At 38.4% G+C, this 576,716-nt stretch overlaps 3 protein-coding genes, 2 long non-coding RNA genes and 1 other non-coding gene across 19 annotated transcripts in view; 4 read left to right on the top strand and 2 right to left on the bottom strand.

Moving 5' to 3' along the window:
- Positions 1-31,221, bottom strand: part of ACADM (acyl-CoA dehydrogenase medium chain) — a 32,378-nt gene extending 1,157 nt beyond the window's left edge. Inside the window, exons 1-11 of one of the 2 annotated variants that reach the window (XM_001497424.6) lie at positions 30,652-31,221; positions 28,067-28,154; positions 25,418-25,515; positions 25,233-25,302; positions 24,486-24,586; positions 23,773-23,853; positions 18,243-18,373; positions 15,382-15,490; positions 11,159-11,299; positions 10,305-10,400; positions 1,407-1,655 (exon numbers count right to left, since the gene is read on the bottom strand). In XM_001497424.6, the coding sequence (XP_001497474.2) occupies positions 1,407-1,655; positions 10,305-10,400; positions 11,159-11,299; positions 15,382-15,490; positions 18,243-18,373; positions 23,773-23,853; positions 24,486-24,586; positions 25,233-25,302; positions 25,418-25,515; positions 28,067-28,154; positions 30,652-30,681 (1,194 nt within the window). In that variant the 5' untranslated portion in view covers positions 30,682-31,221. Of the gene's footprint in view, positions 1-1,406; positions 1,656-10,304; positions 10,401-11,158; positions 11,300-15,381; positions 15,491-18,242; positions 18,374-23,772; positions 23,854-24,485; positions 24,587-25,232; positions 25,303-25,417; positions 25,516-28,066; positions 28,155-30,038 lie in introns of both variants that reach the window. The other variant, XM_005610490.4, reaches the window with a different exon arrangement.
- A 68,141-nt stretch (positions 31,222-99,362) lies between these two features.
- Positions 99,363-415,951, top strand: SLC44A5 (solute carrier family 44 member 5). 10 transcript variants are annotated; one of them, XM_070267481.1, is made up of 26 exons: positions 104,499-104,598; positions 155,239-155,319; positions 157,666-157,719; positions 258,815-258,853; positions 283,249-283,297; positions 324,464-324,537; positions 341,020-341,104; positions 363,442-363,526; positions 376,580-376,708; positions 377,832-377,892; positions 381,255-381,378; positions 383,044-383,127; positions 386,285-386,397; positions 388,374-388,505; positions 392,779-392,878; positions 395,238-395,330; positions 395,787-395,874; positions 396,368-396,630; positions 397,155-397,249; positions 404,227-404,330; positions 405,396-405,469; positions 406,100-406,170; positions 406,291-406,379; positions 407,703-407,787; positions 414,272-414,406; positions 415,064-415,951. In XM_070267481.1, the coding sequence occupies exons 2-25, from the start codon at positions 155,307-155,309 to the stop codon at positions 414,376-414,378; spliced, it is 2,211 nt and encodes a 736-aa protein (XP_070123582.1). In that variant the 5' UTR covers positions 104,499-104,598; positions 155,239-155,306; the 3' UTR covers positions 414,379-414,406; positions 415,064-415,951. The 10 variants fall into 10 exon arrangements, with proteins under 10 accessions (XP_023497614.2, XP_070123587.1, XP_070123583.1 ...); XM_070267485.1 differs by lacking the exon at positions 415,064-415,951 and adding an exon at positions 411,319-411,414 and having other exon boundaries at positions 414,272-414,597; XM_070267482.1 differs by lacking the exon at positions 415,064-415,951 and having other exon boundaries at positions 104,497-104,598; positions 258,818-258,853; positions 414,272-414,597.
- On the top strand, positions 158,600-158,705 carry LOC111773686 (U6 spliceosomal RNA). Its single transcript, XR_002808381.1, has one exon. It is a non-coding gene; the product is annotated as a U6 spliceosomal RNA (small nuclear RNA).
- A 28,651-nt stretch (positions 415,952-444,602) lies between the features above and the next one.
- LHX8 (LIM homeobox 8) lies at positions 444,603-470,531 on the bottom strand. Of its 2 annotated transcripts, none has more exons than XM_070267487.1 (9): positions 470,402-470,531; positions 468,333-468,419; positions 467,787-467,948; positions 463,887-464,008; positions 461,627-461,847; positions 461,009-461,112; positions 456,196-456,291; positions 449,769-449,952; positions 444,603-445,325 (listed from the first exon to the last, which is right to left on the bottom strand). In XM_070267487.1, the coding sequence occupies exons 1-9, from the start codon at positions 470,480-470,482 to the stop codon at positions 445,249-445,251; spliced, it is 1,134 nt and encodes a 377-aa protein (XP_070123588.1). In that variant the 5' UTR covers positions 470,483-470,531; the 3' UTR covers positions 444,603-445,248. The 2 variants fall into 2 exon arrangements, with proteins under 2 accessions (XP_070123588.1, XP_023497841.1); XM_023642073.2 differs by having other exon boundaries at positions 470,151-470,522.
- A 3,520-nt stretch (positions 470,532-474,051) lies between these two features.
- LOC138924152 (uncharacterized) lies at positions 474,052-478,691 on the top strand. Its single transcript, XR_011438888.1, has 2 exons — positions 474,052-474,239; positions 476,988-478,691. It is a non-coding gene; the product is annotated as an uncharacterized lncRNA (long non-coding RNA).
- Positions 478,692-479,547: 856 nt separating this feature from the next.
- On the top strand, positions 479,548-521,315 carry LOC111773621 (uncharacterized). Of its 3 annotated transcripts, XR_002808275.2 has the most exons (5): positions 479,548-479,943; positions 494,839-494,932; positions 497,035-497,109; positions 513,788-513,829; positions 521,059-521,315. It is a non-coding gene; the product is annotated as an uncharacterized lncRNA (long non-coding RNA). The 3 variants fall into 3 exon arrangements; XR_011438889.1 differs by lacking the exons at positions 513,788-513,829; positions 521,059-521,315 and adding an exon at positions 498,878-500,456; XR_011438890.1 differs by lacking the exons at positions 513,788-513,829; positions 521,059-521,315 and having other exon boundaries at positions 497,035-497,138.
- The last annotated feature ends 55,401 nt before the right edge of the window (positions 521,316-576,716 follow it).

Below are 576,716 nucleotides of genomic sequence, written 5' to 3' on the forward strand. Positions count from 1 at the left end.
TACAGTGATACCAAAACCTTATTTTGTGAAACCCATGAAAATATATAATTCTCTAAAGATTAGTTAAAATTATTATAAAAAGTTATTTACCAAAATTTTGGAGGAGAGTCTTAAAAAATCAGAGGCTATTAACATTTCAGAAAGTTTGTGAAATCTAAAGTTTAATGTTGCTAAAATATTACCCAACTTTTCTGAACTATTTTTAGCTAGTTGTCACCTTCAGTCATTTTCTATTCTTACTCTTAAACCTGACTTTTCTCTTGCTGCCTGAGGAACAGAGGTGCCAAAGAAAAAAGATGTTGGAAAGATGTGATTTTATTCACTTAGATATTTCCAGTAGCCAGCCCTCACTTTTAGTGTAAACTTCTAACCCTAGAGATTTGTTAATTCATCTTCTCACATGGCAGAGAAAAATTAAATGGTTTATGATAATCATAGGCTCTAGGAGAGGGAGAGTATCACCAGATAAACCTGTAACTTTGGAAAAAGCACAAATTCTGGTCCTCAGTTTTTTCATGTCTAAACTGAGGGGGCTGCGTCCGCTATGTCTAAATTTCCTTCTTGATAGAGAATTCTATGATTCCACCTTTCAATTTTAAATGACTGGATTTGTCAAATAATTTACTATGGGTAGAGAGAAACAAGGGAAAAGATACTGAGGAGCATGGGTTATAATTACTTAAGCTACATGTGGAGAACATATGTATTTTAATCTTACTTACTAGTATCTCTAAGTATTTTTAACCACAAATTTAATTTAGAAGACAGAGTTATGTATCTATATCATTCTCCTCATGTTGGTTTTTACTCCCAAATACGGTTTCAATCCCAGAGTTGTCAGGCAAGATTCAAAATGAAATAATTTCATTAATTTTAAATGATACGTATACTTTTAGGAGAGCAAAGGGTGGGTTGCAGTTAGTTAGGATGTGATGACTCGAAGGCTCATGCAGACATACTGTACATGGGTACCATTTACTTTTTTTTTTTCTGCTTTATCTCCCCAAATCCCCCCTGGTACATAGTTGCATATCTTAGTTGTAGGTCCTTCTAGTTGTGGCATGTGGGACGCCACCTCAACGTGGCCTGATGAGCAGTGCCATGTCCGCACCCAGGATCCGAACCAGCGAAACCCTGGGCCGCCGCAGCAGAATGCAAGAACTTAACCACTCGGCCACGGGGCCGGCCCCATGGGTACCATTTACTTTGTTAGCCTATGCTCTCTTACGGCATATACTTAAAGATAACCTTCTTTGTGTTAATCACTTCTAAAACTTTGGCTCACAGCCATCGATGAGAGTCATTTATTATTTCTAATGACATAAAATCCCTAAATAACGGGAAATCTACTGTGTCATTTACGAATATTATGTTCCCTAAAGAACAAAAATCATTTTTAACCTTACCTGAAAGATCTTGGCATCTCTCATTAGTTTTTCTACAGGATATTCCGTATTAAATCCATTGCCTCCGAAAATCTGCACAGCATCAGTAGCTAACTGATTTGCAATATCTCCAGCAAATGCCTTTGCAATAGAGGCATAATAGGTATTTCGGCGACCACAATCAATCTCCCAAGCTGCTCTCTGGTAACTCAATCTAGCTAGTTCAACTTTCATTGCCATTTCAGCCAGCAGAAATGATACTCCTTGGTGCTGGAATTAAAAAGAAAAAAGTTTAAGGACATCTATTGACTAATTTAAAAGTTTTCCCCTGGAATATTTTAAAAACTTTTAAAACTAATTTTAGACTCAAAAAGTTACACTCTGCTTCTTCCGATGTTAACATATTACAAAACCATAGTATAATGATTAAGGACAGGACATTAACATTGTACAACAGTATCAACTACACTGTACTTCATTCACATTTGGCCAAGTTTTCCACTAATGTCCTTTTTCTGTTAAAGGATCGCATCCAGGATTCCAACTGAATTTAGTTCTTATATCCCAGGCTATTAGCATTCCTCATTCTTTGGTACTTTTGAAGAATACTGACTAGTTATTTTTTGAAGAATATCCCTCAATTTGGTTTTGTCTGATGTTTTCTCAGGACTGGAAGGTTATGCATTTTTGGCAAAAATACCACAAAAATTTTATGTATCCTTCTGAGTGTCTGCTGAGACTCTGTAAAGAAAATTGCTATATACAGTGAAAAATAATGTGGCACTGTATGAGATGCTGACAGGGGAAAATGAGTACCATGATAGGACAAATAAAAGATGCTTCTTATCCTCTAGAGATCCTCATAATCAAATAGGAGACATAAGAGAAATAGTTTCAATAAGAGATAGTAAGTGTTCGATGAATTATATGGCCAAGATATGTTAGAGGATGGAAACATGTTCTGTCAATTAATATGTGAAAATTTCAAATGTATAGTATGGTTACAGCTTTGGAAAATATATTCATGGAAAAAGACACTACGGTTGTCCCCCCTCATCCATGGTTTTGCTTTCTGTGGTTTCAGTTACCCACAGTCAACTGTGGTCTGAAAATATTACATGGAAAATTCCAGAAATAAACAATTCATGAATTTTAAATTGTGCACCCACTTGAGTAGAGTGATGAAATTGTGCGCCTTCCCGCTCCATCCCGCCAGGATGTGAATCATCCTTTGTCCAGCATACCCATACTGTATACGCTACCCTCCCATTAGTTGCTTAGTAGCCATCTGGGCTATCAGATCAACTGTCAAGGTATTGCAGTGCTTGTGTTCAAATAACCCTTATTTTACTTAAAAACGGCCCCAAAGCACAAGAGTAGTGATGCTGGCAATTCAGATATGCCAAAGAGAAGCCATAAAGTGCTTCCTTTAAGTGAAAAGGTGAAAGTTCTCAAGGAAAGAAAAAAAACTGTATGCTAAAGTTACTAAGATATACTGTAAGAATTAATCTTCTGTCCATGAAATTGTGAAGAGGGAAAAAGAAATTGGTGCTAGTTTTGCTGTTGCACCTCAAACTACAAATGTTACAGCCACAGTGCATGATAAGCACTTAGTTAAGATGGAAAAGGCATTAAATTTGTGGGTAGAAGACATGAACAGAAAACGTGTTGCAGCTGACGGCATGTTGCACCAGAAACCAATGCGCCTATACAAAGACTTCAGCAAGGGATCTCCCAAAACACATGTGACACCAAGCCATTTATTGCAAGTAAGGGATTGGTTACACGGATTCAGGAATAGGTTTGGACTGAAAGAGAGACCACATTCACATAACTTTTATTATAGTATATTGTTATAATTGTTCTATTTTCTTATTAGTTATTGTTAATCTCTTACTATGCCTAATTTATAAATTAAACTTTATCAGAGGTATGTATGTACAGGGAAAAACATAGTATATATAGAGTTCTGTACTATCCATGGTTTCAGGCATCCACTGGGGGTCTTGGGACATATCCCCCATGGATAACAGGGGACTACTATATAGAGCAAAATGTTCACTGTAGTTTTCTCTGGACAATGGTATTATGGATGAGTTTTATTACTTAATTATACTTGTATCATATAAATTATTCTACAATAAACATGAAATGGAACATAAGCTGTAAAATATACATTAAAAGAAGTCCTATAGGCATTCAGAAACAAGAATACTAACATGATTAGAAAGGTGCTTTGTGGGGGGCCGGCCCAGTGGCGCAGTGGTTAAGTTCGCATGTTCCGCTTCTCAGTGGCCCGGGGTTTACCGGTTCGGATCCCGGATGTGGACATGGCACCGCTTGGCATGCCATGCTGTGGTAGGCATCCCACATATAAAGTAGAGGAAGATGGGCATGGATGTTAGCTCAGGGTACCAGGCTTCCTCAGCAAAAAGAGGAGGACTGGCAGTAGTTAGCTCAGGGCTAATCTTCCTCAAAAAAAATAAATAAATAAAGGTGCTTTGTGTAGTAGGCAACATCAAAATGGGTTTTGAAGACTAAAGGGTATAAAAACCAGACTTTCAAAGAGTGTGCATGGACTAATATGAAGCAAAGTTCACAAAAAATAAAAAAAAAAACTGGGCTGTTCCATTTCATGTATTTGCTATATTTAGTAACATAAACCTGGTCACACTACTTTAGAATGTGACAAGTTGCTTGAGATTGGCATGGTAATTAAATCTTAGAGGAGGCATTATTAACCAATGTGAATAATTTCTACGTGGAACAAGGAAAGTAAAATCCTTATTTCTGCCTGCCTGAACTATGCCCATTCTTCTAAGCCAGTGATTCTTTCAAGATTTTGTTTCAGTTTTCACTATATTTTTGGAATAGGTTAATACATCCACTAGTTCAAAGTTCATGTTTTCCTCATACTTGTCTCTATCATCCCTGCCATTCCCCACCCCATTTAGTTCCCCTTCCTGGAGGTAACCAGGTTAACAGTTGGTTTCTCATCCTTCCAGAGGTATTATATACATATATAAGTAATAAGCAAATACATCTATAGTTTCTCCCTTTTTTACGTATATGCTAGCTGACCATGTTGATGGCTCTTCATTTTGCTTTTCTTACTTATCAATAAATCTGAGCACTTTCTATATCAATACAGTCATCCCTCAGTATCAGTGGGGGATTGGTTCCAGGACCCCCACCCCGATTCCCCGCCTCAAGGATACCAAAATCCATGGATGCTCAAGTCCCTTATAGAAAATGGCATAGTATTTGTATATAACCTATGCACATCCTCTCATATACTTTAAATCATCTCTAGATTACCTATAATACCTAATACAATGTAAATGCTATGTAAATAGTTGTTATACTGTACTGTTTAGGGAATAATGACAAGAAAAGAAAGTCTGTACATGTTCAGTACAGATGTAACCATTGTAGACCTTAGATCCACAGTTAGTTGAACCTGCAGATGCGGAACCTACGGATACAGAGGGCTGATTGTACATAAAGAACTTCTTTATACTTTGTTATAGCTGCAAAGTATCCCACTATATGGATGATCAACATTTTGGTTGTTTCTACACAATGCTGAAATTACATGTCATACCACACATATGGCAGTATATCTGAAAGATAAATATCATGAAATATAGCTGTAGGATAACCACTGCAATGTAGCCCAAAGGTGGGTACTTTTGATATATATTTCCAAAATGTGGTTCATAAAAGTTACATTATTTTATATTCCCAAAGGTCATATACAGAAGCATTTATTTCACCAGATAAACCTGGTATAAGATGCCCATGCTTCTCTTCAGGGATTTTTATTTAAAAATCTGGGGTGGTGCCCAGTTTATGGTTTTTCAGTTTTTTTATGTTTTTTGGTGAGGAAGATTCACTCTGAGCTAACATCTGTTGCCAATTTGCTCGTTGTTGTTTATTTTGCTTGAGGAAGATTAGCCCTGAGCTGACATCTGTGCCAGTCCTACTCTATTTTGTATGTGGGTCACTGCCACAGCATGGCTGGACAAGTGGTGTAGGTCTGTGCCCAAAATCCAAACCCATGAACCCAGACCGCCGACATGGAGCGTGCCAGACTTAATCACTACACCACAGGGCCAGCCCCAGTTTATGTGTTTTTAACCAACATTCCCAATGAGTCTCATCCAGTTGCTTTTCAGCCCATGCTTTGAGAAACTCTATTCTAAACCCAGCTCAGATTCCCTGTAACACATCTAGCCCATGATAGTCTCTCTCCTTTTGGTTTCTATAAGCCTATCTGTAGCTTTCATTTGGGGACTTAATCTTATAGTGTTCTATATTGTTTCTTAATATTTGTTTTATGATATGTATCATATCTCCAAAGTAAAATTAAACGTTCCTGGGGGCAGAGACTAATCAAACTTCTATCCCTGGAAATAGTACATGTTGTGTACAAAAAGGACGGACTCTTAAATAAGGGACTACTTGGGTTCAAATCTTGGTTCCATTGTTTATTAAGTGGGCCTAATGTTTTTAAATACAATTCATGAGACTAATAAAACCTACTCTACAGTATTGTGAGGATTAAATGAGTTAACACATGTAAAGCACTTAGAAGGGTGCCTCGAACAGAGAAAGCATTCAATTATTAGTATTTTAATATAAAAGGTGTTTAATAACTATTTGTTGAATGAGTGAAATAGAAGTTCAGAGTGAAAACATCCTAAGTGCTAGGAGTATAAAGGCTCCCAAAACAGAAATTTACTGCTTATATGGAGCATACATTCCAGAGAGGGAGTAAGGAGAGACAATAAACAACCACATACATGATATACTCTTGGCTAGTGCTAAGAGCTATGTGGAAAAAGAAACAGGATTACTACATAGTGTTGGAGGCGTTTTTTCATAGAGCAATCAGGGGTAGATTTTTTAGTGAGATGAACAAAGAAGTGGATCTTTGCAGGGAAGAGTAAAGGTAAAGACAAGAGCAAAAAGCCACTGTGGCTGACAGAAGACCACTGTAAGGACTCTGGATTTTATTTGTTTTTGATTTTGTTTTTTGAGGAAGATTAGCCCTGAGCTAACTGCTGCCAATCCTCCTCTTTTTGCTGAGGAAGACTGGCCCTGAGCTAAGATCTGTGCCCATCTTCCTCTTCTTTATATGTGGGATGCCTGTCACAGCATGGCTTGCCAAGAGGTGCCATGTCCGCACCGGGGATCCGAACCGGTGAACCCCAGGCTGCCAAAGTGGAGAAGTGGAACGTGCGCACTTAACTGCTGCTCCACGGGGCTGGCCCCAGGACTCTGGATTTTAATCTGAGTGTGATGAGAAGATACTAGAATTCTGAACATAAAATAGTTAAGGAAGAGGGAGATTTCTTCATAAGTATATCTCATTTCAGTCTCAAGTCTCAAATAGCATTTTTCCCCTCATCTATTTTCCCATCAAGAAATGGAAATCATACGGAAAAGTTACTGCTAATTAGCAATAATAATCAATACAAATAGAAGTTATTCTTAACAGATTCTTTCACACCATCCCACACCACTGCAGTTTCACCCAAAGGGAGGGTTTTGACAAGACAAAGGAGTAGGCAATTACTGCCATTAAGAGGTTTTATCATCCAGTAATCTGTTATCAGTGTTCCTACTTTTACTCATTGGTAAGGAAAAGTACCATCCTCTGTTTTCGGCAGCTTTCTATACCACATCAAGTTAAGCAATATGGGGATAAATAGCAGACGTAGCATTCACTTAAAGAGAAGTGAGGATAACAATAATCATCATCATGGTATTGAATTGGAAATAATTAGACTACCACTCTATACTGCCTCTTAAAGCAAAACAAAACCAAAAAAAAACCCTCTCTATTGTTCCTTTTGGGAGATAACAGACCAAAGCTGAATATAAATCAGCATCTTAGTATTTCCTTTGTTTAGCCTAGAAAGAAGAGGACTAATGGTGAGGGATCCTGGAATTATAAACATGCTCACCACATGACTAAGAAAAAATAATTATAGTAAAGGATAATTTTATCATTTTGGACTGTATGGAAAAAATACTCTAGCTTGATGCTTTATGAAGTCAGGTCAAAAAATGATCACTGAGTCGGAGAGCAGTGGTGTCATGCCTCCAGCATAAAATACAGCCGATGCACTCAGAAAATAAGAATAAGAAACAGAGAAATGGTAGATATAGAATGAGAAATAACTAAGAACTGTGCAAAGGCTGATTATTCTGGGAGTGAGAAAAAAAGGCAGGTATATTGCAATATAGTTTTCTTTTAGAAAGTAATTAAGTCCTAATGTGTTAATTTATTATTTCAATTTTAAATGGAAGAAAATAAAGTAGACTACATAGAATGTCATAGATGAGTCTGGAATATTGACTGATACGGACAGAAATCAACGTATATGGTACTAAACTAAGCTTTACATAAATAAATGAAAAAAAAACACACTGTATACTTACCATTTTACATTCCCTCCCACATTCATACCATATCCACACCTAATACAAAATTCAAATATTTCAGATTTTTTCGCTTCAAATTTCTATATGAAAACATAAGCGTGTGATGATATTTCCCTGTATAATTCCTAGTATCAGTCATGAAATGGCTAAACAGTTATTAAAGTGTCAATGCCCAGTATGAAGTGACTCTTCTGATTCATAATGTTATATACAGGGAACACAGACTCTAGCAGATTGGAGTTGCAAAGAGTACAGAAGGGGGTAGGGGCACCTGGCAAAGGGGTGACAGAGAATTATGACCTCCCACCACTATACCTAATAATTAAAAATATAGGCAGCCAGCATTTTGTAGAGTAATTAAGAGGGAAGCAAATCTTCAGGAGAAATCAAATGATAAAATCCTGTATTTTGAGTAAGTAGTAAGCAAAGACTAAGACCCTTCTATACTTAATAATAAGGTCCAGGAGACAAAAATATCCTGGTCCAGATGCTAAGAATACAGAAAAGAATCTTCAGAGCCTGTAAGGAAGGGAACAAAAGAAGATTCCATATTAAGTTGAAGAGAGCCAAAAGAGCTAAGAGTTACCACCATATACTTGCTGACAAGGGCCAGTAAATAATTACAGATCTGCACTGAATAATATTTATAGTTGTTCTTTATGATTAAGCTAAACTAGTATTTAATAATATACTTTTTACTAATCTGTATATATGTAGTTCTGGCAACATGAATGAGCTAACGTAGACCCTTCTTTTTGGCTCAAACTCAAAGAAATGCTTAAAAAGAAAAGAGCTCAAAGGAAAGAAACAAATCTCCACGTGCTTCCAAGAAGGAATTTAAATCCCAAGTGAGAAGAAATGAGGGAATAGGAGCTGGAGTTTTAAAGAACACACAAGAACAGGAGTCTTGGACGTGAGCATGAACAAGATGAGGGGCTGAAACTGACACTCCCCACATACGGGGACTTCTCATTCCAAAGAGGGAACTAAAAGTCTCTGCTCATCAGGGCAGGAAGGCCGCAATGAAGCTTATCACTGGCCCAGGACTCTGTCAAGGATGTTAAAAAAAAAAAGAAATGAGTCTCTTATTAAAGTGTGGAATCAATGTGTATAGCCTCTGTGGGTCAGGATTCCCCAAGTGGAGAAATTAATGTAAAAAAAGTTCTTAGAATGGTGAAACCTCTGGAGTACCTGATATAAGTACAAAAGCCAATCTCTAGGATGCTTCCACAACACACTGAAAAAAAATACTGGCTGCAGATATGCTTACAAACAAAAATTGAGAGGAAATAATTGGCCACAACAGAGAGAGAAGATGCAACAGACTGAAAGGTTAGCACTTGAGATAACAGAAAAAATTTGAAAGTGACTATAAATGAAGTATTTTTATGTAATTAGGAAATAAAGGGAGAAAGACAAGCTATGTTGAAAAACCAGGACACCATAAAAGAAGGAGGGGTGGAATTGAAAAAGAACTGGATACAAATTCTAGAAATGAAAAGTCATTTAAAAAAATTCAACAGATGGATTAAGTAGAAGATTAGGCACAGGATCAAAGAACTGGAAAGCAGCCTGAGAAAATTATCCAGAATACAGCACAGAGAGATAAATGATGAAACTGAGATTAAAGGGCGCAGAGCAATATTAATCCAGGTTGATCTGTGGATCAGTGCCAGTCCACAAACTGTTACTGGTTCATGGTATAGAAAGTGACAGCAAGCATTCAGAAACTTCTATAACAGTTTGATATTGTTGTGAGTCTTACATTTTACAAAAATAACAGTCCACAATGGATTGGAAATTAAAAACAAACTGATGTTTTACCACAGATGGTTTGAGAACCACTGACACATGGGGATAGAAATAGGGGGTGTTCACTGTACAATGTATAGCAAGTTACAGAAGGAGAATATGGATAATTTGAAGCATCAATATTTGAAGAGATAAGAGTTAAAAATTTCCCTGGAAATTGATGGAAGACATGACTCTTTAGTACTAAAATTATTTGATGCTCAAGAAGATATGGGAAGAAACATGAATTAAGAGCATGAAATAGAGTCTTGGATCTGTGACTTATAAACTGTGTGACTTTGGACAAATTATTTAATTTCTCTGAGCCCCGGTTTCCTGATCTTTAATGGAGATTATAGTACTACTGAAACAAGGGCACTCCTGGGAGAATTAGATAATATACTTAAAATGTGTAGCACAGTGTCAGGCACTCAACAGGCACTCAATTAATACTGGCTGGTTTTTCTTCTTCTTAATAACATAATCCCGAGTGGACAATACTTAGAGGCAGAGTCTACAGAAAACCTATTCTTGAAACCCACCCTGAGAGATCACATTATCTTCTTCCCTCAAAGCAGAAGTAAATTAATTTATACTTAAAAGACAATTTTCAAATATTTAGATGAAAATGAATGTTTTTACATTTGAAGAAAGCAAATGCAGTATTAAAATTACCTCTACAAGCAGTTTTCCAAAAGTTTTCCTCTCCAGGGCATACTTGGTAGCTTCATCCAAAGCTCTTTGTGCTAGTCCCACAGCACCAGCTGCTACCTAGTTTTTCAACATTTCACAAAGCAAAAGTTCATGTTGTCTTTAAAACACACAATAATGGATATTTGCCTAAAATTATAAATTAAGGATTATACAAAGAGGAGAAGAGCTATAGGTTAAGGCAAGACTAGAATGAAGGGAGGAGGGGGTACAGGCACTTAAATTTATATTATTCATGAATTAAAGATTAATGGAAGGCATTTGTGAGGCACAGGATCACAGCCTAGAGACAAGTCATTCCTTCTCCTTAACAAAGGAAAGCTTCTTAGGGGAAACTTTTTTTTTTTTAAGGACGATTAGCCCTGAGCTAATATCTGTGCCAGTCTTCCTGTGTTTTGTATGTGAGTTACCATCACAGCATGGCTGACAAGTCCATGCTCAGGATCTGAACCTGTGAACCTGGGCCCCCAAACTTAACCTCTAAACCATGGGGCAGGTGTGAGGTGGGAAACATTCTTAATGAGTGAGGGAAGAGGAAGTGAGAACATATCAGCAGGAATGGTTAAATTAAGTGTGAATTGCCTCTCCGTAAATCTAGCAGCGACTACAGTAGTTTTTTATTTGCTAAAATACTTTCTCTAACAGGCAGCAGGAGAGTTGAAGAATTCTAAAAAAATTAAAAATACAATCTCTCTATCCTTAATAAAAGCAGCAGATATTTAAAAAGAATATACACACCAATCATATAATGTTAAAATAAAATCATTCAATGTAATAAATGAAAGATCCTATAAAGATTACCAAGTCATATTACTTACTGGAGGTCTGGTTTTATCAAAACTTCCCATTGCAATTTTGAAACCAGCTCCCTCACCAATTAAAACATTTTCCTTAGGTACTTTCACATCTTCAAAGACAATTCCTCTTGTATCTGAACATCGCTGGCCCATATTTAATTCCTGATAAGGAAAACGATATATATTAAGCAACATTTTGAACTAGCATGAGTTTTTGCTGTAACCACTGTTTTACAACTCTGCAATTGTCTAACACAGGAGTCAACAAACTATGGCCTGCAATGCCTGTTTCGTAAAGAAAGCTCTGTTGGAATACACTCACACCTACTCTACCTGTCATCTATGGCTGCTTTCTTGCTACAATGGCAGAAAAGAGTAGTTGTGACAGAGACCATATGGTCCTCAAAGTCTAAAATATTTAGAGTCTGGATCTAAAAAGAATCTGTCAACCCCTAGTCTAAAACAATGTTTCACAAACTTTGAAACCAGCACTAGTCTGAAGATCTACATGTACATACTACCTACAAAGACAAATTTTATTAGATGTTTGAAGGCTTTTTTACCATGCCAGGAAAAACATTAAGCAAATGTAATCTGATCTGGGACATTTTAATTTTAGCTTACCTAATAGAGCTAGCAAAATAATATAATGAGCAAAAGCTGAATTTGTGTTTTTCTCTTCTCCAACTCTTTCTTAAAATTAGGTTTACTGAGGTAGAAGTTACATATAGAGAAATTCACCCTTTTTACATATACTTTTGTAATAGTTTTGACAGATGTATACGTGTATAGCCACTGCCACAATCAAGATACAGATTTCGGTACCTCAAAAAGTTCCCTTGTTACCCCTTTGTAGTCAATTCTCTTACTCTATTTCCAGGCCCAAGCAATTACTGATCTGATTTCTGTCCATAGTTTTTCCTTTTGTAGAATGTCATATACCTGGAATAATAAAGCCAGGCTTTTGTGTCTGACTTTTCACTTAGTACTTCTGAGATTCATCCATGTTGCTGCTGACCAGTAATTCATTTCTTTTACTGCTGAGTAGTATTCCACTATATGGGGGTACCATATATCCATTATCCACTCACCAGTGGATGGACATTCCCCAACCCCCACCCCATTTAGCAATCATAAATAAAGGTGCTATAAACATTCGTTTATAGGTCTTTGTTTTCATTTCTCTTGGATAAATATCTAGGAGTGCTGGGTATGTGGTAACTGTATGTTTAACTTTATAAGAAACTGCTAAAGTAGCTATATTCCCTCAATTTTTTGTTATAAAAATTTTCAAACCAACAGAAGAGTTTCAACAGTAGTATAGTGAATACCTATATACCCTTTACCCAGATTCACCAACTGTCAACATTTTGCCACATTTGTTTTATTTCTCTGTGTGTGTAACTATAGCATTATTTGCTGTATTATTTGAGAGGAAGTTGCAGACATTGTAACTCTTCTCCTTAAGGAAAAGAAATTTTTTGCTCCCGTTTTTAATAAGCAGGCTGAGAAGCAAAGGCAATGGGAAGAGAGAGCAGTAAACGAATTCTTCAATTTGCTTGCTTTAATATTAACAGTCTGCTTCCAGGTTTGAAGAACTGGTGACAATAATACATAGTTTGACTCAGAAGGAAACCAACATCTCTTTATTTTGTCTTTATAAGTTGATAAACTCTAGTACGTTAGACCCTCACTCAGATATAATAAGAAAACACTGTTTACAAAAACACTACTCTGGTTCCCAGTGGTGGTGTTCAGGGCAGGCTGTCCCAAGATCCGCCACTCTGGGAACAGATTATTTCCAAGCTGAAGACAATAAAGGCTCAGAAGACTCAGGAAGAACATCTGGCCTTCCCCCAAACTGGCTAAGAGTTTAAGATAGAAGGCATGATCCAGGAAGGAGCTAATACCACGAGGTAACTATAGTATAAGGTAAAATAGGTGTGATAAAAAAATGCACCAACAAGCCATCTTATGAAAATTCTGTCTCTTGGGCCACATTCTCTATAGGTGGTGCAGTAAACCATTATCTAAGAACCATTTGATTTTCCATCTCCATGTGAATTGCCTTCCTCCCCTCTGAAGTCCCAAACCACTACCCCCAACATCCTCCTTTATGTTTGGCTGAGATGATACTTAAGGGGACAACTTTGGCCAGTGTGGCGAGTTGCTCAGTTTTCCTGGGTTTCTCCCATGTAGACATGTTGTTAAACTTTGTTTTATTTTCTCCTGCTCACCTGCCTTTCTAATTATTTGAGCAGACATAAGAACCTTAAGGGAAAGGTGAGGGGGGAATTCTCCCTCTTCCTCTATACAAGACACACCTCAAACACCACAACAGTCAAAACCAAAATGCTTCCTGGACTCATTTCAAGCCATATAATTTCTAAACACAAAATATCTTGAAAAGCATGAATTTCACAAATTTGTAAAAATGTCCGTATATTTCCAAAAAAGATTGAAGGAGTTAAGTTTAAATATAGACAATATAACTATGCTCCCCAAGGGCAGGGATTTTTGTCTGTTTTGAACCATTAACGTATCCCTGATACCTAGAATAGTACCTAGCAGATAGTATGAACTAAATAATAAGTATTTATTGAATTAGAGATTTTTTTAAAGTGAGAAAATTGGGGAAAAAAATGAAATTAGAAACATCAAGATAAAATCAGAAGTGGGTTTACTACTGAAAAAAGTATAAGCTTTTAGGTCCTTTACACTTTCTAGAGATGGCCATAAATTTGGCCCTGAGTTTTCTAGCAACTACCCCTAAAAAGGAAACATGAATAAAACATAAATAAACCAATTGCTTGGAAGAAGCACAACCATTCTTAGTACTTATATTTTGTTATATACAACAATGTTGTCATAGTCTTATTTGTAAAGTGCAATCTATCCTTCATATCTACTCCTAAAAAGAAAATAAAGAATGACAGTGTCAGAAACTGCATTGGGCAAGTTCCCAGGACACCTCAGTACTGATCTCAACTCTGCCTCTCAGTATGTCACCTTGAGTGAATCACACTACTTGGCTCTGTTTCAATATTCAGCAGACAGACTGAAATAAACAATGTGTAGGGTGTCTTCCACCTTCAATATTCTATGACCTAAAAGAGAGGTTACCCCTCGTATATACTGTAGCAACATGCTTCCATTTTAAAGAAGCTTGGGTACAACAGAAAGATTCTCATGACTTAAGAAAACAAGGTTCTACGAACACACAGGACTAGTTTAGAAGTTTTCATAACTTACTCAATTCAAATTAGCCTTTCGGGTTCAGGTTATGCCACCTTTAGTCTACTATCTGACAGATAATGTACCTTTACTCATCTGGGAGGAAAGATATATATTTATGTAACGTTTAGTAATTCTTAGTTAAGTAACTTCTATAATTTCTCCTTTGCCTTAGATATAGACATCATCTGATCATTAATAGGTTTTCTTTTTTACAAATCCATTTTGCAAAGAAGAGTTTTACAGTTGTAAAATTCAGTCTCTTCTTCATATTCTCAGAGTTATAATCTTAAACCATGCTTCACTAGCTCTCACTAGGACTACTTTAATGACTTCATTTCATTTCTTTCTTTCTTTGATTTGTTAAATTTTAAACTCTTTTTCTCTTTAGTCTACTTCAAATGGTACTGCTAAATTATCTCCACACGTTCAGATAACAACCCTTTTCCAGTATGTTAAATTACCTTTTCCTATTTAAATAAAATTTTTCTTGCCTTCCTACATTCAATAGGCTCTTTGCCATTTCCACACATTTCTCAGGCACAGATTTTTCTCTTAGTGTTGTTGATTACCTTGAGTAATCAATTTATGTCACATTGTTTTAATCCATAGAATGGGCATAATGCCACTTACCCTACCTGAAAGGTTGCTGTGAGGAAAGAAAAAGAGCGGGAAAGCCTTTGAAGTAACTAAAACTCTATTACTGGGCAGGCCATAGGAATGACAGTTTGATTTCTGCTTCATCATCCCGCACCATTGTTATCAGCATTCTCCATAGACTGGCACCACGAATGGCCACTCTCAAATAATGATCTGAAATGACTATTCTCAACTTAAAATCTTCAGCAATATACAGACTATTTCACATAATAACATCAAAACACAACTTTATTTTTATTTCAATTTAATACAAACAAAATGTTTTCAGTAAAGGAAACATAATAGTAATTTTGAAATTCACAGTTAAAATAATATTTGAGGGTTTCATCACTGATAAATATACACTTTACCTTTCTTCCAATCTGTACTCCTGGGGTATCTGCTTCCACAATAAACCCAGTAAAGGCTTTATTAGCAGGAGCCTTAGGATCCAGATCAGTACGAGCCAACAAAAAATACCTAATATATATATGATGATAAAGATAATGACATCAGCAGATAATTCATGGTGACTGCTATCTCAGTTAATCCTCCCAACAATCTGAGTTATTATTACCCTCATTTTACAGATGAGGAAATGAAGAATCAGAGAGGTTTAAAAGCTTGCCGAGGGGCCAGCCCAGTGGTGCAGCAGTTAAGTTCACACATTCCGCTTTGGCAGCCCAGCGTTCACTGGTTCGGATCCCAGGTACCGACATGGCACTGCTTGGCAAGCCATGCTGTGGTAGGCGTCCCACATATAAAGTAGAGGAACATGGGCACAGATGTTAGCTCAGGGCCAGTCTTCCTCAGCAAAAAGAGGAGGATTGGCAGCAGTTAGTTCAGAGCTAATCTTCCTCAAAAAAAAAAGGTAATGGGGCTGGCCCCGTGGCCGAGTGGTTAAGTTCGCGCGCTCCGCTGCAGGCGGCCCAGTGTTTCGTCGGTTCAAATCCTGGGCGCGGACATGGCACTGCTCGTCAGACCACGCTGAGGCAGCGTCCCACATGCCACAACTAGAGGAACCCACAACGAAGAATACACAACTATGTACCGGGGGGTTTTGGGGAGAAAAAGGAAAAAATAAAAAATCTTTAAAAAAAAAAAAGGTAATGTAAAATAAAAGGAAAGTATGTGCATGTTGGAACTGGCACTTTTTCTTTCTCAAAACTAGTTTAATTCTTTAAGGAACAAGCTATCTGGAAAAGGAGGGCAAATAGGGCTGGCTGTGAAAAAGAGTAATATGAGATAGAGATCCCTATGTTCTGACTACTGTCCTCTTTATACAGCAAAATCAGTGTTTTTGTTACAGCTGAATTACTATGAATATTTGCTGGGTATTCCTTCCAGATGAATTTTTCCTAGAAAGATTTTAAAATGAAACATCAGGAAAAAAGGCCAAATATCCATGTAATCCATGTTCTACCTAGCCTGGTATAGGAAAATTTTTTAAAAATTCCTTAAACAACAAATTTATTTTCTATGCTTAAAACTAATAAATTATCATTCATTCTACAGTTTTACTTAATAGTAAAAAATAGTAAAAATTGTTTTCTAGTTTCATATATTACCTAATTTGTCTTACTACACGAAGAGCTATATTTAATGAGTTTTTAAAATTATGAAAACTTCTAACTGCATTCTTAAATTTCTCTCCACTTGTCAAATTTTAATCATTTCTTCACTTTTTTATCACTTGCTGATATTATGATGACTTACTTAAAGAAAATGATATAGCACTCCATAATACTGGACACTTATAAAGGGACTGATAGTCAATTAATGACTTCCTGGTAGGCTTATTCCCAGGAATAATGCTTCATTTGCCAGAAAACTGCACTGCAGAGCACATATACATACTGAATCAAAATCTGTGCAGACAAGGAAAGAAACCCCATTTAGTTCACTATTTCAGTCATCAGAAAGTCCTTCTTCTAGGAAGTCTCTATTTATATACTTGTAGTGCTGGGTAAATACGTTATTTTCCATGACAACTTTACACACACTGGACAGCGCTGTTGTTGGAAAGCTTGTCCCTACGTTCACCTATATTCTACATTTTTCTAACTTTCACCCATTAATTCTAAACTGTCTTCCTGAAGCAAACGTACAAGCCTGATCTTCTTTCTGTGTGACATGATTTAAAAAATTTCAAAATTCTTCCAAAATAACCAAACCTAATTCCTTTACTTTTCACAGGACATGTTTTCTAGGCTCCTCCTAATGCAAGACACTTACTTCTTTCTGAATTGATTCCATTTTGTCAACGCATGTCTTAAAACGTGTTGCCTAGAACAGCTACCATTATTTCCCTCTTGTTTGATAGTATACTTCTATTACAGTCACGCATCACTTAAAGACGGGGAAACATCCTGAGAAACGTGGTGTTAGGCGATTCCGTCTGATGCGGGAACATCAAAGTGTACCTATACAAACCAAATGGTATAGTACAGCTTACTACACACTTAGGCTATATGATACTAATCTTATGGGACCACTGTCGTGGCTTGTTGTTGACTGAAACGTCACGCAGCACACGAGTGTCCTACACTTCAGCCTGAAATTACGTAAGCTTCTTAAAGGCAGATATATCACACTGCTGATTCTATTGAACCTATAGTTTCTTATTAATCTTTCTTCATCTTTTTCCACAAATAATGCTATCAAATATGTTTTTCTCCAACATTTTATATTTATATAAATGATTTCATGATCCTTTGTTGAACTTCACGTTATTTGGACCTATATATTTGGACCTTTTAGATTTTATTAAAGTTATATTCTGTCTTCTCTAAGAGATAATGTGAATTTTAAGACTGCCTTTGCTTATTGCTCAGAATCAGAGAAATGTGCTTTACTAGTGGCTTCCCTTTTTCCTCAGAGTCTTAGGGGGACGGTTCCAGGAGGTGCTGGTGTCGGGTATGGAGAGAGGAAAGAGTAAGCCCAGTAGATAGAGCTCTAGCTTTCCTAACCAGAGTCAACCAGAGCAGGTGTTTCTGTTTTATTTAATTTTACAAATTAAACTTCTGAGAGTTAATTTGAAGAAACAGTTCAGGGCTTAAAAATAATTTTTGAAAATCACTCAACTATTTTTATGATCTTTTATGGACCTTCCAGTTCCATGAATAAACTTATCTTAATTGTGATGGTTTAATAATGAAGGAAAGAAGAGAGGGGAGATTCTGAATATCAAGTAATTAAGAGGCAATATACAGAGATGTTTTAAACAACATACCAATTAGCTTTTCCTCCATTGGTTATCCACATCTTCTGACCATTAATAATATATTCATCTCCTTTCTTTTCTGCTTTGGTCTTTATACCAGCTACATCAGAGCCTGCTCCAGGTTCTGTTACACAGTAGGCCTTGAATATACAGAAAGAAGAGAAAAAATTTAAATGTTAATTATTAAATTATGAACGTTTAGAACCAGGAGTGTATTTTATTTTTTAATCTAGTATTTTAAATATTTTAAAAACACCTGAAAATAAAATATTCTTAGAGAATCAAATAAGCTACTCAAATGTAAAAACATTTAATATATAATTTAAAACTAGGTGTAGTATACCAATAAACCATATTGAAAATTAAAATGTTAGATATCTTCAACCAAGTTAAATTCTATTTCACACGTACTCATTCATTCAAACATTTACTGAGTATCTACTATGTACCAGGTTATGAACGAGGAGATGGGAAAGCCAGAGATGAAAAAAACCCTGTCCTCAAGATTTTCACAATGTAACAGTGGAGATCAATCCTATATTGTAATTATATATCTAAGTAAGTCATACACAATGAGCTTGAGAAACTAGCTTACCATTAGGGTGTTAAAGAAAGCTTCCCAGAGGTGATGTTTAAATTAAGTCTCAAAAAAGAAAAAGGAATTCTTTGGGGGTAGGGAAAAGGAAGAATAACATATGCAATGATACTGAGATAAGAAGCAGGGTTACTGTGTTTGTAACACAAAAGTACCAGAGTTCCATAACATGTAAACTCTGTGCATCGAAGGGAATGGTACGGAATGAGTCTGGAAAGAGAAGGAAACAGATGACCAAGAACCCTTAAAAATCACACTAAGTTGTTAAAATTTTATCTGGTAACAAGAGGGGAATCTCTTTAGGCTCTTAAACAGAGGAGTGACAAGATGCAAGCAGTAATGGATAAAGGGGATGGTGGAAGGTAAGCACTAGATAGTTGAAGTTCATTCAAGCTTACTTACTGACAGGTACTGTAGATACAAGGCCTGAAGACACAAGTTCCTTCCCCTTAAGGCACTCATAGTCCAAAACAGTTCATTTTAATTAAAAGTAAGGGTACACAGGACATTAGAAATGATTACTTAGACCTGGAGGGGGTGGGGGGTGATGAGTGGTAAGGAGAGTGAAAAGAAGAGTAATAAGTAAAATTCACTGGAAGAGGTTAAGTTTTGAAGGATACATGAGTGAGGCAAGCAGATCAAAGGCACAGCAGGATGAAACGGCAGCTGCACAGGGGAAGGTAGCAGCAGTTCAGCACTGGAGCGTAAAGTGTGAAACTGAGAGCCCCCCAGAGGCTAAAGAGGCAGGCAGGGGCCTGGTCACGGAGGCTGAGGAACACGCCATGCTCAGGAGGCCATACTTTTATGCTTTCAACTAAATTTCACTCAACAGTTACTCTGGGGCCACGGAACCGTAAGGAGTCAAGTACATGGGCTTCAGGGGAATCCAGAACCCCCTAGAATGCAAAAGTGAGGAGCAGGTGCATTTTTCTGAGGAAGTCAGATTCTAAAATGGGCTCACAAACTAAAAAATATGTTAGATACCATTGCCATAGATGAAATGGAACCACTCAATGTTTTTGTAAATGCAGGCGAGTGGCACAGTTAGATTTGCATTTTTTAATTATTACAAAGTATAAAGGATAGTTATTAAGGGGAGATAATAACAACAACAACCTCTCACTATCTTCCAGGTGCTTTTCTAAGTGCTTGACTCATTTAAACCTCACAATAACCTCTATGAAATAGGTACTGGCATCGACATTTTAAAAATAAGGAAACTGAGGCACAGTGAGGTTAAATAATTTGCCCAAGTTCACAGAGCTAGTAAGTGGCAGAAGTAACGACATAAGACTCGACTTAGGGACAAAACTCAGGAGGCTTTGCAATAATACAGGGGAAGAAATAAAGATTCAACTAAGACAGAAGCGAGAGAAGGGAAGAAGAGAAGATGGAGTTGAGAACTGTGGTGTGTAATCCACAGGACATGATGTTGGGGAGATAAAGAGGATGTTATGATGACTCAATATCGTGGTTTAGGCAACTTCCAATAAGGGATAATATAGAAGAGAAGTAGTTCTAAAGAGAGGGGAGAAAATCCTTTGGTTTAGGACACATTTACTTAAAGGTATTTAAGTCTTCCCAAGAAGAAACGTCTAACAGACACTGTAAAAATAAAACCAGAAAGAAAAATAATACCCTACAAGACATGCTTTGAGGTTCAAATAATTACTAATGGTGGACTATAAAATTGGCTCTATGTATCCTACATTCCAAAACCAAAAAATACTAGTTATAAGCATAACTTGTAAGTTATAAGCATGAACTGCCCATAAGCTGAAGTCTGGCATAGAGCAGGCAACTTATATATTGAGTAAATTAATGAATGAACAGCAGTTAAAGAGAAACAGTTTCACCTGGTCATTAGGTATCAAAGAAATTTCTTGAATATATTTTTGCAAAAGGGACACTATGTGAAGATATTCCTATAAAAATGTAAACATTTTGTTTTATCTTTACTATATCCCTTTTAGATATTATGCTATTTTCAGAAGAGATTTTGAGGTTAAGTGACTATGTAAGATCACACTGCTATTATATGGCTGAGCTAAGACTTGAAGCCAGGTCTTGGGAACCACATCCAGTGTTGTTCCAGTAACATTCCAGCTACTTCCTAGCTCCACTGGAAATGCACAGTTTTATGACAAGAGGTTTTTTTCACCATCATTAGGCTTTTTACAGAGACTTCTGGGTTCTAAGATCATGTCTGGACAAATGAGTTTACTGAATGTCTTGCCCATAACAAGCTTGTCCTAATAATCTAATACTTATTTCTAATTGTTTAATACTACATATATTTCAGATACATACTTTTAAAAGATTTAACCCAATCTTTAAAGAATGAAATATGGTTTCTAATTTACTATTTTAATATTTTATATATATAATATATCTGCAATAATATAATTAGTTTTGATTTTAGTAAACTTTTTGGCACTAAATGGTATTAAAAAATAACTATAGGGGTCAGCCCGGTAGTATAGTAGTTAAGTTCACACACACTGCTTCGGTGGCCTGTGGTTCATGGGTTCAGATCCTGGGGCAGACCTACACACCTCTCATCAAGCCATGCTGTGGTGGCGTCCACATACAAAATAAAGGAAGACTGGCACAGATGTTACCTCAGGGACAATCTTCCTCAAGCAAAAAGAGGAAGATTGGCAACAGATGTTCTAGTGCAGGGCCAATCTTCCTCACCAAGAAAAAAAAAAAAAAAAACCACACGACATAGTGTGACCCTATGTGTGTATGGTGATGGATAAAAACTAGACTATTGGTGATGAAAACAATGCAATCTATACAAAAACTGAAATATAAAATAATGTACACCTGAAATTTACATGATGTTAAAAGTCAATATGACCTCAATAAAAATTATAATAACAATGATAGTGTGGACCATATGTCTCTCTGTACTCGCTTCCTGAGTCAGGGTATACTTGACCACATGATCTAGTAAAAGATTAAGTCTTATGAATATACAATAACAATATATCTATACGGTAAAGTTAAATCCAAAAACTTCTATCAACTTTTTCTGTATTGATTTTTACCATGATATTATTTTTAAAAGCAAAAGTCTTAAGGAATTTAAATATTCAATAATAGGGAGTAGTGATATAATTTACATTACATCCATGAGATAGCATATTATAAAGTAATAATAGCAGTGTTTAAAAAGAAGTAGAGCATAAGAAAATGCTCACGATGTTAAAAAGGATATAAAACTGCATACATAATATGACCTTAATTGTTAAAAATATATTTATATGTATTTAAAAATCAGATAGAAAATACAATAAGATAGTAATACCAGTTAACTTCATATCTGAGGGATTACAGACATTTTTGTTCTTCATACCTTTCTAAATCTTCTATACTATTTTTACAATCAGAAAAGTTAAAAAATATTGTTTTTTAAGAAGTTTAAGTAAAATATTGCATGAGGTATAATTTTACACATATTTATCAGGAGTCAAATAAGTAACTGAATCTCAGTGTAAATTAATCAAGACTTACAATTAATATACCTACTGACTATTTTCACTTTCACCCTTGGCTTCATATTTTGAGTACATCTATTGCTTTTGTGCACTAGAAGGGGAAAATGTATAGTAAACCTTTATTAATTCAGAAGTTAGAATAACTTAGGGACTACAGTGAATGTATTTTTACATATACTGAAGGTATTAATAATAAACAAAACTGCCAAAGAGATCTTTAAAATACTCAAACTACTTTTAAAGACTCTAATATTTTAGAAATACCTATTTATAACTAATAAGATAATTACAAATATCCTTATCAGTGCATTAGGTAGGTTCTCCTAAGTATCTCTATGCTACAATTTTTAAGCCTATTTCTAATATTATATATATTACAGGAAAAGAATCTAGATGTTATACACAATTCTTAGACAACGTTGAGAATTAACCTACTACACTCTTATTTGTTGGAAAAAATTACCAATTAACTAGGAAATATGTAAAAACGTCTTTATTAACCAGTTTGCCTGAAATTTAGGTACCTAAAGTAAATAAAAAACGTTTTCAAATATTACATTCTATTCTTTCAGACCAATTTTCACAATTAGCTCAAAACTAATAATAATTTACTATAGTTCAGTATCACAGTAACACCCTAAACTGAAATCTGTTCTACTAATAAACAAAAGTAAAACTCCTTATGTAAAAACACTTTCAGAATAGAACCTTACTATGTGTGGAAGTGTATTTGTGTATCTTTTTTTTTTTAGGAAGATTAGCTAACATCTGCTCCCTATCCTCCTCTTTTTGCTGAGGAAGACTGGCCCTGAGCTAATATCTGTGCCCATCTTCCTCTACTTTATTATGTGTGACTCCTACCACAGCATGGCTTGCCAAGTGGTGCCATGTCCACACCCAGGATCTGAACCGGCGAACCCCAGGCTGCCGAAGCGGAACATGTGAACTTAACCACTGCACCAAAGTCCAATTTGAGTATCTCTCAGGGAATTAAATAAAATCTACAAATATTCTCCCAAGTCACTCGGTAATTCGACAAATAAACTGATATCTTTTCAGTCAGTTTATTAGTTCAAAAGACTACTAGTTCAAACATCTACTATCATACATTCAATCTGAACTTCCCGACACTGAACTTCTAACAATGGCGCACAGTGCTCCATTAAGCAGATATTTCTCTCCTGAAAATAAGCTAGGAGATTATTATAACATTTTTCTGGCATCACAGAAACATCACAAGTAGATATCTATCTTTCTCCTGGAAATAAGCAAGAGGATTTTTATGATTCTTTCTTTTCATCCCAGAAACATCATTATACCTAAATACGTTAACTTTTGTCTTAATGTGAGATAGCCATGTATACATTAGATTGAAAAGGAGAACTAACACCCTCGTTAGCTTCTTTAAGTGCGAAATAAAGCAGCAGCTGCACATACTCACACACATCAGTGGCTCTTCAGTCAACCTCCCCAAATACTTCTTTTGTTGTTGATCGTTTCCAGCAATAATAACAGGCATTTGCTACCAAAGAAAAGGGATATCAAAAAAAAACAAGATATTTTCATTAGGTATGTAAATTTAGAGATACAATAATTCAAAACAAAAGAATTATTTTCCCCCAAAGGATAAGTCCAAAGAAGTAGCCTTTATTCTACTTCTAGAGCCAAAACCATGAAAAAATAAATCTTTTAATCCACGTACATAAAATAAACTTATTTATCTGTACTATGTAAAAATCTACTGTAGCAAAATACAAAACTGAAGAACTAAACTTAGGATAAATTAGGATAATTATCTATGACCAGGCCTCCTCAGAATTGCTCACTAAATTTCAGCTCTGCCAGCAGTGGCAGCAAGCCACCCTAATCCTTCTCCTGAATGCTGGTTTTTGGCCTTGCCATTTGTTACCTAAGAACTGCCACTGAAGTAGCACCAAAGTATACAGTTTTCCCACAAGGACAGCTAGGACTCCAAGTACTGCAGACAACAGGGCCAGAAAGATCAACTCTTGAAATAAGTGACTCCAGGCTTCGCTACAGAATCTTGTGTCCCTTTTTAAAGAACGCTGTGTTCCACCAACTAACCTAACCTAGCAAGAACTGTCTCATTAACAACAGCTCAGTTAGGCGATTAATTTTCTATAGGTAACTTACCCCCAGAGAATTTGCTTCAATAGCAGTCTGAACCCCTGTACATCCATAAGCCAATTCTTCAGTAATTAAACAGGCATCAAATGTTCCAAGTCCAAGACCTCCTACAGTGTCAAAATGTTTTCAGAGCCCATTATAATATGCAATGCTTCTCAAGAGAAATAAAGGTGAACTATTGTAATTACTTCCAATATGACCTAATTGGTTTCAAAAGCAAATTTTCAAATACAGTATCTGTACCACAAGAAACTAACAAAGTGTTCTGGCTAGCATGGTAACAAATTATACCCCTCTAAAATAAGTTTTAAAAATTTCAAAAAATTATCTTACTATTTTTAACCTGGACCTATCTTCCTGTTTCAACTTGATTTTGTAAAAACTCGATTCAACTCTGCAAAAACTTAGACCCTTTAACCTGAGGAAAGGAATGACAATCTTGTAGGGAAAAAAAAGGCCTCAATAAAATGTAAAATCCAAGGTAGAATTAAAATGCAACAAATTGATCAACTCTAGATAGAGAAGTTACCAAGGTGTAGGATCAAGTTAAGGTTGGAATCAGATATAAACAAGGAAAAATGAATTTAAGCATTGAGTACAAGGCTTCTAAATGCAGGAAAATGCTGAAGTCTGAATAAGGAGACAAAGGTAGCAAGCCATATCATGGCAACAAATATTTGAAAGAATGAGTAGAGTTCCACATTTTTTCTTGTTCATACACATCCTAGGATTAAAAATGGGAAGAAAGTTTACCACAACTCTCTGGAATGTGTGTATTCATTAAACCAAGTTCCCAGGCTCTTTTAATTAAGGGTACAGGGTACTAAAAGAAAAAAAAGATGAAGAAAGCCAGTCACATTTAAAATCTAGACAGTTTCATTATACAATCTTACAAAAAATGTAAAAGATTTTTCTCTCTTTAAAGAGTATATACCTACCTCGCCAGTTTTATCATATTCTGCAGCAACTGGCACTATTTCCTCCCTGGCAAATTTACGAGCAGTAGCTTGAAATTCTTTCTGCTGTTCAGTGAACTCTAAGGGAAAGTTATTAGGAAACATCAATAGGACAATGAGTTGAGGGAAAAAGTCCTAGGAAATCAGAATCTGGAAATTTATAATGAAGACTTCAACCTTTGATTAACTAGAAAGTCAAAGACTACTATGCTTTTGTACTCATCAAGATTTAACTGTACAATGTAAATAAATCTATGTAATTACAAACACCAAAGGAGATAGGTAAGATTTCTAGCTTTCATAAATGAGTAATAGATATAAACCTGAGTTTTTCTCTTCTGATTGGTGAGGAAAAAAATTTTTTTACTTATTACTAGTTCCTAAGCAGAGTTATCAAATGTTTACTAACACTGAAATGAAACTAATGTATAAGACATGCCCCGATCTTAGGAATCAATCCAACTAGGGAGATGAAACACACTCAGTGACCATAAACCATAAAAACCAATAATTTGTTCCAAAATATCATATAAGAATATCAATACCATAACTTCAATTTTACTCCTTTAAACTCAAGATAATTTAAATTGATAAATTAGCACAAAGCAATTGGTAAAAGTGGTGGGAAGGTTTCCCAAAAGGGAGTAACAACATAAAACTCTGCTGTAATGCTATACTAAGTGATGTCCAAACAATTCAATTACATAAGATATAGGGTTGTATTATAAAATTAACAAAATCAATATGGTGGCTGGACTGAGGGCAGGAGTCAATCACTATTGACTTTTTTCAAATCCACACTATCATAGGGTTGTTTTCTTTTTCTTCTTCTTTTTTTTTTTGCTGAGGAAGATTAGCTCTGAGCTAACATCTGTGCCAATCTTCCTGTATTTTATGTGTGGGTTGCTGCCATAGCATGGCCACCAACAAGTGGTGTAGGTCTGAGCCAGGGAACCAAACCCAGGCCCCTGAAGCAGAGTGCACTGAATTTAAACATCAGGCCACAGGGCTGGCCCCTATCATAGGGTTTTAATGTGGTTGCATTCAACATCAAAGGATAGGTAAAATTTAAAAGACGTATAGGGTATTCTGGGCAACAATGAGAGCCAAAGCACAGAGGTTAAGAAAGAGCAAGAATGTTTAAGACTATAGTAATCATTTGTATAGGGATGTGAGAATAAATATAAAAGACATTAGGATTTTGATGTTTAATCGAATAGCCTAAAGACCAAATTTTTCATTTTATAGATAAGGAAACTAAAGCCCAGCTTGAGGAAATGATAGCCCTATAGTTTCACAATGAATTAGTTGTAAAGGTATACTTAGAGTTCCAGTCCAGTGTTCTGAACATCACAACTTTACTTCTAAAATTGAGAGAGTCCATATCAAGGTTGTGGGTAGGTAAATGGTAGAGAAGGTAGGGATCTATTATGTATTATTTACTGAGAACTTACTTTGATCCAGTAACTGTGTACTATAGACTTTACATACACCGTATAATTTAACCTTCAAATAAATCTTATATTATAAATATTACCCCCATTTTATAATAAAAAAGCAGATGCAACTGTCACAGATGTTACCCCTATTCCTTTACTTGAGCTTCACAATCTCCTCCTAAGTGCTTACATTATCTCATCCTCCGTCACTCAGGAACCACCAGATTTCTCCTGCTGGTCTCTGAGCACTGAGTGTGGATCTGTATGTGACAAACTGAAAGTGGACAGTAATCGTACCAAACCAATGCTAACATCTCAGTAAGGAAGGAAAAAGATCCAGTGCTCCAAACTGCTATCCTCACATGGGTTGAAAATTTTCATTTAATTCTATTAAAAAAACTTCATAAAGAAGCTAACCATCTTAAAAGGTAAAATAAAAAACAAAGACGATAACCCTAGAGGGCTCTGAGATTGTCATTTGTACCTGGGTGTGAGTTAATTATCTCCGCCGCCTTTTAAGTATTTTTCTGAGAAGAAGCGAACTGAGAAACTGAGAACTGAGTTTTTAAGTAGACAAAAGGTAATAATTTTGAGGCAAGAAGCACGTTAGGAGGCAAAGGATGCCAAAGATAGGGATTATTATTTCAAATTTTTTCCCCAGGGTCTTCATTTTAGAATGGAAAAGGGAAGGAAAATCTTACTCCTTTTCCCTCCAACACCCTCCAGCTCCCTGGTCCTAGGACTGAGAACTACACCTAGTAACACCCAAACGGCAGTGCAGATATATTAGGGCCAAAACAGGCTTTGGCTTATTAGCAGGCACCTAGAATTGTGTATCTAAGATGTACTTAAGAGTTTGTTGCATTCAAATTTCTAAGGTGAAGACTATTCATATGTATCAGTAAATCTGTTAATTATTTTGGCCAACATATTTAGGAAAAAGGGCAGGAATATATATGTGTGCCACTAACACAGATCTGTGCATAGGGTACTAGAAAATGAGAAGAAGAAAATGAGATCAGGAAGAATGGGTGTGACTAACTGAGAGAAATCTATGGAGAGTGACTTGTTCTACTCATTGGCAGACATTACTAAGTTTGCTTATAAACATATTCCAGACAAATACATATACAGAAGCGCATATATATAACAAATATAGGTTTAAAGTGAAAAGACAGAACAAAACATATACCAAAATTAAATCCCAATCCTGGTTCACGTTGTGGGGCAGCTTTTGTATGTTGTAATCTCCAGTCAAAACGAGAAATACTTCTCAGGACCTGGAAAGAACAATTTTATTAAAGTAAATTTGATAAATTAAACATCAATCAAATAAGAGAATGCTGACAATTACAAGTGAGTATAGCAGCTTGTTTGACCATGCTCAAGAGCATAGTTTTTAAAGTCATTTCTTAAGTGCCTTCAAATATAATTTAATTTCTATGTTAAATAAGCAACAGATATTTGAACACCGATCATAATGTTTTTTTTTTTTAAAAAGCAATGAGGGGCTGGCCCTGTGGCTGAGTGGTTAAGTTCACACACTCCTAGGGGCCGGCCCAGTGGTGCAGCAGTTAAGTTTGCATGTTCCGCTTCCGGGTTTGCTGGTTCGGATCCCGGGTGCGGGCCTATGCACCACTTGTCAAGCCACGCTGTGGCAGGTGTCCCACATATAAAGTAGAGGAAGATGGGCATGGATGTTAGCTCAGGGCCAGTCTTCCTCAGCAAAAAGAAGATGATTGGCGGCAGATGTTAGCTCAGGGCTAATCTTCCTCAAAAAAAGAAAAGTACATGCGCTCCGCTTAGGAGGCCCAGGGTATCTATGGTTCAGATCCTGGGTGCGGTCATGGACCGCTCATCAGGCCATGCTGAGGCAGCTTCCCACACAGCAGAATAGAAGAACCCACAACTAGAATATACAACTAGGTACTGAAAAGAAAGTAAGTAAGTTCAAGGAAAACTGGCCAAGGTCACTCTATTAGGAAGTAGAAGCAGGATTCTAACTTCTCTCAAGAGCCCACGCCATCAACCACCTTGCTATACTGCTCTTTCAATTTAAGTCTCCGAGTTGGTTATCAGGTTCTATAGGGAAGAAAAACATCACACAAAAATCAAGCCAAAAACTTGACTCCTTCTAAATGTGTGTTTAGACACCACTGCACAAAAACCAGACCTCACAAAACAGGTAAAATGGTCTGCTGAGAGACTTTAAATAGGGAATTAGTGGACTTAAAATGATTTTTAAATGTCAGTTTACATGTGACTTTACAGGAAAACGTGTTACGTAAATCAAAGTACAAAGGTAGCTACAGCCAGGGAATAATGCCCATCAACCCATTAATTAGGTAGAAATGTTAGCCATTTAGAGAGGAGGCTCAGTAGACATAGAAGATAGAAATAGTACATTATTTGGAGTTAGAATTGCTGAATTTGAGTCTTGACCCCGCAACTACTTTTAAGAACTTGGACTAGTTACAAACTTATTGTAGCTTCTTTTCAAATCTGGAAAATGGGGCTAATCTTACTACACAGTTTGTTGAGATGATTAACATAAGATAATGTCTTGAAAACATAATGCCCTATAAAAATTGGCTTTATTACTTTGAGTTCTCTGCCCAGAACAATGAAATTCCAAATCTCCAAAAGACAGCAACTTTAATTAAGCATCAACTCTGCAATAACAGCACAACTATAATTAAACACTTTTGCATATTTCCTAGGAACATAAGAGTCTTAGTTTTATGGGAGTGTCAAAGAAGAAACACAGAGGCATAAATTTTCTGAATGGGGTTTACCTATATCCTTCCTTAAGAGAAATTAAGAAACCTCATTTTTTCTGGTGTCAAAGTTAAAAATCATTTTTAAAATCCCCCAATTTCTGCCTTCAGAGCCCATTAACTTGTATAGCAATGACAAATACTGGGCAACAATATATTAGAATTATACTGAATTCTAAAACTACTACTTTTCTGATCAAGGACATAACTTTATTAATTATAAGTGACATTTAAATGGCAGTTTTGAATATATCAATAATATTTAAGATAGCAAAATACATCTAGTGACAGATAACTTAGAATCTGTAAGTCACAACACTAGAACACAGAGACAAGCGTCAAGGAAAACTCTGCGGTAGATTTTTCTTTTACTTTTTTTTAACTTACGCAACGTTGAGCGTCCTCCTCCGAATTACAAAACCAAAAGCGCATTCAACATATCAAGTATCCCGAAGTGCAGCTGCTCCGTTTTCCTATCCCGTGACTTCGGAAGCACCCAAGATCGGACTATCTGAATCCCGCACAATTAATTACAGAACCACATCTACTTTATGACTTCCTTCTTGGGCTGAGGACCGAGAGCCGGTATAGAGAGTTTTCTCGAAGAGATACTATGCCAGTTTAGCAAAAACAGGACGGTGGTTCTGAGATCCTGCCCAATTCAGAGACGGCTGCACTTCGGACAGGGCGGGATTCCTGGGGGAAATTTTTAGAGGGTTCCCGGGCCAGAGACAGAAAAAGGTTATTCTGAAAAGTGGGCACCGCCGCTACAGGGAGCGGCAGCAGGAAGGAAGATGGACAGAGAAAGCCGGGGATGCCCCGGAGCCAGCAGGGAGGGGAGGAGGCGCGAGCTCGGCGAGGGGCGCAGAGCCGGACGGCGCCGGGCGAGGCGGCTCTTCCCCAGCACGGCGTCCCCCGCTCGGCCCCCCCACCCCCACACTCGGCCAACACCACAACTTCCGTGCTCCCCGCAGCCCACCGACCCTGCCTTTGCCCTCACCCCGCAGCTTCGCCTCAACACGGCTGCCATGTTGACTGCCGCCGCGGCTGCTCACTTTCCAGCCCGCGGGACAGCCCTGAAACTGCGCAGCTCTGCCGGCGCCGGGTGAGGGGGACGCATCTGGCCCCGCCCACATCCTGGGCTCGACCCCCCGCGCGTGGGCGGGGCCCGGGGAGGGCGTGGTCACGGCCGGAGGAAGGGGCACGCAGGGAGGGGGAGGGGCCGAGGCGTGGTGTTTGCGGTTTAGCGACCCCAGCACTCGGTGACCTCGCCAGCGCTGTCCGGGCGACCTTGGGAGCGGTTCTGAAGCGCCCCTGGAGCCCCACTGGTCCCGAGGGTGGTCCCCAAACAGGCTTCGCTTCCCTCTGGTCTTCTGAGTTCAGACGCCGCGCCCTCCGGGGAAGCCGAGGCCCACAGCGGTGCGGAGAGGGACCCCCGGGGCCTCCGGGCGGCGGCGCGGCGGGAGGGGGAGGGCTGGGAATCTGGGGCAGAGTGTGGGCTCCGGCCCAGGCCGGGCGGGAAGACGCCTTTCCGGCCGTCTGCGTTGACCTTCACCCGGCGAGCACGGTCAATCCCTAATCGTTTCTGCTGTAAGGATTCAAAGTACACTTTACTCTCAAACGCTGGACCTAAAGCGAAAGGATGTTCTGTGCTTCAGAGAACTTAAACGGGAATTTAATCACTTAGGTAAATTCGATCTTTTGGAATATTCTCGAAGATTATTACTGTGCACGTGTGTGGATGAGGAGAGGGTCCTTGGAAACAAGGGTGCCAGAGGAGCCTATCTAAAGTTCCTGGCTGAGCGAGTGAATGTTGGAAGTGAATGTCTGCCTGAAGAAGTCTCCTTAAAGACACCCTCCCTTCCAGTTAGTGCCTGAGTTCAGAGATGATAGCTGTGAGGTTACAAAACTGGAGAATTTTTAAAGCTGTCCTGGTTTGGATATGTATTTGTGAAAGCTAATAAAAGCCTAAATGCAAGCCAGGAGTGTGCATGTTTTTCATAATTCCCAGCACTTTTCATTTTTATTGTTGCCGTCTTAGTTTTTGCCCTCGTCACTCACCCCTAAATCTTGCTACTAACTTGTGTAATCACTTTTGCCCAGTAAAGGTGGCCCATAAGCTCATTCTGATTTAGCTGTTTAATTTCTATATCCTGTTATTGGACCCCCCCACAAGAACCTTCCACTTTGTCCTCTAGGAATTTATAGTGTATTTTTTCAGACTGGGTAAAAGGCAGAATGTTAAGTGCTAAATTCAAAGTACAAGTACCAGGGAAATTTGGAAAACGAGGACTCAAGTTTGTTCTGGAGTGAGCCAGAAAGCCTTCAAAGAGGTAGGGAAAGCACAAAATGGACTCTTAAAGATGGAGAGGATTTGGCTATGCGTGTCTTTTTTTCAGTTTCTTGTTCTGAACATTTTAAACGCAGAAAAGATGAACAAAAAGTACAAATCACACACATGCCCATCACCTAAAAAAAGTGATAATATTGGTCATATTTGTTTTATTTATATATGTGTGCACATACAGGTGTGTGTATTTGGTTGTTTTGTGACAACCATAAGTTGCCAGACTTTAGGACTCTTCACCTCTAAATACTTTAGCTGTACATCTCCTTCGAGGACAGTCTTAACATAGCCACAAAACCTGTATCACACCTAAGAAATTAACAATTATTCTCTAATATCGTTTAATATTCAGCCGATATTTAGATTTCCTCAGTCTCCAAAATGCCGCTTGCGTGTAATTTGTTTTTGAACCAGGATCCTATCAATGATTGCCTATCGTAGTTGAGTTTTAACTTTAGTCTCTTTTAATCTAAAACTTTTAATCTAATCGCTTTACCTTCCTCCCCTGTCATAACTTTGCTTTTTTTTCTTTAACAAACGAAGCCAGTTGTCCTGAATAATGTCCTAGTTCTGAGTTGTCTGATTGTATTTATTTTTGCTTCTCGACCTTGTGTTTTCTATAAACTGCAAGTTACTAAAGGCTGGAGTAGTTCAGATTAAACCTGTTTGGCAAGGATACTTTATATGTCCTACTGTGTAATTCATGTTGTGTCACATTGTGTATAATTTCAGGGTTGGCCCACTGTTAGTAATGATGAATTTGATGTTATGATTAAGGTGGAGACAGGCAGTTCTTTCTATGGTAAAAGTGTATCTTTCCTTTTAAGATCAAGTAATCTGTAGGACGATATTTGGCATCATGTCAAACAATCTTTCTCCTAAGTTTTGCCCCATGGTAGACATGGAATCAACTCTTAAAAGATACCTTTTTATTAATTGCGCACTGTTCCACCAAACTTTTACTACATTTTTAGGTGAAGAAATTCAAATATCTCCCCAGTGTTCCTTCATCCCTTGCCACCTCCCCCTAACTCATAGGAGTATGAAACAAATGACAGGCCATTCTTTAGGCTAGTGATTCTTAACCTGAGGCTCCTGAATCACCTTAAGGTAGATCTGAGATTCCTTTGGAATTAAATGAAAACTTTTGTATGTATGCATACATTCCTGGGGAGAAGATCCTCACACAGGTAGGAAAGTAGGAGTATATGACCTCAGATGCCAATTATTTGGTAGATGTGATGGAGGGAGTACATAGTTGGAGGTTTTCTTCTGATCTGTTTCTCAAATAGGAAGTCAGATTATCAGCAGAGAGTGAGGAAATGTTGGAAATTCGAGGAAAGAGTGAAAAATTATTTTGTAAGTGTAGACTTATTTCCTCTTTCCTTAAACTTCCTGTGAATGACGATGTGAGGGAGTGAGGGGCAGTGCAGAGATGGTTGGTGCAATTCATTGGCATGCCTAGTGAGTCTGAGAAATTAGTGAAACTAGAATATTTAGAGAAGGAACTGAAAAGATAGAAGGTAGTAGTCAAGTGAAGGAGGTGCAGTTATAGTAAGGATGAGCTCTAGGGTATCGTCATGGGAGTAAGTAGTTGAAGCAAAGCAGAGGACAAGGTTATTGTAAGAAAGAAAGTCAAAGAATTGAGAGCCCGGCTTAATGGAAGGATCATCTCTGTGGATATTGAAATTATTAAGAATTATGACCATAGTTAAGACTTGGTAGTGTGGGAGATCAGAACTTGCCGTCCCAAATGTGTCTCTTCGGCCTGATTATTTTTAAGAATGAAAGACTCAGAAAGAAACTTTGTCCTTCCCACTAACTGCCTAAAAGAATTTAAGATAGAAGGCCTGTTTCAGGAAGGAACTAATACTGTAAGATAGCTATAATAAAATAAAGCAGGTGTGGTAGACAGGAAGGAACCTAGCCCTCCCCATGTCCCAGTGCCTCTGCAAGGCTTGGTGAACGTTTATTTACCAAATGTTTGCTTTCCTATCTCCATGTGAATTACCTTACTTCCCTTTCAAGTCCCAAACCACTACCCCCAAACATCCTCTTGTCTTTAGCTGAAGGTAGTATTTAACGTAGTGTCTTTGGCCATTTTGAAGGGTTACTCAGTTTTCCTGGGTTTCTCCCATGTGTACATGTTATTAAACTTTGTTTGATTTTCTCCTGTTATTCTGAATCATGTCACTTTAATTCTTAGACCAGCCAGAAGGACCTGGAGGGTAGAGGAATGGTTCTTCCTCCCCTACAGTAGCATCTGTATTTTTTGCTCTGTCAGTTAAATCAGAAAAAATGTTGATAGAGTTGTAATAAGAAGCCATCATGTTTGGTGCAAAACAACATTAACCTTTTTGGTACCTGATTTTTTTTTCCATTCCTTTGCCCCTGGGTGTGCTTAAGTCTTTGTCAACCTTGGCAATGAAAAACCAGTTTCTCATCCAGTGACACTTCTGTTTTTAGAGCAAAGGTCATACTTAAAAATTGTTGATCCCACTTTAAGCACTAGGTGTAGCTATTTGGCTTACATCCCAGGAACTAATCCTTATGGTGAGGTTTTCTCTCTTACAGACCTCTGTCTCCTACGTTCCATTATCTTCCACTGTCTTCCTTGTTCTTAGTCACTTTGCCTATGCTAAACTCACCTTTGTTAACCCTGGATCTCAGCAAGCTTCCAAGGTGACCATGAAACTGAAGATGAAGGAGTTAAAATTTCCCTGGATTAGGGAAGGTTTTCCCTGTGCCCTGTACCCACAAGGTTAACGTGGGAAACACCCAAAGTTTCTGTTTGCCTTGCAGAACAGCAGGAAGATGCTGATAGGAGGAACTTGCTGACAGCCACCTGCCTGACTAAGCATCTTGCAGGAACATTGGAAAGTCGAAATGACTGATTGTAAACTTTAGACATCAAAGACTGAAAATCCACCATGTGCAACATGTAGAACAGACAGTCACGCCTGTGCAGAGGATTCTTAGAACTTTAGCCCCCAAGGTCACATTCTCCCCTTCCCCTACCTGCCAGATAAATGAGCTTCATTACTTACAGGATAAGATTGCTGGAATCTCTGTAAACAAGGTACCAGGCAACTATTTCCAAGTGACTTTATTCCAGAAAGTCCAATCTTTGTTCCTGAAAAGCTGTCTTGTCATATCTGAGCTTGGATGTTTCTCTCAAATATGATATTCCAGTCAAAGCCTTGGTTATATAACCAATGTATCCTGTGACAAGGAAAAGAAATTCTTATTGAATTTGTACAAATAACTAAATTGCAAAATAACCATACTCACTCACTTACTGAGTTTCCAAATTCTGGAGGGATGAGGTAGGGAGAAAAAGATAAATGTTTCAGTTCTGCTCACATAAGTATAATTTCACCAAATTGCTAGAAATCAGAGTTAGCATAAGAGAAACGAGGACGAGATTTCCTTAAATCTGAGAAAACAAAACAAAATAAAGATTCAATAATATTTCAAACAAATGCCACAAAAAATCATCCTCATCAGTTCTTACTGTCCTGTATAATCGATTCTTGATCTTAATCTTCTGTTAGCAGTTTTATGAGGTCATCAGTTTCTTTGTTAGAATTCTGTAATTTCTTACCCAGTTCAGTTTTACAATCTGAAAGTTTATTAGGAGCCCATGCTCTAGAGTAAGCACCAGAGTCCTTTTCCTGAATTTCTCTGAAGATGAACTATATTTTGCAAAAGCACAAAGCATCAGAGTAAAACAGCAACTATCTGCAAATGACAAAAAACTCAAAAGGGCAATTGACAAAGAAACCTGGCTACTTCTGTGACATACAACACCTCCAGATAACTAAAATTATGGCTGACAACCAGGACAGATCAGAATTTTAGGAATGTTATATAATTTAAAACATTTATGTCAATAGCATTCACTCACATAATACCACCTAAGGAAGTTTATCATTACTTATTTGACAATGCTTCTCAAGTAATTTAATAGACCAAATAAGCCTTATTAGTTTAGTATTTTCCTCCTTATAGGAAGAGAGAGCAAATTGCTTTGAGAAGTCTCAGGGGCCCTCTGAAAATCCTCAGAGAAATCCTCTTACTTCTTCCAGGCCAAAAGAAAGCCTTTATTCAGGACTTGAATATTTTTTTGAGGGAGAAACTTGTCAAAAATATCAAAAGATTTTAAAACACTTCTTCAAATAGGAAACAACGCTCACTATGAAACAATGCTCAGATATCTATCCAAAGTGGCAACAGAAACAGTCAAGAGCAGTTAAAACAGTCAAAAAATATTAAGAGAGACCTCAGTCCTCCTGAACATAGGAAATTATTTTAGGAAAATGGATTTTCTGTCTTTTAGGTAGACTTAGAGCAGGCCAAAAGTTCAAGAACATTATCCTTTGAGAGAAAACCAAATTTTAAGTTCTGCGCCAGCTTATTTTTAACATTAAAACTTGTTTACTTAATTGGATTTGCTTTAATCTTAGCCAACTTGACCAGGCATAAAACTCCTTTCTAAATTTCTTTTTCACAAACCTTCTACAACTTACTTTTTACATTCAGAATTTGTCCCATACTTGCTTTCTTCCCTTCCAGTACTTTAGGACAAATTTATCTTTCTTAACCCAACAAACAAAAATACTTCCATTATTTATACCCTCTTTACTGAAAACACACATTTTTACTTTCCTTGAATACAGAGCTGTTTTCCTTATTAATTTCAGTTGCTTTAATTATATATATTAATTAGAATTTTTAACCCTTAACAGACCCTGTAAAAACTAAAAAACTAAGCAATTATGAACCACCTTTTATATCAGCGCTCTAAACACTTTTTATAATTTCTAGGAACATGTTACTTCACAGTAATAAAACATGGGCATGTTTACTAATAGACCCAAACATCTTTTAACCTTTCTACAATAAGAAGCCAAAAGCGGATAACTTAGATACATTTAACAATAATGTTTCAGTGTTCCATCCTTTCCAAAATTGACCCAGATACTCAACAGATGTTTATCATTTAACCTGTCTTGGCAAAACTCAAGATTGTTGCCAAAAAGAATTTGGAAGCTGTTTTTTCCCCAAGTATACAGACCATAAAACAATTGTTGGTCCCACAAACTCTTACCCATTTTTGTCTATTTAAATCATTTGTTTCCAACAATTATGTTCAGATTACCCACAAAAACCTCATGAGATATTAGACAAAATTAGCTATCACTTAAAGTTATTATTTTGCTGATGAATTTCTAACAGACAACATGAGCTTATTTGACTAGTAAACCCAGGCTGCATGCCTGCATCATATCCAAATACCAACAACTCTAAGGACAAGACTATTTCAATCAAACAAACTTAAGCTTTCATTTACCAAAGGTTAATTCACATCATGTTAACTTGAAAGACATTGGGTTAATTTCTATTACATTTAGAATTTATGTAAGTGCTTACTTTAAGCCAATTAAACAGAGCTCTTGATTTTGGCCATACCATCTACAGGTAAAGTACCACACACATATAACATACATATAGACACACATACACAGAATCTCCACAACTATTGTTTTAAAATTACTACGAGGGGCCAGCCCAGTGGCACAGCAGTTAAATGAGCATGTTCCTCTTCAGCAGCCCAGGGTTCGCCGATTCGGATCCCGGGTGCAGACATGGCACTGCTTGGCAAGCCATGCTGTGGTAGGCATCCCACATATAAAGTAGAGGAAGATGGGCACGGATGTTAGCTCAGGGCCAGTCTTCCTCAGCAAAAAGAGGAGGATTGGCAGCAGATGTTATCTTAGGGCTAATCTTCCTCAAAAAAAAAATTACTGCCAAAACTCACCAGTTATGAATCCAAATTTTGTTTTGAGCCTTTTTACTAATATTTGTAGAGAAGACGCTCAAGATGCTAGATTTTTGGCAAGCATGCTCTTATGTCATTGTTTCCGTTTTCCCCTTTTTTCCCCTCAGTCTTAGGAATTAGTGATAGGCTAGATAGTGCCCAGAGGATTTGAAAGCTCACTGAGGTAAGGGAAATGGGTAGAACCTGAACCACCTCTAGAGCTACTTTTCCAGTCTTACAAGGGTTGTCCAAGGACAGTTGCTCTTGATTTCGCAGAAATTGGGTTGTAATTCAAATGACATTATAGGTTGATCTACCTGTCCAACTACATCATAAAGGCACAGAGAAACCCCTCAAGTTTTCTCCAAGATGGAGTTTCTGGGGCATAATCCATCCAGTTAAAAGTGTTTCTAATTAGTTAAAAGGCACCCGAGGGGTGAGTCTCCGGGGATGCTTGGGGTGTTCCCCATGGTGATAAAGCCCGTGTCTAACTGACTGCAGCTGAAGAAAGGGTGCAGAGCCTGACTGTGAGTGTCGATATGATTATAAGATTTACTGAAGTCCCACTCATCTGGGGCTCTTAGTGCCTGAGCCAGGACAAGGTGAGCCAGGGAAGCAGGAGGCAAAGGCCTTGAATGGGCGAGGGCCTGGGGCTCCCAGCACCAGGGTTGGGAGTTAAGTCCCTGGCAAAAGGTTTTCAAGTTTTTGATTTTACAGAAGGTCCAGGTTCTGCTCAAGTCCAGCTTGAACTTAATCTTGACTTGGCGACAACAGGGGAGGTGAGAAATGAGACAAAGAAAGGAGAAGAAGAGATCAGGCCTCACCTTCATGGCCTCTTCCTGAGGGTTATCAAGATAAGGGTCACACAACAGTTCCCAGGCTGGGACACACAATCCCAGCAGGACAATTTGCAGAATGAGTCACAGGTCTCCTGTCTGCACAAACAACTCAGCAGGGGACTAAAATACTCAACGAGTCAACTGCCAAGTGACCTACTTAGGGTTGCCTGGATGTTCAAGCCTGGAAACCATAGGTGGGGCTCCCAGGGGTGTAGCTTCGACACTTTAAAGATTTCTTTGTTTCTCAGTTGCAAAACTCAAAAGAAGCCCCAAATGGCTACTATAACTTTAAGAGAGATGAAAGAAAAGGGTCCATTACCTTGAAAATCCCCCCTGAGCCTAGGGCAACATCCTACCCATTGCTCCTCCTGTGGGGTTCCTATAGCAAGGAGTGATGGGGATGTCCCCCTGCATTGCATCCCTTGTATACCTTCCCTATTATGCCTGGCCCTAATAGATGCCTGGTGAATGGTCCCAGAGGTAAAAGAAGAACAGAGAAAAACAGTGAAGAACTTTCCACCGGTCTGGGGGACATTCTACCCAATTGCATTCTGGAGGCATGCCCCCAAAAAGGGGTTCCCATAGTCAACCAAAGGTTAGAGTTTGGTACTTTCCTTGAACTGGAGTCCCAGTTGGAATGAAGTCAGGAGCAATAGGGTGGGATCCCAATCCAGCCTTAGGAAAAGAAACCTGCCATGGGAGTCTTTGAATAGGAATCAGATCAGATCAAGTCAGGACGTCCTAAGCTTCCCAGAGGATGGTACAGATCTGTATGCAGGGCAGGACACCTCGGACTTCCCTCCCTGGGGCAGCCTTGATCCTCAACACATATGAATTTGTAATTGTCACCATTTTTAGTGTTTCTATTATCTATATATTAAATATCATAGTTTAATTTTTCAATTTCATATTGTTGGACATGTAGGTTAATGTTGTCACTTTTATACGCAGTGGTGTAATAACCATCTTTAAGCTTCCATCACTATGCACCTGTTGAATTATTTTCTTGGTACATTCCTGAAGTTCATGTACTTTCTGGGTCAAAGGGAATAAACATTTTTAAGAATTTTCATATAACACCTGGTAATGTTTTACCAGTTTACATTCCCACTAGTCTTGTCAAACAACAAAAATAATATTATTAACAGTACTAATAGCAAGCATCTATTAAATAATTACTATGCACCAATCACATGTCAAATACAAGTTACCAAATTTAATCAATAGCAATTTCTTCCCGACCTTACTTATTTTTAGTCTTTGACAAATTAATAGATGCAAATTTATAGCTTGTTTTAATTTGCATGTTTTGATAATGGTTATGTTGGTCTTCTGTGTCTATTAATCTCTGCAACCTTTTGATATTTTTCCACTGGAGTGCTATCTTTCTTTTGATATTTCCTTTCTGTTCTCCAGGTCATATATTTGGAAACCCTTTATGCCGAGGACATTTCAGGTTTCAAATCAATGGCAAGAGGATAGGGTTTTCATAATGAAATCATAGAAGAAAATATTATCAAGTTAAAGCTGTGGATGCAAAATAACCAATAACCATTCTATAGATAAGAGAGAGAAGGTGAGTTTTTACTTGAGCCAAGCTGAAGATTATAACTCAGGAGGGCAGTTTCTGCAAAGGAAGAAAGTGTACCAGAGAAGCATGGTTTTCAGTACCATTTTATACCTTTTTAGAACAAAGTACATTAAACACGCTCATGATAAATATTAATCAAAGTTTCAAAGAGGTAGTCAGTTTCAAATTAGCATGTCAATGTGACCCTGATGTCTAGGAAAGGGAGCTTGTTTTCAGAAGTACTAGTATGGGTGCTACCTATGCTGGTGGGCATAGGAGAGGAAGTATACATTTTATCTTAGAAGAACGCATTCTTTTACTTTGAGAAGTTTAGTGCATTCTTTAATGGTTAAAGCAGATTTATGATGTATATTTGATAGGTCATAAGTCAGGCCAAAATAGAAGTTTTGAACCAGAATAGCTGCCCCATACCTCAATATGTGAAAATCTCTTGTCAAGGCAGAAAGGACCTTTTATTATTTTGTTGTTAGCTATGTTTAAAATAGTTTCATTATTATATACATAATTTTCTATAGTATACATATTTAAAATGTGATCAGTTTTCTGTTACAATCTGGTGTGAAAAAGACTGGACAGATTCTCACCAAAATTTGAAGGTATGTCTGGAAGAGTCTACCTGAACATATAGAATTGGTAGCAAACATGAAATTTACTTTAGGGGATCCCAGGAGGCACTATAAAGATATAGCCAGTCATTGCCCAGAAAAGCTGGAAGTGAGATATAGTGAGAGGCTTATATGGTTGCCAATCACAAGAAACATTCTACATGTGTTACGTGCTGTGGACGCCAAACTAGCAGTTGGAAAGAAAAGGAAACAGGAAATTTTATCCATCTAATTGAAGGGAGGAGGAAGGAAAAAAGGAGAAAAAAAAAGAATGGTAAACAGGACACAAAGGTAATAGGACAGAAATTAAATAAATCTATCACTAATCATAAAATTACCTGCTGAAAGATTATCATATGTGTTACAAGAGACATGCAGAAGACAAAATCGTACAGAAAGAATGAAAATAAAGACATGGAAAATACTTGTATGTACTTAGCAACAGAGTGTGGGCCCAAAAAGAGCAAAAATAATAGATATATTGAAAAGCTGACAAATCTGCAATCTCATTGGGAAATTTTAACATACCACCATCAGAAATTAGTAACTCAATCAGAAAATAATTAATAATATAGATTGACAACAAAATTAGCATGTGCAATCATATACACGTTTGTGCATAACAGAGAAAACAAATTTTTGTATTAAAGTGCACAGGAATATTTTCAATAATTGTATTCAATTTCAAAAGAGAAACCTCAACAAATTTCTTTGAACTAATGCTATATTCTCTGATAAGTTTCCATGTATTTGGAAACTTAAAAATGGACTCAAATGACTCATAAGGGGAAATCAAGAAAAATATTTGAACTCTTTAATAATGAATCACATATTAAAATCCATGGGCTAAGTTAGGGGAAAATTTACTACTTAAAAACATTTTTGGGGCCGGCCCAGTGGCGCAGCAGTTAAGTGCGAATGTTCTGCTTCGGCAGCCCAGGGTTCTTTGGTTCGGATCCCGGGTACGGACATGGCACCACTTGGCAAGCCATGCTTTGGCTGGTGTCCCACATATAAAGCAGAGGAAGATGGGCATGGATGTTAGCTCAGGGCCAGTCTTCCTCGGCAAAAAGAAGAGGATTGGCAGCAGATGTTAGCTCAGGGCTAATCTTCCTCAAAAACATAAAACATTTTTTAGATGACCAAGAATAAGTGAAGCATTCAATTCGAAAAGCTAGACAAAGAACAAAGTAAATTCAAATAAAATAAAAGGTCTTGTAGAAATAAGAGCAGAAATTAATGTAGAAGAAAACAAGTAATAAAATCAACAAAATCAAAAACTGATTCTTTAATAAAATGAATATACCTCTAGCAAGACTGAGGAAAAGATGAGAAAATGTATGGTGTTAGAAATAATAAAAGGGATAACTATAGATTTAGTTAGATTTTAAAGAATCAGAGAATGGATGAAAAGTTTTATAGAAACAGACAAAATAGATATCTTTCTAGAAATATGTAAATTACCAAAATTGTATTCAGAAGAAAGAAACAGTAACCTGAATAAACTATTAACCACCCTCCAATCACATTGCTTTCAGATGCCAGCTCCAGATATAGGTATATTCTTTCAAGAGACAGGTAATGTCTATTGTAGACAAACTATTTCAGAGAATGGAAAAAGTGAGCTATTTTTATTAAGGTAATATTACCTTGGTACTAAAACTAGACAAGGATAACTCAAGAAAAGAGTATCAGTGCCGGGACCGTGGTCAAGTGGTTAAGTTCCTGCGCTCCACTTCGGTGGCCTGGGGTTTCACCGAAAGGTTTGAATCCTGGGTTCCGACACGGCATTGCTCATCAGAGGCGGCATCACATGCCACAACTAGAGGGACCCACAGCTGAAAATACACAACTATGTACCGGGGGGCTTTGGGGAGAAAAAGGAAAAATAAAATCTTTAAAAAAAAGAAAGAAAGAAAAGAAAAGAGTATCATTATTATGGACAAGCAAAATAAATTCAGCAGCATATAAAAAATACATTGGGGCAGGCCCCGGGGCTGAGTGGTTAAGTTCATGCACAGTAGATAGGTCTGATACTGAACAAGTGTGGCACTTGACCTCCAGAGACATCTGAACAATGAATGTACCGTATGCCTTCTGTCATCCTCTCTGAGGAATGCATTTCCAGATTCTTCAGTATGTCTTCATGTTGGATATATGGATTACATAACCACACTGGTGATTTACATTTTGTATAGCATTCTGCTTGGGTTTTTTTTTTTTTTTCTGAATGGTCTTTATTATCCCCTACTTCCTTGAGCTCTGCCACAGCTACCCTTAAGATATCTGCCATGCATCTGATTCAGTCTTGCCCAGGCCATGAATTAGAGAGAACAAAGCCTAGATATATATTTGGAGTTATCTCTCCTCCTGATAGTGGAGTCTAAAAATAATCTGCTGCCCTAATCTGTACCTTTGCTCTGAGTGTCTAGAGGTTAGCACTGAAGTATAACCTCCTAATTGCCTTCATCGTGAATGGATAGAATTCTTATCTAACATGTCTTCCTCTGTCCCCGGAGTTTAATTTCTCAGTTTTGCTTGGATCCGAGTGTCCGACCATTCCCTCAGTGTTTTAGTTCCCTGAAAAGACTAGAGACCGGCCCTAATGCCCAATTAGATGGCTGTGGACTATGAAAGCCCTGTTGTTTTAACTTGGGCTGCTGTAATAAAATACCACAAACTGAGTGACTTGAACAACAGACATTTATTTTCTCACAGTTCTGGGGCTGGGAAGTCTGAGATCAGGGTGCCAGCATGGTTGGATTCTGGTGAAGTTCCTCACTTGCAGATGACCACCTTCTTGTTACATCCTCAAATGACCTTTTCTCAATGGGCAGGGAGAGAGTCTTTCCTTATAAGGATACTAATCCCATTATGAGGGTCTCCATGACTTCATCTAAATCTAATTATATCCCAAAGGCCCCACCTCCAAACAGCAACACATTTAGGGTTAGGACTTCAACATACAAATTTTGAGAATTTTGAGAATATGCAAACATCCAGTCCATAACACCTACCAAGCTTCTAGTAGTCCCTTCCCCCAAAGGTTAATTTCTCTTCTTTCCTCTTTACCCTTTACTTGAGCAGACATCTGAGAAGATGTCTGTACATCTTCATAAATACCAAGAATATCTATCAAATTGACGACTGACTAAGGGTCTTAAATTTTCCCACTGATTCCAAATTTTTGGCCACTGACTTCAGCCTAAATAACCCTGAGTTTGTCACACTAACTTGAAGTTGGTTTTGGATTGCTGACCCTGTCTTGGGGATGGAAGGAGATATATCTAAATTGCTGCTCCCATATGGCCTGTTGCCAACTGAAAGGAACAAAAGTATTTGATGTTTTAGAAAAAAATTACCAGACTTATAACTTAGTTTAAGCAGGAATTTTTTAAAGGAATTTTATCTATCTATTTATTTATTTATTCATTTTATTTTTGGTGAGGAAGATTGGCCCTGAGCTAGCATCTGTTCCAGTCTTCCTCTATTTTGTATGTGGAATGCCACCACAGCATGACTTGATCAGCAGTGTGTAAGTCCGTGCCGGGAATCCAAACCCATGAACACTGGGCCACCAGAACAGACCACACAACCTTAACCACTGTGCCACCGGGCCAGCCCCAGGAGTTCTTTTTTTCATGGTTTGAAATAACTCACCATACCTAGAGCTTCTGTCACTATTTCATTCAGATTAGAGTGTATACTCTCGTCCACGGATTCCTCTATGATTGGCCTTTAGGGGTTCGTGAATTCCTGAAATCATGGGCAGGTTTATGTGTACACATGTTCATTTTTCTGGTAGTTGCTCCCTGACTTTCAGGAGATTATCAAAGGGGTCTCAGAATCACTGTTCTATTTTATTTGCCTCCTGCACACAAAAGTAGATCCACACCCAAAAAGAGGCACCAGAAGCTAAATATCCTTTTGTATTTAGCTTAAACTTATTTTACCAAACCAACTTCCTAAGTCATAGCCTCAAGCCAATTGACTTTTTCTTTTTTTTAAGATTTTATTTTTTCCTTTTTCTCCCCAAAGCCCCCCGGTACATAGTTGTGTATTCTTCGTTGTGGGTTCCTCTAGTTGTGGCATGTGGGGCGCTGCCTCAGCGTGGTCTGACGAGCAGTGCCATGTCCGCGCCCAGGATTCGAAACAACGAAACACTGGGCCGCCTGCAGCAGAGCGCGCGAACTTAACCACTCCGCCACGGGGCCAGCCCCAAGCCAATTGACTTTTTGTATCCTGGATCTGTGTGGCTTTTCTATTTTCCTTGATTAACTTTATGCACCAGCTTGGGAATCAATCATACCTGAGTTGATGCCCTGGCTCTTATACCTTCTAATCATGTCTTCTTGGACAAATTATTTAAATTTCTGAACCTTAGAGTCTATAAACTTGTTGGATTCTTGAGAGGTTTAATTAAGATATATGTATTTAAGTGTGTAGAGTGGCCTTTGTCACAAAAACAAGACTTTCAACAAATTCTCTTCCTGCTTTAAAAAAAATCAACTCTTTTGAGATATAACTTATATTCAATAAAACTCACCATTTCCATGAGTTTTGACAAAGCATACAGCATCCCAATAAAGAGATGGAATATTTCCATCACTCCCAAAGCCCTAACTACTTTTTTATCTCTGATATTCAGAAACCTGGACACTCCTGACCACAATAAAAGACTATAACTCTTTGATTCTAACATTTACGTTCTGAGTCTAAGAGAGTCAACATCATCTTCTACCTCTTGGCCCACTGGATTGTTGGCACCTATTTGATGACTCTAACCTTAGATATTTGTCTAGCTTTTTTCATGTTCTGGTCCCTGCATCATCAGCAATTTCTCATTCCAGCTTATATCTTGATGTAACACTTCCTATCCTTTATGAATCACCTTTCTTCTATTGTGGCAGCCATAAGATCCTTTCACAAATATTCTTGTTCTCTTCATTTGGGCATATGGTACAATTGTACGTTTTTACCTCTTTGATGAGTGGCCATATGACTTTGTCTCTTGCTTTGGCCAATGAAATGAGAGAAATGACATGTCTCATTTGGGCTGAAGTCTTTAAGAGCCAGTGTACCACACTGCCACAGAAACAGCATTACAGATTTCGGAGGCTCCATTAACCTAGGTCCTGGAGTAAGGAGATGTGAAGCAGAGTTCCTCACCCAACTGTATCCTAAGTGAGAAATAAACCTTTATTATCTAAAGCCACTAAAATTTTGGAAATGTTGTTTACTGCAGTATAATCTAGCACATCCTGAGTGATTCAAATACCATCCCCCTCCCTGCAAGCAGCCTCACAGAAAGGTAGGCTGGTGGGGAGGCACGGAGCACCAAGACCACGTGCTCCCCCTCCCCTACCTAAAACCCCAGATAAAAACACCTACCTTTTTCCCTTCGAGGAGGTGGATCTGAGTTTTAGCTCCCACCCTCTCATCTGGGTGCCTTTTGAAAATAAAAGGCCCTTTCCTTGCCATAAGCCTGGTGTTCCAATTTTTAATTTTTGACCCCTCTTGTGTGATGGGTAAACAAACTTGTGTTTGTGTTTAGTAACACTATCAGTGAAGATTTCTACAGTGTTTTTATGTGAACTCTAATTTGTTTTAATGTCACATTGACATTTTCTTACCTTATTCCTACACACTGTAACTGTTGAATGCTACTCCAGCAAAATTCAGCAGATAAAGCTGGTCTCTTCTGTGGTTCTTCTTTACAGGCCCAGATCTCTGTACCAATTACTCTAGTTCACTGACAGAGGATGATCTCACTCCCTTGAGGCTAAGCTCAGTTAAGAGTGGCTTATGGTTGGGGCTTAAGGTTGCCGATAATAATGTTTAGCAATTTTTGTACCCATATATGGGTTTGGCTTGCTCAGGATTGATTGGGTCTACCATTTTGTGATTCTAAAACCTGAAGAATCACTTTATTCTTTTAAATTCTCAAAGCACAAAGGATCTATTCTGTCTCTCTTTTCCAAGACAATGGTGCATTGCCTGTCTTCCTACGAGAGAACACTGTCAATAACTTTAGGCATTACTAAAGGAAGCTACCTTTTGAGGGAGGCTATCTGCGGTAACTCACTCTTCTATAGGAGATGCTGGTAATTCCAAAGGGCCTGTGCCTATCCTTCTAGAGTGGAGGGATGATGGGTGAGTGGAGAGTTTCAGTGAGTCTCCATTGCATTACTACACCTCTCACTGGAGAAAAGCACAAAAAGTGTGATCTTTAGTAGGCTGTCCCACTACGTGAATTAAGGTTAAAAAGAATCAACAATAGAAAAGAATGTTTTCTAATTCTAACCCAGGATGAAAATACAAAAAAAACCCTTGATAATATAACAATTTGGCAATAGTGTAAGTTTAAGAGCATATTTCTTACACAGAATCATTGCTCTTCAACAACAACAGGGTGACAATTTTTTAAAACAAATACATTTTAAAAAACAGAATAGGTGGACTCAATTCTTCTATCCAAGAGTATTTCTTCCACTTGTGCTCTAAAGCCCATCTCCTTGGACTGTTAGTATTTCAATTTACTCAAGTCTATCCCATCATTTCAAAGAAATCCTCTTTTAATGTCATATCTTCCTTGACCTATGTTCCCATTTCTCTGTTCTCATTCATAGCCATATTTCTTGAAAGAATTGTTTATATCTTCTCTCTCGTCATCCTCCTCTTATTCACTGATTTGTGTATATTTTTTGATCAATCTAACAATATTTACTGAATTCTTACTATGTGGTCAGGTGTTGTTCCAAGTAATGGGGACACAGCAGTAAAAAAAAAAAAAAAAAAAAAAACCAACAGTATTCTTGCTCAAGAGCCATCATTTCAATAGGTTTTACAGGTGAAAAACAAAGAAAAAATAGACAGGATAATTTCAGATGGTGATAATGCTAAGAAGAAAACAATCTTGATAAAAATGGAAATTAACATGGACTGATGTCTCCCTCTCTCCTGCTTACCAAGGAGATGCTACAGAAAAGAGAGAAAATTGAAGCAATAAGAATAGAATTTTCACAAATTCTCACTGCCATCTCTTTCCACCCACTACCATCTGTACTTTTATACCCTGCCTTCTCTGCTGTTATTTGTAGATAACTCTCCATTTTTCTGGTAGAAGGCCAAATCCTCTGCTTGTATAATAGAAAGCATCCCTTATTGCCTTCTCAAAGATATCATTTTAACAATTCTGATTTTCCTCTTCTGCATCTTTTTATTTATTTATTTATTTTTTTGAGGAAGATTAGCCCTGAGCTAACATCTGCTGCCAATCCTTCTCTTTTGCTTAGGAAAACTGGCCCTCAGCTAACATCCCTGCCCATCTTCCTGTACTATTTTTTTTTTATGTGGGACACCTGCCACAGCATGGCTTGACAAACAGTGCATAGGTCCACACCCGGGATCCGAAACGGCGAACCCCAGGCTGCCAAAGCAGAACGTGTGAACTTAACCACTGTGCCACCGGGCTGGCCTTGCTCATCTGCATCTTAACTTTTGCCTTCTTTACTTGATCATTTCCATTAGCATACAAATATGATATTCTCTCTCTCATCTTAAAAAAAAATCTTGGCTACATTTCCCCCTCCAGCTATTTTCCTATTTCATTTCTCTTCTTTACAGCAAAACTCGTCTCCAGTTCTTGTCCTCATGTTTTCTCTTAAACCTTCCCAACCTAGGCTTTTGCTCCACCACTCCACCAAAACTTTTTAAAGATATGTTTCCCATTTTGCTAAATCTAACAGTCAATTCTTCTTTTTTTTTTTTTTTTTGAGGAAGATTAGCCCTGAGCTAACATCTGCCGACAATCCTCCTCTTTTTGCTGGGGAAGATTGGCCCTGAGCTAACATCCGTGCCCATCTTCCTCTATTTTATATGTGGGATGCCTGCCACAGCATGGCTTGATAAGCAGTGCATAGGTCTGCACCCAGGATCTAAACTGGCGAACCCCGGGCCACCAAAGCAGAACATGCAAACTTAACCACCATGCTACTGGGCCAGCCCCTAATGGTCAATCCTTTGTCCTCATCCTGCTTGACATAGCAGCAGCATTTGACAGAGTTGATAACTTCCTCCTTCTGGAATCATTTTCTTCACTTGACCTCCAGGATATTCCACTTTCTTGTTTTTCTCTTACCTCACTGATCTCTACATCTCAGTCTCCTTTACTAGTTTCTCCTCATCTCCTGAACTTGTAAACATTAGTGGGAGCCAGGGCTCTGCTCTCAGAACTCTTCCTTTTTTAATTAGTATTCACACCCTTCCCCATCTTTATCAGTCTCATGACTTAAAATACAATAATGCCTTGGGATAGGAAACATTTCACTAACTGGAATCTAGATATAACTTTATTGTCCAGTGTGAAAAATAAATGACAAGCAATAGGATATACTGGAGTATATGAGGAAGCCATTCAGTGTACAACTAATTTGGCCTGAACTTGTTTTTCCAAAAGGGCCTGACATGGCTATTGAGCATGCATTATATATCTGCTTTAAGTATTTACTATGTCCCAAAGACAAGAACAATGCCCTTAAAAATAAGAATGTAACTTCCCCCACATCAGCATTTCCTTAAGGATAAGCATCTCTTGCTAGGCTATGGATCGATGGTTGACCTGCTGTGACTACCCACATCAAGACCACTGACCTGCTACATTCATGGAAATGCTGTGCTGGCAAAGCAACCTCATGACTATTGTAAAATGGACATTCCAGTCATATGTGATACATACTCTTTGACGGTATATAACTATTCTCTACACCCCCACTCCTTTGGAGTGCTCCATTCCTTTGTGAAAGGACTCTCCTGGCCTATATGGTTCTCAGATCTGGCTCACAATAAACTCACCCCAATTTTGGTTTATAGATTGGTTATGGATTATTTGTGTTGACAATTGGATCAAGTCTTCCACTCAATGCCCATTCTCAAATGTATGTGGGCAATCTAAAGTTCTTATCTTCTAGGGAGTGGAGGATGGAGAGAGTAAATCCAGATGGGCAAACAGCAAGTAACCCTTTTGGAGAAATCAGGAGGCAGATGGTGTGTCCTCCAAATCCTGGCCTAAATCCCAGATGGGGCTGCTGAAATGGGTGTTCACTAACTGGGAGATTCCTGAGATTACTGCCCCTTTCTGAAAGTCCAAGCCAGCCAGAAGCCAAAATATAACCTGATGGTTAAGCCAAAATGGAAAACTGCCCCCATGGCACCAAACTAACCCAGGCCTAAATGAATTCAGATGGCACAGCCAGACCCCCAGAATTCCTGGCTAACTGTTCAGGCTCAACTTGGTTACTTCACTGTAAATATCTTTCCAACTAAATTTCTGGTACCTGAATTTCAACAATTCTTTGAGCCCAGTAGGCCCTGTAATCCATTGCACTGACATCCTCGCCCTGTCCATACCCCTTTACGTCTTCACTTCCTCTGCTAGTTCCATCACTCTATTCATTCCTTTGCATATACTCTGACATATTCCTGTGCATGTCTTTTAGGAGATGTATAGTGGTATTGTCTTGCAGTTTTCATTTGTATTTCCCTGGGGACTAATGTAGTTAAACTTCTTTTATGTGTTAATAGGCCATTTGGATTTCTTCTTTTGGGAAGGACCTTTCTTTTGTCACTGTAGGGTGGCAGAATATGCCACCAAGATATGACTCTTTGGTATAAGGATTATTTTGAGCTGATTATTTTGAGAAACTGTGGACACTGGAGAAGCTCTGAAAACACGGTAGAAGTTACTGTTTTGTAAAGGAAATTTTACATGTATAAAGGAAATTTACATTAGAAAGTGACCTATATCAGGAAGGGAACTATTAGTTGAACTTCTCACCTGAGGGTTTTGTCTGTAGGGCAGGACATTTGTTTACCAAACATTTCCTCCTTTCACCTTCCTGTGAATTGCCTTACCTGCCCGCCCCCAACATCTTTCCTTTGTCTTTAGCTGAAGATGATATTTAAAGTACTGTCTTGAGTCATCCTCTGCAGTTTTGCTCCATTTTTCTGAGAATCTCCCATGTATTGGGGAAGAAAGGTTTTCCTTGACACTCTTAGGATCCCTAGCTAGGTCTGAAAATTAAACTGACAAAAGACAGATTAACAGGAGAAAAGCATATAGATTTATTAAATTTTTACATGTACATGGAAGCCTTCACAAGAGAATGAAGACCTGAAGAAGTGACCAGAGCAGGAAGCTTTTATATCTTTTCAAAATCATAAATTTGTGAAGAATTGACAAGACAGAGGTTTTTGGGCTAGAGGTAGTAAATGGCAGTAGCGGGAAGATGAGGGTTAGTTTAACAAGGTTTGTTTGTACCGATTTCTCCACCCCAAATTCCCTGTCTCTGGTGACAAGAATGTCTTGTCAACGAAAATAATCCATAATCAATCTATAAATGAAAACTTGGGTGAGTTTATTCTGAGCCAAAATGTGAGGACCATGGCCTGGGGCCTTCCTTCCCAAAGGAAGGAAGGGTACCAAAGGAGTGGGTGTACAGAGTGGTTATATACTCTCAAAGAGGATGTTTCATATATATGATTGAAATGTCCTTTTTACAATAGTCACAAGACTGCTTTGTCAGCACAGTGATTGATGGACACAGCAGGTAGTAGGTCTGCTGTCTCAGTGGACACAGCAGGGTGGCAGATTTGTTGTCTTGAGCTGGGTGGTCACCGGTGAGCACAGCAATCAGTTCCTAGCCTAAGGAAAGATGCTTGTCCTTAAGGAAATGCCAATGTGGGGGAAAGTTGCACCTTTATCTTAAGGCCATTTGTTCTTATCTTTGGGACTTAGCAAATGCTTAAGTAGATATACAATGCATGTTCAACGGCCATGTCAGGCTCTTTTGGAAAAAAAGTCAGGCTGAATTAGATTTACACCAAATGGCTTCGTCATATACTCCAATATATCCTATTGATTGCTATTTCTATTTGTCAGCCTTCCCTCCTCCTGGTGTCTTCTCAAACTCTTTCAGCTTAAGATATTCATTATGCCAAGGTACCATAGTTTGGGGTAGTATGTCCTGAACCCCATCATATGTGTCTGTGATGTGCACAAGTTAATAAAGTTCTGTTTGTTTTTCTTGTGTTCATCTGTCTTTTATTACAGAGGGGTCTCATCCAAGAACCCAGAAAGGTAAAGAGAAATTATTTTTCCTCCTCTATATCACCTTTTCTAATTCCTATTGAATTACCTGTCATGTTCTTATCGATTTGGAGGAATTCTTTACGTATTCTTTTACGTTTTTATGTTAGATATATACAATGAAAACAACTTCTCCCACTCTGTGGCTTGTGTTTTTGTCATCTTAATGTATCTTTTGGTGAATAGAAGTTCTTAATTACAACATAGTCCAACATATCAACTTTTTCCTTTATATTAAGGACTTTTTGAATCCTATTAAGATGTTTGTCTACCCCAAAATCATGAAAATATCCTTCTTCTTTTTGTTTAAAAGATTTATAGTTTTGCCCTTCATGGTTAGAGGCACAATCCATCTAGAAATGATTTCCAGGTATGTAGTGTGAAGTAGGAGTCACGATTACTTTTTTACCACTTGCATATCCACCTGACTTGCATCGTTTTCTGAAAAGACTATACCTTTATGCAAAGTTGCCTTTATCAGAATCAGCTGATTCTATGGGTAGGTCTGTTTCTGAATTTTATATTCTGTTCCTTTGGTCAGTTTGTTATCCTTGAGCTATTACCACACTCTCTTAGTTACTATATGTTTAAAATTTATGATATTTGGTTCTGTAAATCCTTCTTCAAAATGTCCTTGACTATTTTTGGTCCTTTGTGTTTCCATACAAATTTTGGAATGAGCTTGTTAATTTACACACACATGCACATGCACACACATAAACATACACACAAGATTTTGGTGGAGATTACATTGAATTCATAGATCAATTGAGGAGAATTGAAATCTTTACAAAATTAAGTTTCTAACTATGAGCATAGTAGGACCCTGCATGTATTTAGATCTTTAGGTTTATTCAATGATATTTTATAGTTTTCAATATAGGAATCTTACATATCTTTAATTAAATTTATTCCTAGAGGGGCTGGCCAGGTGGTGCAGCAGTTAAGTTTGCATGTTCTGCTTCTCGGCAGCCCAGGGTTCGTCAGTTCGGATCTTGGGTGTGGACATGGCACCACTTAGCAAAAAGCCATGCTGTGGTAGGGATCCCACGTATAAAATAGAGGAAGATGGGCACAGATGTTAGCTCAGGGCTAATCTTCCTCAAAAAAAAATATTATTCCTAGATTGGTGTTTTAGTGGCAATTCTTTCCTCAAAATACACTTTTCACATGGTTTCTGGATCCCCACTCTCTCTCATTGTTCTTCCTCTTACTATAATTTCTTTGGTGGTTCTACTGCATCATCCAGATTTCTAAGATTTCTAAATTCTTGTTGTGGGACTTAGTCCTTGGTCCTAGACAATGTTGGTGCTCCAATCAGGTCTCTTTTACTAGATGATGCACCCATTCCCCAGCTGTCATAAGTACCCCAATTAAAGGCTTATACCTGTGACATTTGGAGAATTGCCCTTGTCTAATGAAAGCTTCCTCCCAAGAGATGTCTGGAAGTGTAAGCCCCCATCCCCACCCCCTACAACTAATAACTGATTCCAAGTACAAAAGTCAGGCCTCCTTGCCTCCAGGCAGATTAACTCATCTCCAAGTGGGTTTATGCCATCTATCTCCCAACCACGTGTTAGAAGAAGGATAGAATTTACCTGAGACCATATTCTTACTCAGCTCTTTCCCCTTCTTTATTTTGCTTCCATATGACCTTACAGGTTTTCTTAAAGAGAATCTTCTCAATAAACCAATTGCTCCCAATCCTTAAGTTCTGCTTTTAGGGAAACTGACCTAGCTCTGTAGCTCTACTTTTCTCTATCTCACTCCTAGGTGATTTCATGTAGTCCAGTGGGGTTCAATACCGTCTTTATGCTAATAACTTCAGAATTTATATTTCCGTCTTTGATCCTTCCTCTGAACTCTAGACTCAAAAATATATCTCATTCCTGTCATTTCCATTTGAATATCTAAAAGGTCTTTCAAATTTAACAAGTACAAAACTAAACTTCTGAATTTCCCTAAACCTGCTCCTTTCCTAGTTTTCCCCATCTCAGTGAAAGGCAGTTGTATTTATCAGGTTGCTTAGGCTAAATAAGAGTCATCCTTGACTTTTCCCTTCTTCTTATATCCAAACCCACACACCAGCAAATCCTCTTTATTCTATTTTCCAAATACATCCACTTCCAGCAAATCCTGTTGACTCTATCATGAAAATATATTCCAAATCTGTCCACATGTAGTTGTCCAGGTAACCCCTTCTGCAAACAGTCATCACCTCCCACTTTGTAGAGATGTGTTTAACAGACTCCTAACCCATCTTCTTGCTTTCCTACAACATCAGATTTATCCTTTCTGAAAGCAAATCATACATGTCACTCCTCTTCTGAAAACCTTCTAATAACTTCCCAAATCACCGAAAGCAAAAGCCAAAGTCCTTTCAATAACTTCTGAGATCCTACAAGACCTGTGTCAATGCAAATAATACATAACCAACCTATAAATCAAAATTGGGGCGAGTTTATTATGAGCCAGAGTGAGGATTATAACCTGAGAAGGCCTTAAAAGGCATTCCAGAGAAACATGGGTTTCAGTACAGTCATATATCTTTTTAGAGCGAAGAAGATACATTAAACAAACCCAGGATACATTTTCAAAGAGGTATTCAGTTGCAAATTAGCAGGTCAACATGACCTTGATGCCAGGAAAGGGACTAATCTGGATGTTACCAATGGAGCATTACCAATAGGGCTAGGAGGGGGAGTATACATTCTTTATCTTAGGAGAGTGCATTCCTTACTTTAATGGATAAGCTGATGTACAATGTATGTTTGATAGGCCATTAAGTCAGGCTTTCTAGTTCAAGCCGAATCAGTTTTGAACTCAAATAGTTACCTCATATAACTCAATATGTGAAAATCTCTTAACATTTTCCCATTTGGATCAATAATCTTTCAATAGAAAGCATTGTTGATCAAAATATTGTCCCTTGGTGTCGGGGTGGTTGCTGCCTGCCCTGGGTCCATCATGTCCCTTGGTTCTAGGCTTTTATTTCATTGATTTGTCCAGTTATCCACATTTGGGAGAAATAGTCAGATATAGTGGACAAGCATAGAGGTATATATTAATAGGAGAAGTGTTTCATAGTCTATGTAACTTGCCAATAATTTTTAGATTATTGCACAAACATTGCACATGTACTTTTACATGACTTCCTATAGCTACATTGTTTGTAACAATCATAGAACAGGTAATCCAATACTGGAAATGATTAGCTTAAAAATGAATTCCTGGGCATAGCCTTAATAAAAGGGGATTCATTCAGGGTTGTAGGATCCACCAACCATCTCAAGTTGCTGAGCAATCATTACTCTATCTTGCATGCTAGTCATGCAACACTGAGAAAATAGTAATTAGTTTGAATATTATGACCAATACAAGAATTCCAAGGGGTAATAGAAATAGTAATTGCAATCCTGGTCACAAGTGGAAGTCAATATTGGAAGGGAGCCAATTAAATAAATCAAGACCAGGTATAAGAATGCTTAAGGCATTCATCTGCTTTTTTTTAATGTGCTTTAGCAGAGATGACACACTGGAAGATTCCTCAGGTATAAAAACCCAGCATTCAGTTTGAATGATTTATATATACCACCTTGGGAGGCCTTAAGAATATCTAAGACTATTCTATTTTGAAGGACAGCCTTTCTCATTAAAGACATTTCAGTATCTAATAAGGCTACTCCTGCTTGACTGCTGTCAAGGGCTTCTGTATGTGATATGACATCCTCTAGCCCCAAGGAGGAATAGCTATAGCTAGCTTCTCAGTGGTCTTACCAGTGGAACACTGAATGAGCCCATCTGGACTTAAATAGAGGGAGACTGGCAACAGATGTTAGCTCAGTCTGAATCCCTCCCTGCATCCAAGGGAAACTCAGGGTGCACTGTTTTAGCCATCCAGGCAGTAGCCAAGGCCAGAGATTTGTTCCACATAACCGTTGAGTTCCATTATGAGCCACCCGATAAATGCATGGCCTTCAAGACCAGTCTGTTCCAAATCAGTCACTTTCTTCAAGTATGACAGTGTTTTGAAGTCTTAAATGGAACAATTATAAAATAGGTATGCAGTTTAAGCATAAAAAACGTTTAAACGTGGATACACAAGGTTGGAAATACAGGGCTGGTCTGGAGTCTTGGGACAGCTGTCTACAATAGATGCCTTCTTCCTCTCATCCTAGTATGGTCCTTGTCAACAGGCTGCAAAGAGTCTTTTATTTGATGCCTCTTTTGAGAAATTCTCCAGGTTATACTCATGATCCTTAAGGTTTGGGAGCTCTGTGAAAAGAATCAGCTACTAACCTTTCATTTAAGCATCTCAATGGGACCCTGAACAATTAATATCTCCCTCAAGCAAAGTTAGTTCATGTATTTCCTCATCTAATTGCATAGGCCATCCAGTTATTGTCTTGAAAGGAGACAGCCAATGCTTACCAAAGGGTGTATATGTGAGATTGAAGAGCTTTCAGCCGTGAGAGATTAAATGCTTCTGAAAGCTTTGCCAATTAACTTTTGTTTATGCTGTTAGTTCTTTCCACCAATCCTGAGGATAAGGGATAATAAGCACAGTGGAAATGCTGCATTATGGCCAAATCTTACAGATAGATTTAATTATTTGTCTGGTGAAATGAGTTCCCTGGTCACTGTGTAACTCAGTAGGAATTCCTCAAACAAGAATTATTCTCTTAAATAATAATTTACCCAAAGCCATTGCTCTTCTGAAGGAAAGGCCTCAACCCAGCATGAGAACATACAGATCATTGCAAGATATTTATCCTTGAGATGGTGGCATTTGGATAAAGTCCAATTGTCATACCTCAAAGGGTCCCTTAGGAAGGGGAAAGTGGCCTTGTGACTCATAAAATAGTTTCCCTAGATTATGTGTTGGGCATATTGCACCAGTACAGGCTTTATGAGCTGCTGTGGGAGAATGTTTCCAAAAGTATTGTTTTCCTACTTTTGTTGCCACCTTTATTTCTTCTCTTCTGTGGTGATTTCTTGAGCCTATAGAAAGAAAACTTTTACTGGGTTACCAGAGTTAATAGAAAGTAGAAGGCATTCTTGAGGCTGGAGAGTATATCCAGTTTGATAATATCCTTGCTTATAGTTTAAGTAAGACCCATCTATAAACCAATTAAATAATAGAATGCAGTCATGGTTTATTCCCCTTGTGATGTTGGAAGCAAGGTAGCAAGGTTAAAATAGTGAATAATCTTTACCTACACAATATAAGCTAAGGTTTATCATCATTTACTCGACAATACTTCCATGCAATTTAGCATACAAAACAAGCCTAATTAGTATTCCCCACCCCCTTTATAGGAAGAGAGAACAAATTTCTTTGAGAAGTCTCAGGTGCTCACTGAAAATCCTCAGAGAAATTCTCTTCATTCATCCAGGTCAAAAGAAAGCCTTTATTCAGGATTCGAATACTTTTTTGAGGGAGAAACTTATCAAAAGTATCCAAAGCTTTTAAAACTCTTGTTCACATAGGAAACAATGCTCACTGTGAAACAACGCTCAGGTATATATATTCAAAAAGACAACAGAAAGAGTTAAGAGCAAACAACTAACACGGTCAAAAAATCTTAATAGAGAGACCTCTGTCCTTCTGAACATAGGAAATTATTTTAACAAAACACAGATTTTCTGTCTTTTAGGTAGACTTTACTCAAAGAAAAACCTTTTATAACCTCTTTATCTGGAGCAGACCAAAAGTTCAAGAAAATTACCCTTTTGAGAGAGAAAACCAAATTTTAATTTTTGCACCAGCTTATTTTTGACATTAAAACTCATTTACGTAACTGGATTTCCTTTAATCTTAGCCAACTTGATCAGGCATAAACTCTCTCAGACCTTCTTCACAAACCTTCTGTAACTTTCTTTCTACGTTTGGAATTTTCCTCATGCTTTTGTTCTTCACTTCCAGTACTTTAGGACGAATTTATCTTTCTTAATCCAACAAACAAAAATACTTCCATTCTTTATACCTTCTTTACCGAAAACATATTTTACTTTCCTTGTATACAGAGTTGTTTTCCTTATTAATTTTTAGTAGCCCTAATTACATCTATTAATTAGAATTTTTAACAAGTCCAGACCTTAATTTCTAAATAAAAACTAAGTAAGCAATTATAAACTTTCCTTTACATTAGCATTTTGGGGCAAATTTAAAAATACTTTTTATAATTTCCAGAAACATGTTACCTTTTAGTACAATCTTTCAGTGAAATATGACATGTTTACTAATAGACCCAAACAATTTTTAGTTTCTCTGTAATAAGAAGCCAAAAGTAGATGTACTTAGATATGTTTAGTAATAATGTTTCAGTATTTTATCTTATTTGAAAATGACCTAGATACTCAATAAGTTTTTGTCATTTACCTTAATTTAGCAAAATTCTAAAGTTTTAAGTTACTGAAAAGAATTTGAAAGCTGTTTTTTTCAAGTATTCAAACCATAAAACATAATTATTATACCCACAAACTCTTACCCATTTTCATATATCTAAATCATTTGTTTCCAACAGTTATGTTCAGATTACCCACAAAAACTTCATAAGACATTAGACAAAATTAGCTATCTTTTTTTTTAAGATTTTTTTTCTCCTTTTTCTCCCCAAAACCCCCTGGTACATAGTTGTATATTCTTATTCTTCGTTGTGGGTCCTTCTAATTGTGGCATGTGGGACGCTGCCTCAGCATGGTCTGATGAGCAGTGCCATGTCTGCGCCCAGGATTTGAACCAACGAAACACTGGGCCGCCTGCAGCGGAGCGTGTGAACTTAACCACTCGGCCACGGGGCCAGCCCCATTAGCTATCTTTTAAAGCCGTTATTTTGCTGATGAATTTCTAACAGGCAACATTAGCTTATTTGACTAGTAAACCCAGGCTGAATGTCTGCATCATATTCAAATACTGACATCGCAGAGGACCTGCCTATTTCAATCAAACCAACAAACTTAAACAAACTTTTGTTTACCACAGATCAATTTGTCTCATGTTACCTTGAATGACATTGGGTTAATTTCTATTACATTTAGATTTATGTAAGCACTTTAAGCCAATTAAACAGAGCCCTTAATTTTGTGCATACCATCCAGAGGTAAAATATCACACACATATAACATACATATAGACACACATATATGTAGTCTCCACAGCTATTCTTTTAAAATTACTGCCATGAATAAGGTACAATAATATAAAGCTCCCTCGTTATGAATCCAAATTTTGTTTTAAGCCCTTTTACTAATATTTGTGGAGAAGACAGTACAGATGCTAGATTTTGGGTGAGGCTGCTCTTATGGTTATTTTTCTGGCCTTTTCCATTTTTTTTTTGGAAGATTAGCCCTGAGCTAACATCCGCTACCAATCCTCCTCTTTTTGCTGAGGAAGACTGGCCCTGAGCTAACATCCATGCCCACCTTCCCCTACTTTTTGTATTTGGAATGCCTGCCACAGCATGGCTTGCCAAGCGGTGCCATGTCTGCACCCAGGATCCAAACCAGTGAACCCCAGGCCACCAAAGTGGAATGCGCACACTTAACCACTGTGCCACTGGGCCAGCCCCAACATTTTTTTTCCTCCAGTTTTAAGAATTTGTGATGAGCTAAATAACAGTTCCCAGAGAGGTGAGGCCATATCCTTTTTAAGATAAAGGAAGTGGGTGGAATCTGAATTGCCTCTAGAACTGCTTTTCCAGTCTTACAGGGGTTTGTAAGTTGAGGACACTTGTCCAACCCCATCAATCTAATTTGCTTTTTTCCCTCTGGGTGCTTGGTCTTCATTTAACTTAGGGAAGAAGGCCTGGAGAGAAAATTCTTATCAGACTCTGAATATCAGCTTCCAGTTTGGCTAAATTTCTGATCCTAAGTTACTTAAATCCTTTAGAATATCTTGTCAATTTCAGCCAGGAAAAAGAGTAACTACCTGGTGGTATTGAAGAACTCCAGTAATCTTTAGAGTAGCAGTTTCCCAGAAAATCTCTCAGAGTCTCATTAACTTGTAGATTATGGGGGTGTCTGTAAAGTCATGGCCTAACATATTCCTTTAACCACTATTTACAACTTAATTTTCTATTAGCTTTTTGCAACAAAACTTTCAATAAGATTATTTTGGAATGTTGAAGTTTTTGCTTTTTAAGTGCACTTTTAAATGATCTTATCTAATCAGAACTTTCCTTCTAATGGCCAATGAGATTCCCCTGAGGCTGGCAGCAGCTTGGGAGGACCCTTAGCCATGAATGGAGTACAATCCACATTTCTCTCTACCTCTGACTGCACAGTGGGGTGCAACTGCATTTTTTCTCACCATTTTCTGGGATCTCTAAACTGATGATTATTAAGCCAAGTCCTCAGCACCTGAAACAAGCTTGGTGAGAAAACCTTCTTGCTGTTCTTTGTAAATATTTACAGCTTCAAGAACTTTTAGTTTGAGCAATTGTGCTGAAAGTTGGCGAGCTCGACTCTTTAAAAATTTCTTTGTTACCTGGCTCTTAAAAAGGAGCCCCACAGTGGCCAACGTAATTTCAAATTATCTCAGGGTATCTCGCCAACCATTAACAGCTATCCTTATTTCATTAAGCTCTTGCAAGTCACAGCATGAAGCCAGGCAGAGTTCAGAGGTGAGGCTGCCCATTCGAGAACTGGTTGGCTTTTAAAAGCTCAATTTCCAGCTTTTCTTTTAGTTTGTTTTGCTATAAAGTGTGAACAATTCCTAGGGACAGTATAGTGGGTCAGAACTGTGCTGCTTGTGAGTGTTACTCCCTAAAGAAAGGTTGTAAACACCTTTATGTGCCTCGGTTTCTCCCACCTGCAGTCTAAAACTGCCATGGGGGCTCAGAGTTCCGGAGCCCAGCCCTCATGTGAGCTTCCCTGGACCAGCCTTTAATTAGTTAAAGTGAATGATAGTGGAGTTCCCGATGGGACCACTACACATCATGAGGATTTGACCCTCCAACACCCCTGCTAAGGTTCTCAGTCACCTGAGAACACCATTCAGCCACGAGGAGCAATGTCCCTTTTCTTTGGAGCTGAACACATCAGTCTCTCATTTCTCTATCAAGCAATTTGTTCAGACTTTATATAAACACAATTCTTCACAATGCAAAGCCAAATTAAAAAGGTCAGCCTTTCCCATTCGCTCCAAAGTTCCCCTGGCCTAGGAATTCTCCTTAGGTTCCTCTTTCCTAGGAATTCCCCCTAGCTTCTTCTTACCTAGTGTATGTGCTGGTACCCCCTTAAGACACCTAGTCTTAAGGTTTGAGATAACTCATATAAACTCTGGACCATCAACTTAAAATAAGGAGTTCTGGGTTTCAGGAGAACTCACCAGGGTCACCTGAAGAGTGATCAGTCAGGGGAGGGGGCTCAATGGGCCCCTATTGGTACTGAATGTCAGTTCAGTGTAGATTCTAGGTGGTCTCCTGTGGGTTTCTCTGAAATCCTGCTGCGACTATGCCAAGAAATGTGAATGCAAATAATCCATAACCAACCTATAAATCAAAATTGGGACAAGTTTATTATGAGCCAGAGTGAGGATTATAACCTGAGAAGGCTTTAGAAGGCATTCCAGAGAAACATGGGCTTCAATACAGTCATATATTTTTACAGCAAAGAAGATACATTAAACACATCCAGGATACATTTTCAAAGAGGTATTCAGTTGCAAATTAGCAGGCCAACATGACCATGGTGCCAGGAAAGGGACTAATCCGGGCGTCACCAATAGGGAGCTACCCATAGGGCTAGGAGGTGGAGTATGCATTCTTTATCTTAAGAGAGTGTGCTTCTTAGTTTAATGGATAGGCAGATGCATAATGTCTGTTTGATAGGCCATTAAGTCAGGCTTTCTAGTACAAGCCGCATCAGTTTTGAACCCGAATAGTTGCCCCATGTATCTCAATATGTGGAAATCTCTTACAATTCACCCCTCTATTTCTGACCTACTTACTTCTTCAATTGCCAAACACACTCCTGCTTTAGAGTTTCTGTAGTTAACTGCACTTTGCCAGAAGGCTCTAGCCCTAGATGTTGAAATCATTCATTTTCTCATTTCATCTAGGTCCCTGTTAAAGTCTTGCCCTATCAAAAGGGACCTCCATGACTATCTTTTCTAGCATTTCACTCCTCCACATTCTCTGTCTTCTCAACCTGTCTTATTTTTCTTTGTAGTATTTATCATTCTCTGACATACACACACACACACACACACACACACACACACACACACACACACATACTGGCAGAGGCATTATTTTGTTCTCTGTAAAAAGGCATTTGTTTTTATAGTACCTTACCTTCTATTAGAAGAAAATAAAATTGCAGGTCCATTTCCTGATGAAGATAGTTGCAGAAGTCCTAAGTGAAATGTTTAAAAGTAGCATGTTCTGATCAAATAGGGTTTATATCAGGCCTGCAAGGAGAGTTTAACAACATCAAATGTATCAATATAATTTATCACATTAGTGGGCTAAAAAAATCACTTTATTTTGAGTAGCTGCAGCAAAACCATTTAGTAAAGACCAACTCCCATTTATAATTATACACTGTCAGAAAAGTTTGACTAAAAACTTTCTCAACCTAGTAAAAAGCTATATACCAAACCTATCAACAATATTATCCTTAATGCAGGAACTGTAGATGCCTTCCGAAACAAAACACTATTGCTTTTACTGTGCAATACTGTGTTAGCCTCCATTCTCAACCCCTTTCTGTTTGCCAACCTTTACTGTAGGATCTGGAAAACTTGAATACTCATTTTTCAGCCTCCTCTATACCATGTGATGCAGTTCTTGTCAATGAGATGTAAGCCAGATTCTGCACGGGAGGTTTTGGAAAGCTTTTGCTTTCCTGGGAAAAGGGACATACAGTGGTGCCACCCTTCCCCCACCCCCCCACCCCCCGCCCTGTCTCAGAATGCCTCTCCTATTCAGTCTATTTTCTACCGCCTTGACTCACCACCCAATATTCTGCCTTTTAGCCATAATTAACTTCTTTCAGTCGCCCAAATATACTGTAATTCTCCTTGCCTCAGGGTCCACACACTGTTCCTTAGGCCTGGAATGCTGTCAATCCCCAGCCCATTTCAGCTCAGCTAATTCCTATCCTTCTTTTATTCTCAACTTAGGTAACACTTGACTCAAGAAGATTTCCTTGATCGTTCCTCCATATTGGAGAAGGTTTTCTGACCTATATGACCACACAGCACCTTGAATGTCCCCTGTCAAAGCACTTCTTCATTGTACTATATGGTGATTGTTGAATTTTCTATCTTCCTCTCCATACTTTATGTTCTGTTAGCATAGGGATTTTATTGTAGGGGAGTGAGAAATATTCCTCTACCATTCTAGGTTCTTCTTGCTAGTCTAAGAATTGAATTGATATGAGACAGAATAACAGGAGAAAATCAGACAAGTTTAATAACATATATACATGAGCAAAAGCCAGGAAAATAGTAACTCACCAAAATGTCTGCAGCCTCAACCTTAAATACCATCTTCAGCTAAAGACAAAGGAGGATGTTGGGAGTAACAGTTTGGGACTTCAAAGGGGAGGAAGGAAAAGCAAATGTTTGGTAAGCAAATGTTCACCATGCCTTGCAGAGACAACGGGATGTGGAGAGGACTTTGATTAAATGGGCTTTGTTAGGTTCCTCCCTGTCTACCACACTTACTTTATATTATACTATAGTCATCTATACTATAACTAACTATGCTATAGTTATATAACTATAGTTAGTTATTGTTGTCCATTAGCTCCTTCCTGGAACAGGCCTTCTATCTTAAATTACAGTCAAGGTGGAGGTCAAAGTTTCTTTCTGAGTCTTTTGTTCTTAAAAATAGTCAAGCCAGGGGCCAGCCCCATGGCTGAGTGGTTAAAATTCCATGCTCCACTCTGGCGACTTGGGTTCATGGGTTCAGATCCTGGGCAGGGACCTACAACACCCATCAGCCATGCAGAAAAATATACAAAATAGTGGAAGATAGGCACAGATATTAGCTCAGGGCAAATCTACCTCAAGCAAAAAAAAAAAAAAAAAATCAAGCCAAATAGACAAATTTTCAGGTAGTAAATTCTACCGCCCTGAAGTATCTCTCTTATTCATCACTGTGTCCTTACACCTTCAGAACCTGGCACGTTAGAGGTGCTCAAAAAATATTAGTTTAGTGAACGAATGACTGTTTTGCATAAAATTATTTCATTTGCTTTTTCTTGCTCTTTTTTTCTGTTGTATGGAATAAAATTTAGTTGAATTATTTTCATCCTTCAAAAGGAAAGAATTTTAGACTTTGAAATGTTTTATAAAAAAAATTTGTTTTAAAAGATTGGCATCTGAGCTAACATCTGTTACCAATCTTCTTCTTCTTCTTTTTCTTCTTCTTCCCAAAGCCCCCAACACGTAGTTATATATTCTAGTCGTAGATCCTTCTTGCTCTGCTCTGTAGGATGCCACCTCAGTGTGGTTTGATGAGCGACTCTAGGTCTGCACCCAGGATCTGAACTGGCGAAACCCGGGGCCACCAAATTGGAGTGCATGAACCCAACCACTTAGCCACGGGTCCTGCCCCAAGACTGAATATTTTAATGATATAAGCTTATGCTTAGTCTTATATCAGTTTATGTTATGTTCTCTCTCTCTCTTTTTTATTGTGGTAACGTTGGTTTATAACATTATATAAATTTCAGGTGTACATCATTATATTTTGATTTCTATGTAGATTACATCATATTCACCACCCAGAGACTAATTACAATCCATCAGTGTACACGCGTGCCTAATCACCCCATTTGCCCTTCTCCCTCCCTCATTCCCCTCTGCTAACCACTAATCCAATCTCTGTCTCTGTGTGATCGTTTGTTGTTGTTTTTACCTTCTATTTATCAGTGAGATCATATGGTATTTGACTTTCTTTCTCTGACTTATTTTGCTTAACATAATACCATCAAGGTCCATCCATGTTGTCACAAATGGCCAGATTCCATCATTTTTTATGGCTAGGTAGTATTCCATTGTATGTATATATCACAATGGTATATAAATGGCATTCTTTATCCATTCATCCCTTGATGGGCACCTAGGTTGCTTCCAAGTCTTGGCTATTGTGAATAATGGTGTAATGAACATAGGGGTGCATATATCTTTACACATTTGTGTTTTCATGTTCTTTGGATAAATACCCAGCAGTGGAATAGCTGGATCATATGGTAGATTTATCCTTAACTTTTTGAGGAATCTCCATGCTGTTTTCCATAGTGGCTGCACCAGTTTGCACTCCTACCAGCAGTGTATGAGAATTATCTTCTCTCCACATCCTCCCCAACACTTATTATTTCCTGTCTTATTAATTATAGCCATTCTGACAGGAGTGAGGTGATATCTCATTGTAGTTTTGATTTGCATTTCCCTGATAATTAGTGATATTGAACATCTTTTCATGTACCTGTAGGCCATCTGTATATCTTATTTGGAGAAATGTCTGTTCAGATCTTTGCCCATTTTTTAATTGGGTTGTTAGTTTTTTTGTTGGTGAGATGTATGAATTCTTTATATATTTTGGATATTAACCCCTTATCAGATATAAGGTTTGCAAATAACAGCAAAAAGAGTTGATAGAAGTGAATCTACTACACTCATTTCTATCAACTCTTTTTGCCCTTGCTTTCTCTACTGTTGATTGGTTGATTGATAGAGCGAGTGATCCATTCATTCATTCAATACATGTATGTCAATACACTGTCCAAGTTGCTAGAGATACTCAACCATGAACAAGATGAACCTGATCCCTGCCTCACAAAACTTAAAATTTCATGACTTTCTGTTTTTATATGGTTCTATTTCCCTGTGGCACCTATTGCTTTACGAATTCTACTTACTGACTTCTCTCAGTGAATTTCTCTGCTTCAGTAACTCTCCTGTTAGCATTTGTGTTTCAATCATGACTTTTATTTTCTGTTCTATGATATTTTGACATCTCGAGGTCTGCTAATCCTGAAGAGATTGCCCCTCCCAGGGTTAGCTAATTCCTAGAGATAGCAAATGACTCCCCTGTAAGCACACATTTCGTGTGCAAACCAACTAATGCAGAGCCCATACTCCCTAACTTCTTCCTTTTTGAAGCTCTCAAAGGGTAAACCACTATGATCCTGCCCTAATATCACCACAGGATCAGGTACTAGACAACTAGGGGCAGTCCATACACCCCAGAGCCCACCGAAATTGTTCAAACTGGCCAATCCTATGTCTGCCTACATCGCTTCACCCATGCTTTCCCACAAAAACCACAATAAAGTCTTTTGTCCATGCTTTTCCCTTGTCTCCTCTGCCTGTTGACCAACACTGGTGCTTTTACATGTGGCCCTGCACGGCTTGCCATGCATCCTGGTTCTGGGGATCCGTGAGTATAGCCCTCTTCTTTTGTGGCAATCATTTCCATGTCTGCATGTCTGACCATACCTGATTAAAAGTTATCCCAGGTGCGTTTTAACATAATTCCTTACCATATGTCTAACATTCAAAAATCCAATAAGATAAGTGTCTCTACTGTTGGGATAATTAGGTCGAGAATTACAAAGTATAGTCATGGAAACCTCTCTGAAGAGTGCTGTGGGCGTGGCTTGTATCCTATAGCTTGTCGGAAAGAGGCAGTGTAACTGGCAGATGCTTTGTCTTTGTTGTTCAGCACACATTCTCTCCCCTCTCCACCCTGGGTGCTTTTCCCCTCTCTAAAGAATGGTTTCCCTGCCTTCATCTTCTACAGCGACTTGGAAGTCACACCATTCTATTTTTTTAAATTTTTATTATTTTTATTTATTTATTTATTTATTTTTTTTATTAATGTTATGATAGATTACAACCTTGTGAGATTTCAGTTGTACATTTTTGTTAGTCATGTTGTGGGTACACCACTTCCCCCTCTGTGCCCTCCCCCCACCCCCCCTTTTCCCTGGTAACCACCGATCAGATCTCCTTTTCAATATACTAATTTCCACCTATGAGTGGAGTCATATAGAGTTCGTCTTTCTCTGACTGGCTTATTTCGCTTAACATAATACCCTCGAGGTCCATCCACGTTGTTGTGAATGGGCCAATTTTGTCTTTTTTTATGGCTGAGTAGTATTCCATTGTGTATATATACCACATCTTCTTTATCCAATCATCAGTTTCTGGGCATGTAGGCTGGTTCCACGTCTTGGCTATTGTAAATAATGCTGCGATGAACATAGGGGTGCAACGGACTCTTGAGATTTCTGATATCAGCTTCTTAGGATAGATAGCCAGTAATGGGATGGCTGGGTCATAGGGTATTTCTATTTTTAACTTTTTGAGAAATCTCCATACTGTTTTCCATAGTGGCTGTACCAGTTTGCATTCCCACCAACAGTGTATGAGGGTTCCTTTTTCTCTACAACCTCTCCAACATTTGTCACTCTTGGTTTTGGATGTTTTTGCCAATCTAATGGGTGTAAGGTGATATCTTAGTGTAGTTTTGATTTGCATTTCCCTGATGATTAGCGATGATGAACATCTTTTCATGTGTCTATTGGCCGTATTCATATCTTCTTTTGAGAAATGTCTGTTCATGTCCTCTGCCCATTTTTTGATCGGGTTGTTTGTTTTTTTGTTGTTAAGCCGTGTGAGTTCTTTGTATATTATGGAGATTAAGCCTTTGTCGGATAAGTGGCTTGTAAATATTTTTTCCCAATTAGTGAGCTGTTTTTTTGTTTCAATCCTGTTTTCCCTTGCTTTGAAGAAGCTCTTTAGTCTGATGAAGTCCCATTTGTTTATTCTTTCTATTGTTTCCCTCAACTGAGGAGTTGCAGTGTCCGAAAAGATTCTTTTGAAACTGATGTCAAAGAGTGTACTGCCTATATTCTCTTCCAAAAGACTTATTGTCTCAGGCCTAATCTTTAGGTCTTTGATCCATTTTGAGTTTATTTTGGTGTGTGGTGAAAAAGAATGGTCAATTTTCAATCTTTTGCATGTGGCTGTCCAGTTTTCCCAGCACCATTTGTTGAAGAGACTTTCTTTTCTCCATTGTAGGCCCTCTGCTCCTTTGTCGAAGATTAGCTGTCCATAGATGTGTGGTTTTATCTCTGGGCTTTCAATTCTGTTCCATTGATCTGTGGACCTGTTTTTGTACCAGTACCATGCTGTTTTGATCACTGTAGCTTTGTAGTATGTTTTGAAATCGGGGATTGTGATTCCGCCGGCTTTGTTTTTCTTGCTCAGGATTGCTTTAGCAATTCGCGGTCTTTTGTTGCCCCATATGAATTTTAGGATTGTTTGTTCAATTTCTGTGAAGAATGTTCTTGGGATTCTGATTGGGATAGCATTGAATCTGTATATTGCTTTAGGTAGTATGGACATTTTAACTATGTTTATTCTTCCAATCCATGTGCAAGGGATGTCTTTCCATCTCTTTATGTCATCGCCTATTTCTTTCAAGAAAGTCTTGTAGTTTTCATTGTATAGATCCTTCACTTCCTTGGTTAAGTTTATCCCAAGGTATTTTATTCTTTTCGTTGCGATTGTGAATGGGATTGAGTTCTTGAGTTCTTTTTCTGTTAGTTCATTGTTAGTGTATAGAAATGCTACTGATTTATGCATGTTAATTTTATACCCTGCTACTTTGCTGTAGTTGTTGATTATTTCTAATAGTTTTTCTGTGGATTCTTTTTTATATATAAGATCATGTCGTCTGCAAACAACGAGAGTTTTACTTCTTCGTTACCTATTTGGATTCCTTTTATTTCTTTTTCCTGCCGAATTGCTCTGGCCAGCACCTCCAGTACTATGTTGAATAGGAGTGGTGAAAGTGGGCACCCTTGTCTTGTTCCTGTCCTCAGAGGGATGGCTTTCAGTTTTTGTCCATTGAGTATGATGTTGGCTGTGGGTCTATCATATATGGCCTTTATTATGTTGAGGTACTTTCCTTTTATACCCATTTTACTGAGGGTTTTTATCATAAATGGGTGTTGGATCTTGTTGAATGCTTTCTCTGCATCTATTGAGATGATCATGTGGTTTTTGTTTTTCATTTTGTTGATGTAGTGTATCACGTTGATTGACTTGCGGATGTTGAACCATCCCTGTGTCCCTGGTATAAATCCCACTTGATCATGGTGTATAATCTTTTTGATGTATTGCTGTAATCGGTTTGCCAAAATTTTGTTGAGGATTTTTGCATCTCTGTTCATCAGTGATATCGGCCTGTAGTTCTCCTTCTTTGTGTTATCCTTGTCAGGTTTGGGGATCAGAGTGATGTTGGCTTCATAGAATGTGTTAGGGAGTTCTCCATCTTTCTCAATTTTCTGGAACAGTTTGAGGAGAATAGGTATTAAGTCTTCTTTGAATGTTTGGTAGAATTCTCCAGAGAAGCCGTCTGGTCCTGGACTCTTATTTTTGGGGAGGTTTTTGATTACCGTTTCTATTTCCTTACTTGTGATTGGCCTATTCAGATTCTCCATTTCTTCCTGATTCAGTTTGGGGAGATTGTAGGAGTCTAGGAATTTGTCCATTTCTTCCAGGTTGTTCAATTTGTTGGCATATAGTTTTTCATAGTATTCTCTTATGATCTCTTGTATTTCATTGGTATCTGTTGTGATTTCTCCTCTGTCATTCCTAATTTTATTAATTTGCGATTTCTCTCTTCTTTTCTTGGTGAGTCTGGCTAGGGGTTTGTCAATTTTGTTAATTCTTTCAAAGAACCAACTCTTTGTTTCATTGATCCTTTCTATTGTCTTTTTTGTTTCAATATCATTTATTTCTGCTCTTATTTTTATTATTTCCCTCCTTCTACTGACTCTGGGCTTTGTTTGTTCTTCTTTTTCTAGTTCTGTTAGGTGTCGTTTGAGGTTGCTTATGTGAGCTTTTTCTTGTTTAGTGAGGTGAGCCTGTATTGCAATGAATTTCCCTCTTAGGACTGCTTTTGCTGCATCCCAAATGATTTGGTATGTCGTGTTCTCATTTTCATTAGTCTCCAGATAAAATTTGATTTCTTCTTTAATTTCTTCAATGATCCATTGTTTGTTGAGAAGCGTGTTGTTTAATCTCCACATTTTTGCACCTTTCTCTGCTTTTTTCTTGTAGTTGATTTCTAGTTTAATAGCGTTATGATCAGAAAAGATGCTTGATATTATTTCAACTCTCTTGTATTTATTGATGTTTGCTTTGGTTCCCAAAATATGGTCAATCCTTGAGAATGTTCCATGTGCACTTGAGAAGAATGTGTATCCTGCTGTTTTTGGATGAAGTGTTCTATATATATCTATTAAGTCCATCTGGTCTAATTTTTCATTTAATTCTATTATTTCCTTGTTGATTTTCTGTCTGGATGTTCTGTCCATTGGTGTTAATGGTGTGTTGAGGTCCCCTACTATTATTGTATTGTTGTTGATGTCTTCTTTTAGTTCTATTAAGAGTTACTTTACAAATTTGGGTGCTCCTGTGTTGGGTGCGTATATATTTATAAGTGTTATGTCTTCTTGGTGGAGAGTCTCTTTTATCATTATATACTGTCCCTCTTTATCTTTCTTTATCTGTTTTGCTTTGAAATCTACCTTGTCTGATATTAGTATAGCGACACCTGCTTTCTTTTGTTCATTATTAGCTTGGAGTATTGTTCTCCATCCCTTCACTCTGAGTCTGTGTTTGTCTTTGGGGCTGAGGTGTGTTTCCTGGAGGCAGCATATTGTTGGATCTTGTTCTTTGATCCATCCTGCCACTCTGTGTCTTTTGATTGGGGAGTTCAGTCCATTTGCATTCAGAGTGATTATTGAGATGTGGGGGCCTACCATTACCATTTTGTGTCTTGTTTTCTGGTTTTCTTCAGTTTCCTTTGTTTCTCGTCCCATGGTTTAATCTGTTCTGATGTAGAGCTGCTACTCTCTGTTGTTGTCCTTCTACTTATCTCCTCTGCTCTTGGTTTTGTAGCCCCTTTCCTTTTTTGGATTTTTCAGGAATGAGGGTTTTCCTGAAGAGGAGGTTTTGTGGCAATGAACTCCCTTAATTTTTGTTTATCTGGGAAAGTTTTTATTTCTCCATCGTATTTGAAGGATATTTTCGCTGGGTAGAGAATTCTCGGCTGTAGATTTTTGTCCTTCAGATTTTTGAATATATCATTCCACTCTCTTCTAGCCTGTAAAGTTTCTGCTGAGAAATCTGCTGATAGCCTGATGGGGGTTCCTTTGTAGGTTAGTTTCTTTTGCCTGGCTGTCCTTAGTATTTTCTCCTTGTCGTTGACTTTTGCTAGCTTCACTACTATATGCCGTGGAGTTGGTCTTCTTGCATTGATAAAGTTTGGAGATCTATTGGCTTCTGTCACCTGAAGATCCATCTCCCTCACCAGATTTGGGAAGTTCTCAGCCATTATTTCTTTGAATAGGCTTTCTGCCCCTTTCTCCTTCTCTTCTCCCTCTGGTATACCTATAATCCTTACGTTGCATCTCCTAATTGTGTCTGATAATTCTCGGAGAGTTTCTTCATTTCTTTTTAGTCTTGCTTCTCTCTCCTCCTCTGCCTGCAGCAATTCTATATTGCCATCTTCCAAATTGCTAATTCTTTCCTCCATATTATCGGCCCTACTGTTCAGAGCTTCTAGATTTTTCTTAATCTCCTCTATTGTGTTCTTCATTTCCAATATTTCTGTTTGGTTCTTCTTTATCGTATCAAACTCTTTTGTGACATAGCTCCTGAACTCGTTGAGTTGTCGGTCAGAATTCTCTCTTAACTCATTGAGAATTTTAATGATGGCTGTTTTGAAGTCATCATTGTTTAGGTTATATATCTCATTTTCTTTGGGATTGTTTTCTGTGTATTTGTTACTTTCTTTCTGTTCTGGAGACTTAATGTATTTTTTCATATTGCTTGATGTTGTTGATTTGTGCCTCCGCATGGAGATAGAGTTTAGTTGCTCCTTTCACTTGTTTCAGCTGCTGCGGTGGGGGAGCAGCTGTTTATACTGCACCAACCAGGAACCCTGTCCGCAGTTGCTAACTGGGCCTGGGCCCCTCCTCATAGCCACAGTGGCCCTTTGGATTCCCTCCTCTGCCGTGGGGGCCGTCACAGGGGGGCTTCAGGCTGCTGGTGCCTACTGTTGCAGCCCACCTAGATGTGCTCTCTCCTTGGGGTCTGCAACGGTGTTATGGGCTTTTCCAGCGGCCAGGGGTGGGATCACTTATATTTGTCGCTCCGTTGCTGTCGGCACCCACAAAATCTCACTTGTCCTCTATGGGTCGCAGGAGAGCTATTGGCATCTTCTACAGTCTGTGGTTAGTTCACCTAGCTATGCTGCTTTTGCCCTGGGGTCTTCCAGCCTTGTGGCTGGCGGCTGGGTGCCTTCTACTGGTGCTGTGCAGAGGCTTTAAATTTTTATTATATTTTAAAGATTTTATTTTTCCTTTTTCTCCCCAAAGCCCCCCAGTACATAGTTGTGTATTTTCAGTTGTGGGTCCTTCCAGTTGTGGCATGTGGGACGCTGCCTCAGCATGGCCTAATGAGCCGTGCCATGTCCACACCCAGGATCTGAACCGTTGAAACCCTGGGCCACCGAAGCAGAGCATGTGAACTTAACCACTCGACCACGGGGCCAGCCCCCACCATTCTATTTTAAATTCTACTTCAAGTCATTAAATATTTTAAAACATTATTAAACATATTTTTATATAATTGTCAAATATAAAAAAATAACTTTAGATTCTTCTTTATAGAAGATTTAAACTTGTTTTCATTTTATTTTCTTCTGCATTTAGAATTGCAAGGAGAAGACAAATACACTTTCGTACTGTTTTAGGTAATTTAATTTTTTTTTGTTTGGAGCTTTTAAAGAATCTCTCTTTACTTTTAAGCATTAAAAAGTTACTATAATATATTTATTAATTTTTCCTGTATCTTAAGGAACTCTCACCTCTGAGATAAAATACTTTTTTAAATTAGTATGGTTTTCTTTTAGGGTTTTATTGATTATTGCCCTTGCTTACTTAATTTTTTTCATCCTTTAGAATTTTCTATTATTCACAGATTAGAAAGCTATGACTTTCTTCTGTATTTATTATCACATCTCCTATCATTTTAATCCATTTATGCTTTTCTTTGTGTTTAGTCTTATATTTTGTGTCATTAGTTTGATTTGCTAAACTGTGAGCACCTTCAAGCCAAGGACTAAGTCTAATTTATATTTTTACAGTGAGGGCTTCATACAGTGTTTGGCACAGAATAATAATTGTCTTTAGTATGACTACAGTTTGTCTGTTGTATTTTGGTTTTCCTTGAGTTTCTTCTGATGTTGGCCTGATGGTTAGCGTCCAAGTGCACAAATTTTTTCTTGCAAAAGTGCTCTGGCTGAGAGGGGGCTGGAGGCTACAAATCAGTCTGAGCTCTGTAGTCGAGTTCTGCAATGTGGTGCAGGGGAGGACGGGACACTTTCTCTCTAATTTGTATAGACATGCTCTGTGGGTTAAGAGGAATCTTGATTGGCCTGATATCTTCTTATCAGACTATTGTTGTTTAGTTAATCCAGTGTTCTCTTAAACGTTCTAGAGAACACAAAGTAAATATTTTCTAAAATTTTCTTTCATTTTTGGCAGAAAAATTATGTGAAATTTTGTCCTCTTCCTTCTTAGTCATCAGAGCATTGCTCTCCTTCTCTTGCTGTTCATTTGTATGTAGGTTTCCTGTTGGCTTTTCCCCTGATCATTCAACCTTCAGCAAAGAGACATTTAGCTGTTACTATTTACTGAAGCGCTGGCATAGACCCTTTTGCTCATCTATGAAGGTGGAGCATGAGGGCTATACAGAGAGTTTAGGAAAGTTCCTAGTATGTTTGAGATTCCATTTCTGTCCTCAAGAGAGTGAAGGAATTGCTCAAGCAGTTGAGGCTGAGTGTCAGGAAAAGAGGTTGTGTGTGTGTTTGTGTGTGTGTGTGTGTGTGGTATGTTAAGTGTCTGCGTGTATTGGGAGTGTGAGGAATGTGTGTGTGGGTGCTTACAATAGCATCAGAATTCTGAGATAAGAGAGTTAAAAGAATGTTCATTATTCAAATTGACAGGGTTTCCCAACCATTGGTTCCCAGGGATTAAAGGGCTCCTTATCTCTGTCAGCATCCCATAAATTGAGCCAGCAGCTATGATTTGACATGGGATCTCATTTTTGTCCCACATTGGATGAGACACATTGGATAAGTTATATATCTTATATATCTTCCTTTTCCAAGGAAGGGAAGGGGTTTTTTTTCTTTCAATGCAAAGAACTACAAAGAACTGACAAAAGCAAATATAGAGCACAAGACAAACAACATGAAGTTTCTGTTGATGGTTAGAAAAGTTAACAAATGAGGGAAGTAGGATGTGACAGGGATAATTTCTCAACCCCAAGGTTGAGACCACCCAAGTTTGACTATATTATCTCATGATCTGATGGCAAACAGATAGCAGGAGATATTAGAATTTCTAAGACAGACAAGCAAACAGTTAAGACACATAAACGGACAACCAAATACCCCAGTATCCTGGCACATGTCAGGGACCACAGAAAAAAGCTTCCCAACATTGTTTCAACAGCAGCTGTGAACAAAAGCCAGAGGTGGCCAAGACCCAAGTTCTGCATGCAAGAGCCAACAAGTTGATCCCTGCACTGTGACACTCAAAGGAGAAGTGAGATAAGGCCAGTTGGGACTTAAAGGGTCTGGATGAGGTGCTTTCTCCTGACGGCTCTGTAATCTTCTGATGGCTCAGAGTCATTTAGTTTGGTTAAAAACAGAACTGATTTTACTTAGATATGAGGGAGGTAATCAAACATAGACTGATCATCATTGAACAAAACGTTAAAACAAGAACCGTGGACTGGCAGTACAGCGACGAATTTCGTTTGTCCTTAGACAAGTTGATTGGCCTGGAGTTGGATGGCAAGATTTATTAGGGAAAGCAAGTTTAGTTACTTAGTGAAACCTTATGATTTCAGCTGTGGCGTATATTTTATTGCTATCTCTGTGTAATAAAGGCTAGAATCTTTCTTTGGCTTTTCCACTTTAGTTAAGCCTAGTCACCACCATAAGTCCTCAGGGGAGAATTCTAAAGTTTTCCTGATTATCTGCAGGTATTTTGTTTTAATATTAAGAACCTATAACTTTGTATATGTTAATGACTTTGTTTGTAATCACAAGGACAAAGAATCCATAAGGGTTCTAAAGTCAGGCTGATTTGATGTGACTCCACTGTATTTATCTTTATCATTCTGTCTATTGAATATCTTGCACACAACATTCTATACATTGATTGAATAGTGGATGATACAGCGAATTTTGAATAAAAGTTTTATGTTTCTCAGGAATCCACCTCAGTCCTTTTTTCCTCATCAAACACTCTTCAAGTTTATAAAATAAGGATTAGAACTAGAGTCCACTTGCTATGTTTTAATCACAGAAGTGCTTCTATGCTTCAGTTGTGTGGTTTTGGAACAAAGATGGATATCAGGGTCATTACACCTAGTATCAAAATTGCTTTAATCATAACTATTAGCCTCTAATATTATGACGAAATAAGATAGTAAATATGATGTCATAGTCTTTAAGAAGCCTTTCAATTTTATCATATTTAGCTCATAGGGATGTTGTAAGGATTAAGTGAGTTAATGGAATAATTGGTATATGTGTTAGCTATTGTTATATAATTATAATAAATATTATGAGAAAGAAGGGCAAGAGTGTATACAATAATTTGGCAAAACTATATCAACTACTTAGGCTGAATTATAAGTTTATCACTAAAGCACTAGAGAGTAGCAGAAGAGAAATTCGCTATGCCTTGAATAAAAGTGCCAAGCACTATTCTAATGTCTTTTTGGGAAAAACTAATTCAAGTGGATCTCATGGCTAGTCCCTTTAAAGACAGCCCTATATGCATTGTCGTGTTTTAATTCTTACAAATTTCCTCAAAATATTTTTTTGATCAGTCTCATGCACTTCCTCAGTTTTAGCCAGTATTGATAAATCTTAAAAACATAATGCTCTTCTGAGCTCTGGACTTGTACTTCAAATACCAGCCTAGATATAACAGAAGCACTCAATCTCAACACCTCTAAGTGTCAAGGTACCTTCTCCCCTAAGCATGTTTTCCTTTCCATAGTCCTGTTGATTAATTTTACAACTATCTAGGAAGTCACCCAAGCCTAGAAACCTTGTGATCCTCATTGATCCACACCTCTCCCTTACAGCCTCATCTAAGTAGTCATTAGGTACTGCCGGCTTTGCTCTCTGGTATCTTTCTTCTCCATTCCTATTTCCTCTGTGTTAGTTTAGGTCTATAACTTCTCCTGCCTGGTATAGCACAATAACCACAAAATTAATGTCTCTTCCTCTAATGTATTCTTCACATTGCTTCTGGAATTACCTTTCTCAAATATAGGTCTATTAGGAGTAATGCTGCTGTGAACATTTATGTACATCTTTTTATGTGAACGTATGTGTTTGTTTCTCTCGGATATATTACCTAGGAGTGGAATTGCTGGGTCATTTGGTAACTATGTTTAACATCTGAGGAGTGGTCAAACTGTTTTCCAAAGAAGCTGCATCATTTTACTTTCCTACCAGCAATGTATGAAGGATCCAATTTCTCCACATCCTCCCCAACACTTATTATCTATCCTTTTGATTATTGCCATTCTAGGGCATGTAAAGTGTTATTTCATTTGCATTTCCCTCATGACTAAAGATGTCAAGCAGCTTTCCATGTGCTTATTGATCATTTGTATATCTTCTTGGGAGAAATGGTCACTAAGATCCTTTACCAATCAAAAATTTTGGTTATTTATCTTTTTATTATTGAGTTGTAAGTGTTCTTTATATATTGTAAGTCCCTCATTAGATATTATTTGCAAATATTTTCTTCCATTCTGTGGGTTATTTTTTTCTCTTTTTTGATGGTGACTTTTGAAGCAAAAAAGTTTTTAATATTAGTGATGCCCAATTTGTCTATTTTTCCTTTGCTGCTTGCGCTTTTGTTATCATATCTAAGAAGGCTTTGCCTAACCCAAGATCATGAAAATTTAGTCCTATGTTGTCTTCTGAGTTTTACAGTTTTACTTCTTACATTTAGTTCTGGGATCCATTTTGAGTTAATTTTTGTGTACAATGTGAGATCGGGGTCCAATGTCATTTTTTTACATGTGGATATTCAGTTGTGACAGTGTTTCATATTGCATGACTAATCTAAAACCCAAAAAAGTGTTTGCAATTTTTCAAAATTTAAATCTGCTGGCATTTGACATTGTTGGATAGGTCTTGTATTCTAGAACCAATTATCTGGTGACTTAATTGAAGATCCTTTACTTTTTGTAAAATACCATTTTCATTTTTAGTCTTTTTCTTAGAACTTTCTGATGTAATTTCCATGACTGAAATAATTGTTCTTTTACTGTCTCTCTATATAAATCTAATTTGCATGGGTGTGCAAAAATTCAATCCAATTTATGACTGACCAAAGTTACAAGCTCAGATCCTGTTATAAATCATTAAAACAATATTTGTTGGACATTTGATTTTGATTCTAGGTGGTTGATTTCATTGATTTTTTTCACAGTTGAAAGGAAACTGCTTTTTCCAAATTCTTTATGTAATTGCTGAAAATGTGCCCTAAAATTATGTACTTTATTATCTTTAATTTTTCTCATACATAAAATAGCTTTTAAATTTTGCTATGCTCAGCAAATTTCAATTGCCATTAATTGTGTAATTTGCAACATGTCTTCTTCCAATCTCTTTTTTCTTTCCTATTCCGGTCATATTGCTAGCTTCTTTTATCTCTCTTTGATTCTATGCTATATTTTGCCTTTATACGGAATTTAAAATGTGTCCATACTTATGTTTTTAAACTAGAAAATAATTTAATTACAAAATAATTTTAAAATTATAAGTATTTCAATTTACTTACCAATTATCATTTACATAGGTTTTACTATAACTTGTGCTGCTTGCAGAAAATATTCAAATAAACACATTAAAATTGTTACATTGATACCTAGAAAAAATTGATTGGAACCAAATCAATCCATTGAGACTGACAAGATTGGTATTGGTTAAAGTTCTTCAGAGAAACAGGACAGAATGTATATATATCATTATAAGGAAGTGGCTCATGTAGTTATGGACGGTGAGAAGTCCCAAGATCTATAGTTGGCAAGCTGGGGACCCAGGAGAACTGGTGGCGTAGTTCCAATCCAGGTCTGAAGGCCAATGTCCCAGCTTAAACAGTCAAACAGAATAAATTCCCTCCTACTCACCCTTTTTGTTCTAGTCAGATCTTCAACGGGTTGGACGAGGCCCACCCACATTACAGGGGGCAATCTATAATAGTCAGTTTACTAATTCAAATGTTGAGCTCATCCAGACACATCCTGACAGACATAACCAGAATAATGCTGGGGTTTTTTTCCAAGTAATTTTATTGGGATTATAATGGTTTATAACATTGTATAATTTTGGGTGTACATTATTGTTTATCAGTTTCTCAATACACTTCATTGTGCTCACCTCCAGCAGTCCAACTTTTATCCATCACTACACATATATGCCCCTTCATCCCTTTTGCCCACCCACCCCCCAATCCATCTGGTAACCATTAATCTGTTCTCTTTATCCATGTATTTGCTATCTTCAACATATGAGTGAAATGATGCAGTATTTGTCTTTCTCTGTCTGTCTTATCTTGCTTAACATCATACCCTCAAGGTCCATCCCTGTTGTTGCAAATGGGACGATTTTGTCTTTTTTATGGCTTAGTAGTATTCCATTGTGTGTGTGCATACGTACATATACACATATTCTTTATCCATTCATCTATAGATGGGCACTTGGGTTGCTTCCACACCTTGGCTGTTGTGAATAATGCTGCAATGAACATAGGGGTGCATAAATCTCTTTGGATCATTGATTTCAAGTTCTTTAGATAAATACTCAGTAGTGGGATAGCTGAATCGTACAGTATTTCTATTTTTAACTTTTTGACAAATCTCCATACTGTTTTCCATAGTGGCCGCACCAGTTTGCATTCCCACCAACTGCGTATAAACATTCCCTTTTCTCCACATCCTCTCCAACACTTATTGTTTTTTATCTTGGTAAACATAGCCATTCTGACTGGTGTAAGGTGATGTCTCATTGTAGTTTTGATTTGCATTTCCCTAATAATTAGCTATGTTGAGCATTGTTTCATGTGTCTGTTGGCCATCTGTATATCTTCCTTGGAAAAATGTCTGTTCAGAATAATGTTTGACCAAATGTCTGGGCACTCTATGGCCCAGTCAAGTTGACACATAAAATTAACCATCACAGTTGGTGATATGTTTATGTGTAATACTAGAATTTATACATGTGCTTGATACACACACTATTATACAACATCCTACATAATGTGAGAGTCAAAGTGGAAAGTAGAACTACTAAAACAACAAAGGTATGTTTAACAGAAGAATATTTTGCACTGTTTAGTTTTTTAATGTAATAAAATATATATGACAAAATTTGCTATTCTAACCATTTAAAGTGTGCAATTCAGTAGCATTAACTACATTTGCAATGTTGAACAACCAATTATACCACTCTCTATTTCCAAAACTTTTCATCACTGAAGCAGAAAATCTGTATCTATTAAGCAATAACCCCTCATCCTGATACTGGCCTAAGGCAAGGTTGATATGAGAGGAGCCGTGTTGTAACTTAGAATAATCTCTGACTAACCCAATCAGTTGTGTATTATCTAACTTGCATGTAGCCTACTGCATCCATCATCGATGGCAGCTGTAAGACCTAATGTGGCACCTCCAGTCACTCATGCCAGATGGTCATCATTCCTGAGCCCCTCCTTCATAGCCCACTAGTCCCTATACAACTGCCTCAAGATTATGTGCCTCTTTGAGATAGTCTTTGGGACATGAGTTGACCATCTTCCAATTTTCCTGGCTAATCAAATAAATCCCTTTCTCAACCACCCACTCATCTTGCAATGGATTGGTTTTAAGCTTTTGGTGAGCAGAATGAGCCCTTGCTCAATTCCTGTTTCCGGTTCCCTCTAGTCCGTGGCAACCTTTACCTACTTTCTGTCTCTATGAATTTGCCTATTTTTGATATTTCATATAAGAGGAATCTCAAAATATTTGTTCTTTTGTGCCTGGTTTGTTTTACTTAGCATGTTTTCCAGGTTCATCCATGTTGTATCAGAAGCATTTCTTTTTATAGCTGAATTATATTCCATTGTATATATATATATACACCACATTTTGTTTATCTATTTATTTGTTGGTGGACATTTGGGTTACTTTCACCTTTTGGCTATTGAGAATAATGCTGTAATGAACATTTGCATGCAAGTATCTGTTCGAGTCCTTGTTTTTTGGGTTTTTAAAAAAATTTTTTTTTGAGGAAGATTAGCCCTGCACCAACATCTGCCGCCAATCTTCCTCTGTCTGCTGAGAAAGATTGGCCCTGAGCTAACATCCGTGCCCATCTTCCTCTACTTTATATGTGGGATGCCTGCCACAGCAAGGCTTGCCAAATGGTGCATAGGTCTGCCCCTGGGATCCAAACTGGTGAACCCCAGGCTGCTGAAGTGGAATGTGCAAACTTAACTGCTGCGCCACAGGGCCAGCCCCTCAAGTCCTTGTTTTTAACCCTTTTAGGTATATATCTGGGAATGGAATTGCTGGCTCAGATGGAATGCTTCAGTTTTTTAATTTAAATTAAAATGAAAGTCGATTAAAAATTGTGTTCTTTAGTCGTACTAAGCATATTTCAAGAACTCAATAGCCACATATGGCTAGTGACTACACTATTGGACTGTGCAGGTCTAGATTAGAACATTACAGACACCCAATAATTTGATGAGCAACTTCATAATAAATGTACCAACTGCGCCTCTCTTTCTCTGCTACTCAAATAAGTTTCATGCTTCCTGCTTGTGTGCTTTTGTTCACCTTTTCTTGCGTCATAATTCTTTTTGCCTGAAATATCCCCTTCTTTCCTATTTTCCCCTATGGAAATTTTCTCTCTTTTAGGAAATATTATCACGGCAGCCCACACTGACCTCTGCTACTCATAAATCATCAGAGCATTTGTTAACTTTTAATTTCTATGACATTTACTTTGCATTATATTTATATCTATTTCTTAGTTTCTTATCTAGATTTTAAATTCCTTTAAATTCCTAAGATACTAATAGCAAAAACAAGAGCTACATCACTATTTGTTAAATAATTACAATATCTCAGGCACAGTGTTAGTCATTTTATACACTCCATTTCATTTAATCCTTACAAAAGACCTAGGAGAGGAGATAGTATTATCTGAATTCTACATCAGGATTTAGGTCTTAGAGGCTAAGTAACACGGTGAAGATCAGATTTCTAATGAGTGGTGGTGTCAAGATTCACTCTCAGATCTGTCAGATGCACTACGTGTCCAGTTATATTCCTTTATAAAGATTACTTCAGGAAATCTTTATGAATAGTATAACCTAACATTTATTGATTGACTACTATGTGCCAGATCTTATTGTGTTTTCATGTATACAATAATTTAATTCTTACAGCAATCTTATGAAGTAGGAGCTGTAATCACCACCATGTTATGTATGTGATAGTGGTACGGAAAATTAAGTCTCAGAGCTAGTGTATGGCAGAGTCAGAATTTGAACTCAGGTAGTCTGAGTCCAGAGCCTATATTCTTAATAATCATATTATTTGTAAATTGCATTTAACAAACATTTGTTGAGTGATTGCTATGTACCAGACACTGTGCACAGCATTAGGGATTTAAAGATAAATAGAGCGGAGTGTGTGTGTCTTTTCTAGGAGCTTAGTCTACCAGACTGAACAAATAAGAAACTTTTGTCATTGTTAGGAAAGTTATTAAGCACAACTGTCACCACCACCAAACAAGGATAATGAGGACTTGCTGTTTCCTAGGTACCGTACTAGGTGTTTTGCAGGCTTTAATTCATTTAGCCTCACAACAACCTTGCAAGGTCATTATTCTTATTATTCTCATTTTCAGATCAGGAAACTGGGTGGGAGAGATGTTGTCCAAGCCATGAAGTGGGAGAACTGGCTGATAAACACAAGCAATGTGGCTCCAGGAGCCAAGTGCCTAAATGAACATTACCCGTGGGTAATAGAATTGCAATTTTCCTGGAGTGTGAACATGTAGTATTATATATAGCGCATTAAAAAACTGGCTTTAGCCAATTTTGGGAACTGGGAGCAATGTTTAGTCGTTCCGAAATGAGATTCAAGTAGGTGCAGTTCCTAGAATGGTCAGCAGAGGGAGGCAGCGTTTGTAATGCACAGCTACATTAAAACGGGATAACCTGTGGGAATTGGTCATCTCTAGAGTCACTTCTTGCTCTAACATTCTACGATTATCCTTGTCTGAATTTCACAAAGGAGTGGTTCCTTCTCAAATATATATAGAGAAGATTATTTTTATCTGATTGAACATGGTATTTATTTCAATATTTATTGAATGTTTAAGAACTTCTCTAAAGAAATAAGTGTAAGATGATCTGTATCCTTAAAGAGCTCAGAGTCTCACTGAAGAGGCAAGATAGATAAAAATGTAAATGGTGATATAAAACATCATATTAACAAAGTTTTGGAGGATTTCGGATACAAGGAGAAATTAATGGGGCTGCAATGGAATGGGAATGGAAAAGTACTGAAAGGTGAGTAGCATGTGCATAGGTAGAAATGAAGCGGAAAGTTGGTCTTTCTTGAAAATTAAATTCAATTTCCCAAGCATTTATAAGCTGTCTTCAGTGAGCAAGGCGCCATCCCTGGCACTGCAGAGAAAGTACGAATGAGTGATACAGTCCCTGCTTGAAGGAAGTCACAAATCCCTCAGCAGTAATAATATGTCAGGATATGGTAGGCAAATAACAGAACACTCTATTAGAGGCCTCAAAAGCTGACAACAAAATATATGTGTCTCATTCTCAAGAGGTGCCAGACCATTCATGTAGAACGTTCCACGTTGATGGCCCTAAACTACTTCTGTCAGTTTTAGCTGTTCACCCATCTCCAGCCTATGTACAAAGCTGAGGTTGAAGAGAAAGAGGTTTCTTTGGTGAGGCGGTGACAGAATACTGCATTTCACCCACCTTATTATCCTTCTCCAAGGGGAAGTAGAAAGATATATTCTCCTATGGTAGAAATCCCCTAATAGAAACAAATGGAAGCTCCTAGGTGCTGCAGAGCTTGCTCAGAGAGGAGGAGACTGCTCCAGTGCAGGCACAGCAAGAATTTCAGAGCCTGGAGAATATGGCTTCCTGCGTAGCAGAGTTTTGCGTAATGTTGGTGCTCTAAGTTGTTTCTGGGTAGTGCTGTAGCTGGGGGCATGGAAGACGGTGAGTCTACATCTTTCTCTCACCTGCAGAATGGGCAGGCTGCCAATGCCTCTGAACTTCATGGGTTTCTGTGGAATGTACATAAAGCATGGGCGGCTGCATCCATTGACCCCCCTTCTTATTTTATTTTTATCAACAGCAGCTTATTCATTGCTTTGGGAGTAAATAGAAATAAAAACAACCTTGTATAGAGGCCAAGCTATGTTTTCACCTGTCTTTGAACTTGGACCAGACAAATAGCCCAGTAATAAATAATAATAACAATAATAATAGTAATAATATAATAATAATAAAAGGGAGAATATGGTAGGTGTCCCCTCTTCTCAAGTCAAGGAGAGACCTTTCCAGGGGGCACTTGGAGACCTCTATGTGTGTCTCTAGGGACTCGAGGGTCTTGCCAGTGACTTCTCTAAAGGTGAGGTGCTGTGGCTAGAATGGCCCTGTCTGGTGGCAGAATACATCGGTGGCTGCTTTAGGTCTGGGCTGTACTTCCTCCCATGGCGGGGTAAAGTGCATGTTTTTGAGACTTGAGAAGGATCCAGCTGAAATGATCCTAACCAGATATGCTGCCTGAGGCACATGAAGAGAGGGCGATCCCAGTCGTCATGTAGCCAGACAGAAAAGAGGCAGACCAGGCGACCACAGGTAACTCATGAGGAACCCACAAAGGTACTCCATAGAGCAGCAGTTGTGAATTTCACCTAGAGGGCGCTGCGGGTGGATTATGCAGGGGAGGAAGACGTTGCCTCTACCCAGTCTAGGTCCTTCTGGCTGGCCTAAGAATTAAATTGACATGAGACAGAATAACAGGTGAAAGTCAAACAAATCTTTATAACATGTATACATGGGAGAGATTCAGGAAAACTGAGCAACTCGCCAAAATGGCAGAGGCTCTCATCTTAAGTATCATCTTTAGCTAAAAACAAAGGAGGATGTTGGGGGGTCAGTTATGGGAGATTACTAGCAAAGCACAGTTAACAAGACTAAGGTTGTTATGCAGATTTAAGTCCTTGCCTTCTGCATTGCTAAGAGTTTCTAGAGAAATGTCATCCGCACACCCTTCTTCCTGGTACAGAGAGGGAGATAGATACCTTTACTGATGGAGATTTCCCTTACAAATGTAAACGTCTCTTGCAAAGGGTTGAAGTCTACTTTTCAGTGCTTCTCCCCTGTGTGCAGTTTTTAAAAGTAACCAGCCCAAATCAGTCCTCATGCCAAAGAGACACATTTTGGGGTGGCCAATTCTGATCCCGCAAAAGTACAACCATACCTGTCACAAAAACTGTGCCCCATTTCCCCAACACCTACCCTCCCACCCTCCAGACACGAGAAACAGTGACTAACAAGTTGGGAAGATGGAACCAGGAAGAGAAAAAAAATCTGATTTTGTCCTCTTACCCCACATAGGTGAGGGGATAGGAGGAATTTAAATTTGAATGGGTTTGGAGTTTGAAATTATATTTGACAGAGCTATATTTCTGTACTTTCTAATTTTTCAGGTCTATAATAGTGCTCTATGGTTCTCAGTTTGTTTTCTTAGCTTTGCATTTCCCCTTTTTCCCTTTAATATTGCTTTACATCTTACTTTTAGAATTGATTTTTTTTTGTTCTCGTTAACATCTATATTATGAAGTACTTGCTGGAATTTTTTTCTTTGTGGGGCTCTTATTACTTCCAGAATGGTTCCTTCATCTGTACTATCCTCTCTCATATTTATTTATTTTTGCTGATACGTGTTTGGAAGGTTGTTGTGCGCTTTCTTTTTATCTTTTTTTTATGTTGCATACGGGCAGCTTTGTCTAGACCTTACGTTTCCTCTGCTATTCTGTGAGTGAATTGTCCCTGCTTTTCTGTTACTTTAGGTTCAGGGAGAAGGGAAGAGCTCAGGCGTTGCCGTGCGCAGCCCTGGTTGGAGGACTTGTGCTCTGCTCCTGCGATTGTATTAAATGTTTCCTGTGCTAAACTCTTTCTATCTGTTGAAGTTTATCTTCATCTCACTAAGAATATTATAAGGCTTTTGATTATTGCTTCTAATCATCATGGAGTCCTGGGTTCTTTGTTTCCTTTAGAGAAAGCAATCGAAAATTTTATTTTGTTTGGTTTATTGGATTCTCTGCTTCAATGTTACCGATTCTCCCTTTTCACATTCACCCATTTCTCGCCAACAGTAATTTCTCTTCCTCTCAACTCCAACTCTTTCCTCCTCTGGGGAAAAGGTGAATAATAAATGGAAGGATTTGCCTCTGTATCAATAATCCATGCGTTGGTTGCTTCCCTTCAGGCATTAAGCATACCTCTTCTCCACTTTCCCTCCTCTAGAGACTCTTGTCCTAATTATTTTCTCTTCTTTCTTCCTGTCTGCTGAATCACTATTGTTGGAGATAATTAATGCTGAGTGTTTATGACTATTCTGCTATCCTCTCCATTTTTCTCTCAGGTGGAAGACACCAAAATAGAGAGTCCCAATATTTCCCTTTTCTGGTAGGACAGGAAGGTGGTTCTGGTGGCACTTTTCCTCTCTTGCAAAATTCTTTGTCTCTTTCAAGGGCTACCCAATGTCTCTCTGAATCTCTTTCCCATATCGCAAGGTGGTCAGGGAGGTGGTTAAGATTTGACCTACTACCTGCTGTGTCCATCAATCGTTGTGCCAGCAGAGCAGTCTCATGACTATTGTAAAAGGGACATTTCAATCATATGTGAAACATCCTCTTTGAGAGTATATATCCATTCTGTGCACCCCACTTCTTTGGTGCCCTTCCTTCCTTGTAGAAGGAAGGTCCTGGGCTATGGTCCTCACATTTTGGCTCAGAATAAATTCACCCAAATTTTCATTTATAGTTTGGTTATGGATTATTTTCATTGACAAATCAATGGAGAGTAGTCAAGATTTTTAAATAGGTGACTGATGAAATGAAACATTCATTTCAGGTTTGGAAGCTAGCATGTTGTCTCGTGGAAATATATGGGATGAATTTGCACAGAGGGAATTACGAAAGCAGTGAAACAAGTTAGGAAGGTTTTATAAAATCAGATATAATGCAATGAGGGCCTGAGGTAAAGAGGAACCTCTTTCATATGTTAGAGTTTTGAATTGAGTAATTAGAGTCTTTTTCCTCATAGGTTTCTAGGGTACCATCAATTTGTCTATCACACACTCAATTGTGTAAGAATTTTGTATTAAAGTAGGAAAGCTCTGAGTCAGAAAGTAATGCAAGGGAGAAAAGCTTCTCATCTTTTTTATTTTTTAACAATGAATTTGGCATCCATCCACAAGCAAAAGTACCTCTGAAGGAGTTGCAGGATCCACCACTATAAGCCAAGGGACCCAGAAGTCTTGCCCATTGTGCATCCAGTAATGGCAGGCAGACTTTGGTACCACTGAGGGACCAGCAGGAGCTTGTGAACTGGCCACAGCCCTTCTCACCCTGGTTGGAGAAAACCAGGAGAGTATTGACTGGGCAGACACTCAAGGATGAGGGAGACTATAGAAGTTCGTGACATCCAAAGACAGATTCTAGCACTCCACTGGAATGCAAAAGAATAGAAGTTTGCATGTCCTGGAGAGGGTAAGAGAGACTCTGCCAGCGCCGCCCCTCCCCTAAAGGGGCACAGCTTGGAGCTGCACTGGGGGTGGGGACACTTATCCCTTGGCAGGGAAGGGAGAGCAGTGAAAGCCCAGCTAACCCAGCTGTGCAAGAAACTGCTGGAGAAGCTCATTTCTCTCCTGCAGCACCCAGTGTTAGGGCAGGGTCTCCATGACTAGGGAAGTGAGGAGATGGGGAAAGACGCAGATAAAAATATCAAAGGGCATTAAAGGGATGTGGTTCCTGTGGACTGCTTTCAGAACTCTAGCAGGAAGCCCACCCATGAGCCGCTGGGAGATACTCAAGGATCCTCCCCACGTGGCCCACGGGCACCTCCGATGCTCTGAATGCTAAATCCACACCTTCCCTTACTCGAAAGCTGGCTCATGGAGGGATAGAAAAAGATATTCTAGGCAAGTGGAAACCAAAAGTAAGTGAGAGTAGCTATACTTATATCAGAGAAAATAGACTTTAAGCCAAACATTGATAACAGGAGACAAAGAAGATCATTATATAATGATAAAAGTATCAATTCATCAAAAAAGACATACCAACCATAAATGTATACACACCAGACATCAGAGCACCTAGATATATTAAGCAAATATTAACAGATCTAAAGAGAGAAATAGTCAACAATACAATAATAATAGGGGCCTTCAATACCCCACTTTCAGCAATGGATAGATCATCCAGACAGAAAATTGACAAAGAAACATTGATTTGAACCATACATTAGACCAAATGGACCTAATGGACATATATAGAACATTCCATCCAACAGCAGCAGAGTATGTATCCTTCTTAACTGCACACAGAATATTCTCCAGGATAGAGCATATGATAGGCCGCAAGACAAGTCTTAGCAAATTTAAGAAGATTCAAATCATACCAAGCATCTTTTTTGACCATAGTGGTATGAAACTAGAAATCAACAAGAAGAGGAAAGCTGGAAAATCTGTAAGTGTGTGGAAACTAAACAACACACTCCTGAACAACCAATGTGTAAAAGAAATCAAAAGGAAAATTAAAAAAAACCTCAAAACAAATGAAAATGGAAACACAGCACACCAAAACCTATAGATGCTGCAAAAGCAGTTCTGAGAGGAAAGTTCATAGTGATAAATGCATATGTTAATAAAATAGAAAGATTTCAAATAAACAACACAACTTTACACCTCAGGGAAGTAGAAAAAGAAGAACAAATTAAGCCTAAAGTTAGCAGAAGGAAGAAGATAACAGAGATAAGAGTGGAAATAAATGAAACAGAGACCAGAAAAACAGTACAAAGAATCACTGAATCTCAGAGATGGTTTTTTGAGAATAAACAAAATCGACAAAGCTTTAGCTAGATTAACTAAGAAAAAACTCAAATGAATAAAATCAGAAATGAAAGAGGAGACAATACAACTGATACCACAGAAATACATAGAATCATAAGAGACTACTATGAATAATTATATGCCAAAAAATTGGACAACCTAGAAGAAATGGATAAATTCCTAGAAGCATACAACATATGTGACTGAATCATGATAAAATAGAAAATCTGAACAGACCAATAACAACTAAGGAGATTGAATCAGTAATTAAAAAGCTTCCAACACAGAAAAGCCTAGGAGCTGATGGCTTCACTGGTGAATTCTACCAAACATTTAAAGAAGAATGAATGCCAATGCTTCTCAAACTTTTCCAAAAAATTGAAGAGAAAGCAACATTCCCAAACTCATTTTATGAAGCCAACATTACCCTGATACCAAAGCCAGATAAGGATACAACAAGAAGAGAAAATTATATCTCTGATGAAATGCTCAAGAAAATCTTAGCACACCAAATTCAACAACACATTAAAAGGATCATACACAAGGATCAAGTGGGCTTTATCCCTGGGATGCAAGGATGGTTTGATGTATGCAAATCAATAAATGTGATACACCAGATTAATAGAATGAAAGCTAAAAATCATCAGATCTTCTCAATAGATGCTGAAAAAGCTTTTGACAAAATATAACCTTGTTTCATGATAAAAACACTCAACAAATTAGGTATAAGAGGAACATACCTCAACATCATAAAGGCCATATATGACAAACCCATAGCTAACATCATATTCAGTGGTAAAAAGCTGAAAGCTTTTCTTCTAATATCAGGAACAACACAAGGATGCCCACTCTCACTACTCTTATTCAACATAATGTACCCTCAAGAAAAATTGAATGAATAAATGATGTTCTAAAAAATAAAGGAAAAGTTTCCTCCCCTATGCAAAGGGAAAAACCTGTTAGAACCTGTCAAATGCAAAGGAAGATATTTGGGTTATTAACAGCTCTTCAATGAAAAAATATTTATTAAATATCTATTATATACTAATGTCCTTTCTTTTTCATAACTTGACATTCAGGCACTCCCTAACCTGATCTCAAAGTATCTTGTCTTTCAGTCCTGTTCCTCACTGCTGTAGCCACGAAGTTACTTATCAGTAAACTAGGAACTAAGCTCCCATTATAATGGCTAAGACAAAAATCTCAACCCTAATGGACCATCTAGTTTAATGGAGAGACAGACATCCACATGGTTTACCAGGATATAGGGTAAATAAAATAAATATTAATGATAAAGGCACAAACAACATGCTACGCCATGCACAAAAGGAGCGGTTAATTCAGAGCAGGAGATTGAAGTGAATATCATCTGTGCCAGGCCTTAAGGGATGAATAGGACTTTAAAAGGTGGAGATGGGAAGTGAAGAAGAGCATTTGATGTAGAAGAAACAATGTGAATAAAAGCAAAAATATGAACATACGTGACATATGTGAGGAATTGTGAAGAGTCCAGTTTGACTAGAATAGAACATAGAGTGTTTAGGGCAAAGAGTAGAAGAGAAGAGGCTGGAAAGGTAAGTTGAGGCCAAATAGTGGAGAACTTTGCATGACAGAGGGGGCTCGTGCCTTATTATATAGGCTTTCAGAGTTGAAGAATAATGTGCTTTGCTGAGTGTAATAAGGAGATAACCAAGGCATCTGTGAATATGAAGATGGATTAGAGAGGTGAGAGAACAGAGGCAGAGAGAACAGATAAGCTTCAAGAATAAAAGAAATGAGGAAAAATCAACAATGGGGTTGTAGTGACAGAGAAAAGGGGCGAGGCTAACACGAAATAAGCCCCTGGAAGCCAAAAAGATTTGGCTAAAAAGCCAGGCTGAGGGGGTGCCCATGGGAAAGAAAGGAAATAGAATTCATTGAAAACTCTATACTTGGATTACTTTCTTCCTGTGCACCTGTGCATGGCTTGAGTGTAGAGAGCAAAGGGAAGAGTGACACATGAGGAGGCCAGAAGTAGTCATGGGTCAGATCATTCCCGGGCAGCCATCTTGAGGATTTGGGAAGTTTGTCTATAAGCAGTGGAACTTCACTGCAGGGATTTTAGCAGAAGAGTGACTTGAACTGCCTCCTCCCTCCGTCACAACCATCCCTATTCTGGCTAGATTCCATAATACATTGCTTCCTCTTCAACTTGTTATCCTTCTCTCAAAGCCTACCTATAAATCATACACTAAAGATCAATCCAATCACCTGCCTTCTCTAGTCCTATACATTGAGTAAAATAAAATAATTCCCAGCTTGATTCTACCATAAAGCCAAACTCTTCAACATCATCTTGCCCTCGACAATGCCCAGGATTCTTTGAGTGTTTCCTTAGTTACCTCTTTTGCCAATTCTCCACAGTAGGTAAATCAAATCATTCTGTTCTTCTCAGATGTTCTCTACAATCTACTTGCTCAAACTCAGCAGATCTCTCACTTCAAAGAGAAAGTAGAAGCCATTAGACAGGAACTTTTTCAACTTTCTGCCACTGTATCTACAAACTTACCTGCACCTATACTCCCTCAACCTCGTATCAGTTAGGAATGTGACTGCAAATGTTGGAAAGCACAACAGCGGTTTAAACCAGAAGAATTCTTGTAAAAATGTTGGGGCCAGAGACTAGAGGGGAATAGTGAAGACTTAGGATAGCAATTTAGGGACTGGGACAGGTGTACCAAAAAATGAATAAATAGAAGACCCAGCATCACTGATGGCCCAGCTTCACTGGCCATCATAACAGGAGCTCTGTTGTTGCTGTTGCTAGTAATTTTTTTTATCATGGGAGTTATCCAAAGTCACAAATCGTATCAGTAGACAAGTTGCGACTAGAACTCAGATTTCCTAATTCAATATACTTCAGTAATCCTAATGAAGGTAATGTTTTTGGCCTAGGAAACCAATGAATATTTAATTCCTCATGAACTTCTTGTGACTTCTTGCACATTGAAGCAGCAGCATTCATCGCTTCCGGGAAGACAAAATCCACCTAGAGAAAAGGGATCTTTGCTTAGTTTTGAATCTCAGAGCCAACCCTCTTGAACCCCTTATAAGACAATTGTCTTGAAATCCAGGCTTTTTGAAAGGAAAAAGAGGCACCTAAATTCCAAAATTGTCTCTTTACAAACCAAAAGGAAAGTTAGTTATTTGAAAATAGAGTTTTACAATGAGCCACAATAGAGAAAGGATGGAGGATATAATTCAAGAGAAGTCCCACCATGTGAAACATAGAAAGTGTTGGGGAAAAACTTAAGAGGTGTGTGTGAGAGACGAGTGAGCAAAGGTAAGACAGTGTCTTTTATTCACTGTGCAACTCAGTGGGTTGGTAGTTTTGGAGGGAATTTGGGAACATCACTGACCAAGAGGTTGGAAGCCTCTGAGAGAAGTCCTGTGCTAACATGAGGTGGCCACAGGAGCATAAGAATGGTGGCATGGTGTATTAGGCACCACAGTAGCTCACTCCCTATGGCGAGTGCATGTCACAGAAGATATGTAGAGGTTCCTGAGCAACTCTGAGAAATATAAACAGTAATTTAGAAATAAGCGTTAGTGTACTTGTCAGAGAGTCATAGCAGAGAATTCTCAGGAGAGGTCTCTGTTCAAAGGAACATCATAGTGATAGCTGTGAGTGGGCAACTCCAAGTTTAGGCCTAGATGGAAGATATTGCTAAGTCTCAGAGGATTAGCAGCATCAGTGAAAATCAGTGTAGACAGCCTGATCAGCAGGAGATGGCTGAGACTTTTGAGAGCAATCACCACACATTACCCACGCCAAGGGATCAGACTCAGCAACACCAGTTTCAGCAGTGGTCACAGTAAGTATATAGGCCAGTGCCCAGAGCCCAGGTGAGGCAAGCTATGTATCAACCAGACATCATATGGGTGCCAGGAGAGAAGGACAACACTCCCACTGTGCTATTGCTAAGATATTACACGAACTTATATTGCTAAGATATTACATGAACTTCTTCTGTGCCCAGACCTCAAAAGATGAGAGGGGAAGACTAAGAATGAGAGGGGAAAAACCTTGAAAAATTGAGCATTAGTCTCCCCAAAAGACTGAGTTTGTCCTAAATAAACTGTTTTACCTTTAGTTGGGAAAGCCTGAGTTTTCCGCTTTTTCCCCCATTTTTCAACTTTGAATTTTGAAAATTTTCAGACCAACAAAAAAGTTGAAAGATTTTTACAGTGAACATTCATGTCCCTTCACAATATCCATCAGTTTTTAACATTTTATCTTATTTGATCAACCTACCTACCTATTTATGTATCATCTGTTAATTTTTTGCCTATTTGAATGCAAGTTGCAGACATCATGGAGTTCATATCTAAATATTAGATTTAACCTTATGAAATTGCTGATATGTAGTGATTTTTGGATGTTTAACTTAACACTTCTGTATGCATTTTCTAAGAATAAGGACATTCTCCTCCACAACAGCAACTACGAACACATTAGAAAATTCACATTAATTCAGTAATATACAGGCCATATTTAACTTTTTCCAGTTGCCCAAAATGTCTTTTATAGGTGATTCATGTTCCCCACCCCAGCCCAAGATCCAGTTGAGGTTCATGCACTGCATTTGGTATTTATGACTCTTTAGTGTCTAGAACAGTCCCTTTGTTTTCGGGACATTGACTTTTTTTTTTGATAAAAGTCCAGGCCAATGTCTTGTAGAATTGCACATTTTGGATTTATCTGACTTGTTTTCTCATGGTTAGATTTAGGTTAAACAGTTTTGATAAGAATACTACATAGGTGACATTGCATACTTCTGATTGAGTCCTATGAGGAGACACGTGGCACATTGTTCAACTATTGGTAATGCAAGTTTGATCATTTAGTTGATTGAGGTGGTGTCCACACAAACTCTCCACTATAAAGATACATTTTTCCCTTTTTAATTAATAACTAAAATATGGGATAATATTTTGAGACCATATGAATATTATATTCCCAACAACCTTTTATGCAAAGGCTTTAGCATCCATTGATGATCCTTAGCTATTATATTGGAGGTTGCCAAATGATGATTTTTTGATTCTCTCATTTATTCTACACTTACTAGCTCAATTCTTCTGGAAAAAAAAAGCTCGAATTCTCTCGTGCGCGGCTATCACTGTGGATTTATAAATTTTATTTTATCCAATGTATTATAATTCATCATTGCCATTATTCTTTTTGAGGCTCAAGTCTTCATATATTTGATCAGTAGGCAACCACTTCAGGCTGACTCCTTTTTCCTTTTGGCATGACCTAATTAGTCTTTGAGTGCTTCACTGCTTTCTGGCACATCAAGATGTTCCAAGTTCCCCTAGTACTTTGGCTGCTACAGACCTGGAGTCATTTCTCCAAGGATCTCTGTCTTTTTTAAGTGGAAAGTGGCATTTAGAAGCCAAGATCTGGGTGCCAGTTGTGCTCATTGCTATGGAGCGCATTGCTTCTAGGCCCAATGAGGGACTCCAGAGCACATCTGAGCCTTAGTGTGAAAATTTAACTCTCATCCAACCCCATAACTATATAATTAATTTATTAGACTTATTCCAGCTACTCATACAGGAATCAGAGTGGTATTTTAGAATGTAAATTAGATCATATTTTCCCTGCTTAAAATCATTATGTGCTAAACTTCAGCCACACAGGTTGTCCTTCAGTTCCTCTCATACAACAGTCTCTGGAGGTTGCCAAAATGGTCCATTTGTAAAAACCTAATCCTTTAAAACTTTCAAATTTTTGTGTATATTTTATAATGTATACAATATATTAATACAATAGTACACACAATGTAAATATAACCAAATAAATATAGTTGGAGTTGTGTGAGCAAATTTCTTTTTAATTGGTGAAATGCCGGATCAGTTTAAAATTTGGAAACCACTGCTCTAATCCTGAATTTCCTAATGGAGGCCTTAGGATGTGCTGTTTCCATGAGGAATTTACAGATTAGTTCTGTCTCCTCTGTAAAACTGTAAATATCGTGTTATTTTATTTCTCCATTGTATAACCATCACCTAGAACAGGAGACTGGTACATACTATTACTCAATACATAGTTGTTGAATAAATGTTGGGTAGAATAAATAGGAATAGAAAACAGCAGAAAAGGATGGAGGGTACAAGTTGGTCCACTGTCAAAAACATCTCAGAAACATTTAAATGTTCGGTATGCCATTTATTTTGCATGTAAATTGCTCTCTCACATATGAGGGAATCAGTTGGTAGATTGGTAGACTGAGTAAAGGAACAAAGTGATAAATAAGAATTGTAATGAAGGAGGATACTGCAGACAGTTTGAGAACATTTTTGGGGTAAACTGATTAAATGGAAGCTAGCAGAGGTCAGATTGGACATTCTATCCTTGAGCAGACCAACTGGAGTATCAAAAACCAATTTTATTTGTTTATACATGTTCCACAAAATCTTGAGAGTTTAGCTGTGGCTCATACATAGCAGATTAGCTCTATGTAATGTATCCTTCTATCCACACTCCACCTTACCCAGCCAGGTCTGTGTCACTTCCCTCAGGGGAATTTCTGGGTAATTTGAGCAAAGGCCTAGCTTTAGGGTTTCTGGGCCTCCCAACTGCCTTCTTCTATTCCTCTTGGATTTCTGTGGGGTTGAGCTGTAATAAGTATACACTTCATTGTGGGTGCAAAAAAAGTTCCCTGTTAATTAACTCCCTTTTAGAGGAACATGGTTCTAGAAGTTAGGTGACAGTTGGTAAATTGAACTTAGCAAAATTAAATAAAATTTCCTTTGGCACAGATTCAGCATGGTATTTTCAATTGTTAGCAGTGATTGGAGAGGCACAGGTAAGGCAGCCATCTCTGTAGGAGAAGTTTGCTCTGAAAGTAGTGAAGTGTGAAGGAGTCCTTTTGTGAAGTTTTATCTGAGAAACCTAGAATTTACATTTTAGCCCCTAAATGATGTCTCCAAATTTCACGTCTTTCTGTGCAATTCCAACATACATAAGTGAAATTACGTTTCTTGAGGTCAGGGTCATCAATGGGAGAATCAGAAGGAGGTAAAGAGACAAAGATTTCTATAAGCTTTCAGTCCAGGATCCTCCATATAAATTCAGGTGAAATTTTTTAATAATGAATATCTGTGTCAGCCTGGTTATCAGAGAGAAAGGGAAGATTCTATTGAAGGCCTATTGTTCTATTGAAGGCCTCATGCCTCCACAGTGCTGTGTGCGATGGGGGAAGAAGCCAGCCTCAGTTTCCCCACTCCTTCACATGTTGATTTGGAGTATAAATGCTGCAGGAATTTTTGTTGCCATTGTTGAGGAAGATGTGCCCTGAGCTAACGTCTGTGTCAATCTTCCTCTATTTTGTATGTGGGTTGCTACCACAGCATGGCTGATGAGTGGTGTAGGTCCGTACCTGGACCCAAACTGTGAACCTGGACAAAGAAATGGAGTGTACTGAATTTAATCACTACGCCATGGGTCTGGCCTTGGAATTTTTTTTTAATGTACTAGTTGACTATCCCACTCTCTTCCCATCATCATTTCTCTTCATCTTTTTTTGGCTCTAGTCACAAAATTGTAGGTTCCCTAAAAGACTCAACTGAGCTGTGTATTATGATTTTTTTTGCATGTAAAATTTTAAAATACTAGGTGTTTTTTAAATGGGGAGCAAGTTCAGATTCTTTTGTCATCCTTTGATATCAACATGATTAAAATCAGTGGGGCTTTTGTTTTTTCTTTTCATTTTCTCTAAACTACAATAGTTGATTTATGAATAGGCATTCAATATAAAATATTTCAACCAAAAGTACTGTTCTGAGGGTTATATTTTTCAACCTTTTTACTGCATTTGCAGTAACATACAATTAATGGCAATCACGCTTTGTGTAGTTTGAATTATATTTTCCTCTTAGTCTTTAGTATAATTTGTATGACAAGTTCATTTTCCCTCTTGAGCTTGCTCGATACTTCCACATGAGGAACATGTGTTCCTTTTCTCCATTCTGATTATCTTCTACTCCATAGGTGGTCCTGACAGGTCTAGCATAATCTAAGAAGAATGATTAGAGTAAACATAGCTAAAGTTACCATTTTAACACCATGGCTATTTTTTGAAAGAATTCATTCGGAACCTTTCTGTAAGAAATAGATTTGGCCAATTTTGTCCTTGTCATCACCATCACCATCAATACTCTGTCATCATCATCAAATAAAGTGTGTAAGTTTCCTCAAGCCCAGCAGAGTCACATGTGACTTAAAAATTATTCGATTTACTGTGGTCTTTCTCATGGGTAGCTCCAAGAAAAGCCAGAAATTTAGAGACACCAATCTCTGGAAATCTATCTTTAGAAATCGTGAATAATTGGACCCAAAGCCTTGACAATCCCCAATTCTAAGGGCATACAGATAGCATCAGAATCAGAACTATACTCAAGGATTCAGTTCAATCCCTGCTCTGTGGTGATAAAACTCAATTGATGGGATGTAAAAACAGACATGCAGACACACAGCGCATATGCTGCATTATTACTGGCAGATGTGTTCTGTTAGGCCTGCCATGTTTGGCTTTGTTTTGTTTTGCTTTATGTGGTAACCAAAATCAAAAAGGATATTTTGCCTGAAGATTTGGATTATTGACTCCCTTTGAAGAATCAGAATTCTTACATCCCTAGGTTTCCATTCCCACAAGGCAACCTGGGGCTGTGTAGCGGTGGGTGTATTCCCAGCTCCCGGTAGGGTCTACCCTTCACTCAAGCACAACATGCATATTTATATTGCTTGTGTCATGTATTTTGCCTTACTGATCCTTACAGGCATTCTATTTTCAACCCTTAAACAGAAACATGCAGTGTGAGCTACTCAGGAAATACTAGACCTGGAAACCCAGGACCTGGGTGGTTGTAACTGTCATGTCGTTGAGTCTGTTTTCTCATTTGTTCAGTGGGGCTGAATAAACCTCTTCTAATGATCTCCTGTGATAGCTGTGACCTTCAATTGAGAAAATGCATGTGAAAACACTTTGAAGTACTGCAAGTGTAAAAACTGGTTAATCATATCCATGTACAAAAAAATACAAATAATTTGTCAACTAAAATTTTGAGTTTCCTCTGCTGAAAACAGTATTGACATTGCAGAAGGAATAGATAGAAAAAAGGAAACTGTCCTGTCCCATTTGAAGCAGAAATATTCTGTGTCATAGGCAGCTGGCTTGATGGGAAAAGCCTGGTATTGAGTTAGAAGAGCTGCTTGGGACAGAAGTCCTGGGAGCTGTGCACAGGTCATTGCACCGCCGTGAACTTTATGTCCTCGTCATACAACATGGAAGACAGGACTTGCCCCCTGAACTCACAGGCTTGTGGTCAGGATCAAATGATGTAAAGTAAGTGAAAGCAATGAATAAACTGTAAGACATTATCCTAATATAGGCAATAATAAGTACTTAGTGATAAAATATGAACATATAAAATAGACTATTTACAAACCAAATATTTACACACCTTAAGAGTTGGAAGAGATGACAGAGTAGTTTTGAGTTAAATCAGAGACAGCTTTTTGGAAGAGGAACATTTTGATCGAGTCTGATTTCTGGCCATCCATCTGAGAATGGGCCTATTTTCTTAGTTGAAATAAGCTTGCTTTTTGTGTTTTATTTCTGATGCATACCTCTATTGTGAGAAGAATTGGGGGTTTCTCATGTTCTTCAGATTACTTACTTCAGTATAATACATCATATAAAAAATTTAGAGAGTGAAAAAAATAACTTGTGAAGATTTTGTCACTAGAATAACTCAGGATGTTTATTAGTGTTGGAAGGAATCTTTGTGATGATATTTTACAAACCAGAAAACAGAAGAACAGAGGAATTAAAGGACTTCTGCAAGTTCTCAAAGCTATGAAGTTGCAGGGCCGGAACTCATACCAGGGGTTTGGACTCCGGGGTTCTTTCTGCTGTGCCACGTTGATACTGGGGCGACTTCTGGCTGGTGGTGCTGTTTCGAGTCATTGGATGTTTATTAATCAGACTGGGCTGGGAACATAGGAGGAGGAAAGGAGAGGTGTTAATGAGATCGCTGTGAATTAGAAAGTGGGTTTTTGGGGAAACCTCAGCTCCTATAAAGAAAATAAATGATTTTGCATCCTTCCTTCACACTGGAAGCCCCCTCCCCACCCTACCCCTTCTGCCATTCTTTTGAAGCCCGGTGACTACCTTTACGTTCTCAGATGTGTCTTAAACTTTTTGCATGTCCTCGCAGTCCTGGGACACTGGTGAGATTCCTTCTCCGATCAGCACGCTAGGGGAGGACAGCTCCTTCAGCAAAATGAAAACTTTCAAACCCTCAATCAAAGCAAGAAACAACGCGGCCACTGGAACAAAGTTTCTACTGGGGGCAAGAAATCACTCCTCCCCGTCCCAGTTCCTCCAGCGTCTGAGAACGCGAACTTGCTTTCCTTTTTTCCCACAGCCCCAAGGGAGCTGTGCCGTCTTCGCTATTAAGAGGTTTAGGGCCTGAACTAGGTCATTCTTCCAGGTGTCTGGAGGCGGGCTGCCTCTGGAATTTAATTTCTCTGCTCTCCACCAGCCTCCAGTGTCCCTCTTCCCTTCTCGGTTCCGGAGGGGCAGAGGAAGCCGCGTGCCCCAAGGCTCATCGCCCGCTTGGAATTCGCGTTTGGTGCCCGGGAGGAGGCTTTTTGGGGAGGACGGCAGCGGGGCCCGGTCGCGAGTGCCGGTGCCTGTCCTGCAGTTGGCGGAGTTCTTGTTGGCATATGGAGACGGGTGCCTTTCGCGGGCCCACCCTGCCTCCCACATCGCGACTTGCCTCCTTGGAGGGGGCTTCGGAGGTCCAGAGGCAGGCAGGCAGGCAGAATTCGGGCTCCTCCAGAGTCGGGCTGCCTGGCTTTCTCCTCCCCGGTCCCAGATGGCCGTGGGCTCCACGCTGCCCCTAGCAGCCCCCCACCGCCACCGCCGCCGCCTTCCCCAGCAGCGGCTGCTGGGTGACGGCGCCGTCACTGGTTGGATTGGAGCTGGCAGCTCAGACGGGACACCGGGGGGGGGGGGGGGGGGGAGGGGGGGAGGGAGGGTGTGGGAAAGGGGGAGGTCAGCGCTGGGCGGGCGCTCGGGGGACCCAGCGCTGCCCCCTCCAGCAGCAGGAGCAGCACAGCAGCATCAACAGCCGCCGCCGCAGCCACAGCGGCCGCAGCAGCGCGAGCGCGAGGCTGGCAGCGCGGCGCGGCCGAGAGCAGAGGGGCGGCGGCGCCCGCCCCAGCCGAGCCGAGCGGAGCCGAGCGCGCAGCCGGGCCGCCGCCGCCGCCGCCTCGCAGATGCCATCACAGCAACAAAGAGCTGGCTGAGCTGAGAGCAGCGGCGGGAGCTGGCCTGGAAGCCACGGCGCGGGCTCGCGGAGCTAGGCGGCAGCGGGAGAAGGCGCGTGGGGGGTCTGGGGGAGGGGAGGGGACAGAAGATGGCCAAGAAGAGAAAGCCCCCCAGCATCAAGGGTGAGTGCTGCTCCATTCCCGCCTCGCTGCATCCCACCTCCCACCCATCCGCCCCTCGGGCCAGCCTGTTTACATCCAGGCTAGACCAAGCGGAAGGCTGCCTGCGGGGAAGAGTTTGCCTTCTCCGGGAGGTGGGGCCACCTCGGCGCTGCTGCACCTCCCTTTGCCTCCGGGGAGACTCTGACAGGAGTTTGTCCCTTTTTTGTTACCTGGAGACTCTTTCTCTCACCCCACCCCTTTCCTACTCCACGAGCTTGGATATCTGTTGCACCTCCCCCCAGCCCCCTTCTCCCGTCCCCCCCCGCAGGGCAGTGCGGAGGGAAGCGACTCTTGCCTCCTAGTGTCTCATCCTTTTTGGAATCAGGCTGTGTGCGCGCCTGTGTGTGAGAGAGAGGAGAGTTTTTCCTGGTCTCTTCTATTCCCTCCTCCCAATCTTCCCCCTCCCTCCGCCTCTTTATCCCTAGGCTGACAAGTTCTGCATCCATTTTCCCAACCTCCATTCTCAGGAGGAGATAGGAGCTGTCGGGCTCTCCTTTTCTCCGATCGCCAAGAGGACTTGCTGCCGGCCGGGTCCATGCAGGCTGTTTCCCCATTCCCGACCTGCGAAGGCGGGCAGTGACTCCAGATGAGCAGTCCCCGCTGCTCCTTTGGAACCAAGGGCTTCCAAAGTTGGAAAGTTCAGGAGGGGGAGACGCAGTGGCAGGGAGGACAAGGAAGAGCTTGTGGCTGGGGTGACTTGAGGCATCGCTGCGTGGTCCGGAGCTAGTCTAGGAGGGAGCCTCCTGGGCGGCCTGGAGCTTAGGGGCGTCCCTAGGACGCGCAGAGCTGGGCGCGCGGGGAGCAGGTGCACCGGCCGCTGGCGCCTGCAGCGCGGACTCGCAGAGGTCGCGGCTCGCAGGCTCCCGCGCTCCCGCTGGGAAACAGCGGTGGCCAAGAGGCAGTCCGCAGCGCTGCGCAGGGATGGGAGCCGACCCCACGCCGCGCGCCGGCAGGAACGCTGAGCGCCCGGAATGGGACCCGAGCCTTGTGGAGAGGAGGAGGGGGCAGCGTTTGAAGCTGGATTTGGACCCAATGGGCCTAACGGTCCCGGAGGCGAAGACTCCTTGCACCTTGTGGTTATGTAAAATAGGACCAGGACTCTGAGATGGGAGGGGGTGCATAATTGAATATATCAGCTTGGTTTACAGAAGCGCGCTTGGCTTTGGCGTGCTTGCTTTTTTCCCCAAGTCCTGCTTGTGGGAGCTGAGCTCCACTCTAGAGGTCACTAGGGGGACACAACTTTATCTCGGTGCTTCCGCTTGCTTTTTAATTTCTCTGGGGTACTCAAATCACTTATTGGAAAGGGTTGAACACCATGATTCTTAATCTTTTGGAGACGTTACTACAAAACACCTGAGATCTTCTGTTTGAAACTGTCATATATGTATAATAATTTTATTGTAATGTACTTCCTTAAAAATATTACAGTTCCTATAAATTAGAAGAGGCTTTAAACCTAATTTTTTCCCTCTCAATGAATTAGTACCTGTTTATAGTGGTAGACTGCTAGAGAAAGAAGGAGAAAATAGATTCATCTACCAACAGCTTCCTCGCTATAATATCAAAGAATTAGTCTAAACCGAGATTGGCAAGGTGCATTAGCTGCACTTTTGGTTCGCTCCTTTTTTGTGGAACCATATGGCACGATGAGCGAAACAGAAGGATTGGTTTTCAGCACTGCTGATGTGGCTATCCATTGGCAGGAATACACTTCATACCCACCCCAAACCTTGCAGATTGTAAATGGTCCGTGCAGAGTGGAAAAAATTTTACAGTTTTACAGTACACGCTAGCTGGAGACAGTCTTACCCTTGAAATTAATCTTGGCAGAAGCACAGAAAGAGACAAATGAGACCAAATTAATGAGAAGTGAACTAGCATAGGAGGTTTGATGAAAAAGACACCTCCTCTTTACTCCCTTAAAAAACACCAAGAAGTTTTTGTTTTGTATGCCACAACGGGATTGTGGATATGTATTTTCTTAAATTTGATAGTGAAATAATTGAAGAATGGTAGTTAATAGAGTTTTGTCATTTAAATGTTAACAGTTCCTCTGGAAGAGTTAATAATCAAGCTTTCCTAGGACACGTGGTCTCAAGAAATTTCATTTTAGTTCTTTCAAAATAAGGTTTTCTCATGCTACATGTTTTTCTTAAAGGGAAAGTTATATTATTTAGCTCTTACTGACTTATGTATTTTCTCTCTCTATTTACAAATGTTCAGTTTGTTTAAGCAGTTATGTAATATTTCTTGGAAGGAATGGTATCTTTTTTTTAATCCTTGTAGTTTCACTTTAGCAAAGCAGGATTACTTGTGATATTTTACAGATAACAAAAGCAAACTCAAGAAGTAGTATTCCATTGACTTGCCTCAATTCTGCCTTTTAAAGGGAGAGCTCTACAAAATCATCTGACTGCAGGCTGACTGAACTGCTCTCAGACATCTGCTCCTAAGCTGCTACCAACTAGACTGGGACCGCTTGGTAGAAAACCAAATTGCTAAATTGCTAAGCTATTTTTTCTTTTTGGCAGGCTGCTAGGCTGAACTTTGCTGGATAATAAACTATAGGTTTAGCAATATTCCGCGCTGTGGTGGTTATCCTCTTACGAGAACCTCTGCTCTGCTTAGCTACACAGCGTGTGGGGAGAGATCATTCGTTGGAGCATGTGACAGGCAAGTTGCTCATTGGCTTCTGAAGTCCTAGCAGCAGAGACTACAGACCTACAACAGCTAGAAATTGGCCAAAGGGAGATGCAGTTTCTTAACATGGACAGAAGAGTAAGATGAGTTGGCAGTGTTTCTCAAGGGTTACTAGCATTCATTTGTGACACCACATCGAAAGGACAGCTCTTCAAAGTTAAATGGAATATTTATCAATCCAATGTTTATAATATTTTCACGAAAAAATGCTGTAGTCCATGATCAATAAGTTAGTTACGTTAACTATAGTGATGTAATCCCCCCGCCCCGCCCCCCCCCCCCCCCACTTTTCCAATACTATTACAACAAGGATTTCTTACTCACTTAAGTTTAAAGGTTAAGTTGTGCTTGGATTCATTTATTTATGCATTCATTCAGCACACCAGGTTATGTGCAGTGCAGTAGGGATGCAGTGATGAATAAGATAGATGATAAGGGTGCATTAGGAGGGAACCTGGGAAGAGCAGGTAATCAAATACAGGAATGAGAAAATTTCACAGTGGTTAAGACCATGAAGAAAACAAAATAGGATGATGTGCTAGAAAGTGACTGTGGGGTTACTTAGATTGTCTGAAGAGGTGACATTTGAGCTGGGAACCAAATGATGAGGAGGTAATTTGCATAGCAAGAACTGGAATATAGCCTGTAGGCTTTAAGGCAAGAGTGGGGTTGGAGCTTTGCACATTCAAGTACAGAAGGAAGGCCAGTCTGGCTGGAGCGTAGTGTGTGTGGTAGAGACAGATACGGAGAGGCCAGATCTTTTTGACCCTAAGGAGTTTAGATTTTATTTTAAGTGCAATAGGAAGCCAACTGGATACTCGTTGGATGTTTGGGGTTACATTCCTATCCTGGGGGATGATTTCCGGGACAGCAGCTTTCCTACCTCAGCTCCCTAGCCCTAGTAAAGCCACTCAATGGATTTGACTTTTCTAAAAGGTCTAGTTATACTCAGAATCCCCTCTTACTATTCATCAAAACACCTACAATATTTTGGGCTGAGATGTTGATAGCATTTCTAGGAATCTCTCCTTAAAAAACAATTCTAAAGAGAATGAGGATTAACTCAACATTTTAGTAAAAGTGATCGGGTTAGGCACCCACCTGGCCAGCCTCTCAAAGCCTCTCCTGTAATGTTAGAAGGGAGGACTATAAAGAGTCTGGAACATGACTGTGCAGTGGGCGGAATGTGGAAGGCAGCAGAGGGGCTCCTAGGTAACGGAAAGGGGTCCATGAAAGAAGAAGGATGCTGGGAAAGGGGACATGGGAAAGCCTCTAAGACAACATCAGCCAATTCAAGATTTTGCCAAGAGGAGCAGAAGCCTGATGTGAGAGTGTTCCAAGGAAACACTATAGTTCAAGCACAAAGGCAGTTCAAATCAGGCACATTTATGCTCTTGACTGATCTACTTGTGAAGTATTTATGGCAATAAAAGCATACCGGTTTTTAAAAGATCTGTTTGATTTTACTTAATCTTTATTAGGTTGTTCGTATGGATTACAGAGCTCACAGATGAAAATAGCAAGAAAAAATTAAGAGAAAAACTGCCATATTTTGGAGGTAGCTGCTTGACAGCTAGTTAGCAAGGAAATTGTGCTCTTGGGGGTCTCAGACCTTACTGTAGAGATTTTGGCAGCAAGGAAGTGGGGTCTGTTGGATGCCTTTCTGCCCCCTAAGCATTTGTGACTAGAAAGTGCCATGATATTTAGGGACGATACATATAATAATCATTTTAAAGCTCTCCACTGCCTTCTCTCACCTCCAAACCTGCTTCTTTGCCAAGGATTAATAACGAAAAAGAGACTGAGAACTTTTGTAGCCTCATGGCTTTCTTGAGTACCCTCCCCTCTTTCTTTGTACTCCAAGTGTCTCTGTTGAGGCTGGCAAGGTTGGTAATACCTCAGAGAATATGTGACTAGGAATGGATCTGGCCTTTAGTGATACTGTGACACAATGTGTTTATGACATCAGCTTTTTTTCATGGTATTGAGAGTCATAGTATGTTACAATTAGAAGGAATGCTCAGTGTTTATAGTGTTATTGGAGGAATGATATAGTAAGAGGTGAGTGATGCTGCCAGATACGAATAGTCTATGTCGATAAGGAATTTGGTCAAGTTTATTATTTGTAAATACATAGTCTATATAAGTGAAGATATACATCTTGATTTTATACGTATGTATATATATATATATATATACCTTGAATTTGGTCAAGTGTACTATTTGTAAAGACATATTCTATATAACTCAAGATATATAGATATATCTTGATATATGTAAAATATAGCTCAGCTCCCAACTTATATTCAGACTTCACACTTTATACATGTGAGCATTGTAATATCTGCATTTTACATGAGGAAATTGAGATACAGAGATATTAGGTACTTTCTCGAGGTCTAAGAATAAATTATGTACTGTGAATGGAGGCCTAACCAAGTCCCATGACTCTTTTCCCCTTGTCTACATCCAATATTCTAATATCCGCTCACTCCTCAGGGTCTATCAAGTCTAACATAGAAAGGTAGATCATCAGCTTTTTTCCTGTTGACTCAGAGGATGATATATCTAATACTTTCATCAGGAGTATCAGAATTTTATTGTTTGTGATCCACTTTTAAAATTAGAAATACATTGCTAACAAAATGTAGGCTAACTGCTCGCACCTGCTAAGATGATATTGTGTAGAGGTTTCAGGGCTCTCTAGAGATAGGGAGGCAAGACAAGGGGAACAAATGTTCTCACTTCTTGAGCTGGTATAAGCAGGAAAAGCCGCATCTGGGTCAATGCCGAGGTGGATTGGGCTTATTTTGCCATTCATGTGGTAGGCCGTTTGACTGCTGTGGTAGCCTGCCTTCAGGATGGGCTCAGTGTTCTTCACCCACTGGTATTCACACCCTTACATACTCCCTTGATATTCAAGTGGAGATTACAAGTAGGAAGTTGGCGATACGCGTCTGGAGTCTGGGAGAGAGGCTGGGACTGATGATATGAATTTGGGAGTCATTGGCAGATAGGTAGTATTCACACCCTTACATACTCCCCTCTCACACTGAATCCGGGCTGCCCTGTGTGACCAGTAGAGTACAATAGTAGGCCACGTCGCACATAAAAGACGTTGTGGCTTCCACCTTGGTCTTGTGTATCCTTTGCTTTCTTATACTGCGTACTTTGGGCAAAACCAGCTGCCACATTGTGAAAACATTCAAGCATCCCTGTGGAGAGGCTCATTTGAGCAGGGACTGAGGCCTCCTGCTAAGAGCCAGCACTACCTTGCCAGCCATGGGAGTGACCTAGCTTGGAAACAGATCCTCCAGCCCAGTTAAGCCTTCAGTCATCATAGCCTCAGCCAACATCTGATTGAACTTCATGAGAAACCCTGACCCAGAACTGCCCAACCAAGCTGCTTCTACATTCCTCTATTGCAGAAACTGTGAGAGATGATAAATGGTTACTGTTGTCTTAAGCCACTAAATTTTGGGAGTAATTTGTTACATAGCATTAGATAATGAATACATCCGTGGTTCATTATTTTTGCACCTCTATCTTGGGAGGTAGGGACCCTCTCATTGGTGTGTAAATATTAGGGGAGACTAATTTGTGTGTGAAAGAATATTTTTAATGCCCCCCATAATGGAATTAATTTACTTATTTGTACAATTACTTTAGGGTTTCCCCTGCACCCTGCCTGCCCCTTCCAGGCTCCTGAGAATGGAAGGAACACTGTAATTCCCAATCTGCATCACTAGTCCTTGAGCTCAGACCTCTTTCCTACTTTAGTGAGTTGGAGTGAAAGGGGCTGAAGTTCTCTTTTCCTGTTTCCCTTGAGTTCCTTTTAGCAGCTTATTTCCTCCTCCACTCTTTTGGTCCTCATTCCTAGCCCCTTTTATTCACTTAGTTTAGAAGGTAACTTCCAAAGAGATACCCACCAAACTAAAAATCAGAGAGACAAAAAACCCCACAAAAGTCCTAAAATCCCCCAATAGCCCAGGACTTCACAGTCTTCCCAAACTGAAAAGAGAAAAAGTCCCTTAAAACCTAAAATCTTCCAATAAAAGCCTCTCCAACTATATTTATCTACTCCTCTATACTGAAGTAACCCTTTCCCTCCCAGCCCAACTAGTCTTTTGATGTATAACCAGGAGAGTGAGAAAGAGGATAAAGGGAAAGATATCCCAGGGTGTGATGTTAGTCCATTGTATCTCACTCATTCATTTATTCCTTCATCCATTCGACAAAGATTAACTGAACTCTTACTCTGTGGTAGGCACTATTTTAAGTGTACTCGGGATGCATCGGAGAACAAAACGGAGCCTTTGTGAGGTTTACAGTCTAGATAGGGAGGACAGACAATGAATAATAACATAATAAACATTTACATTACTGATATTAAAAGTTCAAAGGTGCTATGAGAAAAAAATGGAGCGCGGTTAGGGGTATTTGGAGCACGGGCAATGGGATGACAGGAGAGGGCCAGCTGTAAGTATTAACAGAATGGTTAGGTAGACCTAATTAAAAAGGTAATATTGAAGGAAGTGAAATAGTTATTTATGGAAGGGGAAGAATTTTCCAGAAAGAGAAAAGCCAGTGCAAAGACCCTAAGGCGAGAGTATACTTGGCATGGCTGATGAACAGAAATGATGCTGAGTGGGACTGGTGAGGGGAAGAGAAATAGGAAAGGGGGTCAGAAAGATGAGGGCAGACCAGATCATATTTAGCCGTTTAGACAGTTTTAAGGACTTTGGCTTTAATCCTGAGTGAACTGGGGTACCATTGCATATTTCAAACAGAAGAGTGATATGATATGACTTATATTTTAAGAGAATTGCTGTGGCTACTGTGTTGAGAGTAGGGGCAAGGAGAGAAGCTGGAAGACCTGTAAGGAATCTCTGCAATATTTCAGTTGAGAGGTGATGGTGGCATCTACTAGGGTGGTGGCAATAGAGGACATGAGAAATGGAAGGTACTGAATATATTTTGAAGGTGGAGCTAATACGGTTTCCTGAACTAACAAGATGTGGAGAGCGAGAGAAAGATAGGAGTCATGGACGACTCCACAATTTTTGGCCTGATCAACTAATAGGGTGGAGTTGTCATCAACTGGTATTGGAAGATTATGGATGGGGCAAGTTCAGGGAGAAGGATTAGGAGTTCAGTTTTGGGCTCATTTGGGTTTGAAACATTTATTTGATATTCAAGTGGAGATTACAAGTAGGAAGTTGGCGATACGCGTCTGGAGTCTGGGAGAGAGGCTGGGACTGATGATATGAATTTGGGAGTCATTGGCAGATAGGTAGTATTCGAGGCTGCAGACCAGATTACTCACTAGAAAGTGAGGGCGGACCGAGATAAATGATCTGAGCCCAGGGTTACTGCATTATTAAGAGGAAGGGGAAGAAGAGGAGGAAATCAGTAAAGGAGATTGAGAATGAACAACTGGTGAGTAAGGGGGGAAATCAAGAGAGTGCGGGGTCCTGGAGCCAAGGGAGAAAGTGCATTAGGAGGAAAAGAATAATCAGCTGTGTCAAATGCTGCTAATAGGTGAAGTGAGATGAGGGCTGAGAAATGACCACTGGATTTATTAATGTGAAGATCACTGAAGACTTTGACAAGGGCAGTGCACGTGTAGCCTGTGGCAGCCATGGTCTGAATGGAGTAGGTTAAGAGCAAGCGGGAGGAGAAGAATTAGAGACAGCATAGTCGGCTCTTTTGAAGGGTTTTGTTGCAAAGAGAGCAAAGAAATGGTGTTGAGGCTGGCAGTGGGAGGTGGAGTCGAGAAAAAAATTGCTTTTTTAAGATGGGAAAAATGATAGCAGATTTCATTTCTTGATGCTTGTTACTAATTGCTTTTTGAGGTGGTCTTTATCCTCTCTTTCACTATTTTAAATTTTGGCAGCTTTTTATGATAGTTTCCTAGGGAGGTAAGGAATTAGTGTAGAATACTTTTATATCACTTGGTTATAAGGCTGTTTTTTTAATCTGTATTTTATTTCATTAAATACATTGGCTTTTAAAGAATATTAAATAGAATATTAAAAGAGGTGTAGAAATGGACTTCCTGACAGAATATTTAATAAAATATGTCACAATAGGAGAAAGTTGCCAGGAAAGAAAAGTCTGTCAGTCAACATGTTGCTGGCTGTAGCAGTCCATTCTCTCAGCTGGAAAGCTCAGAAGGAAGGAAAGAAAACTTAAGAAATATTTCATGTAGGGCCTAGCCTCATGGTTCTCCATCGGAGGCAAGTTTACAGTGTCTGGAGACATTTTTGATTGCCATGACTGGGGTGGTCCTATTGGCCTCTTGTGGGCAGAGACCAGGGATGCTACTAAACATTCTATAATGTCCAGGACAGCCCCCCAGAACAAAGAATGTTCTGGCTTGAATTGTTAGTAATGCCAAGGTTGAGAACTTCTGGCGAGCTGCATCACTTTTCCATTCTTCCAGAGAGAAGCTAGGAAGCTACCTCTGAAAAAGGAATCCAAAAGAACCTGCTCTACCCAACCCATTGTTCTATCTTTAGATGAGGCACAGCTTTTCAATGAATAATTAGTGTTCAAAATAAAGACATTTCTTTTTTTGCCTTTCCTGTCTCTTTGCCCCCTCTCTTCTCTTTCTTTCTGTTGGTTCCCATCATATATTACAGTTTTGATAAACTTGGGTAGTTTCCCACTAGGGCCCAAGATGTTAGAGGAATATTAAAGTCAAAGTAAGAAATCCTTGGTTCAATTGAGCAACCACACTTTCCTGTGGCTGATTCCTATTCTGCATCCACCTGATGACTTTGTGAAAGAAAGGATCAAGGACAGGGTGATTGTTAAGCTTTCCCTTGACAGCTTTTTAATGTGAAAGGACAGGTGGCCTGCTAGCCATCTTTTCTGTGGCTTCTTTTGGCCATTAGGACTTCAGAGGAGAGCTTCACTCTCAATAACCCTACCTTCAAGGTGTGCTGTATCTGATAAGGAAGACTGAGAAAAGTCAGGACTGCTCCTAAGTGCCTGTTGAGTGAAAATTTTCCTGTAGGATCAAAAATTAAAAATCCAGCTTTATAAGAAGAAATTTAAAATTTATGCATTTTAAAAACTTGAAGGATAAGTTCTTTATGTAAATTCTATAGTTCACTGGATTGTGTTTCAATGTTCAAATCCAGAGACAAAAATATGATTTTTAAATTGACATTAAAATTTTATTAAAAATTTATTATCCCTCCAGATTTGCCTTACAGAAATTTCAAATGTCATTTTAGAGTTAGCGTATGGTTATATATATTTTGTAAGTATAGTTTAAAACTATTCAAAGTCATAAAATGGAAAAACAAACTGTAAAAGCTGCTTAATGGACATTCATACTTCATGAATTCTAGTATTAACAGTATCTTTCACTTTGAATTAAGCTCTTTTTTCTTCTTATTCACTGTTCTCATCCTCTTATTCACACTTCTTCTGCTTGGCTGCACGAGAATGCTATCACATTCTTTTCCCATGGCAATGACATTGATTCTGCTGATTTAACACCTTTACTGTAGTGAAAGAATATCTGTGACTAAAGAAGGACCATTATGTTGTTTAAAAAAATCTTTGGTCATAAATAAATATGTCCAGGGATATCTCGGCTGTGTGAGGTAGGATAGACTTGAAGTTACAAAGAATAGCTTTGGGATCCTCCCCTCCCCTCATCCTTCTTAACCATTAAGAGAGACTTACATTAAAATGTATACTTTGTGGGGCTGGCCCCGTGGCCGCGTGGTTAAGTTCGCGCGCTCCGCTGCAGGCAGCCCAGTGTTTCGTTGGTTCGAATCCTGGGCGCGGACATGGCACTGCTCATCAGACCACGCTGAGGCAGCGTCCCACATGCCACAACTAGAAGAACCCACAACGAAGAATATACAACTATGTACCGGGGGGCTTTGGGGAGAAAAAGGAAATAATAAAATCTTTAAAAAAAAAAAATGTATACTTTGTAAAACCTTATGGGAACTCTGCACTGTATAATTATCACACTTCCCATAAATAAACTCCATTCAGTAATCTATGGAAACAACACAAAGACAAAAGGACATATGCTTCATGTGCCTAATTCTAAGATCAAGACTCCTATGTTTTAACCTCTACAAATTCTCGCTACCTCATTCTAAATTAATGGCTTTGGTAGGACAAAGAGCAAGCAAATTAATTATACATAAGTTTGTATGAGTCAAAAGAGGCATGTGACCTATTTAACCTATTTGGGAACCAAACCATTTTCAAGTTTTTGGCAGGATTAAATGGTAGAAAAGCATATTAATAAGACATAGCTCATGAAAGCAAGTCTTTGAGGAATGCTAATGGGCAATATTTTTAGCTGATTGTTGATATTATGTTAAAGGACTGGAATATCTTTTGAATATTTAGAATTTTCATGTGTCTAGACTTCTTTTCCTTCAGTTGGCCCTATTTAGTGAGGTTTGATGCTGCATCTTGTATTTCTGAAAACTGGGTTTTTGTGTGTATTGAGGCTGAATAATCTTGAAAACTGCCGTTGTCAGACCAGTGTCTCAGTAACCATCAAGAAGACCACTGGGGGCAGGAAGGTTCTTAGGGGGTATCCTTGGGTAGCTTTATGGGAGGGCTCTTTATGAGGGATTTTCTGAACAAAACGTGCAGTCTTTTCATTCCTTTAGATATGCTAAAGCTTTTTTTTTGGAATCAGCCAGATCCTGAGGCGCTCTCTATCCAGCTTGTTTTATTTGGCTCTGGGAGAAGTGCTTTTGCTGATTTGTGCTCAGCTATTGTAACGCTGACCGGCATTGAGAAAATTAACACAGTATTAAGTTCAAGGAGGTTATTTCTTGTGCTGATCACCATTTTACAAAATATCTGTGTTATAAGTACCTGATGGAGAAGCTTCTCTGAAATGTTACTACAGAACAATGGACAAAGTCAATCACGGCACTTACTGTGTTTCCCACTGTGGGTAGACAGCTAGAAAGCTCGGAATGGCGTCTGAGCCCATTTCTTGCACAAGACTGTGGGTTCATAAGTCGTGCACTTGTGCATTAATTTAATTTTTCCTATCCTTCTTCTTCTTTTCCCCTCATTGTTTCTTTATAGACTTTGTTATGTTGAATTTTATGTATTTTTATAAACTACTTTAAATCTTCTTGAAACAAGATGAATTATAAACAAATTAATACTGGCTTAGCCTAAATTCATAGAGATCAAATGATCTACTCAAAATTATAAACTAGTAATTTGCAGAGCCCGCATTTAAACTGAGATGTAGCCCTAAACAATTTTTTTTTTGCATAAAATAGAACATTGAAACAAATGATCCTACCATCCTAACCCAAATTCTTATTTGCAGGTTACCATCTAGTCTTTGTTCATGTACAATTTTCCATAGCTGCGATTTTATTTAATGGCATCTTTATCCACCTGGTTGCACAAGCTGAATCTGGAGTTATCCTTGACTGTCTTTTCCAGGCCTCTGCTCAACCCTGATTAAGTCAGTCACCACTATTGATCCCAAATATCTACTTTTCTTTACCTCCACGGCCACAGGTATAATTCAGTGCTCATCATTTCTAGTATGGATTAGAACCACTTACACACTGACAGGTCTCCTTGCATTAGGCCTAAATCGCTTTCAATTTATTTTTCACGTTATTGCAAATATGATACTCCTAAAAGGCAAATTTGATCACTTTACACCCCTAAAACCCAATAGTAGCTCTCCAATACCTACCCAGGACAAAAATCAGAATTCCACATCAAGGTATATAAGACTCTCTAAGTTCTGACAAATGATTACCTTTCATGCTTATTTCCCACCACTTCCCACATCCATCCTAAGCTTAATGATCCCACCATTCTAATACCGGGGGCCACACACATTCTTTTATGCTTCTTTGCCTTGGTGATGCCGGTTTTTTCTTTTTGTAATGCTGAAAATTCCTTTTTACCCTTTAAGCCTTATCACAACTGTCGCTATTTTGCATGTAAAACATTCTCCATCTTCCCCTCTGACACTCTCCACACTGCTCCCATCCCTGCTGGCACAGTTAAGCACTTCCTCTTTGCTGCTCCCATTACATCTTGTACAGATGTCTTTTAGTGCTCCTTTATTGATTTAAAATGTGGAGTTTACTCTCTATCTCCTTTCTCAGTCCTCCTGTGGTCCTTCAGTCCTGTCTCTGCCCTGAAGCAAAAGGAACCAAAAGCCTGGCAGGAAATCAGTCAGTGGTTTAACATCCTAGGGTCACAGCATCACTGTAGCTTATTCCCGCCTCCTATTGTTCTGGTGACGCTATTGGGCAGTTTCAGGCCAGCCAGTCTGTGCTTGGTGCCTGAGAGAACAGTGCACTATTCCCAAGCTAGTCAGCTAGAAACTTTCCACCTTCCTAGGGCTACTTCCAATCTTTCTGCATCTCAGATCAGTTTTCCTGGACCAAACCCAGCTGTGTAGCTTGGAATTGGACCTGAGTTTATGGGATTGCAACAGGAGACTGCTCCCTCAGTGCATGAGATTTGCCAGGTGCCTGTTTGCATTCCACTTGTCTAGGTCCCTCCGTAGATACCCACTTCTAGGCTATGAGTTCCTTGAGGGTCCTGATTGTGTGATATTTATCCTTTCACCTAAAATATCCAGTATAATTCTGGGCATATCACAGATACTAAATGAATATATTATTGAATGAATCAAGCATATACATTTCTTTGTATTTTTATATACTCTGTAATCTTAATTTTAATGGTTTGATAATGTCCAATTGCATTGTTTTAAGATAACTAGCACAATTAACTGAATTTTCTAGATTTTCTCTGCAAATATAATGGACTAACAAATGTGTGTGTGTGTGTGTGTGTTTGCATACTGTGTTGAACTAACTCTTTAGGTTAAAGAGATCCAGTAGCATCTGAGTCTAAAAGTTTTTTATTGTAAAAAAATGTTTGTTTCATGATCCACAGAAAATAAGTAACTCCTGGGTCAGGGGTTTTGAGATGTTTTTGAAACATTGAAATCTGGTATGCTTGCACAGAAAAATTTTGATTTAAAAATGTAGACAATGGGATGGGGGGTGGTGAATAAAGTATGGAAGGCTGCCTGTAGGCAGTGTCTTTTCCAGAGGCTGCATCACTGTCACCTAGAGATAGTCTTCAGTTAGGTCCTAATAAATGACTTTTCCTCATTCAGAAACTCTAAATTTCATTACTCTAGAATTATTTCTTAAATACCTGTAGAGATATTTTCTCTTCCCTCCCTTCTTACTTTCCTTCCTTTGTTATAATTATTTTCTTCTTTTGGGTTAGTCCTGGTTAACAAAAAGTAATTCATTGAAAATGGTTTCATTAAAAACTGCAGATATATAATACCAAGTATAATTTTAAGGATTGTCAAATGAATTTATATATTTGTGTTCCATCTTATATGTTTCACTAAAATCTGAGGCAAAATATTATGCCTTGAAAAATCAACTTGATTTTTAAGTCATTAGTATTTAATATTAAACATGAGTTTAATAATCTTTCTTTTTTACTGAAATGATTTTTTTAAAAAAAGATATCATATTCCTTCTGCCTGTTTCTGTTGCACTGTTAGCTTTCTTTCAAAGTATTAAAACTTTATAAGTGTTAACTCTTTAATCTTCAAGGGGCAGAGAGTATTTGCATGTGTTGTTTCTCCCTTTGTTAAAGATGAAGAAGCATGGAATCTTTGTTGTGTACTATCGATTTACATATCACTCGATGATTTCATTATAATTTTGAATATCATTCTACACTTGACGTAGGGACACTTTTTAAAAGGGTTGACCTATGAATGAAATATTATTGACTGAAATTCAGTTTTCCTAACTTTTAGTCTTATTATTTTTCTATTCTGTAGGCAGTCAGATATTATGATAGAAGATGAGAAAAATTCTATCTTTTAACATTTCATTTGAAGACACTAATGACATTTGGACCTGGCTCAGAAGACGCTTATGCTATATTTAAACATGTTCTTTTTTTCCCTTTTAGAACTTCATTTTTTCATTTCAATTTTTCAAAAGCTGATATATTTCCATTCATGATGACAGTTTTCTTACCTTCTTTAATATTGATTGTGAAATTCATGTGACTGGGGTTCAGCATATTTTTAAAATAATGTAACTTAAAATAGTCATCACTATAGAAGTCTGAAGTTCTAAGGTAGTTTTCAACCAATTTCTGATTAGCAAGCTGTGATAGGTAGTTAGAAGTCATTAGAGTTAAAACTCCAGAGTGTGTTAAAAGTGAGAGAAACTTTACAAATGATTTAGCTTGACTCCCTTTGCAGATGAGTAAACTTAGACTCAGGGAGGTTGTCAGTGTCACAGTCCAATGTACACATCAGGATAGATGTGGAGAGGGCTGATGGCCACTCTGAGTTTATTATAACCAGCGTTTCAGTAAATACATAGCTTACAGCTGTTAAACATACACAGGTGTTCTGGACAATGTAATTAGCAAATGCCAAGAAATCTTAGTGATTTCTCGAGGAGCCCTCCCTTGGCCTCTGTTTGGATATTACCATGTTATTGCTGTGCTCATATATTTTTATCTTGGAGCAGGCAAGGTCTCCTAGGCAACGGCCCCTCCTGCTCCTGATATGGATATCGTGTCTCCATCTGTGCCCCCAGGCGACTGTGCCTGTCTTAGGTTGCTTCCCCCTGGAGGTCTTACCCGTCATTGGCTGACCGGCCTTCTCACCTCTGGGTCACAGTTTCTTGGCAAGCCTTTTCCATTGATTATTAACCCTTCCTGCGTCAGGGGTAGCTACAGAGGTTAAATTACTTTTCCAAAGTTACACAGCCAGAACTTGGACAAGACTAAATTAAAATTCAGACCTTACTTTTAGTCCAATCTTGCTTTTCCCTATGTGCTCTGGAATTGACTCTATTGTCTACGGATGATATGGCTGATGGAGCAACAGAGGTCTTCCATTTATGGCCTGGAATTAGAGTATTGTTGTGTGTGTGTGTGTGTTCACTGTGGTTCCTCCAACCTGAGTGTTAACAGTTAAAGAAAGGTGCTACCTTTGCTGCCCCATACCTTAAGTCTCAACTTGAAGCTTCGTCTGACCTCCCCCCTTGCCGATACTTAATGTGTCCCATACTTTCTTCGGTTTTGCTTGCTATAGCGCTTTTCAAACTGCATTTTGACTGCATGTATAATTGTCTCTCCTACCTACTAGACCGTAAGTTTCATGCCTTTTTACAGGTGTACCCTTGATGGCTACAAGCACAGTGCCTTATTCACACTTAGTGCTCCACAATTATTTGTTGAGGAAATAAATGAATAGTATCTTTTTTGAAAAAGGAAAACATCATGGAGTAGGTATAGGGATCAGATATCCTGTTTTAGGAAGAACAATTCCATATCTCAATTTAGTTTCCTATTATGTCTGGTCACATGTTTTCAAAATGATTTTTCTTAACATTTTTAACAACATCTTCCTGGAGCCAACCCCCTTTTTTTTCTTGACTTTGAGGTCAGACACATGTATTTGAATCCCAGCTGTGTGATCTTGGGCAAGTTACTTAACCTCTTTGAACTTCACTTTCCTTATCTGAGAAATGGAGACTACTACCTGTCTTACAGAACTAGTGTGAGGATTAAATAACAGAACACATGGCAAAGTACATACCATCGTGTGTGTAGTAGGTATTGAATAAATGCTCATTTCATTTCCCTTTCTCCCTACCTCCTTCCCTCTCTTTCTCTCTGCTCCCTCTGTCTTTACCTCCCTTCCTTTCTTCCTTTCTTCCTTCCTTCTTTCCATCCTCCCTCCCTTCCTTCCTTTCTTTCTTCCTTTCTTCTCCTACTTTCCCATTTCTGGAAATGAGAGAACTACAGAAAATTAGAATCATGGTTAGAGCTGGCTTTTTCTTATAGCAAAGATGCTCTACCCAGTAAATTACCCCCAGCCCAGCTTTCCTCCAGGTCAGCCTCTGTTTTTTCACACTTCTTTTTCTCTGCCCTTTTTGTACCCACAACTGACCAAGTTTACCTTCTGTTTCCCACGTTGGCTTGCCTGAAATCCAATTATTCTGCCATATGCCAGATGGTCAACAAGTATTCCATAGCAAGGTACAGAAAAGGGAGTGAGTGAGCACAGGGCAACCTGGAAGTGCCAGAGGCACTAAAACTCCAAGAGGTTGTGTTGATTGCAGAAAGTTGTTCCAGGAGCACAGTCTTTGGAATGACATTCAGGGCTGGCTAATAAGCAAAAGGGGAAGGTCACAGCTGTTTGTTTTTCTTGCTCTTGACTGTTAAGGATGCTGTTTCATTATCTTTCAATCAGGCTATGTTGCAAAATATTTCTATCCAAGATTAGAATTAATATTTAAAACAGGCTTAGTCTGAAGCCCCATAACTGAATGAAAGAAAATCATCAAAGCAAGTTAAATTATTATCAACACAACATCTGAAGGAAAGGTCTCTCTTGACATAGGCGATCTTTCCTAGACACGGAAAGTGAGCCATCATGAGCAGTCAGTGGTCAAGCAGCTGCTGGTGAGGTGGGATTAGATGATGGATCAGTTGGCCAAGAGTTAATAAAGTCTTCAGGAGTGTTTGTCTCAGAGACTGTATTTTATTTCTAATCGACCAGTAACTACCTGTGTGACCTTGAGACCTCAGGTTGTAAAATGGTATCTGTAAATCAGACTGTTGTATATTACTTGTAAATTGTTGCTGCTGTTACTCTTTCTTTGGTTTAAGACCAAACTTGTTTAGGAGGGTAGTGGGAGAGTTCAGGAGCCCTGCTTAATTAGCTTGGTTGGATGCCTCTAATGCCAAATGTCTCAACCTAGGCACTTTTGACATTTTGAGCTGGAAAATTCTTTGCTATGGTGGCTGTCCTGGGCTTTGTAGGATGTTTAGCAGCATCCTTGAACTCTGCCCACTAAATGCTAGTAGGACCCTTTCCAGTTGTGACAGACAGAAATGTCTCCCAACAGAGCCAGATGTCTTCTAGGGGTACCCCCCTCTTCCTTTTTGAAAACCACGGCACTAATGAAGGAGAGAGGAAAGGATGATCATTGTCTATAGACATCTAGACTTTCCTGTGGAGTGACCATGAGACAAAAAAAATCACAAAATTTACTCTATTCCAAATTGAGTTTTCATTCATTCTTTAAGCATTTTGTTGGATGTCTGCTGGCACTGTGCTAGGCTCTGGGGTACATGGATAAGTATGACTTGATCCCTACCTTCAAGGAACTTGCTTTCTACTAAAAGGAGGAAGTAATGCCTGACCAGTTCATCTCCATACAAAGCTGTTAAGTGCAATGATATATCTCAGTCAATATAAGATGGATGAGGCTGCAAAGCTGTGACCTTCCCATTAACCCTAGGGCAAAGGTGGCAGTTAAGGCTTCACTGAGGAAGTAGTAACCATATGAGACTATATCTCAAGTCATCAAACAAAATCAATCTCACTGACATCTAAACTATAAAATTTTGATACTGTATTTTCTGCCTATTGTTTTTATTTTATACGTACATAAAATTTTAGATACGATTAATGTTCCTCTAATGCAGTGGTTCTCAAAGTCTCTTCTTTGAACCAGCAGCATCAGCATCACGTGGGAACATGTTAGAAATGCAAATTCTTGGGCATCACCTCAGACATACTGAACTGGAAACTCTGGGGGAGGGCCCAGCAATCTGTGCTTTTTCACAAGCTCCCCCTCCCACCTTGGGATCATGCTGAAGTTGGAGAACCACTGCTTTAATAATGCACTGATTATTTCTTAAATGTGTTATATAAAATAATTTTTATGAATAAATATATATAAAATAATGTTCTTAAAAGGCAGGATATAATCTCTATACTTACATAAATTCAGCATGTGCTCAGTACCTTTATACGTAATCTCATCTAATCCCACAGCAGCCCTCAGAGGGAGCTTCGTGGTTCTCAGCCCTATGCTAGCTTCCAAGTACTGTGGAGCTTAAACACAGTTATCCAGGCCTTGCCTCGGATCTGCTGAATCCGAAACTACAGGGGTTCTAATAGGCACTGTGACTGAGAATCCCAGAAGTGGGTATTCTTATTTGTATATTTTATATACATGAAAATTGAGTTTTGGAGAGAATACATAATTTGACTAGGGGTTCTGACAGAGGATGAGGCTGAACAAGTGTTTTTCATTATTTGCTCAGCAAATTCTTATTGACATTGAATGATTACTGAGGCTGTCTGACTTCAAGGACTGTGCCCCTAATCATTCAGGTAAATTCTGCTTATGTGATGTATCAGAAAAAAATGTTTTTTTAAAGAGAGAGAAAGCTAATATTTGCAAAGTGATTTACAGTTCCTTTACAAAGCATAACAACCTTGCAGTGTTATTATCATTGCTATTTTACCAATTAGGAAACCAAAGCTGAATAAGATTAAGCAATTTGCCTAGAATTATACAGCCAGCAAGTCCTGAGGCCAGGAGTGAATCCAGGTTTTCTGACTCTAAATTTCAGCTTTTTTCCCACTACTACTTAACTGCAAATTTATGTATAAAGTTAGATTAGGGGAGCTAGTTATGTGACAACTGCAGGATTAATTACCTTCCTGATGAATAAATTTACTTAGAAATTATAAAAACAAAACAAAACTAGCATAGTATCTTTGGTTGGATTTTATTTTTCTAAAATTTAAAGAAAGTGTCAGTGGCTTATCCATCTTTCAAATATGAAGACTCTAGCTTTTCTTTTCTTTCTTTCTTTTTTTTTGAGGAAGATTAGCCCTGAGCTAACTACTGCCAATCCTCCTCTTTTTGCTGAGGAAGACTGGCCCTGAGCTAACATCCATGCCCGTCTTCCTCTACTTTATACATGGGACGCCTACCACAGCATGGCTTTTGCCAAGCGGTGCCACGTCCACACCCGGGATCAGAACCAGTGAACCCTGGGCCACTGAGAAGTGGAATGTGCAAACTTAACTGATGAGCCACTGGACTGGCCCCCTAGATTTTCTAGTTAGCTAATAGATATACTAAAGTGTCCTATTTCATTGCTATTTCAGAATGCATTTACCAATTTTACTATGATAGGGCTTTATATTCTGGTCTGATATGGTTCCTGGACTAGTTTGCGAGTGCGGTGACTGAAGCAGGTGGACTTATTTATAGCAGTAAGAATGCAGTGAGGATAGAGTTGTGCTGCTCTTGATGCCACGACCCTTTTGATTACCTTTGCCTTATGCCCTTTCCACCTGGGCTGGATCACAGAAGCAGCTCAATAAAGGGACAGTTTCTTTCTAAAGGGACGGAACCAATTAGGGTGAGGGCCTTCAGCTCTTTATTTTAATTTCTCCTTTCAGGGTAGTTGGGTGGCAATTCAGAAAGACAAGCTCTCATTAAAGGAGCCTCACTCAAAAGTCGCTCTACCTTTATAACAACACACGGATTGGGAGATCTTCTGTTGTCTTAAAATTTGAGACCTCAAAGTCGAGGACATTGGGTGAAAGTTACCTCCACACTTCAGAGAGGGGCCAGACACAGCCCTGCAGGAGTTACTGAAAGTTGTTCAGACCACCAATCCTGTTCTCTGCCTCTGAGGTTCATTTAAGGCTTTTTGAAGGGAATTCATAGGAGTAGAGAGCATTGTGGCATTTTTCTCCTTCTTTACAGGGAGGGAAGAGAGGTGCTTTCCTCACCCGCCAGTCAAGTGTTGGGGAACCTGAAAGCACTACTTATAAAAGTTAGCATTACCTATGGAATGGTGGATCGGCTTCTCAGCCCACTGGCTAGATGCTTGGAAAACTGCAGAAACTAGTGGCTTTTCCCATGCCTCTACCTTAGCAGAGTGTGAGCATTTTCTTGAGAGAAACTGGCACTGTGGACCCCATAATTTGGAGCAAAGTGTGATAATAACAGATCTCTGCTTCTCTTCTGGGAAAGACCGAGGACAGAAAGCTCAGTAGAGCTGCCCTTGACTGCAGGGCGAGGGGTAAGGGGTTAGTTTGTCAACCTGCACTTCACTACAGTTCTTGTGAACCAAGTGGCCTCTATCTCAGAGGGCTGCCTGCTGGAGCAAAGCAGAAAGAGAGAGCATGGTGTTGGCTGTAACAGGGCAGCTGAAGAGCTCACTGTCCCCTATAGGAAACATGTCGGCCACAGGACCCTGCCGAGGGTCTCCCAAGACTCCACAGATGCGTCTTGTGAGATCCCATATTTGGAAGCCTGCCACGCAGAGTGCATTTAACAGTCAAATGAGAATTATAAATAGGACTTCTGTTTTTGATTCCTGCCATCTCCCAGGATCCAGAAATGCACAGGGCAAAGATGGGTTGGGGTGGGGAGGGAAGGAAGGAGCATGTGAGAACAGAATAGAGCCCCCCTGTATATCTTCCTGCTGCTTCTCCTCTTCCCACAAACCAGCAGTCATTCTTGAGCTGGCAGGAGGGGAGAAGCTCCAAACTGAATATGAGATTAATGCTTCGGTTTAGACAAGACTGAACTTTTCAATACCTGAGAGCAAAACTATTATGAAAAGAAATCGGAAAGAGATGTTGTCAAGGGCAGAGGGGAGGAGGCCTCACAGAGAATGTTCGGTTGCAGTGATGGGAGAAAAATGAAGCTCTTTCCTGATTGCCACTGCATCCAATTCGTGCAATAACGGATAATGAAGTTCCCAGCTTCTTTAACAAATACGTTGTAAGGAAAAGAAAAACATGGGAGAGGAGTCTGCTTTTCGAATTATAAACAGTTTAGAAAAGTACTATATAGGAAAGCTTTATTTAAATGAGAGGATAAATTAGATCATTTCCCTGATGACTTTAGGCTTCAGAAACCCATACCTTTTTGGGATATGTGTGACTTTTTAGTAGTTTGTGGCCAAGAATAATATGTCAGCTCTCAATATGCTTTTGTATATAACCAGGGCTCAAATATTATTTTTGGAATACTGTCTATCTTTCTCATATCGTTATATTCCTTATACATCATTTTTATGAGTTATTATATGAGAGTTTTCATTATAATTTTGAAATTACACTCTTGGTTGCTGACAATGCAGCTTTTAAATTGTTGGTTCTAATAGTGGTATTAACTAGCTGGCATTTTTATTATTTTATGCCAGTGGACCAAGCCTTTTGAATATAGGCCAGTTCATTTAGCTAGCTCCATCATTCCTTTAAAGCCAAGATCCCATGGAAGAATTTTTACATTTTAACAGATAGACTCCATGATCAATTTTTAAACAATGAGCTTTGGTTTTTGAAAAAGCTTGATCACATATTGTCCTATAAGTGCCAAGCCCCCTCCAGTTTCTTTTTCTTCAAGCCTTATCTACTAATACTAATGGTCCTTGACTCTCTTTCAGTACTGAAAGAATTAAATCATTGGAGTTGTTATATGTTGAATTTGGCCGTTTTCAGGAGCCTTCAGGATTTGGCCTGAGTTTTAAATGGGCAAAATTGAATAACACCATTTGTTTCTAAAAATTTCATTGCCTTAGGAGATTTCTAACTTTTCAACATGTACTTATAGTTAGGGGTCATAGATAGGAGTTATCTGAGAAAGATTCTTTTCTCTCCATAGGCACTAATCCTATCTTGTAGGTTTTGCTTTAAAAAAAGAATTTTCTCTGCGCAATGTTCTAAATGTACTGGTCCTAACTCATTATTCTCTCTAGGTCCTACAAATCTTTCAGCAGAACCAACTTTAGAGTGTCATGGCCCTTTCTGCTAACAAGCCTGGTTATCTAGACTGTAGCCTATTTCCTCTCCTGGACAAGAGATTATGTACCACATGGTTAAGACAACACGAGAAAATACGAATATTTGCATGTGACTCTCAAATCACAAGTTTTAGAACTGGTCATGAGAGAAGCTCACCCTCTCTGTTTTAGAGAATGGTAATTCCTCATTCAGGATGCTGCAAATTTTGCTTCTTGTTGCCCAGGTTCATAGATCCTACAACTGTCCATAAATATTCTTTAAGGCTTCATTTAGGATTTTGCCTTTTTCATTTTTTGCTTCTTATAATACTAGTATTATGGCTGGGACCTAGATTTGCGTCTTTTGACCCTAGAAATAGAATTTTTTTACTCTCTTCTTTAGATAGTTATTTTTTGTTTTCTGGAAGTGCCTGAATACGACTCTCTACTTTCAATATTTTTAGCAATAGATGCTTAAATAATGTGAGTACAACCATAGAAACGTGCTCACTAGGTCGATTCCAATTTTCAACCAGTAAAAATACACATGGAAAATGCTATACTCTCTCCTTACAAGCTGAAATATTAAAACTTACAAAAGCTTGACTTGAGATCTTAAAAGCTAGCCTTTTGTGTTACCTCCTTGAATTCTTCCGCTTTTTTCCCTCCTGGCTAGCAGATTGAGATAGGTTGACCATCTTTGTTTTTTTTTTTTTTTTTTTTTTACTGTGGATAACTAATTGAATTTTGGCTTCTCAACGTTTTCTCTTTGTTAAAGGAAGGTCTATAGAGTCATTTCAGATTTGTTCTCGTATATTCATTCTTCTCCAAACCCTATCTATTGAGAAAACTATTTTCACCTTCTGTCATTTCAAAAGCATTCCTGAGTCTTAGCCCACTATATATGACTCTTGACGAGGTGTAATTAGTAGGAAAGACATCTCTTAAATACACTGGGTCCGTGAAAAAGGGTATCCACATTTAGAATTCATGATGCAGAGGAATATGTTAGTGTAGGGAAGTGGGTGAAGGAGACCCTTAAAGAGATTTTGCTTAGGGACCTACAATTTATTCTTACTCTACAGCCTTAGACTTAAATTTATGTATGCTGGCCAAATCTAGCTGATTGGTCCAGGCATTGCCCTTCATTTTGATTTACTTTCCACCATCATCTAAATGTAACACTTTCTCGATTACACCCAACTCTTTTTCCAGGTAGATTAATGGTCATAGTTCAGAGTTCATTTCATTTCCTGACTGAAACCCCTACTTTCAGAAATTTAAAGTGTAGATTTTTTTTTTAAAGATTTTATTTTTCCTTTTTCTCCCAAAGCCCCCCAGTTCAAAGTTGTGTGTTTTTTTTAGTTGTGGGTCCTTCTAGTTGTGGCATGTGGGACGCCACCTCAGTATGGTCTGACGATTCGTGCCATGTCCACACCTAGGATCCGAACGGTGAAACCCTGGGCCACCGAAGCAGAGTGCGCGAACTTAATCACTCAGCCACGGGGCTGGCCCCCATAAACTGTAGATTTTAATTCTTTGGTTTATAATGAGTGTTTAACACCGAAGATCCCAGTTTTTAATCAATATTACTATTATTGATTGTAACGTTTATAATAATCTCTACCATTTTAGTCCATATGGTAAATTTTGTATGTTAATACTTTTATATATTTTAAACGCTGAAATTTGGCAACATAGATGATTTTTTTCTTGGGAACTTAAAGTACTCTATAAAAATGCAGGTGGTGCAATATACCTATATAATTGGTTAGGTAGGAGAATGAGGCATTTGGTAAACAAAATATTTGGAAGATTATTGTATAAGCATTATAAATTAATAACTAATTTGGCAAAAATTATAATGAAATAAAATATCTACACCACTAAAACTATGCAAAACAATCAAGGCTTTCTAATAGTGAGTCAGAATAATTACTATGAGCATTTGCTATCGCTGTGCTGTAGATACAGAGAGGTGCTGACTAAGAGAGCTCTGGTTATGTTGCATTCCTGACAGCCACCTGAGTACTGTTCATATTTTTGACTTATGATCCTGTTATATATGGAATTTAAAAAGAGATAAAGAGAATAATAGAGGAAGATCATGGTATGCTAGATTCTTTTCCTTGCTATTTCAGGAATTTATTACAGAGCTTGAGTAAAATTCTTTTAACCAATTGTTTAAACTCATTTAGCTCATAACCTTTAAGAAATCATAGAAAATCAATAGAGAAATATATATAAATTATATATCACTAGGAATTTTTATAATTCTCCTTACTTAAAATATACTTAGGGAAAAATGTATTTAGGGACTGTTTAAAGAGGATAAAAATATGTATTTAAAGGCTATTAAAGACTAGTTTTTAACTTATCATCTTTGGAGCTTTATAATAATGAGTTTTTAATGCTAGATTAATTGCACGATGAAGACAAAAAAGCAAAACATTAAGAAATAATAAACCATTCAAAACATATAATCTATGATCAAAGTATATATTGAGCAGACTTAAGAAACTAGAAGTGGTTACATAAAAGAATACCCTGAGTAAACAATAGCCAACACTTGTGGTACGCTTAGTATGTGTCAGGCACACTTTTAAATGTTTTGTACTTATTAACTTATTGAATTCAGTTATTTAATAAATGTTTATTGTGTACCTACTCTGCGATAGGTAATAGTTTAGGCTCTGGGGGATGTATACTGTATAATATACCAAAGAAACCTCTGCCTTCAGGGAATTAATACTCTAGAGGAAGAAGACACACAATAATCAAAATTAGTAAGTAAAACATAGTGTGTTGTATGGTGGTGCGTTTTATGGTGAAAAATAAATGAGTTAAGGAAGAAAGCATTTGTGAGTGAATGTGGGAGTTCTTAAGTTTTAAAAAGGTTGGTCAGGGACCCCCTCATTAAGACTGTGACATTTGAGCAAAGATCTGAAATAGGTGCTAAAGACATCTGGACATCTGGAAGAAGAAAGGCCCAAAAAGAGGGCACAAGGGCAAAAGCCCTGAGGCAGGACCAGCTTCACACATTCATTCCAGGTACAGCAGAGAAGCCCATGATGCAGGAACGAGCAGCGAGGAGGGAGTAACAGGAGGTGAGGTCAAGGAGGTAATGAGGGACTTGATCACGTAGACTTGGACTTTTATTCTGAGGGAGATGCAAAGCCAACGAAGAGTTTGAGCAGAGAAGTGACACAATCTGATTTACATTCTAAGGGGATTCCTCTACCTGCCATGTTGAGAATAGACTCTGTGTGTGGGGGCAAGGAGTGGAAGAGGAGATCAACTAGGAAGCTGGTGGAATAGTCTAAGCAGAGATTATGGTTCTTGGAACAGGGTTGTGTAGCTCAGGGAGAAGTGGTTGGATTCTGGACATGTTTGGAAGGTAGAGCCGATAAGATGTGGTGTCTGAGAGCAAGAGAAGAATCAATTATGACTCAAGGTTTTGCCCTGAACAATGAAAAGAGAAAATTGCGATGGAGATGTGAAGACTGTGGAAGGAGCAGATTTAGAAGGGGAAGATGAGGAATCCAGTTTTGGACATTTTGAATTTGAGATGCCTGTTAGTCATCCAAGTAGATGAATCCTCACTACAACTTGTGAGATGGTTACTATTATTGTCCCTCTTGTGCAGACAAGTATCAGTACAGAAAGGCAAAGTTCTCTTTATTCCCTCACAAAGTAATGGAGGCAGGATTCAAACCCGGGCAGCCTGGTACCACAGCTCCACAGCTCCTGGTTTTAAACACAGAGGGGTCTACATCTAAGGAATTCAGAAATGAATATGGTCATGTTGAGTTATATATAATTATTGCATGAAAAAGTCCTACTACCCATCAGATCTAGGGCATCTGGCAGCTTAGATTAAAATGGTTCTTTTTAAAGGACCATTTATGAAAACTTAAGTGATTTGCGCTATGTCCATGTCTAGCTACATGTCCAACTCCATCTTTACCTCTATGTCTATTTCTCCTCCTCTTTACCTTTATCCTAGAGAGCTACTTCTCCATACCTGTCTAGCTGGAGTGGGAAAGTTTTCCATACTACATGGCTCTAAATAGCTGGGGCAACAGGTCCTATTCTGATCACTATAACATTTCTGGTACTGTTTGTATTTATGCCTTCATCTCAAGCTCTCCAGTATCTTAGCTTCAAAGAAGCTCCTGCATTTCCTGATTACTTCCTAAATGTTGGTTGACCCAACATTCTGGTTTCCTAGGAGTCTGGAGCTAATGGCATTGTTCAGGGTTAGTGTATCCTTATGCTTCCATTTGGCCCAATGTACTTATAATTGTTTAACTTACCACATGGCAGCTGTTTAGGTATCCTTTTGTCATTTAATCTCGCCATACAAGCCCAGCCCAGTTTTGTTGCACTGGGCACTATATAGCTCGGCAACACACATTATTAAAATTTAAATATACTCCTTTTGTATTAAGTAGGATAGCATTAATGTCCAAACAATTGTGGAGTTAAAAAAATTGCTTATGATCTGGACTAAGTTCCCTACTAGCTTGTAAGTTTTATATCTTGGCATGACATCCCTGAAAATATGTATTTGTAAATGAATGGCAGACATACCATTAACTATTCAGCAATACAGTCACCAAATCAATACAAACGTAGTGCATAGTCAATAACATGATTCATTTGTCACTTGGCGGTTGGTCTCATCAGAATAAGTACAATACTTGAAAAAGTGAAATTTTTTCCTTCCTACGTTGCATGCTGTATCACTGCATGATTAAACCAAAGTGTTAAAGTCTGAACTCATTATATTCCATACTTACAAATAATAATACATGTAACTGGAAGCATTTAGTGAAACAACGTAATTTGTTGAGGGAATTTGATCTTCTGCTGCGTCGAAGCAATGTATGACTTGCAGTTAAGAAGCTTGATTAACTATTAAGAATATGGAGGGGTCTGGGCTGGCCTGGTGGCATAGTGGTTAAGTTCACACGCTCTGCTTCTGGAGCCTGGGGTTCACAGGCTTGGATCCCTGGTGTGGATCTACACCCTGCTCATCAAGCCATGCTGTGGTGGCATCCCACATACAAAATAGAGGAAGATTGGCATAGGTGTTAGCTCAGCGACAATCTTCCTCAAGCAAAAAGAGGAAGATTGGCAACAGATGTTACCTCAGGGCCAATCTTTCTCACCAAAAAAAAAAAAAAAAAAGGTGGAAGGTATAGAAGTTAAGTAGTTTTAGGAAAAGAAATGATTTTTGGAGTTTCTACTTTTGTAAACTTTAGTAAGCATTTTAATATGTTATAAGTTTTCTCTATAAAATAGGAGTGATAGCACCCTTTTTCCCTGGACTATGCTTTTCAGAGTCCCCTCACTAAGACTTCCCTCATTCTTCATTGTCCTTGTTTTCACCCTGAAGGAGCGTGCAGTGCTGCCATTCACTTACGGTCTTTTGTGTTTGACTCCTATTAGTTCTCAAGCATGTTACATATAAATATTCATAAAATCAGTCTGTCACCTTCTATATCTTTTATTGCTTAAATAATTTGCTTGTGTTACTTAGAGTCTCACAATATGGGCTTAATGCTTCTGTTAATGACTGGACCTAAGAGAGGACGGAGCCACGTCTAGGAGAGATGTGATCTGTAGGGTAGCAACGGCACTGGGCTGATTTCGAGGGGGCCAGGTGTTGGATTATGGGGAGCTTGTGGGAGTGAGGCTCCAATAGAGGTGGGTCACTGAGGGCTACTTACGCCACAGTTTTGCCTAAAAGCCAGATCTCTTTCTTCTCTTATATTATTAAGCAGTTTGTTTTATCGGCACTGCTGGGTTATAGTTTAGTATCAGGAATATTTATTCATTTCAGTATTTCATCAAGATTTATCTATTTAAAACTGCATAAATTTCAGGTGACACAGAAGAAGAAAAGATCTCAAGTTTAGTGACAGATAATAATTTACTATTAGGATATTCCTTCTCGAGTCACGTAGGCCAAAGCCAGGTGGCACTATTTCATCCTTTACTAAACAATATCAATGTATGTTTTCTGTCCAGGCTTCCTTGAGATTCCATCGCTGCAGTGCGGTCTGCCTGGAGCAACTTTGAAAATGCAACTCAGAAAACGAGCGAGGCCTGATTTCTTAATAGGCTAAGCCACGGGGAGAACTTGTTTTTGTCTTCTAGTTCCACAGTTTACCCCTAGGTGCAATTCAAGGTGTCAGCTTTGATGTCTTCTGCTCTCTTCCCTTGTTGTCTTTTTCCAAATGCTGCCTCATGAAGTTTATTCTGCTGAGACTGAAATGAGTTGAGACTTTTGCTGACAGTCTCTAGATTTGTCATATTTGTTGATGCAATGGGTGCACCAGTGCATGGAGTACATAATTGTCTTTGCCATAAACATTATACCCAGGTAGAAGATACAAGCACTATTTTTGAACCTCAATATGGTGAAAACATTGTGCATATTTCTCAAAGCAATGAACACTCTCATAGGAAGAGGAAGGAAACTCTTTTCTGGCTTCATTACTTGGATGATACTCCATTTTATTCTAATTTACATGATATTTATTGGAGCAGCTTCTGTTAGTTTTGTAAAATAAATCTGCATCTTTTTTGTGTGTGTGTGTGAGGGAGATTGTCGCTGAGCTAACATCTGTGCCGATCTTCCTCTGTTTTGTATGTGGATGCGGCCACAGCATGGCTTGATGAGCGGTGCGTAGGTCTGCGCCTGGGATCTGAACCCACGAACCCCTGGCTGCCATAGCGAAGTGCACGAGCTTAACCACACTGCCACTGGGCTGGCCCCTACGCCTGCATCATTTTGTGGCAGTAGGGCTCATTCGGGGTAGGGTCACTCCTCTTATGTAGAGTCACTTTCACCTTTAGTAGTGAGGATCACGGTCAGCGACATGTGAGCATGTTCCTTTTACATTACTTGCAAGGGGGACACTCCTAGGAATATTTTCATTTATCCATATGTTGATAAATTAAACAAACATTACATTTTATTGAAATAATGAATGCATGTGGTTAAGTCCAACAATACAGAAGAATTTATAATAAAAATCCACAATATCTTAGAGACACAGTGGTTCATACTAGAAGAATCAAAACAGAAACCATTAAAAGTTGGTCACCTCTGCGGTAGGGAAGGATGTGGCTGGATATTGTGGCTTTTTATTTTTATATGTAAACACGCCACCATTTCTTGATTTACCTTTAATTTCCTTCTTGATATGCTACATTACAACTGAATTTATTTATTTATTTATTTATTTCTGGTGAGGAAGATTGGCCTTGAGCTAACATCTGTGCCAATCTTCCTTTATTTTGCATGTAGGACACCACCGCAGCATGGCTTGATGAGTGGTGTGTATGTCCACAACCAGGATCCAAACCCACAAACCCTGGGCTGCTAAAGCAGAGCATGTGAACTTGACCACTATACCACTGGGCCAGCCCCTGAATTTATTTATACTGCTCTTCACCTCCCCATTCCACTATATCTGCATATAATTATCTCAATAGTCTGTTTTCATACAGGTTACCTTTGGTACTTAAAAAAGGTAGTTAACTCTTTATTTCTTATTCCATTGACCATGGATGGTACCTCTTAACTCCCTACTTTGTGAGACAAACTCTAATTCCTTCCTCCACTTCTTTTCACCCTCTACTTGCCAATCTTCCAAGTCAATAAACAATATTCCCATTCATATGACCAGATGAATATTCTTTACTGTAGAACCGTATATCATGTGTTGGTATTATACTTCCTTCTCTACAGGTCTAAGGCTGGGATTTCTCTGCCACTCAGAGGAGAATGTTTTTAGCTTCAAATCTCAATAAATTATGTATTTAAACATCCCACCATTCAACATTATCATATTCTTACCTTTATCAGAATTCTCAATCCATACGATTCCCTTTTTTCCCTGGGGACCTCCCTCTTGGGACACCGCATCCCCTGGGTCTGGTCTGTAGTGGCTCCTCTCTGGGGCCTTTGCAAAGCTGTCATCCTGAGACTTACTTTCACTGTCCCCTGAACAGCGCTGTTACTTAGATCTTATATTTTCTTTCTGGCTTACATCCTCAAGTTAACTTCCTAAGGAAGGTATACAGGAGGTAAAATGAATGAGATCTTGTAAACCAGTAAGTCTTTATTCTACTTTCATGCTTAATTAACCCAATCATTGGCTGGAAATAGAATTCTTGGTTGAAAATCATTTGCTTACAGGACTTTGAAGGCATTGCTTCACAGTTTTCTAATACTTAGTTTTGCAGTTGAAAAAATATGATGTCGGGCTAATTTTAATTCATTTGTTGATTACCTGTTTTTTTCCTCTCAAATCTTTTAGGATCTTTTCTGTATCCTTTGTGTTTCAATGGAACAATTTAAGTATGTGTGTATTTACTTTTAGCTCTAAGATAGTCTCTGATATTATTTCTTTGATAATCTTCTCCCTTCTATGTACTCTTCTTTCTCTCTCCAAAATTTATTAGTGGATATTGAGCCTTCTGGATTTATCTTCCTTGTTTCCTTATTCCATATTTTCCGTTTCTTTGTGCTGCTGTTCAATGTCCTGGGAGATTTCCTGGTTTTATCTTCTAATACTTCTCTTGAATTATATTTTTTATCTAGAGCACTTTCCTGTTTGCTGTCATTTTTTCCCCCGGTATCTTCTTCCTGTTTACAGATTCGGCATTTTCTGAGAATAGTATTTTGAGGTTTTTAAAAGTTCTCCTAAATCCCCTGGATTATCGCTGTTCTTGTGGGATCACTTGTTTTCTGCTAGTTCCTCTGTATATCTTTCTTCTTTAATATTGAAGGTTTTATTCAAATGTCTGGTGATTTTGGTGGGCTGTTCATCCGGAAGAAGGAAACTGACTGGGGGCTTTGGATGACGAGATGGCTCCCTAACTGGCATCCTCTGCTTTTTGGTTCATGCCTGGGGCACCAGACAATAAGCTGGGGAATCTTAATTCCCAGGCCGGGGAATGCTTGAATCAGCACACTAACACATTCACTGTCTTACTTTTTCCTAGTATGGTTAGAGAAGGTAGTTCAGAGTTTTTTTGCAGGGTTGCTGCCTGACTTTCTGGGATGGGGGAGGAGCTCATACATCTATTAACTGTTTTATAAATCAGGAGTCAGTAAACGTTTTCTGTAAAGGCCCAATAGTAATATTTAGGCTTTGTGGGCCACATACAGTTTCTGTCACATAGTTTTTTTTTTTTTTTTATCTTTAAACAATGCTTTAAAAATGTAGAAACCATTCTTAGCTCACTGGCTGTGCAAAAACAGGTGATAGGCTGTAGTTTGCCAACCCCTGCAAAACAGACCTGTGGTTAATCCCTCTGTTTTCAGCCCTATGTTTCACTCTCAACTTCTGAGTTTCAATCCTATCTGGGATCCCCCACCTGCCACTTTTCCTGAGCTTTAGCCTTTCTCCCTGTGTATTCTGGGCTGTTTCTTTCTTCTCTGACTTCTCAGTACTAGCCTTCCATCTGTTTTCTGTTTTCTAAGAGGCTGTTGAAAATTCATGTCCACTTGTGGCTCCCTCCCTGTTCTTTTTGTCACTGTGTGTAGTAGATGCCATTGGCACCTGTATTATCCTCTCATCGCTTCCAATTTTCCAGTACCCATTCCATCTTTCAACTGCCAGCACCTGCATCTCTGAGCATGAGGCTTCTGTCTGGCTGTAGGAGCTTGCTCTGCCCTCCCATGAGATCCTCTCCTATCAGCTTCCTCCCAATGGCTAACAAGAGTTGGTGAGTAAATACCCCAGCTCCCTTGCCCCTCTGTTAGGATAACTCTGAGGTGCATGTTCTACACGGGCTCCAGAGCTGCCAGCAGGATTGAGCCCAAGTGCTGATCATATCTCAGTTGATAATGCACCCTCTATTGGCTCTCCTCTATACTACAACTCACTTTCCCTCTCCCCTATTAAAGTTTCCTGGGACTCCCTCTCACATAAATTGTTTGTATTCAAATCCATATCTAGAGTCTGCTTCTGAGGAACCTAAATGGAGATATCATGCGTTAGTTTTTTCCCTTTATTATAATTTTAATGAAATCTTGGGTGGAAGAACAGATAACTTTGAGCACTTCTTTTATTATTTTGCATTTGAACTTGATTAATCAGTATTATATTGTGTATTTACCATGGGCCAGGCATTACTGGTGGGGGATAGAATAATGAATTACACATAAATTCTACCTGCAAGGAGCTTCTGTTCTGCGGAACAGATAATCCAGACAGTAGAATGTTTTAAGTGTTGTTAAGAGAGGTTGAGATGCATGTGTCACGGGACTTAGCAAGTGTGAGAAGTTATTGGCAGAAGGGCGATTAGGGATGACTTCAGGAGGAGGTGAGATTTGAGGTGGGTAAAGAAGAAACCCATTTGAAAGCAGAATGATAGGGCTGGGCATTCCTAGGGGAGAAAACAGAATGAACACAAACCCTCATCAAGAGGCATGTGAAGTGGAATGGATGACTCAGGAGAAGCTGTCCCTTCCTGAGAGAGGACAAAGTCCTGTAAACAACATGAGTACATATGAAAACACAGACCTCTCTCTCTAGATATATATAGCTAGTGAACTAATTAAAGTTGTTGGGAGACATGAATATTGATGGAGATTGGTGATAAATTATTTATATAATTAGGAACTTGGATTTGATGTGGGGAACAAATGGGAGCCCTCAGATTCCTCTGTGAAGGGAAACTAAAAACATCTTTAAGGGAGAATGTCGTGACTTAGTGCGTCTTATTCTTGCAGGGAGTAGATTGAACGGAGGTGAGGAAGAGGCTATTGCAGGTGGGTGGTGGTTTTTCAATATATATCATTGTGGAGGACTGTGGAATGAGGAATCTAAGAGCTAATTTGAGAAATATGAGGAAAAAAAGCTGAATTGCCAAAGGGAGAAAAAGCAGACAGAAGTATGAAAAATAGGAAAGCAAGAAAAAACTCAAAAGAAGACATCCAACTCTTAGGAGTCTCTCAAAGTGGTTAGGATACTCGAGAGTTAAAAAGAGAATGACCTGTATGTGGACCAGTGAGAATGGAGAAGGTGGACTGGATAGCTTCTGGTGGGAAATCTGCTGCTTCTTCTATTTATCCTGTCACCATTTCAAACCATTTGTGTCTTCCAGAAGAGATGGTGAGGAATTGTATAAACTTATTGAAGCTTAAGCTTTGGGTTTATTTTGAAAAGAAAAAAAATTTTTTTTGGTACCAGTTCCCTAAAGGTTTAAATGGGGACAATTTTTTTTTTTAAGCTTATGTTTTTTTCCTTTTTCTCCCCAAAGCCTCCCGGTACATAGTTGTATATTCTTAGTTGTGGGTCCTTCCAGTTGTGGCATATGGGACGCTGCCTCAACATGGCCTGATGAGCAGTGCCATGTCGGCGCCCAGGATCCGAACCAATGAAACACCGGGCCGCCTGCAGCAGAGCACGCGAACTCAACCACTCGGCCACGGGGCCAGCCCCTCAATGGGGACAATTTTAAAAAATAGAAAGTAATGCATTCTTCATTGATAATAAAGTCTTGAGCTTAAGTGGAAGACTCTTAGAGCCTTCAAATTGTACGTTAGAGTTCCTATTTAAAACTGATTTACTGCTGTAGTCACAACAGTTATTTTGCTGATTTCCATGTGAAGGCTTCTTGATGGAGAAAAAGTACAAAACAGAATCTACTGCTTTCCCACAACGTCAATTTCTCAGGCACCAATCCATAAGTTAGCATTATTAGTGGGGAAGGACACCCCGTGTCTAGCTACATGGGTTTAACTACATGGTGGAAAGACTGTACTCATTACTGCAGCTATAGGATAGCTATAGCTGCACATTAATAAGTTATGAGCTACTATTTCAGAGAAATTGCTCCACCAATAATAAGTAGCCTCTGTTTTATTTTTCATCTCCCTTGGATACCTGCATGGAATAAAATTAATTCAGAAAACAACAACCTCAGAGAAGTGGGAAAGCTTAAATCATCCCTTAATGGGCTATTGCTCCCCTTCTCCAACCTTATTAAGCAACATTTAGCATTATTCTAGCACGTTAGTTGCTCTTTCAGACCCTAAATCTTAAGCATTTGTTTTATTTCACACGTCCCTTCAAGGTCACCTCCCACTGTCTCTTCTGTTAGCAACTGGTATAAGTGGGGTCGCACTCTTCTTGTTTTCCATGTTTTTACGTATTAGTAATTTACTGTGAAAGTTCTTTCCCTTTCTTTTGTTATCCAATAATGCAGGCTACCCTATAGGAATTCTGCTCTCTTCTTAGGATTTTGGTATGAGCAATTCCTCAAAAGTCCCCAGGTACTCGAAGAACATTTTTCTTCCAATCTCACCTATTCTTTTAACAAATAAATCATTGTTTATAATCTACAATAATATAATTAGAATATTGTTGCTAGGTTACTGTCAGATATTTCTGCTTAGCAAATTATGCAAAAGGTTCTAATACAAGGGCAGGACGTACATCTCCTGGGGAACTTCTGAGGTTGTCATATAGGGAATGGAGCTGTACTTAAGAAGGTAGCGCCTTTTCTGTTCCATATTTAGCTTTGGAAAAAAGTGCAACATCTTGAAGAAACCAGGGATAGTGAATACCTGCAGAAGTTGTGTGACTCTGTCTGAACTCATCCACTTCCAAGATCACATAACCATTAGGCTAAGGAGCCTGAAAGAGATCCTGCAGATTGAGTCTCTACCTTTGCATCTGCTCAGCATTCCCATCCAGGACTTGACCAGTGAGAATATGAGGTAGAGATGGAGCAACATAATGTAGAAGCTAAAAGTGTGGGCTCCAGAGTCAGACATTGAAATCTAGCTCTTCCACTTACCATTAAGTGATTTTGGAAAGGTTAATTAACTTCTTTTTGCCTTAATCATCCCAACAGTAAACTTGGGATGTTAATAATACCCTACCCTTGGGATAATACCCTTGGGATGTTAATAATATACCATAGAATTGTTGAGATTACATGAGGTACCTGGAATATCTTAAAAATTAAATAAATGTACACTGATGTTATTTGTTACTTTCAGAACACGCAAGGACTGGTTCTTTAAGTTTGTGCTAAAATTTTTTATTGGCTCTAGTCAAAGAGATGCATGGTCCATCCAACTTTCTGAATGCAATCTTTCTGCTGTGCTCTGTATTGTATCAAACTAACTTAGTAACATAATTTACACATTTCACATGTAACATCACACATATATACATGTGTATACATGTATACATGCTTGGGGCCAGTGATATATTTCACATGACTGCTTATGGTAAGAAAAACAACACACATTCTGCTTTAACTGCAGCTAGAATTGACCTTTTTTGCATAGACTTAGTCTGAGACCTTGAAAAATAAAGACATTTTTATGGAAAATTTGATTCTATCAAAATGATTTCTGAATCTCATAGAAGAAGTTTGGTTGTTACAAGTAGACTCGAGGTGACTATCATATATATTTTATCATACTATAACCAGTACCAGGATAACTTCTACCCCTGTGAATTTTGTGTGGGTTGGTTCTCTAGTCATCAGGCACTGAGTCTCAATCACTTCTGGTGCTGTGGCATTCTGTTTCTCTCCTCAAACACTCTTTTCAGAAGTGCTTCGTTACTGCGTAATATTCCTAGTTCATTGTCATGAACAGATAGCCTGAAATGCAATGTATACTATTTAAAGACAGCAATATTTTCTTTCTTTTTTTTCGTATTTGAATAATGCATCAGTGTGGAAAATAGCACCTTCAATATTAAATTTGGAAGCCAATTTGAATTGTATGAAATTTTAAGAGTTTGTTTTTTAAAACTCAAATGCTACTTTACTACTTATGAAACACTAACCATGCCAGGTGGGGAAAGCATCTCGTATTTATTTAGTGACTTTCCAGTGCCAGACACTTTGGGTAAGTTGTATTATTTAATTCTCATAATAGCTCCTGGAGGTAGGAATTATTACCCTCATTTTATAGGGGAGGAAACTGACAATCAGAGAGGTAAAATGACTCGCAAACTAGTAAGTGCAAAGCAAGGACTTGAACCTGGATCTGACACCAAAGACTGTCTATCTTTCCACTTTCCTGCCTGGAGTGAAACAGAAAGAAATGTGTGTAGCGAAAATGGAAATGGCTATGACCATCTGGAAGGATAGTCCTGCCAAGTTCTAATATGAAAAGTGCTGGACCTCGTTATGGCAAATATTAACATAAAGTTGACCCTTTTACAGAATGACCCCACTCATGTAAAACACTCTGACGTAGATACATCTTAGTTCTGACTTTTGTTCCCATACGTGAGAGTACAGCACTGGCCATAATCACTGCTGTTGTAACTTTGTACATTAATGGCAATTTTTTGAGGCTAGGTGAATTTTCCTATTTAGCAATAGCTTGATTGTTCTCTCTAGACTTCCCTTAATCTCCTGCTGAGATCTTGTTAAACATTTTGAGGATGAGCTAATCAGTGTTTTGCATCCTTTCAATAATGTGAATGCTTTTTTTCAGCATAATTTAATGTGAGACTATTCAGATGGAAATAGGTGGAAAGACTCCCTCACCAGTTATGGTCTGGGAAAAGGGGCTGGCTTAGTCATGCTGATGGGTAGTCAACCTTGTTAAGGTTTAACCTGACGTAGAGACTGCAGATAAATGTAATGGGCAATAATTTATAAATAATCTCTAATCGTCTAATCTCTCATTCTCAAAATTAATGGTTTCAGGTCACTTGCAGATGCTGAAATTCCTTCTGGGGATATTATGAGAAGAAGGTGATCCGTTTACAAAATCCTCATAGCCAAATTGATAAGCTTTTGCTAGTGCCTACGGATGCTTGAAAACCGAGCATGCTCTTCCCCCACCCAAGTGGATCACTTCTGCATAAAATTAGATGTTAATTTGAAACTAATCCTCTCAACAGGAGAAAAAGCTCCAGTTTTCCTGTAGAGGCCGTCAGTACTACTTCTTTGGGTTTAGTGTTAGTAGATTACAATACTTGTCATGCTGTTCCTGGGTCAAGATAGTCGACTGGCATGTTACATCTGGTAACAAGGAGCCAGTGTGTACTCGGACAGTATTTTGATGTCTTTGATGGCCAGTGTCTTTTAATATAATTTCTTCACCATTTAAACGTGTAGAGGTAAGGGTAAGAAACCAGTCTTTTTTTTCTTTCTATATGCTACAGGGTACAGAATTTAAATTTCAGTAGTAGAATTCAAGTTTTTTTCTTATTGTTCTCATTACTAATTTGAATATTTTCCAGTCAAGCTTTCTGAAGACAGTTCTTACGATTTGATTTGAAACAGAGTTGGAAATCATAACCCGTTTGTGTGATTTTTCAGACACCTGTATGAAAACTGAAACAGTCAAATGCCTTCATATGTAATGTAATGGAACAACTACATTATTTTCATTTCTTAAGATGATGAGTTCACATAAATATAACCATTTCTCCTACATTTGATGCCAAGACCATGACCCTGGCTTATCTTGCAGAAGAGATTTTAAAATTCCTTCAGACTCGTATAAAACCGTACTCTAAATTATTTGTTTAGCTACATATACATATAGTTTATATAATTTATCTTACACTATTGGTTCAAATATTCTTAACCAATCTTTTTGGCTATTGTTTTAAACATTATATAAAAACAATTCTTCCAAATAATATTAAAGATAGTGTCTGACCTGGGATGACACAGTAGAAAACGTCATTCAAGATTTTGGAGTTCAGAGTAGGTAGAAGGTATAAACTACTTCCTTTACAGAAAATGGTTTCTGAATAAGGCCCCTTCTTGTTCAGTGTGCTATGTTCATTCATCTAAAAAATACTCATCTACGCTTATCATCATCGTCTTATACTTTTCCTCAGCATTACTGAGTCAGTGAGGAAATTGATCCTAAATTGTTAACCTCAGCAACTGCTTGACTTAGTTTTACATCTCCTACAAAAACTATGCTGAGATTTTACTATGAAACTCTATTTACACCCAAAATCCTTTTCGTTTTCTACCAAAGCAAGGATTCATTTATTTGCATCCTTTTACAAAATGTTCTTGTATAAAACGATACTCTGCTAAACTAAACTATACTATCTTAATGATATTAAGATATATATAATCTATATTTCAAATTCCACAGAATCTAGTTACTGTCCTTTGCAGAGGAAAAATAACAAACAGAAGTTTCAGTAGTTGAAAGGAACCCAAACTAAATAATCTCAAAACAGACAAAAATTTGAAATACAATATACAAATGTAGGGGAGGAAGACATTTCCTCTTCCCAAATGTGGGTTCGTCTGGCTGGAGAACGAATTAAATTCACATGAGACAGAATAGCAAGAGAAAATTAAACAAAGCTTTATGAGGAACCATGGCCCGGGGCCTTTCTTCCCAAAAGGGCACCGAAGAAGTGGGGTGCACATAGTGGTTATATACCCCCAAATAGGGTGTTTCACACGTGATTGAAATGTCCCTTTTACAATAGTCACAAGGCCGCTCTGTCTGCACAGAACTTGATGGAAACGACAGATAGGTCTGCTGTCCCAGTGAATGCTGCGGGGTGGCAGGTGTGTTGCCTCGGGCTGGGGGGGGGGGGTCACAGAGGAGCGCCGCAATCCGTTCCCAGCCTAAAGAAAGATGCTTAATCTTTAAGGAGATGCCAATGTTGGGAGGGGGAGGGAAGTCAGTTACAGGAGGTTACCAGAGAAGCACAATAAAATGCAGATTTAAGTCCTTGCCTTGGTATTGACTAAGATTTTCTAGAGAGAAGGTCATCGCCTTTCTTCTTTCTGGTACAGAGAGGGAGGCAACTTTTACAGATAGAGATTTACCTTACATATGTAAACGTGTCCTAACAAAGGGCAAGTTCCATTCCTCAGAGCCTCCTTGCCTGTCCCAGTTTATCAAAAGCAATGAGCCTCAAATAATCCTGATGCCAAAGAGACATATCTTGGGGTGGCCAATTCCAGGTCCCCACACAAGCATATTTGGAAAAACTTTGCACTGTTTTCCCGTGAACTGTTCCTTGAGTTATTTCACATGTTGGGGATTACCATGATGTCAGGATAGCTAGAACACAGTGTAGGAGCAAAAAAATTATAGACAACTAAGAAAAGTGGGTGGCGTCACTCAGAAGGTAAAGATTAAGGGAAACTTTCATGAAGATTAGAAAGACAAAAATTACAATATTATCTTAGCAATTACTTTAAAATTTTTCTTACAAAAATAATTTTTAAAATTACTCAAAAAATTGTGACATAAATTTTGGATTTATTTCTAAAGATGTTTAAGAATTGAAAACATTCTCTATAAAGGATGATGGAGTTGGGGCAAAGGAGAAAAAATATGAATACTAAAAATGGGATATATTAATGTCTAATATGACTATCTACGAGGAGGGTATTAACAAAATTTTGTTGAAAGATCCTAAAGTTGTGTTAGTTGTAATAAAGAATATTACATTAATGTGGCTCTTGATAAGAAGTAATATATATCTCCAAGTAAAATTTTCTCATTTCCATTATTCCAGTGCAAATCAGATAATAGCCATCACTTCACAGTAAATTACAACAATAACAAGCAATAAATTTAAAATAACCATAGTATGACAGAGAGTGATAACCTCAAACATTTTTGTTTCTTGCATTTATTGAAAATGCCAAATCTTATTCTGCACACTGTAGAGATGAGGTCCTCAGGAAATTGGAGGGATTTCATGATACAAAATAGTTAAAATTTAAAAACATTTGATTTTCTGCTTTCAATTTAATTTATCCAAGGATCACAGGACTCTCCCAATGCTTCCTAAATGACAAATTCATTAAATACTTATTGATCACCTAACATATTGCGATATTGAGCCATACAATATTGGATGTTGTAGGTGCTGGAGATATGGTAGTGAAAAACACCAAAGTCATTCTTCTTGTAGTATTTAACTCCCCTGAGAGAAGAAAGACAATTAAAAAAAGTGACAAGTGCTTGTAAAGTGTGCCAATTAGGATTAAATACTATCGAGAACAAAATCAAGCACGGGTAGAATAGTTTTTGAGGGCGGGTAAGAGCAGTTAGAACAACTCAGCTTCACAGTAATAAAATATTTCTATTCTTGCCTTTTCTATTGTCAGGAAATTTACTACTAATAATATGTTAGTATACTGTGAGACTCCGTGTCTAATTACACGTAATTGATTTCTCCACTTTTTCACATGTTGCAAAGAGCAGATTATGATTCTAGCAAATTTGGATCTTGCAGAGAAAAGGTTTCAGATACAAGTGATCCATGGAAATAGAGACTGGCATCTTGTTGCTGCCAGAAGCCACAACTAAATAGCTAGCAGAATGTTGAATTAGCCCACGGACAGATGTATGGGAGTCTTGGAGAGAAGTAGTTTTAATCAGAGGTGATTTTTAACCCTATTAGAATTTTAAAATCAGACGTAGCTAAATAGGATTGAGTACATAATTTATTATCAACCTGGTTGAGGTTTCGGTCACTGAAAGCATGCATCTAAAATGTAACTGTTAGAAATCTGAGTTGAGTAGATGATTCATAGTCGGTGATAAATACACATTTGTTTTGAGGGACTAGCCTGTTTAAATGAGCAGAAACTGGGGTTACTTCCACCCCTGGAGGCATTTGCTCAGTCTTGGGGCAAAGAGAGGTGGAGGACCAAATGTACCATAGACAAAACTTTGTTGGGACAAATAGAAATCAGCCAAAATTTTTACAACCTTAGTTTTGTAAGACCTTCTTTTTCAAGATTTCATTCACATATTTATCATTCACACAATTAAAGTGTCCAATTCAATTTTTTTAGTATATTCACAGAACTGTGCAACCACCATCACAATATAATTTTAGAACATTATGCCCCCAATTAAAGAAACCCCAATCCCATTAGGAGTCACTCGCCATTGTTCCAAACCCCCCAAATCCTAGGCTTTGCCTATTTAAAATAGATTTAAATAGATTTGCCTATTCTGGACATTTTGTTTGGACTTTTTATGAATTATAGGAATTTATAATATTCCACTGTATGGAAATACCCCACATTTTGTTTATCCATTCGTCCATTGATGGATATTTGGATTGTTTCCACTTTTTGGCTATTATGAATAGTGTTTCCATAAATACACGTGTACAAGTTTCTCTGTACACATGTAGAGCGGAATTGCTGAGTTGTATGGTAACTCTATATGTAACTTTTTGAGGAACTGTCAAACTCTTTTCCAAAATGGCTGCACCATTTTACATTCTTATTAGCAATGTATGAGGGTTCCACTTTCTCTGTGTCTTCACCAACACCTGTCATTGTCTTTTTTATGATAGCCATCCCAATGGGTGTGAAGTGGTATCTCACTGTGGTTTTTCTCTCCCTATCCCTTCTGTTTATGATAGTTTACTGACATCTTGGTTACTCTCTCATGCCCATCAAAGCTTTAGCATCTTGCTCACACCTTTCCCTTCAAACTTGAGACTTACTACTCTTCTAGAGGTCTTCATCTGTATGTTGACCAGTCATTTCTTCTTTATTACATCCAATGGCTCCCTATTGTCACTATCAGATTCAAACTTCTCAGTCTGGTACTGAGTGCTCCTAACTTAATTGTCCAACATTATCATACCCAGTGCTTGGTGCTGACTGAAAGCTAGAGCTGTCCTTTTTGTGAACCAGACAACTCCCACAGCCTGTGTGCTTTCTAGCTTTGTGCTTTTCCTTGTGTGGTTCCTAGCATTTAGACTGTTGTGCTCTTCTCTTATTCATAGTTTGTCCATCATTTAACACCGTATTCCAGTTCTGTTCTCTTTTCCTTAACTGCTCATTCCTATTTCCTATTACACTTGTTGGAGCCAGACAATACTTATAGGAACTATTTATTTACTATAGTTTCTAATACTATGTACAGTTCAATTTAACACAAAGAATATACTGTCTTATTTTCTCATGGTTTTGTGTTTGTAAGACTTTTCTTCTTAGGAGATAACAGGCTTCTTGTGAGCAAGTCAATGTCTGCACATCCACCACAGTGCCTGAGATGTGGCAGATGGTCAATAAGTACTTAGTGTTTATACACTGACTCCCTGAGACCTTTGGGAATCTTGAGTCTCTACCAGTGAGATCAGAGTTTTATTTAATAGTAATAATAATAATAATAATAATAATAAGCTGTTTTATCTTTCATTGATTTGGGGCAAATGTGTGTGACTTAGATCACTCTGCACTTTCCCTTCGGATGGGATTGATTCCATGAAGGCGTTCTTCTCACACCAGACTGTTGGTTTTATGACAGTGACTCAATATTGAGGCCTCGGGACCTACATCAAAGTATCACAAAATCATTGATGATAAGAGAAGAAAATTATATACAGTTCATGTCCTGTAGTTCTATATGAAAACTTGGGGATTCTCTGAATATGAACTTTAAATTTTTTCTTTTTAAAAAGTAGCTAGCCAACCAACAGTATTAAGGCAGTATTTATAGATGAGTGTTTCCTTTTCTCTGAGTGGAATGGCAAATCAACAGTGTGCAACTGTTGTGTTCGTTGATGACAAAAGGCGTGAACTGTGCTTGTCTTAAATACCCACTTCTGTTGGTTTTAGTACAATGCAGTATCTGTGCTAGTTTCTAAGCAGCAGTCTGAAATCCCCAACAGAAAATGCCAGATATGTCTCCGTAACCAACACACTTGATCTTTGGCAAAGTAATCTGAAAATTTGTGTTACATTTTATCCAGTGATAAAAATTTTAGATAGTACATTTCTAAACTCTTTCAGGTATAAACTCTACAGAGCTCTTGCTATTACTTGAACCTCTTGCTCAACTATCTTGCTGTCATTTCTAAAGAAATAAAAATGAAAAAGCATGAAGGCAACAGAAATCAGAATTAGAAGGATATTTGCTGTGCCACTTACAGAAAGCTACTATAGTATGTATCAAATTGTCATTATTAGATTGTGAATTTTTTTGAGGGCAAGGACTATGTTTGTTTCATTTCTAAACTTAGCACAATGCATGGCTCATAGTAGATGCTCAATAAATTGTTGCTGAATATATCCATATGTTTTTGGAGTGAGCTAATATATAATAAAGCTTTAATAATTTAAAGATTTTATTTTTCCTTTTTCTCCCCAAAGCCCCCCGGTACATAGTTGTATATTCTTCGTTGTGGGTCCTAGTTGTGGCTTGTGGGACACTGCCTCAGCGTGGTTTGATGAGCAGTGCCATGTCCGCGCCCAGGATTCGAACCAACGAAACACTGGGCCGCCTGCAGTGGAGCGCGCGAACTTAACCACTCGGCCACGGGGCCAGCCCCTAAAGCTTTAATAATTTAGACTGAAAAAGAGAATTCTTAATGTTTGACTCACTGACCAAAAATCGTACATTAATAGACTCATAAGTAACAATTAACACTCTCATTTTATACTTGAAAAAATGCTTTTCACATCTACTGAATTCTTGAGCAAATGAATGGCATCCATTCCAATTGACCAGAATACTTGATACACACTATGTATATAATAAATGTTTATGAGCTTGAGCTCATAGCTGGAAATGAATAGATTTCAGTCATTGTGGAAAAATTTAAGCCTTGGCTTTCAGTCATTGTGGAAACATTTAAGCCTTTGAAATATGAACTATATTCTTTTTCTTTCCTCATTTTGAAAATTCATTTTCTTAGAGATGATATTCTGCCTATCTTGCCTCTTCTTTATACTCAGATAACACTTGTAGAATGAGAAAATTACACTGACAGAACACCAGAGAACTTTCTAGATGTGAAACATTCAGGAAGTGGTACTGTGTCACAAGAAGTAAAGCTATTGGATAGAAAATATGTGAAGTTAAGCTACGGATCACCATCCTCCCTCCCCTCCCCCCACAAACACTCCTTCCTTTCTCTTCTGCTTTTTCCTTAATTATGCTTGCTCTCCCAAAAGATAAGAAACTAGTGTGTCTCTTAACAAATACCTACATACTCCTTGTGGCACTCATACTATATCAGGTTCATGTTTCTCAGGATGAAATTTCTTCCCCTTGCTTGGTATATTAAGATGCCTTTTGGAAAAATTTATGGAAAATCTCATTCATATAGCATAATCGTTAATAGCTCAGACTTAAGAAATAAATCTAGATCAAATCTCGACTCCGCCTATCAGTAGCTGTGGCAGAAATTACTGGTTTGTTCCTCTTGCCTCCATTTACAATCTGTTTCTCCCTAGCTGTCTTCCAGTTAGGGTTGGCCATGTGACACGTTTCTGGCCAATGATAAATAAGCAAAAGCTTGCTGGGTGGGGCCCCTGGGGAAGCTAGGAGATTCAGCTATATGATTCTTTTGTCTTCTTCGCTCTTTCTCTATTCTTCCTGCCTGAATCCCGTGATGCCTGGAAGGGCAGCAGCTACCACGTAACTGAGGCAATAAGCATGCCATGCATGGGGGAGCAGAAAGAGGAAGAGCCTTCTTGGCCTTGTCCACATCGCTTGGCAGCTAAAATGCACCTAAATTGCCTACCTCCAGCCCTCTTGTTTCTTTTGTATTTGTTTTTCATAACAACAATCATTTCTTGTTTAAGCCATTGAAGTTGGTTATTCTCTTTCAGTTGAACACATTTCTAATTCTGTGTCTTCAGTTTCCTCATTTATAACTTGGGGATATTAATACTACCTACTTCATAGGGTTGATGTGCGGATGAAATGAACGATGTGAGAGGCAGAGCGAAGTGCCTGGCTCAGAGTACACACTCAATAAGGATTAGCCAATATCATCATTCCAACTTGAATATTCTTTTCATTATATTTAGTGTTAGAAATTTATGTTTTAAAACAGATTCTATGCTACCTGGTGCAGCATAATGTGGTATTTTGCTCATCTTCAAGGATTGTTTTTAGCATTTTTTGGAATGGTTCTGTTGAGGTGTAATGGACTCATTGGTATAATTGACTATATTAGTATATAGACCTGTATCACTGCCAAACCAATGAAGATATAGAGCATTTTCATCTCCCTGAAGTTCACTCTTGTACCTTTGATTGTTTGACTCAAACTGTCAGTCTCTTGCACTAACCCTTTGTCCCAGACTTCCGTGATGTGATTTTTATCAATACAAAGTGGTTTTGTCTGATTTAAACTTTCTTATGAATCACATTATTCAGTATGTCTTTTGGTTCCAGTTTCTTTCACCCAGCATGATATTAATGAGGTTCAATCATATTGCATTGCTTTGTCCTTTTAAGAGGGGATGTTTAGTTTATTTACATTTAGTATAATTATTGAAATATTTGGGTTTAAGTGTAAAATTTTGCTATTTTTTTTCATTCTGTCCCTTCTGTTTTTTTCCTCTGTTGCTCTTTTCTTGACTTCTTTTTTTTTGTGTTCTATTTTATTTCCTCTATTGGCTTCTTAGCTATACCTTTTATTATTGTTATTTTTTAATGGTTGCTCCAGGGCATATAAAATGTATCCTTAACATAGCATAGTCTATTTAAAGATAATATTCTACCTTTTCATATTTCCTACTTCCTTTTCACACATTCCACTTCTCATTTCACAAATATAGAATGTTAATCATTATTATTCTATTTACACCCTCTCCCGAATTTGCTTTTTCATTTAAAACCACTCAAATGACTGTCTGTTTTTTTTTTCCTCGTACTAATTTAAACTCCTAACATGTCTTGTTAAGTCCATTATGTTTTGGGCCCTATCCACATCTCTAATCTCTTCTACTGCCACTTCTTCTCCAGGAATACTGATTTTTCTTATAATTCTTCATATACATTTTGCTGTTTCAAACCTCTGTGTCTTATATATATTATTCCTTCCATCTGGAATACACATACCTTTTTGCCATTTGAAGAATTTTTCTGAGGAATTGTATGTCTGTGAAACTTTTCCTGACCCTTCTCCCTCCAGGCAGAATTAATCATTCTCTACTCTGTTCTACTTTGTTGCCTTATATATACTCATATCAGATGCTTCTTTGCACCACTTCAAATTTTCTTGACCTTCCTTCTTACTCCAGCCATGACTGCAGTGCCCATTTCTGTGAAGATGCTGTCCATCTTCATTCAGATACAACCTGACAGTCCCCTGCCTCAGGACTGTGCAGTTTACCTCTCACTCCCCTGCTTCACCCTCCCCGCCCACCCCTCCGTGGATTCTTTACTTGATGATGAAGTAGCATGGGACACCCCTGGGGTTTTGCTCAGCACTCAAGCATGTGCAACCCAGAAGTGATGGGGAGTTAATGCCCTGGGGGACACCCTTGACCAATGAAGAACAGAGTAATGGTTAAATGCTTCCTACTTTCTTTGGCTGAAAGGTTATCAGGGTGTCTTTAGAAGACTGAGGATCCAGCCATCTGGATGGCCAGTCAAATGGGCAGCCAGTTAAGGCCATAACGAATCTGTTTTTGACTCTTCTTCCTTCCCTGCCTTTGCTTCCTCTTCCCTGACTCTTATCCCCTGAATCACACTCCTTTGTCTTGGGCTCTGTGTTTTAGGGAATCCAGGCTGAGAAAATACAGTTATTTCTTATATAACACTGCATGGTAATTATTTAAATATTAAATATCTGTTAAATAAATTAAATTATTTAAATAGCAGATATTTAATAAAAATAGCTAGTGATTTTTCAAACAGTTTAAAGTAGTAATGTCTTATATCAAACCCCAAAATATACTGGTAGAAGTAAAGCAATTCTGATTGAAATAAGAATGAGGCCAGAGGCTTCGAAAAACAAAAAACAATGTACTGATTAAGCTGTGAACTTCGTGAGAGTTGTTAGAAAAAATGTCTTATTAATCTTTAACTCCTAAGAACCTGGTATAGTGGCTGGCTCCCAGCAGGTAGTCAATAATGTTTGTTAAACTGAACTAAATTGAATTGAGGGAAACCAGTCTAGAAAGTATAAATAATTTCATAAGTATTAATAATTTCATGATACCATGATTATGGATAAAATAAGAAATAAAGCAGAAATATAGTTCAAATACCTTTTCTGGAAACACTTGAGCTTTGTTAGAAAAGACAATAAGACCTTTCCTGCAAGCTCAAGTTTTTCCATTCTGGACTTGGTATGTTAATTTTCAAACTGTTGTCCTGGTTTCCGACATATGCCATCAGTAATAGATTGAACTTGAATTTTTAAAAGTCTCCCGTATTCTTTAAATAGTTTATTAACAAAGGTGAAAGGAATGAGAAAGTTTTGTGTAATTATTTCATAGTCACAAACGTGGAATAGGTGAGATAGAAAGCTAAAGATAATTTCTAGAGTGTAAATATGCCAGTATAACATCAAAGAACCACAAATGGAAGGTCCTCTTGTATACTGTGATTACAATCAATATTGAAGGGTGTCATCATTTCTTAAAAGTAACAGAAACTCCAGAGGGATAGATTTGTTGAATTAGTAATTGTGAGCAAGGTTTTCTGAGAATTCAGAGGTATATTTTTGTATGAATACGGCATTTTGCTTATCGATCGATCCATCAATCCACCCATGCATTCAGCCATCCATCATAATGGTGTTGAGGTGGGCGTGTTGAAAGCCTACAGAAGAGTCTATTCTTTACCATGAGTCAGTGAATTTTTTTCAATCATGTTTCTTTAAACAAGAACTTTAAACTTTTGTGGATAGCAAGTTAGCAACTGATTTCCATTTTCTTTATTATAAAAATTCAGCTTATTTATGAGAGTTGTGAGCAAAATATAGTCTTAAAATACATCCATCAAATCATTCAACATAAATGTCAATAGCACATACTTTGTGATAAGCGCTGGAGAATTCAGTAGTGAATATAGTTTATAGATGTTAGAGATAAAAGGGACGACAAGAGACATTATAGGATGGGCTGGTAAGGCACGTAGTTACTGACTAACGAGACACAGACATGTAGAAAGGTTATGTGACTTGCTCAAGATCACACAGCTTGTAAATTATGCCTCAGAATATATAGGATTATTTTCAGGTGTCACTTTTATTTGCATTGATCCTCTCTGTAAGCATTGTAGAATGATAAACTATGAAGACAGCCAACGGCAAATGGTGGTTGCATAACTGAGAAACCACCAGAAAGGAAACTCTTTGGAAGAGGGAGGGTTAAGGATAGACTGGGATGGAGTGGAAAAAAAATTTAGGATCACTTCAGTACATCTGGAAACTTTTCAGACTTGGATTTTTTCCCCTGTTGAGTTGCATATGGTTTTAAAAAAAATGAAAAATAGACTACTGTTTATTGAGAGTCTAACATGTTCCAGGCATTTTAGTATATATTAACGCATTTAGTATTTACAACTTCTCTGTGAAATATTGTATTTTAAATCTGAATGGCTGCTTCAGCTTGGTGTCACAGCGTATGTGTCATTCCTTCGTGCTCATCACTGCCCAGAGTCTGACACACAGCTTTCACGTTCAGAAATAGGGTCGTTATGTGGTAACCCAGAGGTTAACAGGCCCAGGCAAATTGATTCCTTCTAACCAAACTTACAAGAGTCTGATTATAAACCAGAACATCAATTTACAAGTCTCTATGAGGAAATTAACTGCCAAGCAGCCTGGAATACTCATGTCAGCTTGTCAGCACATTTTATTCCCTGTGGGAAAGAAAGCTTGAGAAAGAAAATTAAGGACAGGAGGATGCCAAGGAAGTATAAAATTAGAAGAAAGTGAGTTGGATGCTTTTAATAAGGAAATTGTCATGCAATTATTTGAGCCTAATGTACCTTCTCCAACATCGGGATAGACCTGCCTGGCTAAGGGACGTGAATATTATTTTCAGCAAGTCAGGTCCCTCTGTCAATACGTTTCAGATCATGGCCAGTTGTGGACTCAGCTGCAGCAAGAGAGCAGATTGAAGAGTCTGAGACTTTGTTCAAAATCAACCCTCTAGGTTGGGCCAAGCACCTGCAGGTGCTAGAAGGAGGAACAGAGAGGCAGCATACGGAATAAGTATAGCAATGAGGACAAAGATTATAACAACAATAATAATCTCTGACAGTGAGTGACGATTTATTACGTGTTGGAAATTGGGATAAGAACTTTATATCAATTACCTGATTTAATTCTCACAACAACCATTTCAGATAAATACTGTTCATATTCCTGTTTTATAGACAAGGAAACTGAAGTTGAGAAAAGTTGAATTAATATACTGGAAAGCGGGAGTTTCCTAATACAGGGTAGTCCAGACTGTGTAGGGGGCATCTCAAGGTTAATGTGTCCAAAGCTGAGCTCTTCATTTCCTCTTAGCACATATTTCTCCTCCAGGTCCACAGCCTCTAAGTACTTCTAGATCCCTCCCTCCTCTCTCTTTCTTCTTCTCTTCTCCCCTCTCTTTCCTTCACTTCCTGACATCAGCAAATCCTGTAAATTTTGCTTCCAAAATATACAATTGATCTTTCCCCTTTTCTCCATCTCTGCCGTCTCCACTCTAGTCCAGTTATGGACTGCCTCCTGTGGTAGCTAGCTCCCCTCCTATACACACCAATCTATTGTCCAAGAGCGCTCTTTTTCCTGATTGAGGTAAAATTCATGTAACGTCAAATTCGTTATCTTAACCATTTTAAAAGTGTACAATTAAGTGGTTTTTCGTACATTCACCATGTTTTGCAACCATCAATACTACGTGATTCCAGGACACTTTAAAAAAGAAACCCTCATCCATTAAGCAACCACTTCCCATTCTCCTTCCCTCAGCCCTTGGAAACCACTGATCTACTTTCTTTCTCTATGAATTTGCCTATTTTGGACATTTCACATAAATGAAATCATACATTTGTGACCTTTTGTGTCTGGCTTCTTTCACTTGGTGTAATGTTTTCAAAGTTCATCCATGATGTAGCATGTATCAGTAATTCACTCTTTTTTATGGCTGAATAATATTCCAATGTATGGATATATCACATTTTGTTTATCCGTTCATTAGTTGATGAACACTTGGGTTGTTTCCACTTTTTGACTATTATGAATGATGCTGCTGTGAAGGTTTATGTACATGTTTTTGTTGGAACACCTTTTTTCAACTTGCAAGAGTTATCTTTTAAAAATGAATATCACGTGGTTTCCCTACTTAAAGCCTTCAATGGCTTCTCATTACAATTATATTATAATCCAAATTCCTTCCCCTGGTCCACAAGGGTTGGCGTGATCTGCCTCTCCTTTCTCGTTTAAGCATTGTCTCTCTTTCCTCAATATATTCCAACTACACATGCCTCCATTTAGTTCCTCCAACTCCCCAAGCATTTTTAGAGTATTCACAATTGCTGTTTTCCGGACTTAAATGCTCTTTCCAGCACTTCACATGGCTAGTTCATTTTCATCCTTCAAATCTCCATCCTTCATGTTACCTTCCCAGAGAGGTTTTCCCTAAATAAACTCCATTATTCCCTATTTCCTTCCTGATCCTTTTCTCACTTGGTAATTACATGGCTGTTTCTTTGTGAATTCACTTACATTCTGTCACCCTCACAAGAATGGAAGTTCCTTAAGGTCAGGAATTAAAGTACACCTTTTCATCACTACTATCTGCACCTGTGCTTAGCACAATGCTTGACATAGAGGAGGTACTGAATAAATGTGGAACAAATGAACAGATGAGAAAGATCACAGGGTTCGACATGAGGTGGAGTAATTCAACATATAGAGACAGAGGTGTATTAACAGGAAGGAAGAGCAAGATGGTGGAAAATTTTCAATTATGCTAATATGTGAAGATCTAGGCAGGATGGTGGCCAACAGATAGAACAGGTCAATCATTGGTTCAAGATGGGAATTTGATCAAGGAGTCAGGGCAGATCTTCTACATATGAAGTCAGAGTTAGGAAAAAAGAGCATAATTAGTTTGCTGTCGGTTCTAGAGAAGTTGGCTAAATTTCCTTGAATCTCACTAAAATCAGGATTGCTTGTAGAAACCAGGCTGGGACTGAGATTACAGCCATAGCTTTTGAGAGAAGAGGGGTGCCAAAGATGGGGAGCTAGGCGGGGCTTGACAAGCCTGATACTGTGTCACAGAGACACTAATGGACTTACTCTTCAGATCGTCAACCTCTGTTTTGCATTTTTAATTAATACTTCTTCCTTATCTGCAAAGTGGGAGAGCTTTTAACTGGATATGACCACCGAGATCCTTTCCAGCCCTGAAAATCTGTCCTCTATGCCATAGTTTCCAGGTTTCAAATTATTTTTCACTGTACACAGTCAGTGTTGGCTGTTTCTTGGTGATTTCATTATAAACAATCTTTATGGACATAAGTGTTGTACGTCATCTGTGGGTCCTTGTTAGTCCCTTTCAGATAGAGTGGCACTTCTTGACTTGGCTGCTTGACTTGGGAAAAGAGCATATTTTGGGGCCTGTAACCCTAAATGTACTGACTGGAGATAGAACTTCAGAAATAAAGAATTTTAATAATATTTAGTAGCAAAATAGCCTAAATTATTGTTTAATATAGCGGTTGCTTAACAGTAAAAACGTACATTTAAAAAATTATTAAATTTCAGAAAGTTAACATCTGAAGTATTTTTTTCACTGAAGTTATCCATTCTCTGAGGATTTCATTTTGATTCTTGTCTGAACACAAAATTGAACTAGTAAAATACAAGGTTACTGGTCCCTCAATTGCAGGATTAGACTGTCTTCCTTATTCGCCACTGTGTGCTGAAACATGAAAAAATGAGAATTAGTCTGTACAAACCAGAGAAGTATTAACAAGATTCTGAGAGAGGAGGGAGAGATTTTCCAGGACTGATTAGGTAGCATTGTAAGGAGACAGGGCTAGTCGTGCATTATAACTAGAGGTTTGAAGCAAGACTTAGAGATTTCAAACAAAGTAGAAAAATGCTTAAGTGGATCAGTAAGAAATGTCAACTACAGGCTTCTTAACATGTAACACTGAAAATGTAAAATTAAAGAAAAATGTGAGAACATTTAAAAGATAGATTTAAAAAGATCTTTTGAAAAAGTCTAGAATTTGGACATACTTATTAGGAATAAAAACACAAATGAAGGAGAAAACCTTTAAGAAAAAAGAGTGGTTATATTAACTGATAAACATAGAAGGAATAATGCAAGTAGGAAAATCACCATTTTGCAACCACTATGGAAACAGTTGATTCAGAGGAATAATCAGTACATGCTAAAAGTTTGAAGAGGAATGGCATATTTATATATTATCAAGGTGTCTCCCCAGTGATTACTTATTAATTACAAAGTGAGAAATGGTAACTTTATAGCAAAGAAACCTGACCGGCATCACCTTATTGGTCGATCAAAGTTAATATCACCAATGATGGGATAAACTGAGATTTGGTCCCTGATGTGATGCACTGAGAACATCACATTTATGTAGTATTCCTGCCCAAGATGCATAACCTGAATCTAATCATGCAGAAACATCAGACAGACCCACAGGGAAATTCTTCAAAATAACTACCCTGGTACTCTTGGAAAATTTCAATGCCTTGAAAAACAAAGAATGAAGAACTATTCCAGACGAAGAGGACTGACGAGACATGCCAACTACGTGTAATGTGTGATCTTTGATCTGGATCAGAGGGAAAATAATCTATAAAGGCCATTGGAGAAAAAGGAATATAGACTATATGTCAGATAAAAGCGTCACCCAAGTTTTATATTCCTGGGTTTGGTAAATGTGCTGTGACTACACAAAGGAATGTTCTTGTTCTCAGGAAATGAACACTGAAGTATTTAGGGATGAAAAGGCATGATTCTGCAAATAACTCTCAAATGGTTTAGGAAAACTATTTTGTGGTGGGGGTGTGTGTGTGTAGTAAGAGAGAGAAATCAAATATGGCAGAATGATAACAACTGGTGAATCTGGTTGAAGGGTATACAACAGTTCTTTGTTCTATCCTTCCCACTTTCCCGTAAGTTTGAAATTATTTTAACATGAACAGTTAAAGAAAAAATGAATGATTTTTAATCTTCTACCTGAGGAAAGGTGTTCCTTTCTGCTTGAGTTTCTGTGACTGAGTAGAAAGCATTTGACAGTGCCAAAGTGACACTGTGGACCCATGAGACAGAACTGATGGCCCAGCTGGCCGAAGAGCTTGCAGTATTGTTTATCAGCATAATTCAGAAAACAAGGTCGAGTTTCTTATAACTCTCCCAGAGGATTGTCACCTTTTATGGATAGTTCGGTTCATTTTATAAACATTAGTGGGGCTCTTACTATATGTCTGGAACTTTGCTATGCGCTGGAGTCTCCTGTTCTCAGGTTACTGACAGTAGGGGAGGGGGCGCCTGTAGAAACAAATTTAACATATGACAGAAAAGTAAACACAGAGAAGAAGTTATCAGAGAAGGCGATAACTAAGACAATATGGGGAGGAAGAGGTGGTGTGGTGGAACAGAAATGAGGCCCAGGAGCTTTCAGCCTGGTGGGGGTGCGGCATGGGGCAGGAGAGACGCCGGGCAAAGGAAGCAGTGGGACAGTGGTGGGAGATGTAAGGAAGCTTGGGCCGTTTGGGGGACTTTTAAGCAATTTGGTATTGCTGAAGTGTAATATAGCTTTCTGATTTTCAATTTGTAATAATAAAAAAGAAATTAGTTTTTAGTTTAGTTATGAATATTTATAAGATATTAAAATAGTATAAAATAATTAACACTAGAGAACATACAATACAAATTGATCCTTTGATACACTGTTTTTATTTTGTGTGACACAGCACCTTATTATAACTTGGGATTACCCCTTTCACCTTTGTACCTATTTCAGTTTTTGTTAAATTTGAATAATATATAAACCCTTTTTTAAGGGAAGAAATTCCCATAATTCCCAACAGTCACATCTTCCGATGTTAGTGATTGGTGGGTCTCAGTTTGAGAAACACTGAGTTAGGGGACGAGAGTCTTATTTTATGAAGACGTCTTTCAATTACAAATTTCTACTATAAAAGAGATAATTTGTTTTCAAATGGCAGAACTGTTTTTGATTATCAAAATGAAAACAAATGATCAAAATGCAATCATTAATAAAAAATATTTTCAATCTTTGAGTCAAAAGCTTAATGTTCTTAATATGCAAGCTTTACATAAATTTGTAAGCCATACGTTCAGACACCCACGAGTACATGGGCAAAGAGCCTGAATAAATAATTTACAAAAGATGAAATAAAAATGACTAATACACATTTTAAATGAGAGACCAACAATGTGGAAACAGTTCAATGAAATATGCATTTGCATAGGATGACATTATTTAGACATTAAAATGATGTTTTTGAAAACTTCTAAATAATAGAAATGTTTATGCTGTCATATTAAATTTAAGAAGCAGTGAACAAAAAGTGTGATTTCAACCTTGTCAAAATGTACAAAGATTTCGATAATTATACCATAGGAATGGAAGATGTAGGAGCAGCTGAGTGAAGAGAGTGCGGGGACTCTCTGTACCATTTTTGCAACTTTTCTGTAAGTCTAAAATTATTTCAAATTAAAAAGTTAAAAAACATACATAGAAAAAATAAAATTTTAGTAGTGATCTCTACATGGTATAATTGTGGCTTTTCCCTTTCATTTAAAAAATACTTGTCTATAACAAATTTTTACAATGAGTTATATGTTATTTAATCATTAAAAAAACCCTCTTTCTAAAATTAGGACCAAAAAGAAGCTAAACTCAAAAGAAAAATGTCGTAGATCACAATTAATTCGTTGGTTGGTGTGGCAGCTAAACATAAACGTGATGCTGAAAAAAGGGTGCCTCTGGGAGGAGACCAGGATAGAGACATCCACTGGTTAGGGATGCATTTTACAGCTGGATGTGAGGTGTGAGAGGAGATAATAAAAATAAGGACTGAGATAGATTTAGGAGGCTGTGGCACTGAGGATTTTATTTTAGTAGTAAAGAGGAGAATGACGTCTCGAGAGAGAGTAGGTAGCTGTAGTATTTTATGTTGGAAGAGAGGCTAATTCTCTGGGTTTCTCAGGAGCGTAAATCACAGTAGGTTATGGGAGTATTCCCAAAAGGTTGGTTTTTAACAAGTTAAAGTCATTTGCTTTAGATAACCATCTTCATACTTGTTTTTATCACAGACGCCTTTCTAAGCAACTCAGTTTTGCTGCGTTCAGGCCTCCTTCTGAAGAGACAGCTTCTTATCTTAATGAGTCGCCAAGGTAATCACCTACTTGAATTAAGTCTCTCTTGATCTGGACTTTTGTGTGAAGTCTTATTTGTTCAATGTTAAATAAGGACAAATAGAGAAATGAATATACACTATGGTGCCTTAGGAGCTGCACCTGAAAAACTGTAGCATGTTAGACATTGTGGTTCCGCATCCCTTCCAATCTCCTGACCTCTGAGATGGCCGGCATCCTCCCTCGACACGCGGGAGCTCCCCACAGCGCTGATTCTGAGGGAGGGCCGGTAAGCAGGGGATGCCGCTGGTAAAACACATCCCCGTGCGTACACAACTCCATTCCGAAACTGCTCCCTTTCTCCTGCATCACCCCCTCCAACTCTAGTTATTGCTAGAACCAGAACTGGAACGTTTATCTTAGAGCATTATTGTTTTCAGCCTCCTTTTTCATATTGGGAAGTCAGAGCTCGAAGCAACGTGGTGTCAGAAGTTGTTCCTGGGAGAGGGACTATGAGGCTCCACTTTAAATTTTGACCCTGATTCCTACTATTTCTGTCCCCCAAATTAGGTTTTAAGCCCCTGGCAGTGACAGACCAGGTCTTATCCATCGATTTACCACCTTTAGGGTTAGCCTTTAACTTTCGAGAAGGTAGTTACTTAGTAAATTTTTAATGAAAATGAAAACTATTTTCTTTAAGGGCAAATTTTATTCCTTCATGAAGGAAAAACCTTTACCCTGCTATAAAAAAAGTAAAATGTTGCATAAGTACAAATTAAAATGGAAGGTACAGAATGTGGAGCTTAAAGCTAAGTAGTAGCTTTGATCTTTGGCTGAGTATTTTAAAAAGATTAAAAAGGTTATTAAAAATAAGATCTAAAGGTCCAATAAGACTCTTAAAAAAGGACCCAAGAGAGGATAAATCTACGTGGGCTCCTTGAAGGCTGCAAATACATTGTGCCATGTGGGCGTCACAGCCAGGGACCGCTGCTCCCGAGGTGTTACAGGGGATTCTGCATCCAGAGTCTCCGCCCCCGGAGAGTGCATTGCAATTGTTTCTCAAATATGAAAACTGAGGAATGACTGACTTAAAGGACAGAAAATTTGCATAATTTTCTTTTATGCAAATATACAGTGTTACTAATGTACTCATGCCTGGGGGAGATTACTTTATGAAGGAGAATAACAATTTGCTCCTCTATAAAAGAGAATAACAGTAATGATCTCACAGGCTGAAGTAAGGATTAAATTGGCACAATGCCTGAGAAGTAGTATGTATGTGCTAAAGAAACAGTGGTTTTTATTTTGTTCACAAATTGAAATTCAGAGGTGTGTTACAAATGGTGAAGTGTATCTGAGATAGAGTTACCAGGGCCTTACTGTGCTTCAACTACATTGTAGTTTATATTGGCTTATGTGAGCAGAGAGCAAGGCGTTGCTACCACGTCTAGCAGTGCTTTAAGGGAAAATAATTTCTCAAAACAACATCACTGGCATGCTCCTGGAGTCTTGGAACCACGGTACTCTCGTAAGTTGAGTGTCACTGAGCTCTTTTCCATGTTGCTCATTTAATGTTTCTCTCTCTTTTCTGAATATCGGCTATTAGATAACGTAGAAGAGACATCACAACTTTCACCATCAGAAAGAAACCATTTCTTCAACAGTAGTATCCACTTTTTTTTACTTCCACTAATTGATACTTCTCTTGGCTTCCATTTAATGTCAAGTAGCTTTTAGGCCTTTGACCTTAAATTAACGAGTGACTTTTCCTACAGCGTTTATAACTCAGACTCCTTGGTCTTGAGTGATTACTTGACTCATTCTGTAAGGACATTTACTTTTCATTTTTTAGTCAAATTTTTTGTGTTTTTTTATGTGCAATAAATGAAAATCTGTGATGATTATAAATCTGTAACAAAAGTCATAGAAAATAGCATAGATCTTGATAGAAACTTGTCCATTCATAGGACAACACTTGTATACTTGTACGAGTGGGACAGTCAAGCTGCAGCGCCACCAGTGCCAGCAATATCAATACAAAAAATTCAGCAAACATTAAATTACCTGTGAAGCTGTGCTAGGTGTCGTAATATGAGAATTACCTTGAGAACAGTGACCAGGAATTACTTACCTAGAGATGATAGGTTATATATAAGTAAGGTACAAATGAAACTTTGGCATGTGGAAAAGGTTAATTATGTGACTGAAGTAGGGACTAGAGATAAAAGTTAGGACTTTCATGTCTTGTCAGATTGATGCGTAATAGTAACAGTGTGACTATGATCTCTTGAGTTTGTCAGGGGATAAAGCATTTCAGTTTTGGTGGCCACCAGGACAGGACATCAAGCTGGAGGCAGGGAGAGTGATGGCTGTTTTTCTTTGCAGCGGGTTCTTCATGGTCGTCCTGGACGCTGGGCAAGTCTGGTGCTAGTACCATAGGTAAGCAAATACCTTGTGCTCCATCTCAGAATGTGTCATTGGCTCCTATGACCAGGGGAGGGCTTCTGGAGGGGAACACCAGTAGCTTTGTGCATGTAGCTCCAGGGCAATGTGTGGCTTCAGGGACAACAAAGAGGAACTCCAATACTAGAGATAACCCGGATGAGACCTGGGTAAATGATTTAGCACCAAACATTGCCTTGGAAAGGAATAATGCATTTCATCTGAAACCGAGGTAAATTTTGTGTTTCCAAGTGCGTGTGTTAGTAACAAAGCCAGTAAACATTTAAATAGGATTTTCAAGCTGACAGTTTACTCAGACTTTCTACTACTTTCATTTAAATGGGAGTGCATCAATTCACTCCTTATTCATTTCTGCAACTGAAAGGAAGTCTTTATGTTATGCCTTAAAGCTGCTGAGGATTTATTTGTATTAACATCTTAATTTTGTTAAATGCCAATAAATGCTGTGCCCTGTGTTCACTTACTATTAGGAAATTGCCTGAAAGAAAATGTTTCATTGTGAAATTTAAGAAATATGTCATAACTAATAAATCCTGAAGCCAAGAAGCTGTCTATTTCTACATTTATCTCAACATCTATATCTACATGTACACCTACATCTATATCCATATCTACATCTGTCTATTTTGTCCCATGGTCACATTCTCAAACTTACTATAGAAAATAGAAATTGACGTGTTTAGATGGAGTTAATAAGATTAAAAACCATATAAAAATTAAACATGTACACGTACTTAAAAAAAGACTGCAATAAATGAAGGTAAAGACAACAACACTTTTTCCCATACCCTAAGATAAATGTATTTGATAAGACCCATCTATTTGTTCTTGAATTTTCTATTCTACTTCTGTGGTTGGCCTCACTCCTGTAGCACATATAACAACACTGGAATATTACAGAGAAAATTAGCATAGTGCCTGTGCAAAAATGACTCATGAATTTGTAAAGTTGCCATATTTTTACATAGTAAATTATTTCTTTGTTTGGGTTCCCATGGCATACTGTATACACGTTAGCTGTCATCTTACTGTGTTATAATTATTTGTTTACTTCTCTATCTCTTTCATTAGAAACAGAATTCCTAAAAGAAAGAAATTATCTTTTGTATCCGTAGTGGGTAACACATGGCCTGGCTTCTAAAAAGCACCCAGAAAACGTTTAACGAGTGGATAAAAGCTTTATGGTCTATGAGGAAGAAACCTATAGCAATTCTTTGTATATATGATGCTAACCCAGAAATTGATGCTGAAACAGTTAATCCTTTTCTTCCCCCCTCATCTTGTCTTCCTGACGACAGAAATTCTATTTTAGTGTGATGCCCACATGGCCACCTCCTGTTGATAACTAGTGGGCACAACTCACTTCAATGATGGACAGATGGACAAGCCTGCTGTTATTCTTGGCCATAAGACTGTTGCTGCCTACTCTCTGAGATGCATCAAACGTTTCTTTCTCCTCTTTTTTGTAGGACTATGCGTATTTGCTCCTAACTCTGTCTTGCTATATTTACAATATTAGAGGCCATAAGCAGGTTCTGGAAGGACAGATAGCCAGAAATATTTTGAGAGACGCATGTTATCTAAGACAAAAAAGAGGACTCCATGGAAAAGAAGCCATAAAATATTGCTATTATTTAACTGAAGAGGGATAGATCTTCTCTCTTTCTTTTCTATCATAGTGGGCTTGCTTAGAAGAGAAATAAAGTTACAATATATTTCTGGAAAAAGAGATCCAGATAATGGGACCCATTTGAATTTTTTAACTAGATGACTGCATAGAGTTATAATTCATTTAAATTTTTATGTATAATCACAAAGATAAATAGAAGTTTCTTCAAATTAGCAATATAAACTACACTTATATAGATAAAGACATTGACATGTTACTTAATTTTTTAAACCATATACAACATTCAAAAGCATTTCAACATGCATATTTTCTTTACTAGAAAAATGGAAATGGGGGAAGGAAATTAGTATTGATTTAGTTTCTATCATGGGTTAGACATTTTTATGCCTTTTCCTATGTTTCTCATATAATCCTCAGAATTACGTTGTGAAATACATTTTATTATGATTATTTTACAAGTGAAAAACCTTGGGCTCAAAGATAATAATTTGCTCATGGTCACGGAGCTAAGAAGTGACACGACTGATTGCGAATCAAATCTTTCCAACTCTCAAATGTATCCTCTCCTTACTGTGTTGGAGTAGCCAGCACACAGTGAGTTTTCAGGAATTTTGGTTTTTATTATGTGAATAGTAGTGTTTTACGGAATTTTTCATAATTGTGAATGGTTTCTTTGATGCCAACTAAAAATATTTCTGCTAAGTGAGTTCGGGTACTTGTCCCCCTTTCCAGATGAGTAAATGGGTTGATTGAAAAAATGATTCAACAATGTGATGCTGGGGAAGTGATCTCTGAATTTTCAGAATGACTAAGCCCAAGAGCACAGTGCTCCCGTGGTTCACAGACATTCTTCAGGAGCTACTGGTCCACTTTCTAAAAGTCAAGATTTGTCTTGGCCACCTTGTCTGCCTAAATGATCGGTGCCTGCGCTAGCATGATGGGGTCTGACCAGGGCTCTTGGTTTCATTCTTGTTTTGACCCAATTTGTGGAATACCATGGCTCTTGACCAACAAAAGGGGTTGAGTTAAGAGTCACTCCAGCCTTCTGGGGCTCTCTTAGCAAGCATCAGTTTGTGGCTAGAGTTTTCTGAGGCCCATTGGGATTGTTCCTGTGTGTATCCAGATCCTAGGAAAAGCCCTGAACTGGCTAACCTTTTCTGTGGAGCAGGGACAGTGCAGGCCCTGAGCTGCTTCTGGCTGTTTCAATTCACGAGCATCCACCCTCCCCAGCCCCACTTGGTGGCAGCAAGCATACTGAAAAGAAGAGACAGTATGTTTGCTACTTCCCTCATGCTACCCCCAAATACGAGTCAGGCTCACCTTCTTAGAGTGAAAGGACAGGATAGGGACCAGATGCTGGTATCTTGTAACTAAGTAACATAGTTACTAAAATGGATTAACTCTGTGAAGTGACAGAACTGCCGTTGTCATCCTGGTTTCCTTGGGTAATGCAGACAGTGCTGGAGGCAATTTCTAACTGTGTTAGATGCTGATTTCTTCCAAAAAAGCAGCTCCAATTGTAGTATGCCTAAAAATGGGAGTTAATCAAGACAGAATTATCAATTGGCTAGGTGAAATTTGACAAGTGAGTTTCATTCCAACTGAATTGCAAAGGTGATTGTAATATGTGGGAAACTGCTTTAGAGAGAGGCTTTGGAAAATTATAATTGTAAAACGTCGGCGTAATTTCCATGGTCAGGAAATGGTCATTATTTATTTTAAAACAGAGGTTTATTTCTCTCCCTCGTCTCTTTTTTCATATTCCTTCAAATATGTACATTTTCCTGTAATTTAAATTTAGTGATTAAGCTATATTTAAAATAATGCTTTGCCATTAATGAATGAAAGGTCACCTTTAAAAAGTTGATTCAGTAGTATAAGTTATTTCAGGGCTGGATTTAAGCCCAGATCCTATTAATGAAGACTGTTTCCTTTTTCTTTTTCTGAGACAGTAGAATTAAAATCATCTGTTTTGTCTATTTCCAGTCATGACACATTCTAGGCTTAGGTAAATAAACCCAGCTGATAAATAACAGACTAACCGACTCTGTCTATCACTCGACTCTAAGCTGTCATTTTCATTTCAATGTTATATTCATGAGCATTAATGTGAAAACTCTCTGTTAAAGGTTTTCTTTTTGTGTTTTGATTGCTTTAGGATAGAAATTTAAATACCAAATTTCAGAAATGAATTAGGAGGGGCAGTGGAGAGAGTCCTGGACGAGGAGTGAGGAGGCCCATTCTGGTCTTGGTCTGCTGCCCTGTATGTGCCTAGGCAAGTCACTTTAAATTTCTTGGTATCCATTTCCTTTGCTTTTAGAGCGAAGTTGGTTGGACTAGGTTAGGGTAGCAAATGGATGTCCCTTTGTCTGCCAGCTCTGATCAATTGATAATGTCTGCTGAGAGGGCTGCCTTGGGGATGATGGTGAGCCTCTTCCAGGCCCAGTTAGCAAGAGGACTAGGGGCAAGAAAGCCTCTAATTTGCCATCCCTGAATCTGACAACTTCTTGGGTTCTATAATGACTTCTATTATGACTTTCATGATTTATTCTTAATTCTTCACTTCAAGAAATGGCCTCTCCATACTTTACTTGAAGATGTTTTGAAAATTTGAGACCAAGGAGACATAGTCTTTGAGATCATCTAGTCAAAACTAGGCTGATGTCTATAAAAGTGCCTTGTAAAACGTAGAGCATTGTTTGTGTTATTTGAGGAATACGTGGCTAATTAATTAATGGTAAGTTTTCCCATGATTCCATTGGGGTCACCTTCCTCTCTAATTTTTCATGAATTCTTGTTGCATGAAGGATGAAGCCCTTTCAGTAAATTTCTTAGAAGTTGCTCATTCCACTGACAATTAATTAAGACAATTAAATGTTGAATTGTATAGGATAGACAGTAAACACTGTAGACGTTCAGAGAGCTAGAGAGCTAGAGTCATCAGGGAGCATTAAAGGAAGGGGTAGGCCTTAAGCAGGGCCTAAAATGAGCTGAAATTAGATAGAAAGGCACTGTTAGGTTGGGACAGAATTTGAATAAAGCATGGAATAAGACATAAGCACAATTTGGAACAATAAACAGGAAGTATAAGCTGTTGGTTCTCAATAAGGAAAAATTTGGATTGCTAATAATATGAATATTAATAATAGTTAACATTTATTCACTCATTTATCCCACTAATATTTTTTGAGTACCTCCAATGTGCCAGACCCTGTACTAGACACTGAGGATACAGCTCTTAGAGAAACAGACAAAAATCTTTAATTTTTTAGAGCTTACACCCTAGAAGGGTAAGACAGATAATAAACAAAGCAATAAGTGAAATATGCAGTATGTTAGAGAGCGATAACTGCAAAGGAGAAAAATAAACCAGAGGAGGGGACAAAGGAATGGTAGGGGTAGGGTGCAATTTTGGATAGAGTGGCCAGGCAGTCCTTGCCAGGAGGGTAATGACTGAGTAACGACCTGAAATACCACAGCTCAGGCACTCTGCCAAGTGAATTGTATATACGAAATCATTTAATTTTCATAACAACTCTATGAGAATAGGTACTATTATTATCTTCATTTTATAGTTAAGTAACTGAAACACAGACAACTAAAATAACTCATCAAGAGTGCACAGCAATTAAGTGTGAGAGCTGGGATTCAAACCCAGGAAGTCTAATTCCAGAGCTTATACTTTTAGTCTATAAAGTCTGGATGACTAAAGCCCTTCAAAAGGCTGTCAGAGGTCCAAGAAGGGTGGCATTTTAGAGCTGGAGGGAAATTTACTGATTGTCTAATCCAGTGGTTTTCAAAGTGTATCAGAATCACCTGGAGAGCTGATTAAAACCCAGATTTCTAGACCCTGCCCCCAGAGTTTTGGATTCAGTAGGTCTGGGGTGAGGCCTGACAATGTGCATTCTAACAAGCTTCCAGGTGATGCTGATATTGATGGTTTGGGCAGCACTTTGGGAATCATTGGTTAGCCCAATGGTTCTGAAACTTGGCTGCACGTTAGAGTCACCTGGAGAGCTTTGAAGAACTTCCCATGCGCTCCTGCAGGCGGTACTGAGAGTCTGCATTTCATTGGTCTGGGCTGAGACTCTGCTTCAGCTTGGTATCAGTGGCTGCAGTGCACTTAGAGGATTAAATAGCAGTGATCTAGTTTAATCCTCATTTTGTAAAAGAGGAAACTGAAGTCTCAGGAAATTGGCTGTTCGCCTCTTCTTTTGGCTCCTAGCATTCTGTGCATTGTTTCTTACTCATCCACTTGGTTCTCTACTGTATAAGGTCAGTGGCTGTCTTAATCTCTTCACCACACAATAACGGTTCAGTAAACATCTATTGTTGAGTGACTAATGTCGAAGGGAATAGGGAACCACTGAAAGTTTTTGACCAGCAAAGTGACATAATGAAAGTAATATTTTAGCAGGGGATTCATAATTAGGCAGGGAAGATAAAGAGATTGGAGATGTGATGATCTTCCTACTGCAATATTCCTCTAGAGCCTTGCTCCTCAAAATATGGTGGATGCCAGCAATGTCAGCCTTACCTGGAGCCTTGTTAGAAATGCAGACTCCCAGGTCCCACCTCAGACCTGCTGAATCAGAAGCTACATTTTTACAAAATCCCCAGCTGTTTGTATGCACATAGAAGTTTAAGAAGCACTGTGAGCAATGCCTGGGGTCATGGGATAGCCCAGTGGATCCAGAAGAAGCAGCAAATATGAATGGCTGAGCAGGCCAATGTTTCCTTAAGCCTATTCCTTGGGATATCAGTTCTCTGGGATCTTAACAAGTGTTCAAAAAGTCAAAAAGTTTTGGCAAATACCAGTTTAAACAAAGCTATAGAGTTTTCTTTACAGCTAGAGTTCTTTTATCTTTTAATATGCTAATGCACTTTCTGAGTCTCTGAGGGAAAGACTGTATTGTGTAGCTGCTCCTACACTTATTGATCATATGGTCATATCTTTATCATATTTTGAGTAGCAAGGCTCTACAGGAGGCCGGTTTGGGGAGCATCTTCCTCTGTTACTGTTTTGTGGAGCACATCTTGGTACAGCTATAATGGGCTTTTGTGATTATTAGGTTCCAGACTCATAAGATATTCTAGCCTCTGGGCAGGAAACCATCTTCTACTTCCTAAATTTAGTATCCATTACTTATCTGCTCAAATGGCCAACCTTTCCATCACTGCTCCGGGTATGCGATTTCACTTCTGACTCACTTTCATTGGCTGAGGCCTATTTGGATAGGGTCATAGGATAGGTCTGTGGGTTCTGTCCGTGCTGGTCTGAGAAAAACATTCAAGAATTAGTTGCTGGTTATGGTGTCTGATGGAAATGAGGAGGAGATACTGGAAAATGTTAGGGTCAATGGTAACATATCAAAGTAGTTTGTGGTGGGAGTGAAATCAGGAGGTATGACTGAGAGCAATTACTGGGTGAGCAAAGAAGAAACATGGAAGTTTGATTGACAATTATGACATACAACATCTGTTGGCAAATTTATACTCAAAAATAAAAAGCAAATGAACAGATACATTTGGGAACGAGGGTTGTTTTAGATTTAGGACAGTCCAAAATGGCTTTTTTACATTTTATTTCCATCGATGCCCTTTTTGAAAATTCATGGCCCATTTTAACCCTGACAGGTTGATTAGATTACATTCTACAACTCAGAAAGTGTTTGATTTTAAATTATACTCACCAATAAATTACCAAGATTTGGGGCACTTCGTTTTACTTTCATGTGTCCTTGACATGAACTTTCACTTTACTTTTTTGCTAGCAGAATACTTAGTACTCCTAGTAGTCAAGGGAATGACAATAATTCCTCAAGGATACCCTTACTTTTGCCAGTAAGCCACATCAGTTTCAATTTTGTGTTTTCTGTTAATAAGCCAATGGAAAGTATTTCTGCATTGGATCAGTCCCTTCAAGTGCTCAAAGGCTTTATTTTTATTCCTTTTTCTTGACATTTAAAAAATGTCATTTCCTGCAAAATCAAGGAAGTGCTGTTATTTCTACTTATGACATCAGCATGATTTTTCTTAGGAATTTTTCTCTTGAAAAATTTGATGTTACTTTAATGGGTAAACTTGAATATGTAAACATTTAAAATCTGATTCAATTCAGTTTCTTTTTATTATACCCTTCGTTGATAGAATATCCTATACTTTCAGGAGAAATTTTGAAAAGAAGCGAACAAAATTTGAAAAATCATGTAGAATATATCGAATTAAGCAGTCTTTGATTTAAAAAACTTCCAGAGGGGATTAATACAATTTCAACCTACTTTTTTCCATCTCCAAATTCTTCAGTTCCCAGAATGCAATGACTAAAATGATGATCCTGAGATCTTATAAACTGCTAAGTCATCCCAAAGATATTCAATTTTTCTTATTTTACTAGATTTACTAAGACAGGAAAGTAGACTGATTCATTACAGAATGTATGGAGGTTGACAGTCCTTAGAAGGAGTGCTAAAATGCTTGGTCTGTCCTATTGTCAGGCTAACAGTGGTGGGAGATGCAGTTTACTAGGCAACCCTGAGTGTTTAGCGGAGTGGGAGATGAGAGATTGTGGTAACTGAGTGACTATCTCTGAACAGGCTCAGAGGGCTTGGTGGGTGCTCTGAGAGCACCAGCTGCTGAGTTTTGGACAGCATGGCCAGCTTGTACCAACTACAAGCCCTCGTGGTCAGCAGGGAAGAGATAATAGAGGCAGCAATTATCCCACAGACCAAAGGTAACATACCAAAGAGCCTCATTTTAAATACATGCTAAGGGTTGCCAATACTCATTCTAGAAAGATTCTCAACAAGCTAGAGATTCAAATTAAGTCTTGGGTTACTAGACGATCCCATCACCTAAATATTTGTGCAACACCCATTCAGTAAAGTATTTATCAAATATCATCAGGTGCTGGCTTCTGTGCTGGGTGCTAGAACACCAGGGCAAAAACAATAAACATTGTCATTCCCGTCATATTGCTTGTTGAGTAGAATGGGATGCAGATAAGTAAACGTGGCATTATAACTTATTATGTACTGTGATAGGAGAAATACGGTGAACCATGGTGGTATACAGGAGTGAGGTACTTAACTTTCAGCTAGGGAGTCAGGTAAGAAGAAGCGTCTACATGCAGCATGGATAGGCGTTGGACAGACCAAGAGGAGCTGGGGAAGGGGCATATATAAAAGCCCAGAGGAGGATCATAAAGAATGTTTTGTTTGGAGCATACGGATCTTGGAAAGAAGGAGAAATGGCTAGAAATGAGGCTAGAAAAGTAAACAGAGGCCAGATGTGTAGGGTTTTGTAAGCATTTGGGCTTTATTCTAGATGGAAAAGAGAGCCATTGAAAGGTTTTCCAGCAGAGCAATGACTAGATATGCATCGTAAGATGATGACTCTGGAGGCATCCTGGAGAATGGGTTGGAGGGAGATAATACTGGAGAGAATGAGACCAATGGGGAGACTGTTGCAGAAGTTTACACATGAGAAGTTGGTGGCCTGTATTTGACAAAGGATGGCATTCTTAATAGTTGGTGCTTTGGTATCTGGCACATTAGGCATTAAAGTTTTTTACTCTTATTTTTATAAGATTGAAGTGTTTCTATCATTCTTTAACTTAATATTTCCCATTTTATAATTCTTCAAGAAGCCATTCTTATTTCCTCTTTCTCATATCTTTGTAAATTATTGGGTCTTTCTTGCTTACTAAATATTCTCCTACAAATGTCTTTTATGCTCTCGACATATATGTCTTTTCCACCTTTTGTCATTGTGGTTTCTTTTACAAATTTGGGTATAGAGAGTTAAGGTTGAGAGGGAAGCAATTACGACTCTAGTGAACAGGTCTTGGTTGTCACAACTATGGATAGCCTGAGATTTCCTGGAAAGGCCTGGTAGAGAAAAATTAAGGTTCTCAACACTGGAAAGAAAGAAAATAGTTTAAAGACAAACAATGGTCTCAGAGGGGAGGAGGCTTGCCGTACAGCAATCAATATAATAGGATAAGAAAAGACCAACATGGAACAACCCCAAAGTGCAAAAAATAATTAAGGGCACAAAAACGCACATTCTACATGTCAAGTTCAAAAGAGAAACTGAGAAATTACAGAGTGAAGTTCAGAGTTTAAAAATGACAGAAAGAGCAAAGGTGGAAAATGACAAAAACATTTCAAGTAAGACTAACTGAAAGTGCTGCAATATTACATGGGGCACAAAAGGTCAGTGAACAGCCTGGAAAGGTGTCTAATGGATAGCAAGGGTAATCCACTGACTGAGAAGGTCTTCTAGGCATTGATTAAAAAAGTAAAATTAAATGAATTCTTTGCCTCAGTGCTTTGAAAAAGCTCAGTCTTGCTAAAAAGAGGAATGAATTTAAAATGAGAGAAGTAAAATTGTTTCTGGGAATTGTTGCCAATCAATAAATGGTAAAGAAATTGAGAAATCTGAATTCTTATGGAGGACCAGATATTCTTTCTCCCGGGATTAGTGCTGTCCAAGGCCAATAATTCATTCTTAGGTATAGAAATCCTTTTTAAAAAGCATCATGTTGCTTTTGTATATTTTGTTCCCAAGTTACCCAATGTAGGCCATTTGTAATGCTTTCTTGGCTTTCCATCTATGTATCAGAGTATGACACATCTGGCAAGTTAAAGCAAAGGAAAGCATCAGCAGGACGTATAGAAGTCCCAGCAAAAGCACTTTCCAACCTAGTAAACTTTTCTTTAGGAAATGTGCTTCTTCTTGTGTGAAGTAGAGATTTGGAGGAATGAGGATTGCTCACTCTGGAAATCCTTTGTCTTAATCAGTTTGAGCTACTAGAACAAAAATACCATAGACTGGGTGGCTTAAAGAACAAAAATTTATTTCTTCCAGTTCTGGAGGCTGGGAAGTCTGAGATTTGTTGGTAGACTGTTTCTTGGCTTCTTGTAGACAGCTGACTTCTAGCTGTATCTTCACACGAAAGAGAGAGACTGACAGACAGACAGACAGACTAATTCCATCCCAAGGGCTCCATTCTCATGACCTAATTACCTCTTAAAGGCTCCATCTCCAAATATCATCACAGCGAGGAATAGGGTTTCAACATATGAACTTTGAAGGACACAAACCTACAGTCCATAGCATCCTTGGAGTTACAAATTTTCCAAAGAGATAGCAAGTGTTCTTTCTTAATTGCATGTTAAAGGTAGGATTCGAAGAATGGGAGTGCCTGATGCAAAAGCCGAGAGGTTTCCTATTACCAACTCAAAAGATTCAGAAACAATTTCATATGAAAGTGTTTTTGTAGGCCAAAAACAATTGAATATTGCAAGGTCATATAGTTCAACCTACTACACTAGATGAGGGCCCATTACATTAAGATTGGTTTAATTTTTCTACATTTGTTCCATTTTCCTGTTTCCCCAGGTCTGTTTCTCCATTGTGATTAGAAATTGACCCATTAATGCAAAACGAACAACAATAAAAGATTTTCCTCATGCATATTTTCAAGGACAGGAAAACAAAAAAGAGAGCCTTGGGGATGTAGCGTGCATAGTGGTAATTATCACTAGGAGAAGAGAGTTGGCTGTGGGTCTGGGCGCAGCTGCAAAGAAACAAGGGCAAGACTGGGCCTGAGAAAAGGTACCCTGAGACTTAGCTTGAAGGGGCCAGGTGAGGTTCCCCAATTCTCTATATTTTCCTAAAGAGTAATTAACCCTGGGAGCTGGCATAGGTTACTTGTTAACAGCTTAGGCTCTACAATCAGCTGAGCGCCGATGCTGAGTCCTGCCACAGTAAGGAAGTTAGTTGCTGATTGATCTATGCTCTATTCCCTTGATTCTTGGGGATTCAAGGACCACAAAAGATGGAGTAGGTAGAGATGGTGGTAGCACCTGAGAGTGAACAGGAGGGCCATTGAAATATGTGACAGGAACTGAGGGAATCCATGGAAGTAGAAGGTGAGGAGCTGGTCTGAAGCCATGTGGAGGATGAGGAAGTCTGACCCCGCAGAGGGCTGCTGTGGGTTCTTCAATCCCACGTAACTGTTACACATCTGGTTCTGGAAAGACAATGGTCAGCTCTGGGATTACTAATTATATTACTTCAAATGTAATTATGTTACTTCAAATATAATTATATCACTTTAAATATAATATTTTTGGTTTTTTCCTTAACTTTATATTTGAAAATTTTTCAAATATGCAGAAAAGTTGAAAGAATAACACAATATGAACACATGCATACTCGTTATGTTGATTAAAAAATTGTTCATATTTTACCATATTTGCTTTGTGATACTATTTGTAAGTATGTATATTTTTTTCTGAATGCCTTGGAAATAATTGCAGATATCATGATATTCACTGTAAATATTTCATATAACTACAATACGGTCATCACATCTAAGAGAATTAAATATCTTAATAACTTTTGCTGATCAACTGGGACTTAATATTATTTTTTCCTAAAGAAGAAGGATACGGTCATAATTTTAAAAATTATTAAAGCAATTTTGAATATAGAGAAAAACATGAATATCAGCTGTATTCTTTACAGCCAGGGAACCAATGTTAACTTGATGTATTGCTTTCCATTCTTCTTTCAAAGCCTATAAAGATATATATTATAAAATTTGATACATAAATTTCATATCCAGCCTTTTACAGTTAATATTATATCATTATTGGTTTACTATGTTGTTAAATATTCTTTAAAATTATTTTGTTGGCTGCCTAGCATTCCATGATAAGGATGTAGCATGCTTTATTTCCCTATTCCCTTACAACCAGGGGACCATATATCCTGGTTTGTCCAAGGCAGTCCTTATTTATGACTATTGTCCTGGCAAAATTATTAAAACACCAGAAACATCCCAGTTGGGAAGGCAAATTATATAGTCACCTTTCCTATAATTGCTCTACCTATAATTGACCATTTGCTGTTTTTAATTTTCTAATCTATTTACTCTTACATAAATCTTTGGGTGCCTTTCCTGTTATTTCATGAGGGTAAATTCCAAAAAGTGAAGTACTGTGACCGGATCAAAGTATATGAATGTTTTGTTTATTGAGGTAACTTTAGTTTATAGCATTATATAAATTTCAGATGTACATCTGACTTTTTTTGTATTTTGACTGCTGTATAGACTGCATTGTATTCTCCACAAAAGTCTGGTAGCCATCTGTCACTGTATACGTGTGCTCCTTTACCCCCACCCCCTTGCTCTTTGTTAACTACTGATCTGTTCTCTGTAACTATGTGTGTGTTTGTTTATCTTCCACCTATGAGTGAAATCATATAGTAATTGTCTTTCTCTGTCAGACTTATTTTGCTGAGCATAATACCCTCATGGTCCATCCATGTTGTTGCAAATGGCAAAATTTCATCTTTTTTATCGCTGAATAGTATTCCATTGTGTGTATGTATGTATACATATGTGCACCACATCTTCTTTATCCATTCATCTGTTGACTGGGCACTTAGATTGCTTCCTAGTCTTGGCTATTGTGAATAATGCTGCAGTGAACATACGGGTGCATGTATCTTTTCGAATTAGTGTTTTTGTGTTCCTCAAATAAATGCACACAAGTAGAATAGCTGGATCATACGGTATTTCTATTTTTAATTTTTTGAGGAATCTCCATACTGTTTTCCATAGTGGCTGCACCAATTTATATCCCACAGGCAGTGTATGAGGGTTCCCTTTTCTCCACATCCTCTCCAACACTTGTTATTTCCTGTCTTTTTAATAATAGCTATCCTGACATGCATGAGGTGATATTCTGTTATAGTTTTGATTTGCATTTCCTAATGATTAGTGTTGTTGAACAACTTTTAATGTACCTGTTGGTCATCTGTATATCTTCTTTGTAAAAATGTCTGTTTATATCCTCTGCTCATTTAAAAAATTTTTTAAAATTTATTTTATTTTTATTGTTTTATTATTTTTTTAAATTGAGATTCATAATAGTTCACATCATTGTGAAATTTCAGTTGTACATTATTTCTTGTCTGTCACCACATAAGTGCTCCCCTTCACCGCCTGTGCCCACCCTGCACTCCCCATCCCCTGGTAACCACTGAACTATTTTCTTTGTCCATGTGTTTGTTTATATTCCACATATGAGTGAAATCATATGGTGTTTGTCTTTCTCAGTCTGGCTTATTTCGCTTAGCATAATACCTTCCAGGTCCATCCACGTTGTTGCAAATGGGATGATTTTCTCTGTTTCTTATGACTGAGTAGTGTTCCATTGTATATATACACCACATCATCTTTATCCAATCATTGGTCGATGGGCACTTGGATTGTTTCCATGTCTTGGCTATTGTGAATAGTGCTGCAATGACCACAGAGGTACATATGTTACTTTGGATTGTTGATTTCAAGTTGTTTGGGTAGATACCCAGCAGTGGGATAGCTGGGTCATATGGTAGTTCTATTTTTAGTTTTGTTGCGGCATCTCTATACTGTTTTTCATAGTGGCTGCACCAGTTAGCATTCCCACCAGCAGTGTATGAGTCTTCACTTTTCTCCACATCCTCTCCAACATTTGTTGTTTTTGGTCTTGGTAATTCTGACATTCTGACAGGCATGAGGTGTTTTCCTGTTGTAGTTTTTTTTTTTTTTTTTAAAGATTTTATTTTTTCCTTTTTCTCCCCAAAGCCCCCCAGTACATAGTTGTATATTCTTCGTTGTGGATCCTTCTAGTTGTGGCATGTGGGACACTGCCTCAGCGTGGTCTGATGAGCAGTGCCATGTCCGCGCCCAGGATTTGAACTAACGAAACACTGGGCCGCCTGCAGCGGAGCGCGCGAACTTAACCACTCGGCCACGGGGCCAGCCCCTCCTGTTGTAGTTTTGATTTGCATTTCTTTAATGGTTAGTGATGTTGAGCATCTTTTCATGTGCCTGTTTGCCAACTGTATATCTTCCTTTGAAAAATGTCTGTTCATATCCTCTGCTCATTTTTGATTGGGTTGTTTGGGTTTTTTTCTTGTTGAGTTGTGTGAGTTCTTTATATACTTTGGATATGAACCCTTTGTCTGATAAATGATTTGCAAATATTTTGCCCCAGTTAGTGGGTTGTCTTTCCATTTTGTTGATGGTTTCCTTTGCTCTGCAGAAGCTTTTTAGTCTGAAGTTGTCCCATTTGTTAAATTTTTCTTTTGTTTCCCTTACCTGAGAAGACATGATATTCAAAAAGATGTGGCTAAGACCAATGTCAAAGAATCTACTGCCTATGTTTTCTTTTAGGATTTTTATGGTTTCAGTTCTTACATTCAAATCTTTAATCCATTTGGAGTTAATTTTTGTGTATGGTGCAAGATAATGGTCTACTTTCATTCTTTTGCATGTAGCTGTCCAGTTTTCCTAAGACCATTTATTGAAGAGACTTTCCTTTCTCCATTGTATGTTCTTGGCTCCTTTGTCAAAGATTAACTGTCCATAGATGTATGGTTTTAGTTCTGGGCTTTGAATTCTGATCCATTGATCTGTTTCTCTGTTTTTGTGCCAGTAGTACCATGCTGTTTTGATTACTATAGCTTTGCAGAATGTTTTGAAGTCAGGGATTGTGATGCCTCCAGCTTTGTTCTTTTTTCTCAGGATTCCTTTGGCTATTTGGGGTCTTTTATTGTTCTGTATAAATTTTTTGATTCTTCTATTTCTGCGAAGAATGTCATTGGTATTCTGATGGGGATTGCATTGACTCTGTATATTGCTTTAGGCAGTATGGACTATGTTTGTTCTTCTGACCCATGAACATGGAATATCTTTCCATTTCTTTATGTTTTCCTCAATTTCTTCCAGTAATGACTTATAGTTTTCAGTGTACAGGTCTTTCACCTCTTTGATTAAGTTTATTGCTAGGTATTTTATTCTTTTTGTTGCAATTGTAAATGGGATTGTATTCTTGATTTCTTTTTCTGCTAGTTCATTGTTAGTGAATAGGAATGCAACTGATTTTTTAAAATTGATTTTGTACCCTGCAACTTTGCTGTAGTTGTTGATTATTTCTAGTAGTTTTCTGTGGATTCTTTAGGGTTTTCTATATATAGAATCATATCATCTGCTAATAGTGAAAGTTTCACTTCCTCCTTTCTGATTTGGATTCATTTCTTTTTCTTGCCTAATTGCTGTGGCCAATACCTCCAGTACTATGTTGAATAGGAGTGGCAAGAGTGGGCACCCTTGTCTTGTTCTTGTTCTCAGAGGGATGGCTTTCAGTTTTTCACCATTAAGTATGATGTTGGCTGTGAGTTTGCCACATATGGACTTTTATTATGTTGAGGTAATTTCCTCCAATACCCATTTTGTTGAGAGTTTTTTTTTTTATCATAAATTTCTCTGCCCATCTTTTGACCAGGGTGTTTTTTTTGTTGTGGAGTTGTATGAGTTCTTTACATATTTTGGAAATTGACCTCTTATTGGATATATGATTTGCAAATATCTTCTTCCAATTGTTAGGTTGTCTTTTTGTTTTGTTGGTGGTCTCCTTTGCCATGCAGAAGCTTTATGGTTTGATGTAGTCCCATTTGTTTATTCTTTCTTTTGTTTCCCTTGCCTGATAAAATATGATATTCAAAAACATACTGCTAAGACCAATGTCAAAGAGTGTACTGCCTATGTTTTCTCCTAGGAGTTTTATCGTTTCAGATTTTACATTCAAGTCTTCAATCCATTTTGAGCTAATTTTCGTGTAGGTGTGAGATAATGCTCTGCTTCATTCTTTTGCATGTGGCTGTCTAGTTTTCTCAACACCATTTATTAAAGAGATTTTCCTTTCTCCATTGTATATTCTTGGCTCCTTTGTTGAAGATTAGTAGTCCATACATGTGCAGTTTTATTTCTGGACTCTCAACTCTGTTCCAGTGATCTGTGTTTCTGTTTTCCTGCCTGTACCATGCTGCTTTGATTACTATAGATGTGTAGTATATTTTGAAATCAGAGAATGTGATACCTCCAGCTTCGTTCTTTTTTCTCAGGATTGCTTTGGCTATTCAGGGTTTTTTGTTGTTCCATATAAATTTTAAGATTCTTTGTCCTATTTCCATGAAAAATGTCATTGGTGTTCTGGTTGGGATTGCATTGAATATTACTTTAGGTAATATGAATATTTTAACTATGTTAATAGTTAAAATCCAATCCATAAGCATGGAAAATATTTCTTTTTCTTTGTGTCTTCTTCAGTTTCTTTCAACAAGGTCTTATAGTTTTCAGTGTACAGGTCTTTCATCTCTTTAGTTAAATTTATTCCTAGGTATTTTATTCTTTTTGTTGAGATTGTGTCCTTGATTTCTCTTTCTGCTAGTTCATTGTTAGTGTATAGAAACACAACTAATTTTTGTAGGTTGATTTTGTACCCTGCAACTTTACTGTATTGGTTGGTTATTTCTAGTAGTTTTTTTTGTAGATTCTTTAGGGTTTTCTATATATAGAATCATATCGTCTGCTAATAGTGACAGTTTTACTTCTTCCTTTCCAAGGTAGATATCTTTTATTTCTTTTTCTTGCCTAATTCCTTGGCTAGGACTCCCAGGACTGTGTTGAATAAGAGTGGTGAGAGTAGGTGTCCTTGTTTGGTTCCTGTTCTTAGAGGGATAGCTTTCAGTTTTTCGCCATTGAGTTTGATGTTAGCTATGGGTTTGTCACATATGGCCTTTAGTATGTTGAAATACTTTGCTTCTATACTCATTTTATTGAGAGTTTTTGTCATAAATGGAAGCTGAATCTTATCAAATGCTTTCTCTGCATCTATTGAGACAGTCCTGTGATTTTTATTCATCATTTTGTTAATGTGGTGTATCACCTCGATTGATTTGCAGATGTTGAATATCCTTGCATCCCTGGAATAAATCCCACTTGATCATGGTGTAGGATCCTTTCAATGTTTTGTTGTGTTCGATTTGCTAATATTTTGTTGAGGATTTTTGAGTCTATTTTCATCAGTGATATTGGCCTTTAATTTTCCTTTTTTGTGTTGTCCTTGTCTGGTTTTGGTATCAGGGTAAAGTGACTTAGGAAGCATCCCATCCTCTTCCATTTTTTGAAGAGTTTGAGAAGGATAGGTGTTAAATCTTTGAATGTTTGGTAGAATTCACCAGGGATGCCATCTGGTCCTAAACTTTTGTTTTTTGGGAGATTTTTGATGACTTTTTCAATCTTTTTATTAGTGATTGGTCTATTTAGATTCTCTATTTTTTTCTTGATTCAGTTTTGGGAGATTGTGTGATTCTAAGAATTTATCTATTTCTTCTAAGTTATCCAATTTGTTAGCATATAGTGTTCGTAGTATTCTTTTATAATCCTTTATATTTCTGTGGTATCCACTGTAACTTTCCTCTTTCATTTCTGATTTTATTTATTTGAACCTTCTTTCTTTTGTTTTGGTGAGTCTAGCTAAGAGTGTGTCATTTTATTTATCTTTTCAAAGAATCAGCTCTTAGTTTTAATTGATCTTTTTATTGTCTTTTTCTTCTCTATTTTGTTTACTTCTGCTCGATTTTTATTATTTCCTTCCTTCTGCTGACTTTGGACTCATTTGTTCTTCTTTTTCTATTTCTTTTAGGTGTAGTGTTAAATTATTTATTTGACATTTTTCCTGTTTCTTGAGGTAGGCCTGTTTGCTACGTACTTCCCTCTTAGTTCCACTTTTACCGCATCTCATAGCTTTTGGTATGTTGTGTTTTCCTTTTCATTTGTCTCCAGGTATTTTTAATTTCTCCTTTGATTTCTCCATTGATCCAATAGTTGTTCAGTAGCACGTTGTTTAGTCTCCACATATTTCTGACTTTTCCACCTTTCTTTTTGTAGTTGATCTCTAGTTTCATATCATTGTGGCTGAAAATGATGCTTGATATGATTTCAGTCTTCTTAAATTTATTGAGACTTGTTTTGTTTTCCAACATATGGTCTATCTTTGAGAATGTTTCATGTGCCCTTGAGAAGATTGTATATTTCACTGCCTTTAAACAGTATGTTCCCTGTGTATCTATTAAGTCCATCTAGTCTAATGTTTCATTTAAGGCCAATGTTTCCTTGTTGACTCTCTGTTTGGATGATCTATCCAATTATATAAATGGGATATTGAAGCCCTCTACTGTTATTGTGTTGCTATCAGTTTCTTCCTTAGGTCTGTTAATAGTTGCTTTATATACTTTGGTGCTCCTATGTTACATGAATATATATTAATAAATGTTATATCATCTTGGTAGATTGTCCCTTTATCATTATATTATGTCCATCTTTGTTTCTTGTTATCATTTTTGGCTTGTAGTCTATTTTGTCTGATATAAGTATGGCTATTCTCACTTTCTTTTGGGTGCCATTTGCTTGGAGTATCATCTTCCATTCCTTCATTTTGAGTCTATATCTTTAGAGCTGAGATGGGTCTCCTGGAGGCAGCATATTGTTGGATCTTATTTTTTAACCCATTTAGCCACTCTGTGTCTTTTTTTTTTTTTGGTGAGGAAAATTGTTCCTGAGCTAACATCCATTGCCAATCTTCCTCTTTTTGCTTGAGGAAGATTGTTGCTGAGCTAACATCTGTGCCAATGTTCCTTTATTTTGTTTGTGGGATCCCTCCACAGCATGGCTTGATGAGCAGTGTGTAGGCCCAAGATCCAAACCTGTGAACCCTGGGCCGATGAAGCAGAGCACATGAACTTAACCACTACACCACTGGACCAGCCCTGCACTCTGTATCTTTTGATTGGTGAATTCAATCCATTTACATTTAGGGTTATTATTGATATATGAAAGCTTAATACAACCATTTTGTCTTTTGTTTGCTGATTGATCTATATTCATTGTTTACTTTTTCTTGTGTTTCTGTCTGCCATTTTAGTTTGGTGGTTTTGTGTGATGTGTTTCTCAGTTTCCTCTTTTTTTATGTTTCATGACCCTTCTCTGAATTTTCATTTTGTGGTTACCATGAGGTTTGCATGAAGATCTCATAGCTGAAATAGTCCTTTTTCTGCTAATAGCATCTTGTCTCTGCATTTGCCTATGCAGGTTCTGTCTTTTTCCTCTTCCCCTTCTATGTTTTTGTTGTCACAAATTATCCCTTTTTGTATTGTGAGTTTGTTACCAAGTTGAAGTGGTTATAGGTATTTTTAAATGCTTTCTTTCCTTTTAGCCTTTATGTTACATTTAGGTGTTTACTAACCTATTTTGGTATAAAGTTGCAATTTTCTGATTCAATCTATTTATCACATTGTTTAAAGCTTTGCATATCTTTGCCTTTTTGTTTCAGGTAGGAGAGTTCTTTTCAACATTTCTTGTAAGAGAGGTCTCATAGCAATGCACTCCCTCAGCTTTTGTTTGTCTGGGAAAGCCTTTATTTCTCCTTCATATTTGAAAAATAACTTTTCTGGATACAGTATTCTTGGCTGACAGTTTTTATCTTTCAATATTTTCAAAATATTATTCCATTCTCTCCTTGCTTGTAGAGTTTCTGCTGAGAAATTCACTAATAGCTTTATGGGGGTTCCTTTGTAGCTTATTATTTTCTTCTCTCTGTCCACCCTTAATATTCTTTCTTTGTTATTGACTTTTGACAGTTTTAATAAAATGTGCCTTGGAGAAGGTCATTTCGTGTTGAGATAATTAGGTGGGCTATTAGCTTCATGTACTTGTCTATCCAGTTTCTTCCCCAGGTTTGGGAAGTTCTCAGCTATTATTTCTTTAAATAAGCTCTCTGCTCTCTTCTCCCTGTCTTCTCTGTCTGAGATACCCATTATCCTTATGTTGCTTTTCCTAATTGAGTCTGATATTTCTCATAGAATTTCTCCATTTTAAACAAATCTTAGTTCTCTCTCCTCTTCCACCTGAATCATTTCTAGATTTCTATCTTTGAGCTTACTAATTTCCTCTTCCTTATGGTCTACTCTATTTCCAGTGCTTTCTGCTTTATTCTTCATCTCATTTATTGTGTTTTTCATCTCCAGAATTTCTGTTTGGTTTATTAGAGTTTCAATCTCTTTGGTGAAGTACTCTTTCTGTTTGTTAATTTTATTCCTGAGCTCATTGAACTGTCTTTCTGAGTTTTTTGGTAGCTCATTGAATTTCTTCATGATGGCTATCTTGAATTCTCTGTCAGTTAGATTGCAATCTTCCATGACCTCACGTTTGGTTTCTAGAGACATCTCATTTTCTTTTTGTGATATAGTGTTACTGTGGCTCTTTATGGTGCTTGATGAGTTGATCCTCTGCCAGTGCATTTGTGGTAGCAAACACCTTTCTTATTTGGGTAAGGTTTTGTTTATTTTGATTTTGAGCTGCTTCTGGTTGTATTCAAGAGCCTGTGCTTTCCACCATTCACTGCCTCTGCCAGAGGGATCATCAGTGCTGTCCTTGTGCTGCTTATGATTCTGAGGTTGCTGGTGCTTTGCTGCTTACAGTGTCACTGCAGTTGTGGGTGTCACCACTGGGTTACCAAGCTGATGAGCACCTCTGCTACTTCTCAGGCTGCCTGGGTCACAGATTCTCCCATTGTGGCAAGGGAAGGGGGAGAGTGGGGTGGGAGCTGGGGTCATGGGCACCTCTACCATGTGTGGGTTTGTTGGGTCTGCAAGCACCATTGCTACAAGCGGGGTGGCTGAAGTTGCTGGTGCTGCTGCAGCTTGTGGGGACCAGGGTTGTGGGCTCTGCTGTTGCTGTTAACTGGGTCTCTGCAGGCTCTCCATGGGCTCAGGCACTGCTGCTGTGTGTGCTGCCTGTCCTACTGCACCCAGGTTTTTGTTCATGTTGGTGCTCCCACTGCTGGGGGTGCTGGGTTCGCTGGTGTCACCATCACTGCTGGGTGGGCTAGGGTCATGGGTGACACTACCATGGGGGAGGGGTACCTGGGTTGTGAGTGCTGCCAGGTTTCCTGAAACCACTGTTTTTGGTGCTGACATGGTTCCTGGCATTTCAGGTCATGAGCACCACCGCTGCTACCAGGGTCCTGGGGTCTTGTATGCAGCCCCCTCTGCTGGAGGTTTTGGTGTGGGAAGCACTGCCACTGGGGGAGAGGGCTGGTTCACAGGCACCACTGTGGTTCCTGCAGTCTCTGGTCTTGGGTACTGGCACAATTCCTGGAACTTCAGGTCTTTGGCACCACTGCCACTGCCAGGAGTATTGGGGTCTTGGATGCAGCCCCCATTCCTGGGATCAAAGGGGACAAAGGCACCACCACTGGGAGAGGATGAGGGGGCTGGGTCACAGGTATGTCCCAGTTCCTGGAGCCCTTGGTCATGGGTCCAGCAGCAGTTCCTGGCACCTCTGGGAGTGTGGGCTGCCTAGGTTCCTGGGGCCACTGTTCACAGGTGTTACCACAGTTCCTGTGGCCTCTGATTGCAGATGCAGATGCAGTTCCTGGAACTTCTAGTCTTGAGAGCTGCCACCTCTGCTCCCCTGGTTCCATTGCCTTTAGGAGGTCCAACCCACCCATCTTCAGATACAGATGTACGGATCTCTCAGGCATTCTGGTGTGCTGTGAAAAGAGTCTGTTTTTGCCTGTGGATGCCCTATTGGTAACTTAGACAAAGGGAACAACTCACTCTGCCATGATGCTAATGTCACTCCTGTATGAACATTTTTGAGGTTCTGTCTACATAATGCCCTGTTTGTATTTCTGTTAAATAAGTAAAATATTGTACTGATAAATTGGACTAAACAAATTTATCTGCTTTCAACCTTGAATATTTTATTCCCTTTGAGAACGGTTTCTCAACACTGGCATTATTACCACTTTGGCCCAGATAATCTTTTTTGTAGAGGGCTGTCTGTGCATTGCAGTATGATTTAGCAGCACTGTTGGCCTTTACCCCCAGATGCCAGTAGCACCCACACCTAGTCACGACAATCAATAATGTCTCCATATATTGTCAAATGTTCCCTGGGAGGCAAAATAGCCTTCAGTTGAGAACCACCGGCTTAGAAATATGTGTATGAATGATAACAGCAACATCCTCCTTATCTAGTGTATTTGACTTAAGCTGTAGTTTTTGATAACAGATTGCTTATTTAGCATTCTGGAAATGGTAAAAGTTACTTGTTTAAGATTACATGAACAAAAGTGACCGAATAGAATTTGAACGTAGGTCTGTCTGTCTTCAATGTCTTATCCATGTGTCCTGCTGCCTGAAGGGCACAGATAAGTACTGCCGTCATGCACTGCCATTGCTAAACAAGCAAATAACGGGAAAAGAAGTATTTTCTCTCCAGTGAGTTCTTGGCAATCATTTGGGATCCTTTAGTTGCTATTAAGGTGTTCTTATTTATTTTTATCACCTGTAAATGGGATTGGCTGTGTGAAGTCAGTGTATAGAAACATGTAGTTTAGGTCCTGGCATCTAATGGGTGCTCCATAAGTACTAGTTTCCACCTTCACTTGCACATAAGCATCTGTGAATGAGTCTGTGCAGGGCTTAAAGGGGAAACAAATGAAAGAGGACTGATTACCTTTCCCTCTTTCCACCTTCAAAACTGTTCTCCCTGCATTCCCTCAGTGTTGATGACTGGCACTTTGCAGATTTGAACAGCAGGCAAACAGACTCCAGGTCATTGACAAGGGAAGGAAATACAATTTAGATTACTGAGAGAAACATCGAGCCCTCTTTTGATCTTCTGTTTCAAAAGCTGTTTGTTCAGAATAAGAAAGCCATCTTCAAGCTCTGGAGGTAGAATGCTGCGCATGTGGACTAAGCCATGAACATGGGTCTAGTGAGGGGGAAAAGACAGATGGGAGAGTATCATCCACAGATTCTTGCTAGAGTCGGTCCACCACATTGCCAGTTAAAGCTTGAGTGGTGATGGGTGGTAGAAGGAATCTGGCAGACTATCCTTCCCTCTGAACACTGAAGGAGGAGATTTGGCTTGAGTTTAGCAGCTAAATTCAACTTTGAACCTTAAATGGGGATCTAGAGAGGCACAGCTGGGCTAAAACTAGTTTTATTTGGGTTTTTCTCATTCTCAGAGGTGGACGTTGCTGATAGTGGAGGCTCTTGAAAGGATAAGCAGAGAGGCACTATGACAAAAATCACTTTTCCCCTAGAAGATACTAGAGCAGGAAAGAAAAAAGAGACCTGGATCTGAAATACAAGGAGTTCTCATCTATGCTTAACTTCAAAGTATGATGCTTTCTGTTTTGTAGTACTTTATGGCTTTTAAAAGGTTTTCACAAATATTAGCTCTTTGACCATTATAACACAGCCTCAAGGGGCAAGTCAGGCAGACGTCTACGTTTCAGGAGACGAAATGAAACTTGGAGAAGTCATGATTTTTCCCAGCTTTACAGAATTAGGAATGACAGAGGATCCTTGACACCTACATCAGTGTTCTCTGCACTCCCCCTACTGCTTATGCAGTTCCAGAGATAACACTGTTTCTCTGCTCTTAGTCTTTTTCTGTTTTGTTGGCATTTTAAACTAGTCTATCTGTGAATAGTACTTAAAAGAATGGTTGCGTGGTTGCCTTCCTCTAGATTGAGTGCAACATTTTAGAGCATGCCCACCATACTCTCTGAAATTTAAGTGCTACCCCTTATTGTCTATTTTTATGTTTTCCTCTTTTATGTCCTTGTGTAAGGCTGAGCAGAGTTTATTGCTGTACATATATCACATTTTGAGTTTATGATAGCTTTTCTGTTAATAGGTTGGATATTATTGTGTTTCAACCCCTGTGACCCTGTGTCAGGACAACTCTGCTCAAGATATATTGCCGAGTCGCAATTTAAAAACCCTTGGCCCTTCTCCCTGTCAAACACTCTTGGATTTACAACAATGTTGTCTTAAATAGGACAGAGTTAGGATTTCTTTTTCAGAAACAATGGATATTTGAAAAATAGTGTGTGCCTAAAATAGCATACAATCTTCCCCTGTCTCTCCTTGGCTGTTTTTAGATTGCACACAGTGTGTTAAAGTATAATATAAAGCAGAGAAATGGTCTTCCCCACTTTATCATGATACTGGTTTAACTTATACCTCTTAACTACTTCATTTTATGCGTCTTTTAGACACAAATTATTTTCTGTCTTAAGTAGCCTTGTAGCTTATCATTGTAAGTTGAAATTCTTAGTATTTTCTCTCTCCCTCACTGATTCCTTCCCTCTTTATACTCACCTCCTCCTTCTATTCTCCTATCCATCCATCCCTCCTTCCCTCCATCCGTGCATCACTCCACCTCTGTCTCTTAGTGATAGAGAAGCTCATATTTAGCGTGTATGGTAACCAAAGGAGCACAATTTCAGAACCTGAAGTTTAAAAGTATTTTAAAATTGAGCAAGTTTGAGTGAGTGTGGAATTGATCTACTTGCTCCAATTTTTAAAGTATTTCATCATAACAATATTATTATCTTTTAAGTATAATCATATGACCAAGTGCTCATAATTTATAGGACTTTATGTGTTGCCAAAAACTAAGAAATATTTGCTTAAGGGATTGAAATTTAATGTCAATTCAGAGTAAAGATAAGGATGGCTTTCTGTCTCCATCCTGATGTGTTTCAGTAATTGATCTTTATGATTTCACTGGCTATGCAATTTCAGTGTGTTTTTTCCCCCTAGGATGGAGCCAGTCCTGCTAGCATCATGACCCTCAGTCTTTGGCATTCTCATCAACTGTCTCCAGATTCTTTCACATTCCAGTCTTTGAAGGAAAATGACAGGTGGCTAGTGAGTTTTCTTCGGCAATCCAAAGAGATGTTTTACTTCCTAAGAGAAAACTCTACCTACCCATTTCCATTTTACAAAAGGCATCATGAGGAATTTAGATAACACAGAACTGAGTGGTTAGAGAGTTGTAATTACATGATAAGAGAGATGTAATTACATGATATTATTTAGGAGATGATAGTCAGAGATGTAAACTAAAGGAAGAAAGAAGAAATAATACTTTCAGTCTCCACATCTTTATTGTTTGTGGAAATACTGCATTTTTTGCAATATATAATAGGTTTTCCTATGTTTTATTATTGAGAACTTTGCGTGTGTGTTGGGGGAGGGTACAAATAATAATGAAGTAATCCAGAAGGTAATCTCGCTTCTGACCCAAGAAATAGATCTCTCGTGGGTGGCCTCACACTTTGTGCTAAACTTGTCTCTATTGTCCTTTGTTGAGATGATATGAGAAAGGAAAAACATTTTTAGGGATGTATCCAGAGCTCAATCCTGAGGGCCTGTTTGTGGGTTCAAATAAAACAAAAAAAGCTTGTAATGAAATAATTTTTACCAATATTTAAAGTGCCTTAAACAGCTTACCTGAGCCACACTTTACATTTCATCTAATTCTGTTTGAAGAATTTAGAGTTGCGTAACCATCACTATAATCTGACTTTAGAACCTTTTCATCATGCTGACAGGGAACCTCTGTAGCATTTGTTTTTCTTCCCCATCCCCATGCCCTTGAGCCCCCAGCCCAAGGCAACTACTAATCTGTCTCTTCTGTTGATTTGCTTATTCTGGACATCTCATATAAATAGAATCAGACAATATGTGCTCTTTGGAGATTGACTTCTTTTACTAGTAACTTCTTATGATTATACAAGATAATCATTTTTGAATTTTTTAACACAAAATTTTTTAAAGAAGAAAATTAAAACTACTTCTGTCAAATCATTCCTAAGAAAACAACTTTAAACTTTGTCATTTTTTTGTCTGTTTCTTTTTGTCTTGTTCTACTTGTTTGATTGTTATTACATTCATTAATTCATTTGGCAAATATTTATTGAGTATATAGCATGGGTCGATCACAGTGCTGGGCACTGGACATTCTGAGGGGCACAAGACAAGCGGCTGAAGTGGTGTTGATGGAATAAGTCACAACCATTGCAGCAAGTGCTACAAATGAGTAGAGACTGCTTGTACCATCCACTGCAGACCTAATTTAAGTTTTTTAAAGAAGTTATTTAATATGTACCTATGAATATATATTTTAAGTAATTGGGATCATATGACTTGGAGAGTTTAGTATCTTTTTTGCTGAAAACTGTATCATGAATTTCCCATTTCCCTAAATATTCTTTGAGAATGCTATTTTTAATGACACCATAATTTTTTATTGGATGGACATACCAAATATACTGGAAATTTGGACACTTCCTGGAATTTAAACTGTTCACAAGCAGCATTCATCCGGAGGTTTAAAGTGACAAAAGGCTTCCATGTGAAAGTGTGTGAATTTACAGCTAAGACCTGATTTTATTATTAATTCCTTTTAATATATGTCTGCCCTGTACTTTTTGCTTCAAGATCTCTCTAGAATCTCCTGGAGATTAAAAGGTGGTTATAGCACTCCTTGCTTTGATGACCACTCTCACTGTCACTGCCTTAAGATATTTGGGAAATCTCAGAGAAATCCAATAGAAGAGATGTCGAAAAACACTCCTGAGCTTTCATGGGCCCCTCTGGACTCCAAATTGAGAGCACTGTCTGGACTTAGTATAGGTACGTGGGTGATTGTGGGGAACTTAGGGGCAAGAAAAAACATTGTGGAAAATCAACTTTTAAAAAAGATGGTGGCACTCCAATCATGGAAGTTTGGGAAAATTTCTTTCTTTGATTTTTATTTACGAGTTTATTTGCTTTTTATTTTTCCCTTTCCAATTTTTTGCTTCTCCTCCTTTTAGCCTCTTTCTGTGTGCTCCCATCATGTTTTGTATGACATGTCCTCTATTTGAGATCATTTCTTTCATGTGCAGGTCAGACCTTATTGTCACCCGTCTCATTGGGGTCAAAGGCATCTGAACATAAATCCTCTTTGTTGGTCTTTTGCTTTTCCCCTACCCTTTGAGTGTTGTCATTTTCTTCCCTGCTTTTGTGTTGTCTCTTTTGTTTTCTTGGCCTGTTTGCTCCACCTCCACTCCTCTTTCACTTTCTTGGGTCAGAGGTCTCTTTCTCATTCACTGGTGTAGCTCCTCCTTTTCGTTCCACTGTGCTTTGGTATTCTGTGCTATTTCTGTCTCTCTCTTTCTGTCTGTATGTTTAATATATGTTTCACCTTGCCTCTGCTTGTTTGTGATCCCATATTTCTGCAGTAGCTCCTCAAACATCCTATGAAGACTCATGGAGGGCAGAGAAATTGAAAGGAAAGGAAAAGGACAGCTGTTGGAGTCACTGATGGAACAGCAGCTCCATAAGTAGATTCACTTAGAAGGGGAACTTAGTGAAGAAGGAAATTTCCCTAATGTGCTGCTCCCGTTAAGAAGTTCCTTGGCTGAAGTCCAGAGATTCATCATTGTTTTCAAAGAAGACTTCTAAAAATAGGCTGGTCCCCCAAGTATGATTATTTATAAGGCCACACCCTACTCTTCTCATGAACAGAATGGATTACCTTAGAGACTTGGGGGAGATATTCTAGGAGGCACCTGCTTATAGCCACTTTTAAATAGGTTTTAAGAATTTCACACACATGGTATGCTGTAGTACTCCATATGACAAGAGTGGTTATTCAAGGGCTCTTACCCCAGCTTGCAAGAAGAGAAGGTTAAAGAGTCAATTTGACAAAACTTATTGTGGGGCTACTATGTGCCATATTCTGTGCCAGGTGCTGGGAACCTACAGGTGAATGGGCATACATAGTCTAATACAGAACTTGCATTCTTCCATCAGGTCATTCATTTATTTATGCAACATGAATGAACAAAGTCTTAGACCTTGATCTCAAGTGGTTTACAGCCTAACTATTGCTTACTGTCCATAGGGGTTTGGCAATTCACATTTTACATATAGAAAGGATGGGAGTTTTGCAAGGATAAATGATTTCAGATTGATAGAAAATTTTTGAAATGACCAAGAGCTTTCCATAGTGGCTCTAGCTACTATAAATTAGGAAATCGGAATGGATGATTTCTTAAGCCCCTTTCAATTATTAAAAAATACTGTCTTCTGATTTTATGTCTATTTTATCAATTGCTCTCCATCCATAAGAGTCCTATAGCTGAAAGACATTTACATAACTCAGACGAGATAAAGTTACAATTTCTGTATCAAAACATCACATTTTATTTTCGGTTGTAGCAGGTGCCCCCAAATAGTACTGGACATATGGTCTGGGTTTATCTTATAGATCAGTGTAGTTTTTTGGCTGTAGTAACTATATCAAAATAATTCACCTTTATTCATAATTGGATATTGAAGTCAAAAGGCTGCCGTCACCTTTGCATAGTCTGAAACAGCCTGCTTAGCTCTGCAGTCAGTGTGTTTTCCGATGATGTGTGAGTGTTTGAAAATACTAATTACCTAATTAAGTGTCAAAAAATAATCCTGTTCCAAATCAAATTTATGTTGGTAAAGGAGAGAGATTAAAATGATTATCTCAGATTAGAAGGGAAGGAGTCCAAAAAGAAAAGAAGCTCATGCATTCAGTGTCTGTTACATCTCCTTTTTCACTTGGACACCAAGTTGGCATTTCCTTCAGCACACGCAGAGTGTCTGAGTACTTCAGAGGATGGTTGCGTTAACTTGCCTGGAAATGTGACACATTTTTACAGTTGTTGCCACCCTCAGAATCTTGGTGTGACAGACAAATGTTGGCTGAAAGGGAAGTGTAGAAGAATGTGGGTCAGCTTTGAAGGGCTCAGAGGTTAGCCTCAAAAAAGTGTAGAGCCATCACGTCTTAGCTAGGGATATTTGGTTCTAGTAAATATCACAGAAGAGACAATAAACAAGAGCCAAGTGGGATAAATAGATTTTTTCATGTTAATAGCAACAAGGTAAAATTTGAATAGAAAATGATGATTTAGTGGTCCCTTATATAGTATTGATTTAAAAATTAGGGTGAGATTCAATATACTCACCATGCAATGAAGAGAAAAGGCAATAGGAAAAGTGTAATTTCCCCTCAGAGACTCCCTTTGCATGCCAGATTGGAACTCCTGTGGCTCTAGTTAGGTACTGATCAGCATTGTTGAATAGCATTCGTTTTCAAGAGAGTGGTAGGCGATCTTAACTAGAAATTTAAATCCGACTACAATTGTTTTAGATGTGTATAAGAAAATACATATCTTTTTGTATGTGCTATTTAAGATAAACTTTGTATGTGCTATTTAAAATAAACTTTAAATTTACTTTTAGCACTCTTCTATTTCTTCTATAAACTCAGCATTTTTTATTTTTAAGCTTTTATGTTATAGAGTTGTTTATGTCATCCATTATCTAGTAAAAATGGATGCAGCTATGGACAGAGATGCACTTTGCAACATCCTTAGACTATGAGCTCTATGAACAAAGTGTATAACAATAATCTGAATTTGAAAAGCCAAATGATAAACGTGATTCCTCCATTAAAATCATATTTACTGGCACCAGCATCTGGGAAATGCCAGTTCATCTAATTCAGCCTCCAAGAGGAGTTTTGCATCAAAGTCATAAATGTTGGCTGCCTTCGTCCTTCTGTTTAATGTTACCTGTGTAGTTCAGGTCTGAGTCTCTCTCTAATGGTCCTGGACCTGGAGTCGGAAGGTGTAGGTTCCAATTCTGGCTTCACTGTTTACTAACCATGTGACATTGAGTAAGTCTTTTCATCTTAGGTTTGAGGTTCTTGTATGTGAAATGAGCCCAACAGTGTCATCCTCCCTAACTGACAGAGTTGTTGTGAGGATCAACCAGAATTAAGAGAACAGATAAAAGAGTTCTGATACTGTAATCACCCCAAGGAAGTTAATAATAAAAATATTGTAGGCAACATTACCAAACACATTTTAATAGAAAATTTTCTTCTTTTTCCAATAACACAAAGTGAAATTACTGCCATAAAATTTGTGTGGGAAACATAAATATGGAGTATGATTTTACAGATGTCCATTTGCTTCCTCATCCTCTGCCTAGTTAGCTTTGCCTCAGTCTTCCTGCCTGCCTTCTCCTCCACTCCTGCCCCGTACAGTGGGTAATTGTGCAGTAGCTCCCTTGTGCACACTAACACTCCCTAGAATTCTTCTACATAGCACATATCATGCTCTGTAATGTCTACTTGTGTGCACATTCAATCGTGTCTCCCGGTAAGGCAGGAACTTCGTCAGAGTAGGAGCTTGTTTGTTTTGCTCACAGACCTGAACACCAGCACAGTGTGCTGGCACCAAATCATTGTTGAATGATTGGTGGACAAAAGTTTGAGCTGTTAATATGTTTATCTAAATCAACCTGATGCACTAATCAAAAACTGAGTTCAGGATTGCCCCAAATCTCAACAAAGAAGTCTGCAGAGATGAAGGAATAGTCAGTCCTTTTGCTTGAATTTGGATTAATTATATTTGCTCTAAGCCCGGATGCAGATTGCCATCTTTGGGGCCCTAGGTTCAAAGTAAATTCGATTCTTTTAATATTACATGAAAAGGATTTCTGGTTTTAGTGCTATTTATTGAACTGCTGTCAGTCGTCTTAGATGGTGAAATTTTCTGGATGTAAATAAATTTTGCGTCAATTTTTCATTATTCATTTATAAAATAATTCCTTAAAGTGGGATTACATCTTCAGAGAGAAATCCATATCTTAAGGCTTTTATTTTTTTACTTGAGCTGTGCTTATTTACGTGAGTACCTTTTCGGATTTATTGAGGCCAAGCCACAGCTCATCGACAAGATTGCTCAGTAGACGTAATACAGGACCCAGAGGCTGATGAGCTCCTGTCACAGCTCTGCACATAACTTCTCTGTGGCCTTGGGCCAGTCAGTAAGCAGTTCTGGACTTTAATGTCCCCGTCATGTAATTGGGATTATAATGTGTGTCTCTTCCCTTCCTCACTTGAATGGTGAGAGGATTAATGAGTAGACCGGCTTGACCCTACCAGGGAGAAAGGAGTAAATCACTTGCTTTTTAAGGGGTTCATTAACTCTTTGAAGCTAGTAGATATTTAGTGCTTGGAAAAGATAATTTGCTAAATGACCCCAGCTTAGCCTCAAAGATGTAATGCACTTCCCCAAAGTGAGAAATTGTTCACTTCTTTCTGGCAAGAGCAGACATTCAACCTTGTATATAACTCTACAGGAGCAGATTTCATAAATGTGCATATTAGTCACGTCGCTTTATTAATACCTTACAAAAATTATGCTGGTGAGATTGTACTGAGACTATATTAAAATGGATTTTACAGGTAATATTTTTTCAAATGAGAAATACTCTGCTATACTTGATATTTACATCATTTTTCATTCCCAATTACTTTTTTGGGAGAAAATGTTCAAGCAAGTTCTAAAAATCATATTTGCCTTTATCAAAGCAATGTTCAATCGCCCCCCCATATACGCATACACACACACAGTCTTTATGTATTTTTTTAATTAACTGATATAACTACTGTGTAAAGTTCTGTAAAACGTGTTTTATATTAAAAAAGAAGTCCCTGTACTTGAAAAGTTTAGAAAGTACCGTCCAATAACAAGTCTGATTATATTTAGAATACAAGTGTGGCTACATTTAGCCTTCCTGTCCCTGATTATAACAAGATTTAAGATAACATTTTAGGTTTTTCCCAATGTTTCTACCACTTCTTTTTCCTTAACTAACTTTCTGATCTTTGTTGATCAGAATTGGGTTGAGAGAGCCAGTATCCTTATTTTTCCTTCTAACTTCTCGGACAGGGACTCTTATCAAGTCACACCAAGAATTTATCAGATGGAGTGATTTTAGCAAATAGATTTCTTTGAGATGCCAAGCTATTTGAAGTCCCCGATAATTAACATACCTTGAGACAGCATTTGTGAATGTGTTTATCACAATGTCTAGAAGCTACATGGTAGATGTTCGGTAAATCTCAGTTTTCATTCCCTTTCTCCCTTTAAAACTTCTGTATCAGGAGCGTGACATTCCCATCTTCCAAATGATCAAATGGCCTGTGGTGTGAGCCCTGAGTGGTTGCAGGTCTCTTCCTTTCTCTTTTTATCCTCTTCCAAATTTTTGACCCATCACACTCCTCTTTCTCCAATCCGAGTTTCTTTTCATTGAAAAATACATTTTCATCTCTGAAATCTAGTTGCAAATTTATCCTATCAGGTTTGGGAAACACGTTATTTCATTTGCTTAGAACATCCTTCCTCTCTCTGCTCTTTTGGACCCTGTGGAAGGACCACCTACTCTAGCAAGCTTTCCGTAACCCTCTGGTTTCATTTAGGTGTCCCCCATCTCTTATTTCATAGAAATCCCTTCGTATCTCTCTCACTATTTAAAATACTATGGGTGTGAGGCCCTAATCTGCCTCTTCCACTAGACTTAGGTCTCAGCCACTGAGGTTCTCAAGTGCTATATTTCTTCTCTATAACCCAGGGCTTAGTGTAATCAGCATTTACTAAATATTTACTGATTCAATAAATAAAATTGTATTTATTTGCTGGTGTTAGTATCTGAAATTTATTACGCATTGTGCTTTGCAGTATAGACATCTCAGATCATAACTCTTATTTCTGCCTCTCCTTTACAAACGGATTTCTCATGTAAACTATTGAGCATCCCCTCTATTGTGAGTCTTCTTTCAATATCATTCATACCCTCCAAAGTAGCCCGTTTTATTTTTGTAGTTTTACCTGAGGATTTTTACCTCACCGCTTTCATTTCCCATTTAAAGCCTTCCAGATCAAAGCTGTAAATTTCTGGGCAAACATGTTGATTCTTCCAGTTCTCATGAGATGAGTGTTTTGTCCCTACTAAAAAGTTCATCATTTCAATATCTTAAATAATCTCAGAAATACAAATCACATTCTGTGATCTCCTAACCATTCATTACTCTCGTTCTTTTCACTTCTCAAACTCAAACTTTGAGTTTGAGTTAAAAATACAACCCAGATTCCCAGTCTCTAGTTTCCTGTCAGAATAGACACATTCTACATCTCCCTTGACAGTGTTTTTCATCTTGCTATGAAACACCAGGAGGGAGACACGGTTTGTTGTGTGTCCCAGAAAGGTCAATAGCTTCTGAGGGTCTCTGTCAGCCTATCCAAGCCACTTCCATACCCCAGACCAAATGGTATCCTGCCACTCCCTCCAGCCCCTGCTTTCTCATTGCCATGATGGCATATGTTTCCTTCTAATTCTTTAAGGGTAATTTAGTTAGGCTTCTTCAGAGGGTCCAGAAAAACCCATGGTGGGTCAAAATCTCAAGGGTGTGGCATAGCTCAAATACTTTAGCATGTTTTTGATCTTCTTGCCTAATTTTTTTTATTAACTCCTCTCTCAACAATGGTTGTGATTCTCACAATACTTTATTTCCTTCCTATTTGTAGTCTTTTCTCTATGTGAAGAAGGGAGTAATCGTTCTCTCTGGTAAACTGGGAGGATACAGAGGTATTTCTCTAGTTGTGGAAAATTTTTGTTTACTGTATAAGGCAAGGAAGATAATGCTTCAGCACTAATTTAGAACTTTTGTGACAAAAGCTGTACATTGATTGTACATGTACTGGTTTCAAATTCGTTTCCAGTATTGACATATTTTACCTTATGCTTTATACGGAAGATTTAGATTTTTTAGTCGACACAAAAGGAAGGGAAAACATGTATTTCTGTGGTTTCTACATTTTATTGGTAAAACATTGGAAATCTTGTAGATATGGAGTTAGGATAGTGATTGTAAAACCAATTTTCAGTATTCCTATGTTCTGTGCTATCATTTTTATGATAATTTTTATTGACATATAATACACATAAAGGTATACACATTATAAAGTGCAGATTGATGAATTATCACAAAATGAACACAGTCATTTAACCACCACCACCATCAAGAAATACGCATTTTCGGTCCCCTCAGAAATCCCTCCAATGCCCCCTCCTCCAATCACTACCACGTGCCCTAAAGGGAACTATTATTTTTAACTTCTAATGCCAGTGATTGCTTTTGTCTATTTATAACCAATACTAAAATTATAAGAGTGAGAATTACTCATTTACAGAATAAGAGAAACCTTGGGGAAACGGAAATTCTGTATATTAATTATATTTATCTTAAGAGAACTTTATTACATACGTGTATACACATATATCAAGTCACTTTGCCAACTTAGGGCCATAAAAATGCTCTGTATGGCTTGGTTGGCTCAGGAAAGTATTCAAAATTAATCATGGGGAGGTAAGGAATGGAAAAGATGGCAACGAAAATTTTCCCCATGGTGTGTAGGGAAAAAGTATATAGCGTTCTGAGAAACAAAATGTAAGTGTTTTTTTTAAACGTCTCTCTCTCTCTTTAAAACATTGTTTGTTCTCTCAGATCTTCACATCTGCAGCCCACCATGTGGACACATTGGAGATTTTCTCCAGTTCTTACTTTGGTGGCTCAGTGCTGCTGTGCTGTAGGCCATGGTAGATTAGCCTGGCTGGACATCATTGTTGGAATAGTTCTGTGGCCATTCTTGTAGACACAGTCTCTGTCTTTCATTGCAACCTAAATATAATGGCAGGCCAATAATCCTGTCAGCTTGTGAGGACTTGTTTTTACAAATGGACAATTTGAACGTATATTGCTTCACAGCTCTATAAGGTTAATGCATTTTTTGAGAGAATGTGATTCAAGTACTGAGATTTTGAATCTACAAATATCAATTATTATACATGTTAACATTATTAAGGAGAAGAATTAATTGACATTACTTGAGAGGGGATGTTGCAAAAGGGTTGAGATCATGGGAAACTACTCAGAGATGCCCATTTTTTTTTTTTTTAAAGATTTTATTTTTTCCTTTTTCTCCCCAAAGCCCCCCCGGTACATAGTTGTATATTCTTCGCTGTGGGTCCTTCTAGCTGTGGCATGTGGGACGCTGCCCCAGCGTGGCTTGATGAGCAGTGTCATGTCCGCGCCCAGGATTCGAACCAACGAAACACTGGGCCGCCCGCAGCGGAGCGCGCGAACTCAACCACTCGGCCACGGGGCCAGCCCCTCAGAGATGCCCATTTTTGTAACTATTCCTGTGGCCGTGTCACTGTGAATAAAACACAGTGGCAGTGACAACTTTTGTTCACATAACACTTCTACCTTTGACATAGTACTTTAATCTCCTTTAATTCTCAGAATAACACTGTGAGATAGGCAAGAAGAGTATGAGCCAGAAAAGGAAGCAGGCTCAGGAGAGGTGGAGTGATTTGAGGAGCAGCAGCACAAGTTGCTGGCCAAGCCACGACTAGAGCCCCCTCCTGAGCCCCCAGTGCCAGGCTTGTTCCATCACAGTGCTTGGACTTGTTCCAAAAATATGCTAAAGGCCCATTTGAGCCACTTTTTAAACATAATTCTTTCCAAGTCGGTTTGCAGGACCAAAAAAAACTAAATTTCTATTTTAAAAAGTAGTGATCTTGAAATTTATCCTTATTCTCTTCATGCATGAATATTAAATGAGGGTCCACGGGGAGGTTGGCACTGTAATTGACTAATTTCATGTGAGTTCAGATTTCCTGGGAGGCAATGATAAAGTAAAATGCTGCTGGCTGAAAACATGCTGTCAGATATAAGGCAAAAATATTTTTCTGTCCTTTGATCAGTGTTGTTGAGCCAAATTTTTACCTCCCTCCACAGGCAAGCAAGATGTAGCAGGCACGGGGCTGCCACGATTTTGAAAGAAGCTCTGTAGGCAGAGAAGCTCCATGGTGGGGTGTGCATGTGTGTGTAGTACAGAATTTGGCTATTTATTTGGTGCATCAAAATTGCTGCCTTTCCTCTGTTGCTTTTGTTAATAAAAGCTATCGTTGGCCCTTCACTGGGTCCCTTGTGCTGATTTTCAGGATTTGAGTCCTTTTAGGACTTGGGTCTATCTTATGCATTGTTTCGTCACAAAGAACTTTAGTAATTTTATCTTCATTCTATCTGAATAATCAACTTTGTATGTGTGACTTGGGCTTGTTATATCCATTTTTAGCACATGTATGCCCAGAGAGAAAGCAGGTCTTTTAAAAAGAACAGTGGAAGTTAATTATTTTGCTGAATAATACTGTTTTATTAAGCATTTGGCTTGGGCATTATTCATTGGCATCTGTCATTTCTCTATGCCTGAGGCTTCTGATTCAGATAACAATTCATCAGAGAAGCACCATTATTCAACAAGAATCCTCTGTGTAAGAACCTGGAGTGTAAGCTATTTCAGCTGTGTTTTTGGGGTGATGTGGCAGCTTACTGATGACTGAGAAAACCGCCATAATCTCTCCTTGGCTCATGAAATTCATGACTGCATGGTTTTACCTCTTGTAGGTATTATTTGACCATGTTTCTTTCATTATAATGAGAAAATGGATGTGAAAGTGCTTTGAGCTTTATAGAATGCTTAGCAAACATTAAAGTATTGCTGCTATTATCAGTTATGCCTACCAGAATGCTCATCCTAATAATGTGAGATTAACTTGAAAAGGGAGCGAGATCTGGTATCTTTGGTTTTGTGCAAGTTGGGGAAATGTAGTAACAGAATCTCAGCTGACAAAGAAATCTCCGATCCATTATCTATTTTGTTACTGCCCTTTAGGCTTTCAGTGCTTGGCAAAGGGGGTGAGAATGAGGAGGAGCAGAGGATCAAGAGATAAGAAGGGAATAATGACCCAGAGACTTTTGCTGAGATGTGGTGGGAAGACTGGCTCTTTGTAACCCTCCCTCACTCTATTAATCTGTACTTGGATTGTGTCTTTCAATGTTCATTGGAGACAGTGATTGGAACCTTTTACTACATTAAATTTTCTCAAGAGTTACCTTGCATACCAACACAAACTACTAATTTTCTAAGGTTCATTCAATACTCTAAAATTAGTTTAGGATAAGGAAAGAGAATCGATTTGGTACTTTACTTAATGCCCAACTTTGCCCTAAGCATGTTGTCTATGTTATAGTATTCTCATAACAACCCTACAAAGTAGGATAGGTTCTCCCATTTTATATATGAGAACAAAGAGGCTCCAAGATGGTAAATCTATTTGTTCAAGGCTATGCCACTAGTACATGGTAGAGCAGGTGTTCAGGGCTAGGTTTCTCAGAATTTCTTAACAAGGCTTTTAACCTTGTACCTGTAGCCGCCCCTGACGCAGGAAGGGTTAATAATCAATGGAAAAGGCTTGCCAACAAACTGTGACCCGGAGGTGAGAAGGCCGGTTAGCCAATGACGGGTAAGACCTCCTGGGGGAGGCAACCTAAGACAGGCGGCGGCCCACCGGGGGCAGAGATGGAGAAACGATATCGATATCAGGAGCAGGAGGGACTGTTGCCCAAGAGACCTTGCCTGCTCCGAGATAAAAATATACAAGCACAGCAATAACATGATAATGTCAAAACAGAGGCCAAGGGAGGGCTCCTGGAGAAATCACTAAGAATTCTTGGCATTCGCTAATTACTTCATCCAGAACACCTGTGTATGTTTAACAGCTGTAAGCTATGTATATATTGAAACGCTGGTTATAATAAACTCAGAGTGGCCATCAGCCCTCTCCGCATCTATCCTGATGTGCACATTGGATTGCGACACCGACAGTACCCACCATACTGACTTCGAAATGAAGTGCTTATTGATTTAGTGTTTTCAAGATTCTTTCACCAGTTTTCTCTGATTTCACCAATAATTGTGTTGATGAGCAGAAATGATTTGCTTCATTTTTACAAGTGAGCCTCAGAGTGTTTTATCAAAGTATCTGCAGTAACAAAAAGTGTAAAAATGCGTAATGGTTCTAATATGGTAGAAGTTTATTTCTCTTTCATGTAAAGTTTATTTTTCTTTCATATAAAATTTTAAAAAACCCCTCATATTTATAATTGGTGGGGTTGACTGTCCTCCACGCAATGACCCATGCCCCTGGGTGCCTTCCGTTTCGTGGAGCCTCCATCTTAAACTTGTGGTTTCCAAGATTGTGCTGGTAGAAAGGAGATGAAGAGGGAGAAGCTGGTGGCAAAGATCACTTCTGTTCCTGCTCTGGTGAGAGCTAGCCACACGACCCTACTTAGTCGCAAGGGGGCTTGGGAAGTGTAATCTCCAGCTGGGTAGAGCTGCAGGTTCAGTGGGCATGTGATCTATCTCGCAGGTTTTTGCAAGTGATAGTTTTACCACTGCATACAATGAGCCTCCATATTTCCAGCCTCTAACATTAATTCTTTATTACCCACTGCCAGGCCACAAAGCCAATGACATATTTTGGGCTTTTCTTATGCTATATCTCATTTTAAGGAATGATTTTCTGTATTGATTACAACAAACTAATTGCTGTACCAAATAAACCTTAGAACTGTCATGGTTTAACACAGTAGAAGGTTATTTCTTGCTTACATAATATTGATGTGGGTACACATGGTATATTTGTGTGTTGGGAGTGGAGGAAATCAGTGTTAGGGGGCCTATGCCTTACACAGTCATGCAAACATCTTGGCATCCATTGGTTTGCCACCTTTAACAGATGGCTTCCAAGATCTCTGGAGCATTGACAACCAGATAGTGGATGGGTGGGTTTTATGGGCAGGGCCCAGTAATGATGCCCATCATTTCTGCTCACATTCCATTAGCCAGAACTAAGTTGTATGGCCACACTTCACTGCAGGGGAAGCTAGAAAGTGTAATATAGCTGTGTTTCCAGGAGGAAGGAGCAATGGTTTGGTGAATAACCGGCTATTCTCTACTATAGTGGATAATGATTTTTTCTTTTTAAAGATTTTATTATTTCCTTTTTCTCCCCAACACCCCCCGGTACATAGTTGTATATTCCCCGCTGTGGATTCTTCTAGTTGTGGCATGTGGGACGCTGCCTCAGCGTGGCTTGATGAGCAGTGCCGTGTCCGCGCCCAGGATTCAAACCAACGAAACACTGGGCCGCCTGCAGCAGAGTGCGCGAACTCAACCACTCGGCCACGGGGCCAGCCCCAGTGGATAATGATTTTTTAAGTATATTTACATTGGCCACACCTATACATTTGACAAAGGATTGAGGGTATTCACATCAACTGAAAAAGTAGTTAAAAATATTCCTGCCATCATATAAACAGAAGGAGAGGTAGAACAGCAAAAAGCTACCTGGCTGCAGCTGAAAGCTCTGATGTCTTGGGTGTATAAAATATATTGACAAATATGCAAAACACTAGGCAAACCTGTTTTGATTATATTTGCTGATAGTAAAAATTTGACTTTCAATGTAGTGCACATAATTTTGTCATTTAAGAGAGGAAGTGTATTTGCAGAACTATGAATGAGTTCTCTCATCTTGAAAGCAATCCATATTTGTAACTAGATTAAATTCATTTCATGGAAAATTTACATACCTGTTGATTTAAAGAATAAGATTTTGATGATAATATGTACTTTCTTCTGCTGAGCATGTCTGACTTTAATCCCTTTGCATATAAAAACATAGACTGATTGCATAGCTTTCATTGTATTACTAGAATAGAAAATATTTTTGAAAATAAGGTAAAAATAACTGTACTAGCATGCAAATATTAGCATCAAACTCGAAAATTCCAATTATTTTAAGGAAAATAAAGCTTTAAGTCAATAGAATGAATGCTATATTTTCCTATGCTTATCTTAAAAATGCAACACAAGGTTCAAATTTGTAAAGAGGAAATTGTGATTAAATTTACTGAAATACATCAAATTTTAGGAAGATGCTGCTGATGCTTCTATAGTTTTATTATGAGAGTTTACTGTTAGTTCTTTGGCTTGGATATATTTAAGACTAAACATGCGGAAAAGGGAAAGTTCACACTGAGCATGTGCAGTGTACATGTTCCATTATATCTGATCTCTTAGGAGCCATGAGCCAAATAGTAGGTTTTAAAAAATATTTGTTGAATGCATGAATGGCATATTTTCAGATTATTCAGTCCAACATATTGGTAGAAATAGAATTCTTAAGTTATACATAATCATGATTTTTCCTAAAATTTTAAAGTTAGATTGTATTCTTAGTATGTTTTGAATACCTACTGATTAGCATCCTTCTTCTCATCTTGTTTTTGTTGTCTAGAATTTTAGTTTTTCGGTTAAAACAAAACAAATAAACACAAAATAAGCTACGTTTTTGGTAGTCATTAATAATTAAATATAGCAATACTAAAAATAAAATCAATTTCGATGGTTATCACTGTTTCTCGTGAACCACACCTTTCCTCTGGGCTTACTTTTCTTCTAGATAAAGTATATCCTCAAGTAATTATTTCACTTATGGGAAGGTTTCATTTATATTCTTTTAGTCATTATATATCTGAAAATGTCAGTATTTTATCTTTATTCATAGATGGCACCTGAGCTCAGTATAAATTTTTGCATTGAAAGCTATTTTCCCTCAGGGTTTTGAAGATGCTACTACATTGTTTTTGGTCTCTCTTTGTGGCTGATGATTCTGCTCTAAATTTAATTACTCTTTTGTGGTTAATATGTGTTTCTTCTCTGATAGCTTTTACCTTCGTTGCTGATTTATCATGTATTCTTACAATTCTGTCAGTTGTTGCATAATGTAGTTTGAGGCTGTATTGTTAGGTGCATGTATGTTGATAGTGCATGTATATTCACTGGTACGTAATTATACCTTTGTCCTTTTTGACGCCTGGCTTGGACTTATAAAGTTTAAATGCCATCTGGGGTTAATTATGGGAAAAAAAATTTGTCAGACAGAGCCAAAGACTTGAGATCCTCTGGTGTGCTCTGTGTATGATTGTTCTTTCAGTTTCAAGAATTAGAAATCTAGTGCAAAGTAGCTTAAATAAAAAAGGGACTTTATTAGCTCAAGTAATTGTGAAGGGCAAGGATGAAGTTGGATGTGTCTGGAATCAAGAACCTAAGTGTTTCTACACCCTTCTTCCATTTCTCTGCATTTTGTCTTTATTTTCTTCTACTGCAGACAAGCCTCTTCACACAATAGGGTCATGGTCTTTGGCCCTTCAGGGCTTATATAGGAAGAGTTTTGCAACCAGATAATAAGGGTTGTACTTTGCCAGCTCCAGGTAGAAAATTCCTAGGGAGGGGTTTTGATCCTCCCAACTTTGAATGTTTACTCATCCCTTGTCCAATCCACTGTGCCCAAATGGACAGGTGACAGCATGATTGGCCCAGTCTGTTTAACATGCTGACACTGAGATCAGGCAGCGGGGAGGTGGGGCTTGTTACCAAAAGAAAGAGGAAAAGGTACTGAGGAGATAGGAACAATACTTGCTGTACCTATTTTTTTTTCTACTTTCCCAGATTAGAAACATGATCCTTCCTTAATTCTAATCCTGTTCTAGCAATACATCTCTATTATTGCCATTATGCCAGAACCTTCCTTAGTCTTAGTTATGTGTATTTAATAACTTCTTTATATGCTTTCTTAGGACTCTATATTTCCCTTATAGAATTTATTACCTTGCCTTATAGTTTTATCCACATATGTCTCCCTTATTAAATAGTAATCTCTTAGTGGTAAGGGACTGTTTCCTTTGATTTTTATAATCTTTATTCATTCATTCATTCAATCATGCTGTCATCCAATTAATATTTATTGAGTGCCTCCTTTGTGCTAGATGCTATGATAGCCACTGGGCAAATAGTGGACACTTAATAAATGCCTTCTTGAATAAACCTTCCTGTACATTCTCAGAAGATGTTTCTTTTATGCTACTAAGGTTTGACAGGCTAGAGGCTTTCATTTAATTTTCCTGTTGTTGTAATTTAAAAGCACAAAGTCTGGAGAATGACCTTTGAAATGTTACACATGATGTGCATTTCAAGGGAAAAAATTTGGCTTGGCAGGCCAACCTGCTTACTGTGTTTTGAAATGTGATTCTTCAGGGATGAGGCAAAGAGCAAAGCAGGCCAAAAATCTCCCCATGGAGAGATGAACCACAGGGCCTGGTACATCCCTGTTTTCATTAAAACATGTAACATGCCCATTGTGTTCAGTGAGCTTCAGGCTACTTCAAGATACTGAACACTGTGAAGTCGCTAAAATAAATTCCAGTGCTGCTTAGCACCAAATAAAACAAAGGGTAGAATAAAAAATGGAAGAAATGAAAACCTCGGATTCTACCTTCTGACTGCCACTGTTGTAGTCATAAAATAACGCATCAGAGCTGTTTCTCTTTCTAAGATAAAATAACTTTTCTTTAGAAATAAGCACTGATGTTCCCATACAGCCTGACATTTTTCTGCAGACCCTGTGATGTTACCAAAAACTAATTTACACAGAGTGTGTGTCTGTGCATGCATGCATGCATGTGTGTATGCGTGCACATCCATATAAGTTTGTTCAACTCTGTGAGACTTATCCTAAAGTCTACACTTTTCTAAGGACAGCTGTGGAGGATTTTGAGGGAAAACAAAGCATCATAGAGTCAAAAAGCTCATTAAGAAGTTAAAAATGTATCTTATTCGTTCATTTTTATCCACCAGAGGTGTTCTTTCTCACTTTTTTGCCTTTGTGCATTTTGTTTCTTATACCTGTATTGCTCCTGCCCTTCCAGATATCAGATTCATCCTCATTCTTCAACTGCAAGTTACAGGAAATCTCCAGCACAAATGACTTAATAAGGAAGTGTATTATGGGATCTAGAGTTTCCAGGGTTGGTTAATTCAAATCTCATTGATGTCATTGAGAACTCAGGTTCTTATCATTTTAAAACTCTTTGACCCTCAGCATATGGGGTTTGACCTCAGGCTAATTTAGCTCGTGGTTGTAGGATAGAATCACAACCAGTTAGGACAATATCCTGCTGAAAAAGATACACTTTTTTCCCCTGTGTCTAATTTTCAGAGTGGGGAAATCTTCCCCATAAGCCCCAGCAGACTTCCCCTCACAGCTCATTTGCCAGGATTGAGCCACATGCCCCTGACTAAACCAGCCCCCGGACAGGAGAATGGGACTACTGTTCCTTGGATTAACAGGATTCACTTTTGAGGAATAAGAGAGAAGGTGGATACCGGACAAACTCAGGGCTCTCTAGCAGGGAAGAAAGGGGAATTGAATAATAGACAGATCACCTGTGGTTTTGGCTACGCCCACATAGAATGTGTCTCTCCCTGACCACTCCAGGTAGAATTAATCTTTTTTCTCTGTGTTTTCAGCACAAACTTGAACGAGCATTTTGTTTCTGTTATTTGCACTTAAAAGAAATTACTGTTAATGTTTCATTTGCAGTTCACCCTGTTTATTCTCCGTTCTACCTCTGTTAGCCAAAATGCAAGTTCACAGTCTCGCCAAAGTAGACTCTAGTGTTTTAAAACTATTGCATTATGATTTCTTATAGATACAGTCCTGTGTTGATGGCAATACTTTCTTGTTTTTGAAAATATACCTCTAAGATCTCAATATTAGATGCTATTCCATCCTGTCTCTTTGGCCCCTATCTTCTGCCTGTTGTGAACACATACCACAATAATGGAGTGGACGTAGTCAGGAGTCCACTGCTAAAAGAAGACATTTATAGGTTAAGAACACAAGGAATCATGTAATTCACAAAGATACCCCAAGTGCCTTCATTAAAGACGTAACCAATTTTAAATGAACAAACGTTAATATCAGTGGTTAAATGTAACATTGTTTACTTGTCAGTAATTATTATAAATGACAATGATTCTTTATATTCTTTATATTCTTAAATATCCAATGCATTATTCATTCCCCCTTTGGGTGAGATATGGTAAAATCAGAGCATTTATAGGTTTTATGTAGTGATTTCTAGGAAAAATAGAATATTCATTGAGATAATAGATGAATATTAAGTGGAGGCATTATTGCCTCATTGTTTATTTTTCCTGATGCTTTATTAACTTTCATTATTATTCTTTTTTTTTTAACATTTTACAATTTAATGTTTTCATGTGGAGGTGAGGTTCTAATGAGTGTGAATTTTCGTATCCTTATTGGAGATCGAATAACCTAAGGGGGATTCAGCACGTAATAATTTATGTGGTCTCTTGTTCTTTCTTTAACTTTTAAAATGGGTTAGTGCATAATGAAGCTGAGTAAAGAATTAATATTCCTTCTTGAGTAGTTACAAACGATTAGTTTTGCTTATTAAAAGTGAGTAAATCTGTTAAAAAAGTTGGAGACTTAAGCTATTGGTTCTTAAATATCCTTCCTTGAATATTAAATTCTATGTATGTCAGCTTCTTTGACAATTTTTTTTTCTATCTTTTGTTTTCCTGACTTGCCAATGTACTCCATTGATTTATTCATCCACTCACTCCATAACAAAAGGAGTTGTGATCAAGACTCTATTGACACAGAGAGGCCATTCAGTTTGGAGTTTCTACCTGCCAAGTCATAGACGACCCTCTTAAATGCTGCTTCTGATCTTTCAAGGGCTTAAGCCTGAAGAGGCCCTCTCTTAAAAGCAAGCAAACAAACAACCTAGCAATAGACCTTGTATTCTATATCACATGGTTATAGAGTGTGTACAAATGATGGCAGAGCAGCTGGGAGCTAGCTGGATATTTCTCTTTTCCATCCAACTGTTTTGGTTGTAAACATGCTTTAGTCGGTGAAGCAAGAGTTATAGAACATAAATTTTGAGAATCTTTATTTTCAGGCCACTAAAGCTCTCTGACTCCTCTTTTCCTCAAACACATGAATTTTTACTGTTTATCTCTACTCTATAATGTCACAGAATAAATCCTAGGCTATTTTCTCTAATGAAAGCTACTTTTATTTTGGACTGGAGAACAGCTATCATAGCTTTAGAATTGGTCTCAGTCAGCTATCATAGACATTCGACTTAATTATACACATTTTTAGCAAGTTGTATATATGTCATCAGATCATTTCACTACAGAACATATAAATTAGTGCCATAATTACAGGGAAATGTCACATGCATCTTATTATCACATGGCAGACTTTGTCTTAGAGAAATAAGCAATTTCGTTCTAAAGAAAAGGATAAAAGTTCAAGTATTTCTGGGTACTGCCAACACCTTAATGCATTATTGAATAAGAATGAATCTGCAGGATTAAATATGAGAGTTATTTTTTAAAAACTAAAATTGGGATTATTTGAATAGTCCTTTCCAAATTCAGATAGAACTTGCTCAGGACTTTGTTAGTTCTGTTTAGACTCGGCCGAAAATCAATATAGAGTACCTTGCCCCAGGGACCTCGTAGAAGTGATGACAGTGCAGTGAGATCTGAATTAAATCTGCAGAGAGCTCATGTGGATCGTTTTGAGGCCCAGGGTAATTTGTTAGTGTTAGATGAGACGTCCTTTTCTGTGCAGTATGGGTGATTCACACTTTCCTTCTTCAAATTCTTGGAAAGTGCCAAACTCCATCTTGCTTCACGGCCACCGCACGTATGTTTTCCTCTGCCTCGAGCTATTTTCCTTGCCCTATTTGCATGGCTGGTTCCATTCTCCTACTTCAAGTTTCAGCCAAATATCATCACTTCTGAAAGACCATTTTTTGACTATTCCTTCAAAGTCCCTTTTCCTGTTTTTCACCCTCATTATACATTATCTCCTTCTTCATTTTACTTGTCACAATTTATAATTGTGACTTTATTTAGTCTCTATCTTTCCCCTATTCCACCTCTCAGCAGTGGAAGACTCCATAGGTATGAGGCCCATAAAAGGGGTTTAATAAATATTTGATGGCTAGATGAATGACCCTGGTATCAGGGCTGGAATGGAACCCTTGGTTTCCAGAATACTATGGCTGCTGTACATTAGCCACTGCACACTTTTACCATAAAATACACTGAATTGTTTTCTGCCTTCTATCCACATAGAAAACAAGCCTGCACATGGCCTAAGTTCCACCAATGTCTAATTTCCATGTTATATTTGGGAAGCATTAAAGAAACAAGCAATGAAGACTTCCCTGGGTATGTTACTGAAGTGGAATATGACATCAAAAGTAGTAGGATTCTTAACAGAAAATGACAGTTCTTTTTGACACTTAAAAAGTTCTTTTCTAAAAGACAGATTGACTCTAAAGTCAAAGCCGACTGCTTCAAAGATAAATCATTTATTTGTGTTTCTTTCCTCTGAATTTTGGCAAATTAATAGGGAAGGCATAAAAATAGCCTTTATTTCTATGAATTCAGCCTCATTAAACTGTTTATTTTTAATTACAAAAACCCCAAACTGATTATCCAATATCATACCTGTACACACACACACACACACACACACACACACACACATACACACAGTCCCATTGTGCATTTTTTCCAGCACAGATTATCTTGAAGACTTACTTGATTGACTTAGATGTGAAATAATTTTCTTATCTACAGCAAGGACAGGTATGTCAAATTTTCTCAGATTCTCTTAGCAGCAGGCATTTCATTTGCTGTTTTGTGTAGAGCCTTTTAAAGTTTCCTTTGTGGAGGAAATACCGTATTTGAAAATGTAAAGCATTTTCATGTTACTATTTTATTACTAGATCAAGCAATTTATATAATTTTAGAATTTAAAGATTCCTTGGAGATAATCTAGTCCAATACCCTAGTTTCTGATTTATTTTTTATAGTACCAAAATTAGCTTGTATTTACATAATGCTTTTTGTGAAATGTAATTGAAATAAAAAATTTGTAAACAACAGTCTTTAAATAAAGAAGAATTGCTAATTTTCTTTCCTTTGAAAAAGAGAGGGGGAATTTAATCCCTAACATTTTACAAACTTTTTGATTCCAGGATCTTATTTATGTCCCCATTTGGATGTTTCTAATCGTCACTTCTAAATCCTGACTAGAGCGTGTCTATTTCACTTTGTTTCAATTTATGAGGACTTTCGTGTGTGTGTGTGGAAGATTGGCTGTGAGCTCACATCTGCTGCCAATCTTCCTCTTTTTTCTTGAGGAAGACTGTCGCTGAGCTACCATCTGTGCCAATGTCCCTCTACTTTATATGGGATGCCGCCACAGCACAGCTTGACGAGCCGTGCTAGGTCCATGCCCAGGAGAAGGAACGATGGTGTGGAATTGTGGATGGACAGTAATTGTAAAATAGTATTGGAAGAAAATAGATCTTTCTGAGTAGCCGGTGAAGTGATGTTTGTTCAGAGGAGTTTAAGCTATTCTCCTCACCGTTGGAGGGGTGGTTCTTCCTAAGAGGAGTAGCAAAGCAAGAGAGAATTCCAAAGCTCACCTACGCAAATCTCTGTTAGGTACCTTCCTCATCATGCCTTTCCCTCTTCTGAAATAAATTCTCAATCGTGGTTGTTATTTGTCTTTTGAACGGATCCCTCAAATGATACTGGAAGGACACGTAGAAAGAGGACATAAAGGCCACTCTCTTCATTTGGCTTCTTGCTGAGGTGTGAATATTTAAGAGATGAGGCGTAAAATCATCATTATTGATATTATTTTGCTTATGAGGGGTTCTTTCATAGACGACACAGAGGGCAAGGAGGAAAGGACACAGAACTCAGTCTCCTCATTTGGTTTCCTGCTGATGTGTGAATAATACAGGGGTGATGCACAGCGTTTTTATTTTATGCCATTTGGCATTTTATGCAGGCAGTTGAACTGCTGGAGATCTCTTACCAGAGGTCTTAGTGGGACCATATTAGCACAGTGACACTTTGGAAGAATTCAGAATTATTTGAAAACACCAGCTAGTGAAGGATGCCTTATAAACCAAATTATATGAAAGGAGCAGTTATATTGTTTACCACGAGGTTAGTGCAAAGCAGTTGTTTTTGGATTTTTTTAAAAAAATGAAACCTACTAAAATCATGGGTCAAATGCATATTTAAATAAGAGAAATTCAAGGTATAAAATTCCACTGATTATGATTCTCTTATATTGCCATTTTGAAAATGTGCTTAAGCCATGTAATCATAGGCCCCAGAAAGCAAACTTACAATTAACTTGGTCTACTAATTGGCAGTAATGAAACAAAATATTCTAGTCAAAAGTTACACATGAACATCTTACTGTCAAGATTAGCCAATAGCCTATATCTTAATTTTATGAATGACAATAATTCCAGTTTGCTGATTATTGATCCAGGTAATGTTAAAGTCAGAGGAGAATATTAGTATTTAGGTGTCTATTTGAAAGGATTAGTATTATAAGATTGAAAATAATGTGTTATAATAGATGAAGGAAAGTATGCATAAAGATAATTATCCTGGGGCGTGTTTAATTTAGCTTCATTATGCAGTATTAAATGACTATTTAATAATAAAACATGAAAAGAATCTACTAAGTCTGAATTGGACAAATTTACTATTGACAATAAGTGCCTAGGAAACGGTGGAAGGTTCGGAATGTATGCTAATGAAATCAAAATATATATTCTTAGAGGTTTTTGCCTTTTCTATTTATCAAATTGTTGCCATTTTCCTCCCCCTGGAGCCTAGAATAAAATCTGCTGTTGCCAGTGAACTGATTTAATGAAGGAGTGTTAAATATTCAGTGAGGCAGCCAATCTGCTCACATTTGTATTAGCATATAGTTTTCAAGAAACAAAGCCAGTCTTAAGGGAAGACTTGGAGTCTGGGATATAGGCGTAAAATAAGGTCATGTCTATGTGTCACGTACACTGAATCGGGACTAAAATATTTCGCATCTCTGATTTTCTATGACATAGCCACATTGCAGAGCCATAGTGCTTGTGTTTAGAAGACTGGTTACATTAGTTAGTGCTATGTAGTTCACTGCCAGTTGGGGTGGACATATTCCCATTGGACAAAGCCTAAAACGGCCCCTGCAGGGAAAAAGATAATCTTCTTATTGAAAAGGAAGATAATTTATAAAACTATGGGAAGTACATAAGAAAGAGTAATGCCAGGACCAAGAGAAAGAGCTTGTATAATAAGATGTTGATTATGTGCTAGACTCAGAGAAGCTGAATACAATGGGGAAAGTCATCTGTGAAACTATCATCTCTTGAAAGTAAACATAGAGATGTTTCCAAACCAAGGCGGAGAGGATAATGAAACATCTATATGTGAATGGATTTTGACTGGGGCATATAGGTGTTTTTAGCAAAGAACAGCACAAAACAAGTCCACTTTCCCAATAAACAAACAAGCAAAACCCCATTCTCTCTTCTACCTCACCAGAGACTGACACAGCTGGTCTAAATCCGCGTCATCAATTTAGAAATTTTGCTTTGGAACCAGCCAGTGAAATTGAATTATATCTTCTGACATCATCTTTCCTCTTTGGAAAACTACCAATACGTTTTCATTTTGTGAGCTGTTTGTTGAAATTTCTAACCAGCATTAATTTTAACAAGTTTATTTAACTCTTGGCTCCTGAATGTCCCTGAAGAAGTTTTTGAAGCATTATGCAAAGTGTTGCTCCCTTTGGAACTTCCATGTAGGCCCTGGAGATGTTGGGAAATGCTTGTGAGTAAATTTTCGTGCAGAAAAAAAGACACCCAGCTGAATGCTGGACAGTAATTCAATCCGGAAGTTCAGATGACATTCTAAAACTGGAAAGTACAGTTTGAATGCTTTATGAATCATACCACATTGCCAACATTGAATTACAGCTAGTATTTTTACTTGAGGACTAAAACTACTAGGGACATAAAACAATTTTATAGCCAGTTACCTTTGAGGTTGAGGGAGATGACAATTCATCACATCAGAGGTCTTTAGTGCATGCCACAAAGAGAGATTATAATACGTGTGGGAATGAAGGCTTGCCACTTGTTAGTCAGCGAGGAGAAGGATTTGAATATAGAGGACACAGTGGTCTGCAAAACATTACAGGACTGGTGATAGGAGGACAGGATTTCAATGCTTTTGAGGACACCGAGATTGCCAGGGACACAAATCCTAGTCCTTATACACACCACATTTATACTTGAATCAGAAAAATTCTATTGAGACTAACCTTTCAGCGAGGGAATATTATCTGAACAGAGCACAGTCATTTCAGCTGTTAGATGAAAAACTTGTATTTTATGAGCCTAGAAAGAAGTGAGTTGAATGTTATCTTAAGATAACACACGGTCTTGAGGTACCCTGGGGTGCTGATATCGCACATCCCAGCACAAGCTCAAAAACCTTTAGCCTGCTTGATAATTGTCAAAGTTATTTTAATTTGAGCCATAACCAATTATTTATGTAAAAATATACTGTAAAGATGATAGTTGGAGAGCAAGAACATGAAAATGTATTTTTTTCAGACTTGTTGAAATTAATGAACCCTCAAAAATGTTATTAACTTTGCAGAGTGAGTACCAAGCATAAACAGCTCTGCATTTAAAAATGCCTTCGCTTTCTGCTCAGAAGAATGAATTAAGTTGATACTCATGACTGAGTTAGAAATGTACTACAGGCAGATTCCCAGCACATTTCCTCCCGCATGGCTTACCGGAAAGATACCTTGATTTTTGTCACGAAGGCTTTTTATTCTAGTTTTGCTTCTTGGTCTCATTTGAGAGCTCTATTCCCAGTGGCATGGGAGTAGGAAGAATAAATGCCCAGTAAGGCTCATTATTCAGTTCCTTTGGCATCATGCTGGGTCTCACTACTTTTTTTAAACCCAGAGATAGATATTCTACCTATTGTCCTGAATAGCCAGAGCCCTATTAGAATGTGGTGTCTAATCTCTCCCAATTCTGCTTCTTGCGGGGCAGGTGGGAAGGGGCGGTGAAGAACCTGAGAGGACTTTCCAAGACATGCCTGGAAAGATTGGGGGCTGGAAAACAGGAATGATTTAGAAGTGGTTAGTATTTCTAATACAGATCAGAGAAGAAAAGGCTTAGTGGCTCCTTGGTTATGGTTCTTTAAGAATGTGCAGAATTTTTGGATAGAGGATATTGACTTGCTTTTTTGGAACTTCCCTGTGGATAAAATAAGAGTAAATGGCTTTACACAATGACTTGAAGGGTTTAGAGATTGAGCTAAGAAAAAGCTGCCAGTCTAAGGTGGTCAGTAAAGAAAATTAAAAGAAATAGAGAGTAGTGGAATGCCAGAGATAGGAAAGGCCAGGAGCAAATTAGAAAAGGAAAATAAAAAAAAAGTGTCTGAAAAAGAAGCGTTAGCTGCGTCTGTGTTCTCTCAAGGGGATGATTGCTTGATTGAGGGATTGTGCTTTCCTGGCCTCATTCAGAGAAAAAGGACTTGGTCCAGTAGAGGCAATGATCCTGAAAACTGCCTATGACATTCCTCCCTCCCTTTCTTCTGCCCTTATTCTCATTTAGTTCAGTGTGTGTGTGTGTTCGTGCATGTATTAGATGGAGGGAGGGATTTGAAACAACTTTTCCTGGGGAAAGGAAGGCCTCAAATAGAGCAGTGGTCTGTCTCTCAGGAAAATTTCTATCCCGGGGATACCCTTTAAGGTAGGGATTCAAGCAATGATGAGAAAGGTGTCCTTAGATTTGCCCTGTAATGAGATGTTACAAGCCATTAATTCTATGATACTCCAAAGAAATCCCAGCCAGGCCACAAAAAAAGGAAAAAAAAAATCTAGGAATCACTGAGAAAAATACTAACTTTCGAAGTTCAGTGAATGAATTTGACCAAGCCTTTTTTGTCTTTCTCTGTTGTATTTGAAGCTATTGTGCTTACTTAGTTTCTGCCTTTCCCCCTGAAACCCTTGTAAAATGCTTTAGCTCTAGGATTTTCAAGGAATTAGGGAGCTAGAAACCCACAAAAGATAGGAGATCAAACAGAACAGTCACTCAAAAGCCATTAGTAGCTCTCCATGGTTCTGAAGATTAAGTTTGCACTCCTTAGCTTAGGGCCTTACTCCACTCGCTAGCCTGCGTTCTCCACCAGGGGCCCCTTACCTCTCTCAGCTCTTTGACACGCCATGCTTCTCCCACTCCTGGCCTTGGAACACCCTTCTTTCTCTGCTTCAAACTTCTTTCAGTAGACTAACACCTATCTGTGGAATAGGTTTAGCTTAGACTTCACTTTCTCAAGGGAGCTGACCCCGATTGCATACCCTCCCTCTCACATCTAGGTTACGGCCTCTCCTGTGTGCTTCCACCACACATTCTGTGTTTTGGCAGTCATCCCACTATACAATAATTTAGATGCCTGTTTAGTTCGCTGTAGTAGTCCTCACTAGACTACAAATTCTGTTGTTATGTTCCAGAAGAGTTCTTGTAGTATAAACTAGCTTTTGTGGAAGGATTATTTCAAACTTAGAGGCCTAATTTTAGCTGTGGTAGCAGGTGAGGAACATTTATAAGGGGTGCAACTATTCATTCACTTGCTTTCTCTTGCGTGCCCATTCTCTTTCATTTTTGGGCTTTTTTTTTTTTTTTTAACTGTTGTTATAAAGTATAGCCCTGGGGTTTTTGAAAAATGACGCTTTTAGTTTCACTTGTGGACTTCATTCAATTTTTTTTTAAAGTCTTGTCCCAAGGATTGATTTGAAAGCTTGGTTGTTATCAAAAGCCCTTATCTTTCCAGGGTCATTCCTTAGTTGCTCTTGCAGAAACACCTAAACTGTGGGAATACCTTCAATGTGATGTGAAATGAAATGGTGGTGATAAATACTTGCCTCTAAACATAGTTTTTGGTGCTTAGGAAACGTGTAAGTCACCCTTGAAGGCCTCCTCCCTTTGAACTGCAATTTTTCATTGTGGGAGGCAGGATACATTGACTAATTTTCATTTGTCTCATAACCAGGCCATCTCACCCGATGGCATAATATTTTATTCCATTATACTCCATAACATTTGCTAATGTTTTTTCACTATGTTACACACATATTCGTTTCTAAATGATATGCCAAAAGGAAAAAAAAATTGTATGCTTTCTGTTGGGAATGGTAATAAAATCTACTTCTGAATTACATAAATGATATTATTGTCTTAAATGACATCATGTTACAGAGCAATGCTTATTATGTCATAATTTACCTTATATAAGTATTTTCAATATACTTTCATCAATCACTCAGTCTTTAACTGCACCATCCCAGACAGTAGCCCCTAGCCACATGTGGCAATTGAGCACCTGAAATGTGTCCAATCTGAATTGAGATAAGCTGTAAATGTAAAACACAGGCTAGACTTCAAAGACTTAGTGAAACAAAATTAAAAATATTTCATTAATAATTTTTGTGTTGAGGCCATCCCCCTGGCCGAATGGTTAAGCTTGAACCCGCCACTTTGGAGGCCCGGGGTTTCACAGGTTCAGATCCCCAGCATGGACATAGCACTGCTCATCAGACCATGCTGAGGTGGTGTCCCACATAGCACAACCAGAGGCACTCACAACTAGAATATACAACTATGTACTGGGGGGCTTTGGGGAGAGGAAGGAAAAAAAAAGAAGATTGGCAACAGATGTTAGCTCAGGTGCCAATCTTAAAAATAAAAATAATTATTGTGTTGATTTCAAGCTGAAACTGATATTTTGGATGTATTACGTAAAATAAAATATACTATTAAAATTAATTTTATCTGTTTCTTTTTACTCTTTTAATGAAGTTACTAGAAAACTTAAAATTACATACATGGCTTGCATTATATTTCTTTTGGACAATGTTGCTCTAGACAGTATCTAAATAATAAGGACTTCTGTCTTCTTTTGCTAGAAAAGGAGGTATTTACTCACTGTAGTAAGCAAGACTTGGTGACTGGTAGACTTATAGGAATGAGATTCCCAAAAGGCAATTAAGTATACCTAATGTCTTTGGATAAACCACTCATAATAATATTAAAATAATAACTAATCTGGTGAACTAATTATATTATTTATCTCTTTGGAGCTTTTGAGGATTCAATAAGATAATATGTGTGAATGAGTTGACCGAAATAATATTGTCTTATGGAGAGGAGGGTGCAGGTGAAAATTGTTAGAGATGAAAACTATCAGGGAACAATTTGAAAACTATTTTCAAACATGACATATAATAGTAGTATGCTTTATTATCTGTGGATTCAATTAAAGCATCAAAAAATGGGCTTTTGGTTTATGTGAGGACTTTTTATGGCAGCAGCATTTTTCATGTAGCTATATAATCCGTGTAACCATCCTTCCAAATGATGGGTGATATTTTACTTAATCGATACATCAGCCTTTATGTAGTCATTCCCTTATTCTTGGACATTGGGTTGCTTCTAGCGTTTTTTCCCCCTCTAATATTGTAAATGTTGTCGTGTTAAATATCTGTAAAAATCTTCCCATATTTTGGGTAATTTTCCAAGGATGTCAGACTGATTTTAAAGGAGTTAATGGGTTATGCAGGGATGGAAAAACCATTCAAATTCGTGGCTGAAACTGAACAAATTATTCAACAAGGAAGGAGTTGAATATAAGCTGTTTCCTCATCTGTATTGCATTTCTAGGGTAAAGATAAATGGGGCAAAGATTTACCAAATGTTGACATGCGTGTTTTTCTATTGTGAGAACAGTGGCAATAAAAAATAGTAATAAAACCAACAGAGATTTTGGATATTTCAATATTTAGATCTTGTTATATCCGAAATCTTGAATGCAGAGTTTTAGCCCCGTTGAACAATTTTATCTAAGCTGTCCGAAGGACTCTGAGAGCACCCTGTAGCTGTGTAAAGGCTTATATAATTGTCCAACATCACATGTGAACTAGCTTAAATCTTCACCTTGGGTTTGAGAAGAGACTATTATTTTTATTTCAGACCTTTCAGTTACATAAAAAACAGTCTTGGAAGAAAGGTTTCATTTTGCCCATGACTGTGTGTTGGTAAAAGTTTTATTTTCAGAGCAGATGTTTAAAGCCCCAAAAGCTGCGTTTACATTTTGTGAATATATTTATTGTCTTAATCACACGGAGCCTCTGTTACTGGTAGTACGTTAGAAATTGCAACTCATTCCAAATAAAGCTGGGCGGAAATAGGAAGGCAACCCCAAATTAAGGCAGAGCACTTTAATAAGAATCTCTTTTAAAATACAGCTTCTCATTATCATAATGTTACAAACCCCATTTGTAGCCCGAGTTACAGAGTTCAAGAGCAAATGTTAGAGCTGCTGCAGCCGTGCTCATTCATGGAAGAGTTCAGCACAGAGAATGTATATTCAGTGAGGCTGATTTGTGTAGTTTACGTTCTATGCATATAGAGCTGTTAATTTTAATATAGTTGCCCTTACTCTCAAGAACACCTGCTACCCGAACAACCCAGTTATAAAATCAACTCTCCCAAGAATTATTTCCTACCTAGACTTCTTGGTTTTAAGAGCAGTGCTTGAGCACTGCTTGAGTATAAGAAGGTTTTTAAGTTACAATTGCTGTGATACTGGTTGAACATTTAATTTTTTAGGCAACTTTTAGACCATGACTGTTGCCCCTGCATCATGCATCATGAATTCTAATGATGGTACTGATAATCTGGCACTGCAGATGTGGAAGGAAAGGTATTCCATTTAGAATCAAAGCGCCTGGGCTTTCGTGCTGCCTGTGTTACTTGGGCAAGTCACATAACTTCTCAAAGCTACTGAATTTCCTAGTTGGGAAAGTGAGTGCAGAGTGGATGGTTCTGACTGTTCTTGGAGCTTGACCTGCATAATTTGTTCATCTTTCCTAATCCTGCTAAGAACCTCAAGCTTCATCCTACAGGTGCTGCAGAGCTACTCAAGAGTTTTGATCTGGAAGAAACATACAATATAGGCTGCTCACTCTGACAACAGTATTGATAATGGATTTGAGGGAAACAGGCATGGAGGCTTGGAGGACAATTAGAAAGCTATCACAATAGTCCAACAAGGAAATTCTGAGGGCTTGAACTAAGGTAGTTATACTATAGATGGATAGAGAGGTGGAGATAAACTTGAGAGATAGTTAAGGAGGCAAAATAGAAGAGTTTATTGATTGGGAACGTGCAAAAATGAGGGAAAAGGAATCAAGGATGATACCCAGTTTTCCAAAAATCAAGGAAGGAAAGATCTATTACAGGTCAAACTTATTTGTTTAAATTATATTTGCTTATGTTAGTCTGTGATCTTAGTGAAGGAAGGGACTATGCTGTTTACCACTGTACTTCCACTGCCTAGCCCAATGCCTTCATAAAGTGTGCACTCAATAAATACATGTGGAATTAATGAGAAAAAGCAAGGGACTGGTGGAAATCGTGAGTTTGGTATTGAACATGAATTTGAAGATTCCTACTGAATTTCTAACTAGAAATTTCCAGTTGAAAATAATATAGGTTTAGAGCTTGGGAAAGAGATCTAAGTAAAAAAGAATTAGATGCCATCATAATAGTTGAAGCTGTGGGAATGGATGAGCTTGGAGAATGGGAGGAGATACTGGCAAAGGATAGTGTCCTGGGGGTGTCGCTTAAACAAAAGTTTTATTTATCACCTCCAAGCCTGCACTTATATATTTTTTTCTTCTGGAAGGGCTTTTTCTAACTCCTATGACACCATCCTTTGTTTATTTCTTTCTCATTCTTTAAGACTCAGCCAAAATGAATCTTTTCTTAACTCTTGTAGGGTGAGTTGAGTGCCCTTCTCTATGATTTCACTTATCACATAATGTCTAAAATCTCTGTTTATGTGCTGGGTTTCATTTACCAGATTACAGGCTTATAGAGAGTAGGGAATGCATCTTAGTCCTTGTATTCTCAGTGTTTGGTACATGGTAGGTGCTCAATAAGTGTTTGTCCAACTGAATCAAAGGAGGTGGTCCCTGACTCTTCTCCAACTTCATTTCCTGACATTTTCTTCCCAGTCTGTTGTTCCCTGCTACTGAAATTGGAGTTCTTGGTCCAGCTTCTAGGCTGTTTATAAGAATGATGTTCTTCCATTGCCTGAATACCTTTCCTCCCGCTTCTCTGTGTGGTTTGTTACTACTATTTGTTCTTTAAGTCTGACGGCCTGACTGAGGCATCTCCTGCTCTAGGAAGCCTCCATTCCTCTTCCCCAGCATTCCCATTTTATGACAGATTAGAAGGTCCACTTTTATTTTCTTAAAGCATCCTCTGCTATCACAGTATTGTTTGCACTGATTGTCCTTTTGGGTTTACCTGTTTTTCTCTCCCAACTAGACTGGGACCTCTGGTGTCTATCACTGTGCCTAGCATGTAGAAGGCACTTAAATCTTTCTTTAAAAACATAAGGGCATTTTTCACTCTTGCATTAAAAGGTGAAGAGATAATTAGCATTTTGAGAACCTAATTTGTGCCTGTCACTATACCAGGTGTTTATCTATGTAGAGTTTTTGGAGAAAAACAATTGGAGGCAGGAGTCTTGGCAGACAGAAAGCATTTGCAGTCCCATAATCTTAGATCTGTGCTCGCTAGTAGCTTGGGGATCTGCATTGTTTTCCCCATGTGTGTTATAAAAAGCTGTTTCTCTCATTATAAAGAGTGTGGACCTATTGGGGAAGTCCACAGATAGTTTATTCTGTAATATTCTCTTCTTTCTTGAGGGGAAATTCTATTTAAATAGACTATAAGGTGCTTCTTAAACTGGGGCAAGCATTCTCTTGGGGGTGTGAGGCTACAGAATAAATAGACACATCTTCCTGCCATGTCAACATTTACTCATAGCTACAGATACTTCTACTTAAAGATGGTGGACTAAAGCCATACGGATGCCGCTTTCCTCCCTGAAACTCATAAAAGTAATAAAACAAAGAACTCACCCACCCCCAAATCCCCAAAGAATAAAAATTAGGGAAGAAAGCTCTGTGTTCAAGTGAAAACAAGAAAGGCAGACAAATTATGACCATCACCCAAATATAGTGAAATTTGGATCAAATATGAGAGACCACTGAGAGCCAAAATAAACTTTTTCAGACCCTGGGTGAAATATATTTCTGTAAACAAAAATGCCACAGATCAGAAAGGCCCACTCAGTTATCTTCCATTAAAATGAATAGACATAGAGGCCTGGAAGGGCTGTAGAAGTGGGAAATCTCCCTGCAGAGTCCGAGTTCCACACTCAAGCTCAGTTCTAGTTCCACACCTGGGACCCCAAAGAGGTGGTACAAAAAGGGGATCCACTCAGGCCAGCCATCCTGGTTACCTGTAACCTAGATTCTTAGCTGAGGGAGATTGCTAGAGGTGAGGTTGGGAAAAGGAATGAAAAAGGGAAGCCAGTGTTGTCAGAGACTGTAATTTAAGGTCCTTCACTGAAGCCAGACCATCCTTGTGAATGTCTTTAGCTGGGAGGAGACACGCACCCAGGAAAGAGAACACAACAGACGTGGAAAGATATTGGAAGCAACAACCAGAATTGAAGCTGCAGACTTCCCTAGCTCAAATAACCACAAAAATAAATGTATCATTACAAACAGCAACAAAATTACAGGGTGCTATCACAGTATATAATAGGGGATGCGACATTGTCTGCAGCTCTGGGAAGTTTTCCCTGAGAAGCAGTGTGAGTTGAGAACTGATGTATGAGTCAGTGAGGCAAATGAAGGAGAACATTCTTGTCAGAGGGACGAGCAAGTTTAAAATCTTTGTGGGAGGTGAAAGCATTCTGTGGGTGAGAAATGGAGAAGGCAAAGGTGATTGGAGTGCAGAGAATGGGAATGGGATGGAGAGGGGAGAATAATGAGAAGTGAGACTAGAGGGAAAGAGGGTCAAATACGTAGGACTTTATTGTTCTTGTTAATGATTCCTAAGAGCAATGGGAAACAACTGAAATATTTTAATCAGAGTTCTGACATGAGTAGATTTGCATTTTAAAATGACCCCTTTGTCTGTAATGAAGACAATTGATTTGGGAGCAAAGGATAGTGGAAATGAAGGGAAACCAGCTAGGGGACTGTTGTGGTAAAACAGGTGAGAGGTGATGATGCCTCAGTCAAGGGCTGTGACAGCAAAGATGGAGGTAAATGAGCAAGCAGGAGGTTTTGTGAAATACAGAGGAGGCAAATAGATCTAACTTGGTGATGAATTGGATTTTGGACGTATATGGCAGAAACCACTAATTGTCCCCAGTATCCATTTTTCCTTTCTTCCTTCTGGAGCTAGTACCACCTACCCCACCCTGAGTTTGAACCACACATGTGACCACTTAGCTAGAGTCTACATTTATCAAGCTTTCTTTCAGTTAGATGTGACCATGGACTAAATTTGGGCCAAAATCCAGGTCTCCTCCAAAAAAACAAGGCTGTTTGTCCTAGACTCTAAGCCCCTTCTCTGGGCTGGAACACGGACATGGTGCTAATGATCCAATTTCCATCCATGCAGACTTGCATGTCAACTTAAGGGCTGGCAGAAGAAGAAGACAGAAGAAACCTAGGTTCTTGAATGACCTTGTGGACCAGAGCCTCGCCACTGGCTCGATTTTACTCACTTTCACATTTTTATGCATGATGGAGATCATTTACTATCTTGACTGAGCCACTGTATTTTTAGATTGCTTTGTTTCAGCAATTTAGCCTAATTATTCCAGGTGGTGGGAGAGGGCTGAACTGGATGAATTGTGATGTCATTCACGGAGATGAGAAACATTCATTATCTCTTTCAGCTTTGAGTCATTAACATATTTGATTAAATATTATTTTATATCTAAATTTGAGTAATGGATAAAAATATTTCAAAACTAGATACCTTTCCCAGGGTTGTCACAGCTTCATTCTTTTTCCTAAGACTAAGCTTTGCCAATTATAATTTTATCTAATTGTGCTATCACCCACCTCATATTTCTCAAACTATTAAGGTATAATGAAAAGCAAAACTGACTTACTGAACCCTAGATATATTTATTTCTATAGCCTTCAGCTGATTTACCAATCTAGTTAAACAACAACCAGGGCAAGAAAAATTTCAATAAAGAGAAGAGAAAAGAAAGAGAACATGGGGTCAACTTAGCTTGAGTTTATTTTTTAGTTCACCTATGAGAGTCTCTAGAAATCACCACCTTTATTTTTAAGAAGGGTTAATATGCTCTATACTTAATTATCCACCTAATAATTTTGTTTCGAGTATAAGCCACCTTCAATATTCAAAATCCATCCTCTTTCCTTTTGGAAATCAGGACAGCCATCCAAATACAGATTTTTAGCATAACTCTTGTTTTCTATGGTGCTTCAAAGATTACTAAAAATTATTTCTATCAAAACACTTCCCATGTTATTTATCAAAGTATTAGAAGCTGGAAGTGGGTAAAATAAGTGGTTTATTATTATGAAAATTGTTCTTACCTTCCAAAATCTATATTAAACTCACTTGGAATTTTATGAACTTTTCCTGTAGGTTCAAAGAAATAGAAATCAATGAAGGATCTCAATAATTCTTGCAGTAATCTTAATAAAAAGAATATTTTATAGCTCCTATTTCAACAAGTCTACTCCTTTGTACTAGTCCATAGGGAATTCATTGGAAGTATGTTAGAGCAGCTGCTCCTATTTAACAGATGAGGCAGTGAAATTATTAAATAACAGGAGTTTTCCTAGGTTTACATACTAATCAGAGACTAAATAAGGAATCTACTCCGAATGTTCTAATGTCAGGTCCAGGGTACCTTCCACAGGACAGTGCTTTTTTATGGTAAATGGAAGTTCATTATCAAACTAGATGATGCTATAATCTATTTGAAATGATGGTGATGAATGAGCTAATTGCACCTAAGTAGTGATTTCTTTAGGTAGTCTACTTCCAAATCTTTCAATGTTATTTTAAACATTGGAAAGACAATTTAAGAAATGATTTTTCTTCTACTAGGAAGCAAGCTGACTTTAGAGTGTACAGGGATCCATAAATCCATGAACTGGATGCAAACAAAATTACTTAAAAGATAGATTTGTGAATTCGAAAGAGAGAATTTAGTTTTGATTTCCAAAGCTATTTGAAATGGGCTTGAACTTATTTGTCCAACAAATATTTTTTGCCAGCCACTATTCACAGTTTACAATGGTGAACAAAATAAAGTCTCTATCTTCACAGAACTTTCCTTCTAGTGGGAGAGATACACAAAATGTATATAAAGCAGAATGTGTGCAATCAAGAGAAAAAATCAAGCAGAATAAAGAGATGTAGAAGGCAGAGTTCTTTTGGATAGAAATATCAGCTTTACGGAGTGATATCTATCCAAGACTCAAATGAAAGGAGTAAATAACCTGAAAATTGCTGGGGCACCATTGAAAGCCAGTGCAACAATCCTGAGGTAGAGATGAACTTGATACCTTCTAGAAACAGTGAGAATGCTGATGTGGCTGAAGCAGAGTAAGTGAGCAGGGCGTGATGGGCACATGTGGTTGAAGAGCTAGCCAAGGCCAGATCGTGTAGGGCCAGATAGACCAGAGTCAGGACTCTGTATTTTGTACTAAATGCAATAGAAAGTATGGAAAGATCTGAGCATGAGAGTATGTGATCTGATTTATGCTGTAAAAGATCGTTCTGGCTACATGTGAAGAGTGGACTGGTGTGGGAGTGGAGCTAGTATGGAGGCAAAGGAGCTATTGTAGTGTTGTAGCAAAGAGATAATGATGGCTTAGAGCAGGGTAGTAGTGGTAGGGAGGATGAGAAGGATTAGATTTGGGGTATATTTTGAAGGTAGAGCTCAGGTAAGTTGCTGATGGATTGGATGTGAGGCACGAAAGAAAGATAAACCAAGGAAAAACTGGCTTTCTGCTCTGGGCCACTGGATGAATGGTGTTGCCATCTACTGATCTGTAGAAGGCTGGATGGAAAGAAGAATTGGCAGAAACATAGAGTTTATTTTGGACATGATAAACTTGAGATGCCTTTTGAACATCCAGGTGTAGACATCACATGGGCAGCTGCATATACACGTCAGAAGCTCCTGGCAGAAGTAGGAGCTACAGATACCAGTTTGTGAGTCCTTAGCATGTGGATGGCATTTAAAGCCATGGGACTAGGTGAGCTCACATAAGAACATCATCAAGATAATGTGTCTGAGGACTGAGCTTAGGCACTCCAATATTCAGAGGTCAGGAAGAGGAAAAACATCCAGCAAGGGAGAATGATAAGGAATGGTCAGTGAGGTGGGGGTGAATCAAGAGAATCAAGAGGGAAAATCCAGAAATCAAGAAGGAGGATATCCCATTACATTTTCTTGTTCAATTTGCCCTCCTACTCTCAACGTTGATTATTTCCCACCTTCTGCTCTCTCCTCAAATCGACAGTGCTCCCTCACTCACCCGCCCCAACTCACTATCAGCTTATAACCCTGCTTTGTATTTCACAGAGAAAACAGAGCTACTCAGAAGAGAACTTCATGATCTCCCCATCAACAAATACATTAGCTACATCTACTCTGCCTTCCCATCTGTTAAAACAGGTGAACCTTCCCTGCTGTATTGTAAGATGGACCCCTCTACTTGTCACTGGATCAGATTTCCTCTTTCCAGTCCAAGGACTTGGTTCTTGAATGATCTTCTCTCTCTCTCACAGGATCAATCATTCCCCCTTTCCTTGTACACCCCTATTAGCATAAAAGCATGCTGTGTCATCTATCACATTAAAAAAATCAACGGACTAAAAGTTGAAAAAAAAAAATCCTTCCTTACTCCCATGTCCTTTTCTACTGTTAGCCCTATTTTCTCATCTTTATAGTAAAACTCTAGATCAGATGTCCGAATATGCTATTTCTATGTCCTCACCTCCCAATCTTTCTCCTTTAAAAATATTTTATAATGTAATATTTGATATATACAAAAGATAATTTTTAACATATATAAGATATGAAGCATGATAATGAGCACCCAATTTAAGAACTAAAGTGATTGATACTGTTTTATCTACCTGTTTGACCCTTTCCCCCTCCCTAAGGTAACCTCTATTCTGCAGTTTGTGTTTATAATTTTGTCTCCCCATTTTTCCATTTTATCTCTGTATATATAGAAGATTATATATATATATATATTTAGTTTTGCTTATTTTTGAGCTTTATGAAAATGGCACAAACTACATGGAGTCTTATGCACCCTACTTCTTTCAATTTATTATGTTTCTAAGATTCATCCAGGTAGCAGTGGGTTTTTTCCCCCTTTTCACTGTTGTATAATAGTCTGTTCCACAGTCTATTTACCTGTTAATGTATATTTGGGTTGTTTCTAATTCTTTTGCTATTACAATAATGCTGCTGTGAATATATTTGTACATGTCTCCTGGTGAACAAATGGAAGAGTTTCTCTAGGCTAGGATTTATAAACCCAGGAGTAGAATTGCCACCTCATAGGCTAAGGGAATGTTCAATATTATGAGATAATGACAAATTTATTTCCAAAGTGGTTGTATAAATTTATCCTCCTACCAGCAAAATAGATGAGAATTTTGGCCTTCAATTGGTATTGTCAGGTATCTTATTTTTTGCCAATGTAAACAGGTATCTCATTGTAGTCTAAGTTTTCATTTTCCTGATTATTGAGATTGAACAACTTTTTATGTACTTATTGATGAATTTTTATTCCTTTTTCGGGGAAGAAAATGTTTGTTCATGTCTCCTGTTCTTTCTATTGGGTCGTTTGACTTTTTCTTAGTAATTTGTAGAAATGTGCTTTTTGTTTTAATATTCTGGATATTATTTGTTTTATGTGTTGTGATGATCTTTTCTTAGTTTGTGGCTTGTCTTTGTAGTGTCTTTGGATGAACAGAATTTCTTAATTGTAATATGACTTTTTCAATTCTTTCTTTTATGGTTAGCACTTATGTTTTGTCTAAGAAGTTATTTTCTGTCCAAATGCCATAAAACTTGCTTTTGTATTGCCTTCCAAAAGTTTTAGGATTTTGCCTTTTATGTTTAAGTTTGTAATTCATCTGTAGTTGGTTTTAATGTATAGTGGAGAAAATCAATTTATTTTTCTTCCAAATGGACAACTAATTGTCTCATTATTTTTTGCTGAAAAGCTTGTCTTTCCCCTGGTGTCCTGTGTAACTAACTCTTTTATGTAACAGATTTTCATGAATCAGCCTGTTTGGGGAGTCTCTATTCTGTTCCATCAGTCAATTTATCTACCTTTGTGCAATAACATACTTAATTTCTATAGCTTTATAATGTCTTGATATATGATAGCACAAACTTCCACTAATTCTTTCTCAAGTGTGCGTGTGATAGTCTCAGGCTTTATACTCTTTCACATAAATTTTAGAATCTTTCTAAAACCTTGTTGAGATTCTTATTGGAATTGCATTGAATCTCTTGTTAAAATTTGGAGAGAATTGCCATCTTTATGATATTGAATCTCCTTATCCACGAATATCATATATGTTTCTGTTAACTTAGGGCTTTCTGAATGTCTTTGCTTCTATAAATGTTATCTTTTTAAATTAGCATTTTCTGTTTGTTACTCGTCTGTAGAAATGTAGTTGATACTTATATAATGATCATAGGTTCAACTACCATGCTAAACTCTCTTATTGATTGTAATCATTTGTCTATAGATTCTTTTGGTTTTCTAAATAGACAAAATTAGCTGCAAAAATATAGATTTTTTTCTCTTTTCCAATAATTATAACTTGTAGATCCTTTTTGTGTTTGCTGTGTGTGTGTCCAGTATAACCAATGATAATGGATATCATTGTTCCTGATTTTAAAGGGAATGCTTTATCTTTAAGGATAATTTTGCTGTAGATTCTTTGTTAGATAGTTATCATTGAATTGAGAAAATTCCTTTTTATTCCTTATTTGCTAAAATTTTAAAAAATTATGAATTATGTTTTTGTTCTTTTACAGAATCCATTTGGATAATCATATCATTTTCTCCTTTAATTGCACATTGTGGAAATATCACTTATAAATTTTTCGATTTTTAAACCATCCTTTCATTCTTGATCAGCCTTTTTTCTATATTGCTAGATATGCTTTACAAATATTTAGTTTGGTATTTTTGTATTTATGTTTGTGATAGAGAAAGGATGAAGTTTTCCTTTTATAAACTGTCCTTGTGTCAGTGTCGCGATCCAATGTACACATCAGGATAGATGCGGAGAGGGCTGATGGCCACTCTGAGTTTATTGTAACCAGCGTTTCAATATATACATAGCTTACATCTGTTAAACATACACAGGTGTTCTGGACAATGTAATTAGTGGATGCCAAGAATTCTTAGTGATTTCTCAAGGAGCCCTCCCTCGGCCTCTGTTTTGATATTGTCATGTTTTTGCTGTGGTCGTATATTTTTTTTTTTAGATTTTATTTTATTTTTTTCCTTTTTCTCCCCAAAGCCCCCAGTACATAGTTGTATATTCTTCGTTGTGGGTCCTTCTAGTTGTGGCATGTGGGACACTGCCTCAGCGTGGTTTGATGAGCAGTGCCATGTCTGCACCCAGGATTCGAACTGACGAAACACTGGGCCGCCTGCAGCAGAGTGCGCGAACTTAACCACTCGGCCACGGGGCCAGCCCCTGTGGTCATATATTTTTATCTCGGAGCAGACAAGGCCTCCTAGGCAATGGCCCCTCCTGCTCCCAATATCGATATCGTGTCTCCATCTGTGCCCCCGGGTGACCGCGCCTGTCTTAGGTTGCCTCCCCCAGGAGGTCTTACCCGTCATTGGCTAACCACCCTTCTCACCTCCGGGTCACAGTTTGTTGGCAAGCATTTTCCAGTGATTATTAACCCTTCCTGCGTCAGGGGCAGCTACACCTTGTATGCTTTTGGAATCAAGATTATACTAGATCATAAAATGGGAGTTTGGGAGTATTTTCTCTATTCTGCTCTTTGGAACATTTTGAATTGAGATGTGTTTCTCAAAACTTTGGTAGGATTTGTCTATAAAATAATGAGTCTTTTTAGAAATACAAATTTTTGGCTAGTCATTTAAATGCTTTAATATTTACTATTCTGGCTTCCTATTAAATCAGTTGTGGTGAGTCACAGTTTTCTAAGAATTTTTACATTTTGTATAAATTTTCAAATATTGGCCTAAAATTGCTCATAGTATTTATTTATCTTTTAAATTTATCTTATATACGTAGTTATACACCCCTTTCCTACTTAATATCATTTATTTGTGTTTCCTTTTTCTAGATCACATCAACCAGAGTTCTCTTAATTCTTTTAGTCTTTTCAGGGGCAAGGATTTTTTCTATTTATTTATTTTTAATTTTATCTTTATTTACTTTCTTTTATTTTCTTGGAGTTTATTCTGTTGTTTTCTGATTTTTTAAATTGGAAGCTTTATCCATTAATTTTTGGCCTTCTCTACTGTAAGCATTTGAGGCTACAGATTTAGGTTAAACCATAGGAAATTGCTAATATTTGACTGTTATTGATTTATAAAGAATGATAATTTCCTATGATTTACTTAATGTTTCCCTCAAAGTATTGTTTTCACAACTCCCCACAACTTTCAAGGTGCAATATTTTATTAATAAGTTTCAAGTTTTAAAAATTTTGTATTATGATTTCTTCTTTGGTCCATGAGTTACTTGAAGTATGTGGGAATGTATGTGTATGCTTTAAATATCTAAGTTTAAAGAGATTTAAAACTGTCTTTTTCTATTGTTCTTGTTGTTGACTTTTAACTGAATAACATTGTGTTGAGAGAATGTGGATTGTGTTAAAGAAAAAAATTATTCAGACACTTGTTAAAGACAATAAGGAAGACTTTGTTCAAGAAGGGGACTACTGCAACAGGGGCTTTGCAATAGCGGGGAGATTGGACTCAGCTCTAAATACAGCAGGGACGGGGGGATTGATAGCCAAGGAGCAGGGTGGGGATCAGTGGATGGGAAATTACAAAGAAGTAAGGGGATCCTGGCTAAACCAACTGGACGGGATTCTTGCTGAAGGCAGGCCAGAGGGATAAGAAATCAGTGGTGGGGATGGGGAATGTGATCAGATATAAAGGGTGGGGGGTTCTCGCTAAACTGACCCAGCAGTATTCTTGCTAAAACTAGACCAGGTGGGCCAAGAGCAGATCTCAAGTTTGTGACCTAGTGAAGAAGAGGCTCAGAGGAGCCTGCCTCAGGTTTAGGCAAGGAGAGAGTGTCAGGGAGTGAAGCCCCATCTCTCCTCCCTGCTGTGCAACTCCATTGCGGCAGTCCATGGATCAAGTCTTTCTTACCTTCTTGAACAATTTTTGTTCTTTAACCACTGTGTGATCAATTTGTTAAATTTGTGGAAACTTGCTTTATGGCCCTCTAATTGATTGTGTTTTGAAAATGTTCCACTAGAGAATGTTTTCTATTGGTTAAAAACATGGACACTACAGTCGAATTACACGGAGTCAGATTTTAGCTTTGCACTTACAGAACTATATCTCATAGTAGTGTTATGAGGATTAAATGAGTTAGTTAATACCTGTCAAGTGTCTATAATACTGCTTGGCACATAATAATCACTCAATAAAGAAATTAGCTGGATGATGATGATGATTATGAAAAGAATGTTTTTTTCAGTTGTTAGGTGTAAGAATATATATATATATACACACACACGTACACATATATATACACATTGTATATATAATAAAATTAAATGTAATAAAATAATAATATTACATACGTATATTATATATATACGTATATATATGTATACACACAGTCAAACTTGCTAACTGAGTTGTTCAAATCATGTAGCTTACTTGTGGTTTTTGTATGCTTGACCTCCTAATAATTGAAGCGTGTTGAAATTTCCTAATGTATATTATCTAATAATTTATGTATCTTATATCTAATCACATAACTAATTCAACTTTATTTTGGTTACTAGTGATATTTTTAATTTTCAATTTTTATGTGTCCTTATGTTTTAGGTGTGTCTTGTAGACAGTGTCATTGTGCAATTGGATAATACTTTCTAAAAAATTCTGGGCTGGCCCGGTGGCACAGTGGTTAAGTTTGCACGTGCTGCTTCGGCCTGGGGTTTGCTGGTTCGGATCCCGGGTGCTGACATGGCACCGCTTGGCAAGCCATGCTGTGGTAGGTGTTCCACATATAAAAAAGTAGAGGACGATGGGCATGGATGTTAGCTCAGGGCCAGTCTTCCTCAGCAAAAAGAGGAGGATTGGCAGCAATTAGCTCAGGGCTAATCTTCCTCAAAAAAAAAAAAAAAATTCAGCTAACATTCTAGCTGGCAAACTTAGTTCAATTACATTTATCATGATTAGTTATATATTTGGATTGCGTTTGCTTCTTTGCGCCCTTTATTTGTTCCCTTTTTCTCAACTTTTTTTCTCTTGCTTTTCATTTTGGCTAAACTTTTAAATTCACTTGTTTTCTCCATGAACTTCAGTGGTTCTCGTGTGAGACTGATACAGCACCCTCACTGCAAGCATTTGGAAGTATGTGAAGGTGTTTTTTTTTTGGTTGTCATAGTGACTGGGATACGTGCTACTGGCATTTGGAGGGCAGAATCCGAGGATGCTGACTATCTTGCAATGGGCAGGATGGCACTGCACAGGGGACAATTGTCCTGTACAAAATGCCATTTGCACTCCCCTTGAGAAACACTGCTGTACTAGCTTGAAGCTTCTAGAGCATTTATGTTCTTCTAAGTGCCCTTGAAATCTTATGACAGACACTTAATCTAAAATAATTTAATGTCTTACTCCCCTGTTTGACAATTAAAGGATCCTAGAACATTCGTACTCTATTAACCTTCTTGTGTCATATATGCTATTGTTCAGAATTTTAGTTTTGCTGTTTTTAATTCTGAACTCCAGAAATTAAGCATTGTTATCATTATCATTATTTTATATCGATGATGTCTGTTTATAGTAAGACTTTCCAGTATCATTGCCTACCATTCCTTCTTAAATCTCAGAGTTTTCTTCAGGGATTATTTCCCTGCTCCCTGAAATTCCTTTAATGAAGGACTATTGCTGGTAAACTCAGTTGTCATTTATCTGAAAATGTTTTTGTTTGGCCCTCATCCGTGAAAGAGAGTTCTTTAAAACAATTTCTTACTTGCTTTCAGGAAATCATATTTTCCTGATTATGTTTCTGCCTCACTTGCTGCTCTTCCACAGTCTCCAATGTTCGTTCTTCGGATCCTTCTACCCTCATAATGTTGGAGTGCCCCAGGGCTCCATCTTTGAATCTCTTCCAGTTTGATGACTTTCTATGCCATCTGTGTACTGCTGACTCCCACATTTACGTCTCCAGTCCAAACCTTACGAATGAACTCCAAACTCCTGTATCCACTCTGACGTCTCCATGTGAGTAACACACGTTTCAAACTTAGGTTCCAAACTGAGCTCCTGCTCTTCCCTCCAAGCCTGCTCTGCTCACAGTTTTCCTCTTTGGAGTGAATGTCAACTGCATCCTTCCAGTTACCTATCTACAGTTCCCCTATGTTACGAACCACTTCAAAACCACACCAAATCCTTCTGACACTTCTTCAGATCTGCCCACTTCTCCCCATCTGCATTGCCATCACCTTTGTACGTGCCACCATGCCCTTTCACCTAGGTGATTGCAATGGCTTCCCAGCTGATTTTCCTGATTCTTCCCACGCTCTCCAATAATCTGTTCTTGTTCAAGTCATCCTTTAAAGATGTAAGTCAAATCATGAGATGGCTCTGCTCGAGGTTCTCTGAAAGCTTTCCATGTACTTGGAGTAAAAACCCAAGTTCTAACAGTCTTCTGGAAGGTTCCATGTGATATGCCCTCCCCTCGCTCTGCTCTCTCTCCAACCTTGTTTTCTGCCACTCTATGATTCCCACTGCTGTAGCCGCATTGGCATTCTTGCTGTTCCTTAAACATGCCTGTGAGCTGCCACATGGCTTTCACCTTGTCATCTCTCCCTGTAATACTTTCTTCACAGCAATCCATTTACCTTCCCCTAACCCTCTGCACTTTCCCTCAGGTCTTTGTCTAAATGTCACTTTTTCAGTAAGACCTTCCCAGACAACCATATTAAAAATTGCAAACTCTCCCTTTCCCTGGTATTGTCATCTCCTTTCCTGCTTTCTCCATATCATCTGATCTATTTAATTAAATTATTTTTTATCTGTCCACACTACTACAACGTAAGTTCCAGGAAGGCAGTGATTTTTATCTGTTCCTGACACACAGTACCTACTAAGTAAATGTGAATGACTAGATGAATAATTCTACGTTGAATATTATTTTCCATGCATTTTTAAATACATTTCCCTCCTTCTCTTTTTGATTTCCATTTTTCTGTTCAGAAGCTTGCTGTCAGCTTTGGGTAATATCTACATTCTTTCTGACTGGCCTAAGATTGTCTCCTTGTTCTCACTTTTTCGGTTTTCACTATAGTGTATCCTGGTATGGATATTTTTCATTTGTCCTGTGTAGTAGACATTGTGCCTCCTGTATCTGTGGATTCACGTCTTGTCAATTTTGGAAGATTCTCTGTTATTACCTCTTCCAGTGTACCTTTCCTTTAGGACTTGTTAGATCTTTTCATTCTATCTTTTATTTCTCTTTTATATCTTTTTAATATTATACATTTTGCTTTTCTATGCTGCATTCTGGATAATTTATTCATATCTGTCTTCACTTCAGTTTTGCTAAAATGTTATCTCATCCATTGAGTTTCTAATATCAACAATAATGTTTTTAATGTCTAAAAGTTTTATTAGTTATCTTTCCAATCTTGGTCATTTTTGTGACTTCTTACTGCCTGCTTATTTTATGCTTTTATCTATTATTTCTTGTTTTTTTCACATCTAGTTTCCCCCTCTGTTTTTAACTGTTAATTTCAACATTTAAAGTCTTTGAAGAGTGTATGTTGTTTTGGTTGATTCTTGCTCATGGTGTTTGGTGATATTTTATTTAATTTTTTATTTAACTTTATTTAATTGTAAGCTCATATTTGTTTGATCTTAATTTGTGGGAGCTTTCCTCCAGAAGGGATTGGCATTTGCTTCTGCTCAGAGCCTGGGGTTCTCTCAATCTGGAACTACATTAGTCCCTTTGAGGCGCTTGGACTGATGTGAGGGTCTGAGGCTAGGCTGCTGTGTCTTGCAGCTGGCCCAAGGCTTACTCTTAGCTAGTAGTGATGGCATCTGCATTTGTTTGCCTTCAACATGCCCCATTTCCTCTTCTTATTTGGAATTGCACAGTGCTGCCTATTGAGGTTTCAGCTCTCTGGGTTTTTTGTTTTGTTTTATTTTTTGGTCATGGTGGTAGAGATGCTTGGATATTTTTCTTAGTTCCTGCAAATCCTGCAGTTCTTTAAAACAGTATGTGTTATTCATGATAGACTTGGTTTGTAGCAAAAGATCTCTTTTAGAAAATCCGGCTTACCATTCTGTGGAGGCCATCATTCTGTCTTGAAGCCACTCCAATCAGGCTTTCTTCCCCATCATTTCAGTAAAACAACACTTGTCAACATCATCAGTGACTTCTAGATTGCTGAGTCCAATGATCAGTCCTCATTTCTCCCCATTGCTTAGCATCACTTGAATGACAACTTTAACATTCCCTAACGTAACTTGTTGAACAGCTGGGCTTTGGATCACTTGATTTTCTGAGATGCATATTTTGTATTAGAGGGGATAAGAAGATGGCTAAGTAGGCCATCAACAGTGGCCCACGCTGGGGGCTAATCCTACTCAAGATTACTGCAGCACACGGTTCAGGAATTCAAAGGAACAATATATACTAACAATAAGTCAAAAGAAATGTGCGTTAATAAAAAGCCACTACACTCATACACAATTTATCTTTCCCCTTAGCTAGCACAATCTTTTAACAAGGAAGGTGACACTCTTTTGACAATCTCCCATCAGAAGTAGAGGAGCCAGAGAAGAAAAAAATTATTGCTCCCTTGCAATGGTTCTAGTAAAATTTCAGAAACTTACAAAATTATTGCCTACTTATCAATACCAGCTGGTGTTAGAGACGATGCTAATCATTCTAGTGTTTTTGTGCCACCCTATTTTATCGTTACTATGATTCCCCAGAGGCCCTTTTGTACTTTGGACGCTATTACTATTGTGAGGCACTGGCCTAAGCGTAGTAGGGGATCATGATGTCCTTGAGGAGCTTGCTTCAGTCTAGTTGAGGAAACTCTTGTGTCCACACCTTTAATGCAGGGTATAGTGCACTGTGTGTTATAAGGAAGTGCAAAGTGCTAGAGTACACAGAGGGGGGAATAATTATTTCTTACAGGAAGAAGTGGAGAAAACTTTATTGAAGAGGTGAAATTTTAGTTTGACCTTAAAAGTTGAGTAAGAGTCAATAGACAGAGATAGAAAACAGGCATCTCAAGCTATAGATGTAGGTAATAAAGAATAGATTCTAGAAATAAATAGAAAGAGTAAACAATGTGTGTGGCTGGACTGGCAAGTAGATGGGAGACATGTGGGAGATCAGACAAAGTGGTAGATTCAGAGAAGGCCGCAGAGGACTCTGAATGTCAAGCTAAGGAGTTTTTCCTTTTATTCTATAGCAAAAGTCATTGAAGATTTGGGGGCAGTGGATTTACAGGATCAGGTTTGTGTTTTAGGAAGATAATTTTGGCAGTGAGAGTTCAGTTTCACAAATGTGTATTGAGTGCTTGCACAGGAGAATACAAAGATGACAAAGTAATTCCTATCTCAGAGAATTTAGTCTATTATTATGAAAAAAATGGATTAGAGGAGGATGAGATTGGCAGCAGAGTGATCAATTAATAGCCTTCTGTAATGGTCTCAGTGAGAGATTATAAAAATTTTAAGTAGGACAGTAGCAAGGGGAATGGAAAGTATGGGACAGAATCAAGAGACATTTCAGAGACAGTATCAGTAGGACTTGAAGTTGAGTGGAAGTTGCAAAAGACTCTCTAGTTTCTAACTACATAACCAGGTGGATGGTGCGTCTATTTGTTAAGGTGGGAACACAGAAGAAAGGCAGGCTTATGGATGGGAGAGCGGGAAGATTGAGTTCTGTTTTATATCTATTGAGTTTGAGGTGCCAACATGACATCTATGAGGAGAGGGACAAAAGGAATTTAGAAAGGCAAGTCTGAGAGGTAGAAGAAAAATGAGAACTAGAATTATAAGTTTGAAAGATGCTGACAGAGAAGGTAGTTGAAATTGTGTCAGTGGTTGAGATCTGTTGGAAGAGTACAGAGTAAAAAGAGGAGAGGGTTAGAAAAACCTATGTCATTGATGAGTTTTGGGAGGATTAGGAATATAAGTAAGTGGAGACAGGATATTGCAAGAAAACTTGAGAAAGAGAGTATTAATAATGAAGGTTGGTTAGCAAAGTGGGATGCTGTTTAGAGGTCAAGCAGACTGAAGGGTAAGGAGAGCTCATGGATTTTTTAAATTAGAAAGTGTACCTCTGGAGACCAGTTTCAGCAGAGGAGTGGGCTCAGTCATTTCGTTACATTGCCTTGGAATGAGGAGTAAATGTGAGATGAAGCCATAGGGAAATCGATTTCTTTTCACCAATTTAATCCATAAATATTTATTGAGTATTTGCCTCTCATTTGTGAAGTGAGGGCCAGGGGAGAGATGGGATAGTCATTTAAAGGGGAAATCGGCATCAAAGAAAGATTATTTTTGATGGCAAAGTCTCTCGCAAGGGAAGAGGAAGTGCAGCGGGAGGGACTGAGGCTAAAAGATGGAGAAGAAATAACAGAGCCAAGATCCCAACAGGCAGGAGGGATAAGCATAGGTGGAGAGGTTTACTGTGTCCAAGGGGTGTTCTGGTGGGTGGGGAAAGGGTGAGGTTGAGCTGAAGCTCCACATTCAGAGCTCTCAGTTTTAATTCACGCTAGCAGTTCATTTCTTTGCTGCGTGCTATTGTTTGTGAATGGCATAATATATTTTTCTTTGGGGCAGATCTTCACATTTTTCAGGTGAACAGAGCTCTCTGAACACCATTTGAAATATTATCGGGGGTGCAGTGTAGTTAGGAGTTCACCTGGTCATTTAAGACACTCTTACAAAATGGAGCTGGGTACAATTTCCAGTAGTGCAGTCACATAGAAACAGTGTCTAGCAAGCAGCCATTTGCTTGCCACGTAGATCATAATGGCTGTTCTCTAGAAATGACTCCTGTTGGAGTCAATTGGTGATCACATGAAATAATAGCAGTGCTAGCTTCGGAATGTGTAATAATATACATAATGTTAAAACATTTTTAAGAACTTAAGGAACTATCTATGTTTTTATTCATAAACACGGGAGAGTGTCTGGAGCATATAATAGTCATATAGAAGAGGAGCCTGAGCAAGAGAGCCGCCCTTTGTTTACACTTTGAGGCGGGGTGACTATTTCCCCCTGTGTGAGCTGCAGAAAATGTCCGCAGGGGCTTGGTTGAGACATTCTTCTTGTGGGATAAAAGAAGCTGGGGTTATTGTAAAGAACATTCTCACTTCGATTCAGTTTGTATCGAAACTGCTTTTGCTGCCAAGGCGTTCTTTAGTAAAGAGTCATTTCAGGAAGGTTCACCAAGCAAAATGGGAAATGGATTCCTGAGAGATTTTAGAACAATTGAAGAGAGAGCAGAATTGACGGGAAAACTTAACCTTGATTTAATTCATTGTAAAAATTGCTCACTAAAATGATTGCGGAGGAGTTGAGAGGGATCTCTATTTTCATTATTGACAAGAACTGGCTTGAATTCACATATCCTCAATGGCAACTGTCTACGTGTAGACAAGAGCAAAATGAAGGATGAAATGCTCTAAAAATTCTACACTGTGAATTAATTTCCCCCCAAAAGAATGAAATTTGAAACAGAGACATTCCTTTTTGACTATTAGGAAATAAACAGGCTATACTTTTGATCATTTACTTGAATTATATGTTTTCATCTAAAGGACTGACCTGTTACTCTCCTTCCCTTCAGATGGCTATTTTTATTGTTTAGGTTTTTGCTACCTCGTCAAAACTCTTGTATATTTCTCATTGGACATGAATTAATAACGCTTTACCTGCAACACAAAGACCTATTAAAGCAATAAAAAGACAATGAGAGTATTTCAGCTCTCCAATAAAATACAAAAATCCACTCTTCCTTTCCCCACTAGGCTATTAAATGCTGAAAAATCCACAGGCTTTCTGCAAAAAGGGTCACATTAAGGATTATTAAATAAATAAGTTAATTAAAACTTGACATTCTAAAACAACTCTGAAAAGTTCTAATTAATTTTTAAACAATATTGAAATAACGACTTGATACCTCACATTCTTTTAAGATATTGTAACCCAATCGATTCTACAACACAGAATGCCACAGAAGGCTACTCATTTTCAAATGGTTAGAAACACAGTTCATCGGTCTGGATAGTAATCATGATAGCTTGGGGGGGGGGCCCCCAACCATTGAGGTTTTATAGAAGTGGCCAGAATTTTTAATGGCTTTATTGACTCTCGAAGTATTTGCTTTGTGTCTTCCTTGATAGCATGCTAAGACACAGAAGCTAGTGTATTCGACTGCAATATTTTTTGTTTAAGCCAGTGTTTAGCTAAGGTTGTTGGACTGAGTCTTTTCACTGGAGAGATTTTCCAACTCAATAAAACAGGTTTGGATTTTTTCCCATGGAATTCTTCAATTATGCCTCCGTCCTCCCCTGACTTGACTGCATAGCACAGACAAAACCACTTCTTAGTCTCTGGTAAGGATTCGTCTAATTTCTTTGTTGTTGGTGGTGCTGCTGCTGCTGTTGGCATGAGTTCTGGGTGTTTGAATGGAATTCTGTGCTTGGACAAGAGTTACAAGAGAAATGGTGGGAAATAGTAGAGAGGGAGCTGAATCTGGCTGGAGCCTAGAGGCCTGAACTCAAGACCAATGATCTTTCTAGAATGTGTAGCTGCCTTTGGGAGACTATCTTGCTTCATCTGCAGCAGAGTTTCTCACCACCTGTTTGAGATTTCCTGATGTGCTTGTTAAAAAGGCAGAGTCAAGGGCTGCATTCCAACCTATTGAATCAGATTGGCTGGAGACTGTGTCTGCAAATTTGCATTTTTAACAAGATTCAGGACTTCCTACTTAGAATCTGACCTACAAGATAATTTTAAATTTCTTGGCACACACAGCAAGGACAGCCCTCCCTGAAGTGTTGTCTCTCATCTTTGACCATTCCCAGACACTAATGTTATCAGTGGGGAAATGCATGCATTTCTCTCTACAGCATGCTATTTCAAGATCCTCTGCCTTTGCACATGACTTTGCCCAGAATTGCTCTCCTGACAATTCTTATAGGTACTTTTTATATCAGAGAGTTCTGCAAAACAGTAAGCTTCATGAGGACCATGACCTTGTCTATGTTCACAATTGTATCCTTTGTGCCTAGCTCAGTGCCAGCACATAGTAGGTACTCAGTAAATACTCAGGATGCATCAGTGCTTAGACATCGTATCCCTTCTTTGCCCAAGAAAGATGTAATCATCATCTAACTTTTTCTTTTGGACATAGTTTTAACATGAATCTAGTTCATGACAGTCAGGATCCAGGTCTACTGACCCTGGAGTCTATTCCTTGGTTTGATCGAATATACTCCTATAACGAGAATCAATTCCTAACAACAACAGCAAAAATTTCTGAATGTTCTTATAGAAGTGGTTACTTTTGAAATATTAGAAATGGTTATTGCTAAAATTGTCAGTGAATCCAACAGCCACAAAGCCCTCGCTCCGCTATCAGAATCTCTAAGGATAGGGCCCAGCATGTGTCCTATTTAAAAGCTACAGAGAGAATTCTGATATTCAACTGGGGTTGAGCCACTGCTTGTACTGCATGCAAAGTAATGTCTTTGGTGACCAGCTATTAAGTATATTTTCTGTAAATTGTTTAGTGTTGTGGGAAGACCAGAAAACTGAGTCTTATCTTTGGTACTAACTGGCTTTGTGCCTGAGGCCAATTATTTATTGCTCAGGGGTCTTAGCTTTGTTATCTTTAAAATGGGGTGTTGGGTAGATAATCTCGCAGATTCTTGACGACTCTATGTTTCCATACTCTTACAATTGTAAGCCAAAGTAAAATCAGACGCTGGAATGGCAGAGTTGCACAGGTGGTAGATGTACCTCGTGGCAGCTGTCATTTATTTTTTCCTAAATAAATCATTCTAAATTGGTGCTTGCACTGGGAATGCCTGTCAGGTTTAGTTTATTATGCTAAATAGTCCTCTCTTGGTTAAACTAATTTAGCTTCCAAAGTCACATGAATTAGCAACTTCCACAATGAGAACATCTGACGGGATCACATTTTACACTCTAAAGCTTAATTTGGGTTAGCAAACATTTCCTGAGTTCCAACTGGTATATCATGCACTGTGCTAACTTCTGAGCGACAGAGATTAACATGATATAGTCCCTGTCTTTGAGTTGCTAACAAGGATAATGCACAAATAGGGAGGGTATAAGAAGGGTGATTGCCCATAGTGGACAACTGATGACTTTTAATTTTCTTGTTTTTACCCGAGGTCACTATATTTCTAGGTCTTTCCTCCAGCTATAACCAGATCTTATCATAATCCAGGCCTAAAAGTCTGAAGGACAGAGACTACATAGGTCAGCTTGTTTCTCAAGGAAGATTACACATTGAGAAAGTGGCTGTGACGGGAGTGGGTTCTAGAATAAAGGAAGCAAAGAAAGATTTGGATAAACATGCATTTCATTGCATCTTACAATTGGAAATCATAGAGATGTAGGTACTAGGACATCTGAGCAGGAGCACAGGACACGAGAATAGTATGGAATAGTAGCTTTCTAAGTATGTGTTGATATGGTTTATGCAGAGGGGAAAATAATCTGAGTTTTCTAGACTCATTGAAAACATGCTAAGATACTCTTCTATATTGGGTCCAGCTCAAATCTAGTCTTCAATTTTCAAAGAAGAGTATAAGGTTAACCAGATGGAAGACCAAACATCTAGCAACTGCTTAGAGGAGCAACTGATATATTACCTTGGCATTCCGGCAGAATTATAAAAAGATTGGAGACTTGTCTTCCTTGACTTGGAAAATCTTCCACAACTAATTTTCACACGCTTTCAGAGACAATGCAACCACTGCTTTTGGGGTGCTCTGGCAAAAACACCCCACTAGAGTTGAAAATGAGATGATGAAAATAATGATAGCAGCTCACAGTTATTGTGTGCATGCTGTATGCTAGGCACTGGGCTAGTTGTCTTAATTCCAATAGGAAGTCATTGTAATTTTACGGAGAAGAAACCTAAGACACAAAGCTATTAAGTAAATTGCACAAATTCAAGTAGCTAGTAAGAAGTGGATCTAGGAATCAAGCACTTAAGTTAGTTAGGACCCTCCTGATGGTGAATGACAGAAATAAACCTAAGCCCACTTCAACAAAAGAAAAGGATACAGGCTTCCCTATCGTGACCATTGACATGAATGAGACCTCTGCAAGGGATTCACTCTCCAACTCCCTGGTCCTCATTTCTTCCCATTTCTGTGTATCTGCTTTGTTGCCTCTTTCTCTTCAACCGTTCTTGGCCCCTTGCCTTGGAACTGGCAGAGTAACAGCAGGGCATGGTGGTTAAAGTCCTGATATGGGAGTCAGACATGAGCTTTGCAATAACTTGCCAAGTGGCCTGTAGCAGGTCACTGAGGCTGTACCTACAGTAGTTCCTGTAGTTGGCTGGGTCTGTCTTAGTATAACATGAGCATGGATCTCAGATAGTTCTTTCCATAATTAATCAGCCTCTATGATTTTACCCCCCACACACAATTCTTTTCTGAGTTATATATCAGGAAGAACTTCCAAGTTTCTCTCCCAACATAACTCTTGTGCTGCCTTGAATCTTCCCAGAAATGGATCTGATAAACACATTCACTTGAATGTGCAAAGATTTGATGATTTATATATTACAAATCCCAGGGTTTTATGCCTTACTTAAAGGGAGAACTTGAGAGTGAGTCCCAAAATCTCTTCAGGACGAAATTTCAGATGTGAAAAGAAAGGCTGAGACAATGCAGATATTTGGGGATACCACTGAGCAAGGCAGCATTCTTTAAATTACTCTTTACTGGTGTTACCCAACTCTAGGTGTTCCTGAGGATGCCCTTCACTTGAACAGAGAGTAAATATTTAGTTTAAATATGCAGATAATTGCCTTGCTTTCTGCATTACTCAGGATAGTCAAGGTTATGCTGTGTAACAAACACCCCCCAAAGTGCCAGTGGCTTGAAACAACAAAAGTTTATCTTTTGCTCGTGTATCAGATCCATCTCAGGGCAGCAGAGAGGCTCTGCTCATTTTAATTATTCTAGTCCTCCAGTTTCCACCACATCAAACATTCCTAGTTGCCACACCAGAGGGGAAGAGTACTCTGGAGAATTGCACACTGCCATTTCAGTACTCTTATTCAACTCATTCATTGGCCGAAGATAAAAACATAGCCCCAGCCAACCGCAAGGGAGGTAGGTAGTGCTGTGTGCCAGAAGGAATGAGAATTTTATTTAATTAATAGCACAAATGACTGTCCTGCCTTCTAATAGTTTTCCTGTATAGGCACAACTCCAGAATATAAGAAAAGCAGACATTTCAATGATACTTACTAAGAGTCAGGTACTGCTTTAATCATTTTATGTGTATTGTACCTCATTTAATCCTCACAGCAACCCTATTGTTATTCCCATTTTAAAGATGAGAAAACTGAGGCATAGGGATTTAATAGTAATTGCCCCAAGTTCCCACCACAGCCTGAGATTTGACCCAGGCAGGAGAGTCCATGCTCTTAACCATAAAGCCATGTGCTATATCTGGATTAATTATCAATAATGTGGTTTCCTTGACACATAATAAATGATGCACTTGCTATGGAAATTCTGAGTTTATAGACAGATCGGAGGCATAAAATCTAACTGTTGCTAGTATTTTGTAAGTCTATAAAAATAGCAGTGGCCCAATCCTGAGAGCATTTATTATAGGAGGCATTTTCCTATTTTGGTATGCTTTGGGATTTCAATGCATGACTGGTATCCCAATGGCAAGCTCTAATGTAGACTGATTTGTTTAGGAGAAATAAGTGATAGCTTATTTATAGAGATCAACGTGCAATCTGACTTTAAAACATGTTTGCCTAAAAATTAATGAAGGTAGCACATAGGACTGTTAACTTTTAATGATGAGAAATAGTGAGGATGCAAACCTAGCTGAGAGAGTCTTGCTGTGATATAGAAGGGTCCCCCCCAAACTTTGAAAGCCTGGTGTATCAGTCAAGGGTGAGGAGTGACAAGCAGAAGGATCTGATGCTGGTTGACTGAAGCAGGAAGCAGATCTATTGAATGGAATCTGCACAGCTGATGGAGCTACTGAGAACCAGCCCCAGAAAAGAGGCAGAATGAAGTGGAGCTGGGCTCCCAGAAACAGCCATTGTCACGAGCCCCAGTCCTGTGAAGGCATCATCGTCGCCAATGCTGAGCACTGGATGCTGCAGCTTGTCCTGCTGGCATAGATGCCACTGCTACACCTGGAAACTATGCATTGCTGCTGCCATCAGTGCCACCAGAATGGATTCTCCTCTATTCCTGCCTCTTTGTGCCACCAGCTCCACATTCAAAGTCCCTGGTGGCTTCAGCTGTTTGGCCAGGCCTACCAGCTCTAGGTGCCAGGCTCTAGTTGCCAGATAGACTGGGAAAGGGTCTCTGGCAGTTTAACTGTGGCAGTAGACTCAGATGAGTTTTATCGTGGGCGGTAGACTCTTCGTTCTTCATATGTGCGTCACTCTCCAAACATAGGAAGGGAGTGCAGATGCTGAGCAGCCAGTAGAAAAAAAAAAAAGACAAATGTCCACTATGACTTGCTGGGCGTGACTGTCTGCAGTATGTTTTGTATGATTAATCAGAAGAATACATCGTTGTTCCTTTGTCTATTTTGTTGTTTTCTTTTGTAGAGATTTGCATCCAAAAGACTTTTAATTTATTCATTTAGTTAGAAATAATTATTGATTTCTTATCACACTTGAAGCCTTATTCTAGGCACTGAGAGAATTACAAAAACAAAAAAGATGTAGAGCTGCCTCTCCATTGCTCAGGCTGAGCGGGGGCAGGTAAGGAAGCAGCGTGTAAATTCAGAGGCTGGAGAGAGAGCTCGTAGAGGCAGACAAGGCAAGGATTCAAGGGAAAAGGGTGTTCGAGCTGAAAATTAGACACGCAGACATGGGAAGACAGACATTTCACTGGGGGAAAAGACAAGAAAAGAGATTGTGTGGTTGTGTTTAGAGAACAAGTTGTTTGACTGATGGCCAGAGAGATAGGGCGGGAAAGACAACTCAGGCCTAGGTCATGGATGTTTTTGCATTCTTGGCTGGGAAGTTTGAGTTTTAGTTCATAGGTACCAGGGAGCTATTAGGGGTTTTTGAGCAGAGTGAGTGACAGGAATCCACCTGTAATTTAGGAAATCAATCTAGCAATAATATATAGAATAGATGGACAGAAAAGGAAACCAGAGTCAGAGAAATTATCTGAGGATCGTGGAATCCAGGACAAAGATAGTAAGACCCTAAAAGAAGTTGGTAGCATTGAAAATCAGGGGAAGGGAATGGATGGAGAAATATTACATATATTGTAGTTAAGCAAGTGTTTTTTCTGTAGGCAGTCACCATAATGCAAAAGAGTTTCCTAATAAGAGCCAACCGTGGCTAGTCCTAAAGAGAGAGAGAGAGAGATTAGCAAGCTGGACCAGCCCTTTCCTGAATACTGCTTTAGGATGCTTTTACCACCTTTCTGCTCCTTGCTATTCTGACCAAACTGTAAAAATGACATTTCTGTTAATTCTTCTGAACTAAGATTGGGATTTTTTTTTTTCAAAATAGATAGTAACAAATGCTACCATTTCTGACTGCCTGTCATTTACTAGGCATTTTTCATGCCTCATTTCCAATGTTCCCCACGAGCTTGAGAGGCAAGTGTTGGTGTCACTGCAGACACGCAGACACTGGGGGTTGGAGAAGTAACAGCAGAACATGGAAACTCCAGTCTTCTCACCAATAGCCTAGGAATTCTTCTGCTCTTTATGCTGCCTTTCAAGGTAGTTTAAGAAAAAAAAAATAAGTAAAAGAAAACATTAAATAAATATATGAGAAAATTGTAAGAGAAAAATTTAAGAGAAAAGAAAGCGAAATAAATCCACACGTGTGACTTTCAGAGTCAGATTTTTTTATCCTAAATGAACTAAATCCTGCTATAGTTTAGCCTCACTGCTAAAGCTTATCAGAAAGAACCCACTTGGTTCCTCTCCCCCTCGAGTGAACCATGTCTAGATCACCCGAATCTCACAATGCTTTGTTGTTCTCTGTGAGCGTTTCTTCTTTCTGCTGAGGTGTGGTCGGTAGGAGGTTGAGTGTATTGGCCATCCCGGCCAATAGAACCGGTAAAACCTCTCAGACACCTGCCCTTGTTGTGAACAGTCAAGGGTCATTTCTTAGAGACTAATCAAATGGAGGTGAAAGCATGAGAAAACACACCTGAAGGGAGCAGAAAAGGGACACTGAAAGGGGGGCCTGGTCAGGTCTGAGAGCTGGCAGGGAGACTGACCTAGAGTAGCCTTGCTCTGGTACTTTCTGATGCACGTGCTACTAATGGTCCGCAGCGTTGATAGAACCGCGAGGTCCGAGGCTGAGAAAGGCCCACAGCCTGGCGCCTTCAAATCAACCAGAACACAGCACTGTTACTGCTAGTGGAGTCCATGCAGGGGCTGCTGCTACCCATGGTCTGTCCTCTCCAGGAGAACGATTAGGACAAACTTTGTAGATCTAAGACAAGTTTCTTAATTAAGTTGGCCTGTCTTTTTGACAGCGTTTGGGTTCCTGAGAAGATAATCATCTGTGCAGCCTCTGGCGCCTCCACTAGGCCTCAGCCCCTTGATGGCTGACAGTGCCTTTAAAATGTAATGCTTCTGCAAGTTTACTGACTTCAGGACTCCACAGCTTTATCGACCATCTGCCACTTTCAAACAATTAGTTTTGCCCTTTCTCTCTGATTGTAATTGTTTCAGTTTACAAAGTTCTTTACTATTCACAAGACTTTTATTATTCAATCAATGGACCACCAATGCTCAATGACGTTCCCAACATGTGCCTAACATGGTGAGGGGCACCTGCAGGGGATACGTGCAGACCACGGGGGCTCTTCCCCAGGGTGGGCTGCACCTGCACAATACTTTGCTTCCTTTCTCAGGTGGCTTTCCTTTCACCCTCCACCTGGTTAGTACATTTAGATTTACTATCTTGTCTCAACCTTTGGACAAATGTTTAAAGAGCTACAAGATAAGAAAGATAAAAGTTTGAACAACCTGGAAAGGAAGCCGAAATGGTATGAAAAAAATGCCCTTAAAGGAACAGTGCTATTATTCTCAATGCTTCCTGCCACCACATGGTTCCTGTTGAGAAATGTATTTAGTATTTCTTGGATTGCTTGTACTTTTTAAATGAGTTGTTTGTATATGTGTTTGTTGTCTGCTGAGTTGAGGGATATAATTGGCTCACCATATTCTTCACTTTGCATCTTCTTTACAAAAAAGGAACTATATCGAGATACTGTAACTTAAAATCACATTACCTGGGGGCTGGCCCCGTGGCCGAGTGGTTAAGTTTGCGCGCTCCGCTGCAGGCGGCCCAGTGTTTCGTTGGTTCGAATCCTGGACGTGGACATGGCACTGCTCATCAAACCACGCTGAGGCAGCGTCCCACATGCCACAACTAGAAGGACCCACAAAGAAGAATATACAACTATGTACCGGGGGGGCTTTGGGAAGAAAAAGGAAAAAAATAAAATCTTTAAAAAAAAATCATATAACCTGCAATTTGATGCAGAGAGTGCATTATTTGAAAGGAAACAAAAACTCCCAATTTTCTTGACATCTTAATATCTCATCTTTCATATTCTTAAATGTTCAAACTCAAAGCAAACCTCACAAAACCAGAAGCCTTTTCTCTGCTGATTTGTCATCTTCACCATCAGTAGAACTCAGATTCTTGTTATTACAAAGGACTTTGCTGTTAAAAAAATATGATAACATATCAAATATTTAAGCCTATCCTAAGGAAATACTTCAAAAACACAGAAGGGGGCCGCTTTGTTAATCTGCTAATGGAGAGCTAGAAACTGAGAGCTGTCAGTTCTATATAGTTCTATAATATTATAGAATAATCTTTAGAAACAAAACAAGCCTCTGCACAGCAGACAGGAAAACAAATTATCCAGAACCTTTAAGCAATGAGATGTGTTCAAAATCCTCTGTATTCTGGGAGGTGGTCTTAAATATTAGCAATGACAGATTACTTCCAGAGGTGGAAAGAAAGTGACACGTACCAAAGCCAAGTTCAAATTCTCCGGGGACATGTGGGCTTCCAGCAAAGCAACACCTTTTCTAACCACTTGATGGTGTCTCAGCTGCTTATGCCCTGAGCAACAAACCATAGGAAACTAATGGCGTTTTAAATGGAAAACAGCAGTTCATTAGAATTGGTTAATAGGTTCTTGGCAAAATTTCAACTTAATGGGTATGCAAGTGTATCTGTGTGTGCTCAGCAAGGCCTGTCCCAGGCTTTCTAATGGTGTCGCTCAGGACTATAAATTTACTTTGACAGCTAGTAAACAGATAAGTGTGTCCTGGGAGCAGGGAGTGTGGAGATGGTAGCAATTTCCAAAAGAGACAGGGCGAATTGAGCTAGGCACATATTAACACAGCAAACATCAAACTTTTCTGCTCCTCCGTTCTCGAATGGAAGGTTAGTAACAGCAAAATATGATGCAAAAGCTTCACTTCTTAAAATCCTTAACTCATAGACTCTAGTTAGGAATTTAGGATTAGAAATGAATTAATAAAAATACACATTTTTAAGGGAAGTAGTCAAGGGCCAAGCAACAGTTCAAAGGTATTAGCTTCCTTGCTCTGTTAGATCAATATTTCTGTTGGCTACGGCTGAGCTGGTAGAAGATGCATATTAACAAGCAGGCAAGCATCTAATTTACTCCTATCAGCCATAGGAAACTGCAGTAGGAGATGTTTGTATTTCATTGTTTGCTGAGGCAGCTGGACCTTACTAAGCAGATTGCTAAGCATTGTTTTACGGTGTGTATATGAAATTGCTACGTCCGTGAGAAATTGCATAGAGACTACCTTCCACAGAGTGCCGTAGCTTTCTGCTTTCTTTCAGGCAGCCTGAATAATGCAGCCCACCCCAGAGAATGCTTTTTTCCAATCCTTGCGAAAGATGCACTTGAGAAAAAAAACCAGGTTTTAATGTCAATGAATTAAAGTAGCTTGAGAATTTTTGGAACAAGAAAGGAAGATTTTACTTTTTTTTTTTAATTAGCACAGAAAGGTGGCAGGAATGCAAGAAGGCTGGTTTCTGTTTAGTCTGAGTCTAGAGCAGAAGGCAGCTGTGGGTAGTGGAAAGCGCACTAGACATAGAGTCAAATGTAGGACCAAGTTCCGGCTTGGCCATTTAATCATCGTGCTTTGTGGACAGATTCACATAGTGCTTGCCAGCAAATGGGACGAATAAGGTGTCTCTCACATGCTTAAGGTGTTATACAACTGCCAAGTATTCTAATAGCTTCTTAACGCGTAAAACTTGCTCCTCACTCGAAATCTCCATTTCTGGATTTCCTATCTCTCTTTTCACCAGCCCAAGCATCTCTAATCGCTGCTGTTGTGTGTGGTGTCAGTTGGTTCAGGACACTGATTATTTGCCTAAACTAAAGAAACTAACTTTACTCTGTAAGTTTTTATCTATACAGATATTTTGAGGTGAAATAAAGGGAGCTTGTCATAAGGCAACTGTGTTTTCATTTGTTGCACAGCTGTTCACTAGAGGCCTCCAAGTGCAAGATGCTGTGCTTCTCACTCTGGGCAGCAGGATGAGGAGTGAGAACAGGACTCTGTCCTGGCCCTCAGTGAGCCAGGACCCTAGTGAAGGGTTCAGATGTGTCCACAACTGACAGTGATACCAAGCAGAGCTCTCAGAAGAACCACTGCGTCACTTTAACTTGGAAGCACCAACTCAGAGCAGTATTCACTGCAGACAGGGCACTCACTCTTCCACACATGCTGTCCACATTTTACAGCACGTCTCCCTGGGTAAAAAGCCCAGCGTCTTATTTAAAACACTCACAGACACACACCGCAAATTCTCTTTCACCAAGTTTTCTTGAGTTTAGTAATTTGATCAAATAGTTGAGGGTGTCACAGAGTATGACCAGGTTGTAGGATCACATCTTTCTCAAATTTCTCTCCTTGTCATGTGGATAGCAGTTCCATGACAATCCTTGACAGGTGCTCCACACCGCAAACGGCTCACCAAAGCACTTTTTCCAAACAAGGAACGGTGTTCTTCTAAAGAGGATTTCTGGTGAATAGAATGTTCATCTTCTTATCCCACAAGATTTTGTGAGTTGTAGACAAAGTTTGCATAACAAAAGCTTTTTTTCCACCTACATAGTTCCCTTTCTCCTGTTATGTTGGGATTCCCCTTAGCAATGCAGCAGTGAGATAGTGACATATACGAAGTGAATAACAGTAATCGGCCCTTCAAGGGCGATATGCAAAATGGCGATTGTAGTGAAAGAAGAAGAAAGCCTTAGCAATCTCTTAGACCACTAGGGCTCCATCGAGTACAATTCTGAAACAGTGTATCTACGCAGTCAGCAAAATGAACCACAGCACACTGCAGTGCGGTGGGTCACCGGCAATCCCTTCCTGTTGAAAGAAAAATTGAATTGAGAAGAATAACTGGGTCGTCATCCACTAATTTTTGTGCATATGGCTAACTGCCTACATTAGAATCTCTAACTGGTCTGTGTCCTTCTCTATGTAGAATAAGAAGTGGCTCCTTTTTATCCTCCTCAAGTTTGCAGTCCTCAGGCCAAATAGAGGGTCTTAAAGATGATAGTGGCTGCACGTGTAAAGGAAAGAAGGGGCCAGATCATGCAGGGCCTGTAAGCCAGGGAAAGGATTCAGGATTTTATCCTAAACTCAATAAATTTGTGCATGAGATGTGTATTTGTATTTTGAAAAGGTCAATTATTTTCAAAAATTTTATGAATTGATTAAAAATAAAGCAAAGGGAACTTCTGCTTCTGCCCATGAAGGATTAAAAGTCCTAGATGGGCTGTGCGTGTCACATTCTATCTAAACTAATTGAAACAATAAAATGATTTTGTAACACATACGTATATTTTTATACTAACACCATATGTTTCCCGTTTTTTCAGTTATTTTATGGTAAATAATTGGTGTGTTTTAAAAGGGCGATATGTGAAGTGGACCATCCTATCTTTGAATATAGTCCTGTGAGTAAAATAAAGCAGTTCTCCCTCTGAAATGGTAAAATTCCAAAGAGATCTTTTCTTATGTTTCAATGCTTGCTATTTTCATCTTTGTGAAGTGCATGAATTTATCTATAGCCATTACCAAGGATGGTTCATAACAGGCAAGTGTCGGGGGAGAGACCTCTCAGGCCTGGTCTTTTGAGAGCGATACTGTAGCTGTGGGCTACAGCGTCTTCCATGTGGCAGAGGGGATAGATGAAAGCAAAGCGTGAGAGTCGAAGTTTTAGCCTTGGGTATCCTTGTGAGCTGTAAATTCCTTTATAAACTAGTCGGCACAATTTTCAAGATATAGTTGTTATTGAGAAAACAACGTGTTTAATTTATCAACAAGAAAGTATTTCCTTAGATTGAGTGATGAAAACTATACATACCACAATAATCTGAAAACCGGTAGACTCTACTTGGAGCCTCAGAAATTGAAGAAACTACATTAAAAAATTAGTCAAATCCATGGGGCCAGCCTCGTGATATAGTGGTTAAGTTTGATGGGCTCTGCTTTGGTGGCCTGGTCCACAGATTTGGATGCTGGGCACGAACCTACACAGCTTGTCAGCCATGTTATGGTGGCAACCCACATGTAAAGTAGAGGAAGATTGGCAACAGATATTATCTCAGGGCTAATCTTCCTCAGCAAAAGAAAAAAAAAATTAGTCAACCTCAGGATTTGTGTTTCCATGGACAGCAGGTAGTTGAGTCTTATGCTTTTTTGTTTGTCTAGATTGACAATCTCTCTCTTGTAATTGAAGTGTTTAGACAATTTACTTTTACTCTAATCATTGATAGAGTTGGATTTTAACACAGCAGCTTGCTGTCCATTTTCATTTACCCTATCTGTTTTGTGTTCCTTTTTTCCTCTTTTCTTTCCTTCTTTCAATTGAGTATTTTTTAGTATTCTATTTTATCTCCATCAATGATTTAATAACTATACTTCTTTGTTTCAGTTTTTAGTGATTGCTCTAGAGTTTACAGTACACAGTACATTTTAACTTATGACAGTCTACCTTCAAATAATATTACGCCACTCCACGTAGAGTGTAAGACTCTTACAACAGTATGTGTTCATTACTTTCTTCCTGTCCTTGGTCTGATTACTGTTACTCATTTAAATTCCTCATGTATTATAAACCCCATAATACACTGCTATTATTTTTGCTGTAAACAGTCTATTAGCAATTAAAAAGATTAAAAATGAGAAAATTTTTTTGGTGTTTACCTATATATTTATTTCTGTTGCCCTTCATTCCTTTGTATAGATTCAATTTTTTTTGTTTGTTTTTTGGAGGAAGATTAGCCCTGAGCTAACATCTGCTGCCAATCCTCCTCTTTTTGCTGAGGAAGACTGGCCCTAAGCTAACATCCTACTTTATATGTGGGATGCCTACCACAGCATGGCTTTCCAAGCGGTGCCATGTCCACACCCCGGATCCAAACTGGCGAACCCCGGGCAGCAGAAGCAGAATGTGTGAACTTAACTGCTGCACCACCGGGCTGGCTCCAAGTATAGATGAAATTTTTCATCTGGTATCATTTTCCTTATCCTTAGAGAACTTCCTTCATAATACACAGATCTTTTGGCAGTGAATTCTCTCACCTTTTGCTGGTCTGAAAAAAAGTCTTTATTTCATCTTCATTCATGAAAGATTTTTTTTCTGGGTATAGAATTTCATGCTAACAGTACTTTTTTTCCTTCAGCACTTTAAGGATGTCATTCATTGTCTTAAATCTCTGATAAAAAGTCTGCTGTCATTCATTCTTATCTTTCTTCCTTGGTACACATATTGTCTTTCCCTGGCTGCTTTTAAGATTTTTTCTTTTTTTTTTTTTGAGGAAGACTGGCCCTGAGCTAACGTCCATGCCCATCTTCCTCTACTTTATATGTGGGACATCTACCACAGCATGGCTTTTGCCAAGAAGTGCCATGTCTGCACCCGGGATCCAAACTGGTGAACCCTGGGCTGCCGAGAAGCAGAATGTGCGAACTTAACCACTGCACCACCGGGCTAGCCCCTGCTTTTAAGATTTTATTTTCTATTTTGTTCTTTTTCATCTATTTGATTGTGATGTTCTCTGTTGTCATTTTCTTCTTGTTTGTTCTGCTTGTGGTTTGTTGAGATTTTTGGCTCTGCAGGTTTATAGGTTTCATTAAATTTGGAGAAATTTCATCCATTATTTCTTCAAACATTTTTCCACCCCTCCTCCTTTGTCTCGAACTCTAATTAAACAAATATCAGACTGCTTGATATTGTGATATTCTCGATATTCTGCACACAAATTTTGAAAAGCATCTCTGCCCTTTCAAACTCTGTTCTCTTTTCTCCTCTCCCTAGTGCAGTCACTGGGCTCTGCCTGTATGTTCTACTCTGAGCCATGGCCTGGACATGCTTCCAGGTGGTAATCTGGGTCAATGGCAAGGCTCACCTGGATTGTGTCCCTTCCCTCACAGATCACAGTCCCATACTCTGAAAACTGTCATTTTATATATATATATATGCGAATTATATATATATAATTCGCATATATATATAATTTTGTCTATTTTTCCAGTTATTTCTGACAGGAAGGCAATTCCCATAGCTTTTAATCCTTCATGGGCAGAAGCAGAAGTTCCCTTTGCTTTATTTTTAATCAATTCATAAAATTTTTGAAAATAATTGACCTTTTCAAAATACAAATACACATCTCATGCACAAATTTATTGCATTTAGGATAAAATCCTGAATCCTTTCCCTGGCTTACAGGCCCTGCATGATCTGGCCCCTTCTTTCCTTTACACGTGCATCCTCTCCTCTTTCCTCCACTCAAATCCTCCAGTGATGCTGGCTAAGTCCTTTTATTCCTCAGCTCTACTGTGAGAGCTCTTGCCACTGCCTGGTGTGCTTCCCCCAGTTATTTCTTGGGTACCTGTTACTCATCTTTTATACCTAGGCTTGAATGCCACTCACTCAGAATGATTCTTTCCCTGATCCCTCACCACCACGTGCACGGAAAAATTAGGTTTCCGTGTTATATTGTGTCATAACATCCTGTAGTTTTCTGTTATAGCACTGAACATAATTTCAATTATGTTTTCATTTGTGCGCTTATATTTAATTGTCCATCTGCCTGATACATTTTAAGCTCCAAGAAGGCAGGGACACAATTGTAACTCAAGAATTAATTGTAGATTAGTTGGTTATGTCCTTCTCTTGCTAGAATGTAAGCTGCATGAGAGCAAGCCTGTGTCTATCTTGTCTCTTGCTGGCTCTGGTGCCTAGCACAGTGTTTTAAATAAAGCAAGTACTCAGCAAATATTTTTGAATTGAAAGATTCTTTGAAACGATTGCTGGTGCAGTCCTGCCTTCACAGAGAGGAAAGGGCATCCTTTTGCTTTGTACAAAGCAAAAAGCCCAAGGTGGTGTAAAAAATTCAAACCTGATCTTGACCAAGTCAGTGGTCAATGAAAGTCTGATTTAGAAAAAAGAGTAGTGTGGATCAAGGACAATTATGCAAAGTGTGGACATTTTTGCAAAGGATATTTTTGACAACTCTCTAAATTTCTGTTAAAAGCCAGGATGGTAAGGGAGTAATGAGTCAAGATCTAGCCCTAGAAGGAAAGAAGCTATAGAAAAAAGGTGAAAGAATAAGGATTCCTTTTTGATTGCTGGACTCCATTATCCATATTCAAAATGGGTGGCATCAAAGATTGGGCATAAAAGAGACACTGAGACAACAGACAAGGGAAGAAAAGTGAGACCGGCCCCATACAGTAGAAGCTACAGAAAGCATAGCTGTCAGTTCACGTAGGGTGCCTGGCACTCTGTTTATCCCCAGCTCTATGGCTTTTTGGCATGGGGCAACAGAGTATTCTCAGAATCAGTCTGCCACCTTGCTAGTGGAAAAGGGATTCCTAAAAACAGTACCACTGTACTTGGGTGACATAGACCCAGAGACCTGGCTGGAGTGAAATTTGTAATTTGAGGGTAGCAACTTTTATTGTGGCCTATTATCAGGGGCTCAGGGCAGGCAGAAATTGTCCCTGACAGACACCCATGCTTAGCAGGGTAAGTGTCTACAGTAGGGAGAAGGGAAGTTGTAGGAACTGAAAATGTTATAATCCAGTTGATCAATAAATATTTGTTGAGCACCTCATATGTGCCAGACACTAGTGATTCCATGGAGTTCTAGACAGACATTAAATAAACATACAAGATCTCGGATAACAGAAAAATTGATGTCAAGTTTTAGCAATATTATAATAGTCTAAGTGCACAAGTTAATTTTCCCCAGCTGTTTTATGCTGGTTCTGTGGTCTGATCAAGAATTATAATGCACATAGTAACTTGTAAGAGAGGAATAAGACAGAATAACAGACTTTAAAATATATGTGTTCATGAATATGACAGTTATCAGAATTGTTAACATTTGTGTTGATATCAGAGGAAAAATTTTGGGAAATCATTTTCTGCTTGTGGCTTGCCTGATGGAGACCCCTAGTGCAGGGATGGAAATCGATTTCACTCTAAATGCCAACTTTGATTTTTGCTGCCTGGAGTGCTGTGTTAAGAGGGATTCTGAGGCTGTGTCTAGGCTTCAGGTACAGAGCACTGTGATTAACATATTTGACATGGGCCCAGGATGTAGTTACAGAAGTGCTCATGTCATAAATATGTTCTCCTTGTGCTTTGTGGTAACAGAACTTACTGTTTCCCCCTCTACTAATTGAAATCAATTCTTTTACTAGGTATTCAACAAATATTTATTGAAATCTTAGATGTGCCTGGCAAAGTGCTATACACTGGAGATACAAAGATAAAAGGACATAATCCTTGCACTTAAAGAATTTACAGTCAAATAAAACAAAATTACAATGTTATTGCATTAAAAAATGCCACGTTTCCATGTTTGGACAGTATTGTGAAATGCTACATTTTCTTTCTATTTTTTCCTCATCAAATCCTAGTGAATAAAGTCTGCTCAATTTAATGAAATTTAGTTAAATACTAAAAGTAGGCCGAAAAATGTCATTCTCAACTCATTTGGAGTTCAAGATGAAAAATCTTGCAAAATTCATGAATTGTAGTGAATTGTCATCCAACAGAGAATATTTTCATCTAAAGACATGGGCTACACTGAACTAACAGTTGTATTTTAGCATATATTCTCAACCGCCCACAGCAGCAGCAACAATGGTAAAATATATCATTGTGGTGTGGCAGCTGTTCAGAATAAAGATGGAAAAATATTCCAGAGAAAATGTCCTATTAACAGTGTCTCTACATATATAGTGATCTCTCTGCTCTTCTTTGTCTTTATTTCCTCTTTCCCTCCTTACCTTCATTATCATCCCCACAGATTATACCAGAGTTTTCTTGGTTTTCATTGAGGATCATGGTTCTGTTCCCTTTGTATGTGGTGATTAGATTCTGTTGTGGGTCAATGACTGGGAAAGAAAGGAGCCCTCACTTTCTCCCTCTGTGACTGTTTAACCCTTTCCTTATCTTCAATACACCACGTATTTAGTAACTCATTCTCATTCAGCTTGCTCCCTTTTTCTTCTCTTTGTCCACTACTCATACTGACGTATGGCTGTTGTTTTGCTTCTGACTTTTAGATGAGAACATAGTTGGACATTCTCCAAAGGAAGGTGAATCCATGTGAAGTGATCTTTAGACTAACCTTCAGATGTCTCTTGAAGATTGGGGGATTGACCAGTATCTTGGCACGAGACAAATTTGCCTAATCTACTTCATGGGCCATATTTAGGTCTCACTGCTTCATTGCACTTGAGACCCCTTTGCTCTTCAATTCTCTCTGAAGATGAGGAAGGCAATGGAATGGAATGAGTTGGATTGTTGAGTACCATTTCCTTATCTAACATGCTCTCTAGTCTCATGACCTGGGTAAAACTCTGACACTGACTATGCTTCTGACATTCAAAACTGGGCTGTACCATCGTGCGAGTAGTCCAATATAAATCCGTACTCTGTACTTCAAACATATCACTTCCCCATGTCTTATAATGGTGACACTCCCATGTACTGTCACTGCCTCAAGAGATATGGTAAAATTCTTGTTTTTACTGGACTACAAACTATTCAAGGGCAGACAGGGTCTTGCTATTTCTGACTATTTCTGGCTCTAGTACCACACTATTAGCATAGAGCAGATGCTCAAGAAATTTTACTTGAATGAATAAAAACTATACAAAATGATTTTAATTTAAAATAGTAAATAAATGTAACAAGAACCATTTTTACAACCTCCCTCCCCCAAAACAGAGTGCAGAAATTTGCAAAATCAATGATGTCAATTTTCCACAAACTGCTGAGAATCATTTTCAAGTTTATGATTCTATATGCTGCTGTTAGATTCTGTCTTCATCCCGGTTTCTACCTTTCCTTCTCTCACCTGCCCCACCATGCTTCATTACGACACATTACAGAGGCTGATATGGAAAGAGAGCACACATTTCCTCATTCACAGGGTGGTGCTGATCTGGACAAAGGAAATGAATCCTAGAGGCATGGATTAATTTAGGATGACATTGCTTGAGATGATATCACATGGATCTTCTTTATTCAATGAACCCTAGGTCTTTGGGAGGCACAGAGGGGTTGGCTCTTTTTAAAAAGTCACAAATGGAAAAAGACAATAACATATGTTGGGAAATGTGACTTGCCTTATAAATAGGCATAACAGGTAATTAATTGCATGAGGAATTCAGATACGGCACAATTACTACTAAATCTATCCTTTTCCTTACCTCCTCTTCTCTGCCATCCATCACCTGGATGCCATAGATTCTGAAAGGAATTCGTGCTTTATGTTTGTCTCCTTTGAGGCATCTTTTAAAGGGCAGTTAATACAAAAATGGCTAACTTATCCAATTTTGTTTTAAAACGTGTAGCATATTACACTCGTTCACACTACAGCATTAAAGACATCTGCTGAGAGAGATTTTAAAAGTGCGACACATTATATCTGAACATCTGGAACAAAGATGAGTTAATTGGGGAGAGTATTGAAAGGAGGAACAGGTGAAAAAAAGTGAGTTCAAGAATCCTGGAAAATGTATGTGTGTGTGTGTGGAAGAGGATGTTTTTCATAGCGGCAAAAAAAAGTTCCTAGACACACAAGTGGGTAAACGAGGTGGTCTTGAGCCAAAGCTGCCTGAGGCATGATTCCTAAAGGCATGTTGGGAGACTCCTGCTATACATAAATATCAATGACCATCCATCGTAGTATTGTGGTTTCGGAAGGGATACCACTGGGTGTATTTTGAGATGCACATGTTTTTTTCATAGTTCAGGCTATTTTAAGAAATATCAGTGATTTAAAAAAATAATCTCTTCTTTATCAATCACCCTTTATTCCGTTCCACCTATTTTATTTTCATGTGGCAGCATCCTTTGGAGCTCCCATGTTCTATAAGGAAGGGCATAAATGTTCACCAAATATCTATCATGTGACAGACACTGTGGTGAGCATTTCAGTATGGTGTCATTTCCTCCTCGCAACAGCCCGGTGACAGAGCTTCCCCCCGTTTTACAGATGAGGAGACAGAAACGGCGTACTTGCCCCAGGTCTCGGAGTGAGAGGCAGTGCCAGCCAGGTCTCTCTGATCCCGCTGTGGCCATGCAGAAAGAAGAACTTGATCTCATCTGTCTGGAGTGCATTTCTGTCAGGCTATGAGTTTTCAGACCTTCCATATTCCATAAAAACACACACTCTTTCTAATCGCTAAAATGTAGAGTTCGGCTTCCTCTTCCCTGTAACTATTCTGTAGCTTTTGATTTCATAGACTTTGGTCATCTTTATCATCATCATTTTTCTCCTGGGTGAAGTGCTTTGTGTGTGAGCCACATTTTCTGGTCCGTTCTCTCTAGACTTTCCATGGGCCTTCTCTAGCTCCCCTGCATTTTTCTTTAAATTGTGTCTACTAGAACTGCAAAAAAGGTTACTGATGCATAGGATAATGATTTTTGTTTTGTTTCCAGTACTTGGCCATGATGCCCAGAACATTGTTACTCTTTGGAGTCGGCAGCAATTCTTTTTCTGGAGAACATAAAAGGTTACAGATGATGCTTAGCAGCTGGAGGTCCATCTCAGACCTCGGGTGCTCAAGCGTATACTTCTAGAAGGGTGTCCAGGTGTGGAGCACTGGGGCCTTTTATATGGCTGTCAAGTGTGTCCATTTGCCCTCCCTTCTGGCTTCTCCAGCCCCAGCTCACATCACACAGCCCCTCACCCAGTGTCCTCCAGCCATGCTGGCCTTGTTTCAGTTCCTCATAGCTGCCAAGTTCCTTCCTATCATAGACTCTTAGCTCATGCTGTGCCCTTTGCCAAGACTGCCAGCCACCATGCCAGCTCCTAGTCATCTTCTAAATTCCAGTTTAAATACTGTCCTCTCATTTTGTACTTCTCCTTCATAGCACCTATCATAGCACATTTGCAAGTCAGTAATTATCAATGTGCATGTTTGAATAAGGTCTATTATCCTGATGCATTACAAACAACTCCACGAGGGCAGGGATTCTCTTGGTTACCTGTGTAGCCTCAGCGCCTATCATAGTATTTGATACTTGGTAAGAGGTCAATAAATGCCTGCTAAATGAATGAATAAATTAAGAAAGGAAGGAAGTAATGAGCCTGTGGACATAGTTGTGCCCACATCTGCTTTCAGTTCCCACCTTCAGCAAGGAGTTTATAACCAGCCTCTTTCTCAGGTGATGGAGGCTTAGTGTCATGTCTGTCTTGGGCTTGCAGATGGCCAGGTCTCTATAGCAGAGGTCAGTGAAGCCAGGAGAGAGTGAGAAATGAAGCTGGCTATAGAGGCTGACTACATGGGCAGCCGCCTGGTCTCTTGCAGTGTACTGGACACGCCAAGCTCAGGTGCAGTTTGGGTAGGCAACAGCAACCAGAGGGGCGCCCATTTGGCAGCAGGATATAGCAGTGGCAATTCTAGCCACCAGAACATGTTGGAAATTCAGATAAATGGCAACATCGTGGCTCTGTGCATTCTCTCTGTTCAGACATATCCAAGCCAGGGAGCTGGAGTCCTGAGAGCAGGACTCAGTCTTCGGGGCTGGCAAGAGTGAGGCAGGTGGGCTCAGGAAAGGAAACGGAGTCCTAGGCAAAGCAACTAGGGCAGAAGCCGAGGCTTTCCTGTTAATGGGCCCATCCCAGCAGGCGAGCACGGCCAGCTAACAGGAATGCTAATACAGTTCAAAGGTTCTACGAGTGCTGGGCCTCATCCCTGGCACCCAAAACCCAGAGGATGGACAGAAGTTAGGGTCCTCCTGAAAAATGCTCAGCCTTTGGGTTTAATTCCTGAATATTTTACTGACTAGTTGTGCATTCTGGGTACTGAAAAATGGGCTCTGTGGGAAGGACCATGCACTTCCATTTTAATACCTAATTCTTTTTTTAATTAAAATAATTTTTATTACTATAAAAGCAGTTTTATGCACATTGTAGAAAGTTGTAAAATACATCAAAGTAAAATTAAACTAACTAAATAAAGTGCCATATTCCAATCACCCACAGATAACAACCTTTATCCTATTTCCTCCCAGATCTGTCACTTTTTTTACAAGAATGAGATTTTGCATTATATGCTTTTTGCTACCCGCTTTTTTCAGTTAACAGATTCCTCTTTTCCGGTTCAAGAAATGTTAGTTTTATTTGATATTCATTCTATATTCATATTTCCCCAATTGTCCCTCCCAAATTTTGTATAGCATTCTGTCCAAACCAGGATCTAATCCAGGGCCACACTTTGCATCTAGTAGTTATGTCCCTTAAGTGTCTTCGAATTGGCATTGTCCCTTTTCCTCCTAACACCGACCTGCCGTCCTGCAGAATATGTCACTTTTTGGATTTGTTTGGTTCCTTCCCAGGGTATCATTTATGTTGTCTCTTTATGTCCTGCATTTCCTGTGAAGTGTCGGTTAGGTTAATTCTAAATTATTGGTGGATTCCCGTTAAATATTTTTGGACCAGAATGCATCCTAGATAAGCTATGTAATCTCTTTGCATCGCATCAGGAGAATCATAATATCTGCTTGGCCCGCCGTTAGTGATGCTGAGCTTGAATGCAGGACTAGGGTCCTGGTTCTTTCTAGCAAGATTCCAGATTAACACAGCAAGGACGTGACTCTCTTACCAATTTCTAACCTGGCTCCACTCATTGCTACTGCCTCCACCCCTGTCTCCAACCAGTCCTTATCCTCATAAGCACCTTTCAAGCAAGAAAGACAAAAGGAAATAAAGACGGTAAAATGATGGTACGAGGCTCAGCATTCAGACTGGGGAGGGGAGCCCCTGGCTCTGGTTTCCAAATGCATACTGATTCCACTGCACAAGATGTCAGTAGGCAGGATGCATATCCAGGAGCATATCTCACTCTAGATTCCAGTCTTCCCAGCTATTGCCAGGGTCAAAATAACTTGGCATTGGTGTCTGTACACATGACAAGGCAGTCTGCTTAAGACATGAATGTTCTCACAAACAGCTTTTGAAAAAGTCGTAAGCTTATACAGAAAGCTGGCTCAACCATCTTGTAAACTGATTGCACCAAAAAAAGAACTTCAATTTTTTTACTCACTGTGCAAAATCTGGGAAGAAGGAGTTAAAATTATCTTGTATGATATTCAGCCTGGGAAATTGGAGACCAGCACTGAGGTCCTGCTTTGTTTGTTTGCCTCTTTTTAGTTTTTTAAACACTAACACTATGCAATCTTGGTCAAGTACTTTCAACACTGAGTTTCCATATTCCCCATCTATAAAATGGGGATAATGACACTGAGAGTTTACGGCTGTTGTGAGGTTTAACTATATCTGTGAAGCACCTATATTACGGGGAGTACCCAGTTCCCTTCTCACTCATCTCCTAGGATTACCATCCTGAGATTACCAGTTTGCTTCCTGCCATGCCCAGCGCTGATTCTGGAGGAGGCAGGGCCTACAGGTGGAGTCCATTCGTATATATAACTGGAGGTAGCTGGGAAAGGTCAGAGTATGGGGCTCAAGGCAGGGGCTGACTACTCTTTTTTTTAATTATATAAGTTTCAGGTGCACAACGTTACAGTTCGACATCTGTATAAGCCACAAAGTGATTACCCCCCAAAAGTCTAGTTGCCATCGGTCACCCTACAATTGACCCCTTTCACCCGCCCCTTAGTCTCCTTCCTCCCTGGTAACCAGCAGCTGCTCTCTGCACCTAGCAGTTTGTTTTCATTTAGTTTTGTTTGTTTGTTTTGTTTTTCGTTTTTAGATTCTACATATGAGTGAAATCATACGGTATTTGTCTTTCTCCTTCTGACTTATTTCACTTAGCATAATACCTCAAGTTCCATCCGTGTTGTCACAAATGGCAAGATTTCATTCTTTTTCATGGCTGAGTACTATTCCATTGTGTATATGTGTGTGTGTGTGTGTGTGTGTATATATATATATATATCTCATTCTTTTTAATTGCTGAGTACTATTCCATTTCTTCTTTATCCTTTTATCCATTGATGGATACTTAGGTTGTTTCTATATCTTGGCTCTTGTGAATAATGTTGCAATGAACACAGGGATGCATATATTTTTCTGAATTAGTGTTTTCATATTCTCCATCTAAATACCCAGCAGTGGAATAGCTGGATCATATGGTAGTTCTATTCTTAATTTTTTGAGGACTCTCCATACTATTTTCCATAGGGCTGCACAGATTCCCAGTCCTACCAACAGTGCATGATGGTTCCTGTTTCTCCACATCCTCTCCAACACATGTTATTTCTTGATTTTTTGAAAATAGCCATTCTAACAGGTGTCAGGTGATGTCTCATTGTGACTTTGATTTGCATTTCCCTATAATTAGTGATGCTGAACATCTTTTCATGTGCCTGTTGGCCATCTTTACGTCTTCTTTGGAGAACTGTATATTCAGATCCTCTGAGGGGCTGACCACTCTTATTGTACGAGCTAGCATTTGATTAGAATGGTACACTGTTGGGCCTTTTACAAAAACCATGTGACGTGATTTTTTAATATAATTATAAACCTCAAATTTTATTGTTTTTTATTATGTTTGGGATATTAAAGACAAGCCTAGTCACTTAGGGCCCAGCAAGAGGAATGAAGCAGTTAATATTGCATCTTGACATTTTACTCTCTCTCTCAAGCACTAAGCCTTGCACATACATGTTAGTCTAACAAAACCAGAGAAAGATGGCCGTTCTATGACATTTGGGGCTTGATTTGGCTTTTCAAAGGGTAAGTCTGAAACCTATATGTTGCTAATGAGAAAGCTGGGAAGTCGGACAGTGCTTATCGTCCTGATGAACGTGATCTAGCATTGCTATTTTTAGGAGGGGTGGGGAATGTAGTGAAAAGCTTTATGAATAATCTTTATTTTTGTAAAAAATTTGGTATGGCCAATAGTTACAGTACTCAACTCTAAAATAAGAGGCTAGTGGTTGGACTAGTTGTAAGTGGACTCGAGTCACACAGACTAAGTTTGAATTCCAAGTGCTTCACTTCTAAGCAGTGTGACTCCAAGCAAAGACTGGACCCTAAGATTCACATGGCCTCTGGGAACCTCAGCTGTTCATTTTTAGAGGAGGATTATTGTAACTACAGCAAGGGTTGAAGTGAGTATTAAATTGGATAATGTAAATGAAACATGGTTCCTAGTACATAGTAAGGATTCAAAGATTGGTTGCTATTTTAATTATCTTTCCCAAGTGAACACTTTATAAATACTCACTTTGCCTAGAATCTTTATCCCCACTCTGACTCTCAGCTCTTTACTATTGTTAGTCAGATGGGTGAGAGGCATCACTCCTTAGAGCCAGTGTTGTAATTTCTGCCCATCAGGTGTATAGTGGGAATTCTTTTTCACAGCTTTCATTAATGGGTTGGCAAGTCTGATAAAGAATGAGGTGTTCTAGAAAGTGTTAATAATTTTGTTTACCATATGTATGGGATTATTTGAACCTTAAAGCTTTAGGGTGCTATCACTGTTCATCATGGAGCTGGCCACCTTTCCCCCTTCAAAAAAATAACCAAAAATTGTACCTTCCAAATTGAATGGGCTGTGTTAATAGCTATCATGTGGGGGCTTCTGTTAAAGCAAAAGGCCACACATAATGTAGTAAAAGTGTGGCTACTGAATTTGAATCACATCTCTTTTCTCTAGTCTACACTGGCTTTTCCATGTGTAATTTAAGGTATTTAGTGAATATTAAGTTTTTCATGACTAATGTGTCTTCTGAGGTCTAAGCAATAACATAAAGTGGAAGTTAACAACGGGCCTCATTTCTTAGTTCTGAATTTTTCAAGATTGTGATGTTATCAACATTGTACAAGACATGGACAGAAATGGAAGAGTTAACAGCTTTATTCCTCCACCCCCAAACCCTTTACCTCCAGCACCTTCATGCAATATTTTTAACTTCTTAAGATTAAAAGCTCATTATCAATGACTGGGTATTACATGTCAGTTCAGCCAGTCCAACTGAGCTGAAGTTATTCTGGGTGTTAAAGTCTAAGGACTACGATTTTGTAGGACAGGGAGAGATGGGTACAGAGCCCTGGAGTCACCAACCCTACAAATAAAGACTTGTTTGCCCTTTGTGCTTTTTCCTAGAAGAGCCACCAGGCAGTGACTTAGAGGACGAGAACTTTGGTAAGTCGTAGTCTGAGTGTTAAGTGCTAAGATAGTCTAAGAATCCTTCAGGACAATCTATCTATTAAGAAATACATGATCTTTTCAAAATCTAGCAACACCTAAATATTTAGCTGCACAGACAAGTTGCTGATGAAGATTTTTTGGGTCCTTCTTACAAGTGGCTGAGTTCTCTCTCCTGAAGGGATTCCCTCTCTTTAGAAGTTATAAAAGAATCCCCCAGGAAGAACATCACACAGCTGCTGATGCTTCATTACCACAGTTCACTTCATACGTGTTTTCTTCCCATCCTTCCAGCTCGGCTTATGACCTTGACACATGTGTCTTATTCAAATCTCTCTTTCTAATAAAGATCTCCACTGTCAGGCTTCTGTTTCATGACAGTCTGTTTCACTCAGTCCTCTTCTTTTTGTGACACCTGGCTTGCTCCTCAGTCAGCCCCTTATAATTGAGTTTTAATACTCCAATTGTGGTCTGTGGACCAGCTGCGCGAGCATCACCTGGGAGCTTGTTAGAAATGCAGACTCTCAGGCCCCAGCTCAGACTTACTGAATCATAATCTGCATTTTCACAAGATCCTCAAGTGGGTCATGTGCAAATGAAGGGTTGAGCAACACTGCCTTCAAGAATTGTTCTTCGGGCTGGCCCAGGGGCATAGTGGTTAAGTTTGTATGCTCTGCTTCGGCAGCCTGGTGTTTGTGGGTTTGGATCCCAGGTGTGGACCTACATTCTACTCATCAAGCCGTGCTGCAGCAGCATCCCACATACAAAATCGAGGAAGATTGGCACAGATGTTAGCTCAGGGACAATCTTCCTCAAGCAAAAACAGGAAGATTAGCAACAGATGTTAGCTCAGGGCCAATCTTCCTTACCAAAAAAAAAGAATTGTTCTTCCCTTACACACTCTCGTCGCCCCTGAGATAATACAAATAAGTACTTTTCTGCTGTGACTTCCAGCATTACTTGGATCCCAAATCCTTAACTAAAAAGATTATCAAGTATGTACTTTCCTGCCTCTGTTCTCAAAGCCCCTTTACTGACTTTTGTGTACTTTAGATTTACCTATGTAGATTCTGTCATTTGTTCTCACACTTATATGGCATTTTATAGTTTTCAAAGTTCCTTCACACAGATTTTATTATTTGATCACATACGGTCCTCTGAGGTAGAAAGGTAGGTAATATAATCTTTTGTAGAAGCTATTTTGTAAATTTCCATTTGTGATTTTTCCAGGGGTGAAAAATGTATCTGTAGTTTTTTTCCTACTTTGGAAAAAAATAGAAGCCAAGCCTTGTTGGGCTACCAAAAGCCAGTGAGTTATTCTGACTCAAAATGTATCATGAATCAAAATCATGTTTTACTGCTCAGTATGATCAGTTATATTTTTCTTCATAAACCATGGCTTCTTAATTAGGATAATGTAATTAGGCCTAGAATAAGATCCTCGTCTTTCTGACAAGATTTTTAAGATAAATGAGCCAATGAAGAATAAGCACTCCATTTCTGATTCAGTAGCCTAAGGAGAGAGGGACCACCGAGTACTGCTTCTGCTAGGATGGACAACAGTCAAAGGAAGGGACAAAGTCCAACATAGGATATTGCCTCGAGACCCTCTGCAAGTTCTGTGCTCCCAGAGAAGGTATACGCGGGGGAACTCACTGGTGAATCATGGCCTGGGAGGAACTGCTGGTTTTGCATCCCCTGAAAGCGCATCTCTACTGGGGGACTCACTCCCAAATCCTAAGAGAGTTACGCCCAGGGGTCAGGGGTGAATGGGTGACTAGGTGCTGCAGGTGGATTTGGTAAGCGATGCTATTTTTGCCTTTTCTCTTTGGTCTATTCACTTCTTTTTAAGAGCCTTATGTTAACAAAAGCTTAACTGTGTTTAACATTGTGGGTGAGCTTGGGAGAAGTGGAGCCTTGTTGAGGTCAGCCCATAGAAAACAATGCTTCAACGGTCTCCTGTTGCAAAGATGCTGAGACCCAGAGAAGCCTGGGACTTGCTGCCATGTGCTCTACCTCCTCTGCTCTTCCAAGGAAGGGGAATCCTCCTCCCCTCTGAAGCTAGTACCTCCTCAAGGACCTTGCTATGAAATTATCCCCTTTCCTTCCTGCACCATTCCCATCTACACATAAACATGCCTTAAAATCAGACACTTGAAAAGTTTTTTAAAGCCTCCATTGACCTCCTCATCATCTTCCAACTACTACCCCATTACTTTGTTTTCTTTCACAGAAAAATCCTTAAAACAGTTGTCTATAGGCCCTGACTCCACTTTCTTCCCTCCCATCCTCTCATTACCCCACACCAGCTGGAATTGTATCTGCACGACTTCAGGAAACAGCTTGTTATCTAAGTTTCCAAAAACTTCTATTTTGCTCCTCCCATGGAGAATTATTCTCTCTCCCACTGTATTCTCCATCAGCAGCGTTTAGCACATGTAGCCACTCTCTTTTTTGAAATGCTTTCTTCTGCTGCTTCCACGATACCACACTCTCCTGGTTTCCCTCCTATCTCTCTGATGTCTCCGCCTCCTCTGCCCAAACTCTAATGCTTGGGGTCTGAATGTTGGAGAGTCCCCGTAGCGCATTTTCTCTTTCTAGTGATTTCATCTGGTCCCATAGTTTTGAAGACCAGAAATATGCCATTAACTTCTAAGTTTATCTCTCTGACCCAGATTGCTCTGCCTTGCTCCAGACTTGTTTATCCGACTTGACATCCTACCAAAACTGCTCTTGTCTCCTCATTTTCCCACCTCTAACGAGTTCTCTAGTCTCACCTTCTCTAGGGCATCACTCCATTCACACCACTGTCTTTTCTCATTTAGATACTTATAGTAGCCTGCTACCTGATTTTAATGCTTCTAGTATTGCCGTACTCTGGTGCACTGTCCACAGAGGAGTCTGTTTACAGCTGTAACTTTTATTTCTGAAATCATGAAGCGAACTAAGCAAATAACCGGCTGCTATTTAAATTTTCAAAGCACGAATACTGATGATTTAATATTATTCTTTTCCTCTAATCACACTTTATTTAATGTAATAATTCAGTTGGATTTAGTTTATTTAGTACAAAAATGTAGGAATCACAAGGCAAATATTGTATTAGCCTAGTGGACAGTGTGCTGTTTTGGATATTGGCTCTTTTGACCCCTACAATTTGATTCTGACATTTTGAGCCAATTTAAACCTGAGGATATTCTGACTGCTTCCAAATACCAACATTTAGATCAAATTTATACCAACATCAGTGAATTTGCTAAAACAGGTTTGACTCCAAATAGCAACTCTTGAAAGCCTAGAGGCATCTTGGGGGAGCAAATATAAATTTAAGGGAAAAGGACACATTTGTTCTTCAGGCAAAACACGTGATGTAAAGTTGACTTCTGTTTCCCTGGGAAAGAGCTCTCTCCTTACCTTGGAGCTTTTATTTCCCCTGGCAGGCCAAGATGGATTTCTCTCTCTCGATGGCACTGACTGCCCCTTGGGACAAATATTGAAATCAACTATTCCACAGCTATGTGAACCAGAGTCTTTAGAAGGAGGAACTGATTAAAATATATGGTGTCCTTACAGTGTTAATAGGACACCTTTCATTTTAGTTTTCGATAGCTTGGTTTAAGTAACTGAAATGTGGTGTTGGTTCACAAACTGGCCCCCATACGTGGAGGGCATGGAGAGACCGAAGAGAGAGGCAGATGACTCCAGATGGGGAGGACGCAGGTTTAATAAGCAAGGGGACTTACTTACAAGGCTTGCCTTGGACAGCTGCAAGACAAGCAGATCCCTGAACCCACCCACCAAATCTTAAAAGTTTATAGAGAGGCCTTAACTGCATTCAGTCACGTATACTGTCCAGATGATCTCAACAACACCGTACTCTCTCCAGGCTGTGTCCTTGGAACAGCTCCCACTATGGGAACAGTAGGCAGAGTGTATGTTCTGAGGACAGCGGAGGGGGTGAGGAACCAGGTCCAGCTCTTGGGTCAACTGTGGTCACGTCCTCTTGACGACCTTTTCCAACACATGTATATCTCTCATTATTAATTCTTGAAATGGTTTCGACTTTGCCTGCCTACTCTTCAAAATTATTAAAAACAGATGAAGTTGGCTGTTTTGGATTGGAGTTTATTTTATTTCCTGGATGCTTTTATTTTTGAATTTTCTTAAAAATCAGGAAGACCAAATGTTATGCACTGTACAAAACTATCCAGGTCTTTGAGTGTGTTGATGTGACAATAGCAACAACAATAATAAAGTAGTTATTTATATAGCACGTGCGTACTATGTGTTGGACACCATCCTAGTTGTTTTACGTATGCTAATTTACTTAATCTACCCAACAACTCTGAGGTTGGTTCTTTTTTCCAGTTTTATAGATGAGGAAACTGAGGCATAGAGAAGTTAAGTAACTTGCGCAAACAAGCACAGTAAAGATCTGACACAAACTGCATAAAATTTTCTAATTTTAGAAAGACTTTCTATCTTGTTTTTAACTAAAAATAAATTTTGATTCCCCACCTTAGGAAATGAGGTGAACTTGTAATTTCTGACTGACATATCCTTGCCGCCCAAACATACATAGAGCATGGCTTTAAGTATTTGATAAAAATGGGTTCAGCCTCTCCATTTGTTTCGTGGTTACCAACCGCAACAGGAAAACTGAAGTGATTTCTCCATATCGGACCACAGCCCCAATGCTTCTGCTCACTCCTCTTACCTAACGTGCTTCCCAGTTTAGTTCTTTCCTGTAGCACATGCATGTTATTTCACATAACCAACGAAACAGTGTATTATTAAAGAGTTTGTGGGGACAATCTACATTCAGTTGAGATTTATTAAATGCTCAATTTCCTATTACTTAAACAGGAAGATTACATTCCTCCTGCCCCCATTCCTGCCTTTCTCTGTCTCTGACAGCACTGGCTCCTCTCACTAGCCTATCTCATTCCCACTCTGATCCCATTTCACAGCTTCTCTCTTGAGTGGTACTCAGCTTCCTATTTGATCTCTGCAGGAAACCAAGACATACCTCTCAATCTTGGCTGAATGTTCTGAGTACAACCTGTATATAATAACCTCTACTACGGTTGCACTGGCATCTGCTTCAGGAACTTTCTTACTTCTGTCCCCTCTCTACAGTTTATGAGACGGACTGTGAAGCTTCCCTGTGGCTTTCCACTTTCTTCACGTGGGATCAGAGCAGTCTGGGTAGGCTGTGTCCTGTAATCATCTCTTGATCTTTGGCAGTTGTAGGTATTTTTATTCAACAGCATTTATGCAGGACCTATGATATGCCAGAATTTTTGAGCCTGAGGGAACCTTGGGGATCATCTTTAATCCTTTTGTTTTGTAGATGAGGAGGTCGAGGCTCAGAGGGGTTAAAGGATTTGCCCCAGGTCACTCAGATTGTTAGTGCTGGGCCAGGATTAGACCCAGATTTTAGAATCTGTGTTCTTTCAACACCATGCTTTTTTGCCCTTGCACTTTTAATATGAGGTTTTTGGTTGTACCTAGACTTTCATAATATTCTTAAATTTCCCCTAAAAGCTTAAAAATGTTAACAAGTGTCCCCTAGCTTTTGTAATCAGATAGCAAGTATGCCTTATTGTGTTTCCAATCAGAGATTCATGGTACTGTTTGCATATTAGCAAGACTCCCCATCCATTTGTTTCTGTCTACTTCCCTAGCTGCATATTTGCATTTTATCACAGTTTGGTTTGCTCTTACAATCTAGGGTGGGAGCAGAGCACTTTAGTACAAGGGCAAGAAGTCAGGAATACCTATTCTGTATGAATCACATAAAAGAAGTCACCTGTAGGTGATTACACACACACACCCTTAGCCATCTCTGCAGTAGGGAACCATGCTTCAGAATATTCTGATCAATATGCTACCTGAGCCTGGCCCAGTTCAAGTAGTTGGAGAGATGAAAAGAATTATAAAAGAGTGGAATTGTTTCAAGTGAAAGAAATTCCAATAAACAACTCATTAAAGTGATATTCTTCTTTCTAAAATCGTTACTTCAGATGTGGATAGGTATATATTATAGCCTATGAATACAGAAAGCCCAGAAATTCTTTCTTTCCCCCTAGAACTAAAGGAAAGCCTATAATGTTAGCTTTAGGAGCTTGAGATTCTTTGCCAGGTTATTGGGACTGGCTTAAAGCCAAAGGGTGGAGTAGTGAGGAATATAATTTTTCTATTCATTGACGAAAACTCTTCATCCAGTCAGAACCATCTTTAGTGGTAAAAAGCTAAGCTACTCAATTTTATTTTTAAAGATAGATAAATACTGTCTTAGTGCAGAGCTTGCAGAGGAAACTGGATTGCTTATATGGGAAGGTGCGATTGGGCCCTGAGAATATGAGCTAGAAACAGCAGCATGGCCAACACTGGGAAAACTTCAGTCGGAAACCTGGCATTTGGTTAACCCAGTTCACCTTTATTTTTCATTCTTCTAATAACTTTTACTTTTCCTTTCTTTACAAACTTAGCTAACTTCTTCAGTTATTGAAAAAGAAAGTTATTTGCTTTTTATATTGATGGAAAAGCAGAATTATATTTAATTAGAAATGTGAAAAAAAGAGTAAATAAATTCGGACTTTTATGTTAAATAAAAATTAAACTGTGTGCCAGAATTATTATTATGAAATTAAAAATCAACCTCTATTTGGAGGCTGATTTAAATTGCTTTCAAAAAATGAAATAATAATGAACCCTTAAAATAGAAAGTTCTATCATGGTACACTTTTTCTATGAATCACTGTTATCATCTCAATCGTAATCATTGCATTGAAAAGAACAAGTAATCATTCCATACCAGCTCTTTCTTCTCTTTATCTCAGGAACCCCTAAAAAGTTTAGTTATCCTTAAAAACAAAAATACAAAAAATAACATAATTTAAAATATTTCTGATATAATACTTAGCAGATTATTTGTTTCATACCAAAGTACGTAAGAAGAAAAGAATGAATCACTTTAGCTTTCTTTGAACGTCCTCCATAAAACCACAAGAATAAGAGACATGTGTGCTTGCAAGGAAAATTTCCATTTGGGTGTAGCTTAGTATTGTTGACAAATTTTAACATGTGTTTAACTGGTGAGTACACTTAATGTTCCATACAGAAACCTCCGTGTTCTAGAACAGATTGTGGCAGAGTACGGAAACACAGTTGTAGGGGAGGAGGACATTTCCTCTCCCCAAATGTGGGTTCGTCTGGCCGGAGAACGAATTAAATTCACATGAGACAGAATAGCAAGAGAAAATTAAACAAAGCTTTATGAAGAACCATGGCCAGGGGCCTTTCTTCCCGAAGGAAGAAAGGGCACCGAAGAAGTGGGGTGCACATAGTGGTTATATACCCCCAAACAGGGTGTTTCACATGTGATTGAAATGTCCCTCCCACAATAGTCACAAGATTGCCCTGTCAGCACAGTGCCTGATGGACACAGCAGGTAATGGTCTGCTATCTCGATGGGCATAGCAGGAGGCAAGGCGATTGTCTGGAGCTGGGTGGTCACAGGTGAGCACAGCAATCAGTTCCTAGCCTAAGGAAAGATGCTTAATCCTTAAAGAAATGCCAGAGTTGGGAGGGGGAGGGAAGTCAGTTACAGGAGGTTACCAGACTAGCACAATAAAATGCAGATTTTAAGTCCTTGCCTTTGGTATTGATTAAGAGTTTCTAGAGAGAATATCTCCTTTCTTCTTCCTGGTACAGAGAGGGAGGCACCTTTTACAGATAGAGATTTACCTTACAGATGTAAAGGTGTCCTAACAAAGGGCAAGTTCCATTCCTCAGAGCCTCCTTGCCTGTCCCAGTTTATCAAAAGCAATCAGCCTCAAATAATCCTGATGCCAAAGAGACACATCTTGGGGTGGCCAATTCCCCACACAGTCAACATGTGGAATATTCTCATAGTTGCACATGCCTCAGGAAGCAGAGTTTCCTTTGACAGTAATAGACATTTCTTGGAATACGTTTTTGGAACACCAATATTTAATTTTGAGCATTCAAAATATCAATTTATTCTGAATTTGTGTGTGTTCATGTGTGTGTACTTGCATGTGAAAGAGAGAGGGAGAGCCAAAATCGATTTTATTGCTATGATATCAAGGTACCTACTTAAAGTAGACTTTACGAACACAACTTCCAGAAAAACTAAGTTGATGTCACCTAAGTCAGAGCCCATTGGGATCTAGAAAACAAACAATTACTCATCATAGATTCTGATAGGGACCTTGTCCTAATTGGTCAGATGGACTTGTTAAATGTCATACTTAGCAGGGGGCTTTGTTTCTCTTGATTGGTTACTCTGTCAACTATGTCTGGTTAAAGCAAAATTTCTTGATAATATTGACGTTGTACTCCAATACCTGGCTTAGTATTGTGATGCCAGCCTGAATATGTATTGACCAAAAAATCATTAGTTATTTGTTAAACTTTTATAAACCTGGCTAAATACTCTTTTGCAAAAATGCAAAACAATGTATTCCTTAACCAGAGGGAACATGATGTAAAAAGACAATGCAAAAACTTGGCTTTTCACATAACGAACGTACTAAACGGAGTCTTAAGTATATCAAGTATAACATTAGTACAAGAATCGGTAATGATAATTTAAATATTCCAAATATGGCATGCATGCTTATCAAGCTTCTCTAATTCGTACCAGTTTCCCCTAAGCTTCTCAGATTCACTGCATCTTGAGTTACATCCAGTATTTTTTTCTAAAGTATCTACTGGAGAGACTTGATTGCTCAAACTCTGATCTGTTTTCTGTTCTATTCTTCTCTTTGTATGTTTGCTAAGTACTTCAACTATGAATCCAGTACAGTTTCTAGTATGAAATAAAGTAGCTCCTGAAGTAAAAGCTTTCCTAAGCAGTAGTACAGAACTGTGTGTGTCTGTGCGTTTTTTTTTTAAGTGACATTGATGAAGCACAGAACTGGAAACAGATTAGTGCAAAAACCATAGTAAATTTTAAAGGCAAGTTATTTTCCAAAATTTCTGAAGTTCTGGAACAAGTTTTCTGGAAGTGATGTGTAACATACTACTTATTGAATCATGCTTGCTGGGTCTTCTAATGCGAATTGAGAACAGGGTTAAATTCAAGTTGGTAAGAAAGATAAAACCAGCTGATCTGAACAAGTCTTTACCTTAAGCTGGCTATGACTGCATTTACCATTTGCCTCCTGTGTGGTTCACTGCTTGATTTCACTATTTCTCCGTACCAGTTCTTTTCTTCACCCACTGGCCCCCGTCTCTCACCCATCTTTCAAAATCTAGCTCAAATGCCACCTATTTAATTTGAAGCTTCTCCTGGTTTCTTCAGCTGAATGTGAACCATCTTCCCTCGCATTTCCCGATGTTATCTGCTCCTCTTCCAGCCTCTTTGGATTCCTTCTGCATTACAGTATTTGTACATTCCAACTTCTTGTATCTTATTCATCTTCGTGTCCCTGGAGTGTCTCACAGTGTAAGTGCTCAGCGAAATCAAATCAGTTCTATTCAATACTCAGAGAAACCTGTTTAGAGGTTGAAATCAACTTACAGGGAAGTTTTTGGTCAGGACACATTTGTATCTTAAGGGCTCTCTGTCCATGAATCATATTACAGGTGGCCTGAGCCTCTAAGTTCAAGAGCTCTTGGAGATGAGATATGTGAAAGCACTTTTGGTCATTTTGGAGGCTGGAAAGGCTCCAGAAGCGAAGGACAATGCAGGAAGATGTAAAGATGATCCTTTCCTTTCTCTAAATCTCACTAGTAAGAGAAAAGAAGACAGCATGGGTGACATTGGTGTGGGAATTAAAATTGAGCTGGGTTCTCAGGAAAAGAGTATGGAAGGAGAAGGGGAAATTTTTGTTGAGGACCTCTGACATGTCAGACAGTTCACATATGTTGTTTAATGGAAATCAGTAATAATGATAATCATAATATTTCCTCTCATTCATGGAAATATCTCATACTTTTTACACATGATTTCACATCATGATCTCATCTGATTTTTTCCAGCTGTGGCATAAGTAGTGTATGGATTATATCCTTCCTTTAACAGAAACAAAGACATAAAAAGACAAAAGAATTTGTTCAAGGTTACATATCGAGTCAAAGACATGAGACTCAAATACAAACTTTCTGTTTCTTGTTTAACTTGTGTTCTACTGCATCTTTATATGTTGTGAACCCAACAATGCTGTTTTATAGTTATTTTATACTGTTGCCTTTAAAATCAGTTAAGAGCTTTTTATTTCTTCATGTACATCAACACTGGTTTTATTTTATTATAAAAGTTTCATTAATTAGAATGTATGTGGAAAACTTTTGTTTATTAATCACAGAGAATGCCATAATTTAAAAGTTTTGACCAAATATATATTACTAAAATAAGCACATCTTACTAACCTCTCATTTGTGACTCCGATAACAGAGTGGGGAAAAGTGAACATTAAGAAATAGATATAAATTTCAGAAGTAATGGAGAAATGTTTCTTGGTCTTCCACTGATTTTAGCGTTGGCCTAAGTGGAGATGGTAATAACTCTCTTTGCAGTGGTGCGGACTTGGCATAGAAGAGATGCCCAGAGTTCCTTTTCACTTGAGAACATAGGGCTGCCTAACAGACCTGAGTCAAAAATAAATCTCAGAAATTCTGGAGAGTTCTTGGAAGAATGAGAGGATGCTGGAGGTTTTAGTTGAGAGATAAAGAGTTGGTTGGACCATTGACCGATCATTTGATTTTGTAAACTCTTCTAGCTACCTTAATCCAGGTAATGCACCAATCAGGAAGCCTTGGAAAGGTTTGGATTGGGCTATAACCTGAGTTATCTTCAGGATGCCTAAAGATCCACCTGTGCACAGCTATGCTGATCTTTCCATAAAGCTGCTGCAAAGGATGCTGTCTCAGTTCTGTAAGAGCATTTTCCTACGGCACTGGAATGAATCAGGGGAATTTATGGCTAAAGAAACAGATGGCTACAGTGATTCTACAGGTAGAACTTATACGCGTTCTTTAGAGGCAGAAACTTTGCTCTAAAGTATTTCACTCATTTAAAAAAAAATAGTCATGGGAGGAAAGGTCATATGTTAATTTGCAGTCCTTTGGGATGAATAAAATGTGAAAGAAGAATCATCTTTAGAAAAGTGGTAAGACTCTTACCCCGTATTATTTCTTCCTTATGAACCTAAGGCTAGAGGTGCCACCATCCTTGGCGGCCTCAGCAGTAGGGAACAACTACTGGCAGAAACGTCACCGAAACAACCCAAGTAACTAGAAAGTACTTGAGAAGTGTACACATTACTCATGCCTGTGACTTCATCTTCATTATTTCTCTGCAGAAAGCAAGTTGGAAATCTGGTAGGCTGTTAGGTTTTTAAGATGTGAAAGCAGAGCGTTTCTTAAATCAATTTTGTGATGCCTTCTGTCCAATAGTAGCATGTGCAGCACTACGAAAAGTCTAACTGGCATCAGCCTGTTTTGGAGAGTGAATAAAAAGTAATACAAGTAACATTAAAAAGACAGCTCTAGGAGACATTCCATCATTTGTTCACAACAAATATTTAATCAGCAATTACTGCGGACCAGAACCACCATTCTGAGTGGGGTTGGAGGGTGGGGAACACAATAGTGAATAAGACAAAGCCGCTGCCCTCTTAGACCTGATGTTCTAGTGGGCAACACACTGATGTGTGGAAGGGGTCCAAGTATATTTTTTTCTTCTTTATGGCTATCCACTGTCTTATCACCATTTATTGAGAAGAATGTACACTTACTGACTTTTCTGTTTTACAATAGTATTTCATAAAATAGTGAGAAAATATATTAAAATCTACTATGATTGTGAATTTGTCTATATCTCCCTGTAGTTCTATACATTTACATTTTTATTATTAATTTTTTCATTATTTGTTTTACTATTAATTTTGCTACTAAGTGCATGTAATTAAAATTATTATATCTTCCTAGTTAATTGGACCTTTTCTCATTATGAAAGGCACCCTCTCTATTGCTAGTAATGCTTTTTACTATAATTTCTGTTTTTGGAGATTACCTATAACTCCTTTGTTTTGATTAATATTTACATACTATGTCTTTTCCCATTCTTTTTCTTCATCCTTTTTCTGTCCTTATTTTTTGGATATGCATATAGCATATAGTTAGCTTTTGTTTTTTATCCAGTAAGACAATTTTTATTTTTCACAGGCACGTTTAGTTCATTTGTATTTAATGTAATTATCAATATATTTGAGTTTAGATATGTCTTAGTCTTCTGTAACAAAGCACCATAGACTATGTGGCTTAAATAAGTGATATTTACTTCTCGCAGTTCTGGAGGTTGGGAAGTCTAAGATCAAGGTGCCAGCCGATTTGGCTCCTAGTGAATGCCCTCCTTCTGGTTTGAAGATGGCTGCCTTCTCTGTGTCCTCGCATGGCAGAGAGAGCTAGCTCTGGTCTCTCTTCCTCTTCTTGTAAGGACACTAGTCCATCCTGGGGGGCCCACCCTCACGGCCTCATCTAAACCTAATTACCTCCCAAAGACCCTATCTCCAAAGGCCATCATATTAAGAGCTAGAAGTTCAGCATACAGGTTTTGGGAGGACACAAACATTCAGTCCCTAACCGTATACATCACCTTCTATTGTGCTTTCTCATTGCCCTGACTGTTCACTGTTTATATTTCTTTTCTTTCTTACCTGATTTTGGATTGGCTAGTTTTTCCCATACCATTTTTCTTACTTTTCTGAAATAATAAATGCTGATGGTACTCTTAAAATTGCAGCAAGCATACGTATTAAAGTAAAATTTGTTAATATTTTGCCCCTTTTCTACACAGTATAAGAAACCTACAATGCTTCAACTCTTGGATTACATTCTATTACTGTCATAATTTTGTAGTCTGGTTTTATTTAACCCCCAAGACTTTATTATTATTGCTTTATATAGCCAGTAATCGTTGTCATTCTCCCTCCATAGTTCTTCACTCTGCATTTCTTCTTTCATCAAAGACTTTCCATCTGGCTCATTTTTCCTTCTCTCAGAAATATAGACTTAATATATTTACGTGAGATCCTGCCATTGGGTTTTTTTTCTTGAAAGTGTCTTTACTTCACCCTTTTTCTTGAACACATTATCACTAGATATAAAATGCTATGTTGGCATTTATTTTCTTTCATTGCCTCTCTTTGTCATCTCTCTTCTCTCTTTCTGGAAATCTGATTTGACATACATTAAAACTTCTCACTCTATACTCATTGTATCAACTCTTCTTTAATATTTTCCATTCTTAGTTTCTCTATGCTGCATTCTGAATAATTTATTTTGACTTACTTTCTAGTTTGTTAATTGCTTCTTCAGCTGTGTCTTATCTGATGTCAAACTTATCCACTAAGTTTTACATTTCATTTATTGTGTTGTTCACTTTCAGATTCAATTTGAATCCTTTTAAAATCCCCTAGGTATTTTTTAGTAGTTCTTCACATTTATTTTCAAGTTTGTCTTTCATTTTTGAAAAACAATAAGTATAGTTGTTTTATAATCTGGGACTAAAATTTAAGTATCTGAAGTCTTTGTGGGTCTATTTCTGTTGTCTGTTGATTATCTAGTTCTTTCATGATGTTTAGTTTCCTTATGTAATTTGTTACTTTTTTTATTGCGAGGTGCATATTTTATTAGAAAATTATTTGTGAGAACTTTTAGAATAAAGATGCATTTCAACAGAGGTCTGTTGTTGTCCATCTGTCTGTCAGCTTGCTAGGAACACTTACAGATTGAGTACACTTTAGATTACTTCACATACATTTCAAGTTCAAATGAGAGTGTTCCTCTCATCTTTCTGCTCAGTGTCAAAGTAACTTTTGTAAGGGTGAGGTGGGTCTCATTCTGAGGGTATTACCCTTTGGGATTCCAACTTAGTGGATGTATGGTTTCTCATTTGACTCCTCACCTTCAACAGCCTGTACTCTGAGTCTTCTGTCCCCCTTGGTCCTTGAATTTGCTAAGGTGGTAAATATCTTTGAGGTTACCATGGCTTTAGCAGTATCCTTCTCTCTTTGGGTTCCCATTGTCACTTAGATTTTGGTCTGATATTTCCTTACTGTTTTGTCAGCTTTCCAGTATTTTTAAGAAGATGTTCTTTAAGCTTTATATCTAGAATTTTTAGTTGTTTTTATAGAGAGAGAGAAAAGAGTTAAACCTCTCATACTTTTGGAATTGGAGCTAATGGGTAGACTTTTAATTACTTCACAGTTTTGTATGACTACCATCATGTCAGGTTATTAGGCAAATCCTTGTCTTGAGTGCTAGATTTTCCTTTCCTAGTCTTTCACTCCCTCCTCCAAAGCTATGCAGAATATAAGACAAACGAGTCCAAAGTTTTCTTTTGACAATGAGTTTACAATATGTCCAGTCTGTTTGTGAAAAATCCATTTTGTGAGGAAAAAAAAAGATTCATGAACATTTCTGCCTCACATATGCTCCATAGATTTACAAGTTTAAAACCCAGATGATTTTATTTTTGCCTTGATCCAAGGAGACAGGACTCCAGGAGGCAGTGAAATAAGCCTGCAGGCATCCATTCCAAGTGATTATCTTGCTCTGTAACATACACCAACTCCTCTGCCAACCCCAACCCTGAGAAAGAAGAAAGAATCTCAGTTTCTCTTTCTTTTGCTCTCTCTGAATGGAGATGACAGTGTAGGGGCTCCATGCTGCAGGTTGTGTGTATCCCTCTGTGTGCTGTCCCCCTGTTTGTCATTCTAAGTGACTAGTTTGACCCATTGGTGAAAGACCATAGTTTACCACAATTTTCCCTTGATTATCCTATAAGTAGAGGTGTCCATGTGATACAGATGCTAATAGCGTACTCCACCTGTAGTTTTTATTTGTTGGATCATGCTGCCTTGTGGGTAGAAATTATGCACTAAAATATATTTTCTTTCCTACACTTCAGGCCCAGGAATAAGGATGTTTTTCCAGTGATTATCATCTTCCATCTTCTTGAGTTGTGGCAAAAGTCAGAGTTGATAAGCAGTTTAATTTTGTTCTCATCAATGACCTATGGATGATATGAGGAAGCAGGAGAGACGTTATCACCAGCTACCTAACTGCTTTATGCACTTGTGATAAATTGACAAATTCTTGCTATTTTTCTTTAGTAGTGTTTATTCTTAAGTTCAACAGAAAGTCTTTTACTCAACCATAACTTGAAAGACAATTTCTCCTTCTTTACAAAAGTTAATTTTTGTTTTTATATAACGATGGAAACTATCATTTTCCCCAACCTTTAGTCATTTACTGTGCTATTACCTGAACTCTGCAGATGGAAAGGCAAGATGAAGTCACTTATTTTTATTTTTAGGGTGAGTAAATATGCTTTTCATTTCCTATCTCTGGTTGTGAAATTGTTCTTTTAGTTTTTAGGAGGTAGAAGAAAAGGGCTGGGCATGATAATGAAATGCATAACCTGTGAAACTGGGAGAAAATAAGGATTTGCTTCAATGTTATTAGAGTATGTCATCGGTCTTTTTTTTGAGTGCCTCATGTTGAGCAGTAAAATACAAGTATGGCTAGAAAACTCAAGCTGATAACCTTCAAACTCAATTCATGTTCTCGTTTGCTTCTAGACTCTCTTTTTAAATCAATATTGATTCAGAATTTTATTTATTCTGAGAAAATGTGTGATTATCCAATAATTCATGGTTGTTCTATAGCACAAATTCACTGCTTTGTCACAGTAGTGAAGAAAAATCAGTTTTTCAGAAATATATTTCCAGTGCCCCCTAAAGTGCATCCTTCAGCACTGCCTGTAAAATCAGTCTATCAAGAACCAGCCTGAGTGCTTTATGTGTGTTTTCTTTCGCCTGCTTAGTGGAAGTGGTGGTTGCTTGTTTTAGGTATTACCTCTAAAGTTGACATTCTAACTAATGTTAATGATTTGTGCTCATATAGGATGAGTTATTTCAAATGATGATGCAAACTATTTAGAAACCAATGCTGTGGTTAGAAAAACCTTTCTGAAAGAAGAGGATTTGACATTCTTGTTGTAACATAGGGTGATTTATCATTCTATACGTTTAGAAAGTTACTCAGACTGGGAGAAAAACAGCCATCATAAGGTATAATACCACAGTATTGTTTGGTGTGAATCAGTGTTGAGGGAGTCTCATTTGCATTTCCATTAATCTTACCATGTCCAACGTAGGGTCATGTTTCTGCCCAAGATGAGTTTCTGGAATGCACATCATTTTCTGCATGAGGCATTACCATCATTAGGTAATGAAGCATGGTACCATGCCCTTTCTTTCACCCCCACCAAATATGTTCCTCTGTGATGCTTCTGGAATTTCCTCATCCTCTCTCACTGCTACAACCTCAGTCAGGCACCTACCATTTTATGTCTGAAATACGACAGCAATCTTCTTGTTGGTTCCTCTGCTTTAACTTTCCTATTTCCTCTGCGTCATGCAGAAACATAAACAGTTGACAATTGTGGTACTTTGTCAGAAGACTTGAGGGGCTTTGTAAATCCTGATCCTCCCCCTGAGGACGTGCTTCCTTCCCCTACCTGCTCTCATGTCTCCTCCTCCAGGCATAACTCTTTGCCGTGGCTGAGCACATATTTTCGTTCAGCTTTCTTACATGACAAATTCTTCCTTCAAGCATCCTCAAAAGTCCTCTCCTCCAAAAAGTTATTCCATAAATGTCACACCCAACTTATTGAAGGCTTTCTAGAATCATGGTGTCACTTATAAACAATGTGACAAATTCAACTAAAGTTGGGTTGCATTGATTCTACTCTGATCTGCTTTGCTTATGAGGGTAATTTACGTATACTTTACTGTTTCCCACGGTCACACAGAAGGCAGGAATTTTTTTCCTCCTTTTGTTATTTTCCTCTCTTTCTGTATTTTTTTTTTTGCTACTATCTATCATTTCATAGATGACAAAATGGAAGTTCAAAGAGGAAAAACCAATTCTCTCAAGATCACACAGTTTGTAGGTGGCAGAGACGACATTTGATACCAGGGACTTTGATATCCAATTTTTATTCACCTGTATGGGCTACTGTCTCCCTTACTTCCTTTGTTCACATCTATTGATCTTGACATTACAAATAGGTACTGAATTAGTGGTGGTGATAGGGTGAGTAATTTTTCACATTGGTGTGATTTTGTAGTCTATTAACTTGCCTTTAATCCAAGTTGAAATCTATCTAAAATGCTTGGCTGGTAATTGTCAAAATTGATCTCTTATTTGTATTTTCATAACTTAAATTAAAGATACAAGAGTTCAAAATGACATTGATGTTCTTTTAAAATTTACTCTACAAACATTATTGAGTGCCTGTTATATACATTCTAGGCACCAAAGTAAGTAATAACAATAGAGCAATAACCAAGAACTAGATTCTGTCCTAAAGGAGCTATTAATCTGGTAGGAGAAATAATTATGTGTATTAGCTTCCTTTGGCTGCTGTAATGAATTACCAGAAATATAGTGGCTTAAAATCCCAGGATCTTATTATCTTACAATTCTGGACATCAGAAGTCCAAAATAGGTCTCAATGGGCTAAAATCAAGGCATCAGCAGGGCTGCATTCTTTTCTAGAGACTCTAGAGGAGAATAATTTCCTTACTTTTTCCAGCATCTAGAGGCTGCAGTATTTCTTGGCTCATGACCCTCTTCCATATCCAAAGTCAGCAACAGCCAGTCAAGTTTTTCTCACATCACATCACTCTGACCTTTTTTCCATCATCACATCTCCTTCTTTGACTCTTCCGTTTCCCTCCTCCCCATTTAAGGACTCTTGTGATTACATTGACCTCATCCACATAATCCAGGATAATCTCCACATTTCAAGGTTCTCAACTGAATTACATCTGCAAAGTCCCTTTTGCCATCTAAGGTAACATATTCACACGTTTGGGGGATTGGGGCATCTGTAGGCATCTGTATACCACAGCCTGTAAACAAATGCCTCGTGGTACAGAGTACCAAGTGCAACAATGCAAATAATGAAAGTATGTATGTCTCAGGGATGAATGGAATTAGCTACTTTGGGATGGTGTTATGTGAAAGTTCTCAACGTTGGTCTCCAGTCAAAGGGGGCTCTACCCACTGGCACAGTGGCCAGTAGAATGTTTTAGTCCTTGTTGTTTCCTTAAGGATGAGTGGGGATGGGAACATCATCTTGTAAGAAATGGGAAAGCACATGGGTCCTTATCCTTTCCTCAGACTTGGAGGAAAGGGAACCTTTTCATTGGATGAAATGGCAGATCCTCATTTATAGACACAACACCATAAACAATTTGAAAAATAAAGTAAAACAAGTACTTAATTATTCACAATTCTCCACTGGCTGTTGTTGAATATTAAAGCAAAGCTTAATTTTGCACGTTACTATTTTTCCATGCTTGTGGGAAAGTTACCTGACTTGCTTGCTCATAATAGTAAGTCCTAGAGTACTTGTTCGCCCCACCTTAGTTCTCCTTTTGCTCTCTGAATCACATTAGATTCTCTGATGGAGAATAGACCTGAAGGAATAAAATGAAATGTCTCAGATTTTTCCTGTTTGTAACTGATCCATGGTAGTTATATTATTATTATTTTTTTTTGAGAAATAGATTGCTTTTAAAGAGAAGAGTCTTTCTGAGCATGACTGGCTGCTTTATTTTGCCATTTGCATTCAAAAGAGTCATGTGAAATCTGCACCCATGAATTAAATTAATTACCTGGACTGTTTTCTTAATCTTCATGAGTTATTTCTAGTAAGAACAATTGCATTGTATGAATGCAATGCAAACTGTTAACTATAATAACAAAATGTGTGACTGTCTATCCTGAAAATGTTTTAGTGATGATACTGTCATAGTAATTTTGGTGATCAGAGAGCCACATGAACTTAAGAAGCTTTTAAAATGATTACCCAATTATATTATTTTTTCCTTTTCTTTAAGCAAGAATATGAATTATATTCAAGTAGCTGAGCCATCTGATAGTGAAGCATTGCGGCTCTTTTCACTTAGCTGGCCCCTCAGTCTATTTATTCCAGAGATGCAATTAGAGCGCGTGAGGGCCTCGGAAAAAGCAATGCCCAGTATTGATTTCAGGAAATAAAAAATTTGCATGACAATACAAATTCTGCCAGCACAGGGGCAGGCTGAAGTCATCACATTCCAGCTGTCATTACTATATGGAATCAGCTAAATCTTATCATTTGACTGTGGCTTTAGTGTATTTTCAGCTGAAATGTAAGGCAGCCAGGATTTACAATCAGAAAATGTCAGCTTTTCAGACAGATTTGACAATAGCATTTCATTTACACTGCGATCCACATTTTCACTTGGTAAGATGCAAATCACACCAGAATTGGAAGCCAGCCTAGATAATTTTAAACCAGTTTCGCCTATCTTTAACATAAAAAGCGAATAAACAGGATCAATATAAATTGTTAACCCCCTTCCAAACTGCCTCTTCCCCCCACTCATCTGTAGAATTTCTCTATATCACCAATGAGCAATTTTCTGCCAAGTGGCTCAGCTCAGCCTTTGGGGTCAGACTGTCTGCCTTCTAATCCCACCTCTATTTCTTGTTAGCTGAGTGGGCTAGGACAAATTAGCTCACCCTTCTGTGTCTCAGCTTCCTCATATGTAAAATGGAATGATAGCAAGGATATAAATCACAGAGTTATTGGGAGCATTAAATGACATAATAAATGTACCAAGGCTATTGTGTTGCACAGCTCAAGGGGGTACAATTCACATTTTGTTCTATATGGAATTGAACAAAATGGCAGATCTGTGTGCAAAGCATTTGCAGTAGTCCCTGGTATGAATAAACATTCACTTAATAATCATTTTTCTGTGGAATTTATAATCTTCCCTCTTTCTTGAAATTCTTTGGCTTTCTTGAATGTCACTTTTCTATTTCTCTTCCTGTAACTATTTCATTTTACCTCTTACCTTTAATTGTGCTGTTTCCCAAAGTTCATACACATCATGTTGATCTGCTTTTCTCTTACTTTATCAGGTTTGGTCTGTTATGTACAGCTAGAATTAAGGACTGTATATGAACTGAGATAGAGGTTAAGAATGAAATTCAGAAGGAAATCAGGTAGCCTGGTGGTCTACATATCTGTGCATCAGAATTATCTGATGGGACAATTAAAAATACAGATTTTTCAGGCCTACTCCAGACCTACAGAATTGTAGTATTTGGTGTGGAGGGGCAGGAAACTTGAACCGTCAAAAGTTTTTGAGATATTTCAGCTGTTCAGCCAGATTTGGGAACTGAAATCTGGAGCAAGGGAGAATACCAACACTAATGTTCCACATGAGAATGGAAGATCCAAGTCAAAGAACACAGGAGCCAGAGGATGGGTAGGAAGTGGAGCCCAAGTTCAGCATCAGTCAGGAGCTAGAGAAACCTATCCATTCTGGACCCCCTCTGGGCCCCATGGTACCCGCTGCTTGTCTCTATCACGGATAGAGACACACAATGTTAAAATTACAGTCTTGAACTTCTACTTCTTATTCAACTGTGAGATTATTCAGCTGTGAGATTCTTGAAGGGAGACTTAGTCTCAAGAATTCATCCTTGAATTCCATCACCTGTTTATGGCAAGAACATAATAATGTTATTTAAATGAATTGTTGAAACCTAAGTCAGGACAAGAGAATGAGTATGTTAATGCTACTCTTTGGTTGCCCATAACTGACGTGAACTAGCAAAATGCAAGAAAGGGAAATTTAGTATAAAGATACAAGGTATCTCATGAAACTCAGGTAGGGACCGGAACAGGAAGTTAAAGTCCATCAGGACTTCTATCTCTGCTTCTCTTTGTACATTTGCTTCAGTAATTGCCTTCTGAAAGTCAGCTTTCTCTGCTACTCTGGTCTTTAAGCTTTATATTTTGCAGTTTTAATCTCCCACTGACTAACTCCCTGTCCATTCTAAGTCTAAATTCCTGAGACAGAGTGGCCAGGAATGACTAGCCCAGCTTGAATCTTGAATCTAGTGTCCAAACCAGATTCAGTCACTGATGGCCAGGGAAGAGGCAACTGGGAGAAACTGGCTGCTAGTATCTCACTCCTGTGGATTAGAGAGAAGGCCAGTTCCTAGAGAAAGGGGGATTAGACAGCCCAAAAAGTGTTTGTTGCCACGAGGCAGGGTCAGACAAGCAGTCAGACAAACAGAAGCTGACAGTGTATCTGAGAACTTGACACTGAGGTGTGTAAGGACTGTCTCAAACAGGAAACACTTTACACACTTCCCTCTGGAGTCGGAAGCAACGTTGGCATTGCAGGTATGACCAACGGGATCTGTTCTGCTGCCATAAGACCAGGCAAAGTGCGGATCCCAGGTGGATCAGTAATCACCTGTACAACTATGGGTGTTCCTTCGTCTCTCCATGCTTTGTTTCTCACGTATGTCAGGTGAGGCTAATAATAATTTCCAACTTACTAAGGTTATTGCATCAAAGTAAACAAAATAATGCACGTAAAGCACTTAGTTCAGTGCTTAACATTTAATGCTGAAAGCATGTTAAATATTATTTTTGTTATTGCAGATCCTGATGTTCTTCTTTATGGAGTTCAGCACTTTTAATGATATAAACTTTATGTTTTCCAAATATTTATCTCAAGACTTGACCCAAGGTTCCAGTTTCTTAACTCCAGTTGAATGCTGGATTTTCAATTAGACATCATTTCAACCTCAAAAAGGGCAAAATCGATCTCATGCTCTTTTTCCTATAACGTTGCTACAATTTCTTCCACCTACTAATGTTCCCAACTGTTTTAATGACGTCAACCCTCCTTTAACCCTAGGTAAAAGACCAAAAGTGATTGAGGATCACAATTTCTAGGTCTATAGTCACATGATTAGTCTATATCTATATGATTTGGAGCCATCTTTGACTTTTCTCTTTTAGGCTCCGTCTTATCATTCATCATTTTCTATTTATCTTTTTCATGTGATTATATGACTAATAACTAATAACGAACATTCCCCGGGGGCTTCCTAAGTTCCAGACACTGTTCTGAGTACTTTTACAGGTATTAATTCATTTAATCCTCATAACAACTTTATGGCATAGATACTATTAATGTGTCCATTTACAGATGTGGAAACCTAGACTCAGAGAAGCGAAATGAACTATCTAGGCTCACTCTGCTGTGAAACAAGAGAGAGCAGGCAGTCTGACTCCAGAGTCATTGCTCCTAACCCTTAAGCCACATGTCCACTCTGTGATGAGCCTTGAACCTCTCTTTCCATTGCTTTCACAACCACTTGGGCAGTGGCTCAATTGCTTCACCTCTATTATTGCAATAGATTCCTACTTTGTCTCTTTGACTTTGAACTTTATAATACAACTTACAGACCGCTGCTAGATTGCTCTTCCTTAAGCACTGCTTCTACCAGGTCTTTCCTTTGTTCAAAATCCTTCTATGGCTCCCCGTGGCCTTGGATGTATAATGTAGTTTCCATCTCTGGCTTTTTAGGCTTTCTGTGGTCTGATACTATACGCTCTACTCAGCTTTACTTCCTCCTTCTCCTATCCCATTATCCATTACTCCAATCAGGCTGGTCTTTTCACCATCCCCACAACGTGCTATTTATTCCTCCCTCTGTGGCTTCATTCATCTCTCAGGTTTTACTTTTACTTGTCCATCTCAAAATATTGTGGCTCCGGGAACCCTTCCTTACTAATCTCAACTGAATGTGAGCTTCTTCTTCCTTGAAACTCTCCTAACACTTTCTCTGTGCCCCTCTTCTGCCATCATGCTCTACCTTGCATTACACTCTTAGGGTGTCATATTCTGCCTTGTATTACAGTGATTTCTGTACTTTTCTTATTTCTCTCCCTGCTCTCCAGTTCATTAGCTTGTTGAAGACAGAGACTGTGCTACACTAACCTTGTATTCCCTGCAGTGCCTCTTTCAGTGCAGAACACATATCCGGTGATCAATAACTAGTTACTGAATAACAGGATTCTAGTTTCACCCACCTGGAATGTTTCTTCTTTCTCTTTTGTTTTGTTTCAGTCTTTTGCAAAAATCTCACTTCTTGAATGAAAGCTTCTCGACTGCTCTAGTTCTTGGAGAAACCTACTTTCTCAGAACTCTATAACACTTAAGGCTGATACCTCACAATTTAGTACTGTATTAATTGTTTTATATGGTATATTCATTGTTCCTGTGTTGCAGCACAGGGCCTGGTATATAAAGATTCTCAAGAAATATTTGTTGAATGAATCAATAAGTTGATCTCGCCCCACCAACTGTTAGGTCTTCAAGATAGGGACCAGGCCTTGTATATCTTCTCTGTTCCCTCAGAGCTCTCAGCACATAATAGGTGCTTTATGAATAGTGGCTGAATGACTGGCTCTTGGATTTCTGTTGCAAGTCTGTCCTTACCATCCTGTACCGCCCTCAGCGCGTGATTACACTAAAGACCTCTGAGTCCTCAGACCTGATATCCCCATTGAGTACAGGCACAGACAGGTTGCTGACACACAGGGCTCTTTCTGCCCATCCTTTTTGAAATTCTGTCCTAAATTCAGGACCAGGCCTTGTTACAAGAACAAATCCCTAGAGGAAGGGGTGGAAGTCCTTAGATTTGGGGAAAAGAGTCAGGGAGTTGGGGGTTGCAAAATACAGACTTTTGGTCAGAAATGATTTTACAGAACTTGTTACTATGTCTGCCCACACAGTACATGGTTGGGGAGGGGCATTCTATGTGTACCTCATACTGTTTAAAGACAGGGGTCAGGTACTGCAATCATGATGCAACAATGAATGACCAGAGCATCTCCCCAGATGGCATGAAGTCTGCCAATAAATCTTAAAAAATCAATAAAAAATAACACTTATATAATATAATAATACTGTATATACTATATAGCCAACAGGGCAGAGGCCAACAGTGACTGATATTCCACCTTCTCCAAGGAAAGCCTACTACTACTAAGAGGAAAGGGGGAACTGGGATAAGCGGGTATCTCTATTATACTGTGCACTTCATGAGTACTCAGCGATACTTGACGATGGCAGATGGCAGAACGGTTTTTCACGCTGGAAGGGCTTCAAGTTGTGCTACCCTGGATGCAATCTAGAGCATTGTTATTCAGAACCGTGGGAGGATATGTGTACATGTGCGTAGAATAAGGTCCTTAACAACTCTTCCCAGTTTTGCTTCTTGCTGGAGAGAAGGAAAAGGAATGGCAGCTAGAACCAAAACATAACTGATATTTCACTGGACCAAAGATTGAATCCAACACTGCACTGAGTAATGGACTAGCTAATATGTAGATTTTTCTGAATTAATATTTTATATGTATTTTTCTGCCATTTCTTTGGCTTATATGCTTAAAAAGATGTTTGTTTTAAACGCAGGTTCTCCAAGGACATTTGATCCAGATTTCAAGGGCCCTGTTGCCGACAGGTAAGCAATTCTTTTCTTGTAAATATATTTTTAACAAAAATAGAAAGCTTATTTTTTGGTACCATATTCCGGTCAGAGGAGAATTGTGTCTACTCTGAAGGGGAAATGACTTATTTTTAGCCTACATGTCACCTTATTTACACAGGGGAAGTACAGAGAATGAATCTTTCCATGAGTCATCAATATTCTCTTCTGTTCAGCAAATGAACTGCCTTAAGTTAGTAGACTGAAGAGTTTGTATTTCTCAAAAAGAGAAGCCAAAAAATGCTTTAGAAGATATAACCACTGTGTGGAGACACAAACACAGTCAGTAGTTGTTTGATGCGCCTGTTTCCTCTGTGATTCGCCACCGCAATGCAGAGCTGCTATACCAACTTGTTCCACATCAAGTATTTGTGCAACTCAGCTCCCCAAAGCAGAGAGCTTTCTCAGAGACAACCATTCACCAAAGCATCACATACACTTTAGGATCTTTTAAAATGCTCTGGAGAAATATGTACTTGTCTCAACTGTGCTTCTCCCTCAAGGTTGTATGGCATTTGAAAATTATCCAGTAATTCATAAGCCTCTTTTATTATTATTTTTTACCCTCTATTCCCAGGCTTCCTGCTAGTCAAAAGGGAGTTTGTGAAGTAGAATGGCTAAAAATAAAGAGAAGATTATGCTGTTGGTAGCTGGTTTTTGCTTAGCTTTGACTTTGATCCCTGGCAGTTGTATGTCATAATAAATGGTGAAGTGGAACAACGATCAGCATGCTTGTTTGCACGTGCCAACCACCAGCATTCACTGTTATGACCCTATAATATCCCAGCTTTAAACGAATGTGTATTCAGTTTATTCTAATCCTCTAAAAAGCCAAGTCATTTATTTTGGGTTACTCATTCAGAGATAGACTGATGCCTTACTTAGAATAAGCCTGAAATTTCTCTCATTCTCTCCGTGGTGACACCATGAATACATTTTGTTGTCCAGTGTACAAATAGCCGCATTCAATATGGAGGTTCCCTCGTGATACTTGTATTCATTTTATAATAACTAACTTATGAGAATTGAATCTAGCTAGTTGGCCTCAAGGGACCCCTAGATATAATTTAGATTCAACAGTAATAATGATAATGATGATAATAATAATAATAATAAATGAGCTGCCACGTTTGGATGGAAACAATACAGATTACAGGCATGCCTGTTCTAGCCACAGAGAAGAAGGCAGAGTTAGGTCTGGCTGGCTTAGGTGCGGGGAAGAAGGTGAGATCTCTGTGTCTTTAGTTATGTAGAATTTAGTAATAGAACCAGGTAGTCCAGCTTAAGTCTGGGCTACAACTGTACCAATCACTGTGAGGAAAGTAGTTTATTTGTACCGAAGGCCTTTTGTGGAGCCCTAAACATGACAGGCCTTCACAGGTGAAATGGTCATTATGTGGGCATACCTCCCCCACTCTTCAATCCAAGAACAGAGGAAAGTATTGTAAAACCACAAGGGTCTAACTACAGGAAGACACAGTTGGCCCGTGAGTAACTTTCCAGGCTGTAGGGTTATGCAATGCCCTTCCTGGGAAAATAATTGGAGTGTTTAAGGAGCAAGTAAGAAACCCCAAATTCTTCACATTACCTCTAACAGCAGGGCCAGCTTTAATAACACCTTTTGCTTACAAAGTGTCACTTTCCTTCTGAAGGATCCAAAATCTTATCAGACGTTCAGGCAGATGCCCTGCTGGTCACCCACCCTGTTCTGTTCACCTCTCTCAGTGCACAAGGACATCGTTTTGTGCCTAGTGATCACCCAACTGTAGCTGTTTCCACAAGAGGTGAAGGAATGATGATAATGCCACAGGAGAGATGAACTCAGGTTCTCATTTGCTCCTATCTAAGAACTGGGCATATGGGAGCTATTGCCCCATAATATTGAGCAAAGAAAGGTGACTTTGGTAGCTTAATGTGTTTCCCCAGCCCCTTTTGGAAAAGTAATTTTCCAGCACCCATGCTTGGTCCCCTATATTCAACAGAATTTTTTAAATGTTGGTTAGCATTAGATTGAGGTCGTGAGGTTTGTAAAAGTTTAATGGGTGTTCAGCACTATTCCTGGCAGGACATTAGAGGGTGAAAATAAATATGCATGGAAAACTAAGAAATAAAGCTCTTTTATAAGATGCTACACGAGAAGCTCCTCTTGTAATTTGGAACTAAGAAAAAACTTCATTTAATGGAGAATTAGTATACTTTTTTCTGTTAGATAAGGAGAACTGTATAATTCACTATGTTCCTCCTTTTATACTGACTCGTAGAAAGCCCACTGATAACTTTAATTTCAATGCCAGCAAGTACATTAGCCTTTGAGTCAAGAATTTCTTTGCAGGACTTTGAATTTCTATTTCCATTTTAATAACCCTATTGCATCCAGGCATTTTAAGTCACTTCATTTAAGATCCTTTCTGGAAAAAGGCAGTATATGGGAAGACAGGCAAATAGAAAGGAAAGCCTTGCGTGTTTCCTAATTGCCTTTTCCTCCCTTCCTCATACGCAAAATAGATAAAAGACATGTGAGTCATACTAATCAAAGTGGTAGGTTCCACAATGCTAAAAATCACTATTCTTATAGAAGGTGGAAAATCTGTCTCAAATGTAATGAGACACATTTATTTTTACCTGAAGCGTTGGAGGGAGGTGGTAAGTTCCCTGTCATGAAGGGGTTCAAGGAGAGAATGAAGAGGCATTTATTAGGGATGTTGTAGCGGGGGTTCATTCACATCAAGGAGTTGGACTCAATGTCCGCTGAGTCCTTTGCAGTCTGGAGATTCTATGACTCCGCGATTCCACTCTTAAAGCCAAGGCACAGAAGGAAGAGTTCAGCTTCTGGCCTGAGTGACACACACTTAAAACACGAGGCTGATACTCGCCTCTCGCTCTTGTGAATTCTAAAGTGCTGCTATCAAGTAGTCATCTCAAATTATGATGACACAACACCGTCTCCTAAATTTATGCAGTTCTCATATTTGCTTCTCATTGAAATAATTGATATTCTTCTTGTCACTCTAGAGGGACTTAAATATCTAAAGGTGGGGCCCATTATCATGGAAAAATATGAGGAAAAGGTTATAGAAAAAAGCACACAAAGTTCAAGAAGAAAAATATAGATCCCATGTTGCAAGAAGGCCTGAGAGAGGCTACAAACCGTTTTGACTTGTAAAATAGTTTGAAATAAAAAGACCATATCCATAGCACTCCCTTTGAAAACTTTTAAATAGTCTCAAAATGTGGAAGGAAATGAAGGGAAATAAAAATAGTTGCCCTGAGTGGCTAATTCTTCAGAATGCAAATGTGAATTGAAGATGCTCTCTAAACCTGGCATTTATTCACCTCATTCTGAATGGAGCAAATGACTAATGTGATCAGTTATTCATCAGTGTAACTCTTTTCCACAAGAAGATGTGGACTAACACACATCTTAAGAATTCATAGCCTGACCCTTCTATTCCTGATTATGTGAGCTCATTCTTTTTTCTGCATTTCTGCACTTTAAGAAGTCATCACCTACAAATTATTCCTAGTGATAAAAAATAAACTTAAGCTATATTTTAAACTTTGCAAACACCTTTAGATCAAAGAATTTAAAGCAAAATATTCATCAAGTGTGTACTTCCTATTTGCTAGGCACTGTGCTAGGGGCTAGAGAAACAAAGATGAACTACACAAAGTTCCTGCCCAAGGGAGCTTGCAGTCTAGTGGGAAAGGCAGATAATAAAGGGGCGAATGTGGTAAGTGCAATAATAGTTATTGACAGGGGGCTCTGGAAACAAAGGAAAATGTCTAGTGCTGCTGGGAGTAGGGAGAGGGGAGTCTGGAAAAACCTCAGAGCAGAGGTCGCCGTTGAGATTGTTCTTCAAGACCTTGCAAGAAATGTCAGCAACATGCATCAAAGTACCAGAGGCCTGAGAACAGCTGTCCTGGAGATGGTTTGATGCGAGCAGAACACCCAGTATGCGCATGTGTGAGGGGTGGGAGGCAGGAGGATCAGCCTGAGGTGGGGAGAAATGATGCTGGAGAGATAAGAACGAGGGTTTATATGACATGTCAGTGTGTTTGGTATTTTATTCTATTGAAGAATATGTTGCAAAATTTTAAGTAGGAAATTGACAGAATCAGATTTGCATTTTAGAAACTTTTGTTTAGCAAGCACTTAGAGAACGCTACTCTGTACAAGATCTTATGGCAAGCACCCAGACCAAACCTCCTAGACGTGACCCCAAGCTTCAAAATTTATCGTTGGCCTGTTGTGTGTGTTTGTGTTGGAGGAGGAGAGGAGAGGTGTGCTGCAGTCAAATCAAAGACTGTGTAGAGCGGCAGGTGGCAACGGAGACCCTAAGAAGAGAGTAAGTCATGTGGCAGAGATGGTACTCAGATGTGGTAATACTTGAAGGGCACTGAAGGATCTGTAAGAGTTTTGCTCCATGTTGGAAAGGACAAAAAGTAACCTAGAGAGGGCTGGATATGTGAGGGAAGAGACTTCATGACTCACATTAGAGTTGCAAGTACTTACAGTAGTAGGAGGAAAAGTCAGGTTGGGTGATATAATTACTGAAGTAGCAGGAGCCCAGATAGTGGAGAGCATCATATCCTAAGGTAAAGAGTTTGAACTTTATTTTAAAGGGCATGAGAAGAATGGCCAGCCTCTGATTACTTTTAATCAGGGGAGCTGCATTTGCTTCAGTTGTCTCTATTTGCTATTTCTCCTTTCTCCCTCACATTCTCTCAGTAGAGATTTATTCCCCATCGCTCTCCTCAAACTGATATTGGGAAGATCACCAGTGACTTTCATCTTTCCAAGTGCAGTGGATGACATCTTTTGTTTTAACTTCACAGCAGCATCTGACAAAGGTGACAACTCTCTCCTTTTTGAAACGCTCTTTTCTCTTGGCTTCCTTAGCATCATACGTACCTGAAGCTTCTTCCACCTCATTGGCCTCTCATTGTCAGTCTCCTTTTCTGGTTCCTCAACCTTTACTTGATTTCTAAATGTTGGGGTGCCATAGGACTTGGCCTTCTATTTTTCTCTTTCTCCAGTCTACTTTTACACTAGGCCAATGACTTCAAATATTATCTGTAAGTCACTGACTCCCAAACTTACATATCTACCAATGACCCTTCCATTGACCTTTGTATTTCTGTATTTAACTGCTGATTTAACTTCTCTCTTTGGATTCATAATACTTATTCAAACTTAGTTTGGCCAAACACAATCCTGCCTATACTTTTCTACTGGACCCTAGAATGATCTTCCTTCTTTCACTCCTCGTTTTCTTGAATCATGAGTCTAGAGTTTGAAATGTTGGGTTTGGGGTGCCTATGGCACTTCCGGGGGGAATATTTAGTAGAAAGTCGGAAAAATACCTCTGAAGTTCTTTGAAATATTGATATATTTCTTTTAGCTAAATAAAGTACCCAAATAAAAGAAAATCTGAAAAAACATTGAAGTCTAATAGAAAAATCTGTAAGTTTTCTCTTCTGAGAAATCCCCCCTGACCATCCCTAGAGGGAACTGCAGCTGCGATCCTTGGTGCTCTCAGAGTACACTGTGTGCTTAGAATATGGTTTTGTAATTAGTTGTTTGCTTGGCTAACTCCTCAGTTAAGCTGTGAGCTCTGCTAAAGTAGAGCCGCACTTGGTAGACCTGTGAGTAACAGTTTTGATCATGTCATCTTTCCCATTCAAATTTAGCCTATCAGTTCTCAATGCCTAAAAATTAACTCCAAATGGCTTACTTTGGTATTCAAAGTCCTACACAAACCTATCTTGACCTATCTGCCTAAAATACTCTCTCTCTGCGGTTTCTAAACCCTTGAATGAACTATCTATTGAGCCAAACTAGTCATGTACATTTCTGCAGGGTCTGCAAATTGATTTTTTCAGTGCCGTAGAATTACTCCAACTCAAGGATGATGACTGGCACTAACAAAGCTCGCAAGAGACTGATGTATAAAACCAGAATGCCGATGCAATAATTTACATTGAGTAATTTAATTGCTGAGAGGGCCTGGTGTTCCTGTTGGCCTGACCCGCGCATTGCTCCCTTTAGGCGAACTGCACAAGAAACCTAATTATCCAAAGGTTGCTTGATGAGTGTACAGTCAGAACAAGGAAATTGCATGAGTAGAATGTCTAATGGCATCAGGCTCTGCTAGCCTGTGGTGTCTATCAACAGAGCAGCATCTTCGCATTGGATCCTCATATCAATTTGACTTGGTGCCCTAACCTGGAGAGGGCTTGCATGGGCAGAGCTATTTGATCATCATGTGCACTTCTCTTTATATATCCTAATAAATTCAGGAAGTTTAAAATCAAGGCTTGCTGGACTGGGAGACTTACAGTCTCATTGAGGTGACTATGTCCATCTCTGTTTTAATTACGTGTTGATTTCATAGTTTCACTCTCAGAAAGCAGTATTATCTTCTATACTTTCAAATTTTGGGGAAGCACTTTACTGTCGCGTAAAGTGGTAGCCTCCTTGCTCCGTGGCCCTGCTCAGGACCCACGTCCTCTGACCCCAGCCTCAGAAGGCCTTCATTCCACTGAAAGCCTGTAGCTTTTGCTGTGGATGGTATACAGCACATGCTACTTGTGACTGCTCTTTAGCTTTTCATACTCGTGTGTTGTCCTGTCATCCGGTTTGCAGTTCCTTGGAGCACAGAGATCTGAATTCAGTATATGTGTGAGTAGTTAATGATGAGGAACGGCCTTTTTTCCGCTCAATATACCACTAGTTAGAGCCCTTCCTCCTCGGATGGCATTCTGCTTTTACAGAATGGGCTTATTTCTTCCATGGCTATGCTTAAAAATGTCAAGATTCTTTTAATTTGCATTCTCTTTCAGGTGAATTCTTCCATTTAAAAATAAATAAATAAAATAAATAAATTCCACCTCTATGCCCTGAGAAGATAATATTTGATCTTTATTACAGGGTGGCAATTGTAGCAATTTGAACTTTATATTTCCAGACTTAGATCACAGGTCAAGCAAGTGGTCACAACATTTTAATGACTTTACTCTGACATAAAAAGAATACAATAAACAGAATAAGCTGAACTTTTTGCACTGGGACCCAAAAATCTTTGATCTGCCTTGACACTGCATACTTGGATCTGCACTGTGTACAGTGTCATGCCCTCTTTGGACTCTTTATGAAAACTAATTGATTTGAAAACTACTCCAAGGTGTATTCCATAAGCCCTATTTTGCAAATAGCTCCAAGAACTCTGGTACTACTTTCCTATTAGCTGAGTATCACATTCAGGAATTTGAACTCCCATATCACACCAATGTCATCTGAAAACGGTGTAGGATTTGGATAACATCTCAGCAAGAGCTTTAAATAATGGCTTTAAAGTCCTAGAATTCAAACCAGTAAGTGAGGCTTCACTTATATATGGTGACTGTTTGCCTTAAATGTGATAGTGCTGTGGCCATTATGCAGCCTCTTTTGAGGGTCACCCTTCTGTTTATCCATAGCTTCTATGTCACACTGCTTCCTCCCCATCCTTGTTTTCCTTTGTTCTTCAAAAAAATATTTATAGTACACTTTATGATAAAGAATTATGCTAGTTGGTGATAATTCAAAGATAGGATGTCCTTGTCCTTGAAGAATTAACGCATAATAAAAGAGACTGACAACTGAAAAGACTTTACAGTTCAGTGTGGGAAGTACAGCTGTGGAAAAGAGAACAAAGGGCCAGGCTGTCAGTGGTAGGTGTCGTACGTGGTTGTGATTCCAAAGATTAATATTCATTTATTCTCATTTAACAAATATTTATTGATCATCTATTATGTGCCCAGTCTCCTCTAGGCATTAGAGATACAGTGATGAGCAAGATAGACAAGGTGCCTCTTCTTTTGGAAGAGGGAAGAGGCAGAGCAGACAACATCTGAAAAATGAACATGTCAGTTTCATAAGGTAAAAAATACAAGTCAGAAAATAAAACAGGATGATGTGATAGTGCCTAGCTGGGGGAGGGGAGATTAATTTCTATTTGGTGGTCAGGGAAGACGTCTCTTCAGAGCTGACAGTTGAGGTGAGACTTGAATGATAAGGAGGAGCCAGTCATGCAAAGATTGAGGACAGAGCATTTCAGATAGAGGCATAGCAAATGTAAAGTCTCTATGGCAGAAATAAGCTTAGTATGTTCAAGGAGCAGAAAGAAGGCCAGTGTGAGGGCAGCATGCTGGATGGGGGTGGGGGTTGGACAGTGGGTTCGTTGGCGGTCCCTGCAAGCACATTATAGTAAAAGTGCAATGGAAAAACCATTGGAGGGTTTTAGTAGGAGAGTGAGTTCATCTAATACATGTTTTTAAAACCTATTCTGACTGCTGTGTGGAGAATGGCTTTTAAGAGTCCAAAAGTAAGAGCAGGAAGATCGATAGAAAGCTTTTATAGTCATCTAAGTGAAGGAGTCAGTGACTTGGACTAGGGTGGTGGTAGTGGAGATGGAGAGATGTGAATAGATTCAAGATATGTTCTGATGGTAGAGGTTACAGTACTTATTGATGTCAGAAGTGACAGAGAGAAAGGAGTCAAGGACAACTGCCAGATTTTGGACTTGAAAAACTGGGTGGATGATGATCCCCCTACACTAAGAATGGGAAGATTAGGGGAAACGCCAGTTTGCTGTTGCAGGAATCAAGACTTCTGCTTTGGCTGTGTCAAGTTTCAGTTGTGGAATAGGTATCCTAGTGATGATGCTGTGTGTGAGTCTGGAGCTCAGTGAATAATAAGGTGAGGGCTGGAGATTGAGATTGGGAGGTCACTGGCATAGAGAGAATATTTAAACCCAAGTGTCTGGATGAGATCACTTAAGAGGGTGGAGAAGAGGCCCAAGCACAGACTCTGGGTTTGCAACATTTGGAGGTCAAGCAGAGGTGGAGGAGCCAGTGAAGGAGATAGAAGAAGCACCCAGTGAGTTAGCAGAAAGGTGAGGAGAATGCGATGTTGTAGAAGCTAAAAGAAGTGTTACAAGAAGAGTTTTAATTAATTAATTAATTAATTAATTACGTAGCCAAGGGTGTTGACTGATTTGAGAGGTCAAGTAAGATGAAAACTGAGAAGTGACCTTTGAATCTGGCAACCTGAAAGTCATAAGTGACCTCATCAGCAATCTCAGCAATCTCAGTGATGTTGTGGGCACTCAAGTCTGACCAGGGAGAGTTAAGGAATGTGGGGTGAAAACCTAGAGGTGGTGACTACAGACAGTTCTTTCAATAAGTGTTATTGGAAGATGAGGGGAATCTGGGATCAAAGTACCATTTTCTGAAGATGGAATATACTAGAACATGCTAGTGTGAGGTGCTGAAGATGATCCAGGACACTGATGAATCAAAAGAAAAGGGAAATTATAGAACCAAAGTCCTGAAGATGGAATCCAGAACACAATTGTAGAGTCAGGCCTTTGGCAGGAACATGGACTCCTATAGTGCAAGATGGTAAGCAAAGAATAGGGTAGAGATGCTGAGTGTCAATAGTTTTGGTGAAGAAAAGTGAGAAATTCTTACTGGTTGCTTTTAATTTCTCAATGAATTATGAGGTAAGATCATCAGACAGAGATGGGCTGGTGGTAGTGGCAGGCCCAGGTGTATGAGGATTCAGAGGAGAAAGTATGAAGCAATCATTTTGGAAAGTGTAGAAGTGAACATGCATATAGTATTAATCCAGAATATATATATTTTGCATTTCCCATGTAGAGAATGTTATTCTAGTCTTAGAAAGACTTAAGGGAACATAAAAATTGACCACTGTCTGAAGGAGCATAATGATTTGTAGACACATATTAGATACCTAAATGATGTGAACCAGAAGATGGTGAGGTAGCTGGAGTTGGGTAGCAGTACCCTTGGGTACTTCACATAGTAGGAAGGTCTTTAGAAATATTGTGAAAGAAGGATCATGCTCTCAAAGGGGTCATCTTTTGCGTGTTGACTTAAAGACACGAGTAAGTATGTACCATGCAAAGCAGATTTGCTTAGCTAGATCAGAAAGCAGACACTAGCTATAACATAGCTGAAAAATAGAGGGGGATGGGCATATGTATGAAATATTGGAAATGAAATATTGGCAGGATTTCATTTCAGTTACAGTGGAGAAGGAAAAAGAAGAGGTTTAGGCAGATTCCCGATCATGCATTAGTTTATTCGTTCATTTGTAACTCTTATCTGTTATGCACTGTAGGGCATACAGAAACGAATAAGACAGACTATGCTCTCAATGAACTTAAAATTTAAGTCACCAACTTTAATATGAAAGAGGAATGATTTGCTAAATAGAGGTACAAGGATAATTCAGGGAGACAGAGTAAAATGAATAATTATTCCCAACTGGAAGGATAGAGAAGTGTTTCCTGGAGGTATCGTTTGAGCTGGACCTTCGAGGAGGAGAATGATTTTGATAGAGAATAAGAGAATCAGACTCATGGAGGCACGTGTTGCAGAATGGGTTCTCTGGAAGCAGATGCTGAGATGGAGTTTGGAGCGCAAGCTCTTTATTAGGGTCAAAACCTGTGCAAAGAAGGGGAAAAAAGTGGTATTGCAGAGAAGGAGACATCAAACTGCTACCAAACCCCACAAAGGTTTAGCCCACCCAGCCGGGAGCTCTGGAATAACTCTTAAATGGCCACCCCCTTACGAGCCCACCGGGCTCAGTCCCTGGTTTGTCAGCTCTTGAAGCATATGGCCTGGAGTGAAGCTCAAGTGGACCCTGAGGACTCTGGAGGCTAGAGGCTGTCTCCGACCACTCTCACCACAGCTGGGGGGTAAGTCCTTCCCTGAAGGGGGATCTGGGGGTGCACCTCCAGGTGGACCACACCATGTAGGGGCGTGACATGTCCCAAGGTGCTCCAGAAGGACTGGAACAGACTAGGGGGAAACACATCTTGGGATGAAGCTGAACAAATTGTTTGGGATTATGGAGACACTTGAAAGGCATGATGAGGATTTGGGACTTTGTTTCCTGTGAAGATTTGTTAAGGGAATTAAATAGGGCTATATGATCATCTGATGCTCTGCTGTCAGGAGAGAACTCTGGGTAGTGACTCTAGGGCAACAGAACCTCTTGGAAGTAATAGTTGCCATAAAACACAGTTACCTGATGAATTTGGGAGTGGGGGAGATAGATCATACATTGTGTCCATTTTTATTTGAATCTCTTCTTGTTGGATGACAGTAACCTTGATGGTTCATTCAGTGCAGACACCTGACCCTCTCCTTCACTATGATTACAACTAAAATGTTTCTAACAGACCCATCTTTTTGGAGAAGCTAACACTTACCTCTATTACCATATACTTGTATCAGACAAACATACCTGTGTCAGAAGAATATCTTACCATATGTTCTTCAAATATGCTTGTGCTCAGGCTATTTTGCTACTGAATGGATTTGTTTTTCATTTTCTCTCAATCATTGCATATATTTTAAGTGTGAATGCTTTTGGCAGGAGAATGGGAAGAGAGGCTATTTTTCCACTTAACAATTAGAGATAGTTTGTGTCCAGATGGAGCAGGAGCCCAGTAAGTGGGCCCATTGGGAAGCCAGCAGGAGTGGATGGCAGCAGACAGCTTCCAACCGCCTGGGGCCTGGGGTTTGAGGCTCACTTTGTGACTGGGCTGTGAAATGTGAAATACAGACTCTGGGGGAATCCTAGTAGCAGCATCCCGTTATGAGATTTCTAAGTCATTCAGAAACCAGCAGTGTGGAACCAGGTTACCAAGTCTAAATAGAACCACAGAGGACTCCAGAGTACAAAGAATGTATCAGGAAGCAGAAAGGCAAGACCTGGAAGAATTCCCTTCACTCACTAGCATGCTGCTTCAATTGCTTCTCTTAGTGTAATGACTGCATAGGGTTTTGATACCAAGGTTATTTTCCAGTTAGACCTGTGAGGCAAAATTAGTGAAGAAAAATATCAAATTTTGTCTGGGTATTGGTATTTAACTTCTATGTATTAGTTTTTTAAATGATTATTTCACTTGCCTAGTTAAATAAGGAATTAGTATATAAATAGTGTATGCAACTGTCAGTTAAGCATTACTTGAAATTTCTTTCTATTCGGTAATGAAGCCATCACTCAGGCGTGACCCTTCACCTGATACAAGCTTGCCCAAATTCCATATATAGTGTCTCAGAGAAGAGGAACAGTTTTTTGTTGCTAGCCTTATAAATCCAAATGGATAGAATGACAACAAACCTCAGAGCTGTACATTTTAAAAGTCTAGACGTGATAAAATTAGACTAAAACTTCCCGACGCATATCATATTGTCATTTTGATTTCAGTTAGTTGTTGAAAATTTATCCAAGATGTCATTGTATTTCATTTACAAGCATAGACATCACTTTATGTGTTCTGGATTTTTTAATTCAGATCATTATGAGTTTATTTGAAACTGGAAGTCTCCTATTTATTTGGTAAATGTCTACAAGAATCAATTCTTTCCTGTTGGCCAAGTTGTGGCCCTGTGACTTACCTTAACGTTTTCGGTAATTTGTTTTCTATTCTTCATAGGCTGGTTTCTTTCAAACGTAGTAAAAAAAGATTTAAGGCTTAAAATCAATTCTGAAAATTTTAAAAAATAAGTATTTTTTGCTCAAAATTTAAAGCAAAAATATTCACACCAGACTTGATGGTCTCTGTGTGCCATATTTCTTGATGAAAGTTTCCTTCTTGAGAACCTCCATTGTAATGCACATTGACATTTTATAGGCCCCCCTTGCATAGAAGGGCAAGTTTGTCCCCTGAAATAAGTAGAGAATGTCCTGTGTTCTTTTACAGTTGTGTATTTGATATCACAATTTGTTTTTTCAGATCTGGGAAACAAAAGTTACAATCCTATAAGATGGAGTCATCTTCTCCATATACATTATCCATAACTTGATTTTCTCCTGTTCAATACAAGAGGGAGTGAAACGCCATCTCTTCCTTCCTGGAAGAAGTTTAATTTCCTATCCCACTGCTGTCACTTCCTCCGTAAAACCTTGATTTTGATGTTGGTGCATAATACGCGTGCTGAGTTTATGAATTTATCCCATGCTCTTGGTTCCCCTAAACTAGGTTCCTGTAGTGTTGCTGTGCCGTTTAGTGACTCTGTGATCGATTTTGGATTAGTAGACCACGTTGACTTGCCTAAGCTTATATGCCATCTGTATCATTTGCAATTCATTTGGGGAGTTAAAAATAACACGCATAAACTTTAGACAGTTGTCAGGTGCTAAACCATGATGGTGATTATAAGAGAAATAGGATTTCTAGTTATAGAAGAGAGAGCTCAGTTAAGTGCTAAAGATAAGATTTAATGTGGGAGAGAGCCTTTGAACTGAGCCTGGAAAGATTTGGAAGATGAGTATTTTGCAAGAAAAGGATGAAGTATTCCAAATTTTAAAAAAATCAAGCATAAAGGCAAGAAATCTTCATTCAGCACGTGGAATACTGTCCTGGGCACAGTGTTTCATCTTCAATAGGTTTCCTAAATGAATATGTGTGAACACGCACACTTACAAATTGGACTTTTTTTTTTAAAGATTTTATTTTTTACTTTTTCTCCCCAAAGCCCCCAGTACATAGTTATATATTCTTCGTTGTGGGTCCTTCTAGTTGTGGCATGTGGGACACTGCCTCAGTGTGGTTTGACGAGCAGTGGCATGTCCGCACCCAGGATTCGAGCTAACGAAACACTGGGCCGCCTGCATCGGAGCGTGGGAACTTAACCACTCGGCCACAGGGCCAGCCCCAAATTGGACTTATTTTTAATATATTTAGGTATATATGAATTCAGCCAGTTTGTGTGAAGAGCTGGGCCCGATTATTGATGAAACAACTTGCTTGACAGAGTTGTGCCCACTTCGAACTGGTCCAGTTCTTTCATTGGATTGATCATATTGACTAATTGTCTTGACATTGGGTAGATACAATCTCAGCATCCTTAGTGAGGAACACAGTATGTTTCTCTCAATCTGTCTAATTAACTTTTGTCACCTGAGTGTGCCAAAATGTGAGAAGTCCTTTGACCACAATTTATGGTCTAAGACTTAAATTTTAATTCCCTTAAAAATCAGAAGCCAGTATGACATATGTTGGATGGTTTTTATACCCTTGAGAATGTTCAGAGTAAAATAAGAATATGTTATTTACTAGTAGGAACAGCCATAGAAAGTGTTTTGCTTTAAGGAATCTGTTCATTTACTGAATTAGGAAATACATGGGGGTAACTAATTCAAATAGTGTAGAAAAGGCATAGGGTCACTAGTGCCTCAGAGATAACACGTATCATCAATGCCCTGTGTATCCTTTCAAATAAATGTATGCATTTAAAAGTATATATTTTGTGTGTGTATATACATACATAGATATACATGTATATCTACATATCTGTATATCCCTTTGTTTATGTAAATAATAGCATGCTATAATAGCATTCTACACTGTTTTTTAACCTAACAATATAACTGGGAAATCAATTCATCAGTACGTACAGACCAGTCACAAGAGTTTGAAGAGAGGTCTTGAAGGAAATATATCAGACTCTTAAAATTTTATTATTATCCATACAATTTGAAGAAACAATGTCTAATATTATTTTCGGTCTTCCACTCACACACAAAGGTGAAGTCGACGTCTCCTTGCTGACTCTTAGTCCTAGGTACTCACTGGCATAATCAATTGCTCTCTTGTCCATGTTCTCTAAATACTTATATATTATACATACTCCATTTATGACCCTGGCCATATTGCGGATTTTTTGTTTGCTTGTTTTATCTGTGTTTATGCATAAATATATTGTGAGTTCTCTGAAGCTTTTCTTTCTCTGGATGCTCCTTCCCTGGTGCAGAGTCTGGTATAACAGGTGTTCAATAAATATTTGCCTGATTAAAAAAAGTATGAGGTCCTTAGCCTTCACTGTTCATTGGGTCCATATTTTTTTCCTTGTTTTCTGTTATTCTTTGGTATTTGATTTGAAATACTTATCTCCCCAATGATAACTTTTTTTTGAACCATAGAGCAGAGAATTATGGATGAAAAGTAAATGTCAGCTGGAAATATTTATACAGTGCACCTTTTATAAACTTTTATGAGAAAAATAAATGATCCTCTTCATTTTATGCTACAAATTGCTGAGGAAAGGCTAATGTGGCCAAAATAAATCTGGAACCTCCAGCAGGGAGCAATTGCCTGTAGATGCGTTTGCATATACGCTTCTTAAACCTACTCCATGATATATGCACGAATTTGTGTTATGCTCACAAAGATGCTTCATGCCATTACTTTGAAAATCTTTATGTTTGGCTTAGCCAAGCAAAGACTTCCCTAATAGCATCATGGATTTTGTTGCCATGCTGTAAGACTACAGTGCTATATTTTCATTTATCTATGCTCTGCTCATTTATATCATCCTCCTGTGCTTGCAATATTTAATAGAACTTTTGGTGTAAATACGAATAGCTGAAAGAATTATTTTTTATTTGTTCATATTCTGGAGGTTGTGGATCTGTTTTAACCATCCTTACCCAGAGCATGAGAATTTTTCCTCACTTTGCTTTGAAGATCATTTAAGACTCATCTTTAAACTGCCTCATTATGTCTTTCAGAAATACAGTTCTAATCAGGAAATTCAAAGTATTTGAAGTATCTTAGGAAAAACAGATGTTTGCTATTTAAAGGATTGCAGACGATTGTTATTTCTTTTTCTATTCAAAAGACGTTCATATCCACTAAATAAATGCATTGTCTTTAAGTGTGCATCCTTCTGTGCCACAGTGGTGGGAAGTCTTCACTGCTAGAGTTAGAAATGAAACTGTTCGGCTAATGTTCTGCTTAACTGTTCATTTTGCACAGTAGGAAATCTTGGGTTAGGAAAACATCAGTAAATCTCACTCTTCTTAGTCTAACATGAAAAATAGACAATGGAAATGGCAGTTGTTGGCTGGTTGCTTTGAAATACTAAGATGCTGAATGAATTCAATAGCCATTTTTTTTTACCCAAAATAAGCTTAGCTGATTTTGTAGAAAGACTAAACCTTGCAGATAAACACAGATGTTAACATGTTAAGCAACTGAGGTAGGAAGCCAAATCTAAAGGAGTGGGAGTAGGAAAAGGAAGAATTAGCCAAACATATTTAATTATCCATTGAATTCAACTATAGAATTTAAAAGACTTCATATCATTTAATACTTTCATTGAGATAGAATTATAATAATTATCCATTTACTTGAAAAGAACATTATAGTTTATTTTGGTGCAGCATTCTGTTTTGGAGTGAGAAACAGAGGCCTGGAGAAGTGGGAAGGCTTCACAGGTTACCTAATGACCTAGTGGCAAAGCTGGGGTTTGAGTCCAGGTCTCCAGGTTATGAGTCTAGAGTTCTTTCTTCTGTATTCCTCTGAAACCATTTTTCAGTAAATCTGCCACTTTTAATTTCCTGGCAGCATTTTGTTTCTTTTCCTTGCTGGTGTGTGGGGAAGCAAGCTGAGGGTGAGAGGGAAATCATGTCCACACAATGGATGGAGGAGGAGGAAGAAGAGATGAGACTGGCTGGCAGAGGGGAGGAACTTGTGGAGAACGCAAATGTCTACTGAGAATGTTCTTGTGTTACTAGAATATGGTGTGCAGTGTGTGTCCTCTTCTCCGCCTCTCCACAAACTCATCAGCAAACATCTATTCCTCAGCTCCATGGCAGAGTCAGACCCATTTTGATGGATGTGACTAAAATGCTAGGGATACCTCTGTGTGGATGAGGTCAAGAGCCCAGAATGTAACTTAGAGGACTGCCACACATATTTATTTGTGGGATTATTTGACTAAGTCTCTTCTCTAAACTATGAACTCCACAAGAGTGAGCCATGGCCTGTCTTGTTCACCCTTGTATTTTTAATACCAGGCACATTGCCTGGCATATAGTGCATTCACAGTAAATTTGTTGAAACCTATTAGGACTCAAATACAAGGTAGCTACTTCTTTGCAAAGGATATGTATCAGGCACTTGATCCTCAGGACAGTTTAATCTCAGAGCAACTCTACAAGGTGCTTATTTCTAACTGCCGTTTACAGATAAGGAGCTGAGACTTGGTGACAGCAAGTCACGGCCCCGGGGCACACAACTCATTAGCGGCAAAGCTGGTATTATTAAAAGAGTGTCAGGGCTCTCTGACTTCAAAAGTCACAGCCGTTCATCACGCTTCTCTAAATGGACTAGGTCTTCAAGTTCTCATAGATAGGACCCTGATAAAAACAGATGTGCAGATGAAGACTTGGCAAGGAGTCAACAAATACTCTCCTTCCAAGAAACTATGAAGAAAACTGAAACTCGATCTAACAGACTATACCGTCCCAACAGAAGGAAGTTTTTCGAGCAACAGCTACAATGAGGCTACATGACCTCAACACGTTGTGCTTCATTGAAGCAATTTGTCAGACTAAGAAGACGGTTCTAAATCTGGATTTGCCTCAAAAATACCCCAAATTTCTCTTTTTTTTGGTTACTGAATACTTCTGGAGTCCCAAGAATGTCTCCCAATCACTGAGTGCTTTTTCAATTACTTTATTTAGAAGAATTAAGAAATATTTGGGGAAGACAGACCGGCAGGTAACACCCACAGTGCTAATTCGGGATTGTTATGGAGACCACTTGACGAACAGAAGAGGGGGCAAGTAATACAGACATGTTACTCCTGGCTGCATGAAATATTGGATGTTATGGTAAAAAAAAAAAAAAGCCCTTTGAAGATCAGTTTTAAAAGTAATACAGCAAATAGTTACATTGTGGAGATCACAAATGGGAAATATGGGATTAAATTTCCTGTGGAAGCATATCAATGGATTCAAAAAGTTTGTATCTCAGGCAACTTAGAGGTGAAGGCAATGTGGTCTGGACAACTGAACTATGTAACTAAGAAATCCAGTGATGACAAAGACGTGGACATTTATAAATGAATCAAATAATTTTTTGGTGAAATTTAAAAGGAAAAAGTCACTAATACCAAAGTAGTCTGTCATTTATATTTATATAATGTATTAATTTACAAATGCATATGCAAATAAACTTATAAGTCAAATACTATAAGTGGATCTTTGATTATTCTATCCACTTCATTATATTTTAGTTGAATCCCTCCCCACCCACCCATTTTTTTAATCTTCTCACTGGGAAGATAGGCACTTATCATTCATTTGGAGCTGTAATATTAGGTAGTATTGTTTCTCTCTAGCTTATTCCATTTAGGCAATCCAATTATGAAATCAGTATTTGTAGAAAGATAAGATTTGTTATTTCTCAAGATGATGAAATGGAAAAAAGTAAACATTGAAAATGGAGTATGTATTCACTAGAGACAAATGCCAATAAATAAAGACAAGTGACTTTTCTCTGTTAAAATCGAGATACCTGTATTTATACATCGACAGAGCTTTCTGAGCAATAAATGCTTTCTCTGATGTCATAAAGATGTAAGTAAGCATCTTATTGCTATAATATGATACTAAATTCTAATTTGCATCTTCTCCTATATGTTTGTGATAAATATATTCATATTTCTTTGTTTTTTGCCTTACTGTAGCAATCCAATAATGATAAATAAGTATACTTGCTTAGAATCCCTGCTTGATTTTCTGAAACAAGGTCATGTATCACTAGCTTATTTGTGCTGCCCCAACCTTTTACGAGAAGGCTCTCAAGGGATTTCTGAATTAAATCTTTGAATGCATTTGAAAAGCTTGCCTGGTAATTGGACAGAAAGAGACCCTGAAGTACAAGGTCACCTAACCAAAACCATTATTTAGGTCACATAACTCTCTAATATTAAGCAGTTCGGAAGACACACATATAATTAAATGATCTGTAGTATTTAATGAATATCTATTTGTCATGCAAAAGATCGCTTCCATTAGGGAAAGGTAGCGACTATTAATATTCAGCCCTGTGGGCTATAACTTAAAGATGAACTTGTATCCTTGGGCACATAGAATGGATTCGACCTTCCTCAATTACAAGAAAAATCTTTGGCTCTTTCTTTAGTTGTGTTCAGTCTTTTGGAGCCCAAAACCTGAGTATTTCTTTCCATACAAATCAATGGCATGTTGTGTTCGGTCTCTAAAGACCTATCACATAATTTTGATATTTGCTACAGGGCAAATGAATTATAAAATCATGCTTTAAAAAATATCTTTCATTTCTAGGTTTTGCATGAAAAATTCCCTTGTCTTTTATTGTTCATTTTTCTTTCTATAAGTTTCTTTGATTGCTCTTATGGATTTTTTCTCCTAGTCAGATACAGCTTGATAGCGTTCTTTATTATTTTTTCAAAGATCTCTTTCTCTTTGAGGTAGCTTTTACTAAATTTCAATCTAAGCTTCTATGTAAACCCTATTCCATTGGAGACTTAGATGCCATACATTCTTGACTTTCCAGGATATTTGAATTACAAATATTGAACTTTTTGTTTCTGTTTATGTGTAATTATCTCTTCTTTATGCTACAAGGGTCTAAAATCTTTGAAAAGATCAGAGTAAAAATGGTGCAGGAGAGGGGAGGAAAATAGGTTTTTCAACTCAGGTGCAAAAGCCAAGCATTTAACAAACTTACTAGGAAGGTGAAATGAGAAAACTTCAAAGTGTTTTTTACTTTTAAATAATTTATTTTGTCATCTGTTTCCTTTGTTGAAGTCTATCTTCTTTCCTTTTCTAGGATATGTTATTTTTTTGCCTGCTATATTTTGGAAGACTTCTGCTGAGCTTCTTCTGATATGTAATCTTTTTACCTTCTGTTTCCTATGATCCACACTAATCCACCCCTAGGAAAGCTAGGACATGCATGATCCAAGATGGTCCAAACTGAACCTATTGTTAGCATCAAAACCACACCCCTTTGTCTCTCCTCGCCATAAGGATGACGGCAAGGAGGCAGGAAGGCACTGGTAGGCTTACCTCTTTTGGCGTCTACAGAATAAAATTCAGGGGAATAAATGGCAGATCTTGGGTCTTGGACCTAAGATCCTTTTCCTTCACTACGTTTAAAAGAATTGGTAATGATTTAAAAAGATTAATAGCAGAAATATTTTTTAAAAGCTCAGGTTTTACTACCATTTCTGAGAAGGAGTGGATTGAGAGGTATTACTGAGGTCCATGCTGCAAATAAAATCAAACCAAAAAAGCTTTGTAAAAAATTTCAAGAAATCTATGAGCCTGGGATTATGTTTATAAATTTTTCTATCATTTGAGTTGATATGGCATCTTTGACAAATGCTATTTCCTATCTGCTGCTCACTTAGTCAGAGAGGATGTATTTGCCCAGGGATTGGGTGTAGAAAGGAGAAGGAAAGATTGTATTTCTCTTTTGTACAAATATTAATGTTTCCCAAAGCACATAGAAGTCTCTGCAGAATCATATGGAGCTAAATAAAAATCAACATAATGCACTGTTTACCAGCCTAGCATCTAAATGTCAGCTTGGTTAGATTTTTGTGAGGGCGTTCTTATTTGATAGTCTGGATGTGCTTTTGTCAACCAAGCACAGATCTCTGTAGATTTGCAGATTCAGAAAGACATTGAAAATATTGGGTGGAGAGATGTGTGTTGGGAGGTGATGTTTGGCCTGCATATTTGGGATGAAGATTGCTGGATTAACTTTGGATCCTGACACTGAAGAACTGGAAGCAGGCTTTTGCCCTTCCTTTTATTCTGGTGCTCACCTCCCCATATAAGACAGCTGTCAAGAATTCCAAGAAGAGCATGCAATAGGGGAGCCACAAAGACTGATGCTGGCCAAAAGCTCTGGACCGAAAATGAAGCTTAGAGTAGAATATTCAAGAGATAGCCAAGGGTGGTGCTTCTGCATTGAAAGCCAGAGGGCAACATGGGTTAACCTGGCATTTGTATCTAGTGTTCTTTTGTCTCTCCCAGGGTTTTATTTATCCTGAGATTCAAGGATGTAAAGCGTCAAGTCACAGATGAAATCCATATGTGCATGTCATAGAACTCCATTTTAATATGAATTATTGATCTGTTCTTTTGGATAAAACACACCAGATCATCTTGTTTAAGACTGAATATATACTAACAAGAATCAAAATTTTATACATGTATTTTGCCTTTAGTCTATCTGGCAGAGTTAAGTGGCCTCCTTCAGCTATATTTTTCAAAAGAAGTTTTAATGTATGGAAGAAGGATGGCACTCCTGAGCTGGAATAGGTTCTACTCTGGTACCACACTTGTGAAATGCTGCTTACCTGGCGTTATGGACAAAATGTTTGCGTCTTCCTCAAATGCATTTGTTGAAGCCCTACCTCTCCCCAGTGTGATGGTGTTTGGAGGTGGGGCCTTTGGAGGTAATCAGGTTCAGAGGAGGTTATGAGGGTGGGGTCTTCATGATGGGATTAGTGCCCATATAAGAAGAGACCAGAGAGCTAGCTCTCTCTCTCTGCCATATGAGGATACAGCAAGAAGGCAGGTATCTGCAAGTCAGAAAGAGAGCTCTTACCGGAACCTGATGATGCTGGCTCCATGACCTCAGATTTCCCAGCCTCCAAAGCTGTGAGAAATAAATGTCTGTTGTCTAAGCCACCCTGTCTATGGTATTTTGTTATAGCATCCTTCAGTGAATTAGACACCTGGGATGCTCACTCTGCCCACCAGGATAGTGTTTTTAAATGATGTTTGCATCCCCCTTTTTAAGACTACATCTTTAACTGTGCAAAAGAAGTTTTATGACAACATAGAAACATTAATTGAAAATAAGTGACTGAACCCAATTAAGGAATTTGCTATGTTAAATTTTCCAACTAATTTCAGCAATTTCAGCAACCAATAATATGTAGGCATCAGAACACTATAATTCTGGTAATAATTCCCAATTTCTTTTTGCTGATATGTGGGACAGCTGGTTGGGGACGGGTCTCTGTCCTGGTTCTGGTTTAAGTCCTTCCTATGTCTAAGTCCTGCTGTGGTCCTGTTCATTCCTGGCTCTTCCACTGATCTGCTTTTGTCCTGCACATCCTGTCCCGTCCTGGATCAGTCCAAGTTAAGTGCACATCTGTTACAAGAGATAATTGAAAAGTTGGACCATTCACAGTCTCTCGGTCTAAAATCATACTTTTCGAATGTCCAGATTCTAGTCATGTGCGAAGCCCAGTCTTTAAAGTACAGGCTTTATCTCTTCTATTTCTGTTGCTCTTGGGATTTTTTTTTCTTAATCACTAATTCCATAAATTTGTAAAATACTGGAGATGCAAGTTCTTTCAACATACACAGCCTCTGCAAAAATGTCTGCTATAAAATGCCTCCTGTACATTTAGCAATGCCCGTGAAGGCCTCCCTGTGTTTTCATGGGGGGGGTCTCATTGATGTCCATGGCTTTTGGTGGGTAGAAAGCAATTTTGTTTTGGATGTTACCTGAAACAATCTTAGGATTTACTTACGAATCATTTACCTTGTAGCTGCTGCCTATGTCTGCTTGCTGCCTCCTGGAGTTTTGCTGGTTGAACCTTACACACCTGCTTTCATGTGGGTTACATGTGCATAATAGGGCTCACTGTGATCATGTACTCTGGTAATGCATTCTCATTTCTTTCAAAGCCACATAAATCCATCTGGTAAGAACAAATACATTATCCAGTAAAAAGGAAAAGGGGGAAGGTGATATAAAAAGGAGAAAGAAGGATTCAACAATATATTAAGCCAGAATATTAACCCTCTTGCTATTTGTAACCAAAAAATTTACCAGCTTCTTTGTATAACAAGTTCAGAAGGAAGTCCATTTATCTGACAAATGTTTATTGACTTCTAAGTAGACATTGGCTAGAAGTGAAGATATAGAGATAATTAAGTCCCATGTTCTGTGCTCGAGTTTCCTGTATCCTAGTGGCAGAGACAAGTATGTACAAATAATTAAAACCCAGTGCTGTGGTAGAGAAGTGACAGAGTGGTAAGGGAGCACAGAGTAGGGACATGTTCTTTCGCCTAGTGTGGCCAATGATTGCCTCACAGAGGAGGTAACATTTAGCTGGGTCTTGATGTTTTGACAGTTAGTGAAGGGGAAAGGGCAGTCAAGGCAGATAAAAATGCATTATTAGTTGAGCCACAGGGAATTGCCATTTTTTAGGTCAAATCCAGTTAAATATCAGCAATTTCATGTGGTTCAACCAAATACAAAACCACTAAGATTTGAGAGAGCATAGGTTATTTGTGAGAGTGGACAGAAGATAGAAAGTAATTTTGAACAGCTTAGTAAAGACCAGACTAAGAAGTTTGGATTTTATTTTGTAAGCAATTGAGAATCTTAAAAGGTTTTGACCGGTGGATTTATATGTCAAGTTCTGTATTTTATAAAGTGTGGATGATGGGTCAGAGAGATCAAGAGGCTCTTTGGAGGCTGTGGCATCAGTCCAGATAAGAGATGATGAGGCTTCAACCTAGACAGAGGCAGCAATATTGGAAAGAAAGAAACAGAACACTGTAGGATGGAAAATTAGTAGGACGTGTCAATCAATGAGATTAGAGGATGAGAAAGGAATCAAGAATGGCAGGATTTTTAGGTTGGGTGAAAGAGTGGGTGGTAGATAGAAATCAACAAGCAAAAGAGAGAAAATTTTGGAATTCTGGGAGCAATAGATAGTGAATCCAATTTTAGACATTTGAATTTCTAAAATGGGCTAGCATTTAGGAGAAAAGTTAGGGCTATTCATGGATGAAGCCTTGGAAACCACGGTATAGATGAGCTCATCTTAGATTAGCAGATAGAGTTGGAAGATGAGGTGGATCAGAAGTGAACCCTGAGATTATGCCATCATCTTAATGTTGTTAACACAGGCAGAGAAAAAAACAGTTCATGAAGAAGACTGAGAAGGAACAGAAGAGATGAAAGAGGTATGTGTGTCAGAGAGTTTTTCTGGAAGACCAGATAGGAGAGCATATCAAGGATGGAGTGGTCAATAATTATGGTTTCTTGGGAAACCCATGTTTAGAGTTACACTGAAAGTATATCATATATTGGAATGTTATGCCTCATAAAATGCAAGCCAGTATTAAATAATATTTGGAGATTTTGGACCTCATTTGCTAGAAAAATGACTTTTTAAACTGGTACAAACTGTTTCCAGCCCTGAAGCTCTTTAACTTAAGTTTTGCATATGGATGTGTATTTAATGGTGGTAGTAATTTATCGGTCAATCTATGTCAAAGTTCCAGTTTTCTGCTTATCCTTGTGCTTTTCTAAATACACATTCATGGACACACACTCCTAACTCACCCTTTTCTATAGGGAGTTCTACACACTTCATAGATGCTGCGTAATTCATCTTCCGCCCCTCAACTCTATTTTGCGGATGGAAATAATAACTTGTGCTGGAAACTGAGGCGAAGGGGTATTAAGAGACTTGCCAGATATTACCTGCAGACAGAACCTACATTCCCAGATGGGGATTCTTAAGGCAAATCTTTACCTCGAGGAGAAAGCTCGGATTGAGAAGAGACTATAGTTTGAGTATCTTCCCCTCTCCTCTGTTTGCAGCATGATTAGGCAGAGAAGAATGACTAAAAGCTGGAGTTCAATCATTTAAAATTAAGAATTTATTCTTCTGGAAAAATTCTTAGTGAACACAAACTAAGATGAAGCAATCATATTAATTTGCTGTCTAAATTTAAGATCAAATTTGATGGATCAAAATTCTGGAAAGCTGATTGAGCTCAACAGAAGTGATGATCAAGAGTCAGGGATGGTTCAGAGTTATTTGATGATTCCCTGAGAAGAGGCTTAGGGTTCCCAGTTACCTCTCCAAATACTTGCTCTAATGAAGGTAAACTCAAGTCCTTTTTGTGCCCAGCATAGTTCATTACGGCCTTCTTAAGGCTTTAGCTGTCGTCATTGCTCCTGCTGCAACCCAAGAGTTGATTAGAATCTAAAGGCAGGCCACTGCACACTCTGGCACATTTATCCAGTAACTAAAAGAAGAAGTAAGGGTGAAAGTCTGAAAATCTTCCACCTTTAATAATAAACTGCTAGTGAATGCACACAGTTTTTACATCAAAGCATGAAAGATGATGCTGGCATCTTTCATGCTACCCAGTGTTAATTAGCATTAGATTGGAGGTGGTCCTAACTATGACCGTTCTGAGACCAGGCTACATAGACCTGAAGTTTAGGTAGATTCTCCAAGTGTATTAATGAGAGAGACAGAAAGAGATACATAGGTCTGTTGGGTGGCTTTTAGGCAGCTGACAAATAGTAGTTGAATTAGAAAAGAATTAACTATAAATGTTATGGGAGGGGAACAATAGATATAAAGAACAGACATCCTTGAACTTTGTTCTAGTGTCCAACCTTTATTATTTGACTGTTAGAATCACTTAAACTATAAAGTAAAAGTAGAGAAGTGAAATTTCAAGTAATTTAATAACCATCATCCACCTCATTACCTCCTTTCACACACATATAAAATACTACTTTTATAATTGGCTGTTTGTATCTGCTTTCAGTTTTTCTCCAAACTCAGACAGATTTCAGTAAGCTCCACTATATATGGTCTCTACATATTTTCCTTTTCTTATACCATAATAGTTCTTTCTCTGCATATTTATTGATCTTGTTCCTCTGATTTGTTCTCTTTTGCCTTTTTGCCTCTCAACCTTTATCGTAATTCTTCTGATTTCCATCAGGAGCCCTCCTTCTTCCTCTCATTTTATCTTCTTTACATCTCTTTTTTGCTGATTTCTCTCTTGATTTTGTCTTGCCTTCAGTTGTCACTTTTTTCTTTGCCTTCTCGTCGTCCTTTAGTCTTTCTTTGCCCACTTATATGCAGCTGACAAGAGCTAGAAACAACACAATTCAATAACTTGTCACATGTATCGTTAGTAATGGACAGTCTACATCTAGGAGCATTCAAGGCCAGCTTTCTTTTGATGTGGTCCTTAGGGATTAAAACCAACAATAGAGCAATGCTTTACGTCCATTAGAGAGAGAGAAAAAAAGACAGATATCAGTTAACCACACTCACAGCAGAAAACTGAAAAATAAGATCTTTGATCTCCAAAAGCTCAGAGAAAATATATTTTTATCAAGTTGATGTAATAAAAAAAATGGAACAGAGTGCTTTGAACATGGTAGGTGAGAAAAATATAAGATTTGGTGTTCAAATGATATGTGAGCATCCCTTTTCCTTCTGTGTTTAAAACCATCAGAGAGAAATCCATTCACATCCATTTTAGTCCATGAGGTATCTTTGTGGAGCTATAAACTCTCTCCATGCTGTGGCATTTATCTTCACAATATCCTGGAGACCCAGGAAAACAAACGTGCATGGGAAGCTGGTGATGCTGATGACGAGAACTGGCCCTGGTTTCATTCTTTTCAGTTTTGCCACCATCCTCATTTCCCTAATTCTAAACTGTCTGCACTCATCACACACTTCATCCCAATTCATTCTCCACCCTGGTGCCAAACAAATCTAACCGAAATGCTGCTTTTGATAATATTCAACCTCTAATCCACAGCTCTCAGTAGAAATGAGCCGAAATTGCAGTCAGAGTTACCTAATTTGCAAAACGACGTGTTGGTAATAGTTCCCGTATCAACTTTACAGAGTTGATGTAATGATCCAGATGACATGATAATGTTTGTCAAAGTGAGTCCTGAACTGTCAAGCCCTTTAACATATAAAATAGTGTCCCATGTGGATTCCCCTGATAGACAAGCCCACACAGAGGACTGCTCAGTCATTCTGTTGTACCAACCTCCTCTCGTACTCCTATTTCCCTTTCTCCTCTCTGTTTTGTTCCCGCTGACCATCTGTCAGCTCCCAGGACAACCCTGGTCTCACCTGCCCTCAGGGCTTTTGCATTTGTTGTTTCTTCTGCCTGAAACATAACTCCCACAACCTCTTTATTTTTTTTAATTGAACTTTATTGAGATATAATTAACATATTATATACATTGTATATAATAAACATTATATACATTTAAGGTATACAATGAGTTGATTTGATACACTTATAGATTGCAAAGTGATTACTACTATAGTGTCAGCTAACACCTCCATTCTGTCACATAATTACCATTCTTTTTTAATGGTGAGAACATTTAAGATAGATCTCTTAATAACTTTGAAATACATAATGCAATATTGGTGACTATAATCATCATACTGTGCATTAGATCTCCAGAACTTACTTATCTTCTAACTGGAAGTTTTTACTCTTTGACCAACATCTCCCCATTTCCCCCACCCTCCAGCCCCTGGTAACCTCCATTCTACTCGGTTTCCACGAGTTCAGCTTTCTCAGATTCCACATGTAAGTGATATCATACAGTATTTGTCTTTCTCTATCTGACTTATCTCACTGAGCATAACACTCTCAAGTTCCATCCATGTTGTTGCAAATGGCAGGATTTTCTTCTTTCAGATGGGCGAATAATATTCCTTTGAATATAAATATACCATATCTTTATCCACTCATCCATAAATGGACACTTAGGTTGTTTCCATATCTTGGCTATTGTGAATAATGCTGCAATTAAAATGGAAGTGTAGATATCTCTTCGAGATCCTTTTTCATTTCCCTTGGTTATACATCCAGAAGTGAGATTGCTGGATCATATGATCGTTCTATTTTAAATTTTTTGAGGAAGCTCTGTACTATTTTCCATAGTGATTGTATCAATTTACATTCCCACCAATAGTGCACAAATCTTCCTTTTTATCCCCATCTTCTCTCTTGTCTTTTTGGTGGTAGCCATTCTAACAGGTGTGAAGTGATAATCTCATTATGGTTTTCATTTGCTATTCCCTGATGATTAGTGATGTTGAGTGCTTTTTCATGTATGTGTTGGCCATCTGTATGTCTTCTTTGGAAAAATGTTTACTTAGATCTACCCATTTTTTAACTGGAATTTTTTTTGCTATTGAGTTATATGAGTCCTTCATATACTTTGGATATTAACCCCTTATCAGTTATACAATTTGCAAATATTTTCCCCCATTCTGTAAGCTGCCTTTTCATTGTGCTGATGGTTCTCTTGCTGTGCAGAAGCTTTTTAATTTGACGTAGTCCCACTTATTTGTTTTTGCCTTTGTCACTTGTGTTTTGGTGTTATATCTAAAAAAATCATCGTGAAGACCCATGTCAAGGAGCTTTTCCTTGTGTTTTCTCCTAGGAGTTTTACAGTTTCAGGTCTTACATTTAAGTTTTTAATCCATTTTGAGTTAATTTTTGAGTAGTGTAAGATAGGGGTCCAATTTCACTTTTCCGTCTGTGATTATCCAGTCTTCCAGCACCATTTATTGAAGAGACTATCCTTTCCCCACTGAGTAGTCTTGGCTCTCTTGTTAAATATTAGTTGACCATTTATAGGCAAGAGGGGACTATTTTTGGGATCTCGATCAGTTCCATTGATCTCTGTGTCTGTTTTCATGCTAATACCATACTGTTTCGATTACTATAACTTGTAACATAGTTTAAAATCAGGAATTGTAATGCCTCCAGTTTTGTTCTTTCTCAAGAGTGCTTTGGCTATTTGAGGTCTTTGGTGATTCCATATGAATTTTAATCAAAACAGTATGGTACCCACCACTTCTTTAGGGAGCCTTTCCCTACACAGTCTGTCCTTATTTTTCTCTTTCATAGTATCATGTTTGTTTCCTTTCTAGCACTTACTGAGCAATCTGTCATCATTGTATTTGCTGATCTTTACTTATTTATCACCTGTTTCCCACCATAAATTGTGAGTGCCGTGAGAGTAGGCATCTCATCCGTCTGGTTCACTGTTGTATTTATACAACGTACCACAGTACCTGGCACAGAAGAGATACCAAATGAATATTATGTAAATAAAAGAATGAGTGGATTTTTTTGGCTCAACAATACTAATCTAGTCTGTTTTGTTATTTCTACCTAATAAGAATTTTAGCCAACCTGGCCTCCTCCTCATCCCCATCAGCCATGCTTAATTTTGCACCCTTGTTCTCATACTTCCTTTTGCCTAGAATGGACCTCTCTTCTCTGCTAGTCAAAATCTTCTCCATAATTCAAAACTTTAACCCATCTCTTGGAATTAAAGTGTCTCACACGCTCTAACTCACAGTGAGCTTTTTCCACTCTAACTATCTAGATCCTTCCTACTTATAGCACTTATTGTTACCTCTACATTTTAAACTGTATTTATTTTTTAATGTCAACCTTTTAGATGCATTTATCCTTTTTTTCTTAAATCATGAAATTAGAGTATCTGAGGGGTAGGATTGTATTCTTTTTCTGCTTTGTATCTCCTCCTCCTAACCGTCGTGGTTTACCTTCATCTCCATCTTGGCCCCGTCACACACACACACACACACACACGCACACACACATGCACACATACATGCACACATCTCACCCTGGTAGCAAATAGTAGATGCTTAACAAATAGTCATTGAAAAAAATTGCTAGGGAGGTTTTGTGAAACCTTAGGAAGAAGGACTGACATCTGTGGAGGCCTTGGAAAACAGGCTCCTCCATAACTTATATCTCAGAATGGCAGGAAAGAGGCTAGGAGTAGAAACTGAGACCGATTATGCATGTTGAGTTGTAGTGCTTTGTCATAAGATCACTAGGCCCATTCTTGGACAAAATTAAGTATAAGATTGCCTAATAACTCCAGAATTACTGTTAAGATGCTATTTTAAGTATCATGTTGAAATGAAAGAGATTTACTGGCAAGGCTTGAGATGCATTTTTTGTCTAATGATTTAAAAAAGATGAATCTTAACTTAAGGATAATTTATATTTCAGTATTCAGCTTAGGGCAACTGCAATTGTATGTATTAACTATGACTGGATTTAAATTTCAAACTCCATTCTGTTGAACATGAATGTCAAGAATTATTTAATTGATTGAATATGAAATATAAAATTATTCAGAGATAAGATCTAATGACTTGTTATTTTGCTGTTATTGATATAAGCTCTAAAATATGCTTTACTGGGAAATGAATATCAGTTTGACTTGAATTCTGTGAGAATATGCAAAATTCAGTTTTTCTATGTTATTCTTATAAAATATATTTAATATCTAATAATAATAGTTGCAAAGAAAAACACACATTCTTTGGCTCATTTGGGTTGACTAGAAATTATTGAAATAGGAACATCTTATTAATTTTTCTGATTGTTTAACTAAATCTCAGCAGTAGATGTGGTATCTTCTGTCATTTGTCTCCCTGAACACCATCCCAAACCATCTTCTCTCTTGCTTCCTGTATTACAGAAGCTGAAAAGCCAAATTTTCCTAGCCACCATCCAGGCAGGGATGGCCATGAGGCACATTTCTGGCCAATGAGCTAAAGGGGAAGTCTGTTAGGGAGGACCTTCTTTTCTAAATAAGAAGACAAAGCTTTACTGAAGAGATTTAGGTGGCTTGAGTGCAGCAATGAACTTGTGACATGAGGTGCAAACATGTAGATAAATATCTACAAGCTAACGATGAGGGAGGCAGAAAGATGAAAGGAGTCAGGTCCTTACTGGCATCACTGAATGACCCACCACACTAGCTTGGGCCTGCCAGCTGCAGGATTTCTTGTATGAAACAAATAAATTCCTTGGAATTTAAGTCACTGTTTCTAGTACAAAGTTTTTGGTATTTCCAACTGAACCAATTCTTAACTGATACACTTAGGTTGAAATTTAAACTGGATTACACACAGGCTGTACTTAACAATTTCAAATCAATGAACATTTAGAAAACATTTACAGACTTGTGCCACTTAATGACAGAGATGAGTTCTGAGAAATATGTCATTAGGTGATTTTGTTGTTGTGTGATCATCATAGAGAGTACTTACACAAACTTAGATTGTATAGCCTACTACACACCTAAGCTGTATGGTACTAATCTTATGGGACCACTGTCGTATATTTGATTCATCGTGGACTGAAATGTCATTATGCAGCGCATGACTGTAGTTTTATTTTAAAAATTCTAAAAAGTTCGTGTCCTTTTTAAAATTAATAGCAATGACTCTATTTTTATTAGTAATGTTTTGTTATAGTATAAACAGCTTGTAGAACAAAGTGTATTGGCAAATATTTACAGAAGAAAGTGAGCAAGATATATACTACTTCAGGCTCTGGACCAGTGGTTAGAATTTCCCATTTTGCTGAACAATTTAAGAACAGAGAGACATAACATTTTTATACATTTTTTAAAATGTGTACAATATATTAATGTCTAATGTTCAGGTAACACTTACATTCATTCGTCCAATGGATGTGTGTTGAATGCTTTTGTTTCTTTACTGTGGACAACTCATGAAAACTTACCATCCCTTATTACACTATCTCACAAATCTGTTAATTTTCTTCTGAAATTGATAGAGACCTCCCATTTCACAGTAAAGATTTACCAACAACACACTAGTATAATTTTGGATATTACTTAAACCAAGTATGTTGCATTTATTCTTTTCCTCTGAAAACTGAAATACTTGCCAAAACAAATAAGTAAAAAATGTTTATGATGAAGAAGCCTTGTTTTCTAAGTATATGATTTAAATCATTAATGGCCACAATTCAATCTTTCAATCAAGATGAGGGGGTAAGATCTATAATCCCAATTAAGGATTTTACTTGGGCTATATCCTTAATGACTTTATATTCATATAGTTTGCAGTTTAATTTCTATTCAATTAAGCTCAATTCTTTCCCTACTGCATTCATTTTAATGGTTAATAGTTGGCATTATTTCTCAGGTTATTTCTATTTCAAAGAGATGCCAAATCAATACTCAAATGACTTTCTGTTTTAAAAATCAGTTATTTTTGATTAAGTAACACCCATGTTTGATACACAATTTAAAAGTTACAAAAAGATATACAGTGAAAAGTAGGTCTCTCTCATTTCTTCCCAGACCCACAGTTCCCCTTCTGGAAGCAACTACTATTTCCATTCCCTTATGTAGTCTCATCCAAAATTATTTTAAATTTACTGTTTCATCTAATGGACACTTAAACAACTATAAGTCTAAAAATGTTTTACAATTGAGATAATTGCATGGCTAAATTAACTTTCAAAACTAAATTTTTCTGTCATGTTTTAAAAGCACTATGATGATTATAGGATGCCCTGTTAAATATTAGCATGGAAGTAATATACATCCTAAGCAGAGGTAAAGTTCTAAGATCACCACTGAATAAATATTATTTCAAGGAAAATAACAGAAGTGTTTTTATTATTCAGATTTGCTAAATATACATAAAAGAAATGGCAAAAGAGAGACATAACATCAAATCATAAAGACTTGCTTAATGAAAGTTTAAAGGCCAACTCTTTTCATTTTATGCAGCTCTTCAGGCAAGAATTAAGGCTCTGTGTCTTATAAAGCTCGTGAGATTATTATGTCCATCATTGGCAGAAGAACATGTGATCTGTAAGATGTTTTAATGAGGCATTTATGGATGCATATTTTTTATTACATTCCCACTTAAGAATGTTTGAGCAACAAGAAAGATTAGTCAGAAGATGACCTCTCACCCCTTTACACACTTTTAGTTAACTATTTTTGTTTACAGACTACAAAAATGTGTTTTGAATTTTAGTCGATAATGATCAAGGAAAAAGTCAAAGAGCAGAAGATCAATTTTTAGACATATTTCAAGGGCATCAGAAAGAAATTAGTATAATGAGACAAGTCAACAACCTATTTGTAGTTGTCAAATGCAGTCTATGTCTCTTAGATTTCTGTTCCTGTTACAAATGCAATTTGTGTCCATTGTGGAAGTTTTGAAAAAACAGAAAAAGCAAAAGAGGAAAAACAGAATCACATACATACCACCCAAAGATAATGACCACTAACGTTTTTTGTGTATTCTTTTATCTTGTTAAGCATTTATATACATATGTATAAACACAAATAACCATACTATGCATAATATGTTCTATAACCTTTTGTTGCTCAAAATAATATGAACATGTTTTCATACGATTGTTCTGAAAATTGTTTCCAACTTTTCTTTATTGTAAACACTGTAATGTTTTAAATCCTTATAGATAAATTCTTGCTTCTTCTGTACATATTTCCATGGTATAAATTACTAGAAAGGGAATTACTAGATAAAAGGCATGCAGTTTTCTAAGGCTCCCATCATTAGTAGGCAATATTTTTTGTGATTAAAATTTTGGGTGACAGGGGCTGGCCCCGTGGCCGAGTGGTTAAGTTCGCACGCTCCGCTGCAGGCAGCCCGGTGTTTCGTTGGTTCGAATCCTGGGCGCGGACATGGCACTGCTCATCAGACCACGCTGAGGCAGCGTCCCACATGCCACAACTAGAAGAACCCACAACAAAGAATACACAACTATGTACCGGGGGGCTTTGGGGAGAAAAAGGAAAAAATAAAATCTTTAAAAAATAAAAAAAATAAAAAAAAAAAATTTTGGGTGACAAATAGTAATCTCATTTTAATGTGCAGGCCTTTGGTTACTAAAAATATTAACTATCATATGATGATTAGGAGACGTGAGTTTTTGTTTGAATAGCTGAATTTCAATAGCCATCCCAGTCATGACAATTTTCAGAAGTTCATTGTTTCAGCAAATATTTTAGAGCACCTACTCTGTTTCTGTGTAGAAGGGATTCTATCATACTCCAAGAAGATTAAAGAGCATTCTAACCTGATATAAGTTCCCTGTAAGCTTAGTTGATGACTTTGGACTCGTCCCAAGGCTGTTCTAAGCTGGCTCTCCTAGCCCCTCTCGTATGTAGTACCTTTGGTCCACGATGCCAGATGTAATATGGGCGATAACTATGATCTGGCTCTCACTTTACTAGCAATTTGCTGAGTGGTTTCCACCCACTGACAGATTCTTGAATGTTATGCAACTTTTACAAAGATGATGGATAACATAGCAAGACCAATTTTGTCTGACCTTGTTCCATTTTAAACAAAAGAGACATTTATATAGGCATCACTTAAACTTGTCTATATAAAAAATGAGGTTTTATTTCCCCTTTACAAATAGAAAATATAAATCACAGCCAGTTAAAGCTAGTCTCTGAAGGCAAACAGAATAGAAGGAAAGATTAACCATAGAGGATAGGAAAGCTTTTAAGATCCAGTTATTCAGAAGAACTAAATAAAGCAGGTACAATACTCAAATGTCATCTTATATGATCTAATAAATTTGAAAGACATTATTAATATCATCCTATAATTTCTTAGGGTATCAAGTTATTTGGTATATTTAATTTTTCAGTGACAGTTTAAAATGTACTAAAAAATAATAATCCCATAAAAGTAACCTCCTTTCTCAATGATTGGCTGCCAGAATTATCTTCTAAGGTAAATGTAACCTGAAAGTCATCTTTAAAAATTTTTAAGAGACTTGAAAAACTTGCATTAAGCTTGAAAAGCTGAAAAAACAAGTTCATGAAATTATAAGCTCATTAATGCCTTCCTAATAAGTTTCTGATTCCAGCAACAGTGGAATTCTTCAAGATAATTTTAACCTCTTATTATAGTTGTGGAAACAGCCAGTGTAACTTGAAGCTCGAGTTTCACACGCACACACAAATGGTACGTGACATAATCAGAAGCCATGGGGACAGAACAGCAGAGACCTTTTAGACAACATGTCTGGGAAGGAGAAGAGAAGCTGGAAGCAAGGGGGCAGGGTACAATTAACCCCTTCAAACACAAGCTGTTAGGAAATGTTCCTCTCACAAAATCACCAGATTCTCCACTAAGAGTGAAGAGAGGGGCATAGAGGTAAAGTATTTTTTTTATTTACATAGAACGTTACCCTCAAATAGCTCCAAATGTTTTGAGTCTGCTGACTAATTAGCAGCAACTCATGTGATCTGTCCAATTCAAGCCTCATTCTGTAGTTTGGCAAGTCATCTCCGTGAAGCTTGGAGGATGGCCCCAAAGTGCACTGTCGTCTAATAAAGCTTTGGGGAAGTGAAGCAGCCATTCTCTTTCCTGGAACAGACTTTTGCGGTAAGAATCTGAGAGGCAACAGGTGACTTAATGGCATCACGTACCAGCAGAACCACAGAGGAGCAATGCTTCTAGCCTGTGAGTTATAAATGCAGCCCTGTTGTAGACAGATGCGACACCAAGAACTTTCGAATGAGAGGTCGTCATCTGACTGGAATCGCCGGCAGTGGACAATCCCTAAACTGACTCATTAGGCACAAATGGATGATCTGTCAGAAAATAATGACTTTCAGGACTTCCATTCTCGCTCTAATGCTTGATATTAATGACCTTTCAGGATGGTTGATATCAGTGGAATTTCATTTGCCACAGAGAAAGAAAACCAGTAAATGAATCAGTTTCTGAATGAAGGTAGAAAGCTCCCCCTGCAAAGGAAGCAGAGTGACAGTTGTTGGAGAATGAGAACTAGCGTGGAACTGAAATATGCACTTAAACAAAACTCTCTTATTACCTCCAAATTTAATCTAATTTTGTGTGCGTGTGTGATTTATTTTACTTGCGACAGTAATGTCCAGGAGGCAGGCTTAAGCTTGACCAAAAAATTGAATCCTTAGACAATACATTCACCATATAGGGCTCCTCCACGCGCCCCCAAAAATCTGAAAATTGAAACACAGCATTCTGAATTTCACCGGGGCCTGCTTATGATGCATTAACCTGTCAGTCAGAGGTGTGTCTTACTAATCGTTCATGAACATAGATTGCTGTGTGTCTGTGACATGCAAGGCTCTGGGCTACATGCTGCCATGGAGGACTTTACGGTCTAGATCAGAGGTCACAAACTTTTTCTATAAAGGTTTGGGCAGTAAATATTTTAGGCTTTGTGGGCAGTTTCTATTGCAACTGCTCAACTCAGCCATGTAGCACAAATGTAGCCATAGACAATATATGCATGCATGAGTATGGTTATTTTCCAAAAATCTTTATTTATGGACCCTGAAATTTGAGTTTTGTATAATTCATATATCACAAAATATTCTTCTTTAGGTTTTTTAAAAACCTTTTAGAAATGCAAAAACCATTTTTAGCTCTCACACTGTGCAAAAACAGGCAGCAGGCCATAGTGGCTCATGGGCTGTCCTTTGCCATCCCTTGGTCTAGGTTATCATAGATGGAGGATGGTTGTCTTAAAGATGTACAAACAAAATGCCTGTAAGTCCTCAGGGATGAGAGGGGTCTCATAGTTGAAAACATTGTGAAGGAGGTGTCATTTGAACTGGTTTGAAGGGTGGGGTTTTAATTTTAATTTTTAAATCCTATTTTTTTACATTTACAGTCACTTATTCGATACCCATATTAAGCTTATTCATAGCAAAATTTTAAATTCAAATAACACATGACATTGAACAGATTATCATGTTTTTCATCCTGTGTGTATTTTTTTGTGATAAGAACACTTAACATGAGGTCTATCCTCTTAACAAATTTTTAAGTGCCCAATACAATACTGTTAAATATAGGCACAGTGTTGAACTGCATATCTCTAGAACTCTTGCATAAATGAAACTTATACCCATTGAACAGCAGCACCCCATTTGCTCTTGCCCCCAGCCCCTGGCAACTATTCTTCTACTTTCCATTTCTACGAGTTTGACTACTTTAGATATCTCATGTAAGTGGAATCATGCAGTATTTGTCCTTCTGTGGTTTGGCTTATTTTGCTTAGCATAATGTCCTCCAGATTCATCCATGTTTCACATTCAAAAGAATTGAAATCAAGATCTCAAACAGACATTTTCACTTCCATATCCATTGTGGCATTATTCACGATAGCCAAGATATGGTAATGATCAAAATGTCCATTGATGAATGAATGGACTTAAAAAAAAAAGTGGTATATACATACAATGGAATGTGATTCAACTCTAAAAATAAAGGAATCCTACCATATGAAGAATGGGTTTTTAGACAGGGTGAAGATCCACACTGTGGTACTTTTGAGAATAAAATGGAACCAGCCCTTATAACCTAGCAGTTAAAGTTCAGCTCGCTCTGCGTCGGTGGCCCAAGTGCAGTTCCAGGGCATGGAACCACATCACTTGTCTGTCAGTAGCCATGCTGTGGTGGTGGCTCACACAGAAGAACTAGAAGGACTCACAACTAAAATATACAACTACATACTTGGGCTTTGGGGAGAAAAAAAAAGAGAGAGAGTAAAGAGTAAAAGGGTGCATTGTTAATGATTACTCCAGGACAGTAGATGTCCTGCATCTGCAGGGACAGTGGCTGTTTCCTGCAAATTGGGACATATGGTTATCCCAGAAGGGGAGAGACTAGAGGGGCCATGAGCAGAGACCCCTGAGGGTGGTCAAGGGAGAGTGCATGGTGTATTCAATGAGTGAAAAAGTCCAAGTGAAAATAGTCCAATGAAAAAGTCACTGTGCTTGGTCAAAGCATCTTGAGAGTCACAGTGGGAGATAAAGCTAGAAAGATAGTCTGGGACTTGAACTAGAATGGAACTTGTAGGTTCTTAAACATAAAGCTAAGACATTTGGAAACTATTTAATAGGTGTTGGAGAGATGCTGCAATTTTTAAACAATAAAGTGACGTGATCACATATCTGTGTTATCAGTGATATGCAGAGTGAATTGGATCAGGCAGAGACTAAATGCAGAAGCCCAGATAAGAGACCACAGCAACAGTTTAAAGAGAGAAGAGAACCTGGACTGAGTCCAGGCAACAGGAATGGAAAGGAAGGGGTGGATGAAAGACACATCAGAGAAGCAGTTAAGAGAACTTGTCAATTGAATATAAAAGATAGGCTAAGAAAAAGGGAAAGCCGAAGGAAACTCCCAACATTTTAGGTCAAGGTAACTATAGGCATACTATATTTGTGGGTTAGGGAGAGGAGGGGCAGGGACCTGCAAATGCATATATAGTAGAGATCCTATTCATACTGTAATTTGGAAAAACACATATAAGGTAGCAATGGTACTTCTGCAGTTTAACTTTTGATAATACTTGTACACCAGGGCAGTTCAATCCGAATAAAGTTTTCAATAGCTTTCTGATAAATGTGAGTATGAGCAGCTTATTTTGAAAAGGGTGGACTTTGATATGGAGGGAGGGAGGGAGAGTGTTGGCAGCATATTTTTCTGTAACTATTCTTTCTGTCTTCTTTCTGGGACCCATTGGGATGCAACCCATATTTAGCTTAGTACAATGGTTCTTACTGCTTGTTATGAAAGTAAAAGTGAATTCTCCTGAAGAAAAGGTACAGCAATGATGGGCCTCTAGTTAGAATACGATTCAGAATGATTGTCAGCCGTGAGCTGGTGTCACCCAGTTACCTCAATAGCTGTTTTGAGAGACGTGAAAATTATCCATATTAAATCCTTGGTTTTTAAATATCACTCATTTCCTACAGAACACTGAGGATTGTGACAGATGCCCTGAAATCAAAAGAAAGGAAAAATGATAAGGTGCGACAACTTCTAAAAACTTGAATCAAGCTTCTGCCGTGTTCCTGACTCACAAAATTGTGCCCAAGCTATATTTTATATTTCATTCAAACTCAATTTTCGAATGACTTTCTAAGCAGTAATTTTTTTTCTGGAGGAAATATGTCTGAGGAAATGGAGAGAAACAGGTGAAACAATTGAAAAGATAGCAGGTCATTGTAATTACATGAAAGTAGACACACACACAAATACACACAAACACATACACATCTATTTTTAAAAGGAAATTTCTAAAATAACAAAGGGAATCAAATCACAATGGAAACAAATTCAGAAATATGAATGTTTTATCTAGAAAACCTTTCCTGGTTTTTAATCAACCATTTATAGTAAGTCATAGTTATTCGTGGAGTAAAATCTTCGCGTACAATTAACCACTCTTAAATTTTCTATTCATAATTATCAGTTTGTTCAACATTCTTCTATGTTTAAGTAAGAAAAAATTAACCAGTCTGGCCATGGGGTATGGTCTGCTAATTTCCCTAACGTTGTGTCCCAGAAAAGTAGAGCAGACTTGAATACATTAGCCTTCCTGGTCCCAGAATAGAATCTCCAAACACCTCAAGGTGTGAATTATTGAGAAACGCTATCCCACTGTGGCGAGAGACTGCTGGGCGAATGGTTGCGTGGGCACGGAGTAGTCCTGGTGCTGTAGCATGTCCTTGGCACCAAAAGGAAAGAGAAATCATAATGTAAAACCCCATATGGAACCAAAACTCCAACTGATGCCCATTCATCAGTGCCAGTAGCAGAGGAGGATGGGTTTTACTTTTTAAAAATTTCCTTTTAGGCTCTGCTTTCCTTGCGCCCTGTCCTTTAAAATTGGTAAGATTCTTTCACTCATCTTCCTAGTATGTTTACCTCTCCCTGTGCTTACTACATAGCATTATAAATGTGTAACACTATAATGCTATGTAACAGCAGGTCATTATAAATACGCATCACACTATGTATTATATATAGTGGAAATATCTAGATAGAAATATATTATAGATGTATAATTACAGGGCCCTGGCCAACCCAGCTGGTACTTCTGATCACCTCCTCTCTCCCTCTTCTTAGTATTATGATTACACACAAGGGCTCTGACAACTTCAAGATTTCTAATTAAAGCACACCAGTGTTCCAGTTTTCTCTTCTTTAGTTCCTTACCTGCAGGCATTTCTTATGGGTATCGCGCCATTTAACAACCGTCTGACAGGATGAGACCCTGATCTTACTGAGACTGTGTCAGAATGCACGTGAACCAGGTCTCTCCTCACCCCCAAGCAGGTTTTTTATTTCAATGGTTGTTCACCAAAGAACACTAGAGAGCCAGTTTCCTCTCTTTTTATTTTTATTCTCATAATTCTTAAATCCAAATGAAATGTAAACTCTTAGGTTGAAGTTGGATTTAAACAAATGATTGTTTCTGGATTGACCATGATTAATTTTGCTGTAAAAGCTCCATTTCCGATTGTGAGGTGGAGTGATAGGGATGTGTCTGTAGTTTTAGATACAGCTAATATGAGTCATTACAGAAAAGTGTAATCATATTAGAATAACTACTAAATAAAAAAGCTTAGGCATTGGAGACCTGGATATGTTTGCCTTTGTAGCTACCTCTCTCTCCTGGACCTTAAATAAGTCAACTCACCTTACTACCCCTAAAAACCTCAAGGTATTCTTAGGAAACTCCAAAGTTACCTATATGAAAGCAATAAAGGTATAACCGGGCTTTATCAATGTGAGGTGTTATTGTGTCTGTTACTGTACGATTATTATTCGTTACTATTACTACTACCCTGCTAAAAATAGTGCGTAACTTCAACCTGCCTGTTCTGAAAGATTAGAGCATATCCATATGCCCTCAAAAGCAACACATTTTTGCTATGAAAATTCTCATGTGCAACTTTTTAATCCTGTCAATAAGTTGATCTTTTTCTTTGCTAATAGATTCTTCACTCAGTATCAAACAGAGAATGGTTGTATTGTTTCTCACATTCAAGACATAGCTTTGGCATTCCAGACCACTTATCAGCTGAACAACATACAATATTGGGAAGAGGAAAAACTTTCTTTGAAAGCCTTGAGTATTCCTGCTGGATCGTGGCTGGATGTGTGACCCTTAGCAAGTCACTGAGTCTCTATGAGCCAATTTTTCTCTGAATCTGACAATATCTAGCTTACAGAATAGCTTGAAAAATTACAGTTTTGAGCCATGTCATTTTTTAACACATTATATACATTGTTGTTAGAATAGGTACAACTCTCCTCCCCTTAGAAATTTTGTGTAGTCAATCTTTTATTTAATAATGCCCTTAAAATGTGTGTGTGGAAAGATAACGGAGAAAGGAAGGAATGGAAAATGCCTACTCTTTTTTACTATATCATGTATTGGGGAAGAGTGAAGAGGAAAATCATAAAATCAAATAACTTAAATTACAATTTCAAATAAAAAATAGTTACTTGATGTTGGTGTTCTCTAATCTCTAAAAGCGTGTTACAAGTAAAGAACCAAGGGAGAATAAACACTAAGAATTCTGAGGAGCTTCTTTAGTCATGGAACTATGATCACTCCTTGCTGAAGTCTCTGATTGCAGAAATCAGTCTGATCTACCTTTCAGAATTATTGGCTATAAAATGGTGTATCACTATTAGTATCTTTTTCTCCCTTCCTATATTTTATGCAATAAACAAGAAGTCATCTTGGACCCCTTTTAATTCTTTATTCCTTTTTGTCTTTAGGAGTTGTACAGATGTTCTGTGCTGCATAATCTTCATACTGTTCATTATTGGCTACATTCTTTTAGGACTTATGGGTGAGTAAATACAGGTATAGAAGATATTTCACATTTGCCAATGGAATAACTAATTCAATGTCACATTTTTAACGTTGATCATTTTCTTTCAGGAGCCTTCTTGTTAGTGATTATTGTCTTTTCAGGAGGGAATGTGCTTTATCAGGACTCATTGGGTAGCAGAAGCAATGAAAAATAAACACAGAGTAGATTATTCAAAGGCAAGCCCAAATTACTTAAGTAAACGCAATTATAAAGAAGGAAGAAAAAAGCTTATGGTTTCTTTTTAATAATTTTTACTTTTGAAATTCTATTAAGCAGCTAATTATGTTCATGTTGCTATTTATCAATATGAACGAGGGCCTAGATCAGTTTAGGTAATACATAAAATTTCTTTTTATAAGCAAATTAAAAGAAAGGAACAATTATTAAGAATTAGACTAGGTAATTCGCCGACGTATAAGAAGTCTTATTGGTTTTGCCTACCAGAAAGAGATATCCTGTTGTTTATTGTTAGGTTAAAGATTTTTCTATGAAAGTGAAAATAAGGAGGCCAAATATAGAAATTCTTTATTTGCACTTTTTAAAAACTATTAAAGGAACTGGTGTGGATATTTTCTGTAAAACGGTTTCATAATTGCATGTGAATGTATCACATTTTTCCTCAGAAACTTAAGTCCTGTTCCTTAGATGTTGACTTAGGAAATTTTAACATATCATTATTAGGGTGGGGGCTGTAAAAGTCAGATAATTCTTCTAGTACCGATAATTAATGGCCTGGAGTTAATGTGGATAGAATATATTAGCAGAAAGAAGGCTGTGCCTACCTAGGGAACGATGGAAAATACTCTTCCCTGGTCTTCATTTGTATCTCTCAATAAGAGAAATAGTTTGAGAACAGCAATTGAAACTAATTCCAAAACATCATCTCAGTAATGATGTGCAAAAACTACACAGAATTGGAGAATTTGAAAAAAGTAAGGCAGGACGATAGGGAGGGAGAGAAGAATAAAGAACCATAAACCACAAAATTAAGTAATGTACTCTAAGGCCTTCAGAAGATTTCTTTGGTGTTTCTTCAAAGTCTTTTAACTTCTAAACATTAATACACAATACACGTGTAAATTGAATATTATAATAAAATGAATTTCCTTGTTATACAACTAATAGAATTTTAACTTTAACTTTGGGACACATCTTTCTTGTCTATGTAATTTTTTTTGTTTTGTTTTTACCTTTTGTCGTTGGAATGAAATTTATTTAATAAGAGAAGAAGATTTGGAGTCGAGCTGATCTGGTGTTTCCTCACATTATTTGGTGGACTTGGGCTCATTTCTTAACCTAAGTTTTCTCATCAGTAAAATATGGAAACACTCCCTACTTTTCTCCAACAGCAGGGCTGTTTGAGAAGTAAATGAAATGATATCCAGCTGTACTAATGATGCTTCATAATGCAGGCATACCTTGGAGATATTGTGGGTTCGGTTCCGGACCACTGCAATAAAGTATCACAATAAAGTGAGTGGCACAATTTTTTTTGTTTCCCTGTGCATATAAAAGTTATGTAGGGGCTGGGCCCATGGCTGAGTGGTTAAAGTTGTGTGTGCTCCGCTTCAGCAGTCTGGGTTCGTGGGTTCAGATCCTGGGTGCGGACCTACTCCACTCATCAGTCATGCTGTGGAGGCATCCCGCCACAAAGTGGAGGAAGACTGGCACAGAAGTTAGCTCAGGGCTAATCTTCCTCAAGCAAAAAAAAAGGAAGATTGGCAATGGATGTTAGTTCAGGGTGAATCTTCCTCACCAAAAGAAAAACAGTTATGTTAACACTATAGGTAGTCTATTAAGTGTGCAATAGCATTATGTCCAAAATAACAAGTTACATGCCTTAATTAAAAAATGCTTTGTTTGCTAAAAAACACTAACTATCATCTGAACCTTCAGAGAGTCATAATCTTATTGCTGGTGGAGGGTCTTGCCTCGATCTTGATGGTTGCTGACTGATCAAGGTGGTGGTTGCTGAAGGTTGGGATGGCTGTGGCAATTTCCTAAAATAAGACAACAGTGAAGTTTGTTGCATTGATTGACTCTTCCTCTCATGAATGATTTCTCTGTAGCATGGGATGGTGCTTGATAGCATTTCACCCACAATAGAACTTATTTCAAAATTGGAGTCAATCCTCTCAAACTCTGTGCTGCTTTATCAGCTAAGTTTATGTCATATTCTAAACTCTTTGTTGTAGTTTCAACAATCTTCACCAGGAGTAGATTCCATCTCAAGAAACCACTTTCTTTGTTCATCCATAAGAAGCAACTCCTCATCCGTTACAGTCTTATCATGAGATTGCAGCAATCCAACCTTATTTTTAGGCTGCACTTCTAATTCTAGCTCTTTTGCTATTTCCACTACATCTGCAGTTACTTCCTCCACTGAAGTCTTGGACCCCTCAAAGTCATCCATGAGGGCTGGAATCAACTTCTTCCAAACTCCTGTTAATGTTGATACTCTGAGCTCTTCCCATGAATCACAAATGTTCTTAATGGCATCTAAAATGGTGAATCCTTTCCAGAAGGTTTTCAATTTACTTTGCCCAGATCCATCAGAGGAATCACTATCTATGGCAGCTATAGCCTCACAAAATGTATTTCTTAAATAATAGGACTTGAAAGTCAAAATCTCTCCTTGATATCCATGGCCTGCAGAATGGACGTTGTGTTAGCAGGCATGGAAACAACAGTAATCTTGTTGTACATATCCATTAGAGCTCCTGGGTGACCAGGTGCCTTGTCAGTGAGCAGTAATATTTTGAAAGGAATCTTCTTTTCTGAGCAGCAGGTCTCAACAGTAGGCTTAAAATATTCAGTAAACCATGTTGTAAACAGATGTGCTGTCATCCAGGTTTATTGTGCCATTTACAGAGCACAGGCAGAGTAGATTTAGCATAATTCTCTCTATAAATTCATAATTTAGCATTGGCTTCAACTTAAAGTTACCAGCTGCATTTGCCCCTAACGAGAGAGTCAACTTGTCCTTTGAAGCTTTGAAGCCAGGCATTGGCTTCTCCTCTCCAGCTATGAAGGTCCTAGATGGCATCTTCTTCCAATATAAGGCTGTTTTGTCTACATTGAAACTCTGTTATTTAGCGTAGCCGCCTTCATTAATTACCTTAGCTGGGTCTTCTGGGTAACTTGCTGCAGCTTCTGCATCAGCACTTGCTGCTTCCCTTTGTACTTTTATGTTATGGAGACGGCTTCTTTCCTTAAACCTCATGAACCAACCTCTGCTAGCTTCCAACTATTCTTCTGCAGCTTCCTCACCCCTCTCAGCCTTCACAGAACTAAAGACAGTGAGGGCCTGGCTCTGGATTAGGCTTTGGCTTAAGGGAATATTGTGACTGGTTTGATCCTCTATCCAGACCACTAAAACTTTGTCCGTATCAGCAATAAGGCTGTTTCACTTTTTTATCATTCATGTATTCACTGGAGTAACACTTTTAATTTCCCTCAAGAACTTTCCCTTTGCATTCACAACTTAGCTAACTGGCGCTAGTGGCCTAGTTTTTGCCCTGTCTTGGCTTTCGGCATGCCTTCTCCAATAAGTTTAATCATTTATGGCTTTTGATTTAAAGTGAGAGACGTGTGATTCTTCCTTTCACTTGAACAGTTAGAGGCCATTGTAGGGTTATTAATTGGTCTAATTTCAATATTGTGTCTCAGGGAGTAGAGAGGCCCGAGGGGAGGGAGAGAGATGGCGGAACAGCCCGTTGGTGGAGCAGTCAGAACACGCACAGCGTTTATTGATTAAGTTCGCCGTCTTACATGGGCACAGTTTATGGCACCGCAAAACAGTTACAATGATAACATCGAGATCACCGACCACAGATCACCGTAACAAATATAATAATAATAATGAAAAAGTTTGAACTACTGTGAGAATTACCAAAACGTGACACAGAGACGAAGTGAGCAAATGCTGTTTGAAAAATGGCACCGATAGACTTGCTCTATGCAGGGTTGCCACAGACCTTTGGTTTGTAAAAAGTGCATTATCTGCGAAGCACAATAAAGCAAAGCACAATAAGGTGAGGTATGGCTGTAGTACTAGGCAATATTTCACTTGCTACCATTGCATAAGCTAGTTGTTCTGAATTTTAATAAATTGTTTTTAAATGTAATTTACTATATTGTTTCTACGGCAACCCATAATTTTGGTTATTAAAGTTTGGATGCACACAGGAACTTCATAAGGATCTCATATTGTGCCTGGATCTTTCTTTTAGGAGGCCTTATGACATAACTGAATAAGTCTCTCCTCCATTATCTCAGAGCCGGTCTGTTGTAAGCCAGAGAAATGCCTTCTGTCCTATAGAGCTGGGGAAGCCACTGCCTCTCTCTCTCCTGTTGACACAGTAGAGGGAAGGGGTGGGAATGCACACCATCATTCCCTGTGGAGAGAGATGAGAAATTTGACTTTTTTTTTTGTTTAAGATCTCCGGATTCAGTTTGTAAATGCCTTAACTCACATAATGAAATTGGAGGATAAATTTTCCTCAATGAAAAACTGTTTAATGTTGGATTAATTTAGGGATTCCCTCAAATTAATCCTGATGCCACCGACTAAAAAGGGTGACTCACAAAATTTACTAGATATGTATATACATATTTTCCACATCCCTGAACTACAAATAGCCTTACTAGCCTGTTTCTAATATAAATTAAACTCTTCAGTTATGTCCAATGTTGGACTAAAAGAAGAATGAAGGAACACAATTGGCAGAGGTTACTAAGAGTGTGAAGAATTTTTTAACATCAAAGAATATACACCTTTACCTGGGGAGAGATGATGCTAAGTCAGTTTCACTGATTTGTTATAAGAAGTGTGGCATCTTTTGCCATCTTTGTTAGATCTGGACTTCTTAGGTTTATCTTTCATCCATATTCTTTTCATAAGAAGCATTACCATGAAAGAGCCATATTTCTTACAAATTCTGCTGAGAAGCTGTTCTTTGCCTTTTATGTGGAATATGGCCAGTAGGGTAACAGTTTAGATGCAAGAAAGGCACTTGACATTTGACTGATGAAAAGCAGGACCTCCATTCAAGTGGGTGAAGTGGAGTCTGGGTAGAAGGTAATCAAATCTCCTTGAAAGATCAAAGCAACATTTATGATAATAGCCCTCTTTTGTCCTACTTCACTGATGGCTGCTATTCAATTACTGTACTAACTAGAAAAAAAGAATAGGAATATTTATTATGCAAATTATTCTTTGCTATACTTGTGCTAACATTATGTATACGATAATAGCACAATTTTAACATTCAACAAATTTTTCTTTCTTTTTCTTTTCAAATGGATTTCAGTTGAATGAAGAGTTAGTTCATTATTGTATTTACATAGGAAGCACTTGGAGTTAGAGTCCAAAGTTTGTTTTGGTTTTGCTTTTTAATCTTCCTCAGGAATAATTATCCCTATTAGTTGAGGAGATAGGAAGTTAACAAGAAAGTGAATTAATGCAAACAAACCCAGAACTCTGTCACCACCCTGTGAGAAGCCCAAGGCACATGGAGAAGCCACATGTAGGATCAACACGCTCCACTGAGCTCTCAGGAATAGACAGCTACTATCAGCCCAGTGGGTTTTCAGAGGGTTGAAGCCCCAGTCAACTTCTGACTGCACGAGAGACACCAAGGGACACAACTGAGCCTTTGCCAAATTTCTGACTCCCCAGATCGTGAGCAAATGAAATGGTGTATTACGCCAGTGGGTTTGGGTGTGCAGCAATACTGAAGCAGAACAAAATCTGGTACCTGGTAGTGGGATGCTAGTTTAACAAAACCTTAAACATGGGCCTTGGTTTTGAGAACAGGTGGTGTTCAGAAGCCCAATGGATTTTGAGGAGGCTGTCAATGAGAGTTTGAAAGAAAGTAAGGAAAATGCAGTTGGAAGCACCTTGCCATGCAGTGGTGAAAAGTTTGGCAATGCTGTTGCCAGTGGTAATGTGGGAAGAATGAAATGTACCTAATAAATTCAACGATCTGGCTAAACGAGATCATCCTTAGGAGAGGAGCCAATCCTGAAGAGCCTCATCCACGCCTGACCTTGACATAGGTGGTGAGATTCAGACCTTGAGCCTAAATCTGATGCAACAATTGGATGAGGCTTTTGGGGATCTTGGGAGAGGATAAGTGTATTTGATTGTGAAGGGAATGTAAAAAAATTGTGGCCAGAGGCCGGACTATGGTAGTTTTAACATATGGTTGCAAATTGTTTGCCATTCCTCGCATTGAGAGGTGAGGTCTGAATCCCTTACCCCTGAATTTGATGAAGCTAGTGATTGCTTTCCCACTAGAGAAATGAACCAAGCCAAAGCACACCAGCAAAAGGCCTTGAAATGTAGGTAATTCATAGATCAGTGCAAATTGGAGGAAGGCCATCATAGGTCAACTGGAAACTTTCAGTAGGACTGAAAGGACAAAGGACCAAGTACAGAAAGGAGGAGGTTTATGTAGTTCAGTCTTAAATCCTTCATGGAATGAGGTAGAAAATAAAGAAAATGGCTAAATTAATAATAAAATGTGGTCAAACTCGACTCCATCATTTCTGGTGTTAAAGTGTATGTTCATAGTCTTGGGGTGATAATAGTGTCACATATTTACTTCTCCATTCATTGCTTAAGGAAATCCAGCATAACATTCTCTTCCCTGACCTTAACTTTCCCAAAATGCCAAGGAAGGGGCAGTCGTAGTTCCAGTTTCTGGGTGGAGAGAGACTGTACTCTGGAACTCTGACATTTTGGTGGGTGCCATTTGGTATCACTTCTTAATCGATGGCTCATCTGAATCCTTCCACAACTGTAGTGGTTTCCTACACTAGGATCAAGACGATAGCTTTTTAAGACTTTATGCGATGTTCAGCCATTGCTTCTCAAAGCATGACTAGTGTCAGAATGTAGCCCCCTACTCGTAGGCTCTGCTGTTAATCCTGGGGCACCAGCCCAGTCTCTGCCTTCATGGCAAGTTTCCTTTTGGGATATTTATATGTCTTCCTTTGGCCTGCAGACCTGATTCAGGGTCAATCTGTTTGATCTTAAATGAAGTCTCAGGGAGAAAAGTTTGAGCTCTTATCCTTTCCTTCTCTTAAAGCAAATTGGTCTTCCCCATCCCAAGGGAGATGCGGAAGGGAAAAAACCATATTTTCTTAACTGAGAAGTCACTCAAGTGACCTTTTGAAGAGCAAAGATAATTCCAAGATGACTTTTTGATCCTGTCTATACAGAGAAGCAGTAAACAATTTCTCTTACAAACAAATAAACAAATAAATATAATTAAAAAAAATTAACTTATGCCTCAGCAGGTATCCTGTTGTAGTTTGTGAGCTTGGTGGCATGATCCTAATTTTCACTGTAAGGGGAAACTGGTGATGGGGAGTGATCATGACAGGAAGTCGCACTGTGCCTTCAGTCTACTTCAGAACTGAGCCTGCCTCTCAGGTCACAGCTTGGAAACATTGTTTTAGCAAAGTAAAATCATGTCTTCCAATAAAAAAGTAAGAAATTTAAAGAACTCTAGTTCCATTATTTTTAAATTTTTCTAGTAAACTTTTCTTAATGAAAAATGTATTATATTTATAGATAACCAGAACCAGTGTTAAATGTTGTTTTGTATTCTTTACAAATATATAAACATTTACAAATTCAGCTACCTGTCTACACTTCCTTTTGTTGTGGAAGTCTTCATTGTAAAAAGAAAGCACTTAGTTTTGGCGGTAACCTGAACAGATTTTTTGAGTGTTGAGTGAGAATTTTACCGTTTGCTGCATTTTGCTGAATGCATGCAGTCCGGATGATTTCAAGTGCAATATTGTTAGCTTGAGAGAGACTGATTCGTGCTCAAGGACACGACCCTAAACTCACCATTGGGTGGAAGAGGCCGCCTGTGAAACGATAAACAACATTTTTCTTATCTAGGCAACTGGATACAGGGCTGCTTCCAAAAATGTTTCTACAGCAGCAGTGTCATCAACACAGATTTTCAAATTCGGCGTCATGTGTCCTATTATCTGCTTCATTGCATTTGTAAATTGCTTGTGTTAAAAAGCCATAAGCACAATTTGGCAGGGCTGTTCCTCACATATTAAAACAGTTAAAATATACCTTTAAGGGATACAAAATAATGATTTGAAAGGCAATATTCCCAACCAGCAAGTGTTTAGGGAATGCCTTAGCTGCCCCAAACAGATTTGCAGTTAATTTTTAAGTGTCAATGCAGGCAGTTGGTCTAATCCCATTTTCTCCTTGACAGAGGGCTTTCTAATGGCTGCAACTTGTGACCCAACGCTAAAGCACGAAAGGAACATGCTTTGCAAATGTTTGAAAATGAGAGATAATAGCAGATAATAATACTTGCTCCTGGTACTTCAGGAACATACCTTTCCTTGATATGAGTAAAAGGATAATTTGCCTGAATAACATTTTCACCCATCTCTTACCAATCTTTGCTTATCTGCTGTGAATTACCCAGACAAGAAGTGTTTTACAAATCATTTCTCTTCTCTCTTCTCTTTCTCGCTTACACACACACATACATGCACGCGCTCGCGCACACGCACACACACGGTTCTAGATATGATGGAGGGGCAGTATCTTAGGTTATAATGAACTACAGGGAGATTGTTTCAGCAAAATATGATGGTCAGTGCCAGGCATGCAATCCACAGCAGAGGGTCTGTTCAGGCAGGTCCTTCTCTCCCTATTCAAGTTTTCCTTGAAAAAGTCAAGGTCACCACGCGTTCAGTTTCACTTATCTTGGTGTTTACATGCTTAACTGTGGTTGTATAATTGGCAATATCCCCTTGCTTTATATGAAAGAAGAGCTCTCATCGTTCCTAAAAATTGATATAATTTAATCCATCTGAAAATGCTATGTGTAATATTCATTATTAATACCTACTAGTAAATACACCTTTTTTGAAAGATCTATGAAATCCTTTGAGGTCTTCCTGGCCAAAAAAAAGCCCAAAGGATGAGATACTGTCTGACATAATTTTATTTACTTTATAATACAAGCACTAACTGAAGGAAAAAACCACATCCGTATTAATAGGTGTGGTTTATCAAAAGAAATGTGTTCCTCTCTTTAGTGCATACAGAACAGGCTAATTTTGCAACCAATCAGAGACTGTATACACTGACAGTGCAGCGAAGTGAGCCACACTCAGTCTCACAGGGGCAAGACTGCAGCTATCACATTAGTCATGAATTTTGCTTTCATAGAATACCTGCTTTTCACTTACTGCCCTGATGCTGTTCCCTGACGCCCAATTCTGGGTGGAACTGGCGTGGGGGTGAGGGGCAGAGGGAGGGAAAGAAAAGCATTAGGAGAGCATCATGGGGTTCTGGTCTTCCCCCCTACGACCCCCCCCCCAGGAAACTTCATTACTTAAAGAATCCTCATTCATCTTCTTTATTAAATAAAAGGCCGTATAGTGTGGTGGTTAAGAGCACGGGCTTTAGAATTAAACTGCCTCGGTTATGTTGGTGAATAAAACCAGATGACAAAGTCGCAGGCACTCAATAACAGTCTAGATCAATCATCTTTTTCCATTAATTTTCTAACTATTTTAGAAACAACTCTAAAAGACCACTTTAAGTGAAGCTGATAGAGTCGATCTATCTAGCTATGCATCCCTGTCTTTGTACCACGTATTGCTCCTTTGTAGTGCTTGTCAGAATTGAAATTTCATGTTTGTTTGTGTGGTTAATTCATTAAGATCTATTTCCCCCAATGCACTGTATGCTCTGGGAGAGCAAGGACTGTTATATACCCAGTGTCTGGCATGGTGCTGACAGATAGTAGTCACTCAAAAAAAATTTGTGGAATGAATTAAGAAAAGAATGAATACATTTCTGTCCTTATTATCTCCAACTACTTTTTTACTTAAAAAAAAAAACCTATCTTCTAATGTGAATCCGAACCTTGAACAAGTTGTAAATATTGGTAAACTAACATCTATTTAGATTAACCAGAAAAAGAAGCATATTAAAGAGAAACCACAAAAATGTTGCGAAAAGCCTAATTTGGTTTCTTGGTTATTTTTCCATTTTCTTTCAAGTCTATGTCTATTTTTTTTTTTGCAAATGTATTTTAAAAATATGCTTTGTCCCATCTTTCACCTCCTACCCTCACCGTTTCCATTTTACAGACTCCGAAATTTAGAATGTGCATCTTTCTGCTCTTTTCTTTTGCAGTAAATTCTGCAAAAGAGAGTTTGAAAACCTTATGTCTCTGGTTGTTTTCTGTTTGTTTGTTTTTAATGAAGTCCTAAATGTCTTGCTGAATATGTCTGAAGCTCCTCCGTTGAGTAGGCAGCTCACTTCTTCAGAACATGGCCTGGATATTTTTCACTGTCCCCTCTGGATCTCTTCTCTACTTCCTCTTTGCCCTGCTCTGTACCCTGAGAAGCTGGCATTTTTGATTACATCAACAGGCTCTTGTCCTCTGGCTTCCAATTTGGTTTGGTCTGTGGGAGATATGGACAGTAGATTGGAGGTTGGAGAATGAGTGTGGAATTTATTTCTCTGACTCTCTCGCTGATGGGTCACTCGGGTGAGCTACACCTACCGAAGGCAGAGCTAGGTGGTCATATAACCTTGAGGGAAGATCATGAGGATACAGTACTGTCCCTGCCAAGTGAAAGCAAATGCCCTGGTGTTTTCTACTTAGTGGGAAAGGGGGAAAGCTTTGCTTGGTCAATTGTTGCAGCCAAGGTGGCAGAGGCTGCTTTGCTTTGTTCTAGCAGAGAGACTATGCCTTGAACAGCAGCTAAAATTGAGATCATGTCTTGGTCAAGCTTAAGAGAATCCATTATCATTCTTCAGAAACCATCTTCCCTCTGCAGTAGCCAATCGGGGTGATATATAGTTTCCTGAGAGAGACTGTGTTAATTATGAAATAGCACTATACTAAATATGAATGTGTTCATCTCTATGTCCTCAGAATCTTTATGTGCCTATCACATAGTGAGGCCCAATAAACGAACGACTAAGTGAATAGGAATATGATGATTGACAGCTCAGCGTGAATGAACGAATGAATGGGAGTTTGACCATATTCTAGTTCAGTTCTTTAAGATCAAGCTTTCTATGTTAACTTTCCTTTAAGAATTAAAGTAAATAGATGTCAGATACTGTATAATTCATTAGGCCCTAAGGAATGTTGTAAATCAAGTTGAGGGCTCCATGTTTTAAATCATATAGTGAAGAAACAAAAAATACTAAAATCCTAACAATTTTAGCTATGAGTTTAAAACATAGCAAAACAAATTAAATAGAAGAGAGGATTTAATATTATGAAACGTAGGTTGAAGGAGAGAAAGATGACTTTTTACTGCTTCCTTCAAGCATATAAAAGATTTTAAAAAGCTATATTGTGGTTAATTATCTATTGCTACATAGGAAATTACTCCTAAACTTGGCAATGCTTCTTATCGCTCAGTTTCTGTGGTGGGGAATTGGGAACAACTGAGCTGGGTGGCTCTGGCTCCGAGTTCTTCATGAGGTAGCGGTCAAGATGCAAGCCCAGGCCACGGACAGATGAAGGCTTGACCCAGATAGAGGATCAGCTTTCTACACAGCTCACTCGCATGACTCGCATGGATGTTAGCAGGAAGCTTCAGTTCTCGCTGACTGCTGACAATCATGTGGGCTTTTCTATAGAGCTGTCTGAGTGTCCTCATGACATGTTAGACGGCTTCCCCTAGTGCTAGTGATCTAAAAGAGAGAGAGAGCAAAGAGGAAGCTGCAATGCTTTTTATGAACTACTCTTGGAAGTCACCCAATGTCATCTCTGCGACATTCTCTTCATTAGAAGCAAGTCACTAAGTCTAGTTCACACTCAAAAGATGGGGAATTAAGCACCACTTTTTGAAGGAAAAATTTCAAATAATTTATGGCCATATCTGAAAGCCACCATACATGGTGATCAGCTGAATAAAAGTAAATGGGATTAAATTATAGGGAAGAACTCCGTGATAGCATAGCCACAAAAAAATCTGGGAGAAAAAAGATGATGTGGGGTCTATATGTTTTGAGCTTTTTAAGAGTGTGAATAAACATCTAAACCTCTGGCTCTCAGCTGGAGCAGTACCACTGCCTAGGGGGTCTTTCAGAAAGCTTGAGTTGACATTTTGGTTGTCACAATGTTTGGGAGGTACAACTGGCACTCAGTGGGAGGGAGCCAGGGAAAGGAGCTGGCTGGCGAGATCTGGGACAGTTCTGCACAACCGAGAATTGCCCCGCTCATATAGGTGACAACTTCTTTTTAAATATTTGAATCTAGAACTTCCATTTTAAAATTGCAAATGTTATTTTTGCATGGTTTTAGTAACTACCAAGGGAATTTAATGAAAGATTGTGTTTTTTTGTTAGAATTTATGAAAAGTCGTTCATTTAGGAAAATCATACCTTTGACAACACCATTTGTACTGTATCCTCCTGCAGTTATAGCGATTACATTCCGTGTCTCTATCTCCAGGTACAAGCCCCTGGCTATTTCACTGTGTCTTCTAGTTTAGTCACGTGAGCATTTGCGTACTGATACGCATGTTGTTTAATTATGAATTATTTTCTTCTTATATCTCATTTACAAGCTAGGGCATTTTATTTTATTTTTTTTTAAGCAATTGAGTGCATGGGTGAGTTATGTTATCTCTGAACATTATTTCAAGATTATAAAAGGAGTATTGTATACTATTTGTTATATGTTGTATTTTGCAGTTATGGTAGGTCTCAATTCAGATGAGCCACATTTAAGTGCTCAGTACACACTTCTGGCTAGTGGCTACCATACTGGACAGCACAGTTCTAGAATCTCCATGAATAGAGAAATTCCAAGAAAGGGGGTAAAAATGTGAGAAGACCCCTATTTTATTAATGGAGAAAATGACTGCTGCTGGATAGCTCCTTCTTCTCCTCTTTTTTATGTGGAGGTGTGGAGAGATGTGGACTTGATGGAGAAGATAAAGAAAACCAGGAGCCCTTGACTGAGGTTGAACTGGCCCTTGCAGCTTTCAGCTCAAAGACTTGATGTTCCAGTTCAAATACAGACCACCTGCAGCACAACTTCTGTGCCAGAGGCTGCGTGGAGAGATGCAGCAGCAGTCTAGTAAACACAGCCACCTGCCACAATTCCGAACTACAAAATCAGGAAGGAGAGCTCTTCCCTTGACACTTACATCTTCATCTCCCTCTTCTTTGTCCCTGGGTATCGGATCCCTCCCAACCAGACACTGTCCCTCTCCTGCCAAGTACAAAGCTCTTCTTTTCAATTGGCAAAGGCTCCAAAATTACCTGTGCCATCTCCTTTCCTACCATATGTATCTAACATACTGCTGATCCTCATTTAGCTGGTATCCTTGTTGTTTCCCACTGTTAACGAGCTCATTCCTAATTTATCCTTTAGCCGGCAGCATGTAGCTACTACAGTCTAGTGGTTAGAGCCTGGGCCCTAGAGAGCAACACACCTAAGTTCAAGCCCTGTTTATATCACTTAAAAACTGTGTGATCATGTGAAGGAAATAAAACTCTGAGCAACACTCATCTATAAAATTTAGATGAAAAGGATGAAAATAACCTCATAGAGTTATTGTGAGACTGTATCATAGAATTGTTGTGAGACTCAAATGAGACAATGAATGTAAAACACTTAGCCTAGTACTTGACACATTGTAAGCAATTAATAAATTGAAGCTCTTATTATTAAAATATTTCCTCAATCTAGAATTCTTTCCTTACTCCTGGCCACCTGTCCAAATCCTAGTCATTTTTCAGTCTTTCCCATGTCCCACCTCTTCTCTAAGCCTACATACTTTATTCTCTCCTTTTCATGTGTTTCTTGAGAACTCTGACATAAACTATACTGGGATTGACTTCTACTACAGGACACATAGTGGTCATTTAGTAAGTTCTTTGATTAATTGACTTATGATGAAAAAGGGAAAGAGAACCATAGCAGATGAAGCTGATGCCCCACCCCACCACCCTCCATCCTTCTGAGTTTGCTTGCAGCAATGGCACACAGTTCTACCATGCCCACTGACAGGCGTGTCCAATACGGCTCCTCAGAAGGTCTCCAGCAGGATGGAGTCACCACTGCCCACAACAGTATCCCACTCATGAACATGCCCTTTATTAACTTTGTTTCCTTCCCTGTCTCACTCTCCTCACTTCCACTTAAACTTCCTAGGATCACCTCCAAAATTAACCTATCTGCACCGAAATCCTTGTATCAGGGTTTGATTTTGGGGAAGCCTAATGAGACAGGAACTAACATTGCCGAGTCCATACTGGACGCTAAGCGCCATGTCAGGGGTTCTACTTTTATTATCTTCTTTCATGTTCTCAACATTCTTCCGGGGCTGGGTATTATTATACCCATTTTATAGTAACAAATTAGAAAGCCAAGACTAAAACAATTAAGTGACTTGTTCAGGGTCATAAATAGATTAAGTAGCAAATCTAGTAATCCAAATGCTTCTTAGGAGCCCATTTCTTTTTTCTTTTTTTTGAGGACGATTAGCCCTAAGCTAACATCTGCTGCCAATCCTCCTCTTTTTGCTGAGGAAGACTGGCCCTGAGCTAACATCCATGCCCATCTTCCTCTACTTTATACGTAGGACAACACCTACCACAGCATGGCTTGCCAAGCAGTGCCATGTCCGAACCAGGATCTGAACTGGCAAATCCCAAGCCGCTGAAGTGGAACATGTGAACTTAACCGCTGTGCCACCAGGCCAGCCCCTAGGTGCCCATTTCTGAATTATAATTATATGGAAAAGGAATATAACATTTTGGAATAAAGTTAAAAGAAACATATTACAGAAAATAGAGTCAGGTAAAATTAGATTTCTTTCTTAGTTTTAGCCAAAATGTGACAAACTAAGATATAAAAACAAAATATATTAGGGGCCAGCCTAGTGCCATAGTGGTTGAGTTCGTGAGCTCCTCTTCAGTGGCCAGGAGTTCACAGGTTCGAATCCTGGGCGCAGTCCCAGCACCGTTCATCAAGCCATGCTCTGGTGGCATCTCATATAAAATAAAGGAATATTGGTACAGATGTTAGCTCAGCAAAAATCTTCCTCAAGGACAAAGAGGAAGATTGGCAACTGATGTTACCTCAGGGCCAATCTTCCTCACAAAAAAGGGAAAAAAAAAACCCAGAATATAATAAAACTGTCTAGAGACATTGTACACTGAATGCTTAGATGTCATTTAAATGCCTTATTTATAGTCTAGTTTCTTTATTCTGGGAAATAAAGACGGGAAGATATGACAGCGGAGAGCTGCCTGAATGAGTCAGATTTTCTAAGAAGGTATTAGAAGATGAAACCGATTTGTCCTCTGACATTGGAGAAAGAATTAGACAAAGGAGACTTTTCTAAATACTTTAATACTAAAAGGAAAGGCATGGATGGATGAGAAAAATTATTGAGAAAAATTTCTCTTCCATATTAAAATTCTCATTCAGAATTGATTTTTTTTTTATCTTCCCGAATCACACAGGCTATGTACAGAATGGTGATTGAATTATAACAAAACTGTCAAATCCAAGAAATGTGGGTGAGGAGATAGCCAAGGACAAAGAGATCTGTTTTCCATATGCAGAGGCAAGCATCAGATGACCGATGTATTTCCTAGATTTTTAGGAACTACATTAATCAAATTGGAGAAGTTGGAAATATTCAGTTAGAACTAGGGAGTATTACTCCATTTAGCTAATGCGTGTTTCTTTCTGTGGTTCTCTAGTCTAGCTGTCAAGCTTCTGATTCTTAGAAAATAAAGGCAATGAGTTTGTCTGAGGTAGAGCCCAACGTCTTCAGAGAAAATAGAATTTAGTCTTCAGTTATTGTGAAGTTTGAAAACACTTGATATTTATAGTAAGCTTTGAGATTATCAGACAAAATGTACGGTAAATCTTTGTTATGTATTGCCTCTGAAGTTGCTGCTGTTTGCCTTTATAATGTCCCATGAAATCATAGAGAACTAGTCAATCTGAATTGGGCATTACAGTTACATTCCTTTGAATTCTTTAATGGTTTTCACTTATGTATAACCCAAAAGAATTACATCATATTATTTACTGTAAATTTATTAGCTCTGCTATGAAGTCATCTAGTTTTGAGCCCTAGAAAAGTGACTTCTAGCCAGCCAAGCATTTGTAGTGTGCCCTCTAATTCACATTTTAATACATGTCATTTTCTAAGTGCATTACCTCATGTTTTGGCTTCAACCCAAGGGAATCTTGAGAGAATAAGAGAAATGTGCTTTCTGACTGATTCATCCATATTTTATTTTACTTTTCATTAAGAAATTACTCTTTGAAGAAAATCAATAATCTTCTGTGACCGAGGGGAGAGGTTAGCGTGTTGCAATGGTGCATTCTAATTTCTCAAATCAGGCTGCCTTTAGCCAGCTGTTGCTGATAGAATTTTTGTCCTTTCTTGTTCCTGCAGCCTGGGTACATGGCGACCCCAGGAGAGTGGCCTATCCTACAGACAGCAAGGGCCACTTTTGTGGCCAGAAGGGCACCCCCAATGAGTGAGTATGGCCACCTTTGCTTTGTCTAATTTTACTGTCTAAGCTGGAACCTAGAAATCACTTTTACATTAACTCTACTAGACTTTATAAGAATATTGAGAGTCATAAAGGAGGCCTTCCCTTCCCTCATTCCCAGAGACAGTTTATAAGGAATTGGGAAGTTTCCTATTATATGACTTAAGATGTCATTGTTTTGCAGCATTCTATTAGAAAGCATGAAGACTCTGCTTAGTGAAAATACAATCTTTTTTTTTTTTTTTTAAAGATTTTATTTTTTCCTTTTTCTCCCCAAAGCCCCCCCGGTACATAGTTGTATATTCTTCGTTGTGGGTCCTTCTAGTTGTGGTATGTGGGATGCTGCCTTAGCGTGGTTTGATGAGCAGTGTCATGTCCGCGCCCAGGATTCGAACCAATGAAACACTGGGCCGCCTGCAGCGGAGCGCATGAACTTAACCACTCGGCCACGGGACCGGCCCCGAAAATACAATCTTAATGGATGAATTGGACCAGTGATTGTATCAGAAGCCATATTTTAAAATGCCTTATGAAATGAGCTATTGGAAGGCTGAGTTCTGAGTGGCACCTAAAAAGCTATACAGTGCTGTTGTTAGAATTGTGTTTGGGGCTGGCCCCGTGGCCGAGTGGTTAAGCTCGCGCGCTCCGCAGCAGGCGGCCCAGTGTTTCGTGGGTTCGAATCCTGGGTGCGGATATGGCACTGCTCATCAGACCACGCTGAGGCAGGTCCCACATACCACAACTAGAGGAACCCACAGCGAAGAATATACAACTATGTACCAGGGGGCTTTGGGGAGAAAAAGGAAATAATAAAATCTTTAAAAAAAAAAAAAAAAAAAAAGAATTGTGTTTGCCACAGTGCCTACTGATAAGTCGCTCCATCATTCAAAGTGAGGGGCATACCTAGAAAGTCTTCACTGTGTGGTAGACCTGTCCATGCAACTTAGCTACTACAGACCCTGAGTAGTTGAAACAAATAAGGAAGAATGTTCTATCAAATTTCTTTCTAATGTTAAGCATAACAGAAGTTTCCATTTCTGAAAGCAAGTTTTTTATTTCTTTCCTTCAAACAAAACAAAACAAAACACAGCTCAGAGCACTTCTGTTGGGTTCCCTATGTTGCCCACCCATAACTCCCATAACTATGGAGCTTATTATTCCAAGAGATATACAGACTAAAAAAATAGATTCAGGAAAAGGTTAACAAAATTCAGAGTAGAATTATTTTAGATGATCAAGAGAAACCAGATATTCGGGTATGGGGCAAATCCTCAATCATGTCAGGTTGAGTTTATGGTGGACAGACTGATTCCTACAAAAGGTCCACATTACCTATTAGAGATGACAGAACTAAATTCTGATCTAGGGTGATAATTCTTATTTTAACCTCAGTAACTCAAAAAATCCTAGACATTGCCAACAAAACTTTTACACTACGAAGGAAAAAGAAAACACAAGGTGGGAGAAAAAATCATACAAATCTCTAAATCTCTAGTTCTTTAAAATAGGCTATTTTTAAAAGGGACTCTGTAATAATAAGTTTTCCAGACCTAAGCCAATGACCCACTTATTTCCAAAAAAAATGGTATACTACAAATTTCAGTATGTAAAGATCATTCAAAGACAATCCTGGTGTAACACAGATATGCTCATTAAAGTATTATTTATAATAACAACTTATTGGAAGCCATACAGATATCCAGCAATATGTGGATCATAAATTATGGACCATCTATTTAATGAAATATAATGGAGCCATTAAAAATCTTTGTTTATATGTTTAAGTGTTGATTCTGTTGATTTTTCTCTGGCTTTCTGGATTTTGTGTCATGATTATAATTGCCTTCCTCCTCTTGAAAATAACATTCACCTATATTTCTCTACTATTTCTGTGGTTTCCTTTTTTTTTTTTTTTGAGGAAGATTAGCCCTGAGCTGACATCTGCTGCCAATCCTCTCTTTTTTGCTGAGGAAGGCTGGCCCTGAGCTAACATCCATGCCTATCTTCCTCTACGTTATACCTGGTGCACCTACCACAGCATGGCGTGCCAAGCAGTGCCATGTCCACACCCAGGATCTGAACCGACGAACCCCAGGCTGCTGAAGCGGAATGTGCACACTTAACCACTTCACCACCGGGCTGGCCCCCTTTTTTTATATTTAAATTTTTAATCCACTTGGAATTCATTTTTGTATATAGAATGAAATAGGAATCAAACTTTAATTTTTCCAATTGCAGAGCCAATTATCTCAGAATAGTTTGTTGAATAATATGCTCTTTTCCCCCTCTGATTTCTGATACCACAATTATCATATAATAAATTTGTGTATTTGTTTCTGAACCATCTATGCTATTTCAATGTATATTTTAAGCCTCTCAATTGTTTTAATTATTGTAATAAATGTGTGTTAACTAGCAAATTTAACAAGAAAATTACTTTAAATGATGCTTAGAGCTTTTAATAGTAAGTGAAAATATTTATGAAAGCATCAGATTTCAATCATTAAAACAGAATGGAACTATCATAGAACTAGGCAGAAAGAAATAAATACAAATATAAATTTTCAATGTGATAAATATGGGATTCCAAGTCAATAGCAAAAAGATGGATTATTAAAAAGTGATATTGAATTAACTGAAATGCTATTCATGAATACAAAAGAAAATTGGATATTTATGTCATACCTTACACCAAAATGAATACTGAAACATTGGAGATTTTGTATATAAAATATACAACCTAAAAGTACAGAAGAAAATGCAGGGGTATATTTATAGAATTAGGGGATAAAGAAACCTTTGCTAAACATGACAATGAAAGCCAGAAAACATAACAGAAATTTTAAAGTATATTCCTACACAGACTAAACCCACTTGAGCCTACTGTATACAAAGTTAAAAGATTAAGTGGCAATCCAGGAAAAATAAATATTTTCAACATATATATCTGAAAACAGGTCGATAGCTTTATTATATGAACTACCTCTACCAAATCAGAAAGAAAAAGACGATCATCCAATATACAAGTGGGCAAAAGTCATAAACAGGAAATAACATAATATAATGGCCAATAACAATAGAAAGTGCTGTTCAACCACAGTTAAAAAAATGCAAATTGGGGCTGGCCCCATGGCCGAGTGGTTAAGTTCACGTGCTCCACTGCTGCAGCCAAGGGTTTCACCGGTTCGGATCCTGGGCACAGACATGGCATGACTCGTTAGGCCACGCTGAGGTGGCGTCCCACATGCCACAACTAGAAGGACCTGCAACTAAGATATACAACTATGTACCATGGGGATTTGGGGAGATAAAGCAGAAAAAAAAAGAAGATTGGCAACAGTTGTTAGCTCAGGTGCCAATCTTTAAAAAACAAAAGTACAAATTAATAAAGGTGTATTATTTTTGCTTATAAGGTTGTCAAATAAAGTGATTAAAATTTGCAGTGTTGACTAGAGTGAAGAGAAAAAAGCATCTCATTTTCTACTGGTGGTAGTGAAATAAGATAATATTTATCATATTTTATCAAATATTTATCCAATTCATATATTCTTTTTGACTCAGCAGTTTTCCTCCTAGAAATTTATCCAATGGAAATTTGCATAAAGTTTACTAATGTTATAAGTGCTATGAAATAGTAATAATAAAATGGAAATAGCCTAAATGTCTATCAACAGGAAATTGATTAAGTGAATTATGGTACAGTCATATAATAAAATGCTATTTAATCATTAAAAATGATTGTGTAGGGATATTTTTTTGGCATGAAAAATATACACATGATATATTGTTAATTCACGAAATCAGGTTACTAAAGTGTTATGTATAGTATAATTCTGTCTTGTGAGTGTGTTTGTGATAAATGAATATCACATATATAAAACCACCTATACATGCAAGGAAAAAAAGTCTGAAAGTATATACACATGTTTATAGTAGTTATTTCTGGGTAGTGGGATTATATTTTTCTTTTTATTCATGTGTTTACTGAGTATGTCTCGAACAGTATTCTAAAAGCTGAGGTTATAGTGCAAACAAATGGACAAGCTACCTGCACTCATGAAGCTTACATTTAATGAGAAGGCCAATGCAATAAAGATGTAAACAAACCAGATATTTTCAAACAGTAATAAATCCTATGAAGGAAAAAACAAAACAAGTGGCCTGATAGAGAATGACTATTATGCAAAGGGCTGCCTCATGGTTGTGGGAAGCAGAGGAGGGCTTTCACGACGAGGTGACTTTTGAACTGAAACATGAAGAGTAGAAAGAAGGCAGCCTTTCAAAAACCCTAGGAAGGGCTTGAAAGTGACAAGGGTAAAGGTCCTGAGGCAAGGGTGGGCCTATGATACTCCAGGAACAGAAAGAAGCCCAAGAGGCTGGAATGTAGCAAACAAGGAGGGAAGTGGAATGGGCAGATATCCAAGAAATGGGTAGGAGTTAGCATTGTGGTGCTATGAGCTCTGCTAAAGTGTCTGGACTACTTAAAAGTCTAGGAAGGCCATGGAAAGGTGTTCAGCAAGAGAGTGACACATTCATTTTACGTTTAAAAGACCGTTCCTGCTGCTTGTTTATACCCTCTTGAACTGTTTTAATTGTTCATAAAGAGCATGTAAACAGAAAAACATTAAGCTTTTTCCTTTGACAAAGAATTAATGGCAGATATAATGGAATAGAATTACGAGAAATTTTAATTTTCTTATTTATATGTTAATATGCATTGCAAGTTTCTACCAAAAATATGTAATATTTTTATATTTCCCATAAATAAAGAACTTAAAGCAAAAGTACATAAGCTGAGGCAATGGATTGCCTTACTTATCAAAGCTCCTTAAAAAAAAAAACAGACAAAACAAACATTTTGTTGAAAGCATACATACTCTGGATTGAAATCCTGACTTTACTCTCTTCCACCATTGACCTTTGGGCATGGGATACAGTCTTCCTCAGTCTTAATTTCCTGATAATAATGAACAAATTAAATGAGAGATAGTAATTAGTGAGAAATTTATGTTGTCCCTTCTTTTTCAAAAGTACTTCCATATTCAATGCTGCATCATTTGTGGAGGTCCTTCAATGGGACAGTCACTATGCAAAATATTAGAGATACTCAAAGTATATAAGATGCAGAGTCTTTTTCAAGGATTTATCAGTCTTCATGGAAGGTCAATAAATTCATGGATTTCAGAGAGAGAGTTCCAGTCCAAGATGGCAATAAAGGAAACTCCTGAACTCACCCCTTCCCATGGACACACCAAATATACAGCTATACACAAAGTAATTTCCCTCTAAAAGAAGTACAGAAACTAGTTGAACATCCAATCAGAGAAGCAAAAAGAAAAAAGAATGAAAAAATGAAGATAGCTTAAGAGACTTATGGGATACCAGGAAATGGAGAAATATTTGCATTATAGGGGTCTCAGAAGGAGAAGAGAGAAAAAAGGATAGAAAGCTTATTCAAGGAGACAATGGCTGGAAACTCCCCTAACCTGGGGAAACAGACATCCAGACTTGGGAATCTCAGAGAGTTCCAAACACGGTAAATCCATAGAGACCTACACCAAGACATATTATAATTAAATAGTCAAAAATTAAAAACAGGGAGAGAAACCTAAAAGCAGCAAGAGACAAGCAACTTGTTACATACAAGGGAACCTCCATAAGAATATCAGCAGATTTTTCAGCAGAAACGTTGCAGGCCAGAGGGGAGTGGAACAATATAGTCAAAGTGATGAAAGAAAAAAAACTGACAACCAAGAATACTCTACCTAGACAAATTGTTCTTCAGAATTGAAGGAAAGAGAAAGAGTTTTCTAGACAAGCAAAAGCTGAAGAATTTCACCACCGCCAGACGGGCCTTATAAGAAATGTTAAAGCAACTCTTCAAGAAAAGAAAGGATTCTAATTAGTAACAGGAAAACATGTGAAAGTATAAATCTCACAGGTAAAAGTAAGCACATAGTTAAATTCAGTATATTCAAATATTGCAATGGTGGTCAATAAATCACTTATAAATCTAGTATGAAGGTTAAAAGACAAAAATAGTAAAAATAACTATAATAATTAGTTTATGGATACACAAGATAAAAGAATTAAATTGTGAAATCAAAAACATGAAATCTTTAGTATGTGTTCACAAAGTATCAGCTTAAAATAGCCTCTTATAACTATAAGATGTTTTATTTAAGTTTCACGGTAATGGCAAAGCAAAAATCTATGTGTGATACACAGAGGATAAAGAGAAAGGAATCTAAGCATACCACTATAGAAAATCATCAAATCACAAAGGAAGAAAGCAAGAGAAGAGGAGATGAACAAAACAGTTACTAAACAACCAAATAACAATTAACAAAATGGCAATAGTAAGTCCATACCTATCAATAATTACTTAAGTGTAAATGGGCTAAATTCCCCAATCAAAAGACAGAGTGGCTGAATGGATAAAAAAAAAAAAAAAAAACACCCAACAAGCTACTGCATACAAGAGACTCACTTCAGCTTTAAGGATACGTACAGACTGAAAGTGAAAGGGTGGAAAAAGATATTTCATGCAAATGGAAACCAAAAGAAAGCAAGAGTAGCTATATTTATATGATAAAAATAAACTTTAAGCCGAAGACTGTAATAGGAGACAAAGAAGGTCATTATATAACAATAAAGGGATCGATCCCACAAGAGGATATAGATTTGTAAATATTTATGTATCCAATATAGGAACACCTAAATATATAAGGCAAATGTTAACAAACTTTTGGGGAGAAATAGACGGCAATACAATAGTAGTATGGGAATTTAAAACTGTACTTCTAACAATGGATAGAGTATACAGATGGAAAATTAATAGGGAAATATTGGACTTAAACAACACATTAGACAAGATGAACTTAACAGACGTTTACAGAACATTCTATCCAACAGCAGCAGAATACACATTCTTCTCAAGCACACATAGAACATTCTCCAGGATATGTTAGGCCACAAAACAAGTCTTAGTAAATTTAAGAAAACTGAAATTATATCAAACATCTTTTTCAACCACAGTGGTATAAAACTGGAAATCAATTACAAGAAAAAATTTACAAATATGTGGATATTAAACAACACACTCTTGAACAACCAATGGGTCAAAGAAAAAATCAAAAGAGAAATCAAGGGGTATCTTGAGATATGAAAATGGAAATACAACATGCCAAAACTTATGGACTACAGCAAAGCAGTTCTAAGCAGAAGTTCATAATGATAAATGCTTACCTCAAGAAACAAGAAAAATCTCAACTAAACAACTAAACAACTTTACACCTCAGGGAACTAGAAAAAGAAGAACAAGCTAAGCATGAAGTTAGAAGAAGCAACGAAATAACAAAGACTAGAGTGGAAATAAGTGACATAGAAACTAAAAAGACAACACAAAAGATTAATGAAACTAAGAGCGGGCTTTTGAAAAGATGAAATAGACAAACCTCTAGCTAGAATTACCAAAAAAAAGGCGGGGTGGGGGGGGGGGAGAAGACTCAAGTAAATAAAATTAGAAATTAAAGAAGAGAATTCCAACTGATATCACAGAAATAAAAGGATCACAGAAGATTACTATGAACAGATATACGCCAACAAATTGAACAACCTAAAAGAAATGGGTAAATTTCTAGAAACCTACAACCTTCCAAGACTGAATCATGAAGAAATAGAAAATCTGAACAGACTGTTTACTAGTAAGGATATTGAATCCATAATTTAAAACCTCCTGACAAAAAAAAGTGCAGGATCAGATGGTTTCACTGGTGAATTCTACCAAACACTTAAAGAAGAATTAATAGCAATCCTTCTTAAGTTCTTCCAAAAAATAAAATAGGAGGGAACACTTCCAAACTCATTTTATGAGGCTGACATTACCCTGATACCAAAGTTAGACAAAGACACTACAAAAAAGAAAATTACAGGCCAATATCCCTGATGAACATAGAAGCAAAAATCCTCAACAAAAAATCAGCAAATCAAATTTAGTAACACGTTAAAAGGATTATATACCATGATCAAGTGGGATTTATTCCAGGGATACAAGGATGGTTCAACATCCACAAATCAACAGATGTGTGATACAATACATTAACAAAATGAAGTGTACAAATCATACGAGCATCTCAATATGCAGAAAAATCACTTGACAGATTTTAATGTCCATTTAACTTTTGTTGAGATAAAAACTCTTGACAAACTAAGCATAGAGAGAATGTACCTCAACGTAATAAAAGCCATGTCTGACAAGCCCACAGCTAACATCATACTCAATGGTGAAAAGCTAAAAGCTTTTCCTTTAAAATCAGAAACAAGGCAAGCATTCCCATTCTTTCCACTTCTACTCAACATAGGACTGGAAATCCTAGCTAGAGCAATTAGGCAAGAAAAAGAAATAAAACATATTTTACAAATTGGAAAGGAAGAAGTAAAACTATCTCTATTTGCAGATGACATGATATTATATATAGAAAACCTTAAAGACTGCACCAAAAACCTCTTAGAACTAATAAATTTAGTAAAGTTGTAGGATACAGAATCAATATGCACTCATAAAAAACAATCAGAAAGAGAAAGTAAGAAAATTCCATTTACAGTTGCATCAAAAAGAATAAAATACTTAGGAATAAATTTAACAAAGGAGATGAAAGATCTGTGCACTGAAAACTATAAAATATTGATGAAATAAATTGAAGAAGACACAAATAAATAGAACGATATTCCATATTCAAGGATTTGAAGAATTAATATTGTTAAAATGTCCATACTACCCAAAGAAAACTACAGATTCAATGCAATCTCTATCAAAATTTCAAGTTTTTTTCACAGAAATAGAAAAGAAAATCTGAAAAGATGTGTGGAACCACAAAAGACCCTGAATAGCCAAAGCAGTCTTGAGAAAGAACAACAAAGCTAGAGGCATCACACTTCCTGATTTCAAACTATACTACAAAGTGACAGTAATCAAAACAGCATGGTATTGGCATAAAAACAGACACGTAGATCAATGGAACAGAATAGAGATCCCCCAAATAAACCCATGCATATAAGGTCAATTAATTTTCAACAAAGGAGCCAAAAATATGCATGGGGAAAGGATAGTCTCTTCAATAAATGGTGATGGGAAAACTGGACATCCACATGCAAAAGAATGAAATTGGACCCTTATCTTATACCATACACAAAAATCACTTCAAAATGAATTAAAGACTTGAATGTAAGACCTGAAATCATAAAACTCCTACGAGAAAACATAGGTGGTAAGCTCCTTGACATCAGTCTTGGCTCTGGGTTTGACACCAAAAGCAAAAGCAATAAAAGCAAAAAAATAAACAAATGGGATTACATGAAACTAAAAAGCTTCTGCACAGCAAAGGAAATCATCAATAAAATAAAAAGGCAACATGTGAAATGAGAGGAAGTATTCACAAACTACATATGTGATAAGAGGTTAATATTCAAAATATACAAGGAACTCATAGAACTCCATACCAAAAAAAGAAATAATCCAGTAAAAAAATGGGCAAAGAATCTGAATAGACAGTTTTTTCAAAGAAGACATATAAATAGCCAACAAGTACATGAAAAGGTGCTTAGCATCAGTAATCATCAGGAAAATGCAAATGAAAACCACAAGATATCACCTCACACCTGTTAGAATGGCTATCACCAAAGATGCAAGAGATAAATGTTGGCAAGGGTGTAGAGAAAAGGGAGCCCTTGTGCACTCTTGGTGCAGCCACTATGGAAAAGGTATGGAGATTTGTATAAAAATTAAAAATAGAACTAACATATGATCCAGTAATTCCACTTCTGGGTTTATATTCGAAGGAATTGAAATCAATATCTTGAATACATTTCTACATCTCTCTGTCCATTGCAGCATTATTCACAATTCCATGGTGGCTGTGGTTAACAATACTGTACTGTATATTTGAAAGTTGCTAAGAGAGTAGATCTTAAAAGTTCTCATCACAAGAAAAAAGCTATGTGAAGTGATGGATGCTAACTAAACTTATTATGGTAATAATTTTGCAGTATTACATATATCAAATCATTATGTTGTGCACCTTAAATGAATACAATGTTATATGTCAATTATATCTCAATAAAACTAGAAACTTCTAAAAGAGAATATAAATATTATGCTCTTCTCTTTTGGTCTTAGCAGCATATTTTCAAATACCATGTCAGAATGGGCAAGGGAAAGAATAGAAAAAATAAACAAATGGGACTACATCACACTAAAAAGCTTCTGCACAGCAAAGGAAACCATCAACAAAATGAAAAGATAGCCTAACAATGGGGAGAAGGTATTTGCAAACCATATGTCTGATAAGGTGTTAATATCCAAAATATGTAAAGAACTCATATAGCTCAACTACAAAAAAATAAAGAATTAAAAAATGGGCAAAAGATCTGAACAGACATTTCTCCAAAGAAGATATACAGATGGCCAACAGGCACGTGAAAGGATGTTCAACCTCCCTAAGTGTCAGGGAAATGCAAATCAAAACTACAATGAGAGAGGCTGGCCCTGTGGCCGAGTGGTTAAGTTCGTGCGCTCCGCTGCAGGCAGCCCAGTGTTTCGTTGGTTCGAATCCTGGGTGCGGACATGGCACTGCTCATCAGACCACGCTGAGGCAGCATCCCACATGCCACAACTAGAAGAACCCACAACGAAGAATACACAACTATGTACAGGGAGGCTTTGGGGAGAAAAAGGAAAAAATAAAATCTTTTAAAAAAAAACCCAAAAACTACAATGAGATATCACCTCACACTGGTCAGAATGGCTATAATTAATAAGACAGGAAACAAGTATTGGAAAAGATGTAGAGAAAAGGGAACGCTTATACACTGCTGGTGGGAGTGCAAACTGGTGCAGCCACTATGCAAAACAGTATGGAAATTCCTCAAAAAATTAAGAATAGAACTACCATACAATCCAGCTAAGCCACTGCTGGGCATTGACCCAAAAAACATGAAAGCATGAACACATAAAGATACATGCACCTCTATGTTCATTGCAGCGTTATTCACAATAGCCAAAACTTGTAAGCATCTCAGTGCTCATCAAGGGGCAAATGGATAAAGACAATGGAATACTACTCAGCCATAAAAAAGGATGAAATCTTGCCATTTGTGACAACATGGATGGACCTTGAGGGTATTGTGCTAAGTGAAATAAGTCAGAGGAAGAAAGTCAAATACCGTATCATCTCACTCATAAGTAAAGATAAAAACAACAACAAACAAACACAAAGAGACATAAACTGGATTGGTGGTTACCAGAGGGGAAGCGAGGAAGGAGGAGGTCGAAAGGGGTGATTAGGCACATGTGCGTGGTGATGGATTGTATTAGTCTTTAGGTGGGGAACATGATGTAATCTAACAGAAATCGAAATATAATGATGTACACCTGAAATTTATATAATGTTAAAAACCAATGTTACAGCAATAAAAAAAGAAAGAATAAATAAAACTTAAAAGATAGGAACTAGACAAAAAAAGAAATCCATGGATTTCCATCTAGAGTGTTTGGCTCAGTGTGTTGTTTGAAGAATAAAATAAAATGCTGACAATCCCATCTGAAGCTTTGCATTCACCTCTATCGTCCATTTTCCTGGGTACTTTCTGGCACGAGGATCTCTTAGGTACTTATCACCACCTGAATTATCCTGATTATTAATTTGTTAACTTATCTTCCCTTACTGGAGCCAAAGCTCTTTGAGATTAGAGACATTCCCTGTCCTTTTCATTGTTGTATCCTCAGCACCTGCAACACTGGCATTGTAGTACGCGCTCAGTAAATTCACTGTTAAAGGAACCAGAGTAAAGCGGTAGCACGAATAAGAGAGTGCTTTGCTCCCAAGGTGGAGGTCAGTGTGAAGATCCTATCAGATCCTCACAACAACACTGCTAAGTGGCTATCATTATCGTTACTCTCATTTAGAAAATTAGGAAATGAATTCAAGAAGGCTGAAGTACCTCTTCTGGGTCATCTGACAACTAAATGGCAAAAGTAGCATGTTCTAACCCCAAATCCTGTGCTCTTTAGGCTGCACATTGATAGAGTTGTGCATAGATTGATACACATACACCCCAAACAATTTAGTCTGGAAAATACTTGTTAGACTGTAACAATTAGAGTATTTGTTCTTGTTAGTGTCACAATGCACTCACGGCAACCCTTTGATTGTCAACTCTCAAAGCATTCCTTATATCCTGGCTCAAGTTCCGTGTTTAGAGATGGTGTGTCAGTATTCAGGATGTAGAGTTTGGCCATTTTGTGCTTTGTTTATCCATGCCTAACCAAAAGGATGCTAGGAGAAACACCAGGAGTTTTCTAAAATGTCGAAACAGATAAAACAGAGGCCTCAAAGGAAAACGGAGTGCTTTGTTGACCTGTGTAACTTCCTCTGCCTTTGGAGTTTCAGGGAAGTTACTCACGAAACTTGAGTATGAGCCTTGTCTTTGGGAATTTCCACTCGATTGATTTTGATGCCACCTTCTGGCTACTACAAAAACTTCAGCTTATAAAGGTCGTGTTAAAATAACTTTGAGCATTTACTAAATTAGATGCAGCACAATTACCAAATTAGACAGACTGAAATACTCATCCTCCCAGTATGAGGTTAGATAGGGAAACGGAAAAGAGTAGGAGGACGAAGCTCTTCAAGTTTTGCATCAATTTGGTGCCTAAGTGAAGCAATAACAACGTTGTCTTTAATTTACTGAAGAATCTCTCATAAAATGGCAAAGAGCTCTCACAGATCTGTTTGATTTAACACACTACAAGCCCAGATCAACTACTTGGTTTAATTTTTAAAATCTATATCAAAATAATATATGCCTGTGAAAGTAGACCAAACAGTAATGAGGAACTTGTAATAAAAGCAGTAAAAGCAGCGGTCTCCTATCTGAGGACTCCTTACTCCCAATTTCAGTCCACGAAGACAAGCTCTTCTGTCTCTGGTCGTCTTAGTTCCGGCTGCTGTAACAGAATACCACGGACTGGGTGGCTTGTAGAGCACGGAACTTTCTTTCTTGTATTTTCTGGGGACAGGAAGCGCAAGATCAGGGGGTAAACATGGTTAGGTTCTTGGGAAGGCCCGGTTCCCAGGTTTGCAGACAGCCCTCTCACTCTGCATCCTCAGATGGAGGAAGCGGGAGAGAGCTCCCTGGGGTCTCTTTTATAGGGCGCTAATCCCATTCACGAGGGCTCCACGCTCATGACCAGATCGCCTCCCAAATGCCCTACTTCCCAATATCGTCACATCAGGGATTAGGATGCCAACATGTGAACTGGGGGGACACAAACATCTAGTCCATAATGCTGGTTTTAGTTCTTCTGGCAGTTTTTTACACAACTTTAAATAATATGCTTCCTCTTTCATATTGTACTTTAACTTTAGACAGTATCCACCAATAGTTCGTTAGGAAAAATGATTTACCTTATCTACATGATCTCTTTTCCTGATCCTCCTCCTCTTCCCTTGAACTTTAATTTTTACATATTGATTTTCGTATAGTTACTTCTGTGACTTTAAATAGCATACCAACACCTCCATTTCTCGTTCCATTAACTTTTGTCAGTGTCTTGACTCCTCTTTACAAAAGAGGAGGATATTACCCCCACTACCTTCTCTCCATCTTTCTTTTAATTTTAATTTTTTTTTTTTTTTTGAGGAAGATTAGCCCTGAGCTAACTGCTGCCAATCCTCTTTTTGCTGAGGAAGACTGGCCCTGAGCTAATATCCGTGCGTATCTTCCTCCACTTTATATGTGGGATGCCTACCACAGCATGGCTTGCCAAGTGGTGCCAAGTCTGCACCCGGGATCTGAACCGGCAAACCCCGGGCAGCCAGCGGAACGTGCGCACTTAACCGCTGCGTCACCGGGCCAGACCTTTTAATTTTTCTTTTTATTGCAGTAACATTGGATTATAACATTATATAGCTTTCAGATGTACACCATAATATATCTCAGATTCTGTGTAGATTACATCATGTTCATTACCCAAAAACTAATTATTGTCCATCACCTCACATGTGAGCCTAATCACTCCTTTTGCCCCCCTGCCTCCCTTCCCCTATGGTAACCACCAATCCAATTTCCATTGCTATGTGTGTGTTTGTCATTGTTTTTATCTTCTACTTATGAGTGAGATCGTATGGTATTTGACTTTCTTCCTCTGACTTATTTCACTTAGCATAATACCCTCAAGAACCATCCATGTTGTCACAAATGGCTGGGTTTCATCATTTCTTATGGCTGAGTAGTAGTCCATTGTATATAAATACCACATTTTCTTTATCCATTCGTCCCTTGATGGGCATCTCTGTTGCTTCCAAGTCTTGGCTATTGTGAATAATGCTGCAGTGAACATAGCGGGGCATGTATCTTTACGCATTTGTGTTCTCAAGTTCTTTGGATAAATACCCAGCAGTGGGATAGCTGGATCACATGGTAGATCCAGTCTTAATTTTATGAGGATACTCCATACTGCTTTCCATAGTGGCTGCACCAGTTTGTACTCCCACCAGCAGTGTACAAGCGTTCCCTTCTCTCCACATCCTCTCCAGCACTTCTTGTTTCCTGTCTTGTTAATTATAGCCATTCTGACTGGAGTGAGGTGATATCTCATTGTAGTTTTGATTTGCATTTCCCTGACAGCTAATGATGTTGAGAGTCTTTTCATATGTCTGTTGGAGAAATCTCTGTTCAGATCTTTTACCCATTTTTTAATTAGGTTGTTGGTTTTTTTGTTGTTGAGATGTATGAGTTCTTTGTATATTTTGTATATTAACCCCTTATCTGATATGTGGTTTGCAAACATCTTCTCCTAATTGTTAGATTGTCTTTTCATTTGTTGATTGTTTCCTTTGCTGTGCAGAAGCTTTTTAGTTTGATGTAGTCCCATTTGTTCATTTTTTCTTTTGCTTCCCTTGCCCAGTCAGACATGGTACTTGAAAACGTGCTGCTAAGACTGATGTCAAAGAGCGTACTGCCTATGTTTTCTTCTAGAATGTTCATGGTTTCAGGTCCTACATCCAAGTCTTTAATCCATTTTGAGTTGATTTTTGTGCATGGTGTAAGGTAGTGGTCTACTGTCATTCTTTTGCATGTGGCTGTCCAGTTTTCCCACCACCATTTGTTGAAGAGACTCTTTTCTCCGTTGTATGCTCTTGGCTCCCTTGTCGAATATAGCTGTCCATAAATGTGTGGGTTTATTTCTGGGCTCTCAATTCTGTTCCATTGATCTGTGTTTCTGTTTTTGTGCCAGTACCATGCTGTTTTGGTTACTATGGCTTTGTAATGTATTTTGAAATCAGGGAGTGTAATACCTCCAGCTTTGTAATCCTTTGGCTGTTGTTCCATATAGATTTTAGGATTCTTTGTTCTATTTCCGTGAAAAATGTTGTTGGAACTTTGGTAGGGATTGCGTTGAATCTGTAGATTGCTTTAGGAAGTATGGACATTTTAACAGTGTTAATTCTTCCAATCCAAGAGCATGGAATATCTTTCCATTTCTTTGTGTCTTCTTCGATTTCTTTCAACAATGTTTTATAGTTTTTGGTGTACAGATCTTTCACCTCTTTGGTTAAGTTTATTCTTAGGTATTTTATTCTTTTTATTGCAATTTAAATGGGATTGTAGTCTTAATTTCTCTTTCTGCTACTTTGTTGTTAGTGTATAGAAACACAACCAATCTTTGTACGTTGATTTTTTTATCCTGCGACTTGACTGTATTCATTTATTATTTCTAAAAGCTTTTTAGTGGATTCTTTAGGGTTTACTATATATAAAATCATGTTAAAAAATTTTAAAAATTTAAAAAATGGGGCTGGCCCCATGGCCGAGTGATTGGGTTCACACACTCCACTTCGGCAGCCCAGGGTTTCGCCGGTTTTGATCCTGGGCATGGACATGACACCGCTCGTCAGGCCATGCTGAGGCAGCATCCCACGTGCCACAAATAGAAGGACCCACAACTAAAAACATAAACTATGTACTGGGGGGGCTTTGGGAAAAAAAGGAAAAAAAAATTTTAAAAAATCATGTCATCTGCAAAGAGTGACAGTTTCAATTCTTCTCTTTCAATGTGCATCACTTTTATTTCTTTTTCTTGCCTGATTGCTCTGGCTAAGACTTCCAATACTGTATTAAATAAGAGTGGTGACAGTGGGCATCCTTATCTGGTTCCTGTTCTTAGAGGGACAGCTTTCAGTTTTTCTCCATTGAGAATGATATTAGCTGTGGGTTTGTCATTTACGGCCTTTATTATGTTGAGGTATTTTCCTTCTATACCCATTTTATTTAGAGTTTTTATCATAAATTGATGCTGTATCTTGCCAAACGCTTTCTCTGCATCTATTGAGATGATCATGTGATATTTATTCTTCATTTTGTTAATGTGGTATATGACGTTGACAGATTTGCGGATGTTGAAACATCCCTGCATCCCTGGAATGAAACCCACTTTCCATCTTTCTTTTCCATCTACCTTCCACTTCTTGTATCTACCCTTTATTTTTATTTATTTGTTTTTTTGGTGAGGAAGATTGGCCCTGAGCTAACATCCATTGCCAATCTTCCTCTTTTTGCTTGAGGAAGATTGTCACTGAGTTAACATCTATATTTTGTATATTTTGTATGTGGTATGCCACCACAGCATGGCTTGATGAGTGGTGTGTGGGTCTGTGCCCGGCATCCAACCTTGCAAACCCCAGGCTGCTGAAGTGGGACATGGGAACTTAACCACTACACCACTGGGCCTGCCCCTGGATCCACCCCTTAGATGATCAAATTCATTATAAGGTTCAGTTCTGCAGCTTCAACAGAATCTTTCATGTTCTATTGGTGGGTTGATTCTAGAAGTTGGAAGCAAAAGACTTTTACTTTGTTATAGCTATGTAACCTTATTCACTGCCAGGCCATTACATTTTCACCTCTACTGTGTCACTGATCTCAAAGTCAAATCTTTCACTTTATTAACAGCTTAGCATCATCCCACATTTTTGTTTGCTTTAACATAGGGCAATGACAGTCTTGTACAATCTTTTGTTTGCCAGCAAGTTTTTTTAATTGAATAGCCTTTATGAGGACCACAAGTTTTCATAGCATCCCAATCACACTGTTTTTTGGAGGCCCCCTTGTCTCTCAAGACCTGTCTCACAGAGCTTCTGTCCGTTTGTTCCACTCAGAACCTGTTTTACTTTAGGCCTACTGCACAGCTTTGGTTCTGGGACTTTTCCACCTCATTAGATTGGATCTTGCTTCTAGAGTTGCCAGATTTAGCAAATAAAACACAGAATGCCTGCTTAAGTTTTAATTTCAGATAACCAAACAAATATAAGGGTATTCCATGCCCTGTTTCCTGTATCTCAAGTTGTCTTCTTTCTTTTTTGACCCTCTTGTTTTGATGGAGAACATTCTCGATTATCTTCCTAAGAAAAGGAAGCACAGGAAGGAAATTTGCTGAGTCCCTGGAAACGTTTTCTTTTCCGTCTTTAGAGTTGGTGGCCTAGCGATAGAATTGTAGCTTGAAAGACAATTCTTGTCGAAATTTGAAGACATTGTTCCATTGTTTTTGGCATCCAGTATGTCTAATGCCAGTCTGTTCACACACCTAGTGGTGACCTCTTCCTCTTGGAAAGCATTTAAAATCATTTCTTTCTTCTTGGTGTTCTGAAATCTCACATTTCAAAGTACGTCTTTTTAAATTGTTACTCTTCTTGTTCAGTCTTCAGTGGATCCTTTAATTCTGAAGAACTATGACTCTTATCAGCTCTGGAAAATTATCATCAGTTGTTTCTTTGCTATTTTCTTTCTTTCCATTTTATTGGTTCTCTTTTTGAAACTCTGTTATCATACCCTGGACCTCCTGGATTAGTCTCAATACCTCTTTTTTTTCTTATGTTTTCCATCTATGACTTTATTCTATTTTCTAGGAGATTTTCTCAATTTTTTTCAGTTCTTATTTTGATTTTTTTTTATTTTGGCAATCATATTTTTAATCTCTAAAAGCCCTCTGGTGCTCTAAATTATTCCTTTCTAATAGCATAGTATTTTTATTTTGTGGATAATCTGTTTGAATTACCATGGAACTATTGGTTTTTTTTAAAATGACCCTCCTATGCCCTGAATTATTTTTATTTCATCCAGCACCAGTATTTGTTTGTTTACCTTAGTCTTTTTCTTTCATGTCCTGATTCCTCTTACATTCCTGACACTACTTGATTATCCATTCTTACTAAAGAAAGAAGAACCAGGTACACCTCTGTGAATTTTCTCAGCTGCTGTGTTTGAAGCTCAATTTTCCGGGAAGCCTTTGCCCTGTACGGGGGATGGGGCTGTGTTGGCTGTCAGATTTCACTACAGCATGAATTGATGGGAAGCTGGCTGTCAGGCATGGGCTTTCAAAATGCCAGAATATGAAAGTTTGTAAGCAGGGGTACCAAATCCCACAAGAGCCGTTGCTATCCCCAGAAGGTTCATTGAACAAAAGAGGCCTCTGTTTTTGTCTGTTTTTCCTGGATGCTGAAATTCTAAGTGTAGGGTATGGGAAAAGCGCAGAGGTGCTGCTTTGCACTGTAGATCTGTATATAAACCTGCAATTAATCTTATCATTTTGGCCACATTTCTCATTCTCAGCTCTGAGTCCACTATGTCTCATAATTTATAACAGGCAAATTATATCCCACCCTTTTCGTAGCCCCTCTCTGGTGCATTCATCACTCAACACGATTTCATATGTTCTCCATCTTCCAGAAATTGTTGAACTCTCTTGTGCAATTGTGAGCAGATGCCCTTCTCCACACCCTAGGCTAGTATGGTGAAGTTTATTCCTTATTGTACTCTTAGTATTTTCTTTCCATGGGTCTCAGGAAAGAAGAGAGATAGGCTTAAGTTCACAGCACACCATCTCGAACTAGTAATTTGCAGTTGCTTGTATTTTGTTGTTTCTTGGTGGAAATAACAATTCAAGTTAAATGATGAGTTACTTCCTTGGTCCCTCTCACAGAAGTGCTCAACTGCAACCATGGTCATCTACTTTGTACCTAAAGAAGCTGAGATCCACTGAAGTTTAAGGATATCAGAGATTGTGGTAGAATGACTACATATTCGTACTGAAAAACTAAGGAGGATTCTCAGATTTTGAAAAAAATCTATTCTGGAATTGGTCTCATTCATTCTACAACATTTAATAAGTACCATAGAATGGGCCAAGTGCTAAGGCTAAGTATTGGCAAGGTAGGGTTATAAAGATGAATAATGTTTAAACCTTACCCCTGAGGATAGCATAATCTGGTGAATAACTTGAGTTTATGTAGCATTTTGCAGTTTATAAATCAATTTTACCTATGGGGGACTCTTGACACTTACTGATTTACCATTCAGTTTTAACTGCTCCTAAGGGACTCCAATGATCCATGGCATGCAATAATTTATCCATTTGCTTAGGTACATATTTGAATCACATGCACCATAAGACTGTGTGGATGATATCGTTGCACGGATAGTGAAAGAGCCAGGCTGACTCTTGTGGAATTGTGAAGAAGGCTTGCGCGTATTTTGTGTGAATTTATAACCAGATTCTTGAGCCATCTGAACTCGATGGGATTACTAACATGAAATGAGTTTATTTTCCCCCTATCATTGCCCTTAACACTGTTCTTTCAAATCTCTCTTCTTCTCACTTTGACATCTCAGGTAGATTCCATAGCTTTCCAAATGCTTTCTGTTGTTGTAAAGTTCAGTGTAGTCCAATTTAAGATTCAAATTTCATTTCTTCCGATCCCCCAGCTCAGGTCTGAACTCTGCTGTGGCACTTAGAGCGGGAGAGAGGGCCTGGTCTGCTATTTCCCCTCTCTTCCCTCTCTTCTGGCTCTAGGTCTTTCTTTGTGTTGTGAGGGATGGAAGGACAAGGAGTGTCTGTTACTTTCCTGGCCACTGCCCTAGTCCCATATTGTTGTTTGCTGCTGCAGCTAAGACATAACAGACTAGCTATCAACACTTTCTTTGGGGTAAGCGTCCAAAGGCTGGCTCTCTCATGGTAGACAAGTAGAAATTCTCTGCGGAAGTTTTCACTGAATAGTCTTCTGATTTGAGAGATCAGCTTTGGCTTGCCTTCCTCCAAATTGCTTTCTCTCCATCCCCAGTGATTTACCCTCAGTCTCTTGTTATCAGATGAAGTACCATCAAGGAGATGCGAGCTCATTTACTTGACTCCACATCCTCTCATGACAGGTTGTTTCAATGCTGCCCTCTTTCTGCCCCATTGGCTTTTTTCAACTCTCTTGTGGTCTCTTTGGGTCTCATTTCTCCCTGCTAAAATGGGCACAGAGGGCTGACTAGTAAGTCTACAACACAAGAGGGGTCCAACTGGAAAATGAGATTCTCTCAGAGTCTTCTGTAATGTGGAATTGGGAAGAGATAATCTTTTAATGAGAAGAGGAGGGAAAATCTTCTTGACTGTGATCATCATATCCACCAACTCCACTGTCTCCAATCCACAGGGGCAGGGACAGGGCCAGGAAGGGGTAGAAGTGATGCAAGGATCTAGCCCACATTCTTTGCGGAGAGTTAGATCCTACTTGGTGATTCTGAGTCACTAGGAAAAATATTACTCAACCACCTCTTATACATTGTATGCTACGTATGTGGTCTTATTAATTAGTTGGGGATTTGACGAGGTGCTGGCAACATTCCTCTGGAATGTTTAGGACTATGTTCTCTTAAGGTGTGGTTTATAGACCACTTGTATCTGAATCTACTGCAGAGCATAGGGAAAAAACGTGAATTCTTAGGCCTTGTATCCTGAGATTTGGGATCTCAAGGGTTGAGAAAGAGTCAGGAATCGCTATTTTCAACAAACGCTCCAAGTTTTACTGATGCATGCTAAAGTTGGACAACCACTTGTCTTGAGTTCACTACATATTATACCCAGGGTACACTTTCATCAAAATTTCAAAGAGGTATTCAGTTGCAATTTAGCAGACCAATGTGACCATGATGTAAGGAAGGGGACTAATCCAAGTGTTATACCAATAGGGCGGAGGAGGGGAAGTATGCATTCTTATTTTAAGACAGTGCATTCTTTACTTTGATGGTTAAGCAGATGTACAATGTATGTTTGATAGGCCATAAGTCAGGCTTTTTAGTTCAAACTGAATCCGTTTTGAACTTGAATAGTTACTCCACATACCTCAATATGTGAAGCTCTCTTGTCCGTGGAAAAGGGGTCTTTGCAGATGTAATCAATGATCTTGAGATGGTGACATTATCCTCAATTATACAGGAAAGCACTAAATGAAATCACAAGCGTCCTTATGAGAGAGACTCAGAGAGAGGACCGACGCAAACCGAAAAGGGGAGGCAGTGTGACCGTTTGCAGTGCTGCGACCACAAGCCGTGGAAGGCCAGCAGCCACCAGAAGCTGGAAGAGGCAGAGAAGGAATTTCTCCCTGTACCCATTTACTATTCAGATATGACTAGGACGCGCATGGGTCACACCATCAGCTCCCTGTAACCCCTTCCTGCTGAAGAACACAGGACAAGGAACTTCTCTCCCTTTTCTTTCTTTCCCTGCCTTCCCCTTCCACTTTCTAGTCTTCTCTCACTTCCTCCTTTTTCTTCCGTTTTCTCTGATTACTAGCATTCAGTGCAGTATTACTCTGCCATTTGGCAAGCTGTGATTCTGTTCTGAATCTCAATTTCCTGTCCCGTTACTACGCCACTGACCATAATTTTGAACAGGGAGAAAATATCGCTCAATTTATTTATCTTTTTATCAGATTACCAAAGTAATACATGTTTATTTTAACAAATCCACAAAGATACAAAAAATTAACTAAACAAATATAATTCCACCATTCAGATATAATAATTCATTTCTGCATATATTATACCTGTTTTTGCAAAATTAAAATCAAATCATGTTTTACTACTCTTCAGCAACTTGCTTCCTAAAATTAATGTAGTGTAAATTTCTCCATCCATTAAACACTTTCTTCAACATTATTTTCAATGGCAATGTAGTCTTCCATTTTATGGATGTATAATTCTTTATTTAACCAATCCTCTGTTGATGGACAGTTTGATTATTTCAACTTTTTACTATTATAAAAAGGTGCTTTAAATGTTAGGGAGCTTAAAGGGGAGTTGGGGAATATATTGCAGCTGTCTAGAGAAAATGAAGCCAATTTTTAAAGGTCATGTTATATTAAAAATGTACAGGGTCTGAAATGATACAGAACATTTCCACAGTCACTAAAAAAAATTGTTTTATGTTGTTTTCTTAACAGGAACAAGACCATTTTGTTTTACTTTAACCTGTTCAGCTGTACCAGTCCCTCCTTGCTGGTAAACCTACAGTGCCCTACCACACAGGTAAGGTAAAAAGTGCTTCACTAGTGTTGTTAGAAATTTTGAACATTCTTGAATGAAAGAATTCAAAATTTCATTTGAGTTCTCTTTGTGTGTGTGTGTGGTTAATGATGAATTTATGGAAGATGGAAAGACATAAGTGTGAGCTCATGTTTCTTCACATACAATCAAAACTAAGGAGGAATTAATTATTTTAATATCTCTAAGGAATCGCAGTGATTATCTTGTCCAACCAACTATTTTTATAAATGAAAAAACCACAGTCCAGAGAAGTGGAGATATTTTTCTCAGTATCAGTTTTGGGAAAAGTAAAGTTAGTTACTGTAGCTAAAAAACCCTAGTTTTTCGGTGACTTAACCCAAGAAAGTTTACTTTTGGCCATATAACTGTATGAGGCTGGTGTTTCTGGTCAGTGGGAGACCCTCCTCCAGGCTCCTTTCATCTGGTGGCTCTGCCATCCCTTAATCCTCCTCATCATCTGCATCCAGGTGCCAGAAGGGAACAGAGAGGATGAATAAGGCACTCCTCCTCTTAGAAGCCTTGGCTCAGAAGTGTCACATGTTGCATTTCTACTTGCATGCCATAGACACAATAGTCTTATACGTTCACCTAGATGCAAGAAGGAAAGAATCAAGCAAGGTAGGTGTGGGCTGAGCAGCCTCTTCTGTACCATGGAACAAGTGGAACGAGAGGCACAAACTTCAATGGGCAGTTAATTGTGTCTTCCATAGTCTACCCCTCTGTCATCCAGAACACCCTTCTTCCCGAGGGAGACAACCCAGAGTCCCATGTAGTTCTGTCTTTACCCCGAAGTCCAAGATCTATGGGTGACTCACAGTCTCTCCATCAGGTAGGTCTTGACACTAAATGCACAATGAGGAATGGGGCTTGGAGAATTAGAAAACAAACTCTTGTTCAGAAAGGGAGAAGTAGTAAATGCACAGCGGTCTCTGATGCATGGCATTGGAGAATAGTCCTTTATTCCACCTGGATTGTGTTCTCTGAGAGGAACTTGCTTATGCATGGCATACTATGGTTATTTGCTGGACCACCTGAGAGGTTACTTCCTGTCTTTTAGCATCAGGCCATGCCATTGCTGAGCATTGGAAATATGCCCTCTTGGGGGCCATATAGCTTTGCAGCTCACTTCCTGTTGTTCAAGTTTAGCACCTCAAAGATTTTTTTAACAGTCAAAGGCCTTTCAGGTTAGTTCATGAATTCTTCGGCAGTACAATTACCTCAAAAACTTAGTAGGTTTCTGACTTACTTGCCTCTTGCTGGTTCCGTGTGTAGTAAACTACACTCAAAGATCTTCCCTAGATCTTGTTCATAAATCTGCTTCCTATCTTTCTTCCTCATCTCTCTCAAAGACTTTTGATACCTATTTCCTGCTGAGACTAAAGCCAACTTGGGATATTGGCATCTTAGTTCTGTGACCATCTCTACTACAATACCTTGTTTTCTACCACAGCCACCCATTCCAAGGTCAAATCCTTTACTTTGTCAGTACCAATAATTACCACCCTTTGTAATCTCAATTTCAAATATCCCACTGTCTGATCATCTCAATCCCTCCAACGCTCCAATGAATCGTCTTTCAATTAAGACCAGCTCCAAATACCATGGAGTCATCCTTGATTCCTCTCTTTGTCTCACACTCATTTGAGCTGTCAGCAAATTTTCTGGTCTCCATTCAGAATTCACCCTGAACCAAATTACTTCTCACTATCTCTTCCTTTTATTCAAGGAAGCATCATCTTTTTTCTAGATTAGTTTAATGACCTCCTGACTGGTCTCTCTGCCTCTATACTTGCCCCTGCCTCCCACTCCTTATGTTCTCTTTTCCACCCAACACCTAGTGTGATCTTGTTAAATATAAGTCGCATTATGCCCCTCTTTGCTCAACCCCACCAATAGCTTCCCAAATTACTCAGATTCAAAGCCAAAGTTCTAACAATGGCTTACAAGGTCCTTCACTGTTTTCCCAACTCTCTGACTGCACCTGCTGTTACTCTTCCTGGGCTCACTGCACTCAGGTCATACTAAACATCTGTCGTCTTCACAGAATCTGGGAAATCTCCCACCTGAGAGCCTTAGACTTTGATCTTCTCCCTGCCTGGAGTACTCTTTCTCCAGAGGACTATGCTTGATCACTAGTCTTCCTCAAGTCTTTCTTCAAATTTTACCTTTATTTTGTGAGGCCTTTCTTGTTTTCCTTTTTTCTTTTAAATTGAAGTAACATTGGTTTATAACATTACATAAAATTCTTGTGTACATGATTATATTTTTATTTCTGTGTAGACTACATCATGTTCACCACCAAAAGACCAACTACCATCCATCGCCATACACATGTACCCTGTCTCCTCTTTCACCCTTTTCCCTTCCTACTTCCCCTCTGGTAATCACCAATCCAATCTCTGTATTTGTTGTTGTTGTTGTTGTTGTTGTTATCTTCTACTTATGAGTGAGATCATACAGTATTTGACTTTCTCCATCTGACTTATTTCACTTAGCATAATACCCTCCAGCTCCATCCATGTTGTTGCAAATGGCAAGATTTCATCTTTTTTTTATAGCTAAGTAATATTCCATTGTATATGTATATACCACATCTTCTTTATCCATTCATCCTTTGATGGGTACTTAGGTTGATTCCAAATCTTGGCTATTGTGAATAATGCTGCAATGAACATAGGGGTCCATACATCTTTAAAAACATTTGTATTTTGTATTCTTTGGATAAATACCCAGCAGTGGAATAGCTAAATCATATAGTAGTGCTATTTTTAGTTTTTTGAGGGATCTCCATACTATTTTCAATAATTGCTGCACCAGTTTACATTCTCATCAGCAGTATATGAGAGTTCCCTTTTCTCCACATCCTCTCCAACACTTATTTCTTGTCTTGTTAATTACAGCCATTCTGATGGGCATGAGGTGAATCCCATCATAGTTTTGATTTACATTTCCCTAATAATTAGTGATGTTGAACATCTTTTCACGTGCTTGTTGGACATTTGTATATCTTCTTTGGAAAAATGTCTGTTCAGATCTTTTGCCCATTTTTTAATTGGGTTGTTGTTTCTTTGTTTCTGAGAAGTATGAGTTCTTTATATATTTTGAATATTAATCTCTTATCAGATATTTGATTTGAAAATATCTTGACCCATTGGTTAGGTTGTCTTTTTGTTTTGTTGATGGTTTCCTCTGCTATGCAGAAGCTTTTCAGTTTGATGTAGTCCCATTTGTTTATTTTTTCTTTTGTTTCTCTTGCCTGGTCAGACATGGTACTTGAAAATATGCTGCTAAGACAGATGTCAAAGACCATACTGCCTATGTTTTCTTCTAGGAGTTTTATTGTTTCGGGCCTGCATTCAAGTCTTTAATCCATTTTGAGTTAACTTTTGTGTGTGATGTAAGATAATGGTCTTCTTTCATTCTTTTGCATGTGGCTGTTGTGAGGCCTTCCTTGGCTGTGTATTTAAAATTGGAATCCCACCCGGCTACCTTTCATCCTCCTGCCTCCTTTTAACCTTATTTTTTTTTTAATTAAGATTATGATAGATTACAGCCTTGTGAGATTTCAGTTGTACATTATTGTTAGTCTTGTTGTGGGTACACCACTTCCCCCTTTGTGCCCTCCCCCCATCCCCCCTTTTCCCTGGTAACCACCGATCAGTTCTCCTTGTCTATATGTTATCTTCCACCTATGAGTGGAGTCATATAGAGTTCGTCTTTCTCTGTCTGGCTTATTTTGCTTAACATAATACCCTCGAGGTCCATCCATGTTGCTGCGAATGGAGCAATTTTGTCCTTTTTTATGGCTGAGTAGTATTCCATTGTGTATATATACCATATCTTCTTTATCCAATCATCAGTTTCTGGCCATTTAGGTTGGTTCCACATCTTGGCTATTGTAAATAATGCTGCGATGAACATAGGGGTGCAAAGGACTCTTGGGATTTCTGATTTCAGATTCTTAGGATAGATACCCAGTAGTGGGATGGCTGGGTCATAAGGTATTTCTATTTTTAACTTTTTGAGAAATCTCCATATTGTTTTCCATAGTGGCTGCACTAGTTTGCATTCCTACCAACAGTGTATGAGGGTTCCTTTTTCTCCACAACCTCTCCAACATTTGTTGCTCTTGGTTTTGGATGTTATTGCCAATCTAACAGGTGTAAGGTGATATCTTAGTGTAGTTTTGATTTGCATTTCCCTGATGATTAGCGATGATGAACATCTTTTCATGTGTCTATTGGCCATCCTTATATCTTCTTTGGAGAAATGTCTGTCCATGTCCTCTGCCCATTTTTTGATCGGGTTGTTTGTTTTTTTGTTGTTAAGCTGTGTGAGTTCTTTGTATATTATGGAGATTAACCCTTTGTCGGATAAGTGGCTTGTAAATATTTTTTCCCAATTAGTGGGCTGTTTTTTTGTTTCAATCCTGTTTTCCCTTGCCTCGAAGAAGCTCTTTAGTCTGATGAAACCCCATTTGTTTATTCTTTCTATTGTTTCCCTCAACTGAGGAGTTATAGTGTCCGAAAAGATTCTTTTGAAACTGATGTCAAAGAGTGTACTGCCTATATTCTCTTCTAGAAGACTTATTGTTTCAGGCCTAATCTTTAGGTCTTTGATCCATTTTGAGTTTATTTTGGTGTGTGGTGAAAAAGAATGGTCAATTTTCAATCTTTTGCATGTGGCTGTCCAGTTTTCCCAGCACCATTTGTTGAAGAGACTTTCTTTTCTCCAATGTAGGCCCTCCGCTCCTTTGTCGAAGATTAGCTGTCTGTAGATGTGTGGTTTTATCTCTGGGCTTTCAATTCTGTTCCATTGATCTGTGGACCTGTTTTTGTACCAGTACCATGCTATTTTGATCACTGTAGCTTTGTAGTATGTTTTGAAATTGGGGATTGTGATTCCTCCGGCTTTGTTTTTCTTACTCAGGATTGTTTTAGCAATTCACAGTCTTTTATTGCCCCATATGAATTTTAGGATTCTTTGTTCAATTTCTGTAAAGAATGTCCTTGGGATTCTGATTGGAATAGTGTTGAATCTGTAGATTGCTTTAGGTAGTATGGACATTTTAACTATGTTTATTCTTCCAATCCATGTGCATGGAATGTCTTTCCATCTCTTTATGTCGTCATCAATTTCTTTCAAGAAAGTCTTGTAGTTTTCATTCTATAAATCCTTCACTTCCTTGGTTAAATTTATCCCAAGATATTTTATTCTTTTTGTTGCGATTGTGAATGGGATTGAGTTCTTGAGTTCTTTTTCTGTTAGTTCATTGTTAGTGTATAGAAATGCTACTGATTTATGCATGTTGATTTTATACCCTGCTACTTTGCTGTAGTTGTTGATTGTTTCTAATAGTTTTTCTGTGGATTCTTTGGGGTTTTCTATATATAAGATCATGTCATCTGCAAACAGCAAGAGTTTCACTTCTTCACTACCTATTTGGATTCCTTTTATTTCTTTTTCCTGTCAAATTGCTCTGGCCAACACCTCCAGTACTATGTTGAATAGGAGTGGTGAAAGTGGGCACCCTTGTCTTGTTCCTGTCCTCAGAGGGATGGCTTCCAGTTTTTGTCCATTGAGTATGATGTTGGCAGTGGGTTTGTCATATATGGCCTTTATTATGTTGAGGTACTTTCCTTCTATACCCATTTTATTGAGGGTTTTTATCATAAATGGATGTTGGATCTTGTCGAATGATTTCTCTGCATCTATTGAGATGATCATGTGGTTTTTGTTTCTCAATTTGTTAATGTAATGTATCACATTGATTGACTTGTGGATGGTGAACCATCCCTGTGTCCCTGGTATAAATCCCACTTGATCATGGTGTATAATCTTTTTGATGTATTGCTGTATTTGGTTTGCCAGAATTTTGTTGAGGACTTTTGCATCTATGTTCATCAGTGATATCGGTCTGTAGTTCTCCTTCTTTGTATTGTCCTTGCCAGGTGTGGGGATCAGAGTGATGTTGTCTTCATAGAATGTCTTAGGGAGTACTCCATCTTCCTCATTTTCTGGAATAGTTTGAGAAGGATAGGTATTAAATCTTCTTTGAATGTTTGGTAGAATTCTCCAGAGAAGCCGTCTGGTCCTGGACTCTTATTTTTGGGGAGGTTTTTGATTAGTGTTTCTATTTCTTTACTTGTGATTGGCCTATTCAGATTCTCCATTTCTTCTTGATTAAGTTTGGGGAGGTTGTAGGAGTCTAGGAATTTGTCCATTTCTTCTAGGTTGTTCAATTTGTTGGCATATAGTTTTTCATAGTATTCTCTTATGATCGCTTGTACTTCATTGGTATCTGTTGTGATTTCTCCTCTCTCATTTCTAATTTTATTTATTTGAGATTTCTCTCTTCTTTTCTTGGTGAGTCTGGCTAAGGGTTTGTTGATTTTGTTAATTTTTCGAAGAATCAATTCTTTGTTTCATTGATCCTTTCTACTGTCTTTTTTGTTTCAATATCATTTATTTCTGCTCTTATTTTTATTATTTCCCTCCTTCTGCTGACTCTGGGCTTTGTTTGTTCTTCTTTTTCTAATTCTGTTAGGTGTCGTTTGAGGTTGCTTATGTGAGCTTTTTCTTGTTTAGTGAGGTGAGCCTGTATTGCAATGAATTTCCCTCTTAGGACTGCTTTTGCTGCATCCCAAATGATTTGGTATGTTGTGTTCTCATTTTCATTTGTCTCCAGATAATGCTTGATTTCTTCTTTAATTTCTTCAATAATCCATTGTTTGTTTAGAAGTGTGTTGTTTAGTCTCACATTTTTGCACCTTTCTCTGCTTTATTCTTGTAGTTTATTTCTAGTTTCATAGCATTATGATCAGAAAAGATGCTTGATATTATTTCAACTCTCTTGTATTTATTGATGCTTGCTTTGTTTCCCAAAATATGGTCTATCCTTGAGAATGTTCCATGTGCACTTGAGAAGAATGTGTAACCTGCTGTTTTTGGATGAAGTGTTCTATATATATCTATTAAGTCCATCTGGTCTACTTTTTCATTTAATTCTATAATTTCCTTGTTGATTTTCTGTCTGGATGTTCTGTCCATTGGTGTTAATGGTGTGTTGAGGTCCCCTACTATTATTGTATTGTTGTTGATGTCTTCTTTTAGTTCTGTTAAGAGTTGCTTTACATATTTTGGTGCTCCTGTGTTGGGTGCGTATATATTTATAAGTGTTATGTCTTCTTAGTGGAGAGTCCCTTTTATCATTATATACTGTCCCTCTTTGTCTTTCTTTATCTGTTTTGCTTTGAAGTCTACTTTGTCTGATATTAGTATAGCGACACCTGCTTTCTTTTGTTCATTATTAGCTTGGAGCATTGTTCTCCATCCCTTCACTCTGAGTCTGTGTTTGTCTTTGGGGTTGAGGTGTGTTTCCTGGAGGCAGCGTATCGTTGGGTCTTATTCTTTGATCCATCCTGCCACTCTGTGTCTTTTGATTGGGGAGTTCAGTCCATTTGCATTCAGAGTGATTATTGAGATGTGGGGGCCTACCACTGCCATTTTATGTCTTGTTTTCTGGTTTTCTTCAATTTCCTTTGTTTCTCGTCCCATGGTTTAATCTGTTCTGATGTAGAGCTGCTACTCTCTGTTGTTGTCCTTCTACTTATCTCCTTTGCTCTTGGTTTTGTAGGCCCTTTCCTTTTTTTAATTTTTCAGGAATGAGGGTTTTCCTGAGCATTTCCTGAAGAGGAGGTTTTGTGGCAATGAACTCCCTTAATTTTTGTTTATCTGGGAAAGTTTTTATTTCTCCATCGTATTTGAAGGATATTTTCACTGGGTAGAGAATTCTCAGCTGTAGGTTTTTGTCCTTCAGATTTTTGAATATATCATTCCACTCTCTTCTAGCCTGTAAAGTTTCTGCTGAGAAATCTGCTGATAGTCTGATGGGGGTTCCTTTGTAGGTTAGTTTCTTTTGCCTGGCTGTCCTTAGTATTTTCTCCTTGTCGTTGACTTTTGCTAGCTTCACTACTATATGCCGTGGTGTTGGTCTTCTTGCATTGATAGAGTTTGGGGATCTATTGGCTTCTGTCACCTGAAGATCCATCTCTCTCACCAGGTTTGGGAAGTTCTCAGCCATTATTTCTTTGAATAGGCTTTCTGCCCCCTTCTCCCTCTCTTCTCCCTCTGGTATACCTATAATCCTTACGTTGCATCTCCTAATTGTGTCTGATAATTCTCAAAGAGTTTCTTCATTTCTTTTTAGTCTTGCTTCTTTCTCCTCCTCTGCCTGCAGCACTTCTATATTCCTATCTTCCAAATTGCTAATTCTTTCCTCCATATTATCGGCCCTACTGTTCAGAGCATCTAGATTTTTCTTAATCTCCTCTATTGTGTTCTTCATTTCCAGTATTTCTGTTTGGTTCTTCTTTATAGTATCGAACTCTTCTGTGACATAGCTCTTGAACTCGTTGAGTTGTCTATCTGAATTCTCTTTTAACTCATTGAGTTTTTTAATGATGGCTGTTTTGAAGTCATTGTCATTTAGGTTACATATTTCACTTTCTTTGGGATTGTTTTCTGTGTATTTGTTATTTTCCTTCTGTTCTGGAGATTTAATATATTTTTTCATATTGCTTGGTGTTGTAGATTTGTGCCTCCGCATAGAGATAGAGTTTAGTTACTCCTTCCACTTGTTTCTGCTGGTGTGGTGGGGGAGCAGCTGTTTATACTGCACCAACCAGGAACCCTATCAGCTGTTGCTAGCTGGGCCTGGGCCCCTCCTCGTAGACACAGTGGTCCTGTGGGTTCCCTCTTCAGCTGTGGGGGCCGTCACGGTGCGGGGGGGGCTTCAGGCTGCTGGTGCCTACTGTTGCAGACCACCTAGACGTGCTCCCTCCTTGGGGTCTGCAGCAGTGTTATGGGCTTTTCCAGCGGCCAGGGGCAGGATCACTTATATTTGCAGCTCCGTCACTGTCGGCACCCACAAAATCTCACTTGTCCACTATGGGTCACAGCAGAGCTATTGGCATCTTCTGCAGTCTGTGGTCAGCTCACCTAGCTATGCTACTTTTGTCCCGAGGTCTTCTAGCCTTGTGGCTGCCAGATGGGTGCTATTAGTGGTGTGCAGAGGCTTTCACTGAGGCTGCTGTGAGGCTGTAGGGTTTCCCCCTAGGCTACGGAACCAGGTCACTGGAGTTCCACCCAGCCCCAGTCCTCTCCCCCAGGATCTCGGGGAGCCCTTTGCCCTGTCTGGGGGATAGCTGGAGAACTTGATTTCAGTGGCAGCTGGCCGGCTGCTGCCCTGCCTGGTACTTTCCTCTCTGGGACCCTCCTGGTGTTGTGGATGCTGGGCAGGGCCTCTCTGCTAATGGCAGGTAGGGACTTTGCCTGCTGCCGGGGCAGAACTCTGAAGTATCCCCCCCAGTCCGCGGAGCCAGTTGCTGGAGGACCACCCAGCCCCAGTCCTCTCCCAGGAGATCTCCGGCAGTCCCGAGCCCCACCCAGCAGTCAGTGGGGCAAGCAGCGGCAGCCACTGGAGCTCCGCCCAGCCCCAGTCCTCTCCGAGGAGATCTCCTGCAATCCCATGCCCTGCCTGGCAGTCAGTGGGGCGGGCGGCGGCAGCTGGTGGGCTGCCGCACTGCTTGGGATTCTCTCTGGGACCCTCTGGGCGCTGTGGACACCAGGCAGGGCCTCCCCGCCAATGGCGGGCAGAGGCTCTCCCCGCGGACTCAGGTGTGCAACTCTGAAGCTTCCCTCTGGGTTTAGGTGTAATTGCGGGGGGCTTAGGTAGGGTTCTGGTCACCTGTTTCCACCATCGCTCCTCTGGTGTGCACTCCCTCCTGCCCTAGGTGTGTGCCGATGCTCTGGGGGTGTCCACTGGAAGAAAGCTGCTTGCAGTTCTAGGCTGTTCGAGGGTCGGGTCAGAGAATTTCCCCCTATCTTCACCTCCTCCCGGAGGGAAGTCCGTCCGCCTTCCGATGTATAGCCGCGTGGGTCTCTCAGGCGTCCCAAGATGCTGTATGGATATCCTTTGTTAAGCGATGAATGTCCAATTTGTTGTGGATTCGAAGGGGGAGAGACAAAGAGGACTACTCACGCCGCCATCTTGGATCCTTCTCCTTAACCTTATTTTTCTCCACAGCATTTATTACCATCTTATAACAAACAATTTTACCTATTTGTTGTTACTGGTCTCCCCCTATAGAAGGCAAACTGCTTGAGAGCAAGGGTTTTTACTTATTTTGTTCCCTACTGTGTCCTCCGTGCCTAGAACAGGTTCAGAGTAGGTGATCAGTAAATATTTGTTGAGTTAATGAGTAAATTAATAGCTGCCTACTCCCAGCCTAGGAATTTTTTCACTATACTAAATTCATCTTTCCCATGATGAAACAAAAAAAAAAATCCTTGCACATTATGCTTTTTTATTACATTTCATAAATTATTTACTGTATCGTCCTTTCTTCATAGGAAATGTGGTGTTTTAACCTTCAATGTAATTCTCTTCCACTTACCAAATCTTAGTTTGCATTAGAGTGTTAAACCTATATGAACTGAAGATGTAAAAATAATGATGAAGAACTACATTCAACGTGCTCCTTTGTGGTTACACAAAGAATCAGAATTGAGTGCGAATATATTTTAGCCGCTGATAATGCAGACTTGCTTTTGGTCTGCCAGGCAATAGTGTTTCTACTGATCCAAGCCATATTTTTTATGCATTATGCTTTTTGTTAACTGCCAGCATGGTCCAGACATGTGTCACAAACATTTAAAGGACAGACTGTGATGAATTAGGATACCCAACCTCAATGCAACCTTCATTTTTGGCTAATTATATCTTGATTGCTACTAATCAGCTCCCTATTTGAACTGAACAAATTGGTCTTATAGAGAGAGAGAATAAAGAGCAGTTGCTATATTGTTTTTTAACAGCTCATTTGTGTCTGGAATGAAATTTGATGTGATTCTCTAACAAATCACTTTTTACCATTTAAATTACTTTCTTTTACATGTTGCATACACAGCACATTTATGTGTAGTACACATTGTATATGTGTGTATTATAAATACAGAAATCACCATGGTCCCAACTCAGTAGTTCCTGCCATCATTTAGAGCCTGTGAAAGCATTAGTTCTTTTAGTATTCACTTTTATAAATCCACTTAAATGTATCCAATAGGGGAACTAGTTCAGTTATCTTTCAAAGTCAGATAAGCAAACTGTGAAGGCCTAAAAGTCTATAAAGTGTCTCCTAATATGTTGATGGTTTATCCAGCTTAGCTCCAATGAGTGAACTTTTGACATCTGCATTGATGTTAACCTTAGCCTTCTCCCCCAAAATGTGAGTGTGTTGGATGCTGTGAATGTCCCTAGACAGTTTCTCAGCTTTTGTAGAAAGATACAAACTGTGGAACTTCCAATATTTCCTCTAGAGGTATGTGAGTGTGTGTATGTGATTGTGTGTGTGTTCACAAGTGTATACGAGAGACTGAGAAAGAGAAAATACATATGGATGTGTGAATGTGAAGAAGGGTTCTTTACCTTGTCAAAAACTTCCAGAAGAGGGGCCAGCCCCATGGCCAAGTGGTTAAGTTTGCTTGTTCCACTTTGGTGGTCCAGGGTTTCGCCTGTTCAGATCCTGGGTGCAGACGTGGCACCGCTCATCAAGCCATGCTGAGGTGTATCCCACATGGCACAACCAGAAGGACCTACGACTAGAATATACAACTATGTACTGGGGGACTTTGGGAAGAAGAAGAAGAAAAAAAAAAGATTGGCAACAGATGTTAACTCAGGTGCCAACCTTTTGAAAAAAACGTCCAGAAGAAATTGGACTGCTGCCACTACAAAACAATATTAACTGTGAGATTTGAGGGATCCATTTAGTTATCCATCTAATAGCTTAGCTGTGGGGTCAACACCAAATGTCCTTGTGTGCAGCAGAAACATGGCCCAAAGGATGGGAACAAGATGTCAGATCAGCAGCAGTGTTTTCACCCAGCTGCCAACATGGGTTGAGCTAGAATCTGGCCAGTTAGAATAGTGACCAAAGTACAGAAGGGAGATGAAACAGGCAGAGCTGAAAAGCCTTTCATGAGGAGGAATTGAAGGTGGAGAAGAGAATGTGTAAGGATTGACTGCAACACTCATGGCTTAATGCCACCTTTGTTATTTTATTTCAAACAAAAGCGAAACCAAGAGAGCGCATCGTCCCTGATTCTGCTTCTCTCTGTGGAGTTACTAATTGGATTTCAGTCACTCCACAGCGGCTCTGGGGACTAGCACAGTGATCTGGTCTGGCATTAATAGGCCCCCAAAGTTCATTAATGTAAAATAATTGCATCGGTGACCTCTCTGCCCACATTTGACTGGTGTTGCTAAAAGACTATAATAATGATTGATTGCCGCAAATAGCACTAATTTTGTTAGTTTGTTATGGTAATACAACCCCAATTATGTTTTGAGAATTGTTGAAAATTCACTGGCACTGAAAATGCATAAACTACACAGGAAAGATTAATCTTGCATTATACTCTTATCTAGTAATTTAGAAAATCAAAAGAGAATATTTTATTAAAAGTCCATCATTGTGTGGTAGTTGCACAAATTTACATGTGATAAAATTGAATAGAACTGCGCACACACGTACACAAGCACTTGTAAAACTCGTGAAATCTGAGTAAGGTTAGTGGATCGTAACAATATCAGTTTCCTGGTTGTGATATTGCACTATAGTATGCAACTTATTTCCATGGGATGAAAGATATTGTGGAATTTGTTATTTCTCAGAGCTGCATGTGGATCTACAAGTATCTCTATATCAGAAGTTAAAAATAAGTCCATCATTATACAGCATCTTATTGTTTTCACAGAACATCAACATCAAAGGTCAAGGAGTAGAGATTGGTGATTAGTACAGGAAATTTCATTGTTACAGTAAGATTGGAAAATTGATTTAAGTTTCTTAGATGGAAATTGGTGCTTTCCTCTTTATTGTGGTGGATAATTTAGAAATCTAGCCTTGTAGATACTTCCTTGGTTTGTTCAACTCAATTCCGTTGCCACCACCGTCTTCCTTTTCTTCACAGATCTGCGTCTCCAAGTGCCCAGAAAAGTTTTTAACCTACATGGAAATGTACTTTATGTACAGAACCCGTGAAAACTACTGGTCATACTACAGTCAGTTCTGCAAGGCAGCTTCTGCTAAGCCCGTGAAGGTATTTGTGTTTAAGTTTAAAACTAGAGAAGAATTTAGCTTTTGTTTCTATCTCAAGTGCAACGTGAGCATTTGTAACTGGATAAGCTCCTAAATCTTCTAGGAAATAATTTCTAAAGGTACCATTCCGTTAAAACACAAATGCACATGTACACGCAAAAAAAAACACACACCATTTACAGCATGTCATTTTATAGACTTGGGTGTTATGCAAGACTGTTAAGTCTGGAAAATTATCTTCAACTATTCCCTGACGCCAACAAATTCTCTACCTGTATGGATTTTTTGCTGTCATGAGCTAGGAACTAATGTCATTTGCAGTCACCCTTTGATTAATATGGTGATAAAGCTCCATGGCTACTTAGTAACAAGTAGAACTTTACTTCCAAAGACAGTTTGAAAATTATCCATTCAAAAAATTGCCAGACCCTACCCTAGTTTGAGATTTATAAGAGAAATTCTAAAGCCTCATTATGCTAAGTAGCAGTAATGGTTTCTAAATTAAAGGTGCTGTTTTTCCAGAAAAAAGAAAGAATTAGAGACTCAGGATGTAGCTAAGACAAAGACACACACCTTCAAAGGTGTGCCTTGGTCTCAGCAGGTCTGGTTTTATTGTTGTTGATTCAACTAAATTACAATTAGGACAGTTAAGAGCATTTGTCAAACAAGTATGTGTGGGGGCCAGTCCAGTGGTGCAGCGGTTAAACTCTTATGTTCCACTTTGGCGGCCCTGGGTTTGCAGGTTCGGATCCCGGGTGCGGACCTACACACAGCTTGTCAATCCATGCTGTGGTAGGCGTCCCACATATAAAGCGGAGGAAGATGGGTACAGCTGTTAGCTCAGGCCAGTCTTCCTCAGCAAAAAGAGGAGGATTGGTGGCAGATGTTAGCTCAGGGGTAATCTTCCTCAAAAATAACAATAATCATAATTAAACAAATAAATAAAAATTTTTTAAAACACATGTATGTGTGATAACGTTATAATTACTCTTAATGGGGTAGAAATTTGGAATAATGAGATTATTATGGAGTTAAATTTTTAAAGGACAAAATTTTTATACAGAGAGGAAAAGTCGTCCTCGCATAGCCTTTGAGATGCTAACATGCTGTTCCTTGCATTTTAGGCTTTCACGCAACTTCTGCTGGATGATGATTGTCCAACAGCGATTTTTCCAAGCAGACCCTGTAAGTGGTTATTATTTTAGCTTAGAAACACAGAATCCAGCAAGAATTCTTTAATTCAGGTCCTTTATTTCACAATTGATGAAACTAAGGCCAAGGACAGTCCAATGGGTGGCCCCCGGTCCCAGAGTTCATTAGGAAGAAAGCTGATGCTAGAGCCCATTCTCCCTACTCCAGCCAGGGCTCTCTTCAGTGGAGCTTGGTCAGTTTTTCGGTTTTGTTGCATCCACACAAAAAAGACTGAAAATTGACTTTTCAAAGCCCAATCAGATTGCTCATTTGGTGTTCTGTGAGCGCACATAGGCACACACTCTTACATACCCGCCTCTGAGCTCAGCCACAAGGTTTGTTCAGAAATCACCTGAGGAGTGAGGGTGGGACGTGCACTTGTCTTTTTATTTTGAAATTTGAAGTATTTATGTCTCCTAAATGAATCAATATTTTATTTCTTTAAAATTTTATAAACTTTAAAGTTTATATAAACTTTAACTCTTTTTAGAGGAAAATGAAATAATCACTCACTTTCCTTTCTTAAGGATATAATCCCAACTACGAAGCAAAAGCGTTACATAAAGATGTCCATCACGATGTTATTCAAAAGAACCACAAAAACAAAAAAAGGAAAAGGAAACACTCTAATGTCCAAAAGCAAGAGAATGCTGAAATCAGTTATGACGTAGTCACTAAATGAAATATTTTAGAATTATTAAATATAAGTATCGTGTATATGTTATTATGTTAAATAAAATGCTGTATGCATTATAATGACAAGCATGTATAAATTAAATTAAACAAAAACAAAAGCTATTCAAAGAAAAAGATTGGAAAAAAATATGCCAAAATGTTAAGTGATTGTTTTGGAGGTGGCAAAATTATGGACATTTTCTCTTTTCTTTCTTCTTTTTTCTATTTCTCCATTTTTCTACAATGACTAAATATTTCTTTTAAAATGGAAAAGAGGTGGGGCAAGCCCGATGGCATAGCAGCTAAGTTTGTGTGCTCCACCTCGGCGGCCCAGGGTTCACTGGTTCAGATCCAAAGCACGGACCTAGCACCGCTTATCAAGCCACACTGTGGCAGGCATCCCACATATAAAGTAGAGGAAGATGGGCACAGATGTTAGCTCAGGGCCAATCTTCCTCAGGAAAAAGAGAAGGATTGGTGGCAGATGTTAGCTCAGGGCTAATCTTCCTCCAAAAAAAAAAACAAAAAGGAAGAGAGGCAATAGTCATCAGTTTAAGTAAACAGTTGTTACCATTGAAGTAGCTGGCACCAAACTCAATGTCTTGCATGCTCCTGTCACTCTTCTCTGGGTCATTAAAGACCCCAAAGCAAAGGTGTAGGTCCCACAAGCAACTGCATTTTACCAGGAAGCTCTGGATAACAAGTGTCTGTAGCCAAGAACAATGTTACCAATTTTTATGCAAAAAGGTAAAAATGAATCATTAGTCACTGAAGATGTAATAGGGATAAAAGTATAAGACATTGTCCCTGCCCTTATGAGGGCAGTTTGGCTAAATCACACAATATAAAATGTACATTGGGGATACAAAAAGGAGTAGGGCACAGGCCCTCACAGTCTGGTGAAGGAGATATTAAGGTAGACTTTGCAACCAACTTGTATTCCCCCAACAGAGGATTAAGTATAGTACTTAATGGAATAGTATGCAGCTAATTAAATTCACTCATGAAAGAGTTTATAGAAGGAAATAAGCAATATTAAAAGAAAGAAACGAGAAAAAACACTGCATGTGCTGTATGGTTATGACTCAAAAATTAAAAAAAAAAAATTTCTTGTTGAAGAAAGATTGGAAGGAAATTTACCAAAATGTTAACATAGCTCATTGTGAGTGGTATGGCTATATATAGTTTTGTATCTTCCTTCATGTTTCTCTACTTTTCAAATATGGAGTGAGGATATTTAGCAATTGAAGCTTACAGATTGGGTGAGATTACCCAGAAATAACACGTACAACAAGTTGGGGGATTCTGTCAGTGGGAACAGTTGTATTTAAGGAGTGGAAAGTGAAGCATGCAGAGAAAGACAGAAGGCAGGGCAGGAGAGAGTTTAGGCACGTAAGCCAAGGGAAGAGAGTTTCAAATGCAGTGTTGTCTACCATGCAAAGACTCAAGAAAGTCAACTCATTCAACAGCAAATATTGGCTGAGTTCCACTGTGTACCAAGCACTGTGCTAGGTAATAGGTTCAAGCAGGATGAAGACTAAAAAAATATTTGGAGGTTTTGGCAATTTGGAGTTCTTTGGGATCACTGGGAGGACAATTTCCGTGGAGTAGTGGGGGCAGAAATATGATTGGATTGAGAGGGAATAGAAGCAGCAAATGGAGACTACCACATCAAATTAGCCAGAGAAGAGCAGGAGAAAGATAGGGAGGATGCTGAAGGAAACGGCCATGTTCTCAAGGCGACAGAAGTTGGAGGTGGGTAGACAAGAGATCATTTTAAGCAAGGAAAGTCAGGAAAGGCTTTCCAAAGGCTTATTTCTTCTTCCCCTATATCAACTGCTTTAATATTTTCAAACTTTTTATGAACCCATGCAAATCTGTGATACTTCAAGTAAGAAAAAATATAAAAATGATCCGGTTCTGATTTCTCTTCCTTCTTCATGTAAAATTGGGATTTTAAAATATTTTTAGTAATACAGATTTGTAGAGAGGCAAGCATTCTATTTAAACAAAATAAACACATAGAAGTTTGAACGGTGAGTTAACTCTTCTCAGACACTATGCTAATGTACAAAGTTTGGGCCATTTTTGATAACTTTAGAATTTCCATTTCCCCCCCCTCTGAAAAACCATGTCAATGAGAAAGCTGGAAGAGAGACAAATTATTAAGACTTTATGAATAAAAATTCAGTTGCCTTAGCCGTAGCCTAAAGTTTGAGTTGGTTTTCATTTCCCAAGGAATTATTCACTAATCTCCATTTTTCAAAGTTTCCCTCAAGGGGTATCTCAGATTTTTTTTTAATAACAAAACTAAACTCATCCAGTCATACAAGTAAATGTAGCCTTTTTGTTAAAATGTGTTTACCATGAGAGAGATGTTATTAGTATTCCTCTTCTAAAACCTGTGCTGTGTTTTTATTTATGGCTAATTGATGAATAGATCACGTATAAAATAATCAACAAATTTAGAACATAGCTTCAGCTTGTGATCATATTTACTTGTCAGTTTTAGAACAATCAGAAAATCTTCTGATCATCGAGTAATGGGCAATTATATATATTGAGCAATTTACACATCATCTAACAAGAATTTGCTTATAAATAACAGAAAGCTTGAGAAAGGGACATCATGTAGGAAGAAATAGAAAAGTGATTACCATAATTTTAATTTATTTTTACAGTTCTCCAGAGATGTTTCCCTGACTTCTCTACTAAAAATGGACTTCTAACAATAGGAAATAAGACAACATTCAACGATGGAAGTGGAAAGACAAGAAATGTTGTAGAACTCAGGGCAGCTGCAAAGTATGTTCACTTACATTCCCATTTTCAATTTGGATGAATTCCATTATTGTACCCAAGACTAAAGCTTCCTTAGGTTACAGATTGTAGAGGAAGAATTATGTGTTATGAAACATACACATCAGTTTCAGGTAGAGAACTTGGTATGTGTTCATCAAGAAAGCATCTAGGGGCTGGCCCTGTGGCCTAGTGGTTAAGTTTGGCATGCTCTGCTTTGGCAGCCTGGGTTCAGTTCCCAGACGTGGACCTACACCACTCATTGGCAGCCATGCTGAGGTGGTGACCCACATATAAAAAAAAAAAATAGAGGAAGATTGTCACGGATGTTAGCTCAGGGCAAATCTTCCTCAGCAAAAAAAAAGAAAGAAAGAAAGAAAAGAAAAACATCTAAAGGAGAAGCCAGAATGAATTAGAAAGACCAATGATGTCTTTCAAAATGGTTAAATCTTTCATTATCAACAGGTGGAGAAATGAGACATCAGGAAACATAGTGAAAGACCTTAATACGTTTACTTTTTGAAAGAACATAAAAAAAAAAAAAACCTATGCTTTTTTAAAGCACTATTTAAAAAAATGACTGAAATAATGGAACCACCAGATGTTTTAAAGGGAAGAGGGCCTTATGAAAGGTGAAACAACCATGACAGTATGTTTCAGTACCATATCAGATTTCTATGTATGAACTACAATGAAGTAAATTTACTATTTCCCTCAGCTGTACACATAGAGGTGTTCCAAGTCATTAGGAAACATAATTCCCCGGGTGCACACTCACATGTAAGCACAAACATAAACACACAGAGTGCCACTGCATGGCTCAGTTGGTGAATTAAAAATGAAAAATAGAAATATTCTACAAATGTATCTCTCTTTCTTGAAAGAACTTAGTGGTCCAAGTAGAACAGTACAGTTCCTGCATATTTAGAATATAATAGCAACATGGAGGAATTTCACAAATATAAAGATGTGTGAAAGAAATTGCAAAATAATAATACAAGTACAGTTCCATTGATTGAAAAAATAAAAAACAAGCACAACTAAATTAAATTCCCCTTTGATGCCTATGTATGTGGTAAAACTAAAGAGAAAACTAGGATATTATCATTACAAACTTTATGATTATGGTCACTTTACGGGAAGGGGTGGGTGTTGCGGTTGGGGCATGTAGGGGAAGCGATGGTGACATTGTAGTTACATAAGTAGGTTCACTTGGATAATCCATCAAACTGGACACTAAGGATTTGTGCACTTTTCTGTATGTGCCCCATTGTGCCTTCCTGCTACAGAGCTGTTGGAGAGTTAGGAAGGGGAATTAAAGATGATGTTTATTCTCGACTCTATGGATTTTGTAAGTTAAAAGCTGATTTTATCATTTAAATTCATTATAGTGAGGTTTCTGCAATATTGAAGGCAGGTCGCATATGTTGGAAAAGGATTTATTTGCCGTTCTTGGAAGCCGTGTTCTCTTTGTGTGTAGCTATAGCCACCTTTGTAGGTTTACTGAAGTGACATCTCATGTATTATTGTGGCTAGGAAAAGAGTCACTACTGATAAATGGTCTCTAAAAATATGCTTTGAATAGCAGCTTACGAAATCTCTTTTATCATAATAAGATTTCTGTTTAACGGTAGTCAAAAAATAATTGATGTTTTCTTTCTTTGAATTCAGTGGTGTCAACAAAATCCTTGATGCAAGGGCAATTGGAATGAAAGTGTTTGAAGACTATGCAACAACTTGGTATTGGATTCTCATGTAAGTGAAAACATAGTTGTTTCTTCTCCAGCCCCATTCTGACTTTACCTTGGTGGAATTCTTTCTTCAAATTCCTCATTCATATTTGTGAAAGAAAGAATAACTCAGATCTCAATTCCTGCCATTGTCTTTTTTGCATGGAGTGAAGATGGGGCATAGATATTTGGAAATATGCCCAGTGTTGCAGAAAGTTGTAAGAATGTATATTGTAATTGTATGCATTACATTACTAATTAAAGTGCTCTTATTTACATATACTTCGAGTCATGTAGGGACAGCATCTGTAGTACTTTCGCTTCTCATCACGTGTTCCAGAGGATGCGTTGTCATTTCTCTGGTTCTGTTTTCTCATTTTTCCTCCCCTTGACCTCCAAAGGATCATTCTTATTTTTTAATACATCCCTTCCACATAATGTTTGCCATCATCATCATCATCATCAAAGGTCGCTAGTTATGAAGAGCTGAAAAAATATATGAAGGGGGGAGGAGATTTAAAATTTTCAGACATAAGGTTTGCATTCCTGAAAGGTAAGGGAAAATGCAGTCACTCTACTAGAGCGGGTCCATGTGCTTTGATGTATCTAGGGCTGTCTTTACTCTCTGGCTCTTGTGTCACATTCTTGTCACTTAAAAGCATCTATAGTTCCCTAGTGATCAAAGAATAAAGTGAAAAGTTCCTCGGATACTTACAAGGCCCTTTATAACCTGGCCCAACTTAGTTTCTCAGATTCGTCTCCACCCATGTTTCTTGATTAAGCCTACATCAAATGGCACACCCGTCGCTAGACCATCAAACCCTGGCCCTCCCAATTTTGCATATTCTGTTCTTTTGCCTAGCATATCCTTCCTTGTGTCCTGGGCAGCTCCATCCATTATTTAAAATCAGCTTTCATGTCATTTATGAAGTCTGTCTTGACTTCCCCAGGCATAATAAATTACTTCCTCCTCTGTGTTCCTCATACCCATTGTGTGTGTGTGTGACCTACACACACACACAAACATACATACACTTATCTTCTATATAGCACTTACTGTTTTATATTTTAGTTACCTGGCCCTTTACTCCTGATAAACTATGAACTCTTTACCATAGTAACTATGTCTAACTTATCCTTATTTTCCTAACTTTTAGTATGGTTCTTGGAACACAGAAGATGCATAGAAAATGTGGGTTCAAGGAGCATTTATAAACCTCCCCCCCCCCAAAAAACCCCAAAGGAACAAGATAGATGTATTTAACTCTAAGGTGCTTAATTAAGTTGAAATTGTATTATGTGTGAAATACTACTGAGTAGTTTTCAGAGCTATAAAACTAGTTTTTGAGATTTCACTTATTTTGATGCTTTATCTTAAACAATTACAGTAATTATTTTCAGTGTATATCAGGATTTCAGGGTATAACTCCATAACAGAGATTATAATCTATACTTGACAGTAGTTAAACTGGTTCCTCTAATACCACTAGGTAATTTCTATGTTTCCTCTCTATTTTGGCTTTTCCACTCTTACCTGAAAAGGTGTGCATTGTGGGAGACTCTCCTGCCCACCTCCCTCCCAACACACGAGTTGAAACCCTCTTTACCCAGGCACCACTCACACCACTTGAACGTAAACACCTTCCTTTATTTTCACCTCTTCTGCTGTCATCTATTTCATAAATATAAAGCCAAAAATTGATATGCTGGAGCTTAGTTTATTCAGTTGAATTTTTATGCAGGAATTTAAAACACATACAATAAATAGCTATGTTCCTTTTTTTCCCACTGACCTTTTTGAATATTCCCCTTGGAGTATGCCATAGAATAATGCTTCAACCATATTTAATATTTAAGCATTAAAGTATCTGTAATTTTAGGGGCTGGCCCCGTGGCCCAGTGGTTAGGTTTGCACGCTCTGCTTCGGCAGCCCAGGTTTTGCTGGTTCAGATCCTGAATGCGGACATGGCACCACTCATCAGGCCATGCTGAGGCGGCGTCCCACATGCCACAACTAGAAGGACCCACAACTACAAATACACAACTATATACCAGAGGGATTTGGCGAGAAAAAGGAAAAATAAAATCTTAAAAAAAAAAAGTATCTGTGATTTTAAAAGAGAATGACTTTTGAAGTAAAAAGCAGAGGCTCTGCAAGAATGTGACCTGAGAAGTTACTTTGATACTGTGCTGTCATCTATCCAGTGACAGTAATTACTAAGATTTCATTCTTAAAGATAACACTTGAAGACAATAAACTCAATAAATGTACCAGGCTCTGTCTGTTGCTACTATGTCTGGAAACTTGCAGATAGCACCGAAGGTGTCAGGTCTTAATAGAAGTATCATTCAAATTTCCAGTCTTAATGAGTTCTCTTTGATGAAATTACCTAGAAGAACCCAACAGACTTTACCCTGGATCTATGGGGGGAAGAGAGGCATCTCTAGCAGCTCAGTCAGACCCCAGGAATAAATTAAAACAGAAGGAAATTAGTCATGCTGCTGATTGCTTGATAAAGTCACATGGCCCAGGAGACACAGAAACCTTATCGTGGCTCCAAACAATGGCCCACAGTCCACTGGGGACCTGAAATAGATGTCCAGTGATGTCAAACTTCACAAACTATTTGAGATAATTAGACTATGGTGTTAACGACTACAAAATCATGGATTCAGGAATTGTGTGGGGCAGTTATTTTTCTTATCTTTCTGCCCTCAGGCTGGTCCCTTGCTTCTAGCCAGTTACATTGCATAAGGCTTTCGTTAGTCGCTAGGTAGACAGAACAGCACAAATTCATCATGGATGTGTTTTACAATTTATCACTTAGTGGGAAAGAGTGAAGGAAAAACAACAGGACAGGGCATCTGTAGCAGATAGGCCAAAACTGTAGGTTGGAGGAACTGTGTTTTTTCTTGAACAATGATTGAGCTGGACTTCAGTTTACCCAAGCACATGAAGATGACTCCACACGAGTGGAGTCCTGATGGGCTGGTCTTTCATGTGAAAGTCTTACCAGAAACCATTGCTTAGACTTTTTCACGTTATAAATGTTTCTATAGCCAGGTAAAATACAATAATCTGAGAATTATTTTGAATAGGAAAAAGAGGATGTCTTGCTGTTTTCATTACGTGATGGTTAGCACACTTGACCCCTGTGTCTGTCACGTGCTTTCTCCTCTAGTGGCCTGACTATCGCCATGCTCCTCAGTTGGATGTTTGTGATACTCCTGAGGGTCACAGCTGGATTCCTCTTCTGGGTCTTCATATTGGGTGTGATTGGAATTCTAGCTTATGGTAAGTATCATCCCTCTTACAATCACCAAATATCAAAATCATCTTTTTCTTTTCAGTTGCCATTGTCAATTACCGGAAAGCATATTCTTTATTCCTCTCCCAAAAAGTGTTAAATTGAGAAAATTGATTTAATTTTGCATATATTTCTTCTTTATTGTGAAAAAAAGTGCTGTCAAAATGTTCTACACTTTTTCCCTACCAGCCTTTGGTCTCCTGCTCATGGGTATTAAGAAGGAGGTAAAAAGAATCCCTTTTAGTTTAATGAAAAACATTTCAGACAACTTCTTTTATTCCTTTAACTTTTCTATATCATCAAAGGCCAGGTCTTCTTAGTTATGGAAGTGTGATCTATTTTTCTCTTTCAGTTTAGTACTTTTAGTCCAGATCCTGTCACACATTTTAGAAATTGGCCTGTGCTCCATAACGAGGCATGACTCTCTAGAGGCAAGCACTTGGAATTATCCTCATTGGGTGGAGAGTTACTTTATGTCAACATTGAAATCTAACCACTAGCTCAGTCCCCCCAAAAGCAGTGCGGGTGCAATGTGAACACAAAAAAGGAATTACAATCTCTCCTGAGGAATAGTATAGCTCTGTATCCCCTTCCTTTCAGCCTTCTAACAAGTGTATGGGCCAATATGTGACTGTTTGAGCGGTTTCTATTCAAAAGAATAATTTTCCCTACGATGCCATTTGGGTTGACTATACAGTTTTATGGTAGCAGACACCAAAAATAACAATTTTCTGTTTCTGTCACTGGAAGAAGAGCTTTCCACACATCAGTCTACGAATGCAGTTGAATCTCTGGGTTCCCTGGTTAGCCTGACTTCTAGGCCCAGCTCCATAACATACAAGTGCAGAACCTTGGAAAAGTTTCTTAATGATTGTAAGACCCAGTTTCCTTATGTATACCATCAGCACAATAATGGTACCTCCATCTCACAGGATTGTGAGATTAAATGGGACACTGAATAGAAACATCTCAGACTGGTACCTGGAACACAGTAAACAGTATGTGTTGGGTTATTGTTATTATCCGTCTTGTTATCCTCAATGAGGATATGAGAGTACCATGGTAGAGCAAGGGTTACACCTTGCAATATTAGTAGGGCGGGTTTTTTTGAGACGAGATCTGAGAAAACACTTGAAGGAGGCAATAGAATTAGCCATTGGAGATGAGGGAAAAGTCCCACGCAGTGAGTGCCGCTAAAGCAAAAGCCTGAAGGTAGGAGTGTGTTGAAGAAATCCATGTTTGCCTCACCCGGACGTCATCTCTGACATGAACATGCTTTCAGATAATTCTCCCAAGACATGACTTCACTATCAAAAAAATTTCATTTTCAGCTTAAATGATTTTTGAAAATAGATTATGTATTCATGTGCTTCAAATCTCAAATTATTATACAGTGACGGTTTTCCTTCTCATTCTATTCCTTGTCACCAAGTTTCCCTCCCTGGAAGCAAAAAATATTATATTTATATATATCCTTCCAGAGATACTTTATGTGTGTACAGGAAAAATATATATATAAAGTTTGTTCTTATTATATGAATTGTAGCATATTTTCATATCATTTTCTACCATACTTTTTCTGCTCAACAAAATACCTTAGAGATCATTCAATACCACTAGACTTTCTCCTCTTTATATGGGAGTATAGTATTCTACAGTAGAAATATACCATAATTTATTTAAACAGTCCCTATTGATGGACATTAAAGTTGTTTCTAGCCAAAAGGACATTTAAAGCCAGATGGTGCCACTGTCATCCAGACAAATACTGAAAACGTTTATATCAAATGCAGTAGCACATTTGGACTACTGGGAGCACATAAAATATTTATGTTTAAATATGAACCTAGCCTTTGTAGAAATTACCGTGTTGATCAATTTCATGTAGATATGTGTGACAAGAGTATAGCTTTATTTCAGAAAGTAACATTTTATATTAGTCTGTTTTTCTTTCTTTTTCAAGGAATATGGCACTGTTACCAGGAATACAGCAAACTTCAGGGAAAGCCAAATTCTCACTTAAGTATATATAACATCGGGATTCAGACTGATATAAGCATGTACTTTCAACTGAAACAAACATGGTTCACGTTTAGTGAGTAGATTTTAAAAACTGGTTTTGTTAAAATTATAATAATGTGAAAGCATTTCTCTGTCTAAAGGAAAATGGGTTGGTGTAACTTGTTAAATATACTTATTGCTAATGTCATTAAAGTAAATTTGTCTATAATCTTACTAGCTACAGTAAATGGAAAAGTCATTGAGGGGAATTTATTATATAATCTTAGAAAAATATTACTTTGCAAAGATCCCAGGCTATTTGCCTTCAGTTTAAAATGGTGTGAGTGTATAGTGTATAGCTATTAACCTGATATCCAAGGAAGGTGTTTTAAGAGAAAAAAAAAAGCTTGATTTTCAAACGTTTAGAAAAAGAAAATTTTTTCATAACAAGACCTTTTTTTTTTTAAAGATTTTATTTTTTTCCTTTTTCTCCCCAAAGCCCCCCAGTACACAGTTGTATATTATTCGTTGTGGGTCCTTCTAGTTGTGGCATGTGGACACCGCCTCAGCGTGGCTTGATGAGCGGTACCATGTCTGCGCCCAGGATTCAAACCTCCGAAACACTGGGCCGCCTGCAGTGGAGTGCGTGAACTTAACCACTCGGCCACGGGGCCGGCCCCATATAACAAGACTTTAAACCATTTATTAGAGGAGTTGAAATAATAGATAACTGAAAATAAATCTGTGTTTTTGAAGTGTTTATTAACATTATTGAATTAGGGTCCCGCCCAGTGGCGCAGCGATTAACTTCGCACGTTCCGCTTCTTGGCACCCCGGGGTTCACCGGTTCAGATCCCAGGTGCGGACATTGCACTGCCTGGCAAAAGTCATGCTGTGGTAGGCATCCCACATATAAAGTAGAGGAAGATGGGCATGGATGTTAGCTCAGGGCCAGTCTTCCTCAGCAAAAAGAGGAGGATTGGCAGCAGTTAGCTCAGGGCTGATCTTCCTCAAAAAAAAAAAAAAAAAAAAGATTATTGAATTAGAGGTAATATTAACAAAATTTTTAAAGCAAGGCGATTTCAGAGATGGCTTTAATCCTATATTCCTAGAAGGTTTTATTATAATCCTTGCACTTCACAGAGATTCAAGTTCTTTAATCAATTCTTTAAAAAAATCTCTAATTACCTATTGCTTTAAAAAAGAATTCATTTGCATATGGTTGAAGTTAGGGAGCCAGGCAAGATTTGTTTGAGGAAGCTGGTCAGGAGCCAGAGATAGCCTCAGAGGGGGGCAACATCTTCGTAGGGCATCACGATTCCAGGAGGGGTCCCACCTCCATACATTTGAAAACTTGATTTTGCCTCTTCACCCAAAAGACATCAGGATTTCGAGGACGGGCTCACATTATATCACCAGGGTCCCATTTTCTTTTTTTTTTTTTTTTAAGATTTTATTTTTTTCCTTTTTCTCCCCAAAGTCCCCCGGTACATAGTTGTATATTCTTCGTTGTGGGTCCTTCTAGTTGTGGCATGTGGGACGCTGCCTCAGCGTGGTTTGATGAGCAGTGCCATGTCCGCACCCAGGATTCGAACCAACGAAACACTGGGCCGCCTGCAGCGGAGCACGCGAACTTAACCACTCGGCCACGGGGCCAGCCCCCACCAGGGTCCCATTTTATTTCACACCAGTAAGATTCTCTCCCTGCGACCAGAAAGCAGACATATCCCGTCAAGGACACTGCTTTCCTGGGATCAAGGCACATGGGGAACAAGATTACTAATGAGAAGCTTTTCTAGCAGAGAGCCTTGGGTAACGTTGAGAGATGTTTTCTTCAGGCTCATGCCAAGCTTGATGACCCAGCCCTGCTGCACAGAAGTCCCCACAAGATTCCTTCTGTCTGCCAAATTCAGTTTTTCTCTTTTCCCTGGATAGTGCTGGATCAAAATGCCGAGTCCTTGCTTTTGGGCTTCCCATTTCCAGCTCTCATACGGACTAGTTCCCTTCACATAGCACATTATTTCTTCAAATATGTTGCTAAAGAATTGTTTTATTTATGGCCATTTCTTTTTAACTATCAAAATCAGGCTTGCTGGGACTTGTCTCCTCATCTCATCCCATCTCCTGAGTTTGAGTGATTCCGTATCTCCTCAGCAATCTACTTATTACCAGCTGTCATTTCTAAAGATACAAATCTCATCCATGATGTTTGGAAACCTTTAATTTTACTGTCATATGGATCTTAGTTACAGGTTCTGTGGTCATCCCACTGCTGTCTGTTAAGGACCTTCAACACGAAAATCATTGAGATGATCAGAACCTGCCATTGGAAAAGTTAAGAGATATACTTTGAGGAAAATACAGAGCTTGCTTTTATTTTCAAAGCTAGCAATGCTAATCTTTCCTCAAATGAGCCTCAGCTTTCACAATCCATTTATCAGACATTGGTTAATCACTTGCTCCATATTTGGACAAAATTCTAGGCACCAGAGACAAGGGCATACATATGAAATTACACTCATTGACAGAAACACTAAAAATAGAGCTATATACACAAAAATTATAATTTTTATGAGTCTTAGGTTGTGTTAGGAGGTGGTTCTATTCTGATTCCTGCTATTAATTATCCCAGTCTCCTCCTCTGTAAATTTAGAGTTCTACCAGCATCTCCATAGGGTTTCAAAAAATGTGTTTCTATTGTTCAGTCTTATTCAAACAAAAGGAAGGAATATAATATATAAATTCAAAAGACAGTTAAATTTCTCTACTATAACCACTGTGAATAGGTAATTTTCTGAAGGTAGAAATTTAACATTCAATGTTGTTCATCAATGCAATTTCAGAACATAAAATGACTGATATATCTCGTTCTTAGGTTTATCCAAAGAAGATAATGATTTTAGTTTAATATGGCTAAATTCCACAATTCTGGGCTCAATTTAGTATTTTAAGAGAATCAAATTGCATGAAAACGTAAAAACATCGTCTAACTAGAAGAAGATGTAGTGGCAAGATGATACATTACTAAGATCCTCCCACATGTCTGGGTTAACTGATTTCTGCTTACTTGGAGGTATTAACTGATGTGTGATGTAACATCAGAATCTCAGTGGTGTAATAAGACAATGAAGTAATAAGTCCCCGGGACTGGAAGTGTTCAGGCATAAGCAGAATAACTATCAGCAAGGATGTTATAGAACAAATTCTTTCATGGGTGGATATTTAATTTAACTTTCCATTAAGTTTCTTTTATAATTTCAGATTCTGTTATTAGCAGTGCTATAGTTCCTTAATTTTAAGATCCACATCTTTTCACTTTTTTAACATCTCTGAAGTCAGGATGCACATTATAATCAATGAAAAGACATGTAATGAAGGATATCTTTTCCTAAAAAGATATTATTAAATTAGAAGTATGCCTTAGAATTGAGGAAATATAGTAATTAGGACTATTTGGCTTCAAGTAAAAGGAAACTAAATCAAGGTAATGGAAAAGAAAATAAAATTGGAATAAGTTGGGGGCAAGGCAGGGGTATTTTTTAATAAAAATATAGAATTATCTTATGAAGCTCAAAAAAGCAAAAAAGCAGCTGGATTTTCAAGTGTACCTGGATCCAGGAAACAAAAAGCTGTAAAGAACCCAAGATTTCATCTCCCTGCTCTCTTTCTTTATACACACATACTTTATTCTTTCTTTGTAGATTCACTTCATGTAAAGATGGTTTTGACATGGTTCATTAAGTTTGTATAACTCTTAGTTCAAGAGGTTTATAAACTTCAATTCAAAACAATTAAATTCCCTTAGCTCTAATTCTGAGACTTTTCTCAGACAACTTGGGTTGGGTTTACACAGTGGTTTCATCAATGGTGGCCATGATGGGTAGAGTCACAAAATAAAAATGTGACAGCCAAGAGCCTGCCCTGTCCATCAGCAAGGTGAATTCACCGAGGCATTGCATGCAGGGTGGACAGCTCACAAACTTTCTTTTGTAATGATTCTCTTACTCAAAGAAGTAAAAATGAAAACTTCTAGAATAGAGCTCCCTAAAGCAGCCCTTCCTTGCTTCCGTGCCTATCTTCCCATTTCTACAAATGGTGTGAAATATTTCCCTAGATAAAATGAAGCCTGTCCAAATGAGTTGTTCAAACGCTAGCTAATGGCTTTAATCTAGATCGCTTAGCGTTTCTTGGAGGCTTTGCCAGTGAATTTCTAAGACTGGCATTTTTTGAGAGGTAGCACTGCTTAAACTATGAAGTGTCAGAACTGGCAGAAATAATCGTGAAGCTCAGTCTTAGCTTTTACAGAGAAAGTTTGTTTTCTGGATTGATTCGTATCACACACTAACCGGTTTTTTTCCTGTTTAAAGTGATAATACTCGCCATCCTTGAAGTGATTGTCATTGTCATGCTGATCTTCCTCAGGGACCGAATCCGCGTCTCCATTGCCCTGCTGAAGGAAGGGAGCAAGTAAGGCCCTGATAGAGAAACTCCCCTAACGTGGTCAGTCAGTCAAATCAGCCACTGCCTGTTGCGTAGACGCCCCAGACTACGTGCCCTTTAAGAAGACTTGTTAAGGAAATCTGCTTTCCATTCAAGAAGATGTTTCAGGTTCAGATTCTGCCACTTATTAGAAAGGTCATGCTAACCAGTGCTTCAATATCCCCAAATCTCAATGGTCGTAGAGTAAAATAAGGCCCAAACCTGTCTAGTCTATGTATTAGCACGTTTTTAACGCCAAATGTAGGTTAGGAGAATAAGGTATGTGAAAGTAAGTGATAAAGTACTATATAAAAGTTGGTTCTATTACATGTTGTATTATTCCCATGCTGAGTCGTACATTAATATTAATGGTTGAGATCATTTGCAGAACTTTAAATCACCGTAATTCTATAAAGTCAATTATGTGCTATTACCATTCTCTATGAGTGACAAAATTTGCTAATAGACAGAATAATTGATGCTAGCGGTACCAGACTATGCATTTTGTATCTACAGCTCTTAATTCAGGAACACTTTATACCTAGAGCCATTTTTATTAAAAAACACTACAAAATAAACACTAAATTTTTCATAAAATTCATGCTGGCAGGTAATAACAGCTACAGTTTCCAAACTATTCTTAAAGGTCACTTGAGGATAATACTTTAAACTTTTGAATCATGGATGGAAGAAACAAGAAAGCATTACAAAGAAACCAACAGACCATGCTCAAAACTTAGAATGATAGAAACTGAGTTGTTAACAACCAAGGACCAAATTACTTTAAATGGTCTTTAAGGATTATTTTAATAGAATTGTCGTCTGTAATAATGGTGCCACCCCAACTAGTGGTTGAAGTACTTAACAAGCAGTTTGTTAAACTAAACTCTCTCCTTCCCACAATAGCTGAAGCCTTATCATTAGCCACTGAAAACTACTGATTTGCTGGGTTTATTTCTTAAATAATATGATAGTGTGCAATTCATTGTAACTTGCCCCACTGTTAAGCCTTTAAAAGTGTGTGTGTGTGAGGATGTGTGTGAGTGCGTGTGTGTTAAAGGGCCAATACAACTGCATCAGGTTGATAGCTTGCTCACCAGAAAATAAGAGCTGGAATAAATAGGTGTGAGAATGCAGGGTAGACATAGGGATGCTCAATAATCCACTGAGCAGCAGCGTCTGGAGAAAGGAGAGAAGGGCATAGCTCAAACGGTGAGAGGAAGAAGGTAACAAACACAAAAGGAACCCAAGACGTGTTGGTGCAGTAGGAGTGCAAATAATTCCATCAGCGTTCTCAGTGGCTAAATCAAACAGTGTTGGGTTTAATCTAGTGTCATAGACTGAAAAGACAATTCAAAAGTATTTAGGAACAGGGCAACTTGGATGGTGAACATTTCAGAAACCATGTCTTATGAGGAAACATCAGAGAAATGATTGTCGCAGAGAATAAAAGAATAAGCGATTACTTGAAGGGTTGCTTCCTGGAAAAGTCATTTCTTTTCTTTAGTCATTTCTTCTCCAGAAAGTAGTGGATATGAGTTATGGGCAGGCAGATCAGGAGGAACTTTCTAAAGCTTTGGTCATTAAGAAAACAGAATAGGGGCCGGCCCTGGTGGCGCAGCAGTTAAAGCACATTCTGCTTTGGCAGCCTGGGGTTCACCGGTTCAGATCCCAGGTGTGGACATGGCACCACTTGGCAAGCCATGCTGTGGCAGGCGTCCCACATATAAAGTAGAGGAAGATGGACACGTATGTGAGCTCAGGGCCAGTCTTCCTCAGCAAAAAGAGGAGGATTGGCAGCAGATGTTAGCTCAGAGCTAGTCTTCCTCAAAAAAAGAAAGAAAGAAAAAATAGAATAAACTGTGTCATATAAAAGTAAGCTTCCATCACTCAATGTGGTCACCAGAGGCTAAGGAACATGCTTTGAAGATAGTTCAGAAGGGATTCCTGAATTAGAGAGGGATTCTCATATTTGATCGGATGATCAAGGTCCTCTCCATTTTAAGTGTAAGAATCTACGCAAAAGGAAGAAATATCATGACTGTAATGTATCGAATCTTTATGAGTCAGACAGAAACAACCAAAGAAGAGAGAGTTTGGGGAACTTTTGGCAGGAACCAGACATGGGTATTGAAAGAATGCCTCTAACTTACTAAAAATAAATAAATAGTTTAAAACGAACGAACTAAGAACATGCTAGAATGATCAGTAAAAGAGTCTATGGTTACTACCACTGTTCTCAGAACTAATTCAGTCTGAGGCTTATTTGTAGTTTTAACAGATAAAAATTTAATCGAGAAGTTATAGCTCCAGATCATGTTGAATTTCAACTATTTTTTTGTTTCAGAGCCATTGGATACATTCCCAGTACATTAATCTACCCGGTTTTAACTTTCATTTTCCTCTCAATCTGCATTTCCTACTGGGCGGTGACAGCAGTGTATCCTTTGGTGATTGACCTCAGGTCCACACTACTATTCAGGAGGCGGGAGTTTGTGTCCATTGTTTACCATCCTGGGAAGACTTGGGACATCCTAAAGAAATAACTGACCTTTTTTTTTTTTTGCCAAGCTCTAAAAATGTTTCACTACATCGATTGAATTTCACCTCAAAGAGGTCACATGATACATTTTTATTTTGCCTCCATCTGTGGTACTACTTTTCCTTGGCAATAACCTAAGAAAGCTCCCACATATTTTACTGTTTTTAAGAGGCCACTCAGTGCAACTGACCCGTGTTATATTATTCTGGGTCTGAAAAATGGATGAATTGTTAACAGATTAGACTTTTTTTGAAGTTAATCTCTCAGTGGACTTTTGAGTTATTTGCATTATTTTCTTGTCCATATACTTTCAACTCACGAGCAAACAATTGATCCTTAATATAGTTCACTCAGTTACTTGGCCACGTCAGGGACACCCATATACAAAGTGATAGCCCCAGAGGGGCAATGTGAACATGAAAATAAAACCTGTGACCCAGAGGTCAGTAAAAGAACTCTCTCTTTACTTACTTTAGCACAGAACTCTGCTACATTTCATCTAGCAGTTGTGGTGGGGATCATCCTGAAATAGAAACATTGTACATGGGTGGGGATCACTGTTGAAAAGAGGAGGGTGGGTCAGGTCTTAGCAGGAGAGCACTGGAAATGGTAAGAACAATAGAGAGAAGGCACTATTATTTCCTGAGCTCATTTGTCTGTCATAAACCCAAGAAGTAGATATAGTCAACAGCAACACTAATAAATGTGAAATTATAGCGGGTGTAGAGTGATGAGCATATGATGAAAAGTGAGATACTGTCCAGAGCTCGTTAAAGAATTATATAAAGTAATGTGATAGAAAATAGGAACAACAGCAGAATCTAAGAGAAAAAAAGCAAGACGTGTTTGGGGCCTACACAAGACAGGGCAAGGAAAGTGTTGTCTTGGGATGGCATTTAATATTCTGTTATCCATGTTGTTTTTTCTGAGTGCAGATTTTTAATACAACCGAAATTGCCAAAGCTTGCCCTGGGGCTCACTGTAACTTTGCTTTCTATGGTGGAAAGAGCCTATACCATCAATACATCACTACCTTTCAGATAGTCAATCTATTTATCTTTCTCTGGCTTATAAACTTCGTCATTGCATTGGGTCAGTGTACCCTTGCTGGTGCCTTTGCTTCTTATTACTGGGCCTTGAAAAAACCTGATGACATCCCACCGCATCCACTTTTTACTGCATTTGGACGAGCCATACGGTAAGTTCCACATTCAACTCTACGTCTATTTTCCCAGTCATGTTTAATGTGCCTATAATTGAATCTCGTGTTTATAATTCAAGTGGCAAGGTACAAAGGTATGATTCAAGATTCGTGGATGTCCATTGGCTTTGTCTGGTTCTACAGCCCGAGTTTTGCAATTCCTACCCAGGCCAATATCCATCTAAATGCCATATGTTATTGGAGAGGACAGGAGGTAAAGGAGGGTACCAAATTAAAGATTAAGGATTAACTTGGCTCTGTCTCTCCAGTGCTCAGCTCAAACATCTCATATTATGATGACAGCCTATTGGTATCATTCTTGTAGATGAAGAGCAAAACAGGTGTATATGGTTTAAAACCCTCTGTGGAGACCTTTATCCATCTGAATAAGAAAGTATAAGAAGCTCTTTCCTGTCAGTCCTTCTGTAGATCCCTCTTGCCTATAAAAATTGTTTAACTAGCATCCTTTTAGTTAATAGTAAAGATAAGTTAACTTTTATTCTCATTTTATCTTTTCCCAGATATCACACAGGATCCCTAGCATTTGGATCTTTAATTCTTGCAACAATTCAAATGGTTAGATTGGTCCTGCAATACTTGGACAACCGTCTGAAAGGTAAGATTCCAGAATTCATCTTTTCTCTGGCTTCCTGACTCTGGGAAGAGAACAGCTTGGGGTGGGGGGTTGGGGGAAACATGCCGACTGTAGTTTGGACAAGGGTAGTAAGGATGGAGGTGGTCAGATCCGGGATGCATTTAGAAGGAAAAGCCAACAGGACTTGCTGAGGATTGGACATGAGGGGTAGGAGGGAGAGGAAAAGAGAAAAAGTGTGTGATGTTATTTACTAAGATGTGGAAACCAGGAGAATAAAATTTCAAAGGAGAGATTAAAAATTGTGTTTTTGACGCATCAATATTTAGAAGCGTGGTGGAAATGTCAGGCAGTTCCAAATCAAGAGCTCAGGACAGGTCAGGCTTAAAAGATAAATATGGGCCATCACACAAATCTTCATACATGACACATATAGTTTATAAACACATAAACTCTGCTTAGACTGCACTGTAAGTGATTTTATTATTAATTGTCAAAACGATCTTGAAACAGAACAACAAACTTGGAACACTCATATTTCCTGATTTCAAAACTTGATACAAAGCTACAGTAGTCAAAACAGTGTAGCACTGGCATAAAGACAGACATATAGACCTAGCATAGAATAGATAGCCTAAAAATAAATCCTCACATATAAGACCATTCAATGGGAAAAGGACAGTTTTTCCAACTAACGTTACTAGGAAAACTGGGCGTCTATGTGCAAAAGAATGAAGTTGGACCCTTACCTTACACCATATACAAAAATTAATTCAAAGTGGATCAAAGACCTAACCATAAAAGATAAAACTCTTAGAAGAAAGCATAGAAGGAAATCTTCATGACATTGGATTTGATAATGATTTCTTAGATATGACACCAAAAGCATAGGCAACCAAAGAAAAAAACAGATAAGTTAGAATTCAAAACATAAAAAAATGTCTGTCCATCAAAGGACACTATCAAGAGTGAAAAGACAACCCACAGAATGGGAGAAAATGTTTGCAAATTATATATATCAGATAAACGACTAATATTCAGAATATGTAAAGAACTTCTACAACTCAACCACAAACAACTGAATTTAACATGGGCAAAAGATTTTTTTAATTATGTAAATTTTTTTCAGCATTATGAAGTATAATTGACAAATAAAATTGTAATATATTTAAAGTGTACAGCATGATGATTTGATATACATATACACTGTGAAAGGATTCCCACATTCAAGGTAATAAACATGTCCATCATTTCACATATTTACCCTTTTTTTTTCTTTTTCCTTTTTTTGGTGAGAACACTTGAGTTCTATACTCTTTGCAAATTTCAATTATACAATACAGTAACCACCATTCTACACTCTGTTTCTATGAGTTCAATTTTTTTTAATTCCGCATAAAAGTGATAACATGCATATTTGTCTTTGTCTGGCTTATTTCACTTAGCATAATGTTCTCCAGGTTTATCCATGTTGTTGCAAAAACAGGATTTCCTTATTTTTTAGGGCTGAATAATGTTCCACTGCATATATATATACCACATTTTCTTTATCTACTGATCCATCAGTGGACACTTAGGTTGTTTCCATACATTGAATATTGTAAAGAATGTTGCAATGAACATGAGAGTACAGATATCTCTTTGAGAAAGTGATTTTGTTTTCTTCAGATGTATACACAGAAGTGGAATTGCTGGATCATATAGTGGTTCTATTTTTAATTTCTTGAGGAGCTTCCATTCTGTTTTCTGCAGTGGATGCACCAATTTACATTCCCACCAACAGTGCTCAAGGGTTGCTTCCTCACCAACTCCTGTTATCTCTTGTCTTTTTCATAATAGACATCCTAACAGACATGAGGTGATATTGTGGTTTTGATTTGAATTTCTCTGATGATTAGTAATGTTGAGCACCTTTTAATGTACTTTTTGGCTATTTGTATGTCTTTGGAAAAAATGTCTATTCAGATTCTTTGTCCATTTTTTTATTGCAATATTTCCTTTTTTGGTATTGAATTCTATGAGTTCCTTGTATATTTTGAATATTAACCTCTTGTATGTGGTTTGTGAATATTTTCTCTCATTTCATATATTGCCTTTTCATTTTATTGATGATTTCCTTTGCTGTGCAGAAGGTTTTTAGTTTGATGTAGTCCCATTTGTTTATTTTTTTGCTTTTGTTGCCTTTGCTTTTGGTGTCAAATCCAAAAAATCATTGCCAAGACCAACTTCAAGAGGCTTACCCTTATGTTTTCTTCCAGGATTTTTATGGTTTCAGGTCTTATGTTCAAGTCTTTAATCTATTTTAAGTTGATTATTATGTATGGTGTAAGATAAAGGGCCAATTTAATTCATTTGTATGTGGATATCCAGTTTTCCCTGAACATTTTATTGAAAAGACTTTCCTTTCCCCATTGTATATTCTGGACTCTTTTGTTAAAAATTAATTGACCACATGTGCATGGGTTTATTTCTGGGCGTCTATTCTGTTCCATTCATCTATGTGTCTATTTTTATGCCAATACCATACTGTTTTGATTACTATAGCTTTGTAATATAGTTTGAAATTAGGAAGCATAATGCCTTCAGTTTTGTTCTTTTTTCTTGATTGCTTTGGCAATTTGGAGTGTCCTGTGGTTCCACACAAATTTTAGAATTGTTTGTTCTTTTTCCGTGAAAAATACCATTGGAATTTTGATAGAGATTGCATCGAACTCCTAGATTGCTTTGCATACTATGAACATTTTAACAATATTAATTCTTCCAATCCATGAACATGGAATATTTTCCATTTATTTTTGTCTTCTTCAATTTCTTTCATCAATGGCTTACAGTTTTCAGTGCACTGGGTATTTTACTTTTTGATGCTGTTGTAAGTGGAATTGTTTTCTTAATTTCTCTTTCTAATAGTTGTTACTGTATGGAAATGCAACTGATTTTTGTATATTGATTTTGTATCCTACAACTTCACTAAATTCATTGATTAGTTCTAATAGTTTTTTGGTGGAGACTTCAGGATTTTCTATGTATAATATCATGTGATCTGCAAACAGAGACAATTTTACTTCTTCCTTTCTGATTTGAATGCCTTTTATTTCTTTTTCTTGCCTAATTGCTCTGACTAGGACCTCCAGTACTATGCTGAATAAAAGTGATGAGAGTGGGCATCCTTGTCTTGTTCCTGACGTGAGAAGAAAAGCTTTCAGCTTTTCACCATTGAGTATGATGTTGTCTGTGGGCTTGTCATTTATGGTCTTTATTATGTTAAGGCCTTTGATAACAATTTTGTTGAGAATTTTTATTATGAAAGGAGGTTGAAATTTGTCAAGTAATTTTTCTGCATGTATTGAGATGATCATGATTTTTATCCTCCATTTTGTTAATGTGATACATCATGTTTATTGATTTGCATATGTTGCACCATCCTTGCATCTCTGTGATAAATCCCATTCTATCTTGGTGTATGGTCCTTTTAATGTGCTGTTGAATTCAGTTTGCTAATATTTTGTTAAGCACTTTTGCATTTGTGTTCCTCAGGGATATTGGCCTGTGATTTTCTATTCTTGTACTGTCCTTGTCTGGCTTTGGTATCAAGGTAAAATGAATTGGGAAATGTTCCCTTCACTTCTGTTTTTTGGAAGAGTTTGAGAAGGATTTGTGGTTATCATAAGGCTTCCATAAAACATGTCATAATTATAACAATCTATTTTAAGCTGATAATAACTTTAAATGCATTTTAAAAGCTCTGCATTTTTACACTCCACCACATTGTATGCTACAATGTTTTTGATCTCACAATTTACGTCTTTTTATATTATGTAAACATTAACAATTATTGTATATTTGTTTTTAATACTTTGTCTTTTAATCTTTGTACTAGAGTTTTAAGTGATTTACCCACCACCATTACAATTTTAGAGTATTCTGAATTTAACTATGTATTTACCTTTACCAATAAGTTTTATTCTTTCTTATGTTTTCACGTTACTAATTGGCATCCTCTTGCTTCAGCTTAAAGAACTCCCTTTAACATTTCTTGTAAGACTGGTCTAGTGGTGATGAACTCTTTCAGCTGTTGCTTGTTGGGAAAACTCTCTATCTCTCCTTTAATTCTGGAGGACAGCTTTGCTGTGTAGAGTTTCTTGGTTGGGAGTTCTTTTCTTTCAGCACCTTGAATATATCATTCCACTCCACTCTGGCCCAAAAAGTTTCTACTGATAAGAATTTGCTGATATTCTTATGAGAGTCCCCTTGTATGTAGCAAGTTGCTTTTCTCTTGCTGCCTTTAACTGCCTTTTAAATTTTGAAAGTTTAATTTTATGTGTCTCAACATTGGTCTCTTTAGATTCAACTTTTTTTGTGCTTTTTGGACTTTCTGGATCCAGGTGTCTGTTTGTTTCCCCAAGTTAAGGAAATTTTCAGCCATTATGTCTTTGAGTAAGCTTTCTGCCCCTTTCTGTCTCTCTTCTCTTTCTGGGACTTCTATAGGATGTATATTCATCCGCTTGATGGTGTCCTATAAGCCTCAAGCTATCTTCATTTTTTTTCATTCTTTTTTCTTTTTGCTCCTCTGATTGGATGAATTCCACTGCCATTTCTTTGAGATCATTGATTCTTTCTTCTGCTTGATGTAGTCTGTTGTTGAACTCCTCTGTTGAATTTTTCGGTCCATGTTCTTCAGCTCTGTGAATTCTGTTTGATACTTTTTTGTATTTTCTCTTTGTTGAAATTCTCACTTTGTTCATGCATTGCTCTCCTGACCTCAGGGAGCATCTTTATGACTAGTTTTTTTTTAAACTCTCTATCAGGTAAATCACTTATCTCCATTTTGCTAAGATCAGTTTCTGGAGATTTATCTTGTTCTTTGTTTGGAACATATTCCCTGTTTCTTCATTTTTTCTTGACTCTCTGTGTTGGTTTCTGCACATTAAATGAAACAGCCGCCTCTCCCAGTCTTAGCAGAATGGTCTCATGTAGGAGATAAACTTTATCAATCAGCCCAGCCCAAGCTTCTGGTTCTCCCAAACCTCTATGATTCTCCTGGCCACCATACTTATTCTTAGTGGCTCCTAATAGTTGAAGGTGTGCCAAGTCCTGTCAGCGTTCCAAAGGGGAGGATCCAGTCAGAACCTAGACGCTGGCTGATTAGAAGCCAGACCCTCAGGCAGCAGCTGGGAAAGTATGTAGTTAAGCTCCTTCCAAGGAGAAACTGAGAGGTGGGTGTATCTGCCTGCATCCTCTGCACTGAGCCTGGGTGTATAACTACATTTGGGAGGGTGTGGGAGGGTGCTTCTGCATCATTTAAAAACTGCTTCTTTGTTTGCTATAATCTTGTGGGACTTGTGAATGCAAGCCCCATTGGCTATCAAAGCCAGGAGAAGTGGGGACAATCCCTCCAGTAGCAGCCACAAAAGCTGGGGCACCAGGCATGTGTACAAGCTCCTCCAAAGAAATGTTGATGACCTGGTTTTATGACTGAGTGAGCTAGAAGGAAAAGGAGGAAGAAGTACCCAGGGCTCCCCAGGGCTCCATAGAGGATCATAGCTAGCCCCTAGATGCATGCATACTATTAGCTGTACCCTCAGGCCACAGGTTGAAAAGTATGTGGTCAGTTCCCTTTTAGGGAAAGCCTGGAAGATGGGCGTTTTTGCCTGCTTTCTTTGAGCTAAGACCTGGGGGAATAGCCACAGTGAGGGCTAGCATGTATGCCTATTAAGAACTGCTTCTTTGTTTTCTGCAGTCTTGTAGGACTTGTGGATACAAGCCTCATTGGCTTTTAGAGTTAGGTGTTTTAGGGGCCCATCCCTTGGATGGGAGCCTTAAAAGTTTGAATCCTAGATATGCCGTCCAAACCCTTCACTCCTCAGGGAGAAGCTGAGAGTTGAGGGTGTTGTCCCAATCGTACAGTGCTGTGCCAGTGGAGTTACAGTGAATGTGTCTCAGCCTTTCTTACCTGTTTCAATGTGGGTATTTTCTCAGTTGCATGGTATGTAGGAGTCACTCAGCTGGTTTCTGGATTTCTCTCAGAGGAAATTCCTCCCTGTGTGCATCTGTGGGAGGAGGGAAGTTCAGGAGCTTCCTATGTCACCATCTTGGTCCTTTCCACAAAGAATTTGTGTATACCTTGCTCCAAAGAAGATATACAAATGGTGAATAAACACATGAAAAGATGCTCAATATTAGTCATTTGAGAAATGCAAATCAAAACCATAATGAGGTGCTGCTTCACACCCATTAAAATGGCTACTGTCAAGAAAATGGAAAATAACAAATGTTTGCAGGATGAGGATAAATTAGTACCCTTGTGTATTGCTGGCAGGAATGTAAAATGGTATAGCCACTGTGGAAGACAGTATGGCAATTCCTCAAGAAGTTAAAAACAGGGTTGCCGTATGATCGAGCAATTCCACTTCTAGATACACACTCAAAAGAATTGAAAGTAGGGACTCAAACAGATACTTGCACACCAATGTTCCTAGCAGGATTATTCACAAGAGCCAAAAGGTAAAAACAACCCAAATTTCCATTAACAAATAAAAGGATAAACATACAATAGAATCTTATTCATCTCTAAAAAGGAGTGAAACGATGAACCTTGAAAATTTTATGCTGAGTAAAATAAGCAAGACACAAAAGGATAAATGTTGTATGATTCCACTTATATGAGGTGTCTAGAAAAGGCGATTCATATAGACAGAAGTACAATATAGGTTACCAGGGGCTGGGAGAAGGGGAGAATGAGGAGTTATTGTTTAATGGGTACAGAGTTTCTATTTGAGATGATGAAAAGTTCTGGAAATGGATAGACAAGATGGTTGCACAACATTGTGAGTGTACTTAATGCTCTGAGTTGTGCACTTAAAAATGGTTACAATGGTAAATTTTATGTACATTTTACTGCAGTTTAAAAAATGTAAAGGACCATTTAAACATTTTTATTATTTTTTGGATTCGTAGAGTTTAGTTGCAAACCATTAATAGGTTTAAATATCTCCTTCTCGTAGATGCCCAGAGCAACATTTCTAGATTCCTACAATGCTGCCTGAAATGCTGTTTCTGGTGTTTGGAACATGTGGTGAAGTTTTTGAACAGACATGCCTATGTTATGGTAAGTAGATTTATTTACTAAGCTTCTCCTTTGCAAACCCAAATCCTATGTCTACATTTCCATCTCTAAAGCACTTTTACAGCAGGCAGTTGAATTTATCACCATGTTGATAGAAGGATTTATGAATCCAGTGCGTGATTCAGGGCTCTGCTTTCCTAGTTGAGATAGTATCTTAACTGTACTTCATTATTACCATCAGTATCTTTTTGGAGAGGGAAAATATTATTTACCTTAGAAATTTAAAAATGTGCTAGATTGAAAATGATTTTGTGCGTCTTTGACGTAGTTTAGCCAGAGGAAATTTTGTTTAATATATGTTTCACTCTGAGAAGAATATACCTTTCTAATTCTAGGATTTACATATTTTTAAGGAAGGGTCTACGCCTTTTTACGAATCTTATGTTGATATGTGTGGGCAATGACACTGCCTAACTGAATTTATTACTTCTTTCTTATGGGAATATAGAGGCTTCTAAAGACATTTTTTAAAATAGGGGATCCAGAATTATAATTCTTCTAAAATTTAGCAACTACAACCTTAGGACAGTGGCTTATTATCACAGGAACACAGGGTCTGCAGGGGTCATTCACATAGTCATGGAGATTCAAATAGTCATTATTTACCTTCAGTGAGAATATTGCATTGAGCCTTTTAATCAGTAAATCAAGTGTATTGAAAGACATTTGATTTCTGGGCGGTAATTTTTAATGTGAACACCACAACGTTTAACCCATTCAGCAACAAACCCTAGCCAAAACACTGCAAAGACAGAAGCCATGCCCTGGGATTTGAGAAAAAGACCGAACTGTTTGACGGTGTCTAGTCCTCCTGGATTTAAGGGCCTATCGCACCTGAAGCCCACCTTATTATCAGCCACCCTGAGAGTTGTACAGAGTTGAGGACACACGGTTCCCGGGCCTCCCACCAACCCAGATGTTGAAAAGAGGAATGAGAGTAGCTGTATGGGTGACAGAGAATTAATTCATTTTCCTGTCATTGGATTGTCCATTGGTCATGTTAGGATATGTTACCGACTCCAGAATAATATCAACTGTCTTCTTCAGATTGCAATATATGGCCAAAACTTCTGCAGGTCAGCGAGAGATGCTTTCAATCTGCTGATGAGAAATGTTTTAAAGTAAGTAATCAGGTTGAACACTGCAATAGACAATGTGGTGAACCCTGAGCATCACATACTTCACGTGTTGTTATTTAAAGTGTTGGTGGTCTTGTTAGAAATGAATATTATCTTTTAATTTGATAGACTTAAATCTTCTCTCTCACACCATTAATTTCTTTTTGCATCTTAGAATTGTTGCTTCCATCATCCACCTGTGTCTTTACACCCACTGGCACTGACTCATTTTTATTAACCTCTCTGTTCAAGAAATTCCCCACATGGACATTATCACCATGTCTCTGACCATTCCTCCCTCCCAAATTTGACAGAGTCTGAGTGAACAAAATCGGAGAACAAGTGCGGCACCCTCAGGATTCAGGGCGGCTGTAGGCCTAGAATTAGAGAGAGGCAGGCTGACAGCACCAATAGCATGCGACAGCCCTATAACGCCGTCTCCTGTTTACTTCATTAAAATTCAGTCAGACCCCTATCCCTGGGTTCTACCTTCATTTCTTATACTTAACAATGCCAAATAAAATTTCAGTGCAGACACATCGAAATGAACTCAAGAATTATTTGCTTTCATAAATTTCAAGTAACAAATGTAATTTAAATATAAAATTATGCTTTCTTTTTTCCGATTCTCAGAGTTGCAGTTATGGATAGAGTTACAGAGTTTGTACTAACTCTGGGGAAAATTTTAGTTGCTGGATGTATAGGTAAGTAATAATAATGAAAATAATACAAAGTTTAAAAGGTGCTTGGAAAAACTTCTTTACTATAAAAAGCTATATTCATTTGCAAGTGCATAATACACATGTTCTGCCTTTTCAATGTAGGTATCTTGGCCTTCTTACTCTTCACAGAAAGAATCCCAATGATTGTAGAAGGACCAACATCTTTAAATTACTACTGGGTACCTTTGCTGGTAAGAGCTGATGTCTTTGTTAGTCTGGGCTGCTATAACAAAAATACCCTAGACTGGGTGGCTTAAATAATACAAATTTAGCCCCCCCAATTCTGAAGGCTGAGAAGTCCAGGGTCAAGGTGCCATCAGATTTAGTTCCTAATGAGGGCTCTCTTTTGTGGTTTGCAAAGGGACACTTTCTTGCTGTATTCTAACGTGGTAGAGAGAGACATCTCTCCTGTCTCCTCTTATAAAGCCACTAATCCCATTCATGAGGGTGCCACCCTCATAACCTAATTACCTCCCAAAGCTCTTGCCTCTAAATACTATTACTCTGGGGACTAGGTTTTAACATGTGAATTTTGAGGGGATACAATTCATTCCACAGCAGCTAGGTAATATTGACACTGAGTTATCAAAATAAAAAATAAAAAACAAGAAAGAATAGGAGAAATAATGATAGCTAACATTGTTGGTCTTCCTTTGTGCCAAGCCTCATTCTGCTTTAGAGACTGGGTTCCTTGGAAACACCCTCTGAGACAGAAGATTGCACGCAGAGGTTTATTAGGAAGTGCTCTCCTGAGATAGACTTGTAAGGAAATGAGGAAGGCAGGCCAGAGCAAAGGAAAAAGCTGACCCCTGCTGCAGTTATAGCTGAGGCCTCTGGCATAATTGCAGGAGGTTCTGACAGAGGGAGGAGGCAGTTGTATGCTGCATCTGCAGTTGTTGGCCGGATGTTGACCCCTGGATGGAGGTGTAACCTTGGGTGAGGCAGTTCCCTGCAAGGAAGGCAATTCCTAGTGAGGGGAGCAGCTGAGGCATCAACAGCCTACATTCCCAAAGCTGGGGCATAAATGTGGCAGCTGGAGAGCACCTGGGTGGAGCCCTGGGGTATGTATTACAATGTATTAGCTCACTCAATCCGTATGTCACAAATACTGTTATGATTCACATTCTCCCCTCCCCCACTGACAATTTTATGTAAGAGGCACAGAGAGGTTAAGTCACTTGTTGAGTGAGTGCCCAAGTGGTGATTCGAACCTAGCAGAGTGCTCTGAACTCCTTTGCTGTACTGCCTCAGTGTGCAGGCTCCTATTTCTGGGCTATTTTTGGTAGGCATTGGGGATAGTGGTAAGAAAATTGGCAGGTAATCTAGTACATTCTGTTTAAATCCAGTACAAAGCACTCGAAAACATTATCATTGAATTTGTTTGGTCTCTATGTTGAAATCTTTTCCGATAGAGAACTTTAAAGCTTTCTCATCACGACTTTCATTTAAAGCTGCATTATTGTTCTTCTGGATGAGTTAATGACATCGTCGTTCTCTTCCTTACTCATTTACAGACGGTCATTATTGGATCTTACCTAATTGCACATGGGTTCTTCAGCGTCTATGCAATGTGTATTGATACAATTTTCATCTGCTTCTGTAAGTTTTCGGTATATGTGTTTTCCCCCTTCAGTGGACAACCGAAAGATGAGAAGGTTGAGATCCATATTCTTAGCTGGCTTGTGGGTTTGCTATGACCTGGCTGCAACCCCAAAAGCGTGTTTTTTGGAAAGAGACATTGTTTACTAGATGCTCTTTAAACCTTAACAGTTGAGAGAATGGAGCTTGCAAAGCATAGGAGAGTCAGCTACTGAAATGAACCTCAAGCTTCATAGCATGGTGATAGCATGAAATTGCTTTTTCATTTCTTAATGTTTTCAAATTTATAATAATGATTTGTTTCTGTTGTGCTTTATTAACAGAACTGAGGACATAACTGGGCTTTAAGACTGGGCTTTGGGAACTCTGTGAGGAGAGCCTTTATAGATTCTGATAAAGCCAACCCGGCAATGGTTTCAAAGACACATAGGGCCATTTCACACTAGGTGACACAACGACAAATAATTGGGATTCATAGAGGAGCATGTCTAGGAAATGGCTAGATCAATTCTGTGCTTAGAATTAAAATACTTCTTTAGAGCTGTCATCACTGACTTATTTACTGCGTCTCTATGTGGCATGTACAACACACATACACAGAAAAGAATATGTTTTCTATTAGGATCTCATCCTCAAAGGATAAGGGAGAACCCAGTGCCCATGATGAGCTTCATCCGGCCCTCACCACAACCCAGGCAAATTAGGGTCAGCAGGTGAAAGAAGAGAAATTGTTAGCTCTCCAGCTATACCCTCTGAGAGGCTATTTCTCTGGCACATTGCTCTTAAGAGAAGCAGAGAAAACATTCTATGACAGGGCATTACTGAGTGACCCACCTGTATAAAATTCACAGGTTTTTTTCAGTGTAACCTATAGCACCAACTTCAAACTGGGGTTAAGAGAAGAGATAATAACTATAGGGAGATATATTCAAAGAAAAGCCTCCTAGAAAACGGTGGGTTTTTTTCTCTTCTCTTTCTGAACACTTTAGAAAACAAACAATTTTCAATAACTGGACAGAGAAATCAGGGGTACTTTGTGTACTGAGTAGCTCTCCCTCTGGCCATAAATAGAACTGGAATGTTTAGTCTTTGCCTAGTGCCTCAGAGTTGTTAGGAAAAGCCATCTACAAATTGCCAGATGAACAAACTCCAGCTCAGGTTTGAGACGGAAGAAGGAGTACAGGAAAATGGTAGTGCCTGAGACATAGCGGAGACAGAGCTCTAGAACATTCACAGATCTCTTCTCTCATCTCAGACGCTAATCATGGGAGCAATACTGGGTGATCCCACTGGGATCTTCCCCATTTTTGTAACTGAAAAACTTTCTTAAAATGTATCTCAGGAGATGTCCAGAAGCTATTAGTTTCTAGTCTTTGGAAGCTTTGGCAAATCTTGTGGATTTTAAATTTGACAGTGGATTTTAAATATGAGCAGTAAGAAATGTTTTCCACCTTTCTATATTAATAATTGCCAACTTCTTGAAAACCAACTTGAAAGTTGTAATTTCAGCTTTATTCAATACATTGTGTATTGAACATGAATAGTTTCCTTCCGAAGACTGTTGTCTTTGATAATAAAGAACAAGGGAAACCAAATTGTATTTCTCTTCCCTCCCCAGCTGTTACTATGGGCAACATCTTACTTTGGAAAACATTCTTCGTACAAGATACTCTAAGCCAAATTCTGATTGTGTGGGACTGTACTTTATATATATATTATGCCTATCATCTTGACTGCCAAAGAACTGGTGTTTTTTTAAAATGCAAACCATTTGCAAACACTTGATTTATAGAAATAACTTTTTTAAGTGTTACAAGGAAATGAGAATTCATACCAGGCTTCCTACCAATACCTCAAGGGTAATAATGATTTAGACATATGATACATGATTTGTGATATGTGATACAGAAATATGATTAAGGAAGAAAGAAGAAAATGTTCAGTGTCTATCATAGTCCCTCCTGGCTTTTCATTTTGTGTGTGAGGAAGGTCACTGTGATGGCTAATGTGGAAATCTACTAAACCACTAATCCAACCATTCCCAAAAGAGTATGATAAAAAAAAATTTAGATTTATTCCACCAATCTATGATTATCCTATGCTGTTTTTTGTAATATTTCTTATCCTTTATGTCATAATAAGTAAAAGCTACAAATAACATAATATTTTTTAATATATACTAGTCAAAAGCTAGAATCAAGTTGCATTTATATATTGATTGATAGATATTATCTGCTGTGAATTGTCTGTATCTGTGGGAAATTTAATTCCAGGCAGATATCTTTTGCTTCTCAGCATCATTCTGGTGCTTCCCTGCAACCACCCAGTGTGTGTACTCAGTGAACACCCCGTCGTTTTATTATTAGCCTAAGCAAAGCAGGAAGGTACATTCATGTATTACAGAAGTCAGAAAACGCTGGTATTGGCTTTCCAACATAATCAGAGGCCACCTGCAAGGATTAGGACAGGATGCCTTATCGTTGAGTAGGACGAGAATTGAGCTCAGTGTCAAGAGGCTGGTCCTCATCTCATCCTGATTGCCCCAAAGCTTTTGACTTCAGGAGAATTATTTTACATCCCTGGGTCTTAGTTTCTTCATCTGTAGCATTAGGATATGGAACTACCATTAAAAGTGACTTTGAGGGGACAGCCTGGTGGTGTAGCAGTTAAGTTCACTCACTCTGCTTCTGTGGCCTGGGGTTCCCTGATTCGGATCCCAGGCACAAACCTAAGCACTGCTTGTCAAGCCATGCTGTGGAAGGTGTCCCACATATAAAATAGAGGAAGATGGGTACAGATGTTAGCTCAGGGCCAATCTTCCTCAGCAAAAAAAAAGGAGGATTGGCAGCGGATGCTAGCTCAGGGTTAACCTTCCTCAAAAAAAAAGTGACTTTGAACTCTAAAGTTCAATTATTATTCTACAGTTATCACAGGATTAATACACTTTTTATTCAGCCTCATCTCAGAGGATGTGGCAATTTACCTTTCCAAAATGACAGTCACAGAATCTAAAGCTATTACTTTTGAAAGGACATGAAAGATCTTACTAACATTTAAACTATCAAAACAAATCTCTTTGAGAGTGGGTGGAATTCAGGAAGTTTCAGGGCTTCCTGGTGGAGGGTGAAGCTTCTTACTTTGTCCAGCATCAGCAACTTAACTGCACTAATTTGTTTTATACTTGACTTTCTAACACTGATTTCTCTGATTTTTCCCTGTTCGACTCTCCAATTTATAAAAATGTGTATAATTGTTCTGCTGCTGCTTGCTGCTTTTGCCTGCTTTGGCTGCTGCATATACAGGTGAAGATCTGGAAAGAAATGATGGATCTGCAGAAAAACCCTACTTCATAGCCCCTACCCTGCACGGAATTCTGAACAAGAAGCAACTAGTTCCCCAGAAGCAGAAAGAGTAGAAAAGCTCCAAACAGTGCCACTCATTTTTAAGTAGATGTTTTATAAATTAGGTCACTTGTAATATGAAAATGATGCTTTTGAGTAATGTGAAATTTCTCTGCTTATTCCTAAAAAGCCAGAACGTGGTACCATCTAAGGTGTGGGGCATTGATGACAGGAGCCTCTGTGAACTAGGATGCTTGATAGACTGTGGTCCCAGCTGGAGAGCAAGGTGTAAACGTCAAACGTTTTTTTAAAGTCTATAGCCGAAAGTGTTTTAAAAGCTTTTATAACTGGTTGTGCTGTTTCCCTTTGCAGCACTTTATAGCCTTTCTTTTTATAAATGTATATTTGTAAAGGATATTCAGGCAACTTTTGAAAGCACTCTAAATGTATGATCGATTAGCCATAAAAAGATTGATTCATAGTTAACCAGCATATGGTACTAAATTTGTAAATATGGTGCTATGGTTATATTCATACTGTTCAAGCTAGTGGAAAACGCTCTAAACTGTGATTAGACTTGTATTAATGGTTCCTTAGGAAGTATATTTCAGTAAATGATTCAAGTTCATAATAAACATGTAGATGTTAATGGTATACAGGTTCCATAGAGAGCGTTACGAGGTAAAAATGACTGTGGAACCTTCATAGCCCACTTAGTTTTAGTGAAATTATATTTCTAATAAAGTCGAATCAGAGTTCTGGAATCATTTCTAATAATATGAACATCTGGCCACCACGAAAATACTCTGAACGAAATTGAAATGGCCATACTCATGCCTTTTCTCTGTAACCCGAATACAGACAAATTCCTGTTCTCCCGTTCCCACCATGTAGGAAATAGGTATGGATTTGTTTCAGAAGAGTGATTGTATGTTTCATGAGCATACCTGTTTTTCTAGATTAAAGAGATTGTGTGGCTTTGTTCCACAACAGGTTTATTTTTAGCTCAACTTTCAATGAGGAAAGAGAAAGGATAAGTAAGACATTTCAATGTTAACCTAAGGAAATGGACTATTAGCCCTCCGTAGGTACCTCAATGGGTACCTTTACAAGGGACATACTGTGGGTTAGGAAATCTCTCCCTCAAGGCTTTAGGAGGAAAGTTATTTTCATTCTCCACCCCTGCTGGCCAGAGCCACAAGCCAGTTTTGGCAGCCATGCCTTAATCTTTTGCATGGCAGAGCAAAGCATGAATCAGACCCTCACGCGCTTTGCCTCTCCATCCCCTGTGGGCAAGTGCATGTGATATGGCTAACAGTGTAAAAACGACCGCCAAGGGAGCACTGAATCAAGTACTATCCTTTTGGCTTTTACACCAAGCTTCTGTTTAAGGATCATTTATGTATTGACAGAAAGGAATATGTTGATCTAACATTTTGATCTGAATATGATCCATGTCTCCAAGAAGAGGGTCAGAAATACATCATTGCATTACAAATTAATATAAATACTAATTTATTTAATAATCCTTAAGTGTGAGAATCTAGATGTAGACTGACTCCGTGGCAGCTTAATAGCAAGAAGCCAATGAATAGGGAAGATTTGTCAAAATGTTGGTCCTTAGAATGGCCACCATCTTGTTCGTGGCTTACTTTCTTGAGATTACTGTAGTCAAAAGTATCACTAGGGTTCACATCTTGGCAAAGGGCCTTCTTCACTCTCATTCTCCTTGAAGTATAATTCAGTGAAGAGTGGTAACCTATCTTTCTACATGGTTATTATTATTATTTTATTATTCAATGATACAGGGGTCACAACAAAGATCTAGTAAAATAGTTACCTCTATCTGAATTGTTGAAAACTTATGAGGAATAAGTCCCCTTAAGAGTAGTCGAAAAGTTTGTAAGGATGAAACAAAATTTTTAATTTTTTTTGTATGTATCAGAATCTCTCTGAGAACTTGTTATAAATATAGATGACTCTCCCTTCCCCCGCCAAGACATTCTGATATGTTGTGTTTGGGTGTGGGGCAACTTGTGAATTGTTTTAAAGTTCTCTAGCTGATTCTGATACACATGAAAGTTGGAAAATTACTTGAATAAAACATAAATCGACATGTGAGAAACTAGTTGCCTGTTCTTTTCCTTCCATTCTTGGCTGTGTTAGTAGTTAGAAAATTGAGAAAGACAAAAGAGATTAATTTGGAGACTTCTAACCATCATAACTTCTTCTGTATTTTAGATTTTTGGTACTAGATGGGGCCCATGTGTTAAATGTTTAATATTATATCTGCTGGTTAGACCAGAAAATTCTCTAGAGTAAAAGTGTTCACTGAACCGTATGGAGGTACATTCTAAACTTGGCTATATATTAAGGATATAACCCTTGGGTGCAAAATCATAGGAAAAGGAATGCCATTTGGTTCAATATTTCTTAATGATTTCTTTAGCACTTAATGGAAGAATCTCTAAATATAGAAGTTTTAACTATATTACGAGCTTATTTCTAGTCAAAAAAATATTCTCCATTAACTACTTCTTTGTGTAACTGAAATATAGAGTAAAAATTAGGTCAAGTTATTTTTGAGAAAAATAATTTGGAAGCCATTTTCATACAAAGCAATTAAAGTAACAACTGTGAAAAAGAGCAATATTTCTCAAAATTTTCGGTTTAAAGATTTGAAATCTACAATAGTACGAATCTTATTTTTTAAAACTATACTCTCTAAATTGTGGATGGCAAAACAAAAGCAATTTTGAACGAATATGGTAATTTAGAAAGTAAATTGAGAGCCTAGTACTTTTTAGGAATTTGAAGGTAAATTTAGAAATTCCTGATGAATCTTTGGGTTTTTTTGGTAATTGTTTGCTATCCAAAAGAAGATAAAAGTTATTTCCTCAAGAGGCATGCAGTATGGGCAGAATCTGACCTGCTACACAGAATGAGAGACTATCTTACTGACATAATAACAAGGGCTGATTGTTTTCTCATAGTTATGTTTACAATAACGTTCATGCCAAACGATGCTGTTTGTTAAAAAAAAAACATTTTGACCTGCTGTGAAGCAAATGGGCAGCAGATGGCGATGTTACTTCTCTTACAGTTTTGCTGTGATATTTACTCTGTGCCATTCTTCCTCCTAGTGGAAGATTTAGAAAGAAATGATGGTTCTACTGCAAGACCCTATTACATGAGTCAATCTCTGCTGAAGATTATGAGCAAGCAAAGTTCACAAACTAAGAAGCAGTAGAAGTGCAAACTCTGGTCATCCTGTAGCGGTGTGTTACCTCTTCCTCATCTGCTGTGTCTGTGCAACACTCGTCTCATAAGTGCTTTGTGTTTGCAATACTGTATTCATGACCTTGTTGGCTTTTATTTGCATGTTTTATACCAAAGCTTACACTGTAATATGTGAAGCCATCAGAAGTCGCAAGGGAATTGTTAATAACATGGAACATTTTTATACTAAGAGCTTTTGTTTTGTAGTTCATTTTTAAGTCTAGTGGCTTGGATGTTTTGAAAATACTAGTGAATATGTTAATATTCTTTTAAATATTAGATTGAAAAATGATACCTTATTTAAATTGATAGCTCCTAAGTAATATGTTTTTTAAATTACAACTAAAAGACTTCTGCGGGGAAAATTGGTAAACAACATGAAAGAGAAAATTTTAAGGTTTTCCCCACTGCTGTTTGACCATAAATTGGTAAAAGGACGGTCCCAGTCCGGATTTTGCTCTAAGTACAGAATGTTTCCTATTAAACGAATTGCCAACCATCCAGCCTTTACTACTTCATCCTCTCTGACAAAGTGCCTTACTGGCTGTTTAATATTACCCAGCTTTTGCGGGCAAGTTTACAAACATTAAAAAGAAAAAACAACCTGTAATGTTTAGTGATTAAAATAAGTCTTCTTGTATTTGCTTTCTTCTTAGTGCACTGGTTGGAAATATTTGTCGTTCCAGTATGTCTGATATCCTCACTAAATAGAGTACATTTTGCAGCATCAACAATTTCCCTTGCGCCTAGTGAACATTCTTGAATGTGTACTACACGCAAGAAAAAAAAAATCTGAAAGGACATTTGTTGGGTTTGTTTTTTTACTAAAAGCAAGAAGTTTAAAAATGTAATCTTTTCTATAGCAGATCTTTGAAAATACAATAGGTGTGCAACTACATTTTTCAATGTTTTACACAGCTTCGAAAGGGAAACCGAGAAATTACAAAGGGAAACTACCCCTAGCAAGGGTGCTCCTACATGTCATGTACTGAATTGCTCCATTTTAAATGATCGTTTCTTATTATCAAGGAGTGTTCTATGTATGTTATTTCATTTTCTAACTTTTGATATGAAATAATCAGTTTACTTATATTGATTTTTATTGTGCTAATATACACAGGAACATAATTTCTAATTCAACTTTCAATAATTTTACTAATACTATTAACTTTAAAGAAAATGAATTCAGTTTGATACTCCGTGTTATAGAAAGAGTCTATAAAGCATTCACCCTAAGGGAATGTCAATCATATATGATAATTTGTGAAAGCTTTGAGAATCAACAGTAAGTTACTATCAGTTTATCTATTATCACATTTGTTTAAATGTGACTTTAGATATTCTTTTATGCCAAAAACACTCACATGAGCACATGACAGTCTGAGCTCTATAATCAGTGTGCTTCTGCTGTGCAGAAATATTAGGAACATATTGTCTAAGTATCTTTGATAACTGAAATGTTTAATATTTAATGAAATTTGTTGTTACTCATTGTTTTAAATCTATTTGTTTCTTCTTCTAATAAAGATTTAGATAAGAAAAAACTGTCTGCCTTTTTATTTCTTTAAGCTAGAAAAAGAGAAATGCTTTAGTTGTTAAAACCCACCTTAGTGTGGCAGGATCTTCTTTGTATCAAATATCCAGGTGTTTTTTACATCTAGTTTTTTTTTAATTTTCATTTTTCTCTAGTGTGCATGGTTTCTAAATGAAATAACTGACACTGATAATTTATACAAGTAAATAAATCAAAGCTAAATGAATAAGAGGTGGATTTTGTTCAACCCAAACAATGGCCTAAATTAGTTAGTTGGTCTGTTTTATTCTGCCAAAGGTTTGTTCAGTCCGTCATTTGGTTTCGCCAACATCCATAAGAAGCAAATCTCATCATTTTAAAGGCAGGGATAAATTCAAAGAACCTAAAATATGTGAACAGTAATTATCAATTGTTTTACAAAGCAAGATTGAATGTACCTATCATTGGTTTATCTTAAGCTATAAGTTTTCTTAGATTCAGATAGTCCTTAACAAATGTAGAAGAGTCTATTTTTAAATTGAATTATATGTTAAATCTTCAAAATTAATGTGTTTTTAAAATTTAATGTTTCTTTAAATAAAACAGAGTTCTTGCAGTTTTCAATGTTCTTTTAAAATGTTCTAAATCTAAGATGTCTGTTAATACAAGTAATGATTCTTTTCTTGTTTAAAACAAAAATAGTTTGATTTTCAGAAGAAATCCAAATTCTGCTTTAGATCTTAATAATAACTCCTACTTTTAGATGATAAAGCACTGATCATATTTGTAAATAAATAGTTTGAAGTTAAACTATGATTGATTGGATTTTTCTGTGTACCTAGAAAGCTAAAAAAGAGTTTGTGAAGCCATACAGTAAAATCACACTATTGAAGGTTCTGTGGGATCATCAGGCATAATGTGGTTATTGTTTAAACTAATATTGGAAAACAGGCTCTGTGCAACCATTCCTTATTTTTCTTTTACTATATAGCTGACCAGCACTCATTCCAATGTATGTTCTTTCACTTTTACAAGTGGTGCCTCAGGAAATTGCTCTTAAACTCTAACCAGGCACAGCAATTATCTCCAGTATTATCTGGTTCTGGACTGGGGAACATGCTTTGTAAATCAGTCTTTGTTGGCATAAGATCTGGGGACAAAATTGAACTGAAATCATTATTGCAGACCATGGGATATGACATGGTGTCTTCTCATTTTTTCCAGTTTCTTGAAAATTATCCCTAGATGTCTGAAAATGCTTTTTTTTTAATATAGCTGTATGATTATAAGAATAGAAATCGATAAATCATTGATGAAAAGAATATCTTACCAATATAGCAGGAATAAATTACTTCTCCAAAGTTACTTTCCGTACACCACGTTTTCAGCCTTGGGGTTAAAACAGGTATTGAAGATTTCTCTCGAGACTTAGCTGAGTTACTTCTGGTCTGTAGTGAACCTATCATCACCCAGAAAACAAAGCCAACTCCATTAAAACAAATGCAAATTCACTCATTCACGTAAACTGAGTACCACTTTATGCAAGGCTTGGACATCAGGATGATGTCACTATCACGGACCCTCTTAAAATTCATCAGGCCAAACAGAACCACCATCTTCCCCATTTACGACCTTCTAATTGCTTGAAATGAAAGGTAGCCAAAACAGTATAGAATCTGGCAATATCTTCTCTAATGGTTCCTGTGCTGGGAAGAATGGGGGCTGTCCTGTCACACATTTAAAAGCAATCAATTCAATTTTACTATTTGAAGTCACTAGCTTTTTTTTTTTTTTCAATGCCTTGGCTCTTTTTTCCAGACCTTAATATATTCTGTATGACTCAGAATAATTTAAACAAGTGGAGAAATGAATCTCGGGAATAAAGTAAAATGTCCTTCCACAGCAGGCTCAAAAACATGGGCATCTTCATAGTCTGGCCCTTTGCTATTAAAGAGCACAGTGTGTTAACCAAGGTGGGAGAAGCTTATCAAACAAAAAGATGGTTTCATTTTGCATATAAATTAAAGTGATCTCAGACTTGATTCATTGTGAGATTAACCTTGGCGTCTCCATATTCTTCCAGCCAGATGTCTGTATTACTGCTGCATGTGTGTCTGCACTGCACAGAAAGGAGAAAGTGAAGGCAAGATGTGGGGAAAAGCATTGGTGTCCAAGGAGAGAACAGAAAAAGCTAAGAATATACAAAGAAATCTCTAGCAGGATCCAAGAGGTCAACGTTTTAGAAAGTGGGGTGCCTTCTGAAAGCAATTCATAACTCTATTGAAAAAGAAATTCAATAGTGAATTAGAAGCCAGTAATTAAAGAAAAATATTTTTCAGTCTTCTGGTAAACAGCATTGAAACAGACTATGTTGCAATAAAACTAATCACATAGATGTATTTAGCCCAAAAAAACAAACAAAAAAGAATGCCCCAACATGATTTATGATTAAAGGATTAAAAAACATCTGCCTCTTTTTCTCAGTGCTCTTGCACGTTAGCCAAAACTTTGCTGCCATGATGAGCTGGTGTGCTTCTCTCTCTTTCCTCTCAACTCTAAGACGGATTCCGTTTCGGAATTTCTCACTTCCTTTAATCCAATTCAGTCTCTTCCTTTATCTCACTTTCCCTTGCCTGTGAGAAATTGAGGCTCTACTAAGGTCTTTGGATGGAAATGTAGATGGGAGAGGAAAAGGAAGAACGAAAATGAGGATTTCAATTAGCAGCTTGGGTTGTGCTAAGGAGCGGCAGGTTCACAGTATGAGTTCTGAACCACACTGGGGCATCAGAAAAGGCAAATGACAGAGCCCAGCAGCAGAGCATGGTGGCTTTTAGGATGGGCTTTAGAACCAGACCAGGTAAGCTTAGATTCCAAGTTACCCTGTTACTATGTGACAAGAGGCAAGGTGTTTAACTGCTCAGAGGGCTTCTTGGCTGAAAACTGAAGCTAGCTCCTCACAGTGCTTCCAGGAAGGCGACATGAGAGCATGTGCGCCGTGCCTGTTTCTGTGAGGGCCTGGTACACAGAGACATTCAATGCCTTGTAGCCGTGAGTGGTGGTGTTCTCTTGACTGAGGACTTTTGGTGCCCTTGGTGATTTGACTTTATCACCTCTCCTATACCAAAGAGCAGCTTACTTGGGCCTCTCAGAGAAGCTGGTGAAGGGCATCATAGCACTGGGTGCCTCCTCTCATCGCTATACCACTCCTAGGCCAGATAAATGTCTTCAGAACATGGATGGGTCCCACGCCTTACCTGGAGCTTCACTCCAAGTCCCACATAAGACCTTTGAACAGAGCCTGAATTCTTGGGCCACTGATGACAGACCCCTTCTTGAGTAGCCAAGGAGTATTTCACTGAGATTTCAGCTCTTCTGACTCAGACTTCTTCACTATTACCTTCCTTTTTATTTTAAATTCTGGCATTAAACCAGCTTTGTGAAGTTGGCAGATTGGATGGGATTTCTATAGTCCTTTAAACGTCTTGTTCTCTAAGTAAAGCTGAAAACTGAACAACGTTTCAATTTGATGTTGCACAAATGGAAGATTGTAGCCTTCAAAACTGAAGCCATGGGGCTGCTCTTTATACATCTGGGCGTCGGCTTCCTTGCAGGCTCTGCTCCAGGAATTTGCGTGGGTCTGTGGGAAGACATCTTTCGCTCTGCTTCCCCACACTGGGTTCCTAGGCAGGAAGACCGACGAACTGCAGGTTTCAGGCCTTTCTTGAGGATCTACTGTTTCAGGCCTTTATGAGGGCTCCTGTTTTCCTAAGGCAGAACAAGACGGCTCCACAGTCTTAAATAAAATCAGCAGAGAAGAAACCGTGCTTAAAAGCAAGTGTTCCCTTTCTTTTGGTGGGTCCTAATTAGCTTTTGGGGGCCATAAAAGAGAAAAAAGGAGTGGCTAGAAATCATTTTATGCTATGTTATTTAAATAATTACAGTGTTTATTTCAACACAATGTAAACCAGTGAATAGGCAAATCATTTTGCCATCTATAACATGACACCTGACATATTACCGTGTTTTTGGGAGGGGGCATTAAGAAAAATCAAACTACTAAAAGATTTTAGGAATTGTACAATTAGGTTCTTTTTCTTACAATTTGCTTGGAGCATCAGGGTATTTTTAGATTGCTAATTTAGCATTTGTGATAGAAAGAATATCTGAGCACAAAATATGTTTCCCAGCTCACACAAAAAGTAGATATTAAGATAAAGGAACAAAAAATATGGTACAAAATGGATCAAACATTAACAATGTTCCTGTGTTTTCCTAATTTATTATTTTAAAGTATCTGTCGAATTTTTAATTTAAGCTTTTTTGAAAAGCAAAGTTGTTTTATTTTTGCTGCTATTTTTGCTGCTATGTCTTCTTTTTAAGATAATTTTGCTTTGTTTCTGACACAATTTGTTGCCTTTATTGTTGTTATTTTGCATATGTTAGCCTTGGGCATAGAAATTGCTCTTAAACTGGTTTTCCCAAATGTGGGCTGTTATGAAATAGTCACTCTCAAATGGTGCTTAAGGGAATTTAAACGCAGAAAATAAGCCACAAGTAGAGAGGACCCTCGATGGGCCCTGATGGCCTTAGAGCACTATGCCTGCCCCATGCATGCCTGTACAAGTGCAGGAGGTGGAAATGTGTGTGTGTCAGGAAGATGGGATGGCGTGTGAGCCCAGCACACAGTAGAGCACGTAAGTAACTCTTACCTAGCACTACTATCTCAAAAATACTAAAAATAACCTCCTCTATCTCTTTACAAGAAGCTTAGCCAGAACCCAAAATTACCTTAATATTAAGAACAGAAATAAGAGCTGATCTAAAGTGTTTCCTATTACATTCTGATCTATATCCCCAAACCACTGAACACCCTCATTAGGTCTATAACATGGTGCTATCTGAGAGAAGAACTCCACTGATGCAATCTTCAAAAGGAAGACTCACAATGATGGCAGTGTAAGCTATTTGGCTGTCATTTGTTCCCCAGCCAGCTTTTAGCTGTATGTGCATTGAAGTGTGCCATGTGTATTTCATTCAAGCTCCAGAGAATTGGAATTCCTGCCAGTACCACCCAGTCAGCCTCCAAAGAAGCAGCTGCTTGATCCAGGCTGTACTTGCAACTGTGCGGAACTGCTTCAAGAATTTCTTCCACCTGGGACTGGCTACTTGATTATCAGCCACCTCTGAGGTGTCCTAGTCCACAAAGATCTCAGAGTCCTGGCAATGATACAGGACCCAGATGCAAATGCATGCTACTAGATCCTGCCACCAGATCTTCTCTCAGATTTGAAAAAATTCAACTTGAGTTACTAAACTCTTTCTGGATAGGAGACAATGTGGAAGATTTAAAAGTATATTCAGTTGTTCCTGCCCCATGCTTTCCCTTCAGAGAAGTTGCTAAGAGTACTCAGTTACTTATTTACACTAGACTATAAACCCCACCAGACTGTAATCTCCATGAGGGCACTCAGTGTCTGTGTGGTTCTCTACTCTATGCAGGACCTGTCATATAGCAGGTGCTCATTAAATATTTCTTTAATAAGTGAATGAGATTTGGCAAGCCTTCGCGGAAAAGGTAAGACTTGTGTTGTCTTCAGAAGGATATTGAAGGTAGGAGCAAGATATCGAAGGAAGAAACATATTAAAGATATCAGGAAGAAAATGGGCCTTCCAAAGGGGAGGTGAAGAGGGAGAGAAATGAGTGCCCTGTTTTGAAGATTGGTCTGTGCACTCCTGGAGCAGGCACAGCAGGCAATTGTTGACCAACTACAGCTGGGGAAATAGGTGGGGGCTTCAAACAGAGTGTAACAAGTGTTTGAGGCAGAAGGACAATGGAAACCCCAGGAGTGGATACCATCTCAGAGAGAGGGTGTGAGCCAGGAGGAATGAGGGCTGGAGAAGCTTCTCAGCATGGAGCCCACAAGGACTGAACAATGAGACTCAGAGTTCAGAAGAGAGAAAGGGAGAGAGAGTGGGAGAAACCCAACGAAAAGGTAAAGTAAGGATATCCTGATCATCTGAGGATGCAGACTGTTTCCTTTTGCTCCCTTTCATACCACCAGCTGGCAGGGCCCTTGCTGTTGGCCACCAGGTCAAGTTTTCCTTTGAGAAAGGGTTTTGGGGCATGGTGCATCATCCACACACTTGCTACATGCTCTGGGACAGGTTACTTCACCTCTCTGAAACTCAGATTCTCATCTATAAAATTGGGGTGACACTGGCTTCTTGGAATTGGGGTGGTAATGTCAAAATTTAGTGTGATAGGGCATCCAAAGCACCAAACACACAGTACCTGACACATTGCAGAAGAGATACATATAAATTACATGTATATACTTTTCTTTCTCCCATATAGCCACTATACCTATCTATCGATCTATCTATCTATCTACCTAAGCTATAGATATAGTTTTCTTCCTCCCACGTAGCCACTTTGGCCTAGACTCAGAAGACTTAAGTTTAAGGCCTCACTCTGCCACTAGGCTAACATGCCATCATGGGCCTCAGTTTCCTCACTAAGGAAAACATGAGGAGGGGGCTGGTCTATCTCTAAACTGCCTTCAAGCTCTAAGATTCTGTAATTCTCAGATGATAAAGAGGAATGTTTGGGAATCATATATTTAAGTTTTTTAGCAATGTAATTTCTCAGGAAAGGCAGAAGTCCCAAAGTAACTAGTCTTCACTTAGCCTCATCAATAAGCTTCAAGGACACCATGACAACACTTTCTGATCTTCCTCCTCACACAGGCAACGGATGCGTCCGTGAGACCTAATTCTTAAGAGAGTCATTCATGAGTGAATGAGTCATGAGAGGGTTTAAGTCCATGAGAAAAAGCCCCTGCTTTCTTTTGAGGCCCTAGTAAAGTTAAGCGTGTCAGCCTCAGACAGCAACACTGGAGTGAATAATGAAAGCACAGGTGGTGGCTATAAATGTTGGGAAGGAAGGCTATCAAGTACAGAGACAGAATTACATTGAAAGCACATTTCTAGACAAATCCTCATGGCGTGTGTTTAATAAGTGTGCTATCTCCAGAGCCATAGGCTTTTAGAACATAATAATTATGTCACGGACCAGACTCACAGCTCCATCAGTCCAGGACTCTGCCTCAGGCAGGGCTCCTAGCAACTCATGGTGGGAGCTTCAGTGATCACCCCTACCCGACCAGATGGCGGGGACGTTCAGGATACTGGCCTTATTCTTTGGATCCTGCACAGCCCTCAACATGAGGTTTTACATAGAAGCAGCACTCAGTAAATATAGGGTAAATGAAGGAAAGGTGGGAGAGATGCCCCGAAAGTCCTAGGCACCCTCAATAATGGCTAATTGTTCAGTGGTGTATGAAACTATCTAAGCCTTTTTTGGATTTGTTTCATATTCTCAGCCTGTATGAGTTTGCATAATTAGTGACAATGTGCATCCGTTCATTTGTTCTAAATGGTTCTTTCCTGCTTGGAAGCATTTCCTCAAGGAGCCCTGAGTCTGATGGGAGAGGTGGCAGATGCATAAATATATAAATTATAAAGCAGAATGTTAATCATCAGAAAGAAAGTAAACAAAGCAACACGGGCATTTAAAGGAGAGGATGAATTTCAGGGAAATATAAATGTTTTGTGGACAGAGTGGTATTTGTGTCAGGTCTTTAAGGAGCTGTAAGATTTCGAGTAACAGAAATAAAAGGAGGAAGATGACATTTCAAGCAAAGTGAAAAGCCTGAGCAAGGCATGAAGGCAGAAGGTGAAAAACACATCCCTAAAGCAACTAGTTAGATTAAATGTAGGCTAGGGATTGTAGGAGTTAAGGCAGAAACACAAATTGAAGTTTTATTGTGAATAGATTTTATTTACTACTGAATTATGTAAGTCATAATATTTTCACAGGGAAGAATAGGATCAAACCTTAGAAATACTAACCTGAAAATCGGATTAAAAAGAAAACATCTGATTTCTGGGGCTCTCACTAGAGGACTATGTGCCTTGCTCTGGAAAGTTTGGTGGGTGACCAGCAGCTTTGGCACCACCTGGGAGCTGGTTAGAAATGTGGAACCTCTGGCTGTCCAGACAGACAGAATCGGAGTCTGCATTTGGACAGAATTTCCAGGTGATGTGTGTGCACATTAAAATAGAAGAAGTACTGGTCAAAGGAGAGCCAAGAAGAGCCTGAACACGGGTGGCTGCTCAAGAATGACAGGGAGGAGACAGAGAAAAGAGATGTCAAGAGGCAATGCAGACCAAGAGCATCAAAGGTATCTGAAGCTTTGCTCTGGGACCAAGAGAATGGTGGGGTGACTCTCCAGAAGCTGAGGAGGGAAAGGATATAGCTGCATGGGATGATAGGAGGGTGAAAATCTGCCTTCACATATAGAGGTGGAGGAGCCTGCAGGGAGCACCCAGGTGGAGATGCCCAGAAGGCATTTGGAGAAGCACATCCAAGACCACAAGCAGAGTCCTGTTGCACTTTACCTCAGCAACAAAGACATTCAAATGAAAATGTAAAAAAATCACCTAAAATGTTTGAATAGAATAAGAAAATGTCACAACTTAAAAGAAGCACAGATGTGATCTAGTCCAACCCTCTCCTGTGACGGGGGGAGTTGCAGGCTCGGGAAGGGGAAGTGACTTTAACAGGTGACCCAGAGAAATAACTCAACTAGATACCAAGTCACCCACTTCATTGTTATTTTAATAATACAGGCCTTGGAAACCAGGAATACTGGAATTGGATTCAAGGAAGATACAGCTAGAAATCCTGAAAGAATCAGTGAAAGTCTTAGTAAATGACTCAGCAAGGAAACTTCAGGAACTTTATAAACAAGCTTCTCATGGTTCAAAGACTTTGGTGAGGTTTCAGGGTTATTTCAGATCACACTCGGTATTGGTATACCAAGACCAACTCTGATCTGGAACGTTTATTATATGACAACCATATGAACTAGCATTTATATAGCACTTCTTATGTGCTAGGCACTGTGCCAAGAGCCTTACATGTATTAGCTTACTTAATACAACAACCACACAACATGGGCATTCATAATCTCCCCCTTGTTATAGATAGAGACACCGAGGCACAAATACATTAACCAACCCTCCCAAGGTCATGCCACTAGTAAGTGGTAGCGCTAGGATTCAAACACGCAAGGATTTATTTTCCTCTTGGAAGACTGGCCACACATATGTTTCCTTCTTTTCATGTAAAACTATAGACCTTTCTGCGAGATTCAGTTCTAATCCTGTACAGACTGGTGAGCTAACACAAGTGCTCGGCTTGGGTTATGCATTAGTCTATATCCTCTTTGGCTAATCCTTGTGCAGTTTTGATCTAACACTGGCTTCTGTCCAATGATGTTAATCCACTCCCATATCCTTTTTAACGCTTCTCAGTCCCACTATCTTTAGGTCATTTCTAATGACCATTTTAATGTGTTTGCCTCTCAATGTGTTTCAGTAACAGGAGTCATGAAAAGATACTGCTTCTATTATTTTCAAAGGGTGAAGGCTTCTTAACTGGGTTTTCCTTTGTTCAGCTTTGGGGCTGAGATATCTGTTCAGAGGAGCTGAGTTTCCTTAGATGGAGACCAGGGGGCACTGGCTGTGGTTGGCTTGCTCTCTCCATCCTGAGGAAGATGCATCCAGCATGCCACCTGTGCCTCCTTTGCAGCATTGCTTGGTAAAATGTGCTCCAACTGTGTTTCCCTTGGAGGATGCTGGCACAGCTCCTCTGAAATAAATCCTCACAGCTGGAAAGAGCCGGGGCTGGGTGCAGAGGAGAGGCTGTCTTATGGGGACCTTCATTAATGGTCTGTGGGTTGTCTTGATTTTCCACACGTTTGACTAAGTCAGTTTCCTGTCTTGGATCTCGTTCCTTCTTGTCAAATACCAAGTTTTTGGCTCTTCATTCTTGGCCTGACTGTGTGGGTGATTGATTTTAATTTTTGTGCTTGAAATGTCCCAAGCGTTTGCCTTCTGGAAAGGAGTCCAGAGCAGTGTCAGGGGAAAGGCCCAAAGTTTAATTTTCTCCAAATGATAAAACTGAAAGTCTATTTTCTTCTCTTTCTCCCTCTCATCTCTTTTCTTTTTTAAAAAAAATTTCTTAATTTTATTTTTTAAATGTACATACAATAAAATCAACCCTTTAAATATATGATTCTACAAATTTTAACAAATGTATAGAGTCACGTATCTACCAACATAATCAGTTCTTTTCTTTTAACGCCAAGTCCTTGAACAAAATATTAAGTGAACATGCTAATATTTCATATAAAATAATAAAATTATTATTAGCACAAGACTTGGTGACTTTTTTCCCCCAAAGAGGATTGTTATTGATTAAGATGTTTTAAACTTTGCAAGGTTTTGTTTATCTCTAAGAGGAACTTCCAGTTCTTGAACATACAGATGTAAGTAAACAAGATCGACATTTTCATGGTCTAATACAATTGATTCTACCAAGTGTACCTTTAAATTTCTTTTTTCCCTTTGGACTAGTATAAACGATGTTTTGATGATTTATTTTAAAGAATCTTGATTTTATTACTTCATTTGGGCACTTATTTATTTAGGACAAGAAAAATAAATGATATCTGGTTGAGAAATGATATTTACATCTCGTAATGTGGAAGACAATGTTGTGAAAACAAAACAAGTAGAGGGATATGAATGTAGGCAAGCTTGACTATCACTTCAAATCCCAGTTTCTAGATTTGGGGAAAAGTAGTCACCACGTGGAAATGAGGCTACAGGGAATAATGTGTCTGCAGCTTTGTATTTGAAGCCAAAAAATATAGGGGGAAAAAAGAATTTTATTAATGGAGAGTAATCTGCATGATTTTGAAAGGCAAAACAAAACGAAAGCCCAAAAAGTCATTTCAGGTAGTCTCAACTTTTAAGTTCTTGAAAGAAATTATTTTTTCTCAGATTTCTTTATTTCAGAGTCTTTGCATACTCCATCTGTTTCTCTCTCTGGCCTCTCACTCTTCAAGACCCAGCTGAAAGGAATCCTCTGCAAAGCTTTTCTGGTTCCCCAGGGTGGAGTTAGCCATTCTCTCCTCTGTGTTCAGCTCCAGCACCTCCTAGAGCATTGACCATTTTGTGTCACAAACATCTACCTATAAGTCTGTCTTCCTCCTTGAGCTATGAACTCCTTGAGTAAGGGGCCATGGCTTATTTACCCTTGTTTTAACAGAGTCCTAGCAAAGAACCCACTTGTTAATGAACGAAAAATGAGTGAATAAATATCATCGAGCAATTGATTAAATAGTCAATATTCATACACATTCAATTAATAACGTTAGTTAGACGGAGCAAAGTGCTGGGAATACAATGATGAACAAAATTGCCCTGGTCTTTGCCCTCATAGAGCTTAAATCTGGTGTGGGAGAACAATAATAAATATTGCCATTTTTAGAGACGGTGTTTTTTCTTGATTGATAGAATGCATTTTAAATCAAGTCAGCTAATATATTTTCTGATATCACTTTTATGACACTACTAACATTTGATCTTACTCTGATGAGATTTTAGTTTCAGCAAAGGGCTTCTAAATATGACATTCACATAATTAGAAAATATATGGGTGTTTTTATTTCTTGGGTTTTCTTGTTTGATGTATTAAGTTATAATATATATAAATATTCAATCATATATATATAAATATATACTAGTGGAATCTGGTAAAATGAACAAATGAATTCAAGTTAGGAGATGATGATTCTACATCTAGATCTGCCACCAAGCAACTCACTGAAAGCTTGCCTTTTGACACCCAATTCATAAGTTACATTGTGCATACCAGCTGCATGGGCCACTTGTACCGAAATCAATAGAATGGGCTGCTAGTTCCTTTCACTTCAATTTAAGGCTTGAATTACATTTATGATGATATTTTTATAAACTAATGGTTTGCTTGGCTGATCTAGTAACTTGCATACAAAACATCCAAATTTTGATGGCAAACTTTCTCTTTGGAAAATGGTTTGATTAAATATAACAAAACAAGGGGAAAGAAAGCATCAGAATTTTCTGTTTACTCGTTGGTGTTTTGTTTTCTTCCATCCCAAGAAAGAAGAAGCTTGCTTATGTTTTGATAATAGCATTTATTTGTCAGATGGTGCAGGCAGGAGCCAGCTGTTTCCCATAAAGATATCTTGGGAAATAGCGATGGTGCTGTCTACAATGGCAGATGCTATCTGATACCATTTCTAGGGGGTAGTTCCTGTTGAAATGTTGTACAAGAGTTTTTTAAAGAACAGGCCAAGATGTCAAGAATGGTTAGTGCTGATACATGCCAAAGTCAATGCAAAATAAGTAGAGAGGAAAACAGAATCCTCTTTGAAAGAGGAAGGAAAGGTTCAGAAGACAGTTAAAAGCAGGCAATGCCCACAGTGTGTTGAGAGGGGGATTGGTAAAACTGTCTGATAGTGGGGCTGAAAGCTGAAAGCTATGGCCGTAGTTACTGGTGCCCAGATCTTAGTAGATGTTTTCAGAATGAAGGTTAGGAATCTGAGCTTGACAATAGGAGGAAGAGAAAGCAAACTCAGAAGCCCTCACATGCTTGGAGCTAGGTCATTTATGTAGGTTGATCTTCCACTGAAGGACATTAAGAATTCTCCTCACAGTCAGCAAAGAGGAATAAAGCCTCCACATATGGAGTGCTGGACCCAGGTCTGGGCTCCATATGGGTGAGAGGCAAGACAAATGGCAACAATTCCAGAAGAGGGAGCCCAGGGGAGAGAGAACTGTGAAGCTACGGTCCATGAGAAATGAATATGGAGACAAGGGGTTCAGGGGAGACAGGACAAGCTTTGGTCAAATGTTTTAAGAGATGTCATATGGAAAGTCTTGGTCTGTGAGTTCCTGAAGGCTGGGCTGGAATCTACAGGCAGAAGTCACAAAATGTATAATTCTTCTGAACATGAGTAAAACCAGTATATGGGATAAGCAAAGTGGGTATAAACATAAATGAAAGTTGACTTTCATCTCACACTGTCTTTTTAAACCTGTTCTTTGGAAGTAGTCTTTCCCTACTCTGGATGAAAAGTTGGGCAAGCCCATGACTTTTATGTTCCCTTTTAGGTAAAAGAAAGTTCCACAGCTACTTAAAGTCGAAAACACAGCCTCAAACCAGCAATTAAAAATGACGGCGATGTCAAAGGGGGTGGCCCCTCTCTGTTTCCCCGCCTGTTGCTGCTTCTCTTTCCCCGGCTTGCTCACTGTGATTTCCCACCCTTCCAGGTAGAAGCAAAGAAAGGAAGGAGAGGAGGGGGCAGGAAAGGCCCAACTGGCTGCTCTGCTACATGGTCTCATGTCTGCAGTTCAGTTGACCTGGGGAAATGCAATCCGGTCTGACAGTTGCTCCTTTCCCCTCTGCCCCTGGGAATCCTCCTCCCGCTCCTCTTGTGCTGAATCTTTAGTGTCCTTTTAGTGGCCATAAAGAGCTAAGAAAACTAGCACTATGTCTTGTTTTTACAAACACACGATCTGGAAGAGCAGGCCCTTCTTCATATAGCAGCATTTCTCTTCTGCTCCACTGGCAAAGCAGCTGGCCGAGCCCTTCTCTCTACAGCCTCCTTTGGTTCCCTGTGCTTGCCAACTACACGAGGCAAGCATCCAGCTCTTCTAGTGGACCCACCGAAGCCCTCTTTCCCTCGAATTGAGATGATGGTAAAGAAGGCACTCTCCAACCTTTCCCCCACAAGAGCCTTTCCAATCTCTGACTACTTGACCCTTTTATACCCTACACATTGCAGACAAGTCTTCTAATAATTTCTCAGCCATAGCCATGTGTCTCGCAATTCCTTTTGGAATTTGCTGTTTATCATCAAGAGAAACGGAAATTAGAAGAGCTCCATGTTAATACCTTATTACCCAAGGGAGGACTTTTTCAGATAAATACTACATTATTTATCGTGCTGAGTTGGGGGCTGGAGTCAGCTGGTGGTTTCCAAACTTTACCTTGGCCTTAATGTGCAGTTTTATGGTAGTGTCTCAGGGACTGCAGGTGGAGACAAGAGGGATGTCTCAAGTGGTTCTCTGCCTCCTCCACCCTCGCATCAACTGGAGCAGCCCCACTATTTTTTCCTATATTTTAAGTTTTTATGTAAAGTTTTTTTGGAAGAGGGTTATGCTGACAAATAAAAGGCTGCTAACCCAGTAAAAACCCCCTGACCGAAGACTCAGTCACTCATTTGCCTACTCTAAGGAAGACACCATCCTCAGCAGGTTGACTTTGATCCTAGGTGTTCAGAACTGCTATCACAGCTAATCAGTAGTTTCCAGTTCCCCTTACTATGAAAAATAGCTCTTTTTAGGTCAGCCATCTACTCTCTGGGGAAACTTGGTTGAGTTACTGAAATTTTGCATATTTCAGTTTTCTCATCTGTTAAATACCTATCTGGTAGTATTGTTTCTGGTAGTATTGAATCCTATATATCGAATGCCTAACCTGATATTGCAATCACTGTTGGTATTCAGGAAATCACAGCTATAGGGCCTTTCAAATCTTCCTTGGAAGTTAGCAGGCAACATCCCCAGGAATCATCCTCTGCTATGTCATCAGTTTGAGGATTTTGCTCTGATGATACTTGTGCCAAGGGGACACCATTGGTCCTCTCAAACCATTTCCTTCTCCTACTCCTGAAGAAATTTAAACCCCTCAGAGAGTTTCCTTGGAGCCTTTTATCATAGGTACAGGCACAAATTGCCCATCTGGGCAGCTGTTCCTAAACAGAAACTTGAGCAAACCTCATTACTGGATAGCCCAGAAATGGCCTCTGCAACTTGTGACAGAGCAGCCACAGGCACCAGAAGGAAGTCTTATGAAGATAAAAGAATTAACAATTGTTATAGATTCTGCTTGGAAATTGCAGTCATCTCAAGTCTACTAACTTCTAATATTTCTTAGTGTCCCCAGGAGGTAATTCCCAATATCATAAACTCCAGATGAAGGATGGATCTTGTGAGAGTTAATTTTTTGTGTCAAGTTGGCTTGGCTATGGTGCCTAGTTGTTTGGTTTAGATGTTGCTGTGAAAGTATTTTTGCATGTGATTAATATTTAATCAGTAGATTTTGAATAGAGCAGATTACCCTCCATAATGTGGGTCGGCCTCATCTGATCATTTGAAGGCAAAAACTAAAGTTTCCTGTAAAAGACGGAATTCATTCTCAAGACTGCGACACAGAAACCCCGCCTGAGTTTCTAGTCTGTCTGCCCTGCCCTGCAGATTTCAGACTCAAGACAGCAACATCAGCTCTTACTTGAATTTCCAGGCTGCTGGCCTCCCCTACAGATTTCAGACTTGCCAGCCCCCACAATCACATGTGCCAATTCTTTAAAATAAAGCTCTCTCTGTATCTATATATGTCCTATTGGTTGTTTCTCTGGAGGACCCTGACTGATAAAGACCCCATCTCGGTACTCCTCACAATACCCAACACAGTGCTGAACTGACTTTCCTTCGGGGGGTTGGTCATTCCTTGAACATGAGCTATAGTATAAGTGGCCACAAGATTGGGCTCTATGTGGAAGAGCACTGTCCAGGGTTTGACTCTGCCCTGCCACTTACGACCTGTACCGCGCTCATTTTTGGCGCTCAGCCCTGCAACCTTCTTGTCAACTCAGCCACATAAAGCCCAGGTCATTCCCTCTGACATTGCCTGTGGTCTTTGCTCACAAGGAATCCTTTGTGGCAGAAGTCACAATGACTTCAGCACCTAGGCCCACTAACAGGACCAATGGGGACTCTGTTTTCCCAAAATGGTTGCCAAGAGGTGATAGGTGACAAACTGGAAGTGAAGAAAAATTAATGCCAAGTGAGATAGATGTTAATAAAGAGAAAGACAGGAGATAAGAAGGAACCAGAAGATAAAGTGCATGCTCTCGCTCTCCACGGTGAGCTGTCCTGAGATGCAGTGGTTCCACAGGGATGTCTAGACTCTTCAGGGAATCCCACAGGACCAAGTAGACCACTGTAGAGAAAAGCTCCCAGTAAAGCACCACTTTGAATTGCTTTCCCTCCTTCCTTGCCTCACTTTTCCTTTTCCTTCATCTACGACTCCCTGGAATGGCATGCCCCACACCTCAATAAAGTGTCCACATGTAAGTTTTGTCTTCTAAAGACCTGAGCTAAGACACTAGCTATATGACCTTGATAAATCACTGGGCCAACCTAAGCTCCAAATTCCTCATATTTAACATGGAAACAGTAAGAATAGTTTCTTCATAGGGATGTTTCGAGGATTGGATGACATAATGCACAGATCCTGGGGATGCTTTTGATGGATGACAACTACGGCTGTTGCTGCCCCAGGCAGTAAGTGCACAGGGCCCCCTTACATGCAGGAGGAGCAAACACTTCCCAGTGCCGCCTGTGACCAAGAGGCTCACTCTGTCTAATTCTGGGACCCATTGATAGGAAGCTCAGTGCTGTCGCACAGGTGAGCCAAGTTCTCTGATAACAGCAGAGCAGAATGCCTGTTCCCCAGGGGCAGCTGTCTCCCAGGTGCAAGAGGAGTGAGGAACTGACCATTCCCACCACTCCTCCTAACCTCACTCATCAGTATCTCTGTTTCCGTAGGGAGGAGCAGAGGGTGGGGCAATCAGCCAGAAGTGTTCAGAGAAAGTTCCTTCTTATGAAAACCAGGAGTGGTGAAGACATACTCCATCTGCTGCCATGCACTGTAGCACTTTATCATGTCCTAACTTGAAAAAGAAACTGTTGGGGTGGGATTGGGAGGATTTCCTAGAGGAAATGTCATTTATCCTGAAACAGAAAATAGGATGGATTTTGAGGCTGCAATTTCAGAGCTAGAGTGCAGAGTTAGGGAAAGGAGCTGGTTCTAGGCTTCAGGCCCTTGCAGACGTGCCTTGGGGAAAATGGTGTGTGGATATGTGGGAGGGGGTGTTGGGGGGAGTGTGCGTGCACCGGCGTACATGTATAAAATAGAGAAGCTATAGAACCAAGCATATAAAATGATTGAGAACCTGGGTTTATGGGGGCAGGGAGAGTCTAGCTGAGTACACCCTGGGTGAGGGATCAGAAGAGAGGCATCCTCTTCTCCTCTGCACCTGGAGAACCCCCAGCCACACCAGAGACAGGAGCAGGGACCTGATGTCACCACTCTTCTTCAACAGATAGAGGTTGTACCAGGCTCCAAGATTGCCAGGCTAGGCGGTGGGGGTTCATGCCCAAGTCACTAAGCTGCCAGTGTTTCAGTGACGCCATGTGGGACAGCAGCCAAAAGAACGGGAGTCTTCAACAGAACAAAAAGGGTTCTCTCTTCAGGGCCATACTGATAGAGAACTCCTTAGGCTGAGGAAGTATAATTGGGATTCTAGAAGCTACCATGATGGGAAGGAAGAAGGACACACTTGTGGTTAGGATGAGGTCTCAGAGTTATTTCCTTAGATTATTTAAAAGATCATTTCCTTTTCTTTGATTCTCTAAGTTGGTAACTTAAGATGGTTTCTTGTTTACATCTTAGTTTTTTGGAGAAAGGATAGCGTAATGATTAAGAATATATATTCTGGAGCTTAACTGCCTAGATTTAAATCCTGGCTCTGCCATTTGCAAGCTTTGCGACCTATGCTTCAGTCCCCTCAAATGTGAAATACGGATGGTAATAACTAACTCACAAGATATAGGGAGGATTAAAGAAAGCTAACACAAGTGAGCACTTGGCACAGTGCCTGGCACACAATACGTGTTCACGAAATGAAATGTCAGGTAGTAATAGTGCCTTGGCTTTTCCTAGGGATCTTGCTTTACCCAGTGGAAATGGAGGTTCACAAAAGGTTCTCAGAACTGGCTGAGCACATTCACAATCTACTCAATGATGGAGCCCTTTCTTCAAAAGAAACAAAGTGAGCTGAAGAGATAGAATGCCAGAATTCAGAGTTTGATGGTAGGGCTTCCAGCTGAGAGTTATTTTAAGGTACAAGCAGGTAGTGTCATGAAGACTTGGGAGCAGCTCAGTGATCCCACAGAGACACCACTGGCAAGCAAATCATGTAGCAGAGCCCAGGGTGTTCCCCGGAGATTCAGCCGTGGGCCTGAACTGGATTATTTTTGTTTCCATTTCTAAGGAGAAGCTGGAAGGGAGGGGAAGTTGGATTCAGAGAGTAAAATAAGGGTATTGGATAAGATGATCTCTAAATACTGTTCCAGCATTCTGCAAAGCAGGGAGTCTGTGAGCATGACAAAAAAAGGGAGATTTAAAAATATTCAAGGCAGGGAGAATCCAGGCAGATGCTCAGGAAAATATGTCCCAATCAAATTCCTGCTGAGCCTCAGAATACCCTGGTAAGGGAAATGATGTGAGTTTCATACTCAGACTTAAGGAAAATAAAATGAAGCACATGAGGTTGGGGGAAAATCTTAGACTGGCAGAGAGATAAGCTTCTTTATCCAGCCAGTCTCTCCTCATTTCACCATGGCTAGAAGTTGTGTTTTGTCAAAGAATGCTTTAAAAGGATTTGGATGGACAAGTCCGACAGTGGCAACAATTAAGTGATCCTTATTCTCTTTTGAAATGTCCTGTTTGAGCAATGGTTATTAGGCCCGGACTTACTAGGGTAAAATAATTCATGAGTTACATTCAAGTGTGACTGTCTGAAGATCTCGTGACTAGTGGAATAGCCCTACATGTCTCTAGGAGGCAGTCCAAATAGTTGTGATGTGCAGTATAGTTTGTGTGCTATAAGGTCATGAAATTAGACTGTAAAACTCCATTTGATGGATAAGGATATTAAAATGGAATTAACGTATTGTTGCAAGAGAGGAATTCTTGTGCTTCAAGAGATGAAAGACGAGGGAAGCTTTGGCAAGACTAGGGATGAGACAAGCAGCTGCTGTGCAGATCTTTTTGCCATTATTCTACCAGAGCATCCCTAAAATTTCCAGTGCAGGATCTCTCGCCCTACACAAACACCAATCATTCTGCCAAGATGTTGGCTCAACTCTCAACGGAGGAGCTGAAGCCACTCTATTCAGTCCATCAGCAAAGCCTCAGACTCACCATGCTCCTTCTCTCTTAGCCATTCTGTCTCTAAGACGGCCTTGTCACCCTGCTTGTCATTCTTTCTTCGGAAGAAAGAAGAAGAGAAGAGAAGAGAATCTTAGGAGGCATCAACTGAAATCTGAGACGAGACAGCAGTCTTCCCCTAGTGCCGTCTTCCTGCTCACACCAAGCTTCACTCTCTTAAAAGCATAGCACAATTTTAGAAAGCAAAGCAAAGCATTAATGTTATGGCTCCAGCTTGGGCACAGAGGACATGCCTGTTAGTACAAATACCCTTTATCTCCAGATGTCAGCTTCTTTAGGAAAGGATTCTCACATGAGAATGACCTCCAACACCACCAAGCATATGGGGTTCTTACCGTTTTGGGAAGAAGTAGTTATATCCATGCAAGTTAGCATACCAGGTAAAGAAAATATACCCCCCTCCAAAAAATTAGCCCCATCTTCTTGGTCACTCAGTGACTCAGATTTCCTACCTGAAAATTAGAAAACTAGGCTCAAGCTAGTGTCTCTGTGACTAGCCAAAATGTCTGAAAATTTAAAAATATGTGGATGTGGGGTACCAAAAGTGCTCATCCAGAGGGCTGACTCACTTTTTGGCAACTGTGTAATGCCAAATAGCATCTCGGTCAAAGATTTCAAGGAATTTTTGGTGTAAACGAAATAGACCCAATTATTTGTTATAATTTCTTGAATGCCCAGGGCTGCCTTAGCTCTGACTGTGCCTTGGTTGGTTTGCTGCCAGGCCACCTGTCTCACTTTCTCAACCTTCACTGTAACATATGCAGTAAAAAAAAGGTAATCTAAGACGTGGGTTCAAATTCCAGGCTAGTAGGAAAGTTTCTTGGCCACCTGAGCTTCATTTCTATCATCTGTAAAGTGGAAATGAGAATAACTTACCCTGTAGTATTGTTGTGAGGAGTAAATATAACGTATGTTAAGCCCCCAGCTCACAGCAGACCCTTAATAAAGAAATAGTAGCTTAATGAGGGCAAACACAGTGTGAATTAGCACCTGCAGAGGCAGGATCATTCATCATGAAACTGCTATTTAAACTCCCTCCCACTGTCCCAGGGTTTCCCACAAGTGTGTTCTCTGACGATTTGCTGCAGAATCCCTCAGAGTGCTTATAAGAGATAGAGATTTCTGGTCCCCATCCCAGATGTGGCAAATCGGAATCTCTGGGAATCACCATCTCTTAACATCTCTCCAATCTCCAGACGACTCGAGTATTTTACAATTGGAGAACCACTGAGTTAGAGCACTAGTTAAAACATATTACTCTTTTTAGTCATGGGTTTGTAAAGAAATAGACGTGTCATATGTTCCAAAGATTTTTAAAGCACTCTCTGCAGTTCCTGAGTCCTGAGGTCTGCAAGTCCTCTGAAAGATTAGGTAATATGGTCAATTTGGGGGTTTAAAAAGCTAGTCAAGGTAGTTCATGGTGAAGCTGTCCTTTTATTTTTCCTTGATTTGCTGCCCAACTAAGTAATTCTGCACTATTATTTAGGCCCAATGAGCAGCACTTAACCAATTCCCTGGGCTATTAAATACAATTTTATATTATTTGCTCATTTAGCCTAATAAAACTCCAACTACCGTAGAAGATGCCTGGTCTCAAATCCACTTATTCTTAGACTCAATCTTCCAAAAGAAACTTTGACCGGAGCACAGACGTCTTGAACTTACAGTTGAACAGAGAAAAATTACCCAGCAGCATGAGACACTGGGCTAGTATGGATACATGTGAGCACAAAGGTGAAAATCTGAACAGCAAACACTGGCCACTTCTTTGGCAATGTAGAATACGGCACAGCTCTGGGGCATCTGCTGTAAACACAGAAACAGGGTTGGCAGAGCTGTCAGGTTACCAGTGTTCATCCAGCAGTGAAACCAGGGAATCTCCATGAAGCCTGAAAAGGAAGTGAGTCAATTTCACTGGCAAAGCCTGAAAGCTCCCCCGACGTTAGCGGAGGCTTTATTAAATGGGACCCACAGCTGAGTGGTGATATGGAGAACTTGGAGAGAGGCCATGAAGGGCAATCAAGATCAATCAAGCTTTGGAGGAATAAATTCTTTGAGGGACTGGTCTCCTTAAGACCAGAGCAATAGAGTTGTGGGCTGGAAGAGCGGCTGTTCAGGGGAGATTAACCGTACATTTAGATGACTAAGTGATAGTTAGAGTGTAAATACTTCTACTAAGAACATCAAAAGAGTAAGCTTGGGCTGAACTTCAGCAGAAATTGGGCTTGAAATTGAAGACCGGTCATGAGGGAGAGTGTTACTGTTTCAGTGTTTTAGGGAAAGTTCTAAGGCTGCTTTTCCACTTCAGAGCACCCGCTCCCCTCCGCCTGCTACTCGCCTCACCCCTCACTGCAGTAGCCACCACTTCTTGATTTAGGACCAACAATATGCCAGAGACTAGGCTTACTGCTTTATATTTCCTATCTCATTTAATCCTCATGGTAACCCTGCTACGTGGGTAGTGGCGTGCTCATTCACCAGACAGAAAACAGGCTCCACGAGATTAAGCAACTTTCCCAGGCTCACACAGTCATAAAGTGGCAGACCCTGTGTGTCTTGTTCCAAATCTCTAAGCGTATTTTATTCTGCCCATTCGCTTGTAGGTCAAGAAGCCAGTGTAGCTGGAAGCAAGCGAGAGAGTGAATGAGTGAGTGAGTGAGTGGGGGCGAGGGCAGGAGATGAGGTCAAAAAGTAATAGGCTGGGGGCAGGGACAGCCCCCTGATGATAGGTGCCCTTCAAGGCCGTAGAAGATGTTGGATTTTCTTCTGAATACGAAGGGAAGCCACTGCAGGTTTTGGGCAGAGAAGCACTAACCTCGGTTTTAAATAGATCTATATGAACATATTTTAGAGAAGAAGGGGTGAAAGCCAGGAAAATAGTGGTGTAGCTGTTTAATAGTCCAGCTGAGAGATGGTGGTTTGCACTAGGTGTTGGTGGCAAAGATATGGGGAAATGCGTAGATTCTAGAGATATTTCAAGGGTCAAACAAACAGCATGTGATGAACTGGTAAGCGATATGCCCAGCATCAGTAGTAAGGCTGGGCTAGGGCTGGAATAAGGCTCTGACTACCTGAAACCAAACCCTGCGATCTTTCTCCAAACTGCAGTGAGCCATGGTGACAGGTTACTGAGAAAAGGATTTCCTGAGCCTGAGGCCAAAATACAGAAAGTTTCCAGCATGTGAAACTTAGGACTGAGTTGTCTGCATGTGTATCCTGTGTCTGTGGCCTGTTCTCCTCTCATACCAAAAAAGAAGACAGTTGACAGCAGATTACCTAGAACACAGATAAAAAACAATTGCGAACCCCATGTCCAAGCATTTCAGCCCCCTTTGAAGACTGATGGAGCCAGGTCAGCTGCTGGCCTAGAGCAGCTACTATGGGCATGGTGAAAGGTAAATCTTATGGGTTAAGCTATATCAGGTAGAGGATGGGAGGAGCCAGTCAACAGAAACGGAAGACAGTGGCCACATTTACACAGCAAAAGCCAAGTGTAAGATTGAGCAATTACCCAATAACTGCAGGCTGGGGAGTCAGCCAATTTGGGTAACTCAGATAAAAACATGTGCTTTGGCTGCTTCTCTCGCCTGAATTACTCGATAATGACCCAACTGTCTGTTTTGCTTAGTTGAAGAGAACAAGAAACAGGTCCATCCGAGTTGGACACCTTCCATCTGAGTCGGACACCTTCCAAGGGCCATGGTGTAGCCCAGGCTGAGGGGCCGGCAGGGGAAAGGCTGCCCCCAGGAGCCTGTCTTCAAGCTGGCATGATGTAGTTAACCTTGATAAAGGGTGCGCTCTGTCAGTACCCTGTGCTGGAGACCCTAAGAGGAACAATCCCTACTCTGACGTTTCTCAAAAGCTAGACTCGAGATCAACTCAAGAAAGGATAATTATAATAAAATGTGTGAAGCATGGAGATGCCTTTGAGGAAATGATGGGAACAAGTGACCCACGCTAGGATGGGGTGTGGGCTGGGGAACAATCAGGGAAGGCTTCCTGGAGGAGATGATGCCTGAGTGGGGTCCTGGAAGATGAGTAGTTATTAGCCAGGAAAAGAAAGTTGGGGAAGGGAGAGGGAAGGCTAATGTGCAGTCTGGTGGCATTTTTTTCCTCTGGTGGTAAGAGTTTACCAAAGAATATTAACAGATAATATTCAGGTTTTACTATGCACCAAGCACCTTAGTAAGCACTTCATAAGCATTATGTTATTGCATCTTCACAATAACCATTTGGGAATGGTGCTACTATTGTTCTGTTTTGTGTATGAGGAAACTGAGGCACAGGACAGTTCAATAATTTGCCCACAGTCACGCCAGTGGGTTGTGGCAAAACCAAGACTTCAGACTGAGTGACTTCAGAGTCTTTGCATTGTTTCTCCCCATCGTGGTTTTGTTTGTAACTCGGCTTCTGCAGCCCTGGGTACTGCCATGCAGTTGCCACACATCCATGACAGATCAGAATTGATTCACACTTCACAGAGGCCAAAAGTCTGCTCTCAGAGTGGAACTCTAACAGGTGAATACACGCAGAGGTAGCAATGCCACCTTTACTTGCCTGGTCCTGAGCCAGCTCAGCATCACCTCAACTCTGCCCGATTTGTCCCTGGCACCTAGTCCCCAGCCCTTTGGGAGCTCAGTGCACTCCTCAGAGCCCATGAATTCCCTGCAGACTCTGGCTGCCTCCACTTAGTTTCACCACGGTCTCTATTCTTCCATCCCAATAGGAGTGCAAGCCTGCCGGAGGGTGGGATCCACGTCTTTGTTAGAATTTTCCTGATGGCTCTCCCACCTGCCTTCCATTACTGATCTCCTGTAAGTGCCAGGCTCTGCTGAGGAGACTGCGAAGCTAGCTTTGCTCATCAAGACATGTTTTTACCATTGTCATAAAATGCAGGCCATGTTCTGAAAGATAAATGATGAAGTAGGAGAATTGCACATGGTCTTGCCTGGAGGAGTTTCAATCAAAGATGAATTTTGTGGTTCAGAACCAAGCTGGCGAAGTAGCAGACTCATTCCAGTGCATCTGAAAGAAATGAGCTAATAACTAGTGGTGGTTCTCTGGAGACTTCACTCTGGTTCCGGGAAGTAAATATTTTGAAATTGAATTCGCAACAATGGTTTCCATTTTCAAATATAGCACCATAATTCCTTTGGGTTTCAAAAATATATTTTTGCAAACATTCAGATCACCTAAATCACACGGAGATTTTCTACATCCAAGTTACAGGTGACAACTCTACTTGCCCGAAAAACTCTTTAAGATCAAGAAGGGAGTTTACGTGGACAGCGAATAGATGTTTTCCGTTTGTACTAGGTTGGGATAAGAGAGGAACTTAATCTGAGAACATGGAATTCATTACCAGCGCAGATGCTCCACCTCTGACTCTATCTGAAGAAATGGATGACACGCCGCCTCCTCGGGTTGCTGGGGTTGGGGCAGTGCTAGCCAGGATTCTCGTGCTCCAGCGCCCAGACTTGGTTTGCCTGGTCTCCTGCCACCAGCCCCACCCACCTAAATTAATAGATCATGTTTTTACCATCTCTTCTCCACTTCTTATCTCACTTTAGCCTCACAAAAATCTTCCTTTCACTGTTGAGGAAACCAGCATCCAGGGAAGCTAAGTGTCCTTGTTATAGAGTTCATTGGTGTCAGAGAATGTGCTAAATGCTAGGTGTTCTGCATCTCACACTAAATGGTGTAAAAAGAATTTAAAATGCCCACAAGTATATCAAAAACAGTTGCTGAAGGAAAGGAGGAAGAATACTTTCTGTGAGAATTTTAAGAAGAGTTATTTTGGAATTTGAAGTCATCCTAGGATGCTCAAGCATGGAACATCATTCTGATTGTTTTTCTACCACCCTCCTTCAGTCAACTGAGTGCTTACTTAGTGCCTACTCTGGCAGGCACTGTGGAAGGCAATGGAAACAAGTCCCTCCCAGGACTCACTACCTCTTCTCTTACTTCTTAACATCCTTCTTTCTTCCTGTGATACCCCTCCCTCCCCCCTCCATACACACAGTCTACCCCTAAACTCTGCTCTCAGGCCCCACCAAGTGCAGATCCTTGGTAAGTACTGTACACGTTGACACAACATAGAAAGGGAGAAGGGTGTTTCCTGCAGGGGTTTTGACAGCCTCTAAGCCTAAGGAAGTCTATCTTCTTTGGAGCTGCTTCTGAAACTCAAGCAATTGGGAACCACTTATGAATTTATTCTCCTGAGATCTCTACAGATTTATAAAAATAATCTGGTGCTCTGGAGAACTCTTACATATTAAAACCACAGGCCTAATTATGTTCATCAAAGTTCCTTAAATTTCAGTTCACCCCACCTGTTGGATGGAGACATGGTGACACACAGAAATGTGTTTGAAGTGTGAAGGGCCATGTAAATAAAGGTACCAATATGATCATCAACAAAGCTAATATAATGTGATAACATAAAGAGTGCCAGGTACTAAAGTAAAATATCTGGTATCAAGTGAATGACACTTCAGCTGAACAAATGCTGAAGAACGTTCACTTAGCCATGGGTGCAGAATAACTGAAGGAAGAAAGGTCACAAAAGTGGTAGCCTGTGTTTAACTTAACTCCCTTCACAAAGAACTAGTTCTCTGAAATGTAAATTAAAATGTCATGTAAAGTAATAAATGAAACATAAGGCTTTAAAAATTATCTTTTTGGGGCCAGCCCAGTGGCATTGTGGTTTGAGTTCTTGCGCTCAGCTTCACTAGCCCAGGGTTCGCAGGTTTGGATCCCAGGCCTGGACCTACACATCGCTCATCAAACCATGCTGTGGTGGCATCCCACATACAAAATATAGAGGAAGATTGGGACAGATGTTAGCTCAGGCCCAATCTTCCTCTCACACACACACACAAAATTATCTTTTGCCCAAGAAATTGGAAAAATAATTAAGATATTAATTCCACTGGTAGGCAACATAGACAAGTGCTCTGGAAACACCTCAACCACTCCTCATGGAGATGTAAATTAGTGCAGCATTGTGGGGGCAATTAATGACTTTCAAGAGTCTTAAAACTATGCATGCATGTCCATTCCACTTACAAGAATTCATTCTTGGGAAATGAGGATGTGAATGAAAAGGTAGCTATGAAGATGCTCATCACGGTGTTGCTTAAAATAGCGCTTAAAGTACAGAAGTGAAGAATATGGCATCTGAAGTCAGTGAGCCGTTAGATTCAAATCTTGGCTTTATTATTTCTCACCAAGACTCTGGACGTATTACGTTTTAATTTCACACTTGTAAAATAAGGGTGATAATAATAGAACCTGTTTCATGAGATGGCTATAAATATTTAACACAATACATCTAAGGCACTGAGGGCGCACTGAGAGCACTTACGATGTTAGATTACGTGCATTATAATGAAACATTAGAAACAACCTACATATCTAACAAATTGTTTCATCCAAGCAACGTAGTACTATATTTCAACTAAAATGATATTTTAGATGAAAATTTCACTTGGAGAGATGTTTATTATATTAAGGGGGAAAAGCAGGCTATAAAACAGTATTTGCTCTCTGAATCCAAGCAGACATTTATTACACGTTATCCAGTATACCTGAACTTGTTTTGAATTCAAATTCATTTCTCTCTCTCAAAATTTAGTTGTATTCCAAAGGAGCAAAAAACAAATAGTGCTAATTTCAGTTCCTTTACCTCCTGGGATGGAGGCCATTGAGAATTTTTCCTGGGCTACTATACTTTTGGTACTTAGTGTATTTCAGTCCAAATGATTTCTGTTCTAAATAACAAAATAGAAGCATTTCTTTTACTAACAGGTAAAGTCCTCCAAGCCGTAGCAAAAATCCCAAGATCCCATCTAGTCTCATAATGCTACTAGAGTGATTACATACATAATTTACCAAGTCAAGAAATACTACAGCTATCAGTTTTCAAATGCCTATAGCAATTTTTAAAAGCATGAACCTTGATTCTAACAATGTTTATTATGGGACACTCAAAACAGATGTACTTACAATTTAAAGTGATATAGAATTTTAAGAATATTTGCATAATGCAAAATTACTGCTAAATGTTAACGCTACCTTGTTCTACGAACAAGAGGACACTTAAGAGTATTGACTTAATGTGACTTCTGTTTCAATGTTTCAATTGGTGATTCAACTGATTTGCATAGCAAAAATGTTATCCTTACCATTTCCCAGTTCAGGAATCTCTGAATGCCTAAGAGATAACTACTCATTACTCAGGTCTTTGCTAGCACAAAAATACAAAGGTTTCTTTCTCCAATCTTGACAAAAGCTGTTTGATCACCCCTCAATTTCAAGCAAACAAGTACTGTGCCCACATGCTTACACTGAATATTAATAGCATGGAAATACTTCAATTCTTTCCTAACGTGCAAATTCTTTTTAGTACTTTCATATCTATTTCATCACTAACATTAACAAGTATATATGCAGGATAATAAACCTCATTTGTTTTGACAGCTTTGAGGCCCTCTGTTACGGAAGTTTTACTTAACTTCGGGCATTCATCTTTGGAACTAAAAAGGGTAGTGATGTGGTTTGTAAAAACTTTTGGTACAGTCAGTGAGTGGGAGCACAGGAAAAAGACAAAAGAGAGAGGAGAAGGAATCACAATCAAGCACCTTCCAACCTAAATGATGCCAATTATATCCAGCTGGGAAATGCTATAAGCCGCTAACAGTGCAGAGCTGGGCTAGACCACAAGAGCTCTCCTGACATCTGGGAAAGGTAAAGCTGACCTCCCCACTTGTGCCTGGGACAGGTAGACAAAAACCCAAGGAGATTAGCATCAATCTCACAAGATCAGATAGAGTGACTGTTGGCTACCTTCTTTGTGTTCGGCCAAAAAGATTTAACTGGAGTAGCTGGTTTAAAAAAAAAAAGAAAACTTTCTTCCTCCCTCCCCCATAGTGAAACTTAGGTTCGTTGCTTCTGGTTTGAGGCAGATAGCAAGTTACTTACATCCACATGACTGCTTTCTGGTTGCATTTATGATTACTAGAATAGAATTACAAATACTCCGCTATTACTTCCAGTCCTCAGCCAGATGTGACTCAGCTAAGTTAAACAAAGACTTAAACTGAAGATCTTTTCTCATTACCTTTTTTTTCCTGACTGGTAAATGAAAGACAAGAAGTATGTACTGATTAAGTTCTTTAAATCCAAAAATTGGTGAGGGTGGCACTCCTTACTTTTGCAATGCCCAGACTAGTGTCCACGGCTACCCAGAATCAAGTCCTGAGGTTTAGATCTCAGCTCTCAGACTCACAATCCCCAAAGAGAGTTCACTAGGAAGAAAAAATACAGTCTTGGCTCAAGAAAGCTTCCTCAGCAACTCCAAATGCTTCCAGGTCTCCTTTTACTTCTTCTCCCTAAAGAAATATATTCTCATGGTCTATATTTCACTTCTGACTTAGGATACCCAGACAGTCATTTTGAAAAGTGCTCTGCCTTTTCTTTTACATTAATTTTCATTAATGTGAAAAAAAAAAAGTTTCATCTAAGTTTCCTTTAAAAATGTATTCACAAAGCAACTCAAAACAAAATTTTTTTTAATTGAGTTGTTATATTTGAAAGAGACTAAAGTCAACTTACAGCTGAAAACAAACACAAAAGGACCAACTGGTTGAAATTTTCACAAGAATGGAAAATGTTTAATAAACTTAGAATGGTGGGCTTATTAAACTATAGTGTTATTTACAGCCATAATTCATCAATCACAAACACAATAATGTGTTTGCATGGCATGCTACAACAGAAGCTTTATTCAGTTCATTCAGAAAACATTGGCAAAATAAATTTCAGTTGCAAATTCACAGATAACAAGCTTCAAAGTATAAAGTTGTATATAACCAAAAAAAATACAGGTAATATTTATAACAATAACTTACAGATACAAACTAATGATAAACTACAATTTCACAAAGGATTGTAAACATTTTGCACACTTGTCAGTCCTTTCTTTTAGGCAAAGTGCTCTTTTGATGACAAATAAATTAACAGATACACACTAGAGTGAACTATTTCCAGACAACACACAAAAAAAGTTTCGATTTGTTTTCTTCTTGTAAACATAAGTTTTACAAAAAAATGAAGAATCAATAAAAGTGTCTTGCAGGCCAACTAGAGATACATACCTGGTCAGCAAAGTGATGTTGGAAATGCTTTGGGTGTTAAATAAAAAATTAACATTAATATCTTTTCAGTGGTATTTTATACATAATAAATGACAAGTTTATATCCTTAATCATTTCTATCCCTGAAAAAAGGAATTAGGTATGACTTATTGGCAGTTGTGTCATTGAATGGGGTAACAAGGGCTGGAGTCCAAGAGTTGTTGGTGAATGAGCTACAAAATAGAAAGAAATTTGTGGATCAGTTTTGTAGGGTAAATAAAACTGATTTAAAAACAAACAAAAACAACCCAAGGCACTATGCTTTCACTACTCAGTACAGCTGAGGGCACCAAACTACACTCATTCCACTGACCTCAGCAGAAGAATTAACTTATTCAGCATAGTAAGTACAGTATTAAATAAGAATCCAGGAATGGTTTACCCCTGAATTTTTATTTGGGGCCACAACTGTTTCCACTTTAATGTCCTCCATCCATACCCCATTCACTGCACTTCACCCTGCAGCTAGAAAGACACATGAGCTTTGTCTGCAGAGATGTTGCTAGATTTCATACGACAGTGTCTGTATAGGATGACCGTCCCCCCACCCCAAATTCTCATTTATGAATGCTTAACTGCCTCTTCTCTAAACATACATCAAAACACATTTGACTCAGGCAACACTGCAGTCATTGTGAACACACACAATTTCACTGCTAGTATAAGTAAATGGCAACAATGGTACAGGCTCTGATTTTTTTTTTTTTTTTTTTTTAACCAAAACTTAAAATGAAGCTTCCACTTTCAGCAAGGGCTATCTTGCTTCAAACCAAACCTCCCTCTAAGAGCAACTAGGAAAGCTGAACAAAATTTTTAAAAATTTGTTTGAAGGCATCTGAAAGATACCAAGGTAGTGAAAACTTTCAAAGTCAAGTCCCAGAAGAGAAGGGGAAAAAAAATGTGGCTACTTTTCTCCCAGAAGGTTAGTGATGATTTTAAAAGAAAAAGAATATCTGAGAGGCTGAGAGGTTTAGCAGAGTTTTCAGGAGTTAGAATTTGGCTAGGTTGTGGGGCACAAAAATTAAAGATCAGGGACGATGGAAGAGAAGTCTGAGTGAAAGAACAAAATAGAACACAGACTTTTCTTGGGGATTCCCTGAGGGCTAAGTCCAAGGAGGAGGAACCAGAAATACCCCAGCCCTCCAGGACTGATGCCTGATTGGATTAAGTTCATCTTCCCCTAGCCTAACCCCTTGCCAAAGGCAAAACTAAATCCTTTCTAGTGGAAGATATCGTCCAGAGCCTCAAATTATTCCTTGTTTTTTATACCCAACATCTGAAATGCAAAAAATAAAATGACAAGGCAAATAAGACATGACTTGACTGAAAGCAAAGAGGAAAAACCCAAAAACAATAGAACAGACCCACAAAAGATGCAGATATTGGAGTTATCAGACACAAATTTTACTATAATTAGTATGACAATAATTTAGTTAAGGAATAGGTGACAAAATAGATGATTCCAGCATAGAAGTAGAAACTCCGAGCATATCTCGTTTTATTGTGCTTCACTTTATTGTGTCTCACAGATACTGGGATTTTTACAAGATGTCCCTCAAGCAAAAGATTATGACTCACTGAAGGCTCAGATGACAGTTAGCATTTTTTAGCAATCAAGTATTTTTTAATTAAGGAATGCACTTTTTTTAGACAAAATGTTACTGCACACTTAGACTACAGTATAGTGTAAACATAACTTTTATATGAACTGGGAAACAAAAAAAATTCCTGTGACTTGCTTTATTACAATATTTGCTTTATTGTGGTGGTCTGGAACTGAATCTGCAATATCTCTGAGGTATGTCTGTATATAAAAGAATGAAATAGAAATTCTAAAATTGAAGATAAAATAACTGAAATTAAGAACCCAGTGGATGAGTTTTACAGTATATTAGTGAACTAGAAGGTGGGTCAGAAGAAAATATCTAGACAGAAGCATGGAAGGTCAAAAGGCTGGAAAACATGGAATGTTTTTCATAGGGCAGAAACAATATTTGAAGAGACAAAAGCTGAAACTTTTCCACAATGAAAGGCATCCAACTACATATTCAAGAAGCACGTCTAGGCACATTATAACAAAACTGAAAATCAAACACAAAGAGAAAGGCTGGGGAAAAAAAAAAGACTCACTTTCAAAGGAGCAAGAATAAGGTCAACAGCTGACTTCAACAATAAGGGGTATCAGGTTAATTAACTATCCATATTCTAAACAAGAGAAATAATGGAAACCAGAAGACAATGTTATCTTCAAAATGGTGAAAGAAAATAGCTGCCAACCTGGATTTCCACATGCGGAGGAAATATCATTCACAACTGCATCAAGACAAATATGAATAAACCTAACAAAAGATGTGCAAGTTTACTAAACAGAAAACTCTAGAATGTAAGAGAAAATTCAGAAATGACCTAAATAAATAAAAAGACTAAGTTTATGGTATGGAAGACTATATTATTAAGATAGCAGATTCCTACAAATTGATGTAATAGCTTGAGACTATGATACAACTGTTTTCCCTTTGTGTATGTGTGTGTGTGTGTGTGTGTGTGAGAGAGAGAGAGAAAGATTGGCCCTGAGCTAAAATCTGTCACCAATTTTTCTTTTTCCTTGAGGACGATTATCACTGAGCTAACATCTGTGCCAATCTTCCTCTATTTTATGTGGGATGCCACCACATCATGGCTTGATGAGCAGTGCTAGGTCTGCACCCAGGATCTGAACCTGCGAACCCTGGGCCACTGAAGCAGAGCATGAGAACTTAACCACTATGCCACCAGACCAGACCCATTGTTTTCCCTTTTTTAGTGGAAATTGACAAGCTGGTAAAATTTATGGAAATACAAAGGGTCAAGAATAGGCAATACAAAGTTGAATAACAACCAAGTGGAAAGACTTGTACTACTGGCTATCAAGAATTATAGGACTAGCATAATTAAAACAATTAGGTATTAATATAAAAATAAACCAATAAAACAATAGAGGGTACAGAAAGTGACACATACATTATATGGACACTTGATTTATGACAAGTGTGGCACTACAAAGCAGCTGGGAAATTGGTATTTTCATCAATTTAACAAAAAAGCGTTGCTTCCTAACTCACACCAGATACAAAATTCAATTCCAGATGGAATGTAAATCTAAATAGCAAAGATAAAACAAAGTTTCTAGAAGATAACACAGGAAGAATAACTTCACTATCTCTGAGAAGGAACAATTTCTTGAACAGGACTCAAAAACAATGCCCATGCAGGAAAAAAAGTGATGAAGTGAATTACATTAAAATTAGAAAGTTGTGCTCAACAAAACATACCCTTAAGAGAGTAGAAAAAGGCAAGCCACTGAATAGGGGGAGATATTTGCAACACATAATCATCAAAAACTTATTTAAATGCAAAATATAACAGGAACTAAAACAAATCAAGGAAAAAACAAACAGACAAACCAATAGACCAACAGGCAAAAGACATGAACAGGCTTTTCACAAAACAGGATACACAGATGCCCAAAGAAAGAATGGTTAATCTCATCAGTCAGGAGGAAAAAGCAAATTAAAATAACGAGATGGCACTACACAACCATCAAATTAGCTAAAATTAAGATGTCACACCATCCCAAGTGTTGGTGAGGACATGGAGCACCTTGAACTCTCTTGAACTCTCATATACTGTGGGTCCAAGTGTAAACTGGTTCAACCACTATGGAAAACTGTGGCAGAATCAACTAAAGTTGAGTGTATGTGTAGCCTAAGACCCTATGTTCCACTCCTAGGTACACACCAAATAGAAATGTGAATTAATGTGCACCAAAAGGCATGTACAATCAAGTCTGTAGCAGCATATTCATAAAAGCCCAAATGAGAAAAAATGCAAATGTGTATCAACCATTAAATGGGTAAATTATGGTATATTCCTACAGCAGAATCCTATCTAACAATAAAAGACAAATCACTGATTCTTGCAACAATACAGATGAATCTCACCAACAACGTAATTGGATGAAGTGAGACACACAAGAATACGTTCTGTATGGCTCAATTTATATAAAGCTCAAAAACAGGCAAAACTAAAACATGGTTTTAGAATCAAAGAAGAGGATAATAATTGGGAGGGGACATAAGAGAGGCTTCTGGGTGCTAATTATGTTCTGCTGCTTCATGTGGGTAGCATTTACATGGATATGTTCACTTTATTAATTCATCAAGCTTCTATATGTATGCTTTGCTTCAATAAAAAATTTAACAAAGCTCAGTAAACCCCAATCTAAAAGTCTGAGTGTGAATACTTTCTCTGACCATAGGAAAGTAAATTATTTAAATATTTTTCAGATGAAAGCCAAAACAAACAAAAAAGCTTTCTAAGTAAAAAAAATCAAGCACTAAGAGTCATGTTCTATATCTGTATTTTAGCTGTAAAGTGGTTGTTAAATTTGTCCCTTAAAATGCAGCCACAGAAATAAAAATGTCTGGATAGTTCTGCTCCCTGCTGCACCCCCCACAACATTTGTCAGCTACTACTGAGGTAATATTTCAAAATGTGAATCCTATCAATAATCTAAGATTAGAAATTATCAGCTTTTAATTGCTTGGGAGATAGCTGTTAAATGTTGGGATACCTACCATCCATATAACTATGCAGCGCAGTTAACATCGTCCCGTCTTGGGGCACGTAGGCAGAATAAGCCATTTCTTCTAACATCGGTGGGGACAGCCTGGAGGGCGGGCCTGCTGTGACTGGGGTGGAGGAAGAGTGATTAGGGCTGACGTGTTTCTTGTGGCGCGCTCTACAATTCTGAAACCACACCTGAGGGGGGAGAAAAGTAATGCAGCTGTATCACATGTCGGCTTCTGAGGATATTATCAGCTCAGTTTAAAAAGGAATGCAACCTCAATTACTTTACCATATGAGCACAGTATAAAACTAAATAACCTTTTTAAAAAGTTCTGCAGGCAGAAGAGAAACATTCTAGCACAAATAACAATGGTCATTTTCTTCTCTCAAATAATAACTATCTGGTGATTTACTTAAAAGTCAATTCTATACTAAACCAGAATCTTCCAAAAGTCTCCTTGGTTTTACTACTGGCATTTGAGACAAAAAGAAAAGCAGAAAAAGACCTTTTAATCAGAACTTAAAAATTTTTTTTAAACCACTAAAAAACGTATTCTTAGACACCTGCTGGACTTATTTCAAATCCTTTCTCAACTGACTAAAATCCCTACTGAGAACTTAAAGCTTTCTACAAACCTCTTGATTCAGTTATTCCAGTCACATTTTAACCTGCCGAGTTCAATTTTCTTCAGTGAATACATAGGCTATTCCCTAAGAAGCATGTTACGGTCAGGCCTATAATATGGAAAAACCGGTAACGTTTAAGTAGAATAAAATACAAATACATACATTGGTGAACGAGTTCACAAAATGTAAAGAGCTACCCACCCTCTTGTCCACTCTATCCCAGAAATAAAGGAAGTGCATTCAAGGGCCAGCGGAGTTTTCCATCCAGGTCTGAGTAAGTGAGGCTAAAATGCCAAGAATGCTTCCAGCAACTCACCTGCGTGAGTTTGAACTCCCTGCCATTAGATAAAACTTGACTATAAAGTGTTACTCTATTAAAGTATTACAGCATTTATTTGCTATCACTCCAAGACAATTCTGTCACAAGAAGAAAGAGAAATGGAGAGATAAAAACTTGAAGGAAATTAAGAACATTTGGGATCAGAGGAGAAGGCCCAGGCAAGGTCAGGGGCACAAGGTTCTGTCCAGGACTAGGAGGTAGTGACTTGATGGCACAAGGGTATCGAAGCTGGAGAATGTGGAAGAGAAGGAAGCTGCAAAAAGATTTATATGAAAAAGCTGGCCTGATTGCAAAGACACACCCTGCCCTTGGGACTCAAAAATAGAGGGCTGGTAAAGGATAAACTCAAGGGATTAAAACTAAAGGAGTAAAAATTAATAATGGAATGGGGAATGCAGCTCTAGAGATCAGGTGGCTGAAAGGCAGCAGCCAAGGAATGTTTTAGGAACAAGACAAGGCAGATATCAAGGAAAAGGAGCAGAAAGTCACAGCCTTCTCCCTGTCTTCCAGAGTGTTAGTTGGACTCTTAGTACAAAGACCACACCCAAAGTCTCCAGTCACAGTTCTTTCCACAGGCTCCTTAACAATAGGTGCCATTACTGTCACCCAACCAGCCAAGAAGATACACCACAGAGTCTCCAATTTGTCAGAGGCAACTGCTGCCACCTGCCTTTTCCCCTGACAGTACCCACAAGACACACACCCCAGAGGACTACATATAACCTAACACACATGGCACTGTGCTTCCCAGAGTTTCTTCAAAGTATCTTCTGTCTCCAATAACTTATATATTGGATGGAACCTACTCAGTTGTTTAAAAAAAAATCCCAGACTTTGGAAACAAAAGAAGGCATGACATAAACAGCAGAATAACTACCTTAACGCTGATTCGAATAGCCTCTTGGAAAGACCATCAACAAGTCATCAAGCAGAGAGAGGTTTTTAAACACAAAGTGTGATGTAACTTGTACAGCAAAATATAGCTGAGGATTCCAGACATCAGAAAATAAGTTCTGACATGAGGGCTACCCAGCTTCAGAATTCAAATACAAGTCATGTTGACTCTTCTCACTGACTTAAAATTTCCTCCTGCTTCACAAATCTCTAACAAAGTTAAAATTTCTTCTGAGCAACATACTTTAAAAATTTGTGAGTTCTAAATTGTAACCTATAAATGTTGAAACCAGGCCCTGTAGACATTCTGCAAAAGACAAAGATTAAGGTGTAAGATGAGTCTCTTAGAAAGCCCGAAGAGCCAAATAAAAGAATTTAGTGTAAGAAAAAGATGGAATATTAAATCACTGCGAAACCCTGGTATACTACTGATTTAGAGAAAGCTGGCTAATCTTTTGGGAGAAAAAAATAGAAAAATCCCTACCTCACATGTAACCAAAAGTCAATTTCAGATAAATCAAAGTTTAGATATAAATAATTGGAACCATAACCAAAAGTCAATTTCAGATAAATCAAAGTTTAGATATAAATAATTGGAACCATAAATGTTTGAGGAAACAAAAGCCATTACTGATATACTCTGAGTGGAGAAGCATAAAAAAAGCCAAATCTATGAAAAAAAAAATGAGGGGACTTGAATACAAAGAAATATAAAAGTTCTATGTGGAACAAATGAATGAAAAGGAAATTGATGAACTATGAAATTTAACATAATAAATGAATTAATAAATGTCAGTAAGATGGAGGGAAAAGAAAAAACACCAGTAGAAAAATGGGCTAAAAATGTACGATTTTTAAGATTGCAAAATAAGCAAACATTAAAACTCATTGATAATAAAAGAAATGTATAAAAAAATGAGATTTTCTGACTACCAAATTGGAAAATATATAAAAGAACGGCAGTATTCAGGATTCACACGGGTTGGGGAGAGGGAACTTTCATATGTAGCTGCTGGCAGAATAAACTGGTATGAACTTTCTGGAAGGTGATTTTTGTACTCAGTTAAGGCCCCAAAAATGTTTTATCTTTTGACTCATTAATCCCAGTTCTAGAAATGTATCTATCCTACAGAAACTACTGAGTAAGCATGCAAGGTATATATACAATGTTGTTCATTGTAACATTTTTATGATAGTGAAAAACTGGAAATAAATTAGCTCAATATGTGCAGCAATAAAAATGATGTAGATCTTAACATGGGAAGGTATTCCCAGTACACCAAGTGGAAGAAACAGCAATGTTTTATTCTGTTTCTGTAGAATATACAATTCATAATTCACCTGTCTAAAAGGCTATGTGAACAGAGATTATATAGGGACGCAGACTGTTAAAAGTAAAATTACCCATTTTTATTCTGTGATTTCAGTACAATGATGACCTGTTCTGTTACTAATGTCTCACTAAGCAGACTTTAGTTAGTAAAGGTATGACTGTCCCTATAATCAGACCACTGTTTCTACCTAATCTTTAGATAACATAGTTTGTATATTAGGATCAAGGCCTAATAATCAAAACTTTTCTTTAACTTTTCTAAAGTGTGCCCAATGCTAGGAAGTAGGCTGAGCAAAGAGGTTATAACTACTATTTGAGATCACAGTAATTAATTCTTCAAAAATACTGTGAAGGACTATATATTTAAATTACATACACCTATGCATATATAAAAATAATATATATATATATGCATGTTAGTACTCCTTCCTTTGTCATCTTATCTAAAATATTTAAATTTAATCCTCACATATTAAAAGCCACCATCCAATAATGTGTTCTTCAAGTTCTAGTTCTTGGAGTCAAGTTAACTTGCTCATAATACTGATGACCTAAATACCTGGAAATTACATGACAGATGTCTGTCTGGGGTCCTTACTTCTTCAAACGATAAGAAAAGCTCTCAGAAAACCCTCCACAGGGGCCGGCTGGTGGCACAGTGGTTTAAGTGTGCACATTCTGCTTTGGCATCCCAGGGTTCACTGGTTTGGATCCCGGGTGTGGACATGACACCGCTTGGCAGGCCATGCTGTGGTAGGCGTCCCACATATAAAGTAGAGGAAGATGGCCACAGATGTTAACTCAGGGCCAGGCTTCCTCAGCAAAAAGAGGAGGATTGGCAGCTGTTAGCTCAGGGCTAATCTTCCTCAAAAAAATAGGAAAACCCTCCATTTTCTTTTGCTTCCAACTTCAAAATAATCTAAAAAATAATAGTCATGAATCTGACTTAGCTGCAGCTGTCACAGTCATTGAACATATAGTCTTAGATTAGAAGGACCCCTCAGCCCGTTGAGCCTGAACTACAACAAAGGAAGCTTCACTTCTGGGCATAGGAAACTCACTACCTCCAATGGAAACCCACCCTATTTCTCTAGCCTTTCATACTGAGAAAGTTCTTCATCATGAGTGAAATCTGCCTTTTTCTACATCCCTTGCAGAGACTTGATTCTGCTGTCTGCAGGACAGCCTGTCGCATATATTTAAAGATAGCTACTCTGTTTATACTATTCCATCCCTCATCATCTCCTGATCTTATCTCCAGATAAATATCCCTGTTGCCATTAATATTAGCACATGTTTTCTTGATCTTTCATGACCTTATTTGCCTTTCTCTAAAAAAGGGGACTCTTTTCAGATTGGTTCCTTGTTAGTCCCTTTTTAAAATTTGGCACTGTGAAATAAACACAGTACCCTGAACATTTGAAAAGCACCAAGGTCATGGGACTCGCCTCCTCAAGAGAGCCTCACCCCACTACAGTCAACCAAATCCACTGGGAATCTAGGTGTCCAGAGAAGCTGCAGTACCATCACATCTTTCCCACTGGTTTCTTTGTATAGATGATTGGTTAATTATGAAATACTTCAGTCTTAATAAGAATAAACACCTGTTTATCAACCACCCAATTTAAGAAACAAAACATTACACGTACAATGAACTTTACCTTTTTTTTCCCCTGCTGACTTTCATCTTGCTGATTATGGTTACTTGCATTAATTCCTTAAACTTTTTTGAACCCTGAAAGTTATTTAAAATTATTTTCCATTTCCCTGACCTCTCTATAAGATCTTGACACAGTTGACCACCTCCATCTTGAACACACCTCACCCCCTCAGCCTCCATGATGCTTCTACACCAGACTCATTTCTTGATTCTGGCTGTTATTACATCCCATTCAACCAGCACTTCTTACCCTGCTCTCTCCCTAAAGTCCATTTTTTACTTTTTCCTGTCTATGATCTCTTTCTAAAGGATCTTATCCAATTTCATGGCATTAGATCTTTTCACTTGAGTCATGGTCATCCTTTAAAATACCTTTTTACATGCTCAATTGCCACCATCATTGTATGATTAGTAGAGCTAAAAGGGAATTCATCTCCCTCCCAACTACCAAACCAGCTTTCTTCTGACTTCAATATTCCTTTCAATAGCACCATTCCCATGGATACTTTGACTTCAAATTTAATAGTCATCTTTGACTTCTCTCTGCTTCCCCTTTACAGTGTCCAGCTCCGTTTCTTGTCTCCCTAGCATCCATCACTGCCATCAGTGTGCAGTCAATAAAATGTTTCTTGATGAATTCTAGGCCACTACCCCAGTTAAGTATCTGTTCAAAAATCACTACCTTGCAGGGTATCCCAACTAATCTGTCAATCTCTATCTAGCCTCTCACAACTCAAATTCCTCCCATGTACTATCTCCAGCCCTTTTTTCTTAAAAACGCATATCAAGGCTTTCTCCTGCTCAGGAGAGAACACTGCATTCACAGGCCTCTCCAACTTCAGCTCCAACAATTTCATCTCCCCAAATTTGCAAACATAGATCCTACATTCCAATAAATTTGTTCTAACTCATCCTTCCCTAGCTTTCTTCACACTACTCTTTCTACCTGGATCTTTAACAAAGACCATCAACATCCCCTACATACACATATTCACTCACATACACAATCATAGAAAAGTAGAAAAAAATATTGGCCTGAGTGGTTAAGTTTGCATGCTCCACTTCGGCGGCCCAGGGTTTCACCGGTTCGGATCCTGAGCATGGACATGGCACCATTCATTAGGCCATGCTGAAGCAGTGTCCCACATAGCACAATCAGAGGCACTTACAACTAGAATACACAACTATGTACTGGGGGGCTTTGGGAGAAGAAGAAGAGGAAAGAAAAAGAAGATTGGTAACAGTTGCTAGCTCAGGTGCCAATCTTTGGAAAAAACAAAAAACAAAAAAAACTGGCCTCAGAACCAGATCTGGCTTGGAACTGCAGTTGTCCTCTACAGCCTGAGGAACTTAGGGTTGTTGTGAGCACTGAATGAAGTAACTTCTGCGAAGAGTCATTTAACAAATGGTAGCCCAGCCCAAGCAGGCTAATTATCAGGTTTAAAGAAATTGAGTTAGAGTGTGAAGAGACCTAAAATGGGAAGCTAATGCTTTGACATTTCTTCACATAAAAAAATGCAACCTCATAAAGACCTAGAATAGAACTTTTAGTATCTCTTGATTAACTTTTAAAATAATTACCTGTATCACACGTCTGCTCAAGCCTGTCCTTTCTGCCAGTTTCTGGAGGGTCTGTGCATCTGGGTTGTTGTCCTGAGCAAATTGTGCTTGCATAACCTGTTTTTTAAAAAATGTAGGTAGTAAATAGCTAAAAATAAGAAGCTCAATCTCCTGATTTTGATGACACGTGAGATAAGACATGCACAACAAAATGGGATACTTATATTTTATTACTGGGACATCAATATGGGGAAGTATGTATAAATGAAAAGAATGTATATTTTGTAAGTTTACATACAACTTGCCATGTTACATCTTTAAAAAATAATCCATTTCAATATAAGAACTTGTCTCTCAACTAAACAATCAAAAATAAGCTCAGCTTTTCTTTTCTTCCATTCTCAAAACCCACAAATGAAATGCATAAAAAGTATATCTATTTAGCATTTTTCTGCTTTGTTAAAAATTGCTAGCATTAGAAAACTTTTAAAAATACAAAAATCATTATCACATTTATCTCCAACCTCTACTGAGCTAAACAGGTTCAAGGCCTCTATCACAATTTTTATCAGTCTGCAAATAGTACACAATGCAACAGATAGACTCCATTTAATTGCAATGACTCCATTATTGTTTTGAGCACTTGCTCTATGCAAAGGAATATCTGAGATCTTAAAAAGGGAAACCCATCAGCCTACTGAATAAGAATTTCCTAGGATCTAAATATCTATATATTGAAAAAGCTCCCAAGTGATTCTAATGTGAACCTTTGGATTGGAGCCACTGTGCTAAGGTATCACCATGAGATAGTGATACCTGAAAAAACTGTCCCTGGTCTCAACTTCCTGGGAGAAAGACACAGACATGCCAATAACTACCGACAATACAGGGTAAAGGGAGAGGCACGGAGGAGGAGGTGGAGGGAGGACCCGAACAAAAGCACAAGCCAAGGGCTTTGGATTCTTTCAGAAAAGGGAATCATGGCAATCAAGTGGGATGTTTGAATTTTATTACTTAAAAGTCAAGTGATCAAGGGAAGTATTATGAAATACAAAGAAAGTATTATAAAGAATGAGAGGGGCTCTGGCATCCAGCATGATTGTGTATGTCCACGGGCACGGAATGCGGGTGAGCAATCTAGCTACAGACCTTAAGCATCGCTGACCTCAACACCATTTCCAACAGGCAAAATTAATTGCATTCTCCACTATGCTCCTCATACAATACTGTCTTCTGCCACCGCACTTGTTACAGGGTAGCTCAATAATTGGTTGGCAAGTCCAGCTCTCCGTAGCAGAAAGTGAGTTTCTTGAGGGCAAAGGGAATGGTTTTCTCTTTATATCTCCAAGAGTTAACCTACCTTCCTGTCACATAGTACGTTTAAGAGTTTGTGACTGAATGAACCTTGACAATAAGAGGAAAATCTGAAGACAGTATGGAGAAAAAGATCGATGTTGTTCCAGGAAACCTTATGAGGTTTACAAATTAAGTTCTCTCTGATTAGAGCCTCTTGTAGAATATGGTATTCCTGGCTTCCTGTCCAACTATATTTGTCCACATACTCACTGGAAACACCACATGTATTTTTGCTTTAAAAAATAGGCAGAATCAGCCTAAAAGTTTATAATCTCGCTCAGTGGACTTCATTCCTTTCCTACCTCCAATGTCTTACTTTAATATCTTCATGTGCAAATAGAGTTGTGTTTACGTGTAGCAGAGCGTATAACATCCCAAAGAGAAAAAAGAATGAGCAAATTAATTATGTCTTTGTTTTTTAATTTTCCAAGGAGAAAAGCTGAACAGATATTTAAGGTTTTGCTTATAAGGCCATTATTGATAATTTATAAAATAAAAATAGCATGCTTTTCACAAATGCATTTCAAATTCTCAAGTTTAATAATGGAACCAAATTACATTTAATAAAGCAATTTCTCATCAAGGAATAAAGCAAAACTTAAACCAACACTGAGGGTTTAGAACTGGAATGTACTAAAGGAAAAGTAAGATATGCTTACAAGTGTTTCGTCTCTCTCACACACACACACAGAAAACCCTTTTAATTTCGACTTGGTTTCATTATTCTCCAGTCACTAATGATGCCAAAACCCACCCTACCCCTTTTCTCAGTTCTTTGAACGTGGTCAAAGAGTGAGCCTCTGTGGACACTCATCATTTTACGGCCAGGAAATCTACCAGAAATGTCAGGAGTCTGCGTGGTAGCAGCTGACCAACTCAATCTGAAAACAGATTAAAGTCAGTGCTAACCTTGGCATGTTCAACATAATAATCATTGAGCAAGTGCTTCCAACTACAATAAGCAAACCATAATATTGGCAAGAACTTCTTAAATATCATTTCTACAAATGGGACAATATTTGAAAGGTTTTTGCCAACACAAAATATATTCTATTTTGTGAGACAAACTATTTTTTCTTCCCGTAAGTTTCTAAAGAAGAATTTTGGGAAATTATCTTGTTTATTCCTCCCATTTTAACTCTCCTCTGCCCAAAGCAGGTACTTCATGAATAGTCTTACTTACTGATCATCTATAATATAATTTTGCTGAATTCAAGTACTATTGAATATATTCAGCTTTCTGAAAGGTAGGACAATTTGACAATGCATTACTTGATTGATTAGAGGTTCTGGCAAAATATAATGACTCGAGTTTTTAAAAAACCTACAGCTATCCCAGATTCTAAGTTATAAAGAACCACTTGAGGACAAAGATTGTCTCATTTGTTTTAGCTATCCCTGGCATAGATACATGCTAACAAATACTGGATAAATGAGAACATGCTTTGAAGGCATATCATTTCTGTTTTCACTCTTTAAAACCTATGATTCTGATATCAATGTTTTTAACTTATGATTCAGATCACATTTTTCAAATAATAATGCATGAATTACATGGTTTATGCATGTTTGCAACTTAAAACTTTAAGATTATCTACAAGATTCAGAATCTCACTCTTGTTTTAGCTGCTGCTGCCATTAAGTTTTGTTAAGGCAGAGTTTTACTCATGGTCTCCTGAGAGGCCAAGCAAAATGAAAAGACCAGAGGTTTGGGAAGCAGGGTCCAAATCTCTTCTCTGCCGTTCCCTTGATGGTCTGCCTTGAGAGAAGTTCCTGTACCTCTTGGAAGAGGCTACCTACACTGAAGAATTGTTGAGTTAAAGGAGATAATATAAAGAAATGCCTGGCATAGGACTTAGTACACAAAGACCTCTGAAAATATTATTCCCTTTTTAATTGGCATGTGTAATTATCTTCCTATCTAAGACTGTGTATCCATTTAAAGTGGTTTTGGACTTTCGCAATTACAATTTCAATAATAAATGTTTATATTAAATAAGTTATCAACCTTATAATTATTAAAATTATAGCCAGCCTTTCATGAAAACTTTAACAACAGGATATATTTATATTAGAGATTCTATTCTAACACAGACATCTTTTAGCCACTGGGTATTGCTGCCAGGTCTCGCACAGGGATTTATATCTCTAATTTAGGACTTTATGTGATCTTTACTACAACTCAGTGAGGCATCCAGAAAAGCAAGGGTCAAACAGAGATATGTCTTTAAATTGCCTTATCTTTCATTTATCACTTATTGACCACATAGTCTATGCCTAAGAAATCCCAAACCATCATTTGGAACTTTGTCAGAATGGATCTAGATTTTAATGCTAGATTGCTTTCCAATGCCATTAAGTTCCCTCGGACACATCAAGTTTTCTTTCTTAATCATTCTTTCTTAATCTTTCTTTCTTAATCATTCTGAAAAATCCTCTCTTGAAACCCTTTTATTGTATTCATCTTAAATGTTGACAAGTCTTGGAACACTACACGATTTTTCAAAAAACTACTTCCACTTATTTGTTAACATTGTATAAATGTCCTTTAGAGTCTGAGCTAAGATGGTTACTCTGTATAAAGCACCTGGCAGTATGTGTAAGGTGCTCAATAAATGTTACTTTACCTTAACATAAAACAAATACCTCAGCCACATTAATCTTTTAGAAAATGTGATTTCTTTATCTGAAAGAATGCCAGAAAAAAATCATTATTTGAGTAGACTTAAATACAAAGCAAGGAGTAATTATTTAATTATTTTTGTGAAAATTTGCATAAATTGAATTTATAATAATTATATTTAGGGCAGCAAAGCCGAAAGTAATCTCTCCCTCTTCAGGGGACATAATCAACCTTTAACATCAAATTATAGAATTACTCCCTCTATCCTCTGCAAAAACAAGAAAGGGTCTATTTGATTGGAGTCAATCAGTAGATTCCTGATCATGGTAAGGCATATTCAATTTCTTCCTACTCAGAAAACATACAGTCTTGTCCATTAAAAGTCTCATTGTGGTTTGTTAAAAAGATGAACACATTAGTGTCCCATAGACCCACATACTGTATGTCTCTTTCTGTTAAGAGTCTTAGAATATTTTGTCTTCTATTACAATTACATGTAGTAATGTAAATGCCTGGGTTAAACTGATTTTATCAGAAAGTTAGGACAGATAAACATTTTGTTTCCACTTTGATGTTAATATCAATAGACCCCCAGAGAAACAAGGCTTGAATGACTAGTTCATACCATATCATGCCTCTGGAAATACTGATAAACATTTTAGGGCAATAAGGATGTTTTCATACATTCACCAAGTTAGTTTTCACAAAAACCACAGTCTAAAATTTTGAAAACATAAAAATATTTTTAGACAACATGGAGATTGTTTTTCTGTCTCATTTTGTTTGTTTGGGTTTTAGTTTTTTGTTTTTGGTAGGAAGGGGCTTCAAAAATCATAAATTCATTGTCATGGCTACCTGGAGCTGATCTGCTGTAAAGCTGGTCCGAGCTCTTTTTGCTGGTTTTGGATGATTAACATCTTGCTCTGTGAGGAGGGCACCTTCAACACTAATCCCATTACCTGCATTTAAAAAGCACACCATACATGTTGGTAACTCCAATGGGTCCACCAGTCATGCAATAATACGTTTCTTGCATCTCTTGCCTTGGTGTGAAACTGTATACATCTTCTAGACTGTCAAACCCCTTAAGTTTTAAAACACACTAGAAACATACTGTGAAACAATATTCCATATGTAGGCTTATGTATTTAGTCAAAAGTGCAAAACGTTAGAAGTGCACATCTAAGGCTCATCCTTAGAAAGGAAAATACAGGAAAACAACTGGTTACAAAAAGCAAACAGAATCCTAAACTCAAGGCTGCCGCCTGAGAATATGGCACAAGACTAAAACACATGCCATGGCTTTCCCTGTAAATAAACAGATGGAGACCATCCCTAACAGTAGAGTCCTTAATGAGTTTTACCGCAATTACACTGCACAAAATAATGCATTAAGATGACCTTAGGAAAAATCGTTTTATTCCTGTATTCACTGTCCCAAAAGACTCAAAAGTATTTTAAGTATATATTTACCATTTTCCACTTCTCTTTTTAAATTATCCAGCATGCAGTCATAATGCACTCTGCAGAGGACTTTCTCTTCCACCAAAGCAAACTCCTCTCCCGTGGAAAGTTGTCTTTTGCAAGAAAAGCAGGCAAAGCATGCCAAGTGATAGACATTCCCCTTGGCCCTCCGGACCCAGTCAGTAGAGTGGATGTGCCTCCCACAACGAGAGCAGCGAGTTCCATACCTTCTACATAAACAGAAGGGCAGGAGATGGAGATTTTAATGCTTGGTGAGAAATTCATCAGTCTAAGATTAAATTAACATGTTATAATACTCATTGGAGCAAGCTAAGTATTTAAATCTTTTGAAAATGAAACAGGAATCAATTATTTTTCTAAAAGTCAATATGGTAAGCAATGAAGACTGAGATAGGGTCATAATTCAAAGCTGTTTATAAAACAAAAACTTTCCATTGTTACTCTAAAGGAAGATTGCATTTTTTCTTTTAAAATAAATGAAATATGAGTTTCAATATCCTTCTTTAAACAAATATCAGTGCATTTATAAATTACCTAGAGATTCAAGATACAAACACACACACACACATGCTCCAGATTGAAACCCAGAAGTGCAAAGCCTACCACTGAAGACACAAATAATGACTTCTTAAAACAGAGTTGAGATAATTAAAAAAATGCTCTAAATATTTTTCAAAAAGTTAAAACATTTAAGCACTTAAAATTGATATTATCAAAGAATGAGTAGGACAGAAATTGTTTATCCTGGGGCCGAGGAAAGAAAACTCAGAGATGTTTCCTTTGGTCAATGAGCTGTTGCACTGCTATCCACAGAGGAGGGGAAATATCACCTAAAACGTCCAGAGACATATCTGAACATTAAATGTAGGTTAAACTTAACAAAATGCCTGATGTAAACATTTCTTTTTTCTCTCAGTCTGAGTTACTGGTCATTCTGTCACATCTCTTATCACAATTAGTCATGGCCTGAAACATCTACACCAAACTGAACAAGTATGTGTCTGTGTCTCCTCATTAATATATCTTTAGAGCTATTGTCAGCTTTTTTTCAGTTTAACTTGAAAAACTGAATTCTAAATAAATTTGAGAATATAATAAAATATGAAGTATAAAAAATCCTGAAGAACTAGACTTTTAATAAGTCTCTGAAACCAAACCTTTCAAAGGGCTTTAAATTACCATAAAAAATTAAGATTAGCATATCCTAAGTGAAAAAGGAGGCAAATTGTTACTATTTTTGAGGAAATGGAGAGTAAATCCAATGAGAAATATACATTTTCAGTAATTATAAAATTCTGTGACTTTATAAAAGACTCTGGATTTCATGAAGTGCTTTAAATTACCTAGCAATTTTATTCAAATCAATCACTAAACTCTCTGAAGTCAATTTTTGAAATGGAGTATAAACATAATTAGTATTAACAAACTTCATTATATAATACTAACTTCCCACTTTTACAATGAACATTCTTCTTCATTGGGAAGTGCAAATGAAGAAAAACTATGGTAATTTTTAAAAGTCATGCTTAAGGATGATTTCAATTTCTAGGTAGCTATACATTAGTAATTGAATTATATCTAGAAGAAACAATTATAAAGAGATCACACAAAAAATCTTACATTTAATATCTTAGGCAAATATAATGTCACAAAACAAAGATTAAAGAACAGACAAAAGAAACAAGATTTTTAGGCAGAGTAATTAGACCTAGTGCATTTCTGATACTAGAATGGTCAATTCTTCTGAATGTTATGGTTTATGACAGTCTCCAAACTGCTGATACTTTACAGGCGTATAACTAGGGATCATTCTGTAGTAAACAAGTAATATTTTTATCCTCATAATATTTTTATTTCATCTTCCTGCTCCCCCATAATATTTTCATTTTGTCTTACTACTCCCAAAAATAAGGGGCTTTGTCACAATAAGTCATCTTCTGTTTCAAGCTGTATACCTGCACATAGCAAAGAAGTTTCCTAGTTTTTAAGACCTAAAACTTTCACTTGCCAAAGTGGAAATATTTAAAATTAGTTTTTGTATACTGATTCCTAAAACATAAACATACTTATTTTATTTCTTTTAATACAAATTACACCTCCAAATATAGGAAACATTCTCATTTTGAAATCCATAATATAAGAAAAGCTAGGTTTTAATAAAACTAAACAAGAAAGTGTTTTTACAAAATTCTCTTTGCAGGATAATTTCTTGGAGTATCTACTTACTAAAAAAAAAGTTTCAGTGTACCTGAAATAGTCAAGTTTGCAGAAAATATCTTTGTCTTTAATATAACAGCTGGTATGCCTTCCTAAGGAGGTTCTGCAGACACTGCAGGAGAGACACCGAACATGCCAGCACAGGTCATTCACCTGTGAAGCAAAAAGGGGCAGGATGAGATGCTATTCTAATAAGAGTATCATTCATTGGTTTTGTGTATTTGTCAATTTAAAAAGCTGACCCTTTAATATTTTAACACATTCTCTGAATGTTTCCATCTAAAAGGAGTAATTTACACAAAGAGGCATCTAGATATATTGTCTTCTAGAACCCAACCAGAAAATCACAATAGTATATTCTACATTTGTGTTAAAAAAATTTTTTTTTTATTTCTTTAAAGAATTCAGATTTTTTTTTTTCTTTTTAAAATTGAACTTCTATGAACACAGGGAAAATTGTGGTCACTTTAAAGTCCTACATACTGGTTGGCTTTTTCTTTTACCAAATTCTTCCCACGACGAAAAGTGGTAGCTAAAGAAGTCAAGCCACATATCTTCTCAATCTATTTTTCGGCTAAATAATTATAAACTGTGCACCAGTTAAAGTGAGAGAGAAAGACAGTGAAAAACAAGCTTTGTATGATCAGTACTTACCCTTGTAAAGAAGCCAGCCAATCCATTTTGCTTACAAAATAGAAACTGCTAAGGTGGATTTAAATGTTGATATGGCAGAAGCCCTGGCTCCTTTCTAATATTAAGTAATAGAATCCAGGAGGAAAGCATTGGTTACCCTACTTGATTTGGTTACTGAAGAAGAAAATAAATCTGATTATAAGTGGATCTACATAGGCAGCCAGCATTGTTTGCCATTTATACTTCAAGTAGTAAGGCATAAAATGGTGTTTAATAAACCACAGCACTTTGTATCTTCTAAATAGGAACATGAAATATTGTCAACTCAGGGACCACATCATAATTACCCTCACCTTAAACTGTTGCCATCATACTATAAGCTTTAACCTTCAAGAATGAAGATGTGTATTGAATTGAACTTGCCTTCTAATGCAAGCTCCTAAAGTTTGCTCCTGTTAACTGGACACAAGAATTAGGTTTATGCTTAAATTTCATGTAAAAGAACAGTAATGATGCAAAAACACTAGTCACATCCTACAAATGAATCTAATGCCTAAAATAGGAATTAGGAAATTGAAAAAATGGGAAATTGTGAAATATGGCTTTTGCTACACTATTTCATAATAAAAACTATGTGTCCAATGATTCTATCAGATTAGCACTACTGTTCAACATGTTTTTCTGTGATCTGAAATAGAACAATTACTTCCAAGCTGAAGGAAATAGTTTCACCGACTTCTAATTATAGTTATATGCCTCTTTCCAAAGCATTAATGAGAGTATCATTTTGGTGAAATTTTGAAAGTTTTAGGTTTTAGTCTTGCTACAAAAGAGGTATACATTCACTATACAAGAAAACATGAAAAATAACAAATAAATAATAGAAAAAACCTGAGGAAATCAGAATAAAAAGATGTTAACAATGGTGAATACTGTACTGGAAATAAAGATGCGTTTTCCTTCTATCTTTTCCTAAAATGGGCCCAGTTAAGTTAAAATTTAGAAGTACAGGCTTCCTTTAGTAGTCCACTGTTTTGGGCCTTCTGCATTTCCATCTTATCCAGGTTTTCTCTTTTTCTGAAAGCAGGGTAGATTCAGACATCGAGGCAGAGTCATGGCCACCCTCCAACTCCCTAAAACCAGACCTAATGCCTCCTTTGCCACCTGTCCTCAAAGTTTACTTTCAAAAAAAAAAAAAAATGTTCTTTTATCTTCTATTTCTCTTCCAGGGAGGAGAGTAAGGTGAAGAGATAAAATTCTGGAGACTATAAACCTTCCTTGATGGCTGGTATTGATCCAATCTGTATACGTACATAGGACCAGCCAGAAAAACCAGCCAAATGACAGGGCACTGAAGCATTAGATAGAGCAGATGCATCTATCTCCTCTCATACTTTTTGTTCTAACTGCATTTTTACCTGTCTCACGATACGGTGTTTTCCTATATTAAACAGTTACACCTTCAAATACTCTACTAGAGCTAACCATTATTTTTTACCAATGAATTGAATTGAATTCCAACTTATCTGGAAGACTAAATACTCAAAATGGAAAAAAAAAAAGTTAAGAACTCTGTTTTTATATAATCGCATAGTACCAAGTTTTCATTAGAGCTAATATATGTTCTAAGACGTACAAGAAGAGTCAGAATCACACTGTACCTAGATTTCATTGGGAGGAGTCCAGTCCTGCTACAAAGGAAAGCTTTAAACAACTCATTTAGATAACTTAGATATTTTATATAATATAAATATATAATATATAAACATTTTTAATCAAAGATGAACACCAAAAACTATTTTACCTATTTCAGAGGGTAAGAGTCACTTTATAATAGCCTTTTTTCTATATCTTCTCTGCTATAAGGTGTGTAACATTTATAGATCCATTCAGAAACATTCTCAAAGATTAGGCTAATTATCAAGAGGGCTTATTGAAAATAAGAAGCTAGTTTTAACCCAAAGGATGGTTTTTAAATATCCAAAAAGGCTCAGGTGAAGAAACATTGGAATGGGAATCTTAAGAACGCAGATTTAAAGAGAAAGCCATGTTAATTTACCAGCTTTAAGAATCAACCACCAATTAAGATTAAGTTAATCACTGTTTAATGTTTTCACCAAAACTTCTTTGGGCGCTTTATCTGGGTTGTATCTGTAGGCTATCATTCTCACTTTACAGATGAAGCAGTTTTGTATGTTGAGGCAGAAACAATGAAACTCACTAACTTGCTTTTTGGACTCATATTCTCCATAATTAATCCTTTTAAAAACTGGGGGTGGAAGGGTGTTGGGGGGAGGGAATAGAAAGTGAACCGGTTTGCTACTAATTCAGTGTAGGAGAGATCATTATTTTAAATACTGGTTTTAAAAAATTATTGAAGTTGAAAACCCCTGGGTTTGGGATTAAGACACATGGGACCATGATCCTGCATGCAATGACATGGGTAACAGTGGCTTGCCAGAATTTCTACTCTGAAACTCCCCCACAATATTTTAAGAGAGAAGTAAAACAAATTAAAACAGACAGTCAACTCTCAAAGCACCACTTGAAGTACTTCATCTCAGGCATTTTTCCTTCTTTCTTTCTTTTTTTGTCGAACTGTACATCAATTTCCATTTTTTTCCCAAGTACTGGAGAAGAGATAAGAAAGCATTGGGTGGCTTTTAGATATTAAACCTTAATAAGAGGAGGAAAGTTTCAAAATAGTTTTTCTTTAAATGTTCCTATGAACTTTTACTTTGGAAAAGCCTCATGTTACTGTAAATAAACATAGGAATATGTAAAAAAAACCAAATCTGTCCAGAAAAGACCCTTTAAGACACTTGACAGTGGTTCTCACCAAAGGAGATACTGCAAAGGGGAAATCAGGTAACGTATTACTGACCTGGAACTCTCATAAGCAGGCAGGTGTGTGGGTGTTATTGGAGGTGGAGGGACCATAACCCGGGGCTCGGGAAAAATAATCAGGCGGGACCCTGTTTCAGAACGGTAAGAGTTTCCCCACTTGCGTTCCTTTACGAGTCGGTGGCTGACTCCAGTACATATACAACACCGGGTACCGGCACTTCCAGACCACGATGTGTCACACAAGCTGTTTTGCAACAACGCCAGAGATTCTAAGATTTCTTCTCCCACTCTTTCCCACTGCATGAGTTGCCCTTGCCTGGGCTGTTTTGCTGAGAAAGCCTACAACCTTGAGAGAGAACTTGAGTGGAAAAGAGGGAAAAAATAAACTTTTCTCTTTTCTGGAGTTTCCAGGGTAACCCCGCTCCGCTTGGGCCCCGCGGCTCCGCCCTACCTTGAGAAGGTACTTGTCCACGATCTCCAGGCCGCAGCTGTTGCACACACACTTGCCAGAGGGGCAGACGGAGCCCGAGGCCATGGACCGGGGCGAAGACGACGGGGACAGCGGGGCCGAGGAGGAGCACGAGTCCTCGTCCCCCGCTCCCTCGGGGCTCACCTGCAGGAAGCCACGAAGCGCGTCGCAGGCCGTTCTAGACCCCTCCTCCCTCCTCATCCCACCGACCCACGGGGGCCCCCCCACAGCCTCCCGTCCCACCCCCAGTTCGTGAGGTCTCGCTTCTCGCCCTCTCCCAGGGTCCCAGCTCTCACCACGCACCCGCCGGGGCTGCCGACCCCTGACCTCGAGGACCCGGGGCGCTTGCAGCCCTGCCCAGCCCGCAGCAGCGGCTCAGCCTCCCACCCCGCCCCGCCCCAGTCCCTCCCTCCACTGGCTAGCTGAGGGGCCAGCTGGGCCCGGGAAGGGGCGCGAGGACAGCAGCCCTTGGTCCAGGCCGCCTCTCCACCTCCAGTCTCGCCAGCACCCAGGTCCCTCCCCACTCACCAGGCCCTCTTCCCCGGCGCCTTTCCGAGTCCTCCCGGCCGCCAGGGCTGCAGTCCGCCCGCACTCCTCCGACATGAGCCCCTGGCACTGCGGGGCGGGGGTGGGGGAAGTGGGGAGAAACAGACGAGAAGTCCTGAGCCGGCACGCGCGGCCCAGAGCCTCAGCCTCTCCGCGCGCGGGGCGGGCTAATGAAGGCCCCTCGCGCGCCGGGCCGCGCGCCGCGCTCAGGGCGCCCGGGCCCGGCGCCGCGGGCAAGCGGGCGGAGAGGCGCGCAGCCTGCTTGCGGGCAGCGGGCGGCGGCAGCGCAGCCCCAGCGTGCGGCGAGGCGGCCACTCAAGCGCCGAGGGCTCGCCCGGCGCTCTCGGGGCTCCGGGTCCCCAGTGCTCACCGGAGCACGTCGGTTCCCCGCCCCCCTCCCGGGGGTAACAAGTTAATAACAATCATCCCCGCACAAAGCATTTTCTTTCTAGACGTCAATCACCGCGGAGCGGGGATCACCCGGCTAAAGGAGGTGCATGGGCAGGGGGGGGGAGGTGGAGTGGGAGAGAAGAAAAGAGGATTGAGGAGGGGGTGGGGGAAGAAACTTGATTTCTTTAATAACCTCAATTAAAAGAGCAAGACACATATATATTTTTAAAAGGGGGCTTTTTGAATTGGATAGCCCGAAAGGTGAAGAGGTTTAATAGGATACTTGAAAGCTAATTACAGCGGGATTTAAGAAGCCTGGTGTTTGTTCCGATGACAATTTGAATGAAAATGCTTCAGATTAAACCGAGCCAGCAGCTCTTTCGTAAACTTACAGCAATTAGAGCTGCGAGTGATTTACACTCGTTTCTTTAAGGTGTAAATTGCCACTTATTGCTCGGTAAGTCAACATTTGAGCTACTAAAGGATTATTTTTAACCAGCGCAAAAAGCGGGTCGAATAATGGAAAATATCCAGCTGAATTTAATTTGTGCCATTAAAAAAACTCACCCAACGTCGGCCAAAATGTTTTAAAGCAGCAACGCGCATTACTCAAGTGTTTCCAAGCCTTTGCTGGAGTTTTGATCTTAAACAAAAACTCAGCCTCTCTGGGATTTTTCTGCCTTGGTTTACGAAAACTCTGGCTGGGGTGGGGAGCGCCGAACTTGAGAGGCCCCACACCTCTTAATTTCTAACTCTTCGCCTCCCTTTTTCCCTCCCTCTGGCAGCATCAGGCGAGATACCGTCCGAACCCGAGAATCCCCGGGCTCTCTGCCCGGACCCTTGGGTGCGCTCCCTACGCCGGACCTGGCACCGCCGCACGGAGGCCGCGTCCTGGTAGACACAAAGAGAGTTTAAGCAGAAACGCCCTGCGTTCGCCGGGTGCTCCCCACCAGCGTCGGAGCAAAGACCAAGTCAGTGGTGCCCCGTGCGGGAACCGCTGAGCCGCTCAAACAGGCTGCAAATGTTTTCAAACTAAAAACGCGAGACACCCACAGGTCCTGCCTGCAGAGAGAGGTGAGAGCTCATCAGTTTCCCCCATCCACTAGACGAACGGTGTGACTTGCATGCCCTGCAGTCTGCTTCTTTTGGTATTTTAAGTCAAATAGCCCTCCGGGCCCGCCTTGGGGATCCCCCGAGGCCTTCCAGGAGCTACGTCTGTCTCTGGTTCGCCGTGGGCCCCCGGCAGCGCGGATCGCCCGGCGGCCGGAGGCGCGCCTCGGGGTCCGCAGGCGGCCGGGCTCAAGGAGCCGCCCCTCGGTTTGGTCCCACCCGACAGTCACCCGGAACTCCCGACTCGCTCTCCCCGACCGCCACGATCACCACGGCAAATAGAACAAAAGCACCACTCACATGTACCCGAGAGCGCCTTAGGTTCGAGGCTTCGTCTCCCAAATTACAGTCTCCATGCCTCAGGTTAAGTGAGCTTGTGGGGAGGGGAGGCAATGATTACTGACTAACGCTACTACGTAATAAAAAAAATTGCCAGCTCTGAAGATGAGGCCGGTTACAGGTAATTTCTGAACCTCGTTTAGGAGCCCAAACAGCTCGCGTTTCAAGGAAACTGCGATTCAGCTGGTCTGGCCAGGCGTCGGCTCGCTCACCTTCTCAGTGGGAACTGCCAGCTCCGGCACGTCCTTTTCTTCTAGTTTACACACAAACATCTGATCGCTTTTCCAATACATGGCACTGCTAGAGCTGCTTATCACATACCAACTCCAGAGGGTCAGAGGCTGTCCGTGTCTGCGATCTTCCCTCCCTCCCCCGCCCCAATGCACTAATAAAAGCTGACACCGAAGAGTAAGAAGGCCACAAGTTAGGTCTTCGTCCAAAGAGGCCGCTGTGGCCGTAACCACTCTCTGATGGACTGTTCTTAAGATTTTTTTCCCAACTTCACTGAGGTCTGTCCCTCCAGGAAAAGAAAAAAAAAAACGTTTTGTTTTCCAGAGGGTGGAACCTTACATAAAGGGAGGGATGGGGGTGTGGGGAGCAAAGTCTTTTCCTGGAGGAATAGCCTCACCTCCTTAAGGAAAACCCGCCTTCTGTACATGTTAAGATCTTTATCAGGACAAGCCAACTTACTCCAGATTTAGTATTAAAGAAAAAAAAAACCCATTGGGAATGGCCTGTTAACTTTTGACTTAAAAAAAAAAAATCTGCTCTGTGCATTTGCAGTGGCTTTTTAATTCTCGCTCCCCAACCAAAACCTAAACAAAGATTCAGGTTACATGTCTTTCTGCAGTAAGCAGAAGGGGAAGCGGAGGTCTGGGGGACTTGAACGTTTTAGTCATCCTCCTGAAACGCACGGCTCTCCTGTCTAGCCGAGGAACGTGACAGCTCCCTGGCAGCTGACTTATCTAGCGGTTCGCGCTCCCTTTGCGAAAAGTTTTCTCATTAAAGATAAAGAAGGAACATCTGATCAGCACAAAAGCTTATGATTTGCGACTAGATTTGAAATCAAGGCTACAGGAAAGACAAAAGTATGTTGCTAATAGTATTGCTCTTTCATCTCGTCCTAGACAGAATTTAAGTCCTCGAAATGGCCTGCTCCTGCCTTAAATTTTGGCTGCGGGTTCGCGCGGAGGGGAGGGGTGTTCTCAGAATACCGTGATTTTGATTAGGATTGGGGAGTGTGTTTGTTAAATAGCTTCTTTATGGTATAAATTTTACTTCATTGTTTAGTGTATGAAGAGGAATTTGGTAAGAGACTAACAATATCTTTTATTTCCAATTTTCCCTTTTTAAGAAAAAAAGTCAAACTTCCGCATTATAAATAACGTAAGAATATCTGGGAGTCTCTGTTTCCTAAAGGCCTTTAACAAAACCGTGATGTTGCTTCGATTAGACTGGTATATATATATATATATACACATATCTTATGTCCTTGCCTTATTTGTCTAGACGAGGAAGATCGAAGTGCTCTCGCGCAGACGGGTCAGCCGACTAGAAGGCCAGTGGGCAGAGACAGGTAGACGTTCCTGTAATGAAGTGAGCCTGCGCAACAGTCTGGGACCCAGCAACGACTGCAAATTTAGCTTTTCCTCAATTACATTTTTCTCCCATAAACACGAGGGTCTCTAGAGCATTTTCCTATCGCCATTGTTTTCCTTTCCACGCAGCTGCGCACACGTTAATATTAGCCATCCCTCTGCTGGTCCTCTCTGGGAGATCACGCTTAAATTTAGGCAGTAGGGGGAGGGGGACGCTATGATAACCTGTGCCCTCTCGCAGAATTGAAGGCTTGAGCCGGGCCAACTTCTCGAAAAGCTAACCTGTGCGTGGAGAACAGACAGACTTGTGTTTTTCATCAGGGGTAAAAATTAGTATTTTGGGAAAAATCCCACATAATGCATTTTCCATGAAATAGCATCGGTCTCGAGACGGTTCTTCGGAATGGAAAGAGAGTCGAGCAGAACGTTGGCTCTATCCAACCGTTGTGTAGAAAAGGATTGAAAGTGGAATTAAAAATAAAGATACAGTTCGGAGATTTAGTTACAGTTTCTATTTGTTAGGATCTGCAAAATGAATCTGGGGTACTGTTTGGCTACTATCCGGGAGAATTAATCGCGCGGGTCATTTGGAGATCCCGAGAGCGCTGGAGCTGTTTTGGGAAGTAGGGCGGGGGCGCGGGCGTTTATGCGGTCTTTCCACCCACCCTCGCCTAATCAGGCGGCTCTCAATCAGGTTTTCAAAATACTAATCTTGATCTAAGAGCTCCTATCTCTGCATAAGTGGAGGAAATGATTCATTTTTAGAGGCTCTAGGCTTGGGGAAGAAGAATGGTCGTCAGACACGAGAAGACCTAAAAGCCTGGTCTGGCTGGCGTGCGCTTTACTCCCGGGGCCGGCCGCACGCGGACCTTTCCCGCGGTGTCTTTGCCCGCACCCAGGCTTGCTCTGTAGGCCTCCGGGCGGTGAGTGTGTTTCTGCGTCCCGGGCGGTGTAAGCCGTGGGCTGGGGGTCGTGTGTGGAGGTGGGAGGAGGGGGATGTGCAGGTATTTGCTATGAATGTCGGGGCTGAGCATCCTGCCTGTCCTGGACCCACTGACCTCCTGACCCCTTGTCGGGGCAAGCACACCGAGGGGTTGCTCTTGCACAGTGGCCCGGCTTCTTGGAGCTCTCATCACACCTCTTACCCCCGCTCCTCCTTGGCTCCGGCAAAGAAAAAGTTCGCCTGCTGTTTTGTAGAGTACCTCTTTCTATGTTAGGTGCTTGTGCTAAAAATCAGGACTCCTTTTGTCTTCGTAATGAGGGCTTTTAGCCAAAAATCCAATTGAGAGCAATTTTGGTCGAACGAGGACAGACCAAAAAGCATCATCTTGTGTGTCTGCAGGTGGGGGAGGAATCGCTCGCGTTGGGGCGAATACTACCTACTAACTTGAAATTTCTAGATGGCCACTCTCAAGTGAAAATCAGAGACCGAAGGCCCACCCGGGGGCACAACCAACACCCCAGGACGGCAGGGCTCTCAGCAAAGGGGGGGAAAGAAAGCCGGAGTGTCTTGGGAGTGCGTCCCGTCCTGGGCTGCGCCGCGCCCAGAGAGTTGAGAGGCGCTGGGTGTGTCTCCCTAAGCCCGAGGGGGTCCGGGAAGGGGTCTGGGTCCCGTAGAGCCAGGCCTCGATTGGAGGTCTGAGGCTGGAGAGCAGGAACACCAACGCTCCCTGACCCCCACAGTTTCCACTCACCGCGAAGAGCTGCCTAATTGGGCTGCGAGCAGCTGCGAAATTTGTAATCGCCTAATAAGCCTTCCACCTCGGTAATTCTTATCAAAAGGCATAAAACTGATATTTTCACACTCGGCTTGCACCACAGGAGCCGTTTATAAACATCCTTCATCAGTGGGATGAAATTAAGCCCGCATTGACAGAGGTCTCTGGAACTCGATATTTAAAAGCAATAGATCCGAATTAGCAAATTATTACTTTAAGTAGGGAAAGTCCCCACCAACTTGACTATTGAGCCCTTTGCCTCTGAGCTCCTCGCAGTGTGTAACCACATGTTTGAGGGAACTTAACCTGGAGTTTCCGCGGCACTCCGGCAATCTCCGAAATCTTGCTTCGGCTCGGGCTCCCAGCCCTCCCACCCGCCTTCGAGGACGCGCGCAGGTCAGACGGGTGGAGGCCTGGGCGAGGCACAGCTGGGGCCTGGACGAAAGCTTGAGCAAACGAGACGCGTGCAGGACTCCCGCGCCCGCAGGCGCAGGGCCAGCAGCAGCCCTCGGGGCCCCGCGCTTTCCCGGGCCGACGCCCCTCGCTGACCGCCCGCAGCACGCGCGCCGGGCCTGCCGGCCAACTGTCGGCGGGTGGAGGTGCGGGAGACCTCCGCGCTCCGCGCCGGCGAGTAGGCGCGGCTCTGGCTGATTCTCGTGGCGACCTCTTTACCCGTGAAAGTGAAGCTCAGCCCAGAGCGCTCTGAAACTGCGCGGGTCACTCTGGGCTCTCGGGTAGGAGAGGGTGTCCTTCGACTTTTGCCCACGCCGTCTAACCATTATTAATACTGCTCTGGAAAGGGACTGAAGGAGATAGCTTCCAGCGGTTTTTCCCACAAACTTGAGCAACTCAGAAGCCGCGTCACCCCTCAGAGATGGCGGAGCGGGAAACTCGCTCACCTTGGGACTTTACCGGTCCCAGGCTCCTTCTTTGACCTTGTCACCCACTTTCCGAGGGAAAGGGAGGGGTGCCTTTATTCACGCCAGTGGAGGCCGTCCAAAGGTGGCGAGGGCCTCGGTCTTGAACACCCTGGTCTCTCCCTCCCTGCAGGCCGAGGCCGAGGCTCGCGGGGCTCCCGGCGAGGCCAGCGTGCTCGGGTGGGCGCGGGAGAGCCGGTTGGGCACCGGGGCGCGTCCCCGGCCTTGGGGATTCGGTCTCGCGGCCTCTGTTTTGCTGACGGCAGTCGGGTGCTCCCGCTGGGGCCAGTTGTCTCCAGCGGTGCTAGAACAACAATTGAAAACCGAGTTCTGCGCCCGAAAGAGTTGTACATGTGGATGCGGCGTTTTTTCAGTCGGCGCGCTCGTACCCCAGAGCGCGAATGAACTGGCCCGGGCGGCTCAGAAGGAGAGGGGAAGCTTTTCTCGCCTGGTAGGGCGGGTGACGGGAGAGAGAGTTAGGAGCCGTTTAGAGCCCGAAATTAGGCAGGGGGCAGTCTGGGACGCTCCTGGGCTAAACGCTACTGTGCCAAGCGCAAAAGTCCACTACACCATTTACTCATTGTGACATTTCCAAGCCGACAATCTCGCCTTAAGCACGCTTGTGGTTTGGAGCTGCTGATTTTATATGCATTTTATAGTTCAGAGTGAGCAACACGGTAGGAACAGCGGAAACCTGATTCTAACCTGCTTTTACAGACCTCTGCCCACACTGCTCTGTAAAAATCAAACTAGGAGGTGGAGAGAAAAATACCGAAAATCCCAACAGCTCTCTAACCCCATTCTCCCCTGCCCGGTGTTTTCCTACACATCCTAGGCGCCTGGGGCGGATCCAGCCCGGAGGTGGCTAATCTAGAAAGAGGACGGAAACCCAAGACCCACAGGCTTCCCCTCCTCCACTCTTCTGTTCCCTAGGGACCCCTGAGAGCCGAACTCAAACCGGGCCAGGGAGACAGGAAAGCCAAACTTGATCTGAGTGCAAAAACATGGGCGCCTGACGCTGTCTCGTGGGTGGCGTGGGGAGGGGTGGCGGTGACAAGGAGCTGTGTGAGCCTCCTATTCGCAGGCTTTGATCCGGTTTTGATAAGGGAACACGCAGCTCCGGTTGTCAGGCAGTGTGAGAGCGCCCCACACAAGCCCGCACCGTCCTGCCCACAACCTCGGTGTTAGGCGTTTCTCCCAGGCAACACTTCCACGTCTCGTCGTAGCTTATCCGATGTGTCTTGTAAAATGATATTTAAAAAAAAAAAGTCTGAGGAATAATCTTGAGCCGTATATTTTTAGAGTTAAATAACTTTCTATATGGATTTCTGCTACAGGAGACTGGTTCTCGGAACTGTGGCAGTGTTTTCTTCCTTTCTTTCCTCTCCTCCCCCTCTCCCTCCTCCTTTCCTCCTTCCCTTGCCTTCCTCCTTGCCTGACTGCCTTCCTTCTCGGGAACTCAGAGTTTAAGAGCCAGACAACGTGTTATTATAGGAAGAGTACAGGATTTGAAGTTAATCAAACCTGTAATGGATTTTTGAGCAATTTAACAACTTAATACTTCGGTTTTCTCATCCTTAAAATGGAGATGACAGCAGTTATGTTGAAATGTCTTCACCCACACACAGTAGGTTCTCAATGAATGCAACTTTCTTCCTCTCCTCCGGTGCTCTCTTTCTCTGCCCTAGAGAGCCCTGGATGCAGGGGCGTCACCAAAGGCCTCATTCCCCAGGTGAAGGGGAAAGGCCGATGCTCCTCAGCACCAACCTCGCTTCCAGTTGGCCATTTCCAGGAGTTCACCAGATCCGGTGGCCGGCTCCAGAGGAGCCTCTCAGGGCTGCAGAGGCTCTGGAGAAGAGCTCTCAGCTGGCAGCCACTTCTACTAGGGCGTCTCGGCCCAAGGACGCACAATGAACAACTTTTCCTCCCCTTTTGTCACCGGTTTATTTTGGATTGTTTAAATGCTTGGCAGTCTGACTTCTGTCAGTTTGTGCAAACTTCTGAATATTGTGAAAGTAGCAGTAATCATAGCTGTTGCTTATTACTCGTTAAACGTCCCACTGGCGCTGAGGCCCGTAACCCTACTTGTAACTTACGTGAGGCCACCTTAGGAGGCTGGGTCGGAATTCGAACCCGGATGCCAGGCCCGGCTTGCTTGCTTTCTTTTTTAAAGGCCTGCCTTTTAACTATTCCGCTATATTGCTATGTTGTCCTCTTTGCAGTGAGTTCAGAAACGGACCCTTTCACTTAATGGATTCGTATGCCCCAACTTGAGATGGTTCTTTACATAGTCTTGTTGACTTGGGTTGAGGCTCTAGCGCAGCTGGTCCAGCCACAGCCCCTGGCCCGGGCCGGCTTCCGGCCAAGCGGCAATCTGCTGGCAGCTGCGGGGCTTCTGGTATCCGGTGGGAAAGAGCGCCCCCTTCTCACCTCTACTCTCGCTGTGCTGAGGTTAAATAGCATACAGTGGTTTGGAGTTGTCAAATAAACCGGCAGCAAAGGGGAAAAAGTAGTCGAGCATTTAATCGGCGGTAAAATCTTTCTCCTTTTCTTTGCACATTGCAGAATCCCATGACTAATCATCAGGAAGTGATCAAAACCTGGATAGAACAAATGACCACCGCTCTCTGTACCTCCTTCAATTCAAAGGCGGGGGCTTACTTCTGGAACTTTGCTTTCGGCTTCGACCATAGTTCGGGTCGCTACGTGGAGTCTTCGGAGACCGCAGTGCCCGGCTCAGGCTGCGCAAAGATCATCTCACCTCACTATCACCACTCGGGAGAAGTCCTTAGAAATAGTTTTACCGACAGAAACAAGTGAATAAAGCCGCCCCCAACAGATCATTCCTCAGCTCTAGGCTTCTAGCATCTTGGAGACGGGAACCATGTGCCTGGCACCCGACAATAAAGGATGGCTTTTTGAATGAAAGAAAGAATGTACTGGCAGGTATAGAGGGTTTCGTGTCTTTCTCTGTATTCTTAATTCTAGCTTTCTACTTCTTCACATTGGCACTTTCTTGCCCAGGAGCTGAATCTTTGAATCCCTAGAAGACCGAGGCAAGGAAAGGCACGGAGATTCTGACAACTTAAATTGAGGGAATTCCCGGGCTCCACTTTCCTGCTAGTGCCAGGGACTTGTAACCTCCCATGGATCATCAGGCACAATGGTTCATTTCCGCCCCTCTGGAGAGTCTTTCAGACCTGTGTTTGCAATTAAATTGGAAACCTACTCTGGGTGCCTAAGAGACCATCGGGTCTGAGCCTCAGTTGTGGAGGAGGTGGCTACTGGATCGGGAATCGGAGTAGGAACGTGTTGGACCTCAGAAGCCTGGGAAAGCCTCTATTACCCATTCTGACTGCACACATGGAAATGCTGTGTGTGTTGGCCGGCACAAAAGCTGATATAAGTTTTGGCTTGCCCCGTGGCAAGAATGGGGCCTAGGGTGGAGAGTCAGGATGGGAACCGCCAAGACTCGGAGCCACATGCTGGTGTTCTCAGGCCTCCCTGGCCTGGAATGGAGATGCAGCCCTGTTTGCATACTGCAAAACGGCAAAAGACCACGGAAGAGACGCGGGGTGGTAGATGGAGTCTTGAACAGGACAGATCCCTGCTCTGCGCCAGGTCATAATCCTGTGTCCTGGATGCCTCGGTGGCTCGGCCCAGTCTCTAATCATCCCAGCCGGTCGGGAGTAGGAACAGTAGCCGTGGGACTCAGGGACTAAGGCCCCAGAGTCCTGGAAAAGGGCTGGAAGAGGTCTCTTGACCTTGGATGGTTGCACCAGCCCCCATGGTGTTGAACTTACCCTGACACCAAGGGGGAAAGCACTAGAGCTTTATTATGAAGACTCTGATCTCTAGGCAGATGCACCAAGAAAGTTTGCAAACTCAGCCACTGTTGCTGCAGGCATACAAACGTGGCAAAAATCGTTTTAAAAAGTGTCGAATCCCCCTCATTTCCTTTGCATAGCTGCCCCTGGAGGGACTCAGAGGGGCGATTTTTAAAAGGGTGCCTTCAGGTTGCACCACCTTTCAGGTATAACGCCTTGACCCGGCTCAGTGCTTTATAGTTTGCGTTTATTATTGCTTTTGAGTTTCAAAATCAACAGAAACAATAGGCAGCAGTTTCTTGTGAAGCTTTGAATACATACAATGTTTTTTTCAAGACTTCTTCCTCCTCCTCCTTTCAAAATACTTTTGCCTTGCTTCAATAATTTATTCTAGGGGTATAGTGGGAAAAGCCTCTCGCATTAAAAACTATCTGGGTCAGTCCATGTAAATGTGCTTTTTAAAGGTCAGGGTGGAAAACAATAGGCAGTTAGTAAACTAAGCCATTATTCCTAAAAAACCTTTCTATTTTTAGAAGTGTATACGTACATATGTAGCTATCCTTTTATAAGAAACACCATTTATTGTTTAGCATCCCCCACAGTTCACATATGTTGTCACGGTATATTCCTCACAATCATCTATGAGGTAGCTATCATTATGCCCAATTCACAGATGGGGAACCTACAGCTCAGAGAGGAGGCCCAAGTTCTTAGGGCGAATTAGCGACAGTCTAGATGCAAACCCATTCCAAGGTCTTAACCATTGTGCTAGATATATAGGATATACTGTGAACTGTGCAGGAGGATCTGAAGCCAAGTGCCCCCTCCTGCTGGTTGGACATGAAGCTCCTCCCTTTTTCCTGGAGTCCCAGAAGCCTGGATTCCCTTGGGAGTTGGAGGGGGCAGGGGGAGCAGGGGTAGCCTGGAAGCTTGAGGGACCTGATCGCGCCGGTGGTCAGTTGTGTAGGGCTTAGGCGCACGTGGGGAGCCCACGGGGAGGCCGGGCTAGAGGGATTAGGAAACTGTCGGGGGAGGGGGGTGTAGATCGCGTGCTGGGCGCACACTTTCTCAGCGCCGGCTGCTCGTAAATATTATTGCATTTCCTTGGTAACCCCCAGGCCGCCTCCTGTGGGAGCCGAGGCCCTCCCGCCGGCGCCCGCCTTCGGAGGCGACCTCCCGAGAGCAGCCCTTGAGCCCCGGAGGCCCTGGTGGCCTTCAGGCCCCTGTTCTGCGGCCCCCTTGAGTTCGGCCCCGCCGGCGCGGCCCCGGGGCAGGCCGGGAGCGTCCCCGCGCGGTGCACCCCGGGAGGCGCCACGGCGGGTGGGCGCAGGGCCCCGGAAATGTGCTCTCGTCTGAAAGCTGGGGGAGGGGGGGCCCTGCGTGAAACCCCCACCTCATCACTAGTCCACACTCGGGGAGAAGGCGGGGAGGAGGGTGGCCCGAACGCCTACCCCAGGCCCGGCTCTGAGGCAGGCTCGTCGCCCTGTAGGGTCCCACCGGCGCGCTCCTCGCGCCCTTTTCCGTGGGCGACCCGAGGGCGGAGGCTTGGGTCTCAAATGCGGAACCTCCGTCTCCTGGAATCAGATCTGGCTTCCAGAGGATGTTAAGACTTTTCCTTTCTGAGAAAGTCAGCGCCTGGAGGAGACCCAAGGCCCGGGCCCTTCTTCCCCTCAGCCGTATCTGTCCGTCCGTAGGTAGGTAATTCTTGCTCAACCCTTCAGAAGGCCCAGAAGGCACATCCGGTACCTCACAGAAAGCTGTTGCAAGAAGGGGGAAAGCCAGAAAGCCAGCGGGGAACAGGGCCTGGGGCAAGGCCGGAGCAGGCCGGAGCGGCGCGTGCCGAGCTGCTGAGTTAGTGATGCGGCCCCGCGAGGAGCGAGCGTCCCTCCAGCGAGGCGTCCACGCGGGCAGCCGCGGCCGCGCACGGCTGGGCCCCGGGGGCGGCGGGCCGGAACTGCGCTCCCGAGGGGCAGGGTTACAGCCCAGCCAGGGCCTCCCCAGGGATTCGAGTTTCTTCTACTTGGCCTTGGTTTCTGTGCCAGCCATAGTCGCTTGGCTCTTGGTACTTTTAATACTGTTGTGCAATGCTTGGGCAAATACTTGTAATTACCAGGCCCTTGTCTAGAGCTCTTGGAAAAGGGGTGTGTTTGTGTGTGTGTGTGTGTGTGTGTGTGTGTGTGTGTGTGTGTGAGAGAGAGAGAGAGAGGGAGAGGAAGAGATTTTTCTGGGCTGATGAGAATATTTTCAGTGCCAAATAATGGATAGGAGTCCAGAGATCTCCTCAATTTCTTATGTTAAATCATGGACTTTTCTTTTTGTATGACTAGGGTTTTTTTTGACGTGCGTAAAAGAATTTATATTCTTAATTTTGGCCACCCTGATAGAGGTTTAATACCAATGCGTAAGAGGAAACCAAACGGAAAATATTTGTATGCCAACCTTGGTCTGGAAAAATATCAGTAGCATTTCTTATTTGACAAGGAAATGCGTTTGTTCAGTCTTTTTTCTTTTCGGTTGGCAAGGGCATCGTTTTAATGTATATCCCGTGTTTATTGTTTCTGTTTGGTACTTTGGTCATTTGCAGCACATCTGTTTCTGATATTGTTCCTGTGTTAAGCACCCACTATTGTGTTAGCAAGATTTTACACCATCTGTTTGAGAAAATTCTTGCCAATGCTATTTGATGCCCAGTTGAACTTTAGCCAAACTTCTTCATTTTGTAATGTTCTCTCAGTCCTGAGCATATATAATACACTTTAATGAAATTATGCTTTTATGCTTGCTGACAGACATCAGAAACACATTTGCCCAGGTCAACGGCAGTTTAGCTAAATGTTGGATAGGAGGCACAATATTAAAATAGTAAAGATGTTGAAAAAGAAAATATTTGGAAACAAAACAATTAAATTAAAATCAAGTAATGATCCAAATAAACAACTGCTACACACACACATGCATTTAAATGTGGCTGTTGGGAGTTAATGTATAGTTCTGACTATTTATGTTTCTTCATTATATATATTAAACTTAGAAATTCGTATTTTTGACATTATTCCCAAGGGTGTAACAACTGGTTTAAAAAATAATAAAGTAGAATAACATGGTAATGTGACTGTATCAAATATATATTCAATGTAACACATACAGATGAACTTAAGCATTGAGCCTAACTAAAGTGGTGTTTTTTTTTTTTTTTATCCTGTGGTCACTCATAAAGATTTTACACCGTGTTATGAAAAGCTAAGAGGCAATGTTGCCCACTTCTGAGTTCTTTAAAAGTAGGATTATTTGTGACAGCTCAAACAATATTCAAGGATGTATATTTGATGGCTAAATATATATATATCTAATAGTGGCATAACTACGAGACGGAATTGACTTGAAAAAGTGAATACTGGCTGTATGTTTTCAAATATCTTTTCTAGAACACAACACTCCTGTTGATACATTGACCTGTTTTGTTTACACTCAGCATGTGTACCCCGGTGTAAAGACCTAGAAATTATAATTGCACATGATATTTTAGTTATACCCCAGGAAATATCAGCCTTGACTCTTGGGTTAATAAGCTTATGACATTCATTGCTGGAAATCAGTATCCTTCAGTTGACAAAGAACTTTCCTTTGATTGAAATCTGTCAAAAACAGGTCATCGCATCCTTTCAGTTGTTACCTGGACACACTGCTTTTATTGCAGATGCTGCGCTTAAAAGTGTGGGCATTAGATAACTGCTTAGGGATGCGTAGTCTCTGTTTCTTTAGGAAAACCAAATTTTCCTAAAGAAACTGGTGTATCTAATTTCTAAACAAAATGTATCCTTGGTGATATAGCTAATTGACATCATTTATGCAAGACAGTTGGAATTCAGTACCTGTTACTGTGAGATAAATGGGGTTGTAAAAAGGGAACCAGTCTCATAACATTTCTAGCTACATATACTTCTAAAAAGTTATTTATCAAGATCTACATTTTCCTTAAATTGTTAATTTAGATGTTCTGAAATATGACCTATAAATTTCTTTTTTAATAACTGATGTTACGAGAAAGCAAACCTTATGAATCTTCACGTCTGGTTCCAATTAATCTGCTTAGACTATTTAATGGAAAAAATAACAAGCCTGATTTGGTCAATCTGGAGTTCTACACCATTTTTCTATGTGCTTCTTTAAGTTCTAATGCTTTTTCCTACATATTTAGTTCATAGTTATATAAATTATATAAAACCTGGGATTAGAGGAATAACTAGATGCATTTTTCTAAAAAAAATATTTTGCAGTTACATCTGTATAAAAGGAAGATGCTCTCAAAATGAGTGTCAATGATTATTGAAAGAAAGCTGTGTACATCTTTATGTGTTTAATTCATTAAGCACCTACAATGTACTGGGTGCTGGGCTTACGGAGAAGAATAGGACATGGGTGGTCCTTGTTCTCAGAAAATTCCCATCAGTTAAGGAGACTGACAGAAATACAACCAGCTCAACCCTGCAATTCTATATTGATTTCTATCCACTGGTTGGGCTTTGAATTGGTAAAGTATCAGATGATCTCATCACAATACTTTCTATACGTTTTTTAAATTTTAAAGGCTAACATTGTATTTTAATTGTCTTCTGTTTAATCACGTCTTTTGGAGTAAGTCTGTATTATGCTTTCCTTTTAGAGGATATTGCATCTCATTTCCCTCATCATAGTCACCGATCTGTTTATGTGAACAATTGATTCCTACTGGCTGTTGTCACACATTTCATTTCTGGTTCTCTCCATTTTCCTCAAGTCTTTGCTTCTTAGAAAGCCAGAATGCTGAAGTGAAATCTCTTGCAGATGGAGTCTGCTGACTTGTATTTCAGTTTTAGCCCCTTCGATTTTTAGCTGTGTGATGACCTTGGGGAAATCACTTAACTTTCTGAGCCTTAGTTTTTCCGTCTTTTTGCGAGATAACAGTCATCAGAGTAAGCTATCATTGAAAATCTTTTTAGCTTTTAATGGTAAATCACTATTCACAAATTTTCAAGAGCTTTTCTTAAACTAGCTTTGAAATCTTAGTTATGACAGTCCTCCAGAGGGAAATTTTTCTTCAGGTTGTCTCTCTGTTTAAGAGTACCGTTATGTCATAGTATATACTAAAATCAAGTTGAGGCTGAACTTGCCTGTAACCAGCAGCAGTTTCTTCTCCAAAGCTAGAAAAAATTATCTTAAGAGACATTAACTCTGAGGCCAGCCCAGAGTCTGAATTCAAGTCTAACAAAATGAGAAATTCCAAAACAAGCTTCCTCAATCTTCCACTTCTCTTCCTTCGACCTTTAAAACCTAGCCTGAATGCTGCCTTCTCCTTGAACATTTCCATTCAAGCTGGAGGTGATTTCTCTTTTTTTTGAGCAACAATTTTCATCAAGTTGGGCAGTTGCTTGTTTATTTAGTTAGGGCCTACTACAGGCACAGCTGAATGTGATTCTCCTAATGTTATAGCTCTGGCATCTTGTTTTCGGTGAATTCAGCCTTAGAGTTTGGGGTTAAGTAAACCCCACTAATGATGCAGATGAGGCAGAGCTAGAAACTTGTAATGTTATCCGATAGGTCGTTTGTTAGTAAGTTCAACGTATTCTACTTTGTGTCCTTTATTTCAAGGAGACTTCTCACTCATCATGAGTATGTCATATATTTTTATGTTTGTTTTGTGGTAGTCGTAATGTATTTGGACTGAAATGTCCATCCTCTCTTCTGGTCTCCTTAGTAGATATTTGCAGGGCAGTGGACTTAAGTCAACGATGAAAGCTGTGGCCATGAAAGAGACTAAAAGAAGCTAGGACACTGTTGGCTTGGTCTGGAGTGTGATGATATTTTACTTTACAAAAATGTATGTTTTTAAAAAAACTTATTCAGCATATTTCCTGGCATTAATTATGGTGGTAAAAACATTGGCATGGCTAATGTTTTTAGGTGGTTGGCATCTCAGTTAACAACTGGGTAGAACAGAAGTCTCATCATCCTGTCTGGCTGGGATCTGCAGGCCATTTTACAACTGCAGGGGATTACTTCTGTTATCCCCAAGGTATAGGTTATTTCCATATAAAGTAATTCTGTATATATCTCTCTTTTCAACTCATATAGGATTCTGTATGAATTGACCTAGTTGATTATCAATATCCATTGCCAAAATATTAATATGTGAGAGTGATAAGACATTGAAGTTGACTTACCTTTTCTGTTCTATTCCTTACACCATTGCATAGTAACTGTGCAGTTTAATTAGGAGTGAGCCTAACCCTAGGTCTAGGAGTGGCAAACTAATGAAGTAACCCAATCCTCCGCCTCTCTGTAGTTGATGCAGGGATGGTTACAGGAACTTAAGTTCCATAAAGACAGGGAATCTCTTGTTCATGACTGTATTCCCAGTGCCAAGAATAGTACCTGACATACAGTAGGTGATCAATAAATATTTGTTGAAAGAATGAATAAAGCAAGATTGCCTGATCAAAATGATCTTTGGGTGTTTTGTTTGATCCTCAGAATGTTGGAGAGTCCCTATCTTTCCTAGGTACAAACTAGGAAGCATGTAGCAGATGTATCCATTTTGTGGTGGTGAAGGAAATGCCCAAGGATGAAACACACATGGAGGAGGGAGGGCAAAGCTGAGAATATGAGTAAGAAACAGACCCTTTGTGTTAACCTGTACGTCTGCATTACCTCTCTGGTTTAAACTATCTTGAATTAGATTTTTTTTTGGTTCAACCAAGAGCATCCTAAATGATATACTGAAAATGGTTCAAGGTATATAACAAAGAACAATTAGTGCATTCATTCATTAGCTCTTTTCCTATAAATACCAATTCTTGAGGCTAAGAGTTTAAAGACTTGAAAACAAAATTACCACATGACAGTCTTTGACTGAATTAGAGTTTTTGGTAGAAAACTCTAAGACGTGAAATCTAAACAGTTTTCATATCATGGTTGAGCCAGAGCTCCTTTAACAAACCCACAAATAGTTTCAAAAAATATAATTCAGTTTTTCTAGATCCAGAGGCTTAGTGAATATTAGATAATACATGGAAAACTGGATATGTTCCTTTTAGGTAAATTTATGTTGCTTTTTACTTTCCGTGAGTTTGCTATAATACATTCATGTGTATTTAGAACACAATGCTATATGAAGTGCTAAATAAAACATTTGAAATGGCTTTAATCTAACTATAATATAGAATAAATTTTCTTTATTGATTAGAAATAAGCATCTCTCTTACCTACCTTTTCATTATATATTGAAGATCTATTTAAAACATTTTTAAATGTATGTTAGAATTGTAGCAGTTGGCTTTCCTCCAAAACAGTTACCAGTTTTTAACACAAATCTGTAATGATTTGAGCTGATTTGAGCTTAACCTGAAGCTAAGTCTATAGTTTTCATTCCATATGACAGAATGTTAATAAGAACTCAGAATTTAAACTTTGAAAGCTACACTCTGGAATGCCATTTGAAAATCAAAGTGAGAGAGGTAATGCAGACTTATAATAGCCATACAGTGATTACCTTCCATGATCTAATCCCCACATTCTGATTTAAATACCTGATCTTTGCTTTGTACTTGGGTGGCACTTTGCACATTCCTCTATCTGCTACCCTGTTGTCCAGATGGGCTTGTCTGATTCCCTCACTAGCTTAAAACTTTTTGAGGATAGTGACCATGTCTTATGGAACTTCCCAGTGTCTCAAATAGTGCTTGTACTGTGTTTGACAAACAAATGGATGGATCAATGCATAAATGAATGGCTGTTCTTTTGATAGGGTCTGATTGCAGATTGCTTTAGTGACCACGTAGTAATGTGAATGTGGAAAGGGGCCCAATAAAATACAATAGGGGATGGTAGGCTTGTGACGTACTTGCTTATGCACACTCAAATTATTTTTGGTTTTAAAAATCTGAGTGTCAAGACACTTATGAAGATTGCTAGTTTGGGCTCCCTGCATTAGATCTTCTTTTAAAAAAATCTGAACTTAGTAAAAGACTCAGCTCTGCTACTTACTAGCCTTGTGACCTTTCTGTGCCTGCTTGTTTTTTTAAAGCTTGGCACCTGAGCTAACAACTGTTGCCAATCTTTTGTTTTTTCTTCTGCTTTTTCTCCCCAAATCCCCCCCGTACATAGTTGTATATTTTAGTTGTGGGTCCTGCTAGTTGTGGCATGTGGGACGCCACCTCAGCGTGGTCTGGTGAGTAGTGTCATGTCCACTCCCAGGATCCAAACCGGCGAAACCCTGGGCCGCTGGAGCGGAGCGTGCAAACTTAACCACTGGGCCCCGGGGCCAGCCCCTGTGTCTGCATTTTTATTTAGAAAATGAAGATAATAACTTCTTTGACTAACTTATAAAGTCATTTTGAAGATCAGATGAAATAATGAATCAGAGATGCTTTTTAAAATGTAAAGCAATAAACAGATCTTAGATAACCGTATGAATTTCTAGAGTATAAATTGTGGAGGACATTCTGAATGCAAACAAACAAAAAAAAGCCACAGGGATAAGGGCTCATTAGCACTTAGGGACCATAATGAGGAAGTCTGATAGTGGTTTCTATTATAATTCATATCTAAATTCAGTGATTTGGTTTTGGTAGATAATGTTACAACCTAGGGGTTTAGAACTGCTTGGGACTTTTAAAGAGTTGATAAGATGAGATCCAAAAAGACTTCCTACTAAGAGAAAACACATTGGGAAGTCCTGGTGGAATGGCAAATGGGACAGACACTGCTTGAACTAGGTTACATACCCACAGAGGTTCACTACATTTCTCCCAGCAAATTTGTGCTGCTTCTTGGTTTTCACTTTACAGTGAGGCCTTTAGGAAGGCAGAGTCTAAAACTCCTCTGTGGGGAAGGAAAAAGCTGTGGCACTAAGGTTCTTCCCTCAAGAGGGGAGTAGGTAGGTAGAAGTTGTTTTTAAAAAAGTACAGAGTGTAAATAACCTAAGTGATGAGCAGAACAGCAGTACATCTTTTCTTTTGATAGCAAGAGAATGGAAAAGATGGCTTGTGAATATTCACTCAGCAAGTATTTACTGAGCACTTGCTATGTAGCAAGTGCTGTCACAGGCCCTAGGGACATACTGATGAACAGAAGAGACACAGTCCCTCTGATCCCTTGATGCTCTCCGGCAGGTGGCTGTCATAGACATTAAACAACTTACTTTACAAATAATTTTTCCCATGGATGAGAATAGATGATAGTGCAAAAATATTTACGAACCAGTTCTCTAATGTAGAATAATATAATTCTTTCATCTTTTCTTTTCAAACTAATTTTCTTGCATCCTTCAGAATAAATTGTATCGCACTTCTTTGTTTTTCTTCTTCAAGGTTACTGCCAAGTCTGATTGTTTAAGTATGTAGAATCAAATTCAACCCTGAAAGTAGACATAGGCAAATTCTCCAAAATCTCAAAGTGAATAAAGCAAATAATTAAAAAACAAAAAAAGTAAGAATAAAAACCAAGTTTGATAAACAGTTTAACTATAAACGCTCTTGCAAACTTTTTATTTAAATAAATTTTAGTGGGTTTTTTTAAAGGTAAAAGGTCCATTAAAATATATTTCCCATTATTTCTTATTCTTATTTATCTCATTTGTAGCAGATGCTCAATAAATATTTGTTGCATAAATGAATAAATTCATGGTCAGATCCTGAAGGACGTGGAAATACAGTAGGGAAAAAAATGAGATTTTACTTTCCTCCTACAGGCTATGACCCTATGGAGCTGATGATTGTAGTTTTAATTTAAAAAACAACAATATCAAAAACCTGAGAGTCTACAGGGCAGAAAGAATTAAAAAAAAAACCAAAAAACTTCAAAGCCAATAAACACTATTTAGAAATTGCTGGCTTCAGAGTCAGTTGTAAATCAGTCAGTTTTAAATACTTCCGTATTTACTACCTATCTCACATCACAAAAGACTATTTAGAAAACTATTTTGCAAAGAGGCTTTCCACATCTGTCCATTATTTCTAGCTACCAGCTAATCTGGTAGTTTAGATCAGAGAAAAATAAATAATCAGACTGGCTTGCTTATCATGATGCAGCTAGCTTCCATTTTTAGAAAGTATTTCATACTTCTAAATAACTGCCAAATCACCAATTCCACCGTTTTATGCTTTATAAAATATTTTTAAGCTGTTGAGTATGTAATGAGTCATTAATTCAGAGTGTCTGCTAAAGGATTTAGGCTTTCTTGTTTGCTAAACTTTAAACTGTCTCCTAGATGCGTTTGAGAGTTTGCTTTGGGGTATTGCCTTTCTCTATATTGAGCTACTGTTCACTTGTTTTGCTTATGGTATTTTCCAACTTGTGGATTTACATGGGGCAAATACTCCTCATAGATTACTTTTTTCTGGTTCTTGAGAAGTAAAGAGTATGTTAAAATTTTGATGTGTTGATTTTCATGTTGTAAAGAGAAAAATTATGGAAACTTGTGGTTTAAAGTAAAGCATAGTAACCTTTTATTTTTGTGAATGTCTCTTAAAATGTACTTCTGCCCTAAATAGAACCAAGAGGAAATTAAAAACTCCAACTTGAGAGCTTTTGAAAATGATGAAATCCAGGGGGTAAATATATTGCTGATATTTGCCAGCTAGAAATTCAGAACAAGTCATGCTTCAGCTCTAATAGTTGAGACTTTCTACTATATATTGCATTCATCTAGACTTTTCTCACTATTTTAATTGTTGAGGGGTACATTTAAAAAACTTTACAGTAAATGTCTCTGTCTTCAGGTGTTTGCCTCTCTCTGGCTTAGACTCTGATTTTAAAGAGTCTCTAATGGTGAGGTTAAGTGGGAAAGTCTGTAGTTCCTTCTAGCATAGGCACTGAGTTCTAGAGCACCAGTTAGGGTGGAGGACTTTCCAGGACTTACGTGGCATGTTTTTTGTTTTTTGTTTTTTGACTCTGGCTCTTTTTGCAATTTCCTCATATAAAGCTTACCAGTTGGCAACCTGTTAAACTCTCTGACCATCAGCAGTTGTGGTGACAATAGGTAATTGACCAAAGGCATATGTATTAGTAATTCTAGAGACTTTCCAGAATATTGGTGGTTTTTAAAGTAAGTTGTTAATATATAGGACATGCAGTTTGAAATACGTTCAGTGCTGATCTTTTTAGGTTGGAAATCTAGTATCTTCTTTTTTTTCCTCCTACTAAAACTTTAAGTATAGGAAAATGCTTCATTACAAATCTGGCAATTTATAAGTATATACTATATTTGATGTATTTAAAATGCTCACAAGTAATTAATTAGTTCATATCTTTTAAGTTCAATGAAAATGTAATGGGTAAAATGCCATTATTTGTCTTTCAGCTGGGGCCACTGTTAGATCTACCTAGGATATTATAGTTTAATCAGCATTTTGTCTTTGGAAAGGATTTCTAGGCATTTAGGGGAAAGGAGAGATAAAGTAAAAATACCCTTAATACTCAAGTATAACTTATTTTGGCTGCCTTGCTGTTTATCGTATCTATTGCTAAATGTGGTTTTTTTTTTTTTTTAAGAGAACAAGCCAAAAGTCTCAGCAAGATTTAAATTTCAAGTAAAACATCTCTAATTTTAGGGCATTTCTTTTTTACTCTTCTCCTTAGAAAGCAAGAAAATGTTTAAAATAATACTGTTGATAAAACATTTTATCTTAAATTATCAAAGAGAAATGCTAAATAGAGATTTATGAACAACTGAAATGATAGCAAAAATAACCAAAATTTGAATTAAATTGCACAAATGAAGAGCTGATATTTATTCCATTTGGAAAAAATTTTCAAATAATGTGTTGTAGAAAATACGTTATTATAGTGTTTTTAGAAAATTGGTCAGTCATATCTTGAATTTATTCTCTATAGGTGTATAAAAGTAATTGATCAGAATTAGAGTGTAAATAAGGTGGATTTTAATAGACTCTTAGTTCCAAGTACACTTTCACTCTTTATTTTTGATAAAGTCTTTGGAAATTGAGCTTTTATTCAAGGTAAAATAGTGATAAATTTCAATGTTTTTTATTGTTTTATTAACATCTTGATTCTTCACGTTAAGTTGCTATTATGGTGGAGGGAAATACAGTATTAAGGCAGTGAAGATTAACTTCTGTTACTGAGCTGGCAAAGTAAAATATTTTCTGGGAAAAACGATATTGCAGCAACCACTTTTTAAAAATTGTGATATATTTCTTTGGGTATTTTCTGTATAGACTTGAAATCATTACTAAAATGAAATTGCAAAAATATAAAAAGAAAGATTTTGTAGACACTATAAGAGTTTATTTCCCTTCTGATCAACTACATATTAAACATTCTTTGTATTAAGGAAATAATGCTCTTAAATTTAAGCTTTTCTTAAAGTAACAATAAAAATTAAAACACTAGTTTATATTTTAAAAAGTATTAGAATATGCAGTTTTATTACCAAAATACTTAGATAATCATAATTAAGATGTTTAATATTACATAATATTTTACATATGAGGAATTATAAATATAGTTAACATTTATAATCCTTTGTTAATTATATTTGTATCTGGTTAACAGAATATTATAGTACATATTCCTTAGTTAAGATTATAGGTCATTATAAACATGTTGGCATTAAAATTAAGGATTACAATTTAGGCATCAATTTTATATGAATTCCCTTGTGAATCTGTTCCAAAATGTTCAAAGCCAATGTCAAGGCAAAAAAAAAAAACCAAAACAAAAAACTCAACAAAGTCATTTTGAAATAATTGATGTATTCAATCAATTTACAAAGATACTATAATGAAGAGCCTACGTTGTTTTGTTTTCTTTTGCATTTCATAAAGTATGCCAGCGCTAGATATATTTTTACATTTTATAATTTGAAATAATGAGCTATGTTTAGACAAAGTAACAGTGCATTCAGAATTGGAAGCTTTACTTTTTATTTTCTTAGCTGCATTCCATCTGTTTCGTCAAAGGCATGGTTCCAGCAGTTTCATCATGTCCAAATCATTAGACACAAAGCCTTTGTATGTATGTGAATCAGGGTAGATTTGTTTTATGTTTGACTTACTTTGGAGAAAAGAACAGGAATGATCATGCAGTACTTAGATGATTCAGAAATGCTTGAAGAGAAAACCATATATGGATCCCTAGTTACAGTAATTGTTTAAAAAAAAGTATGATTTTGAGCCAGCATATTTTTATTTGTGAACTATTTGATTTGGTAAATTATAATAGTAGATATGATGACTTCATGGCTTCATTTTTAGGACTACTAACATTTTTTTCCCCTAACGGAAATAATATGTAGTGCTGTGTTAAGCAAACTTTTTTTTCAGGAAGGTATATCAGAGAAGAATGTTTTGGGGCTAATTAAAAATTATTCTGTTTTTTTTCTAACTATAAATATGGTATATATACTCATTGGAAAATTAAAATATTAAACATACAAATAAAGAAACCCACACAATATCTCACATGCAGACTGTGTTACATTGTAAATGATAAAAGATTGTTTCTTCATTTTATTGGATCCCATGGAAAAAGTGTAGATTCTTAAAATGTATACTGTTGATTTCATTGTTAATGAGAAAAATGCCCTACTTTTTAGCCAGTAAAATGTTAATACATGAGTATGTTTGTAAGGGAACAACATGGAAGTTTTCTAATTTTTTATGAAGAAATTAAGGAGAGCATATCTTGAAATTAGATTACATCTGAGCTGAGTTTTTACCATCCCCCTACCTCTGATTTATTACTGATAGAGAATATCTGAATTGGCTTTAATTGCATCATATTTTTTTCAACTAGAAAAAGATCTAAACAATTTGAAATTGCTTTATTTCTGAAAATAATCTGAAATGTTCTGACAAGATTTTAACTAGCGCATTCTAATATATGCTTGGTTAAATTTCTCTAAGAGTGAAACATTTATGGGTAGTGGTGCTGCTTATGTAGAAATTCTTAATATTCATTGGCCAGCTTGGTTGCTAATAAATTGAAATTAATATGTTTTACTTATAGAATGAAGGCTTCAAACTCTTTTCCCATGTAGATTTTTAAATATATTTTTTAGCTGAGAATTTTCTAAACCCCCGAAAGCATCAAAATGAGAGGACATGAATAATAATTTGATAAACTTTTTATAATTTACAAAATAACTTTCAAAGTATTTTAAAAAACTATGTGGAACTAGAAAGACAATCTGTCACTTGAGAATTCTGTGGGATAAATGCTTATATTGACAATGTCCATCTGATTAAAATAATAACTTACTTTTATAATCTTGAGTGAATTAAAATGAAATAGTATTTTTGTGAAATCCATTCCCTACTATTAATGTAATGAAAGGAAGAGTTTTGCCAAGATTTTTTTAGATATTTTTCCACTTAAAAAATATATTTATTATATGAAAACTGATTTGTTTGCTTATTTTACTCTTTCAAATTAAGGATCCTGTAGAGGACCTGAAGTTGATGCTATGCATTGTTTCTTGTCTTCCGGAAATCCTTTTATGCTGAATAGGCTATAAAACTGTAGAAATCCCTATGGAATATCTATATCTGGTAGCATCTCTGTATATGCACGGACTTTTCCTATATGAGAAAAACCACATGAATTACGATTATCATTTTATGGTCATCTCTAGCCTTTAAAGTGACAAAAGGTAGGTGGCACACTTAATCTACTTTCAGAAAAGGCTTATTAATTTAAATTCTGCTAATTTAGAGTTGATGATCATATAAATGGAAGTTAGCCTTTCTTAAGAAAGAGTGACTACTCATGGATAATTTACACAATTATTATTTTGGTAATATTTAAAATATTTCAGGGAATTTTTTGGTGTACCATTTATATGTGAACTATGATATGTTAAATAAAATTGGCTTTGTGTATTATTTAAATAGTAAATTTTCTAACATGGTGAAATAAATTTGCAGTAAATGTGACAAAGAATTGATAACCTTGTTCTATAAAGAGCTCATGTAACTCAATAAGAAAAATAATAAATCCCATAAATAAATGGGCAAAAAGCATGACTATCTTAGAAAAGAGGAACTTAGCCACAAATGGCTAAGAAGCATATGAAAAAAAACTTTAACCTCAATAGTATCTGAAAAAATACAAATAATAGAGTAATGAGGTTACTCATTACTCAAATCAGATTTCAAAGCCTATAAAAGATGTGTAATGCTGGTGAGGGGGTAGGTCATCTATACTCTTGCTAGGAGTAAAAACTGGTTCAGCTTTTAACAATATTTAGCAAAAAAGCTTTAAGATGTTTATATTGCAGTATTTCCCTTTTTAGTAATCTATGCAAAGAAAATGATATAAAATTCTCACTAAGGTTTATACTCAAAGACGTTTGGCACAGCCTTATTTATAACAAGGAAAAATTGTAAACAGTTTAAATGCCCAGGGATATAGTTAGGTAAATTATGCTTCACTCAAATGGTGGAACATAATGCAGTCATTAATAATAACTATAAATAAATTTAATGCCATATGAAAATGCTTCTGATATGTTAGATGAGAAAAGATGGCTATAAAAGTATATATGCAAAATAACTTCAAATATGTTAAAATGAATGAAAAAAGACTGGAAGGAAATATGAACAGAATGTGGTTGCACAAGGAGGAAAGTTATGGGCATTTTTTTCCCATTGCTTTTTTATTTACTGCTAGTAACCAAAGAACATTATCTTATTTTAAATTAGGGAAGAGGGACCTTAAAAAAATTCATAACTTTTCCTCAGCTATCTCACATCTAGAAATCTATCCTGAGGAAATAATCCTAAATATAGACTCAGATTTGTGCAAAAGGAGTACAAATTTGTAGTTGTTTTTAATAGCAAGCTATTTGGAGCATGCAAGTTATCCAAAATAGGTGAATCATTAAGATATAGTATATTTCTAGAATAGAATATTGTATAGTTCTTAAAGTTATTTTTCTGAAGAGATTTTCAAGTGAGAAAATTATACAGTTAAGTAAAAAAGGATGTCATATATAAAGTATGATCTCAACTATATGCAGAATAATATAGGGATAGAAAAGAATAGAATGAAGTGTGTCAAAATGTTGGTGATTTTTATTTTCTTTTTAAAATGATTTTACATTTTCTAAATATTTTCAATATGTGTCCTCAATTACTTTTACAATCAGGAAAACATAGGAGTTGGAATTTTTAATAAGCAAGTTTTAAAAATATTTCTCCTGAATGAAATTTGTTAGCCTTAATTTAGTTACTTAAATAATAATATATATTTCTTATAACTTAAGTAATAACTTGAAAAGTAGTGACTTGGAAATAACAACAGCTTTTAAGTTTCATGTCAGACTTTTACCAGTGGACAGAACTCTTTTCTTTTAACCTACATTAAGGAGGTTTTCTTGTAGAAGCATGTAATTTCACTAATAACAAATAACCTATGGTCTTTTAGGATTTTGATACCTGAGTCACTGTTCAAAAACATACTCAAACAAATGTAGAAAACCAAATCAAGAAGGCTAGCAAATGTGCCTGATGGTATGGTTTCACGCTTCTCACCAAATCAAAGTTCCTGAGTGCCATGGATAACTTTTTAAAATGAGTCTTATTTTGCAGAAAAGTGCAGTCTCATGGGGGAACGTATAGAAGGTGACACATGGAGATACTAATGATGGTGCCGACTGCAGTGTCAAACTGAATGAGAAAAAAGGTACAGCAAAGCCTATTTTCAAACAATACAGGATAGTGTGGGACCCATCTTGGTAAATAGTTAGGAAGGTAGACCCACCTACTAGCTATCATAGGTTGTAGCTAGCTGTATAGTCTGAAAAGTTTAGATGTTCTTAACAAAAAACAGTTATTTCCACCCCTGTAACATATAGGGATGGCAGGCAAGATGAACCTTTCACAGCCTGTTCACATTCATATGACTATAGAATCATCAGAAGTATTATCTTGGAATGTCAAGTACATTCCATTAATATACACACGTATTTCAAAATACATCAGTGGTCATTATAAAGACCTAAAACACTCGTGCTTTTTTAAAACGTAATTTAAAAGAGAAATTTGGCCAAAAGGGGAAATAAAAATATTTTAAAACATAGAATCAAGTTTTTGTCTTCATTTAAAAAATCCATTTCAAATAAAAATATATGATACCATAATAAGCATAAGAAATCTACTCACATAAGACATCTGAACTTGAAAGTACTAGAATTAAATGTTAATATTAAATGTTAATACTTATATCTTCTTTAATCACTATGTTTATAGATGAATAAATGAATGCTATAAACAAGTTTGTATTAAATATGTATTCACAGGATATCAGTTCAGCTAATCAAACCATATTTTCCTGTCTCATCTCAGAAGCACACAGTAAGAATTAAACTGCTCAAGATCCCCAAATCAGCTTTCTTTCTTTTTAAAGAAATAACTGTTCTTGAAAAAGCACGTGCTTTCTGATTGTGGGGAACCAAGGATATAAGAGTTCATAAATATCTAATAGGGGATCTTGTAAGAGATGTATTTGTTGTTATATATCACAACATTTTTTTTCTCAAATTTAGTTCCATTTTCTGTCTTTCTACAAAAAAAGGCCCAAATCAGTTTAAAACATCCCATCTACAACCCCTTTCTCCTCCCCACAACTCCCCAAAAGCAAAAAACAAAAAACAATTTCGTTCATGTGATATTTCCCTTGAGGTCTTAATCGGTTTAGTCTGTAGGATTTCCTTTTCGGGTGACATTATCAGAAGAAATTACCCTGTACCATTACCTATGGTCAATGAGGTTTGACAGGCTTTCCTTCTCTTTAGTCTGCATCAGGGTGGAGGTTGCAAGCAATTCCCTGAGACAGGAAGGTGTCGTCTAGATGTGACCCTTTGAAGTTTTCTTTACTTCCATCTTTAGCTCATTGAAATTTCATTTTGGAGGGTCATCAACCTTAAATACTCAGAGCCTGTGGACAATGCTGCTTTAGTTATAACCATTTACTGTAGTACTCTGTACTGGAGGAAAAGTCAGGCTGCGTATGGAATTTGCCTGGAATTCATTCAGTGTCAATCTTGGGTGGCCCTTACCCAGGCAGTGGCTTCAGGCCAGGGAGGAAGACAGGAAAAACCTGGGAAGAGATCTTTGCAAATTGGGAAGGTGCAAGGGAGTTTATCTCAGTCATGTAATAGTAATTTTTCTTTTGTTTTTCTGAAGAACAGAGCATTCATTTCAATTTTGCAGTTTAAACTGGTAATAAACAGTAATGACAGAAAAGAATGGTGCTCCAGGCAGTTTCTTAACTAATTTAAAAAGCTTGAGTTGTTTTGCTTTTGTTTTTTGTACATTACCCCCACAAAGCAATGTAGTTAAGTTCTCTTGATACTAATACATTATGCAAAGTTTCAAAGGAGTGAAAGTTCGTCACCTTAGGAAAAATGCTAATTTTTCATAATGTACCCTACTTCTTCCAGTCATACAGTAGATTGGGGATAAGGGGTTGATATTTCTGTCTTTAGCATAGTCCTTGGCTTGTTCATCGTGAGTACAATATTAAAGAAATGGTAACCTTAATAAACCCTGAAACTCCCTTAGACTTTTACCTAGAAAAAAATAACAGCTTCCAGAAGTCAGTCTCACAGTCAAGGAGTACTTTTTGGGAGAGGGGGAGAGATGGGGTTAGAGTGTGGGTTGCATAGTAATTCTACATTTTTTTCTTCTACCGGTAAAAGGATAAACTTTAGTGTTTCATTTTACATACCCATTTGTTTGTTTGCTTGAATGTTAGTAACTCCCCTTCATGTTCTCCTTCTGCAGCAGGAAAAAGGTTCGTTCATTTCAAATTCACATCTGCCTTGTCTGGGTTGCAGTTTCAGGGAAAATGTGGAAGCGGTGAGTTTGCCAAAACCTTTTGTAAGTAGGGCTTTATGGTTCCTCTGCCAAGGCCTTAATTCCAGTGGGGAATTACTAATTCCAATTACTAATTAGTTAGAGAACATGGTGGGAACAGGGCTCTTAGAAAACCCCAAGAAATGCACTTAAATTTCTCAGATAGTGCGCTAGGTCTCTTATTATCAGATAATTGAAATGAGTCCTGAGATTTAGGAGGATGATATTTGGAGTTGATTCCTATCACAGAGCAGTGAAATGGAAGAAAGGATGCAGCATAAATATTGCTAGGCCAGAGAGGGCAGTCCTGGGAATAACACTTCTTGCCTTATGGAGTGTTCTATAGTTTAAAACAGCATTTTACCTATATATCCTCTCACTTTGATTTTGATCCTAAAAACTATCCTTCGTAAATAGGCCATCATCAAATAACCATCACCAAAATTCCACTTTTCAAAGTATAGAAACTGAGGCTCCTGCTTAGTAACATTCTTAAATTTGCATAGTTAGTAAAGGGAAAAAGATTGAAACCTAGGACTTCTGATTGCAAGATCTTGCCACTATACCAAAATTTAATGAGGATACTTTAGTGGGAAGGGAATTATAGAGAAATTTGGTTCCTTGAGATTTGCCAAAGTCTAAACCTGTGTAAGCATCATTAAGCCTGAGAATAAATCGAATCTGCAAAGTACAGGGAAAATATGTATTGTTTTAAACACCCACAAATTGATTTATAAGTTTTTTTACATTCTTTTACAAAGCATTTTACAGATGTTCAGTTTTAATTTGATTGACCTTGTACGTTTTTACTTGTATACATAACCGTTCAATATATTATAAACATTCCCCCCAAATTATGCCACATATATTTGGGAAGTGGTTTTCCAACTATTTTTCAGAACAAGTTATGTGGCATGTGGGATAGAGTAAGATTTTTAAATCTGATGTTTAAGGTTGGGGACTGAGAAAGGTAGATTTTTAAGGCTCCTAAGAGATGAAAAGTTATACGTTATAGATATGCAGAAGAGTTACTAAGATTATTTTCTTTGTGATTCAAATGGGTAGGTTTGTTTTTATTGTGGATTCAGTTGTAGACTGAATTTTCTATTTTTGTTTATTTTTTAATTCATTAGATCTTAGAAAAAATTATTGTACATCTGCTCTTAAAAACCTGTCCATAGGGGCTGGCCTCGTGGCCGAGTGCTTAAGTTCCCGTGCTCCCCTTCCTCGGCCCAGGGTTTCACCTGTTCGGATCCTGGGCGCAGACAGGGCACCGCTTGTCAGGCCACGCTGAGGCAGCATCCCACATGCCACAACCAGAAGGACCCACAACTACAATATACAACTAGGTACTGGGGAGCTTGGTGGAGAAAAAGGAAAAATGAAATCTTTTTTTAAAAAAAAACCATCCATAAAACCAATAATGAAGTTTTAAAAAGTAAAACTTTATTATTTGTTGATTAGATTATCATATACCAATACTGCATGGTCACAAATATTTAAAACTAAAAGTAACAATACTAAAAAAAGGTATAGTCAACCATTTTAATGGTGAGATTGTGTGATTTTTTTTCTTTGAGGAGTTTGGTTTGTAATGTTTTAATAAAAAATTGTCATGCCTAATTTTTTATAAGAAATTTTTTTATTATAAAGAAACTACCAGGAAAATAATTTAAAAGCTGAGAATTTATCACGATATCATCTGTTTAATAACTTTCTTTCTAGTCTGGCCCATCACAACTTATTTCTATTTTCTGATTTTTAAAATTAGGGGACTCTTCATTAGTGCTTTATCATCTAGCAGAACCAGAGGATTTCCCCCTCAAAATGGATCTCACTGTGATTCTGAATCATTCCAGTAATTTTATTGGGCCTCAAAGTGTTCTGAGCCTGGAGGAAATACTCTGTGTAAAGCACAGATTCATCTGGTAGTGATTTGTCATTTACCATGTTTTGGGCTTGTAGCCAGGTCAGCTGTTGCCAAGAGAAGGCATACAGGGGAGTGAAATTATTATCAAGGAAAGGCTTGGAAATATACTGAATGAAGCAAACTGAGACAAACTCATACAAAATCTAGGATGTAAGACTCCCAGAAATAACTTAAAGGGGGCTAGAAAAAGAAGAGGATTCAATCCCTCTAGGCTAGTTTTCTTTTTTTTTTTCTTGCCCTTGACATAACAAGTATTAGTCTTTAAATTTATTTAATTAATTGGACAACTAGGAATAGATTTCCGCTAACATTTTAGTCAATTCGGTTTTATGACCTGGAAATTTTCCCATGTTGTTGCTCCTTCACCACTGTTTTAGTAGTTTAAAATGTAATTTCTAGCAGGTTTATCTCTCAAATGCACTATTTCTCAGATTCACTTAATAAAATATGTAAATCTATAATAAAAAGAAGTTTAAGAAAAAAAAGTAGTTTAAATCTAATAAGAAAACATTATGGGCTGAGAATTCCAAGTGTACTTGGAGGTTGAGTATATTTGAGTCTTATAATTTTAGTAAAAAGATTCTGAATAAAGGTAGATAACCTATAGATAAATCCCTGCCATATGTTACTCAAAAGTATTTGTCACAGACTTGAAATTAAGATAAAAAATCTTGAGACTTGAAAAACATCCTTTAGGAGCTCACCAAACCTCATTAGTTCTTTTGGTACTTTTTAATTGAGGTAATTATAATAATCACTAATATTTAATGGGTACTCTAAGTTGATACTATTTACTAAAAAGCTAAAGATGGAATTTATGCAGTCAGTCAATAAATTTAAGTTGAATCCTTTTGTCTTATGGGAGCTGTTATTATAGGACAGACAATATTGATGATGACTAAGAGATAGCAGATAGAAGACACTTAGATAATTTGTTTATGTTGTAATCTATCTGAATGTAGAGAACGTCTAAGAGTGATGACCATTTATATATGCCCAGGAAAGCAGTGAAATAATTTAGAATGTCGAGTTGATTCATATGTCTAAAATAGTAGTTTGTCTCAAATGAATTACTTTCTGAGAGAACTTTATTTAAAGTTAGAGGGTATTGTATAGCGTAAGTGGAAAGATCACTGATTTGGCATCAGGCAGACCCTGGCTGGAATCCCAACTCTACCACTTACAACCTGGCTGACCTTGGGCAAGCCATTTAAAAAGTTTCCTCATGTATAAAGGGGTCAGGGGTTGTAATAATAATACCTTCCTCAGAGAATTCTTGCTGATGATATAGTGAATGATAAATGATACCTGTAGGAGTTCAATAAATGGTGACTACCATTGTTGTTATAATATTTCTAATGACTGCTTTATTCTGAGCTTTTAAATTCTTAACATTTCATAATAAAAAAGTATAAACTCATGCTTCATTTCTGATGTGAAGTTCTTCTAGGATTGTTTCTTGATTGTATTATGTTGACTTCAAGCATCTTGAGATAGGCTGGTGCATGGTTTGGGGTAAACGAACAGACTTGAAGCTCGATGTTGATGTGCTCAGGTTTATCATGCTGGCTTTCTGGGCCACTGTCCTACTGAAGCCAAATTTATAAAGCTCAGGATTGCTGCTTCTGGGCCACAGGACAGGCAAAAGTGCTAATAGCATTTTGGAGTAATTCTTATTGTGTAGAGTTTGTAACTTACTTTTTTTCATTTGACATTGTATCATGAATATTTGATCATGCAATTATTCTTAAATATTTAGATTTTATAAGGAAAAAAGATAAAAAATAAAATCAACAAACAAAAACACCATAAAATAGACTTTAAGAAGTAATATATATTCCTTTCTATATTGATGATGGCATGAATATATGTGGGATATGGGCTGTGCTGTGTATTAGTTATCTACTGCTGTGAAATAAATCACCCCAAAACTTAGTGGCTTAAAATAACGATAAACATTTATTATCTCACACAGTCTCTCCCAGACAAAAGTTCAAGAGTGGCTTAGCTTGGTGGTTCTGGCTGTGGCTCTGTCATGAGGTTGTAGTCAAGATGTTGGCTGGCCTGCAGTCATCTGAAACCTTTATTAGGGCTGGCATTTTCGCTTCCCAGGTGGCTTACTCAAGAGGCTGACAAGTTAGTCCTAGTTGTTGGTGGGAGGCCCTATTTTCTCTCAACCTGGACCTCTCCGAAGGGCTGGTTGAGAGTTGTCAGAACATGGTGACTGGCTTCCCCTACAAGTGATCTGAGAACCTAAGATGGTTCTTGGTTCTAAGGTAGAACCTAATGCATAAGGCCTTTTATGACCTAGCCTCAGAAGTTACATATGTACTGTCACTTCTGCAATATTGCATTAGTCACCCAGGTCAACCCTGTTCAGTGATATAAATCACCTTTGCTGAGCTATAGAATAGAAATGACCATTAGAAATATGTTGACAATAATGGAATCTGACAGAATATTCAACTGAAATTGCCATAGAATGAAAATAGTTACACTGAAATATAACCTTAGGACTTGAGATATAAGGGTGGTGTAGCTGTGGAAAACAAGGTTTATATGTTGTTTTTGAAAGGAAAATTTCTCTTTATTACTAAAAATCATAATGGTGAAGAATAGGTTAATGATAAGTGAAGAAATTAAATTAAATTGGATTTCAGTGTTTTAGTGAAGTGGTATGTTGAGAAAAATTTTCCACCTTTGATTTAAAAAAATTCTCTGTTGAAGATTAATTTATGCAGAAAATTGAGCCTGAAAAGCAACTTGAAACCAGTAACGCACATAGTAAGAATCTATACAACGTGAAGTAGAGTTAAGGCATTTTCTGATGGATGAAATAGGTATATATTGTAGATAGTCGATCTGGAAAATGCAGATATTACCAAAAAAGTTATTAGTATTTTTAGTAACTGTTTTCCTTTGTTGATTATCCACAAAACCAAAACTGATCCATGGAATCCTAGTGTATTAAAACTGGAAGATAGTTTGGCAATCAGTGAGACAGTACTCCATCCAGTACAATAATTCTTTCTGTAGTGTTTTGATAGATGTCCTTTAATTGGATACCTCTGTTTTGGGGCAATTCTAGTATTTTAAATATTCTTTTTTTTATATTGAATCAAAATGTAACATTTTATAACCCATCTCTTTCTGCCTTTAGAGTAGCAAATAATTAATCTACTTCTCCTACATTACAGTCCCCAAATATTTACCTTCATCTTTCTTTCCCTATGTCATATATACCAAGATCCAGGTTATTCACAGAAAGGATTCATTGTCGCTATCTACTTCTTTATTACTTCATTTTACCTCACTCTGCTATCGTAAAAGCAGTCTCAAAATATGACTAGGAAATATAGATATATTTTGATCTGACAGAATTTGAATTTAATACTTTACTACAGTGTAAACTTCATGAAGGTAGGGGCTACATATTTTTACTCAGCATTATATCCCTAGCACCTAGCAAACTGCCTAGCACGTAATAAATACTTGTTGAAAAAATGAATAAATGAATATAGCTCAACTCAGTGTATGTGTCTTTTTGCCAGATCCTGGATTTGTTCCTTTCTTAAAATTTCAAGGTTACATTATCAGTGGAAAACAATTCTTTGTATTTTTTAAAGTTTATCCCAACATTTCAAAATATTCGGTGAACAAATTAGTGAACCATCCCTATAACCATTGGACAATGTCTGTCTTTTATTGAACAAGCACTACCTTAGGGGCCTAAAGCCATTTTTAAAGCCATGAAATGGAAATTATGTCCAGTAGGAAAGGAAAGTGGAGCAAGAACAACTCTGTGAACTGAAATAAGACCACATGACAAGGATAGACTCTTTATTCATATTCTTATAAAAGTCAACCATAGAATTTTATAATTCCTTTTGAAAAAACAGAACACAATAAACAAAAAAACCCACCTGTTCTTCCATTTGGGAATCATTAGATTTAGATCTGGTGCAGAATGAAGACTCCTTACTGTATCATCTACACACTTTCTGGAATTTACTAAAACTGTTTGTTGTAAGTATAGATTTAGCGTCATTTTATTAAGCTTGTGGTAACTGACGGACTCAGTGTCAAAGGTAAGAGGTTTACTCCACATTGAAGCTATTGGGATTAGCTGGGATGATTTTGGCTTTCATGTCAACCTTAAGTGGAATCTACTTACGTGTTCTAGTTGTCAAGAATTACTGTCAAAGCTGCCAAAACATTTGCATTAGAAAGTCCCCAATTTAATTATTTGATTGCAACCCAACTAACCAAAGTATAGTTAGTACCTTGGAGCAAAGTGAGGAGCTCCTAAAACTTGGAAGTAAGACTACTTTCTAAATGTAAGGCAAGTAAGAGCCAAGTTTTACATGAGATTAGCCATCTATAGAAACTGTTGATGTGTACCTGAGGTTGTTCATAGTTTAGATAAAAAATACTCTTCCAAACTCAATTTGCTCAGATTACTTGCTTACAAAGCTACTTTCTGATTAATAAGTCAGTCTTCTAGATATTTTGATCTAGAAGATCTATTTCCTTGAATAACAGACAGACCTGTGTCAATGGTCACTGGAAAACACATATTCCTCATTGTAAATGAATGTATTGCTTCAGGAATCAGCCTCTGATGAGCTTAGCTAGGCTAAATCAGGATTCAGGAGCCTATTCAACTCTGGGTGCACTGAAAACATTGACAATGACCTCTCAGGGTGTAAAGATACAGTGTTGTGTGATTAGCCTTTTATAAATGTGTGTGGCCAGCTAACACTTCTTTTATTTTATCCCTAATCTCTCAGCTAACTTTATTCGAAACATTTTAAAGCATTACACTACAGTTGTCAATACAGTGAGTAGATATCACCATCACCATTATTTGATAAAATTCTGATTTGAACACACAATTTTGACAGTATGCAAAGTACCAGTTGGTTCAGCTCATTAAAGCTTTCTGAGGTGTGAGCTGAATTTGACAAAGCAGCAAGGGCTGGCATGTCAAATTGTGTATTTGCCTCGTATTTTGGCACCATCAGCTCAACAATAACTATGTAACAAAGCAGTTTATCATAATATCTGTAAAGAAAATATTTTGGAATTGTACAAAATTATCTAGTTCAGAATGTGTATGGGAGATTCACTATATATAAGTAAAACATGTTTTTTAAGCATTGTAATCAAACTAGGAATCTCAGATTTTGATTGAAAAATTTTGGTGTCTAAAGTAAGGAATCTTTGCTGTTTCAGGAGAGTGCCTAAAACTGCTGTAATCTATTTACAGAACCATGAAAACCAAGAATAATATAAATATTTATTCAGATAATATAACAGTAAAAATAGTATGTGGGTGTGGTAGAGAAAGTGGCACCCCCAAGGATATTTTCATGCCATAATCCCCAGATCCTTGTATGTTACCTTGTATGGCAGAAGATGTGGTTAAGGATCTTGAGAGGAAGAGCTTGTCCTGAATTATTGACTGGGCCCTAAAGGCAATCACGTATTCTTATAAGAGAGAGACAGAAGGGAGATTAAACAGACAGAAGAGGAGAAGAACACACACTGAGGGTAGCAATGTGACAGCAAAGCAGAGAGAGATGCCAAGGAATGCTGACTGCCACGAGAAGCTGGAAGAGGCAAGGAATGGATTCTCCCCAGAGCCTCTGGAGACAGCGGGGCCCTCTGACACCTTAATTCTGGACTTCTGATCAGCAGAACTATGAGAGAATTAGCTTCTGTTGTTTTAAGCCACCAAGTTCGTGGTAATTTGTTACAACAGCTGCAGGAAATGAATACAGTGGGTATAGGTTTGCAAAAATTTTGTTTTCCTCCCCAACTTAAAATTTATATGGTTATGTAAACTTATAAGGATATATAATAGTTTGCTACATCAAAATGTTCCCCATTTTTTAATAATGAAGAGTCTTATATACTCTTCATGTAAAAAACATTTGGCTAGACTGGGAAGGTGTCAGAATGATAAAAATTAAGTTATGTGGTTTTGTTTTGTTTGCTTTGGTGAGGAAGATTGGCCCTGAGCTAACATCTGTGCCAATCTTCCTCTATTTTGTATGTGGGACGCCACCACAGCATGGCTTGATGAGTGGTGTGTAGGTCTGCGCCTGGGGTTTGAACCCTTGAACCCTGGGCCACGAAAGTGGAGCATGTGAACCTAACCACTATGCCAGTGAGCTGGCCTAGGTTGTTTTTTTTTTTTTTTTTGGAAGATTAGCCCTGAGCTAACTGCTGCCTATCCTCCTCTTTTTGCTGAGAAAGACTGGCCCTGAGCTAACATCCATGCCCATCTTCCTCTACCTTATATGTGGGACGCCTACCACTGCATGGCTTGCCAAGGGGTGCAATGTCTGCAACCCGGATCCAAACTGCCAAACCCCGGGCCCCTGAAGTGTAATGTGTGCACTTAACCGCTGCACCACCGGCTCGGCCCCAAGGTTGTGTTTTAATTTACCTCAATACAATTTGTGTTTGTCGTCTTTTTTTGTTTGATATATGAATAAAAACACAATGACAACTTATGATGTTCGTTTTTCTGTTCTCTCTGATGTTTCAGGTCCAACAGTGCACATTCTAGAGCCAAAGAAAGGAGCACTTATCTCAGATTCTTGCTTGAGTTTTGCACTTACTAGTACTTCACATAGAGAATTCTTTGTTTCCTTTCTCTCCCTTTATTCCCCAAGTATTTATTAAGTTGGTATTATGTACTATAGACTATTTAAAATGCTGAGGATATAGCAGTGGATGAGGGAGATATGGTCCTTGTCTCCAGTCACCACTAGCTCATTAGTGCCTTTACACAATTAGTAAAAGGTGCTTCCTTTCAGCAGCACAGCCTGAGGGTACAGGGTTTGTCCTGCTGAATAAAACTGGATTTTAGCCCCACTTCTTCCCTTGGCTGCATAGTTTTCTGCACAACTTGTGCAGCTATAGGCAGAAACCCTGCTTTGTCTCAAGAAGATTATTATGTAGCCATAGCAGATGGTTTTCTCAGTTAGTACCTCCAGCACTTCTCTTTGCTTTGAAAAAGAGACAAAAAACTGTTCCTGGATTATTGAATAGAGCAGGCTCCATTTCCAAATAAGGTTGCATACACCTGAGAACAGAGAAGCTGAGAAGGTGACTATTGATACTTTACGCTATCGCATGCCTTGTCCTGTAGAAGCTGATGGCTTTATCTCAACAGGTTTTCTTGAACCTAATTCTAGCCCACAGATGAGAGAATTTATTCTATTCTATGTTTTCTAGAAGGTGAAATGCTGACAAGCCTTGTCAATGGGTAAGAAACAAACTACTGTGATGCTTAGGAATATTTTGTGGGCTGTGGGCTGCTAAAATTTGTGGAGAGGTGCTAATAGGCTGTGAGAAACTATTTGGGAGGATGATATATTGAATGAAAAAATATTACAAGAACACGTGTAGCCAGAGCTACAACACAGATGTGTGTGGAGAAAATGCCACTCTTTTGGGACTACTCAGAATTATCACATGACAAAGATGGAGAAAGTTCTTGAATTCTCAGTATACTTTGTCTTCACTCGCAGCAAAGATGCATGTGGATAAATTGTTCATACCTCTTCCCAAAGTGAAGATATATTGTTTCAAAAAATAAATTATTATATATTGGAAACTTGAGAAGATTGTGGCATTTAGGGGATGTGTGTGTGTGTGCATGCGTATGTATGTGTGTGCCTGTACGCCCGCACACACACGTAGGATAATTAGGCATGTTTTGCTTTAAAAAGATAATGGGAGAATAAAATTTCTCGTCTTTCCTATCACAGCATAGGGATTTAGGGACAGAAAAATAACTAATAAGTAATTTTTTAAATCAGCAAAAAAAAAAAGCCTGAATCAGTAATCTAGCTTGCCAAATGGAGTCTGATGTATAAGAAAAATTTGTATTTTAGAGGACGGGGTTGAGTGGGAGTGGAGGAAAGGATGTGAAGTGGGAAAAAGTAACAAACAACAGGCTGCAAATAGTTAGGAGGGAGCCAAGAAAGAAAGACAGAGCCAAGATCTGGAAGATTCATTCCATTCTAAAATCAGTGTCTCCATTGCTTTGTTAAATTGAGAGACTGGTTTATGTTAAAATTGCCTGGATGTGGGGGATAGCTCACTAAAACCTTTCTTTTGAGATGACTGAACCACTTATTCGCTTATAAGTAGGTTGGTCAAAATAGAAAGTTCTTTCTTTGAGTTCTAACTATTCAGATAGATTTGTTGCTACATTATGTGGACAATTGAGTGTGATACAAAACTGTGCTTGAACAGAAGTTGAGGTACCTTTAAAGTAGCCTTATTTTTCACTTAACTTTTCTTTTCTTTTTTTTTTTTTGCCAACAGTGAAGAGAAAAATACCTGTAAAGAGTCATTGTTCTTTTCTTCAATTTCCATGGCTCTGTTGAATATGAGAGGCAGAGTTTATCTTCTTATATTGTCCTCACAGTTTAGATAAGACAGGCCATAAGGTTAAATGTCTCTAGTTTATACCACTATACTAGCTCCTAGTGTGGGCGGGGAGCGTGGCTGTAGAACTTAAGTGGGCTCCATTCCAAGCAAAACTGGTTTTTTTATTTTTATGTTTTTGAGGAAGATTAGCCCTGAGCTAACATCTGCTGCCAGTCGTCCTCACGTTTTTGCTGAGGAAGACTGGCCCCGAGCTCACATCCGTGCCCATCTTCCTCTACTTTATACATGGGACGCCTGCCACAGCATGGCTTGCCAAGCGGTGCTGTGTCCGCACTCGGGATGTGAACTGGCGAACCCCTGGCTGTTGAAGCGGAGCGTGCACACTTAACCACTGCACCACCGGGCAGACCCCTAAAACTGTTTTTTTTGTATTTTCAGATTCAGAACAATGAGTTTGCAAAGCAGACCTAATCTCCTGACTATAACTGACAAGAGACAGATCTGAAAAGACACATATTGAATCAAATACAGATATAGATGATCAGTGGATTTTCATTTCAGAGGATGGCTGCAATGTGGCAGTGGGGGCCATAGTAGTATCTATTATAAACTGTATCTTCAATACAACTAAAAGCAGTGGCATCCCTCTTCCTCCACTTCTCATGAAAGCCTGGTTCCTACTGAGTCTTTTGGTGGTCAGTCTGCATCTGGATTCCTGAATGCTGAGTCAAAGTCTCCTTGCCCCCAGCCCACCTGATGGCCACCCTTATAAGTAGAAAGATGTGTTAATTCACAAAGGAGGAAGTGGTGAGGCCCAGAAAAAGTACTTTGCTGCTCCAGATAGCTCTTTCCTCTGGCAAATTGCTGAAATATGCCAAAGTATAGGAAGCAATTCCCAGATCGCAGCCTGGGAAGAGTTTATTCACTACTGGAAGGCAGCATAATGTAGTAATTAAAGTTCTAAAGGTGGAATTCCTGGATTGCAGTCCAGCTCCTAAAGGTCAAGAGGGCTTTGAGCAAGTTAGTCAACTTCTTTGTGTGCCTGTTTCTTCATTATTATTATTTTTTTTAAAAGATTGGCACCTGAGCTAACATCTGTTGCCAATCTTTTTTCTTCTTCTTCTTCTTCCCAAAGCCCCCCTGTACATAGTTGTATATTTTAGTTGCAGGTCCTTCTGGTTGTGCTATGTGGGACGCCACCTCAGCATGGCCTGATGAGCAGTGCCATGTCCGTGCCCAGGATCCAAACTGGTGAAACCCTGAGCTGCCGAAGCAGAGGGCGTGAACTTAACTACTCGGCCATAGGACCAGCCTCCCTTCATTATTAAAATAGTGATAATAACAGTACCCATCTCATAGGAATGTTGCCAATATTGAGTTAATATAAGTAAAGTGCTTAGAATAGTGCCTGGCTCACAGTAATCACTAATAAATGTTAGTTATTTGTAACTTCAGTTCTTATTTTTTTAAAATAACAGTGAGCATTGCCAGCAAGATACTATTTAAAGGGTACAAGAGTGATATCTCAAGTTATTTGCCTTGAAGGGTTTGCTAATGCCTTACATTTGTTAGTAAAAATCACTCAAGGATTCAGAGTAGAATGAAATTAAGGCAGGGGATTTGTCATAGGGACCAGAGCCAAAAACTGGAAAGAGGCCAGTATTGGGGCCAACTGGCAGTGACAAAAGGTAAGGATAAACATTCTTTATAGTGTTCCTAGTTAGGAGGTAGTTTTGTCTGAGAATTTGGCTCAAAACTGAGTTTTCCAGTGAGGACTAAATTGGTTAGTCTAGCTTTGGTGTAGGGTCTAGCTACAGAGACACCAATCCAGGTTAGTTAGCCCAAATGATATCATCATGGTGGTCTTAAAAGATCTGAAGAGTTATCTCTTGGAAGAAATATTATACTTGTTTATTTCTGTAAGATAGAACTAAAATGGATGACTGGAGGTTTCATGAAAGTAGTTTTGACTCCATTTGGGGAAAAGGTTTTCAACCACAACTGTTTTAAAATAGAAAGGGCCGCCTTATCAGATAATCTTTCTAACACTAAAAATGTTCTAATGGAAGCTAACTTGCCACTAATCAGAAATGTACCTTTATATTCATCTGTAAAATGGGGATAATAATCATCCAACCACATAATTATGAGGATTAAATGAGATAATATGCGTATGGTGATTAGCATAGTGCCTGACACATTGTAAATATTCGGAGAATGGTAATTGTTGATACTACTGCAACCACCACTGCTGTCACCACTACTGCTGTCATTACTATTATTAATGGGGATTTTTAAACTGAGCTAAGAGGCTGGACTATATGATCTCTCTAGTTTCTATGAAAATAGATTGTTAGCTTATGCTTTTTAAGTTCTCTTTCCACTCAGGAAGTTTAAACTACTTAGAAATGGGAGACGTCTTACATTGTAGGATGTGGTGTTACTCTTCATGTGTTTATTATGCTAGCTTCTTTGCCTCTTCTATTATTTATTATTTTCTACTTTATTTAGAATGGTTTAACCCGTGTGTAGTTTAGCTGTATTCTTTGTTAGTATAGTAATTATAGACTTTCTTTTGTTTATAAAGATGAAAAAGAGATGGGATAAAGAGATGAAAAAAGTTTCAAGTTTAAATGCCAAGGTCTTTTATTTCTCAGCTGGTAAACAGGTTAGATGAGAATTATTTTAGAAAAAAATGGCACTTTGTTTATTTTCTCCTGAAAGATTCAGTATGTTCTAAATGCAGACTTTGAAAGTTTTAATACTTTTTTTGGTAAATCTTTGCTTGCGAAAAGAAATTACGTTAGCATTTAAATAAAAATCAGTGTATTTCCCTCCAAGGCAAAAGGACAGAACTTGTAACATAGGAACAAAAAATCTAAAGGAAGGACATGTCTAAATGAAGGGAAAAAGTGAAAGCCATTATTTCTCCTATTGCTGTAAATATATGCTCTTGGTATAAAGTGTTTTCTATTACTAAGGACACCTCTAATTTTTCTCACTCTATGCATTCATTGATGCTGAGGTTGGGCTTCACAGGACAAATTAAAAATTTCAGATTTATCAACATCTATGAGAAAATAGTAGACAACAAAAAGGAACACAGATAGTGAAGTTATAAAGGATTCAGAATCATAAATGGTTTGCTCTAAAATCTCTGCCAGTTAGTAGATGATAAATGGAAGCCCTATTGGAGTTTGGCTTCATTTTTATTTTTCCTCTGTTTGTGCAGTTTACATAGACTCCCTTTCCCTTCGAGGATTTTTTTCCCTTGCCTGTAGGCCTGCAGAGGCAATCAAGCCTGAACAATAGGTGCCTTCTTATTTCAAGTGGGCAATTTGCATTTCTGAGGATCTCCTGACTGGATTAAACACATTTCACAGAGGCTTCTGCAGCTCCTGGGATTATTCCTTCTAGAAATTTACCTCATGTTTGGCAGGGTAGGATGTTGCTCAGCTTTCACACTCCTGAGAAACACAAGGCACCTGAATTTGTCCACAGTAATTGTTTTCATTTCCTCTGTGATTCAGTTATTCATAAATTCAGAACTGTTGAGTTCATACTCTTTCCTAATTTTCACACTGTTCATTTGAGTGTTTTACTTAAAATGGAGCAGGCAAGCCATGAAAGAGCAGGAAACTGGAATTTTGAAAACCTGTCTTTGATGAGTTCTGTGATTGTAGTTCAACTACTTGGCCATTCCAAGCTTCAGTTTCCTCATTTGTAACATGAAGAGTTACTACCCTTTAGAGCTCCAAGAGATGAAACTCCTGTGCAAAAGCTACCACTGGCTAACCCTCCTTTCCTTCCTGTGACAAAGAAAGAATGTGTATGTACCAAGTGTCAGGCACTATAGGTACAAAGTGGATAATGCATGGCCTTTGCCCTCAGAAAGCTTACTGTTTACAGGGAGAGGCTGACATACAGTAAGTGCAATATGTTGTGATAATTGTAAACAAAATGCTTCAGAAGCAGGATTTACAGTGGAGGTGGAATTTTGCTTGGATCTTAAAGAAAGGAAAGGAATCCAGTAATAAACAGTCTGTATTGAGAGAGGGGAGAGGTTGGAGCTATGGGAGATATCAACATCTAAGGTCTGTGTAGAGGAAGCAGAACTCACAGTGGAGACTCAAGGAGGTGTAGAGGAGGAAGACATTTCCTCTACCCGTTCTGGGTTCTTCTGGCTGGAGGACGAATTAAATTCACATGAGACTGAATAACAGGAGAAAATTAAACAAAGCTTTATAACATGTATACGTGAGAGAGGCTCAGGCAAACTGAGCAACTCACCAAAATGGCTGAAACCACCACCTTAAATATCATCTTCAGCTAAAGACAAAGTAGGATGTTGGGGGTTGGGGGTGTCGATCATGGGAGATTACCACACAAGTACAGTAAACAAGAGGTTATTATGCAGACTTGAATCCTTGCCTTCCACGTTGATGAGAGTTTCTAGAGATAAGGTCATCCCTCCTTCCTGGTGCAGAGAGGGAGACATCTTTACAGATGGAGATTTCCTTTATAATGTAAATGTCTCTTAACAAAGGGTGAGTAAATTCTACTTTTCAGAGTTTCTTTCCTGTCTGCAGTTTTTAACAGTAACCAGCCCAAAATAATCCTCGTGCCAAAGAGACATATCTTGGGGTGGCCAATTCCAGTCCCCCACAGAGGTCAGAGAGGTAAGGGGAAAAGCAAGAGAGACCAGAGTCCTGGGAGCCAAAGAAGAAGGGTTCAAGGGGATGCTTATCAGTCCTTTCAGATGTCACAAAGGGCCCACTTAAGGCTCATGTCTGTTAGAACAGGCAACAAAGTTAACTGAAGACTTTTCTCATGAAGTTGGGTAGACCAATGGGATAGTAGACATATTGCAGCAGGTTTAGCAGTCGATGTGAAGTGCAGACTGGAAGTGTGGATTACTGTTCTCAGAAGCTTAGCTGCTTGGTTGGGAAGAGAAGGAAAATACAGGAAAAGTTACAGAAATGTAGGATCAAAAGAGATTTTCTTCTTAAAGGAGGAAAGACATTGGTATGTTCATATAGTCATGTACCACATAACATTTCAGTCAGTGACAGACCACATATAGGACAGTGGTCCCATAAGATTAGCACCATATAGCTTAAGTGTGTAGTAGCTATAGCATCTATGTGTAAGTACTGTAGGGGAGGAAGAAATTTTCTTCTACCCTTCTAGGTTCTTCTGGCTGGCCTAAGAATTAAATTGACATGAGACAAATTAACATGAGAAAAACAAACAAGAGTTTAATAACGTGTACATGGGAGAAACCCAGGAAAACCAAATAAATTGCCAGAGTGGACAAAGCTGTCACTTTAAATGCCATCTTCAGCTAGAGACAAAAGAAGATGTTGGGAGTCTGGAGAGTCAGGGACTTCAAAGGGAAGGAAGGCAATTCACAGGTAAATGAAAAGGAGCAAAGGTTTGGAAAACAAGTGTTTATTTGGCCACACAGAAACAGAGTAATACAGAGGGAGCCCAACAAATAGGCTTTTCTAGTTTCCTGCCTGTCTACCACCTAGTTCATGTTTATGCTAAGGTGACAGCTCGATTTCTGAGATGGGTTTTTTTAATCTGACTTCTTTTAGGCAGTTGAGGGGGAGGTAACAAGAAAAACTTTCTCAGTCTTTTGTTTCTTAAAAATAATTGGCCTAAGGTGATCCTTGTGTTAAAGAGACACATTTTGGGGTGGCAAATTTTGGTCCCCTTTGCTATGCTCTATGATGTTTGCACAGTGACAAAATCACCTAACAACGCATTTCTCAGAACGTGTCCCCATCATTAAGTGACGCATGACTATGGATTGGGGGAACAGAGACAGTAGAGAAGGGATAGTAGATGCATGCCAAGAAAGAGATGCAAGCCACTGTCCTGGTTGAAATTCTCTAGTCTTTTTGGCTTGACATACAAGTCCTTTGAGTTCTGATTGTTCTTTACCTCTCTAGCTTTAACTGTCATCATCCTCCACATGCACTTGGACTAAGCAGTGCAACTGAACTAAGGACATTTCCTTGAATGTCATTGTATATGCTGCCCAAAATGCCTTTCCTTTCCTCCTTCCCCTCACCTTCCCTCTCCTCCTTCCTTTTCCCCCTGTATCTTCTTCTCTCTTCTCCTCCTTCTTTACCTGGCTAATTTTCACTTATTCTTAAAGCCTTTTCAGATGACCCCTTTCTGTGGGAAACATTTCCTGATTTCCCTCTCCTCACCCTCACCTCAGCCAGCGTTAGTCACTTCAATTTGAACTTCTTTAACATTCTTTGTAGACTTTTATGTTATTAATCACATAATACTAAAATTTCCTGTTTATTTGTCTGCCTCCTACAGGTGGCCATTAATTCCTTGAGGCCAGAGAACATTACCTGACAGGTCAGTGCTCAATAAATGTTTATTAAACAAGGCAGGGAGGGCAACACGTGGGTATAATGGTGCCTAAATGAACTTTTGCTTTGCTTCAAACATCCTCTGTTTGAATGTCTCTTTGTCCCAAGTTCTCCCCTAAAATAACTGCAGCCTTCTTAGTCGTTAGGAGGAACTGCTGGGATGGCAGATAGTTATAGTACTCAGATTGTCACTTGTTCCAAGCCCAAGGCAGACACCATGTATCAATTACTGCACATTGTCACACAAGCTGGACACTACCTCTTTTCTTGGTAGCTATTATTAATGGATCAGAGTTGACGTTTGGGACAAGAACTATTTGCTGTTCTTATACATCTCACAGAGTCTCTTGTTTTTCTTAATTTTTTTCTAGAAATACAATATGAAACCTCTCTTCTACTCTAAAGCTGTGTTCCCTAGGCTCTCCAGAAATCTACCTGGCCACTTTCATATGTGTATGGTCTTCAAGCAATGAAGCTTAGATGGATTTTCATTTTTTAAGTAATTTATGATAGGAGTTATACTCATATAAACACATTGTATTAAGCCCACTTTCAGTGAGGGGGCTGGGAACCATTAACTTTTTAAGAATTATAGGAGGGGGGATGTGGAGGGGGAGAAAGATGACATTGTACCTACATAGAAAGATTATATTGTATCTACACAGGAAAAAATATGGAGAAGTGAGGAATTCATCCTGATCATTACCTTTTTCTTAATCCCTTGTTCTTCATTCCTCACTCCACACTGTATCATTCAGCTTAACAAAAATTTATTGAGTACTTACTTGTGCTAAATACTCTACTAGAAACAGGAGATGGAAAAATGCATAAGACAAGCAGCCCTCAGGGTGTTTGCAGTCTTATTAGGGAAGGTGTTAAGAACTAAAGCACAGGGGTGCATAGGGTGATAGTGGAAAACATGCTAAGATAACTTGATCTGAATCGTCTGGTGTATCCAGCTGTGTCTCTAGAATTCACGAGATCATTGCTAACCTTTTAATTTAAATGATCAAAGTTGCTTAGAATTTTTGTTCTTAATCTTGAATCATGTTTGTATATAGGATAATTCCCTTGAATCATGGAAACCGTGTGCGGATAAGAGCTGATAGTCTCAAAGTATGCTTTTACGGATAAAAACATTTAAAAATATTGCAAATATTAAGTATTATAAATGAATGCTTACTTATTTTCTGGGTCAGAGAGTCAGAAGTTAGAATTCAGTAAGACTTAAGAATTGATGAATTTAGAAAATATCACTATTTTCTTTTAAAGACCATTCAGACTTTGTTGAGTCTGTAGAATTGGTTATAAGAGGAAAAAGACAAACTTTATTTAGAAAATTAAACACAAAAAAAAGACATCTCCCCCCATTTAATTTACTCTTTCCTCAAATTGGAGCACAAGCATTAAAGAAAGCCTTGCTAAACTCATTGTGTTCTTCAGTGAATATTAAAATTAGCACCCACATGAATATTATAAAAATAAGGAACAAAATGTTCACAATAAACCTCAGTAAAATTCTGATGCCGATAAGGCCAAACGTTTCATTTTTGTTTTCTAATGTAATGCTGTTACAACTTACTTGCAACATTATTCCCTGCATGGCGGACCCCTAATTATTTCATCATGCAGCAGGAAATCCTGGTAGGTCATATATAAACAGCCTGAGGCAAGAACCTCTTCATCTGATAGAGTATGACATCTGACATCTGTGCAGCCTGCTGCTCGCCTGCCACAATTAACCAGGAAGCTCAGACATTAGTTAATGCAAAGGCAACTGGGAGCTTGGGAGAATGTGGAGTAGCAAAGGTCTTTCCTAATCCAATAAATTCCTATGAAGATGAAAAAGTGACAGCAAATAGGTGACAATTTTCTCAGGAACTGAACCTTTGTGGTCTTTTTCCTGTTTTCCAAGAAGCAGCAAGTCACCTTTCTCATCTGCCCTCCCCTCCTACTTCTCATGTATGCATAATTTCCCTTGACTTTGAATGACCGACTTAAGTGCACTTAAAGGCTGCTGGATTTAGCTCTTGGTATTGTTTATGCTCACTGCTGGAGTGGGCGTAGAAGTCTCTTTCTGGGTTTCACGAACTAAATGAAATCCAGAATGGGACCTCTGTGTAGAATGTGTTAAGGGATTGAACCAGCACCTGCTTTAGAGGCTAATTGTTTCTACCAGACATTTAATGTTTATTATTCTGTTTGGAGGCAAATGCTAAGGGCAGTGAGCAATTTTCATTACCAGGAGTTTCATTATATTACCTTCTAAGAAAATATAATTTTAATATTTTATTTCAGTGTTTTTATTAAACAAATATTTACTGAGTATCTACTGTATGTCAGACACTATGCTTGACCCAGGGCTGGAGAAGATCATCTCTGCCCATGAGCTTGGTCTATTGAAAGAGACTGCCTGCCATGTAAAGCAAATGACATGCAAGTGTGGTTACATGGACTAAGAGTTGATGAGGAGGAAGCAGCTAACTCAATAGGAGGAGGGTCTGGAAAGAGCATGGAGGAGGTGACATTTGTTCTGCATGTTGAGTGCTGAGTACGTTTTTCAGGTTCACAAAGTGAGAAAGAGTGTTAGAGAGTAACAGAGACAAAGGCACTGAGATATTGAAGAGCCAGGGATGTCTGAGGAAATTCAGGGAGGATTGATGTTGTGCACATAGGGCATGTGGAGGGGGGAGGAAGGAGATGGGGCTAGAAAGGTAGGCCCAGGACATTGTGGGCCACGCTGAGTTATTGTGCAGGAAGTGATTAGCTGGATTTTCTTTTAAAATTAAAGGAAAATTATTGCTGGAACTCGACTCTTGGAAGATTGTTCTGGTAGAAGTGTGTGGGATAGATTGGAGAGGGAAAAATTATTTGGATCAGGAAGTCAGTTAGAAACTGTTTACATAGGGAGGCTTCACATTCATTTGTTGATTCCTTCAACAAATAAATGCCTAAGAAGGTCAAAAAAGATACCTTTGAATTCATATGTCTTGGTATTTTAAATGATACTGTATGGTTTTGTGATTAATTTCTCTATCCTCTCTTCTCCTTAGTCCTCTGCTCCATTCCCCATTTTCTTTTCTCCATTTCTGAGCCATCTGAAACCAGAAATCACTAAAATCACACCCCTTTGAGGTTAAAGCTCTTGGCCAACATCCCAATCATTTCAACACTATCCAAGCTGGACTCTTTGAAGTCCATGCCTTGCTGGTAATGATATAGCAGATATTTGTCTAAAATAATCACTAGTGAGTTTATAAGAGAGAAGGAAGCCTAAGAAGCAAGGATTGGAAAATACATATGGTCAATTATGAATTGACTTAAAAAAAAAAGTAGGCTGCAGGAATCTGATAAGAAGAAGTCTGTAGGATTCAGCACAAACATACTGTATTAATTATTATTATTCATTCTACATTGCCACAAGTGTACACAATGCTTTATAAATGGTTGACAGTGCTGGAGAAAGAATAATATCCCAGCCCTGGAGCGCTTATAATTTATGTAAACACATCTTTTTATTTTGTTTTTCCAAGCCATGTCTCTGAATTGTGATTCCGCTTATTTTGCTCATATTCATATTTCATCTCTGGTTCTCATATAAACTAAAAAATGAGTTGTTTTAGGAATCACACATGTTTTTTCCAAAATGATGGTTCTCCTCCATAATGCTAGAACTGTTGCATTGGGAATTCTGAGTACAGAGCCACTCCTTTGTTGGGGTCCCCATGAATATATGAAACAAGAAAAGGGGTGTATTTAAGGCCCTCTGGAGATGAATGTGGCTAGAAGAGTGTAGTGTTATTAGGAGCTTTTCTTTAGTAGAGTAGTATTAAAATCCTTTGCCATTCAGAGTTGTTGTTACTATGAAAACATAGAGGAAGCCATGTAGAGAAGATTAGTACCAATGTTTGTTATTACCCTAAGTTCCTTGCTAGTTCTGCTTCCTGATCATACTGTTAATTCATCAGGTTCAATGGTCTCCCCCAGTATACATTCATGTTATATTATTGCTTTGTTTTACCTTGGCCGTGAAAATCTTTAAGCTGGTTTAGTTTAGAAGCAGACTGAGTGATTTATACAGCCTCTTCGGTTTTTGTTAGATAGCAATAAGCATCCCACAGACAGGCAAATTCAGTATGAATATGAATGTGATAGTGGAGAAACTTATGTTTTTCCTGCAACTACACGTATTACTTGTTTCACTACATTTTATTTTACTATTTCAAAACATTTGAAAGACACAAATATTGACACAGCCTGTATTAGTCTTTGAAAAGCTTTTCCTTAAATTCAGAAACAAAATTTACGACCAAATTTGAAACCTCTAATTTGAAGGTCCTATAAAATGATTGTTAGTCGTATCTATTTTCTGATTTGAAATAACCACCATTTACAAGAAATAAGTAGGAGGCCAAGAAAAATGAGTTTATTTTAATTCTCTAATATTAATTAGGCCTTTCATTGTGTGAGGCATTGTACTAGTACTATTAATACCATGGTGAATGAAACAGACATATTCCCTGAGCTTACAGGTGTATATAATATAAACTGACAATCATAGTGCTTGGTGGAAGTGGAAGTGTTTTGATAGGAGAAGTACAGAATAAACTGTGGAAGCTCTTTTAGGCCCCAAACTCATAATTATCAGGGAAGACTTCCCAGAGGAAATGATGTCTAAGTAGTGATCTAAAAAATGAGTGAGAGACAGATGAAAGTGAGGGGTGGGGGTTTGGAGAGGATTCCAGATAGAGGGAAGAGAAAAGTCTAGAGGCAAGTGAAATCCTAGTAAGAGTCTAGAACTGAAAATAGTCCAGTGTGGTTTGAATTTAGATTGCAAAGAGATGGCAAAGGAGGAGGGAAGAGAACTAAAGAAAAGTCAAATTATTCAGCATTGCATAAGCCAAGATAATATATTTTGACAGTATGCTAAAACAGGGGTTCTAAACTTGGGTTCCTTGGCCTTGAAGGGAGTCATGGATGAACTTGAGGGAATTGCTTGTGAAAATTTTGTGCGTAAACAAATTCTTAAAGGGTTTGGACAGGTCACTCTCCTTAAGAACAAAATTCTCTTCCTTGATGTCCATCCCCTACCAACATGCTATAACTCTTTGTGAAATGTTACCAGTTGAACCTTGGCAACTTTATTCATTCACATATTCATATATTCAACAAATATTTGTTGAATTTTTCATAAGCAAGGGATACAGTGGTGAATAGACAAGACAGTTCTAAAAGAGGGGGACAGAAAATAAGTAACAAATGAGATTTCATAGTAATAAGCAAAATAAAGAAACTAAAATAAAGGACTTGCTAGGGAGCAAGGCTTCCCTGAGGAAGTAACATTTGAGCTAAAACTTCAATTGGCAAGAAACTGGAATAGCTAGTGCAAAGGGTCTGAGACAGAATTGATTTGATGTATTTACTAAATGGAAAGAAGGCCAGTGTGGCTGCAGTATATATAGTTGGTAAGAGAGTAGTAAAAGTAGGATGTGACATTGGAGAAATGGGCCAGGAATCAAGTCATGTAGGTCATGGTCAGGAATTTGAATTTTATTCTCAGTGTCATGGGAAATCATTGAACAAATTTAACAGTAACATTACATGATCTGATTTATGTTAAGGAAAAAAAATTGTAAGGAAGGAAATTGTGAAACAGGGAGACTCGTTAGCAAACTGCAGTAGTTCAGGTGAGAGATGATTTTGTCTTAAACTAGGGTGATGATAATGGGAATGGAGATGAGTATATAAATTTGAGATGTATTTTGGGGCAATATACGGCTGCCTGTGTGCAGGCATGGAAAGATGCCAAACTGCAGTGCATAAAATTCTCCAATACGAATACCTCTAAAAGGAAAATACTAAAGATATTTAAACAAAATTACTTTAGGGATCTGCCTGGCAGACAAAACCCAGTCAGGATATGTGAGTTTAAACCTTTAACCTATCATTTGTGACCTTGGGCTGACCAGTGATTCACCTTCTCTGCATCAATTTTCTCATCTAAACGTGGAGTTAATAAAATGTGAAAGCAACCGATACGCCTGGTACCAAGTAAATTTTGTTTAGTTTTAAGTGAACAGTAATTAATTTTAGCAACAACCAAATGGTCTTTGAGAATGGGTAGCTGAAAGGGGAGATAAGAAGAGAATCTAAAGGAAAAAATACCATTTTTACCAAAAGTGAAATTGCTATCTTTCTGATCATGGCTGTTCCATATGGAAAATTTGCTTTTAGGACCCCATTAAACATGGTCTTAACTACTCCTTTTGTTTCTGTGTTCAGAACTGCACACACACAAGCTAGTTGGTGAGGAGATTTCCAAGGCTGTGTAAACAATGTAGTCTGGCTTCTGAAAATTCATTCCGCATATATTACATGCATTAATATTCAAATATTCACATGAACTTCCCGGCAAGCTCACAGTGATTATGACCTTCACAATCACCTTAATTGGCCCAGCCCCTCTCCAAGAGTGTGCCCAGGAGTCACTGAGGATGAGCTCAGACCTTTGTGGCTATGTATTTACAAATCCTGTCTTCCTTTCTCTTTTCCATTCTCTGTGAAAGCTCTGCCATTAAAAGTAACTCTAAGAAGCAGGTTTGGGACCGTGGTGTAGAATAGGGACTCAAAAAGCTTTAATTAGATACCTACTTTGTAAAAACCAGGGCCTAGCATTGTTTATGTGTTTCTTTAAAAAATTATTTGAAGTATCTTTTGCTGTCTTATCTTAAGCAGTTAGTCAGAGTTAACTAAAATTATGGCTTAATGTTTTAGAAATAGGGGGTTCTTTCTCATACTGCCTACTGGTCTAAAACCAGAGGATCACCACATGCCTTTGCTACTCCCTTGGTATAGAAATAAAGCTCTTGAATTGGGTGAGAGGTGGCTTGGGTAGGGAGTGTGGGGGATAGGTATTTAATGGCATACATAAACTTTCCCATTTGGAAAGTCTGGTATTCTCAGCCTGCTCCCAGAATCCTTTGAATGGACTTAAAGCCACATGGCCAAAGCTGGTCTGGAAGGAACCTGCTAGAAATAAGCAAACATTTCAAAAATTTTAAAAGAAAATAAATGCTTTTAAGATTTCAGAAACCTTAAGAGAAAACATGCTTTTAGCTTGTGCCTATGAATATTATATAACTAGTATTTATTGCAGTGCCCCTGTGGACAAGAGAAGAGTAAAGATTTTGAATGTTAATTTTGGTCATTCTCTAGATTGCTGCTCAGATATCTCTCCTTTCATCCATGTTGATGTATTTGAAGAAAAAAATCCCTTGAGTCTGGTCACCTGAGCTTTCTACACTGCTGGAATATTCCTTTGAATAGCAGGGCAGGAAATCTTCCTATAAAGTATTACAGTAAGTGAAGTTTGCCGTAATGAAGGGGCCTGTCATGCTCTTTTGACATATCCCCTTTCATTCTTTTACCCTACAGTGTGATAAAAGATAATTAAAAGAGAAAAAAAAGTAAAATCATGACTCTCATACAGATATAAAATGAACATGTGTTAAAGATTTTGTTTAACTGGTTCAATGAGAAAACCAGGCAGATGTTATAAGTGGTCAAAAGAGAATCTGTAAAACAGACGGATTTGTAGATCAGTAGTATTGAAACAAACACCCAAATGAAGGCAAAGCTGGTTTTTCCAGAGTTGGGGAGGGAAGTCCAATAAATCTCTATCTGACAGGACAGAATTTGCATTTTTATCAGTTACCTACATTTTACAGAGTTGTAAAAATAGCTCAAAGACAATGAAAGACTAAAATCAGATAACCTAAAGTGGTATCTTGTAGACAATGCATAGTTTTCCATTGAAGGTCAAAATTTCTTCTACGTTTTTTCTTCACTTCTTCAAATTTATTCATAATATAGAGCAGAGTATCAAGTAAGTATGGCAAGTATCATCTAGAGTGCAGTCTTTGATCAATTGACAAATGGCTGCCTGGTGCCTTCTGTTGAGGTTTTTAGGTTCAACAGGAAAGAGTGCCACATAGATTAGCAATGTCTGTCAAGGGCAATGGAGTAGTAAGTAGTGGCATTTGTGGCAGGTTTTTGCCACTCTGTTATAGAAGAATGTCATCTGTAAACTAATTTACCCCAGAATATTGTAGATTCATTGTGTTCTTCTTCCCAGAGCATTTACATTTAAAAAGAAGAAAGATACTATCAAGGAAAATATTTAATTCCTTTTTTCTTTTACATATATGAAATTGCATACTTTGGGAAAGTTTAAACTGTAAAAAATTCAAGCATTACAGAGTGGAACCCAGTGAAAAGTTTCCCACTCCTGCTTACTGGTTCCTCTGTTTCTCTAAACAAAGCAATTGCTGGTTACCAGTTTCTTGTGTATCCTTCAAGAGATATTACATACAAAGGTTGCACACAAAATCCATTGCATGTTAGTAGAAATTATTTTGTTTAGAATTATATTGTTTGATTCTTTCCAGTCTTTGTATAGATTTTAACTCTTCTCAATATTCTGCTTGACAAGTTTTTCCATGTTGATTTAATTGTAAGTAATGAGGATGGTCCCATAATTGTTTTCAAGGCCTTCAACTGTTAAGTGGACTCCCTATGTATGAGACTGTGAAAGACAAATTTCTCGTGCACCTTAATTTTTTCTTAAAGTATTTTTTTAAATTATGAAATATTGTAAGTATATAGAAGTTCAGAAAATAATGTAATAGACATTTATGTACCTACCACAGATTACAGATTTAGAAATTTTAGCAGATCTCTCTTATAAATAAGTAAATAGGGGCCGACCCAGTTGTGCAGTAGTTAAGTTCGCACATTCTGCTTCAGTGGCTTAGAATTCGCCAGTTTGGATCCCAGGTGCGGAGCTACCCACTGCTTGTCAAGCCATGCTGTGGCAGGTGTCCCACATATAAAGTAGAAGAAGATAGGTACAGATGTTAGCTCTGGACCAGTCTTCCTCAGCAAAAAAGAGGAGGATTGGTGGCAGATGTTAGCTCAGGGTTAATCTTCCTCAAAAAAAAAAAAAATTAAAAAAAAATAGGTAATAAATAAATGTTACTGAGATAAAGTTTCACTCTCCTAGCATATCCTTTTCTCTCTTGCACCAAATGGAACTACAGTAGTATTCTGGGGTTGGGATTTATCATTTCTATGCATATTTTTTACTGCATATGTATATATCCAGAATATATATGCATATGTATATATCATATATATATATATGTAAGCTATTGATATGTGCTCAGAAGTTTACATTATCTTGCTGTATGTATCCTTTTGCATATCCTATTGAAACTTTATTAACATTATTTTTTGAAATTTATCCACAGTGGTACACTAGATACAGTTAATTTATTTTAATTGTTATATAGTGTTAAAAGATAGACATATTAAAAATTTTAAGAGTTTGTTTGAGCAAAAGTTGATTCGAATTGGGCAGTGCCAAACCAGAAGTGATTAGGAGTGCTCCACCAACAGGATCTAGGGGAAAGACTTTCATAGAGAAGAGGCAGAAGCAAAGCAAGGAAATTATTTGCTTAGCTACAGTTAAAGGGTTGCCTTATTTGGAAAGGGCTAGTTGGCTGTTTGTGATTGGTTGTCCTTAGGTTTTGATTTCTTAACCTTGAAACATTTTGGGCTTAGGTTTTAGTTTGCTTAGGTAGGCTGCTAAGGCATTAGAACCACCTCAGCCTAATGGCCTCCTTGCTTAATTAATTTAACAATAGATTCTATTGTATGAATAAACAGTCTATTTTCTATCTCCAACTGAGGGTCTATTAGGTTAATGTCACTTTTTTGGTGTCAAAAGTATTCCAATAAACATCCCTTTTCATGTCTCCTTATATTTATGTGCAAGTTTTTTTGTTAGAAACCTGGAAGTGAAATTGCTGTGTTCTATAGTGCATACATCTTCGCATATAGTACATATTGTTAAATTACCTCTTCAAAGTGGTTTTACCGGTATGTACTTTAACATCAACTTATGACTGTACTTTCCCTCAATCCTCACTAATTCTTAGTGTTTTCAGATTTACTACATTTTGCCAATCTGGAGACTATTGTTATTTAATTTTAATTTAATTTAATTTAATTTAATTTTCTGATTTATTAATGAGGTCAATCATCTTTTCATTGTCTATTATAGATTTTCCTTCCCTGAATTGTCTGTTTATCTGTTTGGTCCCTTGACTTTTTCTTATTGATGTGAATGAACTTTTAAAATATTCTAGATAGGAATACTTTTGGGATTAAAAAGATCTCAAATTTCTTTTACCAGTATGAGGATTATCTTCTAATTTTGTTTATTGTATCTTTTTTTTTTTTTTTTGCTGAGGAAGATTGGCCCTGAGCTAACATCTGCCAGTCTTCCTCTGTTTTTGTGTGTGGGTTGCTGCCACAGCATGGCTGATGAGTAAGTCTGTGCCCAGGATCCGAACTCACGAACCCAGGCTGCTGAAGTGGAGTGTGCTGAACTTCACCACCAGGTCACAGAGCTGGCCCTGTTTATTGTACCTTTTGACATCCGGGAGCTTATAATGTTAATTTTGATCTGTCTTTTCTTCTATGATTTGTGCCCTTTTGGGGTGGTTATAAGAAATTCTTTCCTAATTATGGTGGCTTTATAATGTGTCAGTTTCACTAGGCTGAACTACATTTCCCGGAATTTCCTTCTATGGGTTTCCAGCTAGGTAGGCCAAAAGAGAGACTCTTGTGTGAGATTTGGTGGGCTGAAGTTAAACAACAGTCATTTGTAACTCGTACACTTTTATCATATATCTGATAAAGAACCTCAGTGGCAGGAAGCAGGAGTCAGGCTGTAAATGATTTATTTTTTCCTGGCTCCTCCTTTAGCTTCTCTAACACCTCAGTCAGATATGTGTGTTTTAGCTCCATGAAGAAGAGCTCCCGTTTCTACAGGACACCTATACCATCAAGGTCAGAGGCAACAAGAACTGACAAAGATTTTAGCCTGTTCTTGTTGGTTCCAGCTCGTGCCTATGAGTTCCGGGTTGTTCTTGCTGTTCCCCACTTCACATTTATTTGCCTTTCTGACTTGCTGCCCTGTGGACTTAAAGCTCCTACATAATGTTGGAAGACAGTAGGCCTACAGAACCTGGCTAACCAGCTTCCACAATCACATAAGGTCAAATGCCTATAACAAATCTTTGTGTGTGTGTGTGTATATGTATCTCACACTGCTTCTCCAATTGAAACCCTGGCAGAGACAGTATTTTTATGTCATGAAGAAAGTCTTCTGGGGCTGGCCCCGTGGCCGAGTGGTTGGGTTCGCGTGCTCCGCTGCAGGCAGCCCAGTGTTTCGTTGGTTCGAATCCTGGGTGCGGACATGGCACTGCTCGTGAAACCACGCTGAGGCAGCGTCCGACATGCCACAACTAGAAGGACCCACAACGAAGAATATACAACTATGTACCGGTGGGCTTTGGGGAGAAAAAGGAAAAAATAAGATCTTTAAAAAAAAAGAAAGTCTTCTATAGTTTTTTGTAATTTTATTTTTCACACATAGATATTTAGTCCATCCAAAATTTACCTTTATGTGTCGTGAGTTACACATACAAAAATTTTATTTTTTTTTCATATGGATGGTTATTTGTCCATCCTTTTCCCACTGATTTGTAATGTCACCTCTGTCATAAACAAAATGTCCATATGTATGCACATGGACCTTTTAATTCATTCTGTTTCATTAGTCTACTTACCTGTGGATAGCACAATGTCAGAATTATTTTGCCTTATGAGTAGTCTTGAAACCAGGTAGACAACTCCTCATTTTGTCCTTTCTCTTCAAAATCATATTGACTATTTTTGACTCTGTATACTAACATAGGAATTTTAGTGTAAACATGTTAAGTTCCATGAAAAAAATTGAATTTGTCTGTAGTAATGCTTACTATATAGATCAAATTAGGGAGAATTACTCTGTTAACTCCAAGACCTCTTTGTATATGTTTTGTTAGATTTAAACCCAGGTATTTCTTCCTTTTTTTTGATTCTAAGGTAAATGGTAATTGTTTTTTAATTTTTAATTTTTTTAAATTGAAGTCATAATAGTTTATAACATTGTGAAATTTCAGTTGTACATTATTATTTGTCAGTCACCATATATATGTGCCCCTTTACCCCTTATGCCCACCCCCCAATCTCCTTCCCCTCTAGTAACCACTAATCTGTTCTCTTTGTTCATGTGTTTGTCTTCCATGTATGAGTGAAATCATACGGTGTTTGTCTTTCTCTGTCTAACTTATTTTGCTTAACATCATACCCTCAAGGTCCATCCATGTTGTTGCAAATGGGGCGATTTTGTGTATTTTGAGGCTGAGTGGTATTCCATTGTGTATACATACCACATCTTCTTCATCCAATCATCATTCGATGGGCACTTGACTTGCTTCCACATCTTGGCTATTGCGAAGAATGCTACAATCAACATAGGAGTGCCTAGGTCTCTTTGAATTGTTGATTTCAAGTTCTTTGGATAGATACCCTGTAGTGGGATATCTGGGTCATATGGTATTTCTATTTTTAATTTTTTTGAGAAATCTCCATACTGTTTTCCATAGTGGCTGCACCAGTTTGTATTCCCACCAGCAGTGTATGAGGGTTCCCGTTCCTCCACAACCTCTCCAACATTTGTTATTTTTTGTCTTAGTGAATATAGACATTTTAACAGGTATAAGGTGCTATCTTAGTGTACTTTTGATTTGCATTTCCCTGATGATTAGTGATGTTGAACATCTTTTCATGTGCCTATTGACCATCTGTGTATCTTCAATCTCATTGTAGTTTTGATTTGCATTTCCCTAATGTTTAGTGATGTTGAACATCTTTTCATGTGCATGTTGGCCATTTGCATATCTTCTTTGGAAAAATGTCTGCTCATATCCTCTGCCCATTTTTTAATTAGGTTGTTTGGTTTTTTGTTGTTGAGTTGTCTGAGTTCTTTATATATTTTGGAGATTAACCCTTTGTCAGGTATATGATTTACAAATATTTTCTCCCAGTTGGTGGGTTGTCTTCATTTTGTTCTTGGTTTCCTTTGCCTTGCAGAAGCTCTTGAGTCTGATGTAGTCCCATTTGTTCATTTTTTCTTTTGTTTTCCTTGCCCAAGTAGACATGGTATTTGAAAAGATCCTTCTAAGACCAATATCAAATAGTGTACTGAGTATGTTTTCTTCTAGGAGTTTTATGGTTTCATATCTTACCTTCAAGTCTTTAATCCATTTTAAGTTAGTTCTTGTATATGGAGAAAGATAATGGTCTACTTTCATTCTTTTGTGTGTGCCTGTCCAGTTTTCCCAACACCATTTATTGAAAAGACTTTCGTTTTTCCATTGTATGTTCTTGGCTCCTTTGTTGAAGATTAGTTGTCCATAGATGTGTGGTTTCATTTCTGGGCTTTCAGTTCTGTTCCATTGATTAGTGTGTCTGTTTTTGTACCAGTACCCTGCTGTTTTGATTACTATATCTTTGTGGTATATTTTGAAGTCAGGGCTTGTGATGTCTGCAGCTTTGTTCTTTTTTTTCAGGATTGCTTTAGCTATTTGGGGTTTTTTGTTGCCCCATATGAATTTTAGGATTCTTTTGTTCTATTTCTGTGAAGAATGTCATTGGGATTCTGATTTGGATTGTATTGAATCTGTAGATTGCTTTAGGTGGTAGGGACATTTTAACTATGTTTATTCTTTCAATCCATGTGCGTGGAATATCATTCCATTTCTTTATGTCATAATCAATTTCTTTCAATAATGTCATAGTTTTCAATGTATAGGTTTTTCACCTCCTTGGTTAAATTTGTTCCTAGATGTTTTATTCTTTTTGTTGTAATTGTAAATGGGATTGTAGTCTTGAGTTCTCTTTCTGTTGGTTTTGTTATTAGAGTATAGAAATGCAACCGATTTTTGTAAGTTGGTTTTGTACCCTGCAACTTTGCTGTAGTTGTTGATTACTTCTAATACTTTTCTGATGGATTCTTTAGGGTTTTCTATATATAGAATATGTCATCTGCCAACAGCAAGAGTTTCACTTCTTCATTGCCAATTTGGATACCTTTTATTTCTTTTTCTTGCCTAATTGCTCTGGCCAAAGCCTCCAGTTCTATATTGAATAAGAGTGGTGAGAGTGGGCACCCTTGACTTGTTCATGTTCTCAGAGGGATGGCTTTCAGTTTTTCCCCATTGAGTATGATTTTGGCTGTGGGTTTGTCATATATGGCCTTAATTATGTTGAGGTACTTTCCTTCTATGCCCATTTTGTTGAGAGTTCTTACTGTGAATGATGTTGTATCTTGTCAAATGCTTTCTCTGCGTATATTGAGATGATCATGTAGTTTTAGTCCTCATTTTGTTAATGTGATATATCACATTGATTGCTTTGCAGATGTTGAACCATCCCTGCATCCCTAGTATAAATCCTACTTGATAATGGTGTTTGATCCTTTTAATTTATTGCTGCATTCAGTTTGCCAATATTTTGTTGAGGATTTTTGCATCTATGTTCGTCAGTGATATTGGCCTGTAATTTTCCTTCTTTGTGTTGTTCTTGTCTGGCCATGGGATCAGTGATGTTGGCCTTGTAGAATGTGTTAGGAAGTGTTCCATCTTATTCAATTTTTTGGAATAGTTTAAGAATGATAGGTATTAAATCTTCTTTGAATGTTTGGTAGGATTCTCCAGAGAAGGCATCTTGTCCTGGACTTTTATTTTTTGGGTGGTTTTTGATTACTGTTTCAATCTCTTTACTTGTGATTGGTCTATTCAGATTCTCTATTGCTTCTTGATACAGTTTTGGGAGGTTCTATGAGTCTAAGAATTTATCCATTTCTTCTGGATTGTCCAATTTGTTGGCATATAGTTTTTCATAGTATTCTCTTATAATCCTTTGCATTTCTGTGATATCTGTTGTAATTTCTCCTTTTTTACTTCTGATTTTATTTATTTGAGCCTTCTCTCTTTTTTCTTAGTGAGTCTGGCTAAGAGTTTGTCAGTTTTGTCCATCTTCTCAAAGAACCAGCTCTTAGTTTCTTAATTGATCCTTTCTACTGTTTTTTTGGTTTCAATTTCATTTATTTCTGCTCTAATTTTTATTATTTCCCTCCTTCTGCTGACTTTGGGTTTTGTTTTGTTTTTTTTTTTTCTAGTTCTGTTAGGTGTAGTTTAAGATTGTTTCTTTGAGATTTTTCTTGTTTGTTAATGTGGGTGTGTATTGCTATGAAGTTCCCTCTTAGGACTGCTTTTGCTGCATCCCACATGAGTTGGTATGGTGTATTTTCATTTTCATTTATCTCCAGATTTTTTTGATTTCTCCTTTAATTTCTTCATTAATCCATTTGTTGTTCACCAGCATATTATTTAGTCTCCACGTATTTGTCACTTTCCGAGCTTTTTTCTTGTGGTTTATTTCTAGTTTCATAGCATTATGTTCAGAAAAGAAGCTTGATATGATTTCAATCATCTTAAGTTTATTGAGGCTTGTCTTGTTTCCCAACATATGGTCTATCTTTGAGAATGTTCTATGTGCACTTGAGAACAATGTGTAGTCTGCTGGTTTCGATGGAGTGTTCTATATATATCTATTAAGTCCATCTGGTCTAGCTTTTAGTTTAGTTCCATTATTTCCTTGTTGACTTTCTGTCTGGATGATCTATCTATTGATGTAAGTGGGGTGTTGAGATCCCCTACTATTATTGTGTTGCTGTTGATTTCTCCTTTTACGTCTGTTAATAGTTGCTTTATGTATTTTGGTGCTCCTGTGTCAGGTGCATATATGTTTATATGTGTTATGTCGTCTTGGTGGAATGTCTCTGTTATCATTATATACTGTCCCTCTTTGTCTCTCATTGCCTGTTTTATCTTGAAGTCTACTTTATCTGACATAAGTACGGGAACACCTGTTTTATTTTGTTTGCCATTAGCTTGTGGTATCATCTTCCACCCCTTCACTCTGAGCCTGTGTTTAGCTTTACAGCTGAGAAGTGTTTCCTGGAGGCAGCATATTGTTTCCTGGAGGCAGGGTCTTGTTTTTCAGTCCATCCAACTGTGTATTTTGATTGGAGAATTCAACCCATTTACATTTAGAGTGATTATTGATATATGAGGGTTTAATATTACCATTTTATCTCTTGTTTTCCGGTTGTTCTGTATTTCCCTTGTTTCTTGTCCTGCGTATTTCTGATTGCCGATTCAATTTGGTTATTGTCTATGATGGTTTTCTCAGTTTTCTCTTTATTTGTGTCTCTTTATTTTCTCATCATTTGTGTCCCTATTCTAAATTTTTTGTTTACTAGTTATCGTGAGGTTTGTATAAAAGATCTCATAGATGAGATAGTCTGTTTTCTGATAGCCTCTTATTTTCTCAGACTAAGCAGTTTCCATCCCTTTCCTCTTCCCTGTCTAAATTGTTGTTGTCACAACTTATTCCATTTTGTGTTGTGAGTTTGTGGTTAAAATGAAGTGGTTATAGTTATTTTTTGTGTTTTCCTTCCCTTTATCTTTAATGTTATAATTAACTGTTTGCAAACCTATTCTGATAGAAAGCTGCACTTTTCTGATTTTGTCTGCTATTTATCTCCTTGCTCCAAGCTTTGTAAACCCTTTCTTTCTTTCTTTTCTTTTTTCTTTTAGGTATGAGGGCCTTCTTGATCATTTCTTGTATGGGGGGGTCTTGTGGTGATAAACTCCCTCAACTTTGTTTATCTGGGAAAGTTATTATTTCTCCATTGTATCTGAAGGATATTATTGCTGGATAGAGTATTCTTGGCTGAAAGTTTTTGTCTTTCAGAATTTTTTATATATCTTTCCACTCTCTCCTAGCCTGTAAGTTTTCTGCTGAGAAATCTGCTGAAAGCCTGATAGTGGTTCCTTTGTAGGTTATTTTCTTCTGCCTTGCTGCCCTTAATATTTTTTATTTGTCATTGACTTTTGCCAGTTTTACTAATATATACCTTGGAGAAGGCATTTTTACATTGATGTATTTAAGAGTTCTAATAGCTTCATTTACATGTAATTCTATCTCCTTTGCAGATTTGGGATAGTCTCAGCTATTATTCTCTGAACAAGCTCTTTGTTCCTTTCTCCTTCGCTTCTCCCTGTAGAATACATATAATCCTTATGTTGCATTTCCTAATTGAGTTTGATATTTCTCAGAGAATTTCTTCATTTCTTTTTAGTCTTAGTTCTCCCTCCTCCTCCACCTGGAGCATTTCTATATTTCTGTCCTCTAAATTACTAATTCTGTCCTCCATAAACCAGCTCTGTTATTTAAGGATTCCAGGTTTTTCTTTGTCTCTATCATGATGTTTTTCATCTCCAAGATTTCTGATTGTTTTTTTTTAATAGTTTCAATCTCTCTTGTGAAGAATTCCCTTTGTTCATTAATTTTATTCCTGATTTCACTGAAGTGTCTTTTTGAGTTTTCTTGTAACCCATTGAGTTTCTTTATGATAACTATTTTGAATTCTCTGTCATTTAGATTGTAAATTTCTGTGACTTCAGGATTGATTTCTGGGTATTTGTCATTTTCTTGGGTGTTAATATACCTCTTTATGCTATTTGATGGGGTGGACTTGTGCTGTTGCGTAATAGTAGTATCTGGTCACAGATTCCACTTGCTGCCATGGGGCTGGGGGTAGGAGCTGTGTTTTCTGAGCCTGCTATGATCCTTGGCAGCTGTGCCATTCTGTTGGAAGCTGTGCTGGCAGGGTCTGTCTGTATTTGCCTGCTGGCTGCTACTGCTTTATACAGTTAGGTGCGCAGGAGCTCTGGTGGGGGGGGGTCCCCTGCTTTGGCTAACCAGTTGAGCTGGTGCATTGGGGGGGCAGTGGGGAGGGGCGCTTTCTTTCATGCATGTGATCCCAGGCACTCCTGCTCTTCACTGGCTTTCTACCCTCCTGGGCTGCTCTGCCCCTGTGATTGCTTAGCCTCCTCAGTGTGGAGCATTCCTATGAGCTGGGAGGCAAGTCTGAGAGCGAAGGTGTTCCCACAGAGGGCTGCCCTTTCCCACCCCCTCCTCTGAGAGTCATGTGCCAGCCACCACACAAGGTCCCATGCCCTAGGTCACTGCTGTTTGGGAGGGAGAGGAGATCCCCTTACCTCCTTCCACTGCTTTCCAGGAGGTCTGGCATCTCCACCGTCAGATCTATGGCTGTGTGGATCTCTTAGATGTCTAATGTGTTGTGTGAATATCCTCTGTTGGTTTATGAATGTCCTTTTCATTATATCTTAGTGGGGAGAGACTAAGCAAAGAGCTCACTTCATGATGATGCTGACATCACATGCTGGTATTGTATTTTAAATATCAAAATCTAATTGTTTATTGTTAGTGTGTAAGAAAGCAATTGACTTTTTAAGCCTTTTTATATTCATCTTGCAACCTGCAGTCTTGCTATGATTGCATATTAGTTGCAGGAGGGTTTTTTGTTCATTTTTAAAGATTTTCTATTTAGACAATTATGTCATCTGTGAAGAAAGAGTTTTATTTCTTCCTTCCCAATCTATATGCCTTTTGTTTCCCTTTCTTGTCTTATTGCATTAGCTAGGACTTCCAGTGTGACATTGAAAAGAATGAGCAGAGTGAGAGGGGACATCCTTGCCTTGTTCTTGATCTTAGTGAAAGGACTAGATAGTCCTTTCTAAGGACCTTTTTCGTGTCCATAGCCAGACATGATGTACCAGGCATATAAATAGGCCTGTAGAAATGTGGTTGTAATGTGTTGGGGGAGGGAGCTTTCTTTAGTCCCATGATTAGGTCTTAGTCTTTTAGTGAGTGCCTCTGTACTGTGAACTTCACATGTTCTCCTCAGTTTTTTTTCCTACTCCCTTAAGTGGGACAGGATGGCTAGAATTGGCTGCAGTTGAGCATTTCTCTTCTTCCATGTGGAAATCTAGAGCTGACTAGAGTTGAGTATTTCCCTTCCCCGGGTCAGTTAGGCTTTGATAATACTGCATCAGGTTAGGCTCTAGTTAACCAGTTTCCCCTGAAGGCAGGCCTTGTTGAGAAGAACAGAGCACTCTAGTACATTACAAAATGGTTCCTTTTTCCCTCTCCCTGCCAGAAGCCTGAGGGAATTTTTTTCCTGATATTTATTGTGGGAATCTAATCTAGGTCCTGGAGGTAAATCTCATGATATTGGGGGGCCCTCTCTGTGACTGGGTCTTCCTGGATTTTCTAACTCTCACAGTTGTCTGCAGTGAGCCTCCAGGAATTCATCAATTACAGCTCAGGTTTTCCTATCCTGGCACTGCTTCCCATGGTGGCTTTTGCTTCTGAGTCTCTGATTTTGTAAGCTATGACTGCCTGTATTTACCTATCTCTCTCTCTAATCTTGGGGCACAGTGGGTTCTCCTGTGTCCTCCCCTCTCTTAGAGATGCAAAAAGTGCTGCTGATTTTTTTTTGTTCAGCTTTTACTTTTTATTAGGATTGAGTGGCTACTTTCAAGCTCCTTATGTGTGAAATCAAAAACTGGAAGCCCTATACCTCTCATTTTTATCCTTATTTTTGAACAGGACTGTGTCTTGTGGTTGACCTATCTCTGTCTCTCTATTGTATGTGGGTGTATACATATATACAAGGAAACATATACGTGTATACAAGGGGAAATAATTTGTCTTCTTGGTTCCTAGGTCTTCAAATTGAAAGAAGAATTGTATGTGAGGATCCTCATGCACACTTGGACTTTATTTAAGTCATGATATCTTGTACTTCAAACCAGAGCCTAATTCTGTAATGGGATGAGGTTTTAGAGGTAATGGGAGTGACTGAGCGTATTTTACTTGTGGGAAGAACATGAATCATTACATGATAGAGGGTAAATTAGTAGTCTGTTACATTGTTCATTGCCAATGGATCATGCCATATTCACACTCTTGTGTAGCTCTTTCCCTTGACTATGGACTGGCTTAAAGACTGCTTTGAACACTATAATGTAGGTTAGAGGCCTAGGACTTCTGAGTTCAGGCATTAAGAAGATTTGGTAGCCCTCATTTATTTTTTTACCACTTGAGAGCCCTGAGCTGCTACAGAAGAACTCCAGCTGCCATGTTGGAGAGGTGACATGGAGAGGAAGAGGCATTGAGACTGGAGGAAAATTGAGGAACCTAGGTGATTGTGAGCACCATGGCCCCAGACAAATGATGTCACTTGAGTCTGCTTACTCTACTTACTCTCCAGCGATTTGAACTATTCTAGCTGAGGTACCAGTTATGTGAGTGAAGAAGCCATCTCAGACACGCCAACACCAGCATTCACAAAGTAGGGCAGGGGCCGGCCTGGTGGCACAGCAGTTAATTTCGCATGTTCTGCTTCTCGGTGGCCTGGGGTTCACCAGTTCAGATCCTGGGTGTGGATGTGGCACTGCTTGGCACACCATGCTGTGGTAGGCGTCCCACATATAAAGTAGAGGAAGACGGGCACAGATGTTAGCTCAGGGCTAGGCTTCCTCAGTAAAAAGAGGAGGACTGGCAGTAGTTAGCTCAGGGCTAACCTTCCTCAAAAAAAAAAGGGCAGAAATGAGCCATCCCAGTTGTGCCCTTTTCAAATTCCTGACTCCCAATCCTGAGGAATAATAAAGGATATATATGCCTATCTAACACAGATACTTCAAATCTCACTGGATCTTTTGAGTCACAAAGTCCAAATGGCAGGGAGGGTTGCACTTGGCCTGGATTTGTTAAGGAATCCACTCAAAACTGGCAATCTTTTGGGCTACTTGGTGACTGAGTTAGAAAATGACAAGAAATGTGGCACATATTACCTTCATAATCCAAGGACATCCACCAAATATTGTGCCTCTTCTTCACTGTGAGCAGTGTAAGGTTAAAAATTACCCCCATCTTGTGTGTTTATCTCCTGGACTATTATTATTTCAGTTCTGTGTCAGGCAGGATCCAATCAGGAGACCAAAACCACATGGTAATTTGAACAGAAGTTTAATATAAGAAATTATTAACTCTCATAGACAGTTGGAGTAATGACTAGAATTGGGTTAGGATAACTAAAGAATACTGGAATAGCAGACATAGGGAGCAGTTACCATCCCTAGGGCTGAGATAGAGCATCCAAGGAAGAGCCTCTCTACCACTCTGGGCTAAGATCCAGATCTTGTTGGAGAGCATGCAGTTCACTGGATGGTGGAGGAGTTTGCTGAGGTGGTGTGCCAGTAGGACTCACTGAGAATGTGCTTTCTGGGAGCTGGAGAAAGCTGTCCATCGAGAGATGGTTCACCTCAGAACCTACTACCAAGCTTTCCAAGGGCTGCTAAAGGAAGGCTTCTAAAGGGAGGTGCCATACTTCAGAAATCATTGCAAAGCCATCCAAGGATGAGCCATTCATGGGTGGTGCCAGATGCTGTTAGCTCCAGGTACTGCTGACCCTCGTGTCCTTTGGGAGCTGAGCACTACAGAAGTCACCTTAGAGGGCACTGAGGGAAGCTATTCACGGGGATGTGTCATACATTATTGACCCATAGTACTATATATAGTATAGGAGAAATATGTACAGGTTGCAAAGCAGGCAGTGAAGGGTGGATTTGGATGTGAGAGGCACTAAATTAGTAACTGGAGCACCAGCCATTACATATTTATTTCTGTTAATTCTATATCAAGGAAGTAACCTAAATTAGAAATTTTGTGGGTATCTTGTTTCACAACTACGTACTGATTACAATAAATGCTTTCATTTTAATGTCGTTTTATTAATGACCCAGAGGTATATAAATCAAATTTATATATGACTCAAAGCTGGAAGAGCTAGCCAACAAATGGTGGGTAATGGCACATAGTGGGTATTCCAATAAATATTTGTTAGATGAATTGTTAGGTAAATGGATAACTGTATTATCCTTTAAAAAGATTTCAAAAGACTCAAATCAACTTTTGACATTTTAATAAATTTTCAAAAATTAATTCCAAGTAATAGGATGGAGGAGGAGTATAGGAGATTTTTATGACAATTCTTTAAAAAGATAGAAGGATTTTAGGTGACTCTAAGCTCAAAATGAGCTAAATGAAAGAAAGGGGGAAAAAAAAATCTAGGCAGATTCCAGATCTAGAAATGAGGTTAGTTTCTCCTTTAGAGATTCCTCTGGTAAAATGGTAGTATCTTCCCATAGCTATCTTTTGATAAGAATTGTGAATCTGCTTTGGGGCTCAGTGGTAAATAGTTTAGTGATTGATTAGCATTATATGAGTGTGGGAGGGAGCAGTATCAAGTGAGATAATGGCTTCAATCTTGCCCACTGGTATGTCAACTTCTGCAATATTGTGTTCTATGCTGGATATCACATTTAAGGGTTAATTGAAGCAAATGTTTTTACTATTTTTAGAATTTTATGAAAGTCATGAGCTTTCTCTTGGAAGAATGCACATTGCATATATATGTAAAATTTTGTATGCAACTGCAAAAGCTTCATGGAATCTAGATTAAGAATTCTTGAGTTGGAGGATATAGGAAAACATACCTAAATAATAATTAATAGGAGCTACATTTAGTGAACAGTTCTATGGGCCAGTGCTCTACTAGGCAATAGCATATATAATATCTCCTTTAAGATGCAACAACAATATTGCAAAATGGATAGTATTACTTCCATTTTGCAATAGAGGTAACTGACAGTGAGAGACATTCTGTAATTCACTTAAAATCACACAATGGCACATCTGGAATTCCAGCTCAAGTACCTCTCACTCAAAGCTCATTGTTTCCGTTTTCTATAAAGGAACATATTTTGCATATAATGCTTAGTAAATGTTTGAACAGTAAATAAATGAAAAGCTTCCATGTGGAAAATAGCTTATTTTGTATTGCTCTGGAAGGAGTGCATGGGTAGAACTTATATGGAGTGATGTTTGATATTTGAAATTTATTTTTTGAAAAACCCTACTTTACTAGTCCTTTGCATTTACTTATTTGTTTGTCTCTTTTAAGACCTTGCTTTCACGTATAATTTCACATGACTTTCACCCTATGAGGAAGATAAGGTAGATATAATTACCACTGTTTTATAGATAATGACACTCAAACAAAAGGATTAAGTGATTTGCTCAAGGTCAGACAGCAAATTACGATCAGAGTTCCAGGTCTCCTCTAGTCATCTAGTCTCAGCTCCTTCAACCATGGTATTCTGCTTCTCAGAACATCTCACTGGAAAATGAGACATAAGACAATAACAGGGACGTGATATATTTAGGTGTGATACAGTCCACTTTGGCTGCCCAGATAAATGAAAACATCCATTTAGAAAGTCTAAATTAATTATTAATAATTCATATTTATATCGTCCCTACTGCTGTAAAGGAGTTCAGAGATGTACAGTTAAACGTCCTGACTCTTGGAATTGAAGAATATGACTTCTGAATCTTTGGGGGGAAAATTTCACACTAGGGCTCACTGGTAACAAAGGATTCCATAGGAGCTTCCCTGCTGCCTTTTTCTCTTCCTTCTACTACTATTCCTCCCAAGATTAGCAAAAGTTCCTTCTTCTTCCCTGTATTTACAAAGCAAAGTGCAAGGTTTCACAGGGTACCTTAGCTATGACCTAATTCCAGTGCTCGTGTTAATTACTCTAAGTGTTTTATGTGGAATTTTACAATTTACAGAGTTCTTTCATGTACATTGTGTCTATTGATCTTCAAACCACTCTGATAGGCAGAACAGACCTTGTTTATCCTGATTTTAGGAATAAAAAAATTGGGGTCCAGAGAGGTTGAAAGACTTCCACTAATCACACAGCTATATGTAGTAGATGCAGGGTTTAAGTCCACCTGCTTTTCTGCCTCTTTCCACTAACAGACCTGAGAGAAGAGAGTCCAATAAGTACAAATTGGAAAGTGGATGATTTTTGTAGTTAGCAGCAGCACTGAAAGCTTTCAGGACGACTTGGATCTGTTTTTTGAGCTACCTTCAATCTTGTTTTTTAGGACAGTCTGTTTACCTATTCTGGTATGGAGCAATCTGGTTTTCTTTGCTGTGTTCAGAACTTCTCTTAGGAAAAGTAAAGGGGACAAATTGTTCTCATGACAGTTCCAGGTTTTTGGATGGATCCAGAAGTTTTTTCTGAACCTGTCAAGTGCTCCCAATGATTGAGATTTTGGCTGGAGATGCTTTTGGCAGTTCACTCAAGTACAACCCTCTTATCTTTCCTCCCTCTGCTTGTTTTTGTCAAGTTAGGGCCCAACTTACATAGGTCTGACTATTTATTAGAGAGGGCCAAGAATGAAAACAAAAAGGGAATCTATTCACACTTTCAAAGGTAAACCACACTCCATTTGCTTTTTTTAAAAAATGAGATATTGACATATAACATTATATTAGTTTCAGGTGTACAACATAATGATTTGATATTTGTATATGTTGCAAAATGATCACAATAAGTCTAGTTAACATCCTTCACCACACATAGTTACAAAAATATTTTTTTCTTATGATGAAAGCTTTTAAGATCTACTCTCTTAGCAAATTTCAAATATAAAATATTCAGTATTATTAACTGTAGTTACCATGCTGTACATTACATCCCCAGGACCTATTTATTTTATAACTAGAAGTTTGTACCTTTTGACTTCCTTCACCCATTTTGCCCACTCCTACCCCTCACCTCTGGCAACCACCAATCTGTTCTCTGTATCTATGAGCTTGGTGTTATTTTTTGATTCCATATATAAGTGAGATCATATAGTATTTGTCTTTCTCTGTCTGACTTACTTCACTTAGCATAATGCCCGCAAGGTCCAACCGTGTTGTCACAACTGGAAAGATTTCATTGTTTTTTTATAGCTAAATAATATTCCATTGTGTATATATATATATATATATATATATATATATATATATACACACCACATTTTCCTTATCCGTTTATCCATTGATGGACACTTAGGTTGTTTCCATATCTTGGCTATTGTAAATAATGCTGCAGTGAACATGGGAGTGTATATATCTTTTTGAGTTAGTGTTTTTCACTTTCTTCAGACAAATACCCTGAAGTGAAATTGCTGGATCAAAGCTAGTTCTATTTTTAATTTTTTGAGGAACTGCCATACTGTTTTCCACAATGGCTGCACCAGTTTACATTCTCACCAGCAGTGCAGTGTTCCCTTTTGTCCACATTCTCACCAACACTTGTTATTTCTTGTCTTTTTGATAGTAGCCTTTCTAACAGGTGTGAGGTGATACGTCATCGTGCCTATTCACTTTTTTAAAGAAATTGTTATGATAGCTTCATTTCTTTGTTGTATTATTTTTCATAATAGCTTTATTAACAATAATTCGCATCCTATAAAATTCACCCTCTTAAAGTGTACAATTCAGTGCTTTCTAGTATATTCACAGAGTTGTACAACCACTACCACCATCTAATTTTAGAATATTTTCATTAGTCCAGAAAGAAACCAGCACCCATTAGCCTCCACTTCTCATACCCCTCCTTCAGTTCCTGGCAGCTACTAATCTACTTTTATCTTTATAGATTTACCTATTCTGGACATTTCATATAAATGGATTATATAATATGTTGTCTTTTGAGACTGGCTTCTCTCAGGTGGCATAATATTTTCAAAGGTCATCACTGTTGTAGCACGTGTGTTTCGTGATGTAACATGTATGTTGTAGCATGTATTATAACATGTACTCATTTGTTTTTATTGCCAAACAATATTCCTTTTGTATGGGTATACCAAATTTTGTCTATCCATTTATCAGCGATGGCCATTTGGGTTGTTTTAATTTTTTGGTTAATATGAATGTTGTTACTATAAATATTTATGACAAGTTTTTGTGTGGACATGTTTTTATTTCTCTTGTGTATATACCTAGGAGTGGAATTTCTGGGTCATATGATAACTCTGTGTTTAACATTTTGAGGAATTGTCAATCTGTTTTTCAAAGAGGCTGGACCATGTTACAGTCCCATCAGCAAAGCACAAGGGTTTCAGTTTCTCTAGTCATCCTAAGCACTTGTTGTATGTCTTTTTTATTTTTTATTTCAGTCATCCTAGTTGGTATGAAGTGCTTTCTCATTGTGATTTTGACTTTCATTTCCCTAGTGACTAATGATGTTGAGCATCTTTTCAAGTGCTTTTGGCCGTTTGCATGTCTTCTTTAGAGAGATGTCTATTCAAATCCTTTGTTCACTTTTTACTTGGGTTTTTATATTATTGGTTTGTAAGAGTTCTTTATATATTCTCAATACCAGTATACCTTATCAGATATGAGATTTGCAAATATTTTCTTCCATGGAGTCTGTGGATTGTCATTTTGTTTTCTTGGTGGAGTTTTTTGGAGAAAAATATTTGATTTTTTTTTTCTAAGTCTAATTTATTTATGTTTTCTTAGGAAACAATTGCCTGGAGCTGGCCCCGTGGTTGCGTGGCCCCCGGGTTCGGATCCTGGGCGCAGACATGGCACCATTCCTCAGGCCATATTGAGGTGGTGTCCCACATGCCACAACTAGAAGGACCCACAACTAAAATATACAACTATTTGCTGGGGGGATTTGGGGAGAAAAAGCAAAATAAAAAAAAAAATGAAACCGTTGCCTAACAAAAAGTCATGAAGAAATAATTCTATGTTTTCGTCTAGGAGTTTTATAGTTTTAGTCCTTACATTTCCGTCTGTGACCCTCCTTGAGTTAATTTTTATGTATGGTGTGTGGTCGGAGTTGAACTTTGTTCTTTTGTATGCAGATAACCAATTGTCCCAGCACCATTTGTTGGAAAGATTATTCTTTCCCCTTTGAATAGTCTTAGCACCCTTGTTGAAAATCAGTTGGGCTTATTTCTGAACTCTCAATTCTATTCCATTGATTTATTGTCTAGTCATTTGCCAGTACTATGCTATCTTGATTTCTGTAGTTTGGTAGTAAACTTTGAAATTAAGAACTATAAATTCTCCAATTTGATTCTTAGTCAGGATTATTTTGGCTATTTTGGGTCCCTTGCATTTCCATATAAATTTTAGGATCAATTTGTTAATTTCCGCAAAAAGGGAGATGGGATTTTGATAGAGATTGCTCTGAATTTGTAGATAAATTTTGTGAGTATTCCCGTCACAGCATGTTAAATCTTCAGATCCATGAACATGGATGAATTTCTGTTTGTTTAGATTTTCTTTGAACAGTGTTTTATAGTTTTCAGTAAACAAGTCTTGCACTTCTTTTGTTAAATCTAAGTGTTTAATTATTTTTGATGCCATTGTAAGTGGAATTGTTTTCTATTTTTGTGTATGTTTGTGTGAGGCTAACATCTGTTGCCGATCTTCCTCTATTTTATGTGGGATGCCACCACAGCATGGCTTGACGAGCAGTGCTAGGTCCGCACACAGGATCCAAACCTGTGAACCCTAGGCTACTGAGGCAGAGTGAGCAAACTTAACCACCATGCCACTGGGCTGGCCTCTGGAATTGTTTTCTTAATTTCATTTTTGGATTCTTCATTGTTAGTGCCTGGAAATACAATTGATTTTTACATATTAATCTTGTATCTAGTACCTTATGGAAATTTTTTATTTGTTCTAGTAGTTTTCTTTTTTGGTGCATTCATGAGGATTTTTTTATATTAAAAATATGCTAATAGAGGTAGTTTAAATTCTTCCTTTTCAATATGCATGACTTTTATTTCTTTTTCTTGCCTAATTGCTCTGCCTAGATCCTCCACTACAATGTTGAACAGAGGTGGCAATAGTAGACATCTTTGTCTTATTCCTGATCTTAGATGGAAAGTATTCTGTTTTTCAGTATTAACTATGGTGTTAGCTGTGGGTTTTTCATAGTTGCCCTTTTATTACATTGAGGAAGTTCCCTTCTATTCCTGGTTTGTTGAGTATTTTTCCCATGAAAAACTGTTGGATTTTGTTAAATGGTTTTTGTGCAAATATTGAGATGATCATGCAATTTTTGTCCTTTATTCTATTAATATGATACATTACCTTCATTGATTTTTAGATCTTAACCCGACATGCATTCCTGGAATAAATCTCACTTGGTCATTGTGTATAATCGTTTTTATATGTGGCTGGATTTGGCTTGTGATATTTTGTTTGCTCTTTATTCGTAAAGGATCTTGGTCTATAGTTTTCTTGTGATGTCTTCTGTCTGGTTTTGGTATAGGGTAATATTGACTTCATAAAATGACTTGAAAAGTGTTCCCTCTGCTTCTGTTTTTTCGAAGAACTTTTGAAGGATTGGTATGAATTTTTCTTGAAACGGTTGATAGAATTGACCAGGAAAACCATCTGGGCATGGGCTTTATTTTATAGGAAGTTTTTAACTTACGAATTTCGTCTCTTTACTTGATATAGGTTTACTCAGATTTTCTCTTTATTCTTAAGTCACTTTCAGCAGTTTGTGTCTTTCCAGGAAATATTTCACTTTATCTAGGTTATTCAGTTTTTTGGTATATAGTTTTTCCTGGTATTTTAATCCTTTTTATTTCACTAAGATTGGTAGTAATATCCTCTTTTTCATTCCTAATTTTCATAATTTGATTCTTCTTTTTTTCTCCTTAGTCTAGCTAAAGGTGTGTTAATTCTGTTGATCTTTCAAAGAACCAGTTATTGGTTTTGCTGATTTTTTAAATTGCTTTTTCATTCTTTATTTCATTTGTTTGCTCTGATCTTTATTATTTCCTTCTTGCTTTGGGTTTAATTTGCTCTTCTTTTTCTAACTTTTTAAAGAGGAAGTTTGCGTTCCTGATTTTAGATCTTTCTTCTTTTTGAATATAGGTGTTTACAGTTTTAAATCTCCTTAACCACTGCTTTAGTTGCATTCTGTAAGTTTGGTATATTCATTCACCTCAAAATATTTTCTAATTTATCTTCTGATTTCTTCTTTGACTCATTGGAATTTTAGGAATGTGTGTTTAAATTCGACATATTTGTGAATTTCTCACATTTCCTTTAGTAAACGATTTTCTAACTTCATTCTCTTGTGGTTTGAGAACATTGTCGATTCTGGAGAATGTTCCATATGCAGTTGATAAAAATGTGTGTTCTGCTGTTATTGAGTAGCATGTTCTATAGATGTCTTTTAGATCTAGTTCATTATAATATTGTTCAGATCTTCTATTTCCTTGCTGATCTTCTGTCTAGTTGTTCTATCTTTTATTGAAAGTGGGATATTGGAGTTCCTGACTATTATTATTGATGTGCCTATTTCTCCCATCATTTCTGTGAGTTTTTGCTTCATATATTTTGAGATTCTGTTGTTAGATACATATGTGTTTATCATTATTATGTCTTCCTGGTGGATTGATCCTTTTATTATTATTAAATGCCCCTTTGTGTATCTAGCAAACATTTTTATCTTAAAGTTTGTTTTGTCTGATGTAGTTTATTCACTCTAGCTCTCTTTTGGTTACTATTTGCATGGTATATAATTTTCATTCCTTTTATATGCAACTTATTTGTGTCTGTGAATTTAAATCGTCTCTTCTACACAGCATATATTTGGATCATTTTTAGAAAACAATTATGCCAATGTCTGCCTTTTGATTGGAGTGTTTAATTCAATTATATTGAATGTAATTTATGGTAAGGTAGGATTTATGCCTGACGTTTTGCTCTTTGTGTTCTATATGTCTTGTGTTATTCCCATATTTTTCCCATATTTTTCTGTTTGTGCTGCCTTTTGTGATAGATGTTTTCTAGTATACCAATTTAATTTACTTGTTTCTTTTACTACATATTTTTTTGAATTATTATCTTAGTTGTTGCCTTGAGGATTACAATTCTCATTTTAGCTTAAAACAATCTAGTTCAAATTAATACCAACTTAATTTCAATAGTATATAAAAACTTTGCTCTAACAATGCTCCATTCCCTACTTCTCCTTTGTGCTATTATTATTGTAAAAATTATATTTTATGTATTATAAGCTCATCAACATATAATTATTGCTTCATGCTGTTGTCTTTTAAATGAGAGAAGAAAAGAGTTACAAACAAAAACACATTTTTATGGTCTTTTATATCTACCTGTGTAGTTACCTTTATTTATGATCTTTATTTCTTTGTGTGGGTCTGAGTTACTGTCTAGTGTCTATTTACTTTAGACTTAAGGACTCCTGTTAATATTTCTTGTATGGCCGGTGACAAAATATCTTTTTTTTTTTAATCTGAAGTGTTTTAATTTCTCCTTCATTTTTGAATGATAATTTTGATGTTTATAGAATTTTGAGTTGGCATTCCATTTCTTCCAGCACTTTGAATATGTCCTACTGCTACCTACTGGGTTCCATGGCTACTGATGAGAAGTCAGCTGTTAATTTTATTGAGGATCCCTTGAATGTGATGAGTTGTTTTTTACTTCCTGCTTTCATTAGTCTCTCTTTGATTTTGGTTTTTGACATTTTGAGTATGATATGTTTAAGCATGGATCTCTTTGAGTTTGTCCTCTGGTGTTTGTTGAGCTTCTTGGTTGTGTAGATTGTTTTTAATCAAATTGGGAACTTTAGGCCACTTTTTTTTCAGATATTCTTTCTGTCGCTTTCCATCTCCTTTCCCATATACATATCTTGGTATGCTTGATTGTGTCCTATAGGTCTTTGAGTCTCTGTACGTTTTTCCTCATTCTTTTTTCTTTCTGTTATTCAGACTGGCTAATCTCAATTGACTTATCTTTAATTTTGCTGATTTTTTCTTTTTGCTAGTCTGCTCATTCTTCTATTGAGATCCTCTAGTGGATTTTTTATTTCAGTTATTATACTTTTCAACTCCAGAATTTCTATTAGCTTTAAAAGAATAATTTCTGTCTCTTTACTGATATTTTCTATTTTATGAGGTATTGTTCTCATATTCTTTAATTCTTTGGACACCGTTCGTTTAGTTCTTTGAACATATTTATGATCATTTATTTAAAGTTTTTATTCAGTAAGTCTAACATCTGGACGTCCCAGGCATATTTCTATTGATTTCTTTCTATTGATTGCTTTCTTTCCCTCTGTGTATGGTCCATACTCTCCTGTTTCTTTGCATGTCTCATAATTTTTTGTTCAAAACTAAGCATTTAATGTAGTGTGACAGCTCCTGAAATCATATTCTCCCCTCTCATGTATTTGTTGTTGTTGCTGTTGTTTGTTGTTGTCTCTGTTTGTTTGTTAAGTGATTTTCTGGATTAATTCTGTAAAATCTGTATTTTTTTATTGTGTCTGGGTACTTAAGTCTCTGTTCAGTGGTTGAATGGTCAATGAAATTCAGTCTTTTTTTTTTAATTTTAATAAACTCTTCTTGGGTTGTTGCAAGCCTTCAGTTAATTTTCAGAGTTCTGAAAAAGTTGGTTTTGGCAATTGTTTCTAGTGTTTGCAATGCTTTTATAGAGGAGTGGATTTTCTGAGTTCTCTACTTCACTATTCCCGAAGTGCTTCCTTCTGCATTAATCCCTATTCATTTTTACCAAGGCTAATGGAAAAATGTAACTCCTTGAAGATTCCTAGCAGTACTTATCTCATATCATTTTTTCTGCAATGCTATTGAAGTATGTCGAGCTGAACATCAGATTGTCTTCTTATGAGCAGAGATTTTATTTTGAATTCATTTTTGTATGACATTATTCAAGAGTACTAACTATGTATCATTAGAAACAATGTTAGGCCTGGTGACTAAATTCTATTGCTCCCACCTGTGTTACTTCTCACTAATGTAAATATGCCTTCCTCAACCCTCCTGGGTCATCTTACAGCTATAATAATAAAATCTAAATGTAGCCACTATTTATAACCTGTCAGCAATTTAATTAAGTGCTTTACTTGCATTATCTCATTTGGTGTTCATAGTAACTTTACATGGTAAATCCTTTCTTTAGCCCCGTTTTACAGCAGAGGAAACTGAAGTTGGAAAGGTCAAGCAACTTGTCCAAGGTCACCCAGCTAGTAAGTAGCAAAGCTGATATTCAAACCCAGGAAGTCTCATTGCAGAGGCAAGATGTGCAGTGACTGCATTCTGCTGGTCTTTGCCTCACAGAGGTATCAGGAAATTGGAGGGTCTGGAAAGTAGAGGAAGACTAAACTGATCTCAGAGAGCTCTGCTGGTGGAGACATTTTTGGCACTATAAATGTATATTCTTCTTTGTCTTTGCAGATCTTTCCTTCAGAACTGCTATGAAGAATCTTTAGGGGTGCTTTGTTAATTAATCTGACCAGTTTCAGAGGGAAATCACAGACATTCTGGGCACATGGCTCAAATATCATAATTAAATTCTTTTTCAGATTTAAATGTAAAGATGGAGGTAAGGGATTTATAGACTCAGAGTATTTCTATTGGGTAGAATAATTATAGTGATTTTTGATAAAGAGAATTAAAATGCCAAGTTATATGCCTTTTACATAATAGATAATACACTAGAAGAATGAATGAGAAATGTTTTATAGGGAATTTATAGGAAATATTTCAAAAAGTCAATTAAAAAATCAAGGTAAGTATATTTTTCTTGATTTTGTGATGTAATGGCTGTAAAAAAGTAGTTTATTTTTCCTAAGAAAATTATGGTTTTCTTAGTGATGTTTATAATCACAAATTCCTCAACTTGGAATTATGGTGTTAAATGTAACCATATTTAAATTTTTGAGGTAAAAATGCTACACTCTAGGAGCTATATAAAAATATTCCTTGGGCCAGTCCAATGGTGTAGTGGTTAAGTTCGTGTTCCCAGGGTTCACGGGTTTGGATCCCAGCCATGGACCTACACACTGCTTATCAAGCCATGCTGTGGCAGCATCCCACATACAGAAGATGGAGGAAGATTGGCACAGGTATTAGCCTAGGGACAATCTTCCTCAAGCAAAAAGAGGAAAGATTGGCAACAGATGATAGCTCAGGGCCAATCTGCCTCACCAAAAAAAAAAAAAGAAAGAAAGAAAGAAAAGAAAAGAAATTCTTGTACATATTATAGTCTTTTCATTCATTTTAAGGAAATAAAGCTAATTTACATAGCTCAGAGAAACAATGAATTGGAACCTGTTTGCCAAGCTCAAGAAAGTAAAAAATATCTAGGCAAATTTTATTTCTAATTATATAATATGCATACATTGATATTATTTAAACATACAAACTTATATTTTATTCATTAATGTGTGCATTGATGTCATGTAGTGGTATTTAATATTTTAAAGAGTGGCATTCTGAATTAAATTTTTCTCCTATTCTTATTTTTCCTTCCACTTGAAGGAAAAATCACATTAATTTTATAGAGATTTCAAGGTCACTTTCAGTTTACCATGGATGAATATATTAATAACATTTTATTTAAGGTGTCTGTTGGGGTTTAGCTAAGAAGCTCCTAAATAACTAATGGAAATGGACAAAAGAGTGAAAGAAATGTTCTGAACTATTTCTTCAGATTAGAGTCACTGAACATTTCACCTGTGGTAGCTGGTTTGTTGTTGGCACCCATACTCCTCTGGCTGGCCACCACGCAGAGCAGAGGAAAGCAATCCTTGTAGTCTGGGTGTATGCTGGCACATCTGTTTTGGAAGTCTGGTGGATGTGCTTCTTGCAAGCAACACACTCCAGCTCTTAAGCGTATGCTCAAGTTGCTTAGTTTGCTCTCTTGGTCGTGTGTCCCCAGCCACTTGGCCTGAAAGTGGCTAGAAAGGCCTGTGAGAACTGCTGCTGACCCTAGAGCAAGGGGCAGTTTCCAGCGTCCCTTCATAAATGGCAGGTAATAGAAATCTGGCTACCCAGAAGCAACCTTGCACAGCTGCCTCCCATCAGAGTTGCAGTCAGCTAATCCTGCTGGAAGATTAGCTGCTGTAGACAGTTAAGCAGGTTATTGGATCAACGTTTTCTGGCTTGCAGCCCTGCCAGGTGCTTCAGGCTTTGCCTCATTTAGCCAGATTTAACCAGAGATTTTTTTCCTCTGGGTATTCCATCAGCCTTTGAACCCTGGGGACATGGACTTTGGAACAATAAAGCTTACTCCTTCAGAATTCTGTCAATTGCAGGTGTTTTTCTGCTGTGCATTTCAAGCCGTAATAATTGGTATTCAAAGATATGGGTCCATAAAGGGAGGAGGTTATAGTGTAATAATTAGGATATCAGCTATGGAGTTAGGCTAATGTGGATTTGAATCCTGGTTTCAATACCTACAAACCCTATGACTAGTTTTCTCATCTGTAAAGTGGGATAAAGTGGGAAGATATCTTCCTTATGGGTTGTAAAAAAGTTTAAGCTAGTTAATACACACAGGGGTTTAGCATAGTATCTGGCAAATAAAATTCCATTTTTTCTGGAACGTTCTAAAATGTTCTAATGATTTGACAAATGGTATTAACTATATGGGATATGTATCACTTTGTTATCCAAGCCCTTGATTAATCAGAATACTACATTCCAGATGATATTAATTCTAATATATGTATAAATTCCAATTTCTGAAATCTTTCTAATTGTATCCTTTATTTGAACAATAACTGTCTTAGTCCATTTGAGCTATTATAACAAAATGTCACAGAGAAGGTAGTTTATAAACAGAAATTTATCTCTTGCAGTCTGAGATCTGGGTGCCAGCATGGTCAAGTGAGGGCCCCTCTTCTGGGTCCTAGACTTCTCATTGTATTTTCACATGGTGGAAGAGTTTAGAGAGCTCTGTGGGGTCTCTTTTATAAGAGCACTAATCCTGTTTATGAGGGCTCCACCCTGGTAACCTAATTACCTACCAAAGGCCCCACCTCCTAACACCATCACATTAGGCATTAGGATTCCAGCATGTGAGTTTTGGGAGGACACAAATGTTCAGACTACAGCAATAACCATTTAGTAAATTTGTAATATATCTCCGGATTAGGTATCAGGAGGCATACAAAAGAAGCAGAAGACAGTTTCTATTCTAGAAGAGGTTGTAATCTCTTTTTAGCTTTGTAAGAAAAGCCAGTTAGCTCACTTCTAGCATCCTTCTAGTCTTGGAATTTGGAACAGTTCTTTAGTGTTATACTGGGCTGGAGCATCATACTTCTCTTGGGGTTTTAATCATATGTAGAGGTTTCACCGACGATCTAGCAGTAATTTTATATACATACCTAATAATATGGGGCTATCACCATGGTTTATTCTGCAGTGAAGAGCACTAAAGTACCTTCTGGGATATCAAAATGTTTCCTGTTTCTAATAAGATATTCTGGCTAATGACAGCCTCTTAATTTTCCTTTCTATTGTATTTCTAAAGCCATAACAGGTGTTTTCTCTACTGGGTAGGTTGGATGATGGAATATGACCAGACACTGAATCTTAAAAATTGGCTAGCGTGTGATATTAGGAATAGGGAGAAGAGGGGACAACATCTTTTTGGTATATCTCTTCTTCTGAGAAATTGCTCCATTTTTAAAAATACTTACTTTCAGTTTTTTCTTTTTAGTATGACCACAGTTTAGCTGGAAGCTGCTACGGTCTAAATGTTTGCACATCCCCACCAAATTCCTATGAAATTCTAATGCCCACTGTGATGGTATTTGGAGGTGCAGCCTTTGGGAAGTGACCAGGTCATGAGGGTGGAGCCCTCACGAATTGGATTAGTATTCTGATAAAGAGACCCCACAGAGCTCCCTATCCCCTTCCACCAAGAGAGGACACAGACAGAAGTCGACAGTGTGCATCCTGGGAGAGGGCCGTCACCAGAAGCTGACCGTGTTGGCATTCTGATCTTGGACTTCCAACCTCTAGGACTGAGAAATGCATTTTTGTTGTTTATAGGCCACTCAGTCTGTGGTATTTTGTTATAGCAGCTCAGATAGACTAAGACATCAGCCGAGTTTTTCAGGAATGAATGCATCAAGGTGAGAATTACCAGAATAATGATGGCCAGGTTTCCTAAACTAATGGGACATTTGAAGCAATGATCAAGAAACTTCAGATTTTAGAGAGGTTGTTAATTGACAATGAGATTTTCTAGCCTGGCTTGAGTTGGCCATCAAGAGATTTCCGTTTACAACTGCTCCACCCTGTTTTGTGCTATATAGAGTAGTATTGAAAGAGGCAAGGTCTGCAGTTATCCATATGATTCTAAACCCCAAACCTTAAATCTAGCAAATTATTGAATTGTCTATAAATATGTATATAGCCAATAGCTGCAACACAAGCTAAGAATCCTTTTCTTGAAATGCCTCGATAATGATAATAGTAGTTATCTGTGTTAATATGCAGCATCCAAATTTTACAAATGCTCTCCACCTACCTTATTTGTAAACTAGCTTCATTTGATAATGAAAAAACAGATGGGAAATTGGGATACAGAGAGGGTAAGTGACTTGCTTTAGGCTACACAGCACATCAATGGAGAAGGACTCAAATCTAATTATTTTGTTTGCAGGACAAGCCTAACAAAGTCTAATACCATGTCGCTCTCTGTGAGTTAAACTCCATTCAGAATATGACTGATAACCACATGCATTGGTAGCAGACTTTTAAAACTTGAGCTATACTCTCAATTAGTCTTTTGCTTGTCAGGTGCAAAATTCACAATGGAGTCAGCTTGCCTGTCACGTGAAGTGTAATGATGACAAATCACATTCCACATTGCTAGGGTTTTTACAGTATACTTAAGCTTTACTGGCTGTAGATCTTTCTTTGAGAAATGGAAATGTGAACAATACATTGGCAGAATACAAAACATCTGTTAGATTTTCTTGTCCCTAAACAAGTGATGTTTAACAAGAATTTCAAGATAAGAAATAGCATGCCAGTAACAAGGTATGGAAGCTAGAAAAGTAGTAATTACGTGAGTTAGCTTCTGAAGGATGGTTGTTTTTGTATACTTAAGCTTCTAGATGACCCTTGCATAAAGTATATCCCAACTTGATCTAACTTGACTGTGGCTTTTAATACCATGTACAAAGAAAAGTTTACGCTAAAAATGAATGATTGTAACTTACAAACAGTGTAATGGGGAAACACACAGAGCCAACATACTGAAGTGTTTTCTGTTATTTATACTAAACAGTTATAGGAATTATATAGATGTAGGATATAATGACTCTAAATTATATACCTTCTATAATAGTCTTATTCAGTAACGTTTATCCTCCACTATGAATAGACCCTTTTCCAGAAGTGGGATGGGAATAGGAAAAAGAACCAAAAAGTTCACATAGCCCTGGATTAGACAGTGCTGAGTATAGCTGACTATTTCCCTTATTTTGAGCACATATACATTTTTTCCTTTGTGCTAATAGAGGACGTTTGCATGCCTTTATCTCAGCGATCTTTCATCATTCTTGATAATGTGGCTTGTATTTTAAGTAATTGAGGGAAAAAAAAATCTGGTGCTCAATTAATTCTTTTCTATGAATAACTGCCTGGCAAACTGGTGGGATGCTTGGAAACAGTTGGGCTATGGTAAGCAGCTATCATTCCCGATAAAATAAACCCGGGACACTTTATTATAGCTCTTGAATACCATTTGACATATGCAGTTGTGAAAGAACATTTACAAACATGCAAGAGGAAAACAAAAATATTTTCTGTTCCTTTGCATCCCTTTTGGAAATATACAAATGTTCATATTCCTTACACCAGGGGATTTGTAAATAGTTATTCTAAAATAATTCTTGAGATAAGTAATAAGTGGATATTCAAGTTTTATTCCATCTCTTATAGAAACATGGAAGAACTGTTGTCCACTTTGAGCACAAGTTTTTCCTTTCTTTTTTTCAATCATGAATCTACACTGTCCATAAATAAATTTATCATGCAAAATCAGAAGACTTATGTGTATGTTTTTGGCTAAATATTTACGACATGGAATGAATTAGCAGATAGCTATTAAATTTGGGCTTTGCAGACAACAAAAATCAGTGTAGGCCAAGATCCAAACAAAAAGAAAAACACTCAAACATTCAAATAAGCAAAAAGCACACACTTGATTTAGCCTTAACTAACTTAAAATTCTAGAGTTCTTTTACCTGGTTTCCTTAGTCCTGTTTGTAAAATCAAAATAAGCCTTTTCCTATTTTCATTAAAGACTGCGCTTAAAGAAGATGATGAAAGTAAGAAGATTTTAAGAAAAATGTTTTGCATATTCAGAAAGAGAAGTTTAAAGACAAAATAAAAAACACTCTTGGTTCCTAATAATTCTTTAAGAGTACCATGGGTATGTTTTCACTCAGCCAATATGATCATCAAAGAAGCCTGGATTTTAATGAGATAGGTATCTCAGAGATCAAACGATTGGCAGAAGCAGTCTTTTTTCCTCATGTGTCAGATTTCAAAATCCAAGGGGCTCCTGCACTTTTCAGTACTTTAAAAATGTATGAACATTGCATGGAAAATGCTTTCATTACCCATTGTGTCATGTCAGTTACAGGTCAAGGCATTATTTGTGCCATTTACTATACTGCCTAGAACATGTTTAGGATCTATAAAAAATGTAAAATAACTTGAAGACAGTAGTTGTCATCAGCATTAACAAAGATTGATAGTTGATAATTTCTCATCAGTATTGTATAACCTAATTTCTCAGGAAACCAAGGAATAAGTGACAGAGGAAAGAAAGAGTTCAGAGTAGATAAGATGTCATTGTGAGTGGACAATAACAAGGTTATAGGAAAAGAAAGGCCTGGCCAACCCTTAGGAGAAAGGAGAGGAGCGCTATCACTGCTCTGAAGATAGTTATCATTCTGTGCCAAAAGCTTCGAGAGGGATTTTTTTTTGGTGCTTCGTTCTGGGTTTATGAAATGGGAATAAGAGAGATCTTAGTTTTGGCCCAGCTCTGCCAGCTGTGTGCTCATGGACAAATAGATCACTGAAGCTTTTTGGGCTTTGATTTTCTAACCTATAAAATTAGAGATTTGGATGGGGATCTCTATGGCCCTTTCTAGCCTTAAAATTCTAGAATTCTAGAAGAGAATAAACAGGAGAAAAGCACGTGAGGATTATAATCAATTTTTAAGCAACACTTCTCCTACCTCCCTGAAAGAACTTTTTTGGGGGGCAGCCCTGTGGTGCAGCGGTTAAGTGCGCATGTTCCGCTTCAGTGGCTCAGGGTTCACCGCTTGGGATCCCGGGTGTGGACATGGCACCACTTGGCAAGCCGTGCTGTGGAAGGTGTCCCAAATATAAAGTAGAGGAAGATGGGCACGGATGTTAGCTCAGGGCCAATCTTCCTCAGCAAAAAGAGGAGGATTGGTGGCAGATGTTAGCTCAGGGCTAATCTTCCTCAAAAAAAAAGAACTTTTTGGAAGTAGAGGTCTTTAGGTTTTCAAGGTCCTATCTATAAATATGTGTGTAAGGATGAGGGAACATCTATTGAGCACTTGTAAACGTTAGATGTCACATTCTCCAGGAAGTTTTTCCTACCCTCCTGCACACTTTTTAAAATAGATATTCACTCCCACGTCTATGTTCCATCTGCATCTTCTGCGAGCTCTTATTATTATTGCATTGTACCTATTTAAGTGTCTGTTATCTGTACTAGACTGCTACTTCCTTGGGTATGGAACTGCATTTTAGTGTCTTATTCAACTTTTTAATCCTAGTTCTCTTACCCAGACTCTGGCATATTAAAGGCACTGAATAAATATCTTTGGAATAAATAAATATTTGTTGGTTTACATATGCTATCTCACTGAACCCACATAATATTTTTATCTCTAAGAAAATGAACTCAGCACGGAAACATAACTTCTTCATGTCACACTGCGGATAAATGATAAAGCAAGGATTCTACTTTGGATCTCTCTAATTCCAAATCTGAGTTCTTTCTATCTGATCAAGCTGCCTTCCATACAGAGTAATGAGAAGGCCAGTAGGACTTACAGGAAGTCAGAATTTGGGTCATAGCTTGAAGGGGAAATTTGTTCAAATTCAACATTGTTGAACAATGTACATACACGTTTGTCTCTCAGTATGGCTGATGTACCTGTTTTCCCTAGGGAAACGGAGTTGGTTTGGATGCTTATTTTGAATTTTTAAACTTTGAGTGCTATTGATCTTTGCATTAAAAAAAATCATTTCAGCCACAATTGAGATTGTCAGAGACAATGGGGAAAGCAGAATTCACTTGCTGTCTTCTCAGTCTGGGCTCCATGATGGGTTCCGCAACCCTCTATTCTCCTTTGCAGTCAACTTATTATCTCACTGCCTGTTTTGTTATGTTCATAGGCTATCAGTATTCCTAGAGAAAGTCACAATATCTCTGTCTCTGACTCCACCACAAATCCTTGCCCTAACCTTGGCTGGACGTCATTACTGCTTTTGATAATGCTTTCATTCCTGCCAGATTGATTCCCTGTTGCATTCCCCACATCTTTTCCAAATCTTTTGCTCTTTTCTCAACCTCCTTATTCCACTCTCATTTTCCTTCATTTGCTTCATCTTCATCTCCAACTTTGTGGATAGATTTGCCATTATTTTATAATGGGAATTTGAGATTTTCTCTCCTCTACCTTAATCTTTCTTTTCTATTTTTCTCTGCTTCACTGGCATGTCTTCTTCCTCTTGCCTCTTAAATGGTGGTGTTTCCTAAGGTTGTACCTTCCACTGTCCCCTCTTAATTTGCTATTTTGTGATCCTGTGTTTCCCATGACTTAGACTATCATCTCTGTAGGTATGACTTTCAAATCTACATCTAGCTCTGACCTCTGAAATCAGTTTCCATCCTTGCCTTTAAAATTGCTATTTGGAAATCTCCACTTAGCTGTGTTTTACTTACTTCAAACTCAGCATGTTATTATCCTGATCCTAAATCATCTTTTCCTCATTTCCTTGTTTCTGATAATAGATGAGAGTTCTTCCTACATGGTTGCTAGACTCATCTCCTGGAGTATAGTTCTTATTATGTCATTCCCATTGCTGATTCTGTATTTAACCTTCATAAGCCTCAGTTTCCTCAACTTACTGTGTTGTGAATGTTTGGATTATGGTGATTAAAGTATAAACTCATATGTACTAGGCCAAACTTGGTGCCTGGTGTATGGTAGGCGTTTGTGGGTAGACTTTCCCTTATTTAAACACCTCTGCTGGCTCTGTATTGTTTACAAAATAGAGTCAGTGCTTCTCAGCCTGACATGCAAACTCTCATTAAGTTGTCTCCTGAAAAGTGCTTCACTTTTCCTTATTTTTCTCATGTTTTTTTCTCTTCATCTCTTCATCATCTCCTCCTCAGAAAGTTGGCCCTTTATCATCTATACCTGTTGAAATCCTAACCACCTTTCAAGGCCCAGTTTAAGTACTTTCATTAAAGACTTCCATTAAAGTCTCCTAATGTTCACAATTAGATGTGAATTCCCCCTTTCCCTTGGTAACCCTTTCTCCACAAATTACAAATTCTGCCTTGAATTATAGTTACAGGTAAGGATGACATCTTTCTGTTAGAGTTTTACATTCATTTTGAGAGCTAATCTTATTCTTAACTATTTTTATAACCTTCACAGTGTTAATAGAGGGCTTTTTCCATAATAGACCCTAAAAAATATTTATTGATTAACTATGTTTTGTTTATACTTTCAGATTTCCAAATGCTTCAGTGGGAAGAACTGATTGTGAAATATGATAGAGTCATGAGTCATGACATTCTAAAAGTATGCTAAAATGACATTTGATTAGATCATGGAATAGTCTGCTAGAGAAGGCATATATGGCTTGTTCACTTTATGTTGCATTAGGAGAATGGGACCAGGCCTAGACTAAACATTTTCATAATCTTTCATTGACCTTCCTGAAGAGAGTCTCCTCAGTCTTTGCCATCTCTAATTATTGTAATTTTGTGCTTAGAACGCATGTGTTATATGGAAATCTCCCTTTCCTATACTACCTCCCCATGCCTTGCTAGCAAGGACTGTAGGTAGTTTTTGAAGTTCCACTTTGCAAAGCCTGCAGTTAAACTCAAAGAATTTGGAAGAGAATTCATGGGTCTATTCAGTCAAAGTGAAGGGGAAATTAAAGAAATTAAAATATCTTATTCATGAAAACAGCTTTTAAAAACCAACAAAACCTATACTATAACAGCATCATTATTGAGGACAAGAAGAGGAGAGTGTAGGGGTAGGGAAATGAAACATATGAAAATATGAAGAACTTTCTACCAGAAGAGCTCTCTACTCTGATTATAATTTCTCAGCTCTTAATCTGCCTTTCTCTGTATACATACGACCTTATGATTCCTAGAGCGCTTTGTACAAAATTGGAATGTTCTCGTTTAGGAGGCAACTTTGGTATAATGGAAAGAATGTTGGCTTTGGCATCAGAGGAACTAGGTGCAAGTTTTGGCTCTTGTGTTACTATCTGACCTTAGACTAGTCACTTAACATCTCTCATGCCATGGTTTCCATCTGTAAAATGAAGCTATTAATATCTGACTTGGGTGGTTGTTGTGATGATTAATTGAGAATAATGTTGTACAACACTTCCCAAATTGTAAAGTATTCTGTGAGTAATCACTCAATGAAGGGGCTATGGTGGTTCCTGAAACCAGAAGATGTGTGAAGCTTTTAATTCTCACCTCAGGGGATCTTGGTTTTTCCTCTGTCTGGAACTCTCTTTTACTCTTCTCATTATGCAACTTCTAATTTTAAATTTGCTCCCAAGGGAAGAGAGGCTCCCCTTGACCATGGTATTAGTTTTCTAGGGCTACTCTAACCAAGTACCACAGATTGGGTGACTTAAACAACAGAAATTTATTTTCTCACAGTTCTGGAAGCTAGAAGTCTGAAATCAAGGTGTCAACAGGGTTGGTTTCTTTTGAAGTCCTTTTTCCTTGGTTTGTAGATGGCTGTCTTCTTCTGGCATTTTCACGTGGTCTTCTCTCAGTGTCTGATTGTGTCCTAATCTCTCTTCTTATAAGGTCACCGGTCATACTGGATTAGACCCCACCCATACGACCTCATTTTACCTTAGTTATGTCTTTAAAGGCCATATCTCCAAAGACAGTTACATTTGGAAGTACTGGGGGTTAGAACTCCAACATATGAATTTTGGAGTCCATAACAACTATCTTATGGAAAGTAGTTCCCCCAATATTCTTTACCTTGTTTTCTTTTCCTTTTATAGTGCTTATTTAAAATTATTTTATTTGTTTATTCTTTTTGTCTGACTTTTTCATTTGAATGTAAACTTTATGAAGAAAAGTAGTAGATATTACTACTTTTGTATCCTCAGCTTTTTGCAAAGTACCTTGCACATGGTAAGTATCTTGTTTTGTCACTTACTAGTCATGTGACTTTGGGGAATTTTTTATTTTTATTTATTTTTTTTTTTGCCGAGGAAGATTCGCCCTGAGCTAACATCTGTGCCAGTCTTCCTCTATTTTGTATGTGGGACACTGCCACAGCATGGTCACCAACAAGTCGTGTAAGTCTGTGCCTGGGAACTGAATCTGGGCAGCTGAAGCAGAGCATGCTGAACTTAACCACTAGGCCATGGGGCCAGTTCCTGGGCAAATTCTTTAATCCCTCTGTGCTTCAGTTCACTTAGTAAGGTGGAGATCTTACAATTATCCACTTCCTTTTATGATTGTCATTTTTCAGTGCTTAGAACAGTATCTGGCACATAGAAAATGTTCAATAAATGTTAGCCATTATTCTTGCTTCTCTGCACATTTATTGACAAAGTGAATGAATGAATCAAGGGCCTTTTAAAAAATTTTTAGTATTTAAATATTTCTGAATTGATTTTCATGGAGCAATCTATTCGCAAAGTAGACTTTTTTTCATTTCAGAATGTGGTATCCTTCACTGAATACAGAAACAACCATAAAACTCCCTTGGTGCTGGAAGGGTTGTGATTTTAGCTGCATCTTTAGTGACTTCTCTCCAGTTTCTTTGACTGCATGCACTGGGTCTCTTTGGTGTGTCTTTTTGTACCTGTGTTGAATGATGGTTTTGTGTGTCTGCAGTTTTTTATTCAGAGTTAACTGGAAATAGGAAAACAAGCATGTCTACAAGATAAAATGACTCTAGATTCCAGGAGAACTAGAGATCAAAAGCCTAGCTCTGGTAGAAGAAGACATGAGTTCATGGAAGTTGGGATCCAGAGAGCTGTTGAGCAAAGAGCCAAAGGAACGGTTCAGGAACTCAGTGTAGCTGGGACCAAGAATCCAAAGAGGGCTAGATAAGAGCTAGTCCTTCTTTGGATGTCTAGCCTGTTCCAGGGGCGGACACAGCTGGAATCTCAGAGAGCCAATGGGCTTCTCAGTAGGAGTTGGACCAGGAATGCCTGTGTACATCCATGTCAGGATGGATGTATCTGGACTGAGAGATCTTGAAATGATCTAATCAGTTCAGAGGTACTTCCTACTTACTTTAGGGCTCTATAATTCTCTATTTATATGTAGAGGGTCCCAGGTCAATCTCCACTCTTATAGGAAAATAAATGAACTTATTTCACAGAAGATTTTCCTGAAAGTATACTAAAATATGTTATTTATACATGCATTCAAGAAATAATGAATTAATAATAATGGCTCATGTATAGATGTGCCAGGCACTGTGGTAAGCACTGTAAATGTATTATCACATTTAATTATCACACGTCTGTGACATAGGTGATATATCATTACAGTTTAAAAAGAAAGAAATGGAGGCTTAGAGAAATTAAGCTGGCCAAGGTCACACAGTTTGTAAGGGTAGAACAGGATAGAAATTAGGTTGTTTGCTTATAAACCTCTCCACTCTAGTTCCTTTCCAATTAGCACTTATTGATTATGTCCCCTGTGCTGTATGTGCTAAATGGTATGTGAAGGTTATAGCTTTAAATCTTGGCAAAAGTCTTTTTTATGTTCAATATTGTAATTCCTAATTTCCCAATGTGGATGCTGAGGCTTAGAGAGGTCTGCCCAGGGAGTTCACTTTGGTAGACAGAATCATAAGGAAGAATTTCAGGCCTTTGAGTGAAAGTAGTAATGGCAAAGATTTTGTCTTATTGTCACCACTCTACTTATATTTGATGTATTTTTTATATTTGCAGTCCAGATGTAGTTAAAAAAAACCCCAGCACAGTTCAGTTACCATAAATAGAAGGAGGAGGGGTCTCTGGATTAAGTGGTGGTAAATATCATGTGGTTTTATTCAGTGTGAGGCACAGAGGCTTCCACACAGGAGTGCCTCCAACACTAATGTAGCATCTGTGCTTCTCAAGCCAGTTCTTTCTCAAACTGAATACCCTCTTATTTGGACAGTGCTGGCACTAGAGACCATGACAGGAATGACTCCTGACAACACATTTTTGAGAGAAATAAGATGGCAAAAAAAAGTGCATATGTAAAATGAAGATTTGGCAAATGGACTATCCAATTCTAGACATCCCTGCAAATTCACTGTAATCAAAAATAAAATATAGCTTTCCCTTTCATTTCTCCTAGGATAATCTCTGAATTCCCATGTTGAATGGAAAATACTAAAATATCAACATCCCTATGAATCACTCCCTTACCCCAATAAACCCTGAAATTCAACCTCAGAATTCTGTAGTTACAGGCCCACCGCAAGTGTGTTTCTTTTAACACATGACAGTATCCATGTGCACTAATGCTGCATGTTCATTCTCTCCAGAGGTTGCAAATAATCCTACACAGTATATGTGGCTTTTCTTCTTTTTTTATAACTGCAGAAATAGACCAAAAGCTGTGGGGAAAATGAAGTATCTGCTTTTCCCTCACTTCATGAACTCTTTAGTCTGATTGTTGGACCCAAGATAAGTAAGACCCAAGATAAGTAAGCTCTTAATTAAAGCTCTTTTCATGGTGCACCCAGAGGCACCGCATAAGAGTGTGCAAACCAGATGAGATGAATAGTAAGTACTATGGTTCACTCCCCCAAAGATTATCTATGCATTTTTGTTTTGAGAAATTGATGTTAGGAATTTAAACAGGAATCCTTAGCACTTAGGAGAAAAGTATGCATATTTGTCAATAATTCTTATGTATTTGTGCTTCCATAACAAGGGCTTTACAAAGAAACTGCCATATGGGTTGGGAGTGAGGGAAGGAACAGGAGAGTGTTCTCACCTACAAAGAAAGAAAGTATGCTTCTCGCCGCCCTTGAATTGCCTTAGCACTCTCTCAGTTCTCTTAATTTTCTTGTCATTGAAACACATGATTATAAATTTGTAGTTATGTGATTGTTGTGTGAATAAATGAAAATAGAAAAATGATAGTACTCATTCTAGAAAACAGGATGCCTCAACAGGATCTCATAAAACTTGAAAACAAAGACTTCACTTTGCTTTTTAGATATAGGAACAAATGGAGAAAATGGGAGAAAATCTGCTTGTCTAGATTTAGTTTCAAGAACTATGAGTCAAACACAAATAAACAAATTGCCCAGCATTTAAGCTCTAGATTCCTTATCCATCCTATTCTCCATTTTTATAACCTATCTGTTTGACTTTGGGTTTTTAACCTTTCTGATTCTTAGTTTTCTTATTTGTATTAATGTTAAGCAAATTTTAGGCATTGTGCAGAGCTCTTCATGCATCATCCCTTTTAATCTTTACAATAATACCGTGAAATAGCTATTTCCTATTATACAGGTGAGGAAACTGAGGTTTAGAGAGGCTAAGTAACTTGTCCAACTTGATACAGCTAGTAGAAGAGTTAGCATCAGACTCAAGACATTCTGACACCAACACTCAATGTTTAACCCCAGGTGGTTGTAGGATTGACTAAGATAGTGGTTACATAGTATGGGCTTAACAAATGGTTTATTAATTCGACAAATATTTAAGAATGCTTCTACTACGTGCCATGTACTGTTCTTTGCATTTAGGCTATAGCAATTAATAATAAAGACAAAGTTAATGGACTTATGAAACTTACATTACAATGAGGAACACAGATAATTAAAAAATTTTAATATTTCAGGTAGTGATGACTGCTGTTAAGAAAAATGAGGCAAGGTAAGGAATAGAGAATGATGGAGATGGGATGACTATTTCAAGGTTTCTCTGATACAGTGACATTTGAGCAGACCCTTGAATAAAGTGAGGGAGTGAGGTACTTAGAAATAAGTGGGAAGAATATTTCAAGCGGAGGGACAAGTAAGTACAAGTATTCAGGGAACACCGAGGAGTTCTGTCTGGCTAGAGTGGAGTGAGCCAGGGGAAAATGTTGGGAGATGAAATCAGAGAACTAGGGGCAACATCATGAAGGGCCTTGTAGACCAAAGTAAGAACTTTGGATTTTAAGCTAATAAGAAGGGAAGCTATTATAGAATTTTTAATCAGAGGAATGATACTATCTGGTGTAAATTTTAAAATAAGTGTTAAAACACAAAATTCAGTCAAGTAAATTTGAAGATCTAATTGGCTTTACTAAACGATTCATGAATCTGGCAGCATCCAATCTAGCAAATACAAGGGTGCTCTGAGGAGTTGTACAAAATGGAAGGTTTTTATAGGCAGAAGGAAGATGGGGTAAGGATGTTAGCAAAAGAAAAGAAAGTATTATCTTAGGCCAGGACATCTCTGAGGGGAAGGGAACAAGCAAGGGTTTTATCATGCAGATTGCTTCATCCTCTGGGAGATAGAAAGGACCCAGGTGACAGTTACCTCATTATTAGTGACCAGAAAATTCCAGACTGGTTGATTAAGATTATATTTCTGAGGAAGGTCCAAACTGCAGTTAGGTTAGGTGTTAAATCTAGGTTTGGTATCATGGGCTTTAGTACAAGTGACCCCATTTTGGGTTTTGTGGTTTTTATCTTTAACGTAAGAAATACCCTGGTTGTTTATTAGATTTTAGGGTAAATTATTAGACTGAAGCCAGATTGAAGGTAGAGCTAATAGGACTTGCTTATGGATTGGATGTGGCTGGGAGTGGTGGTGGAGGATGTCAAAGAAATTTTTAACCTGAGCAACTGAAAAAAATGGAGTTGCCGTTTATAGAGTTAAGGAAGGGTGGGGGGTAGAAATAGGAAAACAAGAGTTCAGGTTGGGAGATCTTATATATGAGATAGCCTCTAGGCATACAAATGGAAATATCCAGTGGGCAATTGGATATACAAATCTGGAATTCAAGGGAGAGGTTGGAGTTAGAGATATCTATTTAGGAGCTATTAGTCTGTACATGGTATTTAAAGCATGGAACTGGATAAGATCACTAGAGTGGGGTCAGCTAAAGGACAGAGGGATCTAAGGCCTAGGGCATCTAGTAAAAGTTTTGGAAGATAAATGGAAACCAGTGGAGAAGATTGAAAAGGAGAACTGAGAGAGTAGCATGAAAGCCAAGAGAGTGCTGTTATGGTTGCCAAGTGAAGAAAATGATTTGAAAGGAAAAGATGATCAACTGTGTCAAATGGTGCTTACAGGACAAGTAAGATGAAGACTGGATTTGGCAAAAAGGAGGCATTGGTAATGTTGACAAAAGAGGTTTTCAAAGAGGTGTTGGGAAGAAAACCTCATTAGTATGATTTCAAGAGAGAGAATGGGAGGAAAGGAAGTTTAGACAGTGAGTATAAACAGGATTTTGAAGATTTTGTTTTAATGCAGAGAATAAACATTGAATGATAGCTAGAGGGAAATCTGCACAGGAAAGCTCTTTTTTAAGATAAAGCATATCATCCTGATGCTGATGGGATCATCTCTGTAGAGGGAACAACAGATTATCAGGAAAGAGAGGGAACAGTTTATTATTGTTATTTTACTGATTCATTATTATTGCTACTAACTTTTACTGCTACTGTACAATGAGAACTGATATTGAAATTTTATATCCACAAACTTTATAAATCTCTCAATTATACTAATAGCCAATATTTTTTGAGTGTTTACTGTGTGACTGGGACTATTTCAAACACTTTCAGTTGTCATTATCTTGCTTAATCCTCTCAATGCCTCTATTATCACCCCTCATTTAACATATGAGAACATATAAGCTTAGTAGAGTTAAGAATTTGCTCAAAGTCAACACTGGAGCTCAAACCCAAACCCAAGTATGACTGCTCTCAGATGGGCCATTAATCTTTGCTAAACTGCCTCTGGTCAACTGTTTACTATGCTTCACTCAGGAAGCATTTGAGACTTTTTGTGGAGATTTCAACAAATAACTTTCTGGTCATTCCAAAGTCAACCAGAAATTTTATATCTTAGTGAAGGCATGGTCTTTACTCAGATTACTCACTCCATATATCTTACTTTTCACTTAAACGTAACTATGAATCTTAAATCTCTGTGAATGACACTGGACATTATGTAAGTTAAAGGGTCGTTTTAGGACAGCAAGACAACTGGTCCCCTATTCTTATAGTTGTCTTCAAGACCACCATATGGGGGAGATACTAAAAGATCACTTACCAAATTTTTTGGCCTTGGGCAGATTGTTTAATATTTATTAGTCTCAGTTTTCTCATCAGTAAAATGGAGATACTGTGTACTTTGCAGGATTATGGCAAGGATTGCATACACTTGAGGGATAATGTGTGTAAACTGCTTAGTACTATGCCTGGCACAAAGTAAGCACTTAATAATGTTCATTATTGTTTGTCTTCTTTCAGTAGCTTGGAAAAGGCAGTTCTTCATTTCCAACTGTATTCCAAGGAGCTTTGCGAAACTTACAGGGCCAAGGGAATTCCTTAATTGGAAGAAACTATTGGGGGGATTGAACAGGAAAATATATTTAGAATTTTGAGTTGTAAAGAGACTATCTCATGCTCCAGTTCTACTCAACCCAGTTTCAGCTGGGCACCATATGAAGCACGTCCTTCTCATTATAAGGGTAACTTACCTAGACAGCTGGTTCAGTTTATCTTATAAAAACATCTTCATGAAGCAAACATTTTGAAATTGTGCTATATTATCACTGACCTAATCCCAGTGTTTTTCAAACTTCTTGTAGCAGTAGAATCCCTTCTTATGAATAAAATGTTACACGGGGTCTCAAAACACGAAATAAATAAAGGCAAACTGCTTTGATTGAAGCTAAGCTAGGAGTGGGGGCCCAACTCACCCTCCTCATCAGCAGTTTCCCTTCCCCACCTCAAGTGGTCCCTAAGGCACAGCAATGGCACTTTAGGATTCTGTGGGGTCTAGTTTGAAAATCACTGGCCTAAACTATTTGGTCATTAAGAGCATCAATAAATATATCTTTCAATAGTATTTATCAGTTATATACTGTATTCCAGGCACTGTGCTGAGTGGTGATAGGGAGACTATGGTGAATAAGTCAGGGCCAGCCTCAAATTATGTAGACTTTAATCATAGAGAAATTTATGGTATCAAATGACTGTAAGTCCAGAACTAGAGTGGCTATGGAAGGCAGTATAATGGCTGCCCAAAGGTGTCCAAGTCCTCCTTCCTGAAACATGTGACTATGTTACATTACATGACAAAGGGGAATTAAAGTTGCTAATCAGCTGACCTTAAAATAGGGAGATTATCCTGGGTTATCTGGATGAGTCCAATGTAATCACAAGAGTCTTTAACTGTAGAAGAGGGAGGCAAAAGAGGGGTCAGAGTCAGAGAAAGAGACATGATGATGGAGCAAAAGTCAGAGTGAATCAATGTGAGAAGGACTCAAACTACCATTGCTGGCTTTGAAGATGGAAGAAGACCAGAAGCCAAGGAATCTGGGCAGCCTCTAGGATCTTGAAAAGATAAAGAAATGGATTTTCCCTACATTGCTAGAAAGGGATACATCCCTGCTGACACCTTGATTTTTCCTCAGTAAAACCCATTTTGGACCTCTGTTCTCTAGAACTTTAAGATAATAATTTTTTGTTTGTTTGTTTAAGCTATCAAATTTGTAGTAATTTGTTGTAGCAGCAATAGAAAATGAATATAGTAGTTGTCAGAGTTTGTTAATTCAGCAACTCAAAAAGTCATCAATGGCATAAACATAGACATATAGACTAATAGAATGAAATTGAGATTCCAGAGGTAAGCCCATATATTTATGGCCAATCGATTTTTGACATGGGTGCAAACTCCATTCAATTGAGAAAGAATATTCTTGCGACAACTGGATTTCCACATGCAAAGGAACGAAATTGGACCCCTACCTCACACCATATACAAAAGTTAGCTTAAGATGGGTCAACAACCTAAATATAAGAGCTAAAGCCATAAAACTCTTAGAAGAAAACATAGGGATAATCTTCACACTCTTGAATTTGGCATTAGATTCTTAGATCTGACACCAAAAGTAAGAGTAACAAAAAGAAAAATAAATTAGACCTCATCAAAATTAAAAACTTTTGTACATCAAAGAACATTGTCAAGAAAATGACAACCTACAAAATATTTGTAAATCATATCTATGATAAAAGTCTATATCCAGAATATATAAAGGACTCCTACAACTCAACAACAAAAAGACAATCTAATTAAAATATGGACAAAGACTTGAATAGACATTTCTCTAAAGAAGAGATATAAATAACCAACAAGTACATGAAAGATGCTCAGCATCATTAGGCATTAGGGAAATGCAAACCAAAACTACAGTGAAATACCACTTCACACCTACTCGGATGGCTATAATAATTTTTTAAAATGAAAATAATGAATATTGGCAAATATGTGGACAAATGGAAACCCTCATATGTTGCTGGTGGGAACGTAAAATGCAGCTGCTGTGGAAAAGTGTTTGACTGTTCCTCAAAAGCTAGGCATAGAATTACCATGAGCCAGCAGTTCCACTCCTAGGTATATAATCAAAAGAATGGAAAGCAGGGACTCAGATACTTGTACATCAATTTTCCTTGCATTATTATTCACAAAAGCCAAAAGGTGCTATTGGGGAAGTGGGAGAATTCCCCCCCTTTCTCTTAAGGTTCTTATCACTGGTCAAATAATTAAAAAAGGAAGGTTAGCAGGAGAAAATCAAACAAAATTTAATAGCATGTACACATGGGAGAAACTCAGGAGAAACCGAGTGACTCACCCATCTGGCCGAGGCTGCTGTTTAATCATCTTCAGCTACAGACAAGGAGGACATTTGGGGTAGTGATTTAGGGCTTCAAAGGGGAGGAAGGCAATTCACATAGAAATGGAAAAGCAAATGTTTGGTAAATAGAACTTTGATAAGAGTGAGCTTAGCAAGGATCCTCCCAGTGTACGGAAACCCAGAGGTATCTATGGGATTGCCTGTCCTGGGAATAGGCCTTTATTTTAACTTTTTTTTAGGCAGTTAGTGGGGAAAGGTCGAATGTTCTTCCTGATTCTGAGCCTTTATTGTCTTCAGGTCGGAATAATCCGCATACCAGAGTGGCGCATCTTGGGGCGGTCTGCCCTGAACCCCGTCAGTGCAAATAATCCAAGTGTCTATCGACAGATGAATGGATAAACAAATGTATACATGTACAATAGAATATTATTCAGTATAAAAGTAATGAAGTTCTGAAGTATTTTTTTCCACTAAACATTTATTAAGCTGTAATTTTCACAATATTTTAATTCTATTCTGAAATCTATCTACAAATATCTCTATATGACACCAAAGCCAGTGATTTAATAAATGAGAGTAATGTATGTATCACTTTGCCAAAAATATATGTTTGTTGCCAAACAAAACATATTTATGTTTATATATGATATTTTTAGAATCAGTTTCCCAAGGCTCATGGAACTAAAGTGGGCACACATCTCACACACACACACGTACTCACCCCACTATCTTCAAATCAAATGGATTTATATTGTGTCAAATTAAATGCCATATAAAATTTATATCCAGATACACAAAATATGAATTGAACTGCTGTTGATAATGGATACCATACCTCACTACCCTTGAACCTTGAAAACATTGTGCTAAGTGAAATAAGCCAGACAGAAAAGGACAAATATTCTATCATTCCACTTATGTGAAATATGCCAGACACAAAAGGACAAATATTGTATGATTCCACTTATATGAAATATCTAGAATAGGCAAATTTATAGAGACAGAAAGTAGATTAGAGGTCACCAGGGGCTGGGGACAAGGGGGAATGGGAGCTGTTGCTGAATGGTTACAATGTTCCTGTTTGGAGTGATGAAAAAGTTTTGGAAATAGATAGTGGTGATGGTGGCACAACATTGTGAATGTAATTAATGCAACTGAATTGTCTCCTTAAAAATGGTTAAAATGGCAAATTTTGTGTTAAGTGTATTTTACCACAATAAAAAAAAGTCATCAAGGACCCAGGTCTTTTTATTCTTTTCTCTTTGCCACCCACAGCATCAACTTTATGCTAAGGCTAGTTATTTCTTCCTCATCCTCTTCATCCTCCTCCCTCAGACAACAGAAACTGTAACTGAGTTATGAGATCACTAGAACCTTAGGAGAGCAAGATGAACTATATTAACATGCAGATCACAGGAATGATGCACCCGAAAACAGTGATGTCAAGAAAAGTAAGTGATGTCAATGTAGATTTCAATCTCCAAAGACACGTCAGCATCAGTCTAGGTCCATCTGGAAGGATAGCAGGGCTACAGTGGCAGGAAAACTCAGGCTTTCCTGGGTCCTACCAGCGTAGTACAAGACTACATTGTAATATGAATTCAGTGAATGTCATTCATCATCTCTAGAAAACTCTTAGTTTTCTAAGGGTCATGGAAAAATTTGTAGAGATTTTAGAGCCTGATCCTAAATAAAATAAATTATTCTGGGTCCTAAGGAAGAGAGTCATGGTTAAAAATGGTCAGTTTAAAGGCAACCACAAACCAAATGTGGCATTTCTGGGAGAATAAGGAGAGATGTTGTGGGTGAGGCAAGACCTATAGATAGTAAAGAGGATATTGGGTTGATTTTAGCAGAAGTCTACTAAGGGAGGAAGAGGATTCAGCAACGGGGCCAACCTTAGGAAAATGTGATGGCTAAAGAATTGGTCTGCTATTCTGCTCCCAACAGGTACCTTGAAGCCTAGGCCTGCTTTCTCAGCCTAGGCTTGCTGCCCTCCTGCTGTTCCTCTGGCATGCTGGTCATGGCCAGAATCTCCCACAATGAGAGCCCTTCTGGACATGATGTGATATTTATGGGGTAATGTTCAAAGGTAGGGCCTGGGTTTCACAGATTTTTGTTCTCTAGATCTTAGCTCTATGGTCTTTGCCAGGGTGGATATTTGTTATTGTTGTTAATAAAGATAAGGATATGGTAAGCCCTTTTGGTCTTACTGAATGAGATTTTTATGACAAGTAGTTAAGGAAGACAATGAAATAATATGTAAAAAGAAAAACACTGTTGTGAAGTTTGGTGTTTTAAAGCCCATAAAATACACCATATTGGCAGCCACATCAGACCTTTTCCCTATATTGGGCTGAATGTTGGTTGGGCCTGGGATCACATTTATCACTAGTGGAAAGGGTGGTCAGCCTCGGGGGAGTAAGATGTAAAAGGCTGAGGCATGAGATTGAAACCAGATCCAGGATGGCAGTCAGAAGGTAACATCTAGGGGGCTGAAACTCAGGAAAGATGATGTTCCCAGAAAGTTGAGATATTGTACTACCAGCCAAAGACTCAAGTGTGTTCAAAGAGCTTGGAATCAGCAGGTCTGAAATATAAACAGAATGCTAGATTTTACTTACTCTCTAGCCTCAAGCTGACTTTTATAGCCTTGTTGTTTGTTCTGTATGGTTTAAAGTTCTGGCAGTTTCCTCTGTAAGCAAAGGTTCTGATGGGCAGAGATTGAATGGATTCATTTAATGGTTCAGGCTCAAAGTCATGATGATTAGAGGGCAGAATGGTATATCCTCAGATTGATGAAGGCCTTTGCGATCTCTGGAACATATAATTCAGAAGTTTGATCTTCTAGGGTTACTTGAGAGCTGTGACAGTATCTGAGTCTTAACCCTTTCAAGCAGGATCCCTACCATCCATTTAGTACCTTTGTGTGGATTAGAAAAAGGTGTCCTCTCCACTTGGTGATGCAAGCCCCAAGCTGGGGTACAAAGCTTGTTGAGCTGAGTTCAGGCTGGATTTCAGCCCCCAGTCATTGTTTTGGATGAACATCTTTATGTAGTAAGCAACCTGCACAATCATACAGGATAGCTGCCTAACCTTTAGAGAAAGTACATGATGTTGACCATGATTAGCAGATTTTAGCAAATCTCAATGCATGAGGGAGTTGTCAAGTACATCAAACAGAAAGTGTTTTGATTAGCTAATGAATGGAAACAGAACTAAGAAGCCTTACTTTCTGACCGGTCTTAGATGCAACATTACTGTGCCCTGAGGATCCTTGCTTTTTTTCTTACATTATCATGTAAAATTTCTGTTTTATTTCAACTCGTTTGATTTCAACTTGTTCAGTTTTCTACGTAAAAGGGGTGTGCAAGAAGGTTTCGTTTCATTTTAGCAGACTAACATCTTGATACTTGATATCAAGGTTAGGTTTTGGTTTTCCTTGTGCCTAGGATAGCCTCAATTTGGGGTAGGTGGAATTTATGTGTGTGTGGGGTGGGGGGGTGAAAAGAGGATTTATGGTCAGCTTGGAGCAAATTGATCTAGACTCAGTATTAGAATGAGTTATAAAAGGAGTTTCTTGAAAAATAGAGATCTCTGAAAGAAGTGTCTGAACAGATTATAGTATGTAATGTTCATTTTGAAATATCATTACTATTTCCTGCCACCATAGAAAGTTCAAGAAGCTCTGTTTGGATGAGGAAATATTATTACCTCTGCCTGGTGTTTTGTTTTTGTTTTTGTATTATTTTCTTTTGTTTTTTCCTTTGCCTACTTTAATTGTTTACTGCTGATTCACTGAAATACCCATCCAGCCGTCTTACAAACTTGATAGAAGATTATTCTCATTGGGTGTAGTCACATTCTTCAGATTCAGAATCTGGAGGCAGAGCCACAATTCTTGGGATCTATGTCCCTTAACTCTTTTTTAAATTTAAAAAATGTCTCCAGCTTTATTGAGATGTAATTGGTATATAACATTGTGTAACTTTAAGGTGTACAGTGTGATGATTTCATAGAGGTATATATGGCAAAATGATTATCACAATAAGGTTTGTTAACACATCTGTCATCTCACATAATTATCATTTTGTTGTGTGTTTGGTGAGAACATGTAAGATTTACTCTCTTAGACACTTTCAAGTATATAATACTGTATTGTTAATTATAGTCACTATATAGTACATTAGGTCCCCAGAATGTATTTCTTATTACTGGAAATTTGTACCCTTTGACCAACATCTCCCCATTTTCCCCAATCCCCAACTTTGGCAATCACCATTCTACTCTATGTTTTTATCCGTTCAGCTTTTTTTAGATTCCACATATAAGTGATATCATGCAGCATTTGTCTGCCTGACTTATTTCACTTGGCATAATGCCCTCAAGGTCTATCCATGTTGTCGCAGATGGCAGGATTTCCTCCGTTTTTTTATGTCTGAATAATATTTCATTGTATATATATATCTATATACACCATATTTTCTTTATTCATCTGTCGATGGACACCTTGGTTATTTCTATGTCTTGGCGATTGTGAATACTGCAGGGAACAAGAGGATACAGATATCTCTTTGAAATAGTTATTTTATTTCCTTCAGATATATACCCAGAAGTGGGATTGCTAGATCATATGGGAGTTCTATTTTTTTGTCTAATTCTTCTTTTACAATATCATCTAGATTCAGAATGTGATATGTTGGGAGTTTAGACCCCAAGTCGCAGAATCCGGTCCACTAATTAAATATTTATTGATGGCCTTCTGTGTTCTAGGTGGCGTACTAAGAGCTGGGAGTACAAAGTTGATCAAAAAGACAAAAGCAAGCAGAGGAAGCTGCGGTGTGGTATTCTTAGCTCTTATTATAGGTTCTGCAGTAGTACGGGGGTGGGACAGTGAGCTCAGTCTTGGGAAGCCCTCTTTGAGGAAGTGAAGGCATAAGACTTAGCCAAGTGGAGATGTGCAAACCCCAGAAGCAAGAGGGAGCATGGCACATGCAGGGAGCTTTAGGTAATTAGAGAAGGCTAGGGCACAGACTCCATGGGAGGTAGTGGTAAGAAGAGGGAACTTGTAGGAAGGCAGGTAGAATAGTTAGGAGGTTATTTTAGTAATCCATGTGAAAGTTGATGGTGCCCTGAATGGAGGTATTGACAGTGGAGATGGAAAGAAGTGACAAATTCAAAAGACATAAAGGATGTGGAATGAAAGGATCCGTGCTTGATTTGGATATGAGGGAGTGAGAGAGTGAAGTGTCATGTATGGTACCTAGGTTTCTGACTTGGGCATTTGAGTGGTATGTTGGGGCTAGTGACAAGAGAGTGAAATATGAGGAAGAGAGGAGTTTGTGGGGCTTCACTTCCTACTTGGTAGCCTGCTTGGTTACCCTTCCTAGTATCCCAGTCAGGTCTTCTAGGGATCTAGCATCCCTCCTGAACTCAGGCTATTGCAAGGTCCTGACAGTCTCATTTGTCTCTGTGAGGGCTAGTACTATGCCCCTAGAAATAAGTCCATAGTCACCACTTCCATTGGCAAGAGACCTCTCAAATATGGACAGAATTCCTTGGATCATAGTTACAATACTGCAGGACACTAATGTAAGTTCCTGCCTAGATCCCCCTATGCAATGCTCAGTCTGACAAACAGGCCCCTGGTACTAACAATCTTATGCCTGAAGTTGCTCTGACCTTTAGCATGATCTTGACCTATGTCTTCACTCAGTTATCATCTATTACCAGGTCAGCAGCTCTAATAATGATTTTTTCTCTTTCCTTGGTGACTTAGTATTGCTAGTGACACTGCAGCCTTATACCAAACTGGCCCGAGTGATAACACTGTGGATAATGGGGTGTGCAAGCTTAAGCAGCACCCAGAATTCTACTTCGCCAGCTCATCTGCCTTTGACAGATGAACTAAAATTGAATATCACTGGAGCTGCAGGAAGGGCATACTTTCCCGTTATTTCTCTCAGAGAACACATAACTGAAGGGTGCCCTCTGCTAAGTACCAGTGACTTTTACCTTCTTAGCTATGATTTGAAGCTAGTTCCTGGTCCTGCAAACTTAAAACAAAGGGCAACTGAACCAAAGAGAGACCTAATGAGAATTAGAAGGCTCTCAAGCCATTAGGTTGCCTCTTAAAATTCTTACCCGTGGTGAGTACACAACATTCAACACCTTCGCTCCATGTGCAGCCTCTCACTAGGCAGTTATAACCAATTACCTTATGTATGGATTTGTCAGAGTGCTTGAGTTAATGTGACTCATTAAAACCTCATGGAGATAAGTGACTCACAGATCCCTGCTGGCCAGAACACCTCTTCTGGTCAGGTTTTCACTGCTGACAGGCAATGGAAACCTGACTAACCAGCAAATTTGACAGGGTTTGAAATGACTCAGAAGTTAAAACCTGCACAGGAACTTTATGAAAACCTCATGGGCTGCCATGCTGGGGAATCAAACCTTTTCCTAAGAAAAAGGACGTGCAGGAAAGTGTTAGAGCTGGGGGGAGCAGTCAAAAAAAAATGTCCTGTGGCCATTTTCCTGTATGGAATTGTGGTATAGTTCTTGGCACATTCCCCAGCCACCCCATTTCCATCTCCCTCCTTGAGCAAAAGTTGGAGGTCACAGAGAGGCAGAAGCAAGGCACCCAGATAAGAAAGCATGAGTAGTTGGTGGGGAGGGGGCTGTCAATATCTCTTCTCTTTTCTCAGAGATAATGGACCTGAGCATTGGAGCTACCCTGAATACGCCTGCACATTGGGCTGTGCTAGCTCCTCCAGCCATGGTGGAGTCGATGAGCAGAGTGCTGGAGCTGAGGTGGACCTGAGAAAGAGCTATGACTTCCTGGAGGCCAGTAAACTCCCTAAACTGGTAGTAGAGGAGCCAGCTGGATTTTAATGGCAAAAGGGAGGCTCCTGTAACAGTGGTGCTGTATTTTAGTTAGCAGGAGCTGGATTATGGCAGGCCCTGCTGTTTGACACTCTGACCTGACACATGCTGGAATAGCCTCAGTCTTCAAGTAGCCAGCATGGCGTCCCAAAGGGCACACACCATGAGGTGGAGAGTTGTAACTTGTGATGGAAGTGGTCCCAAGCAACCTCTTCCAGATGTGTGGGGCCTTTCGTTGTCTATTGTGTGCTTGGGGAAGTGTTCATCAAGAGAGTTTGCAGAGAGATCAGAGGGACTTGTTTTGGGAAGGGCTTTAGGCAGTGACACAGTCTGGCTCTGACTGATTGTTGGAGAAAATAAACATTGAGCACATCAATATACACATATTTCTTATGTAATAGTTATCATTTACTGTGCACTTACTCTCAGGAACATTGCATACAACTTCCCACTCTATACTCACAATGCTCTTAAAAGGCATGTATTATTACCCCAGTTATACAGAGGAGGTACGAAAGACTGAGGTACAAAAAGACCAAGTAATTTGCTCTCCAAACATGTAGTCTTAATCACTTTTTATGCTGTCTCCCAGTTCTGTGTGGTTCTACTAGTAGCTAAGGACTTCATTTCTTAAAATTATCAGCTTAATTTGATGAGGAAAATGTTTTATTTTTTTCAGTTAACCTGTTAGACTCAGGCTGTTTATAATAAACAGGTTGACATCTCCAGGTGAAGAGAATAAAACTGAGTGAAATACAAATGCCTTCTCTCCTCTTTGCGTGATGGGGACCTGAAGCTGGTTTTTGGTGGGATTGAATAAAGAAATAACGCACGTGATATACATGAATAAAGCATGCATCCTGGAACCTAGTAGAAGCTTTAAAAATCTTAGTTTAGTTTATTATACTCCATCCTAGAGTTATGTAAGTTAAATCTTTAATTAGACAGAGATTCAAAAGAAAATCCTAACAAATCTAAAGAATATTTCAGATTTTCTTTAAAACTGAAAGACTTTCTCATTTGAGACAGATTTTAAAAAGACTTCAAAAATTTATTCTCTCTTTCTTTTTTCAATCACCTCTAAATTTAGGTCTAAACATTTTACCTGTCAGCTATCTGTGTACTTATACCCTTTCTTTATATTAAGACCGTAAACATAGGATAGGGATGAATTAGGGAGGGGTGAATCCAGCTGTACTCTTGAGTTCACTGAACATCTCAGATGCTTTTTCAAATGTTTTGGGCTCAGTGAAATCCAAAACAGGTTTCACCCATGCTTATACTCTTCAGTTCAGAGCATGTGCAATTTAAGGGAAATTTGATCCATATGTTTCTGATTCGTTTACACTTAAATAGTCAAAATATTGTTTTTAATAGTTATTTGATGCCCAAGTAGCCTTTTGAACCTTTTAAATAAGCTTTTAGAAGCCTGCATTTCTCTTGAAAACAGGAAATCGTGTCTTTCCAAGGCGGTAAACTAATTTATACATCTGAAAATTCAGGTTCAGTGAAAAACACCCGAAAGCACAGGTTTTTAATGGCCTGTCTGCTTGGCAAATGAACACTCAGCTTTAGACTAAACGCTATTTGAACGCACCTACTTCTTGCTATATATTTGGACTGGACATCCATTTCAGTTGGTGTTGGGATGTTTTGAGTACTAGATTTAGGGTCCTGAAGCTTGGAATTTACCTAGTTTTTACTTTGGTACAGTTATTTTCTGTTTTAATTCATTCCAGCTCTCCTAGTTAGTAGACTAACATGGCTACTTGTTTTTCCAAGTATTTCATGTACAATGAATTCTTTTTGTGGTTTTCTTTTTTCTTCCTTTTCTTCACTGATTGTCTTGTATTTTTTTAAAGTAAATCAACATATCTGATTTCCAATAAAACGATGCATGACTTCAACTGAGATATGAACACTATCTTTTACCTGCAAGCCCAGATACTGAGTAAAATCATGGTAGCCCAAAGGAAATTAGGCAATACACCTTGCAAAAGAAAATAAATAAGGAATAATGAGAGTTAGCGGAAAAAAAGAGGGTTAATTATTTTTACTTATTTTGTGAATTTGTTTTAAAAGGATAAGGCACTTACTTAGAGAAACTGAAGTATAGTTGCATGACTCCCATCTCCTACCCCTCTCTCCTCATTAAATATTTGTTAAGTGAATGAATGTGGATAGTTTTTGGCTTACATGTATGTTTTATGATGCAGTCATTTTTCAAAGAATTTACAAATATTTATTATTATTAATATGGATACAGATTGCTGACACATGCTTAGTCACTAGCTGTGTGAACTTGGATATGTCACTAAACCCCTATGTGTGCACTTCCCTCATAAAAGGAAGATTAATAATAGTACTTAGGGTTTTTTGAGGATTAAAAAAAATGTGCATAAAGCCCTTATTACCAAGTCTGTAAAATAGTAAGTCCTCAGTAAATAGTGGCAAAAAAAACATTAAACAAACTTCGGAGAGGGGGTACTTACTGTGTCTGAGGCATGCAGCTATTCTGGAGACACAGATTGTACTTTCTTCCCCTGATGGAACTGTTCTTCCCCAATGCTAACTATTACTATATAGTTTTAGAAATGCTTCAGTAGAAGTTCATCTAGAGTGATAGTGAAATCCATTTGAAGGGTATTTAGACTTGGTAGGTGAGGAAAGGCTTGAGCCGCATCGTCTAGGACAAATAGACCTTATCGGTAAAGGGGAAAGAGTAGAAGAAAATGGTGTGCCAGGTGGGGGAACAACCTGCAGAAAGGCACTGAAGCACAAAATAGTGTAACCTGGGTAGTTTGGTGTGGTAAACTCTGGGGGGCTTACTATAGCCAGATCACATGGTAAGAGTAAGATGGTCACATTTTTCTGATGCTGGTAGAAAATCATTGAAAAATTCTAAGAGGAATGATATTATCAGATTTGGGTTGTAACTCAGCAGTCAGCAAGGTACAAGGCCATTTAAGAGTCAAATGAAGTTTGCTTGAAGTTCAAACCGCAAGTGATGGAAGTCCTATGTCCCTCCCAATCTCTCAGGGGATTTAGTGGAAGAGCAGGGAAGAGAAGGTAGTTGGATTTCCTTGGGACTCTGGCTCAAAGTGTCTGTTCCTGCTGAACTGGTTCAATGTATAGATCCTCTCCTTATCCTGCACATATCCTTAATCTTTACCTTGTCCAAATTGATGCAGAATTTAGCTCCTTTCTTCCTTTGTTTTTCTCTCCTTCTCTTTCAGGAAACAATCTGTTCAAATTTATCCTGTTTTACCATGCATGCTACTTATGTGAAGAGAGGAGAATATATATTTTTTTCCTTTTCTTTCTTTCTTTCTTTTTTTTTTTTTTTTGAGGAAGATTAGCCCTGAGCTAACATCTGCTGCCAATCCTCCTCTTTTTGCTGAGGAAGACTGGCCCTGAGCTAACATCCGTACCCATCTTCCTCTACTTTATATGTGGGAAGCCTGCCACAGCATGGCCTGACAAGTGGTGCATAGATCTGCACCCAGGATTTGAACCAGAGAACCCCAGGCCACCAAAGTGGAACATATGAACTTAACCGCTGAGCCACTGGGCTGGCCTGAGAGGAGAATATTTTTTGCCTCCTGCCAAAACAAAGTCCCTCTAGTGGAAGTGTGAGTAAATAATGACTTGGAGAGGATCAGGACAAGAGACAAGTAGCCAGGTAGGAGGCTATTATCAACGAGCAAAATGCTGAGGACCTAAAGTAAGGCAGTGGCATTGACAGTAGGAATGGCGAGGGAAGAATATTTAAGATATGTTTATGAGATAGAATCCACAGGACTGGACCCAGTGACTAAGTCAACCTGGAGCAGTGGTACACGGGAGCATGATAGAGGAAAGGTATAAAAGGGATTGGTAGGGTATGCAGGGTTCTGTTTGTAATTTGAGATTTTTTGGGGGATAAGTGAACAGTCAGAGGTGACATTCACTGTTGTTTGAGATACAAAAAAAAGTGCATATTTTGGGAGAAATTTATGAGTCCAGTTTTGGGCCAGTTGGGTTTGAAGTGTTAAACGGAGACATTACTAAAATACTTAGATGTATGTATCTGGAATTCCAAAGAGTGATCTGGACTGGAGAAGCTAGGTTTGGGAGTGGATCATTTGGAGACTATGCTCAAGTCTAAGTCTAAGAAACCCATGTATAGGAGATTCACCAAAAAGCGAGCTATTTTTCTTACATTACAAGA

The sequence above is a fragment of the Equus caballus genome, chromosome 5 (genome assembly GCF_041296265.1).
Source record: "Equus caballus isolate H_3958 breed thoroughbred chromosome 5, TB-T2T, whole genome shotgun sequence".
Lineage (NCBI taxonomy): Eukaryota > Metazoa > Chordata > Mammalia > Perissodactyla > Equidae > Equus > Equus caballus.

What these genes read in the sequence shown, in the direction of transcription:
- SLC44A5 (XM_023641843.2), top strand. An exon ending in GTCTGGTGCTAGTACCATAG is followed by an intron (nt 157,720 to 258,814) that starts GTAAGCAAATAC and finishes GCTTTTTCCTAG; the next exon opens with AAGAGCCACCAGGCAGTGAC. An exon ending in CTGCTGAAGGAAGGGAGCAA is followed by an intron (nt 392,879 to 395,237) that starts GTAAGGCCCTGA and finishes TTTTTGTTTCAG; the next exon opens with AGCCATTGGATACATTCCCA.
- LHX8 (XM_070267487.1), bottom strand. Translation starts at nt 470,482, where the DNA reads ATGTATTGGAAAAGCGATCAGATGTTTGTGTGTAAACTAGAAGAAAAG. An exon ending in AAAAAGAGAAGTGGAAAATG is followed by an intron (nt 461,113 to 461,626) that starts GTAAATATATAC and finishes TTTTAAATGCAG; the next exon opens with GTAATGGGATTAGTGTTGAA. An exon ending in TTACAGCAGATCAGCTCCAG is followed by an intron (nt 456,292 to 461,008) that starts GTAGCCATGACA and finishes TTTAAAAAACAG; the next exon opens with GTTATGCAAGCACAATTTGC.